Below are 576,716 nucleotides of genomic sequence, written 5' to 3'. Positions count from 1 at the left end.
GGCAAATATCTCTTATAAATATTGAATGCAAATGTCTTTCATCAAAATACTATCTAATTGAATTCATCATCATTTTAAAAGATTATACATCATAACCATGTGCAATGCCACCTCTTAGCATCATTCCACCACCACTGGCTCTCAAAGCTAGAAAATTAAAGTTTACTTTTGAACATAAGTAGCACTTTTATCTCTACTTTCAATAATACCATTTCAACTTGGTATTACAGTTATTTGTATATAGTATTGTTTCTCAGATTTTCCTCTATATTCAATCATATAATCTGCAAATAATGAGAAATTTTTTTTCCTTTTTATCATAATTTCTTTCCTTGGCCAAGACTTGTAACTGGTATGTTATAAGTAGTTTGTGGTCTAATTTAAGCAAAAAGATTAGTTAAAATGATATGGATTAGGTCACTAAAACTACAGAGGGTAGGAGATGCTGAGCTTGGATGCTAACATAGCAAGGAAAAATGCTGCCACTCAATATTTAGTGAAACTCTGCCAGTAGAAGGGCCAGAAAAACTAGCTTGCCACCACCATGAAGCTTGCAAAAAAGATCCAGTTTTTAGCACGTGCAAATACTGCCATACCTTGCTGTCAAGTTGTGTTTCGCGTGGTAAACATACCTGGATTCCTACAGACAGAAGTCTTAAAAATATTGTAAGCTTTCAGTCTAAATTTAGTATAGCAAAATAAAGAATTTAAGAAAAAGGTAGAGTGAGTTCCGATCTAAAGCTATCTGCACACATACCTGCTTTTCTTATTTCTTGTTATATTTACCAGAACCTTGACAAACCTATTTATGAATGGAAGAAGTACTACTAGTCAAGCATTTGACATGACTTGTTGGCTTAGTTAATTACAATTCCTTAAAAACACAAGTTTCAGGGCTTCCCTGTGGCGCAGGTGGTTGAGAATTCTGCTTGCTAAGGCAGGGGACACGGGTTCGAGCCCTGATCTGGGAAGATCCCACATGCCTCAGAGCACTAGGCCCGTGAGCCACAGATTACTGGGAGCCTGCCGTGTCTGAGCCTGTTCTCCGCAACAAGAGAGGCCGCGATAGTGAGTGGCCCGCGCACCGCGATGAAGGGCGGCCCTCCACGTGCCACAACTAGAGAAGCCCTCGCACAGAAATGAAGACCCAACACAGCCATAAATAAATAAATAAAAATTTTTTTAAAAAAGAAAAGAAACCAAGCCTCCTTAGTGCCCACCAGTGCTTCTTATACTGCTCCAGCTAACTATAAAATGTCAAATATAGGGAAAGAAAATAGCATGTGCGGTTGAAATGTTGGTATTTGTTACCACACATCTGGATATTGGTAAATATACTGATTTAAGATTAAATTCTCTTTTAAAAAAAACAAAACAAAACACAAGTTTCATAATCAAGTGTGATATTTATTAGAAGTTTATAGTAGATACCCATAATCAGATTAAGGAGGTTCCCTTCTACTTCCAGTTTCCAAGTTTTTTTTTTTTAAATCATGTATGGATGACAAACACCTTCCCCAACAATTAATATTACCTTTATTAAGGCTGTGGATTCAATTAACAGATTTTATTTTATTTTTATTTTTTAATTTTATTGGAGTATAGTTGATTTACAATGTTATGTTAGTTTCAGGTGTACAGCAAAGTGATTCAGTTATACATATGCATATATTCATTCTTTTTCAGATTCTTTTCCCATATTGGTTATTACAGAACATTGAGTATCATTCTTTGTGCTATACATTAGGTCCTTGTTGGTTATCTATTTTAGGTCCTTGTTGGTTATCTATTTTATATATAGTAGTGTGTGTATGTTAATCACAAGCTCCTAATTTATCCCCCCTCTCCACGTTTCCTCTTTGGTAACCATAAGTTTGTTTTTGAAATCTGTGAGTCTGTTTCTGTTTTGTAAATGAGTTCATTTATATCATTTTTTAAAATTAGATTCCACATATGAATGAAATCATATGATATTTGTCTTTGTCTGACTTACTTCACTTAGTATGATAATCTCTTAGGTCCATCCATGTTGCTGCAAATGGCATTATTTTGTTCTTTTTATGGCTGAGTAATATTGCGTTGTATATATGTACCACATCTTCTTTATCCATTCCTCTGTTGATGGACATTTAGGTTGCTTCCATGTCTTGGCTATTGTAAATAATGATGCAGTGAACATTGGGGTGCATGTACGTTTTCGAATCACGCTTTTCTCTAGATATATGCCCAGTAGTGGAATTGCTGGATCATATGGTATTTCTACTTTCAGGTTTTTTTTTCAAGTCTCTTTTTAAAAAATTTATTTACTTTATTTATTTTATTTTTGGCTGTGTTGGGTCTTCATTGCTGCGCGCAGGCTTTCTCTAGTTGCGGTGAGCAGGGGCTACTCTTCATTGCAGTGTGTGGGCTTCTCATTGTGGTGGCTTCTCTCGTTGCAGAGCACAGGCTCTAGGCACGTGGGCTTCAGTAGTTGTGGCACGCAGGCTTCAGTAGTTGTGGCTCACGGGCTCTAGAGCGCAGGCTCGGTAGTTGTGGCTCACGGGCTCAGTTGTTCTGTGGCATGTGGGATCTTCCTGCACCACAGCTTCAACCCGTGTCCCCTGCATTGGCAGGCAGATTCTTAACCACTGCACCACCAGGGAAGCCCTATTTTTAGTTTTTTAAGGAGCCTGCATACTGTTCTCCATAGTGGCTGTACCAATTTACATCCCACCAACAGTGTAGGAGGGTTCTCTTTTCTCCACACCCTCTCTTTCATTTATTGTTTGTAGACTTTTTGATGATGACCATTCTGACTGGTGTGAGGTGATACCTCATTGTAGTTCTGATTTGCATTTCTCTGATAATTAGTGATGTTGAACATCTCTTCATGTGCTTTTTGGCCATCAGATTTTAAAAATATTGAACCATCTTTACATTCTTGGGATAATGTGGTAATGTTTTTAATTATTAATTCAATTTCTTTACTTGAAATGGGGCTATCCAGACTGTTTCTACTTGAGTAAATTTTGGTAATTTTTCTCTTTCAATAAATTTGTCAATTTCAATAAATAAAATAAATTTGTCAATTTGTCAATAAATTGTCTAATTTTTGATATAAAGATGTTCATAATTTTCCATTATCATTTTTTTTTGATGTGGACCATTTTTAAAGTCTTTATTGAATTTGTTACAATATTGCTTCTGCTTTATGTTTTGTTTTTTTGGCCCCGAGGCATGTGGGATCTTAGCTCCCTGACCAGGGATTGAACACTCACCCCCTGCATTGGAAGGTGAAGTCTTAGCAACGGGACCGCCAGGGATGTCCCTCCATTATCCTTTTAATGCTTGTAAAAACTGTAGTAATGTCCCTTTTTTGATGCCTGATATTGGTAATTTGTTCCTTTTCTCTTGGCTCTTTATTAGTCTAAAGATTTATCAATTTTTATTGATGGATTTAAGAAAATAGCTTTTGGTTTCACTGAATTTCTCTACAGTTTGTCTATTTTCCTTTCATTTATTTTTGCTCTTAGTTTTCTTCTGCTTACTTTTGGTTTAATTTGTTCTTCCTTTCTAGTCTTTAAAAAAAAAAAACAACACTTTTATTGAAACAGAATTCACATACCATACAAGTGAACAACTTAAAATGTACTATTTAATGACTTTAGGTATATTCAAAGAATTGTGTTTTCATCATCACAGTCAACTTGAGAACACTTTCATTAACCCAAAAAGAAACCTAATGCCATCACTCCCTAATTTCCCCACCCCAGGCAACCACTAATCTGCTTTCTTTTTTAGATTTGTCTATTCTGGACATTCATATATATGGAATCATACAATATACAGTCCTCGGTGATGAATTTCTTTCGCTTAGTATATTTTTAGGGTTCATCCATCTTGTAGCATGTATCACTACTTCGTTTCTTTTCTTTAAAAAACCTATTTCCTATTTATTTATTTATTTATTTATTTATTTATGGCTGTGTTGGGTCTTTGCTGCTGTGCGTGGGCTTGCTCTAGTTGCATCGAGCAGGGGCTACTCTTCATTGTGGTGCGCAGGCTTCTCATTGCAGTGGCTTCTCTTGTTGCAGAGCACAGGCTCTAGGCATGCGGGCTTCAGTAGTTGCAGCACCCGAGCTCAGTAGTTGTGGCTCACAGGCTCAAAAGCGCAGGCGCATGGGCTTAGTTGCTCCGCGGCATGTGGGATCTTCCCGGACCAGGGATCAAACCTGTGTCCCCTGCATTGGCAGGCGTATTCTTTTTTTTTTTTTTTTAATATTTTATTTATTTATTTATTTATTTATGGCTGTGTTGGGTCTTTGTTTCTGTGTGAGGGCTTTCTCCAGTTGCTGCAAGTGGGGGCCATTCTTCATCGCAGTGCGCGGGCCTCTCACTATCGCGGCCTCTCTTGTTGCGGAGCACAGGCTCCAGATGTGCAGGCTCAGTAATTGTGGCTCACGGGCCCAGTCGCTCCGCGGCATGTGGGATCTTCCCAGACCAGGGCTCGAACCCGTGTCCCCTGCATTGGCAGGCAGATTCTCAACCACTGCACCACCAGGGAAGCCCAGCAAGCATATTCTTAACCACTGCGCCACCAGAGAAACGACTTCATTTCTTTTTATTGCTGAGTAATATTCCCCATTGTATAGCTTTTCCAGCTTCTTAAAGTGGAAACCAGGTTATTAAATTTGGACCTTTCTTCTTTCTAATGTAGACATTTGGTGCTGTAAACTTGCATCTAAGCATGAATTATTTCCATCATACTTACTAAAGGTTTTCTCTATTTTTCTAATTGAATACATTTATTTTATTATTACTTTTTTTGGTTTTTATAATACCTTTAATGTTCCAAGAAAAAAAGGAATAGGATGAAGAACATGACATCTGATGAATACATCTAGCAGGCTCAACTGTTATACAACCTGAAGATTTTAAAGACAAGTTCTTCAAACCAGCACTTCATCACAATGAGTACATTTCTTTCAGCTGTTCTTGATCAAGTGACTTAGATCAGGGTTTCTCAACCTTGGCACTACTGACACTTGGGACTAGTAATTTTTTTTTGAGATGTAACTCGCATAACATTATATTAGTTTTAGGTGTACAACATAATCATTCAACACTTATATATATTGCAAAATGATCACCACAGTAAATCATTAACATCCATCACCACACAGAGTTACACTTTTTCCATGTGACTTCTTTATCTTATAACTGGAAGTTTGTGCTTCCTGACCTCCTTCACCTATTTTGACCCCCACCCCCATCCCTCACCTTTGGAAACCACTAACTCTGTCCTCTGTATCTATGAGTTTAGGTATTTTGTTGTTGTTTTATCTTTCTAGATTCCACATATAAGTAAGATCATATAGTAGTTATCTTTCTCTGTCTGACTTATTTCACTTGACGTAACATCCTGAAGGTCCATCTCTGGTGTCACAAATGGCAAAATTTACGTTTTTATGGATGGTTAATATTCCATTGTGTGTATATATCACATTTTCTTTGTCCATTCATCCACTGATGGACACTTACATTGCTTTCATGTTCAGTGCTGCAAAGAACATGAGGGTGCCTATATCTTTTCGAGTTAGTGCTTTCATTTCCTGCAGATAAATAGCCAGAAGTGGAATTGCTGGATCATATGGTAGTTCTATTTTTAATGTTTTGAAGAACCTCCATACTGTTTTTCATAGTAGCTGCACCATAAATACACTAATTTTAAATCTTTTTTTTTTTTGGTTTAATACTGTAAATGTTAAAAGTTAAATATTTTTCTGTAGTTGCTGCTATATCCTATGGGTTTGATAATTAGTATTTTCATCATCTTTCATATCTAACTAATTTCCATTCTGGTGTCAGATGTTCATTCTCTAGATTTTTTGGGAAAGTGTCACAGGAACAATATTTTCTGAGTTCTTGCATATTGATAGATTTGTCTGTGCTGTTTATACTTAAAGGGTAGTTATGCTGGGTATAAAACCTTTCGTTCACATTTTCTTTCCTTGACTACCTTAAATATATTTTATATCCATTTTCTTCTGGGATAAAGTGTTGCTGTTGACATCTACTAATGATCTAATTCTCTCTCCCTTATAAGTAATGTGGTCTTTTTGCCAAAATGCTCAAAGGAAATTTTTTTGCTCTTTAAAATCTGGTCATTTTACGAGTAGGTATTGATGTTGGTCATTCTGAGTTGTTATTCTCTGGTACACAATGTGCTCTTTCAATATATAGTTTTAAACGTTTTTATTTTAAGAAAGTATTGTGTCCGTCCCAGCCTACTGATAGTGACGCTATTGGGTAGGAATGCCTGAGACACTTGCCTGGGTCCCTATTACTTGTGGGAGCCCCCGCAGATGTTTTCTGGACTGGAGCCAATGTTGTGGCTGGACCAGCCCTTGTGGTTCTTACTATGATTGCAGGGAGCACCTCAGCAAAAACCATCAGGGAACTTTGAAGAACAAGATTACTCAAATATCCTAGAGGGTACACAGCACTACCAAGGGCCACACAGTAGGTCACGGGTAGAGTGGGAGGGAGGGAGCACAAACCTGGTGGTCTGCCTGTATTAAGTTCTGAGGGTGGGGTGCCTGAGATTTTGTGGGTTCACTCTTTATTGGCAAGCTTCAAGTATAAGAGTGGGAATAGGGCATGGGAAGTGAAAAGCAGGTACGCTCAGGTGGTCATTTATCTAGGACACAGGGCTTTCTAAAAGGGAAACTTCATGTGTGGGGCAGCCTGATTCCTTATCTAGTTGTTTTGCTTGTAGACGTGTCATATAGCTGGCAATATGGTTATTCAAGATGGATGCCTTTGAAATGGATGTCTCAGCACTCAAAAGCTTAATGTCAGGCATACTACAGACAGTTTTCTTGAAATATAACTTTAAGCATGATTCTCTTTACTTGGTTTTGTTGTTTATTTAGGGATTCCCATTATCTCTGTTAGATCTTCTTTGCTTATTTTCAGTTTCATTTTCTTTTGGATTGTTTTATTAATTTCTTTTTTATTTTAAAAACTGTCTTCCTTTTTATCTTTTATTTATCCATTTATCTGTTGATGGACACTTGGGCTGCTTCCACCTTTTGGCTCTTGTAAATACTGCTGCTATTAAAGTGAGTGTACAAATAAATATCTCTTTGAATCTCTGCTTTCATTACTTTAGGATATATACCCAGAAGAGGACTATATAGTGGCTAAACTATTTTACATTCCCACCAGCGATGTGTGAAGATTCCAATTTCTCCACAGCCTCACCTACACTTGTTATTTTTTATTTTTTGTGATAATAGTCATCTTAAAGAGTGCGAGAGTTTATCTCATTGTGGTTTTGAGTTGCATTTCCCTAGTCATTAGTGATGTTGAGCATCTTTTCATGTGTTGATCAGACATTTGTATTTCTTCTTTGGAGAAATGTCTGATCAAGTCCTTGATCTTTTTTTTTAAATTGGGTTATATTTTGTTGAGTTATGTGGATTTATTTCTAGGCTCTCTATTCTATACTAATTGTCTATGTCTTTATGCCAGTATCACACTATTTTGATTACTGTAGCTTTGTAGTAAGTTTTGAAATCAGGAAGTATGAGACTTCTATTGTTTCTCCTTTTCAAGATTATTTTGGCTATTTAGGGTCCCTTTTGATTCCATATTAATTTTATTTATTTATTTTTTTGAAGTATAGTTGATTTACAATGTTGTGTTAATTACTGTTGTACAGCAAAGTGATTCAGTTATACAATATATACATTCTTTTTTTCATATTGTTTTCCATTATGGTTTATCATAGGATTTTGTACATAGTTCTCTGTGCCATACAGTAGTAGGACCTTGCTGCTTATCTCTTCCATATATAAAAGCCTACATGTGCTAACCCCAATCTTCCAATCCATCCCTCCCACAACCCTCTCCCCCTTGACAACCACCAGTCTGTTCTCAATGTCCGTGATTCTGTTTCATAGATAGGTTCATTTGTGCCGTATTTTAGATTCCACATATAAGTGATATCACATGGTATTTGTCTTTCTCTGTCTGACTTACTTCACTTAGTATGATAATCTCTAGTTGTATCCATGTTGCTGCAAATGGCATTATTTTGTTCTTTTTATGGCTGAGTGGTATTCCACTTTATATATGTACCACATCTTCTTGATCCATTCATCTGTTGGTGGACATTTAGCTTGTTTCCATGTCTTGGCTATTGTGAATAGTGCTGCTATGAACATAGGGGTGCATGTATCTTTTTGAATTATAGTTTTGTCTGGCTATATGCCCAGGAGTGGGATTGCTGGATCATATGGTAATTCTATTTTTAGTTTTCTGAGGAACCTCCACACTGTTTTCCACAGTGGCTGCACCAACTTACATTCCCACCAACAGTGTAGGAGGGTTCCCTTTTTTCCTCACCCTCTTCAGCATTTGTTATTTGTAGACTCTTTAATGATGGCCATTCTGACTGGTGTGAGGTGGTACCTCATTGTAGTTTTTTTTTTTTTTGAAAATCCAAATTAATTTAAATTCTAAATTTCCCCCTTTCTGAGCTTGGGCCTACTTCAGGCTGGAAAACTAGCAGCAGTTTCTGACCCCTCTGGGTTGGGTCGAGGAGAGGTAGAATGGGGGAGAGAGCAGTGGCCAGTGCTGCTGTAATTGGGCCATCATGTGGTGACGGTTGTCTGTGGAGGTGGTGTGCACAAGGGGGGCCCTTCTGCTCATTGTAGTTTTGACTTGCATTTGTCTAATAATTAGCAACGTTGAGCATCTTTTCATGTGCCTATTGGCCATCTTTATGTTTTCTTTGGAGAAATGTCTATTTAAATCGTCTGCCCATTTTTGGATAGGGTTGTTTATTTTGTTATTGAGTTGTATGAACTGTTTGTGTATTTTGGAAATTAAGCCCTTGTCGATTGCATCATCTGCAAATTATTTTCTCCCATTCTGTGAGTTGTCTTTTCATTTTGCTTATGGTTTCCTTTGCTGTGCAAAAGCTTGTAAGTTTAAGTCCCATTTGTTTATTTTCATTTTCATTTCTATTGCCTTGGGAGACTGACCTAAGAAAATATTGGTATGATTTACATCAGAGAATGTTTTGCCTGTTTTCTCTTCTAGGAGTTTTATGGTGTCATGCCTTATGTTTAAGTCTTTAAGCCATTTTGAGTTTATTTTTGTGTATGGTGAGAGGGTGTATTCTAACTTCATTGATTTACATGTGGCTGTCCAACTTTCCCAGCACCACTTGCTGAAGAGACTGTTTTTTTCCCATTGTATATTCTTGCCTCCTTTGTCAAAGATTAATTGACTGTAGGTGTGTGGGTTTATTTCAGGGCTCTCTCTCTATTCTGTTCCATTGATCTGTATGTCTGTTTTTGTGCCAGTACCACGCTGTTTGGATTACTGTAGATTTGTAGTATCTTCTGAAGTCTGGGAGGGTTATGCCTCTGGCTTTGTTCTTTTTCTTCAGGATTGCTTTGGTGATTCTGTGTCTTTTTTGGTTTATATGAATCTTAGGATTATTTTTTCTAGTTCCATGAAAAAGGTCATGAGTAATTTGATAGGGATTGCATTAAATCTGTAGATTGCTTTGGGTAGTATGGCCATTTTAATAATATTCTTCCAATCCAAAAGCATGAGATATCTTTCCATTTCCTTGAATCATCTTCAAATTCTTCTATTAATGTTTTATAGTTCTCAGCATATAAGTCTTTCACCTCCTTGGTCAGCTTTATTCCTAAGTATTTTATTTTGGGGGGTGTGATTTTAAAAGGTATTTTTTTTACATTCCCTTTCTGATATTTCATTGTTGGCATAAAGAAATGCAGCCAATTTCTGTATGTTAATCTTGTATCCTGCTACCTTGCTGAATTCGTTTATCAGTTCTAGTAGTTTTTGTGTGGAGTCTTTAGGGTTTTCTACATACAATATCATACCAGCTGCATATAATGATAATTTTACCTCTTCTCTTCCAATTTGGATATCTTTTATTTCTTTTTCTTGTCTGACTGCTGTGGTTAGGACTTCCAATACTATGTTGAATAGAAGAGGTGAGAGTGGGGATACTTGTCTTGTTCCAGGTTTTATCAGGAAGGATTTCAGCTTTTCACCAGTGAGTATTATATTGGATGTGGATTTGTCATAAATAGCTTTTATTGTCTTGAGATCTGCTCCCTCTATACCCACATATTAATTTTATGATGGGTAAAAAAAAATCATTGGGATTTTGATAGGGAATATATTTTCCCATCCTTTTGCTTCCAACTTATGCATGTCTTTAGATAAAGTGAGTCTCTTTAAGACAGCGTATACTTAGGTCGTGTTTTTTATCCATTATGTCAATTTACGTCTTTTGATCGGGGAGTTTAATCCATTTACATTTAAAGTAATTACTGCTAGGGATGGCAAAATTACTTTTGCCATTTTTTCTTTATATCTTACAGCTTTTTTTTGTCCCTCATTTCCTCTATTACTGCCTTCTTTTCTGTTTACTTTCTTTGTAATGACACGTTTTGATTACTTTTCATTTCCTTTTGTGTATATTCTATAGATACTTTCTTTATGGTTAGCACGTGGACTACACATAACATCCTAAAGTTATAACAATCTAATCTGAATTAATACCAGTTTCTGCAACCCCACACAAAAACTCTACCCCTTTACAGATCCACTCCCCTTTATGTTAATGAAGTCACAAATTCAGCTTTATATATTGTACTCATTAACATATTTATAATTTTTTATGCATTTGTCTTCTAAATCCTCTAGGAAAAAAGAGTGGAGTTGTAAACCAAAATCACAATGTTGATTTTTCTGTTGTTCCATATATTTACCTTTATTATAGATATTTATATTTTCATATGATCTCCAGTCAATGTCCAGAGTCCTTTTAACTTGAAGCATTTCTTGTAGGGCAGGTCAAGAGGTAATGAACTCCCTCAGCTTTTATTTATCTGGAAATGTCTTAATTTCTCCCTCATTTTTGTAGAATAGATTTACTATGTACTATGATTATAATATGTCTCAGGGTTTTCTCTGAGTTTATCCTACTTGGAATTCTTTATAAACTTCTGGAATTTGTCAATCCATGACTACAAATTTGGGAAATAATTGACAATTATTTTTTCAAATGATCTCTCAGAAATTTTCTTTCTTCCTCAGGGATTCACATAATGTATATACTGGGCTGTTTGATGGTGTCATGTAAGTCCCATTGGCTCTGTTCACTTTTCTTCATTCTTTCTGCTCCTTGGACTTGACTTGATAATTTGAAATGACCTGTCCCCAAGTTTGCTGATTTATTCATCTGCCTATTTGAACCTGCTGTTGAACCCCTCTAGTGAATATTTCAATTCACTTATTTTTCAGCTCTAGAATTATTGTTGGTTCTTTTAAACTAATTTCATAATTTTTATCCTTTTGTTGATATTCTTATTTTGTTCATATATCGTTTTCTGGCTTCTTTTAGCTCTTTGTCTATGTTCTCCTTCAGCTCTTTGAGCATATTTAAAACAGGTGTTTTAAACTCTTAGTTTAGTACATCCAGTGTCTGTGTTTCTTCAGGGATGGTTTCTTCCAATTAATTTTCTCCCTCTGAATGGGAGAAATGAGAAATGTTTTCCTGTTTCTATGTATGCTTTGTGATTTGTGTGTGTGTGGTGGTGGCGGGGGGGGGGGGGGGGGGAAAATTAGGTACTTGAAAGAGTAGCCTCTCCCAGTCTTTGCAGAAGAGCATATTTGAATCCTTGGGATCAGCATGGGGTTCAAGGTCTTTTCTTGGCATGCATCTTGCCTGGACCTTTGTTGATGCTTTTCTCCATCTCCCCATATACATGGCTGCTTTTTAAAGTCTTGTTTTCCCTGGAAGTCTCATCCAGCCACTTTTCAGGGCCTTCTATTGTATTCCACTACCTGTAATCTCTTGCATCAGGCTACTCCAGGTCTGTAGTTCCTCTGCAGCTTTAACAAGCAGTGTCTGATGCTTCCCAGGGCTTTTCCCAGCTATACCCTTTTCCTTCTGAGCTCTGAATAAAGTGAAAAAGACCAGTCCTTCATGCAGCTTCCAGACAGATTAAAGGTTACAAAACAAGATCTGCTCTGCTCCTTCTGGTTAAAGATAAAAACTGGGAATGGGGCAGCTACCTTCCTCCCACCTGTGCTGTACCAGGTTTGGGGTGAGGCAAAGTTAAGTAAAAACACTGTGAAATTTCCTACCACTTTGAACATGGCTTTTCTTAACTTGGCTTTCACTTGGTTAATTTAAACCTTTGGCTGTTTTCCAGACCTCTATAAAGTTACTTCATCCAGGCTCTAGTTGCTGGTTTCATGTTTCCATGGGGGAACAAAGGTCTGGAGCTTCCTTAGTCCACTAGCTTCCTCTAGAACCAATGTTCTTAAATATGTCTTATACCAAACAAGAATAAGTCACATTAAGTTTAAGTGGTCTTAGAACTAGAGGAAATGTTGATCCAAATCTATCACCCTAAGGATAGTATGTTGATTCCTGATACATTATATGCTAAGCTAATTAATATTCTGAATTGTTTTTGCCATTATGCCATGACATAAAAAGTCGGCTCCCACTACCCCACCCAAGATCCAACCACAGATATGAAACTCTTTAGTGCTGTTAAAAATGTAGAATCAAACAAAATTTGTACTGTTCTAGAGCAATGCTATTTAAAGCCAGTTCTCACTGAGATATAAGGAGCTTGTACCACAATGTAAATAACACACTGCTTGCTTCATCTTGATAATCTTGCTATGAAAAAAGTCAACTGAACAAAACCATGTAGTTATGGATGTACTGTATTCACATTTTGATGTAATCTCCTTATCTCATTGTGGAACAGTAACAAACCCCATGGCAACTCTTTTGCAAGCCACACTCTAAGTAGGACTGTTTCAGAGCACTTTTAATGATTGCCTTACTTCAACTTTTTCATAGACTATTTTCCTACAGTTGCAGAATTAAAAAGGGAATGTGGGAAAGATAACACTGATTATTTTTAATAAGAACTTTTTTCCAATCTCATGATAAAAATCTGAAAGGTGTTTCATGTTACAGAGCCTTAACTTTTGTGCCTTTTAAATGTAAAGTAAAAATAGAACATAACTTACTTTATAGGTGAATTTAATTATTTCATCTTCTAAGAGTTAACAACTATAAGGTTATTTACATAATATGATTTAACCCATGATATATCCAAACCCATGTAAAACCTATATTGCAATGGAGCTTAATTACGTTTATGACTTTAAGGTAGATATTAAAATAATAATTTTGGCTCTTTGTAGACTTAAATAAGTGAATGCCTTTTCTAGAAGAAATTGACTAAAGATAAAATTCATCTCCCTAAAAAGCCATGAAATGTCAAGGTGTACATCACTCTACATATTCTCTTTAAAATGTTCTATTCTGAATCTTTTAAAGTGCTTAGCCTAAAACAGATTTGTATTATAAACAAGCCTGTTAGGAATTGGAACAACCAAATGACAAAATTTAAGGATTTTCTTTTTTCAGATTTTAGAGCTCATTTTATCTGTGATTATCTTGTTTTGTACAACTGACTTCAATAGAACAGTGCTGCAATGGGAATTCAACAAGGCCTCAAAAAGAAGGATATAAAGACTACCACTCCTTTTCAGTGGTTCCTTTTATTTAAACTTTCACATTTGATAAAACTACCTATTTTTTTTTTTACAACTTAGTCTTCCTGCATCAAAATGTATATTTAATTGAAGGCTACATTCACACAGAAAGTAAACTTCCAAGTCCTCAAATAAAAGTCAATAAAGCAGGCAGCCAAGAAATTTATGGTTCTACTACAGTTACTTTTGCAAAACTCATTAGTGTGGTAGAAAAATATCCAAGGACATTAGGAAATTGGAATATGAAATCTATTTCATTCTGATAAATCTGATAATTTAATAAACAGTACTCTCTAGTGCTGACAATTCATTCTTATTTCTCTAAGTTACCCAATATTGCTCCTGCTAAATAACAAACTTTTACCCCAGTGAAGTAAGTGCTGCCAAGAGAAGGGATTGGTTCTCGTGCTGCTGGGCATCCAGACTAAGATGTCATTTTTCTTTCCGCTTTCTCCTAGCAATCTCCATTTCATAATTCTGTTTATTCCTTCTCAAGTGATTTAGTTATTTAATCATGATTGGGTATTTGTTGTTGTTGTTATTTTGGTATTACACTGTAAGTTTCTTAATGGCAGCCATCTAGTCATTCAATTGTTTAGCTCATTAGGCCCTACACATGGGTTGTTCATTTTTCAGCTATATGGACTTAAGTGGAAACCTGGCATCGAATTTACATATAACCAGCAACACATGACTCTGTAAGGATATTTAGATTCTTCTCAGCAGCAATAATATATATCTTATATACACACACATATATAAGGTATTATATTTTTATATGTGTGTGTGTTTACTGCTTACAACAACTCTTCTCAATCCTTTTATATTGCAGTAACCATTTTATTATAAATTCACCAAAGTATATGGTTGGTTGTGTCTTTCATTACTGCATTTACCATCTAGCTTTCTGAAGAATCTTAAAGTCACTTCATATTTTTTAAAATAATCCTAGTAGGTTATTACATAGTTTATGACATTTACTTACCCTGCTGATTGAGTGTTCTGGTGGATACTTCAGTTAACTCCAGTTAACTTCAGTTAACTTGGTGATACTGGTGATAACTCATGGTTAAAGTTAATGAATGATGAAACTTCCAATCTTAAAGGATGGACACTTAGGGTTGGTGAGGAAACCACAGTTTCCACATTTTCCAATGATAGCTCTAGCCCTCATTTATTTTAAAGTTCAGCATAAAAAAAAAAGGATTGCAAAGTTTGATACTGGAATATTTTTCTCCTTTTCATTTGGAAAGAAAAATAGTTGGTAATTATGAAACTTAGGAGGGTTCTGTAAGACCTAACACTGACAAGAGTTTACCAATCCCTGTGTGGGGTTTGGGGTTGAATATAATGAAATTTGTAAGATTATGGAATATGTTGTTTCCGTGTGAAATAGATATTTTTTATTCTACTTTCTAAAACACGTGGCAATTAAGGATTAGTATCCTTTCTTTGAACACCCATTTTATTTCTTCAATTTTGAATTTACATTGCTTCCATCTAAAAAAGATTTTTAAAAAATCTGTGGTCACAAAATCTGATTAGATTAATGAACTTAATTCTCAATATTTCTTACTAAAATACTTGTAGTGGAACAAAGGATAGTTCGGAGAAATAAAGTTCACAGTTCACTTTTTTAAAAAAATGGTGAAGTAATACCCTCTTTCCCAGAGAATTAACCAAATTCTTCCTTATTTAAATACTGCATAAAGGATAAAGAGCCCTTATGTGAACTATGATTCACCATAAGAAATATAAAGGTTAAAGGGTCAATTAACATACTTCATTAGGTTCAGAGCTTTCTACTACCACACCATGTATTTGAACAACAGAAAATCTTAAGTAGCATTACTGTAAAAAACTCCATAACCATAGTAATAAAGTTGTAGAGCTCCCTTTGAAGGTAACATATTTTGATTGATTAAATATCTGAAAGTTAAAAGAGCCTTAATTTTCTACCATAACAATGTGACTTTAGAGTGAATGAAAATCAGGAGGATAAATCTAAGTCCTAATTCTAAAGAAATAACCTGTTATTGCTATAGCACACATTCACATTTAAATACGAAAAATACCACACAGAAAACGGAAACATTTAAAAAAAAAAGATTTAAGATCATAAATAGGTCACTGTTGTCACAACACATTTCAGAATTGAAAAAACAAACATTTTGGCTTTTTAGGAAAAACTCCTTTTTTATCAATTCCCTCATCATTGAAAGGACTTGTACATTTTAAAATTTCCAGTCTCCTAAGGCACGATATTTTTTTAATCCGAATGCCAACATCATCATCCCCCGCTGTAGGTAGCTGAAATAAGAGGCAAGGAATTAGCACTAAGAAAAACAGTAAAATTTTTTGGACAAAATCATCAGTCATTTAAGAAAAACAAGAAACAGACTAAGTCATGATCATTTTAGTTAAGAAGGCCCAGTCTTTTAATGTAGGACCTTCTGTTAAAATTTTTTTTTTAAATCAAAGTATTGTAACTCAGATTTAATTCACCACAGAGGAGCTAGGAAAGAAGGGGATTGGTAAAGTAAAGCATACTTTAAAAATGACTTGGGAGAAAAAAAATCAAATTAGAATAGCATATGGAGGGGCAAACATTGTATGGAACCCAGTTTACAGGGCTAATTTATTCCTAGTCTTCAGGCAGATCCAGAAGGGAGTTAAGACTAGGTAAACATAATACCTAGGTACATACTATACGCATCTGTTCCTTAATCACACGGACCATTCTAGCCTACCACCCACCAACTGAGATGTACTGAAATACTATAATCAGATGCTTAAATAGTATTTTTTATCCAACCAAAAAAAGTTCTTTAAAATATACCATAAATGTAAAAATTCCTCATTTTTTTTTACCCTGCCTTGCTTTGTCCTCTGTGATACCAAATGAACTTTAAGGTTTCATATGTAAGATGTGGTGTTTTAAGTGTTACTTTTAAAAGAAAAAAAAAACCCACAAAGTTAGTGATTGTCCACAGATGAAACATGGGATGAGGTTCATGACTGAATCAATCATGGAGTGTTAGTCAATTGTAAACTCTTCAAAGTTAAGACTGGGAAATGTGTGTATCAGACACATTAGAGTACAACAGGAGAAAAAGAGAAGTCTGTTTGTCATTCCAATTCCGACAAGGTGCATGGTCTTCGAAATTCCTGTCCACGTTCATGGAGCCCATTTATTGGATACTGTGAAAGAAAATAATATATTAATGTCCCCCACTATCTAACTAGTATTTAATTAACTCCTAGGAGCTAGGACTATAATGAAGTTTCTACAGGGGCTAAAAAAGTTCAAGACCAAAACCAGACAAAGACAGATGCTACTTAGGCTGTCTTTTTAAGAACTTCACTAAATGCTGGAAATAAAAAGATTTATATATAAGTATGTACATTTGAGAATCTGTGCATGTGTATTTCCTAAAGTTTCTAATGTTCAATGTAAGACTTGAGATGTAGGTACAGACAGAACAAAACACTGTTTTACTTGTTTGCAAAATACCACTTCTAATACAAAGACATTTTAAAAGTGAACACAACTCTATGATTAATCTCTCATATTATGTGCTCATCAAGTTTCCTTTGTTCCAAGATACTGTTTTTTAATATACCCCAAAAGGAATTAATTTCTTTCTCCTCCTCCTTCTATATCATAGAACCCAATCAATGGCATCAACATGTATAAGATATTTAAACTAGCACTCATTAATTCTTAACTACTTTGTTACCTTTCTTAACCCGTGTATCCAATCTTTTATTCATCAAACCCTGCTGATTTTACTTCTATGATCTCTTCAATCTATTCTTTGCTCTCCAAACCTTTTGCTGCTGCCTTAGTCCAGGCTTTTATCATCACCCATTTAGACAACAGAAAACAGCCTTCTAAACTCATCTCTCCTCCACTAGCCTCTCTTCATTCTAGTCCAGGGGTTCTCAAACATTAGTAATCATCAGGGGAGTTCTTTTAAATCCTGATGGTCAGGTATCACTCCTTAATCTTGCTATGTCCAATACGGTAGCCTCTAGACACATGTAGCTACTAAGCACTTGAAGTGTGGAATGTGGCCAAGTGACACATACGGAAATAGATACATGGGGTTAAATAAATCTATATAAAAACAAGTTCACCCATTTCTTTCTTTTTTTTTTTTTTTAATGTGGCCAGTCCTATACTTGCATGAACCGGAGAGTACCTCTCTAGCCTCATATGATTCCTGGCCCTGGTCCCTAACATGCCTGGAAAACTACTGCTCTATCTTCAAGACTAAATATAAAAATTAAACTTCGAAAAAGCCTCCCTAAATGTAAGTAGTTACTGTCTTCTGTTTATATCTTTGTATTAGTAATCTACTACAAGAGACAACTGTGAACCCCATGAGAGGAAGATTCAACTTTGAGTAAATTAACATTTCTTAAATAATAAGTGGAAATAGTGTTAAAAATGTCATAAAAAATCTGATCTGCTGAAAGCAAATTTATATTAAGATCAGAAACTTGCTTGGTTGAATCCCTTTCAGTGTTAAAGTCATAGTAGGCAAATCTGTCAGGATTTTTTTTTCACTTTTAAGATGTAAATTATAATTATTTTTAAATAAGAGACAAAAATCACAAATTCTATTAAGAGAATATAGGAAATATTTACCCCCATTTGTTTCCAACCAGCACTGGACAGGCTGCATGCCGTGTACTATAATCTCCTTCTCCACTGGCAAACAGATTATACCAGAAAACAGCAGTTCCCTGTGGGAAACAATACAAAATTATCCCCAAACAAAGTATCAGGTTATTGCTTTTTATAGTAACTAAATTTTCCTCTGTTCTATGGAAATAATTCTCTATGGCAGCACTATATCTTCCTCTAATATAGTTCTGAAGGTATCATATAATGTACAAAATTTTGGTGATCACATGAAAGCATTAATATCAGCGTTACTTAATAAAAAAGTGTATTCGCCAAAGCTAACACATCTTACAATAGCAAGTATCATATGGAACCCATTTTAGAAATGAAAACTTCTAAATACTAATCCCTGGTTGTTCATACCTTTCGGTACTCATGGTAAATTGTACAATATCTAAAATTTTCCCTAGACATAATGTAGTCTTTAAGTATACTACCTTTAAAAATGTTATTTACTACTTAGACTATGAAATATAGGTGCATATATTCCTCAGGGAAAAAAATACAGAGGACCCCCCCCCTCCCAAATTAAAGTAACAAACTAAGCTTACCTTTTTGGGCCAAACACTAGCTCCTACTTCAGGAAAAACAGTGGCTCCTCCTGCTGACACATCACTCATCTAATAAGAGATGAGAGTATTATCGAAAGTGCTGGTAGAATAAAGTTAAACATGCCACTGTGAGGTAGATTTGATACTAAATACTAGAATGAGAATATCTGGACTTCTACTTACATAAATGGGTTTGTGCATGCTAGTCAGTTTCTAAAAAATACGATGCTATTTAGGTTTACATAGATATATAAAAGCAAAGGAAAGACGAAGTTAGCAAGGGAGATTGGGGTATAATTTGGGATAGCTATTTCTTTTATAGCCAGAGGTAAAAAGAGATGATTTAAAACTGACAAATCAAGTAACATGGGGTATAAATATGTATTCTATAGCACTAGAATATCATCTCCATGGGGGCAGGAATTCTCATCTGTTTTGTTTATTGCTGAGAATAGCCTCAGAACAGTAGGTATTCAATAAATATTTAAATAAGTGAATTCAAACAAAATAGAAGTAAACACCAAGAGAAAAGTAATAAACTAAAACCAGTTTTGTCATTTCTCATGGTAGGGTAGCAACACATATTAACTAAAAAATACAAGATTAAAAGATTTATAAAGTTATATTCTTTTTTTTTTTTAAAGTTATATTCTTAATGGTGAATTAGAATAAAAACACAAACCTTCCAAATTAACTGAAGAAGCACATGCATAAAATGAGGCAAAGGGAAACACAGATCATATAGTGAAGATTTTTTTTCAAAAACAACGTAAGTAGATGTAGAGTCAGACTAATGTATCACAAAGCAAAATCCAACTATATGCTATATTCAAGAGTCACATCTAAAACAAGTGATTTATAGGCAAATGCTGTACCAAAGAAGAGTTTGATCTTAGTATCAACCACAGTTTAAAGCTAAAGGCATTCAGTGATATAAAGAAGTGTATTTTACCATGATAAATATATAATCGATATCAAAGAGCTAATAGCTCTTAAGCAATGAAAAAATTAACTTTAGAGAAATTTAAAAGTTGTGCTATGTGGCCCATCTGAGAAAAGCATTCAAATAATGAAAAAAATGAATACTAATCTAATAAAAATGCTATATATAACTAAAAGGGGATATAATTATCTAATATATAGTCTAATAGTCCACAAATAATCTAACATTTATGGATATTGGACCAAATAATATAGCATCAATTTTCTTGTATTTCTTTGTTTTTTATAAATTAATTAATTAATTAATTAATTTATGGCTGTGTTGGGTCTTCGTTTCTGTGCAAGGGCTTTCTCTAGTTGTGGCAAGCAGGGGCCACTCTTCATCGCGGTGCGCGGGCCTCTCACTATCGCGGCCTCTCTTGTTGCGGAGCACAGGCTCCAGACGCGCAGGCTCAGTGATTGTGGCTCAGGGGCCTAGCTGCTCTGCGGCATGTGGGATCTTCCCAGACCAGGGCTCGAACCCGTGTCCCCTGCATTGGCAGGCAGACTCTCAACCACTGCGCCACCAGGGAAGCCCTGCTTTTTTTTTTTTTTAGTTTATTTACTTTATGTATTTATTTTTGGCTGCCATGGGTCTTCATTGCTGCATGTAGGCCTTCCCTAGTTGCAGCGACCGGTGTGCCACAACTACTGAGCCTGTGCTCTAGAGCCCATAAGCCACAACTACTGAAGCCTGTGCACCTACAGCCCGTGCTCCGCAACAAGAGAAGCCACTGCAATGAGAAGCCTGCACACCGCAATGAAGAGTAGCCCCCGCTGCTTGCAACTAGAGAAAGCCTGTGTGCAGCAACGAAGACCCAACACAGCCAAAAGAAAAAAAAAAAGTTATGTACTGCCTTTTGGGGGATACTTGCTCTTAGAATCCAGTCTCATGCTATGAGGAAGCCCAGTCCACATGCTGGTATTCTGGCCAAAAACCAGCCTCAACCTCAGCCTTTAAGGTGACCCCAGTGCCAGCCATCATCTGATTGTAAATGCATGAGAGATCCAGAGCAAGAACCATAAATGAAGCCCAATCAACCTCACAACCATGAAAGATAAGAATCAAACTGTTACTTTAAACCATTCAGTTTTGGGGTGATTGTTATGCAGCAATAGATAACTGGGGCAAATATTATGATCAAAGCTTAATTTTTTCTATATGTATGAATATATAAACAATTAAAAAAATAAAGATCATACTGTTTTGAAACTAATGAACAATGTGAGAATGGTTACCCTTGAGGAAAGGGCTTCTAGCATGCTCTAATGTACTATTTCTTGATCTGGGTGCTGATTATGCTAGTGTTCACTTTGTGAAAATTTGTACACTTTTCTGATATGATATTTATCAATAAATTCAAAATAAAAGTTTATTAAGATAATGTGTATATATACACATAAATTCCTACAAATACATGGAGTTGCTTATATACACATTATAGATGACTATAGATGACAGTGCATACTCCAAAATATCACACTGCCTCCAAATAGTGGGACTAGGTATAATTTTAACTTTCTTCTTCAGGTTGTAATAAGTAGAATCTGAAAAAGTTATAAATGCAAAGAAAAAATTCTTAACTCCCTTTACTCAGTTGTAAAAAAACATTAAACTAGGATGTTAATCAAGAGCTAAACAGAACAAACATCTGAACACATCAAAATAAATGAGTCATGTGATCAAATCCCAACTTAAAAATTTTAGCTATAACTTACATAAAACAGCCATGTAGCAATTCTATTTCCTGTCCCCAGCTCTTTGAAAGCATCTGGTTCATCTTTCTGTGAATAAAACACAACTCAGTGGTATAAAATTCAGTAATGCAAATTCTCCAATGGCAACTAACATCATTAATATGCTGAAAAGTATGTTAAAAACAGCCCCAAAAGGTTCCTTTATGATGTTCAGTGCACTATATACAACAGGCACTCAGATATTTGTTGGTTGTTGATTCAACTAGTACACTGAATACTTTTGATAAGACCATTTGGGGGGAAAAAACAGATTTGTTAGCCTATATAATGAGAACCAATATCTACTATCCACAGATTATTTTAAAAATTAACACCTATAGTTTTAGCTTCCAAAAAAGCAAGACATGAGTCTCTCAGCTACATTCATAAAGTCAATTCTCTGTGGGTAAAAAAAAATTTACCTTGAGATTTACTTTGAACTCATGATCCATTCAAATGTCACTGCTACTATTCTTGACTGTCTTTTGGGCTGTCAGCACTTTAATCTGGCTGGAGAATTCATGTCTGGCTATTTAAAGCTAAATTAAAATACAGTATAGTCTCTTGGCATTTTCCCAGGAAAATGAAAATCATGTATTTTTCACACAGAAATTTATACACATCGATTTGTCATATCCTCAAATTGTCCGTTAATGTCCTTCAAAGGATGAATGACTAAAACTGTCGTATACCTATACCACAGAATACTACGCAGCAAAAAAAAGGAACACCCTGTTGATATGTTCTGCAAAAACATGGATGAACCTCAAGGGAATTATGCTGAGTGAAAAGAGACAATCTTAAAAGGATACATGCCGTATGTAACATTTACATAACATTTCTGAAATAATTTTAGTGACGAACAGATTAGTGGTTACCAGCAGTTATGGATGGGAGGCAGAAGGGTATATGTAGCTACAGAGCAGTACTGCAAGGAGTCTTACAGTGATGGTGCAGTTATGTATCTTTACTGTGGTGGTAGTTACAGAAAGCTACACATGTAATAAAACTGTATAGACAGACAGACATGAGTGCGAGCATAACTGGTGAAATATGAATAAGCTCTGTTGCTTGTGCCAACACCAATTTCCTGGTTTTGATAGTGTACTATAGTTATGCAAGATGTTAACACTAAAGGTGCTGAGTGAAGGGTGCATGGGATCTCCCTGTATATTTGGGGGGAAACTTCCTAGGAATCTACAATTATTTCAAAATAAAAAGCTAAGAAAAAAAATTTAGTTACATTAATGTGAGGACTTAAACTGTAGTCTTTCACATCATCCAAGATCCTCAGACATTTTTCTATAATTGAAAACAGATGGAAAAGAGACTAAAAATATATTCTTTGCTAGCCTGCCCAGAGAAAGAGTCTAGGATTCTGGGATTAAACCAGTCAAGGAATTTAATACAATACAGACTGTTTTCTTTCCAAAGAATATACTCTTATTAAAAAATGGTAATAGATCAAGAAGTTTATTAGAATACTTGGCACATTCCTTAGACTTCATGTAATTATGATAAAGCTTAAATTAAGATTTGGTAATGACAATTTATAGCTTGATATGTTAAAATTACTTAACTTTTTTATTAAAAAGGCTAAATGTTTATTGATCTTAAGCAAGAGTACTTGGGCAAGGACAACTTTTTAACAAACTGCTTTAATATTATTTATTCTCTAGCCTCTGCATCTATTTTATGTTTTTTATCTTCCTGTCTTTCAAAATGTAGTCCTGTAATTTCTTCAGATTTATTGCCCAATTCACTAATTCACTGCAGCTGTCTCTAATCTGTTTAACTTATACACTAAATTTTAAATTTCAACAATTTTTTCGACCTAAAGCTTCTGTTTATTTTTCAAATATGTTAAATCATTTTGAGAATTCACTAATTTTTATCCTCTTTTATTTTTAAAGTATTATATAGTTATTTTTTTCTATTACTCTTAAATTTTATTAATGCCTTCAGTTTGTGCATCACTTAAAACGAGGTATGTGCTTTAAAAAGCATTCTTATACATAAATAGATCAAGAGATGATTAAGAAATTTATCCCTAAAACATGCACATCATTTTTATTCACGTGTGTATAAGAAAGGGAAATAAGCTTTAAGTCTTTTTCTTGGGATTAAAGACATTTGGAAATTATTATTAAGGAATGCTAAATGTTTTCATGGAACAAATGTGTTTTCCAACAGGAAGTGCTGATGTAATTAAAAGGCATTAGTGTTGATAAAAAGGACTGAAAAAACATTTGCACTATACATGATCACCAGGAAAAGAGTTCCAGGGGGTTGAAAATATATGTCAAATAAATGAATCAGCATGAATTGAAAGGTATAGATGGAAGAATAGGTTGCAGGTGCCAGATTATGTGACACATATAAATATTCAAGGCACATGACTAGGCTAAACAGGTGACTAGGTTTTACAGACCAATTTGTTCTTTCATTGGAAGAATAGTCAAATGTAATATAATGTCCATTTACTGGCATTTATTGATAAATAAATGCAATTAGATCTAGGGCAGCAAATGTTGTCCTTTCAGATACACACTAGAAGTTCACAGTAGCTAACAGATGCCAGAGTAGCCAAAGCAGTATGATTACACTCCAGTTTTTTCACACTGCAGTTACATGGATGTTAGCTAAAATGTCTTGTATTCTTTCTATGTATCATACTGTCTACTCTCAAGTTTCACAAAAGAATTCTTCAAAACTAGGCAGATTAAAGAACTTAACTAAACCGCAAAGGATGCTCAAACTATTATTCAACACCAGTCAAACCCAAATCCTGGAGTTGACTGCTGACTATATTCAGTTTGGGCTTTTCCACTGTGGTTCTCTTCTTTTTCTTTGGTGAGCCAGAGGAATGTGCCTCCCCACTCCATCCACTACCCATTCTATTATCTATACAATTGCCCTAAATATCCACCAAAGAAAAAGGAATATGTAAAAAACCACAACCTTCAACAATATTTAAACCACTGTCTTCTTAAATCAACTGCAATGGGGAAACAGAGGATATCAAGCTCTGCGAGGTTTGTGAAAGATCAAAACTTTCTTCCTAAAAGTTAATAATAGGCAGACAAGGATAATTCTGTTTGCTTCTAAGAGGCTAGCAAAACGTTCCCCATCTCCCTGAGATAAAACGTTTAATACTTTACCTGCTTGGGCTCCTAGAAACACCATCAATTAATTACAATTCCCCAAATAACAACAATTCTCCATGTATATTGTTTCCAAGCACTTAAAACCCTTCAAAATCAAAGGACATTAAGATGAGATGTTAGCAATACTATCTGTCTCTTGAACTTTTGTGTGCACAAAGGTCATCCATAATTTCAGCAGACAGCTCAAAAGACAGGTGGTTTCTACCTTGGTGATAGCTTTGTGCAATTATAAACAAAAATGTATCTATAAGTAGATGACACTAGTTAAAAAACCAAAGAAACAAAACGCCTTTTTAAGGCTACTGCTGCAATAAATGGTTCGGTCTGAAGTGCACTGGAATAAACTGGTTGATAGGACAAAGATAAATCTGGAGGCACAGAACAATATTAAAAACAAAAAAGAGAAAGAAGAGGGTTGAAGAGACTGGCAGACACCGTCTGTCAGTATTAAAAGGCTTGAATCAAACGGATTGCTTTTAACTCCTTGTTCTCTCGTATCCTTGGTTAATGATAACTTTTTTATTTCTTCACACAGCTTGGCCATGTAAATCTACCACAGAGAGGTGACACAATAATATAGATGAATACGACTGATATGATGATGATGATGATGATGGTGAGCTTGAGATTCTTCATACACATGGCTCGGCAAGATTTCTGTTGGTTGTTTTGAAGGTGACGAATACACGAGATTTTCTGTTTTATCTATCAATAATTCCAATCTTTCGCCTTGCTGAGCTACCAGATCTATGTTTCTGACCATGATTCCTTTAAGTTCATCCACTTGGGCTTGAGTCTCCATCACTTTATCTAGGCCCTTATTCTCAGAGTGATGCTTCAGCTGTGCAGCCAAGACACTTGAGAATTCACTATTCATGGCATATGGGAGCCCTGTTTGTGCTCTCGAACCATACGTAGTCTGGAACCTCTTTTTTATCTCATTCAGGAAATTAAAGGCTCGGGAATGCTCAAAATCATCATCAGTGATACAAAGATATATAATCCTGTCTTGGCAGATGTAATGAAACAAATAATTGCCATGTGAGTACATTAGCTTGTTATTTTCAAAAGGTATCTTAGCCAGAATCTGCTCTGTCACCTCCAGGAAGTTGCCTCCACACCAAGCATGTTTGGCAAGGATAGTGGTTCCCCTGGCAACAACAGCAAAAAGAATGGCCATGGCTTCAATCCGATCTGTCTGGGCACCATGTGAGAACTCGGGGATCGGGACAGAGTTGCGCAGGTTAGCGTGGGCTCGCCAACTGCCCGCTCCCAGAGGAGGCTAGGCTGGACCTATATAGTTATTTTACATTCTGTATCTGATAACTGAAGTATCTAACATCCTGGGGGCATCTGTATCTGTTGGCAGGCCTCTGCTTTCCAACTGCCAGAAAAAGCTCCCCATAACACATCATACTCCAGCTAGGATGCAAGAGGAAACTCTTTTGAAGGGTCTTGACTCAAAGCAGATGATTTTCTAGGCCATTCTTTCTTTCTCTGAAGGTGTAATCCTTTTGGAGATTTAGGTTTCATGCAGGGATCTCAGTTCAGTAGCCTACACTATAGCAGGTCCTCTCACAGAGCTGTTAATCCCCAAAGCTCTAGATTCCTGGAGGTACATGCCTCCAGTCTCAGCTTTTTTGCTCCCTTTAAACACTCTAATTTTAGTCTCTAGGTTTATCTCTGTTCTGTTTGCCTTTGAGAATTTCCTTTACTTTCTTCAAAGCTCAGCGATGCATTTAAAAGTATCCTAAGTTCTTTTACCGTGTCTCTAGGTATTTTTTACTGCTTTAAAAGGCTTTACAGAATATTCCACCATGCTTCCACAAATTCCAAATAAGCTATGAATTTTTAATACTAAAAGAAGAGAATTAACATGTCATGCCTAAGCTTCAGTGGAACTCCTTCATTCGCCATTTTTTTTACTTACCCGTGCAAAATCAAAATGGGGTTCATACTGTCCTCCAACTCCATAATTAGCTACCTGAAGGAGAGAAACAAAACATCAATGAAAGAACTATCAAGATTACTATTCAAAAACATCTATGAGTCCCATTTTGGCCTCTTATATATCATGGTTAGGTACTTCTAAATAAATGAGAAGCAAAGCATTTTTTAAATCAATAAAGAGTTCCTAAAAAACCAAGGATGAAAAACTAAGGATAGCTACTATATACTATTATAGAACCTTAGTTAATACGCTTTTCTTTAGCAAATGTTTGGGGGACATGGTTTTCCTTAATACATAAGAAACTAAAATCTGAATTAGAATTTTAGAATTAAAAATTTCTAGAATTAGAATTTCAATATTTTTATTATTAATTAATTTTCACTAAATACTTTCCTTGGGAATTTAAATCAAGACTCATGTTTTCCAAAGCCCAAAATGCTGGCAAACTCCCAATCTACTTTAATGAAATCCAGTTTCCTACATATTTTTTTTTTCTCTACTTAGGTAAAAAAGGGAAGAAGTTAACACCAATTTAATTATTCCTGTTGGAAGGCCCTGACAACTTCATTTGGATGTGACAATGCCCCAGCATGAAGCAGCAAAAGAAAGTAAGAGAAATATTTGGTCTGAGTTCAAGTTCCAGATTTCTTAGTTACAATACAGTATATGTAACTTTGGATACAACCTCAGTTTTCTTATTTGTAAAATAAGGATAACGATACCTTCCTTAACTCCCTCCTTCCACCTCAATATGACAAAATGCTCAGAAAATGAAAGGAGAATGTAATTTAAAGAGCATTATTGATGAAATGAAATGAGTACATAATTAGAAGTGTTGCCCACAGCAAAGTCCAAGTCCTATGTAAATTATTATTACTGTGGATATTTTACTTCTTATGTTGTAGATGCCTTCGTTGGGTTGGATCAGACTATTAAGTTAGAAATATATCAAGTAGCCTGAAAGAGCCTGTGAAGGTTTGGCAGGTGAGAATAAATACAAATTAGGAAAGAAAAAGACACATCATAGTTTTTTTAATAACAAACGAGTACCAAGGAAGTTGTAGATGACCATGGAGTAAATAACTTAATATAAGCAAATTTAAATTCAGGAAGTCCTGTTTTGCACAGTTCCAAAATGCACAAATCTCAGATACCATGGTTTAAGCTAACCCTTAACACCAGACCCCCAACGACACAGTGGACATTCAGTTACCATGTTACATTAACTGTGAGTAATTGCATAAAGTGCAAATATTGCTACTAGCTCTCCAGTCCACAAATTACTATACAAATAACAGCGACATATCATGATCAATGACCAGTCATGTCACTTCTTTCAAAGTCTATCAATCAGTGATTGGTCACTGCATATCTGTTACTCAGTTCATGCACAGACAGCAAAGCATGTAGTTATGCTGCCTCCTTATTTCCCAGTAAAAACCTATGTGATATTTTACAAAAACAGACAATTAGAAGAAGAAATTGGCCAACAAGATACAGTACAGCAGAGAAATGGAAAGCAATAATGCTGTAAGTGAAATTCAAATCAAATTTAAATGGGCTTGGTTCCAGGACAAGATGGGGGGGTAGTAGAAGGACCTGAGCTCACCTTTCCTCTCGTGAAAACACCAAAATCACAACTAATGGCTGAACAACCATCAACAAAAAAGACTGGAACCTACCAAAAAAGATATTCTACTTCCAAAGAAGAAGCCACAACAAGACAGTAGGAGGGATGCATTCATGATCCAAACAAATCCCATAAGTGTTGGGTGGGTGACCCACAAACTGCAAAATATTTATATCACAGAGGTTCTCCCACAGGAGTGAAAGTTCTGAGCCCCACGTCAGGCTCCCCAGTCTGGGGGTCTGGCATTGGGAGGAGGAGCCCCCAGAGCATTTGGCTTTGAAGGCCAGTGGGGCTTGATCACAGGAATTCCCCAGTACTGGGGGAAACAGAAACTCCACTCTTGGAGGGCACACACAAGGTCTTGTGTGCACGGGGACCCAGGGGAAAAAGCAGTGACTTCATATGAGCCAGGGTCAGACCTATCTGCTGGACTTGGAGGGTCTCCTGGCGAGGTGGGGGTGGCTGTGGCTCACTATGGGGACAAGGACACCAGTGGCGGAGACACTGGGGAGTACTCACTGGCGTGAGCTGCCCTATAGGCTGCCACTTTGACGCCAAGACCTGGCCCCACCCAACAGCCCTTAGGCTCCAGTGCTGGGACGCCTCAGGCCAAAAAACCAACAGGGCAGGAACACAGGCAGACAGGCTGCTTAAGTCTTCCTGAGCCCACAGCCGCCTCTAAACACATCCCTTGACACGGCCCTGCCCACCAGAGGGACAAGACCCAGCTCCACCCACCAGTGGGCAGGCACCAGTCCTTCTCACCAAGAAGCCTGCACAACCCTCTTAGACCAGTCTTATCCACTAGGGGGCAGACACCAGAAGCAAGAGAAACTACAATTCTGCAGCCTGTGGGACCTCAAACACAGAGAGTTAGACAAAATGAGATGGCAGAGGACAATGTTCCAGATGAAGGAACAAGATAAAACCGCAGAAGAACAAGTAAGTGAAGTGGAGACAGGCAATCTACCTGAAAAAGAATTCAGAGTAATTAATAGTAAAGATGATCCGAGATCTCAGGAAAAGAATGGAGGCACAGACCAAGAAGATACAAGAGCTAGAAGATATAAAGAACAAACAAACAGAGATGAACAATACAATAACTGAAATGAAAACTACACTAGAAGGAATCAATAGCCAAATAAATGAGGCAGAAGAATGGATAAGTGAGCTGGAAGACAGAATGGTGGAAATCACTGCTGTGGAAAGGAATAAAGAATGAAAAGAAATGAAGACAGTATAGAAGACCTCTGGGACAACATTAAATGCACCAACATTCACATTATAGGGGTCCCAGAAAGAGAAGAGAGAGAGAAAGGGCCTTAGGAAATATTTGAGGAGATAGTAGCTGAAGACTTCCCTAATATGGGAAAGGAAACAGTCACCCAAGTCCAGGAAGCAGAAGGTCCCATACAGGATGAACCCAAGGAGGGACATGCTGAGACACGTATTAATCATATTGACAAAAATTAAAGAGAAAATATTAAAAGCAACAAGGGGAAAGCAACAAATAACATACGAAGGAATCCCCATAAGGTTATCAGCTGATTTTTCAGCAGAAACTCTTCAGGCCAGAAGGGAGTGGCACAATATGTCTAAAGTGATGAAAAGGAAAGAACTACAGTCAAAAACACTCTACCCAGCAAGGCTCTTGTTCAGATTCAATGGAGAAATCACCAGATTTACAGATAAGCAAAAGCTAAAGAGAATTCAGCAACACCAAAACAGCTTTACAACAAATGCTAAAGGAACTTCTCTAGGAAGAAAACAAAGGGCCACAACTAGAAACAAGAAAATTACGAAGGTATCACCTCACACTGGTCAGAATGGCCATCATCAAAAAGTCTACAAACAATAAATGCTAAAGAGGGTGTGCAGAAAAGGGAACCCTCCTATGCTGTTGGTGGGAATGTAAATTGGTGGTGCCACTATGGAGAACAGTATGGAGGGTCCTTAAAAAACTAAAAGTAGAGCTACCGTATGAGCCAGCAATCCCACTCCTGGGCATTTAGGAAGCAACCTAAATGTCCATCAACAGAGGAATAGATAAAGAAGATGTGGTACATATATCAGTGGAATTTTACTCAGCCATAAAAAAAAGCATGAAATAATGCCACTTGCAGCAACACGGACGGACCTAGAGATTGTCATACTAAATAAAGTCAGACAGAGGAAGACAAACATCATATGATCACTGTACATGTAATCTAAAAATGATACAAATGAACTTATTTACAAAATAGAAACAGACTGGCAGACTTCAAAAACAAACTTATGGTTACCAAAGGGGAAAGGTGGGGGGGGGATAAATTAGGAACTTGGGATTAACATATACACACTACTATATATAAAATAGATAACTAATAAGGACATACTGTATAGCACAGGCAAATCTACTTGGTACTCTGTGAAAACCTATATGGGAAAAGAATCTAAAAAAGAATAGATATACATATATGTATAACTAAATCACTTTGCTGTACACCTGAAACTAACACAACATTGTAAATCAACTATACTCCAATACTAAAAAAAAACCTCATGCTGAGCCCCCCTCCCCCTGCCAAAAAAGAAATCAAACTTAAATGGAGACACAGAAGAAAAGACTGACAAGGAAAATGCTTCTAACTTTTGCTGTTTGAGAAACTCTAGATATGCAGTCAGAGGAATTTGGTGAAGGTAAACTTACTAACATAAGGAAAGTGATCATGATGAAAAGGATGAAGAAGATGTCTTAGAGGAAGTGACTGGAAAAAAATCAACAATAAAAGATCCCTCAGAGATATTTAACAACATTGAAAGCACGAAGGAATAAAATGTTGAAAGCTGATCCAAACTTAGAAGTATGACAATTTGCAAAGGAAGAGAAAAGATGCTCACTCTGTATCGTAAGTTTCACAATGAGATGAAGGAACATAAACTATTCTTGGTAAGTGTTTACAAAGAAATAAAACACTGTAATCCTCAATATTTCTAATCTTTTATATTACTGAGACAATTCAATAGGGAAGATTAGTTTTCAACAAATTATGCTGGACGATTGGCTAACCACATGAGAAGAATGAAGTTGGACCTCTATCTTATACCATATAAAAAAATTGACGCAAAATGGATCAAAGACCTGAATGTAAGAAATAAAACCATAAGAATTGTAGGAAAAACCATAGGTGTAAATCTTTATGTCCTTGGATTAGGCAATGGTTTCTTAGACACCTTAAGCAAAAGCAACCAAAAAAAAGGCCTATCAGACTTCATAGAAATTAAAAACTTTTTGCCAAAGGACACCATCAAGAAAGTGAAAGACACACCACAGAATGGGAGAAAATATTTGCAACCCATACACCTAATATGGGTCAAGTATTCAGAACATATAAATAACACAACTCAGCAATAAAAAGAAAAACAACCCAATAAAAAATTGAAAAATTTCTATTCAAATCCTTTGCCTAAGATATAAAAATGGCTGGGGCTTCCCTGGTGGCACTGTGGTTGAGAGTCCGCCTGCCAGTGCAGGGGACATGGGTTCAATCACTGGTCTGGGAGGATCCCACATGCTGCGTAGCAACTAAGCCCATGCACTACAACTACTAAGCCTGGCTCTAGAGCCCGTGCGCCACAATTGCTGAGCCCGTGCTCTAGAACCCGCGAGCCACAACTACTGAGCCCCACGCGCCTAGAGCCCACACTCCGCAACAAGAGAAGCCACCGCAATGAGAAGCCCATGCACCACGACAAAGAGTAGCCCCTGCTCGCTGCAACTAGAGAAAGCCTACACGCAGCAACGAAGACTGAACAGAGCCAAAAATAAATAAAATAAATAAATTTTTAAAAACATGGCCAATAACTCATGAAAAGATACTCAACATCATTAGCCATCAGGGAAATGCAAATAAGAACCATGATGAGATAGCACTTCAAATGTATTAGAATGACCTTAATAAAAAAACTGGACAAGAACAAGTGTTGCCAAGGATGTGAAGAAAATGGAACCCTCATACACTGCCAATGGGATTGTAAAATGATGCAGCCATTCTGGAAAACAGTTTGGCAGTTCCTCAAATATTAAAGTTACCACATGACCCAGCAATTACATATGTAGGTTTATACCCAAGAGAAATTTAAATGACATTGGTACGAAAATTTGTAGACAAATAGCATTAGTCTTAATAGCCAAAGAGTGGAAACAATCCAAAAGCCCTCCAACTGATAAATAAATAAAACGTGGTATATCCAAACAAGAGAATGTTAATGTTATTCAGCCATGAAAAAGAATAAAGTGCTGATACATGCTACAACATGGATATACCTTAAAAACATTGTCAAGTGAAATAAGCCAGATACACTAGGCCACATATTGTATTACTCCATTTACATGAAATATTTAGAATAGGCAAACTTACATACAGAAGGTAGAGAAGCAGTTGCCAGGGGCACTAGGGAGGGGGAATGGAGAGTGACTAGTTAACTGGGGTTTCTTTGGAGGTGATGAAAATAGTGGTGATGATTGTACAACCATGTGAATATTAAAACCAGGGTAAATTTTATGGTATGTAAATTATTTCTTACTAGAAAACAGAAAAAAATAATTTATTAAAAAAAAAAAAACTGGGCTTCCCTGGTGGCGCAGTGGTTGGGAGTCCGTCTGCCAATGCAGGGGACACGGGTTCGGGCCCCGGTCTGGGAAGGTCCCACATGCCATGGAGCGGCTGGGCCCGTGCGCCACAGCTACTGAGCCTGCGCTCCAGTGCCACAACTACTGAGGCCCCCGCGCCTGGAGCCCGTGCTCCGCAACAAGAGAAGCCACCACGAGAGGCCCGCGCACCGCAATGAAGAGCGGCCCCCACTCGCCCCAACTAGAGAAAGCCTGTGCGTAGCAACGAAGACCCAACACAGCCAAAAATAAATAAATAAAATAAAAATAATTAAAAAAAAAAAACTGCCATGGCCACCTGACAGGCCTAGGAATGAAAAAAAAAAAATCACAGTGTACTTAATAAATACTAGTTTTACATATTTTTCATTTCCCTATAAGTTTATACTCAACAGTAAGAGTTTTTAATGTCTTGACAAAAAATTTTAAAGGTCACAGAACAATTTTTCCTACTGATTATTAAGATCACTGTATATGGTTTCAGCTTATATATTCACTTTTACAGTCTCAAAGTATCATGCAAATTGAGTACTGCCTGTATAGTGACAGAAAAAAATCTCATCTGAAGCATCTTTTGAAGAAGTGTAGGATGTGATTACCTACCTGTAATTCCTCTGCTGTGGAGACATCTAGTCCTGTTAGATCTTGTATTCTCATATTAATTCGAGATACCACAGGGTTTTCATAGCCAGAGAGCCAGGCACTAAAAACAAGAAGAAAATTATTAGTTTTACTGATAAAGTTTCAATACATGAGGACCAATAGCTGTCATTTAAAAAGCCATAATATACAGGACATTAAGGCTTTATCTATAGGCATTTACTTCATTTACTTCTTTGATACGATTTTTACTAATGATGTTATAATTTTTAAAAGATGTTACATTCTACAGTTAGAGGTTGGAAAGGGAAAAAAACTAATATCATTTATTACTGAGTTTTTATGAAAACAGATGGATTAATGTAAGAAGACTATATAGGACTATCTACACTGAGAATTTTTTTAATTCTGGAAAATACATACATCAAAATGAAAACAACTGTTCCTTTTAGATAAGGTATAGGAACTGGCCAGGGTGAAGGTCATAGGGGTTTTAGCCTGATTTATATAATGCTAATGTTTTATAAGAAAAATTCATGTATTACTTGCCTAAATAAAAAAGTTTTAAAAGGTACCCAACACACCCAGTAGGATGGCTATAACCAAAAAGGTGTACAATAATAAGTGTTGGTGATGATGTGAAGAAATTAGAACCCTCATATATTGCTGGTAGGAATGTAAAATGGTGCAGCCACTTTGGAAAACACTTTGGCGGTTCCTCAAATTGTTAAACACAGAGTTACCATATGACCTAGCAATTCCACTCCTAGGTGTATACCCAAGAGAAATTAAAACGTGTGGTCATACCAAAACTTGTACATAAGTATTCATAGTAGCATTATTAATAATGGCCAAAAAGTGGAGATAATACAAATGTCCATCAACTGATGGACAGATACATAAAATGTTATATATCCATAAGACAGATTATTGTGTCATGAAAAGGAAGTAATGATACATGCCACCACATGGATGAACCTTGAAACCATTATGTTAAGAAAGATAAGTCAGACACAAAAGGTCACACATTATGATTCCATTAATATGAAATGTCCAGAACAGGCAAATCAATACAGAAAGTAGATTAGTGGTTGCCACGAGAAGGCGGTATTAAGGAATGACTCCTAATGGGTACAGGATTTTCTTTTGGGGTGGTGAAAATGTTCTGAAATTAGATAATGGTGATGACTGCACAGCTAAAAAAGACTAAAAACCACCGAACTGTATACTTTAAAGGGTGAATTTTACGGTATGGGAACTATAGCTCAATAACATGGCACAGTAAAATTCAACTCTCTCCTTTACATATGCTTTTTCCCAGTCTATCAGACTTTTTCTTTCTTCACTTCTCTCATCAAGCTTTGGTCCATCATTTCAACAGTATTCTTTTTTTTTTTTTTTGGGCCGCGCCACGCAGCTTGCAGGATCTTCGTTTCCCAACCAGGGATCAAACGTGTGCCCCCAGCAGTGGAAGCGTGGAGTCCTAACCACTGGACCGCCGGAGAATTCCTCAACAGCATTCTTGATTAAAAGCCTAAACTCACCTGTCTGGCAAAAAACACAAGCCTGATGAATTTCTTTTCTCCAAGCTTATACCTATATCACCAAATCGTATTGGAAAAAGTCATGAGATAGGGCAGATATGTTCCACTAAAAATTCATGAACACTGGGACCTCCTTGGTGGCGCAGTGGTTAAGAATCCGCCTGCCAATGCAGGGGACATGGGTTCAAGCCCTGGTCCAGGAAGATCCCACATGCCGCGGAGCAACTAAGCCCTGTGTGCCACAGCTACTGAGCCTGCACTCTAGAGCCCACGAACCACAAGTACTGAACCCGCAGCCTGCAACTACTGAAGCCCGTGCACCTAGAGCCCGTGCTCCACAACAAGAGAAGCCACTGCAATGAGAAGCCCGCGCACCACAACGAAGAGCAGCCCCCGCTTGAAGCAACTAGAGAAAGCCCACGTGCAGCAACGAGACCCAACGCAGCCAAAAAAAACAAAAAACAAAACAATCATGAACACTAACTCCAAATGGGCCTTACTCTTTCTCTCGCCTCTATTCTGAACCCCAACCCACCTCAGACTCCTTTACTCAGTGGATTACACATCTCCTATGTCACAGATAAAATAGAAACCATACAATCTTTTCCTTATACATAGTTCATTCTAGTTCATTCCAGTTCCAAGAGGAGATTTCTCTCCATTATCTAAGGCCAATCCTCTGCCTTAGATTCTATTATCTCCTGCCATTTTAGGAACCATAAATCATTGATGAGCCCTTCTCTCTCTCACATAATCAATACCTCTTCTCAATAATTCCTCCCACAGCTTTTAATGGGGCTTTAGACTCTCCCATTAAATAAATAAGCAAAAATTTAAATTTAAATTAATTTAAATTAATTAAATTTAAATTCTTTCCCTCAATTCTTTCTCTCTCCAGCCACCAACTTCTTTCTCCTCCATCTTCAAGTCAACCTTTTCACTGACTCCTCACTTCTCAATCCATTCCAATTTAGCTTTAGTCCCCATCACTCCCATCAAAACTGCTCTTGCTAATATCTCACCCATAACCCTACTATGCTACTAAATCTAACAAGATTTTCCCATTCTCATAGTATTTGCTCTTTTAGTAACATTTCAGAATGTTCATCCTTCTTGAAACTCTCCCCCTGACTCATTCATTCTCCAGGTATTCCTTTAGTCTCTCTGGATGTTCCCTCCTGGTCTCCCTCAGCCTCTCACACTGTATTTTGCCTTTCTCCCAGTGCCCCAGTAGCACTTATTCAACAATGTTTCTTCTTGCCCAAAGGCTAGTGCACATGCTCATCTCTACCCAGAGTACTCTTCTGCTTAACTTTGCAAATTTCAGCCTTTGGATTATCATTTTAGTCGTCTCTTCTTCAGAGAAGCCTTCCTTGACTCCTCCTGTGCCAGACCAGGTTTTTGTTTTGTTTTGTTTTTGGAACAGTAAGAGGAAAAAGTTTTTAAGTAATCACATGAAATTGACATGACATGCTATTAGAAGTGAACGAAGATAAATAATACTGTTACAAAATTTACATTTCTCATTACAAAATTTACATTTCTCACATCCATTTCAGAGGAAAATGCATTAGGATTCCTCTTGATCTGATGGGCTGATTTCAGTAAAATCATTTTTTTTAATAGTAAATAACAGTATATTTTCTCAGACTGCTAAGAAGTGGTCAGAAAGGCAACTATAAAATCTATAATGAAAACAACTGACAGGATTAGGGCTGTTTCATGAAATATTAAGAACTATATCTCTTTTTTGGCTGTTAAATCAATGCACCTTTTCACTGGTAAAGCAATTGTTTACTGTACCAGAGAAAAGGTGCACTGATTTAAAGAGCTTCTTCTTAAGTAACAGACATTCAATTGTTCAAAACTGAAGTGAGTTTTCTTTCTAATGTTGCCCTCTTTTGGAGAACAAGCAAATATCTTTGTCTTTTGTATACAGTTAAGCAAATATTGTGAAATGCAGCTATTGTGATCTAAATTTTATTCCTTCACAATTAAACGGGGGCAATTATTATTATTAGGAATAAGCCTTTGAAACACTGCCAGCTTTTAAAACAGCAAGGCTTCTGAATAACTTCTCAAAGCTAGCTTTCCATTTTGGTGCATGACCTGATACCTGACATATTTGATCTGTATTTTAGTCATTTCTTCTAATATCTACACTTTGCCTTCAATAAGGGTTAGTGTTGTGGTTTCAAACAATTTTTACATATAATAGAGTAAGTTTTCATTTCACCGAACTGAGTTTTTCCACTCATATACCTGTGGAAGGTAATTTGAGCACACACATATTTGCATACATATTTGTGTGTATACATATACATTTTTTAAAGTAAGTCGCTTTTACCATTAAAGCTAGACAACAGGGGTAACTTCGAGGAACAGTTTGTCTTCCTTAGAAATCCTTTTCTAGGTTGAGAAGGGCAAGTACAATTTGCTGAAGGATTTGATGAAGCTCTAGTCTTTTCATCATGTGTCAATCCCACACTGTCATGTCTTATCACCACAGCTACATACATGTCCACTTCCTCAGTAGCACTAGCCTCGAGGGTAATGTCTATCGTAAACAGGACATTGTTGACCGAGCACTCAATACTGTTCACAATCATTCAGCAACTCATTCTCCACTTTGCCCAATCTTGGTATCAAAGTAACATTGACAACTCACCAATATCTTCCTCTGTACACTGCCCAAGTACTAGTTTCTGTGCTCCCACACTCCCTGAAGAATAGATATACACGTTCATTCCAGCTTCTCCATTTCTTAACTGCTGGAACTACATCTTCAAAGAATGCTACTTTCATGCACCCAGCTGTGAATGCTGCTCGCCACGTAGCCCTGAAGTTATTTCAGTACCAAGGTCTTTCTGTCCAGAGACATTTGCCAGCACACATTATCTACCACAGCACGGACCATCTATTTTGTGTCATCCACTCCATTTCCCTGATGCTGCAGGGATCAGAATACCCCAACCCCATGGGAATCCTCTTCAGCCTGTTTCCTCAAAAGACTGAGGTCCTGGGACTTCCCTCATGGTCCAGTGGGTAAGACTCCACACTCCCAATGCAGGAGGCCCAGGTTTGATCCCTGGTTGGGGAACTAGATCCCGCATGCATGCTGCAACTAAGAGTTTGCATGCCACAACTAAGAAGTCCACATGAAGCAACTAAGAGTCTGCATGCTGCAACTAAGAAGCGCGCATGGCACAACTAAAGATCCCACATGCCACAACTAAAGATCCCACATGCTGCAACTAAGACCCAGCACAGCCAAAATAAATAAATATTAAAAAAAAAAAAAAAGATTGAGGTCCTGCTGACACTCTTCTTTCCAAGAGGAAAGAAGTATCTTTGTCTCTTTGTTAAGATACTCAATGTTGGGCTTCCCTGGTGGCGCAGTGGTTGAGAATCTGCCTGCCAATGCAGGGGACACGGGTTCGAGCCCTGGTCTGGGAAGATCCCACATGCCGCGGAGCGACTAAGCCCATGAGCCACAATTGCTGAGCCTGCGCGTCTGGAGCCTGTGCCCCGCAACGGGAGAGGCCACGATAGTGAGAGGCCTGCGCACCGCGATGAAGAGTGGCCCCCACTTGCCGCAACTAGAGAAAGCCCTCGCACAGAAACGAAGACCCAACACAGCCATAAATAAATAAATAAATAAATAAAATTAAAAAAAAAAAAAAAAAGATACTCAATGTTTTCTTTGATGTAAAGAAATTAAGTGTTCGTCACAAAACTAATCAAGTTTGTGGTACCTTTAATATCTAATGGATCACGGTGACTTTGGTGGGCACCTACTGGATGCTACTATGAGAATCACCCTAGATTGGGAGGTGGGAGGGTAGTGGCACCTGTGCCTGCAGAACCGTCGTGGGCATCTCACAGCCCTCCATTAATCTCACGGTTGGCAACTACCTGCAACCCGAAGCACATCAGGGAGACGCTACCTCCATGCATCTGGAAGTGGAGAAGGCAGCCACCCCAGTATGTTTTTATAGTACTACATATCCTTCCTTTGTGGCATTTATAACAATTGTACATTAATTTGTTATTTGATTAAGGTAAGACATCTTCATTCAACTACTAGTTCCAAATACATATAAATTCTGCCTGGTTTTGCTCACCACTATATCCATAGTGCCTGGCACATAGTAGATGCTCAATAAATATTTGCTGAATGAATGAATCCTGAAGACGTCTTAGAACTAATCTAAGATTTATTTTACTTTACCATAAGTATTTGTCTGATGATCTCATGCAAATTTATAGGGATTGGCCAAGTAGAATTCCTCTGTGTCACAGAAATAGGAAGAATCCAAGAATTTTATTTTTATAAAGGATGTAGCTGATAAATATACTAAGAACTTATTTCTTCCAATTCTGACCAAGTTCCTGGTAGAACTAATCTCGTATGTCAATGTACCTTTTTTGCCTAGCAACAATTTCATAGATTTTTGAATTTTATAAGCAACCAACTACTGACTTGATTTTTATAGATAACTGCAACACAAGATTGGCAAGTGTTCTAATGAAGTTTCAAACTAAATACATCTTGATAAAATAACTGTTCCTATTTCATCCTGGAACCTATCACCCAAGAGAACCTGTCTTCTGACATCTTCAACTCTCTTTCCTGCTACCACCAATTCTTAAGCATCTATTCTTACATTTTTCTCTTGTACTTTGGTAGAAGCATTGTACTTCAGCCTTTCAGAGGCTGGAGCGTCTATCCATACTTTTGAATCTACCTTTTCCATAGGCCTTACTCCAGCAGTTATTGGCTCCCTTTCTATCTTTAATCTTTTCCTTGCTTACTAACTCTTCAGACTGAAGTCCCCTGTTATCAAGAACACATTTACTTTTGCCATTTTAGCAAATTATCATTCCAGTCTTTTACTTTTATAGTTTTAAAATTATGGAAGCAAGAAATGCTTGTTATATTCAACAAATGGTTCTGGGACACTGGATAACCATATGCAAAACAAAGAAGATGGACCCCTACCTCACACCATAATAAAAAAATTAACTCAGAAGGGATTAAAGACCTAAATATATAAGCTAACATTACAAAACTTTTAGAAAAAAAATTGGCGTATGGTTTACCTATGACCTCAAAAGTACAAGCAGCAACAACAAAAATAAACAGGACATCATCAAAATAAACGGTTGTGCCTCAAAAGACATGAATTTCAGAACAGCATTATTCATAATAGCCAAAAAAGTAGAAATAACCCAAATATCTATCAACAGATAAGATAGATAAAAGGTGGCATATCCATACAAAAGAATGTTGTTCAGCCATACCTTGAAAACATGCCAAGTGAGAAGCCAGACACTAAAAGTCCATGTAGTATATAAAAAATATCCAGAAGAGGCAAATCCATAAAGACAGAAAGCAGATTAGTGGTTGCCCAGGGCTGGGGCAGGGAGAGGACTAAGGATTGAGGGGTTATGGCTAAGGAGTATAATGAAAATGTTCTAAAATTAATTGTGGTGATGGATGCACAAGTCTCTGAATATACTAAAAACCACTGACTTGTACACTTCAAATGGGTGAATCAATAAAGCTATTTTTTAAAGAAATACTTATTATAAAAATTTCAAACACGGTGGTGCAGTGGTTAAGAATCCACCTTCCAATGCTGGGGACACGGGTTCAATCCCTGGTCAGAGAACTAAGACTCCACATGCCGCAGGGCAACTAAGCCCGCGCACTGCAACTACTGAGCCTGTGCGCCACAACTACAGAGAAGCCCGCGTGCCGCAAATACAGAACCCACGCTCTCTGGAGCCAACACACCACAACTGGAGAGCCTGCGTGCAACAACTATTGAGCCTGCATGCTCTGGTGCCCATGCACCACAACTAGAGAGAAGCCCACACACCACAACGAAGAGCCCCCGCGCTGCAACGAAAGATTCCACGTGCCACAACTAAGACCCAACGCAGCCAAAAATAAAATTAAATAAATAAATAAACAAAATTTAAAATTTTTCAAACAGTATAAAAGTGTATGAAGTTCCTTTCCTAGTCCCACTCCCCACAGGTAAACACTATTAACAAATAGATATGTATCCTCTCAACAGTTCTCCCCCGTGTATAAACAAACATACAGAGAGAATTAAAAAAAAAAGAATCCACCCTTCAATCTTCCACCATAATATACACATACACTTTTTCCCCCTGAAAATACTTCTGACATCTTTCCTAGTCAATACACATAGCACTGCCTCATTTTTTAAAAATTATTGTGGTTAAAAAATACACAACATAAAATTAACCACTTTAACCATTTTTTTAAAAATATGGTAAAATACACATAAAATTAACCACTTTAAAATTAACCATTTTTAAGTGTACAATTCAGTGGTGTTAAGTACACTCACAAAGTCATGCAACCATCACCACTATCTATTTCCAAAACTTTTTCTTCATCCCAAACTGAAACTCTGTACCCATTAAACAGTAATTTGCCATTTCCCTCTCCTCCCAGCCCCTGGTAACCTCTTATACACTTTTTGTCTGTATGAATTTGCCTATTCTAGGTACCCCCTGTAAGTAGAATCATACCATATTTGTCCTTTTGTACCTGGCTTATTTCACTTAGTATAATGTCTTCAAAGTTCATCCATGTTATATAGCATGTATCAGAATTTCATTCCTTTTTAAGGCTGAATATAGTCCATAATTTGTTTATACCACATTTTGTTTAACCATTCATCCATTAATGGATACGTGGGTTGCCTCCACCTGTTGACTACTGTGAATAACGCTGTTATGAACATGGGTGTACAAGTAATCTGTTTGAGTCCCTTCTTTCAATTTTGGGGGGTATATACCTAGAAGTGGAATTTCTGCATCATATCATAATCCTATGTTTGACTTTGTGAGGAACTGCCAGCCTGTTTTCCACAGCAACTGTAACACTTTACATTTCCATTCCTCATTGTTTTTTAAATTACTGCTTTTCTTTTTAAAATAAAATACCTTTAATTTCAAAATGACCATGAAGGTCAGTCAATAAAGCACTGGTTAAATAAGGTTGTTTCTAATTTTTCTCTAGTACAAACAATATTGTAACAGAAATTTCTGTATATCTTTGCGTACTTATGGGAATATCTCTGTAGGACAAATTCCTAGATATGGAACTGCTAGATGACGTTTACATTTTGATAAATGATGTCAAATTGCCCTCCAAAAAAGTTTCAGTGATTTATACTTCTATCAACTGTTTATGAGAGTGCCCATTTCATAAAATCCTTGCCAGTATCAATCTTTTCAATCTTTGCCAATCTTAGAGGCAAAAATATTTTAATTTTTTTACTTTTTTTTTTTTTTTTTAGAAGTTTTTTTTGTTTGTTTTTTTTTTGTTTAAACTTTTGGGTTTATTTATTTATTTATTTATTTATTTATTTATTTATTTATTTATGGCTGTGTTGGGTCTTCGTTTCTGTGCGAGGGCTTTCTCTAGTTGCGGCAAGTGGGGGCCACTCTTCATCGCGGTGCGCAGGCCTCTCACTATCGCGGCCTCTCTTGTTGCGGAGCACAGGCTCCAGACGCGCAGGCTCAGTAGTTGTGGCTCATGGGCCTAGTTGCTCCGTGGCATGTGGGATCTTCCCAGACCAGGGCTCAAACCCGTGTCCCCCTCATTGGCAGGCAGATTCTCAACCACTGCGCCACCAGGGAAGCCCTAATTTTTTTACTTTTTAAAAAAAGTTTTAATCTGCACTTCTTGTTATATCACAAATGATCTCAATAGAAGGTTTGAGGTTTAGCAGTTAAGCCTCAGATAAGAGAAAGTCATTGATAACTGCAGCTTAAAAATAAACTTATCTTAATTGTGGTTCTGCCATAGTCATTAGAGAGGAAAATGAGTTCTACATAGGAAGTTATTTCACTTAATTTGACTTTTACATGAAAACCTCTCTAAAATATACTAAGATTTTCCTAAGCTGGAGAACTCCATATGTTTAAAACATTTTATTCATCTAGATCCCACCCTTAAAGCATTACTGCTAATCCGTCTTCAGCAACATTACTGTAGACCTATCGGGTAGTTGAAGAAATTAGCTCTGAGTTGTTTTAAAAATTTAAAAATTCAGTGGAGACAATGATACTATAATATGTTAACTGTCAATTCTTTAGGATCTGGAAGTCTTACTCCTACATTAAATTAAGTAATCAGAAATCAACATTCTTTCTTCTAGTACCCAGTGCTTTAACTGAGTTAGAATGTAAAGTTATAGTATTTACTGTAACAGGAAAAAAATCATTTGAATAACATTCTTTATCTTTTGTACAATTATAATTGAAAATGTCAACTAAGTTTTACAGTGTTTTTTCCACAAAACATAATTTAGTGCCAGGAGAAAAACAGAATTCTTTCTCCAGATAATTTTATATGTGTCCCTTTTTTCCATTAATAACTAGATAACCCAAAATATATTTATTTTGTTCTTAATGACAGGAAAGTGAGAGCTAAGTTGTACATGCAGAGTAACACTGCAATATTTTTTTTTTCATTTCTAATGAATTTCTACTGTTGAAAAATCTTTATTATTCTTTTAATATATGCTTTTTAAAAATATCACTGGAATGCTTTATTTAAGTAAGGAGAAACATTCTCACACTGCATGACTGTATTTCTAATACTAAGGAAGGCATGCTCAAGTAAATAGACAACACCATTTTGGAGGTTTTGAAGACTGTTATAAAACCTCCAAAGGAAATATGATTAATATAACTTGAATGCCACTATGTGATTTTTTGCAAAGGCAAAAGATAATGCAGGGCCCAAAGTGCCAATTACAGAGGGCAAAACTTTCAATAATTCTTCTCTAAGTGCTTAATAGTTAACAAAGAAAGGCTAATCATCCAGACTGGGAATTTATCCCGTCCCTTTGGTTCTTAGTGGGACCATTATACAACACTATAGATCTATCCATTTCAGTTATCTCAATCTGAGAACCACTGTTCTACCCAAGAGAAGGCAATGCTGTTGTTAAGAGTTATGCCAGGGCTTCCCTGGTGGTGCAGTGGTTGAGAGTCTGCCTGCCAATGCAGGGGACGCGGGTTCGAGCCCTGGTCTGGGAGGATCCCACATGCCGCGGAGCAGCTTGGCCCGTGAGCCACGGTTGCTGAGCCTGCGCGTCTGGAGCCTGTGCTCGGCAACGAGAGGCCGCGATAGTGAGAGGCCCGCGCACCGCGATGAAGAGTGGCCCCCGCTTGCCACAACTAGAGAAAGCCCTCGCACAGAAACGAAGACCCAACACAGCCATACATACATACATACATTAAAAAAAGAATGTAAGCAGACAAGAATAGCATTAAAAAAATAAAAAATAAAAATAAAAAAAAAAAAAGAGTTATGCCAATTTGGACTTCCCTGGTGGCGCAGTGGTTAAGAATCCACCTGCCAACGCAGGGGACACGGGTTTCAGCCCTGGTCTGGGAAGATCCCACATGCCGCTGAGCAACTAAGTCCGTGCACCACAACTAGTGAGCCTGCGCTCTAGAGCCCACAAGCCACAACTACTGAGCCCGCGTGTCACAATTACTGAAGCCCGCACGCCTAGAGCCTGTGCTACACAACAAGAGAAGCCACTGCAATGAGAAGCCTGTGCACCGCAACAAAAAGTAGACCCTGCTTGCCACAACTAGAGAAAAGCCTGTGTGCAGCCACAAAGACCCTACACAGCCAAAAATAAATAAATAAATTTATTTTAAAAAATTATTCATTAAAAAAATTATGCCACTTAAAAAAAATCTGATATCATTCAAAGCTATTTGCGGGGCGGGGGGTGGCAGTGGGATGAATTGGGAGATTGGGATTGACATCTATACACTAATATGTATAAAATAGATAACTAATAAGAACCTGCTGTATAAAAAATAAAATAAAATTTAAAAAAACAAAGCTATTTGCATTGCCCTCTATATTGTAAAAATATTAATATATTTTTACACTGTATTTGCTCCTTATTAACATGGGGAAAATTAAATCTTAAGCATAATAAAATATCATAGTGTAGGAATCTGTACTTGAAAGTAAAAAAAATGAAATCACTTCCAAGAAGTGATTCTGATTCCACCAGAATCAAAGAAGCTTTTTCTATCATACTAAATAGACTGTTTATTTGCATATCTCATTATTTATATTGCTTTAACTGGACTTATGAGCTCAAATAACTAAACTGTCTTCTCAGAGCATACAACTGAACGTTTACCTCTCAAAAACTAAAATTCCATTTCTCTGATTTAGCCAAAATTATTAGCTTCTCCATTAACAAGTTGTAGTAAATTTCTTTTTTTTAATATTGGAAAAGACAGAAAATGATTTGCCAAAAGTTCACAGATAGTCAATAAAGTAAATTAAAACTTTATGTTTTTAAACAGTAATGGATTTCCACACATACTTTGCCCAAAGAAAATTCTATTTGCTAGAACACTGGAACATATTTTTACTTCCACAGATGGTGATGCAATCACTTAAGAAATTTCTCAAAATACAGATATTTGAAATTCCCTTCTGAGCCTTTCAAAATACAGATGTTCCCAGAGTAAAAGGGATCACATTAACTGACATCAGTACACATAAACTCTTTCTGCTATTTTGCATTTGAGATGCCTTCTTCAGAGGCATAAAATACGAAGGAAACAGAAAACACTCATTTATTACACTTGTAAAATCTTCAAATTCAGATTTACAGTGATGGGTAGAAAATGTCTTGACATAGCTATTAAATTTCCAAAATAGTAGAAACTTTTAATTTGTTAAAATATGAAATGTATTAGATATTTTATGGAGCAAATTCCTTCCTTAACAGTTAAGAGCTCTCTCTCAACATAAATATTTTATTTTTAAAAGGGCTGATGAACAATTTTCCTTAAGAGTAAAGATGAAAATCACTGTGCTGTGGAACTCTTTTTTTTTACTACTTTACTATGTTGTTTTGAACACAAACACACACCCACACTGCATACTTTGCCAAGCCTGGGTGAATTTATTGTAGTGTTACTCAGTCTTCTAATGCTTCTAATGCTACTGGCTAAATATCTTCTGCTATTATAAATAATATGAAGTATCATTGGGCCTTTCTCAAAAATCCAATAAAATTGCTTCTCAGAGCTATAAAATTATATTTAAAAAATAAGTTCAAAATATTTAGAGGTATTTAGTTCCTAACAGAGAAAAAATGTTTGTAGACCACCTTTCTGAGAGTAATTTATTTTGAATTGTTGGTAAAAGCCCAATGACTCTGTGGGCTGAATATTTTGTCAAAAGGTCTACTGTATATATAGAAAATTTCCAAAAATGACTTCTAGAACACTAAGTTCATAAAATTTTGTTTTAAAACGATTCCTAAAAACAGCAAAATCTGGAGAATTTAGATACTTATTAGCTTTATGACAGTAAAAATGCCTAACACCATGTAATCTGATAAAATATATAATGGATTTAGTTATTTTTTTAAAAATAGATAACGGCTTCATTTTTTTAGACATGAATAAGGTTCTGTAAATGGAAAATTAGCTTACTCAAAGCGAGGGTTACTTACTATGCACAGAAGCATTATAAACCATGGCTCAATATGTCTATCCAAATTAGTTACTGCAAATCCTTACCTTGTATTAGTGTTACTAAAATCAAAATCACATTATAGGAATGTGATTAGGGGCAAGGGGACAGGTAGTGGTATAGGGCAAACAGTTAGGAGATCAGAGGATGTGTGTGGGGATGCTGAAGGTTAATATGTGAAGGACATAAAGCTTTGCCTAAAAAGAGTAATTAAGGAAATGAAATCAATGCATTCTGTCTAGCCTTTATAGTACTTTTGCTATGACTTATAGCAACAATGTTAACTTTTTTTGTTTGAGTGCCTAAGATAGTTGTTAAAATCTATGTACTCCTTTGCACAATTTTTAGTTGACAAATGAAATTTTTCATCGTAAGAGTTTCAGAGGATTTAATTCTGTCATTCTGAAAACAGTGGTAATTTCTGAAAAATGATTACTTGTTTTATGTATCCAGTGGACTCTAAATACCATAATGATTTTATGCCCACCATCATCCACTTTATAAAGAATACAGTAATGAAGCATTTTTTAAAAACTTGGAAATTTTACATTATTCTTTTCTTTTTTTCCTTGAACTTGCATTTTCATTCCATTCTTATCTTAAAACAGTGGTTCTCAACAGGGGTAGAGAGGTGGAGTTCCCAGGCATGGTGGTGGGAATTTTGCCTACCAGGGGACATTTGGCCATGTCTGAAGACATTTTTGATTGTCACAACTGGGATGATGGGTGCTTCTGGCATCCAGTGGGCACTAGAGATGCTGCTAAACATCCTATGAGGCTCAGGTCAGTCAACAAACAACAATCATCTGATCCAAAATGTCAATAGTGTTGAGGTTGAGAAGGCCTGTCCTAGAGTGATATATTTCTATGACCAAAAGTCTTTTATTCATCACATTATACTTCTCTACAAGAAAAATATTTATGTAAACTGATAAAAATATAAATTTCCTATAACATAAAGGCCTAAGTGTTAAAAAAAAAAAAAGTGTCTCCTAGAATGGTTTATTACAATTATAATTAGTATACATTAATCTAAAGAACATGATTAAACAATCATCATTAAATATAAAAAGTGAAAATATATTAAAATATTCCTAATGAGATGGATAAAGCTCATTTTGTTATTTTCAGTTAGGTATTATATCTGTGAATAAATATTGCTACAATGAGACGGAATTCAGCTCAATGATACTTCTATTTTCATTTTTATGAGAGCTGAGAAACCTTTATGTAAATAAGTAGATGGAAAAGGAGTTCTGTTGAAATAATGTCACTTATTTTGTGAGCTCCTATATGTTATATACACTTATAAGTTATATAGTGACCTTTTACTAAAAATTATTTCAGTGATCTATCAGCCAATAACTTAAGGAGATTCTCTTAAATATTGTTAAAAGCAAAGAATTTGAAACCAACTGACTTGCAGAGGATTTGTTAGGTAATCCTTCAAGGCATTCATTTTCTCACTACCTACAGCCACTGAGTAACCCAGAGATTTTTCAACCCCTGCTTTACTACAAAGACCAAATTAGGCCTTGTTCAATGAAGACTCTTTGGGAACTTCCCTTACTTTAATATGAGAACACAACTTCACTTATCAGATAGGGTTTGGGATATCTCAGCAGGCATTTTAAAATCTAGTAATTCCTATTAACTGCCCCATAACCACATCCATCATGAAAAGTCAGGCACGGGTGTCATCCAATACCTATGCCTAATAGCCTAGGTCTTAGAAATCATATGATGGGTTTTATGAAAATTAGATTCGCAAGAAAGAAAACAGTCCAAATATGACTAAAATTCTTCCCATTACTCCCTTACCTCTTAGATACTCTGTACTGTGCTGTGGTCAATTTTCCAGTCTCAGGGTCATGTACTGTAGCTCGGCTCAGCTACAAAAAAAGAGAAAGGACAAGGACTTACTCACGTAGCAGGCAATTTGGGGCTTTTGTTTTGTTTTGTTTTGCCAAGCCACAGGTGATTGGAAGGGTTCAGATTGGTCTGGATGGTAGGTAATGGTTTCGAATCAGCAAAAACATTTAGAAAGGTGGCAATAAGAAAAGCCACTTCCAAATCAAGAGAAAATGGGTTGACAGATTTTTGTTGTAGATTGTCCTTTCACTTTTTTTTTAAAAAATCATTTGAAGCTCTATGTAAATTTTTTATAGCACTGGGTTTCACAGGTGCTTTCTCAGATCTAGAAGTTTAATGTTCTTTAAATTATTTGACAAAAGAATAACTAGTGGTCTCTTTAGTCTCTTTAAATTCATTTTTTAAAACTCTCACCAAGCTATAACTGTTGTTAAATCTCTCTGGTGAAGTAAAAGGCAACTAAACTCAGAAGCAATAGCATTTGGAAGACTGAGATCTGAAGCATAACTCTGTTCTTTCCATTGCCAGCTTTTAAGTCAGCAAGTTTTTTAAAATAAAAACTCCAACAGGAGAAATAGATTACTCCAAAATGACAATGTTATTTTATAAGATGCATGAACAGATGCCAATACAATCATCATGAAGAATGATGTGAATTCACCACAGCATTTATGAATATGAGAGAACTACATAAACAAAGACTACTCCCAGATTAATCCAGGCTGCTGCTTTCTTTCCCCCATCTTTGGCAAGAAAAAGAAAACAAGTATAAAAGCCATTTCCTGGATGTTTGATTCCTAACCTGAAGAGCGATGCAAAGCATATTAACTCCCTAAAAATAACAGACCAATTAAATATTAAAAACAGAACTTCTAGTTAAAGGGAAAGACCTGTGAAACACAAAGCAGTTTATCCATGCATAAAAATAGGTGGTGACTTGACTGGAGACTGAAAATGACCTACTTCCCTTAAATGAATAATTCCTGTAGGATGTACAAAACACTCATTAGAGGGCAGAATATGCAGCATACACATCTCTTACCTTTTGCTAATTCTGTAATGTACCGTCTCCAAGTCTCCTGTTATTGGGTTTGAAATGGTGGCTCGCCTCAGCTGTGAAGCCAACCATCAAAATAGTTGCATTATAAAACAAAAAAAAAAAAATGAATCACATTTATCCAATCAGTCAGAATTCTGGGATTTTTTTTTTTACAAAGGAGGCTAAAAAGAGAAAATAATTCCATAGACTTCCAGTCACCTGTGTTTAGCCTTGAAAGCCTGTTGATTTTTAAATTTTTTATATTTTTAAAAGTTCTTTAAAATTTTTTGTTTTTGTTTCGCATGAATGGAGGGTACACAAACAAAAGAGACTGGAAATTAAATTTCTTTCAACGGTTAGAGGACGTGAAGTGAGGAAAAGAAATTTCTAAAATTTGAAGTCTAATTTATAGTTATAAGAATGGCTATTTGCAGTTAATAATCCATTCCAAACTTTTTGTTTTAATTTTCTCGGTGATGGAAATGTTTGCAAAGATAATGTTCAAAATTTGTTTCAAGGTCACTTTTTCTTCCTTCAAGATGTAAATAAACAGTGAAATAATCTTGGATGAGCACAAAGACAGATGAAAAGAACTCATAAAAGTTAAAAAACAGAAAGAGAAGACAGCCAAGATAATGATTTTAAACTTTTTTCTAAAAATGAAGGATGATTCAGATGTTAACAAGAGTATAAAATTTTTATTGCCATTGAATTTCTTGATCAAATAATCCAACTGAGGCATCCACTTTGAAGATTGAGGCCTCCAAACCCAGAAATATAAGACTTGATCTCCAAGCTGAAATGAATTCCTAATAAATATTCTACCAAGGTAATTTTGGTTTACTGACCACAAATAGTGAAGTACAATCCAAAAGAGAATGACAGAATATGACGTGATTATAAGTGGCATTCTGCTTAAGAGATTTATAAGAACTCCCTTGGACAACATCCATACATATTAGACTGGCCTTTTCCATTTAAAATGTAATCTTTAGTAAAAAACAAAAAGTACCCATTTGGAAAAGTAGTAAAACTTAACAACAACAACAACAACAACAACAAAAATTCTGACTTCAAGTTTATTCTACAGTACAGATATCCAGACAACTCAACTTTTATGATATAACACGGAACAGCAAACTGTGGTCCATGGGCCAAATTCATCCAGCCACCTGCTTTTAAAAATAAACTTTCATTGGAATATAGCCACATTCATTTATGTATTTTCTATGGCTGCTTTTGCACTGCAACAGCAGAGGTGAGTAGTTATATAACAGGCTATACAGCCTGCAAAACCTAAAAAAATATTCACTACCTGGACCTTTACAGAAAAATTTGCCAATTCCTGTGTAATAATCGAGCAAAAATATTCCTAGTGTTTATTTAACAATCTCTTTATGAAAATGATGGCGGTTTGTATTTTACTATCAATAAGACCAAACAGATTTTAAGAACAAGCTGATGGGAAAAAAGGCAAGAGCATAAAGGGCAATCTTTCTCACACTCTCACAAAAGAAGAATTTCTATGCTAAACACTAAGTTTATAGGATTGTGTTTACAATAAATTGTTTTTCTTATTAAGATAAATGACGTGGGTTGAAGTCAGAAAACTATGATGTCATTATTTCAGATTAGCAAGATGTTTGTACCTAGTTATATCCTTCTAGTAATAATGTACCTAAACAGGAATAAAAATACTTCAAGTATTATTTCAGATAAAACTATAGAAGATATAAAAAGTTGGTCTTTGATTAGTCTCTGAGATTAAAGGACCCCAAAGTACATAGAAAACTTTTTCAGGAAGATGCTGAAACACAAATTTGTCAAGTGTGAATAAAAATCTCATCTATGATTTTCATAAATAAGGGCTTAAAACCCAGTTGCAAGGTATGTTATTTGTGTTGATAACAGAGAACAACTGGTACAGAGCTTAGTTAATTCCATTAGTTTGCAACAACAATATCTAAAACTATCTATGGGCTTATTGCCACGTCAATTATCATTTTTATAATCTTGCAAAGGAAAAAACTGAAACACCGGTAAAGTAAATTGAGGAGAGAAAAAAAGAAAAAAATTATTTACCCTTGGTTTTGCTAGATCTTTAACAATTTCAATTTCTGCATCAGAAATAATATCATGGAAGCGAATAATACGAGGCTTGTCCCACTCATCCTCCTGTTTGGCTGGAGCCAGAATAAATTTAGGATTCCGGTTTCCATCATGGTAGCGGCAAAAGAGTTTTTTCTGTCTCCGAGGAGTCTAAACATAAAGTTAAAAAAATTATAAATATATTAGAGTAATAGTATTTTTAATGCTTGTTCCTATGAAGATAAGAAACAATAATCATGCTACTGTATACACAGAATATCTGAGGAAGAACACACAAAAGAAACAGTACCCTGCAAATATTCTGCATCAAATGGGACCTTCAGGATTTTAAAAGTTTTATTAATGATTATTTTCTGGAAGAGATGATAGGCCTTAAATTTTTAAAAGGTGAGGTTTCTCTTTAACCCCTTCTCTCATCAAAATAAAGTTCAGGCATTGTAAATATGAAAGAAATAATAAAATATTTATAGAAATATGAAATGAATGACCAGCACTGCTCCAAACTTCACAAAGTAACTGGGAAGCACTCAGAAAGTTTCTAAAAGAAAAAAAAAAGAAAACAAAACAAAACCTAACCAGGTTTTCCCAAATACCTCCCAATTTTAAAAAAATTTAAGGGATTTTTTTTTTTAAAGTAAAGAAGAAAATGGGTGGCTCTGAAAAAGAGAAAATAAGTTATTAAACAAAGAAGCCAGGTGCTTTTACTAGCAGGTATTAAAGACAGAGTGGTCAACAAAACAAATAAATGTTCCTTTCAATCATCTATGTATTATATTAACTAAGTAAGTTATTCCATTGCTGATTCTTCTCTTGATTAAACAAGTATTTCATATTATGAGGTAGGAATAATATTAGTTTTGGTTTTAATTATTAACTATACAAAAACAAATAATGATTCATGTTTATTCTTGTACTTTATTTACCTAGAATCAAATCCAAGGTTTTATATCAAATAAGTTTTTTATATGATGATGAGATGAATTTAACTATTCTGAGAAAAAGGATGCTCTTTTGATCTGGGGCAGAGTTGACATGTGTGTGTTACATCAACAAACTGGCAAATTAACAGACTTCTGTTTTTATATCTGTAGTTCTATTTTGCTCTCTTCTTTAAGAGATTCTAAGGGCAATAAAAAATATCTGCTTACTATTGGAAATCTGAACACTGACTAGATATTTGATGATACTATGGAACTACTATGAATACTGTGATACTGGAAATACCATGATAATGGTATTGTGGTTATTTTTTAAGAGTCCTTATCTTTAAAAGATACACACTAAAATATTTAGATGTGAAATTTTAAAAAAATGTTTCATGAGTCTAATTTGTATTTACTTATTAGCTCCCAAAGCGAAAGTAAACATGTTCTTCTGGGAATCCACAAACTTATCAAAAATGTCAACATAAATATGATCTACTTATTTGCTGTTAGAGGTTAGGCTGTCAACAGTGAGTCATCAAATACCAGGAAGTCATCAACATAAAAACATAAAACCCAGCTTCAGTTTAACAGTAGTAGAGAAAAAGATACACACTATTCAAATGTTTTCACTTAAAAGTACTCACTTCAAAAATTCACTAGCTCCTTCTACGTATGCCTGCTTTCAACTGAACACTAGTACCACATGATATTCCTTAAATAAGGATTCCATGATCAATTAATGTTGAGAAACAAAGTATATCCTATTCATAATGCACATTATCATAAAAAGGATCTGAAAAGTCCTAAGGCTGAACAAAAACTATGTTCCCCACGCTTGAACTTTATTATTTTTGGCCTATTACCTACTAAGTATCCTGAAGCACTGGTAATCTGAGTACAAATACATAAATATAGATATACAATAAACAAAGCAATATTTATAGACACATTTTAGTATTTTAAAGAATAAATGTTAAAGCCAAAATCTGTTTAAAGTCTTTGTGCAGTTTTAATATTTCTTAAATAGATGAAAACATTTCACTAGGCAATCTTGTCTAGGTTGACTAGGAGCAGAACCAAAAGAGATCACTGTATAGATAAATCCATTGTTTCACAGGGTGGGTTAGAATGGTATATTATTTCTATTTAAGATTGCTGAAATCTTTTTTGCATTAAGATATAAGAAAAAACTTTATCACTTCCCTTAAATTATCTGATTCTTCACCTTAAAAAGCCTGTTTTAATCTATGAAAAGGGTAATAATTACCATAAATGCATTGTAATGGTATATGATTCACAAGTTTTGTTTTAAAGCTATTTTGCTAAGAGTTGGAGCATATTAAGTGTGACACCTCAATAAAGTGATGTGGCATACTGTAATACTTTATCAATAATTCTGGTTTTTATCACAAAAGTTTAAAAATAAAAGCATTCTGAAATCTCTCTAGAACTATGTACAAACACGCACACACATGCACTTCCACACACACACAATTGGCTTTTCCACTTTACCATTTTGATACCCTCCCCACGGCACAGCATTTCGTACTTCTGTCTCTCTGGCAGGTAATCCGCAGCAACCCCTTTTTTCTTCGGTGTGGTTTTCTGATCAGATTGATCATCTGAAGCAGACTTATTGGCATCTTTTTCTTTAGCCATTATATACTCAAAATATTTTAAGTTACCATTAGCTCTCTGATGTTCAGGATCTATTAGAAAAGAAAGAAAGCATGTCCATGAGTAAGCTTACAGTTGTTCAAGCATCAGAATACAACAATATACAAGTGGAGGAATATATAAATTTACCTTCCAAACCAGGATGCTTTTGAGAGTGAAAGGAGGCACTAATGAAAATTATTATACCAAAACAATAGGTGTAAACCTGTACTGCCCCAAGCACATCAAGACATATAGTCACCCTATACAAAAAGAGTTCTGGAGATGGAAATCAGCCGTTTATTTCAAAGTAGCAATTACCGCTTCTACTTTGAGAATGTTCCATGTGAGAAGTTACTAATCAGCTTTGATGTCAAATGAATTTTCAAGTATTACTTATTACACTTATTTGAGGCAATGGAAAAGATTTTTCTGAGATTGAAATGTAATGACCATGGGGAAGACAAGGTATACATTTCAAAAGCAACCTTTACCACAGACACACTATAAACACAGAACACAGTCTACTTCTGAGGGCTGAGTGGACTTCCATCCCAAAATTCTAAGTGAGATGGAAAAGAGAAACTAAAAATATGATTTTCAAATCAGCCAGAATCCACTAACTGCCTTGGAATTGCTAGTCATAATTGTTAGCTATCTTTTAGTAGGGGAAAGGAGGACTACTCCACCCATCCAGGAGAAAAAAAATCCAAACAACCACGCACACACAAATGAAAAAGACAGAACAGAACACAGAAACTTCACTTGTGACATTAATTGAAGTGTTTAAAAAATCTAGCCTTAGATTTGTAAAATACTTCTTGTCTTTGAGAAACTGCTCATAATATATGTTGTGATACACACAATATGAGTCTACTTTTGTAAAAGAAAGGGAAAAGGGGGGAGGGGGTATACTATGAGGAAACAAAAAAAATTGGTGGGTATCTCCGAGTGATTGGCTCTGAGTGATGACTCTTCTGTATCTGTTTCTACTTTAAAATTTTTTCTACAATGAATGAAGTATTTTTTAAGTCAGGAGGAAAAATATCACTAAAAAATACTGGGAAAAAAAAGGGTAATTGAATAAATATCTCAATTTATTAATTCACTCAACTAAGAAATAACCTAATTATCAAAAGCTTATTTTCAGATGACCAATGTTTTTGAACTGTTCGACTCTCCTAACATACACATATTTACCTATTCATAAAAAGAATTTTTTTAAGTTTTAGAGCTTCATTATACACCAAAGACCACATGAATTTTTTTAGCATACAACTCCACCACAGATTCTGAGTTAGTAGGTCTGGCATGGAGATCAAGGAATTTTCATTTCTAATAAGTATCCAAGTAATTCTGATGCATGTGGCCCCTGGCTCATACTTACAGAAACACTACATCTCTGTTCAAAATACTAGTGGTAAAATCTTCATAAGATATCATATTTTCCTAACATTTGAATATGACAATCAAATATATTTCCAGTCTATTTACTTCTATGAAAGAATTTCAACCAGAGGATATAAAATGGAAAATCTCATGCATGTGCCCTCAGGACCACAAAACTTAAGGACTGAGAGACTGATTTCCCATAAATGCCTGATTTTCAGAAAACTGATAATATTGGAATTTTCTTAAATTATAGGGAATTGGTCAGGGGTTGCCTCATATCAATCTTAGGAAATGTTGCTTATGGTTTCCAGGGGCATGAACAAGAAATCACCCAGGTTGAGTTAGTCTTAAAAGTAAGCTGAATTGAGCTTTGTTTGTATGACTGGACTGCTTTTGTCTGCTTAGGGAATGTTCAACGCTAGTCCCCATTTGTTTTTGATTTGAACAGACTCTAACTGAACTCTCCCCTCTTTACATTCCCTGCCCATAAACATAGCCTACCCCAATCCCTCAATGGTCTCACCTGTAGCTTCCTACATTTTGCAGGTCCTGAATGCAATTCCTCTGCTATTACTGACTGAACTCATCTTTTTGACAATTTTGAGTGTGCCTCATTTTACCTTTTTATTTAAGGTTGAAATTTCAAATCACTATTTCTGAATATGAAATGCAATAAACCAAAAACTTCCTTCAAAGGACACCAGTCTATATTTAATATGGCAACAGGGTAAACAAATATTTTTGACTGAGTTAGCTAGGTTAGATCCAATTTTGAAATTCCTGAAGAGTACAGAGCAGAGAAACACAGCTACTGTTGTAGTACTGTTAGGTGAGAAAGACCAGTTGCCATTTATTTAGAGGATAAACAGAAAGATAAAGTACATCTGACAGATGAGCTCCTGACTTATGACAAATAAAAAGTAACAAAGCTATATGACAAATATATACAGTCACACATAATTATAATTAGTATATCTATATATCCACCAATACATCTTTAACCTTGAATTAGGCCAAATTAACATACCTAGTTCAAGAAGCTTCTTTGTGAGCAAAAGTGCCTTATCCATGTCTCCCTGCTGGTACACCGCATAGCTCAAATAATCTAGAACAGAGACTTCATCAATGGTAGAAACCTCGCCTTCATCCAGCTGCCTTAGTGCTTGTTCCATCCACAGTTCTGTATGGTAATAATCTGCTTCTGTGTAGGCCACTTTGCCCAACTCAAAACAGTCCTCAACTGTTAGCAACGATTTGTGTTTTACTCCTATGGAAACAAAATACAGAGAACTTTAGGAATCTTAATACTATTATATATTTATTTAGGACTACACAGCTTTCAAAGTACTCTCTCGCTCTCATTTGAACCTCACAACAACCTTCTGAGGTAGGAAAAGCAGGAATTATCCTAAGTTTACAAAGGAACAATCTACAAGGTAATGAAACATGGCAAGGATCACACAGCTAATAGGTAACGTGGGACCTATAGAACCCGAGACTTCAATTATCAGCCATCATACCAAAATGAAGCATCAATTAAGTTGAAGCATGCAATTTTCCAACACAGCGGGAATCACCATATGAGATATATCTAACTCTTAACCAACAATCTGGGCAAGGGATAAATGGACAGGAAGAGAGACAAACCTTTCAATTGATTCTTTCCCCTCTTCCCTTCCCCTACAGTAATCCTTTTCAAAAGCACTAATGGTATGTAATTTACATACCATAAAGTTCACCCAGTTAAAGAATCCAATAGTTTTTAGTATATTCACAGAGTTGTACAACCATCACCATAATCTAATTTTAGATCATTTTCATCACCCCAAAAAGAAACTCTGTAACCATAAGCAGTCACTACCCATCATCTCCCCTTTCCTGCCCTATCCCTAGACACCACTAATCTACTTTCTGTATCTGTAGATTTGCCTATTCTGGCTATCTCACATAAATGGAATCACACAACATATGGTCTTCCATGATTGGACTCCTTCACTCAGCATAATGTTTTCAAGGTTCTTTTTATTGCCAAATACTAGTCCACTGGGATAGACTACATTTTGCTTATCAGTTGATGGACATTTGAGTTGTTTCCACTTTTTTGGCTTTTATTAATAATGCGGCTGTGAACATTCATGTACAAGTTTTTCTGTGGACACATTTTTTCATTACTCTTGAGTATATGTAGCACTGGAATTGCTGGGTCTTACGGCAACTCTATGCTTAACATTTTCAGAAACCGCCAAACTTTTTTCTAAAGTGGCTGCACCTTTTTACAATCCTACCAGCAATGTATGAAGGTTCTAATTTCTCTACATCCTCACCAATACTTGTTATTCTCCACCTTTATTATAGCCATTGTGGGTATGATGTAGTATTTCATTGTGGTTTTTAAATTTTATTTCCCTAAATGATGTTGAGCATCTTTTCACATGCTTATTGGCCATTTGTATATCATCTTTGGAAAAATGTCTATTCAAATCCTTTTGCCCATTTAAAAATTTGGTTACTTGTCTTTTTATTATCGACTAATTATTTGTTTCAAATATTGTACAATTACCATTACTTTCATAAGAATAAGGAAAAATAGAGAAAGAACTATAGAAAGAAATAAATGTAAAAAATATACTCTGAATGATAGCAACCATATAACACTGCATTTTTATAAACAGTAAATCAGGTGAGTTAAGAGGAGACTTTAAAAGCCTGAGTATTTTATGTTGTTTTTTGTGTATACCATGTTAAGTAAGCAACAGAGAGAAAATTACATCTGGACCACATATTCTGGGGTGGCCCAGAGGGAATTGCTTCTGATATAAAACACAGTTGATCCCTGAACAAGGGTTTGAACTGCACAAGTCCACTTATATGTGGATTTTTTTCAATAAATACACATATGTACTGTAAATGTATTTTCTCTTCCTTATGATTTTATTAATAACATTTTCTTTTCTCTAGCTTACTTAATTGTAAAAATACAGTATATAATACATGTAACATACAAAATATGTGTTAATCAACTGTTTAAATTATCAGTAAGGCTTCCGGTCAGCAGTAGTCTACTGGTAGTTAAGTTTTGGGAGAGTCAAAATAAGACACGCAGATTTTCAACTGCTCAGGGGGTCAGCACCCCTAACCCCAGCATTGTTCAAGGGTCGACTCTACCTAGAAATGCTGAATTAAATGTAACAATTATCCATTTGTACTATGGCCAAGTTCGCAGGAATTAAGCAAATTTCTTGGGGCCAAAACCAAAAAGGAACTTGAAACCTAGAAAGGTAAGCAGAGGATGAAGCTGCATCTCCTCTGGAGGCAGTCACCAGATCAGAATACTAGAAGCTTGATTTTTAACCACCAAGAAAGGGACAGGAGATAAAGCCTCAGGCCCACGCAAAGTGACAAAGCAGACCCTTGAAGAACTACATCTTGAATGGAAGAATGAACTAGAAAAAAAACTCTGTCAGCTGGCAAAGAGAAACAACAAAAGAACTTATTTTTCCTCAGTCTTCACTGCAGGTAGGGGAAAAACAATCCCTTAGAACTCCACAGGCACACTTTCAGGGAGGTTTTCATTTCAAACATATGCTGTCTCCATGGTCTGGGAAACTAAAGCCAAGAATTTAACTTAAAGTAGTCGTAGGTTGGTAATGTAATAGGACAACTGGCAGAAGCAACATTTAAACTCTGCAAAATGCACCCTCACCTCAGGTTTTGCAATATTCCAACACACAATCTGAAGAAATGCATACAATCCAAAATCACAAAGCACATGATGAAACAAGCCACTATGAGCAAAATTAGCAGAAACTATTAAAAACCAGTATTAGACATCCCCCAAGGTCTTCAGATGTTGGTGTTATCAGATTAAGAATACAAAAAAACTATGATTAAAATGTTTAAAGAATTTTTTAAAAATAGAAAATATGAACATGTAAGATACTCTAAAAAACACCAGGCAGATTTGAGTTGGGGGAAGAAATAGAACTTCCAGAAATTAAAAATATTATCAATGAAATAAAGACATCTTGGTCAGGTTAAACAGCAAGTTAGACACAACAAAAAAGAGACTAATAAACCTAGAAGCGAGAACTGAATAAATTACCATGGGATAAACTACCCAGGATGCAGCAGAGAGGAGGAATACACATGAAGTTCTAGTTAAAAGACAAGAAAGAAAAAATAAGAAGACAGGGCTTCCCTGGTGGCGCAGTGGTTCGGAGTCCGCCTGCCAGTGCGGGGGACACGGGTTCGAGCCCTGGTCCAGGAGGATCCCACATGCCGTGGAGCAACTGGGCCCATGTGCCACAACTATTGACCCTGCACTCTAGAGCCTGCGAACCACAACTACTGAAGCCTGCGCGCGTAGAGAAAGCCTGCGCGCAGCAATGAAGACCCAATGCAGCCAAAAATAAATAAATTAATTAAAAAAAAAAAAGAAGAAGACAGAAGACAACAGCATGTGTCAGAAGAAGACAACAGAATGTGGAAAAGGCACAATTTAAAGAAATATTGGTGGACAATTTTCTAGAATTAGAATACATGAAACTTCAGATTCAGGAAGCATAGAGAATAATAAGCCAAACAAAGTACATGCACGGGCTTCTTAAAGATTTGTTTCAAGGAGGAAGAAAACAATTCCAAAAGAAAAGTCTGAGGTACCAAAAAAAAAAAAAAAAAAAAAAGATAACCAAAGAAATTGGTATACATTTAAAGAAAAGTGAGCCATCAGATTGGCAAAAATCTCAAAGTTTGAAATTTTTTTTGTGATGCTGTGGGGAAATAGGCACTCTCATATATTGCTGCTAGAAATACAAAATGACAGAACCATTATGGGGGGAAACTGGGACAATATTAGCAAAATTTCCTATGCATTTCCTCGTTGATTCAGTGGCATCACTTCTAGAAAAAATAGCCCAAAGATCACTTAGCAAAAAAACAAAATAATATATGCACAAGGTTAATGGAAGTATTATTTTTATAAAAGCAAAAGACTGCAAACAAACCAGATGTCCATCAATAGGTGCCCAGTTAAATAAACTATGGTAACTCCACAAAATGGAGTAACATGCAGCTGTAAAAAGAAATGAGGAGGATTTCTATATAGGATATGAAGTACTATCTAGAACATATCAATAAATTAAAATGCCAAAGTACAGGAAGTATTTATACCATGCTGCCTTCTCTGCTGATGTTGAGAGGAAATAGGAATATATATACATTTGCTTATATTTTCAAAAAGAAACAGTGGAAATGAAAAAGCTAATAAAGTGGTAGTTACATATAGGAAGAAGAAAGGAACAGGTTGAGGAGTACAGAAATGAAAGTAAGACTTCTGTCAGTGGACCTTATTAGTATAGTTTGGACTTTGAAAGAATATAAAAAGTTCTGCATAACTAAAACTAATATGAGAGAAATGGTGAAGGTGGTCAAAAGGTACAAACTCCCAGTTATATGATAAATAAGTCCTGGGGATGTAATGTATAGCATGGTGACTATGGTTAATAATACTGTATTGTATATTTAAAAGTTGCTGGAAGAGTAGATCTTAAAAGTCCTCATCACAAGAAAAAATTTTTTTGTAACTACGTGTGATGGTGGATGTTAACATCTTGTGGTGATCATCTCACAATACGTACATATCCGCGTCATGTTGTACACCCAAAACTAATACAATGTTATATGTCAATTATGTCTCAATTTTAAAAAAGTTTATTTGGGCACCGCTTTTAAATAAAACATTAATAACAGCATTTTTCAGTTTTAGTTCTCACATGCTTTAGCTCATTTGATTCTCATGGCAATCCAATGAAAAAGGTATTATGTCAGACCCCAAAATGGATACTGCCCACTATGCTAGTTACAGTTTCATGTTCCTCTATTGGACAATGTGTTATCATGTTTCATTTGTCAACACATTTCTAAATATAACAGAAACCAAAACAATATAAAGTTTTTGAACAACAGAAGAGGACAAAGATAGGATATGAATTAAAAACTGAGCCTGTGACAAATTTGCTTTCAGTGAAAAAGATGTAGAAGAAGAAGGAGGAGGAGGAAAAGGAGGAGGGGAGAAAGAAGAAGAAAATTTTTTCCTACTTTTGATACCAACGTTCAAACAATAAATGTGAGACTCACAGTGGTTTAATGTTAATGTCAAAATATCTTATCTCCTATACCAAGTTTTCTGACCTAAATAAACAGAGATAGCCTGTTCATGGATTAGAAAATTATCTTTTTAAAATGACAGTGCTGCCCAAATTCTCCCCAAGATTCAAAACAACCCTAATAAAAATTCCTACAGGCATTTTTGTAGAAACTGACAAGCTGATCCTAAGATTTATATGGAAATCCAAAGAATTTAGAATAGCCAAAGCAATTTTAACAAAGAACATAGTTGGAGGACTTATTCACAGTGTTTGCAAGTATGTGAAGGAACTGAAACTCTCATACAGTGATGACAGGAGAATAAAATGGTACAACAATTTGGTGGTTTCTTAAAAATTAAATATATACCTACCATGCAACCCAGAGAATTCACTTCTAGTTATTTAACCAAAAGAAACATATGTCTGATAACATCACGAAGGAAACTGGTAGAAAAAGGAATACAATGGTGTTTTCCTTAACTTTTGATTGACTATACTTCAACAAAGCAGTAAATTGGCTAAAACCAGACTTAGCTATAACCTATCCAATGGTGTCAACATGTTTTGTTTTGTTTTGTTTTTAATGCTAGCAGAAAAGGAGTTCATGAGAAATAAATTAAGAGGAAATAAAATCATGGGCACATTTTGCTAGTGATCAGACATTCACTGTCTAGGGCATAGCATGCCCTGGTCTGAGGATATGACCTGTTACATTCTAGTACCAAGCACAGTCCTAGCATGGAGATGTATGCATTGGAGGATCACATGGACCAATACAATTAAATATTCAAATCATACAACTACCTCCATTCACTTTTTTTTTTTTTGCCTCCTGTTAGTCACTTATGGATAGTAACTGATTATCAGTGTACTACTAAAATGAAGATGAAGATCCATATTTTGACAGTTACTAACTCTCTACTCCACACTCTAATCTAGAAAAGGATACCAAGAAACTAACTTATTAATAGTTTAACATGACACAATTTCAGAAACAAAAGAAACATACTGAATTTTGACTCTCCTATTATTTTTCAGTTATGAGAACTGGAATACAGTTCTAAGATGAGCTTACAAAGCAGTAATTAAGAATGTTTTTTCTCAGGGACATGCAAAAGACACAAGAGGAGAGTATGCCATTAATACCCGTAGAGAGCACCAGAAATATTTTTTACATGACCTGATATCCTGGCAACATTATCTGAAAGCACAATGGGGATAGTAGAGTATCTTTAGCTATTCTGCCTTGGTAGTTAAAGTATCTCTGGTTATCTTACCTATTGATCTATTCACAATTATCAAAGGCAAAATGCCTAGGAATTGTATTAAAGAAGAAAATGAAAATGAAAATGAAGTGATGTAGCATTTGAAAGGGAAGGCTGCCTCCAAAATAGAGAACATGAGAAGAAAAAGTAAATGGACAAGAAGACAAAGAAAATGAGATAAGGAAAGTGATGTTGGCAGAAAAAGACTATAAAAAACTTTCATGCAAAGCACAAATAGTTAGAATTTGACGAGAAAAAAGAATAAGCTGCAAATTCCTTTGGTTCAAAGGAAGTGGCATGGATGACTGATGTTAGCACGTCAAACCGAATGTAGTAACCCAAATTTACAGTTAAAACTAACATCAAAAAGAGTCCTTTTAATTTATTATCACAATATAAACTATAATATTATATGACAGTATAGGAAAATTTACTTAGAAATACATTTTTTGTGGCTCATCCATAAACTGGGAGATTTTTAAATTCTTACACTTTATAGGAACACTTAGTGGACAAAAACTTGATTTGTAAGGGACAAATATGTTTAAAATGCATACACTTGGGAAGTTGATGTCTTGCATCAGAGGCACTATGGTACACTCATAGCTGAGTGTGCTCCAGAGATGTGCAGAGAATCTACTGCTTGGTGTAGTTAACCTTATCAGCTAACCAAGACAGTGATGCAAATGACCAAGAAGAACATTCAACTTCCACATGAAGTAAATCAAATTTTAGATGTAAGACATTTTCTATCCAAAAAAAAAAGTGTAGGGGGCACACAGTTTTGAGGGCATTAGCCCGCTGTGGTCCCCCCTTTTGCCTGGCAAAGCAATAAAGCTATTCTTTTCTACTTCACTCCCCCACCAAAAGTGTAATATCTTCAGAAGCTAAAAATCTACTCAACAAATCAGGGTTAGGAACAACCTGAAACTAAAGGAACAGTCTATATGAACTGTAAAGGCATCATTAATGCCAAAATCCATATAACTTATCAGATTTTATATTAAAATATCAAGAAAGCATTTCAAAAGGTAGGCCCCAGGGCTTCCCTGGTGGCGCAGTGGTTGAGAGTCTGCCTGCCAATGCAGGGGACATGGGTTCGATCCCTGCTCTGGGAGGATCCCACATGCCGCAGAGCAACTGGGCCCATGAGCCACAACTAAAAAAAAAAAAAAAAGGTAGGCCCCAAAAGGAGAAAGAAACAGACAAAATTAATCAAGGAGTTACATGGCATCAATATAAATCCACTGAAATAAGCATTTCTCTGATTTTGGGGGGAGGGCAATTAAAAAAAACAAATCATCCTTCCCCCAACCCTCATCCCTATTGCGTCACACCTCAACTGCTATAATTTTAAATCTGACAAAGCCAAGTGTTGGCAAGGATATGAAGAAATGGGAACTCCCACACATTGCTGGTGAGAGTATTAATTGGTACATCTGCTCTGGAGAACAATCTGGCCACATCTAGTAAAGTTTGAGAAGCTTATATCCAAGAGAAACTCTTTTATGTATGGAATAGACACAAGAAGACATAAAGATGTCTGTTGAAACCTTGGTCCTGCAAAAAACTGGAAATAACCCAAGCTACCACTATCACCTCTTACTTAATTTTTACAACAGCCTCCTCCCTCATTTCTTTGTCCCTACCCCCAGATCTGAATCCATTCTGCAGCCAGAATGATATTTCTAAAATGAAAATCATATAACCTCCCTGTTTAAAACTTTTCAATAGCTTCTCATTGCACTCAGAACACTTCAAACTCCTCCACATGACTTACAAAGTTCATCAGGAGATGGCTTCTGCTTACCTATCTAGCCTCATCTCTCACTACTCTCACAAAACCAACTCCCTCCCACTGTTCATGCACTCACCCCTTGAACAAACTACTTGTAAGATATCTGATTTAAATGTTCTCTCCTCTCTGGCCTATATACATGTTCTGTTTGGAATATTTTTCTCATGCCCACTATTTCCCCCCTCCCCCAATTTCCTAGCTAATTCCTTGTCCATTACATCTCGATTTTTAAAAATATCCTGTCTTCCAGGAATTCTTACTTTATGCCTCTCTCTTATCAAGTCCAGAATTGGGTTTTCTCCTATGTGCTCCCACAGTATCCTAAGTTATCTGCATCTAGGCATTCATCATACCATATCATAATATAAGTACCCTAAGGGAAAAAGCAGTGTTATTCATTATCGCATCCCTAGTACTTAACATAATGGTTACTATGTTAAGTAGATATTAAATAAACATTAAATAGTTAATATCTATTAAACAAATTGATGTTTTAAACCAGAAGTGAACTAAAAAACATAAGGCAGGACTTCCCTTGTGGCGCAGTGGATAAGACTCCACGCTCCCAATGCAGGGGGCCCAGGTTCAATCCCTGGTCAGGGAACTAGATCCCACATGCATGCTTCAACTAAGAGTTCACATACCACAACTAAGGAGCTGGCAAGCCACAACTAAGGAGCCTGCGAGCCACAACTAAGGAGCCTGCGAGCTGCAACTAAGGAGCCCACATGCCACAACTAAGGAGCCGCTTACCGCAACTAAGACCCGGTGCAACCAAATTAATTAATTAATTAATTTAAAAAACAAAACAAAACAAAGCTGTGATCTTCAGAAGTGTTATAATGTACCATATTAGTAGAAACAGAAAATAAAATTTGCAAATTTGTACTTTTTTGGAAGTCCAACTTGATGAAATTACATTCCAGCTTAAAGGAAATTTTATTTAATATTATACCATGGTCAGTTTTTCCACTTGATACTTCACTCCAAATTTAGGAAGATGAGCAAGAAAAACATCTTAACAAGTAACTCATCCCACTATATTTTCTTAAGGAGAAAATCAATTTCAGTATGACGATAGAGGTAATATGTTTTATTTCTCCAGTTGATAATGACAAGAAGATAGTAATGGGGTAAGCCACACACTCACAGAAAAAGTGAGAGATGGCAAAAGTAAATTATCATGTGAAGTTAGATATTAGTAACACAAGTAAAACTGGAAAATTTCAAATTTTGCAGAAATTAAACAACACACTCTTTAACAACTAATGGATCAAAGAAGAAATCACAGGGAAAATTAGAAACTACTTAAAGACAAATGAAAATGAAAACACAACATACCAAAACTTATGGGACACAATGAAAGCAGAGCTAAGGGAGAAATTTATAGTTATAACACTCACATTAAAAAACAAGAAAGATCTCAAATCAACAACCTAAAAGCTAGAAAAACAAGAACAAACTTAACCTAAAGCTAGCAGAAGAAAGGAAATATTAAAGGAGAAGTAAATTACAGAATAGAAAAACAATAGAGAAAATTAGTGAAAACAAAAGTTGGTTCTTTGAAAAGAATTTTGTCAACAAAATTGACAATCCTTTAGCTACATGGACTAAGAAAAAAAAGAGATTCAAATTACTAAAATCAGAAATAAAAGTGGGGATACTACTATTGATTCTACAGAAATACAAAGGATTATAAGAGAGTTCTATGAAAAATTGTACACCAACAAATTGAATAACCTAGATGAAATGGACAAATTTCTAAAAACACAAAACCTACCAAGACTAAGAAAAAAATAGAAAATCTGAATAGACCTATAGCTAGTAAGGAGACAATCAGTAATCAAAAGTCTCCTGACAAAAGAAAAGCCCTGGACCTAATGGCTTCACTAGAGAATTCTACCAAACATTTAAAGAAGAACTAATATTAATCCTTCTCAAACTTTTCAAAAAGAGAGGAAAGAACACTTCCTATCTCATTCTATGAGGCCAGCATTATCCTTTATACCAAAGCCAGAAAAAGACACTACAAGAAAACTACAGACCAATATCACTTATGAACACTGATGTAAAAATCCTCAACAAAGTACTAGCAAACAGAATTCAGCAGCATATAATATTAAAATGATTACACACCATGACCAAGTAGAACTTATTCCTGGAATGCAAGGATGTTTCAACATATGAATATCGATCAATGTAATACACCACATTAACGGAATAAAGGAAAATAATACGATCATCTCAATTGATGCAGAAAAAGCAATTGACAAAATTCAGTATTCTTTCATGATAAAAAACACTCAACAAACTAGGAATAGAAGGAAACTACCTTAACATAATAAAAGATATATTTGAAAAACCCACTCAATGGTCAAAGACTGAAAGCTTTTCCTTTGAGATCAAGAACAAGAACAAGGATGCCCACTTTTGCCACTTCTATTCAACTTAGTACTTGAAGTTCTAGCCAGGGCAACTAGGCAAGAACAAGCTCAAAGGTGCCCAAACTGGAAAGGAAGAAGTAAAATGATCTCTGGTCACAGATAACATTATCTTTTTTTTTGCCACACTGAGCGGCTTGCGGGATCTTAGTTCCCCAACCAGGGATTGAACCTGCACCCTCGGCAGTGAAAGCATGGAGTCCTAAGCACTGGATTGCCAGGGAACACCCAGCAGATAACATTATCTTATGTTAGAAAATCCTAAGGATTCCACAAAAAAACTGTTAGAACTAATAAATGAATTCAGCCAAGTAGCAGGATGCAAAGACAACACAGAAAAATCAGTTGCATTTCTATGTACCAATGAACAATCTAAAAGAAAATTACTAAAACAAGTCTAAGCATAACATACTTAGGAATTAACTTAACCAAGGGAGTGAAAGACATACAGTGAAAACTACAAAAAAACTGCTGAAAGACAACATAAATAAATGGAAAACACATCCCATGTTCATGGATTGGAAGACTTAACATTATTAAAATGTTAATACTACCCAAAGCAATCTACAGATTCAACACAATCTCTATCAAAATACTAAAAACAGAAACAGAAAAACCCATCCTAAAATTCAAACGGAATCTCAAGGGACCCAGAATAACCAAAACAATCTTAAAAAAGAAGAACAAAACCGGAAGACTCACACCTCCTAATTTCAAAACTTACTACAAAGCTACAATAATCAAATAGTGTGTATCAGCATAAAAACAGACTTACAGACTAATGGAATACAGAACCAGAAAAAACCTTTGTATATATGGTCAAATGATTTTTGACAAGCATGGCAAGACCATTCAATGGGGAAAGGATGGTCTTTTCAACAAATGGTGCTGGGAGAACCGAATATCCACATGCAAAAGAATGAAGTTGAACCCTTACCTAATACCACATGTAAAAATTAACTCAAAATAAATCAAGGACCTAAATATAAGACCTAAAACAATAAAACTCTTAGAAGAAAACATAGGACAAAAGCTTTATAACATTCGATTGGGCAATGATTTCTTGTATATGACCCTAAAGGCACAGGCAACAAAAGAAAAAATAAACAAATTGGACTTGGTAAAAATTTTAAAATTTGGATACAAAGCACAATATCAACGGAGTAAAAAGGCAACCCACAGAATAGGAGAAAATATTTGCAAATCATACATCTCATAAGGAATTAATATCCAGAATATATAGAGAACCTCTAAAACTCAACAATAAAGAATGAATAGCCCAATTAAAAAATAGACAAAGGACTCGAATAGATATTTCTTCAAAGAAGATGTACAGGCGGCTGCTAATAAGTACATGAAAAGATGCTCAATATCACTGATAATTGGGGAAATGCAAAACTGCAATGAGATACCACCCACTAGAGTGGCTACTATCAGAAAAAAAAAAAAAGAAAATAACAAGTGTTGGCAAGGATGTGGAGAAACTGGAACCCTTATGCACTGTTGGTGGGAATGTAAAATGGTATATCTACTATGGAAAAGAGTATGTTGGCTCCTCAAAAATTAAAAACAGAATTATCATACGACCCAGCAATTCCACTTCTGGGTATATACTCAAAGAATGAAAGACAGTGTCTTGAAGAGCTATTTGCACACCCATGTTCACAGCAGCATTATTCACAATAGCTGATGTCTGGAAGGAACCCAAGTGTCCGTCAACAGATGAATGGATAAGCAAAATATGGTATATACATACAATGGATTATTATTCAGCCTTAAAAATGAAGGAAGTTCCGACGTATACTACAACCCTTGAGGACATTATACTAAGTGAAATAAGCCAGTCACAAAAAGACAAACGCTGTATGATTCTACTTATATGAGGTACTTAAGAGTAGTCAAAGTCATAGAGACAGAAATTAGAATGATGGTTGCCAGGGACTGTGTAAGTGGGAAATGGGGAGTTATCGTTTAACAAGTATAGCGCTTCAGTTTCACAAGATGAAAAGAGCTATGCAGATGGATGGTAATGATGGTTGCATAATAATGTAAATGTACTTAATACCATAAACTGCACATTTAAAATTGGTTAAGATGGTAAATTTTGTTTTATGTTTTTTTCACAATAAAAATAAGTTTAAGCAAATTACCATGAAATCAGCTGTAACTTAAAAAAAGAGGGTTTTGCCAAAAATAGGTCAGAAAGTAGGATGCTTCACACTGTAGAACACTAAAAATCAGTACATACTCAACATGTCTTGGTTTTAAATTATTGAATATATAAACTCTGATTATCAATTTCCTTATAACTTAACATACAAACACTGGGTATTCTAAAGAAAGACATTTGGAAAACTGGTTGTTTCTTTTTCTTACATGCTAAAATTGCCTACTTAAGTTAGTCCCTATAATTATAAGATTTCACAGTAACAAGCTAGCAGCTTATCCACAACTATTCAGTCCTAGACAAAGGGTTGTTTTGTCCTCAAAGGCTGTGAAACAAATTAAAGTTAAAAATCTTAAAATACGGTAGTCTTTTTATATTAACATTGTCCTAATGGACTGAACGGAAAAGCCAGGTGATAGGATTTTTATAGACCAGAATAATTCTTACCTGGAAGATCACCCTTTGAGATGGTATCTGTATCCAAATTGTAGGTATCCTGGAGACGCAACAGAGCTTTGGCTGCCCCAACCTGATCTTCATCATTAGGGAAGTACTGTCTCTGAATGGTTAGGTTAGAGATAAAACCTTAAAATAGGGGGAAAAAAAAAAGAGTCTAGACACGGGTATGAAATGTACAGTGTGGGAAATATAGTCAATAACTATGTAATATCTTTGTATGGTGATGACATATCAGAACTAGACTTATCACGGTGATCATTTTGAAATGTATAGAAATATAGGATCAATATGTTGTATAACAGGAACTAACATAGTGTTGTAGGTCAATTATATTTCAAAAACAAACTCATACAAAAAGAGATCAGATTTATGGTTATCAGAGGCAGGAGGTGGATGTGCGGGGTAACTGGAGGAAGGCTGTCAAAAGGTACAAAGTTCCAGCTATAAGATAAGTAAGTACTAGGGATGTAATGTACAACACAATAAATTAACACTGCTGTATGTTATATATGAAAGTTGTTAAGAGAGTACATCCTAAGAGTTCTCATCACAAGGAAAAGCATTTTTTTCTATTTTTTAAATTTTGTATCTATGTGAGGTGATGGATGTTCACTAAATTTACTGTGATAATCATTACATGATGTGTGTAAGTCAAATCATTGTGCTGTACACTTTATACAGTACTGTATATCACTAATATCTCAATAAAATTGGAAGAAAAAAGACTCTAGAAACTGACAGACTTCCAATTTCCAATACAGAGTCTTAAAAGGATTTTTCAAAATCTATTTTATTATAATTTTCCACCATACCACGTGTAACAAGAAAAAATTAAATACACTGAACGAGACTTGACATACCTCTAAGTTGTTCATCTTCCCAAACCATTTTTAATGTTGCTTAAGTAATCTGAGGTCATTGCATAAATTATATCTGTATTAGTAGGTAAAGATCAACTAACATAATAGAGTTTGAAATTACACAACACAGCCTCCACTAAGCTTGAAAAGTGAACATTTAAAGATTTGAAAACAACGTTCATTGGCAACCAATTATACTTTCAGATAACAGTAAGTAAAATGTATGCTCTTAAAGTTATGTTTTCTTCTTCCATGTGCCACGTATCACATAAATGTGTAAATATATAAAGTTTGGTGGAATTCTTTAAGGAGAAGGAAGAGACATTTATTATATATTTAAGAGTATCAGGTAAGCTAGTTTATTAAAATATATTTAGATCTGTTTAATTATTAAATATAGTGTTCATCAATCAAGGTTTGCACTCTATAAATCCTAACATTAATTTTAAAAGGTTTTACATAAAATACAGCAAAAATAAAACTAAGAAACTAATTACTGATAACTATGTAACTCCTAAGGAGAACGTATGCTAAATACTCCTTAAGAAATCAATACAACAAAAACAAAAAGTGATTTAAAATTTTAATAACATGTGTCATCATTTGCAAATCAAAGTTAGGTACAAGACTTCCCTCCATTCTCATTTACTTATAATCAACTATGCATACTTTGATCATCAAAAGGCCAGGCATTTTTATGTTAATTGAAATGTACAAATGAACAACTAGCTGGAAGAGGCCTAAGTCCATATTAAGCATTAGTTTTAAGACCAACTCCTAGTCACAATATCCACATGGAATTTTACAAGCAAGTTTTACAGAAGACTGGAACGTTTTTATGCCCCAAAACAAAATCTAAATCTAAATTTAAATCCTCTCTAATAAAAAGAAAAAACGTATATCTACTATAGCATTATGGGATGACTGCCACAGATTAAAACGCCTAAGTCTTAAGGTTTACTTTATAAAAAAACTTAGTTCATACTTGAGATTTTTTTAAAATATAATAAATAAATGTGTGTGCATATGTATATATGTATACAAATGCATACATATATGACCTTAAAAATGTTCTCATGGTGTTATATGACAACAAATAATCACAGGTACTATTTCCTTCTCATCTCAAAGAAGTATTCACAAGTGCTTGCCTTAATTTTTCTTTTCAAGGTTTCCTGTCCTATGCGTAATAGTTTAGTTTACTGCTCACAAATACCTGAAAGCACCCTTGCAGTGCTTCATCTACACAGTTGGCTCAGTTCTCTCTTTTTTTTTTTTTTGCCACCTTCAATCATTCAACAAATAAACACTATGTACTAAAGCATAATACCTCTACTTCATTAAACTCTGGCCTTAGTTTTCCATGTCTGTTACTGAAATATCTAAAATATCTCAATACTCCAACTACAATTTTATTGTTTCAATTAGAAAGACATTCATTATTACTGTTTGCAGCCTCAATTTTTAAATTTATTGTCTATGTTAAACAAAAGAATCCTAAGCTTCAAAGTACTATGTAAAACACAGCTAACATTTTTCCTTATTAGTATCACTGCCAGTACATTAAAAATTGATTAGAAGATAAAGACTTACCCATAAAATTTTTTAAATCTGAAGGTAATCCTAAAATGAAAACAATTACCCTCAGAAATGAAGCTGTATGCCAAATAATTGATTCACTTTTTTAGATTTCAAAGCAAAAAGGACCATGTTAAATGAAGAGCAGAAATTACATTTTAACAATACAGTTTTATTTTTCTTTACTTCCAGTTTTTATTCATCTTTTTTTTTAAATCAAGAATTCAGGATGTAGACTAAATTAACTCTAGTCAAATCAAATACATCTCAGCAATAATTCAGTTACAAGGCTGAACACCTGATGTTCTGGGAACTGAATTTATCACTTCTTCTGGCATGTCTACAGGTGGTAGCAAAAAAGTCCTACTTTTTTTTGGCTCATTAGTCTTACCATCTGACTTACCATCCGACATATCCTTAAGGACCAGATTCTCCAACTCACTCCACTCAGTGTTCAGACGTTTCATTAACTTAAATGCATTTACAGGGTGTCCAACAAATCCTTCTGGATCTTTTGTTGCTGCGCTGGTTAACTGATCTAACTTCTCTGCCCATCTAAAAATGTAAGACATAAGTGGAGTCTACATAAAGCATATACACACTCAATGAGGAAGAACACTAGTAAAGCACTCAAAAAAGATTAGAGGGTTTTGAGTTAAAACTATACTTAAAATCCTTTTAAAAGTAAAATTATAAAGGATTTTTAAAAAGCAAGATTCTCTTACAGATAAGATCTAGCTTGGCAAAATCAAAATATAACTACAAGACTTTTTGTTTTAGTTTTGTTTCTCCCAAATGGTTACAGTAAACGCAACCTATCTTAGTAATAAAAGTTGTGATTGGATCCCTCTAGTAAGAATCTAAAAATTCATTTCCCTACAGGTCCTTAAAGCCAAATAATTGATTATTACAAAGTAATCAGCCCAATCCAATTTCAGTTACATGTTCATTTAAATCAAACTTACAGCAAAATTTTATATTCAGTATCTAGAAACTGTATTTTAAAACAAAAAAACTGAATACTTAGCTACTCATTAAACAAAGGCTTGGAACTCTCAGGTCAATTATATATGAACCTGAGTCAATTAAAAATAAATTAGGGGACTTCCCTGGTGGCGCAGTGGTTAAGAATCTGCCTGCCAATGCAGCGGACATGGGTTCGAGCCCTGGTCTGGGAAGATTCCCACATGCCACGGAGCAACTAAGCCCGTGCACCACAACTACTGAGCCTGCGCTCTAGAGCCTGCAAGCCACAACTACTGAGCCCACGTGCCACAGCTACTGAAGCCCGCACGCCTAGAGCCTGTGCTCTGCAACAAGAGAAGCCACTGCAATGAGAAGCCCACGCACACAACTAACAGTAGCTCCCACTCACCGCAACAAGAGAAAGCCCGCACACAGCAACAAAGACCCAACGCAGCCATAAATAAATAAATAAATAAATAAATAAATAAATAAATAAATAAATTTAAATAAATAAATAAGCATTTAAGGAAAAACTATATCAATTAAATAATACTATACTTATCACTGTAATCTCTAGAATGGAACCATAGGACTGAAGGATAAATAGCAGCGGAAAATTGCTCCAGAAGGTGGCTTGATTAGGGAGGTTAGAAGAGGATAGAAGATATTAGCAACCATTGAAAAAAATTGTCAGTCAATGACCCATACCCATTTATATTCTTATCTCAATCCATATTCTTCAAGTGAAGTCTTAGCCTGGGCCTAACTTCTGTTTTCTGTGCTCCTACTTTAGCCATTTCAACTGGCTTTTTAAGACAGAGGGCTTTCATTTTCACTCAAAGAATGTTTTAGCTCTATGAAGAAAACATGAAGGTGGAATCAGAGTCATAATAAGTAAAACACTTTGCTTACTTTTTTATTTGTTCTAATTTGTCCTCTTCTGCCTTAATATAGTCTTTCAGGGAAGTCACCAGATCTTTTTCAGTACGGATCAAATCAGTCATCTGACCTAGAAGGAGAAAAAGGGAAGAAAGTAATCAAATACCCATACTGGTCAAAACAAGTCTTTTAGAATAATTTAAGAATGATTGAGAACGCTTCATTCTGAGAGGACTTACCTGGCATGAATCAGATATGTTGGAGAGAGCATCATTTTTTTTTTCTTTTTTTCCTTTTTTTCAAACCAGATAAATAAAAATAAAGCCAAAAACTCTTCTAATCATGTGTTCCAATTCAAATTTTCAAGCTACTTAATTCTGCAAGCTTGGACCATATCGACAAATTGTCTTTTCAACTAAAAATTTATTTTTTAATTTCAAAACCTTACTTTCCAAGGATCAATGTTTCTTCTTCCCTACCTCCCCCCTCACCTTTTTGTGGTTTTGAGACTACTTAGAACTAAATTTTTATTCAATAAACAAAGACCACACGAACAAAAAGTATACTTCTCAACTGCAATTCAAATATCCATATTTAGTTATTCATAATGGGAAAAGAGAACTCATCATTTTACATCCCAAAATTAGGTTCATAACTATAATACTTGTTTGTGTTTTATTTAGCTCCACAATCATGTGAGGGTAGAACTGGTTAACAGGATGACAGAAAACTTCTCTTTTAAGACATATGAAGTACGCATATAGGAAAACATAAAAGACTAAGTATATACATTAAATGATTTGCTGGGTGGATTCATTACCAGAGAATTTTCTTTGGTATGCTCTTCTAAATTTTCATAAGTTTCTAATCTGAAAATGTATTCCTTTTGTAATCAGAGAAAATAATTTAAAGAAAAAAATTGAATTTAAAAACGAGAGAGACTTTTAGAGGGGCAGGGACTGAAGTAATGTTTCAGCCTCTGGGAACACAATGTATTTTTTTTACTGATCTAAAAACACTAAAAAATGGAAATTTTTAAATGCAAAAACAACAAAAAATAATTAAGACTTACCAATTGAAGTAAAAAAGCCTGGATCAGCCAAAGACTGGGGAAGTAGAAACCCTACAACTAAAATACACCAGATCATCTTCAGAGGCTTACTTTTACAGGATCGCACACCTACAAGAGAAATATGGCCATTATTTTAAAAAAGGAGGACTTCCCTGGTGGCGCAGTGGTTAAGAATCCGCCTGCCAATGCAGGGGACATGGGTTCGAGCCCTGGTCCGGGAAGATCCCGCATGCCGCAGAGCAACTAAGCCCATGCACCACAACTACTGAGCCTGTGCTCTAGAGCCCAAGAGCCACAGCTACTGAAGCTCACGTGCCTAGAGCCCGTGATCCACAACAAGAGAAGCCACCTTAGTGAGGAGCCCACGCACTGCAACGAAGAGTAGCCTCCGCTCGCCACAACTACAGAAAGCCAGCACACAGCAACAAAGACCCAACTCAACCAAAAATAAATAAATAAATAAATAAATGTAAAATAAACTAAAATGTTAGAATATGCTTAAAGGGAAAAATGGTTTCAGAGCTTTCTGATTAATCCTCTAAATTCCTAACTTGTTCCATCTTTTCCCTACAATGGCTTTAAATTTTAAAATAAGTTCAATTAAAAGTTGCAGATTTTGGGGTGATGAAAACGTTCTAAAATATACCGTGGTGATCAACTGGTGAAGAACACTGTGAAAGTACTAAAAACTATGCAAGCATGAACATGGGTTAACAGTGTGGTATATGAATTATATCACAATAAAGCTGTTTTATTTTTTAAAAGTTGTACAGAATTTAAAAAAAAAATACCAACCAACCCTGTCGATTTAAGCTAGCAATTTCTCTCAAAGGGCCCAATGCTGAGCTTTTTCTCTTATCTACTGTGTTCTATGTAAAAAATCCTTAGCCCAGTACAAAGCTGTGGCATTTTTTTCTAAAACCTGGCAGCAAAGTCCTTCTGTCTTTTTTGCTTTGTCCCCCGTAGTGCTGTCTTTTCTGGAATGGATTCTTCATGGCAGATGCAGATTATCAACTAACCAGCAGAAAGATTTTTACCCTGCTTTCCCAAAGGCCCTGTTAGCACTCTTCTCTTGCTCCTTCTCCACAACATACATGGACTTTAAGTCCTTCTCCCTTATTACCTTACAGGAAAATAAATTACAACTGCAGTACCATTTGCCCCAATAACAGACACCCATTGGTTATTCTGACTTGTCACCCTATTCCTCTTTTGTACAGGCACCTCTGACTCTTCCCAAGTGACTTCTCCTAAAGCAACAGGTTCAAGTCCACATTGGAAAACCCCCTATTACACACATACACACACAAAACACTTTCCCTTAACTTGAATCAATAAAAATAGATCACCACAGAAACTGACACTGACATCCTGGAAGTACTCCTAAGTCTCCTCCCTCAAGTCTGCAAACTTCCAGTTACTTCCAGAACCACAAAGCAGTGAAATACACTGTTCTCTTGGTTATTTTACAGTAACTCTTTGGGAAGGCTTCTAGCGTGCAGCAGATGCAGACACTTCCTCTCCTGGGTTCCTGCCAAAGCACATGACTTTTTCAAAATCCTGGGCTGTCTGAACAGTCTAGAATTTTCTCACTGTTTAAACAGATTTCTGCCATAATTTCTTCATAAATCAATGTTATTTCCAGCAAATACAAATGCTTTTGCTGTACTAACAGAAGGCTAATCAGAAATGTTGTCTAAACGTTTAACTCTGATGAGAAACTTTACATTTGTCAGATAAGAGCTTATCATTTTTTTCATTGCTAAAATATATTTTGTCCCTAAAGTTTCTGTCATCTTTTATCATCCTTAAACCTCACAATGAATCAAGAACCATTAGCCTACAGAAATTACAAAAAAGCAGCTTGAAAACTGCTTTATTCTAGATGGAATAAAGAGTTATAATCAACAAAAAACAACAACAAAAGGAAAAGTTATTGGATCTCTGAAAGGAGAGTAGAATTTTTACACTTAAAAATGATAAGACAACCTATCAAAAGCCAGATGGAATTATATACACAAAATAATTTAGGTTTATGTATGTTTTTAAAAAACTAAACTACAAACTAGGAAACTAAAGAAAACAGAGCTCATTTAAGGAACTCCTACAAATCAGTAAGAAAACTACTAAGATGTTAGTAGATAAGTGGATTAAGAACCCAGAAAGCCACGAAAGAGGAACTATAGTTAACTAAACCGCCAAAAAACAAAAACAAAAACTCACTCATTGGTATTCAATGACACAAAAAATTGAAATAAGATGGCCAGTTTTTGCCTATCAAATGAACAACTAAACAAATTTAACAACTTAATTTAAAATATCTAATGATACTGTTATATGTCAAGAAACTTAAAGTGAACATATTCCTTACTTGTAAATTTAAATGAAAAACAAGATTTAAAAATTAACATCAACTCTCATTCATTGCTGGTGGGATTGCAAAATGGTACAGCCGCTTTGGAAGACAGTTTGACAGTTTCTTAAAAAATTAAACATACTCTTATGATATGATCCAGCAATCATGCTCCTTAGTATTTACCCAATGGAGCTGAAAATTTATGTCCCCACAAAAACCTGCACATGTATATTTATAGCAGCTTTATTTATAATAGCCAAAACTTGGAAGCAACCAAGATTTCCTTTAGTAGGTGAATGGATACACTGTGATACATCTAGACAACAGAATATTATTCAATGCTAAAAAGAAATGAGCTATCAAACCATTAAAAAAAAAACATGGAGGAAACAAATGTGTATTACTAAGTGAAAGAAGTCAATCTGAAAAGGCTACTATATACTGCATGATTCCAACTATATGACACTCTGGAAGAAATAAAACTATGAAGAGAGTAAAAAGATCAGTGGTTGATGGAAGGAGGGCGGATAAACAGACGGAGCATACAGGAATTTTAGGGCAGTGAAAATATTCTACAATATCATAATCATGAATATGTGTCATTATACATTAGTTCAAATTCATAGAACACCGAGAGTAAAAGGGTAATGTTAAACTATGGACTTTGGGCAATTATGACATGTCAATGTAGATTCATCAATTTTAACAAATATGCCATTCTGGTGAGGGACTATGCATGTGTTGGGGCAGGGAGTACATGGGACATCTCTGTACCATCCTCACAATTTTGCTGTAAAAAAATGAACTCCTGAAAAAAATAAACATCATACAACCCTGCTGGAATCTGTATTGAATGAGATTGTTTCTACTACACTCTGACAGAAACTTATAAATAAATACTAATCAAAACAAAGAGGGACTTCCCTGGTGATCCACTGGTTGAGAATCCACCTGCCAATACAGGGGACACAGGGTTCGATCCCTGGGCTGGGAAGATCCCACATGCCACAGAACAACTAAGCCCGTGTGCCACAACTACTGAGCCTGCGCTCTAGAGCCTGCAAGCCACAACTACTGAAGCCCACGCACTCTAGGGCCCGCTTGTTGCAACTACTGAAGCCCGCGCGCCCAGAGCCCGTGCTCCACAACAAGAGAAGCCACCGCAATGAGAAGCTCACGCACCACAATGAAGAGTAGGCCCCACTCGCCACAACTAGAGGAAGCCCACATGCAGCAATGAAGACCCAAGGCAGCCAAAAAAGAAAAAGAAAAAAATTAACATTAGAGGGCAGACAGCAGAAGCAAGAAGAACTACAATCCTGCAGCCTGTGGAACAAAAACCATATTCACAGAAAGACAGACAAGATGAAAAGGCAGAGGGCTATGTACCAGATGAAGGAACAAGATAACACCCCAGAAAAACAACTAAATGAAGTGGAGATAGGCAACCTTCCAGAAAAAGAATTCAGAATAATGCCAGTGAAGATGATCCAGGACCTCAGAAAAAGAATGGAGGCAAAGATCAAGAAGATGCAAGAAATGTTTAACAAAGACCTAGAAGAATTAAAGAACAAACAAACAGAGATGAAGAATACAATAACTGAAATGAAACATACACTAGAAGATACCAATAGCAGAATAACTGAGGCAGAAGAACGGATAAGTGACCTGGAAGATAGAATGATGGAATTCACTGCTGTGGAACAGAATTTAAAAAAAGAATGAAAAGAAATGAAGACAGCCTAGGAGACCTCTGGGACAACATTAAATGCAACAACATTTGCATTATAGGGGTCCCAGAAGGAGGAGAGAGAGAAAGGACCCGAGAAAATATTTGAAGAGATTATAGTCAAAAACTTCCCTAACATGGGAAAGGAAATAGCCACCCAAGTCCAGGAAGTACAGAGAGTCCCATATAGGATAAACCCAAGGAGAAACATGCCGAGACACATAGTAATCAAACTGGCAAAAATTAAAGACAAAGAAATATTACTAAAAGCAGCAAGGGAAAAATGACAAATAACATACAAGGGAACTCCCATAAGGTTAACAGCTGATTTCTCAGCAGAAACTCTACAAGCCAGAAGGGAGTGGCATGATATACTTAAAGTGATGAAAGGGAAGAACCTACAACCAAGATTACTCTACCCGGCAAGGATCTCATTAAGATTTGATGGAGAAATCAAAAGCTTTACAGACAAGCAAAAGCTAAGAGAATTCAGCACCACCAAACCAGCTCTAAAACAAATGCTAAAGGAACTTCTCTAAATGGGAATCACAAGAGAAGAAAAGGACCTACAAAAACAAACCCAAAACAATTAGGAAAATGGTAATAGGAACATACATATCGATAATTATCTTAAACGTGAATGGATTAAATGCTCCAACCAAAAGACACAGGCTTGCTGAATAGATACAAAAACAAGACCCATATATATGCTGTCTACAAGAGACCCACTTCAGACCTAGGGACACATTCAGTCTGAAAGTGAGGGGATGGAAAAAGATATTCCATGCAAATGGAAATCAAAAGAAAGCTGGAGTAGCAATATTCATATCAGATAAAATAGACTTTAAAATAAAGAATGTTACAAGAGACAAGGAAGGACACTACATAATGATCAAGGGATCAATCCAAGAAGAAGATATAACAATTATAAATATATATGCACCCAACATAGGAGCACCTCAATACATAAGGCAACTGCTAGCAGCTATAAAAGAGGAAATCGACAGTAACACAATAATAGTGGGGGACTTTAACACCTCACTTACACCAATGGACAGATCATCCAAAATGAAAATGAATAAGGAAATACAAGCTTTAAATGACACAATAGACCAGATAGATTTAATTGATATTTATAGGACATTCCATCCAAAAACAGCAGATTACACTTTCTTCTCAAGTGTGCACGGAACATTCTCCAGGATAGATCACATCTTGAGTCACAAATCAAGCCTCAGTAAATTTAAGAAAATTGAAGTCATATCAAGCATCTTTTCTGACCACAACACTATGAGATTAGAAATCAATTACAGGGAAAAAAACGTAAAAAACACAAACACATGGAGGCTAAACAATATGTTACTAAATAACCAAGAGATCACTGAAGAAATCAAAGAGGAAATCAAAAAATACCTAGAGACAAATGATAATGAAAACACGACAATCCAAAACCTATGGGATGCAGCAAAAGCAGTTCTAAGAGGGAAGTTTATAGCTATACAAGCCTATCTCAAGAAACAAGAAAAATCTCATATAAACAATCTAACCTTACACGTAAAGGAACTAGAGAAAGAAGAAAAAACAAAACCCAAACTTAGCAGAAGGAAAGAAATCACAAAGATCAGAGCAGAAATAAATGAAATAGAAACAAAGAAAACAATAGCACAGATCAATAAAACTAAAAGCTGGTTCTTTGAGAAGATAAACAAAATTGATAAACCATTAGCCACACTCATCAAGAAAAAGAGGGATAGGTCTCAAATCAATAAAATTAGAAATGAAAAAGGAGAAGTTACAACAGACACCGCAGAAATACAAAGCATCCTAAGAGACTACTACAAGCAACCCTATGCCAATAAAATGGACAACCTGGAAGAAATGGACAAATTCTTAGAAAGGTATAACCTTTCAAGACTGAACTAGGAAGAAATAGAAAATATGAACAGACCAATCACAAGTAATGAAATTGAAACTGTGATAAAAAATCTTCCAACAAACAAAAGTCCAGGACCAGATGGCTTCACAGGTGAATTCTATCAAACATTTAGAGAAGAGCTAACACCCATCCTTTCAAACTCTTCCAAAAAATTGCAGAGGGAGGAACACTCCCAAACTCATTCTATGAGGCCACCATCACCCTGATACCAAAACCAGACAAAGACACTACAAAAAAAGAAAATTACAGACCAATATCACTGATGAATATAGATGCAAAAATCCTCAACAAAATACTAGCAAACGGAATCCAACAACACCTTAAAAGGATCCTACACCATGATCAAGTGGGATTTATCCCAGGGATGCAAGGATTCTTCAATATACACAAATCAATCAATGCGATACAGCATATTAACAAATTGAAGAAGAAAAACCATATGATCATCTCAATAGATGCAGAAAAAGCTTCTGACAAAATTCAACACCCATTTATGATAAAAACTCTCCAGAAAGTGGGCATAGAGGGAACCTACCTCAACATAATAAAGGCCATATACAACAAACCCACAGCAAATATCATTCTCAATGGTGAAAAACCAAAAGCATTTCTTCTAGGATCAAGAACAAGACAGGGATGTCCACTCTCGCCACTATTATTCAACATAGTTTTGGAAGTCCTAGCCACAACAATCAGAGAAAAAAAAAATAAAAGGAATACAAATTGGAAAAGAAGTAAAACTGTCACTGTTTGCAGATGACATGATACTATACATAGAGAATCCTAAAGATGCCACCAGAAAACTACTAGAGCTAATCAATGAATTTGGTAAAGTTGCAGGATACAAAATTAATGCACAGAAATCTCTTGCATTCCTATACACTAATGATGAAAAATCTGAAAGAGAAATTAAGGAAAAACTCCCATTTACTGTTGCAACAAAAAGAATAAAATACCTAGGAATAAACCTACCTAGGGAGACAAAAGACCTGTATGCAGAAAACTATAAGACACTGTTGAAAGAAATTAAAGATGATACCAACAGATGGAGAGATATACCATGTTCTTGGATTGGAAGAATCAATACTGTGAAAATAACTGTACTACCCAAAACCATCTACAGATTCAATGCAATCCCTATCAAATTACCAATGGCATTTTTTACAGAACTAGAACAAAAAATCCTAAAATTTGTATGGAGACACAAAAGACCCCAAATAGCCAAAGCAGTCTTGAGGGAAAAAAACAGAGCTGGAGGAATCAGACTCCCTGACTTCAAACTATACTACAAACCTACAGTAATCAAGACAATATGGTACTGGCACAAAAACAGAAACATAGATCAATGGAACAGGATAGAAAGCCCAGAGATAAACCCACAAACCTATGGTCAACTAATCTATGACAAAGGAGGCAAGGATATACAATGGAGAAAAGACAGTCTCTTCAATAAGTGGTGCTGGGAAAAATAGACAGCTACATGTAAAAGAATGAAATTAGAATACTCCCTAACACCATACACAAAAATAAACTCAAAATGGATTAGAGACCTAAATGTAAGACCGTACACCATAAAACTCTTAGAGGAAAACATAGGAAGAACACTCTTTGACATAAACCACAGCAAGATCTTTTTTGATCCACCTCCTAGAGTAATGGAAATAAAAACAAAAATAAACAAATGAGACCTAATGAAACTTAAAAGCTTTTGCAAAGCAAAGGAAACTACAAACAAGACGAAAAGATGACCCTCAGAATGGGAAAAAATATTTGCAATCAAATCAACAGACAAAGGATTAATCTCCAAAATATATAAACAGCTCATGCAGCTCAATATTAAAAGAACAAACAACCCAATCAAAAAATGGGCAGAAGACCTAAATAGACATTTCTCCAAAGAAGACATACAGATGGCTGAGAAGCACATGAAAAGCTGCTCAACATCACTAATTATTAGAGAAATGCAAATCAAAACTACAATAAGGTATCACCTCACACCAGTTAAAATGGCCATCATCAGGAAATCTACAAACCACAAATGCTGGAGAGGGTGTGGAGAAAAGGGAACCCTCTTGCACTGTTGGTGGGAATGTAAATTGATACAGCCACTATGGAGAACAGTATGGAGGTTCCTTAAAAAACTAAAAATAGAATTACCATATGACCCAGCAATCCCACTACTGGGCATATACCCTGAGAAAACCATAATTCAAAGAGACACATGCACCTCAGTGTTCAATGCAGCACTATTTACAATAGCCAGGTCATGGAAGCAACCTAAATGCCCAGAGACAGACAAATGGATAAAGAAGATGTGGTACATATATACAATGGAATATTACTCAGCCATAAAAAGGAATGAAATTGGGTCATTTGTAGAGACGTGGATGAATCTAGAGACTGTCATACAGAGTGAAGTGAGTCAGAAAGAGAAAAACAAATATCGCGTATTAATGCATATATGTGGAACCTAGAAAAATGGTACAGATGAACCGGTTTGCAGGGCAGAAACTGAGACACAGATGTAGAGAACAAATGTATGGACACCAAGGGGGGAAAGTGGCAGGGGTGGTGGTGGTGGTGTGATGAATTGGGAGATTGGGATTGACATGTATATACTGATGTGTATAAAATGGATGACTAATAAGAACCTGCTGTATAAAAAAATAAAATAAAATTCAAAAAAAATTAACATTATAATGTGATCATAACTATGCAAGAAAATATGCAGAGGAAATTCACCAAAATGTAGTTGTCTCTGGAGAGGAGAACATTAGGTGATTTTTTCCTATTTCTCTGCATTTTCCAGATATCATAGGGTATATTTACTTTTATACTCAATGTTTATTTTTTTTCTCATCATGTAATAGGTTTTTATTTTTTTTAATTGAAGTATAGTTGATTTACAATGTTGTGCCAATCTCTGCTGTACAGCAAAGTGACTCACTTGTATGTAGACTCTCTTTTTTTAATATTCTTTTCCATTATGGTTTATTACAGAATATTGAATATAGTTCCCTATGCTATACAGTAGGACTTTGTTGTTTATCCATCCTATATTTAATAGTTTACGTCTGCTAATCCCAAACTCCCAGTCCTTCCCTCCCCCAGCCCCCTACCCCTTGGCAACCACAAGTCTGCTCTCTATGTCTGTGTTCTGTTTTGTAGATAGGCTCATTTGTGTCATATTTTAGATTCCACATATAAGTGACATCATATGGTATTTGTCTTTCTCTTTTTGACTTCACTTCACTTAGTATGATAACCCCTAGTGGCATCCATGTTGCTGCAATGGCATTATTTCGTTGTTTTTTTTTTCTTTCTTTAAGCAGAAATTCCTTCCTTCCTCTCTCCCTCCCTTCCTTTCTTTTTGGCTGCACTGGGTCTTTGTTGCTGTGTGCGGGCTTTCTCTAGTTGCAGCGAGCGGGGGCTATTCTTTGTCACAGTGCATGGGCTTCTCATTGCAGTGGCTTCTCTTGTTGCAGAGCACAGGCTCTAGGCATGTGGGCTCAGTAGTTGTGGCTCGTGGGCTCTAGAGCGCAGGCTCAGTAGTTGTGGCGCACGGGCTTAGTTGCTCCACAGCATGTGGGATCTTCCCAGACCAGGGCTCTAACCCGTGTCCCCTGAATTGGCAGGCAGATTCTTAACCACTGAGCCACCAGGGAAATCCTATTTCTTTCTTTTTTTATGGCTGAGTAGTAGTCCATTGTATATATGTACCAATCTTCTTTATCCATTCATCTGTTGATGGACATTTAGGTTGTTTCCGTGTCTTAGCTATTGTGAACAGTGCTGCTATGAACACAGGGGTGCATTATCTTTTTTAATTATAGTTTTGTCCAGGTATATGCCCAGGAGTGGGACTGCTGGATCATATGCTAATTCTACAATATTTTTAGTTTTCTGAGGAACCTCCACACTGTTCTCCATAGTGGCTGCACCAACTTACATTCCCACCAACAGTGTAGGAGGGTTCCCTTTTCTCCACATCCTCTCCAGCATCTGTTATTTGTAGACTTTTTTTTTTTTAATTTGTTTTTTATTTATTTTTGGCTGCGCTGGGTCTTCGTTGCTGCATGCAGGCTTTTTCTAGTTGTGGCGAGTGGAGGCTACTCTTTGTTGTGGTGCGCGGGCTTCTCACTGCGGTGGCTTCTCTTGTTGCAGAGCACAGGCTCTAGGTACATGGACTTCAGTAGTTGTGGCACGTGGGCTCAGTAGTTGTGGCTCACGGGCTTTAGAGCGCAGGCTCAGTAGTTGTGGTGCATGGGCTTAGTTGCTCCGTGACATGTGGGATCTTCCCAGATCAGGGCTCGAACCCGTGTCCCCTGCATTGGCAGGCAGATTCTTAACCACTGCGCCACCAGGGAAGCCCTGTAGACTTTTTAATGATGGCCATTCTGACCGGTGTGAGGTGGTACCTCATTGTAGTTTTGATTTGCATTTCTCTAATTATATTTACTTTTATAATGACAAAAATTAACTCTATTCAAAATAATAAACCTAAAACATCAACTTCCATATTATGGCACTGTAAGCCTTTAATGAAATGCTTAACTACACTCTAACACAATAAAGTGGCTAACACGTTTGAGCATGTCCCATTTTCTAACTCTATAAACCTCTAGATTTCTCTGCTTCAAAGACTGTTAAGCTTATTTGAAAGCAACCCAGGTATCAAGTAGTGAACTATTGTACATTGTCAGAGTAGCATACTTTTCTATTCTCCTTCCTCCTAGAAACAGACAAATGACCCAGGCTAAGGCAGTCATTGACTCTCATTCCCACGAACATAACAGTTGAGGAGTGGGCTTGTGAAATGGTAAAAAGCAGCTCTTTCTGAATTGCTAAGTTCAGAGGATGTGAATCTGGAGCTGCCTGTGACCATCTTTCCCACTTGACAAGGATAGATAGGAACCTAATCTATAAACAGGACAAAGTTATGCAGAGACGAACAGCTTTACAAGCTCCACAGTCCTGATTCTTACAATTACTGCTATGAATCTGTGAGCTATCCCAATAATCTTCCAACTCAGCTAAGGGAGCCTGTAAATTCCCTTTTTCTTAAACTAGTTCATGTTGGATTTCTGTCACTTGCAATAGAAAGTTCAGACCCTCACAGCATTACTCCAAATTACCATGCCAACGTAAGCTAGTTAATAAAAGTGAAGGTAGCCTATACAGCAGTGGTTCTAAACTTTAGCTGTATCAGATCACCTAAAGGTTGAGGTACCTAGATCATTTATGCAAGTTCTCAGGTGATGCTGCTGCTGCTACTGCTCTGGGGATCACACTTTGAGAACCACAGGATACAACCACCCCTTGAAATCACACAACAGGTGCTCTCTGCCTTTAAAATACATTTTACTTTAACTTATTTTTTGGAACATGTCATTGAATTTCTAATTAATCTAGGGAATGCTTCCTCTAATCTGTTTTAATACTATGTCTAATCCACATTCTTTCAGAAACCTTAAGTGACATGTTAATAGGCAAGCATATCTTTATCAATCACAGGTTTTTAAAACATAATGGTTTCTTTACTTATGATGTCTCACTTCCACTTATTACCACCTTCACTCAGTTACCAGCTTGCAAAGCAAATCATTATATGCAACTAAGAGTAAAGCATCCCAAAAGACATTAGGGTTTTATTAAAAATAGTAAGATAGGGCTTCCCTGGTGGCGCAGTGGTTGAGAATCTGCCTGCCAATGCAGGGGACACGGGTTTGAGCCCTGGTCTGGGAGGATCCCACATGCCACGGAGCAACTAGGCCCGTGAGCCACAACTACTGAGCCTGCACGTCTGGAGCCTGTGCTCCGCAACAAGAGGGGCCACGACAGTGAGAGGCCCGCGCACCGCGATGAAGAGTGGCCCCCGCTTGCCGCAACTAGAGAAAGCCCTCACACAGAAACGAAGACCCAACACGGCCAAAAATAAATAAATAAACAAATAAATAAATAAATAAATAAATAAATAAATAAATAAAAATAGTAAGATATACTGTGCAGTAGAAGCTAACACAACACTGTAAAGCAACTATACTCCAATAAAAATTAATTAAAAAAAAGTAAGACACCTTCTTTCTAAACCCTCAAACAAGCTTGAAATAGAATTTAAATGGGTTAAAGAGGATGCAATCTCCTTTAAAAGAAAGGTAAATCTCAGATCCCTGAGAGGACCTGATGAAAGAAAGGGAGGGAGGGGAGGAAAGGGGAAAGAAAACAAAGCCAAAGAAGAGTCAAAGATACAAAGACAAATTTATACTGATATAAAATTTAGTGCTAAAACAGTACAGATAAATTACTGATAATATTTTGGTTCTTGGCTAGATGGTAGGTTCGTGAGTGTTTTTTATCTAATTTTTATAACACACATGTATATTACATGTAATGTTTGACATACATGAATATAATATTTTTAAAACTATAAAGAAACAACAACAACAACAACCTGGGAAACATATTCTCAGGTAGACCTGGACAAAAATAAATTGCAAAGTGTACTATTTATCTGAAACTTTCCTACAGTCCTTCTCTTCCAGGAGAGTCCAGTCCCACATACTCACAGATCAATCAAACCTGGGAACAGATTTGAAAACAGTTCTGCTACATTCTAAATGTTTACGACTTTGAGTTATCAGGATTCACTGAATTGTATGTTCAAGTTATTCAATGTATTACTAGAACAGGGCATCTGGCAAATAATTCTATTAGCCTTTTAGTCTAACATTTTCCTTCCAAGAAAAAAGTTGCAACATTTAAAAGTTTGTCTTTCCCAGACAAATCACTCAAAAATTAATAAGGCGGACTAAAAAATGCTTGTTATTCTAATCTAAACTTTCTCTGACACAAAACATTTTCCACAGGGCTCTTTCTAACAGTCAGTCTCTCCACACCTTCCACAACTGTTCCAAGCCTTCTTTTAGAGGGCTCCAGCTTTAAGTTTATTTTTCCTCATACAAATTCCATATTCAACTGTTGGTTTTCCTGACATCTGTGTTAGACTTTAATCTTTCTGACAGTTTTTGGTCAACACAAAAAACCAACACACATTCAGGCTTCTAATTCAGGCCACTGCAATGTAGTATATACATCAAGACAGCATGTCTCTACCATATAAGCAGGATGGATTTTCCAAGACAACTAAGAGTGATTACTAATAGAACTAGTTATGTTTCTGTTCTTCCCTATTATCCCTCTGTAAATTGCCATTTGTTTTAACTCTATGAATTCTAGTCATACATCTGCTCCTAAAGAGAGTGAGATGCATCTCTAGTACACACTTAAAATACGATGGATGAGTGCTTTAATGGTATGAGCAACCTTTTGATCAAAAACTCAGAAATCAGGGCTTCCCTGGTGGCGCAGTGGTTGAGAATCCGCCTGCCAATGCAGGGGACACGGGTTCGATCCCTGGTCCGGGAAGATCCCGCAGGTCACGGAGCAACTAAGCCCGTGCTCCGCAACTACTGAGCCTGTGCTCTAGAGCCCGTGAGCTACAACTACTGAGCCTGTGTGCTGCAACTACTGAAGCCCATGCGCCTAGAGCCCATGCTCCACAACAAGAGAAGCCACCACAGTAAGAAGCTGTGCACCGCAACGAAGAGTAGCCCCCACTCGCCGCAACTAGAGAAAGCCAGCGTGCAGCAATGAAGACCCAACGCAGCCAAAAATAAATAAATTTTTTTTAAAAAGAGTTGTTATTAAAAAAAACAAAAAAACAAACAAACAAAAAACTCAGAAATCATACTAGCCTCTTTGCCACAACTTTCTGTAACTGAGCAGTGAACCCAGTCTTTGGCATCATTCCAATGGAAAAACAGTTCAGGATTTAGTTGAAAAGAACCTCTAAATCAAGATATTGCCCTTAACTGAAAGTGCTACATAGGCTTTCTTTTGGAGGTTCTTCCAAAGTTCAAAGTCTTCCCTGTCAGAAGTAATCTGAAGATAAGATCATTTCAAAAACACATACCCGTTTCTCCCTATATGGCACCTCAACCACCCCTACTCTTCTGGAAACTGCCCCCTTCTACCTTTTTTTACTCCCCCAGTCTATCTTTAATTCATCCCCATAGTTTTACCAGTCATGGTATATAGCATGATACTTCTCCCTGACTAAGTAGCCATTCAAAGTTCTTTGCTGGAAAATTTGAAAATGAAACTGAGAAAGAAGTGGCAGGCACTCTTTGAATGCCTCAACTATTTTATAAATAAAGCTCAGGAGAAGTTAGGGACCAAGTGAATGAAGCTTATCTGGAAAGGTTTTAAAATGAAGCAAATAACGCAGAGAAGACAGACAAGAGACAGAAAAAAATATTCTCATGTTCCAATTATTCTTGAAGTTTAATCACACTCCTGACCTCTTTTGTTAAGACAACTCCCTATCCCCACAACACTTAAATAAATTCCATTATGGACTAGTATGAGTTGGATTTCTGTTTAAGCCAGAGTCCTAATTAATACAGTTTCTCTCATCAACCCTGTAGTTAATATTTTTAGAGGCAAACTAAATAATAAGGTAAATAATTCTCATATATTTACCCCTCTCTATTCCCTAGCACTAGAAAGCGATATTTTTCAATGATCTTTTAAATGTTTTTCTTAATTTTGGAGATCCAATACATGCTACTTCTATATCTGAGATACAAAGTTTAAGAATAAATATGATTTTAATCCATTTAAAAAAAAAGATTTAAATTGGATTCACAATTGAAGTTAAACTCAATGTTTAAAGTTTCTGTTTCAACTAGGAAAGTCAAGTTCCCCTAAACCAGAAACATTTTAAAAATAAATGTAGGCTGAGAGGAAGATTTGAGAAAGAAATGAATCTTATTTATAATTAAAGCGGTGCCATTCTTCACTGACTTTTAAACTGTGTATTTTAAACTGTATAGTATACCTCTCAACTATTTCAAACACTTTAGTTAGTAATGCATACATTTCCCAATACAGGATAAAAGTTCAGGATTCTTGTTCCCAGGGTAGAAAAACAATTTACCATAAGTGATACTAAGAGTCCTGCAATTTAGTAAAATTCATCAATAATGTCCACTTTTATTTGGTGGTCCCTTTAACTAGAAGCAGAATAAGCAAAAAGGTAAGGTATCAAATATGAGGCCAAACTTGACTGCCAGCCAGTAATAAAAGATCAGCAGGGACTTCCCTGGTGGTCCAGTGGTTAAGACTCTGTGCTTCCACTGCAGGGGGCACGGGTTTGATCCCTGGTCAGGGAAGTAGGATCCCGCATGCTGCGCGGCGCGGCCAAAAAAACAGCAGTACTTCAGATGAAAGTGCCTTGGAGGATGCCTGACACATCGAAGACACTTAAGACATGTTACTTTTGAATGTGGGGCAAGAGCTCAAGAATAGCTGGATATGTTGCCAAGGGTGTCTCAAGGGACATGGAAAAAGAAAAGACTTGGAGAGTTGTGGGAAGCCCAGGCAACCTCAACCCTGGGCTAAGGCAGTGAGAAGGACCAAGCAGCCCAATCTACTAGCAAACAAATGCACAGTCTTTGTAATTTAGGAATTTGAGTGGGAGAAGAAAGTGGACAGAGGCAGTGGAAGGGAAGAAGGAAAAGAAGTAAACATTAAATTATACATGCTTTCCTTGTTGCTTATAAATGCTGGTATTTCCAAATATTAACAAAGTCTATACATTTCTCATTTGAATAATTTACAGTATTTTCTCTTGGTTGTATAAACTGGTTATATTAATGAAACTATGTATTTCATAACATGAATATCAATAAATATTGGTTAGAATATTTAAAAAACAGCAGTAATATAAAAAGCAGCTATTCTTTAGAGACTTAAACTGTTTTTTTTTTTAATTTATTTATTATTTTTGGCTGCACTGGGTCTTCGTTGTTGCACGCAGGTTTTCTCTAGTCGCGGCACGTGAGGGCTACTCTTCGTTGTGGTGTGCAGGCTTCTCATTGTGGTGGCTCTGTGGTTGCAGAGCACGGGCTCTAGGCGCACGGGCTTCTGTAGTTGTGGCTCGTGGGCTCAGTAGTTGTGGCTTGCGGGCTCTAGAGCACAGGCTCAGTAGTTGTGGCGCATGGGCTTAGTTGCTCCACAGCACGTGGGATCTTCCCGGACCAGGGCTCGAACTGGTGTCCCCTGCATTGGCAGCGGATTCTTAACCACTGTGCCACCACGGATAGAGACCTAAACTCTTAAAACTAGGTTTGTTTTCTAATTTGGAGAGTGCTAAACATAAATATGGGAAAGTTTAAAGCCTAATTTAGAATATACTTGGATATATATGTAAAAAGCTTAAAACTTTATATAGTAATTAAAAGAACTCAAAAAATGTTAACAACTATCTGAGAGTTGGGATCACAGTCAATTCTATTCACTCAACTTCTGCATTTTAATAAACATTTTTAATAGAAAATTTGTATTTCTATAAATAAATAAGCGAGCTAAAAAACGAAGTCAAAGTAGCACTGAAGTGAAGAGACAAATTCAAATCATAGACAGAGATAGCAAAATCCAAATGATCAACCACACCTCTACTAGTTGGCATAATACCACCATCAATCCCTTTTGCTCCAAAACAAATTGCATCTATTTTTGATTTTCAGAGGAAGTCCTGAAAAGGCAACTGTAGTGTCTTCGCCACCACCCTTAGGATACAAGTGGAAAATAAAATCTCGTACAATATACATTTTAGATTTTTTAAGCTTAAGTAAGGAATATGTGGTGAAGCAAACTATTCCAAAAGCATAGCTTTCAATGAAACTTCATTGAAGACTGAATTTTTAAAGCAAGCTATACTACTTGAAAAATTATCATTTAGAAAGAAAGAGCATTCCGTTTAGAAAAGGACCTTTTCATACAAACAAGAACCAATCACAGGAAGCAACAGAAAAATTATCTCATTTGCAACAGCAACAAATATGTTAATTACCTGGGAATAAACTAAGAAAACTTTAAACTGACCCTAAAATTAACTCAAAATGTAGCAAAGATTATTATGAAATTTAAAACTATAAACCTCTTAGGAAAAAAAGAGGTGTAAATCTTCATAACCTTGATTAGGCAATTATACATACACCTAGACAACAATTTCTTAGATATAACACCTAAAGCACAAGAAGCCAAGGAAAAAATTAAATTGGACTTCATCAAAATTTAAAACTTTCATTCTTCAGGAAAGTGAAAAGACAACCTACAGAATGGGAAAAAAATTATAAATCATATCTCTAACAAAAGTTTAATACCCAGAATATATACAGAACTCTTAGAACCCAACAGTAAAAATAATTAAAAATACTCCATTTTTTAAATGGGAAAAGGATTTGAAGAGACATTTCTCCAAAGAAGATACAAATGGCCAATAAGTACATGAAAAAACACTCAACATCATTAATCATTATGGAAATGCAAATCAAATACCACAATGAGATATCACTTCACAGCCCCTAGGACAGCTGTAGTAAAAAAGAAAATAAGCGTTGACAAGGATGTGAAGAAACTGGAACTCTCATACACTGCTGATGGGAATGTAAAATGGTGTAGCTACTTTGGAAAACAGTTTTTCAGTTCCTAAAAACATAGAGTTACCATATGACCCAACAATTCCACTCCTAAGTCTATACCCAAAACAAATGAAAGCACATATCCACAGAAATATTTGTATATGAATGTTCATAGCAGCATTATTAATAATAGCCAAAAAGGTGGAAGCAACCCAAATGTCCATCAAATGATGAATAAATAAAATATGATATATTCATACAATGGAATGTTATTTGGTCATAAAAAGAAATGAAGTACTGATACATGGTATAACGCAAATGAACCTCGAAAACATTATGTTAAGTGAAAAAAATCTACAGACATAAAAAGTACATTAGTGGTTGCCTAGGGCTGGGGGAGGGGGAGGAGAGTGATTGCTAATGGATCTGATGTTTCTTTTTGGAGTGATAAAAAAAGAAGTACTAAAATTGATTGTTATGATGGTTACACCAACTCTGTGCATGTATTAAAAGCACTTTAAGAGGTAAATTGTATGGTATGTGAACTGTATCTCAATAAAGCTATTTTAAAAACAGCTTAAAAAACTCCTGGTAAATCCAGGAGTAGGGATGCTGGGTTGTATGGTAAGCATATGTTTACCTTTATAAAGAACTGCCAAATGTTAAAGTCACTATACCATTTGCACTGCCATCAGCAACGGATGAAAGCTCCAACTGCTCCACATTCTTTTTTTTTTTTTTTTTTAATTTTTAAATTTATTTATTTATTTTTGGCTGTGTTGGGTCTTCGTTTCTGTGCGAGGGCTTTCTCCAGTTTCGGCGAGTGGGGGCCACTCTTCATCGCGGTGCGCGGGCCTCTCACTGTCTCGGCCTCTCCCGTTGCGGAGCACAGGCTCCAGATGCGCAGGCTCAGTAGTTGTGGCTCACGGGCCTAGTTGCTCCGTGGCATGTGGGAACTTCCCAGACCAGGGCTCGAACCCGTGTCCCCTGCATTGGCAGGCAGATTCTTAACCGCTGCGCCACCAGGGAAGCCCGCTCCACATTCTTATCAGCATTTGGTATTGTTATTTTTCCTTTTTTCTTTCATTCTTCTTAATGTCTCAATTAATTTTCTCACTTAAGTGTATACTGGTATCTCAGTGTGGTTTTAATTTGCAATTCTGCAATTACTAATGATGTTTAATATCTTCTGGTATATTTATTTGCTGTCCATAGGTCTTTGCGGTAAAGTTTCTACTTAAATCTTCTGTCAAATTTTTATTAGGTTGTTCACTTACTACTGAATTTTGTGAGTTCTTTATATATTCTGGATACAAGTCTTTTGTCAGATATGTGTTAGGGGAATATTAACTCCCAGTCTGTGACTTGTCTTTTCATTCTCATAACACTGTTTCAAACAGCAGAAGTTCTTAATTTTGATGAAGTTGAATTTATCAATTTATTCATTTATGGATCACGCTTTTGGTGTCTAATTTTTTGGTGATTAAAAAAAAAAATCTTTGCCTGATCCAAGGTCTCAAAAAGATTTTGTCTTATATTTTCTTCAAGTTATTTTCTAGCTTTAGGTCATATCTCGAGGTCTACGAACGACTTTGAACTAGTTTTTGCACAGACAGTGAGGAATTTTTGCACTGAGGCTATAATAAAGAAAAGTATTCTTTTGACGTTTGAGTGCTCATTGCCTTAAAGCCCCACTTCCCTCTCCCTTTTGCCCCACATCTGGATAAGTCAGTAAGAAAGCCCAGCCATTGCCTCCTTGGGCGTCAGTGGGAAGCTAAAACCATGTAAATCCCACACATGGGAACTATCACACTCCTTCTGGCCACAATAAAAATTAAACCCAACCGCCCTTCTTCACTTTTGCTTCATTCTGGACTAAACCTAAGACCTCTCCGTGAGGAATCCTTTTTCAGTTGACTGTGTGAGTAAACTTTATTTCATATTTCATATCCATTGGTGCCTTTATGTCATCTGTCCCAAGATTTATATAAATTTCTGGGCAAGGGGCTGCCCAGTGTCCAACAGAGGATATCAGACGCCCAAATAAGACAGTTTTTGCATATGAACGTCTAACTATTCCAGATTATCCTTTCTCTATTGAATTGCCTTAATACCCTTGTCAAAAACGAACTGACCATTTTGTGTGTCTGAATTCTCTGTTTTGTTCCATTGATCTATCTTTTCTCTATCTTTACCCTTGAGTACCGCAGCAACGTAAGTTGAAATCAGGAGTTTCCCAACTTTTTTGTTCTTTTTCAACATTATTTTACCTTTTTCTAGTTCCTTTGTTTTTCCATATCAATTTTAGAATCAGCTTATTACTTTCTGTAAGAAACCCTGCTGGGATTTGGACTGGAATTGCATTGAATCTATAGATCAGCTTGGACGAATGGTTGTCTTAACAATATTGTCTTCCAATCCATGAATATGGCATATCTCTCCATTTATTTAGGTCTTCTTTGGTTTCTTCCACCAGTGTCTTATAATTTTCATTATACAAACCTTGCACATGTCTTGTAAAGCTAATACTAAATATTTCATAGGTTTTGGTGCTATTGAGATGGTACTTTTAAATTTTAATTTCCAATTGTTCATTGTTATTATATAGAAATACAACTGATTGTTATGTATTGACATTCTGTCCTTCAACCTTGCAGAATTCACTTATTAGGGCTGGAGCTTTCTGAACAATCTTTCCGATTTTCTGCATAGACATTCTGTCCATGATTAGAGACAGTTCCTGCTCTTTGAAACACACTGTTAAAACAATGAATACAAGCCACAATCTGGGAAGAAATATTTCCCTATAACATATGTTACTATTCCACTACTAGATATTTATGCAAGAGAAAAGAAAGTATATATTCCTCCAAAGACTTATCTGCGAATTGCGAATGCTCATTGCAACTCTGTTTATAATAATTAAAAGCTGGAAACAACGCAAATGTCCATCAATTCGTACACGGAAAAAAAAAAGTTTTGTGGTATATCCATACAATATAATACTACTCAACAATAAAAAGGAACGAACACATAACAACGTGGATGAATTTCAAAATAATTATGCTGAGTTTAAGAAGCTGGACACCCTCCTCCCCACTGCACAAAGTACATACTATATGAGTCCATTTACAGAAAACTCTCAAAAATACAAACAAATCTTAAGTGTCAGAAAAAGATCAATGGTTACCTGGGGATGAGGAAAGGGCAGGAAGGAGCAGGAGGGAGGGATTACAAAGAGTCATGAGGAAACTCTTGAAGGTGTTGAAAATGTTCCTTATCTTGACAGTGTTGACAATCTCATGGGTATATACTTTTGTCAAAACATACCAATTGCACACTGTAAATGTGTGCAGTTTACTGTATATCCATTATATCTCGATAAAGTTGTTACAGTATACCAATTACTTTATTAGTAATCACCCTTATTATGTCATACGTTAGTGTTTTTATTTACCTATAAAACATTATCACTTGGTAGCTATGATTACTGTTCACAAATATCATTATTTAAGATTTTTTTATTCAAACAGTAAATTGAGATCTATTCTCAAAATACCTTTGAGGTTTAAAGACTGGTAAATTTGAGAGTATGCAAATTTGAGAATGTCTTCAAGCAACTTTTGAATATGAATAAACTCTTGTCTGGGTTCAAAAAAAGGGGGGAGGTTGTTGGAACAAGAGGGCAAGAACAAAGGCCATATGTATACAGCAAGTAATGCTTTGAGGACCTAAATTCAACAACTAGGTTTAAGAAGCATTAAAATGATCATTTATTGATCATTGTTTGAAAGAATCAGACCTGAAAATCCAGTTAATATAAGATTAGAGTGTAAGAGAAGTCTTGAGCCTACTTAAAACCAGTTAATCAATATTTACTAAACACTCTCAAATAAAACAAGCATATAAATCTATGTAGCTGTCCTCTATTCTGTATGTTAATTCAAACATGTTGTTATCATGATTCTTCCAGCACAATGTTCAGAACATAGTAACAGATGCTAATACTTAATGATCACAATATTGAATCAGGAAAACACCTTTTTCTCTCATTCTCTAAAACTAAACATTCTTTGTACACAAATTTCCCTTTGTAACAGAAATTCTTAAAATTTTTCAGAAAACAGTTCATGGTTGAAAAGCTTGAGAAATTATAAGGGCAATAGTGTGAGGTACTGAGGTGAAAAACCTTAAAAAATATAGATTCAGAAAAACAGAAAATAGATTAAAATAGACATCTGAAAATTAGTGATTAATACTTTACAAGTTTCTATTTCTATTACTTACTCCCCAGAAACTTTACAAAAGCATCTTCTCCCATAATTTTTACAACATGCTTATAGAATCCATTTCTTCACTGCTATAGACATAACAGAAGATTCTTCCATTTGATGCTTCATCTCAATGTTCACTGTTGACTACTAATTTTGACTACTAATTCTTGGGCAAATTACTTGACTTGGAATCTCAGTTTCTTTATTTGTAAAATGGGGATGATATAAAACCACCTCACAGAATTATTTCAAAGATTAAATTATATAATATTATGAAACAACACTTTATAAATTGTAAAGTGCTTTAGTTGTTATCAGGTTGATTAAAAAGTCTTCTCAGAGCCCAATCCAATCCCCTAGAAAATTCACTTAGTGGGAAGAAAAAAGTACTGATATAAGAATTTTATTGTCATGTTCTTTCTTTTCCTAAAAAAAAAAAAAAGTACAGCTAGAAAGAAAACTGGTCAAAGTTTACTGTAGCTAAACAGGTAGATAAAATAAAGCACTAAATTACAGCCTTCTCTTCACACTACTTATAATGAAGAAATAGCTCAAATGCTCAACAAGAAAGGCTGAGTATATTACTTTGATATAATATCACTATTTAAGTGAAAAATATGTAAACCAAAACATGAACACATTTATATAAAACACTAAGCAGGAAGGGGAAGAAGTCCAAGATAGTACTCATTCACTGATGACAACTATGTAAGAAGCATGAATCTCTATATTGTATTTTTTGCCAATACACAACCAAATATACTAATAGTCATACTGATCATCCAAAGCAACATCAGGAAAAGGAATGTTTTTCATTATATCAAGTTCAAAACCGCTGGAGTAACCTTAATGAAGTCCTTTGAGAGTCATTAGTTTTTATTGAGGCACAATATTTGGCTAGAAGAAAACTAATGAGAGGATACCTTTAATTTATACAAATAAATTTCACTGAGTAGAAACACAAATGAAACTTTAACTAATGAAGCTTTCACAAATACACATACACACTTTATTTGGCTTGTCTCTTACACATTCATTTTTTATGCACACACACACACACCCATTATGTAATTATAAGATTCAAGATCTCACTGTCAGAAGAGCAATAAAGTGTAATGCCAAGGGCCTGTGCAATTTACTTTTCTTTACCTTAAAGTATTTTCCACTTTCAGAGTAGAACCAAAGATATGTTACAACATATAAGGGGTTGGGGTAGGCCAGTATGATGTACGACTGCCTAGGCAATTTAGCAATTCAACAATTCTCCAACTTACTCACTTTTGTTAAAACCCTTTTAGCAAAAGTTTATTAGGGTCATCTATACAGTCAAGTCCAGTCAGACTTACAAGCCCAGCTCAATTTTCAAAAATATTCAAGAAACCCTGCCTCAAGATACCTAGATGCCCTTACTCCACACCTTTTACTTTTTGGTTCTTGTAGGGTTAGGGTTTTGCAGTTTATAGATGCACTTGTGGAGGGAGAGAGTATCTGTAAATGCTAATTAAAATTCTACACAGATGTGTGTACTTGCATTCTCGGACCCAGGGTCCACACCTTCTGTCAGATTCTCAATGGACTTCATGACCTCAAAATAGGTTGAGAACTACTACTATGTATCTCATAGGGACACTTTCCAAATCTAAGAGATGTAATTACATCCCTCCCAGTTAATAACTGCTAAGTAAAATAAGGCATTCCTTCCACAGAAGTGAAGGCTCACAAGCTTTATGGCTGCATCACTGGAATAAAAGCAGGAGCTTGAACACATTTGCCCTATGAAAGATACTGCTTGTCAGTATACAACCCACTCTGCACTATTAGAAAAGGTTAACACCTCCTTACCAAAAAGCCAAGATTCCCCTGCAACAACCTGGACTACCCTGGTAATACAAAGCTTTCTTTTTTCAATAGTCTTTTACACTGTCTAAACTTTTCTGCAATAAATTAAAGTTGTACACATTTTTTCATCTTTTTTTTTTTGTTACTACTTTAGTTACCAAAATACAAAATGGCCAATACAATTACCCGCTTACCAAAATCCTTGATTTTCAGTACTTCAAAATAAAACTCATTTTAAGATATCAAAGCATTATTCACCTAAAGACACAGAGTAGTTCTTTTCCTAGTAACTGTGTTAAATCTATAAGAATCATTTCTGGGCTTCCCTGGTGGCGCAGTGGTTAAGAATCTGCCTGCCACTGCAGGGGACACGGGTTTGAGCCCTGGTCTGGGAAGATCCCACATGCCGCGGAGCAACAAAGCCCGTGAGCCACAACTACTGAAGCCCGCGCGCCTAGAGCCCGTGCTCCACAGCAAGAGAAGCCACCGCAATGAGAAGCCCACGCACCGCAACGAAGAGTAGCCCCAGCTCGCCGCAACTAGAGAAAAGCCCGCGCACAGCAACGAAGACCCAAGGCAGCCAAAAATAAATAAACAAAATAAAATAGATTTTTTTTAAAAAAGAGTCATTTGCCATCAGCCATCTAAAATACTGGCAGGACTTAAAGCATAATGTACCAAAACCAAAACTGACATGACTTTCAAAGGTAAGTGATAAAACTTTCTATGCTTCCCACAGAAAGAAAAGATAAAATTTGAAATTCATCGTTAAGATTTAGAAATCATATTCACAGGCTAAGTGTCAAAGTTAAAGAAAAATCGCTGAATGTCTAAATTTTAAATCAAGGCAAAAAACCTTATTCACGGTTGTTCACTTTCAGCTTCTTAAATATTTCCTCCTTAACGTATCCATTTTTTCCATAGATACTTGATCAGAAAAATCCCTTCTAAATGTTTTATAAATTAAATTCCAGTGTTCCTGCTATGAGGAATGAATATTTCATCAGATTATTTTAGGAAAAGACTAGCCTCATTCATAAGCTACATCTAAATCTAAAAAGGGAAATACGTTTCTTCCCCGAACCTATAAAAAAAAAAAAAAAGGCAAAAGTTGATGAAAGAACACTGCTGCCACGTCTTTTCCCTTCCCCCACTCAGTAGTGGCTATTTCATCCCTTCAGAGTGCATTCCAAGGGAAAGTCCATAGCTCTCAGAGAAACCAGAAACAGTTAAGTCAAAATTGGCAAGCCGCTTTGGCCTTTTCGATCAATTCCTAAAAGGAGATCTAGTTTCTTCTTCATCCCTTTCTTAAAGCAAACAGTGCAAAATTCCAAGTCTTCACCACTCTACCCGGAACGCCTAAATTGTTAGTGTCTAAAAACTGATTGTATTTAATACAATAGATTATTTAGGAGAAATGGTCCCATACTTATGGAACCATTCTTCCTCCCCCTTAAAACATACAGCTGGGGGCCATCCACGTAACTCAAAGTTCTCACACAGCCAAAGAATTCCATTTACTGATGTGGACTTTTAAAAGCAGCAAACTTGGCGGAGAGAAAGAGAGGGGGAGGGGAGAAGCTCATGTGCCTTTAAAAAATTTATGTGGCAGAAGAAGGAAGGAAGAAGATTAGCTTCCCAGTTGACTGGAGGATCTGACAGCCGACTTCCTCAACCAAGCCGCCCGAAACTCGCCGCCCGTGGCTACCTCCAGCTGCTCCGGCAGCACCGCTGCGCGCAACAGATGAGTAAAGCCTGAACTTCCCCGCGTAGGTCCTCTTCCCAGACCCCACGACTCTTCGGCAGGATAAAAATGCCCGAGCACTTCCCCATCAGCTATAAGCTTTAAAAACCGCTCTCCATTGCCACACGCTAACCATCTGCTGCTGTGGAGGCCGAAAACCCTCGCGTACTCCTCAGCTTTTTAGGCAGGACCAGGTAGGAGAGGAGCTCGGAAAACTCAACAGGGTGATTCCTCCCCAGGAAGGAATATTCAAGAAAGTGCTGGTCCCCGGGGCGGAGACTGATGTTGCCGCAGCCCCAACAGTCGGGGGCGCCAACCTGGGAGGCGGTGGGAAGAGGAGCACGGAGGAGGGCAGAAGGACCTCTGGGGCACCCAGGAGACTCGGGGCGCAGGGCGAGGGGCCGAGTCTCCAGGGGAGAAGGTACTGAGCCACTAGTAGTAAACTGGGGGAGCCCGAGCCCTAACACGAAAGGGGGCAGGGACCAGACCACCAGAGCCATCCGAGAAGGGCCACGGCTGCCCAAGGACTTAAGCCTCAGTTCCCAAGGTCGGAGGAGCGTCTCACCTGGGAAGTGGCACGGGAGGGCTGCGCGTTCTTCAGTCCCCGGTCGCCTGCGCTCCGCCGGCTAACTAATCCCTTCTCTCAGCCCGCTAGCGGCGCGACTGAGCAGCAGAGGGAGCCAGTTAGCCCTTTTATAACCTCCAGGCTGCGACGGCTGCGCTGAGGAGGAGGCGACTGCAGCCCTCGCTACGTGAGCTCGATCACACCAGCGTCCCGGCGTCTGCGCAGGCGCCCAGCCCGGGCCCTCTCCACCCCTACCCGCGGCCCACGCCCCACGCCCAGGACTCCGCACCAGCTGGTGGAGTCTGAGGCCCAGAGGAGGGGCCGGCGGGCGCGCCTGGGATGTAACGCGCCTGCGCGGGGTTCTCACCACGCCACCGTCACCGTGGTTACCTCGGATTTGCCCCGCTTCTTTCAACAGGTTGTTTAGCGCCTGAATTTGGGGATCAGCCCCAGTCAGGCCTGAACGACGAAACCACCAGCGAGGAAATATCTTAAATTTGAGAAGAGGAACATGGAAGCGTAGGAAATAAAGCAGAAAAGACGTATCGGGTGGAAAATAACACTACATCCTGTATTGATATCTCAGCTGTCTTGGCCCTGAGGCTTTTTGCTTTACTAACCTCCCTCTCTTACCTACACTCTTTTTATGTGAATCTCGCCCTATCGCCCATTTTTATACTTTAATCAGTAGATAATAGACTGCGTGCTCCAGAGATTTTCTGGGTTCAATTTACGGCTCAGTCCCGTAAAACTTTGGGCATTAACCTCTCCGTATGTCATCTGCAAAATGAAAATGACGGTAGGTACCTCACAGTACCTACCTCATTGTTGTGAGAATTAAATGAGATAATGTATGTAAAGCACTTAGCCCATGCCTAGCACACAGAAAGGGCTTGGTAAGCATTAGATGGTGTTGTAGCATATAAGGAACCCAGCGTTGTGTTTAGTCTAATATTTGCCTTAGTCATTATAATTCTGAAAGAAGAAAGCCTTACTATCAGGGAGCAGACAATGTAGGAGATATTTTTTCCCTTGTCAGCGAAGGGGAAGAAAGACTTCTCTAAGACTTGTTAATCATTAAAATGTTATAAGTCATAATTCTAGTTATTACTTTAAAATGTATATCTCAGAAGTAACTAAATTTCCTTGTCAATTGCATTATTATGAACTTTCATCAAATCTTTAACCGTGGTCATTTTTAAGTCTTTTGTCATTTACAGACAGTTCTGGGTGTACTCTGATGCTTTTGCAAAAATGTTCCTATAAAAGGGTTTCATCTTCAAGGAATTCATGGAAAAGACTCTGACAAGTACAGGTTTCTGGTAACTGACTATACTGCTGAACTGAATGAATAAGCATTTTCAGAACTCTAATGGAAAACTGATGAATTCATAAAAGTGCTAACAAAAGATCAAGATGAAAAAAAAAATTAATTACATGGGACTGAGTGAACTGATGAGGATGAGTATAATTTTTGTGACTTTCTGTTTGAATAAAAAAAAAAAAATCCCACAAGGACTCAGAGGCAAAAAATATACAAATCAATTTTCACTGCAAAGTAAAGGAGCTGTTACAGTGGAGGATTACTGGACTGAATGTCAATATTATGACATAGTATGAGTGTGTTTTGTGTTTGGTAATTGCAATCATTGTTGCTTTTGTTGCGGTCATCCATTTACAATGCTTGGTGTCAGTTTATTTATCTCTTGTAAAAATAAAATACAGTGTGTGTGTGTGAAAAAAAAAATTGTTTCTCAAGTTTTCCATGAATGCTCTAAAGCACAGCAATAATTAAAATTTAACTCTTATCTAGGAGGTGGAGTTAATTATACAGATACAGAAATAGTCATAGAGAGGGTACTTGGGGAAGAGTAGGCAACCAGAAATTAAATACAGTGATAAATATAGTGAACCACTAATCAGCAGTTCTCAGAGTGTGGTCAGGGGGTTCACAGGGCAAAATTATTTCATACTAAAAATTTATTTGCCTTTTTCACTCTAAAGATATTGCACGCATAAGAATGAGAATCTTCTATTAGGCCAGATATTAAAGAGATTTGCAGAAATGTAAAATAACGCCACTCTTCTCACTAAATTATTTTTGCTCTGGAAAATAGTTATTTTTCATTAAAAAGTATGTTATTTAACATGTAACAGATTTATTATTGTTTTTAAATGAATAAATAAATATTTTACATGTTTGTTTTAACTCCTAATACAGTAAATTTTGATAGTTATGATCCACATAAAAGCTTTTTGGAGTCCTCAATGCTTTTTAGGAGTGTGAAATGGTTATGAGACCAAAGAGTTTGAGAACCACTAGTCTAAACAAATAGCAGGGAGCCCTTGACACAAAAGAGGCAAAGATCTCTTCTTTAAATCTTGGTCTCAAGTGGAGCTATAATCAACGTATCCACTGGCCCTATATAGAGCAGACTCTGAAAATTGCATTTTACCCTGTAAATAAAATGGCTCCAGACCTTGAGGCAGATTTACTGTGAAGCTAAGAAAGCTTCATTTTCAGGGGGCTTCATTTGCACTAGCCCTTTCCAAGACCCTGGAAGAGGCCCTAACAATACGCTCACACGGTCATATGCTTTTGTAAAATTTGTGAAAGTAAAAATTTTAATGGCAATCTTTAGACTTCTAATTCTTTCCTCACTGATTTTCCCTACATCACACTTCCCCTTGTCTAGTGGTGTTGGAGTGGCTAGACGGCATTTTTATAATTTAACTGTAGGGAACTTGAGTAAGAATACATTTGGCTTGAGTTTAGTGGGATATATTTTTGTAATTCACAGTCATTCCCAGGTATAGTTAAGATATATTCAGCTGTCCCAGTGTAGGAGTGGCATCCAAGAATACTCCTACCACCCACTGTACTGACCCACCCAGCACTATAAAACAAAGGTACAGGGCCAGACACCATATAGCTATTTGAATGTGTCCTGTGTTCTAGCATCAAAAATATATGGATAGTGGTGGAGAAGCTAAGTTGAAACTTTGGGAACCTAAAGCTAATCTGTGAGAAATTCTTCCAATTATTGGATGTATACATTTTAAAATTAAAGGTTTAGTGCTTATCAATGCTTAGCCAATAAAAGTAAGTCCTTTTTTGTCAGAATTTAATGAGGCTATCCACAACAAACTGGTTAGAATGTCATCAGTTTAAAGAAAACTGATGTGCCCTGAACTCTATTAAGTCATACAAATAAAATTATTTGAAATTTTCCCAAATGTGACAACAATCCTAAAAATTTACATGACATTATCAATCATGAGTTGTGAAGCTGAAAGAAACTTCTAACCTATCCCTATCAATATCATTTGGTTGCCCAAAAGGACACTTCATATCAAATCTACATATGACTACTCAACCCAATCATCCCTGCTTAGTTAGAATGAAGATGACAAATACCTTGGGGAGTAGAAAAAGAATGACATGACTCCCCTCTGAATGGTCAAACATTAGAGTGGAGGTAAACCACCATTAAATCTCTTCTTTTACATCTGAAAAATTAATCAATAAATATTTCTTTAAGAAATATTGAAAGTCCTATATTCTTAGGAAAAGCCTATTATGTAGCCACAGTAACAACTAATGAGCAGAAGTGATTTTAAACTCAATTAATAGATAAATGGCCACTCAACCCTATGAACAATCTTCTGAAAAACCAGCCAGTCAGTGACAGCCTCCCACTTTTTAAAGTTAGCCAAAACAGCAACAGCTTTACTCTAGTAGCACATCTCTGAAATTCAGCCAATTGTCAACAGTCTCGCCAGCAGAGTAATCATGCTTCCACAGCGGACATCAACCCACTTTCACCTTTGAAAGTCAGCCAATCCCTGAACTCTGTCTTTCACAAAAACAAGATAAGATCAGCAGAGGGACAGTCAAACAAGCATAGTGCTTTTCTACACATAGAAAGTAATAAATCAACGTTTTATTTCACATTTTGAATGATGGTTTCTTCCCTTGACATTGAGCACTTTTGTTGTGTGCCCAACAAAAAAGGCAGCGAAAACAGAAGACATAGACCCTTTTATTGAAGGCACTCATACATACGAAACAATTAGAAATTATTTGAGAGAGTGAATAAGTGTTGAATGTGTTGTGAGGATTATAAAATACTACATACTTGGAGACACTGCTTTGGGAAAGCAAGTGTTCTCCTTACTTGCTGCAAGTAATATTAATAAATCCTTCCTTTGCTGGAAATTAATTAATTAAAATAAAATAAACTTGATAGTGAGGAGAGTGAATAAAGCTAAATTTGATGAAATAGGTAATGGTGGATAGGTTTTTTACCAGGGGATTAAGATGATGGAGCCAATATTTTAGAAATATCATGCTATGTGAATCAGAAGAAAGTGGCATCTAGATTAGTAATTCACGATTCATTGAATAAATATTTATGGAAGGCTTACCACTGTGTCCAAGACACTGCCTACTGGGCTGTGGAAGATCAAACTTTAATTAGACAGTCTCTGATTTTAAAGCATTTATAAACTTATTGGATAGAGTTAAAACCTACATTTGTGGCAGTGGGAATTCATTCACCCAATAAATACTTCCCTATATGACCCAAATAATGCTAAATGCTGGGCATGTTTCCTGCTGTCACAGAACTTGGAGTCCTTTTACGGAAACCGACAATACACTTAAATAGATAAATAAGTAAATAAACAAATGTGACAAAGGAAAATGACAAGATGCTATGAAAAAGAATAATAGGAAAGACATCATTTAGATTCATAACAGAGGGAAAGTGTCTCTGAAGAACTGACATAAACTGAGACCTGTGTTAGCCAGCCGAAGTGTAGAAGTGTGTGAATAAGAACAATCTAAAGAGAGAGAAGAGAATGTGTGAGAATCGTGTGACAGGAAAATGCTTGGTGCATTTGAGAAGCTAAAAGAAATTCAGTGTGATTGTAGTGCAATAAGCAAGGGAGAAACTGGTATGATCGGTATGTGAAGGCTCAGTCAGCCGGGCCTGCTTAGTACTGTAACAAGTACAATGGGAAGGCATTGAGGTATTTTAAACAGTGAAGTAAAATTACATTATTTATCGTTAACAAAGTAAAAACACAATGTAAAAAAATATGAGTTTTCCATGTCACTTGACATGGGATGGGTCTTAGAACTAGGAGTGATAGGGACTTACTTTTAATCATGAGTAAGGACACGAAAGTCAAGAGATGAGGTATTCTAGAATGTAGCTGAGACTAGAAACCATCCCAGTCACTAATATCCTGTCACTGTGGCACTGAGGAAAGCGGCTGCAATGGGGTAGCCAGACCACCTCCATCATGTGGCCTCAATAGGGACACTCACTGTAGCAGGCAGAATAATGGCCCCTCAATGGCCACATCCTAATCCCTAGAACCTGTGAATATGTCACCTTACATGGCAAAAGAACTTTTCAGGTATAATTAAATTGAGGACCTTTATATGGGGAGATTAGCCTGGATTATCCAGGTGGGCCCAATCTGATTAAATGGATTTTTTAAAGCTAAGAACCTTTCCTGGCTCTGATCAGAGAAAGATGCGAGGATGGAAGCAAAGTGAGATATTTGATATGTTGCTGACGTGAAGATGGAGAGAGGGGCGCCATAAGCCAAGGAACATGGGAAGCCTCTAGAAAGTGGAAAAGGCAAACAATTGGATTCTCCTCTAGAGCCTCCAGAAAGGAATGCAGCCCTGACAATACTTTTGATTTTAGCCCAATGAGACCACTGTCAGAGTTCTGACCTACTGTCAGAACTGTAAGATAATAAATTTGTATTGTTTAAGCCAGCAGGTTTGTGGTAATTTGTCACAGCAGCAATAAGAAACTGATACACTTACGTATATGATCACGACTGAAACAGTGGCTGAAGACTATGACATTTCTCAAGGGTCTGAGTAAATTTCCCACTGTTCTCTCCTAGAGGTGAATGTAGTTATTAGGACAGACCCTTTACACCAGGTAAGCATTCTTGAAATCATGGGAATTGTCTGAGGAAGAGGACTCTAGAGAGGAGGAAAGATCTTCTCTCAATAAGCACAATAGAAGCATTAAGACCTCTAATTTTAATATTAAAAGGCATGCAAACTCCTCATCTTGTACCCTCATGAGGGAGGACATATGAGCTACATAAAAATTGTGCCAGGGTCTTTAGTTTGGAAAACTGGCCAAATAGTGGTAACAACAACCCAAATAAGGAAGTTGGGATAGTGAGCTGAATTTGTAGAGAAACTAAAGAATTTGATTCTGAATCTTAATGGATTTGAAGTGGCTGGGACCATCATAGGCTACAGACTTACTCTGCCAATTAATAACCAGTTTGTCAATATTAAGCAGATTTCCACATCACTACAGGAACTGATATAAGGGCTAAAATTCTGACTTTCTATCCACTTGCAGTTCTAATTTAAAATTAATCTGTGATTTCTTTAGATTTAATTCTGCTCAACTTGAGTCAACCACACATTAACTGCACATATCTTTCTGCTGTTGGTTGGGAAGGTAAAGTTACCTCCCCATGGCATTCATTAGTGTTGTTCACCAAATAATTCTAGGGCTTTTCTCTTCCCAGACAGAAAGGTCTGCTCTTCACTGTCTTTGAAGTTAGTTGTGGCTAACTTGCTTTGGCCAATGAAAGCAACATGTTTGAAAGTCAGAATGTGTTGCACCATGTTCCCTTCCCACTGTTGCAGTTACCCTGGAAGCCTGTATCAAGATGAAACCTTCATCAGTTCAGGTCTCTGAGTTCCTACAATGAACAGAGGCCTAAACTCTCCACTGCTTTGACAGTCTCCACTGGATATGCAGCTTGAGTGAAAAATAAACTTCTATAATGTAAACTTACTAAAAGTTAGAGTTGTTTATAACCGTAGCATTACCTAGCCTCTCTTAACCTATCAATACATACTGCTTAAACAAGCAAGCCAACCTTTCCTTTACAAAACCTATTACTAAATTGTATTTATTAATTATATTTTTACCTGGAATGGACACTGTGGGATGCCTACCTAGTATTCATTCCTCCCTTTACCAACCTTATTAAGACTTCCCAAATTGCCCAGCCTTTCAGTTTCAGTGTGACTTGTACTTCTGCTTAGAATGTAAAAAACTGAAAGGAATTTTGCTTCCACGTTTACAATGGAAAAAAGGCAGATAATCTACAAAATCATAAATGTTCTTGAGCATATGAGACAGCTGAGGTTGCAAGGCAACCGAGTAACCTGAGTTCCAAGGAGAAATGGAACACAAAGTTTAGACCTTTGCAGAGTAAGAAAAAACTCAGGAAAAATTTTAACAAACTGTTGAAATCCAAGTATTGTCATTTGGGAGCCTCAGGCACAAGGGGAGATTGTACTCGCTAGTTCTTCCCACAAGCTTAGTGGTGCTCCGATGAAAGGCTGGGAACAGGGCAGGAGATCATAGAGCTCCACTGGATGGTACAGGAGTAAAGGAGGAAATTGGCAGCAGCTAGGAGTTGGTCATAAACCTCCCCCCAAACCTTTTTCCTCAGGCTCTTCTATCTTACAAAGCAAAAGCCTTAAGCCACTGCGAAGTGGCAGCAAACCCTTTGGCTCCCAGGGCACAGGTTGAAGATTCTTGTAGGTGGAGAAACTATAGGACAACCCTCTATTCTTGCGGGAGAGACAGGAAACCCTCTTGGACCCTGAATCCTACACTGATAACAAGCTGAGTTCTACTACTGCTGAGGAAAAAGCAGGAAACTCTTGCCCAAGACCGACCATAGATAAAAGGCTGAGGTGGCTCAGGAGAGACTGAAAAAGTCCCACCTCCCAAGGCCCAGGCACACAGGGCCTGCCTAAGACTGAGACTGGACCAGGACCACAGAATCTCCACACACACGCAGTCTAATGCTGAGAGTGGAGAGAAAGAGGGCTGTGGCATAAGAATGCAGGGGCAATTGAAAGCAGGAACACAGAAAAACTCTCTGGCACACGAGCCGCACACTAAGTAAGCACAAGGGCACAGCACCTTCCTCCTAAAGGAATGTGAAGTCTGTGCTGTAATGAAAGTAACTATAGCAACAACAAAGCCTCAGCCCAGCTCAACTCCTAAATTAGATTGAGCCGCCCCCCTCACCCCGCCACATTAAGAACCTGACAGAAGAAGAGGTGCGTTCATTGCAACGTGTGGGCACGACTTAACCGGAAAACAGTACTGCGCTACACACAATGTCCAGCATTCATTGGAACCCATTAGACACAGGAAACAAAGAAACAAATTAAAAAACCCACTTTCAGGAGATAAAGCAGTCAACAGAAATGGACTCAGATATAAGCCAGATGTTGGAACTATCAGATAAGGACTTCAAGCTAACTAGCAAAAAAAAAAAAAAAAAAAAGTGAACAGCATGCCTGAACAAACGGAAATTTCAGTAGAGAGATGAAAACTCCAACAAATAGCCCAATGAATTGAGGCCTAACTTGAATTTTGCTCACTCATTCATTTATTTCTTCAATAACTAGTAATATTTTAATCCTCCCCAAAATTTTTAAATTAAAAAAAAAAAAAGAAATCATCAAATGAAATGCTAGGGGAAAAAAAAACCCATGATATTCAGAGACGAATAATTCTTTTGATGAACTCATTGGTTACTCGACACAGCTGAGAAAAGAAGATCAAGTCATCCAAACCAACATATCAACAGAAAAAAAAAAAGTGAAAAGCAAACAGAACAGAGTATCCAAAAGCTGTGGAACAATATCAAACAATCCAACGTTTAGGTAGCTGGAGTCCCAGAAGAAGAGAGACAAAATGGGGCTTTAGAAATGTTTGCAGAGATGATGGCAGAAAACATTCCAAAAATGATAAAATATATCAAACCGCGGATCCAAGAAACTTTTCTCCAAAATCTGGGGTGGCCCCACCCTGATAAACCTGATTCACATCAGTAATATTTCAATCTGTCTTGCCACAGTGACTGGTTTAGGGATGGGCACTTAACCCAGGTCCCAATCAATTCATGACATTCCTTTGACCTCAGGAATCATTTGGTTAGGGGGCTCAGACAATGGGGATTATAAGCTAAACTGACCCAAATAGAGTGAAGACCAATACTTCTGCTTCAAGGCTGAGGGTGGACATACTCTCTGATAGGAACAAGAAAGTAAATAGCCCTAAGATCTGGCAGCCATTCTTCGACCATGATGGAAGCCAACTTGAGGACAAAGACAGCACATGAAGTAGGTCAGGGTGAGAGAAGCTGAGTAAAAACCTTAATCGAGTGGTATCTGAGCCCTGAACTACAGTTGGGTGCTTTAGCTATGCAAGCTAGGAAGTTTCCTTAGAGTTTAAGCAAATTAAATTTGTATTTTCTCAAATCTCAGTTGCAGTAACCAAACACATCTTAACTGATGTAGTACCCTACATGAGTATGAGTCACTGTGGAGAAGGCTCCAACTCAGCTCTTAACTGTTCTCTGGTTTTGAACCAAATTTCTAATTCCCAAAGGAAATGTAGTTGTTTTCCAAGAGGAAAACAATGATGTCAGGAGAGTACTGCCTTCTATCAAGCAACTGCTGTAACTGGAGGCCTATTTTAGTTAATCACTTATTCATTCATTCAACAATTATTTACTGAGCACCTACAAAAGGCCAGGCATTGTATCAGGTATTGGAAATATATTGGTGATTAAGGAAGAGTGATTTATTTTGTTTGTGAACAATTTACGAATAGTATGAGAGATGTATCAGACTCCATTTGCTCCTTCCTTTTCCATTTCCTGGTATCTTTCCTTAGCAATGTATAACTCATTGAATATAAATAGCTTGAGTCCTAAATATTAATATTTTCAAGTGCTATAGTTTGCAGAGGAATATCCAACAGCTATTCTGTCAAGGATAGGAAATGCATACAAATTTTAAAAAATATTTTACTGAAAACAAAAAGTTATATTTCAGAATAATGCTTCTATGTATAAACAAACAGCATCTGACTTGGCTGTCAGAAAGATTTGTAGAGCTTGGCCAGTCCATGCATTTCTTTGACCCAGAGAACTTGTCAAGAGCTCAAACAAACCAGACAAGAATGCCAGAAATCTTTATTTGGTGAAGCAAGACTCAAGAGTTCAGGGCTCAGAATTCATTCAGTCACAGAATTATAGTATTTGTCAGGAAGAAAAACTTTTATTTTGGAAGGAGCACTGGTAGAATCAGTGAGCCCAGGTTCTTGTGCACCATTAACAGTTCAGCAAGGTGTCCCTCAGTGAATCCCTTTAACTTTTATGCTGAAATTTCTTCATCCACCAAATGGCCATAATAACATTTGCCTTATCAACCACACAAAGACTTATGAGAATCAATTGTGATGGCTGTTTTGAAAGTTTCTTGGGAAAGTATGAAGTACTGTATTAATATGAGTAACCATCATTGCATGCTGTATAGTATAAAATTTTGTGAGGTTTTGTTTTGTTATTGTTTTTTAATCATAGAACCAATTGGTGTGTTTTATACCTGTTTCAATGACTTTGAAAAAAATTATGAAATGGAACAATTAGTCCTAATCTTAATACTTATTCTTATCCTGTAATAAGCCATAAGAATACTTATTAAGAATGAGAATAAGAATACTTATTCTTATCCTATTCTGTATTCTTATCCTGTAATAAGCCATAAGGGGTAAAGACAAGGATGCTTACTTACAGCATCTATAAGCAGTCTATGGTTAATGTTAGTTCTTAAGCCAATCCTGAAGTTAAAGAACACTGCTTCCTATCCTATACCAATTTAAGGAATGCTTTTAATAGAGCTACTGTGGCAGATTGATTGCACTGAGTCCCGATTCTTCCCTACTTCCCTACTTCCTATATAGTAAAAAATTTTACCTCGCCCAAAATGAGGTCTGGCTTTTGCCATTTTTCTGGGAGGTAATCTCATGTCTGATAGGAGCGTCTGCCTCCCTGAGGGCCTTAGGTCACAGGGGATAGTCTAACAGTGTGATTTAGAGTAGGGGGTGGCCACACCACAAAGACCAACAATGTGATTTAGGGTGGGGGCCTTGGGTGACGGATCCCCAGTAAACTCTGGACACCAACACTCGGGTGAGTCTCCCTGGTTAGCAACATCCTATATGTATTGTCACATACTGTTGCTGGAAAAATAATGCATCCTGAATCTATGAGGAGAGGACAATAGAAGCTCCACATTTAGTACTTCCCCAGACTTCACCTTAAATGCTTCTCCCCTTGGCTGATTTTAATCTGTATTCTTATCCTGTAATAAGCCATAACCACGAGCATAATGAGTGAGTTTTGTGAGTCCTTCTATCAAAATTGAGAATGGTTTTGGAAACCCCTTGAAATTGCAGTTGGTATTGGAAGTGAGAGTGATCTCTTGGGAACTGTTCCCTATAACTCTGTAGTTGACCTAAACCCCTAACAACACCTTGTGCCATGAAATCTTGTAATACCGCCTATTGTAACTCTGGCCTGACCATATAATATGCTTTGACTGTCATGCAGGCAGAGACTTGCATATTTCCACTTGTGCTTTTACCCTCTGCCATCATTCTCAAAAGAATATCCCCATGCTAGCTTGCTAGAAAATGAGAGGCACATGGAGCACAGCCAACTCACCCCCAATGTCCCAGCCAAGAACATTCTAGATTATCCAACAGTGCACCACCCCTAGACACGTAAATGAGCCTGATCAGGATCTGCAGAAGCACCTAGCCAATCACTCCAGGTATGTGAGTAATAAACCCTTGTTTTATGCCTCTATGATTTTGTGGCTGTTTTGCTATGAAGCATTATTGTGACAATAGATAACTGCTAACAACTACCCTCCTAAGCTTCCATTGTGATATAGGAATACAGAATATATGGATACTGTCAATCAGGGGAAAATCTCCAAATTCTTTTCATCCAACATTAAAAACTTAATGACCATCGATTTGGATAATCCTTATGTTATAAAATATTAGAGCTTTAGGGGATATCTCTAACTGAGGCCTGGAAAAGTGAAATAATCACCAGATTAGGTAACAGAAAAAATTACTTTGGGAATATAACCACACACAGTTGTACACTTTGTCTTATACTTAGAACCCCTCTGGATATTGGGGTAAAGATGACACTATACAAGACACTAGAGAAATGAAAGTTAGCTATAGTTATAACCCACTATTGAAAGCCTTTGCTGGACCTTTTAACTGATAATGAAAGTGACAATTTCTATCTTTTTTCTTTTTTAACTTTGCCAGCTTTCTGATGGAATTGCTAGTGACTACAATAAAATGTCCCAGAAGTAGTTTGTAAAAATTTAAAAAAAATTTTTTTTTAATGAAAGAATTAAAGCAAAGAGAGTAGAGCTCAATTAACAGGAAATAGAACACATAGTCTAGTGACTGCATTATACTAACAAAATCATGTATTCAAATTAATGTTTACCTTGGTGTACACTAATTGTCCTGTTTCATCTTGTCTTCCAGCTGAATATGGCCTTTAGTCTTGGTTCTACTCCCGCTGTGTGTTAAAACATTACTCCATATTTGGGGAGGTGGAAGAGAAGGAAACCTATTGTACTTTGCTCTTGAAGAGAAGCGTAAGGACCTCCCCAGTGTACATGACACCACTGGCTATGCAGACACACAGGGCTCTTTGCCAGTGGCTTATTTATTTCAGGGGCCCTCATGAAACCACTTCCCACCCTGTTTGCTAAGATCTATTTCTTGTCTCACATGAAATGAGACAATATCCAACGGTAAGCCTGCTTACAGAATGAACCTGCAATTTCTCTCCAAGTTTGCTCAGGTACCCCTACATCCTAATATCCACTCCTATAACTGGTCAAACACTGAGTAAATGGGCTGTTGTCTCACATGCTTACATGCTTACACACACACACACACACACACACACACACTCACACATACCCCATATACACATGTACAAGCATAATTAATTTTTTCTGGCAGAGACAGCATGTTATTCACCATTGTGTCCCCAATTCTAGCATGATGCTTGCCACATGATAGGTTTTCAATAAGAATATGTTCAATGAATTAATAAATACATATCTCTAAAATACATTGTTACTACTGAGCTCATGTGCCTCAACGAGAGAGCTTGCGTGCCGCACACTACAGAGGCCACGCGCCCTCGAGCCCGCACACCACAACTATAGAGAGAAAACCCACACGCCACAACTAGAGAGAGAAAACCTGCACGCCACAACTAGAGGGAAGCCCACACGCCACAGCGAAGAGCCTGCATGCCGCAACAAAAAATCCCGCATGCCTCAAGTAAGACCTGATGCAGCCAAAAAAAAAAATGAAAGTAAATAAATAAAAATTAAAAATAAACAGAGAATTTCATAAAACAATAAATAAAATACATTGTTACTTTCACCACCAAAACTAGACTGGGATTCAATGACTTGAGGCTCAATTTGTGCCCTTAAAAGAGTATATGGCATATGCTAACACATATATACAGAATATTAAAAAAAATGGTTCTGATGAACCTAGGGGCAGGACAGGAATAAAGACGCAGACATAGAGAATGGACTTGAGGACACGGGAGGGGGAAGGGAAAGCTGGGACGAAGTGAGAGAGTAGCATTAACATATATACACTACCAAATGTAAAAACAGCTAGTGGGAAGCAGCCGCATAGCACAGGGAGATCAGCTTGGTGCTTGTGACCACCTAGAGGGGTGGGATAGGGATGGTGGGAGGGAGACGCTAGAGGGAGGTGATATGGGGATATATGGGGATATAGTATACGTATAGCTGATTCTCTTTGTTATACAGCAGAAAGTAACACAACATTGTAAAGCAATTATACTCCAATAAAGATGTTAAAAAAAAAAAATAGTATATGGGGACTCCCTGGTGGTCCAGAGGTTAAGACTCCATGGTCCCAATGCAGGGGTCCCAGGTTCCATCCCTGGTCAGGGAACTAGATCCACATGCTGCATCTGAGAGCCCGCATGCCGCAACTAAAGATCCCACATGCCACAACTGAAGATCCCACACGTCGCAACTAAGGATCCCGCACACAGCAACGAGGATCCCGCATGCGGCAATGAAGATCCCGTGTGCCTCAACTAAGACCTGGTGCAGCCAAATAAATAAATAAATAAAATTTAAAGAGTATATGGTATTAAATTATTATGTGATTAAATAAAGCCACTTTATTGAACTTAAGCATGCCCTAGGAAAGACAATTTTTACTTTATGACCTAAAAAAACTATGAGGATTACAGGTACCTACACCATATTTGCTGTATTTACTAAACATGTACTATAATTGTTTAACATAATTAATGATTTGGTTGAATATTTTTAACAGCTTTATTGAGCTATAATTCAAATAACATATAACTTACCATTTAAAGTGTGCAATTCAGTGATCTTTAGTGGGTTCACAGAATTGTGCAACCATCACCACAATCAAATTTACAACATTTATCATTCCAAAACAACAACAAAAACGACAAACCTCTGTTTCCACTAGCAGTCACTCCCATTCTCCTCCAACATTTCCCCCATCCCCACCCCTAGGCAACCTCTAAGCTACTTTCTACCTCTATAGATTTGCCCATTCTAAACATTTTATATAAATGCAGTATGTGATCTTTTGTGATGGATTCTTTCACTTAGCATAATATTTCATGCTTCATCCATGTTGTAGCATGTATCAGTACTTCATTCCTTTATATTGCCAAATAAAATACTGTTTATGGATATACTATATTTTGTTTATCCCTTCATCAGTTGATGGACATTTGGATTGTTTCTACTTTGGGGCTATTTTGAATGATACTGCTATGAGAATTCGTGTTCAAGTTTTTGTGTGGGCATATGTTTTCAGTTGTCTTGAATATATACCCAGGAGTGGAATTGGTGGGTCATTTGGTAACTCTATGTTTAACTGTTTGAGTAACAGCCAACCTGTTTGCCAAAGCAGCTACACCACTTACAATCCTGTAAGCAGTATATGATGATTCCATTTTCTCCATGTGGCCACCTTAGTGGGTATGAAGTGGTATCTCTTTGTAATTTTGATTTGCATTTCCATGATGGCTAATGATGTTGAGCATCTTTTCATGTACTTATTGGTCATTTTTGTATCTTCTTCGGAGAAATGTCTATTCATATCCTTTGCTCATTTTAAAATTCAGTTATTCATCTTTTTTTTTTTAAACTTTGGGTTTATTTGTTTATTTATTTATTTATGGCTGTGTTGGGTCTTCATTTCTGTGCGAGGGCTTTCTCCAGGTGCGGCAAGTGGGGGCCACTCCTCATCGCGGTGCGCGGGCCTCTCATTATCGCGGCCTCTCTTGTTGCAGAGCACAGGCTCCAGACGCGCAGGCTCAGCAATTGTGGCTCACGGGCCTAGTTGCTCTGCGGCATGTGGGATCTTCCCAGACCAGGGCTCGAACCCGTGTTCCCTGCATTAGCAGGCAGATTCTCAACCACTGCGCCACCAGGGAAGCCCCAGTTATTCATCTTTTTATTACTGAGTCGTAAGTATTCTTTACAAATTCTGGTTACAAGTCCCTTATCAAATGTATGACTGTCAATACATTTTTTCCTATTCTGTAGGTTGTCTTTTCAAGTTCTTGGTGGTATTGTTTGCAGCACAAAAGTATTAAAATTTTGGTGAAGTCCTATTTTTTTCTTTTGTTGCTTGTGCAAACAAGCTACCTGTGATTTAACAGGGATGCATTGAATCTGTAGATCAATTAGGGGAATATTGTCATCTCAACAAAATTAAGTCTTCCAATCTATGAACATGAGATTATTCCATCATTCCAATATTTTCCAATATTTTTATTGAGCTTCCCTGCCCCACACCCAGTCAGATATAACCCAAGCCTATAGTACATTATGGTAGTCAAAGACACAAGGTCTGTCTGGAGTCAGATAGGCTTGGGTTAAAATCCAGCCCTTCTACTTACTAGCTGTGTAAATATGGACAAGTTATGTAACTTTTCTAAGACTCTGTGTTCTCATCTGTAAAGTGCAAATAATAATATGTATCTTTTAGGATGTGAGGATTAATGATAAATATGTGAAACACTTTGCATAGTGCCTGAATACAGTAAATGCTTAATTAATCTTAGCTATTTGTCTCAGTCTGTTTGGGCTGCTATAACAGAATACCACAGACTGGGTGGCTTACAAAAAAACCAGAGACTTATTTCTCACAGTTCTGGAGCTGGAATTCCAAGATCAGGGTGTTAGCATGCTCAGGTCCTTGGAAGGCCCTCTTCCAAGTTGCAGATTACTCGCTGTGTCTTCATGTGGTGAAAGGGGCAAGGGAGCTCTCTCAGGCCTATTATGTGAGGGCATTCATCTCATTCATAATGGCTCCATCCACATGACATAATCACCTCCCAAAGTCCTCACCTACTAAAAGTATCACACTGGGCATTAGGGTTTTGACATATGAATTTTGGGGGGGAATGGAAACATTCAGACCATAGCACTATTTTTTATTATTATAGCACTTAACACTTAATTGCTAAAAAATACAGTTATTTTGATTTAAAAAAATTATTAGAGCCCTAACTTTCTCTAAGCATTCTTCCCCATTTGTTTGGAATTCACTGACTTTATATCTTATTTCCCTCAAATTATCTGTGCCTTCCTTAAGGCTAATGAATCAATCTAATAAAAAGCTTGGGTTCATGTGCTAATAGTAAGATCCAAAAGAAATAACTGGTCAACTACCCAGAACTACTACTCTTGCTTCCCACATAACCTAGGTACATATTAACAATGACTTCAGGATTTAATAACTCTTATCCCCTACAGTCTAATCGCACACAGAGTGATTCTTTTAAAATGTAGGTCAAGGGACTTCCCTGGTGGCACAGTGGTTAAGAATCCACCTGCCAATGAAGGGGACACGGGTTCGATCCCTGGTCTGGAAAGATCCCACATGCCGTGCAGCAACTAAGCCTGTGTGCCACAACTATTGAGCCTGCGCTCTAGAGCCCGCCAGCTACAACTACTGAGCCCACGCACTGCAACTACTGAAGCCTGCACGCCTAGAGCCCGTGCTCTGCAACAAGAGAAGCCACTGCAATGAGAAGCCCGCGCACTGCAACAAAGACCCAATTCAGCCAAAATAAATAAATTTTTTTAAAAAACTAAAAAAAAAATTAAAAAATAAAATGTAGGTCAAATCATCTCACTCTCCTGCTCAAACTGTTCTGTAACATCCCATCTTCTCAGAGTAAAAGCCGAAAGCATTACAATGGCTCTATAAGAATTGTAAGACTTACAAGGCCCTACGTGATCTGGTGCTTGGCTACTCTTTAACCTCATCTCTGACCACCATGCTTTGTCCTAGCCTTTCCTCAGACTTGCCAGGCACACTTCCACCCTAGGGCTTTGGCATCTGCTGATTTTTTTCTGTCTACAAATCTCTTCCCATAGATATCCACTTGGCCTCCTTCCTCACCTCCTTTAGGGTCTTTACTCAAATATCACCTTAACAATGAGGCTGACCACCCTATATAAAATAGCACTTATAACCACCTGATACATTGTATATTTATTTATTTGTTTCTTCCTCTAGAATGTAGTTACATGGGGACAGAAATTTTCATGTGTTTTGTTCCCTGCTGTATCCTGTGCGGATAACAGTTCCAAGCACATTTGGTACTTATTAAATATATATTGAAAGAATGGCCTTCATAACTGTCTTCCATGTAGACAAATAACTTCAGTAGTAAGAAGAAAAAGGAACAGCACCAGAGTAGTTTTGTTGAGAGACTGCTTTCAGATGGAATCTTCTTGCCCTGGTTCATCAAGGGACGCATTCTGCCAAAAGCTCAAACACATCTAGACACAGTCCTGTCCTTTCAAACTGGCAGAATTTCATGAAATCTTAGAGCTAGCTCTAAACTTAGCAGACATAGATAGAGTTAGAGATCCAGAAAGGTTGAAAGGTATCTGAATTCCCATCCCAATACTCCTCTCCGCGTGACCCACCCCAAATATGCCTTCGTGTAGGAGGATGGGTTTAAAGACTATCTTTTTGTTATTGAAAAATGGATCTAATGCTAAAACTACCGCAGTAGTTCTCCTGGTAATGAATTTAGATCTTAGAAGATCGTGCTTTTGACAACCACGGTTAACTTTGCAGTTGGAGGGCATAGCAGCATGCCTGGGGATTGAACTACATTTCCCAGAGTGCATCTCTAGGAGGATTCTGGGAAGTGTGGCAGAGGGAGCAATCGTCCATTGAGGAAGGAGAGTCCAACATTTGGAGTTTGCTGGTTCTGCTGATTGTTGAGGCCTAGGCAGGCATCCCCAAGAGAATTCAGAGTAAGTACAGGGGAAGAGAAACCTATTCAGGTTCTAAGTGGAAGAAGAATTTTATGGGGAGACATAATCAGAACTTGAAAAAAGTTCTCTGTCAGACTCTCTTCCTTCTTGCAGAAACCAGGCAATGACCACAGTTTTGCATCATAATTTATGGAGCTATCAGATTAACTACAGCTAATAATTTTCTGATACTTTTTAGGAGAGTTGTTTAAAAATGGAATTTGTTAACTTCTCTGCATTGTGCCTGAATTATTTTGAATTAAGGGAGGAAAAATTATGTTTTAGAAAGCAAACCATAAAGCTGGTCAGTGAGACCTTGAAATCTGTTTCCCGGTAGCTCCTCAGTTTTGCATATTTCCCATCCCACTGAGGTCCACAATCATGAAAAATCAGACTCCCTGAAAAGAACTCTCTCAAACACTACTGAACCTGGCCTCTTCTTAGAAGAAGTAACCAGAGAGATTCGAGATGGGCTTTTTTGTCATGCTGTAGTGCTTTATAAATTAATCTTTCTTCTGTTAAGATGAACAGGATGCAAAGCATATGTGAATCATTTATTACAGGAGGTTCAGAGAAAGTCTTCCTCTTAAGGGCTTTGCCTCATCATTATTTAATAGTTTTTTGGTCAAAATAATATTACCTTTCATCTCTATCAGTCTTTTTTAAAAACTTACTTTTAAAAGTACTTTTTAAAAATTGTACTTTCTAAAAACTTAAATAGTACATGAATGCTGGAAGGTGATTTCCCATGTATTTCTCATCAAACATGAGCTTTGGAACCAGATAGCCCTGAGTTTCCATCTATTGCTCCCTAGATCGTCATCTCAGATGGTTAACCTCTCAAAGCTTTATCTTCCTCTCTTGTAAAATAGAATTCATTCATTCATTCATTCATTCATATATATTGTGTTTTATACTGTGATAGGGACTATGCAAGATGCTGTAGATAGGGAAGATGCAATCCCAACTCTTAAGGATTTTACAGTCTAACACATCTGAGAATTAGGTATGTCAAAACCTGACATAGTTATAACACACTTTAGATCCCTTTTCTCTCCTTTCTTCCCCTGTGAGAAGTGAGACAGAAACCAAGCTCCCCAACAAGTTAGGTGACAGCCCCAGGTCACAAATTCAGTCAGTGGGAAAGCCAGGAACAAAAGTCTGAGTCTCTCCAGTGCTTACTTCCCTGTCCCTTTCTTGCTTTGGAGGAGACATGAATTTGCACTGAAAACAAAATAGAAGGCAGACCTGAGCTTGTCATCTAAAGTAAAATAATGGTGCTAATAGTTTCTTCCAAGACTAATTTTGTGAATAGTGCATTTTTTTTTTAATTTATTTATTTATTTATTTATTTATGGCTGTGTTGGGTCTTCGTTTCTGTGCGAGGGCTTTCTCCAGTTGCGGCAAGTGGGGGCCATTCTTCATCGCAGTGCGCGGGCCTCTCACTGTCGCAGCCTCTCTTGTTGCGGAGCACAGGCTCCAGACCCGCAGGCTCAGCAATTGTGGCTCACGGGCGCAGTCGCTCCGCGGCATGTGGGATCCTCCCAGACCAGGGCTCGAACCCGTGTCCCCTGCATTGGCAGGCAGATTCTCAACCACTGCGCCACCAAGGAAGCCCGAATAGTGCATTTTTATCCCCAGTGTGCCATCAGGCGTAAAGTACAATAATAGTTGCCAATTCAAACAAAAACAACTATCCTATTCCTAATGGGGAATTTGAACAGGTGGATGTGAGTTTCATATGTAGCATGTTTACCAGTTGTTGATCAGCATGTTTACCAAGTCTGAGCCCTTGGGTCAATACATTTTGAATAATATATCACACCGAAGACCCCTAAAGGTGAAAATCACAAACCATTTCAGAAAAGCAATAGCAAATTTTTCCTGCATGAGGTTTCTAAATAATATATGGCCATAAGAAATTATATTTTTATCCTAAAAGTAATCTCACATAGCTTCTTGACTGTTTTAACAAGACTCTTTTTTTGTGCTGAGGTTCAGTCTGAATGGCAGCTTCCCAGAGAAAAGCAATACATATAGCAGTGGTTCCTACAATGCACTTCAGTGATCATATTGTGGAAAATGCTGTAAATGTACTATACCATTTTAAAAATTAGAATGGTCAAAAGTAGAGTAAAACCACAATAAATAAATGAGCACAGAACATCAAACAGACAATTTACAAAAGGGGCGCTAGAACTATTAAATCTGAAAACACTTTGAATCTCAATAGTGATCAAAGAAATATAAAAGTTTTTTTTTTTTTTAACCAAATGCTATCAAACTTTGTAAGTGTGGCAATGTGTAGAAAGAGCCATATAATTTTAAAACAAATTTTGTCCCAGTAGTTCTATGTAGGGGAACTTATCTTAAAGAGGTAACCTGAAAATATCAGCACAGAAGTATTTAGCAGTATTTTATTTCTGGTAATTTAAAATCAGAGCCACCTAAATGTCTAAAATTAGGGGAATATTTAGAAAAATAAGGATGGGAGTCTACTTGGTATAATATTATACAGTCAAAAAGAATCAATAAGTAAACCTTATACAAAAACATGGAAAACTGCTTATGACATGTTTCATGAAAGCAAATTGAAAAAATGTTTACTGACTATAAATGTGTAAAGGTTGTATGTGCAAAAGACTAGTATATAAATTATAAGTTATATTAATGGGGTGATATTATGGGCAGTCTTACAATTCTGTTTTCTAGATGTCCTGTAATATAGTTATATTAACTTGATAATTTAAATGATCTATTTGAAAGAGAAAAATATGGTTAAAGCTGAATTTTAAGGAAATCATTTTCTCTTCTTTGACTTTTAAGTAGTCTACACTGCTTTTATATAAGATGTGTAGAAAAAATAAACAAGGGACCATTTAGAAAAGGTATTAGACTTAATCTTTACTGGGTTTATGACTGTACCGATGAAGGTACAATTCTCAGTTAAAATATATTTGGTTTTCCTCTTGATTATCAGTTTTTTTTAAGCTACATTAGGAACTTTACTATGTCTTCTACAAGCTCAGTGACCACCAACATATGAGTCAGTAGGACATGATAATCCACAATTGGCTAAGGCTAATTTAGTAGGCATTGATTGCATTTAGGCAAAACGTCAGGCAGCGAAGCACAGTGGGCCACACAGATTAGTTGGTAGTCATAACTACAAACAACTCTTACAGTCTCACCAAAGGAATTCAAGGAACTCACCAAAGAAATTCCCTATGGTTCTCAGGGAATGAGATGAAGTGCTACTGTGAACAGTGGCCTGGAAAAAGACTCACAGTGAAGTTAGTCCTGGGAACTACTGTTTTATTACATGCTATCTTATTGTACAAAAAATCTGAACACATGGTTAAAAATTTTTTTTAAGTACAGAAATGTCAAAATTACAAGTACCCTTTTCAATCCCTGTGTCCATCCCACTCTTTCAAATTAGTCACCGTTAACACTTTGGTATGTGGACTTCTAGTCATTTTAAAAATATAAATAAATACATATCCAATTAATTATATTGGTATGTATATGTATATATCCTTTTCTTTATAAATTAATTAGATCATGCTAAACTAACCAAATACTACTTGCTTTTCTTACTTAACAATATATTCTGAATATCTTTCCCTGTTACTACATATATTTTTTCTACTGTTATCTGTTTATTTCTAATAGCTGTGTATTATTCCATTTTATCATAATTTTCAGTTAACATTCCTGTACATATCCTTTTCTTCCTAGGATAAATTCCTAGAAGTGGAATTGCTAGGGGAAAGGGATGCTTATTTTCATGTTTTGATAGATATTTCCAAATTGCCGTCCAAAAATATCGTATCAATTTACACTCTCAGAGTTGTATATGAGACAGAAATGTTGACTTTAAATTCATTTCCTCCAGTATATCACAGAAGTCTTTGGGTTATTAAAATAGGGATTATACTTTTAATACTCTCCTAGAGTGCTTTATAACCCACATATCACATACTGCCTTCTGTGAAAGCTATATATTTATTTTCTCTCTCCTGCTAGAATCCCTTGAGGGATGTTTATCCTATACATTATTGTGTCCCTTAAGAGAGCTTGCATAAAGTCAGTACTCAATAAATATTTTGTTGAATGTCACTTACTAAATATATTTTACCCTTGGTTAGGACATAGATTATAGCCAAAACTGTCCAAGTATTAGTCATCAGTGATTCATAATTATGCAACCAAGAAGTAGGCCTAAACTTTAGACATTCCTTGGTGGTTTAGTGTCAAAGCTTGCTTCCCTTGGGAACAGTTAAAAGGGTGGTTGGTTATTTAACTGTACTGATTTTCTTGTTTCAGTGGAACTTCTTTGACTTTTTTATTGCTAATGTGAACTGTACTTTTCAGGGAGAATAAAACACTTACTGTTACACAATTTAAAAGAAATCACCTTCTGCAGAATGGATTCTTAAGGTATAGAATTATTTTTCCTCTCAAAGTGAGACCTAAAAAGTATCTTAGATCCATGTGGGTTTGCATAGCTGCCTTTTGAAATATTTTCCTAAATGCCTGTAATTTTATATTTTTCTTATCTACAGGATTCTTCTTACTTCATTTTCAAAAGGACTTTGCTTTTCATGTATTCTGAGAAACTTGGCTCCATTACTCTGGAGACACTCCTAGGCTTACTTGGTCTATTAGGGTAATGCTAGCTGCTGTAAAAAAACTTCAAAATTTCAGTGGCTTAATATGGTAGAAGCTTATTTCTCTCTCACAAGTAGTCCAAGGTGGGGACTCTTTGGTTGGTGGGTGGCTTTTCTCCATGTAGTGATTCAGGGATCCAGACTCTTCCATCTAATGGCTCTGCCATTCCAGAGTCTTCCAAGCAGATGGGGATAGAGGATGAAGAAGGCATACCACTGCTTAACTGTGTCAGCCTAGAAGAGATACACATCACTTCTAGTCACATTCCATTGTTAAGACCTAGTTTTGGTCCCACCAAAGGACCAAAGGAGGAGAGAAATGTAGGCCTTGGCTTGGCGACTACCACCCAGCAAGAATTCCACAATATAGAAGGAGGAGCACATATTTTTTTCATGGATAGTTAGCTGATTCTCACAACAACCTATTAGGTAGGCAGAACAGGTTTCAATTTTGTAGATTAGGAAAGGTACTGAAAAGTTGAAATCCCACAGCTAGTTAGCAGTATAAATGCAATTTAGAAGCCAGATCATCTGACTCCCATTCAGTTTATCTTTCCTTAATATTAAATAGTGATCCTATTCTGGCTTAAAGTATAACCCTTTTGGTGATTCATTATTTTAAATTGCATGCTATGATCTCTCTTTTTTCTAAACTCCTCTTTCCCCTAAGGACCTGACAATGTCCCTGTATTGTGGAATTACTCGCAGGAGAAAATCTTTTTGGTGCTGTAGGCTGCTGTCAACCTATGTCACTAAGACACGGTGAGTTCTGACCAAACTGAGCTCTGATTATTATATCTTTGGTCCATTAAATTATAAGATATAAATATCTCAAAATCCTATATTGGAGATTACGGATATATGATTAAGATTTACGTATAAAGATGTTCAATGCAAATTATTTATAATTAGAGAATTTCTAAACAACTAAATTTCCAATATCTAAAATGTCTGACATACTTAAATATAAATTCTTTTTTTATGATAAGAACTCTGGGGACTTCCCTGGCGGGTGGTTAAGGCTTCGCCTTCCAATGCAGGGGGTGTGAGTTCAATCCCTGGCTGGGGAGCTAAGATCCCACATGCCAAAAAAACAAAACATAAAAAAACCAGAAGCAATATTGTAACAAATTCAATAAAGACTTAAAAAAAAAAAAAAAGATAAGAACTTTGTCTTTTCCACTATGGTACCCCTAGTGCGTAAAACCCTAGTATCTGGCACATAGTAGGCACTGAAATATTGTTGAATGGATGAATGAACAGTAAGGGAAAAATTAATTAAATCACGTTATACCCATATGATAGAATTAAAAACTATATTGAATAATAGTTCATTAAGGTTCCTGAAAATAAGGTAGATAACTCCAGTCCCTGCATACCACCTGCATACCTCCCCCATCCCCCCGCAACTCCCTCCCCCAAGAACTGAACCACAGTGAAAGGCAGACTAGAAAAAAAAAATCTACACCAGTACAGGAAGGTGATAAAGGACTGCTTTGTCCCCAGCCCGGGCAAATTTAAAATCTGTGAATTTGATATCAGTAGCCTGCTCTCATTCAGTTTTGGGGTTTAAATTTGCATCATCTACGTGGTGTGGTCCAAAACCCCCAACCTAAGAAAAGACTTTAAGTAGTATTTGTAGACTTGCAGATGTAAAACCTCTCTGGAGGGATACACTCACAACCAGGGCTTCCCACACTGAAAGCGCTGCCATACATGAGTGCCCAGTTCAATATTTAAAGGCACATAAACATACACAATCTTACATGAGCAAGACTGAGAAGACAACAAAATTGCAATACTTGTTTTAGATATTGTTGGACATTTGGGTTATTTACAGTTCTCAGGCTGAGACTCTTAAGAACAATAACAGAATTAACTGAAGTCTAAAAAATGAGTGTTAAAGTGATTAAATGTATTGAAAATGAATAAAAAATCAGAAGAAAAATAAAATTCTATTAGTAAAGAATATGGTGTGAAAAATGTTAATGTGCTTACAAAAATAAGCTACAAATTAGTAGATCAGTTCTAAAAGTACTTATTGTATATGTATAGATGCATAATATTAATAAATAGTTTGGAGAATTCCAAGGTATAAACAATGATCATCTCTGAGTGGTGGGATCCTTTTTTTAAAAAATTTAATTAATTAATTAATTAATTAGGCTGTGTTGGGTCTTTGTTGCTGTGCGCGGGTTTCTCATTGTGGTGGCTTCTCTTGTTGCAGAGCACGGGCTCTAGGCACATGGGCTTCAGTAGTTGTGGCACGCGGGCTCAGAAGTTGTGGCTCATGGGCTCTAGAGCGTAGGCTCAGTAGTTGTGGCGCACGGGCTTAGTTGCTCCGTGGCCTGTGGGATCTTCCTGGACCAGGGCTCGAACCCATGTCCCCTGCATTGGCAGGCAGATTCTTAACCACTGCGCCATAGGGAAGTCCCTTTTTTCTTATTAAAAAAGTTAAAAAATAGTCATTCTATAGAAATCAGAAAATACAGTTACCAATTTTTTTAAAAAAGGGAAATCATCCAGAATCCCACCACTCGGGGACTTCCTTGGTGACGCAGTGGTTAAGAACTCACCTGCGAATGCAGGGAACATGGGTTTGAGCCCTGTTCCGGGAAGATACCACATGCCACGGAGCAACTAAGCCCGTGAGCCACAACTACTGAAGCCTGTGCACCTAGAGCCCATGCTGCATAAGAGAAGCCACCGCAATAAGAAGCCCGCACACCACAACCAAGAGTAGCCCCCGCTCGCTACAACTAGAGAAAGCCTGCACGCAGCAACAAAGACCCAACGCAGCCAAAAATAAATAAATAAATAAATAAATTTATTTTTAAAAAAACCTGCTCCTATGTTATGGGGGTATAAAGTAATAAGAAAAAAAGTTTAAGTTTGATAATCTTAGTGTGTTATGGTTTCCAAACTATTATACTTAAAGGGGAAAAATGCATTTTTAAGTGATTTATTTATTTATTATTGAGGTATAGTTGATTTACAATATTATATTAGTTTCAGGTGATTAACACAATGATTCAAAATTTTTATAGATTATATTCCATTAAAAGTTGTTATAAAATATTGGCTATATTCCCTGTGCTGTACAATATATCCTTCTAGCTTATTTATTTTTTTATTGGAGTATAGTTGATTTACAATGTTTCAGGTGCACAGCAAGAAAATGCATTTCTTTTTTTTTTTTTTTTTTAAAGATTAGTTTTTTGTTTTTTTTTTTAATACTTTATTTATTTTATTTATTTATTTATGACTGTGTTGGGTCTCTTAGTTTTCGTGTGAGGGCTTTCTCTAGTTGCGGCAAGTGGGGGCCACTCTTCATCGCGGTGCGGGGGCCGCTCTTCATCGCAGTGTGCGGGCCGCTCTTCATCGCAGTGAAGAAAATGCATTTCTAAAAAAAGTGTTCCAATCAAGAAGAATGCAAGGAACTTTTTGGATCTCAGTACCAGTTCCAGTGAGGCCCCAGGTTTAAGACCTTAACCTGGATGTTTTTGTAGATGTTTTGCTTTTTAGGGTCTTTAGGGCAAAGCACAGGTTGTATCACTCCTACTGTTCTTTTACGAAGTTAGCAGTTTGTTCTATTGTTTATACTTGGTAACTTCTGAGTGGCACATAGCTCTCCTTTGACATACATTTAGACTTTGTCCCAGGAGGTTGCAGTCACTCACAATAAGTATAAAAATATCATGAGTATTCAAATCTCAGGTTTCTTTTGTCTTCTGGTTACAAAGAGCTCACTGCAATCGCTTTTATCATACAGTCAAAAATAGGTTCCTATAGATGCCACTGGGGCATGTTTATCATTTTACTTTGTAGTTTCATGTGGAGCTAACTCTACTGGTGTTACAAAAGCTCCCAGATCCTACAGAAAATATCTGTAAACTGTGTTTCCTACTTAAGTGACAAAATATGCCATATACGTGAGAGTCTGTTGTAGGGCTTTCAGCGGTCAAAATCATTATACCTGGGAGTTCCCTGGTTGCCTAGTGGTTAGGACCATAGGCTTTCACTGCTGGGGCCTGGGTTCAGTCCCTGGTCGGGTAACTGAGATCCTGCAGGCTGCGCGGCACGGCCAAAAAAAAAAAAAAAAATCATTATCCCTAAGGCCACAGAAGGAGAATCCACATTCAGTCCTCCCTGAATCACGCAGTTCCTGCCCTGATTCCCAAGGCTCTTGAAAGGATAGACTTAGGCCGTCCTTAATGAAGGTACAGAACTTGCTCCATTACTTTTTTTTTTTAGAGAAACTAATTACAGGATGTACTCTTTTTCTACATTTTAATTTTGGCTATTGAAAATATTACACTTATTAAATAAGTGTAGGTCAAATATGGCTTCACTTTCATCAATGGTCCCTTCAGTAGAGATAAGAAGCTAACGGCATCCACTTGGGGGAATAGATGTTTGAAACAAGAGTGCATTGAAGATAAAATTTGCCCTTTACCATCCCTAGATTTAATAAGGGTTTCTGAAGGTATAGTGTTTGTTCCTTGTCTGCAATAATAAAGTCTGCTCCCATCTCTATGTGCTCTGTGGTTGATGTTTTATCACTGAACTTGTTTTCCTTTCACTCCACTGCATGTAAATTCTTGCCTCACAGCATAATATTGGCAAAGTACCTTGAAGTTCAATTCAGTAAATATTTATTACCCTTGAAGTTCAATTCAATAAATACTTATTGAATTGAGCCATTCAATATGCTAATTACTCATGATACAGAACTAAGGCAGACCCTGCCCTTAAGAAGATCATAGTCATTTTTGTTAAAGGAGGCAAGAATATACAATGGAGAAAAGACAGCCTCTTCAATAAGTGGTGCTGGGAAAACTGGACAGCTACATGTAAAAGAATGAAATTAGAACAATCCCTAACACCATACACAAAAATAAACTCAAAATGGATTAAAGACCTAAATGTAAGGCCAGATACTATAAAACTCTTAGAGGAAAACATAGGCAGAACACTCTTATGACATTAATCACAGCAAGATCCTTTTGGACCCACCTCCTAGAGAAATGGAAATAAAAACAAAAATAAACAAATGGGGCCTAATGAAACTTAAAAGCTTTTGCACAGCAAAGGAAACCATAAACAAGACGAAAAGACAACCCTCAGAATGGGAGAAAATATTTGAAAATGAAGCAACAGACAAAGGACTAATCTCCAAAATTTACAAGCAGCTCATGCAGCTCAATATCAAAAGAACAAACAACCCAATCCAAAAATGGGCAGAAGACCTAAATAGACATTTCTCCAAAGAAGATATACAGATTGCCAAAAAACACATGAAAGGATGCTCAACATCACTAATCATTAGAGAAATGCAAATCAAAACCACAATGAGGTATCACCTCACACAAGTCAGAATGGCCATCATCAAAAAATCTACAAACAATAAATGCTGGAGAGGGTGTGGAGAAAAGGAAACCCTCTTGCACTGTTGGTAGGAATGTAAATTGATACAGCCACTATGGAGAACAGTATGGAGGTTCCTTAAAAAACTAAAAATAGAACTACCATATGACCCAGCAATCCCACTACTGGGCATATACCCTGAGAAAACCATAATTCAAAAAGAGTCATGTACCACAATGTTCATTGCAGCTCTATTTACAATAGCCAGGACATGGAAGCAACCTAAGTGTCCATCGACAGATGAATGGATAAAGAAGATGTGGCACATATATACAGTGGACTATTACTCAGCCATAAAAAGAAATGAAATTGAGTTATTTGTAGAGAGGTAGATGGACCTAGAGTCTGTCATACAGAGTGAAGTAAGTCAGAAAGAGAAAAACAAATACCGTATGCGAACACATATATATGGAATCTAAAAAAAAAAAAAATGGTTATGAAGAACGTAGGGGCAGGAAGGGAATAAAGACACAGACCTACTAGAGAATGGACTTGAGGACACAGGGAGGGGGAAGGGTAAGCTAGGACAAAGTGAGAGAGTGGCATGGACATATATACACTATCAAATGTAAAATTGATAGCTAGTGGGAAGCAGCTGCATAGCACAGGGAGATCAGCTCAGTGCTTTGTGACCACCTAGAAGGGTGGGATAGGGAGGGTGGGAGGGAGGGAGCCGCAAGAGGGAAGAGATATGGGGACATATGTATATGTATAGCTGATTCACCTTGTTATAAAGCAGAAACTAACACACCATTGTAAAGCAATTATACTCCAATAAAGATGTTAAAAAAAACAAAAGATCATAGTCTTTCAGGGGAGACACAGATTAACAAATAGCACCACGTAAGTGCAACCACAGAAGTATGGGCAAGGTATACAGTAGGACAAAGGAGGGAATGACCCCCTGTAGCCACCTCAAATCCTTTTTTAAAGAAATTTAGGATGTAAATAAATAAAAGGAAATAACCGTGGTAGGAGACCAGTGCAGGAACAGAATTCTCAAAGATGAATGCTGTAAAAGAAGCTAAGTGTGGTTTTGTAATGCTTTGATTATTTCCAAAACACAGGTATTTATCTGAGCTGAAGGAAGATGATGATGCATGTAAAAAAGCCCAGCAGACAGGAGCATTTTACCTCTTTCATAACCTGGCTCCTTTGCTTCAGAAATCAGAACATCAATACCTGGCCCCCCAGCATAGCCTATTAGGTAAGCCCAAAGTAGACTAGTAAAGTAGACCAGGCTGTGGCCGCTAAGCAGAACTCGGTCCATATCAAATCCCTGAGAAGAATCCTCCGAGTTTAGAGTCCAGATTTTTCAAACTTCTTTTGCCAATTAATAATTTAATGTATAAACCTGAATTGCCCAATCGAATATTTTTTGGTGATGGTATGAACCACTCTAGCCTTAAACCAAGGGTCAGGAAAACTGCTGTCCAAATTGGAACCCATGTCTGTTTTGTAAACAGATTTTTATTGGAACACAGCCTCACTCATTCATTTACATATTGTCTATGACTGCTTTTGCACTACAATGGTAAAACAGAGTATTGTGACAGAGACCGTATGGCTCACAGAACTTGAAATATTTTGCCAACCCCTGCCTTGGACCAGCAATTTCCAGCCTCCAAGGAGCTGTTCACTGTTACACTGTTTAAGATTTGCATCATGACTTAATTTCTCCTTAGAAGGATCAAAACTAAACGTGAACTAAAATTGTTTTGAGCACTCTTTTAAGGTATATAACTAGACATATCTAAGCCATTGGGATTTGGCATTCAAGATGCTACCTTGAGTTTTATGTGATGTCACTATGCACAAACTTCTAAATACATTGCCAGGGTCAGATGTTGGAATACTTAGATAGGTAGTTTCTAGCAGTGCATAAGTATATGAGGATGTTTATCAGAAGGCACTAAACATTATTTATAGATTAGCAATGTAATCTTGTATTATGAACAAATAAATATGAGTCCTTCATGCACAGGAGAGTAGATTTTCTCCCTATACAGCACTTGTCTTTACAGACCAGGGTCTCAGATGAGTAGTCTACCCTGGCCCACAAAAGCAGCATGATCTGAAGAGTAAATTATAGAACTGCTTTGGTCTCTCTACCATTTTAAGTTTGACACTTTTTTTTTTTCAGTGCTTTAATAAATTAACTATCATGTATCTTTAAAAGTAGGGGATATGCTCCTTTCATGATACAATCATAGAGTAATACAGTGTTACACAGAAAGAATTCCTTTAGTTTAAACTCTTCAGATTGCTGATGAGAAAATGGAGGGAGGCCTTGAGAGGTTAAGTGATTAGGCCAAGATTACATAGCTAATTAGCTGCAGGGCGGTGACTAGAAGCCAGCTGTACCTACTTCAAGTTGAAGTAGATGGTTTCCAATAAGTCCAGTATGGCTCTGATGGTTTAATTAAAACCCTTGTTTTCTTCCCTTCTCCTTCTGTGTTTCTTAGAGTTGGAAAGGCTCCTGGGTAAGTTTGGGCAGGACATGCAAACAATAGAAGATTCCGTGCTAAATGGATGCTCCGAACAGCAAGAAGCATGGTTTGCTCTGGATCTAGGTCTAAATAGCTCCTCTTCCATAAATGGTACATAACATTATTCCTGATGGGTACTTCCCAGTGGTTCTTAGACTTCGGGATTCCACATAATAGTAGAATTTCAAAGAACATTTTAAGAATACAAAACAATTTCAATTTTTCTTAAGTTAGGACCTTAAAAGATAGTACCATCTACCATCATCATCACTTAAAGGACATTTTAATGCTTTCTTTCTCAGCTAGGTGGTGGTACAAAGATGTTTACTGTATTATTCTCTGTACCTTTATACATTTTATATGTCTTAAATATTTCATAAGAAATGTTTTAAAATTCATGACATTATTCTTATTTCTCTTATCAATGCAGGTGAATAAACATGTTACCTTGGAGTAGCTCTGGGTCTTCAGACCTGCATTTGGGAACTGGTTTGCTAGAGGCTCATGGCTGCTGTCAGGCTTTCCTTCTCTCTTTCAGGGTGTAGCTGTAAATGTAATGATGCTGGAATGAGGTTCAGATAGGAGCTTAGAGGTCCCCTTTCATCTTTTTTTCCAGGGATAGTGTGTGGCTAGTGCAAATGTTCTTACTGCCCCGAAGAGGATCTTGGGAAATACTATGCTCTAATGTTTCCCAAATTTGCCTGAATATAAGAATCTCCTGGTGCTTGTTAAAAAATAAAGATTTCTGGGCCTCACACACCTGCTATTCAGAATCTCCAGGCAGGGGTTTGAGAACCTGTGTATTTTTTTATTCTCCCTAGTTGAGTCATATTAGGTGAGTTTGGGAAACACTGTTCTAACAGAATATACTTGAGAGGGTCCCTGAGGTAAAGTTTGACATTCATTTCATTTTGTTCTCTTTTCTCATTTTTTAGCTTCCTTACAGAAACCTGAAATGGAGACAGAGCTCAAGGGGTCTTTCATTGGGCTGAGGAAGGCTCTCTTTCAGCTGAATGTGAAGGATGCCTCCTTGCTATCCACGGTAGATTGATTTCTTGGTTCTGTAGGAAATTAAGCAAATTTGTATTTGTGTATGGGAAACATTTGATTTTTTTTTTTTTCAGATCATAGTCCTTCCTACAAACCTTGGCAGAAGGACAATGTGCTGTAGGGAGATTGCTTATTCTCCTTTCTTTTACCCCGTTTTAGGCAGGACCGTTGTTAGTACCATTGTCTCCTGAGGGTGTGCAGATATATGGCAATATGATCTATCAGCCTTATAAACATTTTTAATGACCCACAGCATGACATATACATCATGAGAAGTTATTTTATATTGCTTTAACGACTTGTCCTCCAGCTTTAGATTTCACTTGCTAAAGTGCTTTTGATTGCCCACTTAAAGAGGTATCTCTAAACATTTTTTAAATTAATTAATTTATTTATTTATTTATTTTTGGCTGTGCCGGGTCTTAGTTGCCGCACACAGGATCTTCGTTGCGGCATGCAGACTTCTTTAGTTGCGAAATGCAGATTCTTAGCTGCGGCATGCTTGCGGGATCTAGTTCCCCGACCAGGGATGGAACCCAGGCCCCATGCATTGGGAGCGTGGAGTCTTACCCACTGGGCCACCAGGGAAGTCCCTAAACATTTTTTATTTGCAAAAAAATTCCAACTTTATTGGGGAGGAGTACACGTTGGGGTGTTTAATTATACTGAAAATGTTTTCTTTTTAAGCTGGCTCGTAAGTTCACGGGTGTTCATTATGATATTTTATATATTATATTTTAAAAATAATTCATAATACATTTAAAATATGCTTTTTAAAAATTCATACTTCAGAGAATTCCCTGGCAGTCCAGTGGTTTGGTTAGGAGTTGGGCTTTCACTGTTGTGGGCCTGGTCAATTCCTGGTCGGGGAACTAAGATCCCACAAGCCACACGGCACAGCCCTCCAAAATAAAATAAAATAAAATTCATACTTCAGATGCTAGAGGACTATGTTCAAATAGTTTCCTTATTTTAAAGTTTAAATAGTTAATAAGCATTTAAAGTAGGTGAGCTGAAAAGGGATTGGTGTGTCCCTTTGAGTTGCTCTTAATAGTAGCCCCAGCACCATTATAGATGAGCCCCACATTCTCTCCAGATGAAACCAAGCCCATCTTTGTATTCCTAGGCTCAGGCTCTTCTCCGTTGGCATGATGCTCATCAGTTCTGCAGCAGAAGTGGGCAGCCCACCAAGAAGAATGTGGCTGGCAGCAAGCGTGTGTGCCCTTCCAATAAGATCATCTATTATCCACAGGTAAGCATCGCTTTAAAAGGTCAGTAATCCAAGAAGGCTGTGCACTACTCTGTCTTGGGGATGGGAGCCCGTACAGCTAAAAGGCTTTCCTTAGTTACCCATTACTTTGTTTCATTAACAGGCCCCAAAGCCCTAGTGCCCAAGTTTCCATCCCCTTTTCCTAGATGACTCCTGTGGTGATCACTCTGGTGTCAGATGGGACTCAATGCCTGCTTGCCCGCCAGAGTTCCTTTCCCGAGGGAATGTATTCTGCCTTGGCAGGTTTTTGTGATATAGGTAAGGAATTTCGGGCATATACAGATAACACTGAAAGACATGAAATCTTATAGTATGAAATAGTATGTATTTCTTATTCTTGTTGCCATAGTGCTTGGTGTCTCAAGCACATTCTTCCCTATTATATCAAGAAAACTACTTTGTGGCATCAATTTTCCAATATTTTATAGGCAAATTTTCAAACATAAGCATAGCTGGAAGATTTATACAGTAAACACCCATATACTCACCACCTAAATTCTATGATTACTATGCTTACTTTATCACGTATCTGTCTATCCATTCCTCTATCCACCCATTAATCCATCTTATTTTTTGATGCATAGATTGCAGACATTAGTACACTTCCTCCTAAATATTTCAACATGCATATTAATATTATATTAGCTAGAATTTAATATTTATTTACAGGTTGTTTTTTTTTTTGTCAGTCTATTGGGGTAAAATTTGCAAATGGTGAAATGCGGCATTTGAATTTTATTAAAAACCTGAGGGCAGCAGTAGCCTCTCCGACTCTTATTTTGTGTAACTAACCTAGTAGGTTCAAGTATTGCGGTTCAATACCCAACTTCAGACTTGATTCCTAGTGTAGAGACTCGGAGATTTAGGGCTCTCCCAAGAGTATTTCATTGACTTTGGAGCCAGTTTTGCACTCCTTTCGCCAACGGGCTTCTGTATCACCCTTCCTGCTGCAGGGCTGTCCTGAATTAATCTGTGTGCTTATAGGTGAAAGTCTGGAAGAGGCTGTCCGGCGAGAAGTTGCAGAAGAGGTGGGATTGGAGGTGGAAAGACTGCAATACTCTGCATCTCAGCACTGGCCCTTTCCTAATGGCGCACTTATGATTGCTTGTCATGCAACTGTGAAACCAGGGCAGACAGAGGTGAGTTCTGATGCTTCCCTTATGATATATCCTTTGCCTCATCCAAGCTGGTCCGTAGGTACTTACTAAGCACCTGTCTAGTCCAGCATTGTTTAGATTATACAAAGACATGTAATATATGATTTATACCTTTAAGGAATTTGCAATCTTATAAACAACTAATCACCATAAAAATTGGGAGTGCCAACACAATCACCATTCTTCCTTGTATATATCTCAATCATGAAACAATTTATCTTTCATCATCAGGAAATTAACAAAGTCTTGCATAGAATAGGCACACAATAAATATATAAAATTCAATGATTGATTTCAGAATTGGTATTATTGCTCCAGTCAGGATGTTGGGGACTAATAATATAAAATCATAGGAACTTCTGATTGAAAGGGACTTAGATGTTGTCTTATCCCACCTCATCTTGCTCTAACATCCCTGACAGATGGTGTTGTGGTCCCTATGTGCCAAAGTCTGTCTATTTTGTGCTTTGGTTTCTATACAATGAATAATATCTAATCTGTCTCAGCTCCCTGTGGATGCAGTCTGCATTTTTGCTTCTTACAAGGCAGATACTATGCTTTTGACTATCATTAATTAACACATCCTTTAAAGAAGATAACATTTATATGTTGTTTTTTTAGTTATGTAAGTTAGGCACAAAGAGAAAGTATTATTCATAACTTACCTCTCAATGATAACCACTCTCTCTTTTTTTTTTTTTTTTGGCCACGTTGCATGGCTTGCAGGATCTTAGATCCCCAACCAGGGATTGAACCTGGGCCACAGCAGTGAAAGTGCCGAGTCCTAACCACTGGACCGCTCGGGAATTCCCAAACCACTTAATATTTTACTATTTGAGCTTCCAGGATTTTTAAAATTTTTTTTTAATATTTAAAATATATACTTAACTCTCATCTCTTAATTATGGTACTTTTGCTTCTGGACCCTATCTAGAACTGATTATCTCCCAGACTATAGATCCCAGATATTACCTTCTAAGATTGCTCAGTTCTGGAACCATTTTCTCATCTTTGGCCATCGTATTCTAAGTTTTGTATCTCCTAACCATATATCCTGTTTTTCCTTATGTCTTTCAGATCCAGGTGAACTTGAGAGAACTAGAAGCAGCTGCCTGGTTCAGTCATGATGAGGTGGCCACAGCCCTGAGGAAAGACAACCCATCTTATCAGCAACAGAATGGGGCTTTCCCATTCTGGTTGCCCCCCAAGTTAGCCATTGCCCACCAACTGATAAAGGAGTGGGTGGAAAAACCGACCTGTTCTATCCTGCCTCCTTAGCTCAGATCAGGCCACCTAATCAGATAAATCCCTCCTATCTCAGAGGGGCACATCAGAGATCAACTGATAAAGAGGTGGTGACAAAAGGTCATCTCCAGGCCAACATCATAAGAAGGCAGAGCAGATGGTGAGCCTACAGCAAGGCACATCTGCCAGCAGTGTTAATAAAAGAAGTTCCTAATCATAGGCAATCAAAAATGCCAAAACTGATGAGATGACAGTTGTCAAAATCAGAGGGAAAGTTGAAGTATTAGTTTGGATATGGGCCCTTGCTCATTTTCTCCTGTGCTTTGGAAGCGAACATCTTTTGGCACGTGGCTTGTCAATGCTGGGTTTATACTAACTGCCAAAATGTGCCTGGTATAATTTTGGTTACAACTTTTATCTTAATATTGAAAATATATACTAAATGTAAAGATCATTGTTCATAACAGATTCTACATTCTTTTTATATACTCTTATCTCTTAGGATCACAAAGCAATTATAGTCATTAAAATGAAAAAATATATATATAGCAGATCTCAACCCCCTACTGAGTTCCTTTTTATCCTCGTACAATTTAAAAAAATAGCACATTTTTTTTTAACAAATTTATTTATTTTTGGCTGTGTTGGGTCTTCGTTGCTGTGCACAGGCTTTCTCTAGTTGCAGCGAGCAGGGGCTACTCTTCATTGCGGTGCACAGGCTTCTCATTGCAGTGGCTTCTTGTTGCGGAGCATGGGCTCTAGGCGTGTGGGCTCAGCAGTTGTGGCTCCCGGGCTCTACAGCACAGGCTCAGTAGTTGTGGCACACGGGCTTAATTGCTCCACAGCATGTGAGATCTTCCTGGACCAGGGCTCGAACCCATGTCCCCTGCACTGGCAGGCGGATTCTTAACCACTGTGCCACCAGGGAAGCCCAGCACAACATTTTTGAATTTATGTAGAGGTAATTATTTTGTTCATGGTAGTTAAGTAAAAGTCATATTCCTTTAAATCCTTCATCCCAGGAAAGTGGGAGTTAAGGTCTTCCTCAAGGTACTCTCTAGTAAATCAGAGGCAGTGATGTTCTGTTGAGGTAACTGCATGCCAGTGGGGCTCAAGAGCGTAAGTCTTTTTTGCTGTTACTTGCTCAGTTTGTGACCCAGGGAAAAGATTATCACTTGCCATGCCTGTTTTCCTAAACGTAAAATGGTTGCTGCCTTTTGCACACCCAGTAAGTGTTGTAACTTCAACGAAGCGATCAGTGAAAATGAACCATTTCTTGAGTTTTATGGGATAAACTAAATTTAGGATTTCTCATCATTCATATATGCCATTCTAAACCTTGTCATAGGGAAGAAGCACTTATCTGGAGGAAATGAAATAAATTTCTGTACCTTTGTTCAGATGTATATTTCTGTCTTATGAAGTGAGAAAATTGTAGAAAGTGAGAATTGGGGGTGGGAGAGAGTAATCTCTTTATTAGTGTGACAAACATTTAAGTCCAGATTCCAAGTCTGTGGAATGACTAAAGCAATATTCAGAAGAAATCCTGTTAGAGGGCCGTTTGAAAAGAGGAATGGCTGGGGAAAGAGTCTTATCTTCAGGTACTTTTAGGCAACTAACTAGTGATTAAAGACACAAGTGCCAGAGACCCTAAGATTATTCACACATCCAAGTCCCACAGGACTAAGTAAAAGAGATTCTAGAACTAGAAAGATTGAAGCAACTGAATTTCCTTTTGATCCCAAAAGGTTGTTACTCTCACGATTGCCAGCAAAAACATCATTGCTTTGGGGAAATCAAACTGCCTTCATCAGGAAATGTTGAGGGATAATACGTGATGGGACTTGATTGTCCTGTTAGATTGGCAGCTTGCCCTGACCTGGGCTGAACCTAGCATGTAGAAGGGAAAAGCACTCTCGAAAGAGAGGTCCTGAGATTTCTTCATATCTTGCAGTTAGAAGAAAACAGTTCAGGGTCCATGTGTATTACCGTCTCCCAATGTTTTCTATCTCTTTGTGGGTGTGTTTGTGAGCACATGTGTACACAGTATTTTCAGACTGGGGAATCTGAAAATACTGATAAAAAGGGGAGTGTGCAGGATTCCTGGTTATGAGTTTCTCAAACTTACCATGGAGTAAGTGTTTACTTTTGGATTAATGTGTTGTGTTGGAAAAGAAAAAATGAGAATGGCTAATAGGAGGAGCTGCAACATTGAACTGTTTCCCAGCAGTGAGTGGGAAGAGGGCTTTGCTTCTTAGAACTCCAAGGACAACTGAAAGCACAGGCAAAAGAGGGCAGGGTTGGGGTACTGAAAAATGGCAGATAAATAAAAGAAGCTTTGGTGCAGGGCTCACCTGGCTGGAGAATATTTATGTGGCAATGAATCACGAAGGTGCTAAGGATAAAAAGAACCCAATGGGTCCATGAAGAAGAATAGCAAAAACAGGTAAAACGCTAAAATTATTGGACACCAGAGGGAGACTGACTCAAGGTCATTGGTAACTGGAATAAAAAAGCAACTCATTCATTCCTTATGTTTGCCTATCTACCTTCCTTCCTCTACCCAATATTTAATTCTCGATAAACTTAATGTTCTAAACATGGAGTGTACATCTTATCTCAAGGGCTTGATTCTCTCTCTTCTGCTGATTTCAAAACCTTGTGTGCATCCCAGAGTTGAGATCACAAAGACTTGTGCGAGAGGGCAACATTTGGGGCTCATAGAGGAGAAGTTAATCTGTGAACTTGAAAATGAAGAAAACATTTTTACTAAATGTGGAATCAAAACTAGAAATGAGCATAGTCAGACTCAATATTTATTTAAGAAGAAACAACAGAGGCTAGGTTTGCTGGCTCATCTTTTGTTGGCTTACTTACGGGTCTGTGATCAGCGCTGTCAGGCAGCTGCACACCCATGCTTTGTAAAAGGTTGGAAGCAGGTCCTGCCAGTCCAGCTTGGGAACTATAGGATTCCAGTACGTTTGAAACCAGGTTCAGGTCTACATCCACCGGTGTCATAACAGATCCTCCTGCACCAGAATCTTCCTCCTCTGAATTGTTACTGGCAGTCTGGGATAGAGGCTCCTTGTTCATGGAGGGAAAAGAAAATCATGGTACAATATGCTATTAGGTTGGATGGTAGTTACATTAAAAAGCTAAATAAGCAACCATGTAAAATTGATTTCCATATTAGAAAGGAAATTCCCTTCTTAATAGAAAATAAAAATGAAGTCTAATAATAAACTATGTAATGTAACACACATATTAAAATTTGGTTCCGAAGATTAAAACACACTTCTTCCTAGGATAAGTTTCTGCAAATTAAATGGATTTCTTCCCGATTTTGAAATAGCCCAAGGGAGATAACCAGAGTTAAGGAGGTAACTTTATAGCCTGCCTAAGAGTTTTAAAAGAAATAAACAGAAAAATGAACATTAAAAAAAAAGAATCTAAATTTTCTCTACATGAAAGAAGTGAGATTTCTTCCCTACCCACAATCCCCACCCCAATGAGAAAACAAAATAAAAACCTGGGGCCTTGTGGGATCCAACCACAGAGACTGTGAATTGGTACTTGAGCCTCTGATTTCATAGGCTGAGGAAAGAATTTGAGAGATTGCAGCTTGATCTGTAGATTTTTATATCTTTGCTACCCAAAGTGTGGTCCCTGGACCAGCAGCACATCAATCACTTGGGAACTTATTAGAAATGTAAAATCTCAGGCCCACCCTAGACATACTTAACCAAAATCTATAGTTTAACAAGATCTTCAGGTGGTTCGTATTCACATTAAAACCTAATGTATGGGGCTTCCCTGGTGGCGCAGTGGTTGAGAATCTGCCTGCCAATGCAGGGGACACGGGTTCGAGCCCTGGTCTGGGAGGATCCCACATGCCGCGGAGCAACTGGGCCCGTGAGCCACAGCTACTGAGCCTGCGAGTCTGGAGCTTGTGCTCCGCAGCAACAAGAGAGGCCACGATGGTGAGAGGCCACGATGGTGAGAGGCCTGTGCACCGCGATGAAGAGTGGCCCCCGCTTGCCACAACTAGAGAAGGCCCTTGCACAGAAATGAGGACCCAACACAGCCAAAAATAAATATAAATAAATAAATAAATAATAAAAATAAAGGAATTCCTTAAAAAAAAAAAACCTAATGTATGGTTTCTAGTAGGTTTTCGCAATACTGAAAGTGATTAGTTTTAAATGTGGTTAAGATGATCAAAGTAAGAGGAATGACATTAATTAAGGGCTCATTATGGGTTTTACTGTTGTCTCATTTGGTTCTCACGTTCATTCTATGACATGAAGATTATTGGTTAATGGATACATTCACAGTGGATAGCTGAGCTCGATTTCAAACCCAGCCCATGAGACTCCAGGGTCCATTCTCTTTCTATCTGTTGTTAGACAGTGCTGGTATAAAAACTAGGATAAAAACATGAGTGGAAGATGAATTCTAAATTTGGCTCTAAATAAGGGAAACATATGAAACAAACACTATTAAGACTTGAAAATTACTTGGATATTTAATATCCTTTCTCTTTTTTTAAAATGAATTTAAGCTATTAGTAGGAGAATGCAACCACATACTAATTTGAACATATCACATGACTTTAAAAAAAAATCCTGATAGATAACACAGAATAAGTAATATAGTCAAGCTTATGTTTAAGAAAATTAATAATCCGTCAGCCTACCAGTGTTAGGAAAAAATTAGCATTCTTATTTATTCAAATTTAAAAATACATCACAGAAAATCATCATGAATCAAATAGAAAAAAAAGAAAAGAAAAACTAAGATAAAATATGGTTTTAGCTATCCTTTGTCCTAGACTCAAAAGGGAAAGAGGTTAAACACACACATACCATTTGCTTCCGGGTGGTGAAACTTTTGCCAATGCTGGTATGTGCGAGTTCCTGGTCCATCTGGGCCATGTATGACTTGAGATCATCAAGAGTTCCTTTTACAGATGCTTCTTCCCCAGGCTCCTGTGTCTCAAGATCCAAGTCATCATCACTATCTAAACATTCAGAGTCTTCCTCATCCAGATCATCAGAGTCTGAGTCATGGGGCCTTGAACCTACATAGACCCCAACATAGAAAGAGCCACTCATTAAATTTTTTTGGAGTGATTACACATCTCAAAAGAATGAGAATGTTATCTGCAAAAAAGAGCGAATATTAGGCAAACTACTTCAGAAAAATCCCCTCCAGAAAAATGGTACTGCTGGCAAACATTTGCAGAAAAGTACACAGGCTGAGCTGAAAGATTCAGCTTTTTCTTTTTAATGTGAATTCAATTAATTAAAATTTTTTACTTAAAAAATTTAAAAACTACATAATCCATGAATACATTTTGATGTAAACATTCAAGTTATGTAGAATTGTCTCACATTTCACTCTCTTCCCAGAGTTAAACATCTTTTCACAGTTCAGTGGGTACCCAGACCTTTATTTATGCGATTCTGTGTGTGTGTGTGTGTATATGTACATATATATAAAACACATTTGTATATATATACATATTGAACTATGGTTTGCTTTTCTACGTTGTTTTTTTTGTAAAACTGAAACTATAATCCAATTTTGCTACTACAATGTTGCAATCACCATCTTAGCATATATAACTTTTTCATAAATTAAATTCCTGGAAGTGAAATAGCTAAGTCAAAGTTATAAACATTCTGGAGCATCAAACTGCCTTGAGAAAAGACAACTTACACTTCTACTCCCACAGTTTGACAGTGCTTATTCTCCAACCCTTCAGGAAAACTCGTTACTATCAATCTTTTAAATTTTTGCCAATATGATGGGCAAAAAAAAAGTTCTTATTTTTATTGTGTATTTACTTGCTTACTAGAACAGTTAACTATTTTCAAATATCTATCAATTATATTTATTCTTCAAGGCACTGCCTGTTTATATCCTTTGTTGATTTTTTTTAAATTGGGCTATTTGTGTTTTTATTATTAGTGTATAAGTGCAGTATGTCTAAAAGAGAAAAAAACAGTGTAATACGGGACCCCATGTAAAACCCTATCTAAACACACAGCATTCATTCATTCAACAAAGATTTAATGAACAGCTACTATGTCAGGCACTAAGCAAGGCATCCTCCGCAAAATCATTCAATAGGGCAATAATTAATGGTTGAAAGCAACTCAAAATTATTAAAAAAAAAAAAGCAAATGAGATCCAATGCTCCAATGCTCTAGCAATTGCTATACTACTTACACTTGCAAAATGAAAATATACATCACACTGTAACTCACCTAAGATCTTATCCAAATAATTCAGAAAAGAATCTGCATCAAAAGTGACTGGAGTCTCAGAATGTTCTCTGTAAGATTAAAGGAAAAAGACAATTTATCCCAAACAAAACTCTTTGAAACTTTTTCTAAACTGGTGCCATTCTTAGGAAGACTCCAGAGATATACTCTCAAAAGAGGCACAGCAAGGAAAATTGTAGTTTAAATTTTAAAAATCATTATGCTTACTGATAGGGCAACAGAAATGGGAAAGATTGATGAAATAAAAGTAAAAATTGCACTTTGATTATGCACATTTAATTTACGCTGATTTAGGGATCTACCCACCCTCCATCTCCCATAAGATATATCTAACATTAGCAGAAGTTGTTATTTATCCAAGTTCACTTAAATAAAGTTTATATTTTTAAGAACCAAGTCTTTAAAAATAAGTAAGAACAAACCTTCCCTTATCTCTGCTTTCTTAAAGAGAGAATACTAAACATAAACTTTAATCTTCTCATGAGGCTAACGAGCATCAACATTAATGAAGATATATTTGCTGTGCAAGTAACAATTCTACCTTTTTCCCTATTACTTGCCAAATGTAACATCTCATCTCTTCTGTTTTTATTTCTTCCTCTGATAAACACTTTTATCCTCCTCTTTTGAGTTTGAAGCTTCCAATCTGCTTGAGGGTAGGAGATCAGAAGTCTGAGCTTGATGAGAGCTAGAAGTTAGGAGTCCATAAAATTCTGAGTAAAAGTCTAAAGAATAAAGTACATGGTTGCCCTGCACAGCTCTGGGGTGGTGGCCTTTACATCTGCTGAGTGGTCTCTTTGGCTTACTTCAAGGATCATAATGGATCAGGTTACTAGAAATCTGACTCCAGATAGGTAAGTTATCATAGTACTAGGCACCAAAAGAGGAAAACAAAGCAGTAAAAATCATTTATTAAAAAAAAAAAAAATTAAACAAAGAAAAAGGAAAAAAAAAGAGAGAGAGAACTGGCAAAGACTGGAGATGTCAACATATAGGCTATAACCATTTAGATATTTATACTTTAACACAATTACCGAGGCAGCTCTGCTCCTTTGTGGGTTGAGACTTTGGATATGAAAGCTTTCATGCTCTCTGAGACTTGAGTTAAGTCATAGTTCTCCTCCTGCCCCTTGAAACAGGCTCTGGTTCTTTTTTACCAGCAGCTTCCTGCAGCAGCTGGTCCAGCTGATCTGGTGAGAGATCTAACCACTGGTCATCTGAAAAAGAAGCATGATACTGCCATACTATACTCACATGACAGGTACTCTCAGGAAAGGACCCTCTGAGACTTAGTGGAATGTTTCACTTCTTTCTAACCCCTCTGCTCTATCCTGGTCCATCACTTACCATCTTCTGGGGGAGAAGATTAGCTTCTTCTTTCTTAAGCTCTTCTATATCAAATGGTATTGTCTGTAATAACGTTAAGATTTCTTCACCTGGGCTTCATAGCATGAGAGCTATAAAAATCAAAGACATGGGTATTTAATGAGAGCTTAGAATAATAATCACGAAAACAGAGTATTTTAAAGTTGGAAGGGATTATCTAGTTTAATTGTTTTTTAAACATTTGTTTAGGACACAGAATCCTTTTTTCTCAAAATTTCACCAGAAACTCTAAAATATAAAAGTGCTCAAAGGCAAAACTGCTCTGGGAGTTCCCTGGTGGTCCAGTGGTTGGACTTGGCACTTTCGCTGCCCCGGGTTCAATCCCTGATCAGGGAACTAAGATCCCACAAGCTGGGTGATGCAGCCAAAAAAAAAGAAAAACTGCTTTGTACAGGAAAAGAAATCATCAACAAAATGAAAAGGCAACCTACAGAATGGGAGAAAATATTCGCTAACCGTACATATGATACAGGGTTAATATCCAAAATATATAAAGAACTCATAACTGCAAAAAAAAACCCCAAGCAATCTGATTTAAAATAGGCAGAGGAACTGAATAGACATTTTTCCAAAGAAGACATACAAGACAAGAAAAGGTGATCAACATCAACTAATCATCAGGGAAATGCAAATAAAAACCACAATGAGACACCACTTCACACCTGTCAGAATGGCTATCATCAAAAAGACAAGAGAGATCACGTGTTGGCAAGAATGTGGAGAAAAGGGGACTCCCTGGTGGTCCAGTGGTTAAGATTCCACGTTCCCAATGCAGGGGGCACGGGTTAGATCCCTGGTCGGGGAAGATCCCACATGCCACGTGGTGTGGCCAAAAAAAAACAAAGAATGTGGAGAAAAGGGAACCCCTGTGCACTGTTGGTGGGAATGCAAACTGATACAGCTACTATGGAATACAGTATGGAGGTTCCTCAAAAAATTAAAAATACAGCTACCATATGACCAGCAATCCCACTTCTGGGTATTTATCCAAAGAAAATGAAAACAGGATCTCAAAGAGATGTCTGCACACCCGTGTTCCCTGCAGCATTATTCACAATAACTAAGACTGGAAACAACTTAAGTGTCCATCAACAGATAAATGGTTAAAGATGTGGAATAAATAGACAGATAGATAGTGATATACATACACACAATGGACATATTATTCAGCCATGAGAAGAAAGAAATCCTGCCATTTGCAACAACATGGATATACCCTAAAGGCATTATGCTAAATGCAATAAGCTAGACAGAGAAAGTAAAATACTGCATGGTATCACTTACATGTGGAATCTAAAAAAAAAGTCAGACTCATGGAAACAGAATAAAAAAGTGGATTGTCAGGGACTAGGGGGTGAGGGAAATAAGCAGAGGCTGGTAAAAGGACACAAACTTTCAGCTATAAGATAAATACAGTCACAGGATCTAATGTAAAACATGGTTACTAGAGTTGATAACACTATTACATAATTGAAATCTGCTAAGAGAGTAAAAATTATTCTCACACCACATACACAACACATAAATATGTGGGGCTTCCCTGGTGGCACAGTGGTTAAGAATCCACCTGCCAGCTCAGGGGACATGGGTTTGAGCCCTGGTCTGGGAAGATCCCACATGCCACGGAGCAACTAAGCCTGTGCGCCACAACTACTGAGCCTGTGCCTTAGAGCCCGCGAGCACAACCACTGAGCCTGTGAGCCACAACTACTGAAGCCCGTGCACCTAGAGCCTGTGCTCCACAACAAGAGAAGCCACTGTAATGAGAAGCTCGCACACCACAACAAAGAGTAGTCCCCACTCGCCCCAACTAGAGAAAGCCCGCGCACAGCAACGAAGATCCAATGCAGCCAAAAAAATAATAATAAATAAATAAATAAATAAATAAATAAATAAATAAATATGTGAGGTGATGAATCTATTAATTAACTCGGTGGTGGGGATCTTTCCATAATGAATAGGTATATCAGATCACTACGATGATACTTTAAATATCTTACAATTTTGTAATTTTGTCAATTACATCTCAGTAAAGCTAAAAAAAAACCCTGAAAGACTGCTTTGATTGAAATGGAGGCTGGAGGCTTGGAGACCTGCCCATTCTGCCTTCCCCGTTGGATCTGCAGCAGGTTCCATGGAACACTATCATGAAGCTGTTGATTTAGTATCACTCTTTCGATTTATATATATCATATATACGAGGAAAGAAAACCCAGAAGAAAATACGAACAAAAATTAATCTAGTATGCATAAAGTATGAACAAAAACTAATCTGTCAGGGCTTCCCTGGTGGCGCAGTTGTTAAGAATCCACCTGCCAATGCAGGGGACATGGGTTCGATCCCTGGTCGGGAAGATCCCACATGCCGCAGAGCAAACTAAGCCTGTGCACCACAACTACTGAGGCTGCGCTCTAGAGTCCGCAAGCCACAACTACTGAGCCCGCGTGCCATGACTACTGAAGCCCGTGCGCCTAGAACCTGTGCTCCACAACAAGAGAGCAACCGCAATGAGAAGCCCGCGCACCGCAAGGAGAGTAGCCCCCGCTCGCCACAACTGGAGAAAGCCCGCGCGCAGCCAAGCAAAGAAGACCCAACGCAGCCAAAAAATAAACAAAACAAAACAAAATTAATCTATCATATATTAAATGCTAGGCTAGTACTTCACATACATTTTCTTTTCTATTATTAAATTGACTGATTGATTGATTGGCTGTGTTGGGTCTTTGCTGCTTGGCACGGGCTTTCTCTAGTTGCGGCAAGCGGGGGCTACCTTTCACTGCGGTTGCACGGCTTCTTAATTGTGGTGGCTTCTCTTGTCGCGGAGCACGGGCCTGTAGATGCGCAGGCTTCAGTAATTGTGGCCCGTGGGCCTCAGTAGTTGTGGCTCACGGGCTCTAGAGTGCAGGCTCAGTAGTTTGTGGCCACACGGACTTAGTTGCTCCGTAGCATGTGGGATCTTCCAAGACCAAGGGCTCGAACCCACGTCCCCTATATTGGCAGGCGGATTCTTAACCACTGCACCACCGAGGGAAGTCCTCAAAATACACTTTCTCATTAGCCTTCTAATTACTATTCTGAGGAGGTAATAATCCTGTTTTACAAATGAGAAAACTGGAGCCCAGTGAAATTTCTATAAGTTTTGCAAGGTCATTTAGTTGGACAGAGCAAAGGCTTGAAATAACGTCTTCTGATACTATTTTGTGCTCCTCCTCTATAAACTGGTAATGAAATACACACAGAGTTTATTTATATGATGAGTGAGTTATTTTATGATGGTGATGTGATTTGTTATATAAGTTCATGGAACCCTGTCTGAACTATTTATAATGGAGTAAATCAAGTTATATACTGGACTTGCATTCATTTAATAAACATTTGCACACCTTGCTAACTCATGTGGGTAACAGGAAACCTACCCCCTACTCCATAATATGTAAATATTACTAGGAGAGAGAAAAGAAATATACAAATAATCATAATAAATACAAACATATAAAGTCATAGAGGAATACCAAATGCTATCATACAAAGAATCATAGGAGGGCTTCCCTGGTGGCGCAGTGGTTAAGAGTCTGCCAGCCAATGAAGGGGACACGGGTTCGATCCCTGGCCAGGAAGATCCCACATGCTGCGGAGCAACTAAGCCCGTGGGCCACAACTACTAAGCCTGCGCTCTAGAGCCCGCAAGCCACACTACTGAGCCTACGTGCCAATAACTACTGAGTCTGAGTGCTACAACTACTGAAGCCCACGCGTCTAGAGCCTGTGCTCCACAACAAGAGAAGCCACGACAATAAGAAGCCATGCACCGCAACGAAGAGTAGCCCCCGCTTGCCGCAACTAGAGAAAGCCCGCGCACAGCAACAAAGACCCACCACAGACAAAAATAAAAACAAATAAAACAAACAAACAAAAAAAGAGTCATAGGAGAAGGTAATACATTCACTGGGGTGGAGGCAGAGAAGTTTAAAAAAAGAGAGATAATGGAAGAAGTTGAGTTAGGCCTTAAAGAATCAAGAGGATTTTGACAGGTAAGATAGGGTAGAGAAACTATGCAAGGGGAAAAAATGAGCATTTGTATAGAGGCAGGGAAGTGAGGAACATGTTCAGAGAGCAAATGGGGTTTCAGTTTGGCTTAAGGGGTGGAATCCGAGGCTGAACAGATGGGCTGGGATGACAGCACAGTGAGCGTGAAATGGCTAAGTTTAGACTCAATGAAATAAGGAGTGGGTGATCACTGATGGCTTCTTTGTTATTTTTAATTTTGTTTTATGAGGTTTAAATAATATAGACAAGTTGAAAAGGTATACAATAAATGCCCATATCTCTACCACCCAGAATTATAATATTGTTATACTTATCTCTAGTCTAATTATATCGATACATTTATACATTTAACATAAAAACCAAACTAGTAATATGTGCACATACTTACAAAAAAATATGATAGATAAAGTTAGTTTCCTTTGATGATCAACACTCCCAGTTCCAATCCATTTCTCTGCTGCCCAAAGGTGATTGCTCTCACAAGAATCCTCCTGGGCCACTGAGTGTGTGTGTGAGAGAGAGAGAGAGACAGAGAAATAGAGACAGAGACAGAGACGAGAGTGTGTGTGTACTATTTGTGTATTTACTGTTTTGTTCTCTTTACCTGAAATGTTATTCCCTCAAATACCTGTCTGCCTCATTCCCTCACTTCCCTAGATCTCTTCTGAAAGAAAAACTCCTTGGCCAACCTATCTAGAAGAGCAGCCCTTATATCTCTCTCCCCAAACACTGCTTTTTCTTCAAAGTACTCATTACCATCTAACATCATATAATGGTTTACTGTCTTTCTCCTACACTCGTATATAAGCTCCATAAGGGCAGGGAGACTTTGGGTTCACTTGCTGCATTCCCAGTGCCTGGAATAGGGCCTGGCACATAGGAGATAATAAATATTTATTGAGTGAATATAGATACATGTATCTATACATAATACATGATATTTTGTGTATTTTTACAATTTATATGCATAGCACCCGTATTTACAAATTTACAACTTGCTTTTTTCCCTCAACATTATGTTTCTGAAATCTATTCATTTAGACCAGTGGTTTCTCAACTGGGGACAATCTGGCACATGTCTGGTGACATTTTTGGTTGTCACAATTGGTGGGAGGAGAGGGGAGCCAGTCCTACTGGAATTTACTGGGTAGAGGCCAGGGATGTTGCTTCATCTTACTAATGCACAAGACAGTCCCCCACAGCAAAGAATTATCTGGTCCAAAGTGTCAACAGTGTCAAGGTTGAGAAATCCTGAATTAGATTTATGGATATTTAGCTAATCTCTGGTTAACTAATGGATAGTAGGCCATCATGTAAATACACTGCAATTCATTTATCTACTATTGATGGACACTTAGACTATTTGTAATTTTTCACTATTACAATCTCTAATTAATTTTTTAGGAGAGGGGAGGACATGATTAAAGACATACTTCAAGCAGATTCTCCCTGGCTCTAATGGTTGAATTGGAAGAGAAGAGTCTCTAGAGTTGAGAAACAAGTTTAGGTGTAGCCATAGTTCAAGAATTAAGTAAGGAGAGTAGCTAGCTGGGCAGTAAGGAAAAGAATGCAAGACACAAGATAATAGTAAACAGGATCTAAGGACAGGATCCAAGGAGAGCCAGGAGGTCTGGGTGATAAGGAGGATTGTGGTACTATTAAAAGACAGTAGGAAACAGTCTATGATATTATTCAGCTAATAAAAAGAACATTGGGAAGTAAAGAAGAGGTCTGAGGGAGATGTGAGTTTGGTTTCAAACTGTTTAGAAGTTATCCTGGTTTGGTGAATGGGAGCCTCTCCTGCAACACTCATTAAAATGTTGGATATTAACTTATTTGCAATAAGTAAATTATGGTCCATTTGCTAAAATGCTGTGCGGTTATTTAAAAATATGCTTATCAAAACTTTTTAAGGTCATGGAAAATGTAAGATCATAACGAGTAAAAATTATGAACAGGATACAAGATTTCTATATAGTATAAAAAATGTTTAAAAATCAACTGATTATGGGGGAAAAAAATCCTGGAGGCATAGATTGGAATAATAATATTGTTTACTCATGATATAAATTTTTTCCTTCTTACGTCTTTCTGTATTTGCTCTAATGAATGAATATGTTACTTTTATAACAACAAAAAAACTTTATTATATTTAAAAAGAACTACCCAACCATCATCTATCTTAATTGTGGGAGAAGCCCTAACTCTCCTACATATGAGTCTCCCCTCATTTCTTCTTAACTTCTCTTCAACCTAAGACTATAAGGTAACACTTTTCAATAAGGGTAGTGGTCTCCTAGAGGAGACAGGGATCATCTGGGGGAGATTCTCCTAACTATGAGGGCCACCTCCTTGCTTTCTTTCCCAAGTTTTCCTTTTTTTTTTTTTTTATTTATTTTTTATTTTATTTTTTATTTTATTTTATTTTTGGCTGTCTTGGGTCTTCATTGCTGAGCACGGGCTTTCTCTAGTTGCGGTGAGCGGGGGCTACTCTTTGTTGCGGTGCGCAGGCTTCTCATTGCGGTGGCTCTCTTATTGTGGAGCATGGGCTCTAGGGTGCGCGGGCTTCAGTAGTTGTGGCACGCGGGCTCAGTAGTTGTGGCTCGCGGCTCTAGAGCGCAGGCTCAGTAGTTGTGGCGTACGGGCTTAGTTGCTCCGCAGCATGTGGGATCTTCTGGACCAGGGCTCGACCCGTGTCCCCTGCGTTGGCAGGTGGATTCGTAACCACTGCGCCACCAGGGAAGGCCCCAAGTTTTCTTAAAGGATACCCTAAGAAGGCATCCTCTTTTCCAATTGCTGACATAAAACAGATGGGAATGGGACAAAGGCACCCCTAGGACACTTACAAAAGAGTAAGAGACTGCTGTAAGTCATTACCACTTCACAGACACTGAGGTTAGAGTTCTCTCAGCATCAACTTTGCTTCATGCAGTCTTCAAAGAACATTTTATTACACAAATATGTGATGTTTGAGATGCTGGCAAAATGACTGGGGTTCAAAACCAGATTGGTTTGACAAAAAAAAAAAAAAAAAGCCCCAATGACAAAACAAAAAACACACCCACACACAACTCAGGACCTTTATTAACCATAACGTATACACAGGTTATTTCTTTCATGTTATTTAATAGCTTTAAGTATCTCAATTCAATTTTGCAACAGAAAGCTGAATTTTTTCCAATATTCAAATTCGACTTTTGATTCCTCAGCCCAATAAGACCTTCTGCAGGAGCTCCAATTTCCTTGAGCCCACTGACTAGAAGTACCCTCAAGGGACAAGTCACGACAAATGTGATTTTCTTCTTTCAATGGTCTATTTATTCCTCTGATTTTGTGCCCTGCTTTTGTTTTCTCCACTGTCTTCAATAACTGTGTTTTATATTCTGCCCAGGGTTTATCACTGTAATTAGCATGGGGTTATTCTGATATGGTTACTCCACCATTACCAGAACTGAAACTCAACTTACCAAATTTTAAAGGGGAGCCATTCCTTCCAACCCTGTGTTCATTTCTTCCCTCCCCCCAGAAAATGTACGGCAGGTTAGAATGAGATTTGATTTGGAAGGTGAATGCATGCTGCTTCATCCTGCGTTTCAGATCTTCCCTAAAAAATCTAAACACAGCCCAGAACTCCCATAGGAATTAAGCACATGGCTCAATACCAGACTGCCTGAGTTCAAATCCTAGGTCTGTCACTTATTAGCTGTGTAACCTTTGGCAAATTATTTAATCTCTTTTGGCCTCGGCTTCTGAGCTGTAAATAGGGAAAATAATAATTGTACCTATTTCATAGGGCTTTAAGGCGGATTAAACAAGTTAGTGGCCTATGCTTTGTAAGTACTCAATAAATGTTAACCATTATATGATGATGATGATGATGATGATGATGATGATGATGATGACGATGACGACGGTGATGGTGGTGATGGTGGTGACGGCTGCCAGTGCCAGCAAACTTCTGTAACAACACTTCCTCTCCCCAACCCCCGCTCCTTCAGTAGTCATGAGCTGGCCATAACTGTTTAATATGGAAACTCCAACATCTGCAACTACTCAAAAGTAACTCTTAACTTCTGGCAAGTTATCGATCTGTTCAGGGTAGCGATAAACTCACCTCTCTGGCGGTTTATGGAGAGTTTGAAAGTAGTTCTTTGCCCCATTCTAGCCTTTCCTGGTTACTGAGCAGAACCTTCTATCAGTCCCTAAAAAAATAATAATGCCCATCAGAACATTATATATATGTTATCATTAAAATAACCTGCTCACCATCAACTTTAAGGGAGGCAGTGTACGATATAATAATTGTCAAAAATCATGAGGCCTGAGTCCTAGTCCCTGTTTTGTCATTGATGCACCTGTTGGGCTCAGTTTCTTCAACAAAAAGGGACTAGGTTAAATGTAGCAAGTCCCTCATCCTTTTCACCATTTAAGGGCCCTCTTTCCAATTTGGACGGTTTGTCTATCATTTCTATTATTTAACTCATTATTAAGATAACAAATAATTTATTATAATATAAGATATAGATTATAAACAAATAATTATTTGTTAATAATTTAACAAGTTATTCTATTATTTAACTCATATTAAGAAATAATTGATTAACTAGTAATTAATGTAATAAAACAAAGTACAAATCAAGCCAAAAAAGTAGCATAATCCACCTTAACTATCATTTCTATCTTTCACATGCATGTTTATGGTGGCATTCATACTTAATATTTATATCTTAAAAAAATATACTATAATATAAGCCGTTGTCCATACCACTACACAGTCTTTAAAATCATCATATTCTTAAGGACTTTTCTACTTCTGGATGTTTCCTTAAGTAGATGATTTATTTTTATTTTTATTTTTTAAAAAATTAATTAATTTATTATTTATTTTTGGTTGCATTGGTTGCACGGCTTCTTCATTGCGGTGGCTTCTCTTGTGGGAGCATGGGCTCCAGGTGTGCGGGCTTGGTAGTTGTGGTCTTGTGGGATTCTAGAGTGCAAACTCAGTAGTTGTGGCACACCGGCTTAGTTGCTCCGCGGCATGTGGGATCCTCCCGGACCAGGGCTCAAACCCGTGTCCTCTGCATTGGCAGGCGATTCTTAACCACTGTACCACCGGGAAGCCCAAAGTAGATGATTTAAATTGAAGGTTCCAAGTTTGAACCTTTCCTAATAGTTCTTGGATACCACTATCAAATTACTTCCCAGTTAAGGTTCTAACTGTTACGATGTTATCCAGCAATGTATAGGTGTATCATTTTCACTATATTCTCAACAGCACTGAATATCATTCATATCCTTTTTACATATGTGAAAAACAGTACTTATTATTATGTTAATATGGTTATCTTTACTACTTGTGAGAGTGAATATTTTAAGAGAGAAATTACTAGTTGTCTTTTTGCAATTTTTTTTTTTTGGAGTAGAGTTGCTTTACACTGCTGTGTCAGTTTCTGCTGTACAGCAAAGTGAATCAGCCATACGTATACACATATCCCCTCTTTTTGGATTTCCTTCCCATTTAGGTCATGTAAATTTTTTAATCCATGTCTTTGCTAACTTTTCTATTTGGTGTCTTCATGTTTGCTTTATAGATTTGTGCAAGTTGTTCATCTGATACAAATCATAACTTTATCACTTATACAGATGTTATTATTTTTTCTAAAATATTGGAAACAGTTTATAGACACTCCCTCCTTACCACCAAGCTAGAATGGTCCCTTTTAACTCTAGTTCCTACAATTATGTCACCATTAAATAGGGACATAGGACTTTAAAATCACTGGCTTGACTTTCCCTGGATTCTCCAATTTAAAAAATGCATTGCAAGTCCTACCTTAAAGTAATCATTCTTTTTCAGACTTTCAAGGAAGCCAGCCCAGAGCGGTGAGGCAGTCACAAGAGATTTCTTGGCGTCAGAAAAATGTGGGCTACATTTGGAGCATAAGATCTCAAATCCATGAGCCTAGATGGAAAAGACAGAATTTTTATTATTAGGTTAATTTCTTTCCATTTAACCACACTCAAGAACTAGGTGATTGGACACATGGCTGTGTGACATTTATAACACCTTTTTGAATTTTAGGAAAATAAATCTGACTTTATTTCCAAGTTTCTTAATCTCTACAGATTATTAAAAATTATAAAAGGGGAAGCAAATAATACAAAACAAAGATTCTTATCCTCCTCAAAGAGATTTCTTTCTCACTAATAAAAAAACTAGAAATTTAAACTTATTTCTTGTTTGCTTAAAAAAGGCTTGCAAGGCAGAAACAGAGACACAGATGTAGAGAACAAACGTATGGACACACCAAGCAGGGGAAAGCGGGGGGTAAGTGGGGGGGTGGTGGTGGGATGAAGTGGGAGATTGGGATTGACATATATACACTAATATGTATAAAATAGATAACTAATAAGAACCTGCTGCATAAAATAAAATAAAATTCACAAAAAAAAGAAAAAAGGCTTGCAAAGGTTTCTTGTCTAACAGAATTATAATGAATTAAACATAGTCTCAGCATAGTAAAGGGAGGGAATCACTTCATTTTAAGAGTACTTTGGCTAAAAAATATAATAAATGCACATGGCAAAATAATTCTAATAGGGGGCTTCCCTGATCACTCTAGAGAAACTACTGTCACCAATTCCTACATATCCTTTCAGAAGTAATCTATGCACTCAAGCAGATATGTGTATGTCTGCATATGTACATTCTCCTACTCCATCCTTTTTATCATTAAATGGCAAACATACACACTGCTCTGAACCTTGCTTTTCACTTAGTGATATACCTTGGAGATCATTTCATATGAGCATATATAAATTTATCCATCCCACTTCATGGACAGACCATAATTTATCCAACTACTCCTCTACTAACAGACGTTTCGGTAGTTTCCAATCTTCTGCTACTATAAACAATGCTTTCATGAGTATACTCCTACGTCTTTGTGCACAAGTAAAATATATGGAGGATAGATTTCTGGAAGTGAAAATGCTGAGCAGAAGGGTTTGTGCATTTTAAATGTTATGGAAAGTGACAAACTGTTCTAGGAGACTGATTCAACTTATATTCCTATCGATAATGTTTGAGGGTACCTCTTTATGTATTTTTACAAACCCAGTATATATTATCAAACTTATGGATACTTGGCAATCAAATGGTGAAAAATACTATTTTGTGGCTTTAAACTGCATTTCTTTTATTATGAGCAAGTGTCAACATTTTTCATAAAAATCATTTGTATTTCTTTTTCTGTGGACTGTTAATGGTTTCTGATCATTTTTTGATTGATTAGTACTATTTTTTTTCATATTGAATTGTGGGAATGTTATATATTAGATAAATCAACTTTTGTCATTTACTAGTTTTTTTACTCTTTGTCATTTAAACTGCAAATATAGGGCTTCCCTGGTGGTGCAGTGGTTAAGAATCTGCCTGCCAACGCAGGGGACATGGGTTTGAGCCCTGGTCCGGGAAGATCCCACATGCTGCAGAGCAACTAAGCCCGTGCGCCACGACTACTAAGCCTGGCTCTAGAGCCCGCGAGCCACAACTACTGAAGCCCATGCGCCACAACTACTGAATACCGTATGCCACAACTACTGAAGCCCGTGTGCCATAACTACTGAAGCCTGCGCACCTAGAGCCCACGCTCCACAACAAGAGAAGCCACCGCGATGAGAAGCCCATGCACCGCAACAAACAGTAGCCCCTGCTCGCCACAACTAGAGAAAGCCCGCGTGCAGCAACGAAGAACCAACACAGCCAAAAATAAAATAAATTTAAATAAATAAATAAATGGCAAATATATTTTACACTTTCACCAGGTTTACTGTCTTTTGACTATATTTATGTTTTTTTCATACAGAAATGCTTAGTTTTTATATTATCGAATTTATCAATCTTTTCTTTCACAGTTTCTAGTTTCAAGTCATGCTTAGGAAGGCCTTTCCTACTCAGATTTTCAAAAGTTTTCCTATGTTTTCTTTCAAATTTTATGGTTTCGTTTTTTTTCATTTAAATATTTGGTCCAACTGGAATTTATTTTGGCATAGGTGTGAGGTAATCAACTTAAATTTTCCAGATGGCTTCACAGTTTTATCATCACTTACTGAATAATCCAGTTTTCCTTCTTATTTGAAATGCCACATTATACTACATTCTCACATTAATAGGGTATATATCTAGATATCTATGCTCTGTCATTATTCTCTTAAGAGCCCTTTGACATAAAGGAAGAAAATAAAAACTTCTGGTTTAACATTACCAACTTCATGCCCAATTCGTGGGCTCCGTATTGGGGATGAGATGGAGGAGGCAGCTTGTATCCACTCCGCAGGTCTGGCATAAACCTTTGTTGCACCAACTGTGCATACAGACATTTAGTGAAAGTGACCTGGACATTGGGGCACAAAATATGTGAGTCTTTTCCTGAAATTAAAAATTTGAATATCATTTCATAGTTAATAATAACTTCATAGTAACTTCATTTATGAGCTTCATATTCATATAAATGCAAAGAAGATCCAACCTATTTACTGCCTACATTTTTTAGTAACAGCTTTACGGAGATGTAATTCACATACCCATAAAATTTACCTTCACTTGTCTATATTTAGTTATCACTAAGGTAATTCAGATCATTAGTTACATTACACAGCAATTTTGGTGGGTGGATGATATAGAATAATTCTTAATTCTCTGGAAGAAATGAAATGTTTTATTGTTAAGAGGATATAACTACTCAAATAGGGAAAATATGGTCAGAAATAGCTAGGAAACATTGAGATATAAAATAAGGAGTCAGGTCTCTTACAATCTTCCTCCCCTGGATGGGAGAAAAGAAAAAATTTAAAAATGTATGTTAACTTGCTATGAGGAAACAGAATATTTCCGATTTTTTTCTAGTGAACAATTAAATAATGTTCAATTTTATTTCCAGTGAGAGAAACTAAATGACCAAGAGAACTAGCTTACCGAAGTCATTATTCGTGTTTCAGGCAAGAATGTCTTGAATATACGACAGGCTCGCAGGTCAATGGGGTCCCGCAGGTAAAATGCCTGGACTCCTGCAGCCACCAATCTGGGGCGCTGCTTTAGCACTGCTACAATGCCGGCTGGAAGGAAGCAGTGTGCTTGATGAAGGGAGGCTTTAATTTTTTCTGGGTATCTGTGACAGGTAACATAATTATTTTTATTTTATGATATGTAAACATCTAGGATTCTTATACCATTTACTTCCTCCTTAACATTTTATCTTGTCTTGGTTCATCAAGAGTGAGATGGAAAAAGTGACAAGAGAGGTGAAGATAAAGATACTGTAGGGAATTCCCTGGCAGTCCAGTGGTTAGGATTTGGCACTTTCACTGCCAGCGGCCCAGGATCAATCCCCAGTCGGGGAACTAAGATCCTGCAAGCCACGTGGCCAAAAAAATTAATTAATTAAAAAAAAAAAGATACTGTATATACTAAAGATTACAGGAAGGAAGAGAGACAGAAAAAGTGGGAAGAAATGGAAAATAAAGAAAAGGGATTAAGGTGGTCCAATAAAAAATAAAATCAGAACTTATTCTCCTAAAAAATGGTACAAAGTGTACTGAAGCGAAGCTAAAAGAGATGTTTAATACTGTTAAGACCTGAATGGTGCTAAACATTTAATAGGTACTCAAATTTGAATGGCTGAATTAGTATGTTATTAGACTAAGGTATTCTCTTCTGAATAGAGCCTAAGGTGCTCCACCAAGGTCAAAGAATCCCATATATACACCCAGAACCACAGAAAAAGCCTGAACACAATTGTGCTCACTTAGGTTTTCATTTCTAAAGGTCTGAAAATGTCTATCTATGGATCTACATAATACTTAGCCATAATATCTAAGGTAAATAAATGCAAAAATATTGGGCCTATGACACTTTTAAATGGAAATTAAAAGATACATCTGTTTCTTGATTTTAAAACACGTAAGTTTAATTTGTTGGTCAATCTCACAAAGGATGAAGACAGCATGAAAATTGGCATTAATCTAGGTGAAAGAAATTCCACATTCAACAGAAGACTTGAGCGACATGAAATCAAAAGGCTCCCTGACTAGCAATGAAAGTGTTATTTTTCTTACCCTCTGATGCGTCTATTCACAGCAGCTCGTATAGATTCTGAAGCCAAAATTTTTTCTGGGTGTGTTGAGAGTATATTCAGTGCTTGTGAGATTGTTTGGACTGTGGTGGGTAACCAGGATACTGCTTCAGGTTTCTTTGGTGCAGGAATAATGCATAACTCCCCATGATGGAAAAACACCTGCAAAATGATGTTTTAATTTTCATACCTGGCAGTGACAAACTCTCGGTGCATATGAAAATGTTGCAACATGGTTTCACCTCTGTAGGTTTTCCAAACTTGGATATACTTACCCTATTGGCACTATTATCAGGATCCAACCATTTAGGGAGAAAGTCAGCAGCTTCTATTAACAAGAATTCACCGTCATTGTCTTCAATCCTAATGCAAAAGAAGTTCTAACTTTATATTCAAAGAAGCACATATTTGCTAATAATCAAACAGATTTGTTCTAATACATTTTCTCCTTCATCTTAGTAAATATATGAGTATGCACCATGTGTAGATTTCTATAATTAAGCAAAATGTTTAAGATACCATTAAGCACTGAAGGAGACTCTAAGATTGTAAGGAGGAATTCCTTAGGTGAGGGTGATAAGAAGAGAAAAATAAGTACATAAATAAATAACAATAGAAAAAAATATGGAAAATATATAAAGTACTATGGGGTTCCAAAGGAAAAAAAAAATCACATATAGCCAAGATTAGGAAAACCTTTATGGAGGAGGTATTATTGGACCTTGAAAGATAATTTTGTTTTGCCTCATTTGCATCATTTTTTAAAAATTTAAATTTCTGAATAGGTAACACAGTCACATGGTTAAAACTTTTAAAAAATACATAAAAAGTTATACAATGAAAAAGTCTCCTTCTTGCTTTTGTATCTATATGTCCAACCCCTCCACCATTGTTATTTCTTGTTTATCCCTCTAGAGTTTGCTTATGTGTAATCCAGCCAATAGGAATATAAATTCTTTCTTCTCTTGTCGCACAAAAGGTAGCATATTATATATACTGTTCTAGATTTTTTTTACTTTTAATGGGTGGAGATACAATATATGGAGAAAAGGAGAGATGTTCTTGGGAGAGGGAAGAGCATAAGCAAAACCATGGAGGTAGCAATTTAAGGTAGATATTTGAAGAATGACGAGTAAAGAAGACGACTAGAAAAGCACAGTTATATCATTTTGTGAAGAGCTTTAAATGTTGGCAGAATCAATGAGAATGAGTTTAATTTTATAGACAAAATGAATGAAAGGTTTTAGAGTAGCGTACTAAAATGGTTCGAGCTCTACTTTAGGAATATTAATCTGGCAGAGACATAGAGGAAAAACTTCTTCCTTTTTCTAATTTTTAAAAAAACCCCGACAAGATAGAAGATGCCTATTAAAGAGCTTTAGAGGCCTAGTGTGTAGGTATGAACCATCATTACATGTATAAAACTCAGAATCAGCACGTGAAAGGTATTGCCCCCTTCTTATTATCCTAGTAAAGATAGAAACTACTATTTTTGTGTCTGTTCATTTAAAATTCTATCATTCATTAAGAAATTATTGCCATGTATTTGTAGGTATGGTAACAGTAGTGTTTGTTATCTCTTAGATTTACATCCTGAAGTATTTAAAAATCAAATGGCATAATACTGGAGATTTGTTTTAAAATAATCTTGCTATGTGATGGGGGAGTGGGGAAGGAAGTAAATGAAATAAGAATCACCAGGAGTTGATAATTACTGAAGCTGGGTGATGGGTACGTGAAGGTACCCATCTCTCTACTTTTATGTATGCCTGAAATTTTGATATAATAACAAGTTTCCAAAATTGTTGTTGTTTTTTTCTTTTTGTTCTGCTGGGGAAAAGACTGGGTGGATAGAAGACCAGAATTTGGGGGCTGATGAGGAAAACTAGGACATATGTTAAGTGGTGAAGCGCCCTCTGCTGGCAAAACTTTGGGATTACAGAGAATTATCCATTTTTATTTTAAACACTGAATTAGAATGCACTATCATCTACTTTGCTTCCTATCCATAAAATTGCGTGCTGATTTCTCTTTAAATTTCTTCTGTATATGATTTCTCATAAAATATAGCTATAGTCTAATAGAGGAAGACATATTAAGAAATCTGTGAAATATGTATATCTATAGATGAATTTCTTTTTTTAAAGACACAAGAAATTTGATGGTGATTACTTTTGGGAAGTCAGAGCAGTACACCCTTTTGTATTGTTTGAATTTTATTTACCATGTGTATTTGTTCTTTCATAACAAGAAGAAAAAGAGAAAATCTAAAATAAGCAGGTTTTGTTTGAAATTTTTTTGAAGTTGAACTCTCAAATGATTCTTTAATTCTTCTTCAAGAAAAGGAAGTCACAAGAGAAAAGGAAGAAAAAAGGAAGAAGTCACATTTAAAATCTACATCCCAAGTTTGTACAATTTCCACCAGACTACAGAAAAAAATACTACTAAATGGATAAAAATGTAGTCATTTTCAATAATAGAATTCCTTTAGAATTATTAATAAAGCTATAATACCTTGCTACTAACTCTGGAAATTCCTTTGTAATTTGCTTTACTATATAAACAATAAACCATTCATCCTCAATGTTATCTCCAAACTTTGTCATGCCAAATATATGAGCAGGAACACCTCCTAAAGACAAGAGAAAAGCAATCATATTACCAAATAAATATACCAGTGCAAATAAAGGTACAAGTAATCATTCAATTAAACAAACATTTATTGATTGGCTATGCGCCAGGTACTATACTGGGAGCTGGGGTTGCAATCCTGAACAAGATACAAGAAACTTAGGGCTCCCCTGGTGGTGCAGTGGTTGAGAATCTGCCTGCTAATGCAGGGGACACGGGTTCGAGTCCTGGTCTGGGAAGATCCCACATGCTGCGGAGCAACTAGGCCCATGAGCCACAACTACTGAGCCTGCACGTCTGGAGCCTGTGCTCCGCAACAAGAGAGGCCACGATACTGAGAGGCCCACGCACCGCGATGAAGAGTGGCCCCCGCTTGCCACAACTAGAGAAAGCCCTCGCATAGAAACGAAGACCCAACACAGCCAAAAATAAATAAATAAAAATAAATTTAAAAAAAAAAAAAAAGAAGCTTATTCTTGAGGAGCTTAGGGTCTAGACAACAGGAGATAGACAACCAAGCATCACAAAACAAGATGATGAACAGAGGTGTACACTGAGGGCTATGTGAGCATAAAGTATGTGATATCTGAGCTACGTTCATCTGGAGGAATGACCAGAAGTAGGCTTTCCAGAAAGAGAGAACATATGCATGTGCAAAAACACAGAGGCATGACAGACAATAGAGTGTTCTGGGAATATCAGCAGAAATTTTCAAACAAGTGCATTATCCAAAAATATGTAGAACTTAAACAAGACACTCAGACAGCCAATGGGTCAAAGAAGAAATCACAAGGCAAATTAGACAATATCTTGAGACAAATGAAAACAAAAACACAACATGCCACACGGATGGGATGCAGTGAAAGCAGTGCTAAGAGGAAATTTATAGTTATAAAAGATCTCAAATCAACAACCTAACTTTATACCTTAAGAAACTAGAAAAAGAAGAACAAACTAAACCCAAAGCTAAAGGAAGGAAATAATGAAGATTAGAGCAGAGATAAATGAAATAGAGAATAGAAAAACAATATTTAAAAAATCAATTAAACAGAGTTGGTTTGTTTAAAAGATCAACAAAATTGACAAAACATTAGTTAGATTAACTAAGAAAAAAGAGAAAAGACTCAAATAACTAAAATCAGAAATGAAAGAGGGGATATTACAACCTATGCCACAGAAATAAAGAGGACTATAAGAGAACACTATGAACAACTGTACATCAGCAAATTGGATAACTTAGAAGAAATGCATAAATTCCTGGAAACACACAAATTATCAAGACTGGATTGTGCAGAAATAGAAAATCTGAAGAGATCTATAACTAGTAAGGAAATTGAATTAGTAATAGAAACTTCTGCACAAAGAAAAGCCCAGGACTAGATAGATGACTTCACTGGAGAACTCTACCAAACATTTAAAGAAGAATTAACATCAATCCTCCTCAAACTCTTACAAAAAAACTTAAGAGGAGGAAACATTCCCAAACTCATTTTATGAGGCCAGCATTACCCTAATACTAAAGTCAGACAAAGACAATACAAGAAAACTACAGACCAATACCCCTGATGAATAATGATGCAGAAATCCTCAACAAAACACTAGCAAACTGAATTCAACAACACATTAAAAGGATTGTATACCATGACCCAGTGGGACTTATTCCTGGAATGCAAGGATGATTTTACACAAGAAAACCAACCAATGTAATATACCATATTAACAGAATGAAGGTCAAACAAGTGTACTGCGGAGTGTCTCAAGAGCTACCATGGCAAAAAAAAACCCCAAACAGGTGGGAAGAACTGCCCAACCAACTCTTCTCCCTACTCCAGATCTCCCAAGTTTCATCAAGTATAGAAGCTCCAGTTAGGGTGTCTATTTTTATCTACCTTACATATTAAACTTCAATTTGAATTTCATCCAGAAGCAATGAGGAACTGCTGAAGGATGTTAGGCAGGAGAGTGACATGATCAAATTTGTGTTTTACAAAGGTAACTGGCAACAGTGTCAGGAACTGCAGACACTGGAACCAGAGAGGTTAGTTAGGTGGCTACTGTAGTCTTCCAGATGAAGAGATCAAGGGGGCCTAGACTGTAGCCAAACAGATGTAGAGAGGGGTCATATTTTAGGAGTAATCACACTAGGATTTAGTGCCTGACTGAACATGGTGAAGTGAGGAGTTGAAGATGATTCTGAATTACTAACAAGCTTGATAACTAGGTGGCTAGCAATCCCATTAAGCAAGACAAGAAAACACTGTGTAAAAATGATTTTCTAGAAAAAAGGTAGGGAATTGGTTTTGGCTGTGCTAATGGGACAGTGTTCTTGCCAATAAATATCACGTGTTTCAGTGAATAGGCGTTTAATAAAATTAACGTTTTGCATTTGGCAACTGCTAGCCAAACGGAAACAGATAAGCACTAAATTGAGAGCCAGAATGACGGTATCACAAGATGCCAGGCTTCTGATCTGAAATAAGACTCCACAGAGGTCACTGCATGAGTAGAGCCTTGGTCACCTATCCATGATTCATTTTAGTAAAGTTATAAGAAATGACAGGACAAAGTACCATATTTGGCCAGAGGTCAGATCTCAAGCACTGACAATACAGAGAAGCAGTGAAGGAACCTCAAAATGCTTCCGAGTGGCAAATAATGGTCATTTAGCTCAATTATTTCTCTTTATAAGCCAAGCAGAGCCGCTCTTAGATCCTTACCAAAACAACTATGTGAAAGGCAGCCTAGTAAACATACTATCAAGACTGAGGAATACAGAGTAACAGCTAAAAGAACTATGGTTAAGGAAGCCAGATGCCTGAACCTGTTTAGTGTAGGTACCTAGATACATTATGGCATAGTAATTAAAGTTCAAAAGAAGAGCCATGGCTTAATAATGTTGAATATATATTAGTTCCTAAGATAATGACTATTAGAAAGCATTCATCAACATGAATTAAAAAAATTTTTTTTTAAGTTCAAGGGCTTAACTGAATAGAGGCAAACACCATAAAAAGTTCAGGATATAAATCTCCTGACAGGGTTTCCCTGGTGGCTCAGTGGTTCAGAATCTGCCTGCCAACGCAGGGGACATGGGTTCAATTCCTGGTCTGGGAAGATCCCACATGCCGCGGAGCAACTAAGCCCATGCGCCACAACCACTGAGCTTGCGCTCTAGAGCCCACGAGCCACAATTACTGAGCCCGCATGCCACAACTACCGAAGCCCACACACCTAGAGCCCGTGCTCTGCAACAAGAGAAGCCACTGCAATGAGAAGCCAGCGCACCGCAAGCAACAGTAGCCTCTGCTCACCGCAACTAGAGAAAGCCCACGCGCAGCAACAAAGACCCAACACAGCCAAAAATAAATAAATTAATTAAAAAAAAAATCTCCTAACACTGAATGAACTGTGGACTATCATACATCACTGTTGTCAGAATGACATTAAAAGTCACCCATATCAAAGCAAAATAAGCAAAAGAGCCTTACCTTTCCCAGGTTTATATTTGAGATTGAAAGGCTGATTCTGCCAGATATAGGGGACCAGCATAGGTGCAAACTGGGTCATTATATTCTCAATGTACTTTTGAAGAATCTCTCTGTGTTCTTCTGGGTCCCTTGGTTCATCTGGTATCAGGAACAGGCAGTATTCTACAGTGTCTTCCACTGTAGCAAACTTCATATTTTCCTCCATTCTTCTTTGAAAGCTACATTTAAAGTTTCAATAATATAAACCATATAGAATGTAGAATTAATATCCCATTCCCTGAACTATGCTAGGCAATTCCATTAACGTTGTTTCCCAAAATTCAGTTATCCACATACCATCATCATGATTTTTGCCTTGACCACATACCAACTATAATAACATTTATTTAACATTCTTTTTTTCTTTGTTAACATTCTTTTAATGACATTGTTATACTTACGATTACATTAAAGGAACTTTTGATATAATACAATAAATGGAAATCCAGTACCACATTCCCAAATTAACTAATAAGTATGTAAGAATAAAATAAAAACTGTTTGCCCTTGCACTAGCAGTGGTGTGTATAACACACTTTTAGAAACACTGCAATAACATCTTTTGAAACACTATCACAAGTCCCAGTTCCGCCAGTAGTCCCAGTTGTGTTATTCTGGGTATTTCACTTTCTTCCTGGGGCTTTTTCCTTAATTGTAGAATGAGACTGTTACTGTATCATATCTATAATCCGTCCCTAGTTTAAATTTTTATTATTTAAATTTACTGAAAAGCAATCTCCCTTACTCTGCAGAATTAAATCTCTCCCATTGTATGGCACAGAGGAATTCAAAACTACAAAACATTCATGCCCTATCATTTCACCCCCAAATAATCTGCCCACGGCTCTTGATCCTACAACTATCTATCCTAAATCTTTCCCCTTCTCAGGTCTCAAAGGGTATAGCTCTGGTGTATTAGGACGTGGTAAATAACTATTTTCTAAGGGTTCCCCTTACAAACAAAAGTACTAGCTCACTATTGCTTCCAGGTGAGGCTTGGTAAAGGAAGACACTGTTTTGGATTATCTACTTTACGTCTGCAATTCGATTTTTAGACTTGTTTTTCTAACGGGACTAGTAAAACGAGGTCGAGAGGAACTTGCATCTTCTATCCAGACACTCATTCGCTACTTTCTGTCCAAATCATCATTTGGCCTTTTAACCCAGGTAGACAGATGCTAACTACCCACCCACCCATAATGCCAAACACACCTTATTATGAAGAACTTAGTGTCAGGACTAGAAGGGGCTTTGAGATCACTCAGGCTAACTCCACACTGTACATATGAGAAAACCGGGAGCACAGCAAGAGAAGCAACCAAGCAGCAGAGGCCTGACTTGGAGTCTAAGGTTTCTTACTCAGACTAGGCGCTCTCCTTCATCCAACAAAATGAAGCCAATTCCGCTTACGGTTCTAGGGCCTGGGCCTCTCCGGCAAGTCTCTGCTGTGGCACCTTTCCTCAGTCGCCTCTCCTACCACGTGAGCTGGTCGGGAGCTGCCAGTAGCAGCCAAAGCCTGGCTCGGACTGGGTCCACACGCTCGTCTGGGACCAGAAGCCAGCAGAAACTCTGAAAGTCAGAAACCGGCTCAGCCTCGGAACCCCGGGCGTCGTCCCTGTTGCGCGTCGGCGGGAGCATTAGGCGGGTGCCCGTGTGCCTTCATCACTTCCGGCTCCACGGGGAAGCAAGGAGGGCGGAAGACTAGGGAAGTGGGGATCCTGGGGGAGTGACGGCCCGGAGTCTAAGAGACGGGGCCGAAAGGTGGCGGGAGGGGGCCGAACCTGAGCCGGCGGGAGGGCCAGGCCCAGAAGCCCCCAACCTGGCTTACCCGCCCCGGCCGCGGCTGAGGAGGAAGAGGAGGATGATCTCCAGATACACTCGGAAGGCGGTGCCACAGAACTTAGAGCTGTGAGTGGACTGCTCAGCCACCCCAGCCCGGCCCAGGCCGAGGCGGGCCGCAGGCGCTCTGGGGACCCTCCCTGACCAGTCCCTTGCTCCTTTTTCCTTTCCCAGGGCGAGGGAAAGAAAATTTTCTTCGGAATTCTCTCCTTCCAGCCTTGCCGGACGTTGCCCCTTCTACCTCCATCTCCAGCTAAGGGCGTGTTACCTGTGCTGTCCCAGGACTTGGCCCTCTTGGGTTGCACTTCTTGAGCTCGGGGACTGGGTTTCCTAAGGCACTTTGTAGTTTCCGCAGTGCTTCGTGCCCCAGTGTCAATGACCATTGACAACTCGTGAAGCTATTAATAGCTGAGTGCTACAATGAAGTTGAATACGTCTAGTGCCAAGCACAGTGCAAAGCTGCTTACATGCATTAGCTCACTTAATCCTGTCAATAAGGAGACCAGATAGGAACTATTATTTTGCACTTTCTACAGATAAAGATCCCAGACTTAAAGATTGTAGCATGCCAAAGATCACACAGCCAGAAGGTGGTGGAGCTGAAGTACAAAGCTGTTGTCAATCTGGTTTTGAAGCTTGTGGTCATAACCATTACACATACTGCCTCCGCACCTCTGCAATTTCGTGTCAGAATCCTTGAGGATCAGTTTTGCTTTTGAGACCTTAGACAGCAAATATTTCCTGCTTAAAGACCCACCTCCCACCCCTAGTGAAGTGTTATAATGTAGGAAGTAATGATAATGTCATTCATTTATTAATGCTTTACACTTCAAAAAGACTTTCACATCTTGATTCTCTTAACAACTCTGTAAGATGGGTATGATTATCTTTAGTTTTTCAGCAGATGAAATATCAGAAAGGTACACATCTTAAGATTATATAACCAATAGGTTTTGAGCTTGGGTTTTTCAACCCCAAATACCAATTTTTTTCCTCCACTAAACTATGTAATTTTAGCAACCATACATTTATTAATTAAATATTAACTATACAGGGTAATTAACAGGCATGGTATCTTCAGTCACATCTGGGTTTCTGTTTAGACTCTTTTCTAGCCTTGTTAATTTTAGGCAAATTACTAAATCTTTGAGCCTTCATTTCTGTAATATAGGAATAAGACCTTATCTAAAAGCATACCTAAAGTGATGGCATAGGGCTTGACACATAGTAGGTCCTCGGTAAATGGTAATTTCCTTGTCCCTTCCCACCTTTACTTGGTACAATAGCCATACAAACAAAATCAGTCTATGATCTTTCCTTGCCTTTCAGAAGCTTATTATCTACTAAATAATAGGATAGGACACAGAAGCAATTCAGTTAATAGGCTTTTTAGGAACTAGGAAGAAGAAAGTCATTTACCAATAAAGGGAACAGGGCTTAGCCAAAAATCTGCTTTCATAATTAATTCTGACTATTCTGAGAGTGAAAAAAAAAATACCATTTATGGAAAAAATTGTTGATAGCACTTATTGGGCCAGAATTATTGACCCAGTATGGTTATGTTACTTGTTCTCTATTGTTGACTTGATACTCCCTAAAGATAACTCTCCCAAAAGATGATTCTCTAGAAGTGTCAGAATAATGTGAATAATGATGATAATGAAGATTATATGCATCTAAATAACAGTATATTAAAAGTAATTTTTACTTTAGGTGTTATAATGATAATTTGCTTTGAAGAAGTAATTTTAGTTTTCTCCCTAATAGTTCCAAATTATAGATATTGAAAAGAGGTTGGGATAAAATATACAGCTTAACATTTTAAAAATGGTAAATCTCAAGCACAAATGTATAGTGAATAATATAATGACATACCCATCACCTACATTAAACAGTTATCAAAATTTTAATATATTTGCTTCATCTTTCATCTATATATTTTTTTCAGCCTGTCTTCTGTGAAATAAGGAAGGAAAACCCCAGACACTATCATTTCACTCCATATACTTCATTATGCATTTCTAAAAATTATAGACATTTTCTTATGTAACCACAAAGCTATGACCAAATTTAATATTTCTTTGGTATTATCTAATTGTCACTTCATAACCAAATTTCTCTGACAGACTAAAATATGTTTTAAGTTTCTATTTCATAGCTGGAATCCACATTTCTGATCCCTGCCACTGTCTCAAAGACAAGCTTTTGGTTGTAAAATCATTGAATGAGAGAAGTACAAATAGCTCTACACAAATCCAGCCCCACCATTTGAGAAATAATTTAAAGTACAAGCTCTGCTGACTAGGTCTTTATCTTTATATACAAAAATGGTACAGTTTACTAAAATCTCAAACTATTCATTTGCTCTGAGAAGCCTCAAACAAACTACTTGGATTTGAATCCTGGCTCCATTACTTACTAGCCATATGACCTTAAGCAGGTTACTTAATCCCTCTGTGCCTCACTTTCCTTTCCTGTGAAACAAGAGTATTAGATTTATAAGATACATTTGCATATTCAAAGCCCTGGGAAGACCTCTTGTAAAGAAACCTGAGTAACTTTGTTTAACCTATCATGTTATTTGACTACAGAATTTTGTGGGGAAGGAAAGTCTATTGTAGATGATTAGGACTGGAACATATAATAATTGACCCCATAGTTTATTCTAATGCACATGTTGAACTCTCTAGAACAGTACTGTCCTATAGAAATATAATACAAAACACATATATAATTTAAAATTTTCAGGTAGTCACATTAAAAAAATAGTAGAAACAGGTGAAATTAACTTTTTTACCTCTTTATTTTGAAATAATTATGGACTCACAGGAAGTTACAAAAATAGTACATAGTCCCATGAACCCTTCACCCAGATTCCCCCAATGATGACAACTTACGTAACTATAATATAATTTCAAAGCCAGGAGACAGACATTGGTACAGTACTGTTAACTAGGCTATAAACCTTATTCAGTTTTCATCAATTTTTATATCCACTCCTTTGTATATATGTATATATAGTTCTATGCAATTTGGTCTCATTTATAGATGTATGTAACCACTGGTACAATAGAGATACAGAGCTGTTCCATCACCACCAAGAAACATCCTTATATATCCCTTTACAGTCACATCCATTCCTTTCTCCATACCCTGGAACCACTAATCTTTTCTCCACCTCTATAGTTTTATCATTTGTGAATGTAATATAAATGGAATCATATAGTATATGTAACCTTTTGAGATTGGCTTTTTTCACTAAGTATGATGCCCTTGAAATCCAACCAAGTTGTTGCATGTATCAGTTCACTCCTTTTTTATGCTAAATCATATTCCATTGTGTAGATATACCAAAGTTTAACTATTCAGCTGTCAAAGAACATTTCAGTTGTTCCAAACTTTTTCAATTATAAATAAAGCTGCTGTGAACGTTTGTGTACAGGTTTTTGTTGTGAACATAAATTTTCATTTCTCTGGGATCAATGCCCAAGAGTGCAATGGCTAGGTCTCATGATAAACACGTGTTTAGTTTTATAAGAAACTGAAATTATTCCAGAGTGGCTGCACCATTTTATATTCCTACCAGCAATGTATGAGAAATCCAGTTTCTCCATATCCTTATCTGCATTTAGTGTTATCACCATATTTTATCTTAGCTGTTCTAATAGGTGTGTGGTTATACCTTATTATATTTTCAATTTGCAGTGAAATTAATTTTAAGAATATATTTTGTTTAACCCAAATATATCCAGAATATTATCATTTTAACATGTAATCAAGATAAAATAATTAATGATACATTGTACATTCTTGTTGTACTAAGACTTCGAAATCCTGTGTGTTTTACACTTAAAGTGCATCTCATTTCCAACTGACCACATTTTAACTGCTAGTGATTAATGGCTACTGTATTGGACAGTGCAGTTTTAGAACAGCAAGAAGTAGGCGACTAACTTGTAGATCAAGTTACTGAAAAGTATATATTTTTTCTTTACAGGAAATATAACTTTGTTTTTCTCTTTCACAGGAAAGGAATAACAAAACATGCTCTTAATCATCATCCCCTTCCAGAGCAGCTGGATGCAATTTCCTCTACCAATGACACCCATGAAAAAGACATAAGTTCCCAAAGGTAATAACAAAAAGTGTACTTGTTTGCTTATTGCACTTGATAATGGCAAAAGTTTTGGTTTTTTGCCTTAGGATTGGTATCAAGCCTTGTACTAATGAAACAAAACAAGAATTTTTATCACATTTTTTCAATACCATTCAACTTTCATTCTGGAACAGCTAATGGAAACACTTATTTTTATAACCTTTGAAAAGCAGTATTATGAAGTAGTTAAAAGCAGAGACTCAGGAGGAATCCACACAGATCTGATTTTTAATTCTGGTTTTGTCATCTGTTAGCTGAATAATATTGGGCAAGTTACTTACCTAGTAATAGTATCTCTTAAAGGGTGTTGTGAATATAAATGAGATAAAATACAGTAAATGCTGAGTAAATATTAGCTGCAGTTATTATTTTAAGAAATAGAGGATACGTTAACTTCACAGAGGGTTCTGAGAAGCAATGTGGTATCATAGAAAAATTACAGTCATAAAACCTAGTTTCAACACCTAGTACTAAATCTCAGATTCTTTGTCTTAAAAAAGGGGTTGAGTTCTGCATCACCAGGTTGTTGTGAGGATAAAATGGGGTTAATATCTGTGAAAGTGCTTGGTAAACTAAAAGTGCCATACAAGTTCACATACTATTCTAGGTGAATTCCTAGACATTTCTGAAATGTCTTTAGTTCTCAAGGGTAGATATTATAAGTGGAATGTTAAAGTATTCATTGTAAACTAAGACTAGAATTATTTAGAATGGCTGCCATCAATTCTGTAGGAATTAGGTCCGACTTTACTATGATGCTTACATTTCAAGTCCTTCATTTATTTTTGCCTCTGTGGATATATTTCTACACATGCTTATCACCTAATAGATTGCTGAGTAGTTAGTGCTGCAGAAACTTGAGGAAATATAAGAATTTTTCTGTTTTCTCTTCTCCTTCCAAATTGTGCATTTAGTGAGTCTGACATCACACAAGAATCACCTTTTACATCAGCTGACACTGGGAATTCAAGGTCTGCTTTTCCAAGTTATACAGGCACAGGGATCTCTACTGAAGGCAGCTCGGACTTCTCCTGGGGATATGGTGTGAGTTTTATGTTAATGGTCTGATGGAGTGCTTGGGAGACTGTTCTGGGAGTTAGCATTTGTCAGTTTGGTCAGTATATTTCATGCCTTCCCTCTCCTACATTGTTTATTTTTAATTTAATTTTATTTTTTTTGGCCGTGCTGCGCGGCATGTGGGACCTTAGTTCCCCATCCAGGGATCGAACCTGCGCCCCCTGCAGTGGAAGCACGAAGTCTTAACCACTGGACCACCAGGGAAGTCCCTCCTACATTGTTTATTTACCCTTTAAAATAGCTGTAAAGAAGCATCAGCTTCACCCTCTTTCAGTATTGCTCTGTTTTATGGATGTAGTAGTTGATCCTTAGAGATGCTTAGTGTATGGCTTAAACACTTGCAGGTTGGTATGGATCTGGGCCCTGGATCCACTCCTTATGCTGTGCTCAGTCCACTAGTGTGTCTCTCCACTAATATTACCTTGTTGTTTAAAATGTTTTTGAAAGTTTATTACTAAGCCATATAGACTGGGAAGATGTTTATGATATATTATTAAATGAAAAAAAGCACGTTAAAAATAATATGTATAGTGTAGTTCTAATTTTATTTTACAGCTATTTTTGCTTATATATACTAGAAAAAAAGACTAAAGATATTTACCTAAAATGTTATTCATTTATTAATTGGGTGTTGAGATAATGAGATTTATTTATTTATTCATTCATGACTATCTGCCATTATAAGTATTATTTTTAAAAGACCAACAACCTTAAAAGAAAATTTAAAAAACAAATTTTATGCATGTTTCTCACCTTGATGCAATAGGTATTTTTATTTCTGTATCCTCTTTCAATCTATATTTAATTTGGCCTAGCTATAGTCATGGTGTACATACAATACTGTGCTCTGTTTTTTCACTTACTGTTATTTTGTAAGCACTCTTCCACAATACTGACTTTATACAATGTTATTGTTAGCAACCTGCTTTCTTTACAAAAAGCCTGCTAATTGTTACAACCTTTTTGTCACCATGAGTTATTTTCTAGTCATTTTAATTTGGATGTACATATAGTTGCCTTACATAGTTGTACGATATATGTGCATCCTAGTCTGCTTCTTCATTCACCATTATTTCATATAGACATTTTCTTTTACTACTTCCATACTTGTCAGTTTGAATAGTTATATATAGTTATATAGCATTTCCTTGTTTTAATATATTATATCATAATTTAGTAATTTCATTATTATCTGATACTTGGGTTTTCAGTTTTTATTTATTCAACAAATATTTATTGAGCGCATTTGTTGTCAGACACTGTATTTGGGAATATGGGGTGAATGAGACTTAACATGATTCAATAGTCTAATGAGGGAGATTGACAAAAGCAAACGAACAAAATAACTACAAAAGGTGATAAGTACTCTAAGGAAGACAACAGGGAGCTGAAATCGAACTCTCTAAGGGGGATTCACTTTAGGTAGGGTTATCATGTAGGGTAGATCTGAGACTTGAAGACTGAAGAGTTAACCACGTGAAGAATGAGGAAAAGAGCTTCCAGCAGGTAACCAGCAGCATCTGCAAAGGCCCTAAGGAGGAAGAGATCTTCATGTTTCCAAGGGAAAGTGTTTGGTATGTTCTTGGAACTGGAAAAAGGTCAGGGTGGTTGAAGGATGGTGTACCAGGGGAGAAAGCGGTAATGAGACTGGAGAGGTAGGCGGCACTAGATCTTGTAAGGCGTTGTAGGCCATGGTAAAGAATTTAAATTTTATTCCTACGTAATGATTTAATTAATTTGATGACTTATTGTGAGGTTTTAGTGTACTGACTATATATTTCCATCAGTTGTTTCTATATTGTAATTAGTATCTCTTTATAAGTTATGAATGTCATACAAATGTTTCCCATTTCCCTGCTTTCCTTTTGGTATTTATTGTGTAACAGATTTTTTTTTAAAAATTCAAATATAACCATTTTACTTTTGACCTTAATTTCTTTACTAGTCAGGATTTTATCTTTAGAAAGATGGAATATTATAATATTCTTCTTCATAGCTTTTTAATAGAATTTTGCATGTTTAACTTTTTAACTCACCAGACTTTTAGAATAGTATATGGTGTGAGGATAATTAAGTTCTTTTACTGTTGAACCTACTTTGTTTGAACCATTTTTCTACATTTGACTTAATATCATAGGGTTTTCATGATATTTTAAAAATCTTGGAAAATCTATTAGTGTTCATTAAAAAACATGTATTGTATTTGTGTCCTTTTTGCTCTTTCAGATAAATTTTATTTTCCCTTGTATGAAATTTTATAAAATATTCATGAGGGATTTAATTGATATTGCATTATAACATTATATTAAATTAGGTGCAGGGAGAACTAAAATTTATTGAATATTTAATAGATGCTAGGCGCTGTACTAATCACTTTATAAACACATTTCAGTCATTTTGTACCTTAACTGAACTTAGTATTCTACCTAGAAATATAGTTTACTTAGATCTTCCTTTAATTTAATCCGCTTTATCATTTCATTATTTATTTTGAGTAAATCTCTTGTTGTAAGATACAACTGATATTAAAATTGAACTTAGTATTTAATTATACATTTTCCTTGCTTTTGAACTTAGGTGTTTTTGAGTTATCACTGGTATATAGGAATACAGTTTTCCCCCCAATTTAACTAATGGCCTACTACTTTGCCAAATATATTTATAATCATGCTGGCGTTTATATTCTTAGGTTTATTTCTTTTAAAATATTGTTTTAAAATTAACAAAGTTATTATAATGATGTGAAGGAAGACTTTCCTTTTTTATTCTAATTATATCTATTATTTAAAGTTTTATAGTCAACAGTCATAAAAATATCTAACCCAGTTCTATTCTATTTTAGTTTTATGTACTTTGGATTGATATTTTTTTAAATAATCAAATAAGGTTTATTCTAGGAATACAAAGATGGGTCAATATCTGTAAATGTATTAATATGTTTAACATCAGTGAATTAAAGGAAAAAATATGATCAAGCCAATAGATGTTAAAAAGATACTTGATAAAATTCAAAAACCATTCCTTATAAAAATTCTCAATTAGATAGGGAAGGAAACCCTTGAAACTTGATAATGACTATTTGCCAGTTGAATATCAGTTTAAATGGCAAAACACTAAAGCTATTTCAGTTACAGCAAGGAACCAGACAGGGATTCTCTATTTACAAATTTAATTGATTCCTTTGCTAACTTTGTACATTTTAATTTTTACATAAAGCTTGTCATTATACACTCTATCCAGGGCTATTTGTTTTTCCACTTAACACTATCAATATATTTTGAAGAATATATTACATTATAGTATAGTATATTATGTATATTATATTATAGTATATTCAAATATATATATTATTAAAAAACTAACTGCTTTGTTCTTTGATGGCTGCATAGCCATTGCTATTACAAAAAAGTGCTGCATTTATGACCCTGTACATATATTATTTTACATATACATGAACATATCTGAGGATAAATTTCTAGAGGTGGAATGCTGCTCAAAAGATACATACTTTTGTAATTTTGAAAGTTGTTACCAAATTGACCTCTGTAAAAGTTATTACAATCTGCAATCTCACCAGGAACATATGAAAGGGCCTATTTTCTTACACTCTTGACCAAAACAGTGAATTATCAAACATTTTCATCTTTGCCAGACTTACAGTTTTTTAATTTAAAGGTATCTGAAGCAATGGGGTTGATTAGAAAAGTTGCACAACTTACAGAAAACTGCATAACTTACATATTGGGTGTGCATGCGTGTGTGTGTGTGTGTATGTGTGTATGTATGAAAACAGTACACAGATCAAGATATAGACAATCAGCATCCCACAAGGCTCCTAGATGCCCTCTCCCAACCCCAAAGATAACCACTATTCTGACCTCTATCACCAGGTTTACTTGTTCTTGCCCTTCATATAAATGGAATCCTACAGTATGTATTTTTTATATCTGGCTTCTTTTGCCCAGAACTGTTTGGAAAGTTCATACATGATGTTGCACATATTTATAGTCTGTGAATTGCCTATTAATATTTCATACTCATTTATTTTTTTATTTGTTTATCATTTTCATATTAATTAGTAGGAGTTCTTTGTCTTTATTTTAAAATTTATTTATTTTAACTTATTTTTTATTTATTTATATTTTGGCTGTGTTGGGTCTTCGTTGCTGTGCGCGGGCTTCCTCTAGTTGCAGTGAGTGGGGGCTACTCTTCGTTGCGGTCCGCAGGCTTCTCATTGCAGTGGCTTCTCTTGTTGTGGAGCACGGCCTCTAGGCGTGCAGGCTTCAGTAGTTGTGGCATGAGGGCTCAGTAGTTGTGGCTTGTGGGCTCTAGAGCGCAGGCTCAGTAGTTGTGGCGCACAGGCTTAGTTGCTCCATGGCATGTGGGATCTTCCCGGACCAGGGCTCAAACCTGTGTCGCCTACATTGGCAGGCGGATTCTTAACCCCTGCTCACCAGGGAAGTACCTCTTTGTCTTTTAAGTTAGGGGTGGTGGGTGTACTTTTTCTGTAAAAGACTAGAGAGTAAATATTTCAGGCTCTGCAGACTCTGTCAGGACCCTCAACTCTCACTGAGAAGGCAGCCATAAGCAGTGCATAAATAGATGGGCATGACAGTGTTCCAACAAATTTTATTTACAAAATAGGCTGTGGGCTGGATTTGTCCCACTGGTCATAGTTTGCTGACCCCTGTTCTAAATAGTTATATAATGTCCACTCTCCCTGTACAACTATAGAACTTTTGGTATTGTACCCAGTTGAAAATTTATTTACCAACCTCTGTTACAGGTAGAGGTAGCTAATGAATTGTACAATAAGTCAGGAGATGGGGCTTTCTGGAATGCCACTTTTTCCAGAAAAAATTCTGGAAAATTCCTAATTCCTGCCTGGAACATGGAACTATGGCTAAAGGTAAAGCAGCCATCTTGGACCATAAAGCATCACTGAGGATGGAAATGATAGAAGAAACTGAGTCCTTGATATCCATGGAGGCACCACATCAGCTTTTAATGCCTACCCCTAGATTTAATTTTTTTTCAGAGAAAAAATTAAACTTTTATCTTGTTTAAGTCACTGTTGTTTTTGTTAGTAGTAAGTAAATGCAATTAATCACTGATACACTCATTCTTTGTTAAATGTATTGCAAATATCTTTTCCTGGTATGTGGCTTTTGTAACTTTCACAATTCCCACACTTAGGTCTTTAATCCCCCGGAATAGTTTTTTGTATATGGTATATAGCAGGAACATAATTTTAATTTTTCCATATGGATAATGAATTGTTTCAGCACCATTTACTGACTAGTTCAGGATTTCTAAGCAAGGGCATTTTTGGCATTTTGGATATGGCTGTTTTACAGCAATGTCCCATGTATAGCAGGATGTTTAGTATTAATGATCCCTGCCTATTAAATACCTGTAGCAACCTCTAGTCATTGTGATCACTAATAAATGCACATATATATTTCCAACTTCTTCCATAAAAGGTAGCATTATTTCCGGAAAGTACTGTTGCATCCTTTCTCCATTGATTTGCTATGTTACCTCTGTTATAGATTAAGTTTTAAAATATGAAATGGTCTGTTCCTGGGCTCTCTAAACTGTTCTATTCTAAACTCATGCTAATACAACTGGTTTTAGTTAAACTATAGCTTTATAATAATCTATAATATGTGATAGGGAAGTCTTACTACATTATTGATAATTGTCTTGGCCAATCTTTTTTATGTATGTTAGAATCTGATTATTAAATTGCATAGGTCAATTTGGGGAGGACTGCTATCTTTATAATAGTGAGTTTTCCTAATCATGAATTTGATATATAAATCTTTCCATTTAATATCCATTTCTTTAATGTCTTTTAATACATTTTTATAATTTTATCCATAAAAGTAATATACATTTGTTGAAGATTTATTCCTAGGTACCTTGCATGGTATATTAAAAATCATATTTTAAATCTATTTGTTGCTGGTATATAGGTGTAGAGTTCATGTTTTGTTTTGTTTTTTTTTAAATTAATTCATTTATTTTTGGCTGTGTTGGGTCTTCGTTGCTGTGTGTGGGCTTTCTCTAGTTGCGACGAGCGGGGGCTACTCTTCGTTGTGGTGTGTGAGCTCCTCATTGCAGTGGTTTCTCTTGTTGTGGAGCATGGGCTCTAGGTGTGCGGGCTTCCGTAGTTGTGGCATATGGGCTCAGTAGTTGTGGCCCGCGGGCTCTAGAGCACAGGCTCAGTAGTTGTGGCGCACGGGCTTAGTTGCTTCGCAGCATGCGGGATCCTCCCGGACCGGGGTTCGAACCCGTGTCCCCTGCATTGGCAGGCGGATTCTTAACCACTGCACCACCAGGGAAGTCCCAGAGTTCATGTTTTTTAAGGGAACTGAGTTCTAGGCTAATGTTGGCTTCTGGCAGAAATTTATATTCTTTGTCATGTGTTTAACTTTTGATATTTCATTTAAATGTTTTAATAGATTTCTCATCTGTTTAATACTAGATTAGACTTTCACTGGATTTATTATTTTTACTTTTTTTTACTGTGATAGTCACATACATGAAATTCACTCTTTTAAAGTGAACAATTAAGTGATTTGCAGTATATTCACAGAGTTGTGCAACTATCCTATCATTTTCATCACCCCAAAAAGAAACCCTGTCTCCATTAGCAATTACTCTCCATTTCTCTCTCCACCCAGCCCCTGGCAACCACTAATCTGCTTTCTGTCTGTATGGATTTGCCTATTCTGATATTTCATATAAATGAATCATACAGTATATCACCTATTGTGTCTGGCTTATTTCACCTAGCATGTGTTCAGATTTTATCCATGTTATAGCATGTGTCAGTACTTCTTTTTTATTAATGAATATAATTTCATTGCATGGATATACCAATTTTGTTTATTCATCAGATGATGGACATTTGGATTGTTTCACTTTTTTGCTATTATGAATAATGCTACTGTGAACACTTGTGTACAAGTTTTTCTGTGGACATGTTTTGAATATTCTTAGGTATACACCCAGGAGTGGAATTTCTAGGCCATATAAAAACTCTATGTTTAATATTTTGAAGAATACATTTCTCTTTGAAACTTATAGCTATAATTGTGATTGTTTTCAAGGTTCCTGGTTAGTATATAAATAATGTTGATATTTTCCTTGTATTACACAAACATTTCATTGCAGATTTCACATGTATGTCAGAGTAGGTAATTCCTTTGAAATCCATTATTAGTAATGGATTGTGTCTTAATTAATCAAATTCAAGTTTTGTGATCAAAGTTGCAATTACTGCACATTGTGTTTTCTTAATAACTTGGAAACAACCTCAAACTTACAGAAAAGTTATTAGTAAAAAGAACAGTCATCCCTTGGTATCCGTGAGGGATTGGTTCCAGTACCTCCCGTGGATACCAAACTCCACAGATGCTCAAGTCTCATATAAAATGGTGCAGTATTTGCATATTATGTACGCATATCCTTCTGTACACTTTAAATCCTTTCTAGATTGCTTATAATACCTAATACAATATAAATGTGTTTTACATTTACAAACCCATGAATATGGAGGCCAACTGTTTTTTTCCTGAATGGTGTGAGAGTAAGTTACTGGCATGATACTCCTTTGCACCAAATATTTTAGTGTGTATTTCCTTCAAGCAAGGACACACTACATTACTAGAGGGCAAGCATCAAATTCAGGAAATTAACACTGATATATTGCTACCATCTAATCCATAGATCCCATTAAAGTTTCACTAGTTGTCCCAATGATATCCTTTATAGCAAAAGTTTATATCACATTGTCAAGTCTCTTTAGTCTCCCTCAATCTGGAACAGTTCTTGAGTCTATGATATGACAGAAATGAACTTGTTTTTCTCATTGCATTCTATTAGGTGGCACATAATTCCATTTGTCACATTATTGATGTTGTTCACTTTGATCACTTAATTAAGGTGACTTTCCTTTGCATTTGAAAGTATTTTATTGGGGATATATGTATACGTATAGCTGATTCACTTTGTTATAAAGCAGAAACTAACACACCATTGTAAAGCAATTATACTCCAATAAAGATATTTTTAAAAAAAAGTATTTTACGGGGCGGTACATTGAAGTTATGTATAGCTACTATCCTGTTGCTCCTCAGACTTTCAATTTATGATTTACATCAGTGTAGACTCAAGGATTCCTATTTTGTTCAGTTAGTTGTAATATATAATACATCATTATCATTATTTATCTTGAAGTTCCAATTGTCCCAGATTTGGCCCGCAGAATTCCCTTCAAGCTGCTTCTGTGCCATTTTGACATGTTCCCGTCCTTCTTTGAGTATTTCCTTACTTTCTGGCACAAGATATCCAGGCTTATTTTGTACTTTCTTTGCCCCAACCCTGGAATCAGCCAATTCTCTAAGAAGCCCTTGTTCCTTTTATGCCATGTTTAGAAACAAAGATTTGGGTGCTAAGCGTGCTCATTGCTTTTTAGGTGTCACTGATTCCCAAACCCTCCCAGTGGACAGAACTAGGGAATATAAGTACTCCTCCTATCTCCTATCCCACTGTGAAATGACAAGGTTCATTCTAGTTTTTTCCTTTTCTAAATTTGTAACTTCTTTCTCTGACAGTGATAAACGTGGCTTCCGTTATTCTTAATATATTTACTTATTTGATTAGTCCCCCTAAACATAACCAGTTTCCTACTAATCCACTGCCTCCTAACCTCTGCAAATGCTCTTCTCACTCCGCATATGTTTCAACACCCTGTGCTGAGTCACTGCCCCTTGCACTCTCCCACCCAATGAATGATCTCCTCATCCCACTCAGAGTCAGACACCCAATGTTGTCCTCGCCTCCGAATAGGCACCTTCCTCAGGCTGCTTGGGCTATCACCCTGTGTGGGGCTGCCGACTCCCCACATGGTAACTTTCTTCTCTCCATTGTGGTTCCAACATTATAAGCTGGCTGCTCTCCCGCAAGGACATCCTCCTCATCTCACTTGTGCTCCATCACCCTGCAACAACCTGCTCCCCAGGCAAACACCCACTGTGGCAGATTATATTTTCAAAAGTCATGCCAATATATATCCCATCTGACATGCCCTTATTACAAGATACTGGTATTCCTCCACTGAAGAGATAGACTCTACGTTCTTTCCCCTTGAACCTGAATGGACTATTTAACTGCCTTAATCAGTAGAATGCAGTGAAAGTGATGCTGCATGATTTTTTAGGTTAGAAAGCAACACAGCTTCTGCCTGGCTCTTTCTGTTTCTCTCTCTCTGGATGCTTGACCTTGGAATTCAGCCACTATGTTGTGAGGAAGTTCAAACCACACGGAAAAGCCCATGTAGAGAGAAACTGAAGCCCCCAGCTGAAAGCCAGCATCAATTGCCAGATATCTGAGTGAATGAGCACTCAGATGCTTTCAGCTCTAAGCCTTTGAGCTTTTCAACTGATATCCCAGATGTTGTGGAGAAGAGACAAACCATTCCTGCTGTGAGCTATGTAAATTCCAGACACATGTAAACCTGGAAAGATAATACATGATTATTGCTATTTTGAGCCATTCAGGTTTGGAGTAATCTGGTACACTGCCAAAGTAATTAGAACACCCCTCTCACACTGCTCAGGGTCAGAAAAACTGCTTAGATGTTCTCTTTGCCTCTCTTAGGCTCCTACCATACAACAGGCTGTCTTCCTACACAGACGCCCTCTTTACTGTGCTTAGGTTCCAATATCTTATAACAGGCTGCCTTCCCAGGTTGATGCCTTCCTTATTCTGTTTTGGCTTTGAAACTCCATGCTGACTGTCTCTTGAGGCATTGGTTAACAGGCAGCACATTATCTATAATCCCTGAGAGAAAAGAAACTCATAAGGTAGGCAGGCCCCTGTTTACCCTGGCTCCCTGCCTGGGAATAATTTTCTGACTATGGAATTGTAAGATAGAGTCCAAACAAAGCACAGTGGTCCCATTTTGCTGAGTAACAGAGATCAGAGTTCAGGGCACATGAAGCAGTTGGAATCTTTAGGACACAGGGAGATAAAGAACACCAGAAGGGGGACTTCCCTGGTGGCACAGTGGTTAATAATCCGCCTGCCAATGCAGAGGACACGGGTTCGAGCCCTGGTCTGGGAAGATCCCACATGCCACGGAGCAACTAAGCCCGTGCGCCACAACTACTGAGCCTGCGCTCTAGAGCCCATGAGCCACAACTACTGAGCCTTCGTGCCACAACTACTGAGCCCTCGTGCCACAACTACTGAAGCCCTCGCACCTAGAGCTCGTGCTCCTTAACAAGAGAAGCCAACGCAATGAGAAGTCTGCACACCACAATGAAGAGTAAACTAAAACTAAAACTGCGACCAGAAAACTGCTAGAGCTAATTAATGAATATGGTAAAGTTGCAGGATACAAAATTAATGCACAGAAATCTCTTGCATTCCTATACACTAATGATGAAAAATCTGAAAGAGAAATTATGGAAACACTCCCATTTACCACTGCAACAAAAAGAATAAAATACCTAGGAATAAACCTACCTAGGGAGACAAAAGACCTGTATGCAGAAAACTATAAGACACTGATGAAAGAAATTAAAGATGATACCAACAGATGGAGAGATATACCATGTTCTTGGATTGGAAGAATCAACATTGTGAAAATGAGTATACTACCCAAAGCAATCTACAGATTCAATGCAATCCCTATCAAATTACCAATGGCATTTTTTACGGAGCTAGAACAAATCATCTTAAAATTTGTATGGAGACACAAAAGACCCCGAATAGCCAAAGCAGTCTTGAGGGAAAAAAACGGAGCTGGAGGAATCAGACTCCCTGACTTCAGACTATACTACAAAGCTACAGTAATCAAGACAATATGGTACTGGCACAAAAACAGAAACATAGATCAATGGAACAAGATAGAAAGCCCAGAGATTAACCCACGCACCTATGGTCAACTAATCTATGACAAAGGAGGCAAAGATATACAATGGAGAAAAGACAGTCTCTTCAATAAGTGGTGCTGGGAAAACTGGACAGCTACATGTAAAAGAATGAAATTAGAATACTCCCTAACACCATACACAAAAATAAACTCAAAATGGATTAAAGACCTAAATATAAGACTGGACACTATAAAACTCTTAGAGGAAAACATAGGAAGAACACTCTTTGACGTAAATCACAGCAAGATCTTTTTTGATCCACCGCCTAGAGTAATGGAAATAAAAACAAAAACAAATGGGACCTAATGAAACTTCAAAGCTTTTGCACAGCAAAGGAAACCATAAACAAGACGAAAAGACAACCCTCAGAATGGGAGAAAATATTTGCAAACGAATCAACGGACAAAGGATTAATCTCCAAAATATATGAACAGCTCATTCAGCTCAATATTAAAGAAAGAAACACCCCAATCCAAAAATGGGCAGAAGACCTAAATAGACATTTCTCCAAAGAAGACATACAGACGGCCACGAAGCACATGAAAAGATGCTCATCATCACTAATTATTAGAGAAATGCAAATCAAAACTACAATGAGGTATCACCTCACTCCTGTTAGAATGGGCATCATCAGAAAATCTACAAACAACAAATGCTGGAGAGGGTGTGGAGAAAAGGGAACCCTCTTGCACTGTTGGTGGGAATGTAAATTGATACAGCCACTATGGAGAACAATATGGAGGTTCCTTAAAAAACTAAAAATAGAATTACCATATGACCCAGCAATCCCACTACTGGGCATATACCCAGAGAAAACCGTAATTCAAAAAGACACATGCACCCGAATGTTCATTGCAGCACTATTTACAATAGCCAGGACATGGAAGCAACCTAAATGCCCATCAACAGACGAATGGATAAAGAAGTTGTGGTACATATATACAATGGAATATTACTCAGCCATAAAAAGGAACGAAATTGAGTCATTTGTTGAGAAGTGGATGGATCTAGAGACTGTCATACAGAGTGAAGTAAGTCAGAAAGAGAAAAACAAATATCGTATATTAATGCATGTATGTGGAACCTAGAAAAATGGTACAGATGAGCCGGTTTGCAGGGCAGAAGTTGAGACACAGATGTAGAGAATGGACATATGGACACCAAGGGGGGAAAACTGCGGTGGGGTGGGGATGGTGGTGTGCTGAATTGGGCGATTGGGATTGACATGTATACACTGATGTGTATAAAATTGATGCCTAGTAAGAACTTGCAGTATAAAAAAACAAACAAACAAAACAACTAATACTAAACTTTCATTGGGTTATTTGTATGGAAATATGTTAATATAAATGTTTCAGACATTAAAAAAAAAAAAAAAAGAGTAGCCCCCGCTCACCACAACTAGAAAAGAGCCTGCGCACAGCAGCAAAGACCCAATGCAGCCGAAAATAAATAAATAAATAAATTAATTAATTAAAAAAAAAAAAAAGAACACCAAAAGGTAAATAGGTGGGTAAATACAAAAGTCTATATTTTTTAGTGATTTCTTTAAAGGATAACTGACTGAATAAAGCAAAACATGTGCAAGACAGAGTTTATATTTGTAGAAGTAAAAGATGAGACAAATATAGCTCAAAGAATGGGTGACTATAAATGGAATTATACTGTTATAAGAATATTACATTTGTGAAGTGTCAGGTATCAAGGCAAGTGGAAAGTATGAAGAGGGAGGTATGAAGTGGTAAAATATTGACTAACTAGACTTTGATAGGTTAAGAATGCACATTGTGGGCTTCCCTGGTGGCGCAGTGGTTGAGAATCTGCCTGCCAATGCAGGGGACACGGGTTCGAGCCCTGGTCTGGGAAGATCCCGCATGCCGCGGAGCAACTGGGCCCGTGAGCCACAAATTACTGAGCCTGCGCGTCTGGAGCCTGTGCTCCGCAACGAGAGAGGCCGTGATAGTGAGAGGCCCGCGCAACGCGATGAAGAGTGGTCCCCACTTGCCACAACTGGAGAAAGCCCTCGCACAGAAACGAAGACCCAACACAGCAATCAATCAATCAATCAATCAATAAGAATGTGAATTTCTAAAAAAAAAAAAAAAAAAGAATGCACATTGTTAGCCCTAGAGCAAGCATTAAAAAATTATAAGAAGAATAAGCTAAGATGCCAATAGGGGAAATAAAATGGAATACTAACAAATATTTGATTAACCTAGAATAAGACAGGAAAGGAAAAGAACAAGAAAGGATCCCCCCCCCAAAAAAGGGACAAATGGAAAAGAAACAGCAAGATGGTAGATTACAACCCAACTATGTCAATAATTAAAACAAAAAAATGGAATGGATAAAACACAGAATGGACTAATAAAAAAAAGACTCAACTATATACTGTACGGAAGAGATGAACTCTAAATATAAAGACACAAATAGATTGAAATTAAAAGGACAGAGAAAGTTATACTGTGCACACAATAGGCTTATATTAATATGAGACAAAATAAACGTCAAGACAGAGTTGATTACTAGGAAAGAGGAATATTTTTTAGGGATAAAAAGGCAGTTTGGGGGCTTCCCTGGTGGCACAGTGGTTAAGAATCCTCCTGCCAATGCAGGGGACATAGGTTCGAGCCCTGGTCTGGGAAGATCCCATATGCTGCGGAGCAACTAAGCCCATGCGCCACAACTACTGAGCCTGTGCTCTAGAGCTGCTACCCACAACTACTGAGCCTGCGTGCTGAAACTACTGAAGCCTGTGCACCTAGAGCCTGTGCTCCACAACAAAAGAAGCCACCGCAACAAGAAGACCACGCACCACAAGGAAGAGTAGCCCCCGCTCGCCACAACTAGAGAAAAGCCCACACGCAGCAATGAAGACCCAGCGCAGCCCAAAAAAAAAAAGGTAGTTTGGGGACATCCCTGGCAGTCCAGTGGTTAATGCTCCACACTTCCACTGCAGGGGGCACGGGTTCGATCCTTGGTCAGGGAACTAAGATCCTATATGCCATGCAGCCAAAAAAAAAAACTGTTAAAAAAAAATGCTTGCATTCCTATACACTAATGACGAAAAATCAGAAAGAGAAACTAAGGAAACAATCCCATTTACCACTGCAACAAAAAGAATAAAATACCTAGGAATAAACGTACCTAAGGAAGCAAAAGACTTGTACTCAGAAAACTATAAAACACTGATGAAAGAAATCAAAGATGACATAAACAGATGGAGAAATATACCATGTTCTTGGATTGGAAGAATCAACATTGTGAAAATGACTATACTACCCAAAGCAATCTACAGATTCAATGCAATCCCTATCAAACTACCAATGGCATTTTTCACAGAACTAGAACAAAATATTTCACAATTTGTATGGAAACACAAAAGACCCCGAATAGCCAAAGCAATCTTGAGAAAGAAAAACGGAGCTGGAGGAATCAGGCTTCTTGACTTCAGACTATACTACAAAGCTACAGTAATCAAGACAGTATGGTACTGGCACAAAAACAGAAATATAGATCAATGGAACAGGATAGAAAGCCCAGAGATAAACCCACGCACATATGGTCACCTTATTTTTGATAAAGGAGGCAAGAATATACAATGAAGAAAAGACAGCCTCTTCAATAAGTGGTGCTGGGAAAACTGGACAGCTACATGTAAAAGAATGAAATTAGAATACTCCCTAACACCATACACAAAAATAAACTCAAAATGGATTAAAGACCTAAATATAAGACTGGACACTATAAAACTCTTAGAGGAAAACATAGGAAGAACACTCTTTGACGTAAATCACAGCAAGATCTTTTTTGATCCACCGCCTAGAGTAATGGAAATAAAAACAAAAACAAATGGGACCTAATGAAACTTCAAAGCTTTTGCATAGCAAGGGAAACCATAAACAAGATGAAAAGACAACTCTCAGAATGGGAGAAAATATTTGCAAACGAAGCAACTGACAAAGGATTAATCTCCAAAATATACAAGCAGCTCATGCAGCTCAATATCAAAAAAACAAACAACCCAATTAAAAAATGGGCAGAAGACCTAAACAGACATTTCTCCAAAGAAGATATACAGATTGCCAACAAACACATGAAAGGATGCTCAACATCACTAATCATTAGAGAAATGCAAATCAAAACCACAATGAGGTATCACCTCACAATGGTCAGAATGGCCGTCATCAAAAAATCTATAAACAATAAATGCTGGAGAGGGTGTGGAGAAAAGGGAACCCTCTTGCAGTGTTGGTGGGAATGTAAACTGATACAGCCACTATGGAGAACAGTATGGAGGTTCCTTAAAAAAACTAAAAATAGAATTACCATATGACCCAGCAATCCCACTACCGGGCATATACCCTGAGCAAACCATAATTCAAAAAGAGTCATGTACCACAATGTTCATTGCAGCAGTATTTACAATAGCCAGGACATGGAAGCAACCTAAGTGTCCATCGACAGATTGAGGCCACTCTTCCTGGCTTACTGTGTCCTCACATGACCTTTCTCCTGGGCACAGGCACAGGTAGAGAGATCTCTGGTGTCTCTTCCTCTTCTTATAAGAACACTAATCCTATCAGATTAGTGCTCCACCCTTATGGCCTCATTTTACCTTGATTTCCGACTTAAAGGCTTTATCTCCAAATAGAATCATGTTGCAGATTAGGGCTTCAACATATGAATTTGAGGAGGACACAATTCAGTCCATAACACCGTATACCAGGAAGATGTAACAATGCTAAATAAGTAAGCACCTAATTGAGTTTCAAAATGTATGAAGAAAAACTGATGAAACTAAAGAGAGGACTAGGTGAATCCACAATTATTGTTAGAGATTTTAGTTATTAATAAAACAATTAGAAAATCAGTAAAAACATAAAAGATCTGATGCTACACCCAACAAATGCAGAGTACATATCCTTCTCAAGAACATATGGAATGCTGACAAGGACAGACTGTATGGTGGGCCATAAAATATATCAATATTGTTCAAAAGATTAAATCTGAAAGATTATGCTCTCTGGTAACAATAGAATTAAGTTAGAAATCAATAACAATAAAATACCTGGAAAAATCCCCAAATATTTGGAAATTAAACAACACTGTTCTAAATATTAAGTTACGAGGAAAATTAGAGGGTATTTTGAACTACATGATAGTAAAACCACAAAATATCCAGATTCACGGATGCAGCTGAAGTAGTTCTTATAAAGACATTTATACCTTTAAATGCCTATTTTAGAAAAAGAAGAAAGCTTTAAAATGAGTAACCTAAGTTTCTACCTTAAGATGCTAGGAAAGAAGAGTAAATTAAACCCAAAGTAGAATGAAAGAAATAATTAAAAGCAAAATCAATGATATAGAAAATAGGTAAATAAAAGAGAAAATGAACAAGTCCAAGAGTTGATTCTTTGGAAAGATTAATAATTAATAAGCCCTCTAGTGATACTAGTCAAGAAAAAGCAATAAAACGCAAATTACAAATATCAGGAATGAAAGAGATGTCACTACAAATTCTACAGACATTAAAAGAATATTAACAGAATAATATACACAATTTTATGCCAATAAATTCCATAACTTAGATGAAATGGACAAATTCCTCAAAAATCTGAATAGTTGTAAAACTCTTAAACTAAATCAAGCAACTCTCACAGAGAAAGCTCTAGGCTCAGGTGGAAGAACACACATTTGTGGAAGAAATAACAGTCACACAAACTTTTCCCAAAACCAGGAGCATTTTCATTCATTTTACAGGTCAGCATAATATTGATGCCAAAACCTGACAAAGACAATATAATAAAAGAAAATTATGAGGTGGGACTTCTAAATAGTGTGGCAGAGTGAGTAGCTTGACAAATCTTCCCCAAAAGCAACAATAAACTGGATATAATTGTCTAAAGCAATCATTTCAGGATTCTGAAAATTGACTAAAGGTACACAGCAAATGGAGTAGCAGTTATTCATGAAAATCAATAGAACTTTGAGTTAGGAACAATAAGAGTCTGTTCAACTTTAAAGGGACAAACTGTGAAAACTAGCAGCTTCACCACCAGAGAGGGCTCAATAGATTTGGAATGGAACTTGGATGAACTCTAAGTTCAATAGCATTTTCAACAACAGTAGCACATTCGGTAGCATATGAACAAGGAAAAACAGTGGCTCAGATAGTCTGAGGTTTCAATACTAGCTGGGGCAAAAAATGGATTGGCAGACTATCCAGAAATTTATTAAGGAGGTCTGGGAAATAAGTCATAGGAGGCCCTAATAAACTCTCCACATATCCATGCAGGAGAGACCAGAGAGGGCCCAAACTATGCACACACAAATGGCTGACTATGAGTCAGCACACAAATGCAAAGGAGATGAGAGGGCACAGAAATTAAGAGCCAAGGCAGCCATAAAACCTGCTTGAATTTGAACACAAAGTAAACTTTAAGACATAAAATACTACTAGAAACAAAAGGACATCTCCATAATGATAAAAAGGCCAATTCTTTAGGAAAATAAAGTAGTTATAAATGTATACACATCTAACAAGGAAGCCTTAAAGCATATGAAGCAAAACAACAGAATTTAAAAGAGAAATGGGAAACAACAGTTGTAGCTGGAGACTTCAATACTCCACTCTCAATACTTGATAGAACAACTAAACAGAAGATCAGCAAGGATATTGAAGACTTGAACAGTGCTATCAACCAACTTGACCTAATTGATTCTATCCAATGACAGCAGAATATATAATCTTCAAGCATACAAAAAACAAGTCTCATAAATCTAAAAGGATTGAAATTGTACTAGGTATGTTCTCCAACCATGTTGGAATTAAGTTAGAAATCAACAATGGATATAAATTTGGGATATTCCCAAGTATTTGAAAATTAAACACTGTTCTTTTAAATAACTGATGGGTTAAAGAACAATCTACAAGGGAAGTTAGAAAATATTTTCAATTGAATGAAAATGGAAAAGCAGAATATCAAAATTTATAAGACATAACTAAAGTGGTGCTTAAAGGGAAACTTACAGCTTTAAATACCTATAGAAAAAGAAATCAAGCTTATAGACATGGAACAGATTGGTGATGACAGAGGTGGGGTTGGGGGTTGGGTGAAATGGGTGAAGCATGTCAAAAGGTACAAACTTCCAGTTATAAAATAAATAAGTCATGGGGATGTAATGTACAGCATGGTGACTATAGTTAATAATACTGTATTACATATTTGAGAGTTGCTAAGAGAAAAGATCTTAAAAATTCTCATCACAAGGAAAAACCTTTTGTAACTACGTATGGTGATGTGCTATGGAGATCAATTCACTATATATACAAATATTGAATCATTATGTTATATACCTGAAACTAACATAATGTTGTATGTCAATTATACCTCAACAGAACAAAAGTGCCTACAGAAAAATGGAGCATACTGAATCAATAACATAAGCTTCCACCTTAAGAAACTAAAAAAGACCAAATTAAATCCAAAGCAAGCAGAAGGAAGGAAATAAAATAATACAGATTAGAGTAGAAATTAATGAAATAGGAAACAGAAAAACAATAAACTCAATAAAGTCAAAGTTCTTTGAAGAGTCAACAAAATTGATAAGTCTTTAGCTACTTTGACCAAGAAAAAAGAAGACATAAACTAACAAGATTAGAAATAAAAGTGAGGACATAACTGTTGACCTTACAGAAAGTAAAAGGACTAGGGAAATATAATAAGCAGCTTCATGTCAAGAAATTAGATAACTTAGATATAACAGATAAATTTCTAGGAAGACACAATTACCAAACTGACTCAAAAAGAAATTAAAAATCCATACAGATATATATTAATTAAAGAAATTAAATAAGTAATTTTAAATCTTCCTACAAAGAAAAGCCCAGGCACAGATGGCTTTACTGGTGAATTCTACCAAATACTCAAAGAATAAATAATAACCATCTTTCATAAACCCTTTCAGAAAATAGAGGAAGGGACACTTCCCAACTCATTCAATGAGGCTAATATTACCCTGATACCAAAGCCAGACAAAGACATCAGAAGAAAAGAATTCTGTATGTAAAAAATTCTCAGGAATTCACAAAATGAACAAACAAAACTGATTAGCACTAATACATGAGTTTAACAAGGCCACAAGATACAAGGTCAGTATAAAAACGTCAACTGTATTTCTATATATGCTTAAATATTTAAAGAAGAAATAATACCAATCTTTCAGAAAAGAGGGAATGGTTCCTAATTCATCCTATGAGGCCATCCTATAACACCAAAGTCAGACAAAGACATCACATGAAGAGAAAACTACAAATTAATATTCCTCTTGAAATTATACAAAAAACTTTAAATTATTAGCAAAGCTAATCTAGCAACATAAAGGGATTATTTACCCTGACTGAGTGGAATTTATCCAAGGAATGCACAGCTGGTTCAACATTAGAAAATTAAATTAATACATCACAGTAATGTGAAAAAATGACATGATTATCTCAATAGACACAGAAAAAGCATATGATAAAATCCAACACCCACTCATGATAAAAACTCTCAAAAAACTAGAAAATAAAAGGGAACTTCATCAACCTGACAAAAGGCACCTAAAACTAATAGTGTATGTAATGGGAAAAGACTGAATAGTTTCCTCTTCAGATCAAAACAAGATAAAGATGTCCATTCTTGCCACCTTTATTCAGCATTGTATTGGAGGTTCTAGTCAGGGCAATAGACCAAAATAAGGAAATAAGTTAAACTTATTAAAGGAATAAGTTAAACTATCTTCACTCACAGATGACATGATGTAGAAAATCCTAAAACTTCCCCTCCGTCCCCACCCCCACTCCATCTACTAGAACTAAGAAATGAGTTCAGGACGGTCACAGTATATCAGATCAATTTACAAAAATCAATTGTAAATGTGGTATATTTATGTAATGTAATATTTTTCAGCCATAAAAAGGAAAGAAATACTAATACATGCTGCACTATGGATGAACCTTGAAAACATGCTAAGTAAAAGAAGCCAGATACAAAAGGCCACATGTTACATGGTTTCATACATATGAAATATCCAGAGGAGCAAATCTATAGAGACAGAAAGTAGATCAGTAGTGGGCAGGGGCTGGGCACAGAGAGTAATGGAGAGTGATGGCTAATGGAGCCAGGGTTTCTTTGGGGGTGAAAATGTTCTAGAATTAGATAGTTGTGGTGGTTGCACAACTGTGCATATATATGCTACAAACCACTGGGAATACACTAAAACCACTAAATTTTACACTTTAAAAGGATGAATTTCATGGTATGGGAATTGTATCTAAATTTTTAAAACCTATTGTATTTCTACACATTAGTAATGAATAATCTGAAAGTGAAAATTAAAAATAAATTCAATTCACAAAGAACAAAAAATTGTTAGGGATGAACTTAATGAAAGGAGAACAAGATTTATACACTGAAAAATTTAAAACATTACTGAGAAAAATGAAATATAAACAAATAAGAGACATTCCATGTTCATGGATTGGACGACTAAATACTGAGATGGCATTTCTCCCCAAATTGATCTATATATCCAATGCATTCCCTATTAAAGTCCCAGCAGGCTTTTTGTAGAAATTGATAAGCTGATCCTTATTGACATGGAATTGCAAAAGACCCAGATTAGTCAAAACAATTTTGAAAAAGAAGACATGGACTTCCCTGGTGGCGCAGTGGTTAAGAATCCGCCTGCCAATGCATGGGACACGGGTTCGAGCCCTGGTCTGGGAAGATCCCACATGCCGTGGAGCAACTAAGCCCATGTGCCACAACTACTGAGCCCGCGAGCCACAACTACTGAAGCCCGCGTGCCTAGAGCCCATGCTCTGAAACAAGAGAAGCCACCACAATGAGAAGCCCGCACACCACAACGAAGAGTAGCCCCTGCTCACCACAACTAGAGAAAGCCTGCACGCAGCAACAAAGACCCAACTCAGCCAAAAATAAATAATAAAGTAAATTAATTAATTTTAAACAGAAGACAAAGGACTTACTCTATCACATTTCAAACTTAATATAATGGTACAGTAATCAAAACAGTATGGTAAGGGCATAAGGATAGGCCTATAATTTAATGGCACAGAATAGAGAATCTAGACATAAACTCATATTTATGGTCAATTGATTTTTGGTGATGACAATTCAACAGGGAAAGGATATTTTTTCCAATAAATGTTGCTGGGACAATTGGATATCCATATGCAAATTGGATGAATTCAGACCCTTACCTTACATCATACAGAAAACTTACTCAAATTAATTATAAACTTAAATGTAAGTGCAAAAACTGTCATTCTTTTAGAAGAAAACGTATGAGAAAACCTGCAAGACTCTGGGTTAGGCAACGAATTCATAGATACGACACAACAAAAGCACAAGCCTAAAAAAATGGATAAATTTGACTCCATCAAAATTCAAATCTTGGGCTTCCCTGGTGGCGCAGTTGTTGAGAATCTGCCTGCCAATGCAGGGGACACGGGTTTGAGCCCTGGTCTGGGAAGATCCCACATGCCGCGGAGCAACTGGGCCCGTGAGCCACAATTACTGAGCCTGCGCGTCTGGAGCCTGTGCTCCGCAACAAGAGAGACTGCGATAATGAGAGGCCCGCGCACCGCGATGAAGAGTGGCCCCCACTTGCCGAAACTAGGGAAAGCCCTCGCACAGAAACGAAGACCCAACACAGCCATAAATAAATAAATTAAATTAATTAAAAAAAAATTTTTTTTAAATTTCAAATCTTTTGTGCTCCCAAATACACTATCAAGAAAATGAAAAAACAAGCCACAGACTGGGAGAGAATATTTGCAATACTTATATCTGACAAAGGACTTCTATCCAAAACTTAAAACTCCATACTAAGGAGATAAATAGACCAGTTGAAAAAAAATGAGCAAAAGGCTTGGACACTCTATAAAAGAAAACATATGAATGGCCAAGTAGCATATAGAAAGATGCTCAATATCATTATCATCAAGGAAATGCAAATTTAAAACGGTCATGATACACACTCACTAAAACAGCTAAAACTAAAAAGACTGACAATACCTAATATTAGCCAGGATGTGGAGCAGATTTAATGCTCACACATTTCTTGTGGGAGTGCTAACCTGTATATTTATTCTGTGATATAGTTTTAGTAGTTTATTTTAACATTAAACATCCACTCATTATAAGACCAGTAATTCTACTGCTAGGTATTTATCTGAGAGAAATAAAAATATATGTCCAGAAAAAGATTTGTGCATGAATGTTCATATATTTACTCATAATAACAAATATTGTAAATAATACAAATGTCCCTCAACAGGAGAATGGATAAACAAATTGTGGCATATTCTTACAATGCAATACTATGTAGTGAATGTAATGTAATGAATACTAACACATGCAACAACATGGGTGAACCTCAAAAACATTCTGCTGAAAAACATTCCACCTCTCTCACTGAATCCGTCATCAAGTTTTGTGTATTTTATCCTCACAATGTATCTCATGTCTTTTTTTCCCCTTTTCTTTTTTCTTTTTAAAAATTGAGGTATAATTTACATATAACATTGTATTACTTTTAGGTATACAGAGTAATAATTTGATATATGTATATAATGCAAAACACAAAAAAGTACATCCTGCATGATCCTGGTTATATGAAGTTCTGTAACAGACAAAACTAATTTATAGTGCTATAAATCAGATCAATCGTTTCATGACATGGGGAATGGGAAACTTCAGTTGCACAGGGGTATGAGGGAACATTCTGGGGTATCAGAAATGTTCTTCTACATCTGGAAAAGAATGGTGGTTACTTGGGTTAATACCTTTGTCAAATGTCATTGTGCTGTAGATACTTGAAATGTTATTGTATGTAAACTATTCCTCAATAAGGTTTATTAAACTTTTTAAATACTCAAAGAGTTAAGGGATAAGATAGCATCCATTAAAATTATTGGAGGTTTTAAAACAAAGCAGGTAGAGATTTTAATTTAAGAAAAGACAGATATGAAAATTCAGTTTAAAATCTTAGACATGAATAGCATTTGAAATATCTGAGTAGATAACTGGACATAACTACTATATGTAAACTGGACCCAGTGAAACAGAATAGTAGTGAATTGAATGAGAGAACTAAGAAAATCACCTAGAACTACAGAGCTAAAGACACTGAGAATTTGAAGAGTAGTTTGGAGACATGGAAGATGGATCAAGATGCTGTAATATATGTGTAACAAATTTTGGAAAGAGAAAATGGAAAAAGGCAATATTCAAAGAAATAATCACTGATTTTTTTTTTTTAAGAATTGAAGAAAGACAACAGTCTTCATGTTGAAAAAGCATATCAAGTGAGGGACAAATTAAAAAAAACCACTCTCAGATATATTCCAGAGAAACCGCTTAAAATCAAAGATTTTAAAAAATGCTAAAAGCTATTAGAAAAGAGAGACCACATATAACGGAGTAAAAATCAGACTTACGACAGGTTGCTCACAATTAACAATAAATGCCAGATGATAATGATGTATCGTTAAAGTGCTAAGGAAAAAAATGAATGATATATCTCTATTTATCATATATATGATAAATAATAAAATTATATATACATATTATATACTATCATTCAGTAATGAAGGCAAAATAAAGACATTTTAAACATCTATAGAACAAGAGTTTCTCATTCATATATACTCACTGAAAGAACAATTAAAGGACAGATCGCAGCAAGAAGGAAAATAAAGCCAGAAGGAATGGTATACAAGCAACAGAGAGCAAAGTAATTGGCAAAGCATATTGGTAAACCTAAGTAGTTACTAAAACAACAGTAACATTTTGTGTTAAAAAAAACACTAATACTAGAATTCAAAATAAAAATCACATGGAAGATGCTGAGAGGGAAGTTAAAGAATATCAAAAAGAAAAATCACACAGATGCTTAGAGGGAAGTTGAAGCATATCAAAGTCCTTTTTAAAAAAATTTTGTTTTACATAACTGGAATGTCATTTATTGTCAAAGTGGTGAAAGATGTCTCAAGCCCCTACATCCCTTTTTGTTCCTGTCAACAATCCTGTAAACTGAAGGAGGGAAGGGACATGTAGTTGATATTGCAACCCAGTGTGTGTACATAAGACAGAACACAAAGTTACACAAGGTAATAATCATTATGTGAGTGATCACTATGATATTTTACATTCTGTTCTGCCTTATTATATTTCACTTTTTTGGTATTATTTAATAACATTTTAAAATTGATTTCATTGTCCACATGGTCCTGAAGCTTGAAAAACACTTGTAAAAGTGTTTCCTGAGAAGTCCTAAGTACTTACCCCTCCTGCTTTAAAAATATATGATACCAAGACAGAAATTAGGTAAAAATTAAAAGTTAAATGAAAAAAGATATGATAGAGATTGGTTAATTAGTATAAAGTGCTCTGATATCCTATCAGTTTAGGATATTTTACTTGATGAATGTTCACATTATAACTAGCAGCATCCTATCACCAGAATGGAAGGCTTGAATTCATCTTTATAACCACCTCTCTCATTGAATCAGTCATCAAGTTTTGTGTATTTTATCCTCACAATGTATCTCATGTCTTTTTTCTCCTTTTTTCTTTTTAAAAATTGAGATATAATTGACATATAACATTGCATTACTTTTAGGTATACAAAGTAATAATTTGATACATGTATATAATGCAAAGTGATCAAAGTTCTTTCTTTGTTTCAGTAGAGGACAGAAATCCTGAAAAACTTTAAACTTTGTTAGCAAAATAAGGGTGTATGGATGCCAAAATTTTAACTGTAACGAACAGAATATAAAAATAATGAATAACTTCCAAATTTAAAAGGGGAATAAGGAAAACTCATTGTAACAGAAGGAAAAGAGAATAAAAAACACAAGAAAAAGAAGATTAAATAGAAAACACAAAATTAATGGTAGAAATAAGTCCAAATATTGTACATTACAATAATTATAACTGGATAGAAGTTACCTACAAATAAAAGACAGAGACTCTGAAATTGGTTTTTAAAAATCCAGCTACAGGGACTTCCCTGGTGGTCCAATGGGTAAGACTCCACGCTCCCAGTGCAGGGGGCCCAGGTTCGATCCCTGGTTGGGGAACTAGATATCCCACATGCGTGCCACAACTAAGGGTCTGCGTGCCACAACTAAGAAGCCCACATGCCGCAACTAAGACCTGGCGCAGCCAAAATAAATAAATAAATAAATAATAATTTTAAAAAAATCCAGCTCCATGCTATTTAAAGAAACATATCAAAAATGAAATGACATTCAAACGTTGAAAATCAAGGGATGAAAAAGTTATAACAGTCAAATACCACCAAAAGAAAGTTGACATGAGTAGAATTTAAGTAGATAAATATTTAATAGGAAAAATAACAAGTTTCACTGAGACTAGGAAAATTTGACCCCACCCCCACCAGGCTTGAAAACAATAAGTAGGAAATTTTGTAAGATATATTTGTGTTGAGTCTTTTTTTTAGTTGCGGCATGCAGACTTCTTAGTTGTGGCATGCGGGCTTCTTAGTTGCAGTATGCATGTGGGATCTAGTTCCCCGACCAGGGATGGAACGTGGGTTGCCTGCATTGGGAGTGCGCAGTCTTACCCACTGGACCACCAGGGAAGTCCCTGTGTTGAATCTTTAAAATTTAACCTTAAATCTACCTAGCAAGCCCTTTTTTTTTAATTGGATAGAAGCTGACTTTCATTGTTAGAGTGAAAATACATAATTCTCATCTTATACTTTTAAGAGAAGGTGTAACTTTTCTTCCACCTGAATGTAAAAGGGCACATAAAAACAGATGAAGTAGAGAGTAAGCAGAGAATCAGATAACATGATCAGATTCACATTTTTTTTTTAAATAAATAGGTATTTTTTATAGTGGGTAATGTGAAGACTTCAGATGAAATAGATTGAGAAACTGATTGGAAATTGAATGCAAACTAAGACCACTTGACTGTTACTGAAATGAATAGCCCAGTTTGCTTTTTTTTTTTTAAAGAAATTCACGTTCTTTTATTTATTTATTTATTTATTTATGACTGTGTTGAGTCTTTGTTTCTGTGCGAGGGCTTTCTCTAGTTGCGGCAAGTGGGGACCACTCTTCATCGCGGTGCGCGGGCCTCTCACCATCGCGGCCTCTCTTGTTGCGGAGCACAGGCTCCAGACGCGCAGGCTCAGTAATTGTGGCTCACGGGCCCAGTTGCTCCGTGGCATGTGGGATCTTCCCAGACCAGGGCTCGAACCCGTGTCCCCTGCATTGGCAGGCAGATTCTCAACCACTGCGCCACCAGGGAAGCCCCAGATTCACATTTTATAGCCATCCTTTTGGCTGCTGCAAAAGGATAGATTATAGGGCAAAGATTTAACGTAAACTGTCAGGTGAAAAATGCAGACTACAAAGTAATACATATATGGGATTGACTGTCTACCTTACGCTCTAAAAAAAATACTGGAACCAAGCAACTATAATAAAATTAACAATCATTATCTTTGAGTGGTAGAATTACTGGTAATTTTTATTTTTCTTTATACTTTTCTGGATTTTTTTGATGAAGAAAAAATGTTACTTTAAAAACGTAGATATTTCCACAAATTTTCTTTAAATAGGAATAGGGAGGCCATCTAAATATTGTAAGATCCAAAAACTCACTAACTTTTCTTTCACACAAATGGACTAAATATTGAAAACAAAACAGAATCTGATTGCTTTCAACCTTTATGATTATTAACAGAGATTGAAGCTCATCTAAATATTCTGGGGTGATAATTTCTTTTAGGAACTTGATCAAAATGCCACTGAAAAAGTCCACGCAATGTTCACAGCCATTGACGAGCTCTTGTATGAGCAGAAGTTGAGTGTACATATTAAAAGTCTACAAGAAGAGTGCCAACAGTGGACATGTAGCTTTCCTCACCTCAGGTATTGGAGCCCTTGTATATTCATGGCTAATACTAAAATTTGAAGAGCAGATTTCCAAGAAAGCTTGTATTCTGAAATCTCTATGGGCATGGATTTATATAAATAAGGCGATGTGGTATAAAGCCTCAGATGACAGAAAACTCATGTTGATGGAAGTTTCTCAGAGTTTTCATAACTACCAATATATTGTCCTAATCAAGTAAAACAACTTCTATACCAGTAACTGTGATCTGTGTACTGTGGCTGTCCAAAGAGCCTGTCTTTTGAACAAGAGGGTCAGAAAATATATTTGATTACACTGTTGTCTATAAGTAAATTCTTATGCATGTATACTTGAAAGCAAACATAGGCTATTAGGAAGCTTTCCTTAGAAACCGCATTAGTGCACTTACGACACATACTTAAAATTTATAAAGCTTCATGTTCTTAAGAATATAATTCAGTTTTCACTAATTTGGCCTGGCTTTCACCCATTTTGGCAAATTTAACGAAGATTGTTATAGAGGATGGAGGGCAAATTACAAATGTTTGCCCAATTCCCTTGGATTTTTTTCAGTGGGGTGGAAAACCTTTATCCTTTCTATCTCCATTGTATAGGAGAGAGATATACCTTTAAAAAGGCTCTGGATTCACATTTTTCTCAAGAATCATTCTAAATCAGTAATGGACTAAGTATGTACTAGACTTCTATGTAGAGCCATCAAATTTGTTCCAAAAATACCTACATTTTGTATGTATGCCAGGTGAAGGTGCTTAATTATCTCTTTATGTTCTTCACTTTGAAGGATTCTGGGTAGGCAGATAATCACTCCAAGTGAAGGTTATGGACTGTATCCTAGGTCCCCTTCTGCTGTTTCAGCTTCACATGAGGCAACACTGTCTCAAGAAAGAGATTCTACTATGTAAGTATTCTAATATGTAAGTACTTATGTATTCTAATGTGCAAGTATTATATTCTACCAGTTATACTAAGGGATTAAAATACTTCTTCCTATTTATTGGTATTTAGTAAAGCACAGCAAATTCTGTAAGATTGACCATAGTCTTTATGCATATTAGAATTTTGTTACTTAGTTTTTTGTTCAAAAACTAAGACATTCTCTAGGATTTAAGGGTTATTCAGATTCATATATATCTACATCTGTCTATAAATATAGGCACTTCCCTCTTGGAATAAATGTGTAGATAGACTGGTTTAAAGAAATTCAGGGATCTAAGAAACAGACTTTAAAAGTTTTTTGAAAAAAATTTTGAAAAGTCATTTTCTTAAACGTATAATACTAATTAAAACTTAATTTCTTTATGGAAGTTAAACTGGTATTAGTTTATCAGCTTAAAATGGGTAATTAGTACACTAGCTAAAATGGCTAATTCTTTAACACCTCAAACTCTTTATTTTTATTTTTACTTTTTAAAAATATTGGGAATTCCCTGGTGGTCCAGTGGATGAGACTCCGTGCTCCCAATACAGAGGGCCTGGGCTCAATCCCTGGTCGGGGAACTAGATCCTGCACGCATGCCGCAACTAAGAGTCCGCATGCCGCAACTAAGAAGCCCGCATGCTGCAACTAAAGATCCCGCGTGCCACAACTAAGACCTGGCACAGCCAAATAAATAAGTAAAAAAATAAATTCCTTTACTTTTTCCTAAGACTGTAATTTTACTTATACTGATACCTTCTAAGAGTTGTAGTAATACTTGCTTTTGATACCTTTTTGGGCTTGTAGTAATTTCATCAGACCACAAAGTAAAACATTATTGTCTTAGGCCAGTTAAGGTTATGGGATCTGGGTTATCAACTAACTGATTTTTGGTCAGAGAATGGGATTTGTTTACTTCTTTCAAAGTGATTTAAGCTCAAGCTTCTGGTCACTAGGCTGAGCTTTCTTTCTAAATTTAAACCTCATGTATTACATCAATAAGCCTTTTTAAGTTTACTCCTTTTTTTTTTTTTAATTTTATTTATTTATTTATTTATTAAATTTATTTATTTATTTATTTTTTAAATTTATTTTTATGGCTGTGTTGGGTCTTCGTTTCTGTGCAAGGGCTTTCTCTAGTTGCGGCGAGCGGGGGCCACTCTTCATCGCGGTGCGCGGGCCTCTCACTCTCGTGGCCTCTCTTGTTGTGGAGCACAGGCTCCAGACGCGCAGGCTCAGTAGTTGTGGCTCACGGGCCTAGTCGCTCCGCGGCATGTGGGATCCTCCCAGACCAGGGCTCGAACCCGTGTCCCCTGCATTGGCAGGCGGGTTCTCAACCACTGCGCCACCAGGGAAGCCCAAGTTTACTCCTTTTATATAAAGGTCAGACTTTTACAAACTAATGTCTCCCACAGAAATGATGTATCCTTTAATTTTCACTGACCAAAATTACATAACTTACGTCCTGCTATTAAGATATATTTACCCGATCTATTAGTATAAACTTTATATACGCCTTATTGTTTTATAACTATAAATAGCAGTTCCATTTAGAGATTCCAAAGAAATAAGGAACCAATCTGAGCAGTTAGCTCCTCCTTTTTTAGGACATCTGGCTAAATCATCATTCTGCAACTTAGTACAGGCAACCTTTCTTTCCTTTTTACTTGCTACCGTCACTACTGCTTGGTGCTTCTTATTTTTCGTTCTGCTTTTCTGGATTATTTGACTTACAGTTTTCAATAATTACCTTTCTTTACTATACAGATGAAACAATTACCTATCTATACTTTATATACAGACATATATTTAAATGAAACAAGTTATTCAGCTATATTAGCATGTCACTACTTATTGAAAATAATAACAAATTAAATATAATCCATATTTATTTTCCTATCACTACTACTTTGTCCATACTTGATATTTTCTCTCAAGTACCATTAATGAACTCATTGCATTTCAAAATATTTATATATTTTAATTAACCATAATTATTATTGATGCTCAAATTGTTACAATTTGGCCATGTCAAGCTAGTTCCTTTGTTTTTGTCTTGACTGTATCCTTGTTTTCTGGTTACAATAGGATGCTCCAGGGCCATCCTGGAAAAAAATTGTTTCTTCCTTTAAGGCACGGTATCAGCTGAAATTCAAGGAGACCTAATTCCTTTGAGAGGCTACTAGTATTTGAGAACAAAATTTGGGTAGTGAGGGTATGTAAGTTGGTGATGATGCTGCAATTCTGCCACTTTTTGTAATAAGTGGTGTGAATAAATGTGTCAAGAATTCATTTTGGTATTTTTCAGTTTAACAAATCAGTTTTCCATAAAATATGAGGTTGATCATCTACTTTCTACAAAAATAACATTTCAAATTATATCCATTCTTGCCCCTCCACATTACATCAGATTCTCCTTTTAAAGTTCAGGGTTAATCCTTTCTGTCCCCACTTAAAAATCTTCAATAGTTTCCCAGTGAATTTAAGATACAAATCTAAAATTATATCATAAGCTGGCCCTGGCCTACATCTCTACCTTTATCTTCTGTCACTCTCTCTCTCATTCATTTATCCTCCCACACTGGATTTCTTTCAAATCTCAAATGTACTAAACAAGGTGTTTGGTCCAGCTTCCATTCTTGAGGAGTTCTTGGGCCAGAGGAAAGTAATATAATAAACAACACAAAAATACAGTCTCTTCCTTTTTGTATCTCTAACACCTCACACAATGCGCAGAACATGGTTAGCATCAACATTTTTTTTTTTACTAAATTAAAACATCATATTTATATGAAAACAAACTCCACGAAAATGAATTAATTGATATTATGGTTGCAAAACAATGTTATCAATCAAAACAAATTATTAGTGTCTAGGTCAAAATGGAATTCCAGGAACTTTATAACAATAGAAGATGGTGGCAGCATAAGGAGGAAACACAGGCCAGAAAAGGACCATGAACAGATGAGTCTGAGGACATTTCCATTTGAAAAAAAACTATGCAGTCATCTGCTTCAAGTTAGCTTAAGGGGCTTACCTACCCTTACTTTAAATACATACCTCAACAAAAATTATCTATAATATCTAATAAGTTGCTAAAGTATATGACTATATGCAGAATTATAACCCTTAAAAAATCATTAAAGAATGGAGAGCTCAGAAATAAACCTCTGCGTATATGACTAAATAATTTTCAGCAAGAGCACCAAGACTACACAATGCGGAAAGGACAGTCTCTTCAACAAATGGTGCTGGGGAAAGAATGCAAAAGAATGAAGTGGGACCCTTATACCATATACAGAAATTAACTCAAAATGGATTTTATAGACCTAAATGGAAGACCTAAAACAATTAAAACTCCTAGAATAAAACACAGGGGAAAAGCTTCAGGATACTGGATTTGGCAATGATTTATTGGATAGAACACCAAAAGCCTAGGCAACAAAAAGCAAAAATAGACAAATGGGACTACATCAAACTCAAAAATTTCTGTGCGTCAAAAGAAACAATCATCAGAGTGAAAAGGCAGCTTATGGCATGGGGGAGAATATTTGCAAATTGCATGTCTGATAAGGGGCTAATATCTAGAATATATGAGGAACTTCTACAATTCAACAACAACAACAACAAAAATAACCCAATTTAAAAATGGACAAAGGGGGGCTTCCCTGGTGGCACAGTGGTTAAGAATTTGCCTGCCAATGCAGGGGACATGGGTTCGAGCCCTGGTCTGGGAAGATCCCACATGCTGCGGAGCAACTAGGCCCGTGAGCCACAACTACTGAGCCGGTGCATCTGGAGCCTGTGCTACGCAACAAGAGAGGCCGAGACAGTGAGAGGCCCGCGCACCGCGATGAAGAGTGGCCCCCACTTGCCACAACTAGAGAAAGCCCTTGCACAGAAACGAAGACCCAACACAGCCAAAAATAAAATAAATAAATAAGTAAAATTAAAAAAAAAAAAAGAGAAGTGAGGAGCTGGGATCTGAACCCGCATTAAAAAAAAAAGAGAGAGAATAACACAAAGCATACATTGGTTATATTTAATATTTGGTTAAACTGAGAGCCATTTAAAAAATTGTACTGCTCAGATTTGACTGACTTTCTCCAAAGTAAACCTGCTGAAGTGAAGGTGTCATCATATATTAATTGAATACCTGGGTAGGATGAGAAATTCAAATATAAGTAAGGGAAGATACTTGCCCTTTAGGAGTATGCATTTTGAACAATGACGGAGTTATTGAAATAAACATATAACCTCCTGAAGTACTTTAAAGAGCTAATTATGAATGTAAATATTGTTAGATTTTTTTAAAAAACGTATTTTATAGCCATAGCTGTTGCATCTGAAAAGATAGCAAGCAGTATTCAATAGTGCATAATATACCTAAGTAGAGTGGGTCTATGGCTAGTATTTATTTATTCCTGTTCTGAGAAATAACAGGTATTAAGGTTTAGAGTAGCCCAGGAAGGTGTCACTAGGGCAAGGGACCTTGAGCTGAAACTTGTGTGAATGAGTTGCTTTGAGAACTGTTTATGTTGAACATAATATTTTTCCTCTTCCAGATTTGGTATTAGGGGAAAGAAGTTACATTTTTCATCTTCATATGCTCCTAAAGCATCTTCCATTGCCAAATCCCCTAGCTTGTGTTCTATGGAAAGAGAAGAGGAAGACTGTATAATCTTCTCAGAAGGAATAATAGAGGAATACCTAGCATTCGACCACACAGATATGTGAGTATTATGTCTTTTAAACTTTTTACTCCCCTCCTATTTTGTTGTTAATATCTATTTTTTCTAAAGTATACTACCAATATTACCTATAATTAAGTTGATGTCTGTTTGTTATTTATTTTCTATTAGTTCTCAGTTATCCAGTGTCATGTACTTAGTTGATATAAATTCCTATTGCTTTCACATACCAGTCTTCCTTGTATGTCTTCTTCCTGCACACATCATTTGCCTCTTCCTGAGATTAAACATTTTTAAATGAATTAATTTTTTTCTCCACATAATTTAATTTTCCTCTTTGTAAAGTATCACCAGTAACTCATGAAAACTTTATTCATCTGATTCTAAATCCAGTGCTCTCTTCACTATTCCATGCTACTTTTCTGATATATTAAACTCTTAAATTATTCCTCTAAGCCTTTAAAAGCTCAGAATTGATAGTCACAGTAGTACATCTAGAAGTGAGAATTTCATTTCAGGCTGTGAGGCTGTGGTTAAGTCTAGTTAGTGTCACATGATTCTGGACTTCTTCCCATATTTCCTACTGAGCCATGCTTACTACATGCTCAAGGTACACAGTCCTAGGGTCAGGTAAACACAACCCAGATTTCCAAACATAACACCGTTGAGCTAGCTCATTGTTCCAAGGGAATCATAAGTATGCTCTTTTGGTTTTCCAGAGATTGCCCCCTTCCCTTTCACTTCATGTGGCCTGAGTCAAATTATCCATATTTTCTCTTCCTTTTTCCTCAAAGGTCTTTTCCCTTCATTTTAACTTATAAAAAATACAGCAGATTTAACTAATTTAAAATGTGATGTTCATGGCTCATAGGTGTCCCTGGGGCATCTCTTCCCCTTTCTTGATAGTAAACCCAAATGAATTTTCAGGTAAAACGGAAGATTTTTAGAAAGGCAGTCTTCTCTTTAGAGATATCACTGAGATATTGAGATGTGACGAATGAAATCATGTAAGTTTGGAAGAAAATGAGATATGAAAGATTTTTTTTTAAAATAACTTGGGAATAGGGAAGGTCTTTCTAACCATAGCACAAAATCTACAAGTCATTTAAGAAATTCTTAAAAAAACTACATAAAATAATATTTCTGCATAGAAAAAAACTCATAGAGTCAAAAGACAAATGACAAACTGGCAAAAATATTTGCAGTTCATGCATGCACAGAGGCTTAATTTCCTTAATATGTATATAAGTAAGGAAAAGATTAAGGATGAAACAAAGAACATGAATAGTTCACATTATAAGAAAATGGATTTTAAATATATGAAATGGAATTCAATCTCATTCACAATTACAGATGCAAATTAAAACTATAATGAGTATTCTTTTACATGTCAGACTATCAAAGGACAAAAGATAAAGAAGGTTAACAATTCCTTGAATGAGAAAAGAGGCATATTCTTTCACTACTGGAGAATTATACCACCTATTTATTTATTTACTTAGGTTTATCAATAATTTATCCTTCTTCATTGTCAGCACGTTCCATGGTATGGATGTACCACAGTTTGTGCACCTGTGGAAGGACACCTGGGCTATTTCTAGCTTTTGGCTATTATTAATAAAGCTGCTATGAACATTCATGCACAGATTTTTGTATGAACAAAAATTTTCATGTCTCTGGGATAAATGCCCGAGAGTATACTTTCTGGATCCTAGGTATACCACCTCTTTAAATTGAAATGCACATACCCTTTGACTCAATAATTCTATTTATAGGAATTTATCCTACAGATATAATACTCATGTAGCCAAAGAAGTACATACATATTGTTCCCAACTTAAGATGAGTTGACTTATGATTTCTTGATTTTGTGATGGTGCAAAAGTGATACATATTCAGTAGCAACTGTACTTTGAATTTTGATGTTTTTTTCCTTGGCTGGCGATATGCAGTATGATACTCTCTCGGGATGCTGGGCAGCAGCAGCAAGCTGCGGCTCCCAGTCAGCCACACAATCATGAGGGTAAACAACCAATATACTTAAAAACAGACAGCCATTGCTTTTCACTTTCAACAGAGTATACAATAAATTACATGAAATATTCAACACTTTATTATAAAATAGTTTTTGTGTTAGATAATTTTGCTTAGCTGTAGGCTAACGTAAGTGTTCTGAGCACATTTAAGGTGGGCTACGCTAAGCTATAATGTTCAATAGGTTAGGTGTATTAAATGCATTCTTGACGTGATATTTTCATAAGTTCATTGGGCTGTAACCCAATACGTAAGTCGAGGAATATCTGTAGAAGGATATTAATTGCAGTATTGATTATAAAAGCAAAGGTTAGTTGATCAATAACTGTCTAGTTAGATATATTATGGTATACCCAATGGAATACTCTGCAGTTATTTTTTAGAAGAGGCAGATTTATATGTGTTGATAGGGATCATGGACAAGATACACTGACAGAAGAGTGAGATGCAGTACAGTGTATAATGTAACTATCTCTCTGGACCTATGTATGTTTGCTTCTGAGAATGGAGACTGGGGGACAGAGATGTAGGAGACTTATTTTTCACTACATACATATATTTCCTTCCATACAACTTGAATTTTTATATGACTATGTTATCTCCTCTAAAAAGAAATATAAATTGAAATACATTTAATGCTAATCAGCCTCCTCTGCCACTTAATGCCAGGCTAGCTCTTCCTTGGGAAAGGAGAAGCAAAGGGAGTCTGGCTGCCCTGCTTAAATCTCTTAGCATCCTTCTTACCTGCCTACAGTTTCCTATTTCATTCTTGAGCACTTTGTTGCCCTAGGAGTAACTTTCACTGTAAAGGTACTTCTCTCCACCCAAGCCAGTTCCAGAATTTGCTTTGTCTTAGTTTATAATACATCTGTCATAGATAAGCACATCCATCAGCCAAATTTTCTTCCCCCAGAAATCTGGGGCTACTGGCACTCATTGCCAGAGGAGAGACAGACTTGCCTAACTGGAAGTTTCTGGGTTATAGATACACAGTCTCCAGAAGAGCCTCAGAGTAGTTTCCTGTGCTGTTGGGCTTCCCTCTTTTTCCTTTACAGCCAATTACCAAATGTTTATTTGGATTAGTAAAAGTATACTAATTTTAATAATCTATGTGGACTATTTCCCTAATGAATCATTGCCTCAAATAATTATGCAGCATAATCACAGTAATATGCGCATCGTTAACTGTGTCAAGTTAATATTAATCTAAATGTTATCCAGTTACAACAAAAAGATTATTTTTGTGCGCTTAATTGTCATAGGTTGCTTGTTGCTCAATTTAAAATGCCCATCTATTTAAAGCTTAAAAAAGTACAATGATTCTCAGTCTTCTTTTTCTTGTTCTATTTTTTTGGCAGAGTGGGGGGGTGGGGTGGGATGGGTGTAAAAAGGGAAATGCAGAGTCTCCTCTGTTCAAAACTCCCTTAGTTCACAAGCCTATTTAATACCTGTGCTATATATGCGGGGAGGAAGGGGGTGGTGGCGGGGAGGAGCATAAATCACACTCCTAAGCAGCCAAAAGACAGTGGTGAACACCCAGTGAAGAATAACCATGAAGTCTTTCCTTCTTGCTTCTGTTACAGGGAAGAGGGGTTTCATGGAAAGAAATCAGAAGCAGCTACAGACAAAGAGAAATTAGGGTACCCACCCATTGCTCCATTTTACTGCATGAAAGAGGATGTCCTTGCTTATGTGTTTGACGATGTGTGGAGCAAGGTCCTAAGCTGTATGGAGCAGCTGACACGTAGTCACTGGGAGGGATTTGCTTCTGGTAAGGCTCTTTGTGAAAACAATATAAAAAAATAATTGCTTATGCTTTCCAAACCGTAACCAGTCTATTAAATTATATGTTCATTAGTACAAAAGAATCATATTTGTATTTCTCATAGAAACTAACAGATATTTGGAAAGTATCTGGGAATGAGTGGATGAGTAACAAGGCCTACTCTATGATGACTAGATAGAGATTGTGCTTTCTATTTGAATATAATTATTTGTGACAAAAAACATGTGCAAATACATTTAAAACACTGCTTTATTGAAGAATTGATATACAATAAACCAATCATATTTCAAGTGTATTATCTGATAAGATGACCTATGTATACAGCCATGAAACCATGAGACAATCAATATAGTGAACATATCCATTACTCTCAAAATTAATAACCTTGTAATCCCTCCCTCCTGCCCCTGCCTGACCCACCATCCCCAAATGACAACTTATCTGCTTAAATGGTATCATGTAGTATTTACTCTTCTTTTGTCGGCTTCTTTCCCTCAGTGTGATCATTTTGACAGTCATCCATGTCACTGTGTGTGTCAATAATTTATTCTTTTTATTGTTGAGTTGTATTCCATTGTTCCACAACTTGTTTATCCATTTATCTGTTGATGGACATTTGGATTGTTTTCATTTTTGGACTATTAATGCTGTTACGAACACTAGTGTACAAGAATTTTGACATATATTTCCTTTTCTCTTGGGTAGATTTCTACAAGTGAAATCGTTGGATTATATGGTTAAATGTATATTTAGTATTGATTTTCTATGTTGCACAAAAATTATCACAAACTTAGCAGCTTCAAGGAACACACATTTATTATCTCACAGATTTGTAGGTCAGAAGTCCAGGAACAGCCAGCTAGTCCTTTACTTAAGATCTCACAAGGCTGCAATCAAGGTGTTGGCTAAAGCTGGGTTCTCATGTAGAGGCTCAACTAGGAAAGGATCCACTTCCCCTTTTGTGTGTTTTTGGAAGCATCCAGTTTCTTGTAGCTGTAGCAGTCGTGGCAGCTTATTTCTCCAAAGCCAGCAAGAAAGACTGAGAGCTAATCTGCTAGCAAGACAGAAACTTATATAACATAATCATGGCGGTGACATCCCATCACTTTTACCATCATCTTTTGATCTGAAGCAAGTCACACGTCCTGCCCATGCTCAAAGGGAGGGGTTTACACGAAGGTGTGAACATCAAGAGCTGAGAATCATGGCGAGGGGTGGGGGGTGCACCTTGGAATTTGTCCACTAGTCTTCCCACTGGCCCTTAGTGATTCATGTGCTCCCACAGGCAAAGTACATTCAACTCCCTTCGAAGGTTTCCAAGAGAATCATCTATTACAGCATCAGCTCCAAAGACTTTGAATCAGGTCCTGGTATGAATGAAGTTCCTGGATGTAATACAGGAAGTGAAATTACTGGGGCACAATTCCTTTCCATCTATAAACCTATGAAACTAAAGCTTATATACACAGGTATATAAACATCTAACTATATAATCCAGCCATTCTACTCCTAGAGACAAGTTATTTGACCCCAACACACCCAACATACAATAGTGGGCCAGGAAAAAGATAACCATTATAGACACTCCAGTTAAAAGGCTGGGGTCGGGGAGGGGAGAGTGAAAAAGGGTCCACAGCAATTCTGAAATCCAGCTGTGAAAATACTGGGAGTTCCTTCATTAAGTTTTAAGGCCTGGAAATAATCCTCTCAGCTTTCTGCTCTACCCTCTGAGCTCTTGGTTTTGCCCTCTGAGTCATCCTTCCTTTTTCATGAAACATAGCACATGTTTGTAGCTAAGTAATTTTATTAGGCTGTTTCCTGCCAGTGGAATTTTGGGGGTCTGATAGCCTTCCTTTATTTAGAATCTTTTGCCATCTAGAGAGATTGAGAATTTTCAAAATCATCAAGTCCTGGTTTCTTTATGTTTAATAGTTTTTCCCGCAATTTATCTCTCTCATCTCGTGTTTGATCATAAGCAGCAAGAAAAAAAATCAGGCCTCACCTTTAACACTTTGACTGGAAATCTCCTTAGCTATATAACCAAGATCATCACTTAAAAGTTCTGCTTTCCACGTGACCACAGGAGACCATTTCACTAAGCTCTCTGCCACAAAATAACAAGCATCTCCATACTTCCAGTTTCTAATAACATGTTTCTCATTTCCTTCTGAGCCCTCCCCTACAGCTTCCTCCAAATCCAGATTCCTCCTAAGTCTGTTCAAGGTAATTTATGTCTTCTCTATCATGCTTCTCAAAGTTCTTCTAGCTTCTACCCATGAACAATCAAAAATGAAATTAAGGAAACAACTCATTTATAATAGCATCAAAAAGAATAAAATACTTAGGAATAAACTGAACCAAGGAAGTGTAAGACTTGCACACTGAATACTACAAAATATTATTGAAAGAAAATAGAGAAGACCTAAAGAAATAGAAAGACACCCTCTGTTTATGGATTGGAAGAATAAATATTATTAAGATGGCAATACTCCCTAAATACATCTACAGGTTGAGTACAACCTTATCATAATTCTAACTGCCTTTTTTGCAGAAATGATCCTGAAATTCATACAGAAATGCAAGGTATCCTGAATATCCAAAACAATATTGAAAAAGAACAAATTTGGAGGATTCATACTTCTTGGTTTAAAAACATAATACAAAGCTACAGTAATCAAAACAGTGTGGTACTGGCATAAGAACACATACTGATCAATGGAATAGAATCAAAAGTCCAGAAATAAATCCACACATCTATGGCCAACTGATTTTCAACAAGGGTGCCAAGACCATTCAATGGGGGAAGAATAGTCTCTTTAAGAAATGGTACTGGCAGGGAATATAGCCAATATTTTATAACAACTATAAATGGGGTATAACCTTTTAAAATTGTGAATCACTATGTTGTACACCTGAAACTTACAGAATATTGTAAATCAACTATATGTCAATCAAAAAACTTCAGATAGGAAAAAAAAAAAGAAATTGTGCTGGCACAACTGGATAGCCACATGGTAAAGAATGAAGTTAGACCCTTACTTCACACCATATACAAAATATCAACTTGAAGTGGATTGAAGGTACACATTTAAGAGCTAAAACTATAAAACTTAGAAGAAAACATTGGAGTAAATCTTCATGAGCTTGGATTTGGCAGTGGATTCTGAGATATGACACCAAGACCACAAACAACGAAAGAAAAAATAAATAAATTGGACTTCATCAAAATAAAAAACTTTAGGGTGTATCAAAGGACATTATCAAGAAACTGAAAAGACAGCCTACAGAATGGGAAGAAATGTACGTAAATCATACACCTGATAAGAATCTAGTACTCACAGTATATAAAGATCTACAACTCAAAAACAAAAGAAAAAAACAACCCAATTTAAAAATGGGCAGATAGGGCTTCCCTGGTGGCACAGTTAAGAATCCGCCTGCCAAAGCAGGGGACACGGGTTCGAGCCCCAGTCCGGGAAGATCCCAGATGCCGCGGAGCAACTAAGCCCATGCGCCACAACAGCCTGAGCTCTAGAGCCCGCGAGCCACAGCTACTGAAGCCCGCATGCCTAGAGCCCGTGCTCTGCAACAAGAGAAGCCACCACAATGAGAAGCCCACACACCGCAACAAAGAGTAGCCCCCACTTGTTGCAACTAGAGAAAGCCTGTGCACAGCAACGAAGACCCAACGCAGCCAAAAATAAATTAATTAATTTATTTTTTTTAAAATGGGCAAATAACTCAAACAGACATTTCTCCAAAGAAGATATACAAATAGCCAATAAGCACATGAAAAGATGTTCAACATCATTATTCATTAGGGAAATCAAATCAAAAATAAAACCACAATGAGACACCACTTCAAACCCACTAGGATGGCTGTATTTTATTTAAAAAAAAGGACAATAACAAGTGTTCATGAGGTTGTGAAACTGGAACCCTCATAAATTGCTGGTGGGAATGTAAAGTGGTGCAGCCACTGTGGAAACAGTTTGGCAGTTCCTCAAAAAGTTAAACATAAAATTACCATATGATCTAGCAATTCCACTCAAAGTTATATAATCAAGAGAAATGAAATATATCCACACAAAACCCTGGCATGAATGTTCACAGCAGCATTAGTCATAATAGTCAAAAAGTGGAACCAGGACTTCCCTGGTGGCGCAGTGGTTAAGAATCCGCCTGCCAATGCAGGGGACACGGGTTTGAGCCCTGGTCTGGGAAGATCCCATGTGCCGCAGAGCAACTAAGCCCATGCACCACAACTACTGAGCCTGAGCTTTAGAGCCTGCAAGCCACAACTACTGAGCCCGCATGCCACAACTACTGAAGCCCGTACCTAGAGCCTGTGCTCCACGACGAGAAGCCACCACAATGAGAAGCCTGCACACTGCAACGAAGAGTAGCCCTGCTCGCCACAACTAGAGAAAGCCCGTGCACAGCAATGAAGACCCAACGCAGCCAAAAATAAATAAGTAAATAAATTTATTAAAAAAAAAAAAGTGGAACCAACCTAAACATCCATCAACTGATGAATGGATAAACAAAATTTGGTATATCCACGTGTTATGGACTGAATTATGTCCCCCTCAAAATCCATATGTGGAAGCCCTAACCCCCAATGTGACTAGGTTTGGAGATAGGGCCTTTAGGGAGGTAATTAAGGTTAAATGAGTCAGAAGGGGGAGGTAATTAAGGTTAAATGAGTCAGAAGGGTGGGACCCTAATCCTATAGGGTTGGTATCCTTGTAAGAAGAGGAAGAGACATCACAGCTCTCTGTTTCTGTGTGTGTAAAGAGAAGAAGTCAGGCAAGGACAGAGGGAAAAGGCAGCTGCCTAGGAGCCAGGAAGAGAGGTCACACTATAAAACAACCCTGACAGCACCTTGATCATGGACTTCTAGCCTCCAGAACTGTGAGAAAATAAATTTCTGCTGTTTAAGCCATCCAGTCTGTCATATTTTCTGGCAGCTTGAGTAACTAATACATCATGCAATGGAGTATTATTCATACATTAAAAGGAATTAGGGACTTCCCTGGTGGCACAGTGGTTAAGAATTTGCCTGCCAATGCAGGGGACATGGGTTCGATCCCTGGTCTGGGAAGATCCCACATGCCACGGAGCAACTAAGCCCGTGAGCCACAACTACTGAGCCTGTGCTCTAGAGCCCTTGAGCCACAACTACTGAAGCCCACATGCCACAACTACTGAAGCCCGTGTGCCTAGAGCCCGTGCTCTGCAACAAGAGAAGCCACCGCAATGAGAAGCCCGCGCACCACAATGAAGAGTAGCCCCCGCTCACCACAACTAGCGAAAGCCCGCGCACAGCAACGAAGACCCAATGCAACCAAAAATAAATTATTTTTTTAAAAAAAGGAATTAAGTAATGATGCATCTTAAAACATGGGTGAACCTTGAAAATATTATGTTAAACGAAAGAAGACAGACATAAAGGGCCACATATTGTATGATTCCATTAAGGTGAAATTTCCAGAACAGGCAGGTCCATAGAGAAAGTAGTTTAATGATTGCCAAGGGATGGAGGAAGAGGTGCATTGGGAGGTATGGGGTTTCTTTTTGGAGTGATGGAAATTTTCTGAAATTAGATAGTGGTGGTGGTTGCAGAAAATCATGAATATACTAAAAACCACTTAATTGTATACTGTAAAATGGTTAAAAACAGTGACTCATGTTATGCAAATTTTATCTCATTAAAAATTTTTTTTAAAATTCTTGCAACCTGAGAGATGTCCTCTAAAATTTCTTGTATGTGAGTCTGTTGGTGAGAAATGCTTTCTTTTGATATATGAAAATTTCCTTATTTTTCTTTAATTTCTGCCAAGATAGTTGTGTGGTGTATTGAATTTTAGGTGGACACTTTTTCTCTTGGTACTTTTTTTGTTTTAACATTCAGTGTATCTCGTTTATTTATTTTAAAAAAATTTATCTTATATTGGAGTATAGCTGGTTAACAATGTTGTGTTAGTTTCAGGTGCACAGCAAAGTAATTCAGTTATACATATACATGTATCTACTTTTTTTCAAATTCTTTTCCCATTTAGGTTATTACAGAGTATTGAGCAGAGTTCCCTGTGCTATACAGTAGGTCCTTGTTGGTTACCTATTTTATTGGAGTATAGTTGCTTTACAATATTGTGTTAGTTTCTACTGTACATACAGCAAAGTGAATCAGCTATACATATACATATATCCCCTCTTTTGGATTTCCTTCTTCATACTTTAAAGATGTTGTCCACCGTCTTCTCACTTGCACAAGAAATCTGATGTCATCCTTTTCTTTGTTCCTGTGTTCATGTATTTTTTCTTTGGCTGCTTTTAAGATTTTTCTCATTTTCACTGGTTTTGAGCAATTTGATTATGATGTGCCTTGATGTAATTTTCTTCATGTTACTTCTGCATGGAGTTTGTTGAGCTTCTTGGATCTGTGGGTTTATTGTCTTCGTTGTTTGGAAAGTTTTCAGCCATTATTTCTTCAGATATTTTTTCTGCCGCCCACCATCCCTTAGGACCCCAGTTACTCATATATATTAGTCCATTTGCTTACTGATCCCTCAAATGTGATGCTTTAATTAAAGAGTTTTCTTCTCTGTGTATTTCAATTTGGATGTTTCGTATTGTGCCTTCAAGTTCATTTTTTTACAATGGTGAATCTGCTGTTAAGCTCATCCAGTGTAGTTTTCTACTCATTGTTTTCTATGAAGTATGATTTGGGTGAATTTTATATCTTCCATGTCTCTTTTTGAAAAAGTGGGATAACTCAAACATGTGTGTGAATTCTGGGTTGGTTTCAATGATTGATATTCTTCTCATTGTGAGTTGTATTTTCCTGCATGGTATTCTTTGGGTGCCAGACATGGTGAATTTTATCTTATTGGGAGTCGATTTTTTTTTTTTCATTTGTACGTATCTTCTTCGGTTTTTCCTGGGATGCACTTAAGTTACCTGTAAAAAGTTTGATCTCTTCTGGTCTTGCTTTTATGATTTGTTATAGACAGGTCATTCAGTCCAACTAATTATCCCCCAGATACTGAGGCAAGGTTGTCCTAAGTACTCTGCCCAATGCCCCATTAATTATGAGTTTTTCTAGTATGGCTGGAAGAACCAGGCACTGTTCCTGGTCCCATGTGGGCAGCAGGCACTATTCCCTCTAATTCTTTCAGTTGGTTCTCTTTCCTAGCCTCAGGTGGTTTTTTTCTCATACATGCAGTGATCAATACTCCTTTGAGTACTCAAAGGACACCCCACACTCTACAGATATCCTGGGTTCCCTTTCTGTGCATTTTTCTTCTCTGATACTCTTTCCTATGAACCCTAGCAGTCTTGGTCTCTCTGGACTTTCAAATCAGGGAGTCCACCAGTATCTGCCTTTGTTCTCCCTCTTTGTGTCATGTCTTGGAAACTCTTTCAAGGCAGTTGCAGAGCTAGCATCATTTGTTTACTATCTCATGGTTCACTGTCTTTCATTACCTGATGCCCAGTGTCTTAAAAGCCATTGTTTCACGGATTTATTGGTTGTTTTAAGCAGGAGGGTAAAGCCAGTCCCTGTTGCTCCATCTTGCCTGGAAGCACAAGTCCAGGAAGTACATTTTAAAAAACACATTTATTAAACTGTATCTAGGGGAGAGACTTCCCTGGTGGTCCAGAGGGTAAGATTCCGTGCTCCCGATGCAGGGGGCCCAGGTTCGATCCCTGGTCAGGGAACTAGATCCCGCATACATGCCACAACTAAGAGTCCACATGCCACAACCAAGAAGTCCGCATGTTGCAACTAAGATCCCATGTGCCACAACTAAGACCTGGTGCAGCCAAAATAAATTTTAAAAAATATATTTAAAAAAATATAAAGCATATCTATATAGAAAATTGCAAAATAAATTTACATCAAGCTTGATTAATTTTTAAAAACTGAATCCACTTGTATGACCAACGCTCATATCAAGAACAGAACATTACCAACACTTCAGAAGCCCCTTTCATGTTACTAAACTCCTACCCCCCAAAAGTAAACCTATCCTGAGTTACAGCACCACAGATTAGTTTTGCCTGTTTTAAAACTTTTAAGAATGGATTCATATAGTATGTGCCCTTCTGCATTTGGCTTCTTAAACTCAACATTATGTTTGTTAGATTCAACTGTTTTGAGTGTAACAGTTCATTTTCATTGTTATATAGTATTTTATTGTATGAATATATCACATTCTACTGTTGATGGACATTTAGGTAGTTTCCAGTTTATGTCTGCCGGCATATAGTGCTGTTATAAACATTCTTATATATGTCTTTTGTTGAACATATGTACTGGGTACATAACAGTGGCACTGCTAGGTCATAGGATATGCTATTCCCACTTCAGTGAATACTACCAAATATTTTTCCAAAGTGGATGCATCTATTTACACTCTCTCCAGTATTGTATGAGCATTCCAGTTGCTCCACATGTTTGCCACAGTTGATAGTGTCCATGTGAGTTTTTTTTTGTTGTTTTTTTTTAAAGCCACTCTGTTGTATGCACGTTAAGTTCCCTTTTAAAGCTGGTATTGGAGAAGAGTAGGTCTAAGACCCTTTTCAAAACAAACTGCTTTATATTATGTGAGGTTAAGTTTTGGGAGATACAGGACAGATGATCAAGTCCAGAGACATATCCAAACCCCAATAATAATAAATCCTGGTAATAAAGGAATTACTTCAGTTTTCATTATCAACCACTGAAAGTTTTCAGAGAAAACTTTCATTTCACCTTTCACAATTTACCAATGTTAGGCTATGAATTAATATCCTTTTAGTTTATTTTTCCATGCATCCATAAATTTAGGTTATTTCATTGTATAACTATTCTGATTTTGAAACTTAAAGTTTGAAAAAAAGACAATGATCTTATAATGGAGCTGGAGGGTCTCTGACTGGTTTAGTGGGTTGATTGACCTAAAATAGGGATCAGCAAACTTTGTGTATAAAGAGCCAGATGGTAAATGTTTTAGTTTTTGCCAGCCATCCAGTCTCTGTTGCAACTACTCAACTCTGCCCTTGAAAGCAGCCATAAACAATATGTATATGAGTGGATGTGGATGCATATACTACTATATACTCAGTATACATCTTCCCCAAGGACATATATAAGAATGTCCATGACAGCACTATATACTGGAAAACATAAACTGGAAACTACCCAAACATCCCTCAACAGCAGAACCTGATATATTCATATGATGCAGTACTATACAGTAATGAGAATAAACAAACTACTCTTACAGCTTTATTTACAAAAACTGGCAGTGGTAATGGGCATGAGGTTTCACTAGGTGTGTGTGGCTATTTAAATTTTAATTAATTACAATTAGGTAAAATTTAAATTGTTCTCAATCACACCAGCCAAATTTTATTTTTTTTACTTAAGTATAGTTGATTTACAATGTTAATTTCTGCTGTACAGCAAAGTGATTCAGTTATACATATATGTACATTCTTTTTTAAAATATTCTTTTCCATTGTGATTTATCATAGGATATTGAATATAGTTCTCTGTGCTATACAGTAGGACCTTGTTGTTTATCCATTCTATATATAAAAGCTTACATCTGCTCACCCCAACCTCCCACTCCATCCCTCCCCCAACCCCCTCCCCCCTGGCGACCACCAGTCTGTTCTCTATGTCCATGATTCTGTTTCAGATAGGTTCATTTGTGTCACATTTTTAGATTCCACGAATAAGTGATATCATATGGTATTTGTCTTTCTCTTTCTGACTTACTTCACTTAGTATGATAATCTCCAGTTGCACCCATGTTGCTGCAAATGGCATTATTTCGTTCTTTTTTACAGAGTAGTAGTATTCCGTTGTATACATCATACCACATTTTCTTTATCCATTCATCTGTTAATGGACATTTCGGTTGTTTCCGTGTCTTGGCTACTGTGAATAGTGCCGCTATGAACACAGGGGCATCTTTTTGAATTATAGTTTTGTCCAGATATATGCCCAGGAGTGGGACTGCTGGATCATATGGTAATTCTATTTTTAGTTTTCTGAGGAACCTTCATACTGTTTTCCAGTGGCTGCACCAACTTACATTCTCACCAACAGTGTAGGAGGGTTCTCTTTTCTCCACATCCTCTCCAGCATTTGTTATTTGTAGTCTTTTTTTAAAAAATTATTTTATTTATTTTTGGCTGCGTTGGGTCTTTGTTGCTGCACGCGGTCTTTCTCTACTTGCGGCAAGTGGGGGCTACTCTTCATTGTGGTGCGCAGGCTTCTCATTGCAGTGGCTTCTCTTGTTGCAGAGCACAGGCTCTAGGTGCGCGGGCTTCAGTAGTTGTGGCATGTGGGCTCAGTAGTCATGGCGCACGGGCTCTAGAGCACAGGCTCAGTAGTTGTGGTGCATGGGCTTAGTTGCTCCGCATGTGGGATCTTCTCAGAACAGCGCTCAAACCCATGTCCCCTGCATTGGCAGGCAGATTCTTAACCACTGCACCACCAGGGAAGCCCCCTGTAGACTTTTTAATGATGGCCATTCTGACTGGTGTGAGGTGGTACCTCATTGTAGTTTTGATTTGCATTTCTCTAATAATTAGCAGTGTTGAGCATCTTTTCACGTGCCTATTGGCCATCTGTATGTCTTCTTTGGTAAATGTTTAGGTCTTCTGCCCATTTTTGGATAGGGTTTTTTTTTGTTGTTGAGTTGTATGAGCTGTTTGTATATTTGGAAATTAAGCCCTTGTTGGTTGCATCATTTGCAAATATTTTCTCCCATTCTGTAGGTTGTCTTTTCGTTTTGTTTATGGTTTCCTTTGCTGTGCAAAAGCTTGCAAGTTTGATTAGATCCCACACTAGCCAGACTTTAAATGCTCTATAGCCACATGTGGCTAGAGGCCACTATACTGGACAGTGCATACGTAGAACATTTCCTTCAATCTCCAAATGTTCTATTAGACAGCTTTGCTCTAGTAATCTTTGCTTTTCCTTCTGCCAGGTACAAATAGGAATCACCAGCCTGGGAAACACTTTAAAATAAATTCATGGTTTAAAGGGTTTTTTTGAACTGTGCAGGTGGTATGAAATTGGGCTGCAAAGATGAGTGAAGCCTAGCTTGAGATTATGAATTCTCAGGGGAGATTTTTTTTTCACAGTACTGTTGTTGTGGGTCTGAAGATATTCATGGATAATAGATTCTATTCCTTTGCTCAGATGATGACAGTAATGTTGCAATCACCAGACCAGCTTCAGAAAGCCCCTGTGTGCTGAATGAACAACAACCTTTGGTCTTACCTCGAGTGCCACAGTCTAAGATGCTGTCCATCACCTCAAATCCGGTAAGTCACACAGGGGAATGTATTGGAGAACCTAGGACTGTTCTTGTAGACAAAGTTTGCTCAGTTATTTGCCTTAATTGTATCAGTATGACTCTTTTTCAGTAAAGTTATGTGTTTATCACAGTAATCCAGTGACTCTTTGCAAAGATGTTTAATTTCAGTTTAAAAAATTAATAGCAGCAAATGCACTCATGTCAATGAATTGTACGTGTGAAAATGGTTAACACAGTAAATATGTTATGTATATTCTACCACAATAAAAAAAAATTTAACCTGTTAAAAAAAATAGCAAATTAGAGTTGATAAGTAATTCTCAATCAGCTCTTTTGAAAAGGCATCTATAAGCTGTGCAATCTAGACTCAACTATATGGTCAGCTTAAGTCTCCTTTGGGAAAAATGAAAAATATGATGAAAAGAGGGACCAATATCAGATCTTCTATGGCCTTAACATTCTGTCCTTTGAATTTTTTTGACTTCTTCCCTCTTTTTTCTCTTATCTCAGACAACCTGGTTTTTGTTTTATTTTTAATATTTGAATCTGTTGACTTTTTTGCTTTTTGGATGTTTACTAATCATAACCAGATGTAAAAGGCAAACCAAAGGGAGGAGAAAATGGTTTCAAATAAGTCTGTAGACAAGCATATAAAAATGGCCATTTCTTGCAGAAGGTTGATAAGCCTGGTCTCATCCATGTGTAATGATTTATGTAATCCCAGTTCCTACATGATAGCTTCCCAGTGTTACTTGTAGCAAAAAAAGTGTGGGAGCAGGGGAGGGATAAAAAGAAAGAGAAAAAGGATTCTCATCCTTGGCCCGTGCTCATCCAGCCTGGGTTTAGTACCACATCTAGTATTTGCTTTGTTGGTGTACTGGCCAGATATTGTACAGCTATATTTTAAAAAGGGTTATTTAAAAGTAAACTCAGCTTGTGAATCACTATACTGTACACACCTGTAACTTATATAATATATACATCAACTCTACTTCAATAAAAAAAAGTAAATAAAAATAAACTCAGTAAGGCCCATACCTTATCACATTGGAGGATGACCCAGGTAATAATCTAATATTCCTATGATGGTAATAAAATACTTCTACATGTTGAACTGGCCTGGTTATGACCTGGGTAGCCTAAGCCCTGAAAAGTTAACGTACACGGTTCTGGTTGTTAATGACCAAAGGGAGGAGAAGCAATAATCCAAACATTCTTAAGAGAAAGTAGGAGGAAAATGCATACTGTAGCAGAGAAGGAGCTGGCCAGAAAGGGCACTTAACTGACTACCTGAGAGAGAAAATAAACAGGACACTAAGGTGGCAGTGGCAGTCCAGGTAAGATTAAATCCTGCTAACATTAGAACAAATACAATTAACTCCTTCTAATAAAGTCGTCAGAATTTACGTTATTATTGAGAGCTGACTGCTCCAGGTGTAGTGAAGGAGAAAGCATTAGTTTGTGCAGAACATAGGATTATGTGATGGTAAAAGAGACAGAGTTTACCCTTATTCTCCCCATTTCTGTTCCATATTTTGTTTTCTAGTATAATGTAAATAATAATAATAAAGGTCCTCTCTCCCCTGAGAGTGGCTATTAATTGCTTTCATCTAAGTTGACCAGGCTTCCCCATTTAGAAATGGAGAGGAAAGCACTCTGATCCTGTCATCTTGACAGTGGACTTGGGGCTGCAGCTGGGGTACTGGCCAAGATATACAAAAGTTAAGGCAAAGGAGAAAAATGTATAAATGACCTAATTTGGAAATACTAACTTCTGGCAAAATTGGGAAACCAAGCTGATATCTTCACCAACCAATAATGAGTAACACCTTCTTTTGATATGTAGATGAGTCTCTGTCAAGCAGCAAGTGGTCATCAGCCAAATGTGAATGGTCTCTTGGTTCATGGGATGCCTCTACAGCCAAGAAATCTCTCCCTAATGGACAAGCTCCTGTAAGAAGTATAAAATTTTAAGACTATAGAGTTTAAGTAGATTACTGAGAAATAAAAGGAGAGCAAAGTCAGTCAGTCAACATGCATGTATTGAGTACGTACCAAGCAACCAGAGACATCTGGGGAGTAAAAACATATAAGGAAAATGGTCTCCACCTTCAAGGAGCTGATAAAATAACTGGTGAGAAGGCACAAAGGTAAAAAGAGACCTAACCATACAGGGCATTCCTGTGACTGAGTGTGAAGTTTGTGTACTCAGTGTGAGCACTATGGCAGTCCCAAAGAAGGGAAGCATTTTGGTGGGTAAGTGTAGGTTTTGAACATATCCTTGAAAGATGGAAGTTTGGATAAGCAGAGAAGAGCAGCAAGGCTATTCTAGGTAGGAGGAATGGTGTGGAAAAAGGTTTGGAGACAGGAAAATACAAATATTTAGAAGAGAAAGCTGACCATTTTTGCTGTAGTAGGATAGGAAGCAATAGGTTAGAACTTTAATGTTCTGATCAAAGACCACTGACAATCTTCTACAACTAAAATAGACCATGGTGTGATTAGTGGGAAAGAAGACACTATGAAATTAAAGAACTTGGGACCAGACTATGGAGGGTCTTGAATGTCATGTTTTTGAGATCCATCCATGTTGTTGCATGTGATTCTCTTTTATTGCCAAGTAGTATTCTATTGTAATAGTACACCACAATTTGTTTACCCATTCTTCCGTTAATGAACACTTGGGCTATTTTCCAGGTTGGGGCTGTTATGTATAAAAGGCACTATAAATATTCTTACACAGGTCTTTTTTGTGGACCTATGGTCTCGTTTTTCAGTATCTAGAAGTGAAAGTGTTACAGAATAGGTTAAGTGTATTCTTAATTTTATAATAAACTGCCATACAATTTTCCAAAGAAATTGTACCATTTTACATTCCCACGCGAGCAATGTATGAGTCCAGCTGGGGAGCACATATATTTAAAACAGGAATTTGAAAGATAGATTTCACAGCAGTAGGACACAGATTGGATTGACGCAGGAGGAACTGAAAGTAAGGAGTCTAATGCAGGAGTTCAGGCTGCTATGGGTCTGTTCTCAAGTTGTAGCAAGACTAAAAAAAGGAATGAAATATTTTAGGAGATACTGTAAAAGAAATCAAATTCTATAAAAATAGAGGAATCAAAGTCAACTCAGATTTCAAGCTCAAGGGAAGCTTGTTTGGCAGGGGGAAAATGAGCTTGGGGTGTGTTGAGTTTACAATGATGGGCCATATAGAAGGTCAGATTTGAAGGTTGATCTAGGAGCGTGGAGGTGATAAATCCAGTTATGAATGAGTAGTCCAGAGGAAGAATAAAGATGAACAAAAAGCAGCTAAGGCCTAAACCCCTGTAATTAGAAAGCAGTAGGCTGTATAAAGAAAAGGCTTAAGTGAATGGTTAGGAAGACCAGAAAGATCTCATATGAGCAATGCTCAAGGTTTAGCCCTATTCTGTGATGGGCATTTTTCCTTCAAAGTTCTCCAAACCCTGAGGCATATTTTGCACTAGAGGACACCAAAGTGGCCTGAAAGACTGAGGAACTTGCTGAAAGCCAAGAGCACGTGGCAGAGCTTTATTCTTTCACTTCCCCTTCACATCACAGTGTAAATACTATCTCTTAGGTGCCTTACAATAGAATCAAACGTTCTCTCATCTGCTTAAAACACAAAAACAAAGCCGCTGAATCTACAAGGCAGAGTTTAAGCTACTGAACTGTTGAGCATGGTATTTTATCAGAGTACTTACAGAAGAGTGTTATATTTCACAGTTGTTTATGCAAATGGGGATCTACTGCCCTGGGCTGTACAAAGCTCTGGACCCTTTGCCTGTTCCCAGCTTTCCAAGGAACCCCTATCCCTGTAGGCTCCAACTAGCTCAGCATTTTTTTTTTTCTTTAAAGAATTGTTTCTTTTTTTTATTTTTAATTTTATTTATCTATCTATTTTTGGCTGTGTTGGGTCCTCGCCTCCGTGCGTGGGCTCTCCCCAGTCGCGGCGAGCGGGGGGCCACCCCCCATCGCAGTGCGCGGCCTCCCACCGTCGCGGCCTCTCCCGTTGCGGAGCACAAGCTCCGGACGCACAGGCTCCGGACGCACAGGCCCAGCAGCCGTGGCCCACGGGCCCAGCCGCTCCGAGGCATGTGGGATCCTCCCAGACCAGGGCTCGAACCCGTGCCCCCCGCACCGGCAGGCAGACCCTCAACCACTGTGCCACCAGGGAAGCCCTAGCTCAGCATTTTAATCTCTGCAGTGGGAGCCACACTAGTGCCACCCCACTACTAAGCAGCAATATTGGCCTTTCAACTAAGTCTTTCTGGTGACATTCCTTCAGCACAAAAGAATGCTTCAAACATGGTAGGAAGCACAGTCCCTGAGGTAAACTTTTGGGAAGCACTTTGGAGTCAGTACCCTACAGGTTAGTCTTTACCAGTAACTGAAGAAGTGACTGTGATGGCAGGTGAAAAGTGGACTTGCTTTCCCAAGTCTCCATTCTAGTAAATTATGTGTAAGATTGAAATGATGTCCTTCTTTTAGGTACACATTCTCATGCCTGAGCTAGATTATGTAACTTCTAAAACGAGGTTATTGTTTTCTCTTTTCGTTTTTTTCTCCCTTGAATGTATTTTATAGTCTAAGGCTTTTTACCCTTTGAGTTCTGTCTCCCTGTACAGAGCAATCTTGATCTCACTGTGGGTTTCTGGTATTTGGCCACTAGAGATCTTGATGACAAGCTACTTATGAGGCCTGGGTCCAGTACCATCCTTTCAACTCCAAATTGGCCAAATCGAGCCCTGGAGCTTAGTACATCATTTCTGTCATATACAGTGCAGTCCGCCAGGAGACGCAATCCCCCACCACGTACCCTTCATCCCATCAGCACAAGCCATTCACGCGCTGGAACACCAAGACCTATGGAAGAAATACTCAGAGGATCCCGAGTGTAGGTTTCAAAAGCAGAATTTCTGGAATCTATGGTAAAACTAATGAAGAATTTTACATAGAGAATGAATTTAAATCTAAGATTGAAATATATGCCTAGACAGTAATCATTACATAGTCTTATGATGAACTGCACACTGGTGTAAATCTAATACAGAAAAAATGGAGTTAAATTTGAATGAAATATAGATATACTGGATCTTCCTATTGATTTAGCTAAAGATTTATATATCTACAAATAAAATGCTGGCTAGAATACTTCAGTAGAACTCACCAAAAGAATAAAAGACATATGTATTTTATTAAAACATTTTCCTTAGTGGGAACATCCTCAGTGAAATTCTTCCCCAAATAATAGTTAATTCTCCTTTAATATTTTTCTGTACCATTAGGATCTACCTATTCCATTGACAATGAAAACTTTATAAACCTCAGATAAGTAGATGCTTATACACCAGGAAATATGTCCCTTGGCACGTCTTAGGAAGTAACACTAAACATGTTCTCTTCCCTTTTCCCACCTTTCATTCACTAGACACTCTGAGCCTCACTGTGCAAAAAATACCAAGCCAAGTCTTTAACATAAAATTCTTTCATTAGTTGTTGACTTACAAAACATCTTAGGGTAGTTAATTTCTAACACTATGAACAAGGGTGTGAGATGACAATGCCATAACTGTGTTTTGAATTCAGCCTCTAAATCAAGCACATCACTATACTTCTCTCCCAACATTTCTTGATTTTGACTTTTCAATTTCTTGTTACAATTTCTCCCAATAGACTTACTAAAAGAGGTGTCCCAAACCACCAAAAATCTTTGTTAGGACACCAGGGTTCTCAGCTGCTCTCTATTTTATTATGTTGATGTAGCTATATTTATACTGATATAGCTATACATTCATTTGAGTATGAGTGGTCTTGATGTATAATTAATCTCTCATACCTCTGACAGTGCTTTTTTCAAAGTGGAAAAGTAAGTTGCTTTGTTTCTTTCTGGGACATGAAAAGTATCATTCAGCTTTTAGTTACTATCTTGGGCATGAGTAATACTGCAAACTGCTCCAAATCCCATGGAAGGAAATAAGTTTAGGAACTTTACCTGGAAATTATAGTTTTTAGTGAAAAGGACAACCAGAAAGCCCAGAACTGTGAGTTCCATCAGATGTGAAATTACAAATCCATAACTGTCAGAGAAATACAACACAATATAGGGAAAATTGTTTTATTCCAGTTCTCTGTGGGAGAAAAAGGGTCAACTTCTGCTGTGTGCTCAGGATGAAGTTTCAACAATAAGTAAGAAAATACTATGAAGAAAACCCAAAACTTTAATTCTCCAAAATCCTTTCATTGAGATCTCTTCACTTAAAAATGCAGGCAGCTTAAAGCTTTCTGTGCATGAAATTAAACTCATCTGCTCAGTTTATTTGATTCTAATCAGTTTGCTTATATTGTTATAACTTTATGCTTTCATGTCTTGGTTTTGCTGATGGGATCTGCAGCCCAGTGGCAGCCGACTCACCCTCCTCTCCCTCACCACTGCCCCTGAGTCGAAACAATCTGCTGCCACCTATTGGCACAGCTGAAGTGGAACACTTGAGCACTGTGGGGCCACAAAGGCAAACGGTATGTCTCTTTCCTATTGCCTTTCCATGTGCTTATAAAACCTCAGGGTCAGTAATTCTGCAGGGTCTGTGCTCTGGTCTTGACTCAACACTATATTTTGTCAAAAGTACACACTGAATTCTGACTTATGACAATGGCATTGGAGCTGCTTGGCCTGCAGTTACCATACCTGTTAGGGCTGATATAGGACATGCACAGCTCCCACTACAAATTAACTGTTTCTGTAATTTTTGTCTCTTCTGCAGAAAACCCATGGCGATTCCAATCGAGCTCAAAGTGCAGCGGTGGATGAGCCTAACCATCAGCAGCCCCACGAGAGGCTCCTTTTACCAGACTTTTTCTCCAGGCCCAACACAACTCAGTCATTTTTGGTAGAGTGAAATACTTCCTCTATGGTCTTGATAGTTGAGGAAAGGGAAAAAAAATAGTTTGACAGACTTAAGGCTTTACATGGTGGCTTAATCAACTCTAAGAATAAAAGATGAGGTTCTAATGAAAATAATGTTTTAAGTATATTTTGTTGAAACTCTAACCGGTCTCTGCCACTCATTCTCTTAACTTATACATAAATTGCAAATTCTAAGCAATTTAAAGTTTAGCTATTTCTGAGAATAAGCAAAATGTTAAACCCCAGTGTGTATCAGATTAGCATTAACTTCATTCTCTAACACTGCTCTTAGGGAATTGCACAAAAAAATGGTATCAGATTATGTATGTGGACTGGTGGATGTGCGAGTTAAGACTTTTGGGGGTTCTTAGTTAATTGGTGTTTGAAATGCTGACAATGCCTTACCACTTAATGTACATTTACTAGCCCTTTTACTTTTAAACAAGTAATAGAAAAAAACCTGATTGGGAGATTGGAGATCATGCACTGACCTTGCCCAAAATTGTAAGCCAGGAGCTCAGCCCCACCTCATTTGCTTTGTGCAAGAGGGCTTGCAGAGCCTAGGAAGTGACTAGGGCCACACTTACGGCCCAGGAAACAGGCACCAGGAACCCACATCCTATACCAGTTTTCAAGACAGTGGTATTTGCAACACACTTATCTCAACTCATAACCCTTAAATTGTATCAGCCTAAAGCACTGTACGATTCTTCCTCCATTAGAAGAGTGGTGAGAGTAATAAATGAATGGGACATTGTACTAGTTTCCTAGGGCTGCTATAACAAATTACCACAAACTGGGTGGCTTAAAACAACAGAAATTTATTCTCTCAGTTCCAGAGCCTATTAAGTCCAAAATCAAAGTGTCAGCAGAGCCATGTTCCCTCTGCAGGTCCTAGGGAAGAATCTTTTCTTTCCTCTGTCCTAGTTCATGGGCTGTTCGGCTTACTGCCTGTTTTTGTAAATAGTTTTCTTAGAGCAGAGCCACCACGCTCATTCACTGTCTGTGGCTGCTTTCCTACTGCAACAGCAGAACTGAGGCGTTCCAATGACAGTATGTACCACAAAACATAAAACGTTTACCCTTATCTTGCCCTCTACAAAAAAAAAAGTTTGCTGATCCCTGATAGAAAACATGGGGCTTCATCAGGAAAGAAAAAAAAAAAAAATCTCAAATCTCTTAATTCCAGTGCTGACAGGAAACTGAGAGGGACGTTTTTTATTCTAGAAGTACCAGTGGGATGGTATTGATAGCTTTTTTTAATATCTGCATTTAGGTATTTTAGTTGTATCTTAAAATCTTTAAATCCCTTGAGATAATTTTGAAATGTCTGAGTTCCATATTGAGAGTCACATTTCAAGCACAGAAGTAAAGTCATGGGTGTTTCAGTGTTGCTGAAAAGGTTCTGTTCTGTTGTTTTAAACAGTCAGCAGGCAATGGAAATCAGATAAAAATTCCCTTGACAGCCAATTATAAGTATTTAGAAATATTAAACCATATGGATTATTTATAAATGCTAAGATTTTCTTAAAAACATATTAATAAAGTTGTAGAACTTGCAATTTTTACCAGTTAACAATGGCTCTGTGGGCTTCTGGCTTGAGATTTTTCTTACTTGGAATGTAAGAGTACACTTAGCCAACTTGTCCCTCAGAATGTCAGATGATGTCGATTACACTGCTGTCCAACTTCAAGGTTTTCCCTCGTAAACCAAGTTAACACATTATCCTCTGGGAGAAGTCACATCGTAAGAAGTGTCTCATCTTCTCTCTTTTTCAGCCGGACACACAGTATCGTCGTTCATGTGCTACTGAGTATCCTCATCAGGCCCAACCTGGTAGGGGATCTGCACGAACAGGTCAGGCCATGGCTTTTATTTTACTATTATGTGGTTAAGACCCTGCTATTTTCCATGCTTATTTTTCCTTCCTCCAGATTTTATTATATTTTGTTTTCCTACATCTTTGTAAATTACCTCAAATTCATTTTGGAATACGGGATATAATAAAAATTTACAGAACTCCACTGCTCAAAGCCAGAAAGTTCCAGATTTGTTTTCTCATATAAAAATTAACCTCTTGCCATTCTGGAAAACTACTTTTTTTAATCTAAAAAATTTAAGCCAAATAAGTCATTTTCGTAACATTCAAACACTGCATGGATTTTATTACTTGGCAAACCCCATATTGCTATGGATTAAACTGCTCTGGTCAGTTAAGCTGCTAGGCCAAGGTAAGAAAAGAAATTCACAATGTCAAGACACGAGGAGTCTGATTCTATCCCATTAACTTTTTTGTCTTCTAAGTTATATTCTGTAGTTTCTATTTTCATATGAGTGATGAGAGAAAATTTAAGGATGTCTTAATTCTTCCTATAATGGTCTCACCATCAGGGTCATTTTCTCCTTATGTTACAGGTGAAATTTAGAACTATTGGGCAGTTGAAATGTTTCCTGTTAATAATCAGATTAATCAGCAAGTACATTAAAAAGTAATCTGCCTCAAACCTTCTCTGTAATCCAAGCGAATTCTTTTAGTTCAGTTCCTAGTAGCATCGTTTGGTAGTCTTTGAATGCTTTCAGTGGATTCGGTTCTTGGATCAGTCCTCAGAGAAGCACTGCTGCCTCTGAGCTAGTTATTACATTTGGCCATGCTGCCGGTCAAGTATAACTAGTATAATATTTAGGTAAGTGAAACAGACATTTTAGTCCTTTTAAATTAGTGGCTATTTTCTAAAATTAGGTTACTGCTTTCATATCTTAATATAGATTTTGTTTCTTTGTTTTTACATTATAAAATACGCAAACATGATTTTTATTGCCTTGGTAAGTATATACTTTACTATTTAGTCACAGGCTCCAAATTTAAAGTCTAACTGATAACTGGAGCAAAAAAGCCCGTACATATGAATTTGAGACGATCAAATCTAGAATGTCTACTAATGTTACTCTATGATGTCATCTTTGTCTGACAGGCCCTCAGTTACATGGATCTACAAAATCTCAAAACAGAGGTGGACCAATCACTAGAACCAGGCAGGGACCATAGGGCAAGTGAGAAGAACCTGCCTCAGGCTGCAGGGAACATGTGGGAAGATTTCACAAATCAGTGTTCAGTCATCTCATGATGCACAGCTTGTAAACAGGAGACAACTTGAAACTATCTTCATGAAGAGTTATTTTGGTACAACAGACTGAGAACAGTATCAGCCAAAGATTACATGGGTACTGTTTCTATCTCCAGTTACTGTCTTCTTTCAGCATAAGTTAACCATTTCACTGGACAGTAAAATTTGTACCCAAAGATGTAACAAGAGTAATATCCTCCAAATCACTGTTCATGTTGTCTGTTAACAATGATCAGTTCAATTATTACAGGATTCTATCAGACTATACATACACAAAAAGTAGGAAATTATTTGATAACAGTATCACTGGCTTCAGAATGCTTCTGCTTGTGTTAATTTCTGGACAGGTGTACTCACTTTTACGTCATTTTTAGGAGACAGTGCTGTCAAAAATCTGAGCTACTCATCAAACAGATGAGTCGTTCCTAAAGTTTTCTCTTTAGATGTCCAATCCCATAGGCAGACAGATATGGCAGGGGTGAGTAACTAAAGACATAAATGTTGAGCACTGGTGTAAAGTAACCTATGTAATAAACCATAATGGATTTCTTTTTTTCAGACAGGACAACTCAACCTCACAACACCTGCTTGACATCAGGTTATGCTTCTTTTCTTCTTAAAGTACTTTAGTGGTCGTATTTATTTCCAAATATTAAACTCAACTTGCCGATTTTCTCCTGCAGATCTAAGAAAGGCAATTTAAAAATGTATAGAATATTTCTATTAGTGAGCCAGCAAGACACAACTTCTTAAAATTTCAGAAACTCTGCAAATTAGTCCAGTATAAACATATCCTAAGAGCAAAGGAAGAGAACTTTGACGTTCTTCCAATTTTCACATGGACCTTTCCTGAGTGCACTCATGAATGCAGCAATGATTTTAACTATGGCTTAAATTTATTTAAATTTCACTGAATTTTAATTTTGATGATCATACTGGTTTTAGATCTTACTGTTAATCTTCAGAGTTGATCAATTCAACTGGGGTAATTTTATTATTTCACAGTTATCTAATGCTATCATATGAAGATAGACGCTTTAAACAACCTGCATTAAATTGTATTTTTAATGCAATTAAAGAGTATTTTTTTTGGGTGGGGGTTATTTATTTATTTATTTATGGCTGTGTTGGGTCTTCGTTTCTGTGTGAGGGCTTTCTCTAGTTGCAGCAAGTGGGGGCCACTCTTCATCGCGGTGCGCGGGCCTCTCACTATCGCGGCCTCTCTTGTTGCGGAGCACAGGCTCCAGACGCGCAGGCTCAGTAATTGTGGCTCATGGGCCTAGTTGCTCCGCGGCATGTGGGATCTTCCCAGACCAGGGCTCGAACCCGTGTCCCCTGCATTGGCAGGCAGATTCTCAACCACTGCGCCACCAGGGAAGCCCTGAAGAGTATTTTTTAACCTGTTTATAATCACAAACTGAAAACGTGTCATGGGCTTACCTCAGATAAATTATGACACATAAATCTCAGTAACAGAAGGCTTGTTTTATGTATATGGTATTGAATATATTAGCTTACAAATCAGAGATTTTAAGTTGAACAGTCCCTAAAAAATTTCCATATATTCTAATGAACTCATACCAATTCAACTAAATGTAAGTGAAAATCTCTATACTATTCTCACAAATCAATACCAGGAGTACATAATAACCACTGGATCAAGATGGCTTGCCTTTCAAGGTTAAAGTTAAGAGTTAGGAGCCTCTAACAGGTCATTTAGCCCAGCTCCCTTACTCTTTTATAGAGGAAAGAAGTTCAGACAAGTTCAGTGACCTAAGGACATTCAGCAGTTACAGGCAGGACTACAACATCTCTTGAGGCAACTTAAACCAGGCTATCTGCTACAATGCTGACTACGACTACTTTTCTTCTCTCTTCTTTATCCTAAGCACCATTCATATTTTTTCTAGATCATCTTTTAAATGATCACACTGGGATCATTTAAAAAGCCCCTGGAACTTAACAGTCATTTTTTTACTTGTTTATTTAATCATGTATAATTCTTACAAAGATGCTTGAAGTTATGTGAACACCTGTTTCTCCTATAAACCTCAAGCAAAGAGTGCAAAACTTAGTTGAGTAAAACAAAAAGGAGAGGGTCTATGCAAGAACATTAAGACTGAAAGCAAACTGGCAAGTATTTGGAAGACAGACGTCCAGCAAGCGTGTTGGAGGCTAGGTCGAGTACCTGTTCTAATAAACACACACCACTGAATACCCTGCAGCTCACTCCTGTGTGGCAAAATGACAACTGCTAAATGTGGTAGGGATAGATCTGCATTCTAGATACAGTTCCTTGTACAGAAGACCCATAGAAGAGTGCTGTCAGGAAGCATATACCCTTCCGCTCCCTCAATGACCACCACCAAATTCCTTCATAGGAGGACCTCACATAATGTCAGGGTGTTTCCAAGATATACTAAGATCGGGTTGAGAGATTCTGTTTGGTTTACATAGTTGATCTGAATCATTTAGGCTTGAAAGACAACTTTTCTCAAGGGTTAACTTTTGTCTTCAAATCTTGAAGGCACCTTGCCTACAATGGCATCAATTAACACCTAAGGACCTTTGAAGAGAAAATTCCATTATTTCTTTTCTTTCTTGAGAGTTGTTTTTTTTCCCTCCTCGTTTGGAAGGTTTGCAGTACTTTGCTTCCATCTGAGCCAGAAAATTGTCCATTTCCTTTTGCCGATCCTTTTGTCTGCTCTGTTTGAGAAGTTAAAACACAAGCTTTCAAAACACAAGACTGTCCACAGAGATAAAAGTACTTAGCAGCTGCCAGGGGCTGGTGGAAAGGGAGAATGGGGAGTGACTTCTAATGGATAAGGGGTTTCTGTTCAGGGTGATGAAAATGTTCTGGAATTAGACAGTGCTGATGATTGTAAAACCTGATAAATATACCAAAAACCATTGAATTGTACAATTTAAAAGGATGACTGTATGGTACCTGAATGTCTTAAAAGAAGAAAACAAAATGCCCACAATACTGTACATACACTCCAAAGAAAATATTAGCAGTAGGAATCAGAACATGAAAGAAGTGGTGGCAACCTTCACAGACAACCTGCCAGGTTTACCTGAATGAGTGCTTTCAAGTTATCCACTCCTTCATCAAGCCCCAACTCCTTCCTGCTCATTTCTGCTTCTTTAGCCTCTTCCTGAGCCTAAAACAGAAACTCATGTGAGACGCTATGGCAATCTAGCAAATACTAAAAATACACCCTCTTTCCCCAAAGCAAATTTAAGACTCCTTCAATTTGAAGATTATATAAATTAAAAGGATAAAATTGCATAAATATGACACTCACTAAAAGGCAGCATTGCTGACATCAAGCAGTAGATCCTCTGATTCCAATAAGCATTTCGGACTGTTCCCCATTTGTATTTGCTAGGGGTAAGCAGGTAATTTGGTTTCATAAACCACATGGTGACAGGAAGGAAACCAAAATGCTAGAAGAGCTAAGAAAGGTCACTTAGCCAAGGATGCCCTCAAAATGTTGCCAGGATACAGGTGCCTCAGATTCCTCCTCTGGAAACCCAATTTACTACATGTGACTCGTGGCAGCCTTGAGAGCAACCCCAGTTTAAAATTTCCCCTGAGTAGTTAGAATAAACTCTAACAAATTCAGTTTTAACCTTTCTTTACCGGATTTCAAAGCCACCTCCTCTTGCCAAATTTTACGAGGGCACTGATTCCAAAATACCACAAGAATACCTTGGGAAAGGTTAATAAGTTCATTCTTTCCTTCAGGGCAACAACTAAGACTATAAGAGGCCCCAGCCCCCAGTGAATTTTCTAAGTAGCAATGAATACTATTAATACTGGGAGTTATGATACATTAGGACCCTGTTATTCCAATAAAGAGACACAGTTTCCATTGTCTACTTTCAGTCCCTGTATTCAATTTATTTCTTTTAATACTGTATTCCCCTCTCCAAGTTTGTGGGAGTCTCACTCAAAAGTATTCCAGCCTCCCGCTCCGCTCCCCCAAACTCTAGGGAAGTTTCTCAAGCTAATAGCCTATTCCTCAATACAGCTGTGCTCAGTTTCACCTAAAAAATGATTACCAACTTAAGATAAACTGTCAGCTTGAATCTAGACAGATGTAGCCTATGAGCCAAAATGATGATCTTGATACACATTCCACTTCTCTCAACTCAGCACAGGTGTCAGGTTTCTCCTGTGTCTCTTTACCTAAAAGCTGCAGACCTTCCTCCACCCCCATTTCAGCCATACAAAATAAAGTACGCACCAAAGGGCTACAGTCTTACACTGTTTGCTCTCCGTGGAGCTCCCATTATGAAAGTCAGGTTGAGGCAATGGTACCTTTAATACCAAAAGACCAGAGGCACAGATGTTTGTTACCTTGAATCCACTCCCTCCCTGAACCCCAGATATCCTTAAGCTCCTTTCCGCTGCCATCATCCTTACCCTCACCAACTCCACAGTTTAATATGGGTATAAAGGACACACAAGCCACAGTCCTTGATACTCCACAAAAGTGTACCTCAAAGTGTGTTTGGAAAGACACTGTTATCAAAATAAACTAAATAGTTTGTTTAAAAAAATGTATATTCTGGGTCCAACTCAAGAATCAATCTGGCAAGAACAAAGGAATCTGAATTAACAAGACACAATTTTAAAGAGACAGCCTCTGTCACCCTCTCCCCCACGCCTTACCCAAGTAAGAATCACTGTCTAGCCTGTGTATCTGGACTCCATTACTTTATCTCCTCAGGAATGCCTCAGTAAGGTTACAACAATTGGCCCATATGAAGAATATTTCAGTGGTACTTTAAAATGATATTATCTAAATAATCCATGCAGTAAAATCCTCTTGAGCACAACACAGTAGAAAAAAAAGGTTCTCTTAATGAGCTGATCTGCTCATTTTATTAGAGGAAAACTACAAAACAAGTTAAACCTAATCCTTATTTCAGCTGTCTTGTATATATTTTCATTATTGTAAATATCCTCAAATTCTTTTTGGAAGCAGTCAGGATATAAATAGCATTCAAAATCTTACCCTCCTTTTCCTTGCATTCATCTTTTGCTTTGCTTCTTTGACAAAGGCATTATAGGACGGGACCTCTCTGGCATCAATGGCTTGTTGAATAATGTTCCTTATCCTGGGTTCCTCTGTGTACTGCACACACAGCACAGACTCCATGATCTGATCCATGTCACCCTTGAAGTCCAGATAGGCCTGTTTAATATCAGCCAGCTCTTCTTCAGAACCTTTGTATGTCTTCTCAAAAGCTTGAATGTCTTCTAGAGATATCTGAACAAATGAGAGACATATGCTTTAACTTTGAGAATTTTATTTTAAATAAAAGAAATACTAGTAAAAAGTATATTTAGGTGTTGAAATGTTTCTCCCCAAATGTTTCTCCTCAACTCAGTTGCCTGAGTTGAAATTGTTGCAAGGAACCAAAGTTTCTATGCCAAAGATTTTCCAGAGTTCTCCCTAGTCCAACCTTTACAACTACTAAGCTACAGACCAGGAAAATTTAAGTGAAGTTTCCAAGCTAGGAAAAGTTTCAGGACTTACATCGGGATATGTAAAATAAAGCACATCTTGTAAAAAATCAAATGCCCCCGTTTCACTACAATCACTCTACATCAACGGAAAATTAAAGACCCGTTTCTGTAAGAGTGTGTGTGTGTAGGTGCATGTGTTATGGATACACACACACACGGTTCAACCCAACGGTGAGATAAGTCTTCCCTTCCTCAAAGATCAGTAAGTAGATAGGTATCTCCTGAGGAACGCCGGTGTGTATGTGTGTGTTTATTTATTAATATTCGAGGCCAAATAAAAATTCCTCATTCTTACACAACACAAAATGCAAGGCCTTAGAAGCATTCAATAAACGTTTGTTGAATGAATGATGGAAACAGTCACAAGGAAATCTCCAGTTCTTTACCTTTTTAAACAGTAACCTCCAATAGGCCTCCCAGTCCCGATCTTGGCTGAGCACGTCAGAATCCTCGTCCACTGTTCCCTGCTCATCGTACACTGCTCTTTGATCTTTGTCACTCAGAACGGAATAGACCTTCCCAAGGATCTGCGGGAAAGAGCATCCAAAAATCAACCCTGCGCCTCTCACTGAAACCGCGCCGCGAGAAATAAAGATTAGAAAACGCCAGGCCGGGTTCGGCTCACTCCACCTGGGCGGGGTCGGGCGGCCAGAAGACGGAGAGAAGCCCAGGCAGCCGGCGGACCGGGGTCTAGCGCACCTGGAAGCGGCGGGTGGCGTCCTCCTTGTCGCCCTCGCCCACCCGGTCCGGGTGCACCTGAAGAGACACCTTGTGATAGCCGCGTCGGACCTCGCCGTCTGAGGCCTCGCGCCGCACGCCCAACACTTGGTAAAGGTCGGCGGTGCCGAACACTTCCTCGCACAGCTCCAGAAGCCCCATGGCCCGCAGCGGTGCGGAGCGGGCGGTTACCTCAGCGAAATCAGCCTGACTCCAGCGACGCTGAGCAGACACCTGGGCGGCTCCCTTTTCCCGCGCAAAAAGCCCAGGGCGCCGGCATCACAAGAGGCGCCGGAAGGGGCGGAGCCACGACACCACACTTTACGGCGGTTGCAAAATGGGGTGTGGCCAAGCTTGCGTCGGCCAGAATTGAGGCGGAGAGTGGAGGCGGCGTCCCTGGTCTCCTCTAGCGCCGGGACCTCCTTCCACCACGCCCTCTCCTCCGCGGCCCTCCTCCCGATGCTCTGGAAATCTCGCACCTACTTTTTCCCCGACGTCCTAGCTCAGTTTATGCAACAATATAAGGAACGTTCATATTAGGCTGAAACTATGCACTGTTTTCTTTTTGTTTTCAGTGAAAAACAGCGTAACATCGGCATTTGGCAATTTCACATGGTTTAAATTTAACCTGAAGATTAAACAGATTTGTTCTTTTCCAAAGATGATCTGACAAGAGTACGTAGAGCTCTGAGGCCCAAATAATTTTGCAACCTACAGGTTGGGACCACTGGGTAGGGACTTTCCCTTGAGCCCTGCAATTTAAAAAACCTACATTAAACAAAAAGACAAAATACCGGTCTTTTAAAAATTCTTTGTCTGATAGAACTTCTAGATTTTACATTTATTACAGAATCATTTCCATTCACCTTCCAGCTCCTAAATCACCTTCCACTTTGCTGGAGATAACATGATCCAAATGCTCATCTTAATAAAAACGTAAGCTTCGGAAGCAAAAGCTTTCTCAAGTGCAGTTCTGGGTTTGAGCATGTTGGACTTGAGCGGGTAGCAAGACAGGCTGATGCAATCATTCAAGACTTGGTGAAAAAATCTGGGCCTGGAAATCCAGAGCAAGGCTAGGGCTAGAGAAAACTTTGGAAATCAGGGAGAGGATGAGCTCACATAGGAAGTTTGTGTATATAGATCTTAGACAAAAGATAGACCAGGGCACAAAGTGAATACGTGAGTTGGAAGAAACTCAGTAGCTCAAAATACCCATTTCACATCAGTTCCCCTCACTGGAACAATACTTTCCAGAATTACATTCTCCTCTGCTCTACCAATTAAAGCTTCTCCAAAAACCTCAAACTCTCCAGGGTAGATTATTATCTTTTAAACTTTGAAATGGTTTTCAAAACATTTCTCTTTCCTAGATCCAAGATCAAACCCAGGTAAAGTCAGTTGCTCTCTGCCTGCTGTGCCTTTAAAGTCGACCCAAAGTAAGTGGAAGTCAACCAGTGACAACCCTGGGAGAGCCTTGATGACCTCAGATTTTGAGATGGCTGGTAACTCTTCTCAGAATATAAAACCCAGAGAATAAAATAGTCTGGTACATTGATAGGCCTACAGAATCTCCTCTATAAATCTCCTACATTTTAGTTTTATGTCAGATTATGAAATCTGTATTATCCTATGTGCACTAAAACCATCTAATCCTGCTGCGCTTCTGGTGGAACAGATTACGTCCTATTTTGGGTTTTGGGGGACACAACCAGTCATCTGTATTACCAAATCATGATACCTAAACCTGATTCTGTCACTGACTTTTTAAATGGATTTTTGTAAAGCCCCTCATCTTAGCTCATTCCCCCCACTACAGACAATACGACATGTTGGAAAGGGCTCTCCAGGTAGGAACATTGGGGTCTGACTCTTAGCTCTGCCCAATATTAAAACTATGTGGCCTTGGGCAAGTTTCTACTGCTGAACCTCAGCTTCTGCTCCTATAAACGAGATAATCCTACCTAATTTCATGATATCTTATAATTCTCACAAATAACCTTGCACGGAAAAGGCCTAAAAATGTATGTGAGTACTTTACAATATTATCTTTCTTCCAGTTATTCCTAAAAAGTAGGTTGTTAGAGCCTAAAAGCTCATAACAAACCTACCTTTGTAAATCTGAAATTTTGTGTTCACAAGACAATGTAAATCTGCAATTACAAAAACAGTAACTGAAGTAACTGTGTTCCTGAGCTGGTGGGATGACCATAAATGATTAAAGTAGGAATCAGTTGGATAGGACACAGACATGCTGGTTGGGAACTTTGAAACACAGGGAAGTCCTGGAAGGTAGCAGGCGGTAAAGTTGTCCAAGAGACCCAGAGTCCAACCCACCCCACAGCCACTGTCTTTCCCCAGATGAAGGCTGAAAAAGCTAATTAGTACCTATACCAGCTTTATGTCAGTCAGGAACAAACCTCTCCCTGGGCCCTGTTCAGGTCAGGCCAGAGTCTCATGGATGACTTAAAAAATTCCATTTATTGACCTCTAAATATAATAAAACTAAGAGCTCTGCACAAATATTTTAAGAGGACTTTGACCTTGTTCCCACTGCTATGATCACTGAAGTCAGTTTGCTTTTGTTTCTGTAGCCTCTGTATCTGTTTTCTGAGCCGCTAAGAGGACTTCTCGTGCCCGTTTCCGTCGCAGCCTCTCAGCATTTGTGATCATCATCGGATGCAGAGGGAAAAAGCCAGAAAGACCTAAAAGTAACAGGATTTTCATTCATTATAACAATATAAGCTAATGTTTCCCTGGGAACTCAGCATCACTGAACTGAGGTCTAACAGAGACCTGATCTAGAACATAGATTCAAATCAAGTTCCTCCCTCAACAAAATGTTTTACCTCTTCCCCCAACTCACTTCCTTCCGTTTACTGCAAGGTCACAATGGATGTTGTCTACTTCCTAACACTATTCTCCTTACTTGGAAAAAAAAAGAACTGACAGATAGCCATTCAAGACACACCATTCCCATTTTTTAGCATAAAATCTCAGTCATCCAAAAAGTCTCATAAAGAAGTCTACAAAAGGAATCTCCAGATTCAAAATGGCAATCAGATCAATTTCAGTTCTCACTCCAGTCCTGATTAGCCTGGAGATAATGAAAATCGTCTTTAATTCCCATCATCTTCGAGCTGATTTTAATTTAAAATCCCCTCAAAGAGTTAAGGCTAGAGCTGAGTTACCCAGAAGCTTTTCCACAGGCTTAGAGAGGTGGGCTCCACAGCCAATCCAATGCCGGATCCGGTCCAGGTTGAGAGCAACGAGTTTCTCTCCATGACTGTTGGGCAGTGGATCATAGGAGCCCAGCTGCTCCACGAAACGGCCATCCCTGGGATACTTGTTGTGAGCAGCCACGATGCGGTAGAAAGGCCGGTTGGTACAGCCACCCAGGGAAAGGCGGATGGTTAAGTGGCCTCCATGGTAGGCCTTGCAGAGCAGAGTACCTGTAGACAAAAAGTGCTTAAGACACAAGAATCGAGGGCACAAAACCGACAAAATGAGATAGATAAAATGAGCCCCCTTCCTCCACCGAAAGGTCCTTACTTCCAACCAATTCCTGTCAATCTGACTTAGATACCGTTTCTTTGTGAAACTCCTCTTATGCACTCCAGCCATCCCCCAACGCACTCAACACTGGCTCTGGACCATGTCGGAGTACAACTGCCTCATCTATAAAATGAATGCCGTTTATCTCATAGGGTTTCCGCGAAAACTTAAAAACAAAACAAGAAAACCACTGAGGAGAGGGTCAAACGTGTGCAGTTTCAGGTACGGGTTTCCTCTAGCGCGTCTACGAGAGCGCAGCTCCACCCAGTCCCGCACGCCCCCTACCCCCGCGACCGCCCTTAAGGTCTCCCAAGGCACCCATCACTCACTGAGCTGGACCATAGCACAGCCGGCAGGCGCCGGGGCCTGTGCACCAGTTGCGAAGCCTCGGAGCTTCTGGCCTCCCGCGTGGATCCGCTCTACCGCCTCGGTGGCGCGGAGGACGGCCGGGAAAAGTCAGCGTTCCGGAACGGCCGCCCTCCACCCTCCGCAACCCCAGGCCGGGCGCCTCGGTGCCGGAAGCGAACGGCCCACTCGCCCCGCCTCTTCCGCTTTTCGCCCCTACACTTCCCGCAACGCAACACAGTGGAACCTAACGTACCTCAACTGCCGCAAAGAAGGGGCGCTACAGTTTGGGGCCGAGGTAAGTGCGAGCAGAGCGCTGTGGGATCTCCCGGCCCTCACTGGCCTTTGGGTTCCTGCCAGAGGGAGGAGTATTGGACAGTCGTGGGAGCGGCTAAGAAGTGCTAAAGTGCTCCACAAATCCATCCTTCCAGCAAACTTTTTCCGAGCACCAGTTAGGGCCAAGGCGAGGTGCCGAGAACGCAAAGATGCGCTGTCCCTGCCCCCAGGAAGCTTGACAGTCTGGTAGGGGAGACGGTGAGGTTACACCAGAGTAACTAGGGGTGGTCAGTACACAGTCCTGGAGTGAGCGGAAGAGGTGAACCTGATAATTCCTTTGTGCCTTAGAAAGACTTCATAAAGGAGGTAGCGTTAGGACTGAGAGTAGAAGGACTATAAGTGAATGTAGAGTTGATTTTATCCTTCTGTGTTTACTAATAAGCCTCTCACCTTCCCTCCTGTTCTCCCACCTTCCTCCTATTCTTTCAACTGCCTCCTTTAAAAAATAAAGAAGGGGAGCCTTTATTTCTGGTTTTGCTGTGCACTGATCCGGAGGACAGGGGTGAGGTATGGTTCCTTTGTCATCTCTAGCCCTAGAATAAATGGCCTCCGTTGTGAGGAGTTTTGCATCTGTTATAGGGTAATGGACTCTTCATGGAGGCCTTGTGGTTTAGATCCATGAAGATACCTTCAGCAAAGACCAGTCTGTTAAGCTTCTCTGTTCACTGTTGGATCCAAAGGCTCTGGCCACAACTCATATGCTCTTTGCCCTAATGCAGTGACCCAGCACAGCATTCTTCCTTTCCGCCCACCTTAGAAATGATGCTTTAATTCCCAAGTTCCAGTAAGTGAACCTGGCCAACGACCTTAGCAGTTGACCTCCTTTAGGAGTGATCCTGATAAGCTTTCACCGGAAACCCTAATAATGAAGCTACTATACCTTACTTACACACACACACACACACACACACACACAGAGTTATATTCTTATATATACCTCAGTATACCTTAACTGATGAATTCTGAATCTCTTATTTAGATTTTTTTATTGCCATCCAGTTTACTGTCAACCACTAAAACATCCAGTAACACAGCCATCCAGTAAGATAGCCAATGGAAATAAGTGAATGGGTTTCAGTTTGTGCTGAAGATCATTTTTTCTTTATCCCAAGCTCTCATATGGTGAAACATCCAGGGTTTAATTTCTCTGGGAATGAAAGGAGCTCAGTATCCCATACAGAAAATTCTTCAGGTGGAAGGATGTCAGAAAGATGGATTTCCAAAGCCAACTGTCTCCTGTACCATGTGGATCTCTGCAAGCAGACTCTCATCTTTCAATTTCAGCTGCATGAGAGGAGGAAGGGAAGGACACATGTCATACCTGATATACCTATGTGGAGACCCCTCATTTGCGGGACCACAGCTAAAGAACATAGTTCCTCAGGATGGAATTGACTCTTCCTGTATTCTCTATTTCACAATAACTCCATTAAAAAGACCTCAAAACATTGTGCTGGTTACATGGATGTGTTCACGTTATGAAAATTCATCACGTGGTATGAACACTCACAATTTGTGTATTTTTTTGTAAAATAACTTAAAGTTTATTTTTAAAAGAGTTTACCTTATCACCCAATATATCTTAACTAATGAATAATGTTCCCATTTGGCAAGTGAGAGAAAGGAATCAAAGACACAGGAATCAAAGACATTAGACTTTAATTTTAAAATCTAGATGTGTAGCAGACACATCTAGTTGCCTACTGAAAACCCACTCTCTCCCTTCTTTTACTAACAAAATCTTCATTTCTTTCCAGGGCAGCAATGTAACCAACTAAAAAGCCACATTTCTTGCTTCCCTTGCAGCTAGGGGTAATTTCAATTGTTGCCAATGAAATGTAAGGTAAAGTGATATCTCTTTAAAGGGAGGTGAAATAGCTAGCATGGCCCCTTTGTCCTTTCCCTGCTTTGTTCTTTATTGTACCTGAAACATGGATATGATAGCTGGAGCTACAATGGCTGTCTTGCAGCTATGAGGGACGGAAACTGCATGCTATGATTGGTGAAGCATAAAGATAGAGGTTGGGTCTCTGATGACACTGTGGTACCAATTCTGGACTTTTCATTAGATGAGAAAAATAAAACTCCTAATTTGTTTAAGCCACTGTCTTCCAAGTCAAATTACTTGCAGTCATAACTGATAGACTAGACCAGGGGTTGGCAAGCAATTGCTCATAAGCCAAATCCAGCCCGCTGCCTGTTTTTGTAAGTAAAATTTTATTTGAAATGCAGCCATGCTCATTTGTTGGTGTACTGTCTATAGCTGTTTTTGCACTACAAGGGCAGAGTAGCAGTTACAATAGAAACCATGTAGCCCACAAAGCCTAAAATATTTCCTATTTTGCCCTTTACAGAAAAAGTTTGCTGACCCCTGGACTAGAGCAACACCTTCATTTTATATGCGAGGAAAATGAGGCCCAGGGAGGTGAACAAAAGATCCCGCATGGTAATATGCGGGTTTTTATTCCAAACCCAGCAGCCCCATGATAATGGCCAAAGATGGTAAGAAAATCCTCTAGAAAAATATTCATATCATGAAATGCTGTAAAGTCAAGTCCTGAATTAAGCCAGCACCTTCCCCCCAGTTTACCAACCTCAGTACAGTATGAACAGCAGAGGTATCTGCATCATACCTTCATCGTGTACTTGTAGGCCTGCTCAGCTTCCAGTTGCCGTCCAGCCTGAAAAAAAGAGCACCGCCTGGTGATGACATGTCATAAATATTATGAAGGGAAAGTACATAAGCAGAGGATTTACACCTTCTTAGTTAAGAACCTCTGAATTCAAAGGGGGAAGCAGGAAAATGAAAGGTGGTAGGGAAAAGCAGATGTTCACATATATATAATATATATATCCCCCCTTCATTTCAAAAAGCTTAAAGACAACTTGGCCTCTCTTTTTTTTTTTTCCTGAAAGCACCATGAGTCATTTGTTACTCTCAGGACTGAAGCTATTCTGTTAATAACAGCTAATACTTACATAGTGCTTGCTTTGTAGTTTACATTGTTTTAATTGTTTACATTTTTAAAGTGCTTTACTTTCATATATACCACTATTATTTATATTTATATTGTATCAATATATTATTGATATTTACATGCCACTATTATCTATAGTTCCCAGTTTACAGATAGAGAAACCTCGGCACAGAGAGGATAAATAACTTGCCAGGGTTATGAAGCTAATAAGTGGAAGAGCCAGGTTTTAAAACAATGCAGCTTGGCTCCAGAGTCCAGGTTTTTAACTACTACAATCTATCCTGTCTGTATGCATTAGAAAAAGCAGATACTGGAATTACTTCCATGCAGATCTGGATATGAGGTGAGAACACTACTTCTCCTAGTTTTTTCTTGTATGAAGTAATCATGTAGGACTTAAATGAGAATAATATGAATTCACTAGTATATTTCATAAGTTTGTGCGTAACAAATTAGCTGCAGTATTAAGAGTCACTTTGGAAAATTTAAATACATAAATATGAGAACCACAGACTGTTCAGGTTAGAAGGGAATTTAGAGGATATCAAGTCCAATTCTCTGATTAGTGCTAGTCCATGGTAAATTTTCACTAGTTCACAGAAGACTTCATTACCCTAAAGACTTTCCTAAAATATTTAAACTTTGAAGTGTTCCTACCTGAAGTTCACTGAATTCCAGGGGCATTTTCCAGTACATCTTCCTTTCCTATCATTATTACTTCTGTTTCACTTCTGCCATAGGGAGGCAGAGACCCAAAGGATGGAAGGATCCAGAACAGGCAAAATTTTGAAAAAGAATATTTTTTTGTTTTGTTATTATGTAAAATGCTGCAGTAAACATCCTTGTACATGTTTTCTGGTATTTTCCTTAGGAATGTATCTATATATAAAATTGCTAAGTTGTAGATATGAATGTGACTAAATAATGCCATATTGCACTTCAAAGTAGTTGTACCACTTTACATCCACTAGCAATTAGGACAATCCTTATCAATGTTGGTAATATCAAGCTAATTTTTCCCAATCTTATGGGTGTGAATTTGTCGCATAATTATAAATTGCATTTTCATGGTTACTAGTGAAGCAGAACTTCTCTTCATATATTTATTGACTTTTACAATTTCCACTTCAGCAAATTATATATTCCTATCCTGTGACCATTTTTCAATCAGATTGTGTGTAGGGTTTTTTTCTTATTGCAGGAAATATTTATATATTCTGGATATTAATCCTTTATTAGTTATAAATGCTGCAAGTATTTATAATAAAGTCCTTAAGCTTTATTTTAGTGCCTTTTGTTGTACATGAATTTCCAATTTAAAAGTTGTTAATTTATTGATATTTTTATCTTTGCCTTGTGCTTTTATAGTCATAAGGAAACCATGCACACCCCAAGGGCAAAGAGATATCCTCCATATTTTCTTCTAAAGAGTCTAAAGTTTTAAGATTTAGACCTTTAAACCAGCTGGAATAGTGTGTGTGTGTGGGCGGGGTGGGGGGTGAAGTAACGACTACTTTTTTTTTCATATGGATAGCCAATGACTCCACCACTATTTATTGAACAGTCAGTCCATTTATTCCTCATTTTGGTGGGCTGTTTAATCTTTTAAAAATAGATTTATTGAGGTATAATATATGTACCATAAAATTCACTAATTTTAAGGTTCAACTGTGCAACCATCACCACAATCCAGTTTTAGAAGGTTTCTATTACTCCCCAAAAGTTTCTTCATGCCTGTTTGCAGTCAATCCCCATTCCGACCCTTGGCCCTAGAATCACTGATCTATTTTCATCTCTATAATTTTCCTAATTTCATATAAATGGTATCATATAATATATAGTCTTTTGTGCCTTGCTTCTCAATTAGCATAATGTTTTTGAGGTTCATCCATACTGTTGCATAAATCAGAATTTCATTTTTATTGCTGAATAGTATTCCACTGTATAAATATACCATATTTTGTTTATCCATTCATTGATGGGTCATTTGGAATGTGTCCATCTTTACCTATTATTAAATGCTGTAATGAAATAGAGAAATCTTTGTGTAGACATATGTTTTCACTTTTCTTGACTAGATACCAATAAGTGGAATTGCTGGGATATATGGTAAGTATGTATTTAACTTTTTAAGAATCTGCCAAACTGTTTTCCAAAGTGGTGTACTAATTTGCAATCCCACCAGCAATGTATGAGGATTCGTTTCTCCACATCCCTGTCAATAATTGCCAGTCTTTTCGATTTAAGACATTCTAATGGGTGTGTAGCGTGGTATTAATTTATGTTATCTTAATGAATTATCTTTTAAATTTTGACATAATTTCAGATTAAAGGTACAAGAATAGTTCTCTCCTCTCTGTATATACACACATACACATGCACACATATATACATATGTACATGATACGTAAGTATATATTTTAACTTTTCCTGAACCATTTGAGAGTAAATTGCAAACATGATGCAATTTTAGACTTTAGTATGTGTTTTCTAAAACCAAGGACATTCTCTTACATAAGCACAGTGCAATTATCAAAATCATGAGATTAGTACAAATATAATACTATTATCTAATCTGTAGACTTCATTCAGATTTTTCCAAATGCCCCAGTAATACCTTGTATGGCTAAAGAAAATCCAGGATCATGCCTTTTACTCAGTATTCATGTCTTCAGTTTCTTTTAATTGGGAGTAGTTCTTGATTCTTTTTGTTTCATGGTATTGGAATTTCTCAACAGTACAGGGCAGTTATTTTGTAACACATTCCTCAATTAGTGTTTGATGTATCTTTATGATTATATCAGCTTATGAACTTTTAGCAGGAATACCTCAAAAACACTGTTGTGTTGCCCTCAGTGCGTTCTATTAGGAGGCACATGCTGTTTATCCCAATAATGGTGATGGTAACCTTGATTATTTGTTTAGATTGTTATCTGCCAGGTTTTTCTACTATGGCATTACTGTGTTCCCCCTTGTAATTAATAAATATCTTGTTGCGAAATACTTGAGACTATGTAAATATCTTCTTCCTCCTTAAACATTCATCAGTAGTTTCAGCATACCTTGTTACCATATGACCCAGCAATCCCACTTCTGGGCATATATTTGGAGAAAACTCTAATTTGAAAAGATACATGCACCCCAATGTTCATAGCAGTACTATTTATAGTAGCCAAGACACAGAAGCAACCTAAATGTCCATCAACAGATGAATGGATAAAGAAGATGTGATATCTACCTATCTATCTCCAATGGAATATTACTCAGCCATAAAAAAGAATGAAATGATGCCATTTGCAGCAACATGGATGAACCCCGAGGTTATCATACTAAGTGAAGTAAATCAGACAGAGAAAGACAAATATCATATGATATCACTTATATGTGGAATCTAAAAAATGGTAGAAATGAACTTATTTGCAAAACAGAAAACAGACTCACCGACATAGAAAACAAACTTATGGTTACCAAGAGGAAAGGTGTGGGTGAGGGATTAGCAGATACAAACTACTGTATATAAAATAGATAAACAACAAGGTCCTCCTGTATAACACAGGGAACTAGATTCAATATCTTGTAATAAACTACAATGGAAAAGATTATGAAAAAGAATCACTTTGCTGTACACCAGAAAATAACACAACACTGTATATCAACTATACTTCAATTAAAAAAAAAAAAAAAAAAGAAGTGGCAAGAGTGGGAATCCTTGCCTTATTCCTGAATTTAGCAGGAAGGCTTTTAGCTTTTCACCAATGAGTATGATGTTGGCTGTGGGTTTGTCAAAAATGGCCTTTATTATGTTGAGGTATAGTCCCTCTATACCCACTTTGATGAGAGTTTTTATCATGAATGGATGTTTACTTTTGTCAAATGCTTTTTCTGCAACTATTGAGATTATCATGGGATTTTTAACCTTCCTTTTGTTAATTTGGTATATTACGTTGACTGATTTGCAAAAGTTGAACCATCCTTGTGACCTTGGAATAAATCCACCTTGATGGTGGTGTATGATCCTTTTTATACATTGGTGGATTTGGTTTGCTAATATTTTGTTGATGACATTTGCATCTATATTCATCAAAGATACTGGCCTGTAATTTCTTTTTTTGTAATGTCTTTGTCTGGTTTTGGTCTCAGGGTGAATGGTGGACTCATAGAATGAATTTGGGAGTGTTCTGGTCTCTTCAATTTTTTGGAATAGTTTGAGAAGGACAGGTATTAGTTCTTCTTTATTTATTAGGTAGAATTCCCTTGTGAAGCTGTCTGGTCCTGGACTTTCATTTGCTGGGAGTTTTTTTTTTTTTTTTTTGGAATTTTTGAATTTTATTTTATTTTTTATACAGCAGGTTCTTATTAGTTATCTATTTTATACATATTAGTGTATATATGTCAATCCCAATCTCCCAGTTCATTGCTGGGAGTTTTTTAAATTACAAATTCAATTTCAATTCTAGTGATCAGTCTGTTCAAATTGTCTATTCCATCTGGACTCAGTCTTGGCAGGTTGTACGTTTCTAGAAATTTGTCCATTTCTTCTAGTTTGTCCAATTTGTTGGCATATAACTGTCCATAGTGTTCTCTTATGATTTTTTGTATCTCTGTGGTATCAGTTGTTATTTCTCCTTTTTCATTCTGATTTTGTTTATTTGGGTCCTCTCTCTTTTCTTCTTGGTGAGCCTGGCTAAAGGTTTATCAATTTTTTTATCTTTTCAAAAAACCAACTCTAGGTTTCATTGATCGTTTCTATTATTTTTTATCTCTATTTTATTTATTTCATCTCTGATTTTTTTTTTTTTGCATTCGGTGTTGCTTTTATTTTATGAAAAAGCTAATTTCAAATTTACATTAAAACTAAGCTGAATACAAAGTCTTAGTGAAGGAGGTCTGGTGGTTCTTTTTACAGAAACATGGCCACTGCCCTTTGGCCTTAAAACTTCAGGAAGGGCACTTCAGATGGCTTCATCTTTGCACGTTTCAGTGCCAGAGCATAGGAATAGACCCTAGCGTCCACTGTCAGATGTTCATCAGCTACCAGAGCATCAAGTCTCTTCAGCAGGTCATTCTTTGGGAAGGAGATTACTTCCACAAATTCTCCATCTCTTGGCTTTGGCTCAGGCCTTAGGTTTTCAGCATCATCTCCAGTGATAGTTACTGTCATGATGTGTGTGGTACAATTTGACAAACCTGGATCCATACATACAGCTGGAGAACATTCAGCAACATCTCCTTTATAGCCAGTTTCTTCCTCTAGCTCCCGAAGAGCAGCTGCTTCTAGGCTTTCGTTGTCATCAATGAGACCCACAGGGAATTCTAAGCAGTAGCCTCCCAGTGGTGGTCAGAACTGCTTTACCAGAATGATACATTCATAATGAAGGGTTCTTTGAAGCACTGGGATAACCGGCCACACCATCAGCAGACTGTCCTTTCCTAGTTGTCCACTTCACAGTTTCCCAAGTTCTTGTTTTACCAGTAAGATCCCTGTAAGTTGTTTTATCAAGCTTGACCCATTTTCCTTCTGAAATTAACTCTTCTGAAATAATAGACTGGTGTTTTGAGAAGAATCTGCTGGTTCTTGTTTTCCCATTTTCAAACGAGTTAGTCTTTATAGTCCCCAGGCAAGAAGTTCACGCTACTCCCAGGCATGGGACGAAGGGATGGGTACTCCTTTGGGCGGGGGGGGCTTGGGGGGGGCGGGAGGTGAAAGCATGGGTCTGAGACCATAGTTGGAGGAGATGTGGTGCTACTGCTCTCTCTAATCTTTATTAATTCCTTCCTTCCACTGACTTTGGGCTTTGTTTGTTCTTCTCTTTCTAATTCTTTTAGGTGGTAGGTTTGGTTGTTTATTTGAGACTTTTCTTGTTTCTTGAGGAAGGCCTATATTGCTATGAAATTCCCTCTTAGAACTGCTTTTGCTTTGTCCCATAGATTTTGGAAAGCTGTGTTTCCATTTTCATTTATCTCGAGGTATTTTCTGAATTCCTCTTTGATTTTATCACTGACCCATTGCTTTTTTAGTAGCATGTTGTTTAGTCTACACATGTTTGTTCTTTTTCCCATTTTTCTTTCTATAGTTGATTTCTAGTTTCATACCATTGTGGCTGGAAAAAATGTTTGATATAATTTCTATCCTCTTAAATTTGTTGGGGCTTGTTTTGTGGTATATTAATGTTTGAGGAAATAATCTTGGGGGGTTCATCTTTAGAACTCTGCCTACCAAAAGAAATTGTATATGATTTTCTCTTTGATCTATGAATTAATTAGAAACATCTTTTTAAGTTTACAAATGTATGTGAGTCTTTTGGCCTATCTTTTAGTTGTTGATTTATAATTTTACTGAAGTGTGATCTATAGGTATTCACTGAAGCTCTCTTTGTGGTCTAGCGTATGGTCAACCTTTATGAATAATTCACTTGTGCTTCAAAAGAATATGTATTCTATGATTAAGTACAGGGCTATATAATTAGTGTTTGAGCTCAACCTTGTTGTTTTATTCAAATCTTACACATTCTTAATTTTCTCCCTATTTGATCTAGCAGTTTCTGAGAGAAGTGTATTAAAATCTTCCATTTTGACCTTTTTAGTTTAAAGATGAAGAAACTGAGGCCCAGCAAGTTTAAGTAACTTCCCCAGTATCCCACAGCTGGTTGTGGCACAGCTGGGGTAAGAACTCAGGTATTTCTCATATTGATATTTACTCCAAAGAGAAAGTCCAGTAATTTTTATTCTGTTAGTTTCTCTTATAATCACAATATTCCCTGTCAGTTCTGTGTTGTATTGGCCAATGGAAAACTGAGGGCCACTCTCTTTATTCCCAATTTGAATCTTAGGCTAATGTGCAAGTTATTGAAGCAAGTTATTTTAATTATGGGAGAGTTATATTCTATAGGTAAAGCAGCTTTCACAATTCCCACAGTTACCCCCCCACACACAATTTCCCATTTATTTCAAGGATAAGCACCCTCAGCCAGCAGTTCAACAGGATGGAATGATTCAGAAACACTAGCAGAGTATCTCCTTTGCTGGTCTTTGACCTTGTTACATTCTGATACAATATCACTCCCATTTTTAATTTTTTAAAAATGAAAACAACTTTAATGAAAAAGGAACTCAGGTCATTAAATATAACTAAATACATTTTAAATATAAATACCATGTCTTTCCTGATTAGTATCAGGTAAATATCTAAACTATGTGTCTGAATAGCTAAACCATCTGTCTGAATTCTGGTCTCAAAGAAAAATGTTAGAGACAATTACAAAGAAGATGCTTCATAGCATCCAGTGCATTTTTTAAATGATGGGCTCTTTTGGGAAAATAACTTCAGTCTATCAGAGATTTCTTTTGTTCCTATTGTTGGTAATTCATTTATGGCTACACCCTTATAGTCTACTTTGCCTTTCTTTTTATCATTAGATTCTTATATAGCTTTTCTAGACCATATATGACATTTTTGTAGATCCAGAGCATAAATAGAATGACTATACAATCCCAGACTTGAGGTCCTAAACATGAGAGTGAAGGCAGGCAGAGTGGTGCTGAGGAGGGCAGAAGGAGAATCTCTCACCTTCCCCAAGTCTAATCTGCCATCCCACTGCACAGCCCTTGCACATCTCCTAACTGCAACCCCAGACCAAGATCTGATCCATACATGCTCCTTTATCTTCAGTCAGGGCACACACTGGTCTGGGCTTAGTTTGTGTGGCCTGGGCTGGGGCCTGCTGAGCAGCTCAGGGAGCCCACCCCATCTGAAAACCCGAATGACAGTCAACTCCAATCCACCCCATTACCACTCACCTGAGACCACCAAACCCAAGTGCCTCATTCCCATTTTTAGAATCTCCTTTCCAGACAAACACACCTAAGTATATGATTTTCAAGCACATCCTAAGCAGAGGCTTCCCAGACATGAACTCTCCTTCATCACCAGTATAATGACCACATCTGAAGCTCATCAAACCTCAACTATCATGCATTGATGGCCTTCCCGCTATCTCTTTCTTTACTTGGTCCCTCACCTCTCTGCTCTACAAGGGCATTGTGTAAGGATAATAATCACTCACTTTCAGGCAGACCAGAGCCAGATATGCCCATACTTCAGCATTGTAGTTGTTCAGTGCATTGGCTTCAGAGAGAGCATCCTCAGCCTCTGTGAGCTCATCCAGCTTGATAGGAAAAGAAGATAACGTGATTTGTTAAGTCAAAGTAGTTTTCACTTAAGCCAGCTGGAATCTGTTTAGCTGAAAATGCTATGTCCAAATAACATTGGTATATGTGACCCATACTAATAATTTTCAACTTAAAAATTTTTTAGCAACAGAACTCTTTCTTCAAACAAAATCATATGTGGTGGTGTTCCAATATATGAATGAGAAAAAGTAGAACTGCTCTGATTAAAAAGTCAGGTACAGGAATCTGGAGCCCTGCCTGCTGGGCTCTCGAGTTACACCCCTCTCTTCTCCCTTCTCTCTATAGCAGGCCCATCAGGGCATCCATGAACCATGGAGCTTCAGGTGCCAGGGTTGGAAAACCAGAAGTATTCACTATCATGTGTGCCTCATTCAGTGATTTCCCCATACACAGTGGGCTGTCAGATACATTTGTAGTTTTACATTGTACATCCCTTTCTTAAGTTAAAGTCCTATTAGCCCATCAAAATACTATTGTTCAGAAAGCTTCTCTTTCCCCTAATATGAGTTATTGACAGCACAATCTTGAGCAATCAATACAACATTCAGAGATTCTAGGGTGTTCCCTGAGCTCTGGGCACATGGATATCATTGCTGCTCCCTAATACTGTGAGTTTGTTTTGTAAAATCTTCCAAAAGGCCACCTAAGGAAAGGATAAGATACCTCTCTCTCCCCAGTAAAATCGTTCTTCATTTTTCCTGTTTTAGAAAATAAAATAACTGGTTTCTAGGCCCAAGACAATATGAAGAATGGCCTTTCGGCAATGCCCATACCTTGGTCCACACTTTAAATGTCTCAGAGATATTGATTCATTATTTAATCAACCTGTATCTGCTAAGGATTTATTTTACTCTGTGTCAGGCAGTATGCTAGATACTTGGAATAAAAAGAAAAAATACAACTTTTGCCCAAAGAATTCACTGACAGATACGTAAAAAATGAAGACAAAATGAAAACTCAAACACATAAAGAGTTCTGATAGAAAATAAGCATTTCTATAATAAAAGCATATATATATATATATATATATATATATATATATATAAATAATCTAGTGGAGGGACAAAGGAAAAGAGGAATAATTCTACCCTGAGATTAAGGGATGGCTTCAGAGAAGAAACACTGCTGAAGTCAATCCTGAAGGATAAATAGGAGTCTGTTAGCTATACTTCAAGGCATTCCAGGTAAGAGGAACTTCATATACAGAGGCACAGAGGCTTCAGAGAGCATGGAATGCTCAGGAAACTCTTAATATGCTTGTGTGGCTGGAGAAGGGAGGGAAGGGAGAGACAGAGAGAAAGCGAGAGAGATAAGAGAGAAAAGAGAGAAAACAAAGGAAGTGATAAGACCAAGGAGTTAGGAAGAGACCAGATCATTCAAAAAAAATCTGAATATTATTCTGAAATAAGGGGTAGTCATTAAGGAGTTTAAATAGGGAAGTAACCTGGTATTTGCATATTTTAAAGACCACTCTGATAACAATGCAGGAGATGAATTGAGGGAGAACAGGAGAACACCCTAGCAGGTAAAGAAGGGATGAGGCTTGAATTAGAGCAGTAAAAATAGGGATGGAGAGGAGACAGTAGACTCAACAGACATTTAGGAGACAAAATCAATAGGATATTTGATGCCTAATTAAAAGTAATAGAAGTAGACTAGGATAGGTTTTTTTGTTTTTTTTTTTTTAATTAAAGAAGATACTGGCTAAGACTTTTTTTTTTAAATAACTTTATTTATTTATTTATTTTTGGCTGTGTTGGGTCTTCGTTTCTGTGCGAGGGCTTTCTCCAGCTGTGGAGAGTGGGGGCCACTCTTCATCGCAGTGCGTGGGCCTCTCACTGTCGCGGCCTCTCCCGTTGCGGAGCACAGGCTCCAGACGCGCAGGCTCAGTAGTTGTGGCTCACGGGCTTAGTTGCTCCGCGGCATGTGGGATATTCCCACACCAGGGCTCCAACCCGTGTCTCCTGCATTGGCAGGCAGATTCTTAACCACTGCGCCACCAGGGAAGCCCTAGGATAGTTTTTAAGTTTCTGGCTTGGTTGACTGGATTCATTATAGTCCCATTTACTAAGACAGGGAGAAGGTACAGGCTTAAGGAATGTGAGAATCCTTCTGAGATAAGTTAGGTTATATTTTGGATATGTACATTTTGAGGTCTCTGGGGAACCATCAAATGGAGCTGTCTATTACATTGTTTGATATAAGGGTCAGAACATGAAAAGTGTTATGAACTGAAGCTTTAGGATTCATTGGGGCAAAATTGGTAGTTAAGACCACTGGGGTAGATGATATTTCTTAGGGAGAAGAAGTAAGGTGACAGGAGAAGAGCTGGCTATAGAACCCAGAAGGACCCAACAATTATGATGGGTAAAAGACTAGGAGCCAGCAAAAAAGGCTGAGAAGGACACCATAGAGGAAGGCGCGGAACTGGAAAGATGTGAATGCAATATTGTGGAAGTCAAGGGAAGAGAGGGTTTCAAGAAGGAGGCAGTCAGCAGGGTTAAGTGCCACAGAGACTTCATCAGAGGGTCTACTGCATTTGGCAATTAGGATGTTATAGGGGGCCGCCATCAGAGAAGTTTCAGCAAAGTGTTAAGGGGTATACACCTAATTGCAAGGAATTGAAGGGTAAATGGTACCTGAGAAATGAACAGATAATTCACATGATTTCAACTTCATTAGTGATGAAAATGTAAATTAAGATATATATCAAATTGGAAAATGATAATGCCCATTGTTCATGACTTAACAGTAAAATGGACTCTCACACCTGGCAGAATATAAATCAGTTTACAGCCTTTCTAGAAAGTGAGTTGACACTATACTTAAAAATTTTTCTACATTGTTTATGAATGTATCCTAAGGAAATAACAAAATTAAGCACAGAGATTTATGTCTTAAGAATGTTTATTTCTGCTTTATTTATAATATATAGATGTAGAAACTAATGACATGTCCAATAATAAGTGGTTGGTCAAATAGATATGGTATATCCACACATAGGTATAGCATGACTAAAACATTGACTGAGGGGCAGAGATTACTTGGATACCTTAGCAGTAGGACTTAACCCAAGTTTTTTTGAGTTTCTATATCAATGAAAGTATTTTTTATGCTACTTAAAACAAATAGAAGCATGATTTATGCTGACTAGTTTGTACAGTTGGTTTCTTGTTCTTTTGAAGTGCTGTTAGGTTTCTAACAGCTACAGATGTTTTACATCCTTTCTGGGAAGGTGTAGTGGGGGCATATGGCTTCTAAGTGATCACATGTCCTGGTTGGCCTGGGACACTCCCTGTGTCCCAGTGTAATTATTAATATCACCCTTTTCATTCTCAGAAGTGTCCTGGTTTGTATGATAAATTACATGATAACCTTACTTATGCATCCAAACCAGGGAATACCATGCAGTTATCAAAATTTATGTTTTAGGGGCTTCCCTGGTGGCGCAGTGGTTGAGAATCTGCCTGCCAATGCAGGGGACACGGGTTCGAGCTCTGGTCTGGGAAGATCCCACATGCCACGGAGCAACTAGGCCCGTGAGCCACAACTACTGAGCCTGCGCGTCTGGAGCCTGTGCTCTGCAACAAGAGAGGCCGCGATAGTGAGAGGCCCGCGCACCACGATGAAGAGTGGCCCCCGCTCGCCGCAACTAGAGAAAGCCCTCGCACAGAAACGAAAGACCCAACACAGCCAAAAATAAATAAATAAATAAATAAATAATAAAAATAAAGGAATTCCTTTAAAAAAAAAGTAAAATAAATATCCTTCTTCAAAAAAAAAAATGTATGTTTTAGACTATTTGATTATGTGAGAAGGTACCAATGCTATGCTGTTAAGTAGAAAAAAAGATTACAAAGCAGTAAATATATTATTTACAATTTTATACATTAAAATTACTTTCAGGGCTTCCCTGGTGACGCAGTAGTTGAGAATCTGCCTGCCAATGCAGGGGACGTGGGTTCAAGCCCTGGTCTGGGAAGATCCCACATGCCGCGGAGCAACTAAGCCCATGCACCACACCTACTGAGCCTGTGCTCTAGAGCCCACGAGCCACAACTACTGAGCCCACGCGCACAACTACTGAAGCTCACGCGCCTAGAGCCCGTGCTCCGCAATAAGAGAAGCCACTGCAATGAGAAGCCCGCACACTGCAACGAAGAGTAGCCCCCGCTAGCCATAACTAGAGAAAGCCCACATGCAGCAATGAAGACCCAATGCAGCCAAAAATAATAAACAAATAAATAAAAGAACTTTAAAAAAAAATTACTTGCATATACGTACGAAAAAAGACTGGAGGGAAATGCATTCAAATGTTAATAGTGGTTATCACTGAGTGGTGGGGATTATGGATACTTTTATGTTTTCTTCATATTTTGTATCATCCAAATTTCTATAACTATATTTTACCTTTATGGTTAAAAAAACAGCAATGAGGAATAGGAGACAAGGAATGTAAACAATTCTTTTGGTTAAGGGTAACAACCAGGGATGTTGTTACTGTTATTGTTTAATAAGAAGGGGGAAAGTACAGGGAAAGAGCTGATGGGGAAGGGAAGCTTAAAAATGTAAATCAAAGAGAAAGAAAATATTAAGAAAGTGAGGGATTAGGAGAAAAGGAGAGGGATAGAATCAAGAATACACATGAAGAAGTTAGACAAGAACAGAAGAATGCATGCCTCTTTCAAAGATTAGAGGAAAGGAGGGAAGGGTGACAAGAGTTTTTAGGGGCAGTGGAACAAAAGATCTACCAGAAGCTGTAGCAACTCCTCCTGAATACAGAAGGGACACAGAGCTTAATAAGTATCAATTAGTTTCTTTAATTTAATTGAGTAGATTCTTTATATCCCATATCACTTTTCTCTTCCAGATAACATCATAAAATTACAAGCTCATGTACCAAATAACATGAAATTTTTTATTATATAGCTTCATGCTTCAGTTTTTGTGGGATTTTTAAAGAACGTTTTATTTTTGTAGTTCAGATTGACCTTCAGTTTACTGAACAGCTTTTTTTTTTTTTTTTAATTTATTTATGGCTGTGTTGGGTCTTCGTTTCTGTGCTTCTGTGTGAGGGCTTTCTCTAGTTGCGGCAAGTGGGGGCCACTCTTCATCGCGGTGCGCAGGCCTCTCATTATCGCGGCCTCCCTTGTTGCGGAGCACAGGCTCCAGACGCGCAGGCTCAGTAATTGTGGCTCACGGGCCTAGTTGCTCCGTGGCATGTGGGATCCTCCCAGACCAGGGCTCGAACCCGTGTCCCCTGCACTGGCAGGCAGACTCTCAACCACTGCGCCACCAGGGCAGCCCTACTGAACAGCTTTGAAGAGCAACTTTTCATTAGAGAAGACTGCCCTGATAGCCTTCCTACCATCATCCAAACTCCCAGGATGCCTGGAAGGCCAAGGAGTCAAGGTCAGCTGTATGCACAGGCTAGTCTCAAGACCTGATCCTCTTACCTGATAACAGGCGATTCCCAGTCCTAGCCAGGTAAGGCATGAAGGCGATCTCTTACAGACTTGCAGGTAGGTTTTCTTTGCCTTTTCGTACTGTAGAAAGAAAGCACCACTAAGCTATTGATCTGGAAGCTTCAAACACTGCATTGCTAGGATAACCATGGGGCTTCTGTAATTGTACTCCACACAGATCTAAGTTAGATGAGTCCTTGGATTATGTATATATATGTTTATATATATATATATTTTATATATATATTTTTAAAATATATATATATTTTAAGACAACTTTTTAAGAGAAGTTTTATGTTCACAGCAAAATTGAGAGGAAAGAACAGAGATTTTCCATTTACCCACTGTCCCCACACATGCATAGCCTCTCCCATTATCAACATCCCCGACCAGAGTGGTACCTTTCTGTTAGTTAGGTCAAGCTAAGAATGCTTCTACTACTTTTAATAAAAGAAAGCTAAAATAATAGCTAAAATAACACTTACTGAGTTCTTAACAACTTTTTTAGTATCATAATGGTTAAAACCACAGACTCTAGTACTAGACTGCCTGGGTTTGAATCCTGCTTCTATTAATTACTGGTTATCTGATGTTGGGCAAGTCACTTTACCTTTGGATGTAAAAGTGTCATTATCATATTACTATTCTTACTCCACAAAGATGGATGTTAATGCTTGAACTGTAATCAGGTCCCAGACAATGACCTGATTTACATAGTTACTCCCCATCTCTATTCCTCACCTCTTTCTCTTCCAGATATATCTGCCCCAGTCGCAGGAAGATGAAGTGCATCTCAGAAGCATCCACTACAAAACTAATGGTTCGCTCATAGCACGCCTTGGCCTCAGCATGATTTCCACTCAGAAAATAGAGATGGCCCTTCACGCCCCAGACATTAGGGTTCTAAGAAAGTGAAGAACAAGTAGTACATGGAATGAGGTGGTATTTAAAAGTACATTAATGATCTTTGTTTAACATTTAAATTTACATGAAGTCCATGTTCTTTTGCAAATTAGAAAGAGGGCCATTCAGTTGCACTGGGAGATACTGTTCTAGGACTGCCCTCTCATTTTTTTCTTGCATTCTTCAAAGCCATTTTGTCTTTGGGGAAAATATTAAGAAAAATATTCATGCATAACCATGATGATGTTCACAATGAGAAAGTAGAAGTTCAGGAAACTTGAAATAGATAAGGTGTCTGCTAAAGAGCTGTCCTTATCCTTTCTCTGTCCTTTGTAAAAGTCATGATTGATTAAGAAAAACAAATGGAAGGAAATTAGATAAATGAGTTCACCGACAGCTGATAACCCCCAGCTTTGATAACCAGAAATCTACCTGTGATATGGCATCACCACCTTTAAGAAGGCCTACTTGTCCCTTCTCCAAACTAAACTTAAGACGCTCTAGCAAAAGTTATTACCAGGTAGTCCATCTGGGCTGCTTGTTGAAGGTATTCCTCTGCTTTAGCAAAATCCTTCTTGAGTAGGTGTGTCTTGGCCAGCACCAAGTAATACTCACAGCTGGGGCCTCCATGAGGGCATAGTAGCTCATGTGCAAGCACTCTGTGTACATACTGCAAGGAAAAATCAGATTATAAGAAACATGTAAATGACTGCATGGTGTCAATTCCGTAGCTCTCACGGTTGAAGATTATGTCTCTGATAATAAATAATAAGGACAATATTATAGAATGAAATGATTATCAATTTCAAAAGGTTAGAGGTGAATTATAAACATTCAGCATATCATGGTTCCATTACCAGCTATTCATGTAGTAACATTTCCAAGTGAATTATCTACAGTACTGTATAATTCTGGTCTTGCTGGTCATACTAGATGAGTTTTAGCCTATTGTGTAGCAGACAAAGGCATTTCATCAACCACCCCATTTTCATACGAGGTAACATTTTCAGGCATTTGTATTTATAAGGAAACTTAGAGTGAGGCAAAACCTCCCTTTCTAAAATTCTAGACTCAGGATCTTAGAAACATAAATGTTTGTTTCTGACACACTCTCAAGCATTTGTTATGTTCACCAGTTTTATACTTTGGGCTATACTTTGTTTTTAATATGATATAAGGCCTGCAAATTTGACAAAGTCATGGGTACTTGCTAAGAAGAGGGGAAACCCTTCTTCTCCCTCTGTTCTCATCTCAGCCTATAATATAGAAACTTCCACTAATAATGATACCTTCTTAGGAAAATACTGGGGGGGAGGCTCTGCAGCTGTTCCCTCAACCTGCGTTCTGACTCTTGGACATGGGGGAAAAGTGATTTATTTAATTAGGGAGACAGAGAGCCTGTTTCTCTATTGTGAAAGGTTAGTATATTAAAGCCTCCTGTTTAATGTGGCCCACTCCCACCTAGTTCATAATTCTTGCCCTATCTTGAGTTGCCCACCCTCAAGTGGGGCATGCACTCTATAGGTTGAGGGCCAAATCTCTTGCCTCCTGGATCTTGCTCTCTCTCTTACTGCTCGCTTCATGGATATGTTTCTCATTTCCTATGTGGTAGGTAGACCTTACAGGATGCTCTTCTTCTCTGGGAGGAGACTTCAATTCTCCATCTGTTCCACCTGTGACTGCATGGGTAAATCAAATCTGGGACCAGTCACATATCCAGCCCAGTTATACCAATAAAAAATTAGTATTTTTATCCCCCCATATAGCACTGTGTATCTGTTTCCAATTGGTTCAGAACCTGGAAGGGAAGAAGGGTGTGCTTAGGCTCCTGTGAACCCACAACACTCACATAACATGAGTTCCCATAATAAAGTAACATCAGGCTACATATGACTCAGAGTCTGATTTTGCTTTGCTGGTATTCTATAGGGAGCAGACTTGCAGTGAGGTCTCCTGATGCTCTCTGCAGAGAGTAGTTCATGTTTGAATGTTTATTCCATTGTGTCTATAGTGTGCTCTCAAAGCATGTTTGATTTCTGCATCATACACATTTAAGCTTGCGAAGACATCACTATGATAGAATAAGTAGTTCATTAAAATCTTTCCCTCTACTTGCCCTTTTTCAAATATTCTGACCTGCACAGCATTGACCTTCATCAAGAAGCGTATGGTCTCCATGAAGATGGTGGTAGGAGTTTGTGAAACACTATAAAGGATGGGATGCAGAGAAGTTGATGACTCTTGACATTTTGATGCTCCTGAAAATATGATATTAAAATAATAGACAATTAGATATAAAGGGAAAATTCAGAAGCTCAGACACATAGCAGGGAGAGTATTCTACTCCAATATATGAGAGAAATTATAATCTTGAAAGCAATAGATTATTCTATAGCAATGGCCCCCAAAGAGGAGATCTCAAAGGTTCTCGAGGTTATTCTACTGGTGGTTCCAAATGCAAGTTGAATGAAATAAAAGCTTTTTTTTAAAAAAAGTATTCAGATCTTCCTGAATGTGAAAGAGATTTGTAGATACTCTGAATCTTTAGATACTGTAAAAATGAAAATTCATTGCCAGAAAATCACAGGTCTATAGTTGGCTACTTCTCTGAGCTAAATGTAAATCCTCACTATAGAAAGAGTTGCATTACTGAGATTGGATTTCAGAGTCTAGCCTCACATGAAGGAATTTAGACAATATTACAGATAAACTAATCAACTTCAAACAAGTTAAGATTGCCATTTTGGTCATCAAAAGAGTTTTCAACATTGTCTAGTTTGTTTATGCCCTTCTTCCAAGTGGAAATCTTTATTCTAATTACCTTTTTTTGATGGTGTCTTCTTGACAAATGTGTTGGATGGTTTTTGGCTGGTAGTTGGATCCTGAGACTGTACAGACAAAATGGGTTCATGTGACTCAGACTGCAGGTTAGAGGATTCATCAAGAAATTCATCTAGAATGGATAATGGAGCTCCTAGTCCTAAAAAGGTTAAATTTTAATGAGAAAAAAACCTACCTTCCTACATTGTATATTAAAAGGTTATTACAGGAGATAAATACAATTAATTTCCAAAGCATAGGAAACATAACCCCTAAATATTGCATGGAAAAACTTGTTTTGCAGATTTTTTATATTTCTGAATAAATTAAAGAGTGCAAGCTAAACAGACAGCACAGCTCCTGCCACTATGACCCCCTACTCGAACCCTTCTGCCAGCCCAAGTCATGATAGTGTCAAACAAATTACAAAAGCTATATGCTAAGCCTAGAATCTCAAGAATCCAGAGGAGAAGATTAACATATTTTTAGATAATATTAAAACCCTTTAAGGACAGGAATTCTATTTTATTTCACTTCAAAAATCACCATCATTGGGCTTCCCTGGTGGCGCAGTGGTTAAGAATCTGCCTGTCAATGCAGGGGACACGGGTTCGAGCCCTGGTCTGGGAAGATCCCACATGCTGCAGAGCGGCTGGGCCCGTGAGCCACAACTGCTGAGCCTGCGCGTCTGGAGCCTGTGCTCCGCAATGGGAGAGGCCGCGACAGTGAGAGGCCCGCGCACCACGATGAAGGGTGGCCCCCGCTAGCCGGAACTGGAGAAAGCCCTCGCACAGTAACGAAGACCCAACACAGCCAAAAATAAAAAAAAAATAAAAAAATAAAAAATTACCATCATCATCATCATCATCATAAGTAGTTATATATGAACATGACTATATGCCAGGTATTAAGGATTGTCATGTACAATCTTATTTATTTTTCACAACACTATGAGATATACTTATTATGCTCCAATAAACAAAGTGAACCACAGAAAAGTTAAATAATTTGCTGAAGCTCTTAAACATTCCAAGCTGCCTCTCACATAAACAAGTGTTTTAGGAATAAAAATAAAAAGCAAGGCCGGTTAGGAAATGATCAGTGCCAGCTGGTTCTGAATCAGAAGAGGTCACTCTCAGCTAGAGAAAAAGATATGGCTTTGAAAAATAGGTAGAAGTTGGATAGGTAGAGAGGTAGGGGCTAAAGCATGGAAGTAGCAAGCTAATTATTTTTATGGGTACTGAGGATTGCATAGTAAAAATTAAGGAAGGTAGGTTGGGGGCTAGACTGTATTGATATTTGAATGCTAGGAGTTTTCTTCTGTAAGAAAAAGAAGAGGTTTACAATGAAGAGTTTTGAGCAGAAAAATGAGAGGATGAAAGTGGGATTTTATTAAGATTACTCTAGCAGTACTATGCAGCAAGGAGAAAAAAATGTTGATGGAGACAAGTCTGTAATAAGGCTGTTATAACATTCTGGATATTGGTAATGGAGAGTAGTGGAAATATAAAAGGAAGATGTAGGGAGCATTTTGAAAGAAAACCAACTGGTCTGGGAAATCAACTTGATATTGGGATCAGGGGAAGCTCAAGCAAGCAAGCAAGAAGAAGCAGGGATGACTCTGAGATCATGAGCTTGGGTACCTAATATAATGATGTAGAGTCAGTTTGAGATATGAGGAGATGGGTTAACTAGTGGAAAAATCCAACTGCTGGATTCTGGAGGGATGTCAAGGTTAAAGATAGAAATCTGACAGTTATCAGAAGTGAAAATAGAAACTGTGAGGGTAGGTGAGCTCTTAGAAAGTAAGACAGTATTACTGGGAAATGATTACATCTAATGGGTGTGACAAGAAAGTGAAGCAACCAAAGGAAACCCAAACTATTGGAGATGGAGGCAATCCAACATGTATTTCAAGAAAAGAGAATGGTTAAATATGCAGACTGATCATTGAGAAGTGATGATCTTAATGAAAAAAAAGAAACGAGAGGTGGCCAAAATGGCAGAGTAAGGAAGACCCTGAACTCACTGCCTCCCATGGACACACCAAAATTACAACCACTTACAGAACAACTATCTATGAAAATGACACGGAGACTACAAGAAAATATTTTCCACACCAAAGGCTTAAAAAAGGAACCACAGTGAGATGGTAGGAGGGACAGGGACATGGTATAGTCAGGACCCACACCCTCAGGTTGGTGACTGACATACAAGAGGAATATCACAATCACAGAGGTCCTCCCCAAGGAGTGAGGGGCCATAGTCCTATATCAGGCTCCTCAAACTAGGGACCTGAACCAGGAAAACAAGCCCCCAGAACATCTGGCTCTGAAAACCACTGGGGCTTAGGATCAGGAGAGCTGAAGGACTATAGGAAATAGAGACTCCAATTTTAAAGGGAGTGCACAAAATCTCTCATGCTCCCAGTCCCAGTGCAGAGGCAGTAATTTGAAAGAAGCCTGGGTCAGACCCACTTGCTGATCTTGGAGAGCCTACTGGATGGCAGGAGGCAACTGGTACTCTGGGGATGGAGACACTGTTGACAGCCATTTGGGGATCATTCTACCATGATAACACTGGTACTGGCAAGTGCCATTTTAGAATCCTCCCTCTAGCTTATTACCACCGGGGACCAACCCCACCCACCAGTGGGTTGGCACAAGCCATGAGCCCCCCTGGAGCTCACAAACAGCTGCACAGGGATACAGCCTAGCCCACCAGTGGGCCAGCACCAGCCCCGAGTCCCCCCAGGGCTGCACAGCCAACCACACAGGAAGCCTACTGTGCCCTCCAGTGGGCCCTCAGCCACCACATGAGGCACTGCCTCACAGACAACTGGGCCAGGGCCCAGCCCCGCCTACCAGCATGCCCACATTAGTTCACCTTGCCACAAAAGAAGAGTGCATGCAGCCTACGTACAGGATACCTCTAGAGCATATACCTCTGGTGACCAGAAATGAGTGCCCTGCTGGGCCCCACTGGACATCTACATAAGGCGACTTCTTCAAAATTGGAAAATGTAACCAACTTACCTGCCTACCACACAGAAATAAACAGAGAACTGGGCAAAATGAAGAGACAGATGAATATGTTACCAATGAAAGAACAAGACATAACCTCAGTAAAAGAACTAAAAAAAGTGGAGATAAGCAATCTTTCCACTTCTTTGAATCATCTTCAGTTGCCTTTATCAGTTTTTTATAGTTCTCAGCGGATAAGTCTCTCACCTCCTTGGTCAGGTTTATTCCTATGTATTTTTTTGTTTGTTTGTTGGATACGATTTTAAAAGGATTGTTTTTTGTTTTGTTTTGTTTTGACTTTCCCTTTCTGATATTTCATTGTTAGTGTAAAGAAATGCAACAGATTTCTGTATGTCAATCTTGTATCCTGCTACCTTGCTGAATTTATTTATCAGTTCTAGAAGTTTTTGTGTGAAATCTTTAGGGTTTTCTCCATATAGTATCATGTCATGTGCATATAATGACAATTATACCTCTTCCCTTCCAATCTGGATACCTTTTATTTATTTTTCTTGTCTGATTGCTGTGGCTAGGACTTCCAATACCATGTTGAATAGAAGGGGTAAGAGTGGGCATCCTTGTCTTGTTCCAGATTTTAGTGGGAAGGCTTTTAGCTTTTCACTGTTGAGTATTATATTAGCTGTGGGTTTGTCATAAATAGCTTTTATTATGTTGAGATATGTTCCCTGTATACCCACTTTGGTAAGCGTTTTTATCATGAATGGATGTTGAATTTTGTCAAATGCTTTTTCTGCATCTATTGAGATGATCATGCAGTTTTTGTCTTTTCTTTTGTTGATGTGGTGTACCACATTGATTGATTTGCATATGTTGAACCGTCCTTGTGAACTTGGGATAAATCCCACTTGGTCATAGTGTATGATCTTTTTTTACGTGTTGTTGGATTCGGTTTGCTAATATTTTGTTGAGAATTTTTCATTAAATACAAAGTTAAAAGATATAATAAATATATAAGCAGAAATCAATAAAATTAAAATTGAAAATTAATAGAGAAGATTAATGAAACCAAAAGTTGGCTCTTTGAAAAGATCAATAAAATCAGTAAGCCGTTAGCCAGGCTAACTAAAAAAAAAGAAAAAAAAAAAAAGAGGACATATTACTAATATCAGAAATGAAAGAAGAGACATCACTACAGATCCCATGGACATTAAAAAGATAGTAAAGGGCTTCCCTGGTGGCGCAGTGGTTAAGAATCCGCCTGCCAATGCAGGGGACATGGGTTCAAGCCCTGGTCCAGGAAGATCCCACATGCTGCAGAACAACTAAGCCTGTGTGCCACAACTACTCAGCCTGCGCTCTAGAGCCCACGAGCCACAACTACTGAACCATCGTGCCACACTACTGAAGCCCACGCACCTAGCGCCCATGCTCTGCAACAAGAGAAGCCACTGCAATGAGAAGCCCGCGCACCGCAACGAAGAGTAGCCCCCGCTCGCCGCAACTAGAGAAAGCCCGCGTGCAGCAACGAAGACCCAATGCAGCCAAATAAATAAATAAATAAATTAATTAATTATTTTAAAAGATAGTAAAGGAATATTATGAACACTTATGTGCCCACAAATTTAATAACCTAGATGAAATGGACCAACTTCCTAAAAAACATAATCTTCCAAAACTTACACAAGGAGAAACAGACAATCTGAATAGGACTATATGTATTAAATATACTGAATCAGTAATTAATAACCTTCCAATACAGAAAATACGAGGGTCAGATGGGTTCACTGGTGAATTCTCCCAAACATTTAAAGAAGAAATTATACCATTTCTATACAATATCTTTAAGAGGACAGAAGCAGAAGGAATACTTCCTAAGTCATTCTATGAGGCCAGCATTTTCCTAATACCAAAACCAGACAAAGACTTTACAAGACAAGAAAACTACAGACTATTATCTCTCATGAACATAGACTCAAAAATTGTCAACAAAATATTAGCAAATCAAATTCAAAAGTATATAAAAGAATTATACACCATGGCCAAATAGGATTTAATGTAGGTATGCAAGGCTGGTTGAACATTCAAAAATTGACTAATGTAATCCAGAATATCAACAGGCTAAAGAAGAAAATCATATGATCATATCAATAGATGCAGAAAAAGCATTTGACAAAATCTAACGCCTCTTCAAGATAAAAACTCTCAGTAAACTAGGAATTGAGGGAAACTTCCTGGACTTGATCAAGAATATCTACAAAAAACTATAGCTATCATCATACTTACTGGTAAGAAACTTGAAGTTTTCCCACAAGATCAGAAACAAGGGAAGGATATCCCTTCTCACCACTGCTTTTCAACATCATACATCATACTGTAAGTCCTAGCTAATGCAACAAGACAAGAAAAAGAAATAAAAGAAATACAAATTGGGAAGGAAGGAATACAAATGGAGAAGGAAGAAATACAACTGTCTTTGTTTGCAAAAGATATGATTGTCTATGTAGAAAGTCCAAAAGAAGTGACCAAAAATACTCCTGGAACTAATAAGCAATTATAGCAAAATTGCAGGATACAAGGTTAATATATAAAAGTTAATCTATATACCAGCAACAAATAAGTGCAATTTGAAATTTAAGCACAACACTATCTATATTGGCATCCAAAAAATGAAAAACTTAGGTATAAATCTGACAAAATATGTACAAGTTCTGTATAAGGAAAACTACAATCTATGATGAACTAAATCAAAAAAGAACTAAATAAATGGAGAGATAGTTCATCTTAATGGATAAGAAGATTCACTATCATCAGGATGTCAGTTCTTCCCAATTTGATCTATGGATTCAATGCAATCCCAATCAAAGTCCCAGAAAGTTATTCTGTGGATATCAACAAACTGATTCTAAAGTTTATATGGAGAGGCAAAAGACAAAGAACAGCTAACATAATATTTAAGGAGAACAAAGTTGGAGAACTGACCCTACCTGACTTCAAGACTCACTATAAAGCTGCAGTAATCAAGACAGTGTGGTTAAAAAAACAAAGGTAATACAATTGAGCAAAGATAGACTTTTCAGCAAATAGCAGTGGAACAATTGGACATCTACATGCAAAAAAATGATAACATCATAACATCACAAAAATTAACTCAAAATGGATCACAGAACTAAGTGTAAAATGCAAAAACTATAAAACTCCTAGAAGATAACATAAGAGAAAACCTAGATGACATTGAGTATGGCTTTTTAGATAGAACACCAAAGGCACGACCCATGAAAGAAGGAATTGACAAGCTGGACTTCATTGAAATTAAAAACTCATGCTCTGCAAAGGACAATGTGAAGAGAACGAGAAGACAAGCCATAGGACTGGGAGAAAATGTTTGCAAAAGACACATCTGATAAAAGACTTAATCAAAATATACAAAGAACTCTTAAAACTAACAATAAGAATATAAACGACTTGATTAAAAAGTGGCCAAAGACCTTAACATACATCTCACCAAAGAAGATATACAGATGGCACATAAGCTTTTAAGATACTGCGTATCATATGTCACCAGGCATGGTGATAATGGGGAAGAAAGACTATGCATGTGTGGAGGCAAGAAGTATATGTGAAATATCTATACTTTCCTTTTAATCTTGCTGTGAACCTAAAACTGCTCTAAAAAATAAAGTGTATTTAAAAATAAAAGATTAATATGAAAAATCATATTCTAATATAATTTTTAAACCTAGATGAAATTGATGAACTCTAAAAAGTATAAAATACCATGAATAACACAATAAGAAATACAGAATGCAAATTCTTTTTTTTTTAACATCTTTATTGGAGTATAATTGCTTTACAATGGTGTGTTAGTTTCTGCTTTATACCAAAGTGAATTAGTTATACATGTACATATGTTCCCATATCTCTTCCCTCTTGCATCTCCCTCCCTCCCACCCTCCCTATCCCACCCCTCTAGGTGGTCACAAAGCACCGAGCTGATCTCCCTGTGCTATGCGGTTGCCTCCCACTAGCTATCTATTTTACATTTGGTAGTGTATATATGTCCATGCCACTCTCTCACTTTGTCACAGCTTACCCTTCCCCCTCCCCATAGCCTCAAGTCCATTCTCTAGTAGGTCTGTGTCTTTAGAATGCAAATTCATAAAGATTAATAAAATGAAATGATAGTCAATACCTCCTTTGCCAAAAACCCCAGGTCCCAGTTGTTTTATGGTTGAGTTCTGCCAAATGTTTAAGTCAAAATCAATTGTATCATATATAAGTTGATACAGAAGAGCAAAGGAAAGGTGCCTAATAATCTTGATTATAAAAATAGATGACAAAAGAAAATTACAGGCTATTTCATTTATGAACATAGATGCAAAGATCCAAAATAAAGCATTAGCTATTCAAATCCAAAGGTATATTAAAAACTAATACATTATGATCAAGTAGGATTTCCAGTTATTGCAAGGATTGTTCAATATAAAAGAAATCTATCAATGTTGTTCACTATATTAATGGATAAAAGGAGAAAATAATTTTATTTTTTTCAACTGATGCAGAAAAAGAATTTGATAAAGATTAACACCTATTAATGAAAAAAACTCTTTGGAAATTAAGAATAGAAGATATCCTCCTTAATTCTGTAAAGGTTTTTCAGAAAAAGCTTACAGCATATTTTATATTTAAAAGACAAACTTTAAACTCATTCCCCTTAAGACAGGAAAGAAGAAAATGCTGAACACCACAACTAATATACAACATATTATTGTAGATAATAAAAAGACATGAGTAGTATGAGGATTGGGAGGAAAACGTAACACTGTCATTACTGGCAGATGATATGATAATCATATTCTGGAAAAAAATAATAGAATTAATAATCTACCTGAATCAATAAGAGTCAAACAAGATTGTCATATACAAGTTCAATCTAAAAAATAGTATACACTAAAATCTAAAATGTAGAAAATCAACAGCATACACTAAAAAATACTAGCAATAACCAACTAGAAAACATAATTAAAATAAGATACTATTATGATAGCAATGGAATCTATAAAATATCTATGAATTACTTAAACCGGGCCTCACTGGAAAAAAATGTTATAACTTTAATAAAGAACCCAGAAGATGACCTGAGTAAATGGAGAGATCCTCCACACACTTGGATGGAATGGTGTAATAATATGTAGATGTTAATTATCCCTAAATTTATCTATAAATTCAATACAGTCCAAATAAAATTTCCAACTGGATTTTTAATGTACTTGATAAACTCACTATAAAATTCATACAGATGAATAAACATTCATGAATAGGTAAGTCAGGTATAAAAAAGGCAAGTAAATGGAGAACCTCATATGCCAGATACGAAGGCATACTATAACACCACAGCAATAAAAAGAGTGTGATATTGTTTTAAGATCAGACAAATGAGACAGAACAGAGAGCTCAGAGACATATATACCTTAAATCGAAGGATAAAAGATGATGGTTTAATAGATGGTTTTGAGAAAACTAGATCTATATGTGGAGAAAAGTAAAATTGGATGCCTACCTTGCATCACAGTCAAAGATGGAATCCTGATAGATTAAAGATCTAAGTAGGGACTTCCCTGGTGGCATAGTGGTTAAGAACCCGCCTGCCAATGCAGGGAACATGGGTTTGAGCCCTGGTCTGGGAAGATCCCACATGCCACGGAGCACCTAAGCCTGTGTGCCACAACTACTGAGCCTGCGCTCTAGAGCCCATGAGCCACAACTACTGAGGCCGCGTGCCACAACTACTGAAGCCCACACACCTAGAGCCCGTGCTCTGCAACAGGAGAAGCCACCACAATGAGAAGCCCGCACGCTGCAATGAAGAGTAGCCCCCGCTCACCGCTACTAGAGGAAGCCCACACACAGCAACGAGGACCCAAGGTGGCCAAAAATAAATAAATAAAATAATAAAAATAAATTTAAAAGAGATCTAAATGTAAAATTAATATTATAAAGTTAATTGAAGAAAATGTGACGAGGCAAGAACTATTTAAACAAAACTTCAAAGGCACAAAACTACAAAGCATTTGGAGAGTTGAACAACACAATCAACTAATTAAACCTACTTATAGAGCACTCCACTCAATGACAGCAGAATACACACTCTTTTCAAGTGCATATGGAATCAAGACAGATCAAACACTAGACCATAAAACAAGTCCAAATAAATTTAAAAGGATTCAATTCATGCAAAGCACATTTTCTAATCACAATGAAATTAAATTAGAAATAAAAAACAAAGACTTCTGGAAAAATCCCCAAATATTTAGAAAATAAAAAACATACTGTTAGATAACCCAGGGTCCCAGCTATTCAACTTCTAAGTATTTACCCAAGATAATGAAAGTATATGTCTATACAAAGACTTGTACACAAATATCCATAGCAGCTTTATTTTAATAGTCCCAAACTAGAAACAACCCAAATATATATCAACAGGTGACAAAATAAACATAGCATGGTATCTCTGTACATCAGGATACTGTTTAGAAATAAAAAATGATGAACTACTGATATGGGCAACAACATGTTTGAAACTCAAAATAATTAGGCTTAGTGGAAGAAGTCAGACAAAAAAGAATATATGTACTGTGTGATTCTGCTTAATTCTAAAATTCTAGAATATGCAAACTCATCTATAGTGATAGAAAGTTGACTGGTGGTTATCTGGAAATAGGAGCAAGAGAAAGAGATTACAAATGGGCACAAGGGAAGTTTTGGGGATTTTGGATATGTTCATTATCTTGATTGTGGTGATGTTTCCATGGGTGTGTTCATATGTCAAAACATCAAATTGTACATTAAATATGTGCAGTTTATGAAATGTCCATTATACCTCAAACTGTTGAAAATATATGCTCACAAAATAACAATGTACAATAACTTATAAACAAAATAACATACGCAAGAAACACGTAAACAAAAATACACACATTAAACACATTAGAATGACTGATTTCCTAAAGTGGAGGAAAGGAGAATGTCAATGAAGAACAGGAAAAAAATACAGTGTATAAATAAACAAATTTAACAATCACAAGAATGGGACCTTACATACTGGGGAAGAGAGTGAGGGGAAAAAGAATGAAATTTACTCAGCTAAAATGATACCCCTTTTAGGGATACACAGAGACAGTAAATTCTCTAAGTCTCAAAAAACTGAATAGCAACAAGTAGAAGCTTCCAACTTTCCGTCACATGAATGAGGAAACACTTAGAAGGACTCTTTCCTGGTATCCCTGGAACAACTCAAAACTCCACCTTCTCATTCATTTAACAGCTATTTACTGAGTACCTACTATGTGCCAGGTCCTACTCATAAGGCCAGTAATTTTTTCCAATAGCCACTCATCATCTCCCTGGTCCTACCTGCTGGGGCTTCCACCTTGACTGCTGCTGTAGAAGAACCACTGGTTATTCCCCAAGGGCCTAAACAGGAGTCTGCTTTCCCTCCTTCTTCAATGTACTCCACAGTACTGGTGCACCTCTGCTTTGTAACTTGTGCCTGAAGCACTCGTGCCTGAAGCTGTTTGAAGGCTTCATGAAATGCCATTTCCATTCGAATATCATTGTTTTGAATTTCATAGTACAAGCCTGAAGAAAAAAAGATGTTGAAATAAATGTGACTAATTTCCCACCATCGTATACTGAAGAATGACAACATTTCACTTAAATTTCCCACACTTTTACTAAAGTTTAAGAACTACGTGATGAGCCATTTAAGAGTGGAAAGAGAAAGGGAAAAATCTTCTAATGAAAGAAAACACATTCATATCACAGGAAAATATCAAACCAAGTAAAGTCCAGGCTACAACATTAGTTGGCTCCAAGCAAGTAGCATCTTCAAAGAAAATTTCTGCCTGTTCATAGTTCTCCATCAGGACAGCCAGGACACCACACAGCAACAAGCTGAGAAGAGACCACCAACATGATTAACAACATGGTCCCATGTCACAGTCATGGAACCAAGACAATTTCATATAGAAGCTTATCTGCTCCTACTCATTCCTTATCTCCCTTCCAACCATACCTGTGGATATGATTCTGGTTCAGGGAAAGGGCTTTCCGAAAACACTCTTGTGCTTTGATATTGTCTTCAGTTAGGAGGCAGAAGGCACCGTAGTCCAGCCAGTGCTCCAGGTTCTGGGGCTCACGAACCAACCTCTATCACATGAAACATCAGGAGGACCAAGGCTATTGTGACGCTATGTCATATTCTTTATGCACACAACATCACATAGTAAGCACTCCATAAATACTATAAGCTCTATGAAAGTAGAAACTATGACTTCTTTTTTTGCTTACCACTGAATTCCGAATGCCTAGAACAGTCACTTCTCTGGCTTATAGTATGTGGTCAATAAATATTTGTTGAAATAATGTAAAAAATGAATCCTCAACTCATTGCTTCCTAGTGTCAGTGTTCTGGTCATCATACGCTCATCCAATTACTTGGGAACCAAAAGGTTCATTTTATATTTCATTTTAAAGATTTACATATAATCATTTCTGTCACAGTCTTGAGAATGCAAATATAAGCTTATCCACAAATATGTAATAATAAAAGCAACTCATAATGAGTTAAAACTATAAAACATTGCTGAAAGAAATTAAAGAAGACATAAACAAATGAAAATACATTCCATGTTCACAGATTGCAAGACTTAATATTGTTAAGATATCATACTATCCAAAGCAATTTACAGATTCAATGCAATATCTATCAAAATTCCAATGCTGTTTTTTGAATATAAAAGCCCATTCTAAAATTCATATGGAATCTTAAGGGACCCTGAATATCCAAAACAATCTTAAAAAAGAACAAAACTGGAGGACCCACACTTCCTGATTTCAAAACTTATAAAGCTACAGTAATCAGTCTGATACTGGTATAAAGACAGACATAGAGACCAAGGGAATAGAACAGAGAGCCCAGAAATAAATCGTAGCATGTATGGTCAAATGACTTTTGGCAAAGGTGCCAAGACCATTCAATAGGGAAAGGACAGTCTTTTAAGCAAACTGTGCTAAGAAAACTGGATATTCACATGCAAAAGACTGAAGTTGGACCCTTACCTAATACCATATACCAAAAATAACTCAAATGAATCAAAGACCTAAATGTAAGACCTAAAACTATAAAACTCTGAGAAGAAAACATAGGGCAATAGCTTCACAACATTGGATTTGATTTTTCCTCCAGCTGGCTATGTTCCCATTAAGTATGCATTTTTCCCTCTCCCCACACCAAAACCTTTGCACCAGAGGAGGGGTGTGCTGAAGCAACTGGGGCCCATGTGCATACAGAGGTCCAATGCACTGCCCGTGCAGGCATCAGCGGCTCTTCTCAGATGCAACCCAGGGTCGAGTCTTTTCCCTGGTTGTGGCCCCCCAGATCCAGTGCTGTGCTGTGGCATGGTCTAAGTGGGGCTGGAACATTGGCTTGGCTTGGGCCCAGGTGCATGGTGAGGCAGCCATGGGAAACCTGGCAGCCAGTAGGGCAGACCTCTCTCTGCCTTGCCTCAAGGGCAAGCCAGAACACTTGCACCCCTCAGGAGCAGAGTCCAGGCTTCTCCAGCCTTTTTATCTGTCCCAGCAGTCCTCCAACCAGCCAAGGTGGCTTGTCTCCTCTGCATAGGAACCCAGGACTGGGATACCCAGTCTGTGGCTTGACCCACTCACTCCCCAGTGTGGGTATACACCAGTGCAATCTCCCCTTTCCTCTGAGTCCCCTCCGAGGGGCACAGATCCTAACCAGATCACTTTTCTTCCCCTTCTACTCAATTGTGTGTGTATCTTTCTTAGAGCCTTGGTTGTACAGGAATCCTTCTGCCAGTTTCCAGTTAGTTTTCAGTGAGAATTGTTCCACATGTAGATGTATTTTTAATGTGTTCGTGCTGGGGAGGTGAGCTCCATGCCCTCTTACTCTGCCATCTTGATCTCTGCCTCTCGAGGTTCATTTTCTGCATACGGATAACCAACTGTTCTAACACAATTTTTTGAAAAGACTATCCTTTCTGCATTGAATTTGTAAATTTGTAAACAACTTTGTCAAAAATATAATGGCCTTATTTGTGTGCACCTATATTTGGACTCTGTTTTATTGATCTATGTGTCTATCTTTTCACCAATAAGGTTGGATTTTAAACAATCAGAAACTACTATTTATTATACCCATATTGTACAAATAGCAGTAATGACAACCACCAGAAAGATGTTTAATTACCTCTTCATAGTACACTGTTGCCATTTCATAGTTCTCATTGACTTCTGCTTCGAATGCAAAGAGTCGAAGCTGTTCACTGCTGGTATAAATGGTTGAAGGAGTGCCTTGGACATCATCTGGCATGGCCTTGTCATCATCAAGATGTTATGCAGACAAAATGAAGCAATTACAAGTAGAGAAGTTTTATAAGAATAAACCAAATGTGAGACTCTAGTCATGATGTCAAAAAAGATATCGAGGTTTCTTACAGTCTTGCCAATACACTAAGAGAGTGAGAGTGAACCAAAGGATGAATATCAAGGGTGAAATAGAATCTCAGGTATCTGAATACCAACAGTCTAAGCTCATGGAAGTGAGTAAAAAATTATTCAGGGCACAACTGCTCTCTTCAACCCTTAGGGCAGCCAGAATCCCTAACTAAGTCACTTCTAACCTCAAACAGCTTCTTTCAGTTTCTCTAGTGTACAGACAAATATTATCATTTTTTAGGTGTCATGACATGAAAAGCGTTGGCAAGAACTAGCTAGAGTCTTTAAACATCAAGAAAACACGAGCCCAGGGTAAATCTTTGGCAGCTACATCTACGTTTTCAGTGGGATATATAGACAGATAGATTCTACAAAGGAGACATTTTAGAAATAGCCAGAAAGGTAGAAGGAAAAATAATATATCCTATATACCCAGATAGGAAAGCAAGTCTGGTAATAACAAGTAATCTCTTGGGCCAGACGCTATGGCCAGGGAAGACCCCCCCCACCCCACCAAATTCTTTAACTACAAATAAAAATAATATCACTGACTTTAACAAGTAGAGTTACTAAGGAATGTGAAGAGTAAAGCTAAATTTGAGATGGGCCAAAGTGAGCTTTTGATCATTGATTAATGCCTCTGTTCTTTGTTCTTTTTAATTTTGGTGACTTTGACCTCCAAATCCCTACAGCAACACACTGCCATGCCCAAACCAGAAATATTATACCTCTAATATCCACTCCCCAAACCCACATTACAAGCCTTCTCCCTTCTTGTCATTTAGTCCCCTTAAAACTTCTCTCTGACATCCAATATGCCCATCATTTCCCAAATGGATAAGCCTGGACCTCATGATTTCTACTCATACTACTCTCTCACCAGCACACTCAAGTTCTGGGCATCCTTGTCCTTTTCCTGCACTTGCCCGGAAAACTCCCAAATTAAAACAATCCTACAATCGGATTTCTTCATTCTTAGACAGGAGCTGCTAACCGATCCTGAAGAAAACTGCATACAGTCTTAGCTGAAGGCCTTTAATACTCTCAGCAATCTATGTATTTGTCCTTGTTCAGCAACATTTTTCATAATGCTGTGCAGTATCTAAATTTTCTTCAAGCTTTTCATTCAACTCTTACCCCTTCACTTTCAGTAAAGGCGTTACTTCACAGAAGAAATAGAAATCATTAGGCAAAAAAACCCCTCAACTTTTGAATCCTACACCCGAATTGTTTCCTTCTGCATCCACTGTATCTCTTTCCTTTCCGTCTCAGAGGATGAGGCATCACATCCGTCTCTGTTTCAAGGCTAATCGTTCCATCTAAATTCTTGATCCTTTTCCACTTGTATATCCTGATTTGCCACTGGTTATTCCCTCTTTTTCCTCAATTTTCAACTTCTCCCAGTCTGCTGACTCTTCCTAAACCTGTGGACGTTCTAAAGGCTTTTCCATCTTAAAAAGAAAATCTCTAATTTCTAGCTACTACTTTCCTACTTCTTCCCTTCATCTTCCAACTTCCTGAATTTATATTCCACCTGCTTCCTAATCATTCATTTACTCTTCAATTCATTATCATTTGAATCCACTTCATTAGCCCAATGAAACTGCTCTGTAAAGGTAACAACAACCTCCTTATTGCCAAATCCAATAAAAACCTTTCAGATTTTTTTCTTTTTTCCCCAGGTTTATCAAGATATAACTGACATACATCACTGTATAAGCATATATCGACTTAACATATATTGTGAAATTACTACTGCAGAAAGTTTAGTTAGCATTCATCATCTCATATAGATACAATAAAAAGTGAAAGCAAAAAAAGAAAAAAAAATTTGTCTTTGTAATGAGAACTCAGGATTTACTCTCAACAGTTTTCATATATACCACACAGCAGTGTTAACTATAGTCCTCATACTGTACATTACATCCCTAGTACTTATTTATTTTGTAATTGGAAATTTGTACCTTCTGACCTCCTTTCTCCAATCTCCCCTCCCCCTACCCCAGATCTTGTTTTTCTTGAACTCCTCAGAGTATTTGACAACGCTGACCATTTTTTCTTCTTAAAATTTTCTTCCCTTAGATTCTGAAATACCACTGTCTTCTGGGTCTTTTGCCTTTTCAACAATTTACTTGTCTCCTTTATTAATTCTTTTACTTATCCATCCCTTAAATGTTGGTGTTTCCTCGGGTTTTGCCACCGGCTTGCTTCTCTCTCTGACCGTGCTTTTCTTGGCAGCTTCATCTATGACCACAGTTTGACTAGCATCTATATACTCAAGGCTCCCAAATCTAATCTCTAGCCCAGATCTCTCTCTTGAGCAAAACCCCACAGGAGTCAATGTTTAAAACTGAATTCAACATCACTTGCCTTCCACCAAATTTGCTTATGTTGTATTTCTTGTCCTAGTCAATGGTTTTGCCAGCTACCCAGTCACTGAGACTTAAACTTAAGAATCTTTGCTCTCTTTTCCTCCTTAGTATGTAATAACCAGTTAACATCACCAGTTCACCACCTCTAACCCATCCTACATACTGCTATCAGAGTGCTTTTTGTAAAATGTAAATCTAATCATATTATTTCCCAGTATAAAATAATTAAATTTATTGCATCTAACTGCTAATAAGGGAAAAAGTCAAAACTTCTTTGTGTGGCATATAAGGCCTCCATCCACGCTCCCAGCTCCCCTACCAGGCTTCATCCCTGATCCCTGATCCCTGGCTTCATCGCCTGATCCCTGATCCCTGGCTTCATCGCCTGTTTCTCTGTCACTCAACCACTTCAACCTCTGCTCCTGAACTATATGCAGTTTCTGTATATGCCATATTCTTCCAAGCTTCTAAGCCTTTATGATGTTCTCTATGACTCAAATGCTCTGAAACATCTACCTGGAGAGCTTCTTTTTAGCCTTCAAGGCCCAGGTCGAGTCACAGCTCCTCTGTGAATCCTTCCCTGAAAGATCTCAGGGTGAAGTTGATACTTTCTTTAGGCATCCCCTAACCTGCTCTACCATGGACACACCTCTGTCACAGCACTTACCTCACTCTACTGCAGTTATTTGTATTTTGTGCCTCTCTCCTCTACTAGACAGGGGCTCCTTGGGGACATAGGCAACAGTAATTACCATCTCATGCTCAGTTCTCAATTGCTTTCCAAATCAAATCATCCAAATCATCTGTGCAGGATCGTTCTCTTAACCCTAGGATACTGGACACTCCTACCTCTTTCAGGAAGGCTGAACAGGTGAAAGAAAAAGTGATGGTGGCCGAGAAGAAAAAAACAGTGAAGGAAAGAACAAATAGAATAGAGACTTTGAGGGACTTCCCTGGTGGCACAGTGTGGTTAAGAATCCGCCTGCCAATGCAGGGGACACAGATTCGATCCCTGGTCCAGGAAGATCCTACATGCCGCAGATCAACTAAGCCTGTGCACCACAACTACTGAGCCTGTGCTCTAGAGCCGGCGAGCCACAACTACTGAGCCCATGCACCCTAGAGCCTGCACGTCACAACTACTGAGCCCACGCGCCACAACTACTGAAGCGTGTGCACTCTAAGGCCCGCGTGCCGCAACTACTGAGCCCGTGTGCTGCAACTACTGAAGCCCACATGCCTAGAGCCTGTGCTCCACAGCAAGAGAAGCCACCACAGTGAGAAGCCTGCACACTGCAATGAAGAGTAGCCCCCACTCACTGCAACTAGAGAAAGCCTGTGCACATCAACGAAGCCCCAACGAGGCCAAAAAAAAAAAAAATCCACCCTTTCTTTTAAAAAAAAAAAAAAAGAATAGAGGCTTTGAGGATGCATAGCTGGTTAGAGACTACCAGGGGGACAAAAACACTTTGATTTTGTCTTTGTTTTCAAACAAACCACAACTGCATACATAAAAAATGAGCAGGGCTTCCCTGGTGGCGCAGTGGTTGAGAATCTGCCTGCTAATGCAGGGAACATGGGTTCGAGCCCTGGTCTGGGAGGATCCCACATGCCGCGGAGCGACTAGGCCCATGAGCCACAATTGCTGAGCCTGCGCGTCTGGAGCCTGTGCTCCGCAACAAGAGAGGCCGCGATAGTGAGAGGCCCGCGCACCGCGATGAAGGGTGGCCCCCACTTGCCGCAACTAGAGAAAGCCCTCGCACAGAAACGAAGACCCAACACAGCCATAAATAAATAAATAAAATTTTAAAATGAGCAAATGAAGGCAAGATGTAAGATGTACAAATATAAACAGACAAATGGGAGGAGACCAGTCAGATAGAAAAGGCATATATGAAGTGTCATTGTCATTCAAGTATAATATCTGAAAACTCATAGTTTTTCTTTGTTTTGATTGTCAGTCTTGAAGAAAAAGTTGAGAACTGCACACATTCACAGAATAAATAGAATAATTTTTTTCCACAATTTATATAGCTGATTTTATTTATTTTTTATCCATCAAATTTATGACAGTTATGAAATTAATTTTTCTATGAAGTTGAAAGAGGATACCCCCTTATTTTCCCTAAAATTAGTCTTATAACTTAGGCAGTTTCTTATTCATCTTTGTGTTTTCAATGCCTAGCACAGAGCAGACACTCACAAAAATGTTTGTGGAATTAAGGAAGAAAAGAAGCAAGAAAGGAAGGAATCATTCAGAGGAGACCCTGATGACCTACAGAGAAAAGGAAGGGTTCTTAGCTCTGAAGCACTTACTTGATTTAAGGCCACATGCATCTGATCCACCAAGAAAACATAGAGCTCACTAATAAATTTCTGCAGTTCCTCTTGGCTTTCAAATGCTGTTGTCTTCAAGTACTTCTCTCTCACAATCTTTACCACAGCATGCTGCAAGAGACACATATCACCATCTGATAACACAGTCTAGCACCATGCTAACAGCACAGGCCTCCCTTGAGTTTCTGACCTAAGGCTCATCAGAACTCCAGGAGGTGACTGATTTTCCTTGGTGACTGCTAGACTATTGGTTCTCTGATTTTCCCCCAATCAACATACCCCACATGGCTTCTTTTCTTAACATCACCATCATCACCAATATGGTCAATACAGGATTCATACTTTGTGAAGAGAGTCATAAAGCCAAAAATACCTTAGCATTATGTTTATGCATTACATTTCTCATGGTGGCCACATGATTCAAGGGAGAAAAGGAGAAAGGCCTGATTTGAGAGTCTGGAGAATGGAATCCTGGTTCTAATCCTGCCACTGTACAACCTCATAAATTATTTTACACTTGGTACTTCAGTTCCCTCATTTGTTAAATGGATATGTACTCCTGGTATTCCTATCTTACTTCAGAAGATGATTGAGAAGCCAAAGAGAAATAACAGGTGGTGAAATTTAAAATGCTGTACAAATAACATATTGCTATAGCCAGGACAGCGTCTTCTTTTTTCTCCCCTAAGTTAACATTATTGCCAGGTTTTGTACTAAGCACTTTCCATGCATTATCTTATTTAATTCTAATAATGACCCCATGTGATCATATTAATATCACCCCTCATTGTTAGGCAAAAAATTGAGGCTCAGAGTGGTAAGGTCACTTGAGACACAACTGAGATGTGACTATGCCACCTGAGAATAACAGCCTCTTGCCTCCATGGATATCAGCTGTTTTTCCCTTTGTTACTTCCACGTGCTTTCTTCGTATCTGGTTGGTATAGTATAGGGCACATAGTAAATGTACATAGAGAGGCAGTGCAGTGTAGCAGATAAGAATGTGAGTCTGGAGCCAGACTGCCTGAATTTACACTCCATCTTTGACCTTTACTAGCTCTGTGATCTTGGGCAAATTATTTAACCAACTAATGTTGCAATTCTCCATCTGTAAAATGGGGAGTACCTATCTCATAGGGTTGTTGTGAGGATTAAATTAGTAAAGTATGAAGCATTTAAAAATTTATCTGGTATACAACAAATACTATTTATTTGGGAAATTATTATTAAGTAAATATTTCTCAAATCTTAGTGATTCTATGGACTAGGAAAAGGTTTATAATGGGAGACAGAGATAATTAGTCATGGAATCAATACCAGGTACAGAGTTTCTGCCTGCTAGTGCAACACGAAATCTGGCCCCAAATCTGGCCTAACTTCAAGTGAAGAATTAGTTTCTTAAAAGCTTACACTCAGGACAGATACTGAACCATTCCAAGGCTCTACAGGAGTGGAAGGATGTCTCCAGACATTCTATCATAGAGAACATAGCTCTTTGCACCAACAGCAAGAAAGGTAGAGCATAGCTGAACATAACCAGAGAAAAAATGATAACTAGGTATGTAGAGAAGATGCTTCATAAAAATCCATGGAATCATTAAATAAATTAATATTTACCTTGAGTTGTTCTTTAAAAGCAAAGTATTTTCCAGAGCAATTAAGTTCATAGTTGAGCTGGCACTTCTGCTCCTCCAGGGTTTCACTATCCAGATCACTCCCCACTTTGACTGCCTCTTTTCCAAACATCCTGTGATACTCATTCAGAATGGCTCTAGAAATGATCTTGATCTGCATGTGGTAGTCACTCACCGCCTAGAAAAATACAAAATGTCTGGTAAAGAGGCCTCAAAGAGGTCAAGACATGGAATGGAAGTCTGAAACTGGATTGGGTTTTACATTCAATAATACTTTAGGTATAAATTGCCCTTTTCTTCTCAGCTCAGAAACCATCAGCCAAAGATTAAACACTGTATACTCTTCACTGAATGCCACTGGTCACAAACAGAAGCAGGAAAGAAAATATGTGAAGCTACAATTTCTCACCCTTTCTGGAAAACATACTGAAGAGCCCATACATTATTTTCACACAGGTGCACTCAACATCTTAGAGTTTCACCTTGGCTTTGGTACTTGCCTTCTGAGCTCCTCCCGTCCGACGGGTAAGAGGCGGCCTTGGAGGTATCATTTCCTTGACCCTGTATCAGAAAAAAACAAAACAAAACAAAACTTTATTATATGCAGATTTATGTTCTTTTATTTCCCACCTCTTAAGGTCTAGGTGAGGGAGATCTAAGGTCAGTTGCCCATCACACTTGAGCACTGAGCTATTCTCTCATGTAAGAACCTCGACGTGAACCTCAGAACAGCGTATGGCTGTGGACCAGACAAGAAGAAAGCCACTAAGCAGCTAGCTGGAAAGTAGCTAAGTTGCACTTCTGGCTAAGTTGAGCCCTGGCTTTACCCTTACACATTTTTTTAAACTGTTGTACACAAGCTGCTTGACTCAGGGGTTAGAAAGAGGTGGGCGTTATGACTTTATGTGTACTCAGTTGAGTCTCTGAAAGCACAAAGTTTTGTAAATATAAATGGTACAGGCAAGCAAAAGCTTTTCTTTCCTTTCCAATAGGATAAAAAGTGTACTCTTGGTCATAATTTATAAGACTGCATTAAGCTACAGTAGTGATATCAAACTTTATGGTGAATAAGAAAATATATTTTATCACAGTCAAACTACTTATGCCAAAACCTCTACCTTCCATTTTCATGAGCTCTTACAAGAACCTAAAGGAAATTAAGTTATAGCTCTTCCTTCTTACAGTTTCACATTCCTACTGAGGTATACTACACTGCCTTGAAGTTTACAAAAAAATTCACAACTTCAATTTTTCTTTAATAGGTCCTGTGTATGGGGGAATCCCCTGGTGGTCCAGTGCTTAAGACTTGGAGCTTTCGCTGCAGTGGCATGGGTTCCCTGGTTGGGGAACTAAGATACTGCAAGCTGCGTGGAACGGCCAGAAAAAAAAAAAGTGAGAATAGGTCCTATGTAATTTTATACCTTGCTCATAATTCCTAATTTTAATTTTATTTAATAGATAATATATCCACATGATTCAAAACTTAAGACGTATGAAACAATATATAGTAAATTGTCTCCTTCCAACCTGTTGTCCAGCCACCCAGTTTCCTCTCCAGAGATGTTATTCATTTATTCAAAATATATACTGAGTGCCTATTATCCATCAGGCACTTTTCTAGGTGCTGGGGATAGAGCATTAAACAAAACAGACAACAATTCTTGCCCTCATGGTGCTTACATTTTAGTCGGGAAAAAAAGACAATAAATAACATAAATTGGTTAGTGATATGTGCCATAGAGAAAAACAGTGCAAGAAGGCAGATAGACTATGTTGGGGGCTGGGGGTGGTGGAGTTGGGGAGCATATTTCACCAGGGAAAGACTCAGTGAGATGACAGTACTTGAGTATGACCTGATGGAAGTGAGGAAACAAGTCATGTAGGTATCTGGGGTAAGGAAATTATAGGCAAGGCAAGCAACAAGTGTAAAGGCCTTGGTGCAAGAGTGTGCCTGGCATGTGTGAGGAATAGCGAGAGGTCAGTTTGGCTGGACCGAAAAAAATGAGGACAAAATATATGCAGAATACGTAGGCCCTTGTAGGCCACTGTAAAGCCTTTGACTTTCACTCAGAGTGTGATGGGGAGTTGCTGGTAGTTTCTGAACAGAGGAGTCACATGAATTGACTTCCATTTTAATACAATCATTATAGAACCCTAAAATAAGAATAAATTGCCCAAATGTCCATCAACTGAAGACTAGAAAAACAAAATGTGGTATATTCATAGAATAAAATACCACTCAACAATAAGGAAATGAAGTACTGATACATGCTACAGTTTGGATGAATCTTGACAGCATTATGTTAGATAAAAGAAGTCAGTCAACAAAGACCACATATGGTATGATTCCATTTTTATGACATGTCTCAGAGTTGGCAAATCTATACAGACAAAAACGTAGCTAAGTGATTGCTTAGGACTGGGGTGCAGGGTGTTGGTGGGGAAATGGCATGAGGGTTGGAGGAAACGTAGAGGGATTGAGAATGTATATGGAGACATTACTCCCCATTTTATAGAGATAAAAAGGATATAAAGGAATACTATGAATAATTACACATCAACAAACTGGATAATCTTGATGAAATGGATAACTTCCTAGAAACACAATCAAAGCACTGTGGTACAATATAAAAATAGTTCTAAAAAATTACATATATTTACATGTGACAAGGGTGCGTGTGTGTGTGTGTGTGTGTGTGTGTGTGTGTATAATATAGGGACTTTACAATAACTCCAGAAGGATAAGTACCAAGGTGTTAAAAGTGGTTATCACTGGGTGAGTAGAAAGAAATCTGGGTATTTTTAGATACTTTCTTGTTGATTTTTTTTTCCTTGCCTATCTTGAAATTCTCAGGGTTTTTTTTGTAATTGGCAACGTACTGCTTTTATAACAAGAAAACAAAAGTAACAAAAGAAACTTACCTGAAAAAAAAAAAACTGTCTGCTGCTTAGCCCAAGAAAAATTACATTTATGTGGACAAAATGACTTCCTTTTATTTATACCTAAACCGTCTTGCAAAGCAAGTATGAGAACCATTGCTACACACCTTCTGGCTAGTTCCTCTGGCATTCGCTTCGGAACCAAGGCTTTGTCCAGCTCAATCTCCAACACAATGTATGTCCCTGCTTCTACATATTGCTGTAAAGACATTTTTCTCTAATTTATTCTTTCCAGAAAAACAGATATTTATGAAAAAATTTTAGTAACATAAGATAATGCTCACAATATAATAAGTGAGAAAATTGTGTATATATAGTGTGATTCTGACTTAAAACATTTTTTACATAGAAAAATAACTGGAAAGAGAAATAGTAACACTGGTTATCTCTCGCAGAAAAAGGTTTTCAATTTTATTCTTGGAAACGTCTACCCCAGCTGAAGTCTTGTTTAATTTGTTCGATACTGTTCTTGGAATTGTTTCAAGTGAATGCCATTCTTTCTTCTACCAAACCTCTTTCAGGAGTCATGAAGAAATAACCTCATAACCATCTGACATTCCCACCCACACCCTCCTATGCGCCATCTATCAACTTCAACCTCATGGACATTTCTACCCAGATTCTTGCCAGCATGCTAACTATCAATACAACATGTCCAGAACTGAACTTATCATTTCCCCAATATCCATCTCTATTTTTACTTTTCTCTTAATGATTCTGTCATCTTTCCAGAAAGTGAGGCTTGAAACCTGAGTTATCTTTAACTTTTCTTCCTCAACACCCCAAAGCTTTCAAATTCCACACCCTGCCTCCACAGGTTTTTTACTTTCTTTACTACAGTCCCTTCCCTAGATTAAACTGTCATCAACACTCATCTGTACTGTAAATAAAACCTATAAACTGATATCTGAAGCCCCTACCACAACTTCAATCTCTTTTTTCCATATCCTGGCAAGAGTACTGCCCTGAAACACTCATGAGGTATTATTTCTACGTGACTTAAAAAACTTCAGTGTGAGTCTCTATGATAAGGCTTAACAGTCCCTCATCATCTATACAATGAAGCCCAAACTTTCTAGCAAGGCTTTCAAAGTCTTTCTAAAACTCAGCTCAGTCTGTCTTCTTTATCACCTCCTTCTAGAACCATTACTTTCATTTCTCTATACCATACACTGAATTAATTGATGTATCCTGAATTCTGCTACCTTCTTTGTGCCTTGACTCAAGCTGTTCTCTGGCCCTGAAATTCTTCTCCTGAAATTCATTTGGCAAAGGGCTCTCTTTATCTTTCACTACTTAGCTTCGATACCACCTCTTCCTGAAGTCTTCTGAGACTGCCCCACCTGACTCCTCTGAGGCCACATAGCACTTTCATTTGCACCTCTACTACAGCATTCATCAAGATTCTGTCTTACAGTTAGCTATGTACCAGTCTGTTTTGCCCACCAGAGTGTTGAGTGTCCTGAGGGCAAACGAATAAACGCTGCAGATGATGCATCTTTCCATCTCTCATAGTGCTTAATATAGCATAATTAATAAAAGACATAAATTTTTAATGCTAGAAAGGACCTTGAAATTAATCTGGTATCCACTCCTTTTAGAGAGTCTCAACAAGACAAAGAAATTTACCCAAGGTCATAAACTAGTCGTGGCAAATATGGGATGGTTACTCAGATAATGAGCATTTTCCACTATATCATACTATCTTGCTCAGTAAAGGACTGATGAATTTAAACTTAATTTTCAAACTCTTCATGCATAGTTACCTGTCCTTCCGGATTGTTGCAAAGAGAGGGTTCAATTTCCAAAGGAGTATCTGAGCTCTGAGATTTTATACTAGGTGCTTGCTGAAAGAAAATAAGCACACCTCAAAAATTCAATTCTTGGGACTTCCCTGGTGGCTCAGTGGTTAAGAATCTGCCTGCCAATGCAGGGGACACGGGTTCGAGCCCTGGTCCGGGAAGATCCCACATGCCATGGAGCAACTTAGCCCGTGTGCCGCAACTACTGACCCTACCTTTTAGAGCCCACGAGCCACAACTACTGAAGCCTGCGTGCCTAGAGCCTATGCTCCGCAACAAGAGAAGCCACCACAGTGAGAAGCCCGCCCACCACAACAAAGAGTAGCCCCCGCTCGCCGCAATTAGAGAAAGCCCACACGCAGCAACGAAGACCCAACGCAGCCAAAATAAATAAATTAATTAATTAATTAATTTTAAAAAATTAAATTCAATTCTTGGAACTTCCCTGGTGATCCAGTGGCTAAGACTCTGCGCTCCCTATGCAGGGGCCCTGGGTTCGATCCCTGGTCAGGGAACTAGATCCCACATGCCGCAACTATGAGTTCACGTGCTGCAACTAAAGATCCTGCATGCTGCAACTAAAAGATCCCACATGCCGCAACTAAAAATTCAACATGCTGCAACTAAAGAAAAAAAAAAACAAAAGATCCCACATGCTGCAACAAAGACCTTATGCAGCCAAATAAATAAATAAATAAATATTTTTTTAAATAATAAAATTTTTTTTTTAATTATTAAAAAAATTCATCTAGGGCTTCCCTGGTGGCGCAGTGGTTGAGAATCTGCATGCCAATGCAGGGGACACGGGTTCGAGCCCTGGTCTGGGAAGATCCCAAATGCCGCGGAGCAACTAGGCCCGTGAGCCACAACTACTGAGCCTGCGCGTCTGGAGCCTGTGCCCCGCAACAAGAGAGGCCGCGACAGTGAGAGGCCCGCGCACCGCGATGAAGAGTGGCTCCCGCTCGCTGCAACTAGAGAAAGCCCTCGCACAGAAACAAAGACCCAACACAGCCAAAAATAAATAAATAAATAAATAAAAAGTAAAAATAAAGGAATTCCTTTAAAAAAAAAAAATTCATCTAGCCCTCTCCCTCTACTTTGGGGAGCTTGTCCAGAAATTAATAAAGCTGGTTCTTTGACTTCTAAAAAAAAAAAAAAATTCAATTCTTACATGGTCTCCAAAATAGCAGAAGCAAGGACCATTATGTTGCATCAAAACGCAAGCTAAACTGAGGCAATTCACCAAATGACAAATCAGTGCAAGCCGCTGGAATGTAACAAAACCAGCAAAATCATCACCTTCTCAACAACCTACCACATCCCCAGGCCTAGGCCTTGCTTCTATATCCTTTTCTTTGACTGTTTTATCTTCTTTCAGGTTCTTAGAAATAACTGGTTTGGACACTGGAGAATTAATTCCTCCTATTTTATTATTCTGAATCAAATTATGGCCAGTATCCCGGAACAAGCTAAATAAACACTTGGTCTGAAAAGAAAGAAAGAAACAAAAAAATGTAATGACTCACAGGCAAATGAAACAAACTCAATAGAAACCCACTTTATTCATTAATATCATTTAGTTTTCTAGACAATTTCAATATGGTACAATCAGAGATGGATAGGAGAAGCAAAAAACAATTGTCTTGCCGTACTTGTTGAACAGATGAAACCATCACAGAAACATAGCTGCCTACCCTATTTTTTAAATTAATAAGAGAACTTTCAACCTGGCTTGATTTGGTGTCTCATAACTTATTACCAGAAAGCTTTTAAACTTTGACACATAATTTCAGATTAACTTTAAGTGATAGAATTTATTTCTGTACAAGAAATATTATCTGCCTAAATACTACTGGCCTATCAATTATAATTGAAAGAATAGTGCAAGTTTAAAGTAAACATTTGTATGGGAAAATTCAAACTATAGATAAATAACTGGAAAAGAATCTTAAAATAATTTTTAAATTAAACAACATGGATGAATCTAAATGTAATTTATGCTAAGTGAAAGAAACAAGACCAAAAAAAAAAAAAAAAACAAAAGAGGGGAGGAGTGGACAGAGGTGGGAGAGAAGGTTAACAGATGAGGATAATGGATATTTTCATTATCTTGATTGTGGTGATAGTTTCACAGATGCAAACCTATGTCAAAAGTTTTAAATTGTACACTTTACATATATGCAATTTATTATATGTCAATTATACCTCAATAAACCTGCTAAAAGACAGTCCAACAATATTAAAGAAAAATTATAAATCCTAAATATCACTCACAATCCTACCACGTCTACTGTAATTGCTGTATTTCATATATTCTAAGATGCAAACTTTTTCAAATTTTAACATCTCTGGAAGAGAGAACATTACATGTAAGTGGTATTATACAATATGTAGTCATTTGTGTCTCCCTTTCAGTTAGCATAACGTTTTTGAGGTTCATCCATATTATAGCATGTATCAGTAATCATCCATATTATAGCATGTATCAGTAGTTCACTTTTTTTTTCTTAATAAATTTATTCACAAAAAATAGTGAGACTGTAGCGGGTCTGGGGCTGTACATGGGCAGGGGCCTGGGGAGCTCTGTATATGGGTCTGGGAGACAAGGGAGCCTCCAGGTGGAAGGGTATTTTTTAATAAAAAAAATAATGGGAGGTACAACCACCCCCCCCCTCCCCTCTCCCCGATTAAAAAGACACAAAAATAGACGTCTCTGAGGTAAATGGGGAGCCTGGGGGCTTAAGGGTGTTGAAAGGGTACTTCGTGTTTTCTACCGACACCGGTCACACACTGGAGCATTCTCCGATCCTAGCTCTTCTTCCCTGGTGAAAAGGCTGAAACTACCCCGCAGAGACACCTTGCCCCCAGCAAATTCTTTCTTGGGGATGGGCAGGAACAGGTCACAAAAAACCTAGGAGGTCGTGGAGCGATACCCACAGGCCTGGTACTTGAGACAACTTTTCAACTGGCCCACAAACAAGTCCACAATCTTGCTGTCCTCTCGCTCCAGGTAAGCTTCCCATTAGGTTGGCTCGGTCATCACCGCTTAACTCAGGTTCTAGCAGAGCCCCTCCACGACAGGGTGGGGAGGGAGCTGGACTACTGGCCAGGACTGGTGGAGCCCGGAGGCCTCGTCAGTTGATTTCGAGGTATAGCAGCTCCATGAGGAGCTTCAGAAACTCTTGGGCATCCTGCTGGCTGTATCCAGAGAAGGAGGGAACATATTTCTGGAAGACAGCTCGGAATCCAGTAGGATTCACAGCTTCGCAGGAGTCAGGGTGCCACAGGGCACCAATCACATCTGCAAAGGCTTCAGAGTTCACTCTTTTTTAAAAACAGCTTTACTGAGATAAAATTAACATTCCATACAATTCACCCATTTAAAGTGTAGTCAAAATTCAATGATTTTGGAAAAAAAAATCTGATTTACAGGCCTAAGCAGCACCTTCCTGAGAATGTTTTTCTGCTTGGTTGAAACACAATGAAATATTTACAGTTTTGGATATTCTCTGTTTAGGCTAGGGGTACTATAGACTGCTAGCCCATGAAGATGAAAATGGAATTCACGGGCAATATCTAACCAAGTATCAGAACGGAACAGGCCACCAACAAGGGTGAAATCAGGTTCTGTTTCAGCAGCAAGTCCAACAGAGACAAGGAAGTAAATTATTCCAGTTTTGCTCCAGGAAAAAAAAAATTCAATGATTTTGGCATATTACATTAATTGTAGTTCATTCCTTTTTTATTGCTAAATAGTATTCCCTAATATAGATATGCCACAATTTGTTTATTGATTCACCAGTTGTGGGCATTTGGACTGTTGTGAGTTTTTAGCTGTTATGAATAATGCTGCTATCAACGTTCACGTACATGTCTTCATGTAAATGCAGGTTTTCAGTTCTCTTGGGTAGGTTCCTAGGAATGATTTGCTGGGTTGTATGGTAAGTTTATGTTTAACACAGATTTTCTATATAGTTGCTCTGCCAAGTATTGAGAGTGGAATATTGAAATTTCTAAATGTTACTGTCAAATTGTCTATTACCCCTTTCAGTTCTGTTGGGTTTGGCTTCATGTATTACGAGGTTCTGTTGTAAGGTGTGTATTCACTTATAATTTATACATGTATTATATATAATAATTTATAATTTATAAATCCTATCTTCCTGATAAATTGACCCTTTAATTATTATGACATGCCACTCTATGTCTTTAGTAATATTACTCATCTTGAAGTCTATTTTGCCTGATATAAATATAGCCACTCAGCTCCATTATGTTTTCTGTTTGCATAGTATATCTTTTCCATCCTTTTACTTCAACTTACGTGTATCTGAACCAAAATGTATTTGTTATAGACAGCATACCATTGAATCTTGGTTTTTTTATTGAAGTATTAGTTGATTTACCATATTGTGTCAGTTTCAGGTGTACAGAAAAGTGACTCAGTTATATATGTTTTTCAGATTATTTTCTATTAGAGGTTATTACAAGATATTGAAAACAATTCCCTGTGTTCTGAAGTAAATCCTTGTTGCTTATCTATTTTATGTATAGTAGTTCATGTCTGTTAATCCCATACTCCTAATTTATCCCTCCCCCCACTTCCTTTCCCCTTTGGTAACCATAAGTTATTTTCTATGTCTGTGAGTCTGTTTCTGTTTTGTATATAGATTCATTTGTATTATTTTTTAGATTCCACGTAAGTGATATATTTGTCTTTCTCAAATCTTGATTTTTTTAAAATCCAGTCTCATAATCTCTTTCATTGGGGTGTTTAGACTACTCACATATAATGCTATTGTTGAAATATTTACATTTATATTTGACATTTTGCTATTTCTTTTCTATTTATCTTGTCTTTTTTGTTCCTCTCTTCCTTCTTTAAGTGCCTTCTTTTAATGTTAAATATATATATATACTTGAGTGTATGCATATGGTATATGTACACAAACACACACACACATACACACACACTTTTCTTAGTGGTTGTTTTAGAGATTACAATATGCATTTGAACTAATCACAATCTATTTCACACTGAGACTAACTTAATTCTGATAAAATATATAAACTTTACTGTGCTATAGCTCCATTCTATCCTCTCTCCTTTATGCTACTATTATCATATAAATTACATCTATGCATATTACAAACCCAATAATAAAACTAATGCTTTATACAATCACATCTTTCAAAGAAGTTAAGAGCAAAACTGAGAAAAAATATATTTCTAAAATCTTTTATACTTAACTTACATTTAACCATTTCTAGTGCTCATTTCTTCTTGTGGATTCAATTTATCATTTGGTTCATATTCTTTCAAGCTGAAGGACATCCTTTAGTAATCCTGGCAAGACAGGTCTGTTAGCAACAGATTCTTTCAATACTTGTTTATCCATGGATGTGTTTATTTCGCCATTTTTGGTTGATAGCATTTTCATTCAGCAGTTTGAATCTGTGTTTCCATTGCCTTCAGGATTCCATTGTTTCAAATGAAAAATCAACTGTTAACCATGTTGGTGCTCCCCTGTGAGTGATGAATCATTTTTCTCCTGTTGAATTCACAATTTTCTTTTTCTTTCAGTAGTTCACTATAATGTGTATACTATAGACCTCCATATGCTTATCCTACCTGGAATTCTCTGAACTTCTTAGGTATGTAGATTAATGTTTTTATCAAACAGGGGACATTTTCAGACATTATTTTTTTATACATAATTTCTGCCTCTTTCTCTCTCTTTTCTCCTAGGACTCTCATTACAATATGTTGGTTGCTCTCCACCGAGATCTCCATTTCAACCAACGACATTGTCAGGCGTGGGTCCTTCACCCACTGCTCCAAATTTTGTGAGCCCTCTATGTGGCAGCAAAATTGCTGGCCCTCACAGCCCATCCTGCCCTAGAAGAATCACCTCACTGATTAAGTTAAATTAGAGAAGAGGTAGGGGGAGGTGGTTTAGGAGCAGACCTAGGCAAGGATGTCTCAAACTCCATTGTTTTTCATGCATGAATACTTCTCAGTTTGTTGATGCCTTTGGTCAATTTCCAGAGCACTGAAATGGCATTTTGTCAATTTGTCCAGCTTTACAGTTGCTTTTAGGGGGAGAAAATTTGACAACCTCCTCACTCAGACATACCCAGAAATGCTTCCTCCCCAGTATTTTTCATATATTATAAAAATTATGATTATATATTTTTAAAAAGTTGTGATCATAGTGGATGTAGTTTTATATCCTTTTTCATTTAACAGACTATCACATGCATCCTCTGTTTTTAAAGTTTTCATGAGAATAATTTTTAATATATGCACAATATTCTCCTTCATATAGGTATAATAAAAGTAACAGGCAAAAATGTTTGTGTGTCAACTACATCCCTAGTGCTTTACATATTTTATCTCATTTAATATGTAAAACAATTTTAGGAAACAAGCAGTGTCTCCATTTTACTGATGAATAAAGTTGAGAGAAATTTAGTCACTTGCCCAAAGTCAGTAAATGGCAGCCTGTCTGGCAGCTCCAGAATGCAGTCCAGGAACTGCCTGACATCAACGCCTATAACCTTTCAATTATGATATACTGTTTCCCTCAGATTCACCAAAAATACCTTGATATGATTGATACAATAAAGTGCTTTATATTTTAGGAATAGTAGCCATCTTCTGATATGTTTTCAAATATTTTCCCCAATTTTTTAGTTACATTATAATCTGTTAATGATGGTTTCTTCTATGTATAGTAGATTTTTATTTTTTGGCAATCTAAATCTTTTATATCTTTCATTTGTTTTCAAGCACAGGAAGTCTTCCCTTATTTCATGTCTTTAATTAAGAGATACTTCTATTTTTATAGACTTCACATTTAACTTATTTTAATAAACTCACTTGGAATTTATCATGATCTATGCTATATGTAAAATTTTTGCTTTCTTTTTTTCATTTAACTATCTACAAAACATTAATGATTCTCTTTTTTTTTTTTTTTAATTAATTTATTTATTTTTGGCTGTGTTGGGTCTTCCTTTCTGTGCGAGGGCTTTCTCCAGTTGTGGCAAGCGGGGGCCACTCTTCATCGCGGTGCGCGGGCCTCTCACTGTCGTGGCCTCTCTTGTTGCGGAGCACAGGCTCCAGACGCGCAGGCTCAGCAATTGTGGCTCACGGGCCTAGTTGCTCCGCGGCATGTGGGATCTTCCCGGACCGGGGCACGAACCCGTGTCCCCTGCATTGGCAGGTGGATTCCTAACCACTGTGCCACCAGGGAAGCCCAATGATTCTCTTTTTAATGGATGCATATTCCACCATTTTTATTTACAATAATTTACTAATCCTTTCTCTATTATTAGACATTTAATCTTAATTTTAGTTTTGCTATTATTGATCCCCAAAAGTTTTCATGAATAGGAGGGTTTTGATCCTATTAAATGATTTATTTCAGACAAATCCCTGTAAGTTTGATTTCTGATTCAAAGGATACTTATATAGAGTTTATTACTCAGTTGGTTTTCAAATAGCTCATGACTATTATTGAGAAATACTTTTCCTAATAATGATAAAATAGCAATGCATTTTTGTTGTTATTACTGTTGTGTTTTATAAAGCCTCACTTTCTCCTAAGAAGAAAAATGATACAATTGATTTTTCACTTAAATAAATAATGTGTATTTTAACATTTTAACATCTGAAAATTGCGAGAACCATATTATAGCTCATTAATCAGTACATGTATTTAAGTTTTTGCATACTTAACACAAAAGACTTCTTTCATTATTCGGAAGATTTTCTTTCCAACTTTACTGAGGTAAAATTGAAATACAGGCTTACTCTGGAGTTATTACAGGTTTGGTTCCAGACCACCTCAATAAAGCAAATAACTGCAGTAAAGCAAATAATGGTTATCTTGGTTTCCCAGTACACATAAAAGTTATGTTTACACTATACTGTAATCTATTAAGTGTACAATAGCAGTGTCTTAAAAAACAATGTACAGGGACTTCCCTGGTGGCACAGTGGTTAAGAACCCACCTGCCAATGCCAGGGACATGGGTTTGAGCCCTGGCCCGGGAAGATCCCACATGCCATGGAACAACTAAGCCCATGTACCACAACTACTGAGGCCGTGCTCTAGAGCTTGCGAGCCACAACTACTGAGCCCATGTTCCACAACTACTGAAGCCCGCACGCCTAGAGCCCGTGCTCCACAACAAGAGAAGTCACCGCCGCAATGAACAGTAGTTCCCGCTTGCCACAACTAGAGAAAGCCGGCACACAGCAACGAAGACTCAATGCAGCCAAAAATTAAAAAAAAAAAAAAAGAACAGATCTTAATTTAAAAATACTTTATTGCTAAAAAAGGCCAAAACAATTACACTAGTGACAACACAGATCCCAGATCACAATAACAAATATAACAATAATGAAAATGTTTGAAATATTGTGAGAATTAACAAAATGCAACACAGAGACACAAAGTGAGCAGATGCTGTTGGAAAAATATCACCCATAGACTTGCTCATCTCAGGGTTGCCACAAACCTTCAATTTGTAAAAAAAATGCAATATCTGTGAAAAGTAATAAAGCAAAGGGCAAAAAAATGAGGTATGCCTATATAATAAATTACATATTTAAAGTATACAATTTGATCAATTTTGACATGTGTATACACATGTGAAACCATTACTGCAATTAGAATAACCAGTATTTCCATCATCCTTAAAACTTACCTCATATTTCTTTTGTAATCCATTCTTCCCTCTATCCCTGTTCCCAAGCAACCACAGATCTGCTTTCTGCCACTACTTTCTGATAATTGTATTTCATTGGCATCATACAGTATGTACTCTCTTTTGTCTGGTTTCTTTCATTTATCATAATGCATTTGAGATTCATCCATGTTGCACATATTAATAGCTCATTCCTTTTTATTGCTGAGTAGTATTCCATTGTATGGCTATACTATATAATTTGTTTTTTTGTTCACCTATTGATGGAGATTTGGGTTGTTTCCAGTTTTTGGATTTCATTATCCTAAAGTTTTTAAGGTTCAAGGGCAGAAGACTTCAAGGCTCTATATTTAACATCCCAGTACACCAGCTGGTTCCAAATATCAATTGCAAAGCTATGTGTGCTAAAGATGTAGGTAAACACATACATAAGAATAAATTAGGATGATACCTTCTATTCAAATTTTTCTTACCTTTTCATAGACTGTGCTATCTAGGTAAGGGTAAACATGAAAAGCTCCCCGAATCCTCTTCACACCTGGATACAGCAATGGCACCATATTAACATAAGCCACACCATGAAATAAAAGCTGACCTTCATCATCAGTCTAAAGGAGTAAAAACAGACAGCTGTTAGTGCTACAGAGTAATGTAGCATAAAGTATGGAGCTCTGACTTAGCAGTTCAAAGACCTGACTTTAGGAACTAGCTGTGCTACTTGATTTGGGCCACTTACATACGACATTTTGGGTCTCTGCTCATTTATCTATTTATTTATAATTGGGTTTAAAAATACCATGATCTCTGAGATAACGTATACTAACACTGTTAATGAACAGTAAAGATAATAGTTGGATCAACACATATGCAAACTAATTAATACTATATATTCAACCAAAATGTCAATTTCACCATGTTGCTTCTTAGGAAAAAGTGAAGCTTTGCAAAAAACAGTAATAACAACAAAAGCTTAAAAGAAATCAGATTGTGGCCTTAGCTTTAGTTCACAGATTCATATGAATGAGAGGGGCCTTACAAATCATCTGGATCAGTGATGACAAGTAGGATTTAACTTATGCTTAAATTCTAAACAATTAGTGGAGGTGTTTTAGAATACTGTGTTGAGAAAGATTCTGTGTCCTTATTTGGGTTCAAAAGAAAAGAATGCTTTGATTGATCAGTAATATCTGCCATGGATGAAGAAGGTTGACTGACAGTCTGCTGTCATGTATTTGCCAACCCTAATCTCACTTAACTTCTCATTACAAAGATGAAGAACATGTCAGTAAATATATTTTAACATAATTTTTAATGGTTGTATGGTTTGCCATAGAAAACTTTTATAAGGAAAAAAATCAATTTAGTGAAAGAAAACACATTTAATTTCCACAAGGTTAAAAGTAATCTCTTTGATTTTGCTGATTATAACAATAATTAGAAATTAGATTAAAAGTCCTATCTTCATGTGATAACATTATGTTGCTTTAGAAATCTAAGGAATGTTAGCCAATGCATATTATATATTACAAAGATACCGAAACCAGACAAAGATATCACAAGAAAAGAGAATTACAGGCCAATAACCCTGATGAGCATAAATGCCAAAATCCTCAACAAAATATTAGCAAACCGAATTCAACAATACATTAAAAGAATTGTACACCATGATCAAGTGGGATTTATCTCAGGGATGCAAGGATGGGTTAATATCCACAAATCAATCAATGTGATATACCACATTAACAAACTGAAGAATAACAATCATATGATCCTCATATGATCCTCCTTTTATGCAACTATCCTCAACAGATGCATAAAAAGCATTTGACAAAATTCAACATCCATTTATGACAAAAACTCTCAACAAAGTGGGTATAGAGGGAATGTACCTCAACATAATATAGGCCCCATATATGACAAATCTAAAGCCAGCATCATACTCAAAGGTGAAAAGCTGAAAGCATTTCCTCTGAGATTGGGAACAAGACAAGGATGCCCACTCTTTTTTTTTTTTTTAATACATTTATTTTTATTTATTTGTTGATTTATTTATTTATTTTTGGCTGCATTGTGTCTTCGTTGCTCTGCGCTGGCTTTTCTCTAGTTGCAGCGAGTGGGGGCTACTCTTTGTTGCGGTGCGCCAGCTTCTCATTGCAGTGGCTTCTCTTGTTGCAGAGCACGGGCTCTAGGCATGTGGGCTTCAGTAGTTGTGGTACGCAGGCTCAGTAGTTGTGGTTAGTGGGCTCTAGAGCACAGGTTCAGGAGTTGTGGCACACGGGCTTAGCTGCTCCATGGCATGTGGGATTTTCCCAGACCAGGGCTCGAACCCGTGTCCCCTGCATTGGCAGGCAGATTCTTAACCACTGTGCCACCAGGGAAGTCCCAAGGATGCCCACTCTTACCACTTTTATTCAACATAGTATTAGAAGTCCTAGCCACAGCAATCAGACACCAAAAAGAAATAAAAGGAAAACTGGAAAGGAGGAAGTAAAACTGTCACTGCAGACAACATGATATTATATATAGAAAATCCTAAAGACACCATCCAAAAACTACTAGAACTAATAAATGAATTCAATAAATTTGCAGGATACAAAATTAATATACAGAAATACATTGCATTTCTATATACTAACAACAAATTAGCAGAAAGAGAAATTAAGAAAACATTCCCATTTTAAAACACATCATTGGGATTTCCCTGGTGGCGCAGTGGTTAAGAATCCACCTGCCAATGCAGGGGACACAGGTTCAATCCCTGGTCTGGGAAGATCCCACATGCCGCGGAGCAACTAAGCCCATGTGCCACAACTAAAGATCCTGCATAAAGAAACTAAAACATGCCGCAATGAAGATCCCGTGTGCTGCAACTAAGACCCTGTGCAGCCTAAATAAATAAATAAATATTTTTAAAAATAATAAAAAGTTTTTGCACAGTGAAGGAAACTATGAACAAAATGCAAAGGCCACTTACTGAATGGAAAATATTTGCAAACTATATATCCAAAAAGGGGTTAATATCCAAAGAACTCATACAACATCAAAAAAACCCAAACAACTTGATTTAAAAATGGGCAGAAGACCTTAATAGACATTTTTCCAAAGAAGGCGTACAGATGACCAACAGACACATGAAAAGATGCCCAACATCACTAACAATCAGGGAAATGCAAATCAAAACCACAATGAAATACCACCTCACACCTGTCAGAATGGCTACCATCAAAAGACAACAGATAAGCACTGGTGAGGATGTGGAGAAAAGGGAAGCCTCATGTACTGTTGGTAAGACTGTAAATTGGTGAGATCCTATGGAAAACACTACGGAGGTTCCACAGAAAATTAAAAATAGACCTGCCATATGATCTAGCAATTTCACGTTGGGGTATTTACCCAAAGAAAACAAAAAATGAACTTGAAAAGATATATGCACTCCAATGTTCACTGCAGCATTATTTAAAATAGATATGGAAGCAACCTAATTGTCCATCAAAAGATAAATGAAGAAGATGTGGTACGTATATATATTACTTAGCCATAAAAATTGAAATCTTGCCATTTGTCACAACATGGATAGATCTAGACAGTATTATGTTAAGTGAAATAAGTCAGAGAAAGATAAATACCACATCTTATCACTTATACGTGGAATCAAAAAAAAAAAGAAAAAAACAACAAAAACAGGCTCATAGATAGAGAAAAATGGGTGGTTGCCGGAAGGGGTGGGAGAAACAGGTGAAGCAGATTAAGAGGTACAAACCACCAGTTATATAACAAATAAGTTACAGAGATATAATATACAGCATAAGGAATGTGGTCAATAATATTGTAATAACTTTGTATGGGGACAGATGGTTACTAGACTTATCATGGTGAACACTTCATAATGTATGTAAGTGTCAAATCATTATGTAGTACACCTGAAACTAATAATATTGTGCAACAACTATATCTCAATTTTTAAAAAAGACTTTTTGTAGGGGACATTTCTTAGGCTATTTCCCGTGGTTTTCTTCTTCAGCATGATAGGAAGCAACTGTTGGCATAGTCAGTGGGATGAACTGGAAACACAGTCATTTGGACAAATGCATTTATTTTTATCATAAACAAACAAACAAAATACCATAGAGAACTTTTCTAGGCTCATCAAAGCTGTATCTTCTCAGAATAGTAGTACATCTATGAATCCTATTACTCTAATTAGCGGGCTAAAACAATTTAAGTAGGTAAGTCTAAAATAAATTTAGAACGATGTAGTAGGTTGAACCATATTGCCAATATTTAACTACTTTTGATGTATTAAAAGGCTATTCTGGGGCTTCCCTGGTGGTGCAGTGATTAAGAATCTGCCTGCCAATGAAGGGGACACAGGTTCGAGCCCTGGTCTGGGAAGATCCCACATGCCACGGAGCAACTAAGCCCGAGCTCCACAACTACTGAGCCTGCGCTCTAGAGCCTGTGAGCCACAACTACTGAGCCCGCATGCCACAACTACTGAGCCTGCACTCTAGAGCCCATGCTCCCCAACAAAAGAAGCCACTGCAATGAGAAGTCCGTGCACTGCAACAAAGAGTAGCCCCCACTCGCCGCAACTGGAGAAAGCCCGCACACAGCAACGAAGACCCAATGCAGCCAAAAATAAATAAATTAAATAAATAAATTTTAAAAAAAGAAAAGAAAAGCATTAAAAAAAGAGGCTATTTTTCATGGTTTTACCCATGGTAAAACTATAACAAAGGGCTAAAGGGAAATAGGATATCTGAGAATAAAGCCTAAATAAATTTTAGTGGACAATGGGGAACTAGTGTTATCAGTCATCCTGATTTGCCAGGAACAAGGGAGTTTCCTGGGATATGAGACTTTCAGCACTAAAACCGGGAAACTATTAAGCAAATCAGGATAAGCTGGTCACCCTAGGGAGCAGCCACACAGTTCATATTTTCCTTTGGTATCAGAATTAGAAGCAGAAAAACAGGTTGGGTCTGACCCAGCATTTCTTATATAAATATTTTTAAGTAATCTAATTTACCTTTTCAAATTTAGCAGATTTTCCTTTGGGTACAGTAACCAGAGGAACCCTTGTGATCTCTACAGGCCAAAATCGGCAATCAGCAATTCGCTTCTGGAAACTGCAGATCAAAAATCAGCCCATTAGCATTACATGCAAAAATAGGGTTAGTATAATTTAGGTCAAAAGGAAGTATTCCTCTCTTAAAAAGTAATGGAATACACATATGTAAAAATTCTTATTAGGCATGTGGGCTTTTAAAACCTTCTCATAGCAATAAAATTCCAAAAATAATTATACTATACTGCTAGCAGAAGCAAATTGTATATTTTTGAGAGCAGTTTGACAACATGAATCAAAAGTCTTTAAAATGTTCATAGCCTTTGACCCACAAATTCCACTTCTAGTGATTTATTCTAAAGAAATAATCAGACAAGTATGCAAATAGTATAAAGTACATTTATTTCTACCATGAAAATAATCATAGTAGGACTTCCATTGCCAGCTCAAACACATAAAGAGCTTGGAAGCTATCATTCCTGTCCTCACAACAAGAAAAGAGCTGGTCAGGGACTTCCCTGGTAGTCCAGTGGTTAAGAATCTACCTTCCAATGCAGGTGATGAGGGTTCGACCCCTGGTCGAGGAGCTAAGATCCCACATGCCACAGGGCAACTAAGCCCACGTGCCACAACTACTGAGCCTGGGCACTCTGGAGCCCTAGCGCCACAACTAGAGAGACTGTGCGCAGCAACTACTGAGCCCACGCACCACAACTAGAGAGAAGCCCACACGCCGCAACAAAGAGCCTGCATGCCTCAACTAAGACCCAATGGAGCCAAATAAATTAATTAATTAAAAAAAATAAAGGCATATGTAAGAAAAAAGCTAGTCAAACTGAAAATCAATGACTTTTCTTAGATCCATCTAAGAATTAAGTTCACAGGGCAAATTGCCACCTGGAAGTTTAGAGAAACAGGCAAGTACTGAGAATCACAGCTGAGATCAGCTGACAGGCATCAGAAGCCATTAGAGCCAGTAACTGGTAGAAACACTTTAATGATAATTTTGAAAGATTGTTGGAGGCTGAGCGTGAACTAACCAGAGAGTTAAAAAACTCCTGGGTGCCCAGTCTTAGGGGGTCCCCACATGTTCTTGGGTTTTAAATCAAGGAGCTCCATCAGACTCTCATGGTGAAAACAAGAGAATAGTCTTAGGCAGGGAGAAAGGAAAGGTAACCATATTAAAATATGTCCAGAGTATTCTCCATAACAAAGGCCTGCTCTGTAAGGGAAACTACTTCACCAGAGTTTTACCTGACCCCGGGAAAGGGCAATTAGACAACTCCAGTCCTATTTAGCCTTCCTGTCTCACATGAAGAGAGGAAGAAAAAAAGACTATTACACACTTATGAAGTCACAACCTATGGGCTCAAACCCATTAAAATACTGAGATTTAATCACAGGAGTATAGAACACTTCCCTTCCCCAACACCTTACCGCCACACATCAACAGGATCCAGTATAATAACAGTGAATTAGAACTGAGAATCTGCAAAACACAAACCCTATTTAGGAAAGAGCTCTTAGCAAACCCAAAGACAATAGGGAAGGAGCAAAAGGACACTGAAGCCTCTAGCATCTACAGCTACAGCAAGTGTTAAACACAGCCTACCTCCTAGCCAGGTTAACATAAAAACTCACAGTAAAAAACCTAATTACCGCATTTCTTACTACCCAAAATATAATGTCCAGTTTTCAATAAAAAACTACAAGGAATGGTAAAAGGCAAGAAAAAATACAGTCTGAAGAGACAAGGCTAGCATATGAACTAGACTCAGATATGACACAGATTTTGAAATTACCAGATAGAAAATTTTAAATAACTATGATTAGTAATGTTAAGAACTCTAATGGAATAAGCAGACAAAATGCAAGAACAGATGGGTAATGTAAGCAGAGAGATGCAAATTCTAAGAAAGAATCAAAAGGAAATGTTAGAAATCAAAAACACTAAAAAAAAGGAACAATTCATTTGATGGGCTTATCAACAGACCTGACATAGCTGAGGAAAGACTCAGTGATCTTGAAGCCAGTGAGCCAATAAAAACTTCCCAAACTGAAACGGAAAGGGGAAAAAAATTTAAAAATCACAACAGCATATCTAAGAACTGTGGGACAATTACAAAAGGTATAACAGGAATACCAGAAGGTGAAGAAAGGGAGAAAGGAGCCAAAGAAATATCTGAAGTCATAATGGCTACAAATCTTACCAAATTAATGGCAGATACCACAGATCTAGGAAGCTCAGAGAACACCAAGCACAATAAATACAAAAAAAAAAAAGTCTACACCTAAGGTATATCATATTCAAACTGCAGAAAACCAAAGAGAAAGAAAATCTTGGAAGAAGAGAAAAAAACACCTCACCTATGGAGGAATAAGGATAAGAATTACATTGGACTTCCTTTCAGAAATCATGCAAGCAAGAAGAGAGTGGTGTGGAAACAAACCACCAACCTAGAATTCTGTATCTAGTGGAATTATCCTTCAAAGGTGAAGGAAAAATACTTTCTTAGTCAAACAAAAATGGAAGGAATTTGTGGCCAGTAGACCTGCCGTGCAAGAAATGCTAAAAGTTGGGCTTCCCTGGTGGCGCAGTTGTTAAGAATCTGCCTGCCAATGCAGGGGACATGGGTTTGAGCCCTGGTCTGGGAAGATCCCACATGCCGCAGAGCAACTAAGCCCGTGCGCCACAACTATTGAGCCCGCGTGCCACAACTACTGAAGCCCGCATGCCTAGAGCCCGTGCTCCCCAGCAAGAGAAGCCACGACAATGAGAAGCCCACACACTGCAACGAAGAGTAGCCCCCACTCTCCGCAACTAGAGAAAGCCTGCACACAGCAACAAAGACCCAACAGCCAAAAACAAAAACAAATAAATAAATAAATTTATTTTTTTTAAATGCCTGTAAAAAAAAAAAAGTGCTAAAAGTCTTCAGAGAAAAGGAAATGATATGGGTCAGAAACGTGGATCTACATAAAGAAAGGAAGAAAATCAGAGAATGAAACAGATTAAAGTAAAATAAATTAAAAATTTTTTCTTAGGGTTTCCCCGCACCAGGGAATGACTGCACCAGGGACAATTGTCCCCGCCAATGCAGGGGACACGGGTTCGAGCCCTGGTCTGGGAAGATCCCACATGCCGCGGAGCAACTAGGCCCGTGAGCCACAACTACTGAGCCTGCGCGTCTGGAGCCTGTGCTCCACAACAAGAGAGGCCGCGATAGTGAGAGGCCCGCGCATCACGATGAAGAGTGGCCCACACTTGCGGCAACTAGAGAAAAGCCCTCGCACAGAAACGAAGACCCAACACAGCCAAAAATAAATAATAAATAAATAATAAATAAATTTAAAAAAATTTTTTTTCTTATTTTTAATCAGTCAAATAGATAACTGTTCAAATAATAGTAACAATGTATCCTTAACAACATATCAGCAAATCAAATCCAACAATGTACATTAATATTATACACTACTGTCAAATTGGGTGTATAGGAACTCTGAAATATCTGATCAATTTTTCCATAATCCTAAAACTGTTCTAAAAAATAGTCTACTAATTGAAAAAAACAGAGATTTTCATTCAGATTATACATATATTGATAATCCTCTATTTCTCACCTCTCCCTAACCTCCAGGTCACTGTGACAGAGACTGATAGTTACCCACACAAAACTGTGTCATGTTCTGCTTTAGTATATAAATCCTGATCTAGTCTGGGTGACAATGTGTCCAACAACACCACTATTTCCTAAGCAAGCCTCTTTTGCATCGAGAGATGGCCAATGAGATGTAAACAGGGGTTGTCAGATTCCAGGAAGGTTCTATAAGAGGGGCTAATACAGCCAACGTGTGTCCTTTTTTAATCCATAAGCACTCCCCTCTTCCAACATTCTGACAGGAATGTGAATGTGCAGGCTGGAGCTCCAATAGTCATCTTGAACCATGAGACAATCTTGTGGATGGAACGTACATGTTAAAGAAGGTAGAGCAAAAAGAAAGATTGAGCCTGGATATCTAATAATACTGTAGAGCCACAACACATACCAGCTCTGAACTTCTTTTATATGAAAGAGAAACAAGAATCCCCCATGGTTAAGCAACCATCACTAGAAGCCTGCTATTAGCAGATGTGGTGGAAGAGAACCTCAGATCACCTTAACTCAAATATAAATAAACAAAAGTAACATTTCTTCCCACCTACAGTCTGTGTTGGTTAGACATATTCCCTCCCTCTTCCTACCTGATCACTGCAGGAGGATCAAGGTAGCAGCGACTTTCCAAGTCCCAAGTAATCCTTTTCTTTATGCACTCTGCTTGGTTCCTAAATTCCCTGTCCTATAAAATCATAAGACAGAGACTTTTATTCTCTCAGTATGCCATGGTTGTCTCCTGCTCCATCTGTGGGGCATTCTTTTAATGGATTTGGTCACAATACTTTTATTACTACTACTACTACTACTACTACTATAAGTATGACTACTACTGAAAATACTACCACCATCTTAAATTTGAGGGTACTTTACTATTAATACAGTATATAGAATAAAATACTTATATTATCCTTATATCAATCTAATACTAACTGCCAAATATTCACTCACATAACCTTAATCAGTGATTCTCAACCGTGGATGCATATTAGAATTATCTGGGAGTTGCTAAAAAAAAATCAAAACCTAGGCGTTGGTATTATTTTGAAAGTAAATTCTTATGTAATTGATCTGGGTTACAGCTTGGCCATTGTTACTATTTTAAAAGCTTTCCAGGTGACTCTGATGAGCAACCAGGGTTGAGAACTAGTTATCTAAACTAAAATGGAATATAAAATCTAAATATCTAAAATATCTGATCTAAATGAAAACATTAATGTAAGAAGAGCATGAATTTTTAGTAATCACAATGATGAGAAAAGACATTGCACAATGTTTTTAAAGTATTGCTAGCCTTATCTCTATTTAAAATATTTAGAATCAGATACTGAAAGTAATTCAACCACTCATTGTAAAATTACTTTATTGAATGTTTCCACTAATGATTATCAGCTCATTCAAAATACATTTGCAAATGTGTTTACAGCATTTTCTATGCTCTTGACAAACATAGGTTGTAGAAAAATATGAAGTAAGAGTGAAAGAGAAAGAAAGAAAGAAAGGAAGAAAGGAAGGAAGGAAGGAAGAAAGAGGGAGTGAAGGAACAAAAAGAAAAGAATAATTTCAACAACTGAAATGTCCACCAACAGGAGACTAGTTAAGCAAATTAAAGTATGTCTATACCTTAAAAAACGTATATCATAAAGCAAGTGTTAGCGCAAGTTCGTGTGCCGAACGCACAGCGAGGCCAAACAAACCAAAACGTTGGAGTTTGGAGCAGAGAAAGAAAGGTTTATTGCAGGGCCATGCAAGGATACAGGTGGCTCATGCCCTAAAAACCCTGAGCTCCCTGAAGGGTTTCAGCAAAAATTTTTAAAAGCCTGGTGTGTGGGGGGCAGAGGGGTCACAAGGTATGTGATCAGCTCATGGACAATTCTCTGATTGGCTGATTGTGAGGGAACAGGGTGGTGTCACAGGGGTTAACATTTTCAGTACTTAGGCTCTAGGAGGCCTGGGTCTGTGTGCTCATGGTCATCTTCCATTTGGTGGGGGGTTTTCACATCTGTAAAACAACTCAGGAAATGTGCATCAAATATTATTATCTAGGTACTTCAGAGAGGAGCTAAAGCAGAGGATGTGGGGGAAAGGCCTGTCCCCAGAAGGCCCCATAGGGTCCTGCTCTGTTACACAAGTACAAATAAAGAAAGAAAAAGAAAGTGGAAAATATCTCCAAGATACACTATAATGCGAAAAAAGCAAGTTGCAGAAGTGTGTGAGTATGCCACCATTTGTGGAAAAAAAAATGATAGGGAAAGAATACGTGTAGGTATACGTGTGTATGAGTATATGAAGAAAAAACACATTTTCCCTACTTCCAATATGATTAAGCACTTTACATACACTCAATTAAAAATAAATACATAAACATTTCACACTTGAGATAAAGCAAAAATAGCAGAGTCTTCTTGACAGATTCTAGATCTGAAAACAGCAAGACTTTGAATAATTCCTATAAATCTGGACTCCCTAAAGAAAAACAGTTTGATCCCTGACTTTTACTACGCTGATGTCTTTTAGCCAGTCTTTCTGAAATCTGACTCCCTCGCATCCTTTACGAGGAAACTTTACTTTTCTAAATGTTTTTGCTTCTGAGTCTTCTTTTGACTATTTACTTTTGCTTTTATATGCGTAAATATGTATCCAGAAGGAAACACAAAGGTTAACTACCAGGGTGATGATCTGGGAAGGAATTAGGAAGAAGAGACGTGGAGGAGGGGGGAAACTTTAACTGCATATCTCTTAATGTTTTACTTTGACCTGTAACAGTATTATAACCTACTCATAAATAAATAAATTTCAAATAAAATAAAGAGTAAATATGAATTAAATCAATTATTTTGTTTGTTGGACTTAAGAAGTCAGGAAATATTTTAATCAGAACTTTATGGATAATTGTTTTGTTTTGACATATACTTGTCTTACTTTAAGAGGTGACGTATGTATATGAATTACAGTGATTTAAAAACTGTAAACATATGTTTTATCATATGTCAGTGCACTGAGATTATCACCAAACCCGCCTAATTCTCTCACCTCAGGATGGTTGAGTTCCCCTTCTTCTTCCTCATAGGGCCCACCAACGATGAAAGCATCAGGAATGTTATTAGCTCCTGGAGCCAGAATGTTGGCAATAGGCCATTTTTTGGGCCGAGGAACAGGTTCTCTTTCCCCTCCAAGCTTCAGAGTTCCATTCTTGAAGTAAATGGGATAGTCTTTCTATAGAAATAAATACCATATATCAGGAAATTTTGTGAAAGACTTTGAAGTAGACAAAAAAAGATTACTGAAGTGTCTTTTCAATGGAATGCCAGGTGTTGTCTAACAGATCCTTCTGTGATTATCTGATTCTAAAGAGGGGTCTGTGTCTTTCATTGTTTTGCTGCTATTTTATAATTCCATAATTTATAGAAAATTGATAATAATGCAAATTATTCTTGTCCATAGATATGGACATGTATTTTGTCCAGTGGAGATATAATTGATTATTGTGCTATGGCTGATAAGTTTTGAATTATTAGCAAATATATTTCAAGATTCCTGGTTGCTTGTATATATGGGTCATTTGTTCAGATTCTCCTTTTTTTAAAAATATTTCTTTATTTGGCTGGGCTGGGTCTTAGTTGCAGCATGTGGGATCTTCATTGCGGCATGTGGGATCTTTAGTTGTGGCATGAAAACTCTTAGTTGCCGCATGTGGGATCTACTTTCCTGACCAGGGATAGAACCCGGGTCCCCTTCACTGGGAGCACAGTCTTAGCCACTGGACCACCAGGGAAGTCCCCAGATTCTCCTCTGAACTGGTTTAAACCCTTTATGTCATTTTATATTTATATGAGAGTCATGATGTACCTTTTTAAAAATTATCTTTTAAAAAACAAACAAATCTGACAAAGGGCTAAAAATATAGCCATTTTCATATCTGTAATTTATCTAAAATATACTTGCAATAGAAAATTGATAAAGTTATAAATAGACAATTTATAGAAAGGGAAATTCAAAAATCCAACATTTAAATAAAAACATGCTAAAAATCATTAATAATAAGTGAAATGCACATTAAAACAATGAGAGACCATGTAGATTGGCAAAGTCAAAGTCTAAAAATATTAAGTGTTGACAGCATTGTGAAGAGAATGGTATTCTTATACATAGTTGATGGAAGTGTAAATTTGTACAACTATGGAAAGCAATTTTGTAGTCTCTTATAAAAAGTAAAATTGGCATAACCTGTAACTCAACTATTCTAGTTCTTTGGGTTAAGTTTTAAAACTTCTGTGAAGGAGGGGCATTTCTAGAACAGCAGAGTAAGAACCTTTGAAAATCTGCTCCTCAAAAAAAACAAAACAAAAAAAACCAATGCCAGCAAAAATTGTCAAAATTAAGGATGCCAAGACCATTCAGGGCTTCCATGGTGGCGCAGTGGTTAAGAATCTGCCTGCCAACGCAGGGGCACAAGTTAGAGCCCTGGTCTGGGAAGATCCCACATGTCACAGAGCAACTAAGCCCGTGTGCCACAACTACTGAGCCTACACTCTAGAGACCGTGAGCCACAACTACTGAGCCCACGTGCCACAACTACTGAGCCCACGTGCCACAATACTGAAGCCTGCACACCTAGAGCCCATGCTCGCAACAAGAGAAGCCACTGCAATGAGAAGCTCGCTCACCGCAGTGAAGAGTAGCCCCCGCTCGCCACAACCAGAGAAAGCCCACGTGCAGCAACAAAGACCCAATGCAGCCAAAAATAAATAAATAAAATAAATAAATTTATTTTTTTTAAAAAAAGACCATTCAATTGGGACAGGACAGTCTTTTCAACAAATGGTGCTAAGAAAACTAGTTATTCACGTGCAAAAGAATGAAGTTGGTTCTTACCTAACAGCATATACAAAAATTAACTCAAAATGGATCAAAGGCCTGAATATAAGAGCTAAAACTATAAAACTCTTACACGCAAACACAGGGGGAAAAGCCTCGTGACATCAGATTTGGCAATGATTTCTTGGTTACGACAACAAAAGAAAACAATGGACAAATTGAACTTCATCAGAATTTAAAATTTGGGGGTATCAAAAGACACTAACCAGGGACTTCCCTGGTGGTCCAGTGGCTAAGACTCCATGCTCCCAATGCAGGGGCCTGGGTTCGATCCCTAGTCAGGGAACTAGATCCCATATGCCACAACTAAAGATCCCACATACCGCAACTAAAGGTCCCACATGCCACAACTAAAAGATCTCACATGCGGCAACCGAATGAAGATCTCATGTGCCGCAACTAAGATGCAGCACGGCCAAATAAATTAATTAATTAATTATTTTTAAAAAGACACTAACCAGAGTGAAAAAGGCAACCAATAGAATGGGAGAAAATATTTGCAAATCACATATCTAATAAGGGAGTAATAGCTAAAATATATAGAGAACTCCTAAAACTCCAACAACAAAAAGACAAACAACCCAATCCAGAAATGGGCAAAGGACTTGAATAGACATTTCCCCAAAGAAGATATACAAATGGCCAATAAGCACATGAAAAGATGCTCAACATCATTAGTCACTAGGGGAATGCAAATCAAAAACACAAGGAGATGCTACTTCACATCTATTAGGAGAGCTATTATCAAAAAACAGAAAATAACAAGTGTTGGTAAATGTGGAGAAATTGGAACCCTTGTGCACTGCAGGTGGGAATGTTAAATGGTGAAGGAGAATTGGAGATTTCTATACGAAAAATGTAAAATGGCAATAAAGCAAGTAAGAGTATTAACTAATTACATTTTTTTTAATAAATTTATTTATTGATTGATTGATTCTGGGGTGTGTTGGGTCTTCGTTTCTGCGCGAGGGCTTTCTCTAGTTGCGGCGAGCGGGGGCCACTCTTCACTGCGGTGCGTGGGCCTCTCACTATCGTGGCCTCTCTTGCTGCAGAGCACAGGCTCCAGAAGCGCAGGCTCAGTAGTTGTGGCTCACGGGCCTAGTTGCTCCGCGGCATGTGGGATCTTCCCAGACCAGGGCTCGAACCCGTGTCCCCTGCATTGGCAGGCAGATTCTCAACCACTGCGCCACCAGGGAAGCCCTAACTACATTTTTTTATCAAGTAATTTGGAAATCTCAAGAGCCTCAAAAGACCCATACACAAGCATTCTATAGAAATCTGGACTAAGAAAATAACCTGGAATTAAAAGAAAGTTTTGTATAATAAAGTACATTATATAAAATCCACAAAATATATGCATAAAAGTAATCTGTGTAGAAATACTACATCCAAAAATTGTCAGATTTTAAATGTTTTATATATTTTCCATCATAAATATGTATTTATTGATATAAATTATATGTAGTCTATATTATGTATAACATGTAAACTATAAATATTAACATGCATGTATAAAACAGAAGTAAACTTTATTTTTTTGAGCCTAAAATAAATCTCAGCCATTAACAGAGCCTGCTTTGAATGAAATCTTAGAAGGTGAGGAAGAGATGACCATATGAGTGTTTAAATCTCTATAAATATCTTGCTGTAAGTCTTTACCTCTCCAGCTGATGGAACTTGCAGACCAACCATGCAGTTCTGCAGCGGCCCTACTGGAATGAAGGATTCAGGCACAGAGTAGGCAGCCTCCAATGTGACCTTCAGGAGATTGCCTCCTGAGATCTGGGCTGCGGTCAATAAGGGCTCCGCCACAAATACTTTAACTTCAAGACTGCACTGCTGTAAAAGAATAAAATTACACAGACATTTGAAAATGCCAGAGGCCTCCCTTTTTTTACATTATCTCATTTGAACCTCACATCATTGCTCAAGGTAAGAAGGTCAGGTTTAATTATTTCCATACAGAGGATTCAAATAGCTTTTTTTAGGTCCCATGAGTTAGAGATAAAGCCAAGAAGAGAACCTTATCCCTAAGCTAGAGCCCTTCCCTTCTTTTCTTCTATAAGATCTAAGGGAAATCAACAGTACATAGACTGGGACACTGGACCAAGGAAGGCAGATTGAGCCCAGATATCTACTTCTTTCCAGCACAAATCACATGGAATGACAGAAGGATATTAATTGATTATCTTTATATCCAATAAAACAATAATGCTACAATAGCCCTGGAAAACAAGAAATGCCATCACTGGACTACACATTTTTAGGAATCATTGAAAGACAGAAAGCAAATTAAATCAGATCTACCAAAAAAACCTAGGAGAAACCAATCACATCCTAAAATAAGAGAAGGAGAGAATCACAGCAGATGTAGGAGTGGACTGTGGCAGCTCGAAGGTCAGAATCAACAAGAATCAGGAAGGGGCCTACATCAACGGTTAAGTAGGGAACTGCATTCAGAATAGTTGGGGCAGTTGGGGCTTACTTGTGCAAAACTGAAGACAGCTGTGGTATCTGCTGAGAGTGAGTGTACTTGTACAAGAGTGGCAAAAGCAGTGCCCCAAGAAGCTACTGATCCCAGGAGGAACTGGGAAACAAAGTCCACAACACAAACCAGTAACACAGCCTACCAATTCATGCTTCCCCTCCTCCAGTGACCAGAAGCAGGCTACCATGCCAGAAAGTGTGTTAGATGCATTCATATACTATTTAATTTAATTCATCAGGTCATAGTTAAAGAGGCATTTCCATGGTTAAGCCTTCCCTGCATCTACCCCGGGGCAAAGTAACAGATACCTACTCTGTGTCCATATGCCCCACCCCACCATTTAATCACACTGGTCATAACCTCTGATGGTTAGATTATGAACTCCTAAAGTAGGAGTCTGGCTTATTCATCTTTGTTTCCCAGAACCTAGCACTATGTGTGCCTGTGAAAAGAAGGTGCCTGATGAATTGGACTCAACTAAATTTAACCTTAAGAGCAGACAGGCTTGACTGAATATCAGGCTGAAATGTTAAGAGTTAAAACTCTGATTACCTTAACACCTGATCGAAGAGGTTCCAAGGGCGAGCCTGGCACAGGGTGCAACGGGACCATCGTTTCAAACGAACTCTTTCCTGCGAAAAGAAGGCCAAGTCAAGCCAAAGAAGGAAGGGTTAGGCAGAAATAACTGTGCTCATCTTTCAGTGAATCCCTCAAACTCACTGAGGCTGATTTTTACACTTCTCTGGAACTAAGTTTTATGAGCTTTGTTATTTCTGCTTTTGAGCAAATCACACATCTGACCTTCCAGTAAAGGAAGAAGGTCCACCACAGCTTGACCAAGAATCATGGTCTTCTCCTCTTTCTGTTTCTTTTCCTTTGGTAAAGCTTCAGTCATCGTTACTAGAAAAATCAAAACAAAGAAAATGAGAACATGTCTAGCTCACACATCAGATAACCAAGGTGCAACAAACAAAGCATTGTCAGAGAAATTCAAGTTAAGAGAAATGAACTTGAAACTCGAGAAGGCACCATTATTAGTGACTTCCAGTGGAAGATACTGGACCTCCTCAGTGACTTATTAATCTTTTTGCATGCAAATTATTTTTAAAAAGGATTTTTACATCATAATCATGTACACACATATGTATAAACTTACTGATACATATGATTATAACAAAGTTTCATGTAATATCCATCCTTAGCTCAAAATCCTTAGGTATTTTCTATTCTATTTCACGTATAAGAAATTACTGGTCATGGGCTTCCCTGGTGGTGCAGTGGTTGAGAATCTGCCTGCCAATGCAGGGCACACGGGTTCGAGCCCTGGTCTGGGAGGATCCCACATGCCGCGGGGCAACTGGGCCCGTGAGCCGCAATTGCTGAGCCTGCGCGTCTGGAGCCTGTGCTCCGCAACGGGAGAGGCCGCGATAGTGAGAGGCCCGCGCATCGCGATGAGGAGTGGCCCCCGCTCGCCGCAACTGGAGAAAGCCCTCGCACAGAAACGAAGACCCAACACAGCCAATAAATAAATAAAGTGAAATTCTTAAAGAATGTTTTAAAAAAAAAAAGAAATTACTGGTCATGACTCCCTCAATCAATTTTAGGAAAGACTAAAAATCACCATCTGGGACTTCTGTGGTGGCGCAGTGGTTAAGAATCCACCTGCCAATGCAGGGGACACGGGTTCGAGCTCTGGTCCGGGAAGATCCCACATGCCGCGGAGCAACTAAGCCCGTGTGCCGCAACTACTGAGCCTGCGCTCTACAGCCTGTGAGCCACAACTACTGAGCCTGCATGACACAACTACTGAAGCCTGAGTACCTAGAGCCTGTGCTCTGCAACAAGAGAAGCCACCACAACACAAAGCCCGTGCACCACAACTAAGAGTAGACCCCGCTCGTCACAACTATAGAAAGCCCACGTGCAGCAATGAAGACTTAATGCAGCCAAAAATTAATAAATAAATAAATTTTAAAAGTAAAATAAAATAAAGAGGGAACCTGAAAGTCCCTTTTTCCTTTTTTAAAAAAATATTTATTTATTTATTTATTTATTTATTTATTTGGATGCATTGGGTCTTCGTTGCGGCACGCAAGATCTTCGTTGTGGCGTGGGGTCTTCTCTCTAGCTGTGGCACGTGGTCTCCAGAGTGTGTGGACTCAGTTGTTGCAGCACATGGGCTTAGCTGCCCCGTGGCATGTGGGATCTTAGTTCCCGACCAGGGATTGAACCCATGTCCCCTGCACTGGAAGGATTCTTAACCACTGGACCACCAGGGAAGTCCCCAGTCCCTATGTTTATTTGTTTTAATTCCATGATTTCTTATGGTACATACTTACATGGTTTAACTTTTTACACATTTTTATCCACCTAGAATTAATTTTGGTGTAATTCTGAGATATTAGTTACATCTTTTTCCAGAGAGCTACCCAGATGTCCTTACACCACTGATTACATAGACCATCTTTTTCCCTACTGATGTGAAATGTCATCTTAATCAGATGTTAACTTACCAGAAGTATTGGTGACGATCTCTGGACCTGCTAGTCTGTCCTAATAATCTGTAAGTCTCTGCATGCACAAATACCACATTGTTTTATTATGGTCTTACACTATGTTTTACTGTCATGTAGGATTAATAATCCCGCATTAACTTTCTTTTCAGAAATTCCTGATTATTCTTACTTTAAAAACTTTTTTCTGGGGACTTCCCTGGTGGTGCAGTGGTTAAGAATCCTCCTGCCAATGCAGGGGACATGGGTTCGATCCCTGGTCCGGGAAGATACCACATGCCACGGAGCAACTAAGCCCATGTGCCACAACTACTGAGCCTGCGCTCTACAGCCCGTGTGCCACAACTACTGAAACCCATGTGTCTAGAGCCCGTGCCCTGCAACAAGAGAAGCCACTGCAATGAGAAGGATGCGCACCGCAGCAAAGAGTAGCCCCCGCTCGCAGCAACTAGAGAAAGCCCACACGCAGCAATGAAGACCCAACGCAGCCAAAAATAAATTTAAAAAATATAAATTAAAAAAAAAAAACTTTTTTCTGTAAGCATTCTATAATTTAAAAAAATAATGTTGGCAGATTTATAGAGATCATGTTAAACTTACAGATAAACTGAGGGAGAATGACATCTTTGTTATGTTGAGCATTCCTGTTCAACATGGTATGCCTTTCCTTTTGCTCCACCTCATACCTCTCAACAGCATTTTCTTTGAATGCTTGAATCAGGATCCAAATAAGTTCCACACATTGTGATTAGCTGGTGTCTCTCTTTTTTTTTTTTTTTTAATTTATTTATTTTATTTATTTTTATTTTTGGCTGCATTGGGTCTTCGTTGCTGCGGTCGGGCTTTCTCTAGTTGCGGCGAGTGGGGGCTACTCTTTGTTGCGGTGCGCGAGCTTCTCATTGCAGTGGCTTCTCTTGTTGCAGAGCACGGGTTCTAGGTGCGCGGGCTTCAGTAGTTGTGGCATGTGGGCTCTAGAGAGCAGGCTGAGTAGCTGTGGCGCACGGGCTTTGTTGCTCCGTGGCATGTGGGATCTTCCCAGACCAGGGCTCGAACCCATGTCCCCTGCATTGGCAGGTGGATTCTTAACCATTGCGCCACCAAGGAAGTCCCTAGCTGGTGTCTCTTAAGTCTCCTTCACTCTATTGATGCGTCTTCCATTTCTTTAGGTTTTCTAAATTGTCCATTTTATCAAAGTTTTCAAGAGTAATGGCAGAATATTTTTTTATGTCTTTTTAAAATTGTTTTAAAATACACATTACATAAAGTTGATCATCCTAACCATTTTTAAGTATTAGTCCAGTGGTATTAAGTATATTCACATTTTTGTGCCACCTTCACAGCTATCCATCTCCATAACTCTTTTCACCTTCTAAAATAGAAACTTTATACCTGTTCAACAATAACTCCCCATTTTCCCCTCCCCCTGGAAATCACCAGGATACTTTCTATCCCTATGCATTTGACTACTCTAGGTAACTCATATAAGTGAAATCATACAGTACTTGTCTTTTCATGACTGGCTTATTTCACTTAACATAATGTTCTCAAAGTTCATTCATGTTATAGCATATGTCAGACTTTCCTTCCTTTTATGGCTGAACAATATTCTACCGTACGTACATACCACATTCCGCTTATCCATTCATCTGTCAATGGACACGTGGATTGCTTCCACATTTTACCTTTTGTGAATAATGCTCCTATGAACATAAGTGTACATATATCTCTTTGAGACCCTGCTTTCAATTCTTTTGTATATATTCCCAGAAGTGAAATCGCTGGATCATATGGTCATTCTATTTTTAATTTTTTGAGGAACCACCAGTTCCTACAGTAACTGTACCATTTTACAGTCCCACCAAAAGTACACAATGGTTCCGATGTGTCTACATCCTTGCCAACACTTGTTTTCTGTTTCTTTGACAGAAGCCATCTTAATGGGTATGAGATTGTATCTCGTATTTTTGGTTAGCATTTCCCTAATTAGTGATGTTGACTATTTTTTCATGTGTTTACTAGCCATTTGTAGATCATCTTTGGAGAAAAGTCTATTCAAATCCTTTGCCCATTTTTGAATTAGGTTGTTTGGGGTATTTTTGGTATTGAATTTTAGGAGTTCTCTATGTTAACCCCCTATCAGATATATGATTTGTAAATATTTTCTCCCATTCTGTGGGTTGCCTTTTTACTCTGTGGATAGTGTCTTTTGATGCCCCAAAGTTTTAAATTTTGATGAAGTTCAATTTGTCCATTTTTTTCTTTTGTTACCTGTGCCTTTGCTATCCAATCCAAGAGTCACTGCGAAATCTAATGTGATGAAGTTTTGACCTATGTTTTTTTCTAAGTGCTTTATTGTTTTAGAACTTACATTTAGGTCCTTGATCCATTTTTGAGTTAAGTTTTGAATGTGGTGTTAGGTAAGAGTCCAACTTCATTCTTTTGCATGTGGATATCCAGTTTTCCTAGCACCACTAGTTGAAAAGACTTACCCTCCCTATAGAATGGTCTTCGCATCCTTGTCAAAAATCATTTGACCATATATGTTAGGGTTTATTCCTCAGCTCTCTATTCTATTCCACTGTTCTGTATGTCTCTGTTTCTGTCAATATCACACTGCTTTGATTACTGTAGCTTTGTAGTAGGTTTTGAAAACAAAGTATGAGACCCCCAACTTTGTTCTTTTTTAAGACTGCTTTGGATATTTGGGGTCTCTTAAGATTTCATACGAATTATAGAAAGGTTTTTTTTAAAATTTCTGCAAAAAAATGTCTTTAGAATTTTTATAGGGATTGCATTGAATCTGCAGATCACTTGGGGAAGTGCTGACATTTTAACAATATTAAATCTTCCGATCCATGGACATGTGATATATTTCAATTTATTTGTGTCATCTTTAATTTCCTTCAGCAATGTTTTGTAGTTTTATATTTATGTAGATATATCTTTCTCTATTCTTTTACTTTTTACTTTACCATATGGTTATATTTTGAGTTTCTAGTATATACTGTATTTCTTTATCAAATTTGCAATCTGTCTTGATATATTTAATGTAATTATTAATATATTAGGGCTTAAGTCTGCTGGTTTTGTTTGTCCTCTCTTTTTCATTTCTCTGTTTTCTTTTCTCAGCCTTCCTCTGGATTACCTAAACATTCTTTAGAATTCCATTTTTATTTACCTATAATACTTTTGAATATATCTCTTTGTATAGATGTTTTAGTAATTGCTATAGGTATTGCATTATATATATACTATTTATTACAATCTACTGGTGTCATCATTTCACTAGTTTGAATTAAGTATAGAAACCTTACCTCCCTTTATGTCCCCTTGCCCTCCCTGTTTATAATTGCCCAAAATACTTTCTCAATATACAGAACCACATCAGATAGTGTTATACTTTGTTTCAAGTGTCAAACACAATTTAGAAAACTCAAGGAGAAGGAAAGCTTATTTTATTTGTCCAAATTTTTGCTTACCATATTCTTTCTTCTTTCCTGATGTTTCTAGGTTCTTTCTTTTTTTTTTAAAGCTTGATGGTATTCACATTGCTTAATTTGTGTCATGCTTTATTTATTTATTTATTTATTTATGGCCATGTTGGGTCTTCGTTTCTGTGCAAGGACTTTCTCTCTAGTTGTGGCAAGCGGGGGCCACTCTTCATTGCGGTGCGCGGGCCTCTCACTATCGCGGAGCACAGGCTCCAGACGCGCAGGCTCAGTAATTGTGGCTCACGGGCCCAGCTGCTCCGCAGCACGTGGGATCTTCTCAGACCAGGGCTCGAACCCATGTCCCCTGCATTAGCAGGCAGATTCTCAACCACTGCGCCACCAGGGAAGCCTCAAGGTTCTTTCTTTTATCATTCCCTTTCTGTTCAGAGAACTTCCTTCAACCATTCTTTTAGGGTAGGTCTTCCGGTGACAAATTCTTAGTTTTCTTTCATTTGAGAATATCTTGATTTCCACTTCATATCTTTTATTTAGGTATTCGATTCTAGGTGAACAGTTCTTCTATCACTTTGTAAATATTGTTCCATTTCCTTTGGGCCTCCATGTTTTCTGATGAGAAACTGATACCATTGTAGTTGTTTTCCCCTGCTTTCAGATTTTTTTTTCTGTGTCTTTAGTTTTCAGAAGTTTTATTATGATGTTTCTTAGTACAGATTTCTTTTGGGTTTATCCTGTTGGGACTTTGCTCAGCTTCCTGAATCTGTAGGTTTATGTCTCTAGTCAAATTTGGGGAGTTTTCAGGCTTAGCTTCTTTGAATATTTTTTCAGCCTCACTCTCTTTCTTCTCTCCTTCTGATACTCCAATAACACTGTTAAATCTTTTGTCATAGTCCCACAGGACTCTGAAGTTCTGCTCATATTCTTTTAGTCTATTTCTTCTACATTACTCAGATTGAGTAATTTCTATTGCTCTATCTTCCAGTTCACTGATTCTTTCCTCTTTCTCCTCCATTCTGCTGTTGAGCCCATTCACTGAGCTTTTCATAACAGTTAATGTATTTTTCAGTTCTAAAATTTCTACTAGATTCTTCTTTATATCTTCTATTCCTTACTGAGACTTTCTATTTCCCCTATGAGTCTATCTATTGTTTTTTCATTTGTTTCCAACATGTTTATAATTGCTCATTGAAGCATTTTTATCCTGGCTTCTTTAAAATCTTTGTCTAATAATTCTAACATATCTGTCATCTTGGTGTTAGCATCTACTGATTATTTGTTTAATTCAGTTTGAGATCTTCCAGTTCTTAGTATAATGAGTGATTTTCAAATGAAAGCTGGAATTTTTATATTATGTTATGAAACTCTGAATCATACTTAAACCTTCTTTTTTGCTGGCACTTTTTGACACCGCTCCTACACAGGAAGGGGAGAGGCAATGCCTCATTATCTTCAGGTGGAGATAGAAGTCTAGGCTCCCCACTCAATCTCCATTAATACCTGAGTGGGGTGGCTCCTCCGTACTGCTGAGGGGAAATGGGGGTTCTGATTCCTTACTTGTTCTCTACTGATACTACAGTGGGTGTAGATGCATTACCACTAGGTGATGGTGAGTTTTGATTTTACACTAGACCCCGTTTGACACACCCCAGTGGGGAGTGGAGGAGCACCTTGTTACTGCCAGATTGGGGCAGAAGCCCTGGCTCCCCGTGCAGTCTCCATTAAAACCACATGTTGAGGGAATTCCTTGGTGGTCCAGTGGTTAGGACTCGCTGCTTTCACTGCCTGGGCACAGGCTCTATCCCTGGTCAGGGAACTAAGATCCAGCAAGCTGCATGGCACGGCCAAAGGGAAAAAAATCAAAAAACAAAAAACACATGTTGAGAGGGGGGGGTCATTACCATAGGGCATAAAAGTCCTGGCTTCCTACTTGGTCTTCTCTGACACCACTCAAGTAGGCTGTTGAGGCATGTTATTTCAGCTTTGTGTGTGTGTAAGCCTAGGTTCCCCACTTGGCTTGGGTGTGGGTGGGGCTACAGTTATTTTTTCTGGGCATTTGACTGCAGTAGAGCAGTTTCTGTCTAAATGTTTTCTGTCATGCTAGGCCGCCCCCTTTCCTGGTCTTTTGATTAGAGAGAGAAGACTTTTGTTGGTTGGTTGGTTTGATCTGTACCCATTTTTGTTTCCAGGTTGCTGGCTTCTTCAGCATAGAGTTTGGGATATATGAGGCAAAAAGAAAACCCAAGGAACTCACACTGTCTTTCCTCAAGTCTCATTTCTTTCTTTTCTCTACCTTTCAGAGTCTGTTATGTTTGTTATATAAATAATGTCCAGGGTTTATAGTTATGAGAGGAATAGAGGAAAGTATATCTAGTCCATCTTCTTGGAGGCAGAAGTTCTGTTTAAAATTCTTCTTGATTTCTAATGACTGTACTTAAGATTATAAATGTATCTCTAAGCACTACGTTAGCTATATCCCACAGTTTTGGTGTTTGGTGTTTTACTGTTGACTTGATTCTAACTGCTTTGCAGTTTTTATTATGATTTCTTCTTTGTCCCATGAATTATTCATAATAATTTTTGTTATATTTTTGTTATTTCTTATTTTTTTGACTGTTGTATTTTGGTCAGAAAACTTGGTCTATATGCTATTGATTCTTTGGTATATGGCAGGACTTGCTTTGTGGCCTGGTAAGTGGCCAGCTTTTATTATACAAATGTTCCTTGCATGTTTTAAGAAAATACGTATTATTTAATGATCAACATAACTCTATGATTACTAATTCTTAGGGAAGCTTTTTTGTCTACCCAGCACCTAGACAGATATAATGGTGAGTGAACTTTTTTTCTAGCCCAATCTTTTTGAGAGTCTTGGCTTACGACAAGGTAGGTGGTCTCACTCTCAACTTCCTATCTACAGCAGCCCAAGTCTCTGTCTCTGTCAGAGCATTAAAATCCAAGCCCCTGGGTTTTAGAATACTGCCCTCTGTCCCCACACCACCACACAGCAATGGCAGCTGTTCAAGAGTTCCAGGTTTCAGTTTCTGTTTCATTTCTGGAACAAAGGAACTACCATTTCTTTCTCATGAGTTCAGTGACATGCTTAAAATAATGGCCCAGTGTTGTCTTTCCCATCCAGCATGCTAGAGAAGAAGGCAATTGAGATACAACTCTTACTTGGGGTGACAGAGAAGCACAGAGGAAAGAAGAAAGAAGTAGAAGAGAGTGGGTGGGATAAAAGAGTGCAGGTCAGATGGATGCCTCCGTGGTTGACTGATTCCCACCTATGCCAGAGCTAGGATCACTGTTCTTGAACAGTATTTCCCAGTAATCACCTGAGACATTTTTTTTCCCAAGGTACAGCTACCTAGGCTCTTCCCATGGCAATTGTGAATTTAGTGGTATGGGGTGGGACCCTGAAGATTACTTTCTCCCAGATTACTTTCTCTCAGGTGACTGTTACGGAAAGAAAGGTCTGGAAAGCACTGCTCTAGAATACTGTATAGATTCTCAGGTCTACCTCTCTGGGTTTGGGATCTTGGAATCTGTGGGTTTTGGCAGGCACCTTAGGAGATGTGCCACTAAAAAATAACAAAAACAAAAAATAACAAGTATGGGTCATCAATCGGATCAAGATTGCAGAGGAATAGGATGGGGAGCTCACCTTCTGCCACAAATACATCAAGAATACATCTACATGTGTAACGATTCTCACAGAACATCTACTGAATGCTGGCAGAAGACCTCAGACTTCCAAAAGGGCAAGAAAATCTCCACATAACTTGGTAGGACAAAAGAAAAGAGAAAAAAAAGAGAGAAAGGAATCAGGATGGGACCTGCACACCCAGGAGGGAGCTGTGAAAGAGGAAAAGTTTCCACACACTGGGAAGTCACCTCACTGGCGGGGAGATCAGCCAGAACAGAGGGGGAGCTTTAGAGCCTCAGAGGAGAGTGCAGCAACCGATTTGCAGAGGGCAAAGCAGAGAGAAACCTGCACAGATTGTTGGTGTCACCACCCGGCACTCCCCAGCCTGAGACGCTTGTCCACTGAGGTGGGCGGGGACTAAGTGCTGAGGCTCGGGCTTTGGAGGTCAGAGCAGGGGAGAGGACTGGGGTTGGCTGCATGCAGACAGCCTGAGGGGGCTAGGGTGTGGTGTGCCTCAATCAAGGGAGTACAGGAAGAAGCCTGGGCCGACCAGAGAGGCAAGATGCCATTGTTGGGGGTGCGAGAGGAGAGAGGCGGGACCTCCATAGGAGCTTCTTTCTCCGCACACGCTCTCAGGTGGCAGAGCACTGCCTACATGAGCTCCAGGGGCAGGTACGAGCCGCCACTGCCATCTCGGACTCCAGAGGTGGGTGCAGACCGCTGCCACTACTGAGGGTCCCACAACTGGGCACCAACCGCTGCCCCAACCATTGCCTTCCTGGGAGTGTGCTCGGGCTGCACACCCGCACACCCACTATCAAGGGGATAACGGCCAGCACAAACTGTGGAAAGAGACAGCAAGCATCCAAACCAAAAACAGCCCTCACGCCAAAAATATATTTAACCTACACAAGCTACGCAGGGACATTCCCACATATAAATAGCCCTCCAAGATGAGAGTAGAAAACCGTTTCTCCTAAACTCACAGAGTAAGAGAAATATAAGCAAAATGAAGAAGCAGTTAAACTGCTTCTTTAACTCCCAGTTAAAAGACCAAGAGAGTTCCCCAGAAGGAACAAACAAGGAAACAGACCTCTTCAGTCTAATAGACACTGAGTTCAAAAAGGTAATGAAAATACTGAAGGTATTAAGAAAGGCTATTGACAGAAATGCAGATTACTGTAAAAAGGAACTAGAAACTACAAGGAGGAACGAAGAAAAATTAGAAAATTCATTTGCCAAGACAAAAGCTGAGCTAAAGGCAATGAATAGCAGAATGAATAATGCAGAAGAAAGAATAAGGGATCTGGAAGATAGAATAATGGAAATTACCCAATCAAAACAGCAGAGAGAAAACCAAATGCAAAAAAAAGAAAGCAATATAAGAGACCTATGGGATAATATAAAGAATGCCAATCTATGCATAACAGGGATTCCAGAAGGAGAAGAAAGAGAAAAGGGTATTGAAAATGTATTTGAAGAAATTATGGCTGAAAAATTCCCAGACCTAAAGAAAGAAACAGATATCTAGGTACAAGAAGCACAGAGGGTCCCAAACAAGGTGAACCCAAACCGACCTACACCAAGACATATTCTAATAAAAATGGCAAAAGTTAAAGATAAAGAAAGGATTCTAAAGGCAGCAAGAGAAAAAAAAATAGTTAATTACAAGGGAACTCCCATAAGGCTATCAGCTGATTTCTCTACAGAAACCCTGCAGGTCAGAAGAGAGTGGCAAAATATATTCAAAGTTTTGAAAGGGAAAAATCTGCAACCTAGAATACTCTACCCAGCAAGATTATCATTCAGAATAGGAGGGGAAATAAAGAATTTCTCAGACAAGCAAAAACTAAAAGAATACAGCAATATTAAACCTATCCTAAAAGAAATATTGAAAGGTCTTCTCTAAATAGAAAAGAAACAAGAAGATATAGGAAGGAGGAAATCACAATTGGAAAGTAAATCACTTAAATTAGCCAGTATACAGATCAAAAAGAAAAAAAACCAAACCTATTTGTGAAAGCAATGATAAACACAAGGAACAGAAAAAGGATAAACATGAAGATGTAAAAAAGGACATCAAAATCCTAAAACGTGGGAAAGGAGAGTAAGGAAATGTAGATTCTTTTTTTTTAGAATGTGTTTGAACCTATATGACTATCAGTCTAAAGCAAGCAGATATAGGAAGAGGTTACCATACTTGAAAAACAGGTCAACCACAAATCAAAAATATACAATAGATTCACTAAACCCAAAAAGAAGAGAACACAAGCATAAAATAAATGGAAATCATCAAACCACAAAAAGAAAAGCAAAAAGAAAAAGAAAGGAACAAAAAAGAAACATAGAATCAACTGGAAAACAAGGTTTAAAAGGGCAATAAAGGACTTCCCGGGTGGTGCAGTGGTTAAGAATCCACCTGCCAATGCAGGGGGCATGGGTTTGAGCCCTGGTCCAGGAAGATCCCACATGCCACGGAGCAACTAAGCCCGTATGCCACAACTGCTGAGCCTGCATTCTAGAGCCTGCAAGCCACAACTACTGAGCCCACGTGCCACACCTACTGAAGCCTGCGCGCCTAGAGCCTGTGCTCCGCAACAAGAGAAGCCACCGTGATGAGAAGCCCACACACTGCAACAAACAGTAGCCCCTACTCACCGCAACTAGAGAAAGCCTGTGCCCAGCAATGAAGACCCAACACAGCCAAAAATAAATAAATAAATTTATTTTTAAAAAATGGCAATAAATACATTATGTATCAATAATTACCTTAAATGTCAATGGACTGAATGCTCCAATCAAAAGACAAAGAGTGGCAGACTGGATTAAAAAAACAAGAGCCTACAATATGCTGCCTACAAGAGACCCACCTTAGGGCAAATGACACACAGAGATTGAAAGTGAGGGGATGGAAAAAGATATTTCATGCAAACAGAAATGAAAAGAAAGCGGGAGCTGCAATATTCATATCAGACAAAACAGACTTTAAAATAAAGGCCATAAAGAAAGATAAAGAAGGACATTATATAATGGTAAAAGGATGAATACAAGAAGAGGATTTTACACTCATCAACATATATGCACCTAATCCATTCACGATAAAAACTCTTACCAAAGTGGGTATACAGGGAATATATCTCAACATAATAAAAGCCATTATGACAAAGCCACAGCCAATATAATACTCAACGGTGAAAAGCTGAAAGACTTCCCATTAAAATCTGGAACAAGACAAGGATGCCCACTCTTACCATTTCTAGTCAACATAGTATTGGAAGTCCTAGCCACAGCAATCAGACAAGAAAAAGGAATAGAAGGTATCCAAATTGGAAAGGAAGAGGTAAAACTGTCCCTATATGCAAATGACATGATACTATATATAGAAAACCCTAAGGACTCCACACAAAAACTACTAGATCTGATAGATTAATTCAGCAAAGTAGCAAGATACAAGATAAACATTCAGAAATTGGCTGCATGTCTTTACACTAACAATGAAATATTAGAAAGGGAATGTAAAAAAACAATACCTTTGGGAATTCCCTGGTGGTCCAGTGGTTAGGACTCCATGCTCTCACTACAGAGGGCCTGGTTTCAATCCATGGTTGGGGAACTAAAATCCCACAAGCCGCTTGGTGCGGCCAAATAAGAAAAAAAAAAAAAAAAAAAAGCCTTTTAAAATTGCACCCAAAAAAAAAAAAAAAACCTAGGAATAAACCTGACCAAGGAGGTGAAAGACTTATATGCTGAGAACTATAAAACATTAATAGAGGAAATTAAAGATGATTCAAAGAAATAGATATCTCATGCTCTTGGACTGGAAGAATTAATAGTTAAAATGGCAATACTACCCAAAGCAATCTACAGATTTAATGCAATACCTATCAAATTACCCATGACATTTTTCACAGAACTAGAACAAATGATCCAAAAATTTATATGGAATCATCAATGGAACAGAATAGAGAGCTCAGAAATAAACCCACACACCTATGGTCAATTAATCTTCAACAAAGGAGGCAAGAATATACAACGGGAAAAAGACAGTGTCTTCAGCAAGTCGTGCTGGGAAAGTTAGACAGCTGCATGTAAATCAATGAAGTTAGAACACACACTCACAGCAGCACAAAAATAAATTCAAAATGCCTTAAAGACTTAAACATAAGACATGACACCATAAAACTCCTAGAAGAAAGCATAGGCAAAACATTCTCTGACATAAATTGTACCAATGTTTTCTTTGGTCAGTCTCCCAAGGGAATAGAAATAAGAACAAAAATAAAGAAATGGGACCTAATCACCCTTACAAGCTTTTGCATAGCAAAGGAAACCATAAAAAAAAAAAAAAAAAGGGACTTCTCTGGTGGTCCAGTGGTTAAGAATCCACCTTCCAATGCAGGGGATGTGGGTTCAATCCCTGGCTGGCGAAGTAAGATCCCACATGCCGTGGGGTAACTAAGCCCGTGTGTCGCAACTACTGAGCACACAAGCCACAACTAGAGAGAAGCCCATGCACCACAATGAAAGAGCCCACATGCTGCAACGGAGATCCTGTATACCACAGCTAAGACCCAATGCAGCCAAAAATTAATTAATTAAATAAATAAATAAATATTGGGACGTCCCTGGTGGCCAGTGGTTAAGAATCCACCTGCCAGTGCAGGCGATAAGGATTCAAGCCCTGATCCAGGAAGATCCCACATGCCGTAGAGCAACCAAGCCTGTGTGCCACAACTACTGAGCCTGCACTCTAGAGCCCATGAGCCACAACTACTGAGCCCATGCACCTAGAGCCCGTATTCTGCAACAAGAGAAGCCACAGCAATGAGAAGCCCACGCACCGCAACAAAGAGTAGCCCCCGCTCGCCACAACTAGAGAAAGCCCATGCGCAGCAACAAAGACCCAACACAGCCAGAAATAAATAAATAAATAAATTTATTTTTTAAAATTAAAATAAATAAATAAATATTAACAAAAGAAAAAGAAAAAAAAAGACAACCTACAGAATGGGAAAAAAGATTTGCAAATGATGCAACCAACAAGGGCTTAATCTCCAAAATATACAAACAGCTCATAAACCTGAACAACAAAAGAACAAACAACCCAATAGAAAAATGGGCAGAAGACCTTAATAAACATTTCTCCAAAGACATACAGATGGTCAGTAGGCACATGAAAAGATGCTCAACATCACTAATTATTAGAGAAATACAAATCAAAACTACAATGAGGTACCACCTCACACCAGTCAAAATGGCCATCGTCAAAAGTCTACAAATAACAAATACTGGAGAGGGTGTGGAGAAAAGGGAACCCTCCCAAACTGTTGGTGGGAATGTAAGTTGGTGCAGCCACTATGGAAAACAGTATGGAGATTCCTCATAAAACTAAAAATAGAACCACCATATGATCCAGCAATTCCACTCCTGGGCATATACTCAGACAAAACTATAATTCAAAAAGATACATGTACCCCTATATTCACAGCAGCACTATTTACAATAGCCAAGACATGGAAACAACCTAAAGGTCCACTGACAGATGAATGGATAAAGAAGATACGGTACATATATACAATGGAATGTTACTCAGCCATAAAAAAGAATGAAATGATGCCATCTGCAGCAACATGGATGAAACCAGAGATTATCATACTAAGTGAAGTAAGTCAGAAAGAGAAAGACAAATACCATATGATATCACTTATATGTAGAATCTAAAATATGGCAGAAGAAAAAGTAGATATATGTGTATGTATAATTGACTCACTTTGTTGTACAGCAGAAACTAACACGAAATTGTAAACCAACCATACCCCGATAAAAAAAATTTTTTAATTAAAAAAAAGTCCTCATGAGTCAAATTACAGTATATCTTAATGTGAACATTCAAAATGACAATTCTAATTTAAACATATCTCGGGGTTACTAATGTTAATAATAAAAAGACAAAACAAAACAAAAATAAATAAATAAAATATGGCACAAATGAACCTATCTACAAAACAGAAACAGATTCACAGATATAGAGAACAGACTTGTGCTTGCCAAGGAGGAGGGGTGAGGGAGAGGGATGGACTGGGAGTTTAGGGTTAGTAGGTGCAAACTATCAGATTTAAAATAGATAAACACCAAGGTTCTACTGTATAGCACAGGGAACTATATCCAATCCCCTGGGATAAACCGTAATGGAAAACAATATTAAAAAAGAATGTATGTATGTGTATAACTGAGTCACTTTGCTGTACAGCAGAAATTAGCACAACATTGTAAATCAACTGTACTTCAATAAAAAATAAGTTAAGGGCTTCCCTGGTGGCACAGTGGTTGAGACTCTGCCTGCCAATGCAGGGGACACGGGTTCGAGCCCTGGTCTGGGAAGATCCCACATGCCGCGGAGCAGCTGGGCCCGTGAGCCACAACTACTGAGCCTGCGCGTCTGGAGCCTGTGCTCCACAACAAGAGAGGCCGCGATAGTGAGAGGCCCGTGCACCGCGATGAAGAGTGGCCCCCGCTCGCCGCAACCAGAGAAAGCCCTCGCACAGAAATGAACACCCAACACAGCCAAAAATAAATAAATAAATAAATATTTTTAAAAAGTAAAAATAAGTTAAATAAATAAAAAAAAATTTAAAAACCACACTACCAAAAAATAAAAAAGAGTATGGGTTAAAACAAACAAACAAAAAAGACTTAGCCTAGAATATAGGTTTAGGAACAAAGTATTTCAGAGATAATATTATGTAGTTAGAAACTGTAAAAGTGTGAATACAGAAACTATCCATCTATTTATCCATTCATTCATTCAACAAACATTTTTTGAGCCCCTTTCTATACCAGTTATTTCTAAGCACTAGAAATTCTGAAATAAATAAGATACAACCCTGATTTCAAAAAGTGTCTCCTCTAACAAGGGAGGCAAATTAATAATTGCTATACAGTTTGGTGAATATACAGAAGTACAGGTAGGGCTGCCAGGTAAAATACAAGATGCCAAATTAAATTTGAATTTCAGATAAACAACAAATACTTTTTTTAGTGTAAGTATGTCCCAAATTTTTTTTGGTTTTTTTGTTTGTTTGTTTTGTTTTTTTCCCCTAAATCTGGCAACCTTAAATACAGGAATACAAAGGAAAAGCTCGCAAATCAGCTTAGGAGACAAAGGCTACAAATTTCAGTTATATGTCTATTCATTTACACCCATGGATTGAATTGAGCATTATCTACATTCTTACTTGTTTGACTGTTAATAAGGATTGATTAGTTACTAAAAAGTTATTAAATAATATTTTTTAGGGAAATTAAAATGAGTTGTACATATGAATAGATCAAATTATCTATATATCATTGGTCCTGTTTCAAGTTGGGGGCTGTTTTTTTCATAAAAGAGTATGTTTGCTTTCATGTTACTGCTTATTGTTTCTTCAAAATTGTATAAATATTCTTTTTTTTTATCATATGTATGTTTTATTGTCAGCTGCTGGAAAGAATAAAGTCAATTTGGAAAATAAAAAAAAAATTTTTTTTAAAGTTCAGTTATGTGTCAAAAGGTCTTCAATACAAACTGATTAAAATTAGTAGGTCATGGTGACAGCTGCCAGAACCAGGTGGGACTCAAAGTATACTGTGTTATTCCCAGATTAAAAAGGTAAAATGTGTTCATCTGTCCCTACAACAGTTACTAAATACCTCAGAATATCCTGATCACTCATATAATTAACATATTTAGAATCCCAAGGACTTACAGAACACAGGTTTGTGGGCGAGGTCATCTAAAGTGACTCCTCCTTCAGGATTGAACTCAAAACTGCAAGTGAAGTTGTATTTTGCAGTTCCTTCTGGAGAAACAGTAATTTTTGCAGAGTCTCCCAGAACCACCTGATTGAATTCTGCACGGATAAAGGTAACTGGAGTATCTCCTTTAAAACCTTTCTGTTGACAGAAACATACTTTACAATTATATTCAAATAGAGAATTTTCCTACATATCTGGCAACCCATTTTGACTTTAAATAGCATTTTGCACGTTTTCCTAACAAGCTATGTCACAAATACAAACGGGGGAAGTAGAAAGTCATTAAACAAATCTAGTTGTAGCTAAATGCAACATTCTATTTAAAGGCCGTTAAGTTGGAAGCTTTGAAAAATGACAGTTATTGTGTTTATATGATTATAAAAGCACATTGTGGAAGATTTGAAAAAGTGAGGAAAGCACATAGGAAAACAAATTACCTGTAATAATATATTTTCTAGTGTTTTGCTGTGTGTGTATATATATATATATGCACACACATTTATATATACATTTTTATATATACCCTTTAAAAGAAAGGAGATCATTTATTACATCCTGTTTTGAAATAAGCTTTTTGACTTCATAGTACTGAATGAATATTTTGACGTTTCATTATTCTTGTAAATTTTAATAGTTATATCATATTGTAGTTTTATTATTTAAATTCATCAAATGAAATAATCACAAGAGAAGGTCTGGAGGAATTCAGATCCTTTTCAGGAGAAAGGAACTGCTGTCTAGGAAAATGAAAACCAGTTGTTTCACCCCCATTAAATTTAGTATTCAAATTGCCAGGTATTTTACACACACTAATATGACTTGCTGATTATAGACTAACAATAAGGAACACTGAGAAGGAAGTGCCATTGCTAGGTAAAGCCAGGAGGTTTGGTGGTACAGAATAATGCAAAACTCCATGCCTCCTGCTAATGTTCCCAACACATCTTCCCCAAGCCACAACTGGATGACTGACAGGGAGACCTGAGCCCAAAGACAAAAGTACTTTCAAGGAGAATGAATAAACTAAGGACTTCCAGGATTCCCCAAAATAACTTTACCAAGTCATATCCATCTGTCACAGTGATCTGCACGGGTCTGCCTGTTGATGACACCTGCTCCATATCAGCACCTGGGCAAAGTCTCTCTGGTCTTCTTTGATCTCTGTGAACATAATGAATGAACCTGTCCCCTTATATACCATAGTTGCACAAGTATCCACATTACATCATAAACAATACCAGGGGAGAACCTAGAGAAATGCCCTAGTCCAGCACTGTTTTGTGCACTTTCCAATCTTTGTTGCCAGATAGGCAGTGCCTTAGGGACCTGGTCACAAGGATGATTCTGCTGGTTAGTGCTAAAAAGATACTTATACATGTAACTAACCCATTAAGCACAAATTATCACAAGGCAAAGAGGGTAGGAATGCCATCACCCCACCTCCTTCAAAGTGTTTTTTGGTAGCTTTTTTCTTTTTTTGATGTGCAAAACTCCCCTCAAGCGTTACTTAATCTATCAGTTTTAGGAAAATATATTTTGATAACAAGAAAGAAGCAGCCACACAGAATGTTAGTCCACTGGAAAAAGACCTGACGTATGTCTTATTTAGTCAAAGATATTTTCAAATTATTTTACAACACTAAGGACACGACTTCAAAAATAAATTGGATATCTGTTAAGGAAAAAAAAAAAGGTCATGTTTTCTGACTCAATTCAAAGTGGAACTTAATGCAATTCAAATATTTACATCGGATATACTATGCTAAGTGTGTCTAGGACTGGTGGTAGAAAAAAGAAAGAGATACCTTGCTGCCCCAAGCTTTATAAGTATTCTGCCTCTTTCTAGCGACTCCCTCATTTTTCCTGTTACCTACAAGTCTCAGATTACTTGTTCAACGTTATGTCTCCAGGCTCATTCAAGGCCTAAGTGGCCCTGACAACTTTCTTATCAAGTTTACATTTGACACGATCTTTTACATCTGTCTCCTTTCCTTTTCAATAGTAGCATGTGAATTAGGCCTTCACTAGCCTGACCCTGGACAAATGCCTAGCTTCTCTGAGCCTCAGTCTCACCTTCTATAAAACGGATAACATAACTTCTGACCTGTTTCACATTTGTTGCGAATATCCACTAAAATAGTAAAACTGCTTAACCTATGAAGCACCGCACAAATGGTGTTATGAATATGCACTACGTTTCTTGAATGCTTAATTACTTCTTTAAAGACGAGTAATCTATCATACATTTCTGCAGTCCCTGAGTGCCTGGCACCATGCCTTGCCCGCAAGAGGCATTAGCAGCATATTTGTTGAACAATGAGTGCAAGAAATCTGGCTAGTTAAAAATTATGGTCAAGGCAGTTAAGTGGGGGCTCCTGTTGCCACTGACAAGGCACGCATTTCTTGTCATCTGCTCAGAAGAAGTTGAAGGGGAAAAGTCAGATTAGAAAAAGGTTAGATGCACAACACTGTAAATCAACTATACTCCAATAATTTTTTTTTAATTTAAAAAATTAAAAAAACAAAAAACAATAGCTTAAACAAACAAACCCCAAAAAACAAAAAGAAAGAAATCGTTTAGGTGAAGGAGATGATGTGACTGGGAGTGGTGTGGGGACAGGAGCGCAGTCTGCGCTTACTGTAGGGGAATCTCGGCGCAAAGTGGGAAGTGGGGTCTCAGTCTGGCTTTGGGTGGGAGGCCTGGGCTTGGCGAGAGCGTCCGCGCCTAGCGGGGTCGGTGGCGTTCAAGTCTGTACGGGAGTACAGTCGTGCAGGGATGCGGCGTGTGCGTTTCAGCCTGGCCGAAGCTTAGGGAGAATAGACTGAGGTAACACGGTGTGGCCGCAGGGCCGGGGTGGGGAGGCCGGGAGAAGGTTTTCTAAGGAGTAAGAGCAGACTTACCTCACTCAGCCGCAGAGGTGTTTTTTTTTTTTGCAACTATAGCAACCAATTACCTCTCGCGAGAAATTTGTCTCCACGATCACCGCAAGTTTATCCCAAGACTCGCGATAACATTGTCCGTGAGGGAAAGGGGGGCGGGGCGCGAGTTTCTGCGCCTGCGTTCCGGAAACCCTGCTCCTGAGCGACAGCCTCTGTATTTGCGGTCACTTGTGTTTTCGCCGATGCCACTTTCCCTTGGCATAAGTGTTGGCTAAGTACAAAGTTTTCCACCTTTCGAGTTTGCTTTTTCGACCCCTTTCTTTCAGTATCTCTCCATAAATAGGAGAAAAACCAAAAGCAAATTTATTTAAAGATAAAATAAAAGCCTTTATTAAACGATTTTGAAAACAGGTCATTTAAATCTTTCTCCGTGAAAAATGCAGATAAGACAAATTTTAAAAGGGAGCCTGTCTCTCACACACTGTTGGGGAGAATGCAAAACTGCACTGCTTCTAGTGCTCAATATTTATACAATAAACAGACTCAAAGTATATGATGTTAATGCAAAAATTTAATACGTTTGAAATTCAACATTACTTTAGAGTTGGAATGGCAAAATACAATGGCAAAAACCTGGAAACAACCCAAACAGAAGAGTGGATGAATACACTGATATATATTCACAATATCACATGTTACAAAGGAGTCAAAATGAATAAACTACAGCTCTTCACAACATGGATGAATCTTACCAGTATACAACTTTAAAATGTTGCACTGCTAAGAGGCAGCTTGAAGGGTCTCCTGGCCAAATCAGAGACAATTTGAGGATCAAGATAAACAATGATAATAATGGATTACAATCCATTGAATAAAATAGGAATACACCAGTTCACATTGATATAAATAAATGAAGAGAAAGGAAAGCTCTTTCTAACAGTAGAATGCCAACCCAATAATGGAGAGGAAATGATGGAAATAGAGAATTACCATTTGGCACCAACTATAGAAGTGGATGATTTAGACATGAGTCTTCAGTGCTAAGATTGGTGTGTGGAGGTTTGATGAGGAATAGGATACTGGCATGATTTTGGAATACTAATCAATTACAAAGGGAAAAACAGTGAATTTAAGAAACCAACATGATCAAGTGATCAAGGTTAACATCACCAGTGTCAGGAGGAGTCTACATTTTGTGCCTCCTGATGAGACTCACTGGGAAAAGCAAAGCATCATTTCGTGGTACTCCTGCAAACAAGGGACCCCGGTTGTAAGCCGTGCTATAGAAAGTAAGGCCTGTACCCTTTAATAAAACTGTCAAGGCCATGAAAGACTGGCAACTCTTGCAGATTAAAGGAGTCTGAAAATACACAACTAAATGCAATACGTATTCCTGTATAGCATGTTGACCCAGAAAGGAAAAGAGACATTGTTGGGATAGTGGGCGAAATTTGAATGGGCTTAGTAGATTGGGTGGTAGTGTTGTACCAATATTGATTTCCTGGTGTGGAAGATTGTTTGCTGTTATGTAGAAGAGTGTCCCTGTTTGGAGGAAAATACCCGCTGGAGTGTTTAGGAGTGATGGGACATCATGACTGCAGTTTGCTCTCTCAACCCTCAAACGTTTCAGAAAAAGACTAATAACAAAGGATATATGCACACACACACATACTCAGAGTGAGCAATGAACCAATAACATGTTAACTATATGAGAATCTGGGTGAAGAGGACATGGGAGCATGGGAGTTCTTTGTACTGTTCTGGCAACTTTTCTATACATTTGAAACTATTTCAAAATATATTATTAAACTATACACACACCCACACACTACTCCCCATGGAAACTCTTTGCTTAGGATACAATTACCAGAGCCAAATTTTAAAAATAAATTGTATTTCTGCTAATAAACACATAAAAATTATAAAAATTGAGAAAAAGATTTTTTCAAGTTGCAGTGTTATGTCATAAAAGTTCTCAAAATAAAACTATGCAACTGTTGAGTAAGGCATTTCTCTCTGGATTTTTTCCCCAGTGAGGGTTGTGAATGAATCTGCACTGAAATAACTATCCTACCTTGTGCACAACATACCTTTTTTTTTTGGCCATGAGGCTTGCAGGATCCTAGTTCCCCGAATATGAAAATGGGTATTTGAATAGACATTTTTCCAAAGAAGATATGCAAATGGCCAATAAGCTCAAGAAAATATGCTCGTTAGTCATTAGGGAAATGCAAATCAAAACTGCAATGAGATGCCACTTCACATCCACTAGGATGGCTATATTCAAACAGACAATGATAGTGTTGATAAGAATGAGGAGAAATTGGAAGCCTCATTCATTGCCAGTAGGATCGTAAAATGGTACATACAGCTGCTTTGGAAAATAGTTTGGCAGATCTTTAAAAGGTTAAACGTACTCTCTTTCTGTGTCTCTTTCTTCCCCCCAACACTTTCTCTTTCTTAGTCTCTTTCTCTCTCCCTTTTTTTTTTCAGTCTCTTTGAATCTTTCAGTCTCTCTCTGAATCTCATTTTTAAAACTGCTCTTTTAGAATGGGAAACGGTTCAGGTCCTGCTGTGGCATGGGGCCTATTTTCTCAGTCACGTCTGCTGTGAAGCACACGATGCTCTATTTATTGTAGAAAGTGACTTTATTTGCTTTCTAGAATTGTTTGTAACAGATGGTATAAGAGAGGTAATAAAGAGAAAAATCTATGCTTGTAAAGAATACAAAAGTTAATTTTACTTACTGTAATATGACTGTCTTAAACTTATTTTCTCTCTGAGAAATAAATGTTCTAATGGGCAGCAAAAAAAAAAACACAAAGTTAAACATAAAGATACTGTATGTACCAGCAATTCCACTCATAGTACTATAGCCAAGAGAAATGAAAACATGTGTCCACAGAAAAACTTGTACATGAATGTTCATAGCAGCATTATTCATAATGGTCAATAGGTGAAAACAACCCAAATGTCCATCAATTGATAAATGGACAAGCAAAATGTATATCCAATGGATTATCCAGCCACAAATCAGAATGAAGTATTGATTCATGCTACAACACAGGTGAATCTTAAGAACAGTATGCTAATTCAAAGAAGCCAGACACAAAGGGCAATGCCTTGTATGATTCCATTCATATGAAAAGCCCCAATAGGGAAATCCATAGAGACAGAAAGTAGATTAGTGATTGCCAGGGGCTGGGCAGAAGGAGGGGAAAGGGGAAATGACTGACAATGGGTATAAGTTTTCTTTTTGGGTGATGAAAATGTTCAAAAATTGATTGTGGTGATTGTTGCACAAATGCATGAATATCCTAAAAACGACTGAATTGTACACTTTAAAAGGATGAATGGTATGATATATGAATTATATCTCAATTTTTTAAAATTAATTAATTATTTTTTCTGTGCTGGGTCTTCGCTGCTGTGCGCGGGCTTTCTTTTTATTTGCAGCGAGCAGGGGCTACTCCTCACTGCGGTGCGCAGGCCTCCCATTAAGGTGGCCTCTCCCACTGTGGAGCACGGGCTCCAGGCGCGCAGGCTTCAGCAGTTGTGGCACATGGGCTCAGCAGCTGTGGCTCGAGGGCTCTAGAGCACAGGCTCAGCAGCTGTGGCGCACAGGCCCAGCTGCTCCACAGCACGTGGGATCCTCCCGGACCAGAGCTCGAACCCGCGTCCCCTGCATTGGCAGGCGGACTCTTAACCACTGCGCCACCAGGAGAGCCCTCAATTTTTAAAAGTTTAAAAATATATAGCTCATATCTTTTCTTTCCTTAGTACCTTACACCCCTCTTTCTCACCTTTACCAAATCCCATCACTGTTACTTACTTTTCCAAAGCCTATATCAAAAATCTATCTTAGCCAGTGATCCTTCTACCTATGTATCTTGCTTTTGCCCTGCGCTACAGTTGTACATAGGTCTATCTCTCTAAGAGTAAGGTTGTGTCTTATACCACCTTGTATGTATGTCCCTTGGTCCTTACACAAAACAAATGTTTATCAAAATATAATTGATAATTACTATTCTCCCCCTCAATTTTTAGTACTATCATTCACCAGATCTGTATTAAATATCTGCTTTGTGCCGGGGAGCTCAACACAAAGAACAAATAGGGTTATTATCCTCAGCAGAATTTATAATCTAACATTTACAATTTCCTTGTATCCTAATTTTTGTTTAGAACCCCCACTAGATTACAAACCTCCTTCCTTTGTATTGATACTTTCCCTAACTACCTACTGTAATGCTCAACATACTCGATAAGTAATTGCTCAGTACTGGGAATAAAGCCAGGTTTGAAATCACTGACTCCCTGAACTACTTCTCCAAAGAGCTAGTATTCAATCTCCCAGGAAGATGATTTAAGCCTCGTTTATTCATTAATTCAGCACCTCTTATGTGCAAGCTTCACTGTCTTGAATCATGATTAAACTGCAACTAAAATTAAAGTCTTTCATAAATTTTTTTTAAAAATCAAGGGCCAATAAAGATCTCTAGGCAGTCTCAGTAGACATAAAAGTAGGCTATATATTTTATGCACATAAACACATAATCCCTTTTTTAAAAGTTATTACAGGCAATACTAAACTATTTTCTATGTGGGAAGTTTAGTGTTTATGAATATAGAATACCAATTTATGTAAAGTAAGATGCAAATTGCTCTTCTACGTCAAAAGAGCTGAATTTTTTTAAAAAGTAATACAGTTTTGACATTATTACCAACTATAACTGTCCAATGGAAGGCAAGTTTTTTTTTAATTCAATATTTATTCAAATTTATTCAATATTGAATTTTTTATTCAATATTATTACACAGAATTACAGACTGTTGTGACTTTTATTCAATTTGGTATCCTATTTAGAATAAGAGCAGTGAGAATTATGTTTTACAAACATTGCATTATTACTTCATCATTGTGATATGGCTTTACTTGATCGTATATAGAGAAAAAAATAACATTGGAATTAAGGCAATAACCACATGTGCAAACCAAGCACAATACCCTGACACAGTCTTTAGTAAAAAGCTCTTTTGGTTAGGTGAGGATTGATGTTGCTGCATGCAGGTCAGTCATTGCTTTGAAGGATAAGCTCTGAATAGCTTCACTCATTTAAAAAAAATCTCTCCTACTGGCCCACAATGGCCAGAAGAAGCCTTCGGTAATCTCCACTCGTGTCACTTGCAATCATTGTGCCCAGGGTCTTCTGATACATCTGACTGAACATCTGTTTTATTTGTACAAGATCAATCTGCATGCAAGACATGATATTTTTGATATTAGAAAACAGCTGTTAAAGAAAACTGGTATTTATTAAATTATTCTTTAATAGTGAAAAGATCCTAATTATAACCAAAGCAGAGGGGAAAAAACACCAAACGACTGGCATTTTATAGCTAGCATTCATACCAGTACTAGCGTCACCCAGTGAATGTCTGATTTACTGTTCTGTAAAGATATTGGATAAGGGTGATACTAGTTTCATCTACTATTCCAAATATATTAGTCATTTAAAAACCATTTGATAGGATGGCTATTATCAAAAATACAGAAAATAACAAGTGTTGGCAAGGATGTGGAGAAGTTGGAACCCTTGTACATTGCTGGTAGGAATGTAAAATGGTGCCACCATGGGAAAATGGTATGGTAATTCCTCAAAAAAATAAAATAAAAACAGAATTACCATATGATACAGCCATTCCACTTCTGGGTATACACAAAAGTGAAAGCAGAGACTCAAATATTTGTACACCCATGTTCATAGCACCATTAATCATAACAGCCAAAAGGTGGAAGCAACCCAAGTGTCCATTGACGGATGAATGAATAAACAAAAAGTGGTGTATGCATACAATGGAACATTATTCAGCCTTAGAAAAGAAGGAAATCCTGACACATGCTACAATGTGGATGAACCTTGAAGATGTTAAAAAGGACAAATACTGTATGATTCCACTTATATGAAGTATCTAGAGTAGTCAAATACATAGGACAGAAAGCAGAATGGTGGTTGCCAGGAGTTGGGGAGCAAGGAGAATGGTGAATTATTGTTTAATGAGTTTTCAGTTTTGTAAGGTGAAAAAGTTCTGGTTGTGATGGTTGCACAACAATGTGAATGTACTTAATGTCACTGAACTGTACACTTAAAAATGATTAAAATGGGAATTTTGTGTTACGTATATTTTATTATAATTAGACAAAAAGGGATCCTGCTTAGAAAATTTAAGTCTAAAAACAAATACACAAGAAGGTTTTTCCAAATACTGTATTACGGCTCTCTTTTAAAAAATGATTTACCTCCTTTCACATAATTTCATAGCATATGTTTTCTTTTGATTAAAAAGAAGTCCACTAAATAAACAAAGTCAAAGAAAGGAATACATCTGAGGCTATACTTAGGTAAAAAGATAAAGATAAAATTTTTTACAGTTATTTCATAATTAAGTGTATGCTAAATTTTAAGAATTTGTATGTGCAATGGGATTAATCTGCATAGGTCTTTCATACAGTTTTTTTTTTTTCCACCCCGCGCCTCGTGGCTTTCAGGATCTCAGTTCCCCGACCAGAGATTGAACCCAGGCCATGGCAGTGAAAGCGCCAAATCCTAACCACTAGACCACTAAGGAACTCCCTCATAGTTTTTTACATAAGCAAAATGAAAACCAAAAAATAAACATCTGGAGTTCCCTGGCGGTCTGTTTCACTTAAGCAAGCCTCTCTCACAGCATGAGGAAAGTGAACACTGTGCTTTATACAACCTCTACCAGCAGTGAGAAAGAGAGCCCTTTCTTAATGTCAGTCCTGAGGGACTGACAACCAACTAAGGAACTTTTAAGAAATTAACATTCTAAGTCAGACAGAGAAAGACAAATACTGTACAGTTTTACTTATATGTGGAATCTAAAAAAACAAATGAACGAACATAACAAAACAGAAACAGTTATAGACACAATGAACAAACAGGTAATTGCCAGAAGGGAGGGGGTTGGGGGAAGAAAAGAAATAGGTGAGGGAGGCTAAGAGGTACAAACTTCCAGATGAAAAATAAGTAAGTCACAGGTATGAAATGTACAGTGTGGGGAATATAGTCAATAACTACGTAATATCTTTGTAAGGTGACATGTCGTATCTAGACTTACCATGGGGATCCTTTTGAAATGTATAGAAATATCGAATCACTATGTTGTGTAACAGAAATAAGCATAGTGTTGTAGGCCAATTATACTTAAAAAGGGACAAACTCATAAAAAGAGATCGGATTTGTGGTTACTAGAGGTGAGGGGTTGGAGAGGGAAGATTGGAGAAAGACAGTCAAAAGGTACAAACTTCCAGTTATAAGATAAGTAAGTACTAGGTATGTAATGTACAACGAGATAAATATAATTAACACTGCTTTACGTTATATATGAAAGTTGTTAAGAGAGTACATCCTAAAGTTCTCTTCACAAGGGAAAACATTTTCCTTTAATCTTGTATCTATATGAGATGATGGATGTTCACTAAACTTACTGTGAAAATCTTCATGATGCATATAAGTCAAATCACTATGCTGTACACCTTAAACTTATACAGTGCCGATTATAAACTTATACAGTGTCAATTATATCTCAATAAAACTAGAAGAAAAAAATGTTTTTAATATTGCTAAGAAAAAAGGATCAACATTCAAAATCAAGTAAGATCAGACAAACAGAGAAAGCCTCACCTCACTTCGAGCGACCACAATCCTGACCAGGGTGGAGTCATCTGTGCCGGCACCTTTCATAGAATAGTACAGCCTCTCAGCAAAGAAGGCAGGGCGGTTCAGGGCACACTGCACTGCAAATGAGAGATGCTTCAGATGTGAAATGACTTGACAAAGGTGTGCACACACCAGGTTCATCTATCACTTCTAGCTGCTTTTGATCATTTTCTATGTAATCATCTCAGAAATCTGAGGTGAGTTGAAGATATTCTCCCCTTGATTTTTCTCAGCCTCCATCTTTCTTTCCAGCAGCATCAGACAGGCTACCTTCAATTCTACAAGATTCCCTCTGGCCAATAAATCCCATTTTCTCTCCATAGATGCAGTCACTTAGCTTCTTAACATTTTCCCCCTTAAAGTGAGAAAAACTGTAGCAACTGTGCCCTGGTAATATCTTACTTAAAAGGAATAATGACTAAAATCTGAATTCTAGATGTCAAATATATCATTTGACTGAGGGAAGGATGTAAGATACACTCCAATATAAAAAAGAAAACACAGATATGAGCAAAGATTTGAGAACGATAATAAGAAATCTGACATGTTTTCTCTTAGGAAAATTAAATTAGCAAAGTCTCTACCTGCAGATGGTAGAGATGTACTAACTATACATCATTATGTTAGCTACAATTACTATAGTAGTATTTGTAAGATATTCAATTGCTAATATCAATGTGTTGCTAATATTCTCTTTAGTCTTATATTCTCCATGAGAATGAAATTTCCATTTCATTAAACATCTGAATGTCAGGACACCAAAAACTGGGTTTTTAATTTCAAAATGGAAAAGGGTCTCATAGGGCTAAGTACTTGAAAGGTGTTTTGGGGGGCTCAAAATGACGCTTTGTGTGGTGGCACTCTGTAGTTCCTTAGGGCTTTCCTATTCACCTTAATGGAAATGCTACAATCTATCATATATTTTTGTATAGCCCTCAAGAAGGGCATAGAGAATACAGACCAAATAATTTCAAAACAATCCTATTTGATCACACCACCAACCATTCATAGAGAATTGCATATAAAAACATAGGATTAGCTTGGCCTCTGCCTAAGTAGATTCCAAGGAGGCTATATTAATAATCACCACTTAATGGGAACAACTATTCAAAGCCTCACTCATTTACAAACAAAACAAAGCAAAACACTAAAGTATCTTACAGATGGTCTTCAAACCACTTTCAACATTTCCAGAAAACTCACGGCCGACACTGCTTAACAAATCTCGATTAGCCATCTGTAAACAAAAAGTATAGCGGTTAAAATATTTTCACACCTTAAAATAGAAGCCAAATCTTCAAAAGAAAAGCTCATACCCTGGAATAGGCCTCCATGGTAGCTTTCAGCTGAGGAAAGCTTCTTGTGGCAAGAATCATGTTAAAGCAAGATTCATCTGTCCCTAATCTCCCCTCACCAGCCTGATAGAGACGCTGAGCATCTTCCTGAGCCAGCTGGTGGTTAACATTCTGGTTCTCATCGCGATTTCCCTGCAAAAGAGGAAGGCAGGAATTAGAAGAAGGTGATACAAGTTCTATTAAAAAAAAAAAAAAAAAAAAAGTTTTTCTGGGACTTCCTGGTGGTCCGGTGGTTAAGACTCCGTGCTTCCACTGCAGGGGACAGGTCCCCATGACAGGGACACAGGTTCGACCCCTGCTCAGGGAACAAAGATCCCACATGCCATGCAACAAAAAAGTAAAATAAAATTGTAAAAAAAAAAAAAAAGTTTTTCCAATCTAGTCACTTTTGGATTTAAAGGGACAATTTACTAAAAATTAATGCATAAAGTTTGTCACGCTTATCTTTCATTTCCAAAGAAACTATACTAGTGTAACTAGTACTTTATTACACTGCCAACTTTGGATTTTATAACGTATGACCATGGTTTAATGCGGTTATATTAAAATGAGAGGTTTTCAGGGCTTTGAGAGCTAAATTAAATCAGAAATGGTTTCCATAAAAAATCACACACACGTTTTATTTTTGAAAGTGTGGAAAATTTTATTAACATTCACTTTAAAAAGCTTTCTCTTGGTACACCAAGAGAAAGGCGTTCTTAAAAAAGTTACTCTTCAGGGTTTGGTCCTTGGTTTAGAAGTTTTGGGGTTTTTGGTTTTGTTTTTGTTTTTATTCAATAACATTTATTAACAGGTATTAAGAGACTAGGCATGATAGAAACCACAAGGACTGGAAGTGACTATGGCCACTCCATTCCTCCCATTAAGGAGATAAAAGATGCCTCCACAGTGGGATTAGGGCTATAACTGAGGTCTCTGGGAATTAAGTGCGGGCTCAGAGCAGGGAATGACAAATGGCCCAGGAGAGTCCAAGAATGCTTCTCTGAGGAGGTGGTTTGAAGGGTGGTAATTGGGCCAGGGAGAAACAGAATGGTGTGTGTTGAGACTGCAAAGTATGACACCTCCAGAGGCTGTGGCCACACACACAGACTCGTGATCCAGCAAGTCCTGAACACTAACAATGCAGCCACTTCTATCCTCCGGGAGAAAGCCTTCTGCCACCAAAGGAATTTCATTTTTCACTTCTCTTGTGATAGGGTCTACTTCTATTGGTTCATGTTCTGAGCCAATAAGCACTGTCCCCTGTTCAGTTCGGAGAGATAAGCACTGAGGTTTCCTGGAGGCTGGATATCCCTGAACTCCAGGGTCTGAAGTAACTTTAGATTTCTCATGATGAAGCGACTACTGAGCCACGCTGAGGACCTCCTCTAATAGGAGATATAAACTACCACTCAAATGAAGAAATTATGAGTCTGCTTAGCTGGGATTTAAGATCAATATGCATTATACTAAGTTCCACTTTGTATTCATCCATATAACTGTAAGGTATGGAGCACTTGCTTTGTTGTACCAGGCTGTATTAGTCAGGGTTCTCCAGAGGAACAGAACCAACAGGATGTGTTAAGTGGTGGAGACACAAGAAAGACAAGGCCCCTCCCCTCAAGGAATTTAAGTCAAAGGAGGGAGCGTATAATATGGAGGTTTCATGAACGTCCTTTCGTTCATCCAAGCGTAATCTTAATATACAAGTATTTATTATGAATGTATACATGAAAATGACATGTGAGCCTTTTAGAAGAAGTTATAAATAACTCAAGTACTGCTAGCCTGTACCAATTTATAGACCAAACTCTTCACTGGGAAGAAGAGAGGGAGGGAGGAAGCTCTGGGCCTGAACAAGAGTAAAGCTTAGATGGGTAGTTGGTTTCTCTCAAAAATATCAATAGAAACACAAACCCAAACAAAGGAAAGGCTGCCCTCTAGAGTCTCAGTGTCTGTCTGAGCAACAAAATGGCGAGGTGTTCCTTGAAGGTGAGAAACTGTCTTCTGAAGAGCACTGGGCACAAGGAATGTGTAGAAGCATATTCTAAATGGGCTACTGAATACAGCACAGGCAAAGGACCTCAGGAACAACTCCCCAGATGATTGCCTTTAGATTCAAGCACACAATACAGTCCCATTTTCCTAGGAAGCCACTCCCTGGAATAGGGTCCTTTACTTTGAAAGATGGCTGGGCCTTGAACCCTGCATAAAGAAATATTCAGCACCTCATTAAAGTCTTAATCATTTTTTAGCATTAACTCTCTGGTCCTGATTTTCTTTTCATGCTAACCTACTCCCCTGCTCTGTTACTCTGTTGTGGGTAAATTCAATGTCCTCCCACCCATTTGCTTTCTTTTCTCATTTCCATACCCACGCACTTCGGCACACTGTCTTTTTTGCAACTACCTCCCTTTGCTGTGAAGAGCCTCTCCTCTACTTTTAGAATCTTCAAGACTGTCCAACCTTGTGCACTAGCAGGATAGCCAACAACTCCTGATACTGAATCAGTGTGCTAGTCTTTTGCATCATCTCTTTCAAATATACCCTGATTATCTCATTCTAAGTGTATTTGTAGTATCATTCCAAATACCCTATTTGGAGAATTTTCTGCCACTTTTCCAGCACATTTGGGGAATCAGAACAAGGAGGGTACTAAGCACAATATTACTGTGAACGCTGAAACATTTTCTGCATTTCTGGCTCTCCTCACAGTCCTCACTCTTGTAGCACTTGCATGGCGGACCTACATACCTTCAGTTGATGGTCCGACTTAACTGACAGTACAATGCTAAGCTCAAAAGTACAGATTCATCGCCATTCTAAGACACAGAGCCTCAAGCTGATTTCTGATTTCATACAACCTTAAAGAGGTTAATTTCTGATTCCTTACAAAGGCCAGATTTGCAGAAATAAATTTCAGTAGTGACTACAAAGAAACCTGTACAGTGGATTCTGCGTTGTCCCCTCTTAAAGATGTCAAGATTCCATGGGGGCTAAATATTAAAAGGAATAAAGAATGGCCACTGGCAACAGGCAGTAAAAAACGTTCCCTCCACCAACACCCAAACTTTCATGCTATACTCACCTGGCACATGGATACAAGTAAACGTTCAAAATGCCCTGATGTATCTGACCTAATATCCTTCTCAAGGTCTCGTCCAAATTCTGATTGATAACATCTGACAATTTCTCGGATTTCCTGATTTGTTCTTGTGCATAAAATTTCAATCAATACACGTTCCTGAGTTCCTGCTCCCTATGTGAAATGAAGAAAGGGAGAATTATACAACAAAACACCAAATTTCTGAAAGTAGTTAAATCTTACTGTTCCATCAAATATTTCTTTGGCCTCCAGACCTGAAAAGCTCTATATATTCAGGTGATATAAAATAATGTATTGATTTAGCTGTCACTATAAATTCAGAACTGCCATAATTTATGGGGCTTTACATTTGAAATAGGATAAAATACTCAAAGTAAATGCCATACAGTACCTTCATTGCATTCTGTAAACTCCAGGCATCATAATACGTAGGTGGCATGAACAGGGCAAGGATCAGTTCTTCCATATTTCCACTTAACTCTGACTTAAGATCTCTGATTAAATCCTGTTAAATTACAAATACAAACTAAGTATATGTGCTCTCCAAATTTTGTTTTGCTTAAATTTTTTAAGGAAAATATGAAAAAATGGAATTGAATTGCTATATGAAAGCCTCAATTGCTGTTCTGAATATTATATACTAAGGAATAAATAAATATTTTAAGTTTATTACACTCAAGCAGATATATTTTACTCATTCTATCAGTAAACACTTAATAATAAATTTATTGTAGTTCCACCACTACACTAGGTACAAAATAAGAGGTATAGGAAACAAAGAATAATTCAAATTAACAAAATGATAAACAGATATTTACTTAGTAGAAGAAACTGTTCTTACTCTATGAGGAAGTAGAAATTGTCATCATCATGTTCTTATTTGAAAAGATAAGATAAACATTTAAAAAAAGTTAATATAAAGCAGCCTGTACTCCAGCACCAGATGAGTAAGTAGCACAGAAATAAGCTGAAATAGGAAAAGTTAAAGTGGGCTAGAGAGCTCAGAGAAAACTTTTAGTCCAGATCTTGAAGAGTATGTAAAAATTAGCAGGCAAAGAGAAAGAAGAAAGGTATTTCAGGCAAGGAGGAGGAACACAAACAAGGAACAGAAAAATGGTTCCCAGCCTTGGCTATATGCATTAAAATCATCTGCAGAATTTTTCTAAAAAAAAAACAAACAAAAAACACTTACGTCAAGAATGAATACTCAGAGATTCTGTGCGTGTTTTTAAGTTTGAAAAGAGATTATGATACTCAGCTAAGATTGAGAATCAATAGTATAGAGGCAAGAATGAGCAAAGCTTGTTCAATGGAACAAGACAACCAATTTTGTTAGAGGGTAATGTTTTCAGAGATTAGTAAAACAAAGTTGTAACTATATGCTTGGATTATTACCTTGAATACCAAGCTAAAGAGTGTGGATTTGATTCTGCATGCTGGGAGGAGTTGCTGGAAACTTTTACATAAGAAAATGGCATTGATACAGCAACAACAGGCAGTATCAACAGGCAGTACGGACTATAACGACAGAGGCTATAAATGAAATTTAGGCTACTGGAATATTTAGGTAAGAAGTAATAAAGGCTTGGACTTGAGTGGTGGAAAGAAAAAAAGGAGACAGAAGACACATTTTTAAAGAGCTCTTTTACAGATTAGATCAACAAGACACAGTCAATAACCAGTTGCTAGGACAAAGCAGTGCCTGGCATACAGTAGGCACTGAAACAATATTCACTGATTAATTGACAAAGAAGAGTGCGGAATCAAAGAAGACTCTACGGCAGGCTAGAGGAATAGTATTTTTATTAATAAGAAGTCAAGAGAAAAGGTGGCTGTGGGTAAGGAAAACAGGCTGGGAATTTAGTTTGAATTCAAAAGTGCTGTATGAGAAAATTCAGGACAACAAAGCACAGACTACATGTGAACTAAAGAAATTCATAATATGGAAAGTACTTTTGTGAGAAAAGTGAGTCTGATGTTGAACGCTAAGAGAAACTAGAGTTTGTGTCACTTAATCAGCCTTAAGACTAAGGAAGTGGATTTGGGGTTGGGCAGGGAGGGTAGAAAAGATGAGGTGAGACCAGCCAGTGGACCTCTACTTCCATTCTGAGAAAAGTAAACTGGATTCAGAGGATATCAGAAAATTTTTAGGATTCCTATCTATATGGCAAACCAATGCTACCCAGTCTTGCCCTTTATATTTAAGAAACGATGACACCTTTCAGCCACAGAATCTTGCTGGATTTAGTCACTGATCATCCACTCAACAAATATTTAAGTGGCTATCTGCTAGTGTTCCTGTACTTGGTACTATAAATACAAAGATGAATATGACATGGTTTGCCTGATGGGAGCTTACAGTTTTGGGGAGTGGGCAGTGAGATTAGTTATAGTAGAGGTTTTACAAAGTGCTATGGGACCACAGTGGAAGAAGCAGCCAAATTATGCCCAGAGCAATGAGAGAAACTTCACAAAGTAGCTTAATCAAGACAAATCCTCAAGAATTTGTTTGCCATGCAGGAAAAAAGGCAAAGGTGTTCCAGGACAAGAGAACAACATATACCAAACAGAAGTATGTGTGCAGGGAATGGCAAGAAGTTCTATAAAGTCATAATACAAGATATGTTTAGAGGGAGGGAGAGGAGTGAAAGATGATGCCAAGGACCAAAAATAAGCAAGGGCTACATAAGAAGTCCTTGAATCCAACTGTAAGGAGAAGATTGAGAACCAAGCTACTGATCAGGATTGTGGTCATAATCTACTTTTTACTGAACATGTGTCACCTACCAGACATAGTAAACAGGTATGACTGTGAGATCAAGGACTACTCTAGAATTGGAAAGGCTTCTAAGAGAAATAAATATTGATGGGACTTCCCTGGTGGCGCAGTGGTTAAGAATCCGCCTGCCAATGCAGGGGACACAGGTTCGAGCCCTGGTCTGAGAGGATCCCACATGCCGTGGAGCAACCAAGCCCGTGCACCACAACTACCAAGCCTGCACTCTAGAGCCCGCGAGCCACAACTACTAAAGCCCGCGCACCTAGAGCCCATGCTCTGCAACACGAGAAGCCACCACAATGAGAAGCCCACGTGCCGCAACGAAGACCCAGCGCAGCCACAGATAAATAAAAAAATTTATTTAAGAAAAAAGAAAGAAAGAAAGAAAGAAATATTGAATACACCTCTCCTGGGGTCTCTGAAATCTAGTTGTCTCTACTTTGTACTCACCAGTACTAATGAAAAGACAGTATCCAACCTGACAGAATGCAGGGCGTAAGGCCACTGTTCATGCTCACTCCTGAAAAAAAAACAAAACATACCTTGCCATACATGGTCTTAAAAGCTGCTTTAATTTTTTGCCTTTGATCATTGGAACGACTGGCCACAACGTCTACAATTGCCTGCTCGTCTGTACCTGAAAGAATCATACATGTCTAAGTAAGGATGAGGTCTGTGTGGGGTGCTCCTTGAGGACATCTTTTAGATGCTTACAAGGTGCCTGGTGCCAGATTAAATTGAGGGATGTGCACACAGGCTCACATATAAACTTGGTTTATGATATAAAGCTTATTTTTACCTTACATTCAATCACTTGAATTTGATTGTAAATAAGACAAAAATATATTTTCCTCACCAAAACCCTTCATTGCTTTACGAAGAATTTCTGCATCTCTCATGGCATCAAAGTTGGCAGCCGGTTGGATTGTTCCTTGAGTTCCCTGAGTCATCGAAGCAGGCTGAGAACAAGAGGCATAAAATCCAAATCAGTTATTGTGGTAATCATTTCACAGTACATACATATACCAAATCAACATGTTGTATACCTAAAACTAATACAGTGTTATATTTCAATTGGGTCTCAATAAAACTGGAAGAAAAATAATATGAAAAAATGTTCAACGTCTTTAATAAAAGAAATACTAACTTAAAAAAAAAATCCAACTCAGGTTTCTCTGCTTACAGGAAGACAACTTAAGACTTCTCTGATTATGGACTTCCCTGGTGGCGAAGTGGATAAGACTCCACACTCCCAATGCAGGGGGCCCGGGTTCGATCTCTCATCAGGGAACTAGATCCCATGCGCATGCCGCAACTAAGAGTTCGCATGCCACAACTAAGGAGCCCACCTGCCGCAACTAAGGAGCCCATGTGCTACAACCAAGGAGCCAGTGAGCTGAAACTAAGGAGCCTGCCTTCTGCAACTAAGACCTGGTGCGAATGAATGAATGAATGAATGAATGAATAAATAAATATATATATATATATATATATATATATATATATATATATAGGGGGGGTGGAAAAAGACTTCTCTGATCATCACTCTTAGGCAAGGAGGCCAGTACTTAGGTTTTAGGATAAGGATATTTATTTTCATGGCTCATTCTGGAACAGACAGAGACTATCCTTCTCCCACCAAAAGACAGCCAGACACCAAACTTTCAGAAAACAAGATAGTCAAGCTTGTGAAGATAGTCACAATCTTTCTATGCCTTGGTTTCCTTCTTGGTAGAATAAGAGGGAAAAAAAGAGACTGATCCCTGGGTAGTGTGAGATGAGTGGCAGTGTTTTATTTAAAGAATATAATAATGGCTTTAGTGAGGTAGAGCCAGAGTTGCCCAATGAGATTTCAAACAAGCAATATACTTCTGGTAATAGCTCTTCATTTCCTGTATGGGCCCTGATTATTAGACATAAAATAAAACATTTTATAATAAGAAAAGCATGAAGATGAAATTAATGACTAGAGACTCTGTCATCTGAGGTACAATACTCTTCATCGATTTTATAAGGAAATAAACCAGAAAGCAAAACAAGGACTGTATGTTTTTAAATACAAATCTATAAAGAAATTTAAAAATCACCATATGACAAAGACCACAGTAGGAAGTGTTTCAGGCAAGAATCATCAATGGATGCTAAAATCAGTGGGTAAAAGTATAATGAGAACCAAGATATTTGCATACTTTGTAACATTACAGCAGAAAACCTAGCAGACATCATCTGTAGCAAATGATCAAAACCAATTATCACCAGGAATGGGGTAAATCAACAACTAGTGCCTCCTGATATGATTCACTAGGGACACGACATCATTTCTGTGGTATTCCTGCCAAAATGGCAGAACCTAGATTTAATCAGGGGGACTTATCAGACAAACACAAATTAAGGATTATTTTACAAAATAACTGGTAGTATTCTTCCAATGTATCAACGTGATTAACAACAAAGACTGAAGAATTATTTCATATTAAAGGAAACTTAAGACATGACAACAAATGCAATGTTTCATCCTGGATTTGATCCTGAATCAGAAGGACATTACTGGGACAACTGATGAAGTCTAAAGGTTGGGTAATAGTATTATAAAACTGTTATTTCCTGTACTGTGTTTATGTAAGAATCTGAGTAAACGGTATGTATACAGGAATTCTGTATACAATTTTTATAACTTTTTTATGTCTGAAATTATTACAAAATTAAGTTTAAAAAATTTTAAATACAAAGCTATGAAACAATTCATTAGTTTTCTTAAAATATTCGAATCAGGGTTTAAGAGAGATGGGATGCAGCAAGATGATATCCCTTCACATTTTTAAAAAAAATTAATTTATTTTTGGCTGTGTTGGGTCTTTGTTGCTGCACACGGGCTTTCTCTAGTTGCAGCGAGCGGGGGCTACTCTTCGTTGCGGTGTGCGGGCTTCTCACTGCGGTGACTTCTATTGTTATGGAGCATGGGCTCTAGGTGCGTGGGCTTCAGCAGTTGTGGCACGTGGGCTCAGTAATAGTGGCTCACGGGCTCTAGAGCGCAGGCTCAGTAGGCGGCGCACAGGCTTGGTTGCTCCGTGGCATGTGGGATCCTCCCGGACCAGGGCTCAAACCCGTGTTCCCTGCATTGGCAGGTGGATTCTTAACCACTGCGCCACCAGGGAAGTCCCCCCATCACATTTTTTAAAATTTAATTTTAATAATACATTTTATTTAACCAAGTATCTCTAAAATATCATTTAAAGATGCAATCAAAATCATTTCAAAACACAAAATGATTCAGTTGCTTTCTAGGCAACTGAGACGGTATTTCGAGTTATACCCATTGAATACAGCAACAGCAATATGCCAACACCTGTAGGGGCAAAGTGATTGGGGAGAAGGAGACCAGACCCTTCGACAAACATTTTTATTCCTCCCACTCATCTCTACTCTCACACCAACATTTTCTTCTACCAATAAGCCCTAACAATCATCCTTCACTAGTTTCTAAGCCAGGAACGTAAGCAGAGAACTAACAAGAAATATTTGTATACTGGTTTTAAGGAAAAACTAAAATTATTCTACTTGTAGCAAATATTCAAGCAGAAAATTTTTTTCAACATATTGCCTTTACATGAGGCTTAATGTATCAAGCACTGATGAAAGTTTTCTTTGATGTAACCACTGTCACTAAAATCCTAAGCAGGGCAGAAGCCTCTGTTTATAATACACTGAACTGGACAGTAAGAGAAACTAACCCTCATCATGTACTGTTTGACGACTATCATTTTCTGTCATCCTCTTGTTTCTAAAAACAAACAACAACCACCAAAAGACTTATTCCATTTTTCATCTGGAGGGAAAAATGGTTTTGTTTTATGCTTTGTTGAAAGTCTAAGTTTGAAGTGAATCTTCATCAAGAATACTATCATTCTGCAGGCATTATACTGAACTCAAAGAAATCAGGGTCCATATTCTTGAGGTCAAAACCCTAACTACAGAGGATTTCTCGGCACAGCAAAGCCCATACTATCTGCCACCAAAAGTGCCACCCTTTGACATCCATTTCATTCCAACCTTCCTGCTGAAAAACTGCCATAGAATTAGAATTGGATCATTCAGGAGAGGTCACCTGGCCCAACTGCCCAACCAAGACAAAAACTTTCTTTACATCTTCCTATACATACACACACACACACACACACACACACACACACACCAACTTCTATCAGGGGATTTTCAGTGACAGGGAGCTCACCCCTCACAGGGTAGTCTATTCCACTTCCATCTATTCCACTTTCCATCTCCCAAAATCTACTGCTCTGTAACTTCCTGGTTTCAATTTAGGGTGGTAATTGTTATGCAAGATAAGCTGCATGTGTATGTGTGTTTTACTTTTAGTGTTTTTATGTTTAAAAATCTTTTATATTCAGTCATAAAACGATGTCTTTAAAAGCAGATGCATGCTTAAACTAAACTAAAAATTCTCATAACAAATGATTAGAATAACTACAGATTTATAATATGATTAATAATCAATAATTTTTTTAAAAAAGGATTGAAAGCAATTTACTATGGGCTTTGGAGGAATATCATTTACTGTATCAGCAAAGTAGCACTGTATACCAGAGAGACCACTGGTCTGAGAGGCAGAAGAGCTAGTATCTAGTCTCAGCTTTGACTTTCACTAGCTGTGTGGCCTTGGACAAGTTTCTTGATCTCTCTGGAGCTCAAAAATTCCTCAAATCTGGAAAGGAAGCCAGAAAATGGCTAAGTTGTTTTTCTTCCAATTCTGTAACCCCTTACTAATCCCAGCCTAAAAAAAGCTTAAAAATGCTAGATCTTTATGAATAGACAGTATGAAATGAGAAAATGAAGATAAGGTAAACATAAAACTGCTTATGTTCCTAGTAACTTGCATAGGATATAAAAGAATTAACAAGTCAATTAAAGAATAAAACTTAATATTAAAATAAGGAGCTATATTGAGACAGGACAAAGATTTGATATATGGGAGACCTTCTGAGACTCCTGAAAAATCAATTTAACAGACATTAATTGGCTACTGTATTTAAAGCCCTGCCAAGCACTACAGGGACATAAAGATAAAAACAGATACAATGAGCCCTCAAGGAAGTAGTGAGAGACAAATACAGGAGAAATCAGAAACAAATGAAGGCACATATAGGAGATCTAGTGATTAGTGAACATTAAAAAACCTTACTCACTTCACTGCTATAATCCAAAGAAACAGGAGAGAAAACAGGATAGGAAGGTAAGGATTCTGTATTGATCTGAAAGAAGAGTGGAAAGTTATAAAGGTAAAAATGGAAAACAAAACCATACTTCATAAAACACTGGCAGAAATATCAATCACCCAGTCACCTGAGTTCATAGTTATACTGCCAGCAAGGGAGGAGGAAAAAGAACTAAAACCAACACCAAGAGTCCAAGTGAATCACTATGAAAAAGAGTATGGGTGTCATCACCTGTGAGAAGGGACCTATGCTCGTCTTATCAAAGTCATCAGGACAGTACTTAAAAGCAGGTGGACCAAAGAGCATGGAGTCTAACAGAAGCAAAGATTAAAGTCTTAAGTGAACTGTTTTAGACCATCTCCTCTGCTTCATGGAAACCTCTAATGTCAGCAAAGGAGTAGTGCTCTTCTTTACCATTATCCAGTTACCCAGACTAAATTTAAAAGGTAGGAAAAAAAAAAAATACCTGACTAGGGTAAGGAGATTGTCCTCCAGGGTACTGGGAAGGCATCGGTCCCCCAGGAAAACCACCTACATATTAAGAAAAAATACAGCAATCAGGTCTTAACTGATTTAATTTTTCAAAACAGCACTGATTTATTATGAATAAGGAAACATATGAGAATATTCACACTATTTATTCACTAGGATAATTTTTAAGTATTATAATTTACTGAATCAAAAACCAACTTTGGTCACAAGGACCTTTTAAAATATTCCATGTCCTAATTTCTTTAAAATAATTTAACATAATTTCTTTATAAACAATACTCTAAAAAAAGAACAAAACACTTAAACCAGATTAAATCCTGATTCTATCTGGAAAGGATGACAGGACAGAGTTCTGGGGGTTGTTTCCTTTGTGCTATACTAACGAGCAGAGAAGTTCTTGAAGGTTTTGCTTTTTGGCTTCAGGACAGATAATTTTTTTTAAATGAAAAAAACAAGTCCTTATTGCCATCCTGCTGATTAAACTTTTTCATCAAATTAATACATTTCATGAAACCATATACTACCTAAGAAGTATTTAGTATAAACGTTTACTAAAGACAATCCCAAACATAAACTACTAAGTTTCTTCAACAGCAACTGCAAAATTCAAAATATCAAGCTACTGTTTTTCTCCGGACAGTTAGTACCTACCAGGTAGTGGGACCTGTGCTGGGCCCCCACCATAAGACTGTGAGGGTGGCTGCGGATAGCCAGAAAAGCCTGCTCCACTTGGTGGGGCTCCAAACCCTTGGCCTGGAGGAAGAACAAGAGAAAAAAAGAAACAAACTACAGTGACAGTTCTCATGACTGAAGTGAAAACTTTAGAAACAGTAGAAGAAAATATATTATTAATGCTATAGCAGTAGTCCCTTTTGGTCTAAATTCAATTTCTCAACAAATCCTTCCCCATTAAAAAATAAATTAAAAAAAAAAATGTTACTTCATTCATCTGCCTTAATAACTTATAATAAAAAAGTGCTAAGTTTTTTGTTTGTTTGTTTGTTTGGTTGGTTTGGTTTTTTTACATACTGTGGACAAAGCTGTCCTAAGGTCACAATCATGCCAATTGAAATATGTTAATCAGTTCTTAAGATTACAAATTATCAACAAAACCATTATATATTGGTCCTTTATTACCATGAGATTTATTCTAATTCCTTTCACAACAGAATTCTGGAGACTGCTCCCAGCTTTCATGCCTCCTGAGAACCTTTATCCTTCTATCTTGCCAGCTAGGTCCTTACTGTCTAAGGTAGAAAGTAGGCTAAGAGCAACTCTGACCTCGTACAAAACAAGAAGGAACCAAGAGGATTAAAGAGAGAAGAAAAAAAATGCTATACTAATTCCACAACCCACGACTCACCTCCAGGATAGGATGGAGCTCCCCCTGGCTGTGGGGCACTGGGATAGCCGCCAGGGGCAGGGTAGCCTCCAGCTCCTGGGTAGCCTCCAGCTCCTGGGTAGCCACTACTTGGTGTTGGTGGGTAGGCACCTCCTCCCATTGGAGGAAAGCCACTAGGATAAGAATACTGACCAGGAGGGGGAAAAGATGACTCCTGACCCACAGGCTGAAAAACCAGAAAAATTTTCAAATGAATGTGATCATCGAGAAATAGAACCTAGCTAAGGAAACAAACAAAGATAACTGTTAAGGTCTAGCTTATTCTTTTACATATTAAAAAGCCCATTAGAAGTCCTGGTATCTCATACTAGTTTATCAGTATACTAGTTTGTCAGGACACTTGTTTGTCAGAATTCAGTTATATATAAATCTACCTGTGTTAGGCAAGAAGGGTCTGTTTCTCTATTTGGGAGTAAGAACCAGGCTCTTTCCAAACCTCAAGCCTTCAGGAACAACTGGCAAAGCTCATTAGTTCCTTCATTTTCCTAGCACCTGGAAATAATAGGAAGATTTGCCTCTCTAGCCTAAAGAGGAGAATTCATGGCTTTCTTGCAACACATCTGGAACTGTGCATAATAGGGAAAAAAAACAAACAAACAGTGACCTGAGTCATACACTGGGTGTGACATTTTGGACCTCAGTTCAGATCACACAATGTCTAAGTGTGGAGAGAGTGTTACACGTTCACTAAACTTTTTCTCAGGCCACAAAACTAGACTACATTTCCCAGGACCCCGTTGCAGTTAAATAGGACCATATGACTGAATACTGGTAAACGAATGTGGACAGAAGTAACGTACACAACTTCCAGCCTGGCCCCCTTAACTTTCTGCCCAATCCTCTAAGCTCTCTCTTCCTCTCTCTTTTCCTTCATCTGCCAGCTGGAAGCAGAAGATCCAGTGGAGGACTCCAAGGCACTAGAGGATGGTAGAGCCAATATAACAAGGCAACAGAGGATGGAAGGAGCCTGGGAACCCGCAAGACGACATGGAACAAAGCCTCCTAGCTCCCCACCACACCCCTCCCCCCGCCACCCCCACCACTGACTTCCAGGAGACTAAAGTAAGCAAGAAATAAGTTTTTGTTGTGTTAAGTCATTGGGATGTTAGGGTTGTCTGTTTTTAACAATTAGCCTATATTGACTGAAATGGTGGTCAGAGTCCAGTTTAGTACATAGGGACCTGGGAACATATTCATAATTCTCATCTCTTCTATGCTAAATTCAGGAGAGCTATATATTCACTTTACATAAGAATATACACATTATCATTAATCTGTATAGGCCCCTCTTTCTATTCTCCCAGAGTTAGAAAGAAGCCCTACATACTTATGAGCATAAAATTGAAACACAATTTTTACTTATGCCTCAGCTATGAGGTTAGTCCTCAGAACAGTATAGACATCAACAAGGCAGAACTTGGTAGCACATTTATAACATGCACTCCAAATACTAAAAGTCTCAGAAGTACTAATCCAGGGACCTCTAATCCACTGCAATTTGTTACCTCTGAGTCAAGCCCCTCTTAAGTTATTTTAAACCTTCTAACACAAAGGTTAAAAACCAGTAACTCAGGACTTACCTGGTGGCACAGTGGTTAAGAATCCGCAGGGGACATGCCAATGCAGGGGACATAGGTTCGATCCCTGTTCTGAGAAGATCCCACATGCTGCTGAGCAACTAAGCCCGTGTGCCACAACTACTGAAGCTGGCGCGCCTAGAGTCCGTGCTCCGCAGCAAGAGAAGCCACCGCAATGAGAAGCCCACACACCGCAACGAAGAGTAGCCCCTGCTTGCTGCAACTAGAGAAAGCCCATGCACAGCAACGAAGACCCAACGCAGCCAAAAATAAATAAATAAATAAATATTTTTAAAAAAAACAACAAACAACAAAAAAACCCAGTGACTCAAAGGATCGATTTAGCTTACCTACATGTTGTATTGAATCATACAGCATTTAACTTTTTTTTTTTATTAAAGGAATTCCTTTTTTAAATTTTTTTATTTTTTTATTTTTGGCTGTGTTGGGTCTTCGTTTCTGTGCGAGGGCTTTCTCTAGTTGCGGCAAGCGGGGGCCACTCTTCATCGCGGTGCGCGGGCCTCTCACCATTGCGGCCTCTCTTGTTGCGGAGCGCAAGCTCCAGACGCGCAGGCTCAGTAGTTGTGGCTCACGGGCCTAGTTGCTCTGCGGCATGTGGGATCTTCCCAGACCAGGGCTCGAACCCGTGTCCCCTGCATTGGCAGGCAGACTCTCAACCACTGCGCCACCAGGGAAGCCCAGCATTTAACATTTAAAAAGATTCATTTCCCAATTTTAAAAATTGGGCAATTTCACATAAAATCCAGATTATTGGCTTTACTTGAAGATATGGAATTATCCAGCAACACTGGGTCAGCCTCCCTGCATGGACACATTCGGCTTAAGCTGACTAACTACTGCCTTTCCACAGGTGAGCCAAGTCCCTGTAGTTCCCCACAACACCTGCCTTCCCTCACGTACTCTACTCAGTACTTCTGGCCATTTGAATTTATGACCCCTGCTCTAGAATATTTGTAAGATCTGTCATGGGCTGGCTAGTTCTATACAAGACCTGTGCCAAGGACATGAGCTATTTTAGTATCATAAGTGGCAATACTTACAGGATATCCAGGGAAAGCTGGGTAGCCTGTGGGGGGATAGCCCGGGTACGACATTCTGTAACAACAATAAAAAATGTCTTCTGTAATTTGCTATAAGGATTAAGGCCTTTGAAGGTATATTTTGTCATAGGGTTTAATCAAAACACACCTTCTTTCAAAAGAGTCCAGCAGGCAGACTGATTCAGTAGTTCTGAGATGGGGCCCAAGATTCTGTATTCCTAACTAAGCTTCCAAGTGATGCTATTGCTGCTGGTCTGTGAATGATATTTTGATACCAGAATATTTTGGCATTTCTGAATCTACCACCTAATTTGCCAAGTTTTTCAATATGTGTTTTGGCTCGTCTCCCCAGTACAGCTATAAATGATTTGTATTTCTTTTTTATCAAGACACCAAACAATGACATATACACACTACTATATATAAAACAGATAACTAATAAGGAGCTACTTTATAACACAGGAAACTCTACTCAATACTCTGTAATGGCCTGTATGAGAAAAGAAACTAAAAGAGCGTCAATATATGTATATGTATAACTGATTCACTTTGCCGTACACCTGAAATTAACACAACATTGTAAATCAACTATACTCCAATAAAAATTTTTTTTAAAAAAGTACCCCAAACAAATCCAGTTCAACACTTACGAAAGCCCACTATTAAATAAGCACTGTCCTAGGTGCTGATACAGAGATGGTGGCGGGGGGGAAGGAAAATGAGAAAATAAATTTAAGTTATTATAGTGCTCCTTATGACATAAGCACAGCATAGAAGCTAAAAACTTGCTAAATTGAGAATGAATGGGCATATATTTAGTCAAAGTTGAAAGAAAATAAGAAAACTGATCCAGTCAGTTTTAAAACAGTCATTTGGGATCCAAAGACCTGGTTGCAAAGGATGTTAAATCATTTTTTGCTGTCTTCTTCCCCAAGCCCAGTTGATAAAAAAAGGAGTAAAGGAGAAACAATACCATCTAAGAACAGTCAGATGGACCAAGGGCAAAAGAGGTCAGGGTCAAAAGAAAGTGAAAAAGTCTGAAAATAATTTATGGGAGAAATTAATAATAATTTTAAAGGCAACAAGTTTTATAGCACCAAAGACTACAAAGACAATTTAAATTTCTAAATCTCAGGAACTGTTCCAGTGACAAAGTCCTATTTCTACAGCCTTTAGCTACTACATTAAATCTTACCTTTAAGGGCACTAGAGGAACTATGTCAACAAGAGTTTCTGAACAGAATGAAGATAAAGACTATCTGTACATGAGAAAACTTAAAACAACTTTAGGAAAATGAATCTGGGTACATTTTGAAGCATAATTATATAAAGGACTAGAATGCAATTCCATTTCCAGGATGTACCTCATAAAAATACTTACACAAATGCAAAATTATGTATGTACAAAGCTATTCATTACACACTATTTGTAACAGAAAAAGGTTGGGAATTCCCTGGCAGTTCAGTGGATAGGACTCAGCGCTTTCACTGCCATGGCCTGGGTTCAATCCCTGGTCAGGGAACTAAGATTCTGCAAGCCACGTGGCATGGTCAAAAAAAAAAAAAAAAAAGGTTAAAAACAATCTAAAAGTCCATTAATAAGGAACAGGTAAAACAGATTATGGATAGCCATACAATGAAGTGTTAGGCAACTATTAAAAATGAGCAGCTCTCTTTTTACTCATATGTGGAACCATCTCTAAGTCATATTAAGTGGGAAAAAAGCAAGATGAAAAACTACATAGATAATTTGCAACCAAATGTGTAAAAATTACATTTATTTGCTTGTATGTAGAGAGAATATCCCTGAAAGTATACTCAAGAAAGTAGGAAACAGTACTCCACTGCTGCCTCTGGAGAGGAGAGCTGGGGCATAACAAGGAGACTTTTCAATGTACTAAAAAAAAAGGGCTAAGAGTCCTTTTGGAATTATGCATGTATCGTCTATTCAAAACGCAGATTTAAAAAGCTTTTGTAAAAAGCTGAAACAAACCCGAGGGTGACTCAACAAACTACTCAACTTTGCCCAAGGAATAATCAGACTATACCAGTGAACCAGAACTTTTATTTCCTTTTCAACATCCTCCGTCAGCAACTACTTTAAAAAGACTAGAAAAGCATTCTTGGTTTTCCAAACCATCTCCACCCAGTGAGTCAACTACTAAAAGGGATGGGTCTCACTATGCAAGTCTCAGAGATGGCATGAAGCCCAGGAACACAGGAGGCAGCTGTTGCAAATTTATGAAACAAATACAAAATAGAAAGGGTGTATGAAGATGGCCAACAGCAGATACTACAATTTTCCAAAACCTGCCTCTTGATTGGGAAAGACCATTTAAATCTGTCAGCAAGGACCCTTCAATAAAGAACTGGAGGCACGACTAGGCTCTGCATGGACAGGGTAGGCAGTCACCACCAGCGAGGACTGAAAGGAGGCTTCACTTTGCAGTGGTCGAAATTCTTTCTTCTACCTCCCTAGCTAGTACTTGAAACTCCTTCCCTGCCTGATAGGTAACTGATTACACTCATCTAATTAGGACAGATTATCAGATGAGCTCCCCACCAACTGGCAGAAATTAGAGAGTTTAAAGGCAGTTGGACGACTTCTTTTCATTTCTGTCACTTTATGGTGGACATCAGCCATCTCCTTCTGCAGAAGTGTTCACACAGGTTGGGTTCAAATCAGCGCACGTTTGCTGCTGCTAAGGTACTAGGAATCAAATCTGGAATGCCACTTCCCTGAATAGTTCCCAAGAATTATAAACCTGAACCAGTGTACAATTGTAGGCTTCCGCATTCTGTCCTAGGTTCACTAAGCAAGTACAAACGTCCGAAGTTTCCCTAAATTTGCTGTGTCACCAGGAAGTCTAGTCACCAGCCGGACTTAGCTTTCGGTGCTGCTCACCGGTTTTCCTACTCAGCCCTCCTTGGGGTCGCTTCAGCAGGGCCATCCTCTGGCCTCAATCCCTCCACCTGTGGTCCCCCTGCCTGCGCGGGAAGCCTCACTGCTCCCTCGGACCTCCGGACAGCCGCGGGGCACAGACGACCGGCGAACAGGACTTCCCGTTGCCCGGCCGCCTCGCCGATCCCGCCCCAATGCGCCCCCGGCCGAACGCCCCCACCAGGCAGCCCGGGTCCCAAAACGCGCACACCGAGTCGCCGGCCACTCCCGGGGCCCACAGGCTCCTCCAGCGCCCCCCGGCTCGGGGACACACGCGGGGCCCCGCCCTCTCCCGGCTGGCAGGCCTCAGAGCAGGCCGGGGCGAGGCGACCGAGGGGGACGAGGGGTGGCAAGGGTAGGGTACGCCGTTCCTCACCAGACTCCGTGGAGCAGCGTCACAGCCCAACCTGGTCTCAGGCAAGATGGAGCCGGGGGCGGGCCCGGGAAGGGCGGGGCGCCGAGGGCCGCCGCCCGAGGCCGTTAGGATCGCAGGGGGCGGTGCCGACAGAGCCAGTCCCGGCGGCCGTCGGTGCCGCTGCCCGGGCTTTCCTTTCGGCCCCGCCTCGCCGCTCCACCTGCGAGGAGACGCTCTCTTCGGGTGCACCAACCAGTTTTATCACAGTTCCTTCTGGGCTCTCTCAAGCCATTTGGGAAGTTGAAGCCGTCCTGAGGAATCCGAAGCCCCTTCAGTGGCGGGCGGCAAAGCAGGGCTCGAAACTGGGAGGCCAGGGGCAGCCTCTCCGCCTGATGTGCCGTCCTCCCTATATTCTGAGGACAAAGACGGTGTCTTTTATTAGTCCCTTGTGAACTGAATTAATATTTATGAGGCTCCTAGATAGTGGAAACAGGAGATGCACTAATCAAAACCACTCCAGAAGGGAGTTGTTAGGTGATTCCAGGCTCCCCTCACACTAGAGCTCTAGCATTAAACATTTGAGGCAATTTCAAGGGCCCAGACCAGTATCTTAAACTCATTAAGAAAGTTTATATTCCAGAGCAAAGAACCAGTTGGCTACTTTTTACAGTGGTTCTCAAACTGTGGTCCCCAGACTGGCAGCCGCCACATTACCTGGTAACTTGTTAGAAATGCAACTTATTGGGCTCCACCTCAGACCTAATGAATTAAATTCTAGAGATGAAGCCCAGCAATCTGTTTTAACAAGCCCTCCAGGTGGTTCTATGCACACTAAAGTTTTAGAACTATTAACCTATTACTCCACATGCTTTTCTACCCAAAAGCTTCCTCATGGGGGTGGGATAGGGTGGATTAAATTTTTAAGTGGCAAAGCAAGATATACATGGCCCTAAAATAGGGGTGAAGTGGAAGGTACTTGAGAAAGGTCACTGCCAAATTTAAACAAAACTGCACAACACTCTGGGTACCCAGCATTAATTCCCCAGCTCCCACCAATCTGTCTGGAAAATATTGGGCCTTTCTGTCCAATCTGCCTGGAGACCTCTGGAATTTAAGCATTCCCTAAGAAGCCTGTCCTTACTCCTTTGCTCTATATTACTACCTCGGTGATCTCATCCCTGCCCTTCCCTCTGCCTTAACTATCAGCTTGAGAGGTTATTTTCCAAACCTCCTATTTCCCACCCACTTTCCTGAGCTATAGGCCCAAATATCCGATAGTCTATATTCAGGTAGATGCCACTAGATTTCCCACTTCATCCTTTCAATTTGTCCTTCTTTCTTGACATACAAGGCCCTCCAGGGCCACAGACCCTTTCCTCATGCTGCCTCTGCCTAGAAAGCACTGCCTGCCTTTTAACAATTATGAATCTATTAAGACTCAATTCAAAGATCACCCATCTCCTTCCTGTCTCAAGCTTTTCCTGACCTTCTTTTCTTTACCTTCCCTTGGGTAGACTCCCTTTTTTGCACCCAACAAAACCTTTTATAGATGTCTGCTGTGACACATTTAACAGTAGTCATGGGCTTCCCTGGTGGCGCAGTGGTTAAAAATCCGCCTGTCAATGCAGGGGACACTGGTTCGATCCCTGGTCTGGGAAGATCCCACATGCCGCGTAACAACTAAGCCCGTGTGCCACAACTACTGAGCCTGCGCTCTAGAGCCTGCAAGTCACAACTACTGAGCCCATGAGCCTAGAGCCCGTGCTCCGCAACGAGAAGCCACCGCAATGAGAAATCTGCGCACTGCAACAGAGTAGCCCCCACTCACCGCAACCAGAGAAAGCCCGCGCGCAGCAACGAAGACCCAATGCAGCCAAAAAAAAAAAAAAAACCAGTAGTCATAGCACATGAGTATTTAACTTGCCTGTATTCAACCACATAAACTTAGCAAAAACAAAATAAAACACCTTTGAAGGTCATCATATGCTCCAGAGTTCACATAAAATAGGAGACATTATGCTTCTCCTAATGTGAATATTCCATTGTGTTTAAACACACATACCGGACTTCCCTGGTGGTCCAGTGATTGAGACTGTGCTTCCAATGCAGGGGAGCGTGGGTTCAATCCCTGGTCAGGGAAGTTCCGCATGCCAAGCAGTGCGGCAGCAAAAAATAAAAAAAAAAAAAATATATATATATATATAATTAAAATAAACACACATACGTTTTGTACAGACAGAGCAGTAATTTTGTCCCCAAAGGGACATTTGGCAATGTCTGGAGACGTTTTTGGTTGTCACAACTAGGGAGGAGGGTTTTACTAGTATCAATGGGGAGAGCCAGGGATGTTACTAAACATTCTACAATGCACTGGACATCCCCCTACAACAAAGAATTATTCAGCCTGAACTGTCAGTAGTGCTGAGGTTAAGAAACTCTGAGTTAGACTAATCTTCCTAAATAACGGACTTGGTCATATAATTCCCTTGATTAAACTCCTCCACTAGCTTCCCACTGGAACCAGAATAAAATCCAAAGTCCTAGCCATGGTCTGTTAAGCCCCATATAATCTGGCCACTGCCTACCTCTCTGATCTCATCCCTCTTCACCTTCCTTCTCAAGCACTAAACTCTGGTCAAAATGGCCTTCTGTCTAAACATACCAAGCTTGTGACCAGACACACCAGAGATTCCCAGGATCTTTACACTTGTTATTGCTCCTATTTGGAATGTTCTCTATTGCATGTTACATCTCAAATGTCATCCATCTCCTCAGAGAGGTTATGTATTCCCTGAACATTGTAGCATTAGTAGCCCCACTGTCACTAACACCACTACCAGTTATACACACTAATTACCCTATTTAATTTTCTTTGTAGCACTTAAAACCATATAAAATAACAGTATTTACTGTTTGTCATCTCCCCCTGCTGCCCTCGGAATGTACACTCCTTGAGAACAGGGGTATCTCTAGAGACTAGAAATAAAATGTTCAGTAAATACTTGGTTGACTACAACAGGGCCCCCCAGACTCAAGCCAATTATTTCACCCAGTGATCAACTAAATAAACAGAAGTCTGTTTCCAGTAGTGGAGGAAATAACTGGCTCTGATAGACTTGTTGAGAGAAGGATATGTTGGAATCCACAATGGAGTGTTATCCTAAAGGAATTTCAATGTAGTTTTGAAAATACAGCTTTTTCACTTCATATGCTGACCTTAGAAAATGTAACTCATTATATTGCCCCTGCTTAACATCAGTCTTTTATTAAACTGTAAACACTTTAAGGGTAAAAGCCATTTGGAATCCTCAGCATTTAGCATGAAGCTAAGGCACTTTCATGTACTGTCACCACCACTCTAAGCTGGAAATTTTTGTGTCACCTGTTACTGTGTGGTTTCTGTCTCCTGATTAGACTCTGATAGATATATCACATTTCACCCATAACAATCAGTAATTAAGCCCTATAGATTTTACTTTCACATTCTAGCTATAAAATATCATTATCTACCTGTTTACTTTCCTTGTTATAGCTAGACCTCTTCTTTTCCCTAACTACTACCATTAGTCACTTTAGCTGATACATGCATTACATCATCTGAACCACAAAAATGGCAATCTGACTGGTTTTTCCATTGTCGAACCATCTTGCTCAGTAAGTTCAACCTATTTATGTTACTGAATAATATTCAAAGTGGTATGTATTCAATAATAGCTACCATTTATTAAGTACATACTATATGCTAGACACTGTGTTAAGCACTTAACAAATATTCTCATTTTTTACACTCTGATTTAAAAAACTGTTTTTGGTAACAGTTTTATTGAGATATAATTCACTGATGTAAAGTGTACAATTCAATGGTTTTTAATATATTCGGAGTTGTACCATCACCACAATTTTAGAACATTTACATCACCCCCAAAATAAAGCCCATACACTTTAGCCATCATCCCCAATATGCTCACCACCCTCATCTCTATGCTGCCGCTAATCTACTTTCTGTCTCCATAGATTTGCCTACTCTAGACATTTTATATAAATGCACTCAGACAATAACGTGGTCTTTTATGACTGGATTTTCACTTAACATGAACATGGATGAACGTGTTTTCAAAGTTCATCCATGTTGTAGCATGAATCAGTACTTCATTCTTTTCTATGGCCAAATATTTCATTATACATATATGCCACATTTTGTTTATCTATTCACAAGTTGATGGACACGGGTAATTTTTACCTTTTGGCTATTATGTATAATGCTGCTATGAACACTTGTGCACAAATGTTTTCATTTCTCATGAGTACACACCTAGGAGCAGAATAGCTGGATCAAATGGTAACTTAATGTTTAACTTCTTGAGAAACTGCCAAACTGTTTTCCAAAATAGCTGCACCATTTTACATCCCTACTAGCAGTGTATGAGGGTTGCAATTTCTCTACATCCTCGTTAACACTTGTTATTATCTGTCTTTTTTATTGTTGTCATCCTAGCAAAAGAAGTGCTTTCTTTCATTGTGGTTTTGATTTGTATTTCCAGATGACTAACGATGCTGAGCATCTTTTCATGTGCTGATCGATCATTTGTATATCTTCTTTGGAGAAACATCTGTTCAGATCATTTGCCCACTTTTAAATTGAGTTATTTGTCCTTTTATTATCACGTTGTAAGAGTTCTATATATATATTCTGGATATAAGTGGAGAGGCTGAGGTCACAGCAAGTTGTAGAAATGAATATCTAGGGAATATCCTAATCCTGAGAGTGTAATAAGAGAAGGATGACAACAGACAGGGTGTGGTAGAACGGCAGACCCAAACAGAGAGCTGATGTTAATCACTCCTTTGGCAAGAGAGAAACCTCCAATCTTGAGATGTTCTGTGTAGACAAGTAACACTTGGCAGTGAATAGGAAATAAGATAAAACAAGTGACTTAAGAAGCCCCAAACTGAGTTTATTGTGGTATAGACCAGGTGATAACAAACTCCAGTATATTCAAGTAAAGTCTGATACACCCTGGGATACCTAAAATACAACACAAGGGCAAAAAGCTGCTCTAAAATTAGAAGTCCCCGAGAGAAAATAGGAAAATGAGACATGTATCTCGAAAAAGCCAGGAAGTAGAACAGTGTGCCAATCCTCACAACCTCCCCCATGTTCCCAACCACTTCTCTGACTTGCTCATGTTTCCACTACTTCAAGTCATTAAGACCTCTGCATTTTTTAGCCCAAATTGCTGTATAAGAAGAAAGTCTTTTTCAGAAGAATAAGGTGCCATTCTTCTCCTTGGTGCCATCCGGTTAAAGTCAAAACGTATAACTTTCTCATGAAGGAAACTCTTAGGAACTTAAGGCTCTACAAAGACTGATACAAGGGCCTTTTGCCACACACTAAATCTAGAATCCTGTCTCTAGAAGCTACATGTGGCTAACCTCTTAGACATGAGTCACATCATACAGGAGCTCCCATTCAGCTTAGAATCTACCGAGACAAGTGAATTAAGTTTACGATATAGTGGATTTGAAAGTTGGCAATAATCTGGCATCAGCAGGTAATTTCATCACAATCTCTGCCTTTTCTAGACATCCAGTCAGGATCTGGCTCAGCTATTTATACCCTGCCATTTACTTTCTCTCCCAATTGCCTCTTATCCAGCTGGCAGGAGCTTCCAAGAAACATGATATAGTAGGCACTGCAGTATACTGGCTGCTTGTTGGGGTTGGAGTAGACCTGTTCAGGTTTGAGGGACGCAAAAGGATTAGCTCCATAGGCTGTGATGTGTGTATCCAGGTCCACCAGAATCTGCAAAGAGGCTGCCAACTCCTGCTGGCTATGGGAGACAGATAAGAAAAATTGCTCTGCTGATTATGAAAGAGATAGGAGAGGAACTGCTCATCAATCCCAAAAATTACCTAAGGCTGGACTAACGCAACAGCTATCCCTCCCTCTCAAATGTCTAGACTAACTACTCAATTAACTAGCATAGCACTTTGAAGGGATGAGAAAGCCAAGCATGGGAAGGAAGAAAATCCTCACCAGAAGGCAGAAGATGAGCAAGGGGGAGAGAAATAAGCTCATCTAGAGGTGTGAGTGAATTGGGGAGGTATCACAAATAGGAGGAGGTCAAAACCTGTAAACAGTAATCATCGTAGGGATCTCATAATCACGAAGTAGCAAGAGGGTGGGCAGCCAAGCCTCCATCAGGTCCGGGGAAGCATGGAAACCTATGGAACAAAAATGGAGATGGGAATAGAAAGGGGAAACGCTAAGGTAGACCCTAACCAACATACTTCTTTGATTGTGTCCACCCCTCACCTTGCTCACCTCCAATGCTCATTTACCACCATCGCCCGCCCCAGATTCTTTAATGGAAAATTATAGACCCAGGTGTAGCACATATGGCTAATGATCAACCAAGGTCTTCATTATATTATGCTTAACCTGACCAAATGAATGCGGTTCCAAAGGTGCAAGAGCCAGGATGGAAAACTCCCAGAGGACCGACCCTGTATTCCCCCAAACAAATGACTCTTACCTGGATGGAATGCCACCACCAAATCTGGATGGGCTATCTGCCCAGACTCTACCTGCTCCTCCCAGAAGTCATGATAGAGGCCCCTATGGCCACTAAGCTGAACTGTGCCAGGTTCCAGGAGTGAAGGTGAGGCACTCTGTGAAAAGCCAGTAGCTACATCTACACCCACCATGATTACATGGAGGCCAAGGTGCCCAGGAAACATGTAGCCAAGTTCATCATAGTCCCCAGAGTGAGTGAGGAACGTCTCTGCATGAGAAGCACCAACCACGTGCACTGTGCTTCCCCCGAACTTCCCAACATTTATCCCCAAGGCCTGAAGCCCAAAGCAAAGTGTCAAGGGCCGTGACAGGGCAATTGTCAGCAACTGCTTCAAAGAGCCCTGCAGGACATCTGGATCTGGCCTTGGCCATCCTACACTGGCCCACAGGGTGGTTCATGGCCTGACTACCAAGCACAGCATCCAGAGTAGCCTCTTGTTGTAAATGTCGCATAGAAAACCAGGTGTCCCAGCCCTGTACGACTTTAGTCAGCCAAGACCAAGGTCCTGAGGGAAGGACAAAATCACCTGCAGGAAAGAAGGAATAAGAAATGACCTAATCCTTCCCTGGCTTCAATACTCCCTCCATGTTCATTCTCCCAACCGGTCCCCAAGACTGCCCTGTCCCACTCAGTTCCTCATTTTTTCCTCAAAACAACATGCTTTCATATCTTTCTCCAAGTACCACCAACTATGACCGTTATGGCAAAGTTCCCCAATACTGTCACTCCACCTGTGACTGGAAGCCATTCCATGAGACGGTCCACAGCTACAAGACGCAGCTCTTAACAAACCCTCCTGTGTGCTGGCCAGTCTGACCTCTGGCACTCTGGACCACAGTAATAGACATTTCTGCACCTGAGAGAATGAGGCCCAGAAACAGATGTTCCTGTACCTCAAAGGTGAATGGGGGACTCCTGGGGAAGGGAACTGATATTCCTGCATCTGGGAAGAACGATCACTGGGTGAGGAAAGTAGGGAGAGGAATGACAGCTGCTGCAGCAAATTTGGGGACTACGTTTGGCAGAGGAGGCAGGAGGGAGTGGGAATGTAATTTTTCTCTTGGGTTACAGTGACACCTCTGCCTCTATCTAGAACTTTTTACATCCCTTACAGAAAAAAAAAAAACACCAGGAGTTTGTGGCTGCCCTGTTATCACAGGTGTGGCTTGACCCCAACCTCCCCAGACAGATATGGTCTTACCACTTAAGTGCTCAAGAGAACAGAGGTAGAAAGGATTATACTCTGGTCTCTGTCTAACCTCCCCATAATACCAAAATAATCAGGAGCCTTATAAGCAACGCTTTTCTAATTTCTCTGTGGCCTAGATCACACAAAATGAGGAGCGAGCCTGAAGTTATTCTGAAAATTCTCAGACCTTTCCTCCTGCAATGAGGTCTTAGAATAGGATCATTCCGAAGTCTCCCCTATTAGCCCCCAACTAATCACCTCTTGCAGTGCCGGAGGACCTTGGAGTTTGAAAGGCCACTAGGGAGTACTTTACAGTGAACACAGAATCAGAATGTGTCCTCCATCTTCTGGAACATTTCTTGAAGGCATCGATATCCAAAGCCTGATACAGGAGTATCCCCATCTAGCACCAACCTGCAGAGACAGCATGAAGAAGGAGTGGCAATAGGAAAAACACCTCCAAAATTTCTCATGACCCCTACCTTGCCTCCTATATATTGGTAACTCTCCTACTCCCATCGTTTCTCTTTTAAGCAAATTACATTTCTTCTATAGTAATAAAACTGGCAAAAGTCAGGATGAGAAAATCCCTCGTTGCAAATACCCCATATTCCCCAAGCTATACTCCCTCTCCACCTTATGAATCACTTCTACCAGTGACAATGTATCACTCTTCCATAGAGCTAGTCACTCACTTGTATTCTTCATATCTTTTCATGTTCAGCTTTTGAAGGATCAGCTGGGATAGGCCAGGAACATTATTCTCCAAGGAGAAGAAGCCAAGGGTATCAATGCTAGGGCCAGGTTTTGAGAGGGTCAGAGGCACAGGAGTCACAACTGTGGGTAGGGTCACAACCACGGGAGCCACTGATGAGGGGGGTTTCTTGTGCCTTCGTCATCGGGACCGTTGAGCCATGGCCTGTCCAGTGATACCTGGGGACTATACGTAGAACAGATATGGAATGGAATTTTGTAAGTTGGACACATACGATGTTTTTTCATATGTTTGACCTTTCACTTGTCATTCCAGTCTCTCAGGCCCAGGTATCAGTAAGATTTATTTCATATCTACAGATTATTGATCACCACAGGCAGTTGTGAAAAAGAGAAATAATTATATGTGAATATAATTATACATATATGTATTATACATGAAGTTCTATATATAATATAGATGCTTAGAAAAAGTCTGGCAGGACTCATATAAAATTGATAACAGTGATTAACTCTGAGGAGGGGAAAAGGCATTAGGATGGGAATTGGATCAATAAAAGGGAACTTTAGACTTGTTTGTAATGTGTGACTTTTTATACAAAGAATATATTCGTATACTATTAGTGTATTTTAAAAAATCAACTTAAAAGAGAGGAAAAGGCAACAAAAGTTTTGGTTGTCCAAAACTACCATCTAACTGGAGAAACAGTCAATCTAATCTAGTTGGGGAAGGAAAACATTCATTTTAAAACACCTATCATCACATTTGTAAGCAATAAACCAAAAAGTAGAAATCAAATGCAATACCAAATGAGCACTAGCACTACAATGCCAAGTTATGCACATTATTAGGAAAATTTTCTAAAAAGGTGAGTTCTGAAGTAGAACTAAACCCACACTCACACACTACCTAGAGAGAACTCTTGTGGTGTCCTCCTTCCCTGGCCTGTCTTCTCCCATTCCTTCCACGAGGGCTGAGTAAACAAAAGGGACTATATTGGAAAAAATAAAACATAAATATTTATTGATAAACAGATAAAATCATTTGCAAAATACTATAACAGAAACAAATATGAAAAAATATACTTAACATCTAAATGTCTTAGAGATACGTTAGATATAAACTATAATATAAGGCAGTGTATAAATCCTACAAGAAAAGTGAAACTAAAGCACTAATGGGAGATCAGAAGAAGAGAGTCTCTCAGTTGGCAAGCTACAGAAAGACTTTATGAAGCAGCAGTTGGAATAGACCATGAAATATGGCAATACTGTGAATACACAAAGATAGGGAAACAGGAACTCTAAGCACAAAGAAGAGTGTGACCATAACAAATGTAGATGGGAAAATTCTGGGAACTAAGGAACTAGAATGGTTTGAGTTGGATTATTAAGTCTAAAGACCTAAGTGTAAGAGATAAAACTATAAAGTGTTAGGGGCTTCCCTGGTGGCGCAGTGGTTAAGAATCCGCCTGCCAATGCAGGGGACAAAGGCTCGATCCCTGCACCGGGAAGCTCCCACATGCCGCGGAGCAACTAAGGCCGTGCGCCACAACTACTGAGCCTGCACTCTAGTGCCCGCGAGCCACAACTACTGAAGGCTGCGTGCAGCAACGAAGACCCAACACAGCCAAAAATAAATTAACTAATTAAAAAAAATATTTTTAAATGGTAACTTTCATGTTAAAAAGAAAAACAAACTATAAAGTCTTAGAAGAACACAGGGGAAAAGCTTCATGATTCTGGATTTGCCAAGTTCTTGAATATGACACCAAAAGCACAAGCAAAAAAGAAAAAATAGATTAAACTGGACTATATCAAAATTTTAAAACTTTTGTGCATCAAAGGACAAAGTGAAATGGCAACCCATAGAATGGGAGAAAATACTTGTAAATCATATATCTGATAAGAGATTAATATCCTGAATATGTAAAGAACACCTAAAACTCAACAACAACAAATAGCCCAATTACAAAATGGGCAAAAGACTTGAATAGACATTTCTCCAAAGAAAATATACAAATTGCCAAGAAGCACATGATACTCAACACCACTAATCAAAGGCAAATCAAAACAACGGACACCACTTTACTCCCATTAGGATGGCTATCATCAAAAAACTAGAAAATAACAAGTGTTGGTGAGGATGCAGGAAAACCGGAACCTGCCTGCACTGATGGTAGGAATGTAAAATGGTGCAGCTGCTGTGCAAAACAGTATGGCAGCTCTGCAAAAAGTTAAATATAGAATTATCATATGACCCAGCAATTTCACTCTTAGGTATACACCCAAAATAACTGAAAACAGGTACGCAAACAAATGCTTATACACAAATGTCCATAGCAGCACTATTCACAGTAGCCAAAAGGTAGAAACAAACTAAAGGTTATCAAAAGAAAATGAATAAACAAATTGGGAGATATATATACATATACATATGTGTGTATATATATGTATGTATATGTATATGTATATAAATTCAGCCATAAAAAGAAACGTACTGATACATAGTACAATGTGGATGAACCTCAAAAACATTATGCTAAGTTAAAGAAGCCAGACACAAAACGAGACATTATATGATTCCATTTATATGAAATATCAAGAATAGGTAAATTCAGAGACAGAAAGCAGATCCATGGTTGCCAAGGGTTGGGTGGAAGGGGGAATGAGGAGTAACTGATTAATGGTTATGGGCTTTTTGCGGGGGGTGATGAAAATGTTTTAGAACTAGATAGAGGTAGTGGTTGCACAACAATGTGAATGTACTCAATGTCATTTAATTGCTCACTTTAAAAGGATTAATTTTATGTTATGTAAATTTCACCTCAATTAAAAAAAAAAAAGAAAGGTATCTATAGAGGTTTTGAAGCTAAAAAATTGTTTTATTCCCCAGATAAACTGCCTCCAGGGACAGGGAAATGAAGAGGATAACGCTGACAGTGGTTGTTTTTACTGTGAATGAGGTAACAAAGTTCAAATCAAGAATTGTGTTTTGTTACAAAAATGGTCTGACATTTAATCCTTCTGGACTAGATCTGTTAGGAAAAAACTCCAGAATGATCATTCAGCTGAGATGTAGGTGGTAGAACAATCAAACAAAAACCCTCCCCAAATCATCCAGCTAATATCCATTATCTTACAACATGGCTCTTGCAAACCACGGTCCTCAGGTTAACGGAGGAACTAATTTGATTTTCCTTTGTACTTCCTTTCTCCTCGTCCTTTCATTCCACCCCTATTCTCCCCCCTCATCCCACAGATGAATGGCCAGTTTCAGAGTCCACAAAACAGAGATAACTAAGTTCATCTGCATATCATATCTTCTACTTCTACGTTCCCACCAATAAAGAAGAAATTAGACCTAAAGATAGTACATTATTTTAGGATTTAAGGGTTATTTCTCTTTACTAAAGGGTAGATGGAATTGCCTTCAAACCTTAGGACACCATTTCCGAAAACTGACCTGGCTCTTCCCTCCACTTTTTTTTTTTTAATTTATTTATTTTTGGCTGCATTTGGTCTTTGTTGCTGCACGCAGGCTTTCTCTAGTGCAGGGAGTGGGGGCTACTCTTTGTGGCGGTGCGCGGGCTTCTCATTGCGGTGGCTTCTCTTGTTGCGGAGCACGGGCTCTAGGCACGCAGGCGTCAGTAGTTGTGGCTTGTGGGCACTACAGTGCAGGCTCAGTAGTTGTGACACACGGTCTTAGTTGCTCCGTGGCATGTGGGATCTTCCGGAACCAGGGCTCAAACCTGTGTCTCCTGCATTGGCAGGCGGGTTCTTAACCATTGTGCCACCAGGGAAGCCCTTTCCTCCACTTTTAATCACCATTCTCATCACATTCCCAGAGCCACTGCAATTCTAGAATAAGTACTTATATGCTCTATCTACCCAGCCCCCTCTGGCAAGACACCACCTTTTTAAACCTTGAAAGAATGGACTCTTCTTTACAGGTATGGAGGAAAAGTATCTTTGAGATAAATCAAGAGTCTTAAATTCCAGAAGTAATAATAAATATCTTCCTGATATTCAACCAAAGGCCTTTATTCTGCAATGGAAGCCAATTAAGACCAGAAAGGTACTTATCCACCTTTCCAAAGAGAGGTCTTCCTCCAATGGAAGATTAAGTCCACTGGAAGACTGGCTGAACTGGCTGGAAGTCAAGGGATCACACAGCTTGGGGAGGCATGAAGTTGCTGAAATCCTTGATGCCATATTTTCCTCTGTGTCTAGAGTGGGTTCCTGATACAAATGGATAATTTTCTGGCAGGAAGGTAAGAAGGTGGGAATGAGGAGCCAGGTCTTTGCATTTGCATCTGTATATATCATCAGGCTCATGTCTGAGTTTGTGTACCCAGGCCCCCTGGTTCTAACTTTCCTGCAATGAGGCCTAGTATCCTCCAAGTTCGGGGGTGGGGAGTTGACCTGAGAGAAACAAAGGCAGTGACTTGGGGTCTAATTTATTCCCAGTATATAAGAGCGAGAACACCAACACCAAGGACTGGAGAGGAGACATGGACTGGATGGCCTACAAAAACTCTTATCCTTCATCTCTAAATTCTCTAAAATATTAGCTAGCTTATTCCCACACCTAGGTCTCCCATATTCACCCCTCCTTACCACCAACAGCCTCAAATTTCACCTAAATCACAGTCATCTTCTCACCATCTCCAGACCAGTGAGGCCCATCTAATTTTCTCAAATTCACCAGCAAACAAAAAATGTCTTTAGGGAGTAGGGTAGAGAAGGGTGAGTGAAGCTCGTCACTGGGGATCCTCAAAAGGGGTTAGGAAAGAGAAAGAGAAAAGGAGAAACACATTAGACACATTGCTATTAGGATAATATTCAGCTGCTTTATCAGTGATTAACACTCCCTGGAGTGATAAATGCTTTACTTAACTATAAACTAAGCAAGCAGAGGAGTTGATGGAAAAGTAACTTACCCTGCTAAGCCCTCAGCTTCCTTCCTTCTTTCTTCCAAGTGAAGTAAATGCTTGATCTCCTCAGATCTATGTTGTGGCTGATTTGCAGCTGTCCCTTCATATCACTTTCCTTTGCAAACTGCTGAAATGCTGGGTCTCTGTGATTAGGTATGTCCTGCCAACCAGACAGACAACAGTGAATTCTCCCTAACGAGGCAAATAAGGACCTGGCCCCCTGCCCTTGGACTTCTCTCTTTCTGACCTTCCTTCTCTGCCAAGAAGGCTCAGAACTCTGTCAACACTCCCAAACTCACCATAGGCCAGGCAGGCTGAGGAAAGATGAAGCTTACTGCTTCCTGGACCTCTCTCACTAAGGCAGCATTTCTGCTCCCAGTCCACAACGTCAGGAAAAAGCCCTTGGGATTAGTTCAGAAGTATTTGATTGGAAAAGGTAAACAATAGCCCAGAGGAACAGGAATCCCTAGAGTTCTAGATGTCAATCTAGACACAGGATGAGTTCTCCCAAGCCCAAAGTCCTTTTTAGCATAACAAACACTGCTCAAACACAACTCAACAGTGACCAATGTAGGTTTAAGTACAAATATGATACCCAGAAGAGGAGAATACAAATGGTCATTTAATGGTACAGAAGGAAATCAATTGTAGGGGAAACGTCCAGAATTAATTTGTAAAATTCAATTTCCCTGAAAGGAGAGCAAGGCACTTTCTGAGTGAATGTCATCAGGGGCATTCCACCTGTTTATTTTCAAAGAGGAATAAAATTTTCTGGAATATTAAAGTAAGCAAGACCAAAAACACACACTATTTCTAGGAAGAGAAAATAGAAAAGAATCAACTCAAACATCTCATTCCTTCCTGTAATGGATGCTGATCCAGGGAATTTAATTCCACATTTCTAGCTCCTTTTCACTTACAGCTATCAAGCTCCAAACCTATCAGAAGTTGTTAGTGCAGTGGTCCTATATGACTCTATGACCTGACGCTGCTTACATGTGGCCCCAGCTATGTCACTTACCTGCCTCTGTGAACATCAGCAAATTGGGGAACAGAACCACTTGCAGTAAGGTCCTGGACCGTGGCAAATAAATCTATGTATGAACAGATGCAGAGAATGGATTCCAAAGGAACCCCAAACTGTAGAAAGCACAAACTACAAGCAGGGAAGGTGGAAGAAAAGTGTTAAGGATGCAAAAAAAATTACATAACATTATGTAAAATAGCTGTGGACGAAGGAAAATCAGTTGCAATAGGCAAAAATCCTGAATAAAATAGGGGTAATTCATTTTAAGCAAAGGTTTCAGGCCAATTTCAAATTTAACTGGCAGAAAATTGAAAGGTTTTGAGGTTTGTTAATGGCTGAACTGCAAAAGGTAAAAGAAGTCAGATTGTCTTTTCTAACTCAGAAGTGTCATCTTTGAATATAAAGGGAGATGATATATAGAAAAAAATTGATATTGAATAGTAGTCTACATTTCACCATCATTACTACTATTCTGGTAGACATTTAAATTTACAATTTAGAAAGATCTGAACTTTCACAATTTGCATTCATCATGAGTTACATTAAAAAAAACCTTTAAAAGTACTTCTATGGTTCCTTGTGAAACTAGTTAGAAGACAGACTAGAAAGAGCTTCCTATTCAACAAGTAGGAAGGGGGCTTCCCTGGTGGCGCAGTGGTTAAGAATCCTCCTGCCAATGCAGGGGACGCGGGTTCAAGCCCTGGTCCGGGAAGATCCCACATGCTGCGGAGCAACTAAGCCCGTGGGCCACAGCTACTGAGCCTGCGCTCTAGAGCCCACGAGCCTAGAGCCCACGAGCCTAGAGCCCACGCTCCGCAATGAGAAGCCACCGCAATGAGAAGCCCCCGCTCTCTGCAACTAGAGAAAGCCCACGCACAGCAACAAAGACCCAACGCAGCCAAAAAATACATAAAATAAATTTAAAAAAAAACAAGTAGGAAGGGGTCTCTGAGGCACTGGGTGATATTCTACCACTCTTCATGTATACCACTTTTTCTGAGTTCCATTCCTTCCTCTTATTTTCTTCTTAATTTTTACCATTAACCCTAATTCTTCTGATTTGCTAATGATGCTTTATGTTTACCCATGATTCCCATAAACACTATATAACCCTAGTAATGGGCCTAAGGAACTAAAGAAGTTCCTGCTACCTGATATATTAGTTAAGCTCTTAATTTAGAGATGCATAGTTTTCATAGACCAATAACATCAAGAGAATATTTAGTATACAGTACATAATAACTGTAAAGGCAGCTCATGGACTGGGATGCAAGTTAATATTACAGCAAGCAGAAGCTGTAATGAGCAACAATTTGAGTTCTGTTCGCTACCGCGAATTAGGCATGTATATATACTTCAATTTAAATTAATGCGTTTTTTTAAAGTCTTTATTGAATTTGTTACAGTATTGCTTCTGTTTTATGTTTTGGTTATTTTTTGGGCCGCGAGACATGTGGGATCTTAACTCCCTGACCAGGGATCGAACCCACACCCTATGCATTGGAAGGCGAAGTCTTAACCACTGGACCACCAGTGAAGTCCCTAAGTTAATGCTTTATAATGTGTATCATTATAATTATTGTTGAAAAAATGTAATTAAAGTTGCTATACAATTATATCATTATAAAATGTTGAACAATATGCAAATTTCGCTCAATTTGCAAAATTCTATACTTATTTTGATTGTGACAAAGAAGAAAGGAGTAGGGCTTCCCTGGTGGCGCAGTGGTTGGGAGTCTGCCTGCCAATGCAGGGGACACGGGTTCGGGCCCTGGTCTGGGAAGATCCCACATGCCGCGGAGCGACTGGGCCCGTGAGCCACAATTACTGAGCCTGCGCGTCTGGGGCCTATGCTCCACAACGAGAGGCCACGACAGTGAGAGGCCCGCGCACCGCGATGAAGAATGGCCCCCACTTGCCGCAACTGGAGAAAGCCCTCACACAGAAACGAAGACCCAACACAGCCATAAATAAATAAATAAATAAATAAAATATTTAAAAAAAAAAAAAGAAGAAGAAAGGAGTATAATGGCAGGAAAATGCAGTATTATTCTTTTCTTATTGTTAAAACACTTAATAAATTCCAAATACTACTGTAACAAAATTCTAGACAATAACATTTTCTTTCAATTAAAAGTTAAGTGAAACACTGATTTTAAATAATAGATTTAGGCCTATAATAGGCACCCAGAGTGCTCAGTTACTAATGCTCATGTAAAACAAGTATAAGCAAAGTAAAAAAAAAAAAAAAAAAAAAAAAAAGAGCAAAATTTATGAAGACAAGAATTTAATTCATCAAATTACCATGAACTACCCATGAGATAATTTTCTCTGAATATCCCAATTCTACTAACAGGATTTTCTGATTTGCATGAGGTCAAATCAGACTACATCTTCCAAATAAAACCCAACACAGAGATAGGAGCAGCGGCCCATGCATGGAATTTATTGTGTGCTACTGTTTATAAAATACTCAAATAGTCCTGCACATGCATAATATTTCCAACTTAGAAAGGAGACCATACAGGGTGCACTTTCTGGCAAACAAACAATAGATGGTTCCGCTGCCTGGAGCTCTGAGTTGTATTCCAGGGCATGAGGGAAGCAGGCCACCAAAGTAAAGGGAAATACCAAACTACTGTGGCAATCAATACAGGTCAGTAATTGTGAAAAATTAGCACATGGTTCCATTTAGTCTAACCAAGCAGTTCTGTAACTATCAAAAAGAAAATGTTCAACATGCAGTCTTGACTTTTATGCTTCCACTAACATCTGAATGACTGAACAGAACCGTTGCTTCTATGCTGCACTGCTTAATCAAAAACACTTCCAGAACATTTAAAAATTTCCTTTGCATCAAAACATAAAATGATAGAAAGCCAGCAGTAAATCACCCTGGTGGCTATTTAAGCAACTTGAGTACTCACAATAAACTAAAATTTCTCATAACATCTAGGTAACCTATACATGTCGTACCTGTACATCATAGGTCTATATATTAAATATTTGCAAAATGAAAACATGCATACACAAAATACGTCAAGTTTTACAGACATGATTTGAATTAAAATTTACTTTGACAATGTACAAACTTCTTTTAAAGTACCTTAAATGAGTAATTCTGTAATTCTTCATAATTCTGAAATTTAGAGATTTTCTTCTTAAATCTCTGGGGTGTAAATCTCAAAAGATCTGGGCAAGAAAGATTCTAAATTAGTTTTTGGATTTGTGTACAAGTAAGAGAGTCAGCCTAGAAATAGGTTATGCATTCATAATTGAAAAATACCAAGACTATATTACAGAATTAGCCACATTTAGGAACTATAGACCTGAGGTCAGCATTTTGTATAAATGCCAACTGGGTTTCTCAGCATTTTGCCCATAATTCAAAACACAGCTTAGTAACCTCGGAAATGTATTTTAAGACCATGCTAATTCATCCTTTAAAGACATTTCATGGGGGAAAAAAAAAGTCCACATTATCTCTTAGGATTGTATTTGAAGTTATGGTTGAAAAACAAAATCTAATTCTACTGAGGGGAAAAAGAAATCTCATTTGTAAACTTAAATGTGTGAACCACAAGCATAAATGGAGGTGTAGTTGCCCTCCACTGGAAATTGCCCCAAGCCCCTTGCTCACTGCTCTCCACCTTGGCAGCGATGACCCAATCTTATCAGGTAGCACAACATGTCCCAGGGCCCTCAAGCCTCCATCCAGGAAGGGGGCTGGGGTCTCAAAAGCACAATGGTTTCTCCAGAGGGACTGTGACATTTACAGTCAGCTTGATCGACCCCTCCAGCTCCTCGGGTGATCTGTCCATTTGGGGCCCGAGATGTGAGAGTCCCTGGGAAGCCGTGGGTCACTGGGCACCATGGTTGCCAGTCCCGTGGTTCTCAGTGGCATGTGCGGTGTTCAGAGAATTGAAACCATCTTGCTGTACAGCATCTTTCCGGGGTGGCATTCTCTCATTGATCCTATCCAAACCCTTTGCCTCTTCAAAACTGCAGATTCTATGTGGTGGAGAGAATCCTCGTATTGCTTAACAAAATGCAAATTTGATAAGTCAGTAATTGAAAAACATTTCTGAGATTTCAAAAACATAATTAATGATTTTTAAGAAGAAAGAAATTAGTTGTACATAGCAACATTTAAATCTTACTTTAACTGAAGCCTATCCCCATTCTAGATTTCCCCTTAAAATGTGAAATGTTTAAACCTAAATATAAACATGACAGCTTCATAGACGACAAGTGTTACATAGTCTTAAAAAAAAACACACACAAAAATAATCCTCCCCTGCCCCAAGACCTCCAGGCAATGGTCTCAGGGTCTCAACCTAACTTCTACTACATCAATTATCTCCTACCTCAGGCCCTAAGATCACCAGTGACTATCACAGTAAGGCAGCAACAAGAGTAGGGGCAAGTGAGGAGGCTAAACAAGGTTAATCCTCAACATACAAATCTGTACCAAGAGCGTGGGAGAAGAAAAGAAAGTTAAAATTTAGCAGATCAGAACTACCTTGGAGGTCAAGGTATTATCACCCCATTACCACCAATATGAAATGAAAAAGGTAGGACATGCCTCCAGGAGTTAGATCTGTGTTTGGCAGATTGTAAAACGTATTTATAGTTCCATATTTTAGGAGATGTTTTCCTTAATTCACTGGCCATTCACTGCCTGTTTTTTGGAAACCCAAATCAAAATAAACGGCAATCCTCCTCCAATTGTTATGGTTTCTCATTCACTTCATCTGGAGTGATGTATCCTCTATTATTAAAATGTACATAGAAAAAATTTCCATACTATTGGTTATAATCTGGTTGCTTTAATATGCAATCCCTGGGACTCAGAGTCTGTGCATGTGAACCAAGTAAGTGGTTGGGGCAGCAAAGCTTTCAGCAACGTGGAATACCAAGCCAATACATGATATACGCGGATGTAATATTATCAGCAAACACTAGCCCAGACTGCAGCACAAAATCATAGTGACAGCCCTGCACTCTCAGGTGAATTACTGAAAATGAGTATGTTCATTTTATATCATGAGTATACCAAACCTAATCTAGAGAGGATTTCACTTAAGAATAAAAAAATCTGAGTAGCACAGAATCATGCAAAATATGGAACAGATCTTTATTTGCAACTGTAAATGCTATAATATTATACCATAACATGCTGTACTCTAAAGAATTCTGGAACATTAAATGCTGGTCACATTACTATACTAGAAAAGGGAAAAAACCAAATTGTCACTATGGAACTCAGTCCTTGTGATTTAAAAAGAAGAAGAAAAAGATATGACTGTTAAACTTGATGAGTCAGTGAGTCTGATTCATCTTGGACTGTGCAAGCTAGAAGTAAGACACACCCACAGGACATTCTCTGATGCCCACCCACACACCACAGATCTCTGCCCAGTGCAAGGACTCTGATCGTACCTTTTTCAGCCTCAATAGCCTCAACTGTGGCTGTACAGAAGTGAGCAGAGGCATGCAAAATGAATGAGAGAGATGAGAAGGGTCATATCGTACAGCAGAAAAGGCAATGATCACTTAAAATATAACAGTACCCCATACTACATTATCATTTACAATTTAACATATATAGTACCTGTATTAGAGAGCCCCATCCAATCCCCCAATTCCTGACACAGCACAGTTTACACACAGCACTAAGACACCATCGCTCAGAGCACAGAACACATAGACCTATTGTAAACAGACACCTCAGCATCCATGCAAATGCACACTAGTATTAATTACCCATCTTGAATTCAGTATTTTGATGACCTTAGAATTTTCCAACATGTTTATTATGTCACATCCATCACAATCACAAGGAAATTCTCTATAGAGTGAAATTATGATGGTAGAATTGTAGCAGAGCAAACAGAAGGAGATTCTTTTCTTTCATGTCTAACTGAAATAATACTTATCACCAGTTGGTTCCCTAAGATATAAACTAGAAGGGGTCAGCAATGCTTTTCCTGTCACTTCTAATTCATAGGGCAAAGCATAAGCTGCAAAAGTTGGTATGGCTACAATGAAATTTATGGTCAGTAAACTTAGTGAATTACTCTAATTAGAACAGTTCCATAGTCCTTGTCCTCTGTGGGTAATCTAAAAGGACTCCTCTTGTCTACTAGGAACTTCCTTTCTATTATAATTGGTGTTCCAAATATCTAAAGATATCTAAAGATATCAACATATAACATATATAAAAATCCATTTATGTTCAGTGTATCACGAACTCAAATCTACCTCAGGTACTAACACCCTCAAGTGAAGATAAAAAGGCTACTGAGCATGTTTTCAAGCCCATCTACCAATTAGAGAGGAATCAAGAGATAGAACTGAGGTCTTACAGGCAATAAATCCTATTCATTTCATGATATGGACATACATATAGGTCATATAAATGAGAAATACATTCTTGGTATAGCTTGTCTCTGGCCCATTTAGAGAATTTCAACATATTTAGTCATACACTTTTTTGTAGTCAAAGATTCTTTTGGTTCATTTCTGGGTTCAAACTGTATAAAGCACTCACACTGAGGACCAGGACCAAAGATTGCAGAGAACATTATTGCCTGATAATACTGCCAAGTCTCAATTCTTCACTTTACCCAAAGTGCACAAACTCATAATATTTATAATGATAATGTTCCATCCCTCCTACTTTGCTTCTTCAACGATAAGGCCAATTAGAATTATTATTCCTAAAATGAACTTCTAGCAGTACACATGATTTAGAAATAATAAAATTTATCCAAAGCAGTTATTAATGTGAAAGGACACTGATGAATCTAAGGAATTAAAGAAGGCTAAATTAGATGTTTTGTAATCTTAATCAGATAGTAAAGTGGGGGACCGCCAAAAAAGGAGTATAACACTGAATAAGGAAGAATTAATTTTTCTCAACTGTTAAATCATATTACAAATTAAAGCAGATATACTTATTGTATACCCACTGTACAAATCACCATTTAAAAAATCTAGCCCTGTACACTTGGAAAATACTCTTGGAATTTGTCCAGACAGAAAACTGGGATAAATGACCCACCTCTACTGGATCAGCCCTGGAATTCCTATTCTTCAAAAGATGGACTAATTTCTTATATTTAGAAATTAAATAGGGAAAAATAAAATGCCTACCAGAATCTACGTTTTAAAGAGCTTGTGGTAACAGAAGTGATTTTATATGAGATATTTCATAATTTGTATAATATATAGTAATAAATTAAAAATAAAAAACTGATTATCACTGTAAGAATTAGTATCTATTTGAGTATGTCAATAGTTTAAAAGTCTATTAAAATTTTTTTCAAATTATGAAAATGACAATACACTTTCGGGGGCTTTTAATTTTATATGCATTTTCTAGGTCAATTTATATTCTCTGCTCTTTCCCAAGGCCTCTAAATGCTCCTAAATCCTTTTCAGGACACAAAATGTACATCACACTCAAAACTGCATACCATGTTAAGCTTGAATGCTTAGAATTCAAAGAAGATCATTTGAAGCTTACATATTAAGCTGGAAAGAAAGAGATCTGATAATTGCAAAATTCTATCTGAAAAGCACTATTTTTCCTCAATTTTTTTCAGTTTTATGGGGCATCTTGACATGGCCTTACTAAGGTTGAGTGTAATGCTGTTTCAAACTGTGTTCCTCAATACTACACAGGATAAGTGATCAAGAGGAATTGACCTTACTATAATATAGATGGCCACATATTTTCTCATATAGGTCCTCGTGAAGGTAGCATTATAACGGCTAGCTCCCAATCAAACTTCCAAGAAGAAAATGCACATAAAATATGATTATCAAATCCTACTCCAACAGAGTTATGCAGTTTGTAAAAACACTTGAGAAATATCATAAATTAACTGTAAAGTTATTGATGAGACAATTTCTATTTTCTGACAATAGGATGGAGGTCTTAGAATTTTAAAACTTTCTTTTTGCAATATTTAGCTCTCAGGTATTCATGTCAGGGGTCATGTCTACTAAAATTTTAAATGTTACATAAATTTTTAAAAATCACATGGGTGGTCATACTTCTGTATGAGTTTTATTTGTTTCAAAATGGGTTTGTCTTATGCTAGAGAAATCACTTCAACCAAATGTAAACCACACGATCAAGATCCATTGCTGGCAGAGCTAGGGAGCTATCTAGTTTCCTAAATTGGACCCCTTAAGCTCAGCACCATCCAGTAACTCACTCTACGCCGGGAATAGACAGTCCCTTCAGTAAAGCTGTCTTTCAATCCTTCCCTGCAGTTGGGGGTGATTTCAAAGTTGGAAGACTGAGCTTCAGGCTGCATGCAAATTAAGAATAAATAGATGTGCTGAGCTCTCAACAAAGCATGTAATTAGCAGGTGCTAATTGCGAAATCTGAAAGAAAGGTTTGCTGTGGATACAACATAAAAGTAATAATATATCCAAGGATAACTGAGAGATGACCATAGTTTAGATTTATTTAAGTATGAGACCCTTTCGGTTTTCTTTTCCTTTTCTGAACAAACAGGAGGAAGGATATGGCATTTTTCAAGTTATTAAAATTCACCCTTTTCTATTAACATTCTTGCTAGTTTTATTGAATGTTTAAGGTCTTCTTAATTTGTTTTAATGAAATTCTTTTTAGCTCATTTTCCTAATGTTTACAAGATAATAAGAAAAATGAAGGGCAAGAAATATAAAGAGAATCAAAGCAGATTTTTTTAAATCCAAAAAAGAAACCTCATTCAAAATGAAAATTTGAAGCTATAATTTCAAAACATACTTATATATCTCACATATACCAGTAGTGGTAGCAGACAACACAATAACATATAAATAGAACATGTATAGGCTACAAGTAGAAATTATTTGTCTACAGAAAAATTCTTTTTATTTATTTAAGCATTTATTATGAGACCGAGTGAAATGAAATTGTGAAAAGTCAATCTAATTTAAATTTATTCAAAATTTAAAATTAAAATTTCCTATTTTTTTGCCTTAAAAATTTGACTAATTACAACACCAAACATGACTAAGAAAACATCAGATCTGTTGCTTCCTGTTTTAATACAACAATGACCCTTGGAGGGCTGTCAGAAGTGACTACAATAAAACATAAATTAAGGCTTTACATATCACATTTTCTGCTTTCCAACCACAAGGGAAAGAAATCTAGACTTTCAGTTATTGGGTATTGTCTATAACATTCACATCACTTTCTTCTATTTAATCTGTAATGGGCTTTCAAAAAGTTAACCCAGTATTTACACAAATATTTACTCCAAAAAAACTTAAGTTTTTTTTTTAAATATAAAATATTCAATGAGCCAGATTACAGGAATGCTTACGTATAATTCTTTTTATTTTCATGCAAAATAAAGGCACACTTAATAACACCCTTTCAATTTTGACTTACAGGATTTAATATCCACCCCTTATAACATGACTTAATATCTAACGTTACATTCATGTTCAGAATGCACAAAGTACAGCAACAAATGCAGCAAACCTCAAAACAAGGTGCTACAAAGTTGCTTCTACATCAAGACAGACAAGTGTCTGATAGAGTAATTTAACTTAACATACTTTTACAGACATACAGCTAACCTACAGAAAGACAGACAGATTTAGGAAAGCAGCTACATCTGCAGAGGAAGGAAACAGCGTGTTACAGACAGTCAATTATACATAGAACATTTGACAAACACCACAGAAAACAAACTTTGGCATCATTTACCAGGGTACAAAACCTTGCACAAATGTTTTGGCAAGTGAAGTGCATAAGTAATGTTCTGGGGCTCAAGCAGATTGTTAATTCTAAAATTAACATCTGAAAATATAAGCACAGTCTAATACAATTACATAAATTAGAAAGATAAAAAAATAAGAAACTTGGAATTACATTTCCATTTAAGTAATATGGATATCCTTGATTCACATTCTGAAACTGAGGCTTTAAAAAGAAAAGGGTGCATTAGACAAATGAATAAATATTTCAGACATTATGATATGAGTTATTCCCATATCATTTCATGAAAAGCTGAGAGACTGATCATTATTTTCAATTGAAAGGAATACCCATTCTATCATTTTCTGCCCTGGTCAGGTTATTAATCAGACACTACCTATCATATAGTATTCTGCTTGTATCAGCTGCTGAGACAAGAACTAAAAAGCAGAAAGAATTCCCTGCATGCATTATGTGTATTGTTAGCAAAAGAGTGAGGTGTGCCCCAGTCCATCTGAGGCACAGCAAGTTGCATAACATCATTACCACTTTGCAGGGTCTGCCGTCCTCCAGCTAACACTCCACTAGGCAACATCCCTGTGGGAGTCAGGCCCTTGAGTGTCAGCACACTTTCACTCTCCTCCCTATAGCAGAGAGATATAACAAAGATCAGAGACTTCCAACAAGTACTTAGGTTAAAAGAGGAGATGGGGCCCAGATGAGGCCATGTATGTAAACTTATGACATTCATTGCTATTACCATATTTTCCTCAATTCCAAGATATACACATTTTTCCACGTTCTAAATGTTTCAGATATGAGGGTATGCCATACAACTGAGACATGCATTGTCTTCCTGAAAGCTTTATTAAATATGTGGTGAGATTCATCACCAAGGGTATCATAAAATTGATAAAATATGGTATTCATGTCTGATATAAGCAGTTTTGCAAACAAATTTTAAGGACTAACCCATTCACGTGCACCCTTAAACCTGTCTTCCTGAATTAACCCCAGGAAGACAATTTATGACTCCAGCAAAAAGGACTTCCTTTTATAGATGAGCAAGTTCATCAGGAACACTCTAAAAAGTGCCCCCTCCTCCTTATTATGCTCTAATTTTAAAGTGTAGATCTATACTTTTCATCACAGAAGGACAAGAGATACCAAAGGTGAACAATAATAATCACAAGGGTCAAAAATACTAGTTTCAAAGGGACCTGTGTTCCCCTCTTCAACATGTAAGTATACAACTTCTTTATAGAAAGAATGCTACTATATTGCTTTTAGATATCAAACAGGACACCGCTTACAATAAAGTATAATAAAAGTGATTTCTGTAAAACAAATCATTGGGAAAATATATCATTACCTGAGAACAGAGAGACCCTTGCCATCTTGCCAATTGCTCGAATTTTGTTTCTTATGATTTCTTTCCGGGCTGCAGCTGAACCTACTTTCAATGGAATAAATAGAAAGAAGACTCAAGTTTAGGGCATCCATACTTGTAACCATCTATTAGCCTGCTTCACTCTCATCTGAAACCACACCAAGCCCCTCGCCACCAGCTCACATGGAAGAAACTAGATGAACTCATGCCAAAAGCTTCTCTTCAATGTTTAGCTCAGCACTGGTCTAATACTGGGATCTGACACAGATACAAACTGAAAGCAATCAGCCAACTTTATCAGGTCTCACACTACTGACTAACCAGTAAAAACAGCAATGGGAAAGAAACTAGAGTCCAACCTGTATCACAAACCAGAGGACAAAAAAATGGTAACAATTCTACAGTCTTTGTTTAATTCTCATGAGAGCCTATGGCATGCAGACTAACAGACTAGAACTGGTCATAACCTTTAGACTTCTGTTTGATTATCATAAAAGCCTTTGACATGCAGGCTGGAAATATCCCATCATACTATGACAAAAGGAGCTTCCTTGCTAAAAGTTGGTCTGAAAACAGTGATATGAAGCAACTACTGGGCAGGTGACCCAGAACGAGGGACCATAGCAGCATTTCAACAATGTACATCTCAACCTCATGGACTAGGTGTCCTCTAAGGTCATGCAAATATATACAAGCTTTTACATCCCTAGGTGAGTATGACACAAGGAGAGTGAGCAATGAGAAAAGACTCCCCAAAAAACATGGCTAAAGAATCACTAATGCTTCATCTCCAAAGGGTTAGCTGCGCTGCCTATCACTGATACAGAAGAGAATATATCAAAATAACTGAATCTTTGCCTGAATAAAGACTCAAAGGTTGTTATCTTCCTTCCCTTGGCCTCCAGAAAGAACAACAACAATCTCAGTCCTGTTATCTCATATACAGCAACTAGAATCACTCTGGACCCAAGAGTGTGGTTCCTTAGAACAGTGCTTCAACATGATGAAAACAAACATATGGAAGCACCGTGGTTGAGGAGACGGTTAAGGAAAGGCTAAAGACACTAGACCAAAAGGGGCCTTAGGTACACAGAGGTCTGAACAACCAAAAGTCTTTTGGGCTAGAGCATCTTATTTAAAATTCAAGCAGTCCACAAATACATATAATTAAAAACTAAGATGATGACTGGACCTTACTGCAAGGAAACAGAAAAAGAAATCCAATTTCAAAGATGAAAACAAGACATATTTTAGAGAAAATAGGCTCCACAACCATGTTTATGATGCTCTAAGTGTAATATTATGAGTGCTGAAGCATAGCTTTTACAAATCCAAAACTGTGTAGGTCCATGGTACTACACAGGTATTTTTAAGATGCCAAAAAAATTACTTAAAGTCTCAAAATCATAGAACATTGGAATTTGAAGACATTAGAGATACTGCAAAGTTCAATTTCCTCATTTTATAGACAAAGAAACTAACTTTACTAAGTGTCTTGTCCAAGGACATAGGGTAAGTCTGATTCTCTTCAAATAAATTAATATATTTTGTTTTAAAATTGACAGAATTTTTGAAATAGCCAGACTGGGGGAGAGGAGTACGGAGATGGGGAGGATGGCTGTAATGAGATACATTCACATTTTCAGCCTTAATTTATATATCTATAAAACTGAATGATATGTAAACTATACTGATTTCAAATTAAAATTCACTGGAATATAAAACACTTTACAATCAGGATTTTAAATCAGTCTACAAACAATCATGCATAATATTAAAGTAAATGTCCACAGTAAAATTACTTTGGGGAATCAGACAGACAATCAAACACCCCTAGTCATGCAGGGAAAAGTACAAAACATTACAAATAAGCAAAAGAATGAATTTTAAAACAAGAGGAATGAAAAGAGGGAAAATATTTCCATGCACAGAAAGACAAGATATCTTGGAATATGACTTCTAAAAACATCAAATTCTAACTTAGATAAAACTTAAACTAAATTTGCACAAGGCCCAAGAGGACTCTGCATAAATATACTTAATGAATACACAAACTTACATGGACATGAGAATAACTTATGAAGTCATATTTCAAAACAATGTTACTCTGTCTGGTCTGTACCTTTTTTATTGCCATATATGAGCCGTTCTTCAGATGGAGAGTCCAGAAAAAAGGAAGTGAATGATGGAGAAAAGGTGGTTGAGACAAATAAAAAGATAGAGATTTAACTTGGCAGTGGTACTGAAGAATGAATGTAGAAAGAAAGGGAGAAAAATGAAGGTCCTCATATTTGAAATTTGAAAAATGTAGTACTGTAAGATCTGGCAAATAAAGGAGGGATGCCACTGGGTAGAGCTCTAAAGGAAAGATTTCTTAAAGATATGTGTTCAGAAGAAATTATGGACAGAATGACTATAATATTTGATGAAAGTAGACAAATTAGGGACAGAAAAAACACGTGAAAACACATAAGACTGATAAAAGACTGTGCTAACAACAATCGCACATTATATTAATACCCTTAAGGAAATGTGTCACCCATGGAAGTATGTTAAGTGAAAGGTAATGACACAATGAGATACAAACTCATGTGGTTCTTCAAGGACACCAACATCTGCAAAATCTGTAGCATACACAGAGAAATGTAGGTAACTTTATAAACTAACCTCAGTGGAAAACCTTACCCACTCCCAATAAAGGAAAGGCTAAGCCTCCCACACTCCATAATAACAAAGAGCACACAATTTCTTGAATCAGAATTGTGTAACTTTTGCACATACTCAGGATCAACAGTATGTGCTGTCTGTTCCCAATCCAATCTGGGAGTTTGAGGGACATCTTTTTGCACAAATAGCAACAGATTGTTTCAAAGCAAGTAATAGCTCTTAGAGTAGGCAGGAGAGATGTCTCATTTGAGCTTTCCATTCTAATGCTGAGATACATGATTCCATTATAGGAAATGCAAAGTTTTAGTTTAGTAAAACTATAACACATATGGATTATGTATTTCCTTTACCAAACTCAAGACAAAAGATAAATAACTGAAAGAAACAGTATGCATTCTAAATATCATAGAAATCAGTGTTCAAAAATTCCCTTAATGATTACATAACACCTCTAAAAGGAACACTACGTGCATTTACACATGCAATATGTTTATGCAAATTTTTGCCTTTAAAAATAAACCCACATGTACATTAAACAATACAGAATACCAAAGGCCATCACTTAAGAAGAAAGAGAATCTTATTCCTTTAGCCAATTTCAGCCTTGAATATGCAAAATCTACTCTTTCCTTCCTCCCAGTGGGAAATGTCCAATCCTGTTCTTTCCCTTCCCCCACAGAAAGCTAAACCCTTATTGTGTCTCCACAGCAATCCCCAACCCAACAAGTTTTCTTTCTAAGTCAGATTTCTTCCCAGGCCCAGTCCATAGCATGGTCCCACTGCTGAGTAGGAAAAGGGGAAGGAGAGGAGAGAAGGTATGCTATCATGCTCAAAGGAAAGAAGAAAAGATAGGGTTAAGGGGAAGAAATAAGGGAATATGTATAAGAAAGTGAAACAAATGTAGTTCCAGTAGCTCTTTTCCCTATCCCATCCTAGTATCTATCCTAAACTCCTCCCCTTTCCTCCATTCCTCAAGGTTCTTTCTCCCCCAAACCACTCTCATTCCTTGATGCAAACTCCCAGACCCATACTCTTAAAATTTTCTTGGCATCTCTGCTCTTAATACTTGGTAGTGTAAGGGTGAAGAAATGTGGAGTAATTGCACCTGCCATGCTGGCAGTGAAGGGAGATCTATTTCTAGTATTCAGAGCTGGAGCTCAGTGTATTTTCCCATAGAAACATTGTCATAAATGGTGCTTACGAATTTTTTAAATTACTTAAGAGTGGGAAAGAATTTTCATCCTCTCTATTCCCTCAATCTATGGAAGAGAAGATTTTGAGAAGTTAGGTGACTTTCCCAAGATTACACAGCTAGTATAATGGTAGCACCAAGACACCTGAACCACTGATCCTTGTCACTAAACTACAGTGCCTCTTTAATGATCAAATTTGATTCATCTCTGGAGTGTAAGAATGATGTAACAAGTTGATAAATAAGCATAATTTATCATTAATAGGAAAAATGTTGATAAGATACATAAAATCTCATTAGAAGGAATATAATAAAATTTTATATTTACTCCTGGTTGAATTCCCAAAAATGATTCAGTGTCTATCTTCTTATAAATCATCAGTATCTAAACCAAGTACTATATTAGACTTAACATGGAAACCTTTCCCCTTTTTACTATAGAAAGAGGACTAAAGCATCACCTATCACTACTCCTATTTAACACTATTAACAATATTGATACAAACTTTTTGAAGAAAAAGAAATAAAAGGTAAAAATGTAGAAAATAAACAATATCAGCCTTATGCAAATGACGTATTTTTTAAAGTTAAGGAAAACAAAAATTACCGTAGGAAGTAATTCTGCTGATCCAACTTGTTGAACATAAGATAAACCCACAAATATATAATTCCTTCATAAAGTCAGAAAATATAAGAGAGATACCAGTTGCAATAGTAATAAGAACATAAAATACTGAAGTATTAATTTAACTTGGTAATAACAGATTTTTCCCAAAGAAAAACTATATAATTTTAAATAAAATTATATATTAAATATATTAAAAGGAGTAATTATAGTAAATGAACTAATTATACAGAGCAAGAGATTTTGATCTTAGTTTAGAAAATTAAATATTTTTTAAAAACTTCCTAGATTCAGATACAGATTTAATGTAACACCAATTAAAACTGCTACTAGATAGTTCACAGAATTTGACAAATTAACAGAAAACTCTATTGAAAAAATTAGTGGAACATGTACAAAAATTATTTCATTATATTATTGATCATTACATCAATACCTATAATATTATGAAGTAGGAACTATTATCTTCATTTTGAAGATAAAAAAACTGAGGCTCAGAAAGGTTAAGTAACTTGCCCAAGGTCACATAGCCATTATGAGGAACTAGAATCTGAACCCAGAACTAGTCTTACAACAGTGATTGCAGAACAGGGGAAATAAATATTTAATTAAAACTATTTAAAAATTTTATGGAAAAGACAGATATGATGAAATATGTTAGAACTAAAAGCTTCTTACAAAATATCAGAGAGGATTAAAATAAGGAAAAATTAATATTATTCATTAAATCTTATTATCCAAACAAAAAAAAACTGATATAAGTTAATTTATTTCAATGAACAAAACTATAAACCAGAGTAAAAGCACATCCCTGCCTGCCACCAACAGATGGCACTAGCAGACACTTGTATATAGTCACTTTGTGCTTTCAACAAATGGACTTAAAACTGTGGTTAAGAATCAAACCTGTTTGTAAGTAGAGAAATTTCTAAACAGTGTTTACTCAGATTTTACTTGTTAAATGGTCACTTGATAGGGACAGTTTACATAGTTGGGAAAGCAGATAGTAATTTCTCCCTTAGCATCATCAGAATTCAAAGAAATGTAAATTAAACCGACTGTAATTTATAGCCACCAAGCAAAATAAGTAAAAACAACCAAAACCCAATTAGGTGGGCCTGTGAAGAAATACAGGTCTATAGATTCATTGCTAGAAACACTTCATATTGGTCCAATTCTTATGCAAAGTAATCTGGCAGTTCATAGCTAAAATAATGAAGCTAAAACTCTTCATTCTCTTTAACTCTGTAATTCTCTTCAAGAAATTTATTCCAAAAAGGAAAATTAAAACTATTGTATGAATATGTTTATTGCATGCTATTCATAATAAAAATAATTTAAAGCAACCCAAATGCCAAACAATATAATATTAACTACAAAGATTATGGTATATTAATATACTTAGAAATATGTAGGTATCGAATTTTACCAATACGTAGATTATGTTTAATACATGGAAACATTTATATACTAATTAAAACTATGAAAAGTATGCTGCAACAAAGATGTGAGGGGCATATGGAAGGGAATAAAGAGTTTTCAGCTTACAAACTTTATGTTTTTGTTCATTCAGTTAATTAATATAAATATTTAAATTTAAGTTCTAAATAAAAACTTCAGAACATAAAAATAAAAGTAATTTTGTTTCTATCGTATTAGTTTATACTATAAATGTGCATTAGGTACATAGGCTGGTTGGCTTACATAGAACTAACAACCATGTATAACTTTGTATGGAAAAAATGCTTGCTGAATCTTAAACTAAACTAACAAGTGGTCTCTTAGAACATAACCACTCATAAATTGAGAACAGCTTACTTTGATTTTTGAAAGGAAGAAGTGACAATGGCATTGGGTATTCAGGTATGTTTCTGATGCACTAAGAATACAGTACCAAGGAAACAAAAAACATTTTTATCCTCCCTTCTCTAAGTAGTGTCCATATTCATGAAGAACCACATTCTTTTAGCACTTCAATTTTCCTTTCCTTCTGTTCTTTCTTCCAGATTTCCCCTTTCCCTAAATTCATTTTCTTCCCCATACCAACAGAAAAAAAAAATTACTCAAATGATTTTAAAATCTTAAAATAAATAATATCTGAAAAAGTGATTTGTCACTTATCAAATAGCATAGCCATTTGAGAGCAATGACTATATTTTACAAGAGTATATTAAAACTGGGCAGTTAAAAGATACTATTTCACAATAAAAAACAGTAAAATGAATAGTCATACCATCAAACTGGTCTTCTCCTTCAGTCATAAGTTCATCATCAGAGCAAATACTCAGAACATTTACCAACATTTCTGTCACTATTAAAAAAAAAAAGTTACACATTAGTTTATCATATTCAACTATCTATATGTATACAGGGCAACTATTTATATAAATGATCCAAGAAGACAAACATATTCTGATAGCAGAAATGATGGAATTAAAAGCTATAAGGGCTTTCAAAATGAAAGAAATTAAGTGGCTAACAAGCTTGAGAGATTCCTTATGGAATAAGTTTTCAGGTCTCTCAGGGAAAAAAAAAAAATGAAGCCCCCACAGGGATAAGAACAGGGATGAATAACATCTAAATACATACATTTAAATTCTTCATTTATGGATACAGCATTAAGGAGTAAGAAAGGGACTTCCCTGGTGGTCCAGCGGTTAAGACTCCATGCTCCCAATGCAGGGGGCCCGGGTTCGATCCCCAGTCAGGGAACTAGATCCCGCATGCCGCAACTAAGACCCGGCACGGCCAAGTAAATAAATACATATTTTTTTTAAAAAAAGGAGTAAGAAAAAACCATGGCACAGTTCCACTGTTTCAAAAAGTTTCAGGATTCAATCTTTTAAAAACTGGCTCCAGCAATTCCCCTGAAACTTAATTCTTAAGACTACTAATGACTATCTAACAACTGGAACCCATGGTTCTTTCTTAGGCTTAATTCTCCTTCACTGTTCTATATATTTTTTGCCTTCTCTTTTCCCTTGGTTTCCAGGATTCTACTTTTCTGGTTTTTCTACCTTTCAGACTATTTTTCCCGCAAATTTGGACATTCTCAAGATTCTCTCTGCAGTCCTGTTGTTTTTATATGTTCAATCTCTTGGTGATTCCATCCATTACTATATATTTTCAACTATCACCTTTTGAAGATGATTCCAAATTCTTTATTGCCAGTCTCGACCTCTCCTTCAATCTCTGGATTTCCCTGCTGGTTTTATTGCCAACTGTCTCAGACTATTTGTATATCGTCTGTTTCCCCTACTAAAATGAAAGCTTCATGAGTGCAGGGTGCTGTTCTGTTTACTACTGCATCCCCAGAGCCTGGTACCATGCCAGGCACATGAGAGGCATACAGTAAATATCTGACAAATGAGTAAATTAAAAAATTAAAGGTATAAGCAAATTTCAATTAATAATAAAAACGCCTATTGAATATTAGCCCCTGGAGGTCCTGATGGCACCTTGAAATGAACACATTCAAACAAAATTCAATACTGCCCCTATTATTTCCCCTATAGTATATTAATAGCACACCACATGTCAGGCACTGTGCTAAAGCTCTGGGATTCAGATATAAAAGGTCCAGTCTCTACTCTGCAAAAGCTTACTAACTACTAAGGATATATAGTTATATACATACATATTGTATCACAAAAAAGTGATGAGCACTATGCTGTAAGTACGCAGAGTTATGCACAAGATCTGCTGACGAAAAGAAGGCTTTTGGGACTTCCGTGGTGGAGCAGCAGTTAAGAATCCACCTGCCAATGCAGGGGACACAAGTTTGATCCCTGGTCCGGGAAGATCCCACATGCTGCGGAGCAATTAAGCCTGTGTGCCACAACTACTGAGCCTGCACTCTAGAGCCTGCAAGCTACAACTACTGAGCCCGCATGCCATGACTACTGAAGCCCACGCACCTAGAGCCCGTGCTGTGCAACAAGAGAAGCCACCACAATGAGAAGCCCGCGCACCGCAACGAAGAGTAGCCCTCGCTCACTGCAACTAGAGAAAGCCCACGCGCAGCAATGAAGACCCAACGCAGCCAAAAATAAATAAATAAATTTATAAAAAAAAAGACAAGAAGGCTTTTGGTAGAGGAATCATGAAGTAGAAATTTGCCAGGTGGAGAGGGCGGATAAAGCATTCTAAACAGAAGTTAGAAAAAGTAAGAAGAAGTCATATAGATCAGTGGAATAAAACTGAGTCCAGAAATAAAACCTCACATTTAAGGTCAACTGATTTTCAACAAGGGTGTCAAAACAATTCACTGGGGAAAGAATAGTCTTTTCAACAAATGGTGCTAGGACAACTGGATATCCACATACAATAGAATGAAGTTGGACCCCCACTTCACACAACACACACACACACACAAAGTCAAAAAGGATCAAAGACCTAAATGTAAGAGCTAAAACTATAAAGTTTTTAGAAGAAAACATAGGAGTAAATCTTCATGAGTTTGGCAATGGTTTCTTAAATATGACACCAAAGCACAAGCAACAAAAGAAAAAATAAAGAGGACTTCATCAAAATTAAAAACTCTTGTGCTTCAAAGAACATCACCAAGAAAGTGAAAAGACAATTCACAGAACAGGAGAAAACATTTGCAAATCATATATCTGATAAGGGACTTGCCTCTATAATATACAAAGAACTCTTACAACTCAATAGTAAAAAGACAAATAATCCTTTTAAAAATGAATCCATTTAGAAATAAACATTTCTTCAAATAAGATATGCAAATGTCGAATAAGCACATAAAAATATACTCAACATCATTATTCATTAGGGAAATGAGATACAATTTCATATCCAATATGATGGCTATAATAAAAAAAAGATACATAATAACAAGTGTTGGCAAGGATATGGAAAAACTGGAAACATTACACACTGCTGGTAGCATTGTAAAATGGTATAGCTGCTTTGGAAAACAGTTTGACAGATCCTCAAAAGGTTAAACATAGAGTTATCATATGACCCAGCAATGCTTACTCCCAGTTACATACCTAAGAAAAATGAAACCATATTGTACAGGAATGTTCATCGCAGCATTATTCATAGCAGTCAAAAAGTGGAAACAACCAAATGTCCATCAGCTGATGAATGGATAAATAAAATGTATATCCACACAATAGAATATTATTTGGTCATAAAAAGGAATAAAGTACTGATTCATGCTACAACATGGATAAACCTTGAAAACATTATGGAAAGAAGCCAGTCACAAAAGACTACATATTGCATGATTCCATTTATATGAAATACCCAGAATAGGCAAATCTGTGGAAATAGTGAGTAGATTAGTGGTTGCACAGGGCTGGAAAGAAGATGTGGGGGGAACTGGGGAGTGAATGCTAATGGACACAAGGTTTCTTTGGGAGGATGGTGAAAATGTTTCAAAACTGATTGTGGTGATAGATGCACATCTCTGAATATACTAAAAACCATTGAATTACACAGTGTAAATAGGTTAAGTGTATGGTATTTGAATTATACCTCAATAAAGCTGTTATGAAAAAATAAAGAAAAAGTAAGAAGGCATGAAACTTAAAGAGCATATAGTACATTAAGGAAGTTGGCTGGGCTGTTTCATACCTGGAACATAGAGAACGTGAAAGAAAAAGACAAAAAGTGAGGCTGAAGAGAAAGTAAGGAAGGTCCAAAGACCGCATGTGACAGGCTAAGGTTTATCCTCAAAGTTACCAGAGTCATTTACGGATACTAAATAGTAGCTTTTAAGTGTGTAGTGCTTTCCATCTAGAAGCTTAGCTGTGAAGGAAAGGCAAGAGAATCATAGCACAGTAGTAGCCAATGAAAGATATCAGATAAAGGAAATGTTATTTATTTTTTATTTAAAGATCAGATAGATTTGAACAATTTACAAAAGAGCTTAGCAGAGAGAGTTTGAAGATATAGAAGATGTAAATAATAAAGTAAGTTTCCTGAAAAAGCAGAAGGGTAATGAAATATACGGACAAGTTAGAAAGGCTAGCCCTAGAGAGAAGGGTCACATCTTCAACAGGATAAGAATTCAAGATGAGTGCAGTTTATTGGGAATTCCCTGGTAGTCCATTGGTTAGGACTCCACACTTTCACTGCCAAGGGTCCGGGTTCAACCCCTGGTTGCGGAACTAAGATCCCTGCAAGCGGTGTGGCACGGACAAAAAAAAAAAGACTGCAATTTATAAAGCAGGGGAACAGTCAGTACAGAAAGCTCCCATTAATGGTACGTGTTCTCTCTGAGAGTAACGGAAGTGGCTAGAAAAAGAAAATGTTTAAGTAAAAAAGATAAAATTTTAGAATATATCCTAACAGAAATGAGTGAGGAGGCAGACTAGTGACATAAAGGATGTTTGGGTACTACTGAGAGCCTAGCTAATGCTAGAAATCAAAGGGTGGTACCAAATCATAAGGCTGTATAAATATCTCCAACAGTGTCTTATATGTTGACTGTAAGAACGGAAAAAATGGATAGTTAGACTTTACTGGGGCTAACATTTATAGAACAAAGTAGAAAAACGAGAGAAAGGAGTTTGGGGGTGTGTTAAGAAGAAAGAGAGGCAAGGGGGGATCTGACTAAAAAGAAAACAACATGGTCAAAGGCCTAGCAATTCCAGTGAAGATGAAGAGAAGCTATAACTGAAGTAAGGGGTTGCTAGAATAACAGAAGTTTCATCAGAGTGTGTTAATAGCACTATCATTACCAGACTCAACACATCCAAGCCATCTTCAACCATTCTCTCCTCTTAAACATGCAATCTTGTTAAGTCTCACTGATTCTTTGACAGTTCTTGCAGTTCTCCCATGCTCTCCATTCCTAATGCTAACAGGGTTTCATTATGTTTCCATTTGACTCCTGATGAAGCTTCACAACAGGTCTCCCAATCGCTAGTCTTCCTTCCAGTTCACTTCACCAGAGTAATTTTTCTAAATGACTATCATGATTATATTCTGTTGCAGTTGCTTCCCACTATTTATCAAAGTTCCAGATTCTCTGTTTAAGTGATCAAGATCCCCCTGATCTAACCCTGACTTAACTTTTCATTCTTTTTCTACTACTGTCCTTCATACATCTTACTTGCTAATCTAATTGAACCCCTCAACATTTGTCAGTGACGTTATGCTTTCTTCCTTTCAGACTCAGGCTTCGGAAGTTCTCTCACCTAGAATTCTCTTGCCCACATCTACCAGCACAATTCCACCATTCTTTAAGTCCCAGTTCAAATGCTACTTTAATCCCTCTGACAGATATAATCTCCTCTCTCCTGTTAATTCCTATAAAACTATGCTTGTCTTGGAGCGCTTACCATATTACATTTTATCATTACTTATGTATCTTTAGTCCCCTATTAATCTGCAGAGACCCAATATCTTACTTGTATTTTTGTATCCTTAGTACCTTGAATAAAACAGACTTTCCAAAAAAATCTAATAAATGAACAAATCCTACATGTATGACCTTCTACGGAAGATCACACCATGCTGAACTCTCTGAAACAGAGGTTCTTAAATTGGGGCCAATAAGCCTGAGTGGGGTTACCAATCCACTTCAGATTTGTAAGCATCCTCAAAATGTTACATACGTACAGATGGTACATATATTTCGTACATGAAATTTTCTGGAGGAAAAGTCTGTAACTTTCACCAGATTCTCAAAAGGGTTTTGTATTAAGAAATTAATAAATGTATTTGTGTACTTTAATTTTTTTTTAAAAGAGTCCTTATCTTTGAGATTCATTCTAAAATATTTATAGATACAAAAAATAACAGCTGAGATTTGATTCAAAATAATTGAGGTGTGGGATGGGGAGTAGTGGATGGGGATATAAATGACACAGTATTGGCCATGATTTGGTAATTGTCGAAGCTGAGTAATTGGTACATAGGAATTCATCATATTATTCGCTCTACCTTTGTATCGTGCTGGAAATTTTACAACATAACATTTTTTAAAAACGAAATAAAAAGCCCCCAAAAGGCTAAAAAACACTACTTTCATCTAACTTTGGGATTAAACCAGCCTCCAAGGAAGCCTCTGGCTTAGTTAGGTTAGTTGCTTCCCAGGGACTAGATCAGAGTCAAACTGGCTTTTTCGATGTGGAATCAAATGAAGTGCCATTTGCTGCTTTTCACACCAAAAGAAAATTTTCATTAGAATGAAGAAGTAGTTAGGCTATTTAAACAGCTAACATGTATTAAAATGGAAAACTAGGCAAAGAGTTTGAGAAAATTTTCTTACTGTGCTCAACATTGGTTAGGATTCTATTTGCGTATAATGTTCAAATCTGAGATTCCCATTTTTAGAAAGATATGAATAATTTAGAGAAGATCCACAGAAAAACAACAGAAATGGTCAAAGGGTTTGAACACGTCCTCACAATAGCTAAGATGATTCAGAGTGGCAAAAAAGAACAGAAGATCACTGAGTAGCAGACTTCAAATGTAGGATCCCTGAAACCCACTGTTCTTCTTCACTTATGAGAGAGCCACAGAAACTAGATTAAATTTTCTCATTTCTCAAAAGGAGTTAGACTACATGATTGTTAAGTATACTATGAGATCTAAAATTCTATGATGTCCTGGTTTTTGATAGGTGCATTCGTTGAGAAAACCTATTATCTCCTCTCTCCTTGTCTGAATACTCATAGCATAAACATTTAGATTAAATATAATGAAATATTTCCTTTTTTGTGGAGGCATCAGAAAATCAAATTAGAAATATCCATTCTCCTCCTACCTTATCTTCCCTGCTCTCCCCACACCCCACCCCACTCATACTACATTAAAATAGTTGTGTTGCAACTATTCTCCTCCTGGAGGCAGGAGAATGAGCAAGATGAATTCTTAAATTTCCTTCAGCCTGATGATGCTATCATTGAACTATTTCTCATATACCAAAGATAGAAGGTTATAAGTGTAATGCATCCCTTGCACCTAAGCCCTTTACTGGCCCCCTTCTCAAATGCTAAAGTGGGTAATTCTATCTCCATATTAATGTTGACCTACGGAATAACTGACAAAGACCAAAGGCAATCTGCAAAAAACCTGTTTAACATACACAGTTTAAGTATTAACTCTGAATTGCAGAACGAAAAATTGCCTTGGCAGAAGTAACATATCTCAGACAGGAAGGAACATTTTGTAACACAGAAGAGGTGAGAAAAATAGAGAGGGATATAGAACAAAATGTTTTACAATCATGTCTGTACTCTAATATTCTTATATTCCACATATGGAAACTGAGGTATTGCCTCGTGGGAAAATTAACACTAAAATGGAAAAAGAAGAATGTGATAAAGTAAGGAAATCTTAGGAACTCTATAGAACTAGAATAAAATACAAAAACAAAATCTCTTAAATAGCATTTCTTTTTTTTAAAAAGCCTATTAAATACATAGTAATAGGAATCTCTAAATTATCAGAAAAGCATTACCAGTAAAATTGTATACATATTTTTTTATATAGGAGAAGAAATATTAGGTCAGAATCTGAATTTCTCTTTATCATTTCTGAGAGTACAGGACTGCTAAAAAAAATGACTAATATTGCCTCAAATGAGGCCTATTAAATTCTCCCATGAATTGCCATGACATCCCCAAAAGTGGTGTTAAAATATGTAAAAGTGTCCATTCCAAAGCAAAGCTATCCCTCTTTTCCTTCATAAAATATTTAAGCTAAAGAAAAAAAGAAAGAAAACCCAACAGCTGAAGACAACATCAGGCTATTTATAAGTCTTCTCCCAGTCCTCCAGACACCCTCACATGGGGGCTGTAAACAGCTAACTAAAATATCTTTGAGGCTCTCATATCCACACCCACTGACACAAGTAGAGCTGTAGCCACAGTGAAATTAGACTTCAGCTTCCTTTAGCAAGTAGTATATGCCTGCAATAGTAAACTGGAGTAAATGTAACAGTAATAAAACAATTTTTTTTTTAATAAAAATCATACCTTTTTCTCCAACAAATGGTAAAGACCATGTGAAGACATCCATAAAATTGGGCAACCAGTAAGGATGTGGAGAACAGTTAAATTGTCGAATATTCATCACATTATTTTCATACTTTAATACAGCAGCTGCAAGATAAGTCTGAATGTCAATGTAACAATTTGCCTTTAGCTCTAAAAGTCTAAAACACATATAAGCAGAAAATATCTTTTTAAGGGGGTGGGGAATCAAGGGGTGAGTAGAACGAGGGCTAGTAGAGGGAGGTAGGAATTAATTTTTAGTAGTAGCACACTTTTGCTTTTAACACACTTTTATGTAGAGCATAGTCAGATCTTCACTTGTCATTATTAATGAAATTCCCAGTCTTTCTCGAATGTTTGTCTTACTTTATAATCCAATGATAAACATGCACTTTTACTAAATCCAAAATTGTGAAAACTCAGTTTTTAGAGGAAACACAGAATGACAATGAACAATTTTCTAGGTTTAAAATTTCATACAAGTTGGAAGAATTTAAGAGGGTCTTTTTAGTTGCAGGAACCTGAAAAGGACAGCTAAATGGAAATAAAGCAAGAAAAAAAAAAACAGAAAAGAAAAAAAAGTTGGAACATTTTATTTATGAATGTAGGAATGTACTTATTTCATGTATTGTAAGAAATCAAATGAAACTACTACAAAAAATATTTTACTTCATATAGAAAAAAATTCCATTAAAATACCAAAAGAGAAAATATTATAACCAAATAACCCACAGGTAACATACTCTTCTCAATTTCAGGTATCTTTCTAATGTTTCATAAGTTGATATAAACAATACCTTAAATTAACCTGACATAGATTTCAGTCACTAGTTATATTATTTTATGGGACACTGGACTAGATGGGCTAGATTCTAATCTAAGCTACAGCATATACTAGCTGTGCAATAGTTAGCAAATTATTTAACTAATCTGTTTCTCATTTATAAAATAAGACTAATATGTTCACCCTGCCTACCTCAGAAGTCTAAGGTCAGAGAATGTATTTCACATGAAAGTATATAAAAGTATAAAATGCTTTGTAGATACTATAATAATTATGTGGTTACTTTTTTTTTTTTCATTTTAATGTAAAGCACTGAAATGTAGATGTTAAATTCCAAGATCTGGCATTCTAGCTCATACAGAGTCAAAAGTAATATGTTTGTTTCCCTTATGAAATTCCCATGAAATAAACATATTTTAAATTTAGCCTCAGAAATTAAGGGCTGATACCAAGCATTCAGCTTTAAAAAAGAGAATCTAGAAAATTGCCTTACAGATGGAATGAAACATTACAAACATATCCCATACCATGTAAGCACTCAAGTCATTAACACTATGTACAGAATCAGAACTACCAAGAGACATTTGATTCTGACAAGACAGATTCAATGGTTTGAGTTTCTTTTCTGAGTACTAAGAAAAGTGATCCCTTAACCTCCTGAGCTAAACTGACGAAGGACAACCAGTAAGGCAGTAATCAACCGAGCACTGAACACTAGCTCCTTTAGTACTGACAAGGGGAGGTTACAGGTAGAAAGTTAAATGTAACAAATCAATTCTGAGGATGGCATCCAAACTTAGATATGTTCCTCTTCAAAAATGAAGCCATGCTTCATTAGGTATCTTTATAGAAGCGTCAAAATGTATAAACCAAAATATAATTTAAAAGACTATTTTAGCACTGGCATAATCCTTGGAGGCTGCAATGATACTAGCTTCTAAAGATTACCAACTCAGTTAATGTCAATGGTATGGTTGTTTTGGTAATTAATATAGTATGGAGTTCTTGTAGCATACTCTGTATCCAAGTTATTATACAGCTTGCTACTGTCTGATCTCAGGCAAATGTTTTAATCTTTTAACTATCATCTATACTCTTCCAAAAACTCTTATTCCACTCCTCTTTTGAACTCACACCACAACCCATATTTAGCAACGACCTCATTATTTCTCTAAATGTACTTTTAAAAGTCTTTAACCTTCTGTTCTTTCCTCCTGGTACAACCACTCCAGTCTGACCCTGGAAACTATGGCATAGTCAACTGAATTCCAGACATGTCAAGACAGAATAGAAGCTGGCTTCTTAATTTCCTCTTCTGAAAATGTGAACTACATAAACATACTCAAGCTCATCTTCAGTGTCCCTGGCACACACTTAACTAGATTAAGATCCTTTGGTATTATCTCTCAATAAACTGTGTTCAAAGTTAAAGTAAACCCAGTTATTATAGACAGAGCAAATTTGGAGGGAAGGGGCAGGGGGAACAGGAACCACTAGAACAGAAGGTAAATTAAAAAGACGTAAGAAAAAAGGAAGAAAGATCAGTAAAAAGAAAGGAAAGGGAAGAATGTATCCCTGAAAAGGAGGTCAGATTGACTTAATCAAAGCCTCAACTACAAATCATCATGGGGCAGTAGAGATAAAAGTAGGGAATAAGAAAGGGAAAGAAAACCTAGATCAGTGAACATAAAACAAGAGACATGATAAACAACTATACGGTACAAATACATGAAATGGTCAAAGCAGCAACAGCAGCTTTATGCAAACAAGAAAACATTCTCTTGACTGTAAGGGGGAAGATTTAAGAAACGGGAGTTTGAGAAAATCATGTTTATTTTTGCTTGACGTAGTTACCTCAGAACATTCTTTCACAAGGCAGCTTTTGTGAATGACAAGTTGTGGAATGGTTACATATGACTTAAGTTTCACATTTTGGATTTTTATTTCTTGCCCTCTCCCCTCCCTTATATCTTATACTTTTTTATAATGAGATTTGGATAGTTACAGTTTCAAACAATACCCCTTTTCTATTATATTTTCAAAAAAATAAGTCAATTTATATATTAAGTCGTTTAACAATTTTTTTTATCAACAACATCTTACCTTTATTATTGTAGACATCTAAGTAATTAGGTGCCGAAAAAATTGTTATTAATGAAGGGAACCCTGTAGTTTGACTTTTTCTGTACATTCTATAGCTGCAAAACAAATAGCTTAATATGCATCGTAAAGCATCAATCATGGTTACTAAGTTTGATTTGTACATAAGGTGTTAATTTGGGTCAGGGAAACAGAATTCTTACCCTGCATCTTGAGCTTCATGAGCTCTAATAATCGATAACAAATTATTGTTTTGCAAAAATTCACACACTGCTGGATAGCTGTGGGGAAAAGAATAAATTAAGTAAAATAATGACTTTCTATATGAAGCATGTGCTATTTTAACAACTACAATGTGATTAAACTTGGATATTTTTCCTTACTTATAAAAATAAGAACATCCTCGAACTGTATTGTGACTAAAATGTTCCTGTGATTTTTCATTTCCAAAATCTTCAGAAGGATCAGACCATAGCAAGTCACACATTGGTCCAAATGCAGGTGGCTCTTTGAATCTATCTAACTGTGAAAGAAGAAAAGAAAGAAACAAAGAACAGAAATAACTTGTCAAAAAGTGAGAATGGAATGGACATAGGAAAGTGGTACCAACTTTGAATACTGTCCGTACTACATTGTTCTGAATGGTTAGAAGATATTTCCATAAAATATCAGTATATTAATTTTTACCATTACCTAATCTTGGCAGTGAAGAGAGGTTTGAAGCTTCTAGTCTCTACCCAACAAAATACTATAAATAGGAATCAACTCTTGGAACTAAAATATATACTCACTCTCCTAATATCATCCAGTGTGTGTATTTCTGGTGAAAGTCCACCATGAACACAAAGAAACTGTTGGTTTAAAAGTGCAGCAAGAGGCAGGCTATCAAAAGCTTCCATACAAGCTTCATAGACTCTTTCTGAATATTTAATTTTACCTAGAAAAAGAAAAAAATTCAATAATTGAAAACTGCATAACTTGTTGATCATTTTGAAAATGTGTGTGTGTATACACACGACTATTAAAACCAAGGCAAGAAAATTAAAGATAAGGGAAACAGCCAAGTGGCAGCCAGGGGTTCAGACTGGGTAAAGGGGTGAGTATAAAAAGGCAGCAGGGAGAAATTTAAGGGACAATAAAACTTTTCTGTATCATGACTGTGGTGGTAGGCAGCTCTATTCATTTGTCAAAACTCAGAACTAAACACCACAAAGAGTAAATTTTACTGCGTAAAAAAATTTTTTAAAAAAAGGCCAGCATCTTGCCCCATAAGAATCAAGAAGGATAAGCAATGTTATTGATCTTGTGAAGACAAAATATTTGCTCTCTCTAAATTTATTTTGTGTATGCAGCAGATAGTCATAAAATGTTACTAAAAATAAATAAGCCAAATCTCTAAAAATAGTTCAACTCTTTACCTTTATAGGCCAAGAAAGGCAAAATTAGAACTAAAAGTTAAAATAGTGTTAATACTTTATTTTATTCTAAGAGTCAGTGACTACTTTGTTGTTATAGGCAAGACTACTATATCACCACAACAAAACTCAAGGTCTATCCAATTAAAAAAAAGATTTTATTCATATGTTGGAGGAGCAGAGGGTTTCCTTTAGCCTACAATGAACACTTAAAATGGGCAGTGAAGCAAGAAGCCAATATAACACAAGAAAGACTCTACCAAATTAAACTCTCATCTACTTTTAAGTAGATATCATACACATTCCCTTGCTCCTTTATACTTTTAAATTCCTGGATATTTTATGTTTTGGGTGGGATTTTGGCGGACGGTTTGTTCTTTATCTAAGGAAAAAGGAGAACTTAGTTCCTACTTCACTTTTTAATATTGTAACATTCAAATATGAGAAAATCTATATCCAGCAACCAGAGGTTATAAACTGATAGTCTGCTGACAGATCTGTTTTCCAACACTGTGGTTTAATAAAAATTTTAATTTGATTGCTTTTAGGTCAAGCATGCACTTTCCAGGTCTCATCTTATATTCTTTAGGTTACCCACCTGATCCTTGAAGTTATATGAGTTTGCCACCTCTGCCATTATCCATCACTATATTGATCTTTATTGAATCATGTTTTGAGCCTCAATAATTCTGAAGTTATTTCTAATTTTAAATCTTAATTCTAAGACTTAATACAGCCATGAATATTAACAAGTACACAGCTATGAGGTGTGAAAAAAGGTCAAACACTGCTCCATACCATATGGTTGCTTATAGCTATTAGATTACCACAGCCATAATAATTTAAGAGAGAAATGGGGTAAACATTGTAGGTTAAGACCTTCCATTCATTAATAGTGTGTTTAAAACAATCTGCATAATTAAAAAATATATAAAACAATCTGCAATGATGACAGGATAATTAATTTGCTAAGAATTTTCATGGGAATGCCTCAATATTGATGGAGAGAAATCTCCAATGCAACATTTCTTTTCTTTTGGTTTATATTCATCCTGTTAGAAAAAATAATTCTAACATTAAAACTACATACAGAGCTCAAAACTGTTCCTAGGCACATATGTAAAAATCAAACTTAATAGGAAATACTGAAATGAAAACATCTGAATAAAATTAAACACTAGAGAACACCAGACAATCTTCCTCAAAGCTTTACACATTTGGACACAAAATCTGTTCTTATATGTTGCACTGTAAAATCTTCAAACTCTTACTACCCACATCACTCCAAAAGAATACTGAGGAAGTGAAAATATTTCTCATGGCAGTACTCACATTCCTGCTTAAAGGTAAAATATTCAGTAAGGTGTCTGCATTCATGGTTGCCTCTCAGAAGAAATAATGTGCTTGGGTATAGAATCTTCAGGACCCATAAATATAAGACACACTACAAAAGAAAATGTTTCCAGTGAATTAATCTTATATTTTTGTTTAAATAAGCTGTTTGATCTTTGCTTCTTTTCCTCTAACCCTATTACCCTTACAATCTCTATCACTCTTCATTATCTTTTTATTATCTTCTTCTCTTTGTCCCTTACTAAAACATAAGCTCCATGAAATTAAGGACTTTGTCATCTTATTCACTTCTGATTCTCCACTCTTAGAAAAGCACCTAGCAAATAGTAGAAGAGCAATAAATATCTGTTGAATGAATGAGTCAAATAATTTAATTACTTTAGATTTACAAATTGTTTGCTGTAAAAACAATTAGCAGATTGGTCTCCTCCTTAGGTATACCAATAAATAAAACAATAACAATGTCAAAAATAATAGCAGCTAACATTTATTGAGTACTCATAATGTGCCAAGCACTATATAATTAATTCCCCTCCTTTATTCCTCAAACAACCCTACGAAGTATATAATATTATCTCTATTTTACAAATGAGGAAACTGAAGCAAAGAGCTTAAGTAACTTGTCCGAAATCACAAAACCTCTAAGTAATGGAGATAGCATTCTGATCCTCTGATCTTAAACATTATGCCATGCTGCCTAACGAAGAGAATAACCATGCTTTATGTTTACATTGTTGGTTATGAATGTTGCCTTATATAATGTAGGTGCTTATTATGTGAAATGACTCAAAGATAATGCAATTTTTTAATAAAAAGAATATTAAAAGAGTACAGCAGCTATTTTTCCCTAAATACACCTAACATAAGAAACAGACTCATTCCCACTACTGGGCATATACCCTGAGAAAACCATAATTCAAAAAGAGTCATGTACCACAATGTTCACTGCAGCTCTATTTACAATAGCAAGGATATGGAAGCAACCTAAGTGTCCATCAACAGATGAATGGATAAAGAAGATGTGGCACATATATACAATGGAATATTACTCAGCCATAAAAAGAAATGAAATTGAGTTATTTGTAGTGAGGTGGATGGACCTAGAGTCTGTCATACAGAGTGAAGTACGTCAGAAAGAGAAAAACAAATACCGTATGCTAACACATATATATGGAATCTAAAAAAAAAAAAAAAAAAAAATGGTTCTGAAGAACCTAGGGGCAGGACAGGAATAAAGACACAGATGTAGAAAATGGACTTAAGAACACGGGGAGGGGGAAGGGTAAGCTGGGACGAAGTGAAAGAGTGGCATGGACTTATATATACTACCAAATGTAGAATAGTTAGCTAGTGGGAAGCAGCTGCATAGCACAGGGAGCTCAGTGCTTTGTGACCACCTAGAGGGGTGAGATAGGGAAGGTGGGACGGAGACGCAAGAGGGACGAGATATGGGGATATATGTCTAAGTATAGCTGATTCACTTTGTTATAAAGCAGAAACTAACACACCATTGTAAAGCAATTATACTCCAATAAAGATGTTAAAAAGGGCTTCCCTGGTGGCGCAGTGGTTGAGAATCCGCCTGCCAGTGCAGGGGACACGGGTTCAAGCCCTGGTCTGGGAAGATCCCACATGCCGCGGAGCAACTGGGCCCGTGAGCCACAACTACTGAGCCTGCGCGTCTGGAGCCTGTGCTCCGCAACAAGAGAGGCCGCGACAGTGAGAGGCCCGCGTACCGCGATGAACAGTGGCCCCCGCTCTCTGCAACTAGAGAAAACCCTCGCACAGAAACGAAGACCCAACACAGCCAAAAATAAATTAATTAATTAATAAACTAAAAATAAAAAAATAAAATTTAAAAAAAATTAAAAAAGAAACAGACTCACATTTTACTTATTTGGTTAAAAAAAAAAAAGGAAAGACTATTTCATATGTAAATAAGCTTGGTTTACATAATCATATACAAAAAGAAAAAACAAACTTCATTTATTTATTTTTTTGGCCGCGCTGCTTACGGAATCTTATTTCCCTAACCAGGGATAGAGCCCAAGCCCTTGGCAGTGAAAGTGCAGAGTCCTAACCACTGGACTACCAGGGAATTCCCACAAACTTTATTTTAAACAAGTTAAGGTATATGAAATGTGTAACTATTCACATCTTCATTTTATTCACAAGAAAAAAATAATTAAACTGGGGAAATACTTATTAAACACCTGTCCTTTTTCCTTATTCTGATTCTTTATTATTTTCCTTTTATAACAATAAAATATATTAAAAGAGTCAGCTACTAAACCCTCTAATACAAAGACATACATACCAACATGCTCAGGTACCAACTAAGCTTCCTAAAATTTTTTATTTTATTGTTTTTGTCAAAGCCCCCAATCAGAATAGAATTTAAAAAAAAAAAGCCCCCAATCTTTTTATTAAGGAGGGCAATTTTCTAGTTTTCTTGAAGGCTCCAGGGAAGTTTGAGGAGGCTGATGATGAAACTATGAATGGAAAGAGGAACTAAGGATAATAAAATTCCCAAGGGAATTTGGGTGAACAGAGCCCTGAGCTCTCTTCCCCACTAAGGATCCTAGCATACCTCAGAAAGGAGGTTGAAAACACTGGAGGAGAATTAAACAACAGTAATCGGCATGGAAATTCACCAGGTAAAGCTTCAGTATCTAGTGGGGGAGATGGTTAAGAGCACAGGCTGAGTCAAACTGCCTAGCTCCACCACTTACTAACAATATGACCTTGGGCAAGTTATTTAACCTCTCCAAGCCTCAGACTCCTCTATAAAATGGATAAAATAATAGTACTTACCTCATAACTTTGTTGTAAAGATTAATCAATGTGTATTAAGTGCTTAGAATATGCTTGAAACACATTAATGCTAACACACTTATCTATTTGTAGAGCTTCTACCCAACAATTTTACCTGTAAGAATCTGTCCTGTAGAAATAATTGGGCAAGTATATAAAGCTGTATAAATAATATGGCTCACAGAAGCATCACTTATAATGGCAAAAAACTGGGAACACCTCATATGCCTAACAACAAGAAGTTGATTAAATTGACTGTGACTTGTTTAGTCGATGGAATACAATGCAGCTATTAAAAATGATGCTGTAAATTTATAATTATTTACCTGGAATGACATCACAGCATAGGGATTTATGAAAAAAGGAAGTTACAGAACCTTATAATAGGGTTCCATTTTCATTTCAAAAAAGGAAAGAAAGAGATGCATATATTAGAAAATACAAATTGTTCTATATTTATATCTTATTTTAATTTATATAATTAGAAAAGTAAAAGGAGCAAAAAGAACCATCTACTGTTAAGAGATAATCAACAGGTCATTTTAATGTCTCAAGTTTTTTAAAACAAATACTTTCAGAACGCATAAAGATTCTATATGATATACTTGGGTTTTAACTGCTCTGGAAGGAGGGAAAGAAGTACTAGAGTTTAAGCAATAAAAGCACTGTAATATATTTTATTTAATCGGAAAAAATACAATTAATCTTTTTTTGCATGGGTGAATGCCTTTAGGGGCAAGAGAGATAAATAGCATTACCTCCTTAGGGCCACTAGATAACAGGGCAATAAAGACCCCTTAGTTTGCTCACAATTTCCACTGGGAAAAATGGCAATTATAATTACATTAAGAGTAGCACAAAGAAAATTAAAAGAATAGTTTGAAAGACAGAAGAGGAATAAATAGTAGCTTTACTAAAAACTTTAGAATATGCAGAGGTATTAAAAAGAACCCAATACAGGTAATTTAAGGAACTTATTTTATTAGGAATTAATGGAAATCATCTGTGATAACACTTAAAAGCAAATCAAATGACAGTATATGATTATTACCTCTATACTAAAATAACCTCTGTCCACATAATCACCAAGAAAAAGGTATCGTGTATTAGCAGGTGATCCTCCTACTTCAAAAAGTTTCATCAGATCAAAAAATTGGCCATGGATGTCACCACACACTGAAACAAGAAGATTATTAGATATGAAAAAAACCCTCTGAAATAACAAATTTTACTTAAATTCTAATTTATTTTACATAAGAGATAGTGTAAAATTCTATCAAGAAAGGTTTAAGAAGGAAGTAATCTATGAAGAGTCATGATAGGGATGATGTGTACACAAGTGTTCATGTGCTCAAGATCTAGAACAAGATATAACAAAAGTAATGAAATTTGTAGTCAGTGACAAAATTTTCATCTAACTTTATGAAGCTCCTCTTTAGGAAGCCAAGCATGCATGTCTTAGGATGACAATATTATAATGGTGGCAGTAAAATCTCCATTCTAACTCCATACTTTCTGTTGACTTCTAAATGATCACTTTTGGTATCTGATACAGCACTGAGGTATTTGCCCCTAATGACTGAAAACAAAGTAAATAAGTATTTGTTGAATCAAATTCAATGATGGCCAACACAACTAATGAAACCTTCACAAAAGCATATTAGACTAACTTCTGCACTCAGATTTTTTAGGATCATGTTTATTCATTGAAAACAGGCAAAAACTTTAAAAAGAAAATAATCTGGAAATTCAAGATAATGTCCATGTAATATTAATTTAGTATACAATATGAATGAAGAAGAAACAGCTTTATATTTAGGTAAGTAAATAATGGTGCAGTAAAAGATAATATCCAAAACATAAATAAGTGTACCTGTAATTGGAGCCTCTACTTCTATCATGGTTTTCTCTCTCCGAAGAATGGCAGCACCCTCATTGATAATTCTAAGTGCAATTTCTTCATCTACCCGACCTTCTTTTACTAAGTGGTTCTTCAAAACATCAACCCTGGGTATCCCATCCATATCAAAAACTTCTTCAGATGTCAAGCGATGCGTTGGGGGGAAAGGGACAGCTGCAATTTTTTTTAATTAATAAAAAATAAATCACTATTAATATATTAACATACAAACTAATCAATGGATCTAGGTAAATAAGAGTAAAAACTGAAAAGCTGAAGTTTTTGTTTTGCTTCTTCATTTACTGGATGGGGTATTAATTTTTTAAAAGCTTTTTAAAAAAAAGAGTAATCAAACTATACTTCCTTTTTAATAATCTATATATAATAACAGAAGAATTATTAGAGAAATAAACTGTCTCACAAAATTAAAAGTTCTTTCAGGATAACTAAAGCTTTCTTCTTTAAGCTAAAACATTTTTTGGTAGAATTCTCAAAACATACACTCTTCATCTTAAATGAAGTACAATAAATATAACTTAATACCACATAAGCATGAATAGAAAGAAATCCCAAATATAAGGTGATCTACCAACTTCCTATTAAAAATATATAAAACAATGCCTGCTGGCCAACTTGAATAGAAACTTCTAGGGATATAGATTAAAACAGCCAAATGCTTATTGATGGAATTTAAATTAATTCAGATGCACATATAGATTTAAAATAACATTAATAAATCACGATAATTTTGAAATACTGCTTTTTCTCTTACCTTCATGTTTCATAAAATACTTTCATTCAAAATCTTTACACACATTTTTGACATCAGTGTATTCCTTATCACTGGATTCATTTTTTGAGTCATCTAACATACTTTGCAAAAGCAAATCATCCTCACTCCCATTTAAGTTGTTTGAGATATAGTACTTTTAAAATACATATTCAATGCTATCACTGCAAATTTATCCTAAGCCACAATTTTCATTTGTCTAACTACTGAAATAGTTGGCCTTTTTACTCCTGTAGCATATATTTACGATTTCCACAAGTAATTACCAACTGTATTGTTTTAAACTGATATTTGCTTTTTTCTATTCATGAGAATTTAATCATAATAAGAAACGCCAGATGAAAAAACAAAAGACAAACTGATTTCAACCTAAAGCTCTAAATCCATTGTCATTGAATAATCCAGTCACTTATTCTTACTCATAATGTTAAAATCAATACTTTTCTCTCATGCCTGTGATTCATTTCTCATGACTGTATTACCATTCTCTTTTCAAACACATTAGCAAGGTTTTAGGTCAAAGTTATAATGTCTTTAAACATTATTATCTTCTTCATATACTGGGAATTTTCAACAAAAAATAGTACAATGATTTTTGTCTTCACTATAATTGAAAATACTTTGCTCCTGTTTAAATGAAATTTAAAATGTTGATTTTAAACTGATATTTGTTAAATGGAATGGAAAATGTGAAGGTCCGTTTTCAGTGGTATCTACCACAATTTTGAGGTCATATACTTAGGAAAAGTTACTACATATCTGTTAAAATTTATTCCTTTTCTACTGAATCCAACAAATGACCTCTTTATGCATTCAAAACCAGCTTGGATTGAAGTAGTTTTAGGCCCTTTACCAAACAGTACTTTGTTTTTCAAAATAAAGAAAGCAAGAGGGCTTCCCTGATGGCGCAGTGGTTAAGAATCTCCCTGCCAATGCAGGGGACACGGGTTCGAGCCCTGGTCCGGGAAGATCCCACATGCCGCGGAGCAGCTAAGCCTGTGAGCCACAACTACTGAGCCTGCGCTCTAGAGCCTGCGAGCCACAACTACTGAAGCCCACACGCCTAGAGCCCGTGCTCCGCAACAAGAAGCCCGCGCACCGTAACAAAGAGTAGCCCCCACTCGCTGCAACTAGAGAAAGACCGCGCCCAGCAACAAAGACCCAACTCGGCCAAATAAATAAATAAATAAATAAATTTTAAAAAAAAGAAAGAGAGAAATTTATAGTAAGAATTTAGTCTACCTATAGACTCAAATGTAAGGCAGATCTCTCTTTTCCGAAATAAAATTTTCAAAGAAAAATGTCACTTTATATTTGGGCATACAGTACATAGTATTTTCTTGATGTTTCAGGGCCGTCACTGTGATCATCAATTATTATGCAAGAGACTGGAAAAGTATAGGACCAACTGTTTCTTCACAGTTCAACTTAAAAAAACTAAAAACAGGGGGCTGGGTTAGAATTACATCAATTACCTAAGAAGAGTAAATAACCACATTCTCATAGGAGGAAAAAAATTTAGGAAGAACTCAGTTCTTTTTTTTTTTTTTTTAACAATTTTTTTAAACAATTTTTTTTTTTAATGGGAATTATTTATTTATTTATTTATGGCTGTGTTGGGTTTTCGTTTACTGTGCGAGGGCTTTCTCTAGTTGCGGCAAGTGGGGGCCACTCTTCATCGCAGTGCGCGGGCCTCTCACTATCGCGGCCTCTCCCGTTGCGGAGCACAGGCTCCAGATGCGCAGGCTCAGCAATTGTGGCTCACGGGCCTAGTCGCTCCGCGGCATGTGGGATCTTCCCAGACCAGGGCTCGAACCCGTGTCCCCTGCATTGGCAGGCAGATTCTCAACCACTGCGCCACCAGGGAAGCCCCTGCGTTGGCAGGCAGATTCTCAACCACTGCGCCACCAGGGAAGCCCAAGAACTCAGTTCTTGTAAGTGAGATAAGAACTAAGGCAGAGGGATATCAACCATTTCTAAAAGACTTTGAAATCATCAATCCCTCTTGCTTTCATCTTTTTTGATACTTAGTAAAACAAAACTTGAACTTGCTTTTTTTTCCCCCCCTTTAGAACACATCTATTCCCATTACTTTTTACTGCATCTAGAATAAGACATTAAAATACATTTTGTTCCCCCAAATATAGTATGTCAGATTCCAATAAAATAAAAACCTTTCTTAACGTATGCTCTTCTCCAACCAAAGATTAAACAAACCATTATACTATATGCTATAACCAAATTTGCCCCTAACAGTAAACCAATTGTTTATAAACTACAAAATTTAACAATTACTAAATAAAAGTTACTTTTGGGACATCATGAAAATGAAAAGTTTAAATATCTCTTAAATACAAATTTCTGAGATCAAGATGGGATCATATTTTTCTCATCAGGCCAAGAGAATTTTTCCTCTACTTAGGAAAAAAGATACTGTTTAAAATGTTGCATTCTAGATTATGCATACTTCCTAATAATCAACAACATAAGTCCACTAACAGGTGAATTCTGTTCAAAATACAGAACTTCCTAAAAACCCATCTGGGAGACAATCTCCCTCTCTGCCCCACTCAGCCAGTCGCCTGTGGTACTGCATGTTTTCATGCACATTGCGAATGCCCCACTGCAAGTCACACTGAGCTACTGCTCCTCTTTAACCAAGAATCAGAATGTCTTTATTCATCTGGGAAAAAAAAGTATAAACTGCCTCCAGACCTATGTTTTCCACTTCTTTTTCAATTCAAGGCATACTTTTAAATTTCAACACCAGTTGGGATACTTTTTAAGGAATGGGTACAGGTTGAAGGGTGAAGAAATGCCACCATAGGTAAAAGTAGATGAAAAACTGTTGTTCTAACAACACAACACTAATAGTGGAGAATAGAGAGTTTCAAAAGAATGTTTTAATATATCAGTAAATAAGAAAATAGAGGCAAAAAAGGCATTGTGCTCTTTGGCAGTTGGAGAAAGGAGCCATAGCAGGTGATCTAACTAAGCAAAAGAAAACTGACCAAATAGAATTTGGCCTAATAGGAAATTAATTACTGACCCTGTTGGTCAATAGAGGGTTAAATTTTTTTCATCAAAAATTAATATTCTCGGGGCTTCCCTGGTGGCGCAGTGGTTAAGAATCCGCCTGCCAATGCAAGGGACGTGGGTTCGAGCCCTGGCCTGGGAAGATCCCACATGCCACGGAGCAACTAAGCCCGTGCGCCACAAGTACTGAGCCTGCGCTCTAGAGACCGCGAGCCACAACTACTGAGCCCACATGCCACAACTACTGAAGCCTGCGCACCTAGAGCCCGTGCTCTGCAACAAGAGAAGCCACGACAGTGAGAAGCCTGCGCACCACAACGAACAGTAGCCCCCGCTCACTGCAACTAGAGAAAGCCCGCACACAGCAACGAAGACCCAACACAGCCAAAAATAAATAAATAAATTTATTTAAAAAAAAAATTAATATTCTCAACTACTACCATCAACTCCTAAGGTACTTTAAAGCATTTCCATCTAAGTTCAGGTTTTAAATGGTTTTTTACATTTCTAATTCATCTTCAGCCAACTATTCCTGTTTTTCTAGGGTTTTCATCCTATATTTTTTTTTCTCCTTATTTTCAGACTATTTTTCCAACTCTTCTATGTTTGAGATAGGGAAAAACCAGTACATACATGTATGTAAATATAATGTGAATGGTCAATAACTGAAATGGCTAAAATGGAGGATTAGCTTGAACAACCTAAAGAGCTATAAAATCATAAAATCACCAAGTTTCCAACACTAGAAAACTTGATTTGGTAATATTCACTTTAACCAAACTGTTCTGTTGGAAAATTTCCTTTAACACAAATTTTGGCATGAAGGTCATATCTGTATAGTAATCAATAACCTTCACAAGGTATTTTAATTCAGATTTAATATATGGTGGCTGATAGACAAGGCTTCAAAAAATTTAATGTAGGAAGTTGAAAAAATAAACCAGGGACACAGACTGATCAAGGATGGGGGAAGAGCAGAGATCTTACTTTTCCTACTAATGGGTAAGGAATCCTGGGACTTAACTAATCCTGTTGCCCAACTCTAAGCAAAGGCTGCAAACTATTAGCCCCGTGAGGCCTCCAACACCAACTGGGGTGCAGCCTGTGCCACCTGAAAACTACTCCAAAGTATCATTCAGATGTCTGTGCTTCTCACCATTGCCATTACTGGCAACTGTCCAAAATAAAGTTCCTCCTGATTTTTTTCTCTGTATTTCTTTTGTTCACACCATGCCATCCTCAGACTGTTCTCCTCCCTCCCAATCCTCTTCATTGAGGCCTGCAGAATTCCCACCAAAAAATAAAAAAATAAAAATCCACCCTTCTTTCCTGTGTGCACATGCATGGGTGCGCGCACACACACACATTTTAGCTCTTCACAAAATGCTGTCTTCATCTCTCTAGCTTAATTAAATCTTAGTCCGCCTGAAGGACAACACTTCTGAAACACTTTTTTCAAAGTTGACGATGCTCATTTTTCCACACTCCACTATTCGAGCAGAAAAGGCTACAGTCTTCTTTCAGCTCCCCACTACCACTTCCAACATCATCACTCCCGTGAAGAAGAAAATGCTTCCTGCTTTGAGGTTCATGACTTCTGGCTAGTTTATTCTTGTCCCAGCCATCTACTAAATTTCTGGTCATCTCTCACATGAAACTCAGTTTCCTGGTTCGAAAGCCTTCCCCACTCTAAGCACCACCATCATCAATGTCCATGTGGATGACCTACGTAAACCCAAGAACTGAGAGGTTTGAGCTCCATTCTACTTCAACTCCCCTAGCCTTAGCCATAATTTCTGCTCCAGCTCTGAAATCCTGAATTCCAATCTCTTACTCCATGATCAAAATCTCTAATCCTTTCAGTTTCACTCCCTTTTCTTCATCTGTTCTCCAATTATAGCAAGAACGTGGACAGCCTCTCCTTATCAACCCCCTTCTGGATACCTTTGCTTGCTGCAATTTTGAAGCTATTCCATCACCCACCCACTTTTTAAACAACATCCTGAATTGTTTAAAGTCCTTTTGTCCTTCTACCCTACTTACAAAACTCCAATTCTTGGATGAGTTAGTTTCTAAACTTGGATGCTAATATAAAATCATCAAAACAGCTCAGTGCTACTACAAATTCACGGTCTCCAACTTAGTTGGTCACTAGCACTTGCCATCAATCCTATTAAACGTTCTAGTCTGTGCTCTCTCCCATTCTCCTCAGTGGAGATTTCAAATGATCACCTCTTCCTTGAACCCTACGCTTAATTTCTCTCTTACTCAGTAGTCAACTTGCATCTTTTTCAGAGAAAATTGAGACCTTCAGACCAAATGTCAACTTTTCTGTCCCTCTCCATCCACATCTATGCCAGTATCCACTTTACATTTCTTCCTATCAAGGAAGAGGTATTCCGTCCATCCAATACTAAACATTCTACTGTGCTCTGAATCCCACTCCCCCAACCTCTTCACTTCAGTTCACCCTTCCCACCCACCCATGCCCCTATTCTGTTTCTTCTGCCTCTGATTCTCCATTGGTTCTTCCCTTTGAGCAGATAAACATACAGCCAGCCCTCCACAACCACAGGCTTGCCTGTGCAGATTCAACCAACCACGGATAGAAAATATTTTAAAAATAAAGTTCCAGAAAGTTCCAAAAAGCAAAACTTGAATTTGCCTCTCTGGCAACTATTCGCATAGCATTTACATTGTATTAGGTATTATAAGTAATTTAGAGATGATTTAAAGTAAATGTGAGGATATAGGTAGGTTATATGCAAATACTAAAACATTTTACATAAGGGACTTGAGCATCCACGGATTTTGGAATGGGGAGGGGTATCCTGGAACCAAATCCCCACAGATACCGAGGGGAGACTGTACTGAAGTCTCTATGATCTTACAAACAACCCCAACAAGTAATTCTCCCTTACTCCTCATCCCTGTTTCTACCATATATATCCCTTATTTTACAACTAAGCTTCTTGAAAGAGTAATCTACAGGGTATAGCTTCATTTTATCACTTTTTTGTCTACTTTCCTCAATCTACATTTATCTGGCTTCTGCTCTATTCCTTCACCTTATACCTCTCTCCTCTCTTGGGTTCTTGAACTCACTCACCTGGTTTTTCTCTTAATTCTCTGGTCATACCTGATCAGCCTATTTCATGAACTTCTAGTCCTTTTTCTGGTCCTAGGACAGTGTGACCTAGGATTCTGTCCTTGACCCTCATATCACACTCCTCTCATTCATAACTATGGATTCACTCAAATCTTTATTTTGTGGACTCCCAAATAGATTATTCAGTCCAGACCCTGCCCCTAAACTCCAAGTCCTTATTGAACTATCAAATATCTTCATTTGAATGTTCCATAAGTATCTTAAACTTAATATGTCCAAAACTTAATGTATGAACTTTCCCTCTAAACTATCACCAATATAGCTACTCATCTGGAAATTATCCTAGAAGTCTTTTTCTTCCTCACCCTAACATGGCCAATAGGTCCTAAATAATTCTCTGATCTGGTTTTGTCCCTTTGGTCCTGAGACACTGAATAAGGACTTTTTTATTTTTTCTAAAATTACTAAAATCTTTTCAATTTGCCCATGCTTCTCAATAACTCAGAATACTTTTTAAAATTCTAATCTCAACATCCCCCTGTTTCAAGATTGGCTTCATCATATAAAATCCAAATTGTGTCTCTTAACATACCATGAGATCCCTTGTAATCTGACCCTTCCCTACATCTCCAGCCCTCATCTTTTGCCACTAACTCACATTCCAGACACATCCTATACTTCAGATATTTAATCTTCATTTTTAAAGTTACATCACTTTAAAAATATCTCCGTACTTTGCACGCCCTATTACTTGGGGGTACACTATTCCCACCCTTTGTCTAACTTCTCCTTGTCCTTAAACCTCATTTCAGTGTTCCAATTCTTGAAAACATTTCCTGTTCCCAGGCTAGGTTAATGGTGCCCCCTCCTTGTGGTCCCATAGCAAAGCATATGATGCACACCTACATCATGGCACTTATCAATTGTACTGTAAATATCTTGTCTCCCCCTCAAGCTTATGAGCTCCTTGAAGGCAAGGGAGCTGTCTTTCATCTCTACATACCTAGTGATTAGAACATGAATACTAATGTCTACTGAATTAATGATACATTAGTTACAGTTTCTAAATTACTTATCTTACACTAATTTATGTAGCAATGACAATATATTTATAGTGCTTTATTTACAGTTTACAAACTGCTTTCACATACATAACGCTATGATTCTCAGAGACATCTTGTGAGTTCAGTAGGGCAAGTTTTATCTCAATTGCACAACTAGGATAACAGGTTCAGATAAGTTAATGGCTCTCTCAAGGTGTTTCAACTAGTAAGGGGTAGAGCCATGATTGAAGCTGAGTTCTTCAGAATGCTACTCCAGTACTATCTGTCTTATATCAACACAGTGACAATGCTCTTCTGACTAAAAGAGTCATCAAAACTCTCCTCTTCACCAAGAACGTTATAACCCATTCAGATGCCACGGGTAGAAGCATGCTCTAAAGAAAGATTCAGCAGATCCTACAACACTGTCTTCAAAATTTCCAGGTATCCCTTGGATTCCTTTTAATTTGTGGTGGTTCTTTGAACACAATAACCTTCCCTCAAAAACTGGTTCCCCTTCCTGGCTTATTTTTGTTATGGTATCATCATTCTCTGTTACTCTGACTTAAAATTTTGGTGTCATTGTTCTCTTTCTGGACTCCAAGTCCTACTGATTCTTCAAATTCTCTTTTTTTTTTTTTAACACCTCCATTGCTGCAATGTTAGTTCAAGTTCTTATTACTTTGTGTACGAGAAAACTCTAACTAAAATCTCTACTTTTCCTCCCCTTTTTTGTACAAAGCATAGGTAGATAAATCTACCCAAAAATTTGGGGTGGTTCCTTAAGGACTAAAGAATAAAGGGAACAAAAGCCTGAAACTTATTTTCAAAGTCTTTCTTAACCATTCCCAGTATCTTCCATGTCACTCCAATCTCTTCTGCCAATGCTCAATCACTAAAGCAAAATTAGTCTGATTACTGTTTTCTCAAAAAGGTTTGCTCTTCCACCTGTTTCATTCTCACACCCAGTCACTGATCCAATATATCTACTTTCTAATATTACTCAGAATTTGTGTCATATCTGGTTTTCCTCCTTCTCTTAATTCATGCTGTGGTCATTCTGCACTTGGACTACTCCATTAATCTTCTGACATCCTGATTTAAGCCTCTCCCATTTTAATATTTCATTCTACACAATATCACGTTAGCTTTCAAAAACCAAAATACTGGGTCATTCCTTTACTTTAAAACCTTCAATAATAATAATGGTGATGGCTACCATTAGTTGAGTACTTACCATGTGTCAGGCCAGGCACTGTGGTACAAATTTTACATGAATTGTCTCTATTAATCCTTCAAAAATCCCATATTATTAACTCTATTTTGCAGATGAGAAAATTGAGGGTTGGTGATATTAAGTCTCTTGTCCTCAGTGAAAAGGTTAAAGTAGAACTAGGTTCAAACCCAGGCAGTCTGACTCCAGAAGCTTAATCATCCAGTGTTCTTAATCATCCAGAGGCTATACTGCTTAGCTTAAGTTTCAGATCCTCAACTTGGTGTACAAAAAATCCTTCCCAACTTCATCTCCTGCTTGCCAAGAACTTTACACAATACTGTCACACATTTCAAGCTTTTTTCAAACTCCATGCCTTTCTGCTGCCGTTTTCTCTACCAGAAAATATTTTCTCTATCCCAGCCCTACCTTATATCTGGAGAAATTCTACTCATCCTTTAAGGCTCCCCTCAAAACATAATCCTTTCAGTAAAGTTTCCCTCCAATTAAGACAGTTAATTCCTTTTTTACAGCTCCAACAGCACTTTGTACCTAATTCATTATATTATTTATTTGCAATAATGTCTCCCCCACCAGACTGCCTCCAAGAGAATCTATCTTACTTAATTCAATTCTGTATCCCTAATGCCTAGTATTATGTCTGGTACAAAGCACATACTCGATAAATGTTGCACAAATAAATGGTCCCAATCTTTTGCTTATTTGAATCTTACCCATCCTTCAAGGCCTCTTTCCTCCTATACAAACCCTTGCTACACCACTCCAGTCCAGAGTGATCACTACCTCCTCTGAACTCAGCTTGCTGGGTCTACCACTTATCTGGCAATTATTAATCACACCCAGCCTTATGACATAAATGATTAACTTTTCATGAGTACTTATTTCCCCAAGGACCAAGACTGTATTTTATCTTTCACACTTCTGTTGTTTCCCTACAGTTTTTAGCTATACAGCAGGCATTAAATAAATATTTGCTATTTGATTACTTTGAATTTCCAAAATAAATTTTACGTACCATACAAGGATGCCAATTAGCTTTAGCTTATTTCACCTCTGTGTATAAATAAACATTTTTATAATGAAATGAAGTCATATGATTGGCACTAAAACACACCTCATCTAATAAATCAAAATTCTTTCACCAAACTTTTCCTTATAACTCTTGCCAATTCATTCAATAGTTCCGAACCTAAAGCTTTTGCCTCACTACTGAGCAGCTGTATTTCCTCCTTGGCATTTTCCTTCTAAGATGACTTGTTGCCAGTGTTCTCTTTCCTTCTCACGCACGCGCGCTCTCTCTCTCTCTCTCTCTTACACACACATACACACACACACACACACACAATATTCTCTGTTCCTCTGCTTTCTCTAGGACACATGGCACTGAAGATTTATTTTAGTATGCTAAACAGTTTAATGAAGGTGGAAAGAAAAAGAAAAATCATTTTCAAGAGTTATTTTTTTTAGATAGGTAAGTCCACAAAATAGCTTTTGTAAACAAAAATTAAAATTCAAGTTGCTTTAAAATATAATGAAATAGAACTAGTAAAAAACACTGAAGTAGTTATGTGACCCCAAGACCTATGTGGGTCATCTAAAAATCTGTAATGAAAATAAGCAATCCTAACAAAGCTAAGGTACTGGAAAACACGTTAGCCTCAGATTTATAAGCAGGGCAGCTGGCAAGAGAACCTAAATGAATCATAAGGCTGCCCATCAGATATATAATAGCTAAAAAACTAACAACACACACTCTTTAGTATTTTGGTTCAATCTGAAAGTCTGATAATTTAAGAATAAGGATAATATAACCTATGAAATAAAGAAAACATGTTGAATGCAAAAGAGAGTCACATTGTGGGTGCTAAAATGAACATATACACAATATAGACAATGCATTCTAAGCGATAAAGGTGAACTTTTGTATCAGAAGTAATAGATTTAATAATCTCAAGGGATAATCTAGTTTTACAAATCTGGAACCCCATCTATACAGCAAAAAGTACATTTTAAAAGTATTTGGAAAGAAAAGGAAGTACCTGAACAACTCAGGTCAAGCAAATTTCCGGGCGAGGAGGGAGAGCAATATACATAAATTCAGGGTTTTATACTTAAATTACACACACCAATTTTGCTGATGTGGCAATAAGGCATTCACGCCAATACAATTAGCTGTTTTTCCTAGTTTGTTTCTATTTTCTTATTTTCAACTTCCTATCTTAGCTAAAGATAGAAAAATGCTTAACAGAAGATTGTCAAGAGGGCATACTATCTCACCTAAACCACTTGGGCTACACCAACTTTCAAACAGAATTTGACCAGAGCCAGCAGCTGGAGCAGGCTCAGAACTGAACTGCTTTAACTAACCAGGAAACCTAATCACCCATAATCAGGGATATGGAATTACCACTAATAATTTCAGTGAATAGATAATTTATACATGAATCACCTATAGTATTCCAAGATCTCAAACTTCCCATGATGTGAATTTCAGGCATTTGATATTAAACACAGAAAGACCTATTTCCCCTTCAAAACTTATGTGACCATAAAATATAGGCCTCCTGACTAGAAGTATAAGAGTATAAAATTTAGAGACAACAAGGAAAAGTTTCAGGGAGTAAAAGACTACTTGTATTCAACGTCAATGATGGTCTCCATAACATTACTACTATGAAATGGTACTGATGCAAAACTAGCACATACTGGACTTAAAAGAAAACTGGATTTTTAACAAGTTAAACCTAAGTTGAACTAGCACTGTGGTCATATATCTTCAGGAAACTGGTGTTCTCTGTCATCAAATGCAACATTAGAGTACAATTATTGACTGAGAAGGACAAGAAAAGCTTGAAGATGAAATCTAAAAGGAGATTTCTGTACGAAAGGTAAGTTTCCCTGTAACTTCCAAGGAAGCCAGAGACTCCATGAGCAGCACAAACCAGTCTGCTGCACACTATATCTAAAGCGTGTGATCCATATCAGTCATTCCAACTACCTAACAAATTCCATGAAAAAATGAAAGTTGTCTTGAAGAATATACTACGAAGCACATGAGATCTTATATCCATGAGCTCTACTAAACTATAATTTTCTATACCAACAAACTCCTATTTACCTAAATCAAATGACTTTTATTTCATACCAATAAACTGCAAACATGACTGTGTCTTGCATTCAAAACTCACCCCTAAGGAATATGCCTTATGTCTGGAATCTTATTTTTACTGTATTAAAGCAGTACAAGGGAAATATTACCACATATATGACAAGAAATAAGAAAATTCACAAGCATAAAGAGAGCATAAACTCACTGTTCAGCAATGTGACTGGTTGTCCCATCTAACAGTAGGGTGAAAAGTACCCAGGGAAATTAACAGACAGCACAAGTATACTGTCAGCAAATTAACAGGCAGCCCATGTCTCCTATTCCCACCCCCACAGAACTTCAGGATTTCACGATAGGATGAATGCCTGAACTACCAATCTTTTTTCTTTCTCTTTTTTAAAAGATTTCTCAGGACAAGGATTCCATAAACTCTTTTTTAAGTTCATTCCAATAACTGGCCTGAACAGATATACTGTTAAGTTTTTTAAATTATCTACATAGCCTAGATACAAATTAGTGTTATTATTAAAGGAAACTCGAATTGACAAATTAAAATTAAAAAAACACAAAGGAAAAGTTTTTCTTGTTTTTAAATATTTTAATGGAAACATTTCTAGTCAGATTTCCAAAACTGGGCTAACAGTGTTTACATTGTGCCAGCATACTTAAGAAGCTGAATGAAATAAATAAATAAAATAAATAAAAGAAGTATCTATCTTTCAAAAGTAAATGTGATACAATAAGGAAACCTTTATTCTAAAATGATTTCAATTTATTGACCAAGCTACAGGATAAAGAAAAAGCATTTCAAATTGTGCTTTTCACCTCCGCAGCAGTGCTTGAAGTTGATGGGCTCTCCCAGAGAGCGTGGAAATCTTAAGCAACTCTAAATTAGCCCTCAATTTCTCTATTTTAAATTAATCTGCTGACCTATGGTCGTTAAACAACCATAAATTCTGCACTAGCTGAGAAATATTTAATTTTTTCTTCTAGGGGGAGTGTGTGGGTGTCTGCCTGCAAAGGAGGGCTAACCCCTCTTGGCCTTTGACCAAAGAGTGGTGACGGTTTTCTACGTAAATGCTTCCTATCCCTGAAGCTTTTTTCTCTTTTATGCTGTCTTTTTTCCATCTATTCTGCACTTAAATCCGGGGCCCCCAAATTCTGGCTCGTCCCTTCACCCTTGTCCGATCCCATACAGTTCCCCCAATTTCCGCGCGGGGTGACACCTGAGGGCCGAGCGCGAACCCCTGCGGCTGGCGCTAACTAGGCGCGAATAGGGCAGACGGCTGTCACTGGGGAGCAGACGTGGGCCAAAGCCGAGGTGATTTCTGACTGCTCATCGCCCGGCCCCGCGTGGCTGAAGGTCTCCGAGCCCCTTGGTCCGCCCCGGCAAGCCAGGCGTGCAGCTGTCGCGGTGCAGGAAGCTAATCGCGGCCTCTGGGCCGCTTTTGACAGACCGGGCAGGAAAAGAAAGGGGCTCACTGAGACTAGTAGCCTCACCCCTTCGGATAGGAGACCCCGAGAGCGAAACCCCCGCCACGGCCTGAAGGCAAGCGAGACACCTCGGAGCCGCCGCCACCGACTCAGCCCAGCCCAGCAGGGGCCCGCCCAGGGGCCACTCCCCAAGGGAGGCAGCCAGTCATTCGCCCGCCCTTCCGGGCCCGCTCCGGAGGGGACGGTCTCCCGCCCGCCCTCACACAGCTACCTCCTCAGGCCAGGCCCTCAGGGCTTCGTCCACCTCTCACCTTTGACGACTCGGTCAGCCCCGGGAGGAGGCGGCGGGGGCGGGGGTGGGGGCGGTGCAGCCCGGGCCGGCTCCGGGGCGGCCATGCTGGGCCCGGGGCTCGGCTAGGCGCTGGCCCGGGCGGGGTTGGGGGCGGGGGCGGCGGCTACCAGAGCCAAGCGGCGGCGCCGCCGGGGAACATGGCGGACCCTCTTTCCCTACAGAGGGGCTAAGACCGGCATGCACCGCGCGTGCGGGGGCGGGGGCGGAGCAGGCTCTAGGGACTTGGGCAAAATTACTAAGGCTAGGAGAGAAACGGGACGAGCCAAGGGATCAGGTGAAAATTCTGGGCAGGCAAAAACAAAAGAGAGTGAGAAGAGATGGCTGTCTGCATCTAGTTATGCTGCGGTGAATGAGTGCTAGGGAACACGACACCGGCTTTTATGGAGCTCCCAGTAAGATGGGGAGACTTGATCAAACCTAAGAATCTCCTACTAATAGAGAAAAAATATATAACAATTTGACTACCAAATCCGGGTACTTTGGTTGGTAACTGACAGGAGAAATAGAGGAAGCATTCTAGATTCTAGAGCAAAGCAACAGTTCAGAATGGAGTCTGAGAGAGAATCTGACTGACCCTTGTGTTTAGAGCCTGGAACTGTCAAGGGTCTGGAGGCACAGAGTAACAATGCAGGTAGAGCAGACTAGGCTCCAAGGGTTAAGAATCAAAATAGGTAAGAGGAAAGGAAGGGATGACACCAAGAGATGTTCAAAGAGTACAGAATTCACCTGAAAAGGACACAGCCTCCCTCTTGATTCATTCAGAAAACAGAGATTCCGAAGGCAGAGGAGTAAGTAGGGAATTGGAAATTAGTTCCTCATAAGAAATACCTCACAGGGTATTTCTCTGCATATACAGAAATGTGGGCCCAGGTTTTCTATGGAAACTTTATAGAGACGGACATTCATGGGGAACGGAGTAGTGGTACAAGAACTGACTGTTCGGGACTTCCCTGGTGGCACAATGGTTAAGAATCTGCCTGCCAATGCAGGGGACACGGGTTCGAGCCTTGGTCCAGTAAGATCCCACGTGCTGTGGAGCAACTAAGCCCGCGTGCCGCAACTACTGAGCCTGCGCTCTAGAACCCGCGTGCCGCAACTACTGAATCCCACGCACCTAGAGCCTGTGCTCCACAACAAGAGAAGCCACTGCAATGAGAAGCCCGCGCACCACAACGAAGAGTAGCCCCCCGCTCGCCGCAACTAGAGTAAGACCGTGCGCAGCAACGAAGACGCAGTGCAGCCAAAAATAATTAATTAAAAAAAAAAAAACTGACTGTTCAATCAATAATTATTAGAAGAAGAGTGTGTGTATGACACCAGGAGAGGTAATGGATCATGAACAGAGACCAGCATATCCACTAAGATCTATATATCTTGATGGCATAGGATTCAAGTAGCATAGGGTGAGAAATGCCTGCCCATCCTCCTGCTCAATACTACATGTGCTCAGAATCTGTTCATAATAGATGGTGATAATTAGATAAGCAGTTGTTCAAAGGTCTCAAAGAGCACCTTTCTATCTCTTCATTTCGTCAATCTCAGTGATTGTGAGAGCTGGGGTAGAAGAGAAGAGAAATGCCCAGTGAGTATTCTTTGCAAAGGGAACTCACAGAATAGTTTTTAGAGGGAGGTGAATTTGGGAGTGAGGCAGGGGTGAAAATGGATCTTTCTGGCATGGAAGTGCAATAATTCCACAGGGGAAGGGGAGGGGCAGCCATGGGAAGAGAGCAAGGAAAGGATACGAGGCACATCACAAACTTGTAGAGGGAGGGCACCAAGAGTACCTAGACCAGGAGTGAGTTTGTAAGAGGAGTTTGAATCCCCAGAAAATCTCCCTAATGAGGGAAGGAGAAAGTGTGTAATGTGTTGAGTGCCTCTTGGCAGGAAAGGGATAGAAAATATACTAGTGGCAATAATAACAAGGAAAGTCACTCCATATTAGGACCCATTGATTCCTACCTTGAATATATACCCTTCAACTATCCTTCAATTCCTCTTTGGCTCCTCACTTTCACTCAGTCAAAAGCCATATACAGAGCCCCAGGCCACTGGGAATTGGTATTTCTTGCTTCTCCAGGCTTCCCCACCCCAGTACAAAAGAGCAAGAGTATACAAAAGGGATTAAATAGACAATTAAGTGACAAGGAATTAAATAGAACTATCTTATAGATTTATTAATGAAAAATACTTTACAAAAACAGTATGTTTGGCCCTAAAATAGTTCAGCTGACTCTCAGGGTTTACAATGGCGACTGAGCGAGTGGCAGTAATGGCTCTGCTGCTGAGGACAGGAGGGTATGTTAGTGTGCCTGACTCCATCCGTTCAGAAGAGCAATTGTTATGTTGGCAGCCTCGCATTCTGGGCCAAAAGTCTGAGGGCAGAGGGACAATCTGGGCAGGTGGGTTAGCCTGAATGATGTGGTCAAGACCAAGACTACAGGGCTACATGTCCCTCCAAGGATGGGGGATTGGGAAGACAGAAGGTCAGGTAATAGGGACAGGTGGATAAAACAAACAAGTTGGTAATGTAATAGGGAACAGAATACGAGGGCTCAGGTGGAGGTGGGGGCATAGAGTATTCAGGAATAAAATGGTGACCCTAAGATCCTAAGGAATGGCTAGTGTCCAGAGTAATATGGATTCATCTTTAAGGTGGGTCAAATAAAGCCCTAAACAGCAGCTGCTTCCTTTTGCTAGGTGAATGGAAATTGGAATTTCAAATATTCCCTCTCAAAGAGCCAGGTCTCTTTAGCAGTTCCTGGCACCCCTAGGAGAAGGTGCCAACTCTATGTTGAGATGAGACTAGCACAGCCCCAGCACGGATTCAGGGTACCAACTCTGCTGCAGTACAGTTTAACAGAGAAAGCTGTGGCTCCAGGAGAGGAAAGGGGTGACCTTTACCACCTGCTGTGCTGCAGGGCTCTAGCCCTGATCTGCTCTCTTCCAGGGGCATCTGCTAGAACAAACAGAAACTCCTCTCTCCCTGTCTTCCTGTGCCCAGATTGCAGGGTATAACTGCTTTGCCTCCAGTCATCATCTGGGGGCATATCCACCCTTCGAGGACCAGGGGCTCGAAACCCTGGAACAGGACCTGAATTCCAAGCTGACCTCAGGGGTACACGAAGACTGCTTGGCGGTAGGGACACAGGGTAAACAGTGGGAGGGTGGGAGGGTGAATGGAAAAGATCCTCCCAGGGCTGTGCATGAGGAACCTGAAGGCCCTGGTGTCTCTCTGGTAGTGTGGCAGTGTGGGTTAGCTGAGGCTTGCACCCTGGAGTAGTCAGGAATCTGGCGCCAATATGCTGGTTGGTCTCTGACCATGCTCCCCGGGAGGCGTCTGTTCTGGAACGATGGGGGAGACTCCGGTAGTTCAAAGTCCTTCCTGTGTGCTGGACCGCTTCGGAAGTTTCACCCCTGTCACACATAGCCAGAAACTGCTGGACACTCCTCGAAGTTCCTGGGAAGAGAAAAGAAACCCAACGATTGAGCATCTTCAGTAAAACCATTCTCCTTTCCAGAGGACCATTTCTGGCTGTTCCTTCCAACTCCCCACCTCTCCAAGAACATACACATAAGGGAAAGAAGGAACCTAGCTTTGCTTTTAATCTCATTTTTTAAAATTCTTAATAAACATTAAAATCAAGTCTCTTACCTCCAACCTGTGCAAATGAAACAGTCTCCTGGAGGTTGCCATACTTCTATCTCACTGCACTATAATCCTTCCTCCAAAAGACAGACAGACAGACACACACACACACACACACACAGTCACACACAAATGGCTCTCTAATATTGCAAATGTATGTTCTCACTGTGACAACTTTACTCCTTAGAGCCACCACTCCAAAGCATCACTCAGTTTTTCTTAACATGGTACCTTCACTGAAATTAAGCTGTGTCTGCTTACATTCTTGCTCATTCTCCAAGATCTCTGCTTTTGTTTGCACCACTCCCACAAACATAATGTGGAATGCCTTTTCTATACATTGATTCCCCTTTACCTAAAAGAAACAAAATAACTAATTTTCCAAAAATCACTTCTAAACAATATTTTTCATTCTTTATTTTAAAATTCCATCAACACCTGTACTATACTTACACATATGTATATCTGACTATTGAAACTCTGAGCTCTTTGAGAGCAGAGAGCTGCCTTCTTTCTCCCCTGTATTCACTGTAGCATTTGGTGCAGAACAAGTTGCAACAAATGCTGCCTGACTAATCAGATGCCCCTAATAACTGTCAAAGGAGGCTGGCTAGCTGGCTGTTCCACTGAGTAACATGCAGTCCATTTATCCAGAAGGCCTGCATATCCAAAGCTCCCTAAAATTTGGACACAAATATCAACAATACTACTCTATCTTCTGTTCTAAGAATGACAACCATCCCTTGCCCTGGGGATTTACATATCCACAGACAGGTTTCTCAGCCTCGGCACTACTGATATGTTGGGCTGACAATTCTTTGTTTTGGGGGTGGGATGGAGTGTGCAAGGAAACTGCTTGTGCATTGCTGGATGTTTAGCAGCATCCCTGGCCCCTCTACCCACAAGATGTCAGTAGCACCTCCCCTTTCCCGTTGAGAATCACTGCCTTAAACTGTAGATTCGGCCCATAAGGAGGAAAAGGAACAAATCTAGCTGTGGAGGGTCAAAGAAAGCCAAAAGGATACTGTCCACCTTCCCCAGGATTGTCTGGGTCTCTATACATGGCATGGATATTCCAAGGATCTTTCCAAGTCTCCCATTCACTCCTCATCCTCCTAGATCAGGGGTCCCCAACCCCTGAGCCATGGTCCGCTATCGGTCCATGGCCTGTTACGAACCAGGCCACACAGCAGGAGGTGAGCAGCAGGAGAGCAAGCGAAGCTTCACCAGTATTTACAGCCACTCCCCATCACTCGCATTACCGCTGGAGCTCTGCCTCCTGTCAGCATTATGGCGAGTTGTATAATTATTTCATTATATATTACAATGTAATAGTAATTCAAGTAAAATGCACAATAAATGTAATGCGCTTGAATCATCCCCAAACCATCCCCCCCACCCCTCCCATCTGTGGAAAAATTGTCTTCCACAAAACTGGTCCCTGGTGCCAAAAAGGTTGGGGACCGCTGTCCTAGACCATCGCTCAACTGAGACTCGGGATAGAAGGAGAGAAAACTAGCTGATAGAGATGACACTTCCTGTTTTGGGGGATCCTAAAGACTGGGTATTAACTCCCCTTGGTCACTTAAAAGCATATCCTATCATGACTGAAGCAATTCATTTTCATGGGTAGTTAGATTCTGGGAGCTCTGGTCTAGACCATGTTGCCCAAGAAATGATTCAATCATAATTCATCTAGATCAATGCTTCATCTTTAAAGCAGTAATTCATATCCCTTTACAACCCCACCTGTGACCCCTCTTCCCCCACCCCCCAACAGGTGTACTGATTTGATTCTTCCAAGTCCCTGGAAATGTACCACATCCCAGCACATAATAGTAGATAGGGGGGAGAGTTACCTGGGGGTCTATGGGGCTCCCCTGCCACGCTGGGCATCAAGACATCTGGGGACAGGAACTGTGGTTGGGATGGGTAGAGTTGGGGACCAAGGAGAAACACAGGAGGGTCATGGATGACAGGGAGGGAAGAGGAGCTGGAACAACGGTGCCCGGTTTCCAAAGGCTTTTTCCTCGCGTTTGATGAATCCTTATAATGAGACAAGACAAAAAAACATAGAGATGAGGATTAACACACAGCAGGATATGGTTGGGTAAACAGTGAGGAAAGCAGGGGGAGATGGAAGGAACTAGAGTACAAGCATTCCTTAATCTAGAGAGGGACCCAATTTACTTGTCACTCTCCCTATCAGCCCCTCTAGGAAACATCCTGACCACTATGAACTGGAGACACCAAACTACAGATTCTCTTCCCTTAATCTATCTTCCTCATAACCCTCACCTTCCCAAACCTAACATCAAGGTCTTTAGCAAACTCCTTAATGCTAATAGTAGAATTAGAGAGATTGTGATAGAAATTTAAAAATAGAGAAGAGGGGAATTCCCTGGTGGTCCAGGACTATGCCCTTTCACTGCCAAGGGTGCGGGTTCAATCCCTGGTCAGGGAACGAAGATCCCACAAGCTGTGCAGCATGGCCAAAAAAAAAAAAAAAAAAAGTAACAAAAGCCTCTAAAAAAATACATAATTAAAAATTTAAAAATTAAGAAATTAAAAATAGAGAAGAAATGAGAGAAATTCAGAAAGCCTGAGAGATTGAAAAAGAAAATTCTACACTCTCTCTAAATATTGGGAACTAATATATATCTCACTAAATGTACAATCAAAAACTCTCTATTCCATCTTTCCCATTACTGCTACACTCCACAGTCTCCACTTTGGTGCTGCCTGTCAAGTTTGTACCCATTGATGCTTATGACCTGCTCTATACTCCATTCAACATTCGCTTCTGTGGCAAAATCTCAGAAATATCCCCTTTAACATATGAAACACTAATATGTCCAAAATTGAACCAATATTCTTCCAAACTCCTCCTCCTGGTACCATATTTTCTTGTCACCTAGACTCAAATGTTGACACTGCCCTTGATTTTGCACTTTTCTTCCACAATTCCATTAGTTGCCTATGCCATGTAATGTCATTTCTACCTATATAGGTTTTATATTTAAACTCAATTGGACCACTGCAGCAGCCTCCAATTTAGTCTTCCTATCTCCAGCCCACTACCTCCTTAGTGTGGCCTGCAAGTTCCTATGTGATAGGACAATGCTGATCTTTCTCACTTTATCTCCTACCATTCCTGTGCCTTTTACACTCTAACCTTCTTAATGTTCCTCAAACACACCAAGCTCATTCCACCTCAGGGCCTTTACACTCTGCGTTTCTGTTACCGGGAATGTTCTTCCCGTGGCTTACACCTTCATGTCACTGAGGTCTCTGATCAAATGTTACTTTCTTAGAGCTGATTTCCCTTACTACTCTATCAAAAATAGCCCTGAGAATAACCACTATTACCTCTTTACTCCTTATCCTCTTCCTTTGTTTTATTCTTCTTTATCACACATTGTCTGGGGTTTACTTGTTTATTGTCTTTCTCTCCTAGTAGAATACATTTCTTTTCACTCCAGTATCCCCAGCACCTTGAACAGCTCCTGGAACATTACAGGCACTTAATAAATAATATATTAAATAAAATAATCTATATGCCAGTATATCTTATTTCCTTTACTAGATTGTAAGATATTTTGTGTTGTTCCATCAGTGTGTGCTCATAGCACCTAACAACAGCATGGCACATGGTAGGCATTTACCATATAGCATAAGGACCAGGTGCTAGTCTTCTCGGCATGTGACACAGCCATAGAAGAAAGAGACACCACTCTTCACTGGTTTCCCTTCTATCTCTCTGGTCTCTTTTACCAAGTCTCCTTTTGGGGTTCTTCAGAAGAACCACCTTAAATCTGATACTCTTCAGGTATATGTCCTGGTTCCTCTCCTCTTTTTGTAATACTCTTTTCCTCTTTTTAGTGGCTATGATTCTTGAATCTCAATTTCAAGTTTATATGTCTCACAACCAAAGGCCTACCAGATACCTATCTCCACTCAAGTTTAATATATCCAAAATTGCAGATATCTCTCCCCCCAAATATATTCCTGCTTCTCCTCCCTCAAATATTATCATTATCAACCCACAATTCCTAGATATTATCCTTGATTCTCCTTTCCCCATATCCAGGCAAGTAGGTACCAAACACATTAATTTTTACTTCCTAATTGGCTCTCCAGTATGTCCACTCCTATCCTCCCAAACTCCTTACTGTGGTTCATGATATGACCCTTGTTTATAGTCTTTCCAGTCTCACTTGTCAATACTCTCCATCCTTCCCTCACCAGACTCTAATCATGCCATACCAATGAGCTTCTTTTAACTCAGTTAATGTCTGCTTCAGGTGCCTTTATCTGCTACATTCTTTTTACTTCCTGCAGGAAGATTTCCCTGATTCTTCAAGCCTGGTTTAGATGTCCCCTCTATTATGCTTCCACAGCATTAAATCCTATCATATTATATTACAATTGTTTATTTATCTGTCTCCCCCAGTAGGCTGTAAAGTCATGAGAGCAGGGACTGTATCTAGATCACTCACCACCATTTCCCCAGCATCCGGCACAATACCTAGAACATAAGCTCAAAAGGCATTTGTTTAAAAGAATGAATCGGGACTTCCCTGGCGGTCCAGTGGTTTAGACTTCGCCTTCCAGTGCAGGGGTTGCGGGTTCGATCCCTGGCAGGGAGCTAAGATCCCACATGCCTCGCGACCAAAAAACCAAAACATAAAACAGAAGCAATTTTGTAACAAATTCAATAAAGACTTTAAAAAAATGGTCCACGTCAAAAAAAAAAAAGAACGAATCAATGAATAAATGAATGATACAGAAGTCAGGACAAAGGAAGCCAACTCTCCTAGGAAAATAACAATTCGCCATTAAAGGTATATGAGAACAAATATTGGGAAGAAAAGACCACCTTTTCCAAAAAGAATGTTCAGAGCTCTTTAGAAACTTATGAGCAATAAACTGGAAAAAATGACTACCTCTAGGGAAAGAAGTTGGATCTGAAGAACTGGTGGAAGAGACAGTTTTCTTTTTGTACCTTTTTATTTTTATGTCACATATTTAAGACCTGTTTTTTAGTATTTATCAAACTGACCTGGTGAGCATGCTTCAATGTACTGGTGCTTTGTATCCTGACCCCTACTGTAATAAAAATTCAACTTGCCTTGGGCAAGTGTGTGAAATTCTCAAGAGGCACGTTTTAGAAACCCAACCACTGAAACTATTTGAGTTTGCTGATCTCTGCTGACTTGGGTGTCCCTGTCCCTTTCACATACAGATTACTGCATTAATCCCATATGAAAAGCCCCAAGGATGAGGATTTTAAATCATTTTCCTTCTCTTGCTAATGTACATGCTTCATTTCAGCTTGAAAGCACACTGGACCCCACTCAGTCAGGTATTAGGATGGAGAAGAAAAGGCAAAAAAATACTCCATCCCATCTCTTCTCTTCTTCCTTTGATTAGTACAGTGGGTGCTGACCCAGTCAGCAGCAGTGGCTTCTCCGAGACTCCTCTTGAGGCTGCTAGTACTCTTCTCATCCTGGGGAAGCCTATAATACACCTTCCAGAACTGCTACAGAGAAGGGACATTCTTCTAGGCTCCAAGTAAATGCGTGTCAAGAAAATAATGACTATGTGTCCTCATTTTTGCTGAGTGCACATGGCTTTCCCCCAGATTACAACCTTCAGTTTCTCCTGCCCCTTCACCTGCAGTATATTTTTACCTAGCAAGAGAAAGAGGATGCTCTGAATAGACAGACCCTGATTCTACTTACAAAACTGTGGGAAGAGACTGGGACCTCCTCCCTCTCTGAGACAACGGTGCCACTGAGACTGCGTGAGATGCGCCGAAAGTTCTCTGCACCATACTGATCATCCTCCCCACACTCCCTGCTGGGGCCTCGGCAAGATGCAGCCTTCGAACACACAGACACACACAGGCAGACACATAACACCAGACCTGTGGTTTTCCCACAGACCCCGTCCCGAGGGATATGGGAGAGGATAGGGTAAGACTCACTAGTAGATATCTGAATTAGATGTATTTAAAAGGTAGTGGCCATGTGGCAATCTCCTCTCACTCAAAAGAAGCCCAATCTGGGACGAATTGAGAGAGCAGCATTGACATATATACACTACCAAATGCAAAATAGATAGCTAGTGGGAAGCAGCCGCATAGCACAGGGAGATCAGCTCCGTGCTTTGTGATCACCTAGAGGGGTGGGATAGGGAGGGTGGGAGGGAGATGCAAGAGGGAGGGGATATGGGGATATATGTATATGTAGAGCTGATTCACTGTTATACAGCAGAAACTAACACAACATTGTAAAGCAATTATACTCCAATAAAGATGTTAAAAAAAAGAAAAAAAAAAAAAAAGGAGAAGAAGCCCAATCATAGACCTTCTTCTCTTCCAATAGCCCCACATTACCATGCTGCTGCTTTACCACCAACCCTACCACTCATATCTCTCCATAATTCTCTCCCAACACATCACCCCATGCCCAAAACTTTAGCACCTGAGGTGGCTACCTGAGAAGTAGACACTGTATTGGCTTCATGGAGACTGTGCTCCATTTCTGCTGTCTGGGTCTTTGAGAGATCAAGGCCAGGGGCTGAGCGCAACCTCCTCCCTACACCATCTGTAGAGCCTGAGGAGGAAAACATAATACAAGTTGAAGCCATATCTTCTCCTGGAGTCTAAACTCAGCCTGGCAGCACAAAACTCAGGAATTCTTGTTTCATTAAATAACAAATATGCATCTCTGAATCCACTGGAGGATGGGCTCCTGGAATGTAGAAACAGGAGTTTCAGAATATGGATAGCTTCCTATAAGGCCATAAGGATCTCAGAACACAGGCCTTGAAGAACCTTGTTGAGAAAGGGCTCTGTGGACAGACAGCTGAATAGTAAATATAATCAGCTTTGCTTCTGTCAGCCTTGGGCCCAAGACTTATAATACATACAGAGGAAATTATCTGATATAGTGATTCTCTAGAGCGTCTGTGATGACAAAGGAACTATTATCTCCAGTCTGGTTAGGAATTGAAAATTATCATAGTAATCACATATTAAACCGCCTTATTCTACAAAGCAGGAAAATGAGTTCCAGGATCTGACAAGTAGTAAGAAGTTTAACCAGGATTAAAACTCAAAGTCTCTGCATTTACACTTCCAGTTATATACTATGAGCAGGAGCTCTTCAGCAACATTTTGTATGTGCAGTGCTCTTTTATTGCCCCCATTAGCTTCTCTCTTTTCTTCACTTAAGTTCTAAACAAATTCTAAATGTTTATCTCCTCCTCAAAATCTTGCAAGACTATTAAGAGATGAGCTGCTCCAAGCTGGATATGTGACTCCCAAGGGGCTCGCCCCAATACAACTAACTAAGCCTTCCATTCTGAAAATGCACACATCCTTGACCTACATTTGATATATATGTCTATTGCCAATTCATGTCTTGATTTGATATTTTGATTCTAATATGTGTCCCTGGCTAAAGCATGATATTGCTGATACTAGGCTAGAAGGCCAGTTTTTTCAATATTTCCTTGTGCTTAAATGCAGTGGTTCCAATACTACCTCAGATTCATCTAGAACTTTAAAACAATACAGCTTTGTGTACCTCTCCGCAGACCTACTGAATCAGAATCTTTCCGGTTGGAGCCTGGGAATATTTATTTTTAAAAGGTTTCCACAAAAAGTGTGGGAGAATATCCTCAAACATCGTTGGAGGAAATGTGAAATGTTATAGTTTTCCTAAAAAGCAATCTAGAGATAACCATTAAGACTGAAAATATATTTACCCTCTTAACCAATAGTTCTACTCCTGGGAATAAGAAGCAAAAATATCTGTTTATTGCGGCTTTGTTCGTAGTGGCCAAGAACTAGAAATAAAGTAATGCCCATCTATAGCAGAATGGCTAAATACATTACAGTATCCTCAATATCAAATATTGTCCAGCCACTAAAAAGAATGAATTGAGTTAAACTAGATGACTTAGAGGAATTTTCATCAAGTATTGTTGAGTTAAAGGAAAAAAATCTGTGATATTATCCCCAAACAAAAAAACACTATATATGTAGATCTATATAGGATTATATGAACAGAGAAATACAGAAAGATGCACATTAGATTACTGTCTGAGAAGGTGGTGGGGGATAAATGGTAGGGATTGATTTGAGGGAAGGAGAGAGAAACAAAAATTGTCTATAATAAAAACATCATGGGAACTTCCCTGGCTGTCTAGTTAAGAATCTGCCTTCCAATGAAGGGGACGTGGGTTCAACCCCTGGTCAGGGAACTAAGATCCCACATGCCATGGGGCAAGTAAGCCCATGCGCCGTAACTACTGAGCATGCAAGCCACAACTAGAGGGCCCATGTGCCACAACTACTGAGCCCACGTGCTCTGGAGCCTGCACGCTCTGGAGCCTGTGCACCACAACTAGAGAGAAGCCCGCCCAGTGCAGCAAGGGGCACGTGTGCCACAACGGAAGATCCTGCATGCCACAACTAAGACTTGACACAGTCAAAAATAAAATAAAATAAATAAATAAATATAAAACAACAAGAACAAAAATCATGTGTGCTATGATCCCATTTATATAAAATTATTCTGGGCTTCCCTGGTAGCGCAGTGGTTAAGAATCTGCCTGCCAATGCAGGGGACACAGGTTCGAGCCCTGGTCCAGGAAGATCCCACGTGCCGCGGAACAACTAAGCCCGTGCACCACAGCTACTGAGCCTGTGCTGCTCTAGAGCCCGTGAGCCACAACTACTGAGCCCGCGTGCCACAACTACTGAAGCCCATGTGCCTAGAGTCCATGCCCTGCAACAAGAGAAGTCACTGCAATGAGAAGCCCGCACACCGCAACAAAGACTAGCCCCTGCTCGCTGCAACTAGAGAAAGCCCGTGCACAGCAACGAAGACCCAATGCAGCCAAAAATAAATAAAAATAAAAATAAATAAATTTATTTAAAAAAATAATAATAATAAAATTCTTCTTTTTTAAAAAAAACCCATTCTTCAGGTGACTATGATGGGCAGCCAGATTTAAGAATTACAGCTGTAATGGTTAGAATTTGGTGCTCCTCTAATCAAGTCAAATGTGATTCCTACCTAGACAAGAAGGTAGCCATTGGAACCTCCTGAAGAGAGTAGACACTGATTCCTTTAAAGATAGTTAAACAGAGGTGGAGGTGGCCTTCTGTAAGGAGTACTGTTGAGGGGACTTCTCGATTTGATAGAATTAAGGTGACATCTACTCACTGATCAATAGTAACAAGAAGAAAGACTACCAGACGTTATGTACTTCTTGATATGATATAAGAAGTCTAAGTACTACCTATGAAATATTCTTATTTTTAAAAAGTAAACCTGATTTTAATCAAGAATCAAGCCTTCTAGCCCTAAGTACCAAGTTATAGGGAAAAAGAGGGCCTTAGGAGAGAGAACATGTTTTAAAAACAAAATGACAACAAAAAAATCTCTCCTAGAATATAATCTAAAACGTGTAAGACAAATGACCAAAGTTCTTCAACAAATAAATGGCAAGGAGAAAAAAGAGACAGGAATCTTACAGGCTTAAAAAAAGCCTTGAGACACATCAACAAAATGCAATGTGTGGATCTTGTTTGGATTCTGATTCGAAATAAACCAACTGTGAAAAGACATCTGTGGGACAATTGAAAAAAATTGAATACTGGCTAGTCACTGTATTATATTAAGAAATTATTGTTAATTTTTTAGGTATAATAATATTATAGTTCTGCCTTTTAAAAAAGAGTCTTTATATCTTAGAGATACATTCCAAACTATTTATGGAGGAAATGATATAATGTCTGGGATTTGCTTTAAAATAATCCAGTGGGGAGGGAAAGTGGTGGGGGCGGGGGGAGGGGTCGCTAAATCAAAATCAGCCATCTGTTGATAATTGGCCAAGATAATCACCGTGGAAGTTAGTGATAAGAACAAGGGGGTGATTATAACATTTACTCTTTACTTTAGAATATATTTGAAGTTTTCCATAACAAAAAGTTATTTTTTATTTTTAAGATGATGTGTGAGCAACTTCAAAATACTATGAAATTTAGAATATAGGTCAAGGGCAGTGTTCACATAACTCTTTAGGAACTATAGTCATGTCAAAACTAATCTGGTTGCAAAATACCACATTCTATGTGATTCTATTTATATGAAATGTCCAAAATAGGTAATCTATAGGCAGAAAATAGATTAGAGGTTACTGGGGAGTGAATACTAATGGGTACAGGATTTCTTTTGGGGGTGATGAAAAAACACTTTAACTGATTGTGGTAATGGAAGGACAACTCTGTCAATATCCTAAAAAACCATTGAATTGTACACTTTAAATAGGTGAATTGTCCAGTATATAAATTATATATCAATAAAGCTTTCTTTTTTTTAAAGCAATAAGTCATACAGAGAAAGACAAATACTGTATGATCACACTTACATGTGAAATCTTTAAAAAAGCCAAACTCATAGAAACAGAGAATGGAATGGTAGTTGCCAGGAGCCAGGGGGTGGGGGGAATATGGAGATGCTGATCAAAGGGTACACATTTCCAGTTATAAGATGAATAAGTTCTGAGGATCTAATGTATAGCATGGTGACTATAGTTAACAATATTGTATTACTATATACCTGAAAGTTGCTAAGACAGTAAATCTTAAATGTTCTCACCACAAAAAAAAGAAAGAAAGATATTGTAATTAGGTATGGTGATGGCTGTGTTAACTAACTTTACTGTGGTAATCATTTTGCAATATATACATGTATCAAACATCACACTGTAGACCTGAAACTTCATTGTTATTTGTCAAACTATATCAATAAAATTGGAGAAAAAAAGTAATTTGGTGCTTAATAATGCTTTACAATAAGATAAAGGAAGACTCCCCTAAAGATATATTCTGTCATATATGGATCCTAATTGCATTTTCCTTCATCGTCTACTTCTTGATTTATTCCACTGATCTCTTCTTTATTCTGCCACGTCAGTTCTGAAGACTCAATTTAAAAAGAGACTCTAACCAAATAAAGCCTAGTTGGTTTGACAAGTTATTTTGAGGACTGATTCATTAACTGGATTTTTAAAATTAGTTTTGTTCACTATTAAGTAAAATTAATGGTTGGTAGGTACGCTTTCATACTGTTTTCAGAAGTATAATCTTCCTGAGTTTGCCAGTATGTATCAAGAGATTTTTTTAAGTTTATAACCTTCAACTAGTTATTACCCTTCTAAAAGTTTATCCTAAGGAGTTTATCAGAAATGTGGCCAAACTCTTAAGTAGAAAGATATTCATCACAGTGCTGTATTATCAAAAAATTTTAAGTAACCTAAATATTCAACCACAGTAGAATGGTTGAATATATTATGGTGTATTCATATGCAGCATATTATAGTCATTAAAAGTAGTTTTTTCCAAAGGGAAAATGCTTATGGATATAATGTAAGAAATCATGGGACTAAACTATATACATATATTATAATCCAGCTTTTTGTAAAAACAAAACAAATAAATATATAGTATATATGCATAAAAAACAAAACCAGAAGCAACATGGATGGACCTAGAGATTATTATATTAAGTGAAGTAAGTCACAGAAAGACAAATATAATATGATATCACTTATATGTGGAATCTAAAAAAATGACACAAATGAACTTATTTACAAAACAGAAATACTATAGACTCACAGACATAGAAAACAAACTTATGGTTACCAAAGGGGAAAGAGGGGGAGGGATAAAATGGGTGTTTGGGATTAACATATACACACTACTATATATAAAATAGATAAACAACAAGGACCTTCTGCATGGCACAGGGAACTATATTCAATATTTTGTAATAACCTATGATGGAAAAAATCTGAAAAAGAATATATATATATATATATATATATATATATATATACACACACACACACACGCATATATATATGTATATATATATTATATATATATATATATACGCACACACACACATGCATATATATATGTATATATATATATATGAACTAAATCACTTTGCTGTACACCTGAAACTAACACAACTTTGTAAATCAACTATACTTCAATTTTAAAAAAAAGCATGTCACTACACTATTGATACTATGTATAAAATAGATAACTAATGAGAACGTATTGTATAGCACAGGGAATTCTACTTAGTGCACTGTGATGACCTGAATGGGAGGGAAGTCCGGAAGGGAGGGGATATATGTATATGTATGGCTGATTCATTTTGCTGTACAGCAGAAACTAATACAACATTGTAAAGCAACTATACTCCAATAAAAATTAATTAGAAAAAAAAAAAGTAAACTAGGGGAAATTTAGAAAAAAAAAAAAAGTATGTCAACCAGGGGTGGGGGGCGGCAACCCAAAGCCAGAAGTAAACTCATGAAACTACTGCCGGGGTTATCAATGATTTTTGTTACTTTATATATTTTCAAAACCATCTACAATAAAAAATGTTGCTATGTGGGGTAACATAAGGTTTGTTTTGTTTTGTTTGTAATATAATATTTGACATTCAATTGGTTAGTTCAGTTTTAATTGCAATATATTTTTTATACGTGTTTATGATTCTTAAAATACTTGACATTTGTATATTCTTTCTCCCTTATATTAGAGAGGAAGCTAATTGAGGCAAACTCCAACTTTTCCTCATTCTTTGTAATCTTCCCATACTGCCCTGTCCTATGTATTAATACCTAAGGAGCACTTAATAAATGTTATTGCAAAGTTTACACTAGAGTGGAGATCCTAAAAAACATATCTTAATATTAAATCTTATATTTATATGATATCCCCCACTCTGATGCTCCTGGGAATATAGCAGATTTTCAATAACCACTTATTTGGCTATAATTAAATGTTGGTTGGCTGCATGCAAAGAACTATACCACCTAAACTGAAGATAAGTTTCTCTGAGTTTAATTTTACAGAATCATACATATCATTTAAAGAGTTGGAAGGTATCTTTAAAAAAAAAAATCATTGAACCAATTCTCTCATCTTATAGGTAAAAACTTGGATATTAAATGACTTGTCCAAATTTTTACTGACAGTTAATGATGGAGACACAACAATAGTTCAGGCTTTGGAGTTCTTAAGTACATCAATCTTAAGTTATAAATATCCTTCATGTCTTCAGTTTACAGAACTAATTCTGTGCTGTGCATTTAACATTAGACTTCACTCTTCACACAATATAATCTCACAAAGAGTCGGTGAACAGGTACCCTACAAGCATACCACCTTGAAAATTCTAAACCTGGTAGTTCCTGAACGGATCAGGGAAGGTCTTGATATTGCTGGTTCAGTACGATCTGGATATGCCACACTGGAGACGTGGCTCAATGTGAACATCCTCACTGCAAGTTGGAGCTTGTTCCTAAGCCATAGAAGAATGACTTTTCCTCTCAGCCTCCCATACCTCATGCTGAGTCACTCTCAAAGGCCTAGGAACCACTCCTTAGCATTCATACTACAGCAGCCCTGGGCAAATACTCACTGGTCTCTTTAGAAGGAGGGAACTAGCCTGTGAGTGATGATTCTGCCCCCATTCTCCACTCTAGAATGTCTAGAATGTCAGAAAAATGTCTAGCCCTTGTCATGAAGTCTTTATGAATAAAGTCAGAAGTTCTACTGCCGCCTCCTAAGCTGAGGATATTATTTACATAGAACACCATCCCCCTTCTGATCTTATCTTCCTGCCTTCAGCTTTTCTATGCCTCCCACACCCCCTGCCCCTGGTTGCATTCTTACCTGTTTGGCTCAGTGGGTTCCAGGCCACTTCCTGCTGCCCCCATCCAGAAGAGCCAGATTGAGAAACCTGAAGACTGGCCTGGTAGAGAGACTCCAATTCTGAGGTCTCCTGCTCTGTGTCTAGGTTCCAATGTGGATGCAAAAGGATGTGGTTTCTTTCTGGATAGGTTACACAGGTATGGGAATCAGGAGGGGAGGACTTCATTCCTGGCCCAGGGACCCCAAGCTGAGAATCACAAAGCCTTGTAACATTCACCCAGGAATCCAAAGGCAAGGAAGTCCCCAAGTCGACACTGCTGCCCAGCTCCTTAGGCCTAGCATCTCTCACTTGAGACGGTTTCCCATGGTAAATACCTGACTCTGCCAACCTGGACTGTCCTCCCCTAGAAGTTTCACCATTAGGCAGCCCAGAGTTCATGGCAAGAGAAGGATGATCAGCAGGCTCTCCCCAGGAAGGCAGTCTGTTCCTACCATCCACCGAGGGCTGTTGTTTTGCCCAAGGCCAATGACCTTTCCCTTGACCCTGTGGGAAAGGAGGCTTTGAGTCAGAAAGGGAAGAGTCCTTCCTTCGACTGTTTGGCAAACTTCTATCCTGGGAACCTGTACCATCCCTTGTGGAGGTGCCCTGCATCCTCTGGAACTGCTCTGCCAGAGAGCGGACAAGCCCCTTTGTGGTAGGAAACTCTGGCCTATAGGGCTCCTCGCTGCCTCCGTCCACTTTTGAAGTCAATGAAGTTTTGAGGCTTTGGGTTTGGAGGCATTGGTTAGTTTTCTGTAAGGTATTAGGAGAGTGAAGCACAGATGAGGAAGGAGCAGGCATTATGGGGTGGCAGGCCCTGTACAGAGAAAGGCTGGGCTGAGCTGATGAACTTGAAGGACCACAGCCTAGGCTGTGTGCATCTCCTCTCTCCGAGGTGGTTGTTCCAGTTGGCTGTAGTAGCCAAGGCATCACCTGGGATGAGTCAGCAGGATCCCTCTTTTCTTGGAATAGCTGTTCTTGATCAGTGCCTCTTCCTTCTTGTTGGGGGAACCTGGTACAGCTGCTGTTGTCCCCCCTGTAGCTTTGCAGCTCACCCTCTGGTTTCCAACCATGATGAGAATTCTTCTCAGTTCTCCCTGGTGTTTTATGTAAGCCCTGCCTGTGGAACACAGAGGGGTCAATGCTGTCCACCTCAACAGAAGTAAGAAGGTTCGAGGCAGACCCACCGGAGGAATTGTGCTGTGGAGCAGACAGGGCAGATGACTCTGGGAATAATGGCGAGTGTGACTCATGGCAGGAAGCGGGTGAGTGGATGAAAGAACTGGCCCCAAACTCTGTATTCATGTAGGGTTCCAGTTGGGCCTCCTGGCTTAACAATACTTGGAGCGGGATAGGCTGTTCACTGAAATAAATAGAGAGAGCCAGTCATAAGCTGTCTTAATTGACAAGATCACTTACAAAAATAACTGTTCATTTGGTTCCCATTTCTAGCTATTCACAGAGGTAATGGTGAAAATAAATGGAAAGACAAGCATAAGTAGAGTCAACAGATCAGAGGTTCACAAGAGAAGGCACATAGTCAGCTCACACCTAAGTAACAGGTAATATTAATTCTCTTTATTAAATACCCTCATCAAAGTTGCCCACAGTAATAGTAAGTAAAGCTCTTGCTAATATTCTTCATTCCCTGTAAAGTCCCATTCCAATCATATTCTACTTACAAATTCAAAAACAAAAATTGCTCATCCCATATGCAAATAACAGTAGAAGGTAAGCAAAGCCTAGAAACCACTCATCCCTAGGGTCCTGAGAGGCAGATCAGCCAAAAGAACCAGAAGGCCACATTTACGGAGTACAGGATGATTTGGGCTCCTGGGATTAATATAAAAATCAACCATTTCAAGTGTATTTTTATAATCTGGATTTGGTTGTATTTATTTACTGAGATATTTCCCCAAAGTAATGTGCTGTGACTCTCTTGAGATTTGGGAGTGGAAGTAGGGATTAACCACAGTTAGTTGATTTCTTACTAATTGTTTTGTATTTCTGACCTAAAGAACTCCGGGCTAGAAGCACTTAGATAAAACCTCAATCACTCACATACATCTAATGGCAGAAGTTTTCTGAAAAGAGTTTAGCTGCCTAAATTGCTTATAATCAAAACACATCTCTGATCAGATTCTCAAATTAGCATTCAGCGAGTGGGGTAAACAATAGGAGAAAAGAAGAAAGAGGAAGATCCTAGCTATGAGCATTAGATTTGAATGATAATACACTATAAACTTTTGTGGGCATAGTCGTTCAATCACCCTTACAACATTTTGAAGAATATGATATTACTTATAAGGAAAGCCGAATGGAGTCAAACAGACCTGGATTTGAATTCCATGCTTCTACCACTTACTGAGTAATCCTGGGTACCTTACTTATCTCATCCTCTCTGAGCCTGAGTTTTCTTATTTATAAACCATTGCTAAATAGTAATCCCTGTCTCCTAAGGTTATTGTGAGAATTAGATAAAATAAAACATAAAAGTGTTCAGCTTAGTGCCTGAGCAAATATTCAAAAAATGTTAGCTTCTTTTATAATGTTTATAGTCTGAAAACTACTCAGGCTTGTTAACAGCCAAAATTAATTCTTACTTAAATCTATCTATGCTCAGTAACAGCCAATTTCAAGGGCTAAAATGGGGAAACTACACCAATGGCCATGGGGACTTTTTTCCTACTCCTGACCATAGGGAAGCAAAACAAAGGGAATCTTTGTGTCTCCTCTCAACGGATCAATCAGAGCAAGGAAGACTGCTTTCTCTGCTTCCTTGACGGACAGGAAGCACTGAAATCCCAAAATAAATCACACGGTTTCTACTGCAAAGTGAAATGTAACTCAGATTGCCATTGTCTAAGACCATAATAGGTACAAATTTAATAATCATGTTATTACACAAGTCCAGAGACTACTCACCCACAGGAAATATAGACAAGTGGTCTATTTATTATGCTATACTTTCGGCATCTTTCTAAGAACTATTAAGAAAAGGACCAGCAGTGGATGAGCTTTTCATTGTATGTCTGACCTGAGAGAAGAAATCTTTTCAGAGGACTCTTCTCTTCCCCTGGAGTCGCCAAGACAATGAGAGCTGGCTATGGAGCACCCTGGTCACTTCTCCCCTGGCGTCCCATAAACTACAATGGTTCCCAGGCACTACCTTGTTGGCTGAGGGAGGGCTCCCCTCTGTGAGGGGAGGCAGGCTGAGGGCTGCGACGGCGGCTGAGATGGTTGCTGCTGCTGCATGCGATCCTGCAGGCTCCGTGCTTTTCGAATACTGATTTGCAGCTTCTTATCGACTAGGGCTCTGCTGTGCGTGCTAGAGTTGGCACCATGCAGGGCAAGTCTTAGTTTAGCTAAAATGCAAAAGAAAATATAGCAGAAACAGAACACAAAAATACAAACAAAAATAAAAAGAATAAAATTCAACCAAAAATGAGCAAAGATATGCAGTAAAACTCAAAATATGCAGCAGGAATACAAGGCGTGGACCATGCATATGCTGTCCAGGGCACAGAGCTGCCTCTGGCTATAAGGAACATTCATGGAAGCCATGGAGGCCAAACAGGTTAATTCAAATTTAAAAAACAAACAAAAAACTAAACTAAAATGAGTCAGGAAGATAAACTGGTGCTTCCATCTTAGACGTTGCCACTCTCATTGTCCTTTGCAACTGACCTGTCCGACTCTGGTCTCCATTCTCTGCTCCCATCTCCCCCTTCCCGATGGCCAACAGCAGAAATAAGATCCAAACCTGCATCTGTCTTTATAGAACACAGTTTCTTGTGGGTCACATTAAAGAACCAGATACAAATTCTAAGCCTTAGTCCTTGCTTGTAACCTTATGGTGCAGCATAGCAGGAAGGCAGGGGAGAAACATAAAAAATCAAATATGCAATGCAAAGTCACAGGCCTGGGAAGTCACAGCCAATTTATTCATTTCCTCTGCCCTAAGCTCCACCTCACTAGTCAGTAACTAGAGAAAGAGCAGACTAACCTCACATCTGAGATCTAACTTTATTTTGGGATTAGAAGGTAGGTCTGGCTGGATAGTTCATTTGTAGACTCCTGCTGAGGCTTTTCCAGTAAATATCCATAGGCCACAGTGACAGCACCTAGCACATTTAGAAATCTGAAGGGCAAAAGATAGCTAAAGTGCCTCAGTTTGGGGGAGTGAGAGTGAGGAGACTTAAAAGCTGTTTTTATCCTATCTGAGTGACAACACTAATAATACCTATTGTGAAGTTAGTCAAAAGTGCCATAGCCATAGCGGTTAAAGTTACTTACAGATAGCTTCGTTACAGAGAGCCAAAGCGGCAGCACAGTCTCCCTTCTGTTCCAGATGCAGCGACTCTTCAAACACTGAATCTGCCTCTTGTAGGGACCTCTCAAAGCCGTCACTCCTCCCTGAAAGGGCCAGCACTTTTCATTTTCATAACAATCTGTTCCAACTTTTCCTATGTGCTGTTTTTTCCCTTCAGAGCACATAGATCCTTGCTGCTGAGCCTCTGGTCCACCCTTACTCCAACTGACCATTACTATTAAGAATTCTCTGAAACACGTAGGACATCCATTTTTGCCTTAGCTGCGACCTTACCAAAGCCATGAAAGAGGGGGATGTCATTGTCCACCACATATTCCAACTCCAAGACCTCTTAGGGAGGCCCTCAAGGAAAGAACAACAAAGTACTGTCTATAATAGAAGGGTGGGTTCTTATGCCTGGAACTGACGTGCTTCTCCACAGTGCAACAAGATACATCTTGGCAACCTGTGTTCAACGCTCCAGATCTCCACCGAGACCTCCACTGCTGTGTTAAGGCAAAAGTGGCTTCAGTACTCTGTGAAAAGCCATCTGTAACACTTCTTTCCTACATTAATTCATAGTTTTCTCTGTACCACCTGCACCTGGAAAATCAATACCTTTCTTGGGCACAGGTGTTCTACAGTTCCTAACTTCAATGTATCTACCAGGCCAGTGGAAATGCCCTGTTCTTGGTTTGCACACAACATACCTTTCATCAGCACTGCTAAGTATTTACTTCTATCATGCCCTTCCTCACCAAACCTACTGTAAAAAAGTCACCTTCCCTTGCAGTGAGCATAAGATGTTTCTTCCTCCCCTGAAAGTGAATGTGTGCCAAACCAGGTGCAGGAGAGTCTAGGGACAGTGCCACATGAAAAGCAAAAAAGTACTGTAAGGGCAAATTTTGTAAAAGAATTCTCAAGTTTATGTATCCCCTTGCCTTTTACTCACTCATAACCATAAATTAGTAGTAAGCTATAACCCAAGTTCACCTACAATGGGATTAATGGTGAGTTTTCACAAGCTCACAGGAAAAAAAAAAAATCATTTCTCCCATAATGTACCCATCCTCCATTAACCTCCAGCTGGACATGGTAAGAAAAGCTCTTCCATACCCCTAACATTCACTCCCCAATTCACCAATAGCTTCGGAGAACAATGAGAAGGAAGTAGAAGTAACAAGTTGGTTCTGAAGAACTTGACATTTGGGTTCTACTCCACCGCTAGAGGTATGGTCCCTGGGGTGGTGGGTACTCAGGCCTGAAGTTTTCTCATTATATCTGAAATCAATTGAATCTATACAACCTTTATAATCAGAGGTGGTGGCTAGAGCAATTAAAACAAAAAAAGTTCTGTACAGAGATATATAGGCAAACTATAGTTGGTCAATGATTGTACTAAATTTTTGTTTTGTTTTGTTTTTTGGTTTGTTTTTTTTTGTACTAAATTTTAATTCTTATCCTCCAGAATCTTAGCACTCCATTCCTTGCTCTAAAACAAAGTGTATGGAGAACTGACAATGAAATACAGCCAGAGGATCCAACTCTCAACTCTAAGGTTACAACCAACTGACAGAGCGGAGAGAAAGGCAAGGGAGGAAGATGACAAGACCCCTCTTTCAGAAGCAGTATAACCTGAGACACCAATGTGATATAGCTTAAGGACAAAAAGGAAGAAAAAAACTATCGAAACATAGGGACATCTAAGAAATTAGGAATGGTAAACTGATTTGGAGAGACAAATACAATGCCTTGGAAAGTGTAAAGCAAACATTGCCTTGAATCAAAAGACAGTAGGATTAGAAGAGAAAAGTTAGCCCCCAAATAAGCCCAGAAGTTCTTCTAAGTGTTGATAAGAAGAAGAAGTGATCAAAAGAAAGCAGCCACCCAAAACAGCATCGGCTCCTATTCTTACATACTTTAGCACAATTGTTGCATCTGGAGGTTCCGAATAATAAATTCATTTCATAGAAAAACAGAGATATAGGTTTCAGGGCCTATTTAAAATAGATACCTCAGCCTTTTTGAACTCTTATTTTGAAGGCTAGTCTCTGCTGGTACAAAGTGATGTTCTAAAGCAATTGAAGGAAAAAAAAGTAACTAATGTGGGGCAGCTGGAGAAGCTGAAATAAAGTCCATGAAAATCATGTGAGATTGGGATATGAATCATCAGAGGATCAAAAGGAAATCAGGCTCTGTGTTCTTAGAACCTGTTTGGTAGATCCACTTCCCTGAAGCTCCAGGTAGGAAATCTCAAGGGCATATTTCTGCTGAGCGAGAAGAATTCCCCTCACTGTCAGTGTGGCTCACTCACTACCTTTTTCTGCTGTTTCTGAATTGTGAGTAGTTTAATTTACACCTTATATAGCTGTTCATCAGAAATATTTTTCATGAACAATATACTATCTCTAATCTACAAGCTTTTAATAAATGGGCCCAAATCAGTGCCTGTCTCTAACCAATAGGCCTGTCACCTCCTACTTTAACTAGCTCTCACTAAAATAGCTGAATTAAGATAAAATATAACTTGGCTAAAGAGAAGACAGAATTTATGAGCTTGAATACTTTTTTCCTCCCAGCTTTCTCTGTTCCCATCACCCACAACCTAATGCTCACAACAATTACCCTGATTCTGCAGTTCATCTAAGTCCATGAAGCGGCTGGGATGAGGGTTAAACCCTTTAGCTGCCTCTAATTCCTTCTCTCGTTTCCTTTGAAGTTCCTGTTCCTGCGCCCTTCTGGCCACCTCTTCCTGTAATTCATCCAGTTCAGTTTTGGAAGATATCTCCCCACCTGGAATACAAGCAAGGGAGAAGAGAAGTCGCCACATTTCCATAACCAAGACTAAGCACTTGCTGTATTTATAGCCACCACACTGCTTTTCCTTTGGAACTCTTGGCTTCAGTTTGGCGTTCATATTTGCATAGTGCTTTCCATTTCAGATTCAGGATGATACCTAGGCCATGAATAATAATAATATTTATTGGGTGCTTTATAACAACAATAACAACATGACAACTAACATTTGTTCAGTATTTACTGCGTGACAGGCATAGCTGTAAACACTTTTACATATATTATTTAATTCTCACAATAATATATGAGGTAGGGCTTCCCTGGTGGAGCAGTGGTTGAGAATCTGCCTGCCAATGCAGGGGACACGGGTTTGAGCCCTGGTCTGGGAGGATCCCACATGCCGCGGAGCAACTAGGCCCGTGAGCCACAACTACTGAGCCTGCGCGTCTGGAGCCTGTGCTCCGCAACAAGAGGGGCTGCGACAGTGAGAGCCCCGCGCACCGCGATGAAGAGTGGCCCCCGCTCGCTGCAACTAGAGAAAGCCCTTGCACAGAAACGAAGACCCAACACAGCCAAAAATAAATAAATAAATAAATAAATAAAATTAAAAATAATAATAATAATAATAATATATGAGGTAGATACTATTATTGCCCACATTTTAAGAATGAAGAAACTGAGTCACAAAGATGATAAATAACTTACCCAAGGTAACAAAAATGGCAAATGGTAAAGCTGAATTAAAGTCAAATAGGTTAAATTCATAATCCGTGCTTTTAACTATTAGAGAGCATTCTCTACCACGTGCTACCAGTGACTCACCAGGAAGCTTCAAACAAGTCAATTTCTCCCTCTTAATTTCCACCACCTTTTTAATGAGTTTGGAAAATACTGATAGTAGTAAAAATTTAATTTTTTCAATTTTTCACAGATGGAACCAAACACATCTAAAAGGATGTCCATGATATATTAAGTGAAAAATCAAGTGACAGAATAATATCTATAGTATGACTTCCTTTTATTTATTTTTAAATGCTAGTAATAAACTTATCTATGGACAACTAGGGCGTCTGCCAGATGCTGGTGGGGGACCTCGATGCCCAAGGAGACAGGAGGAACCCCCAAGCGACCCGGTAGGACGTTGGGGGGCTAAGGGGGAGGAGAAGTGGAGGTAGGACAGGACCTGCGCCCCCAAGGGGTGGCTGGGAGCAGGGAGGGGTTCCCATGCCTGGAGGGAGCCTCGGGGGCTCGGATCAGGGGGAGCACGCCTGGTGTTTCCCCTGCCCAATTGGCCCGGGAAACCTGCCCAGCTCTCAGGCCCGGTCCTACGCCCTCAAGAGGCCCCCTCTACTACATTGGTTCTGGGGGCATAGGAGGGAGGCTGGAGGAGAACAGGAGAGGCAGGCGGGATGAAGGGGCCCTCCAGGACGGAGGAACAGGAAAGTCACAGAGGGAGTGTGCCCTGCCCACTTGGGCTGGGAAGCCTGCTGGGCTCCCAGGCTGGGTCCCCCGCCCCCCAAGAACAGAGGCATGCCTGGACCCCTTCTGTTGCGTAGAGCCTAAGCCCCACCCCGCCCATGGCCCTTTCCAGCCCTGTGCGTCCTAAGCATAGGCCCCACCCACCACCTAAACCCCACCTGTGCCTAAGCCCCACCCCCACAGCCAAGGCCTTTTCCGCCTTTTTTTTTCTCTTTTCCCCTCCTCTTTTTTACTATTGTGGTTCTGTTTTACCTTCCGGTTGTTGTTTCATATTTATTTTTATTTTTATTTTCTTTCTAACATATCTGTTAGTTTCCTAGTCTAATTTTATTTTTTACTCTTTGTTATTGTTCTGCTTTTTTTTTTTTTTTTGCCACCCCACATGGCTTGTGGCATCTTGGTTCACAAACCAAGCTGGGCCCAAGCTCCTGTGGTGGAAACTCTGAATCCGAACCACTGGACTAACAGAGAACCTCAGATCCCAGGGAATATTCATTGGAGTGAGGTCTCCCGGAGGTCCTCATCTCGGCACCAAGACCCTGATCTACCCAAGAGCCCACAAACTCCAGTGCTGGAAGCCTCAGGACAAACAACCAGTAAGATAGGAACACAATCCCACTCATAAAAAAAAAAAAAAAAAATGAGCCAGCAAAAAAATATGTCACAGATGAAGGAGCAAGGTAAAAACCTACAAGACCAAATAAATGAAGAGGAAATAGGCAATCTACCTGAAAAAGAATTCAGAGTAATGATAGTAAAGATGATCCAGAATCTCGGAAATAGAATGGAGGTACGGATTGAGAAAATACAAGAAATATTTAACAAAGACCTAGAAGAATTAAAGAACAAACAAACAGAGGTGAACAACACAATAAGTGAAATGAAAAATACACTAGAAGGAATCAATAACAGAATAACTGAGGCAGAAGAACGAGTAAATGAGCTGGAAGACAGAATGGTGGAAATAACTGCCGTGGAGCAGAATAAAGAAAAAAGAATGAAAAGAATTGAAGACAATCTCAGAGACATCTGGCGCAACACTAAGTGTACCAACATTCGAATTGTAGGGGTCCCAGAAGAGAAAGAGAAAAAGAAGGGTCTGAGAAAATATTTTTGAAGAGATTACAGTGGAAAACTTCCCTAACATGGGAAAGGAAATAGTCACCCAAGTCCAGGAACTGCAGAGAGTCCCATACAAGATAAACCCTAGGAGAAACACACCAAGACACATATTAATCAAACCAACAAAAATTAAATGCAAAGAAAAAATATTAAAAACAGGAAGGGAAAAGCAAAAAATAACATACAAAGGAATCCCCATAAGGGATTTTTCAGCTGATTTTTCAGCAGAAACTCTGCAGGCCAGAAGGGAGTGGCAGGATATACTTAAAGTGATAAAAGAGAATAACCTACAACCAAGATTACCCAGCAAGGATCTCATTCAGATTCAAGGGAGAAATCAAAAGCTTTACAGACAAGCAAAAGCTAAGAGAATTCAGCACCACCAAACCAGCTTTACAACAAATGCTAAAGGGAACTTCTCTAGGCAGGAAACACAAGAGAAGAAAAAGACCCATAAAAACAAACTCAAAACAATTAAGAAAATGGTAATAGGAACATACATATCAATAATAACTTTCAATGTAAATGGATTAAATGCCCCAACCAAAAGACACAGACTGGCTGAATGGATACAAAAACAAGACCCATTATGAGCGGTCTACAAGAGACCCACTTCAGACTGAGGGACACATACAGACTGAAAGTGAAGGGATGGAAAAAGATATTCCATGCAAATGGAAATCAAAAGAAAGCTAGAGTAGCAATACTCGTATCAGATAAAGTAGACTTTAAAATAAAGACTGTTACAAGAGATAAGGAAGGACACTACATAATGATCAAGGGATCAATCCAAGAAGAAGATATAACAATTAGAAATGTTTATGCACCCAACATAGGAGCACCTCAATACAAAAGGCATATGCTAACAACCATGAAAGGAGAAATCAACAGTAACACAATAATAGTAGGGGACTTTAACACCCCACTTACACCAATGTACGGATCATCCAAACAGAAAATAAATAAGGAAACACAAGCTTTAAATGACACAACAAACCAGATAGATTTAATTGATATTTATAGAACATTCCACCTGAAAGTGGCAGAATACACTTTCTTCTCAAGTGCACACTGAACATTCTCCAGGATAGATCACATCTTGGGTCACAAATCAAGCCTCGGAAAATTTAAGAAAACTGAAATCGTACCAAGCATCTTTTTGACCACAATTCTATGAGATTGGAAATCAATTACAGAAAAAAACGTAAAAAACACAAATACATGGAAGCTAAACAGCGTGCTACTAAATAACCAAGAGATCACTGAAGAATCAAAGAAGAAATTTAAAAATACATAGAAACAAATGACAATGAAAACACAATGACCCAAAACCTACGGGACACAGCAAAAGCAGTTCTAAGAGGGAAGTTTACAGCAATTCAATCTCACCTCAAGAAACAAGAAAAATCTCAAATAAACAATCTAACCCTACACCTAAAGCAACTAGAGAAAGAAGAACAAAGAAAACCCAAAGTCAGTAGAAGGAAGGAAATCATAAAGATCAGAGAAGAAATAAATGAAATAGAAACGAAGAAAACAATAGCAAAGATCAATAAAACTAAAAGTTGGTTCCTTGAGAAGATAAACAAAATTGATAAACCCTTAGCCAGACTCATCAAGAAAAAAGGGAGAGGACGCAAATCAATAAAATTAGAAATGAAAAAGGAGAAATCACAACTTGACACTGCAGAAATACAAAGGATTATAAGAGACTACTACAAACAACTATATGCCAATAAAATGGACAACCATGAAGAAATGGACAAATTCTTGGAAAGGTACAATTTTCCAGACTGAACCAAGAAGAATTAGAAAATATAAACAGACCTATCACAAGTAATGAAATTGAAACTGTAATTAAAAATCTTCCAACAAACAGAAGTCCAGGACCAGATGTCTTCACAGGCGAATACTATCAAACATTTAGAGAAGAGCTAACACCCATCCTTCTCACACTCTTCCAAAAAATTGCAGAGGGAGGAACACTCCCAAATTCGTTCTACAAAGCCACCATCACCCTGATACCAAAACCAGAAAAAGATATCACAATAAAAGAAAATTATAGACCAATATCACTGATAAACATAGATGCAAAAATCCTGAACAAAATACTAGCAAACAGATTCCAACAACATATTAAAAGGATCATCAACCATGATCAAGTGGAATTTATCCCAGGAATGTAAGGATTCTTCAATATACACAAATCATTCAATGTGATAGACCATATTAACAAATCAAGGAATAAAAACCATAAGATCCTCTCAATAGATGCAGAAAAAGCTTTTGACAAAATTCAACACCCATTTATGATAAAAACTCCTCAGAAAATGGGCATAGAGGGAAACTACCTCAACATAATAAAGGTCATATATGACAAACCCACAGCAAACATCATACTCATTTCCACTAAGATCAGAAACAAGACAAGGATGTCCACTCTTGCCACTCTTATTCAACATAGTTTTGGAAGTCCTAGCCACAGCAATCAGAGAAGAAAAAGAAATAAAAGGAATACAAATTGGAAAAGAAGAAGTAAAACTGTCACTGTTTGCAGATGACATGATACTGTACATAGAAAACCCTAAAGATGCCACCAGAAAACTACTAGAACTGATCAGTGAATTTGGTAAGGTTGCAGGATACAAAATTAATGCACAGAAATCTCTGGCATTCCTATACACTAACAACGAAAAATCAGAAAGAGAAATTAAGGAAACAATCCCATTTACCATCGCAACAAAAACAATAAAATACCTAGGAATAAACCTACCTAAGGAGGCAAAAGACTTGTACTCAGAAAACTATAAAACACTGATGAAAGAAATCAAAGATGACATAAACAGATGGAGAAATATACCATGTTCTTGGATTGGAAGAATCAACATTGTGAAAATGACTATACTACCCAAAGCAATCTACAGATTCAATGTAATCTCTATCAAACTACCAATGGCATTTTTCACAGAACTAGAACAAAAAATTGCACAATTTGTATGGAAACACAAAAAACCCTGAATACATAAAGCAATCCTGAGAAAGAAAAATGGAGCTGGAGAAATCAGGCTCCCTGACTTCAAACTATTCTACAAAGCTACAGTAATCAAGATAGCATGGTACTGGCACAAAAACAGAAATATATATCAATGGAACAGGATAGAAAGCCCAGAGATAAACCCACACACACATGGTCACCTATTCAATAAGTGGTGCTGGGAAAACTGGACAGCTACATGTAAACAAATGGAATTAGAACACTACCTAACACCATATACAAAAATAAACTCCAGATGGATTAAAGACCTAAATGTAAGACCAGACACTATAAAACTCTTAGAGGAAAACACAGGAAAAACACTCTTCGACATGAACCACAGCAAGATCTTTTTTGACCGACTTCCTAGAGTAATGAAAATAAAAACAAAAATAAACAAATGGGACCTAATGAAACTTCAAAGCTTTTGCACAGCAAAGGAAACCATAAACAAGACGAAAAGACAACCCTCAGAATGGGAGAAAATATTTGCAAACAAAGCAACTGACAAAGGATTAATCTCCAAAATATACAAACAGCTCATGGAGCTCAATATCAAAAAAACAAACAACCCAATTAAAAATGGGCAGAAGACCTAAACAGACATTTCACCAAAGGAGACATACAGATGGCCGAGAGGCACAAAGATGCTCAACATCACTAATTATTAGAGAAATGCAAATCAAAACTACAATGAGGTATCACCTCATACCAGTCAGAATGGCCATTATCAAAAAATATAGAAACAATAAATGCTGGAGAGAAGGGTGTGGTGAAAAGGGAACCCTCCTGCGCTGTTGGTGGGAATGTAAATTGATACAGCCACTATGGAGAACAGTATGGAGGTTCCTTAAAAAAACTAAAAATAGAACTACCATATGACCCAGCAATCCCACTACTGGGCATATACCCTGAGAAAACCATAATTCAAAAAGAGACATGTACAACAAAGTTCACTGCAGCACTATTTACTACAGCCAGGACATGGAAGCAACCTAAATGTCCATTGACAGATGAATGGATAAAGAAGATGTGGCACATATATACAATGGAATATTACTCTGCCATAGAAAGAAACGAAATTGAGTTATTTGTAGTGAGGTGGATAGACCTAGAGTCTGTCATACAGAATGAAGTAAGTCAGAAAGAGAAAAACAAATACCATATGCGGACGCATGTATATGGAATCTAAAAAAATGGTACTGATGAACCTAGTAGCAGGACAGGAATAAAGACGCAGACCTACTAGAGAATGGACTTGAGGATATGGGGAGGGGGAAGGGTAAGCTGGGACAAAGTGAGAGAGTGGCATGGACATATATACACTACCAAATGTAAAATAGATAGCTAGTGGGAAGCAGCAGCATAGCACAGGGAGATCAGCTCAGTGATTTGCGATGACCTAGAGAGGTAGGATAGGGAGGACAGGAGAGAGGCTCAAGAGGGAGGGGATATGGGGATATATGTGTGCATATGGCTGATTCACTTTGTTGTACAACAGAAACTAACACAGCATTGTGAAGCAATTATACCCCCATAAAGATGTATAAATAAAAAAACTTATCTATGTACTTGTACCTAGAATAGAAAGCACAGAAAGAGATGTAAAAAGATACATGCCATAATGATAACAGTGGTTCCTTCAGTTTGAAGAGGCAATGGGCAAGTTACTGAATTGTTGGGCTAACATTTACTTCTGTAATTTTTTAAAAGGGTGGTCAGTGTCACCAGATAAAAAAATAGGGTTTACTATACAAAGAGGATGGTGGGGTGTATGGTGTGTGAAGAATTTATTCTAACTCCTTGCCAAATATCTTTTACCAGTTGAGGAATCCAGTCGGTGAATTCTATCCAGCTAATCTAGAATTAGGGCTATCAGTGAAATCATGAGACTCAGTCTTTAGTGTGCTGAAAAGCTATTGGCTATCGAAGGAAAGAGAAGGGGGAACAGGCTCATGGAAGAGCACAAGTTTCTCAAAGCAATGTTAGTCAATATGAGATAAATTAAAATGTGGGAAGTAAACCAAACCTATAATTTCATTAGGAAGAATGAAATGGTTTCTAACTATAACTATGGGTTTCTAACTATAACCTACTCTAGCCCAGGATTTCAGAGATATCTGCTTCTACAGGCATTGTTCTGCTCTGCCAGATGTTAACAACCTATGGCACTCATACCTAAAAGAGTTCATGACTTTTTATTTCTGCTGCATATCACCCTTCCAGCCACCTTTAAGAACTTTCAGTGGCCATTAAGAGAACTGGTGGTCAGACTAGTAATGTTCCTGGTGTCATCTCTACAGGTTGGCACATAATATTCTGTCCTCATCTCCCTAGTGAGCTGGCCACATATCTATTCAGAAGCTCATTAAACCAGACCATAGTTAGGTTTCTGCCCACACACCCTACTCCCAATTGATCTAACATACCAGAAAAAAAAGGGATGAAACACATCTTTCAGAGAAGGTTGATTTCTAAGTTAGACAAATGGACCCCAGAACTCCTCAGCCAACTAAACAATACTGAATACTCACCACCTTCCTTCAAGCATCACAAAAAGTCTCCATGTTCGGGAGACTACATAGTTACCACCTCAATTTTCAGCTGTGAGTAAGTAAAGGATTTATTTTACTTATTTGAATATGCACTGTAAGTATATATGTGTGTTGTGAGAAGAATGTAAAAAGGATATAAAACCTATGACTACCTCAAATGTCTATGCTTGGTGTCTCATACCTGGAATTCCAATATTCCTTTATCTTCAGGCTTTGACTTGTTAAAATGCTAGTTTCTCTTAGAGAAAGCATACTTTAAACTATTCTCAGTCACATACATCTAGTGTAAAAGAGTTAGATCATTCCTTTCAAGCTTGTTTAGAGAAGGAGGGACACAGGCACATTCAAGAAGGAAAAACAAAGCAGGGATACTAGACAGGATATAGAGGCAGGGGTAAGGGTAGTTCTGACCTGCTTATTTCCCAGTTTTGCCCATAGCCTACATGTCCCCCTTGTTATCTCAATTCATAGTACTAAACAATAAAAAATCCATTCCCACAAGAATGCCTCTATACCAAGGAAAGCCCTAGGAGTTATTCTTCTGAGGAAAGCAGGTGCTACTGATACTGTTCACCATATTTCTGTTCCTTCTTGCTCCCTCCAGGGCTCTCTCCAAGGTGGAAAGGAGCAAGCAGGCAAGCTATGATAGAGAACAACAACAACAAAAAAAGATAATTCCAGAGATGGAGCAGATCAAATGTCTTCACATTTACATTCTGATGGAACAAAGGACAATTGTCCTCTAATTTCAAACATGCTCATGTTAGGCTGTTTCCCAAATAGAATTGGCAGTAAAATCCAGTTCTCCAAATCCAGCGTCCTTGCGCTTACCTGAGAGGGGCTGATTCTTTGTCCAGCCACTCCTGGATACTGTGGAGTCTGCCTCCAGGATGCTACTACTGTGAGACTTGGGGATGTGACGCCAGGAAGGGGCCAACCCAGCTGACCTCTTAGCACTTGTATCCCTTCAAAACAGAAACCAGAGTCTAGTGAAAGCATCAGAAGGCTGATAACTAGCAACATTCCTAGGACTAAATTCCCTCCAAAAACAACAACAAAAACCCCAAACATCGAACTAATATAATTAAAATACCTGCAAAACTACTTCTGAAAAATTGAAATACCCACTCGTTCCCCCATCTTATCTCACCTCATTCACATTTTGTGCATCTAGCAGTGTCTGGCACAAAACTTATTTAATGAATTAATAAACAAATGCTCTCATATGGATTGCCTTCCTCTTTCTTATACTTTTGTAGCATCTTCTCATGTGTAAAACTAAACAGGGTCTGAGGTCAGGGAAGAGCAGTGGGAAAGTATGAGGATACGGTTATCACTCTTGCAGAAGATATCACTCCTTTCAAAGCTATACTGTTAGGAAGCTTGTCTCTGAGGCAACTCAGTAAAAACAATATATGGAGATCTGAAATTTATAAAGCAAATGGGCCCTATGGACAGGGTGCAATGGCCACTATTAAACAGTCATCATTATCTTACGGAATTATGAATATCACTGGCTTCATAAGACACAGAATCCCCAGTGATCTTAAAAAAAAAAGCCTAATATAAAGGGCAAGAATAAATAACAACTGGGTTTTCTCTCTGATCATAGAACTATGTAAGTTTTGGTTCACTAACTCATTCTTTCAATAAAAGTTATTTACTAAACAATTATTTTATATATAATACTTTAAAAGTTGCCTCTCCTTTCTCAAATGCCTTTGCTCCTTCTCCCAGCAGAGGGTACTGTTGCCATAGAAAGTTGATCGAGCACATTTTGCTTGCCCACAAGACAGTAATAAAGTCCATCTCTTCACTTGTCTGAGTTAAAAAGCCTCTTGGTGGCTCACATTTCTGCAAGGGACAATGCAGCTATTCAAAGGCCAAACAATACCTGCAGACATTCGCGCTCTCAGGCAGGGCTGCATCCAGGCTGACAGGGCTGCTGCTGTTCCTCTCACTGCTCTCATAGCCAGATTCCATTCGCTGGATTAGGCGAGGGTGCTGCTCTAAAAGGTGACAGGCTGGCCGTACTGGGCCCCAGATCTTGTACTGGGGTCTTGGTCCGCCAGTCTTAATGTCGTAAGCAGGTGGCTTGCTTAATTCATCTGGTGTAAATTCTTTAGCTATCCCAATCAAAGGACAAGTATGGAAAAGGAGGTAGATTTAGCATCTGCCTCAAATCAAGATATAACTAACCCTTCCCTCTAGCTACTCATTCACCGAACTCATATCCCCAAAAGGCGACCCACGAGGGTAAAATTTTTACCCTTCAAGGTAAAAATGCACCTTGCCAAGTCTACCAGAAAACCCAGGTTTTTTTAAAAATACAAAAATCAACTTTATTCAAAAGCTCAATTCTTCCCTAATTATCTCCTTACCTGAATCCTCAGAAAAGGGGCTAAGCTGCGTATAGCCACAGTGCTTCCTTTTGTCCTTACTAAAGATACTGTCAATATTGAGAGACTCCCGTTTGGGTCTCCATGTTGGACGATACTTGCTAGAAGAACTGGATTTTGACTCACTGCTGGTACTCTCTACTTCCCAGTCACGAGAGTGTAAAGGCAGGTTCCGAGGAGGTTTTTTGTCAGTCTGGTCTCCTCCCCTCCCCACACAGGGAGATCCTAGGTTGGTCTGAGAAACCAGGGACGGTCTGTTATGGATAATATTGCTGACTGTCTCCTTAAAATCCCTTAGCCTGTTGGTGCTGCTGGACGATTTGGAGGCATTCCTAGGAGCCTGCTTCTCTTTCAGTGTTTCTCCTAAAAACACAAAGGATGAAACAACTGTAAATGTTTAAAGTCATCACGGGCACCCAGACTCCAGAGTCGAAAAAGAAAGAAAGGCCTTTGAGCAGACAGGAGAAGCCACAGTTGGAGTGTGAGTGTGACAGAGTGAACAAAGAAAGAGAAACTATGCAGGGGGGCTTGCCTTCACTGTGGTACCCTGAGGCCTGAAGCTCATCGCCTTTCCTCCTGACCCGGCCAGAGCTCCTCTTGCGCTCTATCAGTGAACCTTTCTTGGATGGGAGTTTCTGATTACATTCACTATCAGTCAGGTGTCCTGAAAAAAACAAGGAAATGGGGGTAAGCTGGTATCTGAGACTGACCTCATCCTTTAGAGAATCTACTCTCCCTTTGGCATTCATGGCAGTACCACAAACTTAGTGGATCAGAAGCTGGAGAGGCCAAGACTATGTGATTTAAGTGTAGCAGGAATCTCTCAATAGATAAAGGCAGAAAAGCTCAAGTATTTAGCGGGAACTTCCAAATTTACAATGTCTCCTGAGCAAGTACCAATCTCGATCCCGCTCATAATCCTTCCCAGTGACCCAGAAGGACACATTACTTGGTAGTTTTTAAAAGGCAAAAGTTTTAAAGATTATATAAGAATATCATGGTAGCAACACATACCGAGTGAAGTTTAATTTTTATTACATCTGGTATTATCCTAGGTGCCCAGCCTTTGCCCAGAAGAGCTCTGATTGTATATGGCTTTAAGACCCAGTTCTAAACATTCCTTAAATGTGAATCATTCCAAAGGACATCTGAACTTTGAATAATTCTCATTCCCAGCCATAACCCATGCTTTACCAAACTTGACTTCGCCCAGAGATTACACTTCATAGTTCCTCAATACTAATCACTGGGAAACCCAGGAGATCTGGGCTCTTTTATGTAACTTGCCATACTTCACGCCCACAGTATGTGAATGTATAAGTATGATCTGACAACAGCAAAGGTCAGATTCTAAAGGATATAATCATCTAAGCTGCTGGAAGCCAAAGGTGAATTAAGCAACAATTAAATTGGAATATAGGCTTAGAGGAAATCCCCTAGGGTTCTCAAATATCTGAGAGCTAGCAGAAATTTGCTTTCATATGTTAGTTATGAAAATCCTTGTACATATTCAGGTATGATATGCAATGATATGGCTACATATTTTCAATTACCAACGCAATCTCTTATCGCTTTTATCTAATCATTTGCTATCTCTGGGCCCATAAGAAAGACCTATCAGTTGGAACAACTAAATCCGAAAATGTAAAAACCAATGGGCATGCTCCCCCACCCCCAGCCATTCACAAACCCTTCAAATAAACCTGACTCTCCTTATTTATCCTGTGACTTGGTTTCTCCCTGGTTCACCGTTTCAGAAATACAATCTAAAAAAATCACACTTTGCAAGTAGTCATCTATGCAATAGTCATCAAAAGAAATCCAACATGAATCCAACCAAATCACTAGATCCAACTACCAATTTATAAAAAATATAGAAGACAGAGAAACACGCTACAGTTTACCATACAGACACAATCAGCAAAATTTAAAATGTGGGAAAACTACAGCACAAACTGCCTAGTTCTTCAACAATAAACAGAAAGGAAGAAACAGAGGCAAAACCTACAGATTAAAGGAAATGTAAAAGACTTATTAACCCATCACAATGTGTAGACCTCATTTGGATTCTGAGTCAAAAACAAACCAACCATTAAAAAATATGACATTTATGAGATAATAGGATATTTGAACACTCATTGGTTATTTAGTGGTTTTAAGAAGTTATTAATTTAAAAAATGATTCTTTTAGAGATACATAGTAACATATTTATGGAAAAGGTGATATGATGTCTGGGATTTGCTTCAAAATAATCCATGAGTAGGGGAAGTGGGCAGAGGTACAGATAAAACTAGATTGACCATGAGTTATAATTATTGAAACTAGGTGATGGGTACATGAAGGGGCTGTATACTATTCTGTATGCTTTTGAATATGTTTGAAATTCTCTCTCTTTTTTTTTAAAGGGCATGCACAGGATGTAAACCACCAATCTGAAGCCATGGGATCACTAATTCCCAAGTCTCTAAGAGTATGGGCACTGTTCTATGCCTTAGGTGATGAACTTTTCATCTCAGCAGTCAGTCACTTACTGTTCTTCCTTTTGTGCCCTGTAATGATTTCTTCCACTGACACAGGCACAATCTTCTGTAGATTAATAGAACAATTCAAGAATGTTCTCTGCATGGAACTCACAATAACAAACAGGCTAGCTTTCCATCCTTTTATTTCTCTGTCCTTCAGGAAGCCCAGCAAGGTCATGAGCAGGTTTCCCCATCCATAAATATGCCCCTTCTCTCAAAGCCCTTCAGGGCTTTCAAACAAAGCCTGGCATGAGAAGGAAATGAGGTGCAAGACCACAAGGGTTAATGGGGCACTATGAGAATGACAGGGATCCAGAGCACAGCAGGAAAAAAGCCTTCAGAGAAAGATTTCAGAATAAACAATCACATTACAAGGGTCCTTACTGATAGGCTGCTGTTGACGGGAACATCATCATTCATTCAGAATTGAGTTGCTTTCTTCCATCCCTCTCAATTACCCAAGTTCTGTGCATTTCCCCCTTTGCATGACAAACATTTCTGACTTGCCCCAGTTTCTTTTTCTTGGGAGACCCTCTATGCAGAACTGAATCAGGCAAGCAGGGTCCACTGTATAAGTCCCTACCTGTGTCCCGACTGCTCTGAGACGTGGAATCGTTCTCCACATTATAGATGACTGTTCCCTGAGAATCAGAAGAGAAGTGACTGACCACAGACTCATGGTGGGAGTGTTTGTAGGGATAGCTCTCCGCTGAAGAATCTGTTCGAGTATCACTTGAGATGGAGGGCTCCCTCCCTGAGGGAAGGAGGAGACATGCAAAGGTGAGGAGAGAGAGGACAGTGACAGAGAGGGGGCGAAGAGCTGGACGGCAACAAAGGTTCACGAGGTAAGAACTTCCTAAATGGAAGGGTGAGAAGGATATAGCAGAGCCATTCTTCCCAACTCCCAACTTCAGATAACCCAGGCACACAATTCCTTCCACTCCTGCCCCTACCTTGCTGAAGCCCTCCCTTTGCCTGCCATTGTGAAAAACTGTGGGGCTTTTAGAAAACCTACAGGGGGAAAAGTAGAAGAAAGGAAAAAGTTGTGAAAAGTAAGATCTACTTAGATGGCAAGTCCCACGCCAACCTGGCACACATAACCAGTTGTTTCCCTATCCCAGAATTTTTCTCCTATACTGCCAGAAAAGTCACTTTTAAAAATTTAAAAGCATTTTTAATATCTATGAGACATTATGGGGCAGTTATTTATACTTTGGTGTGAATTAGTTCAATTAGACTACTTTCCTCTGAGCACCTAGCTGAGATAAGCACAACAGTGTAAATGGGTGTTTGACTAAAGGGAGAAGAAGCAGAGCAGGTCTGGGTGGGGCACAAGGGTGGGAAGAACATACCAAACAGGAGGGAGGTACAAAAGGGAGGGGAAAAGATTCCAAAGACAAGTATCTTCTCTTTCAAAATTATACTCAGGGCCAGCCAGCCTTAGATCCAGAAGAGGAAAAGAACATTACTTTTTCCTCCTTTTAGGAATCAAGCCAAAACCATTAGGGTTGTATTTCTATTATAGGATGAGTTTCTGAGGGATAGCCTGAGACTTTAGTAATAAAGCTGCAACTGTTTCTACAGGAAAACATGATTTAAGTTCCAAATAACTGAATTAGAAGTGAACAGCTGATTCATAAGCTAAGGAATATTGCTACTACACTTGGCATTTTAAAACAAAAATCTCTCATCCCAAACAAAATGATGAGCTTTGTAGTAACTCATATCATTTTCTTGGTCTTAACAACTCAAGTCACTGTTAAATTGCTAGTAAGAATGAGTCATCTTAGCAATATTAGAAGGTTAAATAGTGAGGTTTCCCTCACAAACTTAATACCTCAGTCTAAATGAACATAATTTCCTTCTCATTTTTGAATCAGGGCCAGGTGATCTAGACAATACATTCTTAAACACTGAAGGAAACAAAGCCTGGCCCAACTTGGGCTTCAGCATGAGTTGGCACTTCTTTCTTATCTCTGATGAATCCTCTTTCTCCAAGCTAGGTTAAGTGCTAGGCTCATGACTGTGAGACCCTACTGTCCAGTCATCACATTGGAGTCGGGAGGGAGAAGTAAAGAGCTAGGCTGCTCACCTGAATCTTCACTATCGTAGCATGTCCTGCTGTACGACTGGAACGCAACTTGCGGGGGCAGGTCCTGGGTGGACACTGGGGTACCCTGGGGGTCTGCATAAAGTAGCAGCAAAGGCTGATAATGCCCCTTGATGCATTTGGTCACCACATCCTTCCATTTGGGCCCAATCTGAACCAGAAACAACCAGAAAAAGCATGACAATTATACTTCATATCCATAATTCAACACATATCTTTCTATTCTATTTTTCTAAAGAAAATAAAAGAGATGAAAAGACAAGAACTGGGTAAAGAAACAACAAAAGAGATCTTGGACCTAAACTTAATGAATTTTTTTTTTTTTTTTAATTTTTGGCTGCACCACGTGGCATATAGGATCTTAGTTCCCCGACCAGGGATCAAACCCACGCCCCCTGCAGTGGAAGTGCGGAGTCTTAACCACTGGACCTCCAGGGAAGTCCCAATGAATTTTTTGTTAAGTCTTTTTTAATGAAATCCTTTCAGAAAGCACTAAAACCCTATAAGAGATAGGAATGGTGAATAAAATTACTTTTATTCCTGTGAAACATCAATTCAATTATGAAATATGAATAAAAGTTCTCAAAGCTGAATATGCTATGTGAGGGAACTTCAGTTGACTTGGTGATCAATTTCTTTTCACAGACATCAAATAAAAGCCCTTGTTTGAAATTTGCATTTCTATAATTTTCTCCTAAATATTAAAATCACCTTCATGAAGCTAAAGAGCAGACAGAAACTGTCTCACAGACTGCCTGAAAATAAGTGACATTCCGTCTCAGAGTTCACACAAGGCAGGACATAAAATGTCAAACTGCTTAGAATACACAGCTGAACCTCTCAGCCTTAGCTTTGTGCTGGATTCAGCGCTGCCATGGCAGTGGAAAAAAGTGACAGAATAGCCATGGAAACAACAATCCAATCAAATCCCCAAACTCGCTCTCTCTTAAGTTTGATCCAGTCACATTCTTAGATGGTGTGTTCTTGGAGTCAGACCACTGGCACAGTGTTTATTTCATAAAAGACGTTCAGTAAATTTATAACTGAGTTATCATTTTAACTGAAACATTTATATGCTTTCTACATACAAATCTGATTTAATATTTTATAAGGCAGGCATTATTTTTCAAATGAAAAACCTAAAGCTCAAAGAATTTACATAAGTTGCCCAAGATTACAACAGTAAAAAAGAGATGAAGAAGAGAATCAGGGAATTTAACAAAGACTTTACTATTTGTAGAGGACACTACGTAAGGCCCATGGGTTGGTGTAGATTATAGTCAGCAGTCTCCTAGCTGCTAACCTTATCACAAGAGGCTTCCTAACTCACACAGATCACCTAAACTACTTCAGCCACACACTCTGTGGTTTAGATAGTACCAAATTTCCAGCTTTAAATATCATTATAGCCTTATTTTCTCTACACTATCCCCAAAATACGTTAATCCGTGATAGAGTACTTCAGGGAGATAACAATCAGAGAATAATTTATAGCAGCCCTGGGACAAAGTATTACCCACTGTTAATCACAAGATTTGGAATTCTGAACTCTGTGCGAAGCTTATAACCTAATTTGAGGCATTAGATTGTTCTCGCTCAAATCAACGAATTAACATATTTTTTAAAAAGCCCTTTCAACTATAAATTCAGAATGGTTCTGAATGCTGGTGAGGTGATTCAGAGAAAATAATAGAAGATAAATTGATCCTGTCCTCAAGGAACTTGGTCTGTTGGGAAAGACAAGACTGACACTCTCATAAATTCAATAGATAGGCAGACAGACATTAAAATTATGAAAATGAAACACTGAAGACAAGTAACTGTCCATAGTTTTTTGTTCCATTCACCAAACACGTCAAGAAGGACTTGAATATTCCTACCTCCTTGACGTGAGCATCATCAAAATACATCCATTTGCGGACCTTTGTTTGGAAAAAGAATGTAGAATAATGTTTGCCGTAGTAACAGATCATTCCTACTAAGTACAGTTCAGACTGCTTGGCCCGGTCATCTGTCACTCTGAAAAACAGCTGTGGGGAAAGAGGAGAAAGGAAAGAACCATCACATACTCAGCCCTCTCACATCATCTCTCAGCAGACTCCATCATTTCTTCATTAAGGTACTGACTTGCTTCTCCTTTTGCTAATCCATATTAATCATCAGAAATGAACACAAAAAGGCAAAATTTTAGCGAAATGTCAGAGAGATAGTGGCCAAACTGGTAACGTGGTGATGTTTCTTCATAACTTTTATTTTATTTATTTATTTATTCATTCATTCATGCATTCATGCATTCATTCATTCATTCTAATTGCGGCGAGCAGGGGCTACTCTTCGTTGCAGTGTGTGGGTTTCTCATTGCGGTGGCTTCTCTTGTTGTGGAGCATGAGTTCTAGGCACATGGGCTTCAGTACTTGTGGCACGTGGGCTCAGTAGTTGTGGCTCACGGGCTCCAGAGCACAGGCTCAGTAGTTGTGGCACACAGGCTTAGTTGCTCCGCAGCATGTGGGATTTTCCTGGACCAGGGCTCGAACCCGTGTCCCCTGCATTGGCAGGCGGATTCTTAACCACTGCGCCACCAGGGAAGTCCTCTTCATACCGTTTAATAATATTTTCTTGCTGGGGCCTATTCTAAGATGAGCCAGGAATGTCAAAAAAAAATAAAACAAAAACAAAACATTCTCAAGTTTCAAAGGTTATTTATCAGCTGGTGCCACAAATATAAATTTCCTGTTGAGACACTAAGTAGAAGGTAAGAAAGCACTTAGGGGGAGCAATCCCACCATACCAGTTACCAACATTTCAATTCCTAGATATCTAGCACTGTCCTAGGTGTTAAGAGACATACAAAATATTTGAAGGCAAGGACTCTTGCCTTGAGGAATCTGGTTGAAAAAGCAATCATAAAAATAAAGCTAGAACAGAACAGAATATGTAGGCTATAGAAATTTAGAAAAATGACATTTTATTGTGCATAGCCTACTATGTCAGAGACTCCTTGGCAAGGAGACCTAAAGTAAGATCCCAGATGGTTCACTTATTCTCAACCATGGCTTAATGACATTAAAAAACAACAAGGGATCTCCTTAGTCACAGGACCATCCCAGAGGGAAACCAGTAGAAAGGAAACCACAGACTTTCTGGCTCTTCTCTTGAACTGAAGGAAAACTCTGGCTGTACCTATACTAGGGCATGCCGCTGATAAGGTAAACAGCCCACGTCTGAAGTCTGTTTCCACTAGAATTCTCTTCCAAGCCACTTCATTACCTTCTCAGCAGATGTTGGTTCCTACCATGAATTTAATATTCTAGGACGCATGTCATCAGCTTCTACCTCCTTCACCTCCCATAGCAGAACTACTCAGGACTGCTCACTTCTTTGACCTTACTACCTCCCATGGTTGAATACACTTCCCTATTCTACACTGGTATTAACTAATGATAAGTAGAGCATATGATAACTCTATGAATTACTTTTTTTATCAGTAGCTAAGCTCTGCCCATCCTGTCTTTCAAGGCCAAGATCATCCCATATCTTCCAAAAAGTCTTTGCCACCTACGCAAAGGAGGTATGTGAGCACGTACATGCATGCACATGTACGTGTACAGATACACACAATATATTTTTTCAAAACTCTTTAATATTGTCATTTAGGATATACCTTTGTGTTCAGAGTTCACTGCCCTTGAGCAATAGTAGGTTACAAGAACTCCAAGTGAGAGATAAAGGTAACTAACACTCACGTCACCCAGCTTAAGGCAGGTGCCCAGGCTGTGAATGACATCCTCTGCCAAGTCTGAGTGGTCCGAGTCCCATACCAGCCCAATTGTGATAATCTGTGGAGCGTTCATCAACACACGGCGAATCCGAATCCTCTCTCCACAGTTGCTCTGAAATACATATATAATGCTAGTGAGAAATGTTGCCCACTGACTCTGCCTCAATTCCACTAATCTCAGGGTTTCCCTCCCCACTCTGAACCCCACCCCTCACTTAACTCACCGGGCAGTTCCGCAGATCCCCCATGGTGCTGGCATTCTGCAGCAGCTCACCAAACATGCTTGGTGAGGGTTTTTCTCGTCTTTCCAGCATACAAATAGCCTGATTGCTTCGAGATGGGGAATTGAAGGGGGATGATGTTGGGAGCTGTACAGGGTTATAGCTAAATCATTCATGCAAATTCCTAACTCACATGTTTGACTTTCTTCCTCTGCCCACTATGCCAAAGCCCCTCATCCTGACCAGCCTCAGTATCCCACAGAGTAAGTGTGCCTGCCTGTCCCCAAATCCAAAGCTCATAGAATCCCCATTCCTCCTCCCACTCTGCTGGCCAGAACTTGAGACTAAGAAAAGGGGACAGATGGGAGAGGAAAGAAGGAGAACAAAGGTTATTTTAAAATTACTGTTCTGAGTTCCTACAATACAGCAAATACTCAGCAATAAGGATACAAGCTATTTGGGTGCCTTCAGTTAAAACCCAGTCAACTGAAGGACTGCCTAAGTATACAAACAGAGAACCCTATAAGACTCACCAAAGGGAAGTAGTGGAGATATAATGCACCATCTGGATGAAAGGCAGCGGATCAGAAGTGGCGCCGCAGCTAGTACATACACACTAAGCCCGGGGAGAAAAAAGCAAAACAAGCAGCCACAGTCATTAACTGTTTTGGCACCCATTTGACATCCTACATCCTAGGATAAAGTGTTCTTGAAGAAAAGGTCTAAGAAGTGATGGGAATAGAAATAGGGTTCACCTGCTCAAACAACGTCATTGCAAATTTCTGGTGGGAGATGCAGTGTTGGGCAGTGCATATGTCCTCTTTGGTTTCATCAGCAATATGGAAGTGAATCCTCATCAGGAGGTTTTCCTAATAGGGAAGGACAAAAAGCAGTACATCAACAATATTTAACAAACAAAAGCACAAATTTGTTGGCAGTTTACTCAGAGAAACAGCAATCCTCCTTGAAGGTACGAATACCTCTGATTTTTTTTTTAATTTTTAATTTGAAATAATTATAAATTCACAGAAAGTTTCAAAAAAATTATACAGGAGGTCCATGTACCCTTCACCCAGTTTCCTCCACAGGTGACATGTTACATAACTATAGTACAATATCCAAACCAGCAAATGGACATCAATAAAATCCACAAAGTTTATTCAGATTTCACCAGTTTTACATACATTCATTTGGGTGTATGTGTAGCTCCATGCAATTTTATCACATGTATAGTCATGTAAACACTCCCACAATTAAGATATAAAACTCTTTCATCACCACAAAGCTCCCTTCTGCTATTCCTTTAAAACCTTACCCACTCAATTCCAACCCTAACCCCTAGCAACCACTAACATGCTGTCCCATCTCTATAATTTTATTATTTCAAGAATGTTAAATAAATGAGATCATACAGTACATAACCTATTGATACTGCATTTTTCACTCATCGTAACTCCCTTTAGATCATTCAACTTGTTACATAAATCAACAGTTCATTCCTTTTTATTGCTGCACAGTATTCCCTGATATAGAAGTACCCCAGTTTGCTTCACCATCTACCCATTAAAAGCATCTGGGCTTTTTTACTTTAGGGCTATCACAAATAAAGCTTCTCTGAACATTCATGTACAGGTTTTTGTATGAACATATGTTTTCATTTCTCTGGGATTCACGTACAGGAATCTAACTGCTGAATCATATGGTAGTTTGCAAGTTTAGTTTTTTAAGAAACTGCCAAAGTGTTTTCCAGAGTGGCTATGCCATTGTTCATTCCTACCAGCAATAAATCAGTGATCCAGTTTCTCAGGGGCACCCCTGATTTTGGCCTATATTTTACCCTATAATAGGACGTATATCACTCAGATTGTTTAATGGTTGCATAGAGTCTTTTGAAGGTTGATGAACAGAACCCAGAGTTGAGAAGAGTTAGGGTCCTCTACTAAAAGTCACTGGGAGCAAAGTAGCCATCTACATAGCACATCACACTTGTGCTAAGGACTCAGCTGTTCTCTGTTTAATTCTCTTTAGTATGCAGGAGCTCTCAAACTGTGCTCCCCAGACCAGCAGCATCAGCATTAGCATCACCTAGGAACTTGTTAGAGATATTCTTGGGACCCACTCCAGACCTACTGAAACAGAGACTCAAGGGAGTTGGGCCCAGAAATTTGTATTTTAATGGGCCTTGTCTCCTCTGAAGGTGAGAGTTACTGTTCTGTGTGATGGCAAGCACAAAACTACCCTAAGCCTGAAGAAAAAAGAATAAACCCACTAGGCAATTCATACTTTATTAGCAGAAACAACTCAGAGAAACTGGGGAAATTCCTAGTTATAACTGTAGAGACCAGGAGTACAGTAAAGTAGCCAGTCCCTGATGGAGACCATCCACAGTCTCACCCCATATCAAAGAGGGCCAGAGGCCAGCACTTACAAAGCACTCTGCAGCATCATCCATAATTCCCAGCTGGAAACGCTGTTCATCCTGAAAAGTCTTTGCCAGAGCACTGCGGAGAGTGTCAGATGGAAGCACTTTTTCAGTACTGCACTGAAACTGGTTAAAGATTCCCTGTAGAGAAGAGGTTAGTTAGACAAGGGGAAAAGCACAATGCTGTTAACTGAGCTTCTATTCATCCCAGTCTGTCATGCTAGGATCTCCATGCTTACAGCTATGGAGCCAAATGTACTTTGAATGAGTTGATATGCTTGCAGTTAGTTATAAAAAAGTAAAAAAACAAGACTCATAATAAAGGGCATGATATGTGCTAATAAGGGTCCTTGCTCTTCCATCTGAGTGTGATACCATCAAGGACTCATTAGGAGAGACCGTTGTCATGAGTTAATGCAATGCAGTTACCTCATTTCCTCTGATATAGAAAGAGGTAGATGGTCTACAATAAATAAAGATAAATTATATGTCACTGAATTGGTAAATTATTCTCTGGGGGCTCATCGTATGAAACTTGGCTCCTTCTTTTAAATTGTTTAGCTACTATAAAATTACCCAAAAGTAAAAAGAATAATATAACAAATACCTACGTGTCTAACACAAAGAAATAAACATTCTATCATGTTTACTTCCAATCTACAGATAAAGCTAAAGTCCCCTTCAAGATCAGCCACTCACTATGAGTTTGTTGCACAATCTTCTGTTTATAATACTTTTACATATATTTTATGTGTGTATATATGTGTGTGTGTATGTATATAACCCTCAATAATACATAGTATGCTTGTGTGTGTGTGTCTTTTGTTTATGTAAAAAGTATCACACTGAATTTTACTTTTTAAAAAAATTCAGCATTCTTTTTGAGGTTACCCATATATTTCATCCTTTTCCCCTGCTGTATAGTATTATATCATGTTACTACATCACATCTATTTATCCATTTGTATAGTATTATATCATGTTACTATATCACATCTATTTACCCATTTCTTTATTGACAGATATTTTAACAGTCTCCAATTTTTTGCTATTGTAAAGAGGCTATGCCAACTTAAACTTCTACCAGTGCATGAATATAAATAAATTTCCCCATAGCCTTGTCAGCAATTAATACAGTCAGACTGGTTAATTTTAGTCTTTCTAACTACATTTAGTTTTTCTGGGTCTTCTGTGAGTACTACTTGCAGCAAATACCTTCTTCTAGTCTTCTGGTATCTTTCAAGTGCAGCAGTTTTTAATTTTGGTGTAACTAAATGTATCTATCTTCTCCATCTTTACCTATATCTGAAACAATGTTGAATGTGATATCCAGAGAATGGAAACAAAGAGAGGAAACAAGTGGCACCTGCTTTGAGGTGTCCTTCTCAAGTGGTATTGGACCCTCCGCACAGAGATTTTAGAATGTGCTCCTTGACATCACATGGCCCAGATCCACACTAAACCACCCAGATAAACAACTCACCCAACAATGAGTTACATGTCAACATGCCAAAGAATGTCACTGGCTTGAAATCCTCATTAGTAATTTATTCATATAAAAAAATTCCAGGGTTACTTTCAGACTTACTAATGAGACCAGAAATGAGATCACTTTTATAAACCTACCTATGTGAGCTAAGAATAGGAGGTCCCACCAACCTAGAATGGCTAATTATTGGTCCTCATTTTACTTGACGTTTTACTTGCAGTAGCTCAGTCACTCATTCCCTTCAGATTTTTACCCAAATATTACCTTCTCAATATAGTATTTCTTGATCATTTTATTTAAAATTGCAAGCTCCACTCACTCTTTCTAAACCTCCCACCCTTACTTGTTTTATTTTTCCCTTTGGCACTTTTACCAGCAGTCATACCATGTATATTACTTATTTATTGTCTAACTGTACTCTCTAGAATATGAAGACAGAAATTTTTGCCCTTTAATTCCTTGCTACACTCCCAGCATCTATAATAGTAATGGCATGTAGGCCATCAACAACTAGTTTTGAATGAATGATTTTATATGGTTAGATCTTATTAAGGGAAAATATTAACTCCCTTCTCTTTTTTTTAAGCAGATAAAGAATCACCTAGAAAAGGTGAAAATTTTTCTTAAGGTAACACAACTGGTTCAAGCAAAAGGGGACTAAACCTTGTTCTGCTAATTTCAAGAGACTGCTGTTCTCTTACTAGCATCATTCCACCTCATACACACTGAACATCTATCCCTACAGCAACCTGAGAACAATTTACTGTGAACCCTGCTATTATTTCCCTACAAACAATTCCATATGATGTGGAGGAGGCAGCAACAGAAAAACATATTTAGTATTGCTTAATAAGCATGGGGCTGGGGGGAAATCTATTATAATTACTTTATTTTGGAGTGACCTAGAAAGTTTTAACAAGTCTGTTATAAGATCAGGTAAAGACAGAGCAAGACCTTCCATAATTTGTTGCTGGAAGTGGAAGAATGTCTATCAGTGACTCCTTAAACTAGACCAAAAGTAAAGGTCTGGGTCCACAGTTAAACACTCCCAGAGGGCAACTGGATATCTGCCAAGTGACCAATGGGATTTTGAAACTTGGGGAAATGTGAAGAAAAAAGGAAAAGGAAGGTAGGAAAAGAAGTAGTGGCTGCTTCTACACGTGGTGATCTGAACACTTAATGATATGCTGAAGGGAAGTCACCTCAGCTTTGCAAAACTTGGTAACCACTATCATATCCCAACCTGCCACTCTTCTCAACTGTTAATGGTAAGACATTAATGCTGACAAAGGCTCTACCTCTAGAGCAAGGGATGGATGAGGAGTCTAAAACCGGTTCCAAGACAAACCTATGGAAAATTAGTTTCAGGATAGTTCTGTACAAACACAACAAATGCAAACTGCAGCCCCTTTAGTCTCTCTCAACTGGGTTTCCTCAAGAATTAATACTCTAAAGCATCAACAGTTCCTAATGAATTAACTTCTCTCCTATGCAGAGTACTAGTTATGTTACCATCCTAGAGAGAATTAAGAAAATAGTCACTCAAAATACTTTCTGTGTTCTGTGGTTCAGATGACCCTGTTTGAGAAAGGACAGAGATCCACTGAGAGATGGCACAGAGTAATAGTTAAGAGTATGGACTCTGGAACCATAGTATTTGGGTTCAAAATCCCAGCCCTGTTACTTACCAGCTATATGACCTTGGACAAGTTACCTACTTCTCTACGCTTCAGTTTCCTCTACTAAAAGAGAATTAATAACAGTATTTACCTCCTAGGATTATTTAAGGATTAAATAAGTTATCTATCTTTCTACTTATATCTTAGACTAAAGTCTGACCGTATGAAAGTGCTATCTAAGTGTTAACTGTTATTATAATCATTCTATATGGGATTCATTTTAGGTTACTGCCTGCCACTGACGTATGAAGAAGGGCCTTGAGAGTCAGAAAGGCTTCTACCTTGAGCTACCTCCCCAGTCTCTAAGGTCTAGGTACAAAGGAAGAAATTCTTCTCTATTCTGCTGCTTGTATTCAAGAGAGGCAGATTTCCCATGACCTAGATAACAAGGGTTTCAGCACAGAAAAAGAAAGACTTAAAGTCAGAGCTCTGACTGCGCCCATAGTGGATATGCAACAACAGATCTGGCTCTTGTGTTCAGTGGCATCATCTCCATGCTACTCTTTTTTTAACCTCTTAATTACAAACAGTTTTCTCCACACACACTGAGTATCTGAATGTATTCAGAATAGCCTCTGCCTGCATCTTCTTTATTTTCCTATTCAATATTTTAATTATTGTTACTGGTATTACTCTGCCATTGTTAGGAAGAAGCAAGTGTATCAGGGATGAAGCAGCCTGAGCCTGCCCAGCATGCATCTGTGAGCCGCAGCTCTGGAAGAAGCTGTAGCACAAAGCCCCTCTGTTAGGGCAGCACACTAACCCCTGTGTGTCCCTCTCACATGAGCACAAGGCAGGAATGGGCCTCCTCCTGTTCCCTTTTTCACCCTCCTCCCACCTTTCCCAGAGGGAGATCCTGTTCACACCAAAGAAAGCCAAGAACATTTAGTTCAGCAATAAGAACAGGTGGTAGCACCAATAAGGAACAAAAACTGGTATTCTTCCAATTGCTGAGTTCTATGGCAGAGAGGGAGAAAGGGCAGGAAGAACCAAAACGCAGGAATCATTTTCCCCTGTGGGGTCCCTGATGGTTTCATTTCAATAAATAAAAAACCCACCTTTGAGGTTTCTCTCTGCTGTTCTTCACAGAGTGAAACCAAAGAGGTCTTCCTTTTCACTCTCAGGAAAAGGCAAATTACTTTTTGTTTGTTAACTATTTTCTTGGATGCAGTGCAAAGGCAACAAGACTAATGACTAAAAGCAGGTGCTTCCCCATCCATCTCTCTTGGATCAAGTAGCAAACAATTCTACCCACAGGAGCATATAATTATTTGGATTAGTAAAAACCACGTAAATAAGATAAAAGTGCCATAAAGACAGAAAGTCTTTGTGCTTTGTCATCTACAAATGCAGCTGTTGCTTAAGTTTTTCCTTTTTTTCCCCCTAAAACACAGACTTTGTCTTTTTTTTTTTAATTATTTATTTTTTATTTTTGGCTGTGTTGGGTCTTTGCAGCTGCATGCAGGCTTTCTCTAGTTGCAGCGAGCGGGGGCTACTCTTTGTTGCAGGTGCGGGCTTCTCATTGTGGTGGCTTCTCTTGTTGTGGAGCACAGGCTCTAGGCGTGCGGGCTTCAGTAGTTGCAGCACACGGGCTCAGTAGTTGTGGCTCACGGGCTCTAGAGTGCAGGCTCAGTAGTTGTGGCACACAGGCTTAGTTGCTCCATGGCATGTGGGATCTTCCCGGACCAGGGCTCAAACCCGTGTCCCCTGCATTGGCAGGCAGATTCTTAACCACTGCGCCACCAGGGAAGCCCAAAACAGACTTTGTCTTTAAGCAGGGAACAGCTGTCTATTTCTCTCTCAGAATTTCCTAGCTTTGCATCAAAAAGAATTCATGAGTAGAGAAGATACGGGTCAAGAAAAAGGGCTGTCACTAAATTTGATGCTTTATGGGCCCAAGGTCTTTGAAAAGTGCCCCAGTCAGCAGTTCAACTCATCCCTGAGAGGTGTCCAGCAACACCTCTACAAAGGCGTGACACATGTTATACACTACTACTAACTCAATTCTTAGAGTTTCTCTTCTTGATCTAAGCTTCCCAAATCTATCATTTTGGCTTTCATAACTATCCCTTTTTTTCCACACCGCCTGTAAATCACAGACCTAAATAAATCATAAAACTAGATGTGGCCAATCGAGCCTGTTTGTAAACACAACCCTTTGAAAGGAAAATAAAGGAGCTACTCCTTGAGAGTCACTGACTGCTGGAAAATAGAACTTTCACCCTAGATTTGTTATGTTCAAAAGAATGTTGAACGTTTTCTTTCAAGAGGGGAAAGAATATTGAAATGTTTACCATTTTGGCATCCAAAACAGTACCACTGGATTTTTAACATTTTATTGCAAAAAAGTTCAAACATACAAGGGTAGACAAAATAGCACAATAAATTCCCATGTACCTATCATCCATCCTCAACCATTATTGACCTGTGGCCAATCTCATTTCATATATACCACCCACCCACTTACCCCTCCTCCCAGATCATTTTGAAACAAATGCTAGACACTATTTATCTGTAAATATGTCAGGATATGCCTCTAAAAAATAAGAACCCTTTTTGTTTAAAACATAACCATATAACAAACCCTTTCTCTAGTGTTCAGTGATTTTTTTGTGATATAACAGAATCAGTGATTACATCTCCCCTGACAAGTGTGAGCTGCAACTCCCAAGGCTTGTAGTCTATGAGCTGACCAAATATGTGTTCTTCAAATTAAGGTTTTAAATATAACAACTTTAGTGACAATTCAGTGACAATTCTGAAGTGACATTTATGCAGTAAAAACAAAACAAAACGAAAGGTACCTATGTAAAGTGATGGCTATGTTAATTAGCTTGATTGTAGTGATCATTTCACAATATACGTATACATCAAAACATCAAGTTGTGTGCCTTAAATCTACACAATTTTTATTTGTGAATTATACCGCAATAAAACTGAAAAAAATCATTAAAAAAAAAAAAAACTTAACCATAATACCATTACCACACTCAGAAAAAGGTATCCAGTCAGTTTAACAGAAAATCTTGCTCCAGGAAGAGAAGGCAGAGAACAGCTGGCCAGTTTCTCTCTTGGGATTCTTTAACCTTATGTCTTCAAATAGCTACCTTCTGGACTTCCTAATTAGAAAATTACCCACATATCCTATATCAGTCCCTTTAAATTAAATTCAGTTACCAATACCATATCTCCCCATGAGTTTAGGGCTTTATTTGCATTCAATTTATAACCCAATACCTTGGACTTACAGTAGTGAAGTAAAAGACCATCATAAACTTACCTTTCACACGCATTCCTGCTACCTAGGCAAAAACGACACCCACATACACAAAGGCAGAGACACAGATAGAAACAAGACCTCAAGACACTGGACAGACAGACACAGAGACAGGCCAAATTCACCAGGGAACAGTATTGCTTTTAGTTGGAAATCATAAACTAATATTGAGATTTATAAAAATGTAACAGTCATTCTGGAATTTTTGCCAAGATCAAAAATGTAGGACCTTAAAGATTACCAACAGTATTCAAATCAAATTTTAAGAATCAATATCATAGCCATTTACCCCACACGGGAAATAAAAAGGGGGACCCTTCTGGACATGCACAAAGATTTTGAGATTGTGTAAGTTTCAGGTTCTGCCATAAACTCTGGAAAGAATCATGATGATCTGCTATATTTTTCCTTGTAGTCATACCCCTCTATTTGAAATACCATGTAAAATTCTGAACTCCAGAATTTTAAAAAGGATAAGAGCCTGAGTTTTATACTATCCAAGTTATGTCAATGATTAAATTAGTCGAGAATATTTAGGTACAGGGCTTCCCTGGTGGTGCAGTGGTTAAGAATCTGCCTGCCAATGCAGGGGACAAGGGTTCAAGCCCTGGTCCAGGAAGATCCCACATGATGCAGAGCAACTAAGCCTGTGCGCCACAACTACTGAGCCTGCGCTCTAGAGCCCGCAAGCCATAACTACTGAAGCCTGCACACCTAGAGCCCGTGCTCTGCAACAAAAGAAGCCACTGCAATGAGAAGCCCGCGCACCGCAACGAAGAGTAGCCCCCCCTCGCTGCAACTAGAGAAAGCCCGCACACAGCAGCGAAGACTCATGGCAGCCAAAAATAAAATAATTTAAAAAAAAGAAGAATATTTAGGTACAGCCTAATACAACTTTAAGAAAGGTTAACCAAAAGACCACACAAATATGTTCACATCACATAGATAAGCAGAACAAGGAAGTTCAATTCAAATGGATAGGTGCATTAGACATAAGGACATACCTTCCTTATGTGAGGGCTATTTATTACTAGCTAAAATTTCCAGGTAACATACTAGAAATCTAATTTCCTGGCTTAAATAAATAGCCAGTCTAGGATAATGGGTTTACTCCTCTCTGATAGTAGCCATGACTGTAGGACAATGAAGAACCTTCCATTCCTACAGTCTACAAAAAAATGACCAGACTAATTCCTTATACCACTTTACTCGATATGTTTATGCTTCAGTCCCCAGTAGAGGAACAGCTACATGGTACACAATAAAAAAATATTGAGAGATTTGTTCCCTGAGCTCTCAAATTGCCCCCCAATTAACAAGTGAGCTATCAGCAGAACACAGACTTTCCTGCCCCTTCACAACAGTCTTACTGCTCTACAGGTACAGACTTACATTCCAGGACCCCTATATACAAAAACCTATTTCCTCCTTACCTACCTCCATCACCACCACCATTCCCTGGCTTTTATTCCTTATACTAACATCCTTAAAAAAAAAATCACTAATTGAGAAGGTTTGTTGGATTTAATCAATCAATGCAGCATTCTTCTTTGTCTATAACAAAAAACACTCTGTCCTACATCCTGGCACTGCAAAGCCTCTAGTACAATCCCTGGAAGGAGAACAAAATCTTTGTGGCATACTAAGTACAGAGGACGGATTTCCTCCTCTGGACAGAGATAAATAAATAAACCAATACCAAAGTCAAGTCATACCCTGGGGGCCAGGGTGTAAGAGCAGACTCAATATGAATAATAAATCAGAGCTCTGGGCTATAGGCATGACAACAATTTAGGTCAGGAAAAATCTTACAGTAATACTAGATGGGAATAAATTTGGTATTTTAGAAGGGACAGGGTAATTAGCACACAAATCTCTTTTTTTTTTTTATAAATTTATGTTTTCATTTATTTATATTTGGCTGTGCTGGGTCTTCGCTGCTGCGCACGGGCTTTCTCTAGTTGCAGGGTGAGCGGGGGCCACTCTCCATTGCGGTGCACGGGCCTCTCACTGCGGTGGCCTCTCCTGCTGCAGAGCATGGGCTCTAGGCACGTGGGCTTCAGTAGTTGTGGTGCACGGGCCCAGATGCTCCGTGGCATGTGGGATCCTCCCGGACCAGGGCCCGAACCAGTGTCCCCTGAATTGGCAGGCAGACTCTTAACCACTGCGCCACCAGGCAAGTCCCCTACAAATCTCTTCTATTTGCTAAGTCAGAGTTGAAAGGCATTGTGGTTCAAAGTAAGCAGAAAGACAAACTAACACAAATTCTTCATTAATAATTTGCATGCAAGATTTTGAGGCTGTAATTACTTTAGGGACTTAGTGTCAAGTAACACAGAAAAAAAAAAAAAACAGTATATTTTACAGGACCAAAAGAAATGGATTATCATAAATATTGTGTACAAACCACCAAAAAGTACTGGATGCAACATATACTATGGTACCAATGAAGATCACAAGGCACAGGACTATTGGCAGACGTTCATAGAGCAGAAGAAAAAAACAAAAATATTAAAGAAGACGTGATCCAAAAGGTATTCACATAAGGCCAGTAGTAAATGCATTTTAAGTAAACAACTGGAGAGAGAGCAGGGATACATATCTTTCAGCCAGACTTGGAAGGGCAAATCCTTCATCCAAACATCAGATTAAGGGAAAGTTGGCTAACTTCTGACTCATCGAGGAACATGTTTGTGTTTCTTTTTGTCCTTAATAGTAGGTTCTAGAGATAAGCAATTATGCTCTAACATAAAGAATTCTGACTTTATAAAGAACTGACAAGTTTTGCAGAGTACTTCAAATTCAGGAAGTTTGGAATCTCTTGTTTTTAAAAAAATCTAAGAAATAAGAATTTTACAAATCAAACTTAGCATTAAAGAATGCAAACAGGTCATGAAGTATCAGCAAAAAGGAATTCTTATTAGCCTCATCAAATATTCCTCTGATTTTTAAATAAGAGGCAGAGAAAAAAATATATAGAATTACACCCACACTGGGACACCACAAAGTTAACATGTAACTTAATGGCAGGATACCAGATAACTGCTCTGTTGACAGAATCCCAGACTTTCACTTCTTCCCTCAGCAGATCTTTCCCACCATCAACTCCCCTTCCTGACTCCCTCCTCCCCTCCCCCACATCTCTCCCTTCCCTTACTAAATGAGTCATGAAGGCCTAGATTAGTAGACTTACTAAAAAAAAGTATGAGACCAAAAGTCACAATATGAAAATCTCTATTAAACAGGACAAGAGTGAGAGAGAATATAAAAGACAGAAAGAAAAAGAAAAGGAAAAGGCAATACCCTAAACTCCGTAACTAAAATATCAAGAAGTACTAAAAGACTATATGAACCCAGAAAAGTTGTGTTTATATTATGGTCCAGGCACTGTGAGGAACACCAAGAGAGAAGAAAAGCTGGGCCACCTTCCCAAAAACCCATTCAGCCATGCTAAACACTGTTAAAATCAATCATGGATGTAGATAAAGTATTTTTAAAACTTCATGAAGAAGATAAATTTCTGAAAGAGTTCTGAAAGGCAGATGTGGTTTGGCTTAAAAGGGATGTGTTACTGTTCTGTTTATTGTTATTATTTTGTTATTATTTTGGGTGCCAAGGGATGCAGGCAAAGTGAATGACATTTGCAATGCAATGTCTAAGAGGCAGGCATAGTAAGTGTACCATCTGCTATCATAGATGAAATGGAGTGCCTGGGGAAGGAGAGGAAGGGAAAAGGAAGTGTGAAATTAGTTTTTTAAATGTCCATAATCCTGCTTTTCTAAGTGATTTAAGAGACAACTGGGAGCCACTTCAAGATTATAAGAAGGTAGTAACTTCAAAATAGCACTCCAGGGTAGTCTTAGGTTAGAGCAAATGAAATAGGAAGATACTAGAGATGGAAAGGCAATTAAGGGTCTGAAAAAAAGAAGTACTCTTTTTACTAAAACGGTGGGCAAAAAGACCTATTACTAGAAATATCATAGACCAGAGAGGAGGCATAAAGAGAAATGATAATTCCTGTGGTGGAATTCAGGCTATTTTCAGTTTTCCTCTTTACACTTTAGTATACTTTCCAGAATGATTGCAGTATTTTTCTATATTTATAATAAAAATCATCATTCAAATAAAGAACAAACATCATGTGTATACACAGCCAAAGAATAATAAATAAATGCCCATGTGCCTGCCACACAATTTAAGAAAGGAAAAATTGAGTTTGAGTATCCACAAATGATTATATCCTACCCATTCCACCTTCCAGAGGTAACCATTATCCTGAATTTTGCGAAAATCATTCCTTTTTTCTCTGCAGTTTTATCATACATATGTATCCCGGAACAATATGTTATGTATTCTGCCTGTTTTGGATTTGTATATAAATGGAATCATAGTTTAGCAGTCTTCTGTGACTTGCTTTTTTCATTCAATATACAAATCTTCCTTGATTTATGATGGGGTTACATCCCAATAAACCCATTGTAAGTTGACAACATGCCTAACTTATCTACTGAACATCATAGCCTAGCCTAGCCTACCTTAAACTTGCTCAGAACATTTACATTAGCCTACAGTTGGGCAAAATCATCTAATACAAAGCCTACTTCATTATAAAGTGTTGAATACCTGATCGAATTTATTGAATACTGTACAGAAACTGAAAAACAGAACGTTTGTATGGGTACAGAATGGTTACAAGTGTATCGGTTGTTTAACGTCGTGATTGTCTGGCTGACTGGGAGCTGAGGCGTGCTACAGCTGCCCAGCATCACAAGAAAGTATCATACCATATATATCACTAGCCCAAGAAAAGATCAAAATGCAAAGTAAGGTTTCTACTGAATGCGTATCGCTTTCACATCATCGTTAAGTCAGACCATCGTAAGTTGATGGCTGTCTGTAACGCTTCTGTGATTAACTCAAAATGATACATGTAGCTGCAGGCTATTCATTTTCACAACTATATAGAAGTGAAATAAACTACTACTCTAGGAATAAACCATAATTTTTTAATCGATTATATTAGAGTTGGAATGGGTTGTTTCATTTTTCTGTAATCACACAAAAAAATACTACCTTAAACATCCCCAAACATATCTTCTGGTATGTATGTACAAGGAAGTTTCTTACAGCGAATATCCAGGAGTAGAACTACTGAGTAGTAGGGTACCTGCTACTTCAATTTTATTTGACAAATGTAATGACAAACTGGTTTCCTAAATAGTGGTATCAATTTATATTCCAACCAAAAATGTATGTAAATTCTCATTATTCTACCTTGTAGGTAACAATTTTATCTGACTTTTAAATTTCTACTAATCTGAAGGGTATGGTTTAATCTACATTTCTTAGATTACTAAAGAAAATAAGCCTATTTCATATGCTTAAATATCAATTGGGTTTCCCATTCCGAGAAATGCCTGTTTATGTGTTTTGTCCATTTTCCTGTTGACTCATTTTATTATTTACTTATTCTTCATGGGAGTTCTTCTCTGGAGTTCTATGTTGGATACCAGTCCTCTGTTGATTATATATGTTGCAGATGCTTCCTCCCAATTTGTAGTCTTGTATATTTATTGTCTTTATGGAGTCTTCTGATGAACAGAAGTTCTTGAATTTTCTATAGTAAAACGTATCAAGCTTTTTAACTTTGTATTTTTCATGTCTTATTTATTAAATCCTCTCTATCTCTTAGGCCATGATATTCTCTCAAAGTTTCTTCTAAAACGAAGTATTTTGTCTTTCACATTTTACTCCTTAATTCATCTGAAATTCTTACTTTTGGTATAATATGAAGTAGGGATCTAATTTCCTTTTTGTCTATACAAATAACGAGTTATCTAAGCACATTTATTGGAAAGTCTAAGAGTATAATTTTCAAATTAAGTGCACAATAATTAAAAGAATGCAAACAATGCCATCTAAAACAAAGTATGTGCAAATTAGAGCCTAATTATTTAACATTTATTTAGCACTGAGAGATTGAAAAGCACTTTAGGGGAAAAAAAATCAAAATTTTAATCTTCCAATACAGCAAAAGAGGCAGTGAAGGAAAAGAAATCTAATGGATAGATCAGGCAATGATGTGATGAGGTAAGCATCAGAATTCCAACACATCCTCAGACTTATAAAAAGACCCAAAACACAGCCTTTGATCCACTAAGCCCATTTACCTATCTATCATAAGCAACTGCTTCTCTGAAAAACTCCCAAGATACAACCTCAGCCCCTTTAGCTTGAAAAACAACTTCCTTTCTGTAACTGGGTATCTCAGAAGGTGTCCCATAAGGTCTGGTGATTGGTTTCCTTTATCTTTCTGACTTATATAATTATATTGATTTATATTAAAGTAACGATTTGTCCCTGTGGAAAATGAAACATAGCAAGACTATGACAGCCAATTCTCCAGAGTCCCATCTGGGTCAGTGAAGAATATGGCACAGTCCTGACTAATCAAAGGCATGTCAGAGGGTCATGTAATTTCTGTCATCCCTTCTTGTTACAGATAGGAGTTTCCAGTTTCAGGAGATTGTTCTACCAGGGATTTCTCCAGGATTCAGATCTCTCTAGCAAGTAACTTGCCTTGTTTTTTTGGTTTTAATGTCAGGAACCAGACTTCCCTTGGACTTGCTGACCAAAGGACCACTATGTTTCTTGTTCATCTAAAATTAGATACTTAATGCTAATGTACCTTTCAGAAAAATCAAGCCAAATGCTCTTTTGGATGGACTTCTGTCTGAATGGGCATAATCAGAAATGTTACAACTTGTAAAAAATCTGGTTTTACTAAAATTTCATATTTAAATGCCCCAATTAACCAATAATTTTTTTAAACATCTTTATTGGAGTATAATTGCTTTACAATGTTGTGTTAGTTCCTGCTGTATAACACAGTGAATCAGCTATATATAGACATATATCCCCATATACCCTCCATCTTGCGTCTCCCTCCCACCCTCCCTATCCCACCCCTCTAGGTGGTCACAAAGCACCAAGCTGATCTCCCTGTGCTATGCAGCTGCTTCCCACTAGCTATCTACTAGCTATCTATTTTACATTTGGTAGTGTATACATGTCCATGCTACTCTCTCACTTCGTCCCAGTTTACCCTTCCCCCTCCCCATGTCCTCAAGTCCATTCTCTACATCTGTGTCTTTATTCCTGTCTTGCCCCTAGGTTCTTCAGAACTTTTTTTTTTTTTAGATTCCATATATATATGGTAGCATACAGTATTTGTTTTTCTCTTTCTGACTTACTTCACTCTGTGTGACAGACTCTAGGTCCAACCACCTCACTACAAATAACTCAATTTCGTTTCTTTTTATGGCTGAGTAATATTCCATTGTATATATGTGCCACGTCTTCTTATCCATTCATCTGTTGATGGACACCTAGGTTGCTTCCATGTCCTGGCTACTGTAAATAGAGCTGCAATGAACATTGTGGTACATGACTCTTTTTGAATTATTAACCAATAATTTATATTCTATATTTTGTTAAAAGTTATAATGGTTCCAAACAAAGGGTAGAAAAAAAAAAGATATTTGTGACCCTAGTGGCAAAAAGTTCAGAAGACTCAGTTATCTCTTTCCAGAAATATCTGCCTACCATGGACTAAAACTTCAAACTGATGTTGGTCAAAAAACTGTTTTGAGTCAGTTGCTGCAAATTTAACTGCGAAATTCTCCTGGATTTTTTGGTCAACAATTCCTGCTCTCAGATGTAAAAGCAACTAAATTAACAATGATCACAACCAAGCATCCCTGTGACAAACCAAGAATCCAGACGTCATGAGACTGAAAAATGACTCTAGAAGCTTACTCAGAACTTAGGCATACTCATCCAACCATAAATAATCCATTGCATATCAGGACCAAAAAAACAGCAAGGATAAGTGTTGGAAAAGTAATAGAGAATGGGCCCTTCTACATCCTAGTTCTTTCTCTTTAGCAACTTACCTAAAATCCCTGAGTCAGAACTCTCTCACATTAGGGCATTTTATTTATCTCTAAATGAATCCTCAGTTTCATTTTATTCAGAAATGAAAAACTTGGAGTCAGATAATGGGGTACACAACTGATATAAAGAATCTATTGATTATTACATGTGATAATAGGAAATATTAGGGAATGGGAAAATGGGAAAATTTTAGTACTGGCTTTTCTTTTTTTAATAAATTTATTTATTTTTATTTTTGGCTGTGTTGGGTGTTCGTTGCTGCACACGGACTTTCTCTAGTTGCAGCGAGCGGAGGCTACTGTTCGTTGCAGTGCGCAGGCTTCTCATTGCGGTGGCTTCTCTTGTTGCGGAGCACAGGATCTAGGCACACGGGCTTCAGTAGTTGTGGCACACGGGCTCAGTAGTTGTGGCTCGCGGGCTCTAGAGCGCAGGCTCAGTAGTTGTGGCGCAGGGGCTTAGTCACTCCGTGGCATGTAGGATCTTCCCAGACCAGGGCTCAAACCCATGCCTCTTGCATTGGCAGGCAGATTCTCAACCACTGTGCCTCCAGGGAAGCCCCCTGGCTTTTCTTTTTCTTTTCTTTTTTTTTAAAGCCTTATTCTTTTTTTAAATTTTATTTATTTATTTATTTATGGCTGTGTTGGGTCTTCGTTTCTGTGCGAGGGTTTTCTCCAGTTGTGGCAAGTGGGGGCCACTCTTCATCGCAGTGCGCGGGCCTCTCACTATCGCAGCCTCTCTTGCCATGGAGCACAGGCTCCAGATACGCAGGCTCAGTAATTGTGGCTCACGGGCCCAGCTGCTCTGCGGCATGTGGGATCTTCCCAGACCAGGGCTCGAACCCGTGTCCCCCGCGTTGGCAGGCGGACTCCCAACCACTGAGCCACCAGGGAAGCCCCCCCTGGCTTTTCTTAATAGAAAGAGTTTGTTGCTAAGTTTAGCTTTAATAGACAGTAGTTAATTCCATGAAAAATGGTTGGTTGTTTATTCTTTCAAAACGAAAATTTAGTGTTAGCTTTTCGGATAAATACTCAAAGTCTAAGCACATTTGAATAGTATCCAATCACATTAAATAGAGTTATGCGGGGCAAAAGGTTCAGAGAAACAGAATACCTAAACCAAGTAGCAGTTCTTTGAAACAAGCAAAACTAATCATACTTATCCTTTGTACTAAACCACATGCAAATAATGCAGTAACAAATTCTTTAGCATCAACCTGAATAACCAAACCACCTTAATATTGATCATTAACCTAATGATAGTGAGAAGAAACAAATTTGAAGTATTTACCTTGAGAGCACAAAAGATGCAGGAATCTCCCATGCATTTGTGAGTTGTAAGCTGCCTAAAGCTACGTCGGAAGATGTCCAAGTGCCATAAAACCTGATGAAAAGGGAAAATACTTCATTACTCTACAAAAACCCCCCATTTAATTTCAAATTCAAGAAGTCAAGCAAACATAGGTAGACAATAGACATTGTTACTCCCAAGAGAAAAGCTCATTCTAGTGTATTAAAAAAAATGTCAAAAAAGGTGAGGTATCCAACCAGAGGGGTAGATGAACATATTCTGGAAAAGACACTAATTTGAACATAAAGTAGGTCACACAGAGAAAATATGATACAAGATACATCAAATGTGATTTTAAAGAGGGAATTTATGGGTTAAAAACTGTGGAATAAGGATTTATTTTAATGGTCCACACAAGAAAACCATGAATATTTTAAAACTTATTTAGAAGCTTGAATGGTAGTGTGGAATTTTGTCTTTGTTAGATTTCTCAATTTTTGGACCTTTCTGAGAGAGGTGTGACCTCCTTAAGTCAACAGAATAAAAAAAATAATGGTGATATCAACAGTGATAAATCGGTTCACAGGGGGCAGAGTCAAGACGGCATACTAGGAGGACGCAGAATTCGCATCTCCGCACAACTAGGGTACCTACCAGGCACCGGTGGGGGACCATGGACACCTAAGGGGACGGGAGGAACCCCCAGCAACCAAGTAGGACATGGGGCATGAGGGGAGTGAATGGGGAAGAGAAGTGGAGACAGGAGGGGACTGGCATCCCTGAGGGGCGGCTGGGGGAGGGGAAGGGATCCCACGCCTGAAGGGGGAAACTGGGTGAGCATTGGGAGGGCAGAGGATCAAAAGGGAGCGTGGCCAGGTTTCCCCTACCCACTTGGGCCCCCGGGAGCCTGCTGAGATCCCAGGCCTGATCCTCTGCCCACTGAGGCCCCCTACAGCCGCACGGGCCTGCAGGAGTGGGAGGGAGGGAAGGGGGAGCAAAAGTAAAGGCTGGACCTCTGGGACTGGCAGCCCTGAGTGGTGGCTGGGGGAGGGGAGGAGTTGCTACACCCAGCAGGACCCACCCATGGTTAGGGGTCCAGCAGCAGCAGAGGGGACCCTGGGGGAGACAATGGGGGAGGGGCACAAAGGAACAGAAGGGAACCGGGCCAGCACCTTCTCTGTCCACTTAGGCACCAGGGGGCCTGTTGGGCTCCAGGGCCTAATCCTCTGCCCTCAGAGCCTCCCTCCTGCCATGCAGAACCCAAGCCCCGCCCCTACACCCCCACCAAAGGCCCCACCTCTACACTCAGAGACCCCATCCAACACGCTGGGCCTAAACCCCACCCACATACCCTCACTAATGGCCCTACCTCCAAACTCCAAACTCTACACTTCAGAGGCCCTCCTTTCCACGTGCTGCCTCTCTCCTTCCCACGAAGGTCCTAAGCAGAGGCCCTGCCCCATGTTTAAACACTGCCCCACCGAGGCCCCGCCCCCAAGGCCTTTTACGGCTTCGGCTTCGTGGGTTCTGGAGCCTAGGCCCTGCCCCACACCCAAATGTCACCCCCCCCCACTAACCTATATCCTGCCCCACCCTAAACTCCACCCCTGCCTAAGTTCCACCACCACCTAAACTCCACCCCCATAGCCAAAGCTTTTTTCTTTTTTTTCTTTCTTTCTTTTTTCCTCTTTTAGATTGGGGTTCTGTTTCACCTTGTTGATTCATTGTTGTTGATTCTTTTATATTTTTTTTTCCCTAATAAATCTTTTATTTTTTCTAATTTTATTTTATTCTTTATACTTCATTATTATTCTCTCCTTTTGGCTTGTTCACCTCCCCCCTTTTTTTTCTTCTTTTTTCTGTTGTGGTTTTATTTTACCTTGTTGCAGTTGTTTCAATTATAGTTTTATTTTTCCTAATATTTTTATCTTTCTAATTTAATTTTGTTTTTTACACTTTGATACTGCTCCTTTCTTTCTTCTTTTCTTTCCTTCCTTTTCTTTTTTTTTTTATCACACCACAAAGCTTGCGGGATCTTGGTTGCCAGGCCGGTGACAGGTCAGGCTCGACTTCCTGTGATGGAAGCTCCGAGTCCAAACCGCTGGACTAACAGAGAACCTCAGACCCCAGGGAATACTAATCGGAGTGAGGCCACCTGGAGGTCCTAATCACAGCACCAAGACCCAGCTCTAATCCAACTGCCTGCAAACTCCAGTGCTGGATGTCTCAGGCTAAACAACCAGTAAGACAGGAATACAGCACCACCCATCAAAAAAAAAATCAAAGGACAAAAACATATGTTACAAACAATGGAGCTAGGTAAAAACTTACAAGACTAAATAAACGAAGACGAAATAGGCAACCTACCTGAAAAAGAATTCAGAGTAATGATAGTAAAGATGATCCAAAATCTTGGAAACAGAATGAAGAAAATACAAGAAACATTTAACAAGGATCTAGAAGAACTAAAGAGCAAACAAACAGTGATGAAAAACACAATTACTGAAATTAAAAATACTCTAGAAGGAATCAATAGCAGAATAATTGAGGCAGAAGAATGGATAAGTGAGCTGGAAGATAAAATGGTGAAAATAACTGCCAGGGAGCAGAATAAAGAAACAAGAATGAAAAGAATTGAGGACAGTCTCAGACACCTCTGGGACAACATTAAACACACCAACATTTAAATTATAGGGGTCCCAGAAGAAGAAGAGAAAAAGGAAGGGTCTGAGAAAATATTTGAAAAGATTATAGTTGAAAATTTCCCTAACACGGGAAAGGAAATAGTCAATCAAGTCCAGGAAGCACAGAGAGTACCATATAGAATAAACCCAAAGAGAAACACGCAGAGACACATATTAATCAAACAGTCAAAAATTAAATACAAAGAAAAAATATTAAAAGCAGCAAGGGAAAAACAACAAATAACACACAAGGGAATCCCCATAAGTTTAACAGCTGATCTTTCAGCAGAAACTCTGCAAGCCAGAAGGGAGTGGCAGGACATGTTTAAAGTGATTAAAGGGAAAAACCTACAACCAAGATTATTCTACCCAGCAAGGATCTCATTCAGATTCAATGGAGAAATTAAAACCTTTACAGATAAGCAAAAGTAAGAGAATTCAGCACCACCAAACCAGCGTTACAACAAATGCTAAAGGAACTTCTCTAGGCAGGAAACACAAGGAAGGAAAAGGTCTACAAAAACAAACCCAAAACAATTAAGAAAATGGTAATAGGAACATACATATCAATAATTACCTTAAATGTAAATGGATTAACTGCCCCAACCAAAAGACATAGATGGGTTGAATGGATACAAAAACAAGACCCGTATATATGCTGTCTACAAGAGACCCACTTCAGACCTAGGGACACATACAGACTGAAAGTGAGGGGATGGAAAAAGATAGTCCATGCAAATGGAAATCAAAAGAAAGCTGGAGTAGCAATTCTCATATGAGACAAAATAGACTTCAAAATAAAGACTATTATAAGAGACAAAGAAGGACACTACATAATGATCAAGGGATCAATCCAAGAAGAAGATATAACAATTGTAAATATTTAGGCACCCAACATAGCAGCACCTCAATACAAAAGGCAAATGCTAACAGCCATAAAAGGGGAAATCAACAGTAACACAATAATAGTAGGGGACTTTAACACCCCACTTTCACCAATGGACAGATCATCCAAAATGAAAATAAATAAGGAAACACAAGCTTTAAATGACACATTAAACAAGATGAACTTAATTGATATTTATAGGACATTCCATCCAAAAACAACAGAATACACTTTCTTCTCAAGTGCTCATGGAACATTCTCCAGGATAGACCATATCTTGGGTCACAAATCAAGCCTTGGTAAATTTAAGAAAATTGAAATTGTATCAAGTATCTTTTCCAACCACAATGCTACGAGACTAGATATCAATTACAGGAAAAAAACTAAAAAACACAAACACATGGAGGCTAAACAATATGCTACTAAATAACCAAGAGATCACTGAATAAATCAAAGAGGAAATCAAAAAATACCTAGAAACAAATGACAATGAAAACACGACAACCCAAAAGCTATGGGATGCAGCAAAAGCAGTTCTAAGAGGGAAGTTTATAGCAATACAATCCTACCTCAAGCAAAAAGAAAAATCTCAAATAAATAACGTAAGCTTATACCGAAAGCAATTAGAGAAAGAGGAAGAAAAAAACCCCAAAGTTAGCAGAAGGAAAGAAATCATAAAGATCAGATCAGAAATAAATGAAAAAGAAATGAAGGAAGCAATAGTAAAGATCAATAAAGCTAAAAGCTGGTTCTTTGAGAAGATAAACCAAATTAATAAACCATTAGCCAGACTTATGAAGAAAAAAAGGGAGAAGACTCAAACCAACAGAATTAGAAATGAAAAAGGAGAAGCAACAACTGACACTGCAGAAATACAAAGGATCATGAGAGATTACTACAAACAACTATATGCCAATAAAATGGACAACCCAGAAGAAATGGAAAAATTCTTAGAAAAGCATAACCTTCGGAGACTGACCCAGGAAGAAATAGAAAATATAAACAGACCAATCACAAGCACTGAAATTGAAACGGTAATAAAAATCATCCAACAAACAAAAGCCCAGGTCCAGATGGCTTCACAGGCGGATTCTATCAAACATTTAGAGAAGAGCTAACACCTATCCTTCTCAAACTCTTCCAAAATATAGCAGAGGGAGGAACATTCCCAAACTCATTCTACAAGGCCACCATCACGCTGATACCAAAACCAGACAAAGATGCCACTAAAAAAGAAAACTACAGGCCAGTATCTCTGATGAACATAGATGCAGAAAGCCTCAACAAAATACTAGCAAACAGAATCCAACAGCACATTAAAAGGATCATACACCATGATCAAGTGGGGTTTATCCCAGGAATGCAAGGAGTCTTCAATATATGCAAATCAATCAATGTGCTACACCATATTAACAAATTGAAGGAGAAAAACCATATGAGCACCTCTGTAGATGCAGAAAAAGCTTTCGACAAAATTCAACACCCACTTATGATAAAAACTCTCCAGAAAGTAGGCATAGAGGGAACTTACCTCAACATAATAAAGGCCGTATATGACAAACCCACAACCAACATCATTCTCAATGGTGAAAAACGAAAACCATTTCCTCTAAGATCAGGAACAAGACAAGGTTGCCCACTCTCACCAATATTATTCAACATAGTTTTGGAGTTTTAGCCACAGCAATCAGAGAAGAAAAAGAAATAAAAGGAATCCAAATGGGAAAAGAAGAAGTAAAACTGTCACTGTTTGCAGATGACATGATACTATACATAGAGAATCCTACAGATGCTACCAGAAAACTACTAGAGCTAATCAATGAATTTGGTAGAGTAGCAGGATACAAAGTTAATGCACTGAAGTCTCTTGCATTCCTATACACTACTGATGAAAAATCTGAAAGAGAAATTAAGGAAACACTCCCATTTACCACTGCAACAAAAACAATAAAATACCTAGGAATAAACCTACCTAAGGAGGCAAAAGACCTGTATGCAGAAAACTATAAAACACTGATGAAAGAAATTAAAGATGATACAAACAGGTGGAGAGATATACCATGTTCTTGGATTGGAAGAATCAACATAGTGAAAATGACTATACTACCCAAAGCAATCTACAGATTCAATGCAATCCCTATCAAACTACCAATGGCATTTTTCACAGAACTAGAACAAAAAATTGCACAATTTGTATGGAAACACAAAAGACCCTGAATAGACAAAGCAATCTTGAGAAAGAAAAACGGAGCTGGAGGAATCAGGCTCCTGAACTTCAGACTATGCTACAAAGCTACAGTAATCAAGACAGTATGGTACTGGCACAAAAACAGAAATATAAATCAATGGAACAGGACAGAAAGCCCAGAGATAAACCCACGCACATATGGTCACTTTATCTTTTTTTTTTTTTTTTTAGTTATTTATTTATTTATTTATTTATTTATGTCTGTGTTGGGTCTTCATTTCTGTGCGAGGGCCCCCCATAGCTGTGGCAAGTGGGGGCCACTCCTCACCGTGGTGCGCGGGCCTCTCACCATCGCGGCCTCTCTTGTTGCGGAGCACAGGCTCCAGACGCGCAGGATCAGCAGCTGTGGCTCACGGACCCAGCTGCTCCGCGGCATGTGGGATCCTCCCAGACCAAGGCTCGAACCCGTGTCCCCTGCATTGGCAGGCAGACTCTCAACCACTGCGCCACCAGGGAAGCCCGTCACTTTATCTTTGATAAAGGAGGCAACAGTATACAATGGAGAAAAGACAACCTCTTCAATAAGTGGTGCTGGGAAAACTGGACAGCTACATGTAAAAGAATTAAATTAGAACAATCCCTAACACCATACACAAAAATAAACTGAAAATGGATTAAAGACCTAAATGTAAGGCCAGACACTGTAAAACTTTTAGAGGAAAACACAGGCAGAACACTCTATGACATAAATCACAGCAAGATCCTTTTTGACCCACCTCCTAGAGAAACGGAAATAGAAACAAAAATAAACAAATGGGACTGAATGAAACTTAAAAGCTTTTGCACAGCAAAGGAAACCATAAAAAAGACGAAAAGACAACCCTCAGAATGGGAGAAAATATTTGCAAATGAAGCAACTGACAAAGGATTAATCTCCAAAATATACAAGCAGCTCATGCAGCTCAATATCAAAAAAACAAACAACCCAATCCAAAAATGTGCAGAAGACCTAAATAGACATTTCTCCAAATAAGATATACAGATTGCCAACAAACACATGAAAAGATGCTCAACATCACTAATCATTAGAGAAATGCAAATGAAAACTACAATGAGGTATCACCTCATACCAGTCAGAATGGCCATCATCAAAAAATCTGCAAACAATAAATGCTGGAGGGGGTGTGGAGAAAAGGGAACCCTCTTGCACTGTTGGTGGGAACACAAATTGATACAGCCACTATGGAGAACGCTATGAAGGTTCCTTAAAAAACTAAAAATAGAACTACCATATGACTCAGCAATCCCACTACTGGGCATATACCCTGAAAACCATAATTCAAAAAGAGTCATGGACCACAATGTTCAGTGCACCACTATTTACAATAGCCAGGACATGGAAGTAACCTAAGTGCCAATCGACAGATGAATGGATAAAGAAGATGTGGCACATATATATAATGGAATATTACTCAGCCATGAAAAGAAACGAAACTGAGTTATTTGTAGAGAGGTGGATGGACCTAGAGTCTGTCATACAGAGTGAAATAAGTCAGAAAGAGAAAAACAAATACTGTATGCTAACACATATATATGGAATCTAAAAAAAAAATTGGTTACAATGAACCTAGGGGCAGGACAGGAATAAAGACACAGACATAGAGAATGGACTTGAGGACACATGGATGGGGAAGGGTAAGCTGGGATGAAGTGAGAGAGTAACATTGGCATATATACACTACCAAATGTAAAATAGCTAGCTAGTGGGAAGCAGCTGCCTAGCACAGGGAGATTAGCTTGGTGCTTTGTGACCACCTAGAGGGGTGGGATAGGGAGGGTGGGAGGGAGACGCAAGAGGGAGGGAATATGGGGATGTACGTATGCATATAACTGATTCACTTTGTTATACAGCAGAACTAACACACATTGTAAAGCAATTATACTCCAATAAAGATGTTAAAAAAAAAAATCTGTTCATAGTATGTAACCTTGATACAATGTGATGAGAACAACACTTCAATTCTATGGTATTCCTCTCAAAAACCCATAACGCCAATCTAATCATGAGAAGCATACCAGACAAATTGCAACAGTGGGACATCCTACAAAATACTTGACTAGTACCCTTCAAAATTGTCAAGATCATCAAAAACAAGGAAATTGTGTGAAGCTGTCACAGTCAAGAGGAGCCTAAGGAGACAGGACAAGTAAATGTAAATGTAGTATCCTGGATGGGATCCTGGAATACAAAAAGACACTTCATAAAAAAACTCACGAAATCTGAATAAACTATGAGTTCAGTTGAAAAAGAAATGGTGTAACATATAGCACAAATGCCTTAGGAAGCTCCTCTTATCTGGAAAACATTTAAATAGCACCATATATGAAAATGCACTACTTTTGGAGCACCAGATTATAGCACACCTCTGGGGCTTCTTCATACTTAGGTATCTATAGATATGTATTTCCAAAAGTTCTTTGAAACACGTTACACTCCCAAATAAGCAACGCCTTTTTATAATAAATGTAATGGGTTCAATACATCTGTGGTGAACACAGCTTTCATACCAAAAGTTAGAATATTAGCTCATTGAAACAATTACTTTCAGCTTGTTACATGATTATAATAGGCACTCTAAAACTATCAATGTCTTCAAGTATAAATATAGAAAAAGGTATGTGTGTGTAAGTTATATGTTCTATATGGCACTGGAAATTAGAACAGAAATTTGTAAATATTATTGCTTAGATTGACAATAAAAATAGAACATATAGAAAAAAACAGAATTATAAAAACAGGACTACGGCCTGATAGTAGGTAAACACACACACATCTATATCAACACCCTTTTTTACCTTCTTCTAAATTACAAAAGTATTATTAGTTTATGCAAAGTAACTCAAAAAGCTAATATGCGGGGGAAAAAAGCCTAACCAAACACCCACCCCCACCCCCACCCCCGCTGCAACTGCATACAATTTGTGGTAGTAATTAGTGAAGGTACTTAAACTCTTTCTATAGTTTGACAGCATAGAATTTTTGAATTTTTGACTCTTGACAGCATAGAATTTTTTAATGTTTTCAAATAAAAACTTGAAAACAGAGTATGGAAATTTTATTACATAAATAATCTTGACAATGAAATTTTGTCATTTGCAACATGGATGGACTTGGAGGTTATTATGCTAAGTGAAATAAATCAGACAGAGAAAGACAAATACTGTATGATATCACTTATGTGTGGAATCTAAACAATAAAATAAACTAGTGAATACAACAAAAAAGAAACAGACTCACAGATATAGAGAACAAACTAGTGGCTACCAGTGAGGAGAGGGAAGGTGGGGGGCAAGATAGGGGTAGGAGATTAAGAGGTACAAATTATTCTGTATAAAATAAGTAAGCTACAAGGATATACCGTACAGCACAGGGAATACAGTCAATATTTTATAATAACTATAAATGGAGTATAACCTTTAAAAATTGTGAATCACTGTGTTGTACACCTGTAACCTATATAATATCGTACATCAACTTTACCTCAATTTTTTTAAAAATACATTTTTATACTACTGAGAAGACTAAACATGGACTGGGTATTAGATAATACTAATAATTTTAGCTAAACTTTTTAGGTGTGATAAAGTCATTGAGATTATGGTTTTTTTCATGTCCTTATGTACTAGAGAAATACACTGAAGTATTTAAAGATCACATGATGCTTGGGAGTAGCTTAAAATAATTCAGCAAAAAAGGGGGCCAGTGAATGAACTAAGACTGGTAAATATTAATCATTGTTGAGCCTGGTTGATGTGTACATGAAGATTCATAATACAAAATAAATAAGTAAATAAATAAACAAGCTTGACAAGATTCTTGTACTACAAATGAGAAAATTAAAATACTATTACCTGTACAAGGTCACAAGGCTAGTCTAAAGAAAGGCTAAAACTAGAACCCAGGTCTCCTAAGTCCAGTGCTTTTTATACCAAATATGTTGTCTTGTCTTCTTTTCTCTCATAACAACTTATTTTCTCATACATCTGAGGTGTAAAGCTAATATTTTACCCAAGCATAATTATCTTGGGTGGCAAATTTCATTTACTTTTACTGTGAAGAGGAGAAAAAAGGGGAAAGTAATCACTTGAAAGTTAGACCAAGGGGGATGAACCGAACACACTATGGCCCTGATTGGGCAGGGCAGGCAGACAGGCAGGAAGCTTTGGGATTCTGAGACAGCTAAAGTGGCAAGCAAGACAAAAAGGGAGAATTTAGAGTAGATAATCACCTTAGAGGAATTTATTTTCTACCAGCTCTGTGCAAGCGTATCTGACCAGACACTGCAGGAGAGCTCAGAGGAAGGAGATGAAGAAGTGGACAAAGACTGGACCCCGATCAGTACGTGTGCTAAGAGCCTGAATATTATGAGACAAGAATAACATACCTGATTCATTTAAATTAAGTTCAACAACAGGCAAAACTAATCTATGGTTAGTGGTTACCCTTCAATAGTGTTTACTCTCGGGGAGTGGTTAGTGACTGGAAGAGAGCGCAAGGGAGTCTTCTGGAAGCTGGAAATCAGCTCTTTGTTAATCTGGGTGCTGTTTACATGGTTGTGATCAGTTTTGAAAGTTGAATTGTATAATTATGATACATGCAGTTTCCTGGATGTATATTATACATCAATAAAAAGTAAAAAAGAATATTAAAAAAAAAGAATAACATACCTGAGAATCTTTCACTTGTGGAAAGAATTTTGCTTTCTATACTAGAGGAAAGCAACTAGGGTGATGAGACACCTTCGTCTCAAATGGAAAAAAAGGAAACAGTAGAGACTGTTCAGGAAAAAAGTCAATAAACAAGTAGTAAGATCATCTAGTCCATGTACCTCCCTTTAGACAGCTAAGTAGTAGTAGTTACAGTTATTATTTCTACTATCATTATTACTCTCCTCTTTTACAAATGAGGTAATTGAGAAACAAAGAGATAAAGTGACTTGCCTACGATCACAGAGATTAACTTAAAAAATGATCTTAGGCTGCTGACCTCAAACAGAGACTATCAAGTATTAGATTTAAAAGAGTAATCAGAAATACAGCATCAGCAAGTGAAAGTCAAAGTTCATCAAAAAGAAAGAAATTACCCTTACCTGCAAGGCACTGTTGAGGAAGCAGCTGTTTTGTCCTGGCTCATTGCTGAGGCCTTTGCTGGGGGCTATGGAGGTTGAGCTTCGAGGAGCAAACATCCCTTGGACACTACCACGGCCCCCTGAAAAATAATTTCTCTTCCAAGACATTATTGTTCACATTTAGCCTGAAAACACAGAGGAAGTTTTGTATCTTTTGGGGAGGGAGTTTCTGTCTGCTGAAGTCCTTAATATAAAGAGAATCCAGAATTTAACAAATTTATGTTGAAAGATTTTGAATTTACAACATTTCAAACATCATATATGCAGCTCAAGAAACTCAGGTATCCTTAGATCCACATGACAGAGCTGTCCTCTACTTGCTCCAAGCAATGCCCAAAATGTAACATGGCACAGGATTAATTCAAACAGAGAAATCCTTCCTTCGATTTTTCTTGAACTGCCTCCATAAAACCCTGGTGAAGTGGCTGTACTCCTCAACTCCAACAGAATCCAGGATCAGGGTAGGATGTGTTCTTTAGGCTTGTTTATAATGCTTCTTGTGGATTGAAGAATTTTCCAACTGGAAGGAGAGGCAGACAGATAAGCAAGAATCCAACGCAACCCTCCTCGGCTTCTATTGCCTCGTCCCATCATCCTCTGAAGTAAAAACCCAAGTTCTAAGCAACTGACATAGATTCCACAAAGCTAAGAAGCTTGTTTGAAATAAATGGAGTTTCTGTTGTTGTTGTTCTGCTGCTGTTTTTTAATATGCCCCAAACATTTTCTAGTATCCCATCCAGAACTTCAGAAAGTCTCTTCTCTTTTCCTCTGTGACTAGACTAGCCAGCTGTGCCAGAGAGCTTTAAAGAAAGAAAAAAAAACAATCAAAAGCTTGCGTCATTTAATGACTCTACTAGCTTTGTGCGCTTCTGCCAAGATCAGCGTTGCCTCACCTCTCACTAAAACTTGAAACCGAGGCAAACAATGCTCACCACCCCACCCCCGCAAAGAAATCCTAACAACAACAAAAAGGAGAAACACTCAAACCAAAGAGGTGGGGAGAAAAAGGTGTGCGCAGCTTTACTCTCATAGGAGACTTCTCCCAAATTTTCTAGGAGGAGAAGAAAGTTGACCTGGACAAAAATAAGAACTGAATGCAAACTTTCCAAAATCAGGCTAAGAAAAAAGTTACCAAGTAAACACACACCAAACTAGCAATTGAAACAGTTTGTTTTGGATGTTGTGAGTACAGAAATTTTTCAAGGTATTTTACATGCTCATGGCTATAAAAGCCTATTTAAAGGTGGGAGGGGCACATTATCAGTCTGGGCTCTGAGTAAAGATGTCCCATCCCAGAGAAACCCTCATGGTGAGTAAACCATATGTCCTTAACATCCAGTCCAAAAGAGCTAAATCTTCTTCTGACCTGTTTGTATGCTACATTTTTTGCCAGAGGATCAGAGAGATAATTTGGGTTACAAATCACTTAATCCTCAGATTATATCCAAGGCGTTCACAATCAGAGGCCATCCATTGACCAACATTAATTTTCAACTAATTAAAATGCCAGTGAGGCAACAAGGGAAAATTTCCTTGGAAGGAAATGCTTCTAATATTCACCTTTAAGTTTTCCTGTAAGGCTGCCAGGTCTAAAGAAGGAAAAAATTAAGAATGTTAAATATTAAATTTGGTTTCTAACAGTTTCCCAAGCTTCTCCCTTCCTTCCCACCATCGTATGGATGACCTAAAAAAGCAAAAATGCTATAACATCTTAATCATTCTTGGATCACCTAGCACTATCCATAGTGTGTTCAGTGGAAAAGCTGAGGCACAGGAGCATTAAACGGTTGCACAGCCTGTTCTTTCCCTTCTCTAAATTCCCAGACTATTTATAATCAACAGGTCACAGTTAAAGTATTAGATTATACATTATAGTGTCATATTATTCTGTATTTGTTTTTATTAATCTCTATTTGTTTTATATGGTGTCAGTCATATATCCTGACTATGACTGTATGAAATGAAATACTAACTAGTGTCAGACATGTGCTAAACAATACCTATATTCTTTATTTAATCTTCATAACAGCCCTATCATGTAGGTATTAATAGTTCCATTTCACAGAAGAGTAAAGGGAGGCTTAAAGACATTAACTTGCCCAAATCAAAGCTGGTAAGTGGCAGAGCTAGAATTGTTTGACTACTTACTGTGACTTAATTATGTATTTTATTATACTATTCCAAAAGCTCCTAACACAGTGCTAGTCTAGTCATAAGCAGGCACTCAATAAACACTGCCTGATGATTAACATATAGCACCAGGAAGGATCCCATGTCTCCTACACAGACTACAAGACACTCAACCCTCTACACGCACCCCATACACACCCCACTCGAGGCCACTAAGCAACTTCCAACAAGCCATGCAGCATTCCTTCAGCTCAACTGCTGCAAAGGAATGACAAATACCAACCCTCCACTTTGCTCAAAGCCAAAAGGACTTGGCAGGCAGGTGGGGTTTCCAGTATCCACATCAGGAGCTCACTGAAACTCAGCCTGCCCTATGATACACACCCCTGAGTTCAGGGAGCAAAGGGAAAAAAGGCAGTAGCAGAAAAAAAGATTCTCAGGCTCTGAATGGCAGCATTATGTAGGGTAAGGCAAAAAGCTCTCACACTTGAGCTGGGTGTGTCAGAAACCAGAGGTGAGAGCCAAAAAGAACAAAGCCAAGAGTGGTAATAACAAACGGTCCAAGAAATACTGATGGCAAAATATTTCACTTAAATTACAGGTCTAGCACCAAACAATATAATCCATCTACTAAAGATACATGAGAAAATAAAGAGTTCTACCGACATGGCTCTAACAACCTATTTTTTTTTCTTTTTTTTTTAAATTTAATTTAATTAATTTATTTATTTATGGCTGTGTTGGGTCTTCGTTTCTGTGCGAGGGCTTTCTCTAGTTGTGGCAAGCGGGGGCCACTCTTCATCGCGGTGCGCGGGCCTCTCACTATCGCGGCCTCTCTTGTTGCGGAGCACAGGCTCCAGACGCACAGGCTCAGTAGCTGTGGCTCACGGGCCTAGCCGCTCCGCGGCATGTGGGATCTTCCCAGACCAGGGCTCGAACCCGTGTCCCCTGCATTGGCAGGCAGACTCTCAACCACTGCGCCACCAGGGAAGCCCTAACAACCTATTTTTAAAAAGAAAAAGAACTTCCCAGGCAATACCACAGTATTTTAGGGGTAAAAGAGCATAATGTCTGCAACCTACTCTGAAACGGTTCAGGAAAAAAAAAATTTGTGTGTATGCGTGTATACTTATGTATATATGGAGAGAGAAGGAGAGAGAAAATAGTAAAGCAAATATAGCAAAATGTTAACAATAAATAAATCTGGCTCAAGGGTATATGAAAATTCTTTGTTCCATTTCTTGCAACTTGTTTGTAAGTTTTAAATTATTTTTTTAAGTTGAAAAGGAATTGATATCTGCAAATAATAAAAGAATTTAAAATTATGTAAGAATTAACTTGTACTGTATGCAGTATTAGTAACTCAATGCAAAATCATGACTAAAATCATTAAGCTGGTAGATAATAACCATGCCAGATGATATTGGCAATCCCAAACTAAAAATAAAAGAAAGAAAAAGAAAAATATAAAAATGTATAGATATGAGGACAAATTAAAAGGAAATAAAGCTTGAATCCTATTTCTATGACAAGGAGAGGTCGAAACACAGTGTAAGTTCAAGTTGTTGTCAGGAGTAAGTGATGTAGAGTAATTGTGATATTATTAAGAGGACTAGGACTAGACTTGGAGTTGGAAAAACATGGGTTCAAATTCTACATTTTTACTACTTTATGTAATCCCAAATAACTTAGGTGTCCTGAACTTTGTTCTCTGGGTCTATGGAACGGTGGTACAATACCTATTTCACACAGTGACTGAGATTTAATGTGATAGGTATGTGAAAGCAAGTTTTCAAAACAAAGAATTAATAATGAGTTCACTGAATGAGTGAATTGCTGAGCCTAAAAATTGAAAAGTAAATTTCTGTTTGGGGACCTCAGGATACTAGAAAGTTGTAAGCCAACAGGAATAAGTCTTCTAATTATATAAAAACAACAATAGGCCTCACATAGAACAAGGTACATGTCAGTATGATTTAGCTATGTGCTTGAAGAAACATTTGAATTTTACAATTATTTAAAAAATACAAGTTTAACATAAAAAGGTAAACAACTGAGTCTATTACAAGGAATAGGGTAACATTTTAGAAGGTCTACAAACACTGACCATGTTCAACTGATCAATGATTCAAATGGAAAAGCCATGAAGAGTATCTCAGTTTCTAATGAAGGAACAGTAGCCCCATCACTAGTGATTAAAGTCAAAAGTAACCCAAACAACAGGAAGTCAAACTGTACAACACTGAGATATCCCAACAGTTTCCAGAAAATTTGCCCACATTTCTGGTTCTGTTATTCTATATAGCAGTTTACTTATAATTTACTGAAGAATCTATACTTGCACTGATAAATCAACAGGCAATTACCTCAGTTCCTTGGTACACTCCACATGTCAATAATTACAAACTATATCCATAGTATCTTCTCGCTTATTATGAGGATATCAATGTCTGGCATATAGTAACTGCTATATAAGTTATTGTTATTGTTATTATTACCATTCAAACATTCCCTTCTCATGAGCTCTTTTCCCTTTAAAGATAACCACATAGATATCCTATATTCTTTAAAAAACCAGAACAGCAAAGACCACCTTGAACTTATTAAATCCTTACGCCTACTGTCCTAAATTTTTTTCAACCTTTCACTGCTAAACGTCTCTGTGAAATAATTTACAACTGCTGCTTCTCCTTGCTCATCATTAATCTCTTCAGAACATGGTACTGTTCCTTTATTCCACCACCACAATTTTACTTCATGGAACATTTGCTTTCTAAAGAAATCTCCTAATTTCAAAACCCACTGGCTTTTTCCATATGCCTCATTCTTCTTAACTTTTCTGCAGCACCTAACACTGGCTGCCTGATGTAACACAATCGTGAATTCATAGGGTGAATTAATAAGAAAATAAAAGAATGACAAAAATGAGAGAATGACAAATGAACACGGGTTCTCCTACTGCTCTGACAGTCCATTTTCTCTCTCTTTTGTTGCTTTCTTAAAAGTAAGCATTCTGGGACTTTCCTGGTGGTGCAGTGGTTAAGAATCCGCCTGCCAATGCAGGGGACATGGGTTCAAGCCCTGGTCCGGGAAGATCCTACATGCCGCAGAGCAACTAAGCCCATGAGCCACAACTACTGAGGCTGTGCTCTAGAGCCCGTGAGCCACAACTACTGAGCCCACGTGCCGCAACTACTGAAGCCTGCATGCCTAGAGCCCTTGCTCTGTGACAAGAGAAGCCACTGCAATGAGAAGGCCGTGCACTGCAACAAAGAGTAGCCCCTGCTCGCCACAACTAGAGAAAGCCTGCGTGCACCAATGAAACCCAACACAGCCAAAAAAAAAAAAACTAAACTAAACATTCCCTAAAGTTAAAATTAGACCTTCTTGCTCTTGTCTAGAGTACTTCCCATTAGTGTTCTCATCCCCTTTTCCATCAGAACTTCAACCATAACTTCTGGTTTGATAAATCACAAATCTTATGAACTCTGAAACCAAATTACCAACTATGTGCACATTGTCCCACTTTCAAAATAAGTTTAACATGTCCAAATCTGAAGTCACCGCCTTCCCCCCAAAAATAGTCCCTCCTCTTTATCCCCCATTTTTAAAATTAATTAATTAATTTATTTATTTATTTTACTAATGGCATTGAGGCAGGAGATTGATGGGCCCCAGGCTGGGCAGCTGGAGTTGTCCCCTGTGGACCGATACTCCAAAATAACAGGCATGAGAGAAGAGCTGAGCACTGCCCAGATAAAAGATAGAGACAACATATTTCTCTTTCTTGAGGTCAAGAAGACCTTCCTGACTATACATGCACAGAAAGGCTCTTTGGAGGTCAAAAGGGAGGGGGCGTCACCTCATAGTAAGAGATGTCAACCTACCTTAGGTCGCTTCACTAGAATCCATCTTGGCTAAGAGATGTGTGCGCACACATGGGAGGACCCTGACATATACCAAATACGGACTCAAAACCAGGCAAAGCAAGATGATCGGCCAAAGGAAACCTGGAAGAAATGGCCCATATAAGTGATTCAAACTACCATGAGGGGGGCTTCCCTCATGGTACAGTAGTTTAGAATCCACCTGCCAATGCAGGGGACACGAGTTCGAGCTCTGGTCCAGGAAGATCCCACGTGCCATGGCGCAACTAAGCCCGTGTGCCACAACTACTGAGCCTGCGCTCTAGAGCCCGCGAACCACTACTGAAGCCTGTGCACCACAACTACTGAAACCCATGTGCCGTAGAGCCCGTGCTCCGCAACAAGAGAAGCCACCGCAATGAGAAGCCCATGCACCACAACGAAGAGTAGCCCCCACTTGCCGCAAGTAGAGAAAGCCCACGCGCAGCAAGGAAGACCCAATGCAGCCAAAAATAAATAAATAAATAAATAAATAACTACCACAAGGGCACAACTCTCTCTGAGCCTGCCTGTGTGTCTATCCACACGTACTCTTTTTCTTCCTAATAAACACTTTACTTGTTTCACTACTTTCCATCTCTATGTGGAAATTCATTTCTACACAGCTGACAGGCCATGGCCTTGTGACTGGCCACTGGTCCATGGTGGTCCAGTGGTTAGGATTCGGCGCTCTCACTGCCACGGCCTGACTTCAATCTCTGGGCGGAAATCAAAATCCTGCTTCAAGCCCCTGCAGGCCGAGGCCGCCCGAGATCAGCATCTCCAATTACCCAGGTTCAAAACCTCAGTAGCCTCTGACTCCTTCCTATCCTTCTCCCCCTTCCCCATCCACATCATAAAGGCTTTTCAATTCTCCCTTCAAAATCTCTTACATTGATCCTTCTTTTTCACTCCCAGTGTCATCACCTAGTTTACACCACAATTACCTCCCGTTTAGACTATTACAATACAAAAGTCTTTCTGGCCTCCTGTCTCTTGCTATTCCAATTCATTTATATAATTAGTTTTTTTAAACTAATATTTCTCTTTAACATACCTCATTACTTATTTGTGATTTCACACAAAAAAGTGGAAAGCTTGAATCATTCCTTAGCAGTAGAACAATGTCAGCTGTTCAGCCAAAAGAGGTTTTCAGTAGGATCACTCCTACCTTTTCAGGTCCCCAAAAAAGCAAAGATGTCTACTCTTACTACCCCTATTCAATATCATACTGGAGGTCCTAGCCTGTATAATAAGGCAAGAAAAAGAAGTTTAAAAAACATATAGATTACAATGGAAGAAAAAACCGTCTTTATAGACAATGATGTTACACTTGAAAATCCCAAGAAATCTACCCAAAAAACTCTAAGAACTAATAAGTGAAGTCAGTAAGATCACAGAATACAAAGTCAATATTTTTTAAAAAATCATTTGTGTTCCTATATACTAGCAATGAACATTGGAAACCAAAATTCTTTTAAAGTACTACTTAAAATAATACCATAAAATATAAAATACTTAGATATAAATGTAACTATATATATATATGATCTGTATCCTGAAAACTACAAAACTGAAGTAAGTGGATAGGCATGCCATGTTTGTAAACTGGACATCTCAGTTTTGTTAAGGTGTCAATTCACTCCAAACTGATCCATAGATTCAATGCAATTTTAAATCAAAATCCCAGCAAGATTTCTTTTTGTAGAAATTGACTAGCTGATTCTAAAAGTTATATGGAGGCAAAGGAATTAATTTTTCTTTAATATTTATTTATTTATTTGGCTGCACAGGGTCTTAGTTGCAGCACATGGGATGTTCGTTGCAGCATGCAGGATCTTTAGTTGCAGCATGCGGGATCTTTTAGTTGCGGCATGCAGGATCTTTAGTTGTGGCATGCGGGATCTTTTTAATTAGCATGCGAACTCTTAGTTAGTTGTGGCATGGGGGATCCAGTTCCCTGACCAGGGATCGAAACCGGGCCCCCTACATTGGAAGTGCGGAGTCTTAGCCACTGGACCACCAGGTAAATCCCGAGGCAAAGGAATTATAATAGCCAAAAGAATTGTGAAACAGAAGAAAAAAGTTGGAACACTCAGTGGTCAACACCATGTGGTATTGGTGAAAAGACAAATACATACATCACTGGAACAAAATAGAGAGCCCAGAAACAGGCCTACACAAATACTGTCAAACCAATTTTCAATAAACGTGCAAAGGCAACCCAATGGAGAAAGGATAGTATTTTCAATAAATGATGTTGGAACAATTGGACACACATATTCAAAAAACTGAACCTTGACCCATACCTTACATCTTATACAAAAATAACTCCAAATGGATTATAGCCCTAAATGGAAAACCTAAAACTACAAAAATTCTAGAAGACAGATGAAAATTTTGTGACCTCTGGTTAAGCAAAGATTCCTTAGATACAACAACAAAAGCACAACCCATAAAAGAAAAAAAGAATTATAGAATTGGACTTCATCATAATTAAGAGGTGCTGTTCTTTGAAAGACACTGTTAAGAGAATGAAAAGACAACCCAAGGATGAAAAGAAAATATTTTCAAGTCACATACTGGATAAATGACTTGTATCCAAAATATACATAGAATCCTCTAAACTTAATAAGAAAAAATATAGAATTTTCTTAAGTGGACAAAAGATTTGAACAGATACTTCACTAAAGAAAATACACAGGGCTTCCCTGGTGGCACAGTGGTTGAGAATCCGCCTGCCAATGCACGGGACACAGGTTCATGCCCTGGTCCGGGAAGATACCACATGCCGCGGAGCAACTAAGCCTGTGAGCCACAACTACTGACCCCACGAGCCACAACTACTGAAGCCCACACGCCAAGAGCCCATGCTACACAAGAGAGCCACCCCAATGAGAAGGCCACACATCGCAACAAAGAGTAGCCCCCGCTCGCTGCAACTAGAGAAAGCCCGTGAGCAGCAACAAAGACCTAACACAGCCAAAAATAAATAAATAAACTAAATAAATTTTTTAAAAAATACACAAATAGCTAATAAACATATAAAAAGATATTCAATTTTATTAGTCTTTAGGGAAATGGAATTAAAACCACACTACATGCCTACTAAAATAGCTAAAAACAAAAACAAAAATATGTAAAACCTGACAATAACAAAGGTTAATGAGGAAGTATCAGAGCGACTGGAAGTCTCCTAAATTGCTGATAGGAATGCAGAATGACACTGTTGGCAATTATATATAATGTTAAATATACTTTTACCATCTGACCTAGCAATCCTATTCCTAGGTATTTTACCCAAAAGAAATGAAAGCTTATGCCACATAAAAACCTTTACACAAGTGTTTATAGTGGCTTTACACATAATCACCAAAAACTGGAAACAACCCAAATGTTCTTCAACTAGTAAATGGTACATACATAAAACTCAACAATAAAAAGGAAAGAATACTGACATACACAAAAATATGGATGAATTTCAAATGTACTATGATGAGATTCAAAAGGCTATATACTATATGATTTCACTTTTATGACATCTTGGAAAAGTCAAAATTAAAATTCAAAAGTCAAAATTGACCAGTGTTTCCAGAAGTTGTGGGTGACAGTAGGGGTTGATTGCAAAGGGGCAGTACCAGGGTGATGAAACTGTTACATATCTTGATTGTGCTGGTAGTTACACTACCTCTATACATTTAGCAAAACTCAGAACTCTATACCAAAAAGATTGTGGTATTTTAACATAAATTTTGGTAATTTTATATAGACTACCAAAGATTCTAAAAAACACTTTTTAAAGCATAAAGTGTCAATTAAAAAAACAAAAACCTTTCCCAGGTTCCTCCTGAAGAATAACGTCCAAACTTCTCAGTCTGATTCTTAATAACATAATCTGACCTTAATTGATACTTTATATTTATCTCTTTTTATCTCACTACATAAAACTTCTCCCCCAAGGGCTTCCCTGGTGGCACAGTGGTTAAGAATCCGCCTGCCAATGCAGGGGACACGGGTTCGAGCCCTGGTCCCGGAAGATCCCACATGCCACGGAACAACTAAGCCCATGCGCCACAGCTACTGAGCCTGTGCTCTAGAGCCCACGAGCCACAACTACTGAGCCCGTGTTCCACAACTACTGAAGCCTGTGCGCCTAGAGCGTGTGCTCCGTAACGAGAAGCCACCACAACGAGAAGCCCGTGCACCACAACGAAGAGTAGCCCCCGCTCGCTGCAACTAGAGAAAACCCGCGCACAGCAACAAAGACCCAATGCAGCCAAAAATAAATAAATAAAATAAATAAATTTATAAAAAGAAAACAAAAAACTTCTCCCCAAAGAGTTTTCCCATTTCTGTGATCTTATTAATAGTTTTACCTACTTGGGATGCTCAGTATCCTACTTCCCCTCTATAGGTAACCCAGCCTCTTTGTAAAAACCTTTGTAAAACACTCCTTGACTACCCCAAGCCTGAAGGGATCTCCCCCATTTCTGAATTCCTATATAAATTTTCTATAATTTTAAGGGAAATTAATGTTTCTATCAGACCATTGTTTCTAGGGTCCTTCCCCTCTCCCTGTTCCCCTCATCCCATCTGAGAATAGAGAATGGATGGAGGTCAGAAGCCAATTGTGTTATATACAAATATCTGTTATTGTGTTATATACAAATACCTGTTATTGTGGGATACATTACGTAGGAGTTCACTATAGTTTATTTGTCATATAATCTATCTTTCTATTTATAAATTGTGATTCTAACTAAAAAGCATGATTCTAAATATATATGTGTGTGTATATATGTATGTATGCGTACATATATACATATACATAAACTTTCCATAATTACTTCATCTTATAAAGCAAGATATTCTAATATTAATGTGACTCAGTTAAAACTTCAGGCTTTCCTCACTGTCAATATAAGCTTTTTTTTTTTAAGTTTATTTATTTATTTATTTATTTTTGGCTGTGTTGGGTCTTCGTTTCTGTGCGAGGGCTTTCTCTAGTTGCGGCGAGCAGGGGCCACTCTTCATCGCGGTGCAAGGGCCTCTCACTATCGCGGCCTCTCTTGTTGCGGAGCACAGGCTCCAGATGCGCAGGCTCAGTAGTTGTGGCTCACGGGCCCAGTTGCTCCGCAGCATGTGGGATCTTCCCACACCAGGGCTCAAACCCGTGTCCCCTGCATTGGCAGGCAGATTCTCAACCACTGCGCCACCAGGGAAGCCCAATATAAACATTTTAAGGGACATCACACAGCTTTGGGCAGATGAGATCCTAGTGAGGTAGTTCTGTATAAATGCATCTGAGTCATATCCTTAGATACTTAGTTTAAAAAAACAAACAAACAAAAAACCGAAAGCTAAACAAACTTGGTGGGCATTGCATTATTTGTTTAGTGGCAATCTGTTCCAAAGAAGTTGTCCATATACAGTTTGTTTGTTGTTGTTGTTTTTTAATTTATTTATTTTTGGCTGCTTTGGGTCTTTGTTGCTGAGCAAGGGCTTTCTCTAGTTGCAGATAGCGGGGGCTACTCTTCATTGCGGTGTGTGGGCTTCTCATTGTGGTGGCTTCTCTTGTTGTGGAGCACAGGCTCTAGGCATGCGGGCTTCAGTAGTTGTGGCACGTGGGCTCAGCAGTTGTGGCTCGCGGGCTCTAGAGCGCATGCTCAGTAGTTGTGGCACATGGCTTTAGTTGCTCCGCAGCATGTGGGATCTTCCGGGACCAGGGATCGAACCCGTGTCCCCTGCATTGGCAGGCAGATTCTTAACCACTATGCCACCAGGGAAGCCCCATATACAGTTTTCAATACAGAATCTTGCTTAGTTTTCATGTCAGCCAATTAGATGATGATTAAAAACAACCACCACCTGATATTGGTAACTAAGTGCTAGATGCAAATTTATTCAAATTTAAATTAAAACGGCTCCATAGTCCATTATCTAATACTCCTATCTGATTGATTTTGCCTTTGTAACAGTAGCAACCAAAGGGCACACAGCATCCTGCAGAGAATAGTCCTAGACTACAACAAACTAACAGATAGTAGGCTATTTGGCAGCTAGTTATTCCCAAACTCTTTGCAGAAAATGTATCATTATCTTTATCCACATTCATTAGTTTCCAGCCAACTCCAAACACAATGGAATATTCAATCAAAGATGGAAGGAAGAGAAAGAGCATATAAGAATCTTATTGCCGTGTTGCTCTCAACTCTGAAGAAGATACAGCAACCTATATTTTACTATTGCTGAATAGACTCTGAATAAGCTTGTTCATAAATTCCTTTTTTCCCAACTTTATTGAGGTATAATTGATAAAACTGTAATATATTTAAAGTGTACAATGTGATGATTTTATATATGAATACATTGTGTGAAGGGATTCCCATAATCAAGTTGATTAACACATACTAGAAAGGCAACAGAAAAGACCAATGAAACTAAAAGCTGGGTTTTTGAAAATATAAATAAAATTGACAAATCTTTAACTAGACTAAGAAAAAAGAGAGAGAAGGTTCATATAAATAATATCAGAAATTAAAAAGGAGAAATTACAACTGATAACAGAGAAATACTAAGGATCATAAGAAACTACTGTGGACAATTATATACCAACAAACTGAATAATCTAGAAGAAATAAATTAAAATATAGAAATATACAACCTACCAAGTCTGAATCATGAAGAAATAAAAAATGTGAACATAAATACTTATATTTATTTAATCTTTAATCTACTTTATACTTATTTAATCATCATTACGACCTAGCTCCTGGGATTTACTAAGTCAAAACAGCCTGCATTACCTTGTTGTCTCTAACATCAGGTAAACTTCTAGGAAACTTAGAAGCCAAAATTGGAAAAGAAGAATGTCATCTTATCACCTATTACCTATTTCTTTATGTAGCAGAGTTACTAAATTGTATGTCCCACATTGTTCCCAATCTGAACACACTAACTTCCTGTGAGCAGGCTAAAAAACCTTTGCCGTGTGTGAAATGATGGAAAACAGTGGGTCCCAACCTTTTTGCAGACCCCCACATCCAGAGGCAAGCTTAAGAAGAAACCATGAATTATGACAGGAAATAATATCAGTAAAAGCAATTCCTTGGGAAGGGAGAGGCACCATATGTGCAGCCAACACTGAAAGGCAAGGGTGAGGTGGGGTAGAATTAAGAAGAAAAAAAAAAAAAAAGAAGAACCCATGAAGATTAAGCTTCAGGGCCCCTCTCTTGCACAGGCCCTCAGGCCCAATATCTACTTTTCTTTTTTTTAAAAAATGTTTCCCTTAAAGTGGGCCCCCTGAATTATGTAAGCTCCAGGTCCCACAGACTCTGAATCATATTACAGAAACTGAGCTTTTATAGTATATATGTTACTTGAGAAAATATATGATTCAAAAATCTACTTTAAATTCGGTAATACTAATAAATTTGTATTTTACTAATCAAAGCCATCTAATACATTATGTGTTATATAAATTTTGTTAGCACTAAATAGATCTAAATTGTACTCTTTGGTTTATATTTGAATTTTTCATTCTTGGGCTGACTGTAATAATTCTACTAGGGATCCACACACAGTTGACAGAGTAGAAATGGCAGGGCTAAATTTAAAAGATCATGGCTCAAGACTGCCAGTATTAGAGGTGCAGCTCTAGAAAATAAAGACCTCTAGAAAAAAACATTTCTCTATATTAATGAAATACAGAGAATGATTACTTCACAACGAGTATACACAATGCATCATAATGTGCTGCCATTTTTCTCAGGCCAAAGTATTAAACCAGGCTATAGACGTAGCTGCCCTAATTATCTACCACTATATTCCTCACCAACAAACTCAGTTTCTCTTAGCCTCTGTGTCTGAAAAAACCCTAAGTAGTCATTCAAATGTTTGCGAAATGAAACTGGCTTATCCGTAAAGAGAGATGAGGCCTGGAAGGACACTGGGCCACAGGAAGAGCCTGTCACCCTAAGAGACAGTCGGGTAAAGGAGGTTCAGAGATCTATAGCTTATTAGCATTGGAGACTTCTTTATGAATAGGATATGAGTGTAACTGAGACCAATACTGACTAGAATGGATTTATTCCTGCAGAACCTGAAGGTCCTTTGATGAAACCAGGAGTAAGGTGCAGCTATCTTAGAAAGGGATAGCTCCCTTAAGGGAATTCATTTCATAATCATTAAATGAAGTTCAATGAGGTCTCTAAGTAATACTACTAATTCTATACGTAGAGAATTCCATGATGTTCATGCAAATGATAGTATCAAAGTATCTCCACCAAGACATTTATTAACCACAAAGGGAAAGATAGTAACTTTACTGTAGAGAAACCAGGCAGAAACCCCCTTAACCAAGTGATCAAGTCAAACATCACGAGCAATAATACATATTGACATCATGAATCCCATGGTAATAATGCACTGAGAACACATTTCTTGACATTCTTGCCTAAACCATATAATCTCAGTTCAATCATGAGGAAAAAAAAAAATCAGACAAATCCAAATTGAGGAATATTTGACAAAATAACTGACTAATACCCTCCAAAAATGTCAAAGTTATAAAAGACAAAGAAAGACTGAGAAACTTTTACAGAACCTAGGAGACTAAGGAGGAAAAAAGCCTAAAATGCAATGTGAGATCCTAGATAGGATCCTCAATAAAGAACAATGGTGAAGAAACTTGAAGTTTGACGGTCTTTACTTAACAGTATTGAACCAATGCTAATTTCCTGGTTCTGATCATTATACTATGCTTATGTAAGATGATAACATTAGAGGAAGCTGGGTTAGGGCTATATAAAAACTGTACTATTTTTGCAACTTTTCTGTAAGTCCAAAATTGGTTCAAATAAAAAACTTTTTAAATGTGCAAATAATTCACTGATGGAAATGAAAGCTTGGGCCCAATGCAGAATAGAGGCAATTGGAGGATTAATATCTATACTTATATAGGTAGGTGGACTAATAGTTTGTGATCATGGGAAATTTAGAGTCCAATGAAGGCTTGTGTGAAATGTCTGGGGTTATCATGTTTAACATCACAGTTTAGCAGTTAATGGGTTATTAGTTCAGAAACCTGTTTCTCAGAGCTTGATTTACCTAGAATGAACTATTAGAAAAGTTTTTAAATCTACAAGATCAAGGATAAGTAAATGTAAAATAACAGGGGTCTTGTTAGGGTGATGAATTTTTTTTTCCTCTTTTCTCTATTTTCTAAATTATCTATAATTCATAGATGAATTATCTTTAACTTATAGTTTCCTTACTTAAAGTAAAACTAAAATTGGAATTTAAACTCATTTTCCCTAAAAGCAGAATGAAAGGACTCTGGACCAGAGGTAACCAACCATTGAGACGCCTAATATTCTAACAATATGAAAGCTGTTTAATAATTGGTAACTACTTCCTATTTAGAAACAGGGGGTCAGATGTGGATTTCTACTTCCTTTCATTCTATTTTCATTGCTGCTGCTGCTAAGGTCCAGATCCTCTCCCCTCTGGACTACTGGGCCACATTCTGACTCATTGACAGGTCTCCATTCCTAAATATGTGACTACCAGAGGACTCCTAAAATACCATGACACTCCCCTTTTCAATGGCTTGCAGAGATGGGTATTCTTTTGGCTAGAGAAAAATGGTATTTTTATAATTCACAAGGGGAGAAATTAATGTATGGCGTTTTCACAAGTTCCTCTCCCATAATTTTTTCTTGTCCACTTATTCCACTGCTTACAGGGCAAAAACATGAACAAACAGTAAACTTAAAAAAAAAACAACAACAAAGCAGGGACAAACAGTTTTTGAGGGGCAGGAACCCGCTGTGTCCCCCTTTGCCTGGCAAAGCAATAAAGCTATTCTTTTCTACAAAAAAAAAAAAAAAAACCCAAAGCAGTCAACAGGACCTATTTTGACAGTTTTTTTTTCTTATTGACTCATGTTCATGATTGCGCTTTCTTTTTTTTTAAATTAATTTATTTATTTTTGGCTGTGTTGGATCTTTGTTGCTGCGTGCGGGCTTTCTCTAGTTGCGGCGAGCAGGGGCTACTCTTCATTGCGGTGCTCAGGCTTCTCATTGCAGTGGCTTCTCTTGTTGCGGAGCATGGGCTCTAGGCGCACGGGCTTCAGTAGCTGTGGCATGTGGGCTCAGTAGTTGTAACACACGGGCTTAGTTTCTCCACAGGATGAGGGATCTTCCCGGACCAGGGCTCAAACCCATGTCTCCTGGGTTGGCAGGTGGATTCTTAACCATTGAGCCACCAGGGAAGTCCGTGATTGTGCCTTTTTTTTCATTTATTTATTTATGGCTGTGTTGGGTCTTCGTTTCTGTGCGAGGGCTTTCTCTAGTTGTGGCAAGTGGGGGCCACTCTTCATCACGGTGCACGGGCCTCTCACTATTGCGGCCTCTCTTGTTGCGGAGCACAGGCTCCAGATGCGCAGGCTCAGTAGTTGTGGCTCACGGGCCCAGTTGCTCCGCGGCATGTGGGATCTTCCCAGACCAGGGCTCGAACCCGTGTCCCCTGCATTGGCAGGCAGATTCTCAACCACTGCGCCACCAGGGAAGCCCGATTGTGCTTTTTTTATTGCATATTTTTACATTCGCATAGTCCGCTAGTAAAATTAGCTAATTTGTAAGATTGAATTAAATATGTCTGGCACTTACACAAAGCTTGAGAATCATTAGACCTTACCACCATTTTCCAGCTACATCTTCTACTCACTCATTTATTCATCAGACATTTCACTAAGCACCTATTAAGTGCCCCTCACTCATCCTCCACTCCAAGATAAGCATTCCCATCTTCCCCCACATTACAGTTATTTGTGTACATGGAGTGCCTCACATATTCCTTAAGGGTATCTTTTTATTCCACACAGAAGTTGAATATAATAGGCACTGAATCACTGAAAGTTTAATTTAAAGAGAAAACTTCTTGTTTGAAGGGATAAGTATCTAGAACAGCCAATTCCAACATTCTGATAAACTCTGACTCACCTTAAATAAAAGTCCTCCAAATCTCCATACCTAGCTTGAGATATCGCAGATGGTTTTTTCTAATGAAGACTGTATCAACTCAATCAATAATTGCTCTCATTCAAGTTTAAAAATAAAAAGAGATAGCATCTACAACCATAAAAAAGGCCACGTTATTTGTTGATTTATGGGCTGGTTATCACAAACTCCCCAGTGAATACAGTTACTCAACTCAAACAATTTCCTGAGGGTTGGACTTTGGCAGCTTCAAATTATTACATCATGTACAACAAGAAAAATTGTATGCTGATAAAGGACAGAAAGCCTTATATTTTTTCTTTTTGTAAGAGCTTAGAAAACTGCCATTTACAATAAATTTGTCCAAAAGCAGCTGGAAAAAAAAAAAGAAAAAAAAACAAGAAGACGTTTCACCTTGCTATTAAGTGACAAATTTAATGACTAAGAAATGACATTTGGGGACTTCCCTGGTGGTCCAGTGAGTAAGACTCTGTGCTCCCAATGCAGGGGGTTCCAGTTCAATCCCTGGTGGGGGAACTAGATCCCGCATGCATGCCACAACTAAGAAGTCCGCATGCCACAACTAACAGCCCACATGCCGCAATCAAGAGTCCACATGCCATAATTAAGAAGTCCACATGCTGCAACTAAGACCTGGCACAGCCAAAAATAAATAAATAAATAAATTTTAAAAATAAGTAAAAAGAGATGACATTTGCAGGCTACTTAGCGCCTCCTTATAAAGATCCAGAGCTATATAGATAATTTACTGACTTCTAAGGGAGGCAGCATGATAGTAGAAAGAACACAGTGGTTAAAAGTGCAGCCTTTGCAGGGCCAACCACATTATATAACCTCAGGAAACACCATGAATCATAGTGGAGATCCAGGAGGTACCATTCCAGGGAACACAATGTGAATTATAAAACTTAGGGACCGGGCTTCCCTGGTGGCGCAGTGGTTAGAATCCGCCTGCCAATGTAGGGGAAATGGGTCGAGCTCTGGTCTGGGAAAATCCCACATGCCGTGCAGCAATTAAGCCCATGTGCCACAACTACTGAGACTCCGCTCTAGAGCCCACGAGCCACAACTACTGAGCCTGTGAGCCACAACTACTGAAGTCCACGGGCCTAGAGCCTGCGCTCTGCAACAAGAGAAGCGACCACAATGAGAAGCCCGCACACCACAACGAAGAAGAGTAGCCCCTGCTCGCCACAACTAGAGAAAGCCCATGCCCAGCAACAAAGACACAACATAGCCAAAAATAAATAAATAAAATAAATAAATTTTTTAAATTAATAAATAAAAATAAAACTTAGGGACCTAGAGTTCGCATGGTAGAACAGGTTTGGACTCTACCACCTAACAACTGTGTTATCTTGACCAACTTATTGAATCAATTATTGAAGTCTCAGGTACCTCATCAATAAAATGGAATTAAAAAAAATATATATGTCTCTCATACGACTCTTATGAGGGTTAAATGAAATAGTGTGTGTGTATACATACATATATGTGTATATATATTTTATATATATATATAAAATTAGCCCAGTATCTAGTAAATGAGGCATAAATGTTTTGATGATAATTATGAAGAAGCAGGATAAAATGAATCTAAATTCCAATCCTGCTCCATCACTTTCAGGTCATTTACTACATGTAATAAATGTGATTTATTGAGAGTATTGCAACAAAATTATAATACTTAGGGCCAGGTACAAAATAGGAGCTCCATAAATAGTAGCTATGATTATGATAACTGCATCCCCTATACCCATCCTCTCTCTTTCCTTCTCCCTTTCTCTCTTACACACACACACCCACACACACACACACACACACACACATACACACACACACACACACTTACTGTAAAAATTCTATGAGATTAAACTATAATTGATAGCACAAACCTAAAGCCTATCAAAATGAGGGAAAATGTATTCTAAAAATAATGCATTTTCAATACAATTCACCTCGACTACTGTGGTAACTTCCAAACTATTCTCCCCCTTCTAATCCTATCTATAAAATAGTGCCAAAAGCAATCTCTGATCAATTACTATTTAGCTCAAAAAACTTCAGTGACAAAATACTTACACTTAAAACACAAAAAAATGAGTTGTTCTATGTATACACCCAGCATTTTGCTCAATAAGAAATATGTATATTTATTGAAGAAAACCTGCATATAAGTGGACCCATGCAGTTCCAGTCCCTGTTGTTCAAGGGTTATCTGTATTACCCTTCCCCCAGCCCCATCTTCCCAGTATTTCCTAATACTAGTAATCCACTCCACTCAGCAAACCTGTTTGAAGAAGCCATCCTGCTGGCAATTTATAGTAATAACGACTAATGACAGTCACACCCTATTAGGAAGGAGTAGTCATTTATATTTAATTCATTTCCCAAAAGATTTTCTAAATACTGTCCCCCACCAATTGGGATTTAATCTCTCCCTCCCAGGAACACTTTGTTAATCAGTTCTTAACCAACACATGAGTACTTTATTAGAATAAAAAGCAGAAAGTTACATTGCCTTACACTCAGCAGATGTTCAATACTTGTTAAATAAAAGAATAAATGAAGAACTAAGTTTTTTGAAATACATTTTTCAATTTAGAGATAACTCAGTTATAAGTATAACCAGTCATCTCTATTTCTTCCCTGAATCTACTGCCTAAATCATATCATACCTAAATCATACCTTCTGTTTCCCAAAGGTCTATGGAAGAAAGATACTTCTACCTAATAGCCAGTAGGACAAACACAACATTCTTCCTCAAACATACTGCTAATAGCACCAAACTAGTAACTGTGGTAGATAAAGGGGAAAAAGTCAATAGTGAATACATTAGGCCCCAGGATAGCAAAATGATAACTATGAGTTCCATAAAGTTGCCTTATATTATCCTCTAGTTCAGTAACTTAGAACTAGAGAGTTTTTTCCTAATTTTTTAAACCCTAAGATTTTTTTAACTTAAATGCTCGATTGCAACCATGCAGTATTTATTAATCATTATAAACATACCACTTAAAAAAAAAAGTTTACAATTTAAAAAACTAAAAAATTTTTAAAAAATAAACATACCACTACCCAAATTATTTCAGCACAAACAATAATGAAAGCATGATGGCTCTTTCAAAAGCCACTGACTGCACTGGCTTGACTCATTTCTGCTGGGAGAACACTGGCACTGAATGGCACAAGCAACTCCAGTGTGAGAGACCAAGCACATGACTGGGAAGGTGACAGAGGATACCAAGGAAAGAAAGGCATATATCAAGAACCCCTCCTCTCTGGGGGCAGGAGTGGAGGGATGGGCAGGGATCCACTGAAATCTACTCTAAAAGCCTTCCAATACTCAAACAAAAACATGCTGCCAGACTCCTGGTTTTGAGCCAGTTCGAATCCCACCTCTACTTCTGACAACTGAGAGACCTTAAGCAAAGTACTTACCCTCCAGCTCTTTCAGCTGTAAAATTATAATAACAGTAGCCACCACTTAGTGAACACCAACTCTATGCTAGGCACCAGACACATGGTACGTCCTTTAGTTCTCACAATTAATCTACCAAGTAGGGATTATTTCCCTCATTTTCCTGAAAAGAAAAACCCATGTTCTACCTATGCATGACTGTTTCCCAAAGGGATAATACTACCTATCTGACAAGGTCATACTGGGAATTAGAAGTAAATGCAAAGCACTTAGCATAGAAACTAGCACTTGCCACATGGTAGTAGAGCTCAGGAATTCATTATTATACAAGTGCACCTATCAATTAGGAAGGTTGAACCGCAATGAAATACCACAAACTGCAATGAACCGCAATGAAATACCACAAACAAGTTTTCCCTCACATCATCTACCATAAAAATAACTTTTAATTAGCAGTACTTCTGAAGAACCCAAGGCTTACAACTTTATAACTGCTTGAAATACCAGAATATCATCCATTCAATGTCAACACACACACACACACACACACACACACACACACACTGTTTCTTAGTTGAGGATCAAAACGTATAATCCAAGGAAATAGAAAGCCCATTATGAAAGTGATATTTGACTTAAGCTGAACACCAAATATTAAATATTTTACTTTCAAAAGGATTATAGATCTCACATCTCAAGAGAGAAGGTGCTAATGAACAAATCTAACTTCCCAAAAGTAATTCCCAGAACCATCTGTTATCCTCAAGTACTCAGCAAACCATTTCCCAGAATTGACAATATATTGCCAAAATCTTAGTGAATTTTGCCAACATTTGCTGAGAAGAAAAAAGAATCATTCCAATTCTGGAAATAAATGTTACTTTCCAGCTTAGCCACAAATAAGACCTCTCTTCTTCCTTATTTCTTTTATCAGTATGTTAATACTGAAATAAGTACAAAGAAATCACAAATAACCTTCTATCTGAAGGAAATTTAAAATACTAAACCCACAATCCTTGCCTTTAATTCTATGAGCTCAAGAAAATCTATGAGAATGGGTTTTTAAACCAATAATAAAAATCAAATTTCCAAAGCCTTAATAATTGAATAAGAGGAGGGAAGAACAGAAACAACAGTCAGCACTACAGAAGCCTTCTGAAAGTTAAGAAGTTAACCTCACTTTCAAGGTTTACACTTTGCCTGTTAAAAGCAGCACTTCACAAAGACTGACCAGTTCCCTACATCCCTCCACCCACCCAGTTTTACCATAAGCACATACTTACCAGAGAGCACACTCACACCTCCAGCAAAAGGCCACCAGCAATCACAAGGGCATTTGTGGGACCAGTGATACAGGAACGGGGAGGGGTAAGGGAAGAGCTAGAGTTCTGGGGAGGGAAGGGTACAGAGGGAGGAGACAACTGAAGCTAGCAACAATGGGAAACTGTGAATTTAAACCACAAAGGCTTCCCACAGAACAGAGTAACAGGGAAAGGGCAATTCTTTTTATCACCTACCAGGAACTCAGCACTGACAATTCATGATAAAGCTAAAAACATGGAGCTTCCAACGAAACACAAAGTAAACTTAAGAAACTAACCAAAAGTAGTTTGAAAGGACATATCACAAACTTCATAGAGGCTTAAGAAAAACATTTAGGAGTCTGTTTCCTCCCGGGGCATTCCTGATGACAGAGGTCAGCACTATAACAATAAGGTTTGCGCAGTGGCAGCTGCTTTCAAATGGAGGGCCAGCACTAAAAAAGTCCTTTGCACTAAGTCAAAAGGAGCACTTGAAGACGCTTTCATAGTGCTTTTGAGAAAACCAAAACAATGTCGTTGTTCGAATTCTTGATTCATAATTCCAAGACTGTCTAGACTTAAATTGAATTAAATCATTTTAAGAGGCAAAACTCTTCCAACTACCTTAAACAAGACACACTCTTAAAGAAAATTACTGTGTAAACTGAGAGGTTGGATTCAGGAATCAATTTTTAAAAGCTTGGACTCTCAAAGATTCCCAACCTGAAAGGCGAGGACAGTGAAAAATCTCCCTCCTTCTCTCAGGAAAGAGGCCAAATTATATCACCAAGAACAAACAGCAGGCAGAGTCCTACCCCCAAACATGTGATCATTCCACCCAGAACTCACATTTGCAGGCAGGGCACAAAGGCCCCAGAGGACCAACGCACACCCTTCTATGTACTACTCCCTGTTATAAAACAGCTTTATTGAAAGGAGTTGTTTTATAAGCATACTGATGAAAAAACTCATCAGCAGAATCCTTGCCGAATAGGAAGTTCTGTTGTATTTCTATAGGTTGAGAGAAAATGTATGGGTTGATTTTTTTAAAGATTTAATTAAGATTTATTGGTAAAATTAAACAAAAGCAGGCACTACCCAAAACTAATTAAGCTCTTACATTTTAACAATATACTAGTCTAAAGTAGTCCTTTCACAACAAGGGAAGTGCCCAAATTAAAAAAAAAAAAAAGAAAGAAAGAAAGAAAAAGAAACTATTGCTTTTCTTTTGCTAACCCTTAGCATTCTAATTCAGGTCTCCTAGTGCTTGGTGGGGGTGTGGAGATGTTAGTGTCATTTCAAAATGTGAAACACAGGATTTCTATGATCAGTGCTAAATACAAAAAAAGAGTGTACAAATATCAAGGGCAAGCTCTCCAATCAAGTCCTTAAGAGATGGTTATATATTCCTTGTGGAACTAATCAAATAAAACTAAGAATACTGGGGCAGAGTTACAGAGCTTCAACCCTGGTTACAATGCAACTAGATAACGTGACTTCTCATCTCAGCCAGGTAAGGGAGGTGATTCACAGGGAAATCTCACCCTAATGAACTGTAATCTCTTTTGAAGCCCCTCAGAAAATACTTCATGCAAAACTCTCCTACATACTCACATTCTGCCTTGTGTAAGTTATTTTTGGACATTTCTTATTTCCTTTTCAAGACTGCATAGGAGATTCTGTCTCATATAAAGAGAACCCTGGGGCTTCCCTGGTGGCGCAGTGGTTAAGAATCCGCCTGCCAATGCGGGGGACACGGGTTCGAGCCCTGGTCTGGGAAGGTCCCACATGCCACGGAGCAGCTGGGCCCGTGAGCCACAATTACTGAGCCTGCACGTCTGGAGCCTCTGCTCCGCAACAAGAGGGGCCGCGATGGTGAGAGGCCTGCGCACTGCGATGAAGAGTGGCCCCCACTTGCCACAACTGGAGAAAGCCCTCGCACAGAAACGAAGATCCAACACAGCAATAAATAAAAAAATAAATAAATAAAATTTAAAAAAAAAAAAAGAGAACCCTGTGTCAACCACTAGGCATCTCAACCCAAAATAAATTGAGTAACTACAGCTTTGTGCTAGATGAGTGCCAAATTGCTTGTAGGAGTGTTTTTGTGGGCATGATTGCTAGGTCAAGATGTTGCAAGAAGGGGGACCACTTCCAGGGCTCGAGAGTGGGCTCTTGTCTAACACTCGGAAATGAATCCGAGGAGACACACATACTGACAAAAGCAAAAGATTTTACTGGGAAGAGGTGCCCGAGCAGAGAGCAACAGGATAAGGGAACCTAGGAGAACTCCTCTGCCCCGTGGTTCACAGTCTCAGGTTTTATGGTAAGGGTATCAGTTTCCAGGTGGCCAATCATCTTGCTTGGCCCATATTCGGTCTGACTCAGGGTCCTTCCTGGTGGCACAGGCATGTCTCAGCTAAGACGGATTTCACTGTGAAGGTTTATGGGAGGTTGCCAGGACACATTGTCCTCCTCCCTCCTCCTCTGGCCCCTCCCAATTTTTCCAGGTTAGTTTTACAAGACATACTATGGGCTGGCATGTCCTCCCTCCTTTCAGCTCTTCCCAAATTCTCCCGGTTAGTTTTCCACGGCAGAACCATGTTCTCTTCAGGACCCTCCTATTGTAAGACAACGCAGGCAAGCAGTTATCATGCTGCCTAACCAAGGTGAGGAGTTTCAGTCAAGGGTTCCCAAACAAAGAGGAAGACTAACATATATGGGTTTAGATGTCATTTTTAAATGTTCAGGGATCCTGAAGTTGGATGACAACTGGTTACAACAGTGAAGCTGAGCAGGAGCCTGCAGAGCCTTCCCAGGTACAAAAGCCGCTCCGTGTCTCAGTTTCTTGGTTGTAGAAAAAAGGCCTTTAGTCTCCTAGGCCTTCCTGAGTTCCAAAGAGCAGCCTCATGCAATCAATGATTAGATTAGTCACAGGACTCCTGGTTCTCCTGATGGGATACTGATAACAATCTGATGCATATCTTCTAAGCTGTTCTGCAGAAACTAAGACCCCCAGCCCTCCCAGGTAGAGAATGGTGACTACATCTAACCACAAGTACTAGACACCAGACTAGCTGGAACCAGTAGATTGATGACTGAGATTCCAGGAACATCACCCTGTTACCTACTCACCATCAACCATCAGAAGAATGTCCATGAGTTGATCAGGCACCCTGCAACCTTTACCCATAATGTTGCCTTTAAAAAACCCTTCCCTGGGACTTCTCTGGTGGTCCAGTGGTTAAGACTCCCCTTCCAATGCAGGGGGTGTGGGTTCGATCCCTGGTGAGGGAGCTAAGATCCCACATGCCTCGTAGCCAAAAAACCAAAACATAAATAGAAGCAATATTGTAAAAAGTTCAATAAAGACTTTAAAAATGGTCCACATCAAAAAACTTTAAATAATAAATAAAGCTTCCCTGAAAGCCACCGGGGAGTTCAGGTCTTTTGAGCACAAGCTGACTGTTCTCTTTGCTTGGCATCCTGCAGTAAATGCTGTGCTTTCCTTCACCACAACCTGGTATCAGCAGATTGGCTTTCCTAGGCTCCAAGCATGTGAACTCAAGTTCAGTTCAATAACAACAGTACTTTGTAAAACTGTGCTTCAACAAAACTTGTCCTATTTTTCAAGTACTTTGCAGGGAATGTTATACCATAAGAGTCCACCTTTGACTATACAGACAAAGACCTCTGAAAAAATATAAAAAATTTTAGCAGGGAGAAACTACTTCTAAGACTTGAATAAAACAATCAAGAGAAATCCTTGTGCGGGTGGGTGGGGTATGTTGGGGGGGGGTGATATGGAAGAACACAGGCTGAAAACTCCCACTTGGTCACATCCACTATCCAGAGGGGTAGGGTACAGCAGAATGTTCAATTTAATAAGAGAATATTTTGCTTCTCTTAGAGCCATAAAAGAGAAACAGAATTTCTCTAAGAAAAACCAAGGTGACTCCCTCCTGGAGTAACCCCAAAAACCATTTTTGTTGGTTTTTATTTCTGAGATGCTAATGATAATGCTGATATTAGCAGCAAAGGAAGGAGTTGAGTGGCTCCAGAGTAGGAGCCAGATTGGAAAATAAAAGTGTCTTGATTCTAGCACTCTAGGGAGCAGTGAGGAAATTTGGAGACTCTTAAATAAACTATGGAGGATTGAGGTGGGGAGGGGCAGGGTAAAGACTGCTTTATATCAAGTGGAAGCCCATAGAACAGTAGCATTTGACTCCTGGCTATATGTTCACATGGGGGAAAAAAAGCTTAAACTGGAGTTTGGAAAATGAAACTAAAATATGGACTTGATCTTAGTTAACAAGGAACCCAAGAGAAAATATTCTAGCCTTTGACTCTAGATTGTAAAGAAGAATATACTGGAAAGTCCATGGAAAACAATAAAAACTACATAGCTAATTTGTATCTAGTTTATATTCTGAGATTTATTTAGTGTTAGTAAATAGCATATGTACCTTGAATAGCTGATTATTTTACTCAAGTATCCATTACTAAGAAGAGGTATAATGCAAAAAAGGAAGAGAGAAGAAAAGAAAAAAACCAAACAATTATGATCCTAAGGACATACTTCGGATAAACTCTGGCTGTTAACCACAGACCTAAGCAACAAACCATCCAAAAACAGTTCTGTGTATTTCTCACACAAATGGACTCTGAAAAAAGAGGAAAGGCAGTCAGGGGCCACTTATTTGAGTTTCTAATGTTATAATATCATTATCATTTAAATTCATATATTTAATTACATCTTGCATTATCCTAAAAATTATTTGAAATAGCACTATGTCATTATGAATATAGCCAACATATCTCTAGAACAACGGTTTAAAATTTCTTCAAAGAGGCTGAAAGCTTCTAGAGAGGAGTAAGGATGTCAAATATCTCTCAAGCACCACAGAATCACCTAAATGCTAGTGAAACCTAGCAGGACTCTGTGGGGCTCTTGGGCATGGAAGCCTTTCGAACAGTTGCTAATCAGGGAAGGGAGGGGATGCAGAGACAAGGGAGGAGCAGCCAAGAAACAACAATGTAGCCTTGGGGCAGGGTCCTCAAGGGATACTCATAATGATATCTTTGAGTTCTTTTACAGAACTAAAATCCCCAACAAATGGAAGATATTAGCATTCTTTATTCCAGAGAAGGTCACAGTTTGATAACCTCCAGAAGCTCATCAGGAAACCACCTGAGGCCAGATTAAAGGAGTGAAGGCCCTTCACACACCCTGATCCTTATCGGCAACCCCGCCCTTGAACTACTGCTGTAAAACTCATCAGGAATTCCCTGGTGATCCAGTGGTTAGGACTCTTTGCTTTCATTGCTGAGGGCCCAGGTTCAACCCCTGGTCAGGGAACTAAGATCCCACAAGCTATGTGGCATGGTCAAAAAAAAAAAAAAAAAAAATCCTCACCAAATCCCCCCACATTGGGACACACAGTTTTTCAGGGCACAAGTCTTCTGTGTTCCCATTTACCTGACAAAGCAATAAAGCTATTCTTTTCTACTTCACCCAAAACTCTGTCTCCAAGATTCAATTCGGCACCAGAGCGCAGAGGCCAAGTTTTCGGCATCACTAGTCTCATAGAAAGCGGTTAAAAACACGAACCTCTCATTCTCTTTTAAATCTTAAGCCTACAAGTTTAAGGCAAAATCAAGGAAGAAGAAAGACATGCCTAAGGGAAAAAAAAGAAAGAAAGAAGAAAATGTTGGGGGGTGAGGGGAAGACGATGAAATAGAGTGCAAGTAAAAATTATGTTGCTAGCCTATTCCTGTACTATAGACTCCAGAACAGACTAAGTTCAGACAGACCCTGTCCAAGTGATCTCATGAGACCACACAGAGCTTGAACTTACTACTTCCTGTAAGTAGAGGACATTGAGGCCCAGTTATGTTGCTTCTACATTAACACTCTCCCTCCAATTTTCTGAAACCATGTCTGACCCCTAATCTTATATTTTTCTCATTTTTACCTTCTCTATCCATATAGCTCTTATCCTAAACCTCTTCAGACCCTCAGACCCCAAATCCACGTCTAGAGCTCTTTCTTCTAGTGTTCTTACTCCAAATCTGTGAAGATTTAGGTCAGGCACATAATGAGAGGACTAAAGGACAGTGGTGACTGTGCCAAAAATTCAGGATGGCCACAAACTAAAATTGGGAATAAACTGAAGAGCAATTTGCTTCCAATTCTGATAACACCTTGCTATGTCACTGAAATAATTATGCGTGTTAACTCAGAAGATTCTAAAGGCAAAAACTCTCCTTAAGAGGTTTCACAAGAACCAAATTGAGTCTACAGTTGTGCTAAGCTGTCAGCAGAGTAATTTACATTTTTGGCAATATTTATCCTAAATCGTCTCTGGTCTTCTCTAGCTGTAGTGAAAGCCTCTGAGATTTCTACCACATTTCAGCAAATTATAACTGATTTGGGGTAGAGTTACTAATAATGTATTAAGATATACATGCTAGGGGAATTCCCTGGTGGTCCAGTGGTTAGGACTCCATGTTTCCACTGCCGGGGCCTGGGTTCAATCCCTGGTCGGGGAACTAAGATACTGCAAGCCACGTGGTGCAGCCAAAAAAAAAAAAATATATATATATATATATATATATACACACACATGCTAAATTTTTCCCCATGTTCAACTGAACCTTAAAAACCACACCATCATTGGCACAGTGGTTAGGAATCTGCCTGCCAATGCAGGGGACATGGGTTCAAGCCCTGGTCTGGGAAAATCCCACATGCCACAGAGCAACTAAGCCTGTGCACCACAACTACTGAGCCTGCGCTCTAGAGCCTGCGAGCCACAACTACTGAGCCCACGTGCCACAACTACTGAAGCCCGCGCCTAGAGCCGTGCTCCACAACAAGGCAAGCCACTGCAATGAAAAGCCCGCGCACCACAACGAAGAGTAGCCCCCGCTCGCCACAACTAGAGAAAGCCCGCACGCAGCAACGAAGGCCCAATGCAGCCTAAAATCAATAAATAAATTAAAAAAAATTTTTTAAGTAATAAGATAACCAAAAAAATGGGAGAAAATATTTGCAAATTACATTTCTGATAAGAGACTTGTATCTAGAATAGATAAAGAATACTTACAACTGAATAATAAAAGCAATCCAATTTAAAAATGGGCATTTCTTAGCCCAGAGATAAACCCACGCACATATGGTCACCTTATCTTTGATAAAGGAGGCAAGCATATACAGTGGAGAAAAGACAGCCTCTTCAATAAGTGGTGCTGGGAAAATTGGACAGGTACGTGTAAAAGTATGAAATTAGAACACTCCCTGACACCATACACAAAAATAAACTCAAAATGGATTAAAGACCTAAGTGCAAGGCCAGACACTATCAAACTCTTAGAGGAAAACATAGGCAGAACACTCTATGACATAAATCACAGCAAGATCCTTTTTGACCCACCTCCTAGAGAAATGGAAATAAAAACACAAATAAACAAATGGGACCTAATGAAACTTAAAAGCTTTTGCACAGCAAAGGAAACCATAAACAACACCAAAAGACAACCCTCAGAATGGGAGAAAATATTTGCAAATGAAGCAACTGACAAAGGATTAATCTCCAAGATTTACAAGCAGCTCATGCAGCTCAATAACAAAAAAACGAACAACCCAATCCAAAAATGGGCAGAAGACCTAAATAGACATTTCTCCAAAGAAGATATACAGATGGCCTACAGACACATGAAAGAATGCTCAACATCATTAATCATTAGAGAAATGCAAATCAAAACTACAATGAGATATCATCTCACACTGGTCAGAATGCCATCATCAAAATATCTAGAAACAATAAATGCTGGAGAGGGTGTGGAGAAAAGGGAACACTCTTGCACTGTTGGTGGGAATGTAAATTGATACAGCCACTATGGAGAACAGTATGGAGGTTCCTTAAAAAATTAAAAATAGAACTACCATACGACCCAGCAATCCCACTACTGGGCATATACCCTGAGAAAACCATAATTCAAAAAGAGTCATGTACCAAAATGTTCATTGCAGCTCTATTTACAATAGCCAGGACATGGAAGCAACCTAAGTGTCCATCATCAGATGAATGGATAAAGAAGATGTGGCACATATATACAATGGAATATTACTCAGCCATAAAAAGAAATGAAATGGAGGTATTTGTAGTGAGGTGGATGGAGTTAGAGTCTGTCATACAGAGTGAAGTAAGTCAGAAAGAGAAAAACAAATACAGTATGCTAACACATATATATGGAATCTAAGGAAAAAAAAAAAAAAGGTTGTGAAGAACCTAGTGGCAAGATGGGAATAAAGACACAGACCTACTAGAGAATGGACTTGAGGATAGGGGGAGGGGGAGGGGTAAGATGTGACAGGGTGAGAGAGTGGCATAGACATATATACACTACTAAATGTAAAATAGATAGCTAGTGGGAAGCAGCCGCATAGCACAGGGAGATCAGCTCGGTGCTTTGTGACCACCTAGAGGGGTGGGATAGGGAGGGTGGGAGGGAGGGAGATGCAAGAGGGAAGAGATATGGGAACATATGTATATGTATAACTGATTCACTTTGTTATAAAGCAGAAACTAACACACCATTGTAAAGCAATCATACTCCAATAAAGATGTTTAAAAAAAAAAAGGGTATTTCTTAAAACCTCAATTTTAAAAAAGTTCTGAATAGACATTTCTCCAAAGAAGATACACAAATGAATAATAAGCACATGAAAAGCTGCTCAACAATACAGCATGGAAAGAGGCAAGAGGAGTGACTTTACAGTGAAGAAACCTGACAGCCAGTGCCTCAGTCAGGTGATCAAGGTCAATATCAACAATGATAAATCATGTTGATAACATTTACCCTTGATATGATGTGATGCGAATGATACTATATATCTGGATCTTCCACCCAAAAACCCATAACCCCAGTCTAATCATGAGAAAAGTATCAGACAAATTCCAATGGAGGGGCATCCCACAAAATACTTGACCAATAGTCCAAACTGTCCAGGTCATCAAAAATAATCAAAGTTTGCGAAACCGTTATAACCAAAAGGAGCGGTGATAAGTAATGCAATGTGGAATTTTAGATGGGGACTTAAACAGAAAAAAAACTAAGCTGGGACGAAGTGACAGAGTAGCATTGACATATATACGCTACCAAATGTAAAATAGATAGCTAGTGGGAAGCAGCTGCATGGCACAGGGAGATCAGCTCGGTGCTTTGCGACCACCTAGAGGGGTGGGATAAAGAAGTGTGAGGGAGATGCAAGAGGGAGGGCATATGGGGATATATGTATGCATATAGCTGATTCACTTTATTATACAGCAGAATCTAACACAACACTGTAAAGCAATTATACCTCAATAAAGATATTAAAAAAAAAAACTGAAGACATCTTAACAAACTATGGGCTTTGGTTAATAATGTTTCAATACTGGTTTATTAATTGCAACAAATGTGCCACACTAGTGTAAGATGTTACTAGTAGGGGAAACCGTGTATGGAGAGACACAATATGGGAACTCTCTACTATTGAAACGAAGCGGGATCCTGTGGGGCCCACCTGGGTATAAATCCTTTCCATGTCCCCTGTTTCCTGTTTGTAGGAAATAGGCTTTATTCAGCCACCTTGACTTTCCCTGAGTTCCAAAGGGCATATTCAAACAGTTGCTTATCAGGGAAGGGAGGGAATGCAGAAGCAAAGGAGGAGCAGTTAAGAAACAACAGTGCAGGGGCTTCGCTGGTGGCGCAGTGGTTGAGAATCTGCCTGCCGATGCAGGGGACACGGGTTTGAGCCCTGGTCTGGGAGGATCCCACATGCCGCGGAGCAGCTGGGCCCGTGAGCCACAATTGCTTAGCCTGTGCGTCTGGAGCCTGTGCTCCACAACAAGAGAGGCCGCGATAGTGAGAGGCCCGTGCACCGCGATGAAGAGTGGCCCCCACTCGCCGCAACTAGAGAAAACCCTCACACAGAAACGAAGACCCAACACAGCCAAAAATAAATTAATTAATTAATAAAGAAAAGAAAAAAGAAAATGCTCCTTATTTCACTTACAAAATTAATTTTAAAAAAAGAAAAAAGAAACAACAGTGCAGGGACTTCCCTGGTGATCCAGTGGTTAAGAATCCACCTTCCGATGCATGGGATGCAGGTTCAATCCCTGGTCAGGGCCACAGCTAGAGAGAAGCCCGTGCGCTGCAATGAAAGATCCCGCATGCCGCAACTAAGACCCGATGCAGCCAAATAAATTTAAAATTTTTTTTAAAAAGAAAGAAACAGTGCAGCAATAAAAGCAGGGTCCTGGTTCTTCTTCAAGGAATATACATAACAATACCTTTGATGGCTTCTGTAGGAACTAAGGTCCCCACCTAGGTGGAGGGTAACTTCAGGCTGTGCACAAGATTCCTGGAACACCACCCTGTTACCTCACCACCAACCAATCAGAAGAAAGCCTGCACACAGAAAATAAGGAAGACTCTGACCTCCTCCCCAAATGATTCTCCCTTAAAACACTTTCCTGGGGCTTCCCTGGTGGCACAGTGGTTAAGAATCCGCCTGCCAATGCAGGAGATAGAGGTTCGAGCCCTGGTCCAGGAAGATCCCACATGACGCGGAGCAACTAAGCCTGTGCGCCACAACTACTGAAGCCCACGCGCCTAAAGCCCGTGCTCTGCAACAAGAGAAGCCACCGCAGTGAGAAGCCTGTGCACCGCAACGAAGAGTAGCCCCTGTTCGCTGCAACTAGAGAAAGCCCATGTGCAGCAACGAAGACCCAAACGCAGCCATAAATAAATAAATAAATAAATAAATAAAACACTTTCATGGTTAAGCAGAATCGTCAGAGTTGGTTTTTAGGCACAGGTCTCCCATCTCCCCAGATTGCCAGCCTCCTGAATAAAGCAACCTTTCCTTTCCAACCAACATGTCTGTCAAGTATCAGCTTTTGAGCAGTGAGCAGCAGAATCTGAATTTGGTAACACTATTTGCTCAATTTTTCTATGAATCTAAAACTGTTGTAAAAAATAAAGCTGATAGCTTGTTAATAATTAATAATTAAAAAAACAAACAGGTTAAACAATGAAATGAAAATCAAAACCACCTCTTCACACCAAAATGGCTATAATAATAAGGGTTAACAAGAGTGGAAAGAAATCTGAATCTTCCTGCACTGCTGTCGGAAATGTAAAATGGTGCAGCCACTTTAGAAAACAGCCTGGTAGATCCGCAAAAGATTAAACATAGAGTTACCGTATGACCCAGCAATTCTATTCCTAGAGATAGATAGGTAGGTAGGTAGGTAGGTAGGTTAGGTAGGTAGGTGGGTAGGTAGATAGATAATCTCCAAGAGAAATTAAAACATATGTTCACTTAAAAACTTGTACATGAATGTTCATAGCAGCATTATTCATAATAGCCAAAAAGTGGAAACAACCCAAATGTATATCAACTGATAAATGGATAAATAAAATGTGATATATTCATACCATAGAATAGTATTCTGTCATTATAAGAATGAAGTACTAATACATGCTACAACATGAATAAACCTTGAAAATATTATGCTAAGTGAAAAGGCCAGTCACAAGGACCACCTATTGTACGATTCCAATTATATGAAATATCCAGAATAGGCAAATTACAGAGATAGAAAGTAGATTAGTGGTTGCCTAGGACTGAGAGGAGGTGTGAAAGAAATAGAAAGTGACTGCTAATAGATATACCATTTCTTTTGGAGGTGATAAAAATATTCTAAAATTAATTGTGATGGTTGTTCAACTCTGTAAAGATATTAAAAACTACTGAATTGTAAAACTTTAAATGGATGAATTGTGTGGTATGTGAATTATATCTCAATAAAGCTGTTATTTTAAAAAATTACAGTTTTCCTCTTTGCAAAACAAGGACACTGTTCCATGTCTGTGGTTTAAATTAGGTTCCCATAAACAACAGCAGCTGCCACCTGGTAAAACTAGATGGCTTCAAATGCTTGGCAAACAACTTATGTGTGTATGAGATTCTGAATAGCTGTTTTTAAAGAATACATAAGCAAGAAAATCAGGCTGTCAGGGCATTCTTACTGTCTGACATTGTTATTTAATTCAGGACAGAATGCAATCACCATTTCTCTAATCAAGAAGCCAACAGTAATACTACTGATTACATGTATGTCCAAAGTGAATGGACACAGATAATTCACTGTGACAAAAATAAGGCTGAAAATGCCACCGACATGTCACAGCAGCAGAAGTCAGAGTACAAGTGTTATGTTTGGGTGGAAAGACAGAACAGATGAACAAGGCAGCCTGAAACGATACTTGCTGGGCACACCCTTTGCTAAACAATTACAAACATTCCCCTACATGTCTGTAGAAATCCTTCCTGTTGCTTTTTGGGCAAATTTCCCCAGAGTACTCTCAGAAGCTGACTTAAAACCATCTGTTTGAAAAACAATCTGACTGTGCTCAAGGTGCAAAGAAAGCAGAGAACTAATGAACCTTTGGTGAGTGAAAAGGGGGACAGAAGGATAGGGGAAAAAGATGGGCAAGTATTTACCTTCATTAAAGAGACTTAGGGGCTTCCCTGGTGGCGCAGTGGTTGAGAATCTGCCTGCCAATGCAGGGGACACGGGTTCGAGCCCTGGTCTGGGAAGATCCCACATGCTGCGGAGCAGCTGGGCCCGTGAGCCACAGTTACTGAGCCTGCGCGTCTGGAGCCTGTGCTCCGCAACAAGAGAGGCCGCGATAGTGAGAGGCCCGCGCACTGCGATGAAGAGTGGTCCCCACTTGCCACAACTAGAGAAAGCCCTCGCACAGAAACGAAGACCCAACACAGCCATAAATAAATAAATAAATAAATATTTAAAAAAAAAAAAAAAAAAAGAGACTTAAACACCACCCCCGAGTTGGTGATCTGAACTGGGAACAGGGGAAAAGGGAGACATGACAGCATAGTATTAATGGTTTGGGAAAGGAAGTGGTCCTTTGTGCCACTTTATTTTCTTTCCTTAAACAAAGAATTTAAATGTCCTGTTCACAGAGAGAAAAAATAGATGACCAATAAAGATAGGGAAAATGTCCTATCTCATTCATATTAAAGAAATGCAAAAGAAAAGTACTATCACCTTTTGTATCTCAGAATGCCAAGTAATTAAAAGTTTGGTGAAACCAGAGCAGGTGAGGGTGAGGAGAGGGGTAAATTCTCATTCACTCCTGGTAGAAATAAAATTAATTTGGTGGTATTTCTCAATTTAAAATGCTTATACCCTTTGTTTCAGCAATTCAACTTCTAGAAATTTACCCTGCAGTTTGCAAAGATAATGTAGAAAGATATTACAGTTGCACTGTTTGTAATAAGTAAAAACTAAATGTCTGTCAACAGGAGATTGGTTAAATTACGGTAAGTCTCATTTGGGAATACTTACAGATGAAATAATATGTAAGGAATGTACTTCAAAATAATTATGGGTTGACTAAGGAGGAGTGGGGGAAGGATAGATGAAACACAACTGACCGTGTATTTAATAGTTTCATGAAGCTGGTGATGGGTACAGGTGAGTTCAACACACTCTTCTCCTTACTTTTGTATATGTTTGAAATTTTCCATAATAAAAACATACAAATGTATTAAACAACCTCACTGAAGGGGGTAGCGGATAAAGGTACTGACCTAAGCAACTATGGAAATGACTGGAGTTTGTAAGACTAATGGCAAAGAAACTGAACGTTACCACTGCCATTCTAGCTAGTTCAGATGCTTCCCACAGGTGTACAAGTTAACAATTCTGAAAAACACTATACATGTATACTGGAATTGAACAATTAAGTAAATGAATGGGAGATGGTGGAAGGTTTCTCACGTTTGGAATGGGAAGTTACAGATAAGACGGAAGAAAAGGCTAAAATTATCCATGTGGTAACAGATTAGAGTTGGAATATAAACTTCTGTTTAGCTTAATAAAGATACAGATGGGGGACTTCCCTGGCAGTCCAGTGGTTAAGACTCTGCGCTTCCGATGCAGGGGGCGTGGGTTCGACCCCTGGTCAGGGAACTAAGATCCCACATGCTGCACGGCGCGGCCAAAAAATAAAAGATTTTTTTAAAATAAATAAATAAAGATAAAGATGGTTACATCTAGAAATATTTACAGATGTGTATATGTATACACGCATATATTTACTTGCTCTGTCAGCTGAGAATGCTTAGAATCAATGACACACCAGTTGCAACAAGCACACCTAGACCTGACATCTTAGTTTCAAATACTATTCTCCAATAAAAGAATCCAAGGTTCCTTGGAGAAATGGCTGATTCTAGGCCTGGGACAGGAAATACATTAGATGAGCCTGGAGCATCTTATAATGTCAAAAAGTAAGGAAATGCTAAAAACAAAACACAACAAATATCCTAAATTGATAGAGGTATATCAAAGGGACACAGAAGACAACCAAAGGAGTGCCCAATGGCCAAATCTAAAACAATTTGAGAAGAAAAAGAATGTAATATTGGATTATAGGCTAAAGAATAAGATAAATATCTATGAGTCCATACCAATATAAAGAAATGTATGCCTGGGGAATTCCCTGGTGGTCCAGTGGTTAGGACTCCACGCTTTCACTGCAGGGAGCATGGGTTCAATCCCTGGTCAGGGAACTAAGATCCTGCATGCTACATGGTGCAGCAAAAAAAAAAAAGTTTTTTATTGAAGTACAGTTGACTTATAATGTTGTGTTAGCTTCTGGTGTACAGCAAAGTGATTTCATTTTTTATATATACATATATATATACTTTTTCATATTCTTTTCCATTATGGTTTATCCTAGGATATTGAATATAGTTTAGTTCCCTGTGCTACACAGTAGGACCTTGTTTATCCATTCTAAATGTAATAGTTTGCATCTACCAACCCCAAACTCCCAGTCCATCCCTCTCCCTCCCGCTTCCCTTTGGCAACCATAAGTCTGTTCTCTATGAGTCTATTTCTGTTTTATAGATAGGTTCATTTTGCCATATTTTAGATTCCACATATAAGTGATATCATATGGTATTTGTCTTTCTCTTTCTGACTTCACTTAGTATGATAACCTCTAGTTCCATCCATGTTGCTGCAAATGGCATTATTTCGTTCTTTTTATGGCTGAGTAGTATTCCATTGTGTATATGTACCACATCTTCTTTATCCATTCAACTGTCAATGGACATTTCAGTTGTTTCCATGTCCTGGCTATTGTGAATAGTGCTGCTATGAACATAGGGTTGCATGTAACTTTTTGGATTATAGCTTTCTCTGGATATATGCCCAGGAGTGGGATTGCTGGATCATATGGTAATTCTATTTTTAGTTTTCTGAGGAACCTCCATACTGTTTTCCATAGTGGCTGCACCAACTTACATTCTTACCAACAATGTAGGAGGGTTCCTTTTTCTCCACACCCTCTCTAGCATTTGTTATTTGTAGACTTTTTAAGGATGGCCAGTGTGAGGTGGTACCTCATTGTAGTTTTGAATTGCATTTCTCTAATAATTAGTGATGTTGAGCATCTTTTCATGTGCCTACTGGCCATCTATATGTCTTCTTTGGAGAAAGGTCTATTAAGGTCTTCTGCCCATTTTTCAATTGGGTTATTTGGTTTTTTTGTTGTTGAGTTGTAGGAGCTCTTTGTATACTGTGGAAATTAAGCCCTTGTCTGTTGTGTCATTTATAAATATTTCCCCCCATTTTCTAGGTTTTTTTTTGTAAAAAAAAATAAAATTTTTTAACAAAAAATTAAAAAAATAAAATTGGCAACTGCCTAGAAAACAAACTTAGGGGAAAGGAGTAGGGGAGGGATAAATTAGGAGCTTGGGATTAATAGCTACATGCCACGATATATAAAATAGATAAACAACAGGGTCCTACTGTATAGCACAGGGAACTATATTCAATATCTTGCAATAATCTATAATGGAAAAGAATCTGAAAAAGAAAAAAATATATAGATATATATAAAGCTGAATCATTTTGCTATGTAACAGAAACTAACATAACATTGTAAATCAACTATACTTCAATAAAAATTAATTAATTAAAATGGCCAGGGCTTCCCTGGTGGCTCAGCGGTTAAGAATCCGCCTGCCAATGCAGGGGACACGGGTTCGAGCCCTGGTCCGAGAAGATCCCACATGCCGTGGAGCAACTAAGCCCGTGCGCCACAACTACTGAGCCTGCACTCTAGAACCCGCGAGCCACAACTACTGAAGCCTGCACACCTAGAGCGCATGCTCTGCAACAAGAGAAGCCACAGCAATGAGAAGCCTGTGCACTGCAAGGAAGAGTAGCCCCCGCTCACCGCAACTAGAGAAAGCCCGTGCGCAGCAATGAAGACCCAGCGCAGCCAAAAATAAAATAAAATAAATAATTTTTTTAAAAAATGGCCAACTGCCAATAAAGTCAATATTTGTTTACCTAAAAAAAGTATATTAAATTAAGATAATAGGGACTTCCCTGGTGGCGCAGTGGTTAAGAATCTGCCTGCCAATGCAGGGAACAAGGGTTTGATCCCTGGTCCAGGAAGATCCCACATGCCTCGGAGCAACTAAGACCGTGCGCCACAACTACTGAGCCCACGTGCCACAACTACTGAGCCCATGCACCGCAACTACTGAAGCCCACGCACCTACAGCCTGTGCTCCGCAGCAAGAGAAGCTACCGCAGTGAGAAGCCTATGCACCGCAACTAGAGAAAGCCCACACACAGCAATGAAGACCCAACGCAGCCAAAAAATAAACTTCTAAAAAAAGAAAAAAAAATTTTTTTAATTAATATAATAAAATAAAATTAACAACTGCCACCCTATCTCCTTACCCTGCTTTAGTTTTTTAAATTGTACTTATCACTACCAGACATTACTCATTATCTACCTTCCCCATTAGAATGCAAGCTCCATAAGGCAAGGGCTTTGTTTATCTTATTTGCTACTGTATCTCCAGAATCTAGTATACTATGTGGACACATAGTGGGCATGCCATAAATAACTTGCTGAATGAATAAATTATTAGGATGTTAGGTGAAAAGAGCAGATTATAACAGTATTTTCAAAAATATTTCATTTTTATAAAATCAAGCAAAATGGAAAACAAAAGCTACTATACACACACAGAATCAATCCTCATTACATGGATTCCTCATATGCTAACTTTCCTATTCACTAAAATTATTTGTAACCTCAAAATCAATATTTGCAACACTTCTGTGATCACTCATGGACATGTGAATGCACAGAATGGTGAAAATTTTGAGTTGCCTGAGGTGCACATTCCCAACTGAGGCCAAAGCCTGAAGGCAATACTCAGCCTTCTGTTTCAGCTCTCATACTACAAGCTAGTGTCCTTTTAGTGGTTTATTTAGTACAACATTTTTCACACTTTTGTGCTTTTGGTTGGTGATTTCACTGTTTAAAATAACTCCCAAGTGTAGTACTGAAGTCTATTGTTTCTCAGTGCAAGAAGGCTGTGATGTGCCTTCTGGAGAAAATACATGTGTTAGATAAGGTTCATTCAGGCATAAGTCACAGTGCTATTCACCATGAGTTCAATGTTAGTGAATCAATAATATATATTAAATAATGTGTCTTTAAACAAAAACACACATAAAACAAGGTTACATGTTGATTAGTTAACAAAAATGGGACCAGAGACTCATAGGAACCTAATCCTATATTTCCCCTAGGAGCAATGATTCAGTATTCATTAATTCAGCGTTTGCTGTGATGCTATAGAACATATTAGCACAAATAATAAATCTGTGTGTGTATTTGTATATGTAAAATTAAATTAAAAGGTCAGAGAGATTATATACCATTATACCATGATGTTAATATAGTTATTGTTAATATAATCTTTGGGTGGGAAGATTATAAGGTATTCTTATTTTTTCCTTATTTGTATTTTCTATTTTTTCTTTTACAATGAAAATTTTTTTGTTAGAAGAAAAAAACTGAGTTGCTGCTAATATTTTAAAATAAGAATTATAGTAGTAAACATTCTATGGTAGCCAAAGGAATATAAAAACAGGATAAGAACAGTGATTTTAAATAATTAAAGTGTAAATTTATAGCTCTCCTCTTAACTTTTTAATCTGGATCTTCTAAATGAAACCTCATATGTGCAAATACACATGTAAGCCTATACACTTCTCCCTGATTAGTGATTAACAGACTACTCAAATACTAACAGTTTGAAACTCACTCATTTATAATTATAGAATTTTAGAGTAGAAATAATCTTTGAAGAACTTAAAGTTTCTAACCTAATGCAAGAAAATTTTTTGTAATCTTTTTTACAAGAGGTCACCCAGCCCCTAACAGACTATGTTCAAGAACAGAAATCACATTATCTTATAAGGCCATACATCTTAATTTCCACCCAGTGCTCTTAGTTCAATCTCTGATCAAAAACAGAGGAGATCTATTATTTCCTCTTTACGTATGCCTTCAAATATGTAAGACAAAACTCATGTGTTCCTTTAGTCGCCTCTTTCCCGGCTAAATACTCTAGTACAACCAAGACTCAGAGCAGTACACAACTTTATTCATCCCCTCATGTAATCCCCACTCTTTTGAGTATGCGCTGGATCTGGTGACTTGCTTCTAATGAACAAAATATAGCAAACATGATGGGATGTCATTTGCAAGATTAGATTATAGACTCTGGCTTCCATCTTCTTCACTGTCATGGAAGCCAGCTGCCATGTTGTACAGAGAGTCCCACAAGGCAAGGAATTGAAGGATGCCTCAGCCAACAAGCTAGAAAGGAACTAAGGTCCTCAGTCAATTAACCTGTGAGAAGCGGAATCATGCCACATGAGAGGCAGAACTTGGAAGCTGATCCTCCCCCAGTTGAGTCCTCAGATGAAATCAAAGCTCCTGTTAAAAACTTGATTACAGGGACTTCCCTGGTGGTGCAGTGGTTAAGAATCCACCTGCCAATGCAGGGGACACAGGTTCGATCCCTGGTCCCGGAAGATCCCACATGCCACGGAGCAACTAAGCCCATGCACCACAACTACTAAGCCTGCGCTCTAGAGACCGCAAGCCACAACTACTGAGCCTGCGCTCTAGAGACCACAAGCCACAACTACTGAGCCTGCGTGCCACAACTACTGAAGCCCGCATGCCTAGATCCCATGCTCTGCAACAAGAGAAGCCACCACAATGAGAAGCCAGCCCACCACAACAAAGAGTAGACGCTGCTCCCCGCAACTAGAGAAAGCCCGCACCCAGCAATGAAGACCCAACGCAGCCAAATAAATAAATAAATAACTTGATTACAGCCTATGAGAGACACACTCTGATTCCTAACTCACAGAAACACAGATAACAAATATTTGTTGCTTTAAGTGGCAAAATTTTGAGGTAATTTGTTATGTAGCAATAGATAAATAATACACTAGTAATTTCACTTCTCATCATAGCCTAGAAAAATTCTCACACATGTATCTTCCTTAATTAGAGGAAAACTGAAAACAAGTGAAATGTTCATCAAAGGGGAATGAATAAATACAATGTGATACAGTCTTAAGATTTAATGCTATGTATCATTTTAAAAATGGAATATACAAGGTAGATCTCTAAGGGGGAAAAAAAGGACTGATAACTTACCTACTGGATTTGAATGAATGGAGCAGAGTTTTAGGTCCTAGCTAAGAGTCTGGGAATGATTTAATAGTGATTAGAACTTTAAAAAACCGAGCAAATGAAAAAAGCAAGGCAATTATGCCGAAGGAAAATGAAAAGCTGTAAAAGAAAAGAATTATCGGGAAAGGGCGGGCCACAGTGACCCAGGAAGCGGCGGCAAGGGGGCGGGCTCTTGAGCGGGAGTCCATGTGGGCGCCTGCCGGCAGGGAGCAGCACCAGGTCGCCATAGCGCAGCTGCAACAGCTCCTGGTGCAGGAGGCGGTGGACTCCATGGTGAAGAGTCTGGAGAGAGAGAACATCTGGGAAAGATGCAGGGCCTCATGTTCCGCTGCAGCGCCGGCTGTTGTGAGGACAGCCAGGCGTCCATGCAGCAAGTGTACCAGTGCATTGCGTGCTGCCATGCACCTCTGGCTCAAGCCCAGGCCCTGGTGACCAGTGAGTTGGAGAAGTTCCAGGACGGCCTGGCCCGGTGCACTATGCACTGCAACGACAAAGCCAAAGATTCAATAGATGCAGGGAGTAAAGAGCTTCAGGTGAAGCGGCAGCTAGAGAGTTGCGTGACCAAGTGTGTGGATGACCACATGAACCTCATCCCAACCATGACCAAGAAGATGAAGGAGTCTCTCTCATCCATTGGGAAATAGATGTCTGCTATTGGCCATTGGGGCTGAAGGCAGGAATCTGTTTAAAAAGAGGAATGGGGATTTGGGTTTTCTAAGGAAAGTTTATGAATGAGGAAATTAAGGATGGCCGCAAGTTTAAGGCCTAGGTCACTTGCCTCTGGACACTGGTTCCTTTGTGTTTGAATCCTAGAAAGTGAAAAAAACTGGTGCTAAAATTCGGGTCAGAGATAGCACAGGAGAGATTCTGTGAGCCTGAATTTCATGTGGCAAGTGCTTATCCTGGCAATAAGGAGTCTCCCTTGTACCAAACCAGAGCCCTCCAAGGTACCAGATTCTCTTAGTACACAGATACCAACAGGCTGGCAGGTTCATCTGACCTGCTTATGATCTGGTGGAGTGTGAGGAGAGGTGTTTCTATTTGTTGCCAACCTCCTGTTTACCAGAAGGATCACTACAACATTTTCCACAAACTGGAAATAAAACAAAATACATGAGGTCACTAATTTAGAAGGGGAAAGGGGGCTTCTGGGGATCTGTTTTGCTTGGTTTTGTTTTATATACAAGGGTATGAAGTTACTTTAAGATGTAGAGTTGGGGGAGGTAGTTTGGATAAAAACTTTGAAAGGGTCCTTGCAGATATTCATTTCTGGCCGTCAAAATGTGGATGGACATTTCTTAAAATTCTCACACATGACATCTTTCAGCCTGGAGACCCTGCAAAAATATAAGAAGCGCTATCACACTGGTAGGGGAAGCAAACCTTCCCTCTAACTGGCAGCCATGATGAGCCCTGAGGCTGTCTGCAGCAGAGCCAGCCGAGTCACAAGACAATCTTGCAGTGACACTCACCCTTGAAGGGAAAGGGGATTTTGATTGTGCTATATGCTAGTATTCAGGAATGAACAGCGAAAGACGAATTGTTAGCTGCTTAATTAAGAGAGTTATGAAGTACTGGCTTTGGAAAAATCTCGTTTTCATAAAACAAAATAGAATGAAAGCCTAAACCCAGTATTGCTTACTTTGCCCCGTGTAATAACAGAGCTCTGTTGAAACAATCCCTTGGCAACATGAAGGTCAAAGGAGAAAAAGTAAGCAACTCAGGGGCAAGCTGTGACTCCTTTAGAGCAAAAAATGGGACAGCCACCCCGCCCCCGTTACCAAATACCACTTTTGCGACATGGGTTGTTCTTGCCCCAGTTCTGGCACCTTATCGTTTTATTAAGGACCTTGTTGTTGTGTTTTTACCAACTTATTACTTGATAATATAGCCTGTCTGTTTGCTGTTTCAAGATGGTGGTGTATTTTCCTAGTGGTTTGGTTTTAAAAATAAATAAGACGTAATTTTTCAAAACAAAACAAAAAAGAATTATCATCATTGTACATGATGTAGCTCAGGTTCAATATTTATATAATATAAATAATAAATAACGACTTTACACCCCAAATCACATAACTATGTTGAAAATATACCAGAGAACACATATATGTATTTAAAAGGGCCAACACTTCATATTCTTTATATTGAACACTTTATATACATTTAACAGTTTTTAAAAGCAATTGATATGATTATACTATTAGAAATATTTAAGACACTTGATTATGGTTGCCTCTGTGGGGGGGATAACTGCTATTTTTCCTTCTACACATATAAACTATTCACATTTTAAATTTTATTTATTTTTATTTATTTTATTTTTGGCTGTGTTGGGTCTTCGCTGCCACACGCAGGCTTTCTCCAGCTGCAGCGATCGGGGGGCCACTCCTCGTTGCGGTGCGCGGGCTTCTCATTGCGGTGGCTTATCTTGCTGAGGAGCAGGGGCTCTAGGCGCGCCGGCTTCCGTAGTTGTGGCTCGCGGGCTCTAGAGCGCAGGCTCAGTAGTTGTAGTGCACGGGCTTAGTTGCTCCGCGGAATGTGGGATCCTCCTGGACCAGGGCTCGAACCTGTGTGCCCTGCACTGGCAGACGGATTCTTAACCACTGTGCCACCAGAGAAGCCCCACATTTTTAAAACTATGCACATGTATTACTTTGATAAAAATAAGATAAAGTTCCTTGTAGGGAGGGAGAGGGAAGGGGCTTTGGTTTTATCTCTATTGTTTTATTTCTAAGAGATAAAGAAAAATTATGTAACAAATACCCATGTTTCCATTTTAAATTGCATAAAATTTAAATAAATGTTTTAAATTATTTTAAAATTTCTCAATACTCCCCTCCTCAATTCCTAACAATTTCCTACATAAATGGTTTTCAGACCATTTTTGGTCCAGTCTCCCTTCCTTAGAATGCTCTCAACTTTATCAGTGTCCATTTAAACCAATATGCAAAATGTATTTCCAATCTAGCCCAAAAATATATTGGAACCAATACTTTTATGACCTGGATAAACTGGTAATATAGCTGAAGGTGTTTTTAGCAGCCACATTGCATAGGCAGTTGCTGCTACGTTTGTGATTAACCAAAATTCCCAGATATTTTTCACATGAACTCCTGCCCAACCAGCTCTTTCTCATCCTGTTATTGTGCATTTGAAGTTTTGAATTTAAACATAGGACTTATTCCTGCTAAGTTTAATTTCAGTTTGAGCCCATGATTTCACCCTATGGACATAATTTTTAAGGCTTTATTTATCATCTGTCAAATTAACTATTCCTGCATCTTTGCAATACTTACATCTCTGATTAACTTGTTTTAAAAATGTTTCAGTGGTACTTCCCTGGTGGCACAGTGGTTAAGGATCCGCCTGCCAATGCAGGGGACATGGGTTCGAGCCCTGGTCCGGGAAGGTCCCACATGCTGCGGAGCAATTAAGCCCGTGCACCGCAACTACTGAGCCCGTGTGCCACAGCTACTAAAGCCCACGCGCCTAGAGCCCCATGCTCCGCAACACAAGAAGCCACCGCAATGAGAAGCCCGCTCACTGCAATGAAGAGAAGCCCCCGCTCACCGCAACTAGAGAAAGCCCTCACACAGCAACGAAGACCCAATGCAGCCAAAAATAAATAAATAAATAAATAAAAATAAAATTGTTTTACTCTATCCAAGGTCCAAAGAAAATCCACCAGAGGCTTTTCCTGGTGAAATCAAGAGTCTAAGTGGGTACAATTATTCAATCTTCTACACATTCATTTAGTCAATCAACCAAACCATATTTTACTACATAACAGCTACAAATGTATCTTGAAAGACTGGGAGAAAGAAAAGACAACCCTCAGAATGGGAGAAAATATTTGCAAACGAAGCAACTGACAAAGGATTAATCTCCAAAATATACAAGCAGCTCATGCAGCTCAATATCAAAAAAACAAACAACCCAATCCAAAAATGGGCAGAAGACCTAAATAGACATTTCTCCAAAGAAGATATACAGATTGCCAACAAACACGTGAAAGGATGCTCAACATCACTAATCACTAGAGAAATGCAAATCAAAACTACAATGAGGTGGACTTCCCTGGTGGCGCAGTGGTTAAGAATCCGCCTGCCAATGCAGGGGACTCGGGTTCGAGCCCCGGTCCAGGAAGATTCCACATGCCGTGGAGCAACTAAGACCATGCACCACAACTACTGAGCTTGTGCTCTAGAGCCCGTGAGCCACAACTACTGAGCCTGCGTGCCATAACTACTGAAGCTCACACGCCTGGAGCCCGTGCTCCACAACAAGAGAAGCCATCACAACGAAAAGCCCACACGCAGCAACAAAAGAGTAGTCCCCGCTCTCCGCAACTAGAGAAAGCCTGCACGCAGCAACGAAGACCCAACACGGCCAAAAATAAATAAATTAAATAAATTTTAAAAAAATTACAATGAGGTATCACCGCACACAAGCCAGAATGGCCATCATCAAAAAATCTACAAACAATAAATGCTGGAGAGGGTGTGGAGAAAAGAGAAACCTCTTGCATTGTTGGTGGGAACGTAAACTGATACAGTCACTATGGAGAACAGTATGGAACAGTTTTTTCCTTAAAAACTAAAAATAGAACTACCATATGACCCAGCAATCCCACTACTGGGCATATACCTGAGAAAACCATAATTCAAAAAGAGTCATGTACCACAATGTTCACCGAAGCACTATTTACAATAGCCAGGACATGGAAGCAACCTAAGTGCCCATCGACAGATGAATGGATAAAGAAGATGTGGCACATATATACAATGGAATATTACTCAGCCATAAAAAGAAACGAAATTGAGTTATTTGTAGTGAGGTGGATGGACCTAGAGTCTGTCATACAGAGAGAAGTAAGCCAGAAAGAGAAAAACAAATACCGTATGCTAATACGTATATATATGAAATCTTAAAAAAAAAATGGTTCTGATGAACCTAGGGGCAGGACAGGAATAAAGACGCAGACGTAGAGAATGTAATTGAGGACACGGGGGCAGGAGAGGGTAAGCTGGGACGAAGTGAGAGAGTGGTATGGACATATATACGCTACCAAATGTAAAATAGATAGCTAGTGGGAAGCAGCTGCATAGCACAGGGAGCTCGGTGCTTTGTGACCACCTAGAGGGGTTGGATAGGGAGGGTGGGAGGGAGACGCAAGAGGGAGGGGATATGGGGATATATGTATACATGTAGCTGATTCACTTTGTTATACAGCAGAAACTAATACAACACTGTAACACAATTATACTCCAATAAAGATGTTTTAAAAAATTGCATTAATTTAAACATTAAAAAACATTAACAATGCAATAGACCAAAAGCCATTGAACTGTACACTTTAAATGGGTGAATTAAATGGTATGTGAATTATATCTCAATAAAGCTGTTAAAAAAAAGACTGGGAAACTGTGGGATTATGACTATAACTAGAACAATCTCTTGATCTACTAACCTCGTAATTCTAAATAGAAGTAATAGAATTTAAGAATAGAAATAGAAGAAATTTGTTATGATAAATCAGCCTATACTAAATCTTTTGGGTTAATACTCCGTATCATCTGTTTGATCACTTATAATTTAATTTTTCTGGATTTAACATTAATTTTACAGGTCTGCAGTTTTCCAACTACTTTCCTCTTTTTGGATATCAGGACATTTGTCTCTCTCTGGTTTTTATGATTTCTCAAAGATTAACAACAGTGACTCTGAGATCATCAGCCAGTTAATTCAGTACTCTGAAATTCAACTGAGCCTTAAAATTTAAATTCACTTTAAAATGATCATTCTTGCCATCTGGGCTAGTTTGTAGTTTACAATTTGCTATATACTTTCTAGTTTGAAAACTATTGTCCTTGCTGCTAGTAATAATCTATAGAGTGCTTATTTTTTAAAGAACTTTAGAATTTCTCAAAAATCCTATAAATAGGTTAAATAGAAACTAATATACCATTATCCTATTTTACACATAGGGAAACTGAAGAACAGAGAAATTTAAATTATTTACCCAAGGTCAAAGAGCTACAATGAACCAAAATCTCCTATTGCTGCCTAGGGCTCTTTTCATAAGGTCATGTAGATCTCTAACACAAAACTACTTAAGACAGCACACAAAGCTTCTTGCTTAAAAACTGATTTTTCAGTTAGTGGTTGACAGGGGTTAAGGAGCGGGTAGGTGCAAAGGAAGTGGGTATAGCTGTAAAAGGGTAATATGATGTATCCTGTGGTGATGAAAATATTCTGTACCCTCACTGTATCAATGTCAATATGCTGGTTGTGATTTTGCACTACAGTTTTGCAAGATATTACCACTGGATGAAACTGGGTAAAGAGTATATCAGATCTCTAATTCTGTGTGAATTTTGAGAAGTATCTCAAAAGAAAAATGTTTACTAAAAAATAATTAATAATTGATATTTCTTTTTTTAAGCCAACTTAATTTTAAAGAAGCTTACTTAAAGTGAATAGTTTAGGTAAATTAAAACAAAAAACAAAATACAATCATGCATAGGGCTCTGAAAGCCAGCACAGGGGACTTAAAAAGCAGGTAAGTCCCATTAACTAAAGCTTTAAAAAAGCCATAGAGATCCTTGGAAATTAAAAAGGAACCCCCAGGATTTTTGTTGCCCAAAGAAGCAAAATCAAAAAAGACAGTATAGGAATAAACTATTAAGTCACCTCAAAACGAATCACTAGAATAAAGTTAAAATCACCAAAGCTTTCCTCAACCATCGACACACTTTACTGCAAACCTCAACTTAGAGAAAAAATGAATGTGCACATGTGTCACCTTCAACTTGATATTCACAACCACACATTTCAAAAGAGTCCCAAAATTGCTTCTGTTTTATTGCTACTCACAAAGTGCCTGAAGCTTCAACCATTTCCTGCTTCTCCCAGCTGCAGGACTTGCAATTAGGAAAACATTCACTCAGCATCTAGAGCAGGTCTGGTTAGAAGGATGAGCTCATCCCTTCAGATGTGCACCTGATCCTCAGGAAGTTGCTCCTCCTCCAGCCAGCAGGTCTTTGTATGTTTAAAGTGACACCCACAACCTGTGTAACCACTTGGCCAGAGCCAGAACAAGTCCTTCTCTATACATGCCTACTGCCACGGAATCATTTCCTGCTCTGGCCACCTCACATAGCCACCAAATTCACGCGGCAGTATAGCAGTAGCAGCTGCTGCTGCTCCCAGTATGGCCTCACTAGAGAAGGATTTCATTTTCAGCTTATAATGGAGGTCAGGTTCTTCACTTCTACCCTGTGAACATCACACTATTTGTTTCAACAGGTCCTTGCCCAGAGTCAGACCTGACCAGAATCACCCCTTTTTTCAGAACTTACAACTCATTTTCTTAAACCAGGAATGTAATGCTTCTCCATTCTCTTATTCTGCTTGTCTTGTCTACAAGTCTCAATTAACAGAGGCAGCTAAATGCACTATATGCATTTACAGCTAAATGCTCCAAACCCAAGTTTGCCCCTCAGTTTTACTACTTCTAAGAAAACATTTACTCTGCCACAGCTGTCTATTTATTGGTAAAACACATAATAATACTAACTCAAAAGATACGTAGAATTCACTTCAAAATGATGTAATATTGGTACTTTAATTATCTTCAATCAAAAGTACCTGGGTACTGGGCTTCCCTGGTGGCGAAGTGGTTAAGAATCCGCCTGCCAATGCAGGGGACACGGGTTCAAGCCCTGGTCCAGGAAGATCCCACATGCCGTGGAGCAACTAAGCCCATGCGCCACAACTACTGAGCCTGTGCTCCGCAACAAGAGAAGCCACCACAATGAGAAGCCCGCACACTGCAACAAAGAGTAGCCCCCGCTCACCGCAACTAGAGAAAGCCCGTGCACAGCAACGAAGACCCAACGCAGCCAAAAGCAAATAATAAAATAAAATTAAAAAAAAAAAGTACCTGGGTACCAAATAGTCATTCAACAAATATTTCTGTGCACCTATTATATAAAACTGTCTGACGGTGCCGAACTGGGCTTTCAACTTAAAAAAAAAATCTAAGAAATAACCCTTCCCATCTCAACCTTCCTCAGGACCTTTGCAGTATTTTTACCTCTGTCATGGTAAGCTTCTAATACACTAACAGGTTGAGGTAGGAATATAAACTAGTCGGAGTAACATCAAATTCATTAGCGGTTACCTTTGAGAGATGGCAAGGGACTTGTGATCAAGAAGGGGAAAACCAGGAGCCTTCAACTTATTTAGTAATATTTAATTTGCTGGATAGTAGACACAAGGATCCTTATTGTATTATTCTTCTTAAATGTCTTAAATAATAAATAATAAAAATTTTTAAACAGAGAACTTCGGAGCACCAAAAGACACAGTCAACAGAGTGAAAAGACAACCCACAGAATGGGAGAAAATATTTGCAAATCATTTATCTGATATGGAGTTAATATCTAGAATATATAAAGAACTCCTACAAGTTAACAACAAGTGATTGAAAAGTGCACAAAGGACAATAGACATTTCTCTAAAGAAGATGTACAGATGGCCAATAAGCAAATGAAAAGATGCTCAACATCACAAGTCTTTAGGGAAATGCAAATCGAAACCAAAATGAAAATTGAAAACACCCATTAGGATGGATACTATCAAAAAAAAAAAAACAGAAAATAACAGTTGTGAATGAGGATGTGAAGAAACTGGAACTCCTACTGGGAATGTAAAATGGTGCAGCCACTATAGAAAATGGTAAGGCAATTCCTCAAAAAAATTAAAGACAGAATTATCATACGATCCAGCAATTCCACTTATGGGTATATATCCAAAAGAACTGAGAGGACTGGCCAAGATGGTGAAGTAGGAAGATCCTGAACTCACCTCCTCCCATGGGTGCACCAAAATAACAACTATTTACAGAGGAAATACTGATGAGAAAAACTGGAAGAACAGGAGAAAAGATCTTCTACAACTAAAGAAATAAAGAAGGAACCACAAAAAGATGGGTACGAGGGGTGGTGACATGGTATAGTAAAAACCCATATCCCCAGGTAGGCAAACCACAGGTGGGAGGACAACTACAATTGAATAGGTTCTTCTCAAGGAACAAGGAGTCCAAGGCCCACAACCAGCTCTCCAGGCCTGGGTCTTGCACTGGGACAACAAGCCCCACATTTGGCTTTGAAGGTCAGTGGGGCTTACTTTCAGGAGAGGCAGAGGGTTGTGGGAAATAGAGACTCCACTTTCAAAGGGCACACACAAAATCTCACACACTCCAGGACTCAGCACAGAAGCAGTAATTTGAAAAGAGCCTGGGTCAGAACCCCCTGCTGATCTTGGAGAGCCTCCTGGAGAGGCAGGAGACAATTGGAGCTCATCCTGGGGACAAAGACACTGGCAGCAGCCATTTTGGGGAGCTCATTCTACCATGTGGACATTGGTGCTGGCAAACGCCAATTTGGAATCCACCCTTCAGCTTATTAATGCCGAGACCCAGCCCCACCTACCAGCCTATCAGCACCAGTACTGGGACACCTCAGTCCAGCAGCTAGCCAAGCAGGAACACAGACCAACCCACCAGTAGGCTGGCCAGAGACACTGGGACACAGCCTCACCCACCAGTGGGCCAGCACTAGCCTCAGGACCAGCCTCTCCCACCAGCGGGCAGGCACCAGCAGAGGAATCCAATACCAGTAGGCTGACACCACCTTCAAGATGCCCAGGACCCCACAGTCAACCATATCAGGAACCTGCCCACCCCCACGCCCCTGGGCCCTGGCCCTACCCACTAGCAGGCTGACAACAGCTCTGCGACACCTTGGACCCCTCAGCTGGCTGCACCAGGATCCAGCCCCACTCACCAGTGGGCCAATACCAGCTTGGGACACCCCAGACCCCACAGCCAGCTCTGTCAGGAACTAGCCCTACCCACAGGCAGGCCAACACTAGATCCAGGACCCCCAGCCCCACAACCACCCACCCTGGAACATGGCTCTGCCCATCAGTGTGCCAGCACTAGCCCCAGGACCCCTGGGGCCCCAGAGCCAGCCTCCTCATGACCCGGCCCCACACACCAGCAGCCAGTAGCCTCTGCACAAGTCAGGGCCTGGCAACCAACCAGGGAGGGGGCCAGCCACACCTACCAGACCACCCATAGTAGTCAACCCACCACAACAGAAGGACCCACGCACATAGCTCTGGTGACCAGAGGGAAGTGCACTACTGGGATGCATAGGATGTCTCCTACAAAAGGCCACTTCTCCAAGATCAGGAAACATAACCTATCTACCAAATATATAGAAATAAAAACAGCATTTTAGGCAAAATGAGGTGACAGAAGAATATGTACCAAATGAAGGGACAAGATAAATCTCCAGAAGAACTAAATGAGTGGAGATAAGCAATCTACCCAATAAAGAGTTCAAAGTAATGATCGTAAAAATGTTCAAAGAACTCAGGAGAAGATTGGATGAAAAGAGTCAGAAGTTAGAAGTTTTTAACAAAGAGTTAGAGAATATAAAGAAGAACCAAATGGAGTTGAAGAATACAATAAATAAAATAAAAAATACACTAGAAGGAATCAACAGTAGATTAGATGATACAGAGGGATGGATCAGCAAGCTGGAAGACAGAGTAGTGAAAATCACTGAAGCTGAACAGAAAAAAGAAAAAAGAAAAAAGAAATGAGGACAGCTTAAAAGACCTCTCAGACAACATCAAGCATTCTAACATTCACATTGTAGGGGTCCCAGAAGGAAAGGAGAAAGAAAAGGACAGAGAACATATTTCGAGATAAAATACCTGAAAACTTCCCTAACCTGGAAAAGAAAACAGACATCCAGGTCCAGGAAGCACAGAGAGTCTCAAGAGGATCAATCCAAAGAGGACAACACGCAGACACATTGTAATCAAAATGGCAAAAATTAAAGATAAAGACAGACTATTAAAAGCAGCAGGGCTTCCCTGGTGGCGCAGTGGTTGAGAATCTGCCTGCCAATGCAGGGGACACGGGTTCGAGCCCTGGTCTGGGAAGATCCCACATGCCGCGGAGCAACTAGGCCCGTGAGCCACAATTACTGAGCCTGTGCGTCTGGAGCCTGTGATCCGCAACAAGAGAGGCCGCGATAGTGAGAGGCCCGCGCACCGCGATGAAGAGTGGCCCCCGCTTGCTGCAATTAGAGAAAGCCCTCGTACAGAAACGAAGACCCAACACAGCCATAAATAAACAAATAAATAAATACACACATTAAAAAAAAAAAAAAAAGCAGCAATGCAAAAGCAACAAGTTTCAGATGAACTCCCATAAGGCTATCAGCTGTCTTTTCAGCAGAAACTCTGCAGGCTAGAGGGAGTGGCACAATATATTTAAAGTGATGAAAAGGAAAAACCTACAACCAAGAATACTCTACCTTGCAAGGCTTTCATTCAGATTTGATGGAGAAATCTAAAGTTTACAGACAAGAAAAAGCTAGCTAAAAGAGTTCAGCACCACCAAGCCAACTTTACAGAAATGTTTAGCGGACTTCTCTAAGTAAAAAAAAAAAAAAAGTCCACAACTAGAAATATAAAAACTACAAAAAGAAAAATCTCATTGGTAAAGGTAGTAAACCAACCACATGTAAAGCTAGTAAAAGAGTTACAAGACAAAAGTACTAAAATCATCTGTATGCACAATAAGTAGTTAAGGGATACACCCAGATGTAGCATATGATGTCAAAACCAGCAAACATGGGTGAGGAGTGGGGGCGAGTAAAAATGCAGGGCTGTTAAAATACATCTGAATTTAAGAGATCAGTAACTTAAAATAATCACATACATATAGATATATAGCTATATATAAACGTCATGGTAGGGACTTCCCTGGTGGCACAGTGGTTAAGAATCCGCCTGCCAATGCAGGGGGCACAGGTTCGAGCCCTGCTCTGGGAGGATCCCACATGCCGCGGAGCAACCAAGCCCATGCGCCACAACTACTGAGCCTGCGCTCTAGAACCCACAAGCCACGACGACTGAGCCCACGTGCCATAACTACTGAAGCCCACGCGACCAGAGCCTGTGCTCCACAACAAGAGAAGCCACCGCAATGAAAAGCCTGCGCACCACAACGAAGAGTAGCCTCCACTTGCTGCAACTAGAGAAAGCCCACATGCAGCAACAAAGACCCAACGCAGAAAAATAAAATAAATAAATTTATTTTTTTAAAAAAGATATAAAAAAATAAATAAACCCCATGGTAACCACAAGCCAAAAATCTATAATAAAACCACACACAAAAAAGGAGAAAGGAATCCAAACAGAACAGTAGTCATCAAATTACGATGCAAAAGATCAAAAGAAGAATGATTTCACTTATATGTGGGATCTAAAAAACAAAACAAATGAGTAAACAAAACAAAACAGAATTATAGATACAGAGAACAAATAAGTGGTTTCCAGAGGGAATGGCAGCTGGGGGGAGAAAAGAAATAGGTGAAGGAAATTAAGAGGTACATACTTCCAGTTGCAAAATAAATGAGTATGGGTATGAAATGTACAGTCTGGGGAATATATTCAATATCTATGTAATATCTTTGGTGACATATCATAACTAGACTTAGCATGGTGATCATTTTGAAATATATAGAAATATCGAATCGCTATGCTGTGTAACAGGAACTAACATAGTGTTGTAGGTCAATTATACTTCAAAAACAAACAAACAAACTCATAGAAAAAGAGATCAAATTTGTGGTTACCAAGGTGGGGAGGGGGAGGAGGGAGAATTGGATGAAGGCAATCAAAAGGTACAAACTTCCAGCTATAAGATAAATAAGTACTAGGGATGTAATGTACAACATGATAAATATAATGAACACTGCTCTATGTTATATATGAAAGTTGTTAAGAGAGTAAATCCTAAGAGTTCTCATCACAAGGAAAAAAATTTTTTTCTATTTCTTTAATTTTGTATCTACATGATAATGGATGTTCACTAAACTTACTGTGATAATAACTTCATGATGTATGTAAATCAAATCACTACACTGTACAACTTAAACTTATACAGTGCTGTATGTCAATTATATCTCAATAAGACTGGGAAAAAAAAAAGAATTGAAAGCAGGTTCATAGCAGCATTATCCACAATAGCCAAAAGATGGAAGAAATGCAAGTGAACAGGTAAGCAAAATGTGATATACACATACAATGGAATATTATTCAGCCTTAAAAAGGAAGGAAATTCCTACACATGCTACAACATATATGAACCTTATGCTAAGTGAAATAAGCCATGCACAAAAGGACAAATACTCTATGATTCCATCTATATTAAGTACTTAGAAGAGTCAAATTCAGAAACAGAAAATAGAATTGTGGTTGCCAAGCACTATGGGGAGGGAGGAATGGGGAGTTGTTTAATGGGTGCTGAGTTTCAGTTTTGCAAGATGAGAAGAGTTCTGGAGATTGGTTGCACAACAATGTGAATATGTTTAATACTACTGAACTGTAGACTTATACAAGGTTAAGGTGGTAAATTCTACATTGTGTATTTTACCACAATTAAAAAAAAAAGAGAGAGAACTAATCAAAATAGGTCTAAACCTGATAAATATAAATTACTGAGTGAGAAATATTTTAAATCCTAGTTCAAACAGTCTGCTGCTTTTCTCTTCTTTCAAAAATCAATTCAAGCTTGGGACTGCCCTGGTGGTCCAGGGTTGGGACTCCGCACTTCCACCACAGGGGGCACCAGCTTGATCCCTGGTGGGGGAACTAAGATCCCACATGCTGTGCGGCCAAAGAAAAAAACAAAAATCAATTCAAGCCTTATTGGTGATATTTGTTGAAAAAAACTGATGTGCCATAGGCAATAAATGAATTTATTGCTCTGATCAATTTCATAAAACTGAAGAACCTAATATATTGGGGGTAACTAACGTACACCTAGAGAAGGAAGTCGAAAGTACAAACACACCTCACTTTATTGTGCTTCACTTTTTCATTATTATTATATTTGTTATGGTGGTCTGTGATCAGTGATCTTTGATGTTACTATTGCAATTATTCTGGGGCACCACAAACCATGCCCATATAACATGGCAAATTTGATAAATGTTGCTTTGTTCTTACCACTCCACCAACCAGCTGTTCCCCCATCTCTTTCCCTCTTCAAGGGCTTCCCTATTCTCTGAGACACAACAATATTGAAATTAGGCCAATTAATAACCCTACACTGGCCTCTAAGTGTTCAAGTGAAAGGAAGAGTCACGTCTCTCACTTTAAATCAGAAGCTAGAAATGATTAAGCTTAGTGAGGAAGGCATGTCAAGAGCTGAGATAAGCCAAAAGCTATGCCTTATGCATGAAACAGTTAGCCAAGTGGTGAATGCAAAGGAAAAGTTCTTGAAAGAAATTAAAAGTGCTACTCCAGTGAACACACAAATGATAAGAAAGTGAAACAGCCTTACTGCTGATATGGAGAAAGTTTAAGTGGTCTGGGTAGAAGATCAAACCAGCCACAACATTCTCCTAAGCCAAAGCCTACTCCAGAGCAAGGCCCAAACTCTACTCAATTCTGTGAAGGCTAAGAGGAGTAGGGAAGCTGCAGAAGAAAAGTTTGAAGCTAGCAGAGGTTGGTTCATGAGGTTTAAGGAAAGAAGTCATTTCCATAACATAAAAGTGCAAGGTGAAGTAGCAAGTGCTGATGTAGAAGTTGCAGCAAGTTATCCAGAAGATGTGGCTAGGACAATTAATAAAGGTGGCTACACTAAACAACAGATTTTCAAGGTAGACAAAACAGCCTTCTATTAGAAGAAAATGACTTCTAGGACTTTCATAGCTAGAGAGAAGTCAAAGTTTGGCTTCAAAGCTTCAAAGGACAGGCTGACTCTCTTGTTAGGGGCTAATGCTATTACCAAACCGAACTCAGGTCCACTTGTCCAATAGGCAGCAAAGTCAATCTACTGACACTAAGTTGTGGTGAAGGAAAGTACAGCATTTATTGCAGGGTGCCAAGCAAGGCAAACAGGTAACTCATGCTCAAAAGACCTGAACTCCTGATGGCTTTCAGGGAAAGGTTTTTAAAGGCAACATTAGGGGTGAGGGTTGCAGGGTGCAAGATCAGCTCATGGACCTTCTTCTGGTTCGTTGAAAATGAGAAAACAGGATGACATTTTGGAAAATTTAATCATCAACTTTCTGGTTCTAACCAGTCTGGGGTCTAGCGCTTGTGGTCAGCATGCAGTCACCTCCACCTGGGTGGGGGTTTTATTTTCTGCAGAACAACTCAAAGATATGCATCAGATTGTTATGTATATCTCTTGAGGAGGAACTAGGAGTCCTGTGATTCTGTTTTTATTTATTTTTTTATTTATTTATGGCTAAGTTGGGTCTTTGTTGCTGCATGGGCTTTCTCTAGTTGTGGCGAGCAGGGTCTACTCTTCGCTGAGGTGCGCGGGCTTCTCATTGCAGTGGCTTCTCTTGTTGTGGAGCACGGACTCTAGGCATGCGGGCTTCAGTAGTTGTGGCTCGCGGGCTCTAGAGCACTGGCTCCATAGCTGTGGCACACGGGCTTAGTTGCTCCACGGCATGTAGGATCTTCCTGGACCAGGGCTCGAACTTGTGTCCCCTGCATTGGCAGGCAGATTCTTAACCACTGCGCCACCAGCAAAGCCCGTGATTCTGTTTTATAGCTGAACTATTGTTTAAGCTATCATTACTTTTCTTGCTTGACTGCTTTTCCTTTGTTTCTGCATTCTCTCACTTCTCTAATTACTAACTGCTTGAGTCTGCTCTGTGGAACTCAGGGAAGGCCTAGGAGACTAAAACATTTCTCTACAAACAAGAAACAGGGGACACAGAGGGGCTTTTGTACCCAGGAAGGCCCCACAAGGTCCTGCTCGGTTTCAATGCAGCCGGTGACTTTGATAGGGATAGGATAGGATAGTTATACAGGTAGTTGTAGAAGTCCCAGTATGGGATTATAGATAGAGAGGGAAACCTAGGAAACTTTGGGAGACCACTGTAAGTTAATGATTGCTCAAGAAAGCTATCAGAATGTGTGGAACACAGCAGCCTTGCTTAACTATAAAGTGATAAATAAAACCAGGAGATATGACCCAGGTCATTAGGTGAAAGAAAAATGTTACCACCCTTCTACTGATTTGAATAAGCGCTATGACAGTCCCAGTTTGACCTCATAGGGTCAGACACTGTCCTGCTCAATAGGAAGGAGGAGCTAGTGATGTAAGCCTGAGGTCTACTCGAAGAAGGCTGTCTTTTCCCCTCCCCTACTTTCCTTTTATTATAAAATTGTAGCCCACTTAATCCTTGGGGCAGAGCCTCCTTGCCTGACCACTTGCATCTCTCACAAGCGTCCTATATTAATAAATCTACTTCTTGCCTATTACTTTGCCTCTCACTGAATTCCTTCTGCACTGAGACACAAAGAACCTGAGCCTCAGTAAGTCCAGACACCAGGTGAGTGATTCTAATTAAAGGACTGTGGGTTCAAATCCCAATCAGTGTTTTGGTCAGGTTCAAGTCCCGTACGCATGGGTTCAAGTCCCAATCTGGGTTTAGGCTGGGTTCAAGTCCCAGCAAGTGGGTTCAAGTCCCAATCTGAGGTGCACAGTTTCAAGTTTAGGTTAAAACCAATGCTCATTTACCATTTTGAAAATCCTAGAACCCTTAAGAATTATGCTAAGTCAGGACTTCCCTGGTGGTCCAGTGGTCAAGACTCCATGCTCCCAATGCAGGGGGCCCGGGTTCGATCCCTGGTCGGGGAACTGGATCCCACATGCCACAACTAAAGAGCCTGCATGCTGCAACAAAGATCCCGCATGTTGCAACTAAGACCTGGTGCAGCCACATTAATAAATAAATATTAAAAAAAAAAAGAAGAATTATGCTAAGTCTACTCTGCCTGTGCTCTGTAAACGGAACAACGAAGCCTGGATGACAGCACATCTGTTTACAACATGGTTTACTGAATATTTTAAGTCCACTGTTGAGATAAGAAAAAAAGATTCCTCTCAAAATATTGCTGTTCACTGACAATGTACCTGGTCACCCGAGAGTTCTGATGGAGATGTACAACCAGATTAATGTTGTTTTCATGCTTGCTAACACAGAATCCATTCTGCAGCTCACGGATCAAGGAGTAATTCTGACTTTCAGGTCTTACTGAAATAGAAGGGAAGCGGGCAGGGAACAACCTCTAAAAGAATGACATAGGGACTGCCCTGACAGTCCAGTGGTCAAGACTCCACACTTCCAATGCAGGGGGCGTGGGTTCGATCCCTGGTCAGGGCACTATATCTCACATGCCGTGGGGCGCAGCCAAAAGAAAAAAAAAAAGGACATAGCCCTTGAGGATATGACATAAACTGGTTAGAATCAACTAGGTCCAAGACAGCAGAAGATAGCAGACTTCCAGTGCACCTTGAGCCTCATTATATGCTCACTATAATAGATTAGCATCTAAGTGCCACACCTACAGTGTCATTGGTGCCATGACAGTTTGGAGGCTAACCATAAAAAGTCAAAAAGTGGGCAGTGGCCCAATTCCTGGAACTCTCCACCCCTTCCCCAAAATAGTTGGAATAATCCTCCCACTCGTTAGCCTACGAAATTATTCAGCCCATAAAAACTAACCACCCCATATTTTAGGGCCTCTTGCCTTCTGAGATGGCCCACACTCTGTCTGTGGAGTGTATTTCTCTCAAGACCATTCTCGCCTTTTGAGATGGACCACATTCTGTCTATGGAATGTCTATCTCTAAATAAATCCACTCCTTATCTATCACTTTGTCTCTCACGGAATTCTTTCTGTGATGAGACATAAAGAACCTGAGCTTCATTAAGTCCTGAGACCAAGTGTGTGATCCCAATTAAAAGACAGTGGGTTCAAGTCCCTATCTGGGTGTGCAGCTTCATTATTATTTAAGAAATACATTTTGTAAGGCTATAGATGCAATAGATATGGAAAGGACTCATCATTCTAGATGCCGTTAAGAATATTTGTGGGTAAATCCCTGGCGGTCCAGTGGTTAGGACTCCATGCTCTCACTGCCAAGGGCCCGGGTTCGATCCCTAGTTGGAGAATGAAAACCCCACAAGCCACGTGGTGCGGCAAAAAAAAAAAAAAAGAATATTTGTGCTTCATGGGAAGAGGTAAAATTTCAACATTAGCAGGAGTTTGGAAGAGGTTTGTTCCCAACCTTCATAGATGACTTTGACGGGTTCATGATAAAACTTGAACAGATATGGAGTTACTCCTTATGGAGGAGCAAAGAAAGTGGTTTCTTGAGGTGGAATCTACTCCTGGTGAACATGCTGTGAAGATTGTTGAAATGACAACAAAGGATTTAGAATATTGCATAAACTTAGTTGATAAAGCAGTGGCAGGGTTTGAGAGGATTGACAACAATTTTGAAAGAAATTCTACTGTGGGTAAAATGCTATCAAACAGCATTGCACAGTACAGAGAAGTCATTCGTAAAAGGAAGAGTCAATCGATGTGGCAAACTTCACTGTTGTCTTCTTTTAAGAAACCATCACCACCACCCTAAGCTTCAGCAACTGTCACCCTGATCAGTCAGCAGCCATAAACACTGAGGTAAGACTCTCTACCAGCAAAAAGATTACAACTCATTGAAGGCTCAGATGGTGTTTACCATTTTCTAGCAATAAAATATTTTTTAATTAAGATATGTACATTTTTGGGAGTTCCCTCACGGTCCAGTGGTTAGGACTCGGCACTTTCACTGCTGTGGCCCCGGGGATCAATCCCTGGTCAGGGAACTAAGATCCTGCAGCCCTCGCAGCGTGGCAAAAAAAAAAAAAAAAAAAAAGTACATTTTTAGACATAATGCTATTGCACACTTAGTAGACTATAGTATAAATATAAATTTTATATGCAGTGGGATATAAAAATTCAGGTGAGTCACTTTATTGCAGTATTCTCTTTATTGTGGTGGTCTGGAACCAAACCTGCAATATCTCCAATGTATGCCTATAAATATCACCACTAAGGTTTGCTGAAAAAACAAAGACTTAACCTAAAGTACACAGTCCCCAAATACTAAGATGAGAGCTTAGAAATAAAATAATTATTCTTCTTCATATTCTATACAAAGTTTGAAATCTGCATTAAAGTGTATTAGCCCCATTCCTGAGGCTTATTTAGAAAGGGTGGAGGTAAGGAAACTACAATTAAAAAACTAAGAAATAATCCTTCAGAGGAAGTATGTGCTTCATAGGGTTATTGTAAAGATTAAATGGATTACTATATGTAATGTGTTGAGCATAGTGGCTGGCACATGGTATTGCTCAACAGAAGTTATTCAAACTTTCTCCATTTTCTCATGTCCCTATTTTTTCCCCTTAAACCAACATAATCAAAATTAGTTTGACTGTTTTTAACACAAACATGAACAATATTTGAAATAACTTTTTGCAGTTCACAAAGTGATTTTACAATCACTATCATTAAATACTTAAAACAGTTCAATGAAGAAAAAAAAGAAAACTAAAATTTGAGTGCCTACAACATGATAGCTACTGCTCTGAGAATTAACATCTATTATTTCACTTAATTTGTTCAAGTAGGTTATTATTATACTAATTTCACAGATAAGAGAGCTAAGGTTCAGAAATATTTAGTAATTTGACCAACTTTGCACAGTAGTATTAAATTGAAGGGCTGAGATTTGAATTCTGTCTGGCTCCAAAGTTCATACCCTTATCACTAAAAACTATCTTAAGCCCTGTGAGAGAGAGTTTTTTATTCTCTTGTTCAATTACTCATTCATTCACTCCCTCACTCAATCAAACAATTCAATGGTGCCAGGCACACTGTTCTAAACTAGTGATATGAAAATTAATAAAACAGCATCTGCCCTCATAGCCTAGAGGGTGTATGTGTCTGAGGGAGGGATGGATGAACACAAATCAACCAGGAAACAATTAAGTAAGAGTTCAATAACAGTAATATAAGCAGAATGCTGTTGAAACATGGAGGGTAAATATTAGCTTGGGGGAATCTGGAGAAGCACTGCAGAAGAAATATGATTTCACCTGAAATTTTTAAAATATGTGCTTATAACTTGATAAAAAAGCATCTACAGGGCTTCCCTGGTGGCGCAGTGGTTGAGAATCTGCCTGCCAATGCAGGGGACACGGGTTCGAGCCCTGGTCTGGGAAGGTCCCACATGCTGCGGAGCAACTAGGCCCGTGAGCCACAATCACTGAGCCTGCGCGTCTGGCGCCTGTGCTCCGCAACGAGAGAGGCCGCGACAGTGAGCGGCCCGCGCACCGCGATGAAGAGTGGCCCCCACTTGCCGCAACTAGAGAAAGTCCTCGCACAGAAACGAATACCCAACACAGCCATAAATAAATAAATGTTAAAAAAAAGCATCTACCCAAAAACCTACAGGGGCCTTCCCTGGTGGTCCAGTGGTTAAGAATCCACCTTCCAATGCAGGGGATGCAGATTTAATCCCTGGTTGGGGAACTAACAGCCCACATGCCGCAGGGCAACTAAGCCCACAAGCCACAACTACTGAGCCCGCACACTCTGGAGCCTGCGTGCCACAACTAGAGAAGCCCGCGCACTGCAACAAAGAAGAACCCATGCACCACAACAAAAGACCCAGCACAGCCAAAAAAAAAACAGAAACAAAAACCTACAGCTAACATCACACTTAAAGGTGAAATACTAAATACTTTCCCCCTAAGGTTGGGGACAAAGCAAGGATGTCTGCTCTCACTACTCTTTTTTTTTTTTTTTTTTTTAATTAATTAATTAATTTATTTATTTTATTTATTTATTTATGGCTGTGTTGGGTCTTCGTTTCTGTGCGAGGGCTTTCTCTAGTTGCGGCAAGCGGGGGCCACTCTTCATCGCGGTGCGTGGGCCTCTCACTGTCGCGGCCTCTCTTGTTGCGGAGCACAGGCTCCAGACGCGCAGGCTCAGTAATTGTGGCTCAGGGGCCCAGTTGCTCCGCGGCATGTGGGATCTTCCCAGACCAGGGCTCGAACCCGTGTCCCCTGCATTGGCAGGCAGATTCTCAACCACTGGGCCACCAGGGAAGCCCATTCTCTCATTACTCTTAATCAACATAATATTAGAAGTTCTAGGCACTGTAATAGGCAAGAAAGAGAAATAAAAGGCATACAGATTGGAAAGGGAGAAATAAAACTCTATTTGCAAATGACATGATGTCTACAGAGTAAATCCCAAGGAATCTACAAAAACACTCCTAGAAGTAATAACAAGGCCACAGGATGTAAGATTAACACAAAAAAAAATCAATTGCATTTCTTCCTTTTTTTTTTTTTTTTTTTTTGGCTGCGCTGGGTCTTCCCTGCAGGGCATGGGCTTCTCTAGTTGTGGTGCCTGGGCTTAGTTACCCCACGGCATGTAGGATCTTAGTTCCCCGACCAGGTATCAAACCTGCATCCCCTGCATTGGAAGGCAGATTCTTAACCACTGGACCACCAGGGAAGTCCCAATTGCATTTCTATATACAGTTGACCCTTGAACAACACAGGGGTCAGGGTGCAGAACCCCCTAAGCAAGAGGAAAATCCACTTATAAATTTACAGTCACCCTCCAGTATGGGCGGTTCCATATCCTCGGATTCAACCAACAGAGCATTATGTAGTACTATAGTATGTATTTATTTTTACAAATCCATTTATAAGTGAACCTGCATAGTTCGAACCTGTACTGTTCGAGGGTCAACTGTACTAACAATAGACATGCAGAAAACAAAATAAAAAACACATTACCATTTACAATCACTGTAAAAAAAACTAAATACTTAAGTATATACACTTTCCAAAAACATGTACAGGGTCTGTATGCTAAAAGTTTGATGAAAGAAATCAAAGATGACATAAATAAACAGACTTGTTCATTGATTGGCAGACTCAACGTGATAAAAATGTCAATTCTCCCCAAATTAATCTATAAGTTTAATGCAATTCCTATCAAAATCCCAGCAAGGCCTTCTTTAGACCTAAACAAGCTTATTCTAAAAATTACATGGAGGTCTTCCCTGGTGGCACAGTGGTTAAGAATCCGCCTGCCAATGCAGGGGACACGGGTTCGAGCCCTGGTCCAGGAAGATCCCACATGCCATGGAGCAACTAAGCCCGTGCGCCACAACTACTGAGCCTGCGCTCTAGAGCCTGCGAGCCACAACTACTGAGCCCGTGCTCCGCAACAAGAGAAGCCACCAAAATGAGAAGCCTGCACACTGCAACGAAGAGTAGCCCCACTCGCTGCAACTAGAGAAAGCCCGTGCACAGCAACGAAGACCCAACGCAGCCAAATATTAATTAATTAATTAAAAAAAAAAAAACCACACAAATTTTTTATCTTACACTTCTGTAGGTTAAAAGTCCAACACACTCTCACTGGGCTAAAATCATGGTGGTAGTAAGGCTACTGTTCTCTTCTGGTTCTACTGCAGAATGTTTCCTTGACTTTTCCAGATGCTTAAGGGATGCCTGCATGCCTCTGCTTACGGTCCTCTTTCCTCCATATTCAAAACCAGCAACAGAGATTGAGTCCTTCTCACATAGCATCTCTTCTGCCTCCCTCTTCCACTTTTAACAATCCTTTTAATTACATTGAATCCATCTGGATAATACAGGATAATCTCCCTATTTTAAAATCAGCTGATTAGCAAACTTAATTCCTTTTTGCCATGAGGGAACATACAGGTTCCGAGGATAAGGACACAGATATATTCGAGAGGGCCATTATTCTGCTTACCACAACTAATTTAACCAAAAAAAAAAAAAAAAAAAGTTATATTTACATTGAGAGAGAAAGTGTGTGTGTATGGGGGTGGGGGTAGGAAATAGCAGTTTAAGCATATTATTTAGAAATATATATGAAAGTAAATACAAAAAAGAAAAAAAAAGACAACATTTAAAAGTGCTCTGAAGAACAAGAATCAGGAGTAGGTAAGGAAGAGTAGAGCAGAAGAAAGATGTTTTTCCTTATAAGCCTTAAACTATCATTTCACTTTTAAACAATGTACATGCATTACTATGACTTGATTTTACTTTTAATGGCCTCAAATTTGCATGGCTTTATTGGCACAAACAGAGATTGGCACAAACAAATCAGTTGCATAACATTAGTAATCCCCTTGGGCACTGCTCAGCAAGAGCTAAGCAAAGCACTTTGAGGAAATTGTAGGAAATGTAGGAAAAATAACAATTTGGGGACTTCCCTGGTGGTCCAGTGGTTAAGGGGGTACAGGTTCAATCCCTTGTCGAGGAACTAAGAACCCACATGCTGCACTGTGTGGCCAAAACAAAAAAAAGAGAAAAATTTAAACCATAACTATGGAATCTGTCCTGACTAGGGACACATATCTTTCTGCATTCTGAGTAAGAAATCTAGTCAGAAAGTTCCTAACTAGTTTCCTGAAAAATATCTGTGATCTAGAGAGGAAGGAGATTATGTCTAATACTTGGGAACTAGAATCTGAACAAGATTAGTGTCATAAACTCAAATAGTGGTTCACCCTCATCAGTGCCACCACAAATAGGTTCTGTTCAATGTATCAGTTCCAGGTGAAAAATGGCACTGGGCAAAGTCAGGATAATAGAAAAGCTTTTGACTTGTTAGGGAATAGAAAGTAGTTTACACTGGCTGAAATAAGACAGTGGAAATCTAACTAGAAATAAAACTAGAATCACAAATCACAGGTTAGTCTTTGATAGTCAATGGCAGATCACTGCACGCTATTGAACAGGAAAGTGACAAAGAGCAAAGCATACCTTCTTACTCAGTTTTTTTAAGTGGTTGATATTCAGTGAAGCTCAAGGAAAGCCAATCCACTGCCAAGACTATGGGGGGACACTGGAGGTACAAAATTTAAGGAGGCACTCACTCTCAAGGTCAATCAAGTAACCCTGCACTTGCACAACCCTGAGAGTGACTGCCTCCTTAAATTTTGCACTTGCACAACCCTTAGTATCCTTATTTTGTGGGCTAAGCACCTCATTTGTCTCATTCGTAATAGCTAAAAAGTAGAAACAACCCAAATGTCTCAACTGATGAATGGATAAAAAGAATGTGCTTTATTCATATAATGGAATATGGTATATTTTTTTTGGCCATAAAAAGAATAAAACATTGATACATGCCACAACATGGATGAACCTTGAAAATACTATGCTGAATGAAAGAAGTCAGTCACAAAAGACCACATATTGGTATTTTATGATTCCATTTATATGAAATGTCCAGAATAGGTAAATCTATACAGACAGAAATAAATTAGTAGCTGCCAAGGGAGCGAGGGGTTGGGATGGAGAATGACTGCTTATGGATATATAGTTTCTTTTTGGAGTGATAAAATGTAATAAAATTGATTGAAGTGACAGTTGCACAACTCTGCACATATAGTAACTTTTGAACTGTACACGTTAAATGGGTAAATTGTATGATATGTTAATTATTCCTTAATAAAACTTATTTTAAAAGCAGATGCTTAGGGCTTCCCTGGTGGTGCAATGGTTAAGAATCCGCCTGTCAATGCAGGGGATTCAATCCCTGGTCCAGGAAGATCCCACATGCTGCAGAGCACCTAAGCCCGTGTGCCACAACTACTGAGCCTGCACTCTAGAGCCTGCAAGCCAGAACTACTGAGCCCTCATGCTGCAACTACTGAAGCCTTCGCGCCTAGAGCCCATGCTCCGCAACAAGAGAAGCAACCACAATGAGAAGCCCGCGCACCGCAACAAAGAGTAGCCCCCGCTCACCTCAACTAGAAAAAAGCCTGCATGCAGCAACAAAGACCCAACGCAGCCAAAAATAAAATAAATAAATTTTTTAAAAAACCAGGGACTTCCCTGGTGGCACAGTGGTTAAGAATCCTCCTGCCAATGCAGGGGACATGGGTTCAAGCCCTGGTCTGGGAAGATACCACATGCCGCGGAGAAACTAAGCCCGTGCACCACAACTACTGAGCCTGCACTCTAGAGCCTGCAAGCCACAGCTACTGAGCCCGCATGCCACAACTACTGAAGCTCATGCACCAAGAGCCCGTGCTCTACAACAAGAGCAGCCACCGCAATGAGAAGCCCACACACCACAACGAAGAGTAGCCCCCGCTCGCCACAACTAGAGAAAGCCTGCATGCAGCAATGAAGACCCAATGCAGCCAAAAATAAAATTAATTATTTTTTTTGGAAAATTCACTTTATACATAAAAAAAAGCAGATGCTTAGTAACTATCTATTGAAATAAGGCATAAAAAGGATGAAAGTCATTGTGAAATAAGAACAAGTTGAATTTTTAAAGGGAGTTGTTTCTTTTCATGAATTTTTAGAGGAGGCATAGGAAAAGACACCTCTAAATCAGACTTCTATACTTTGCCCAATTAAAATCATTACCAGAATTTGGTTCATACAGAATTCCTACCCAAAATAACTTGCTATGTGGCAATTTGTGATTTAAACATTGGTGTTGACTGATAAAGCATGAATAATTTTAATGTGTATTCTCAATATCAATAAATACTCTGTAACTCTGAGGTGTCTAAAACCTACCTTTGTAATTACAAAATTTCTTATTTCAATTCTGTTAAATAACTAGAAGTTTCCTTAGACCTGGTGGACCCGAAAAAGGGGAAAAACCCAAGATTAAAATGATATTGCCTCTCTCTGGTGTTCCCCAACACTGTAGGAACACCCATGATGCAATTCTCAATTGTTCACAAACACATTTCTGGTCTTCAAAGACCACAAGTAAAGATAAATAAGAGGCTGAAATAGCAAAAGAGGATCAAGGAACTTGTTTTCTTTTGGCACCATACAGCTTTGACTGGGGTCAACACCCAGGACAGGATGCACCACCAAAGGAAGTGGATCTGCACAGGGCAACAAGAGCTGAGCCCAGGTCAGAAATGAGACAATGACATACAAAGAGAAAGCTCTGTTTCTATAGTAAGTGAATTTTTCTACAAACCTACTATGAAACTAATGTATTAACTAAAAAGTATTTATCCAAATTTTCTTCTCAGAAGAAAATGAACATTTTTTTCTTCTGGGAAGTCACTGACTTCCCACCAGCTTTATATTAAAAGCCTACTTTTCAAGTCTTAGGAAAAAATGAATCTATACACAGGTCAGAATAAGACTGACAAAAATATATTTTGCAAAAGTCCAATATAGTCTTATCCTCAGCTTCTGTTTTCATTTAAAAACTCAAATGTTATTTGAGGGAATTCCCTGGCGGTTCAGTGGTTAGGACTCAGCGCTTTCACTGCCGGGGCCTGGGTTCAGTCCCTGGTGGGGGAAGTAAGATCCTGCAAGCCTTGTGGCGCAGCCAAAAAAAAAAAGAAATGTTATTTGAAAAATGTGCTTTTTGGAACATGTTTCTTGCTTTCAATGTGGTACAGGAAGGTACTGTTAATGGAAAGTGCTAAAATACTGAAATGTCAATTTCAGAAACTTCATTAGTTGCATACCAACAATGAAAGGGCTATATTTTCTATTTGCAAAAAACAAATGTAATAGGTTTTTCTTAAAAGCCACTGGTCTGGACTTCCCTGGTGGTCCAGTGGTTAAGATTCCGTGCTTTCACTGCAGGGGGCGCAGGTTTGATCCCTGCTTGGGAAGTTCCTCATGCTGCGTGATGTGGCCAAAGCCACTTGCCTACATAGCCAAACTGAAATAAGGAAAACTCTGAAAGAGTAACAGAAAATTTAAAACATTTTTATACATACAACAATCCTACAAATATTCATGTATGTGTCTGATATAAACCATCAATAAAAAAAGAGAAATATAGTAATTCACAAATTTACTATATGGCACCATCCCCAAAACAAAAATAAATAGAATTTGGATAGCCTTTTCTATAGATGTATTCTCTGGGGGGAAAGACTGAAAAGTGAACCTCAAACTGAATTCTACTTTCCCACTAATTCTCATTAAACGTAAAAAAATATGTTCATATTTTTAACATTGATAGACCAACTTAAAAACTTTAGTGAAGATGTGATCAAGTTGGTGACTGGTTTGGCATTAACGTGGACATTAGAATTTATTTTCAGTATTATTTATTCTGGGAGCAATGGTATTTTACTAGCAGCTAAATATCTCTTTAAGTACTTCATATGATTTTCCTAACTCCATACCCAGCCATTCCTACTCTTCCCAATGTTCAGCAATTTCTCCAGAACATTTTCCTTGTCAGCTTCTGCCCTCTCTTACCTTTCAGTTGATGCTTTCACTTGCAGGCACACCCAGACCTTAACAGGACAGGGAATTTACCAGCAGCTATCAGCAATGGAAAGGTTCTGGAACAGGATGGGGAGTTATGTGTGTGACCAGAAATTCATGGATTTTTCTCTGCCTTCTATACTTGGCCATTTTGACACAGCCTTTAAGGCAAATACCCACCCTACCTTGGCAGCTCTGCCTATTCCTCTCAAGTGCTGTCCAACAGAACTTTCTGCACTAATGGAAATATTCAATATCTGCACTGCGCTGTTCAATATAGCAGACACATGTGACTACTGTGTACTTGAAATGTGGCTGGTATGACTGAGGAACTGAATTTTTATTTAATTTTAATAGCCACATGTGGCTAGTGGCTTCCATATTGAACAGCACAGCTAGCCTAGATTCCTGCAGAGACTAAAGCTATTGCTCTAATGTCAAACCCCTTGGCTAGTGACCAGACACCCAGCCACGATCCTGCTAGCCCTGTCTCCTAGAAGATGTTCCTTGTATCCCCCAGCTTGGTGAGAGGGTCCTACAGTGAATAAATGAATCATCTGGAACCACAGAGTGACTACCTGTCTAATATTCTATAGCTCCTACCATCTCAACCCCTATTGCTTTGAGTTGGAGTTACCACCTTCCTTTAGATACTGCACATTAGATCACTGCTTCTCAGACTTTAAGGTGCATATGAATCACCTGGGGATCTTGTTAAAATGCAGATTCTAATTCTGCATTTCTAACATGCTTCTAGGCGCTTGGTACCTAACCTATGTGGTACTAACCCTAGGTTCTTGGTTCTCCTAACCCCTAATCTGACTGGTGTTACTGATGGTTCAGCAGCAAACATATGAATTCAGACCTCCTAAGTAATAGTATGCTTTTCATTGATCAAATATTTGTACCGTGTAATGAAGCTGCACAGCAGTATCAATTTTGAGCAGTAGATGATGTTATTTGATGTGATATACCATTTTTTAAGCATACGATTTTACAGAGGAGGCTATGACAATGAGCTAAAGATCACAATTCTAATAAGTGAACAACTGGAATGGGAACCAAGGTTTGTTTGGATCCAAAGCCCACATTCTTTCTGCTATGCCAACCTCCACCTCAATGCTAAACTCAGGAATGTCCACGTCAGGATTTCCCTTCAGAAGCGAGCTGTGAAGGAACATTGCTCCTAAAGAGTTATCTTTTTTCCCCAGGTATAACAGTAATCAGAAAAACCAGCTTCTTCCATATGTATGATTACATATCAGACATGATTATTATTTATATATTCTATTGTATATTTTCAACCTGATCAATTTTATTCAGCTATTGTTTCCCCAAATTTAAATTCAACTCCTTTAACTCAGATGACACATCACTATAAATAAGGTTAAAAGAGTTTCTGAATTTTCTAATCAAATCTCATTTGAACCCAGAAGTGAGCTATTTTCCTCTATTTTTTTTTATTAATTTATTTTATTTTATTTTATTTTTGGCTGTGTTGGGTCTTTGTTGCTGCACACGGGCTTTCTCTAGTTGTGGCGAGCGGGGGCTACTATTTGCTGCAGTGCACGGGCTTCTCATTGTGGTGGCTTCTTTTGTTGGGAGCATGGGCTCTAGGCACGCGGGCTTCAGTAGTTGTGGCACACGGGCTCAGTAGTTGTGGCTCACAGGCTCTAGAGCGCAGGCTCAGTAGTTGTGGCACATGGGCTTAGTTGCTCCACGGTATGTGGGATCTTCCTGGACCAGGGCTCGAACCCGTGTCCCCTGCATTGGCAGGCGGATTCTTAACCACTGCGCCACCAGGGAAGCCCCTTTTCCTCTATTTTTAATTCATAGTTTTATTCACCAGACTTGGTTTGAATAATTCTAACCCTCTTAGAATTTTCCTGTTGTCAAGATAACTTTGAAGCATCGCAGTAGCCCATTCTAGTGTTTTACCCATTGATGGTCAAAAGGTTTCCTATAAAAACAAAGAGCAAACTAAAAAACATTGCAAGCTATATAATAAATGATTAATATTTTTACCATAAAGAGCTATAAAACATGTCAAAATAAGAAAAAAATTGCATACACCAAAATGAAAATTGGCAAAGACATGAAGAGCTGAAAAAGACAACTATCTTGAAAATCCAAAAGAATCAAATGAAAAACCATTTAAATCATTTTTAAAAAAGATTTACTATGTTATCCAATTCAAGATCAACATAGAAGTATCAATAGCTTTCCTATATGCCAGCAATAACCAATTTTTTATATGTCATGAGGTAGAAGATCCCAATTGCCATATCAACTTTAAATAACCATAAAATAACTAGAAAAGTAGACATGTTCAAAATCACTATCAAGAGAACTATAAACTTTTCTAAAGGATTTTTTTTAAACCTAAATAAAGAGAATACACTGTTTCTAAATGGAAAGTCTCAACATTGTAAATTCATGGGTGTACAAATTCACCCATAAAGTAATTTATTTGTTGCAATCAATCCCAATTACATTCCTAACAGAATCTTTGTTTGTAACAAAACCTGAAAGACTGCTTCTAAAAGAAAAAAAAATCTGTTCTTATATATATTCTAAGACTGAGGGGAACCTGACCTTCAGCAATAATTAAAACTGGGTGGTATTGGGAATTCCCTGGTTAGGACTCTGCATTCTCACTGCCACGGCCCAGGTTCGGTCCCTGGTCAGGAAATTAGATCCTGCAAGCCTCCTGGCACGGCCACAAAAAACAAAACAAAACAAAAAAGCCTGGGTGGGGCTTCCCTGGTGGCACAGTGGTTAAGAATCCGCCTGCCAATGCAAGGGACACGCATTCGAGCCCCGGTCCAGGAAGATCCCACATGCCGCGGAGCAACTAAGCCCATGTGCCACAGCTGCTGATCCTGCACTCTAGAGCCTGCAAGCTACAACTACTGAGCCCACGTGCCACAACTACTGAAGCCCGCATGCCTAGAGCCCATGTTCCGCCACCGCAATGAGAAGCCCGCGCACCGCAACGAAAAGTAGTCCCCGCTCACCGCAACTACAGAAAGCCCGCGTGCAGCAACGAAGACCCAACGCAGCCAAAAATAAATAAACAAATAAATAAATTTTTAGAAAAAAGAAAACAACCCAGTTAAAAAATATGTAAAGAACAGAATAAGCAATTTCACAGAAAGAAATGTAAACAGCCAATAAAGAAACAAAAAGATGTTCAAACTCACAAGTAATCTGGAGACTATAAATTAAAATTTTTAAATTTACCCATTATATTAGTAAAAATATTTCTCTCTGTGAAACTGCTTATTCTATTCTTTGCCTAACAAAAAATAATAAATGTAAAATGTACAAGTAAAAATGTACAAGACTGATATCAAGTATCAGAGGCAACTTCATAAACTGCTGATGGAATAAAGAATGGTACATAGACTGTAGGGCAAATTGGCTGTATCTTTCAAAATTAGAAACATGTATACCTTTTAAACAACAATTCTAGGCACCTACTCTAGAGTTATTCTAGGACATTTGCACAAGAGACAAGAATAAAGGATGTTCATTTCAGTGTTGCTGATAACTGCAAAAATCTGAGAAAACTTAAATGTCCATAGAAAAAGAAACAAATAAATTACAGACATTCAAACTGAAATACAATCAGCTGTTAAAAAGTGTGTACTGGGGCTTCCCTGGTGGCGCAGTGGTTGAGAACCTGCCTGCTAATGCAGGGGACACGGGTTCGAGCCCTGGTCTGGGAAGATCCCACATGCCGCGGAGCAACTGGACCCGTGAGCCACAACTACTGAGCCTGCGCGTCTGGAGCCTGTGCTCCGCAACAAGAGAGGCCGCGATAGTGAAGAGGCCCGCGCATCGCGATGAAGAGTGGTCCCCGCTTGCTGCAACTAGAGAAAGCCCTCGCACAGAAACGAAGACCCAACACAGCCAAAAATAAATACAAAAATAAATAAGTAAATAAAAGAAAAAAAAATTGTCAGGTGTGATGCTGATGGAGAGCTCTAAACCTCATCCCGAGCTTGGGATGATGTTAAAAAAAAAAAAAAAGCGTGTACTGACAGGATGAGATCTCAAAAGCATATTGCTAAGTTAAAAAAAAAAAAGAACTACAGGAAAAAAAATTATCATTCCACTGACTTAAAAAAGATATAAATAGATATAGAAATTATAAATAGAAATTGCATATATTGCAGGAAAAAGAACTGGAAGAAAATTCACCAAACAGGATAGTTCTAGAAGAAGAACCTTTGCTTCTTAGCCTCTACATAAAGAATTATTTTTTTAAAGAATGTATTCTTTTTTTCTCTTTCTTCAAATTAAGTATACAATTTAAACATTTGTAAGATTTTTAAATGTTTTTAAAGACAGGGGCTTCCCTGGTGGCGCAGTCGTTAAGAATCCGCCTGCCAATGCAGGCGACACAGGTTCGACCCCTGGCCCAGGAAGATCCCACGTGCCACGGAGCAACTAAGCCTGTGTGCCACAACTACTGAGCCCACGTGCCACAACTACTGAAGCCTGCATTCCTAGAGCCTGTGCTCTGCAACAAGAGAAGCCACGACAATGAGAAGGCTGTACACTGCAATGAAGAGTAGCCCCTGCTCACCGCAACTAGAGAAAGCCCACGCACAGCAACAAAGACCCAATGCAGCCAAAAATAAAAACAAATAAACTAATTAATTTTAAAAATCTAAAAAAAATTTAAATAATAAAAAAGAGAAGTCAACAAAAAATAGTTTTAATTTGCAGTTTCCAGATTATGTGAGTTTGAGGATCTTTTTCTTTCTTTCTTTTTTAATTGAAGTAGCTATTTTACAAAGTTGTGCTAGTTTCAGGTATACAGCAAAGTGATTCAGAGATAGATAGATAGATAGATAGGTAGAGAGATAGATAGATAGATCAAATTGTTTTTCGGATTCTTTTCCATTATAGGTTATTCCAAGATATTGAATATAGTTCCCTGTGCTATACAGTAGGTCCTTGTTGGTTATCTATTTTATGTATGGGGACTTCCCTGGTGGTGCAGTGATTGAGAGTCCACCTGCCAATGCAGGGGACACAGGTTCAAGCCCTGGCCCGGGAAGATCCCACATGCTGCGGAGCGACTAAGCCCGTGTGCCACAGCTGCTGAGCCTGCGCTCTGGAGCCTGTGAGCCACAACTACTGAAGCCTGCACGCCTGGAGCCCATGCTCTGCAACAAGAGAGGCCACCACAAGGAGAGGCCCATGCACCGCAACGAGGAGTGGCCCCCGCTTGCCACAACTAGAGAAAACCCACGCACAGCAAAAAAGACCCAACGCAGCCAAAAATAAATTAAAAAAAAAAAGAATCCGCCTGCCATTGCAGGCAACACGGGTTTGATCCCTGGTCCAGGAAGATCCCACATGCCAAGGAACAACTAAGCCCATGCGCCACAACTACTGAGCCTGCGCTCTAGAGCCCGTGAGCCACAACTACTGAGCCCACGTGCCACAACTACTGAAGCCCGCGCGCCTAGAGCCTGTGCTCCATAACAAAGAGAAGCCACCGCAATGAGAAGCCTGCACACTGCAACAAAGAGTAGCCCCTGCTCACCGCAACTAGAGAAACCCGCACACAGCAATGAAGACCCAACACAGCCAAAAAAATAATAATAATAATATTTTATATATAGTACTGTGTATCTGTTAATCCCAAACTTCCCCTCCCTCCTCTTTTGGTAACCATAAGTTTGTTTTCTATGCCTGTCAGTCTGTTTTTTATTTCTTTATTGGCTGTTTGTATTTCTCTCTGTGAAACTGCTTATTCTATTCTTTGCCTAATAAAAAATAATAAATACAGGAAAATGTTCAACTTCACAGGTAATCAAAGAGATGGAAATCTAAAATGAGATATCACTTTTCAGCTACCATGTAAATTGTTTTTGGTTTGATCAATGTCTATTTACTATTGCTAATATAAATGCTGAGAAAGTAATACTTTCTCCCAGTGGACAGAATCTTTCCACAGGCTGTGTGTATCAAAGTAGAAGAAAAGGTCTCCAGGCTCTCCTGTAGTGGGTGGAGTTAAAGAAAGCTTTTAGACCATTATCCTCTTTACACATCATCAACTGCTTTCAGTTTTCAACCCTTCTGGAGAAGTTCCAATTCTCACCACTCAAGGCTCTTCCTGTCATCTCACTCTCTTGCTCTAAACCTTTCTTGGAAAAATGTCTTAATGTCTCAAAAATAACTCACATTAAAACATGGGCACACAGCCCACTTAGTTAAAAGGTGTTAGAAAACATTGGAATCTCATTCACACCCCCGTGCTATTCCAGGTAAAATCTATACCGATGAGGGATTGATGCAGAAAGTCAACTCAATGAAAAAAAATCACTGACTCACCGTCAAATCTGCATGTAATTCTTAAGAATACCTGGGACATTGCATTAAATGACTTTGGGCAAGTCATTTAAAAGTTCTCAGTTTCGGGGCTTCTCTGGTGGCGCAGTGGTTGAGAATCTGCCTGCCAATGCAGGGGACACGGGTTCGAGCCCTGGTCTGGGAAGATCCCGCATGCCGCGGAGCAACTAGGCCCGTGAGCCACAATTACTGAGCCTGCGCGTCTGGAGTCTGTGCTCCGCAACAAGAGAGGCCGCGATGGTGAGAGGCCCGCGCACCGCAATGAAGACTGGCCCCCACTTGCCACAACTAGAGAGAGCCCTCGCACAGAAACGAAGACCCAGTACAGCCATAAATAAATATATAAATAAATAAAAATTAAAAAAAAAAGTTCCCAGTTTCCTCAATATAAAAGGAAGATATAGGGACTTCCCTGGTGGTCCAGTGGGTAAGATCCTGGGCTCCCAGCGCAGGCGGCCCGGGTTCGATCCCTGGTCGGGGAACTGGGTCCCACGTGCATGCCGCAACTCAGACCCGGCACAGCCGAAACAAACAAGCGAATAAATAAATAAATATTTAAAAAAAAAAAAAAGGAAGATATAAAATTTGAATTTCAACCAGAAAATCAGATTTTGGACTTTGGAATATAGAGTTTTAAAAATCTGAAAGCAAATATACAAAAAAATTAAAATAAAATAAAAATTTTTTTAAATGCAGTAGACAAAAATTTTTACCTAAATCCCTTAGTCTGCTGTAATAACATTTGCCCTGTATATGAATATAGATAACCATTTCCACTGTTAAAATGATCACTTTCTGGAAGCTTACAGATGTTAACAATTGCTTATTATAGCTATTTTCCCAAGCATGGCAACCAATACAATCATATACAACATGAATATGGTAATGTACTCAATTCTCTGTACAATACAAACCTCATATTCAGCATCATGCTACTACTCAAATTAGTTCCTCATATGTAGTGTCAATATTTGAGGGAGAAAAATCTATGAATAAAGAGACACAGAGATTGAATTCTGATCTTCTGACCAATTCCACGTTCAATGACTGGCCCCCTACCCCATTCCAAGGCCCCCTTACTGCAAAAGAAAGGAATCTTGCTTAGATTACCAGTCACATATATTTCCAACTCCAATCCCTAATCTGCCATTTACTAGCTCTATGATCCTCGGCAACTTCTTGAATTTTTTAAGCTTCAGTTTTCTTATGTTTAAAATTGAAGTATTAGTACCAGCTGACTAGCAGAGTGTTGTGAAGATAAAATGAGATAATTGGGGGTGTGGGGGGATAAATAAATAAAATGAAATAATGTGCCTAGGCCATTAATAATCAATCAATGAATGTTAGCATTTATGCTTATTATTATTATTATTGACTTAAGAATGTTCAAGGGCTTCCATGGTGGTGCAGTGGTTAAGAATCCGCCTGCCAATACAGGGGACACGGGTTCGGGCCTGGGTCCGGGAAGATCCCACATACCGCGGAGCAACTAAGCCCGTGCGCCACAACTACTGAGCCTGCACTCTAGAGCCCGCAAGCCACAACTACTGAAGCCCACGCGCTTAGAGCCCGTGCTCTGCAACAAGAGAAGCCACCGCAATGAGAAGCCCGCGCACCACAACGAAGAGTAGCCCCCGCTCGCCGCAACTAGAGAAAAGCCCGCGCGCAGCAACAAAGACCCACCGCAGCCAAAAATAAATAAATTTTAAAAAATAATAATAATGTTCAGTGATATTTAAGAGTACTTTAAAAACACTATTAAATTATGAACTGATCTGTGAATTTTCTCCTCAAGCTTCCATTCTAATTGTATCTCTTCTGAGAAACGTAATGTGTTTTATTGATGCAGCATAGTTTAGAATTTGTTTAATATTTTGTAATTTTTAAAATAATTTCTTCCATTTTAGTCTTGTCAACTACTATGTAAACTCCTCAGGGCCAGAAGCTTGTTTCATAAGCCTGTGTTCACATATATATTGTGTTTACTACAATGTAATGATTTGTTTCTCTATTTCTCTCCCTTCCTAGGCTCTGAGCAATTCCAAGGCAAAGAGCAAGGCTTACTTATATTTGTTTCCTGGAGACTTAGTAATCAGACACAAAATAGGTCTCAATAAACGTTTGTTGAAGGGATAAATGAATGAATTAATCTTTTTTCCCCCCTGCAATGCCTTACACAGTACTCTACACATAATAGGAACTCAGTAAAGCTCCTTAATGGATTCATGGAGAAATCTTTTGGACTCAACCACATAAAGCTTTATCTTGCCTCAGAAAAGCATTTCGACTTTAAAGGTTAGCTACTAACATTACAAATTAAGTTTTAGTCTAACATATATCAAATAAATAGATTCAATGACTAACCACATCAAGGCTGGCTCTGGAAGGATTAAAATCCACTATTCTAATTAATGAATTTGTGAACCTCAACATGGAGAAAGCCAGTTACATAATCAAAAGAGAGGTTATCAAGGATCGAACCCACACCCCCTGCAATGGAAGCCTGGAGTCTTAACCACTGGACCACCAGGAAAGTCCCTGTTTTTCTTTCATTAACAATAACCTTTTGATGTTCCTACTACCTGGTTTCTTGCAAAAACTCCTATATATCCTGGCTCCTCCTTTACGTCTTCAGAGCAGTCCCTCAGAGTCATCTGAGAGGCTGTCTTCCAGGCTTAAGTCCTCAGCAAGGCCATCAAATAAAACGTTAATTCTCAAAAAAATAATAAATTAATAAAAAGAGAGGTTATGCCTTTGCAAATTTATACCTACAAAAGATAGTGAGAAATAATTATCAGAAAGCTTGTATCTGTATATTGAAATGAACAAATTATTTTTTATGCCTGAATTGATGCCACTGTTTTCACTAGAAATAAGAGTTAACAGCAAAGTGATCCAAACCTGTCTCTAGAAAACAGTCTTTGAGACTCAGAGAGTAAATGTTTTGCCTCTCAGTGATTTTTAACTCCCGGAAGACTCCTTTTATTTCCAGATTGACGGATATTCAAAACTCTTTCTGTCTCCTAAAAATAAAACTTCATCCATTTCTTAAAAGGCAAACAACCTGAATAGACACACTTTCGGAACACTAGGTTTTATATTCAAGTAACTAAAACTATCCCTAGTGTTCAGTCTTGTGCTGCTGCAGTAGAAACACTTTTCTTAGTTTTTAAACTACATTCGTGGAAGGTTTAAATGTCGTACTGTACATTCTTTCACTGTATGATCTAAACTGATTTTACACCGCATATATAATTTCATAAGTACACCGTAAAGGAATTCTACACTTGAATGAATCTGGAAAGAAACATGAACTTAGCACACACCCCCTTCTTCCAACTCGATACGCACATCTTAGTTTTTTTTTCTCAAGAATTTCTCTCTCCCGCCCCCACCCCACACTTTATTTCAGAGCAGCATCATTCATTATCCCACTCACCACCACCGAAAGAACCTTTCCAACTAATACTATTTCACCAGGACCCTCCTTTCACATCTCAGAGTCCGTGGGGGATTTCTTTGGAAGCGGGGCGGGGGGGGGCGGTGAAGTTCCGGGACGCCACCATTCCCGCCATGTCCTATAGGACCCAGGTCCTAGCGCGCAGTCCCCGACCAGCCTCAGGCGGACCCCAGGAAACTGCGAAGGTCTGACACGGCACCCCCCATCTCCGCCAGGTCAAAGCAAAGCGGGCCCAACCTCTAGGCTCCCACTTAACGTACCCTCCTCCTCGCTGTACCCCATTTCTTCCCACTTACTCCTCGGTGTAGCCCGGTCTCTTTACCCAATTCTGAGTCCCCATAACCATCTTGTTCCCAACACGAACACCCTTTTTACACTCCGGGCCCTGCCCCTTGAACCCTTCTACACCCCGGTCCCTCCCCCTGGACCTCCCACCAGCTTCAACCCTCACAGCGTACCCTAGTGCAGACCCGCGCCCCGTCCCTATAGCCACTGGACCCGGGTCCTACCCCACACGTCACACTCGGACCCATTGCTCCCGCGACCCGACCTTCCCCACTACCCCCCAAGCGCTACCACACCCCCCACCCCAGCACCCTGTTACCTCCGGCCCCGCCCCCCTGAGTGTCGCACTCACCGCTTCTGCCGCCGCATCATTAACCGCCGCGGCTGCTATAGCTACAGGGAGCCAAGGCAACCAGCTCTCGCGACACTTTCCTCAGCTACGCCGAGAACGGCCGGGAAGAGTCTTTCGCAAGAAAGTAAATGAGTCAGGGTCGAGACGGCTAAGTATATCTCGCGATAGTATTGTGTAAAATGGCGGCCGCAAGGCGCTTAAGGGGTGGCCTGGAAAGGTCTGGAGGTGGGCGAGGGCGGGAAAGGATATTGAACTGGCAGGAGAGTCGGAAAACTATTGTAGGCAGGACGCAGGACGGTCTGGGATGGGGGAAGTTAGTATGACGAACCCTACACCGGAATAACGTGAGGTATGGGGCTGTCTTTTCCCAGGCCTCAAACTTAAAGCAGTGTCGCCTTGGCTGAAGTTCAGTCTTCCTGGCATTTTCCTTATGCATGCAGAGTAGAGATGGAGGGAGTAAGCCAGAAATTGACCTTTCCATGTCCTCCTTAACCTTCCTTCAGGAAACTTTGATTCGTTCTTCCCCTACTTTGGTTTGTGAATGGTATTTGACTTAACAGAAATATTTATGTTTATACACTGGTGCCCCGCCCCCTTCAATTTGCCCAGCGAAACTAGGAAATCAAAGTGTTTTGTTGTTGTTGTTATTTTTAGTCGAACATAAGCACAGATGTTTGGCCTTGGCTGTGGAAGGGGGCCGCATTGGTTTGTGATTTGAACTTTGCAGTTGTTGCTTGCCACCCTGTGGACGGGCACATCCTTACTTGGTGACTCTCTCAACACTTAGTTGTAAGGGCTTTCTCTCTGCTCTCAGAAAGCTGTAAATGCAGACTGACTGAGTAGGATCTGGAACAGACGACGGACATGTTAGGAGAAACACTGACTGAAGCTGCCCACCCTGGCCAGGCAAGATAGTAGCCACTTGCGTGAGTCATCTTACAACAGGAGGTCCTGGTAAGGAACGAGGAACTAACAAGCTACCACCAACCGGTAGAATTCGGGAAAGGTCAAAAGGAGAGAGGAGACACCAGTCCATATGTCCTACCAACATCCCAGAATCCTCACTGGAATCTATTTTGTCTGAGCAGTGTGCACACCACATTTTAATAAGGGTAGGAAGGACCTTGAGTCAGAATGATTGGCCAGAGACAACCCGGAAAGTAACCCCATTCCCATAAAACCCAAGACTGCAAGCCACGTGGCAGAGCAGTTCTCCTGGGTTCCCTTACCCTGCTGCTATCTGCCCGGGCACCTCTTCCCAATAGTCTCTTGCTTTGTCAGCACGTGTGTCTCCTCGGACAATTCATTTCTGAGTGTTAGACAGCAGCCCACCCTCAGACCCTGGAAGGGATCCCCCTTACTGCAACAGCTATATAAAGAACGTTGTTCAGTGAGAGTAAAACAGAGGGGTACAAATAAGGGAATAAAAGTAATAAATAGAGAATTAAGTGTCTTCTCTCCAATCCCCTGAATACCTCTCATAGTCTAGACCAGTGCTGTCCGGTAGAAACATACTGTGAGCCACATCATGCAATTTAAAATTTGTAGTAGCCACATTTTTTTTTTAAAGTAAGAAAAATGAAATTTAGTTATTCACTTAACCCAACGTATTCAAAATATTTCAACATGTAATCAATATTTTGAAATTTTTTAAAATTTTTATTGGGGGTATAGTTGATTTACAGTGTGTTAGTTTCTGGTGTACAGCAATTTTTTTAATATTTTGAAATTATTAATGAGATATTTTACATTCTTTTTTCATACTGAGTCTTCAAAATCCATTGTTTATATTTACAGAGCATCTTAATTTAGCCTAGGCAAATTTTAAGAGCTTAATAGCCACATGTGGCTAGTGACTGCAGTATTAGACAGCAAAGCTCTAGACCCTATACCAGGGAATGCATTATCTGGGTGACCTTAGGGGCATAGTATTACGGGCATGTGGTTTATGTAAAAGAAACCCTTGAAGTTGCTAGCTCAAACGGCTGCAGAGTC

At 38.2% G+C, this 576,716-nt stretch overlaps 11 protein-coding genes, 3 long non-coding RNA genes and 4 pseudogenes across 35 annotated transcripts; 5 read left to right on the top strand and 13 right to left on the bottom strand.

Moving 5' to 3' along the window:
- Nucleotides 1-15,261: 15,261 nt before the first annotated feature.
- P4HA1 (prolyl 4-hydroxylase subunit alpha 1) lies at nucleotides 15,262-101,488 on the bottom strand. Of its 2 annotated transcripts, none has more exons than XM_036829762.1 (15): nucleotides 101,261-101,488; nucleotides 75,332-75,439; nucleotides 74,293-74,389; nucleotides 72,818-72,969; nucleotides 69,965-70,102; nucleotides 56,728-56,967; nucleotides 54,165-54,361; nucleotides 51,700-51,876; nucleotides 48,528-48,598; nucleotides 33,588-33,687; nucleotides 26,683-26,736; nucleotides 21,568-21,633; nucleotides 18,868-18,936; nucleotides 18,279-18,375; nucleotides 15,262-16,824 (listed from the first exon to the last, which is right to left on the bottom strand). In XM_036829762.1, the coding sequence occupies exons 2-15, from the start codon at nucleotides 75,405-75,407 to the stop codon at nucleotides 16,802-16,804; spliced, it is 1,557 nt and encodes a 518-aa protein (XP_036685657.1). In that variant the 5' UTR covers nucleotides 75,408-75,439; nucleotides 101,261-101,488; the 3' UTR covers nucleotides 15,262-16,801. The 2 variants fall into 2 exon arrangements, with proteins under 2 accessions (XP_036685657.1, XP_036685656.1); XM_036829761.1 differs by lacking the exon at nucleotides 101,261-101,488 and adding an exon at nucleotides 100,829-101,214.
- On the bottom strand, nucleotides 25,252-26,658 carry LOC118883126 (annotated as a pseudogene).
- On the bottom strand, nucleotides 36,040-38,197 carry LOC118883127 (annotated as a pseudogene).
- A 17,995-nt stretch (nucleotides 101,489-119,483) lies between the features above and the next one.
- Nucleotides 119,484-137,416, top strand: NUDT13 (nudix hydrolase 13). Of its 3 annotated transcripts, XM_036828830.1 has the most exons (10): nucleotides 119,484-119,567; nucleotides 123,945-124,010; nucleotides 124,911-125,002; nucleotides 130,735-130,874; nucleotides 132,133-132,267; nucleotides 133,092-133,198; nucleotides 134,333-134,458; nucleotides 134,623-134,734; nucleotides 135,461-135,615; nucleotides 136,711-137,416. In XM_036828830.1, exons 3-10 carry the CDS (start codon nucleotides 124,920-124,922, stop codon nucleotides 136,909-136,911), a joined length of 1,059 nt encoding a protein of 352 aa, XP_036684725.1. In that variant the 5' UTR covers nucleotides 119,484-119,567; nucleotides 123,945-124,010; nucleotides 124,911-124,919; the 3' UTR covers nucleotides 136,912-137,416. The 3 variants fall into 3 exon arrangements, with proteins under 3 accessions (XP_036684725.1, XP_036684724.1, XP_036684726.1); XM_036828829.1 differs by lacking the exon at nucleotides 123,945-124,010; XM_036828831.1 differs by lacking the exons at nucleotides 123,945-124,010; nucleotides 132,133-132,267.
- Nucleotides 137,417-139,676: 2,260 nt separating this feature from the next.
- On the bottom strand, nucleotides 139,677-166,246 carry ECD (ecdysoneless cell cycle regulator). The gene is given in 16 exon segments (XM_036828466.1): nucleotides 139,677-139,962; nucleotides 141,744-141,958; nucleotides 143,151-143,218; nucleotides 144,203-144,296; nucleotides 144,299-144,385; nucleotides 144,516-144,528; nucleotides 144,531-144,625; nucleotides 152,717-152,804; nucleotides 154,436-154,564; nucleotides 156,870-156,998; nucleotides 157,580-157,772; nucleotides 158,719-158,897; nucleotides 159,011-159,098; nucleotides 161,250-161,367; nucleotides 164,855-165,072; nucleotides 166,106-166,246. Coding segments are annotated over 15 exon segments (1,965 nt in total). The 5' UTR covers nucleotides 165,060-165,072; nucleotides 166,106-166,246; the 3' UTR covers nucleotides 139,677-139,698.
- Nucleotides 166,247-166,303: 57 nt separating this feature from the next.
- Nucleotides 166,304-230,818, top strand: FAM149B1 (family with sequence similarity 149 member B1). 4 transcript variants are annotated; one of them, XM_036828468.1, is made up of 14 exons: nucleotides 166,304-166,801; nucleotides 170,760-170,864; nucleotides 171,803-171,932; nucleotides 198,754-198,896; nucleotides 199,682-199,798; nucleotides 204,382-204,549; nucleotides 208,125-208,312; nucleotides 219,531-219,655; nucleotides 221,495-221,601; nucleotides 224,342-224,566; nucleotides 226,065-226,188; nucleotides 226,434-226,559; nucleotides 228,356-228,434; nucleotides 229,550-230,816. In XM_036828468.1, the coding sequence occupies exons 1-14, from the start codon at nucleotides 166,755-166,757 to the stop codon at nucleotides 229,621-229,623; spliced, it is 1,758 nt and encodes a 585-aa protein (XP_036684363.1). In that variant the 5' UTR covers nucleotides 166,304-166,754; the 3' UTR covers nucleotides 229,624-230,816. The 4 variants fall into 4 exon arrangements, with proteins under 4 accessions (XP_036684363.1, XP_036684364.1, XP_036684365.1 ...); XM_036828469.1 differs by lacking the exon at nucleotides 221,495-221,601 and having other exon boundaries at nucleotides 224,452-224,600; nucleotides 229,550-230,818; XM_036828470.1 differs by lacking the exon at nucleotides 224,342-224,566 and having other exon boundaries at nucleotides 229,550-230,817.
- Nucleotides 208,333-236,757, bottom strand: DNAJC9 (DnaJ heat shock protein family (Hsp40) member C9). 2 transcript variants are annotated; one of them, XM_036828473.1, is made up of 5 exons: nucleotides 235,944-236,757; nucleotides 235,631-235,771; nucleotides 234,730-234,984; nucleotides 232,780-232,866; nucleotides 208,333-209,712 (listed from the first exon to the last, which is right to left on the bottom strand). In XM_036828473.1, exons 1-5 carry the CDS (start codon nucleotides 236,121-236,123, stop codon nucleotides 209,668-209,670), a joined length of 708 nt encoding a protein of 235 aa, XP_036684368.1. In that variant the 5' UTR covers nucleotides 236,124-236,757; the 3' UTR covers nucleotides 208,333-209,667. The 2 variants fall into 2 exon arrangements, with proteins under 2 accessions (XP_036684368.1, XP_036684367.1); XM_036828472.1 differs by lacking the exon at nucleotides 208,333-209,712 and adding an exon at nucleotides 231,668-232,408 and having other exon boundaries at nucleotides 235,944-236,748.
- Nucleotides 236,758-238,418: 1,661 nt separating this feature from the next.
- On the bottom strand, nucleotides 238,419-240,049 carry MRPS16 (mitochondrial ribosomal protein S16). The gene is made up of 3 exons (XM_036828474.1): nucleotides 239,843-240,049; nucleotides 239,150-239,410; nucleotides 238,419-238,663 (listed from the first exon to the last, which is right to left on the bottom strand). The coding sequence occupies exons 1-3, from the start codon at nucleotides 239,853-239,855 to the stop codon at nucleotides 238,530-238,532; spliced, it is 408 nt and encodes a 135-aa protein (XP_036684369.1). The 5' UTR covers nucleotides 239,856-240,049; the 3' UTR covers nucleotides 238,419-238,529.
- LOC118882564 lies at nucleotides 240,019-254,854 on the top strand. 2 transcript variants are annotated; one of them, XR_005016797.1, is made up of 4 exons: nucleotides 240,019-240,156; nucleotides 242,549-242,696; nucleotides 243,471-243,515; nucleotides 245,251-245,282. It is a non-coding gene; the product is annotated as an uncharacterized LOC118882564 (long non-coding RNA). The 2 variants fall into 2 exon arrangements; XR_005016796.1 differs by lacking the exons at nucleotides 243,471-243,515; nucleotides 245,251-245,282 and adding an exon at nucleotides 254,795-254,854.
- CFAP70 (cilia and flagella associated protein 70) lies at nucleotides 240,717-330,273 on the bottom strand. Of its 4 annotated transcripts, none has more exons than XM_036828462.1 (28): nucleotides 330,240-330,273; nucleotides 328,397-328,499; nucleotides 327,290-327,476; nucleotides 310,741-310,839; nucleotides 310,492-310,571; nucleotides 309,111-309,290; nucleotides 305,607-305,789; nucleotides 303,164-303,258; nucleotides 298,882-298,981; nucleotides 294,326-294,460; nucleotides 286,450-286,620; nucleotides 285,099-285,179; nucleotides 283,440-283,531; nucleotides 280,893-280,953; nucleotides 280,376-280,570; nucleotides 278,738-278,869; nucleotides 273,802-273,927; nucleotides 271,606-271,739; nucleotides 271,369-271,484; nucleotides 270,945-271,169; nucleotides 260,552-260,710; nucleotides 259,867-259,988; nucleotides 258,248-258,400; nucleotides 257,569-257,730; nucleotides 256,819-256,908; nucleotides 251,236-251,337; nucleotides 242,828-242,875; nucleotides 240,717-241,478 (listed from the first exon to the last, which is right to left on the bottom strand). In XM_036828462.1, exons 2-28 carry the CDS (start codon nucleotides 328,457-328,459, stop codon nucleotides 241,398-241,400), a joined length of 3,372 nt encoding a protein of 1,123 aa, XP_036684357.1. In that variant the 5' UTR covers nucleotides 328,460-328,499; nucleotides 330,240-330,273; the 3' UTR covers nucleotides 240,717-241,397. The 4 variants fall into 4 exon arrangements, with proteins under 4 accessions (XP_036684357.1, XP_036684359.1, XP_036684358.1 ...); XM_036828464.1 differs by having other exon boundaries at nucleotides 328,397-328,520; nucleotides 330,240-330,256; XM_036828463.1 differs by lacking the exon at nucleotides 330,240-330,273 and having other exon boundaries at nucleotides 328,397-328,675.
- On the bottom strand, nucleotides 248,103-248,759 carry LOC118882562 (annotated as a pseudogene).
- Nucleotides 330,274-330,769: 496 nt separating the features above from the next.
- ANXA7 (annexin A7) lies at nucleotides 330,770-358,402 on the bottom strand. Of its 5 annotated transcripts, none has more exons than XM_036828369.1 (15): nucleotides 358,263-358,360; nucleotides 355,094-355,199; nucleotides 354,946-355,000; nucleotides 352,269-352,473; nucleotides 351,557-351,658; nucleotides 350,880-350,944; nucleotides 350,384-350,449; nucleotides 346,039-346,141; nucleotides 345,725-345,819; nucleotides 342,795-342,908; nucleotides 342,386-342,556; nucleotides 339,280-339,450; nucleotides 339,125-339,200; nucleotides 337,928-338,040; nucleotides 335,003-335,473 (listed from the first exon to the last, which is right to left on the bottom strand). In XM_036828369.1, the coding sequence occupies exons 3-15, from the start codon at nucleotides 354,997-354,999 to the stop codon at nucleotides 335,351-335,353; spliced, it is 1,458 nt and encodes a 485-aa protein (XP_036684264.1). In that variant the 5' UTR covers nucleotide 355,000; nucleotides 355,094-355,199; nucleotides 358,263-358,360; the 3' UTR covers nucleotides 335,003-335,350. The 5 variants fall into 5 exon arrangements, with proteins under 5 accessions (XP_036684267.1, XP_036684264.1, XP_036684265.1 ...); XM_036828370.1 differs by lacking the exon at nucleotides 358,263-358,360 and adding an exon at nucleotides 357,851-358,005; XM_036828368.1 differs by lacking the exon at nucleotides 355,094-355,199 and having other exon boundaries at nucleotides 358,263-358,402.
- Nucleotides 358,403-363,175: 4,773 nt separating this feature from the next.
- Nucleotides 363,176-366,924, bottom strand: MSS51 (MSS51 mitochondrial translational activator). Its single transcript, XM_036829095.1, is given in 7 exon segments — nucleotides 363,176-364,072; nucleotides 364,373-364,466; nucleotides 364,778-365,213; nucleotides 365,215-365,345; nucleotides 365,551-365,675; nucleotides 366,267-366,422; nucleotides 366,704-366,924. Coding segments are annotated over 7 exon segments (1,383 nt in total). The 3' UTR covers nucleotides 363,176-363,852.
- A 3,526-nt stretch (nucleotides 366,925-370,450) lies between these two features.
- On the bottom strand, nucleotides 370,451-373,384 carry LOC118882785. Its single transcript, XR_005016856.1, has 3 exons — nucleotides 371,666-373,384; nucleotides 371,365-371,497; nucleotides 370,451-370,483 (listed from the first exon to the last, which is right to left on the bottom strand). It is a non-coding gene; the product is annotated as an uncharacterized LOC118882785 (long non-coding RNA).
- Nucleotides 373,385-375,105: 1,721 nt separating this feature from the next.
- On the bottom strand, nucleotides 375,106-422,806 carry PPP3CB (protein phosphatase 3 catalytic subunit beta). Its single transcript, XM_036829094.1, is given in 15 exon segments — nucleotides 375,106-376,725; nucleotides 378,129-378,158; nucleotides 382,967-383,064; nucleotides 383,793-383,805; nucleotides 383,808-383,873; nucleotides 390,528-390,605; nucleotides 398,248-398,373; nucleotides 401,153-401,247; nucleotides 401,353-401,430; nucleotides 401,533-401,672; nucleotides 401,941-402,086; nucleotides 403,897-404,008; nucleotides 407,783-407,907; nucleotides 408,605-408,805; nucleotides 422,698-422,806. Coding segments are annotated over 15 exon segments (1,572 nt in total). The 5' UTR covers nucleotides 422,783-422,806; the 3' UTR covers nucleotides 375,106-376,546.
- LOC118882786 lies at nucleotides 421,575-426,386 on the top strand. The gene is made up of 3 exons (XR_005016857.1): nucleotides 421,575-422,710; nucleotides 425,740-425,874; nucleotides 426,166-426,386. It is a non-coding gene; the product is annotated as an uncharacterized LOC118882786 (long non-coding RNA).
- On the bottom strand, nucleotides 424,887-574,806 carry USP54 (ubiquitin specific peptidase 54). Of its 7 annotated transcripts, none has more exons than XM_036829087.1 (23): nucleotides 574,722-574,806; nucleotides 495,528-496,366; nucleotides 484,620-484,712; nucleotides 468,938-469,072; nucleotides 467,265-467,378; nucleotides 467,043-467,125; nucleotides 466,513-466,618; nucleotides 466,248-466,400; nucleotides 464,391-464,540; nucleotides 462,493-462,661; nucleotides 460,984-461,154; nucleotides 458,410-458,541; nucleotides 457,860-458,240; nucleotides 457,373-457,604; nucleotides 456,310-456,443; nucleotides 447,118-447,285; nucleotides 444,477-444,596; nucleotides 443,350-443,545; nucleotides 440,162-441,543; nucleotides 432,886-433,004; nucleotides 432,129-432,269; nucleotides 428,244-428,430; nucleotides 424,887-426,195 (listed from the first exon to the last, which is right to left on the bottom strand). In XM_036829087.1, exons 2-23 carry the CDS (start codon nucleotides 495,672-495,674, stop codon nucleotides 425,636-425,638), a joined length of 5,073 nt encoding a protein of 1,690 aa, XP_036684982.1. In that variant the 5' UTR covers nucleotides 495,675-496,366; nucleotides 574,722-574,806; the 3' UTR covers nucleotides 424,887-425,635. The 7 variants fall into 7 exon arrangements, 6 of the variants coding, with proteins under 6 accessions (XP_036684982.1, XP_036684983.1, XP_036684984.1 ...); XM_036829088.1 differs by having other exon boundaries at nucleotides 466,254-466,400; XM_036829089.1 differs by lacking the exon at nucleotides 432,129-432,269.
- On the top strand, nucleotides 537,212-537,669 carry LOC118882414 (annotated as a pseudogene).
- Nucleotides 574,807-576,716: the final 1,910 nt, after the last annotated feature.

This window comes from Balaenoptera musculus, chromosome 16 (genome assembly GCF_009873245.2).
Source record: "Balaenoptera musculus isolate JJ_BM4_2016_0621 chromosome 16, mBalMus1.pri.v3, whole genome shotgun sequence".
Taxonomy (NCBI): domain Eukaryota; kingdom Metazoa; phylum Chordata; class Mammalia; order Artiodactyla; family Balaenopteridae; genus Balaenoptera; species Balaenoptera musculus.
Note: the sequence above shows the minus strand (reverse complement) of the source record. Positions and strands in the feature narration are given on the sequence as shown.

Coding starts and splice junctions, on each gene's coding strand:
- P4HA1 (XM_036829761.1), bottom strand. CDS start 101,195: ATGGCTCTGGTGGTCTGGTCCCTGCCCCCTTTCGTGTTAGGGCTCGGG. Junction 54,362..56,727: donor AAAGAAGCTTCTTGAACTAG/GTATGTTAATTT, acceptor CTTTTCTAATAG/ATCCTGAACATCAGAGAGCT. Junction 26,737..33,587: donor CCACAGCAGAGGAATTACAG/GTAGGTAATCAC, acceptor TCTCTCCTTCAG/GTAGCTAATTATGGAGTTGG.
- NUDT13 (XM_036828829.1), top strand. CDS start 124,920: ATGTCCCTGTATTGTGGAATTACTCGCAGGAGAAAATCTTTTTGGTGC. Junction 125,003..130,734: donor ACCTATGTCACTAAGACACG/GTGAGTTCTGAC, acceptor TCCAAAACACAG/GTATTTATCTGAGCTGAAGG. Junction 132,268..133,091: donor TAGCTCCTCTTCCATAAATG/GTACATAACATT, acceptor CTCATTTTTTAG/CTTCCTTACAGAAACCTGAA.
- FAM149B1 (XM_036828468.1), top strand. CDS start 166,755: ATGATCTCCAGATACACTCGGAAGGCGGTGCCACAGAACTTAGAGCT. Junction 166,802..170,759: donor GTGCCACAGAACTTAGAGCT/GTGAGTGGACTG, acceptor TCTCTTTCACAG/GAAAGGAATAACAAAACATG. Junction 219,656..221,494: donor TGTCCATCACCTCAAATCCG/GTAAGTCACACA, acceptor TTTGATATGTAG/ATGAGTCTCTGTCAAGCAGC.
- DNAJC9 (XM_036828472.1), bottom strand. CDS start 236,123: ATGGGGCTTCTGGAGCTGTGCGAGGAAGTGTTCGGCACCGCCGACCTT. Junction 235,772..235,943: donor ACGCCACCCGCCGCTTCCAG/GTGCGCTAGACC, acceptor TCTTTCCCGCAG/ATCCTTGGGAAGGTCTATTC. Junction 232,867..234,729: donor TGAATGCAAGGAAAAGGAGG/GTAAGATTTTGA, acceptor TTTCTGTTTTAG/GCTCAGGAAGAGGCTAAAGA.
- MRPS16 (XM_036828474.1), bottom strand. Junction 238,664..239,149: donor GCCTGTGGAAAAGCTTCTGG/GTAACTCAGCTC, acceptor TGTTACTTTTAG/GTCTTTCTGGCTTTTTCCCT.
- CFAP70 (XM_036828462.1), bottom strand. CDS start 328,459: ATGGAGCAGGTGTCATCAACAGGCAGACCCGTGCAGATCACTGTGACA. Junction 273,928..278,737: donor TGCATGTGGCCTTAAATCAA/GTAAGTGCTTCA, acceptor GATGATGACAAG/GCCATGCCAGATGATGTCCA. Junction 260,711..270,944: donor CAAGGTGGAAGCCCCAGCAG/GTAGGACCAGGG, acceptor TAACCTTTTTAG/GACTAGGAGCTCCATTATCC.
- ANXA7 (XM_036828368.1), bottom strand. CDS start 354,999: ATGTCGTACCCGGGCTATCCCCCCACAGGCTACCCAGCTTTCCCTGGA. Junction 345,820..346,038: donor TAAAGCAATGAAGGGTTTTG/GTGAGGAAAATA, acceptor TGATTCTTTCAG/GTACAGACGAGCAGGCAATT. Junction 338,041..339,124: donor AAGTGGTTTGAAGACCATCT/GTAAGATACTTT, acceptor TCTCATTTGCAG/TGCAGTGTGCCCTGAACCGC.
- USP54 (XM_036829087.1), bottom strand. CDS start 495,674: ATGTCTTGGAAGAGAAATTATTTTTCAGGGGGCCGTGGTAGTGTCCAA. Junction 484,713..495,527: donor TCCTCAACAGTGCCTTGCAG/GTAAGGGTAATT, acceptor CCTTTTCATCAG/GTTTTATGGCACTTGGACAT. Junction 432,270..432,885: donor ATACAGTGTCTACTTCTCAG/GTAGCCACCTCA, acceptor GTGTGTTCGAAG/GCTGCATCTTGCCGAGGCCC.